This window comes from Stegostoma tigrinum, chromosome 5, assembly GCF_030684315.1.
Source record: "Stegostoma tigrinum isolate sSteTig4 chromosome 5, sSteTig4.hap1, whole genome shotgun sequence".
Lineage (NCBI taxonomy): Eukaryota > Metazoa > Chordata > Chondrichthyes > Orectolobiformes > Stegostomatidae > Stegostoma > Stegostoma tigrinum.
In genome coordinates this window covers 57,991,960-58,568,675 of record NC_081358.1, presented here as the reverse complement: position 1 = coordinate 58,568,675, position 576,716 = coordinate 57,991,960, and the positions used below count along the sequence as shown (strand labels likewise).

Sequence of the window (576,716 nt, the reverse complement as noted above, 5' to 3'; positions counted from 1 at the left end):
CTGATGGGCAAGATTAGAGAGAATCCCAAGGTAATCTGCAACTATATCGAGGAGAAGAGAGTAACCAGGGCAAGAGCAGGGCTTATTTGGGACCAAGGGGCAAACTGTGTGAGAAGCTGGAGAACATTAGTAGAGCACTAAATGAAAACTTCACATCTGTCTTTACTCAGGTGAAAGAGATCACAGGCAAAGAATTCAAAAAGATCAATGTGACATTCTTGAGCAGTTTGATTTACGAAATGAGGAGGCACGAGAGAATTAAAAGTGGACAAACCCTCAGGTTGAGATGAGTTGTATCCCAGGCTGCTGTGGGTGATAAGGGAGAATAGTGCCCTGCTTTTCTGTCATTCACCACAGGCTGAAGTATTAGCCTCTGTCAGATTCTCCTGCTTTTACTGATGCCCACGTCATCTTTAATTCCCAGCTATGTATCTGATCAAGTACTGGCAGTCTACAGCTGTCCTGCACCAATCCTGTCATTCGGCCTAGACATGTCATTCAGAGGAAAATTGACAGTCTACTTTGCTGGCATGGATCCAGCATTCCTGGAGGACAGATTGGATATTACACATGGAAACTTCCCATGGACTGTGCCCTGAGATGGTGACTTCTGAAGGTCCAGAGGAACTAAATGACTTTTGACATTCCTGCCTGGAATTATCGCCATCTAGTTTCAATCCAATGGGTGGGAGAATGTGAAATTGCATAACAAGGTGACATGGTATGAAGGATGTTAATGCATCTTAATAGGCCTCTCAGCATTCACTAGTGTGAATGCCATCTCGCCATTTAACACCTGGAAAAATGGGACTTCTTGCTCTCAAATTTGGAATGCGCTTTGCATGAGCACCACCTCATGTGATTTTTCTGACTTTATAGGTATTGCCCATGTCAATTAAGGGACTGAAAAGATTGCACACAGAATTTCAGCATCAAGAAAAATGATTGTTTTTTTCCCTAATGCCTGAAACAATGATTTCAGAATCTCATCATTATGTGGAGATGATTCGATTTCCATGTATTTGCATCTCATTAATATCTAACTGCTCTTGTTTATATGCTACTTCCTAATCTCTGCTGCCTCCTGAGAAAGCAGACGGCTTGAATTCTGTAAATTAGAGAAGTTACCAGACAGATTGCTGATTACTTGTCCCAACTGTCATCCAAACATATCTTCACAATGGCATCAATGTATGTTCCATTGACACTATCCTCCTCGAACCATCGTCTACGCAAGTCAACATCAACAAAACGCCAGCCTCACAATATCACCAAACCTGCCCTCAGATGATCTCAAACACCACTTTAGTGCTTCAACACATCACTTCCGAATCTCAAGAATAGCTACAACTTGAATGGTTCTGTTAGATTGCATGCGTATTTTCTAGAGTTCCTTTGTGACCTCCCCCTCACTCACACCTGGGTGTTTTGATGGGCATATGAAGCATGTGCTCATGTAAGACAAAGACTTGGCCACAAATGCAATTTTTTTTAGTAACAAAGCAAAATGGACATAACGGTGGGAGAAACAAGATATCAGACAACAGTGAGGTTGTCTTTCTTGCTTGTGAAAGGCCTGATTCTACTGTAGCCTAACTACTAAAAGGCTATAAAATCATGAAAGCGATGGATGGAGCGAATAGTCAAGGTCTTTTCCCTAGAGTAGGAGAGTCAATAACTAGAAGCATTAAGTTTAAGGCAAGAAGGGAAAGATTTAAAAGGAACCTAAAGGGCAACATTATCACACAGAGGGTGTTGCCTGTATGGATCGAAATGCCAGAGAAAATGGTGGAGGCTGGTACTGCAACATTTAAAAGGCATCTGGATAGGTAAATGAATAGGATGCTAGCAAATAGGGCCAGATTAATTTAGGATATCTGGTCGGCATTGACAAGTGGGACCAAATGATCTGTTTCCATGCTGTACATCTCCATGACTCTATGACTGTACTCACAAACCACAGGTGCGGTCTACCATGAACTGACATTTCCCAAAGCTTGCCAATTCATTTGTCTCTACTCTCTGCTTCCTGTTAGGTAATCGTTCCTTTAGCCATGTTACATACCATACTATGTACTCTTGTGAGATAGAGAGATCGGCAAAGAATTTTCAAAAACTAGTTTATTAACTCACAATTTATCTGAAAATTTAATGGAATGTTAGCTTGAATGTCTTGTAGCTTATTTCTTTGTGTGAACAACTGGCATTGGGTCCTTTCTAGCAAGCAATTCAAATCAAAGGTGGTTGTAGTGGCAGTCAAAGAGGCCAATCATCTCCCATCTTACCTCTTTAATGGCCAATTAGCAGTCAGCAGGGACAGGACCTCTGAACTGCAGCTAGTCAATGTGATTGTGGATTGTTGCCAGATGAGGAGAGGGTACGAGACCATATTGTATCAAATTATGACTACAACAATGTAATGTGTGGAACAAAATCAAACCTTCCATCAGCCCTGAGTAAGGGGAAGGAGATGGAAGTAAGGGAAAAAACATGAAGTGGAAAAAACATGAAGTGGAAGGGGAAAAGAAATTGTGAGGGAGGTACACAAACTGTGGTAGGAAGAGAACCTGGGAATGGGGAAGGTAGGGGAACCTTAAGGAATTGAGGATGTGAGAAAGAGAGAGAAATTTTGAACAGATAGAGGGAGGGGGAGAGAGGGAGAGTGAGAGAGAGATTGGAAATGGAGAGAAAAGAAGAGGGAGAGAATGGAGATGTGGAAATTGTCATTGAGGATGGGGAGAGAGACTCACAGGGATTGGCAAAAGCGAAAGAGACAGAGAGAGAGGGAGAGATTATGGATGGCAGAGAGATATAAAGACAAAGAAAAAGTCAGAGAAAAGGCTAAGAAAAAGGGGGTGAGGAGAGAGTGAGAGAGAGACTGAGACTGAGGAGTAGTAAGAGACTCAGGTGTGGAAAAGAGAAGAAAGAGAGAGACACATGCACACACACACAGACAATCACAGTCATAGAAATACACACACGCTCACACACACACACAGTTTGGTACCTTCATCACTGAGTTAATACGTAGGGAGTTTGGGGATCCCAGAATCGGTACCACTAATCATTTTCAAAGTACTCCCATGTTTCCAACTTGACGAAACCTGGGCCAAAATGAACCAATGGACACAAACAGTCCCACAAAGTTGACCTCATTCCTGGAATCTTTGATCTCCCTTCATCAGTTGAAAAAGGTAGAGCTTCAGATATATTCTATAGGCCTTAATTAATCCACTGACAGCCATGACAGCCTCGTTTCATCATAAATAAATGTTGGAAATCCTCACAGGAACTAAAACATTGCTGCTTTCTTTCAAAGTTGAGTGATTTTCAACTTCCAAAATTGAAAGAGTCATAAAGTCAAATGACTATTCGAAATACCCACCTCAAGTTGGCGTCCAGGGGTCTCAGCAATTTCCAGCCTCAAGTAAAAGTAGATGGTGAAGTTTGGATCCCAAACAGGCATTTTCCTTTGGCCTACTGTTGTTTGAAGGCAGGATGGCACCTTGGTCATAGTGTCATAGATTTATAAAGCACGGAAGTAGACCCTTCACTTGACCCTTACCTATGCAACCAGATATCCTAAATTAATCTAGTCCCATTTGCCAACATTTGGCCAATATCCTTCTGATCATCTGCTGACATGGTAGATTGCCACTGTAATTGAGGAGCTGTTTGATCCTGGAGGGGTGATGAGCAAGCGGCTGGCAGCAGCCCAACGTATTTTAGGCAAAGTTTGAAAGGACACCCACACTTACTGCCTGGGTACATGCTGCATTGATCTACTCTTCAAAAATGTACTTGGGGATGTACTGTGGTGTGGTATCCCTCTCTGCATAACTAAACAGGGTGATTCACTTTGGTCAGCTAAATCCCAATGGCCAATGGGGACTTAAGGTTCTCCCTTCAATTTTCATCGCCTGACTATCATATTCACTCGTGACCTGCGGGTTTCACTGGCTGGGACAGCATTCATTGCCTGTCCCTAGTTCCCCTTGAGAAGGTGGTAATGAGTTGTCTCCTTAAATTGCTGCAGTCCGTGTGCGGTAAACAGATCCACAACTTCATTAGCTGGGGAATCCCAGGGTTCTCCCCCAATGATACTAAAGGAACAGCAATATATTTTCAAGCCAGGATAATGAGTGTCTTGGAGTTGAACTTGCAGGTGCTGGTGCTCCCATATACCTGCTGCTCTTGTCCTTCTATGTAGTATAGTTGTGGGTTTGGAAGGTGCTGTCTCAGGAGCTTTGGTGAATTTCTGCAGAGATCTTCAAACAACATGTCCAGATGAGGATGGGACAGGAAACAGCTGAAAATCTAATTTAGCTTAGCAGTCAGCTTGTCGCTTTTTTCATCTCCTAAGCCCAGCTTTGCTGGTATTTGGAAAAGTAATACCCTTTAATCAGCAAAACAGTGTGATTTGGAGTATCGGAATATAATACAGCTTCATCCTAAAGAACAGTTGGCTTTTAAGCTCCATAATTGGATCGCAGCACAGATCATTTTTAACCTACGCTATATTTGAAAATCCTAATGCTGAGCAAAGTCCAGTAAAATGTCAAAGGTATGTAAGGAAGAAACAGCACATTCTGGGAAAACTTTCTACTGTCAACTGCATTATGGAGTGGTGCATACTACAGCATATTTGTAAACTACAATTGGAATGGCAGGTTTGTTAAATTTGACAAATAAGATGCAGGACACAGAAATAATAAGAAAGAACAGTTGAAATTATCCACACAAGTATGCAATTCTGAAAAATAATGTTTTCTGGACAAAAACGTTCTATTCTGTAATCACTAAATGTTTTCAGGTTAAAATATTGCTCAATCCATATTGAGGCAATGTGATATTAACTGTTTGATGGGTTATAAATATTTACTAAAGATGTGTGATCTAAACGTCTGTGAGAATTTCCTGTTTCTTCACAATAAATTTGATGAAAATCTAAATCTCATGGTGGTTAAATGTTTGATAATGTTCCCATGAAAAGTTCTGGACTGCAAAGATAGGTGGCCATTCAGAAGATTGGACAGAATATTTAAAAAAATCAAAGAACTCTGGGTCTCTATGACTCTAGGAATTAAGAAAAGATTAACGTGGAAGGAAAAAATATAATGTGAAACAAAATTAGTTGATAAATATTAAAACAAGTGGGAAAAGTTTCTTTACACATTTAAAAAAAAGAAGAGTTAACAAAGTAAGTGTTGGACCTATGCAGTCTGGGGAGTTAATAATGGAGGACAAAGAGGTGATTGTTAATCTGAACAGATATTTTACTTTTATCTTCACTAGAGAGGATACAAGTAGCATCCCTGAAATAGCTGTAAATCAGAAATTTAAAGGGATGGAGAAACTCAAGAAAATTACAATTACCAGGTTGGCACTGCGAATTGATAAGTCCCTGGGTCCTGAGAAATTTCATTCTAGGGCCTTAAAAAAAGCAGCTAGTGAAATGGTTGATACATTGGTTCTAATTTTCCAAACTTCATTAAAGTTATGAATTCTTCCTTTCAACTAGAAAATAGATTACATGACTCAGTAATGCAAAAAAGTCAATTAGCTTAATATTAGTCATAGGGGAAATGTTAGAATCTCATAGTAAAGATATTATAACAGGGCATTTGGATAAGTTCAAGTTCCCTTTGTCAAAAGAAAATCATGTTTAAATAATTTATTGCAGTCTTTTGAAGATGTAACATGTTGTAGATAATGGGGAACAAGAGAATGTATTATCTCTGATATTGAGGAGGCTTTTGATAAGGTGGCACATCAAAGGTCATTGCAGAAAATGAAAGCTTATGGTGTAGGAGGTAACATATTAGATTTGAAACAAGATTGGCCTGCTAACAGGAAGCAGAATAGGAATAACATTTTTTTCAGGCTGGCAAGATGTCACAAGTGATATGCCACAGGGTTCAGTGCTGAGTCCTCAACTTTTTATAATTTATACAAATGTTTTATACAAAGAAATCAAAGGTATAGCCACTAAATTGCTGATGATATAAAGACAGATAGGAAAATGAGTTGTGGACAATTCATAAGGTGCCTACGAAGGGATATAGATAGGTTAAGCGAGTGAACAATGATCTGTCAAATGTTGTGTCATGTGGGAAATTGTGAAATTGTCTTTTATGGCAATAAGAATAAAAGAAAGCATATTATCTCTTTGGTGTGAGATTGAGACGTCCAAGATGAGAAGTGTCTGAGTACATGAATTGCAGAAGGTAGGTACGTAGCAGCAGCTGTGTATGATCTACGAGATGCACTGCAAAAGATCCTCAAATGACAGTTTGCAAACCTGCAACCACTTCATCCAGAAGAACAAGGACAGTAGATACATGGGAATATCACCATCTGCAAGGTCCCCTCCAAGCTACTCACTCGGAAATATATTTTTGCACCCTCAATGTCACTGGGTCAATTTCCTAGAATTCCTTCCCTAATTGCATTGTGAGCCTACCTACAACACATGGACTGCAGTGTTTCAAGAAACCATCACCTTCTCAATGCTGGCACAGCAATGCCCATGTCCCACAAGAGAATAAAAAAAAGTACATCAAGTTCAGAAGCTAATTAATACAGTTTGTTGTGAGAGAAATTTAATACAAAAGTAGAAAAGATATGCCTCAGTTTTATAGGGCCCTGGTAAGGTAACAACTGGAGTACTGTGTAAAATATTAGTTTCCTAATTTAAAAAGGATGTAAATGTGTTGGAAGCAGTTCAGAGAAGGCTGGCTAGATTAATTTTCTCTGTGGGATTTTGAACGTTGCCATCAGGGTTAAATGTGTGTCAGAAGCTTCTACTTTGTGGGAAAGTCACTCATTGTAATTTGTCCCATGATGTGATGTCCAGAGTAACCAGCATGATACACTCTGAAAGCTGGGTCCTTCATATTAACAGCTGCTCCAATCCTCCTTCCCATAATATTCTAGAGTCTGCCACATGATCTGCGATGAAGGATGCACCACAAAGAAGTTTACCATGAGTAGTTCCAAAACCCAATTTATTACATAACAGTAACCAGGTATAAATGACATTTACTGAGATATTTTAACTAATATTAACTAGAAGTAGAGAAGATATTTGTGTCTTTAAGTAGAGATTGTGTCCAACTCTTGTTTGCCTTTTATATGTATTAGACTGGGAAGAACTCCAGTTTATATGCATTACCTCATACAATAGAAGAGTTGCCAACTAATGGCTCGTCATTCAATTAAGGATAGAGGACTGACTATCCAGACTGAAGGGAACAAGACTGAGGGTAAGTAAAAAGTGCTCTGTCTCTCAAACAATTTTAAATTTAAATGAAACAAAGAGGTTTCTGTATCCAGGCGACCAGAGTTGGGAAGGGGGATGGGGAGGCAGCCGATGCTGTTGCTCCACTCAGGCAGGAATGGAGGCCTTTGAGGCATGCCTGAAATCCTAATCACCTTCAACTCAATCTCTGAATTTCCCCAGTCAATCATCATAAGGCTACCTCCAAGAAGCTAAACAACTCCCACCATCTCTACAAACATGAAGACTGGCTGGAAAAACCCTCTGAATATCTCATTCCCACCTCTGCAAAGCTGATCTGGCGGTGTTGGAGGGAGGACAGCAGAGTAAATGGAGCCCAGGAATTCGTGTAAATATGGAAACAAAAATATAGAAAGTAGTAGCTAGAGTATGCTATTTGACCCTTCTAGCCTGTCCACCATCCAATATGATCATGGTTGGTGTAGTTTCCTGTCTCAGCTCCACTTTCTTCTCTGTCCACAATAATCCGAGACTCCCTTGTCCATCAAAAATCTATCTCAGATAACAAAGTGTGGAGCTGGACGAACACAGCAGGCCAAGCAGCATCTCGGGAGCACCCTGAGATGCTGCTTGGCCTGCTGTGTTCATCCAGCTCCACACTTTGTTATCTTGGATTCTATAGCATCTGCAGGTCCCATTATCTCTGAAAAATCTATCTCACTTAGTTTTGAATAAATTTAATGATCCACTAAAGGTCTGAGGTAGGGAATTCTACCCTCTAATTTTCAGAGAAAACATTTCATCTCATGTCTATGGCAAAAGGGTGACTTCTTATTCTTAAACCATGTGTCTTAGTTTTTAAGCCACTCCCACAAGAAGAAGGACCTTATAAAGCATCCACTCTGTCAAATCTCCTCAAGATCTCACACATCACCATAAGGCTGCCTCCCCCATTCTTCTAAACTCCAATGGATGTAGACCTAAATTCTTTAACCTTTTTCTTACAAAGTAAACCTACAAATGAGTTCATTGAACCTCTCTGAACTACTTAAACAACAATTGTGTTATTTTCAAGTAAGGGGACCAAAACTGTTTTCAGCACTATAATACATCAGCCCTTGTTATTTTTTCCATTTGTGCAACTCAAAGATATCATAAAAAAGATTGAACTCAGGCAATGAAGATGTAAAGGCTCGACTATATACTGTTGTTGTAAGAATTAAAACATTGAAAGATTGAGTCGCAAACAGAGTCACTGCTCCATTTTAATCCACAATTGTCAATACCATCAACACAGAGAAACTAATTCCATCCCGTGATTTGATTTTGTTTCGTTTTTGGCAGATGAACTCAATCTTAATGTTACAAAAAGTGAAAGCTCATTAAGTCAGCACAGTTCATAAATTTAGTTTTTAATTTGATGCAACATACATTTTTTTTAATTGAATGTAACAGAAATCTAGCCTATCGTCACATATTTAAAAATTGTTATAGTTTCCTGTAATCAGATAAGGAAGGGCAGAAATTCATTCACTCATAAAGGCAATAAAACAATAAGGCAATTCATTAACCACATGTGGTGGGATTGAAACATTTCAACTGTAATTTTAAGACAAATGGATTGGTCATATACCATCCACCCATTTGTATGGACATTGAGTGATTAATCAATGATCCAAAAATCAAGAGCTGAAGGTTGCTCATAAAACAAACAGAAAATTTTAGGTTTGATTGCTCCAGAGGAGTCAAGGATATCCTAACTGGCTCTTGACAATTACTGAAAACCACTGTTGGGTCTCCAAAGCCTCCACACTATTTATTCCATGAACTCCAGACAAAGCAACAAGCTGAAATTTATGGTTAGCTTAGTGAGGGATCCAACAGATTTCTCACCCTCCCGGAAATCATAAGTTAAGGAAAGGTTGCCAGTTGATGCCTACATCTATACTGTTAGGCAGCTGAATGAGGCACAGAGGTGATGGGAACTGCAGATGCTGGAGAATCCAAGATAACAAAGTGTGAAGCTGGATGAACACAGCAGGCCAAGCAGCATTTTAGGAGCACGAAAGTTGACTTTTCGGGCCTAGACCCTTCACCAGAGGTTCTGATGAAGGGTCTAGGCCCGAAACATCAGCTTTTGTGCTCCTAAGATGCTGAATGAGGCACAGGTGTTTTTTTTTAAACTTGTCTTGAGCCTCAACATGGCAAGAACCAGTGGTCACAGTGACAGTTCATATTATTTCAACCTTGTGAGGAAGAATAGAACCCATGACCTCTTTTTCCTCTCCTTGTTTGAAGACAACTTAGCATGAAAATGCTTGCCAATTCAATGAGTGCTTAGCTGTTTACATGCTACATCTATAAATGATATCAATGATAGATTTCCTTGTAAGCTTTAAAAAAAAGTCAGTAGAATTTATTGTGCTTAACACCTAACATAATGAAAAGGAAAAATGCTCTGACTTTCTCATAGACACATGCATTCACAACTATACAGACAAATGTAAATTATAAACTGCATTGGGTAAGATTAAGTATTTTGAAATCCAGTAAAAGTTAATGGTATGCTGACCTCATTGATTATGGTTGGTATGGTATCAGATTGGTTTTGATTATCTTTCTGGCTTTTGTATTGAGACATTTTAAGAGTGTTGACAGAGAATTCCTATTGGTAGAAGTTAAAGCAAGAGAGAGTTAAAGGGTAAATAAACTTTCCTGTTTCTCCATTGTCTCTTCATCTTCAATTTTGCAACTTAATTGAAAACAAGTTCTTCAAATCTGAAGGAGAGCTAGCTGGCTCATTAGATGATTCCCTCCAACCAACCAGTTACCCAAACATAGTCATAGCTAGTACATTCCAAGTCCAATGCTTAGACATCAGTATGGCAAATTTTTGATTAACCGGCAATATTGGCCCAGAAATGTGTTGGTTGATCAAATATTCTGATTGATCAAGGGGTCCACGTAATCAATGTAAAGCACACCATAAGTAATAGAAACATAATGTGAGTGTCATATACATCACTGTTATACCTTATTTACACCATAAATCACTTAAATAATCATGCAACTTTGTATATCACAGCTGGAAGGTTTCTCTTGTCAGCAAGGGTGTATTATCCAAAATAACTTCATCTAAGCTTTGTTCCACACCCAATTGGATGTTCAGGGAATGGGTCACAAGGTAGCAGAATCACATTACTCTGAGTTAATCATGTCCAATGAGTTCTTGTAGATTTCAATTTAGTGGCTTTGGAAATTCATAGGTACAGTTATACAAACATGTTGCTATTTTGGAAGCTGCTGCTTTCAGTCATTGATGCTGTTGTTCAGCCTTTTAAAATGTGGCCAGCAGCTACAATGCAATTGATAAATGAAGTCACTTTTAAAATGAAACATGGACTGATAACAATATAAATGGCAAGTATAAGTTAGATATTAAGAGATCTGTACAGATGATAACAAAAGAGAGCAAACTAGTGAAGTATATAATATGTAATATGTAGATTCAGTTTTCAAATTAGTTGATGCTTGGCAGAAGTAGCCTACTCTCTTTTGAATAAGTACTTGAGAAGCATAGCTTTGTGTCAGGAATTGAGGTAAAATCAATTTTGGGACAAACAATTCTTTTCCCTCTGCCTGCATTGTATTATTTTAAGCAGAACTCTGTTTCTAATGGGTGCACTACATAAAACTGTTCAGAATTTAGTGTCACAGTAATGGACATAAGACAGTATTTCAGGGCTTCTTTCTCTAGACATGGCATTCCTTTGCCTTGACTAAATGTAAATATTAGAATGAGAGATTGGCCCTTGATGAAATGGTCCTTCATTTGTCGGCACCAAAGTTGTCTATTTGATAATTTCCCTACACTCAAAAATAATCATCTTAATAAAACTTGTTAAGAACAACAAGAAATATACCAGGTAACTTATGGCTATGTAATTAATCTCCAAGGGAAGGCTGATTTGTGTAAAGTTTTGCTGTGTACAAGTTTAACTGAACACACACTCATTTAGATTAAGACATCAACTTTTTAACTGAGTCTGACACTAAACGTTTCCTGACCCATCAATTTATAAAGTCTATTCACAACATAACCATCCTGTAAGTAACTCCAGTTAAATACTGCCAAAAATTCTGGTTGGAAGCCCCTCTTTGGCCTGGATTTTGCTGTCCGTGTTGAACGAACAAAATTCACCCATGATAGCAAATATCACTCTCTCAACACTCACCGAGTCAAAATGTTTCTTTTGAATTCCCTGCTGGATTTCTTGGTGATGACCTTTTTTTGATAGGCTCTAGCTATGCCCTTTCCTTCAAGAGGAAACCCTCTCCATATCCAATCTATCAAGAATTTACATAATTTTTAACAACTCTTGTACTTATCCTTCAGCCTTACTTCCTCAAGAGATATAACACATGACCTGTCAATTCTTTCCAGATTGTTGCATTCCCAGCATTTCTGATGTCACTCTGGTAAATCATTTCTGCACCTTCTCTAACACTTCTGTACATATTTAACAGGATAGAGTCACAGAATCACACAGCATGGAAACAGAAAATTCGGTCCAACTAGCCCATGCTGACAATGTACCCAAACTAAAATAATCCCACCTGCCTGCATTTGTCCATTTCCCTCCAAACCTTTCCTATTCATGTACTTATCCAAATGTCTTTTAAATGTTGTAACTGCACTTGCATTAACTACTTTCTCCAAAATTTCATTCTGCAAAGGAACCACTCTCTGCATAAAAAGTTGGTCCTTAAGTCCTTTCTAAAACTTTCTCATCCGAGGAAAAAGACCATTGTCTATACCCCTTGTGATTAAAAAAACCTCTATAATGTCACCCCTCAACCTCCTATTCTCCAGTAAAAAGAAACATATCCAGCCTAGTTCATAACTCAAACTCCAGGAAACATCCTGGTAAATCTTTTCTGAACTGTCTCTAATTTAATTATATCCTTGCTATATTTTCCTGTAATTGTGATATTGTTATGATGAACTAAAATAAACAATAACCACCATAATGAGATGTTTTGTGCAAATATAGCTAAGGCAGGTTCAAGTGATTCATTCAAGGGGGCATTGAATGATTATTCGGATAAAAATAATGTTCAGGAATATGCAGATATGATGGACTGAACAGCCTCCTTCTGCACCTTTATAATTCTGTGATACAGATGTCAAATAATCTAACATAGAAGCAAGACCATTGGGGATTGTACATCAAGGGTCCTGCCCACAATAGTCCCATGCAATAGGTGATTAAGGTGTTTCACAGACTCCATGGTCACCTGTAATACAAACACAAATAGATTCAAGAACAACTTCTTCCCCATTGTTATCAGCTTTTGAAAGGACCTCTCTAAAATGTTAATTTAGAACCTTCTCTCTCTCTTTGCACCTTCTCTGCAGCTGTAACATTGTACTTCTGCCTGCTTCCCTGATGTAGTTTTTATGATATGATGAAACTCACCAAAGATCCTCAGACAGCACCTTCCAAACTCACGAACACTTCCATCTAGATGGACAAGGGTAGCAGATATATGGGAACACCATCACCTCCAAGTTCCTCTCCAAGTCGCTCACCATCCTGACTTGGAAATATATCACTGTTCCTAAACTGCTGCTAGGTCAAAAACCTGGAATTCCCTCCCTAATAGCATTATGGGTCAACCTACAGCAGATGGACTACAGCAGTTCAAAAAGGCAGCTCACCACCACCTTCTCAAAGAGCAACTAGGAATGGGCAAGAATTGCTGGCCAGCCAGCAACGCCCACATCCCACAAATGAATTTTTTAAAATGTGCCTGTATAACAGGCAAAACAACACTTTTCACTGTATCTAAATACATATGACAACAATTTTGTTGGTCTGAAGAATCCATGTTCAATGAGTTCTCCCAAATCACCACCCCTAATTCAATATTTGAATGGGCTGCTTCTGAATGTTTGGTCATACTTCAGCTCCAAGCTTTTGAACTTTGGTTGAACAGGATAGAGTGGGAGATGGTGGGTGTTTTGTAATCCAATTAAAATGGACATTAGCAGGTGTGGTGGAGTCATCAGACCCATCTGCCCACCTCTCTCTACCCCTACCACTGCTCATGATGTTGTAAAACCTGATAGATTTTCAGCCATCTTCTTTCAGAATTGGGATCGACAGGGCCTATTGTGTTTAATGCAGTAGAGGAAATACACTTGCGACTAGGCACAGGTTACATTGGCATGACCAAAGTTTTTAGAGACTAGAAGAGGACCTGAATGGCCCTTTGACATTCATATTTCAAATGAAATTTTAAAATCCTTTTGAGGTTTTGATTTTCGAAATTGGGTCCCTTTAAAGGACCATTGCTTTTTTATTTGGTTGCATTGAGTTCAACTTGAATTAACTTGAGTAAACTTAAATTTGTTTTCAAAGGAGCATAAAGTATGGATCTTCAGGTCAGTGAGGATGTTTAACGATTATTCTGAAGTCAGTACACTGTCAACAACACGGTAAAGCTCATTCAATGAGATGTATCTTTATGAGAATTTGTGCAGCAATAGGGTGGTCAGGGTGGAGAGGAATTGGCTGTTCCCCTAGTTGAAGGATCAATAACAAAAGGGCACATTTAAGGTGAAAAACAGGAGTTTTAGAGGGGACCTGAGGAAAAGTGTCTTCACTCATAGGGTAGTAGAAACCTGGAATGCACTGCCTGGGGGTTAGTTGAGGTAAGAGACCTCACAGGAACCAGAAGTTGCAGGAACCTGATATGGATGATGAGCAGATCAAGTGCACCTGAGGAAATGGGTGTTACTGACTAGGCATTTAATGTCATCTCTGATAACCCAGATGGCAGTCAAATGTCAAATCAATATTGCTGTCGATCTGGAGGTCAGACCAATTAAGGATGGTAGATTTTCTTTCTTAAATGATATGAGTGAGCCAAGTGTTTCAGAGGAGAGGGTAAGGTTTTGAGTCATCATACAGAGTCCAACTGACGACAAAATAGGAAACAGCTGGTACTGGGAGTATAGCTCTTAGAACTTGTATCTAGTAGATATGATGGATATTGACTTTTGAATTAATGGCAAAAATCCATGTGTTGATAAGTGCAAAGGAGAGGAGGAAGGAATCAGAAGGCCATTGTATGCATTCCCTAGACCACAAACTTACTGGAAAGACCAATCTACCTTTGGGTATCACAGAACCAGAGCTGTAGGAGACTGCCACTGTCTAGGCTGATGGAATCCATATCTTTGGCATCAAAGACCTCATATCTCAGCACCCCACCACAGGCAACACTAGTTCAGTTAGTGAGCTCAAAATCATTATGGATTTGAACCTCTTCACTTCTGACACTTCCAAGGATCACCTGCAGGCCTTGGTGGCATCTCAAAAAGTTGCACCTGAATGGGCATTATTAGTCAGTTTGTGAAACCTAAACCATGTAATGATACAGCAAGGATGCTGTGGGACCTTACAGGCCCAGAAAGGAATGGGTTTTGACCCAGTTACCAGAATTCCAAAGACGCCAGACAGCATCAGCTGTGCCCATGTGGTCATTAAAGCACTGAAATCAGTGAGATTCCCTAACTGCAAAGTTTTCCAATTCCTCAATGATTCACTTGTCTGTTAACAGTGTTCAACTTTCTGCTGTAATTTGTTCATTTAGAAATGACCAAAACACTGCAAATTTGACCTTGAGTTGAATCTTCTGTTTTTGTTGGCTATGACTGAGTTGCATTAAGTGCCTTGGAAGGATTTCTGCCAAGAGACTCATCATAATCTTATAAATCTCCCTTGATTAATGATCAACATTGCCCTTATGGCATATCTCATGTCCAATTCTAGCCCTGTTCCCAGATCAACTTGCCCCTTAGCACGTATCCTGAAATTCACCAGAATCGCATGTACTGTCAGTCTGGAGCTTTCCTGCAAGCCTCCCAACATATGCCTTGGACATGGTAGACAGAGAAATTGGCACAACGCTTCGAGGATAGGGACCCGGCGGTCCTGCAAGACAGATAGATGCAGATGCGGAACTTCTTCCCCCAAGACCAGCAGTGGTGGCCATGACAGCAAAACATGCCAACCTGGTCTGCCATTGCTACTTGGGCTAAAGCAATTTCAGCCTTCTGAAGGAATGCCCAGCACTGTAGGAAGCAGTACTTTTTTTTTTTCTCATTCACCAGGATAACTGGACCCAAAGTGTTAACTCTGATTTTTCAACATAAGTGCTGCCAGACCTGCTGAGCTTTTCCAGCAACTTCTGTTTTTGTTCCAAAAAGTAATATAAACCTGGTTTTGTTCATGGCAAATAAGTGAGTGAATGCTATGATAGCAAGTGAAGAACCCAAGATACAGTCTGGTCCAGGTCATGAGCTCTGTATGTGTGTCCCAAGTGCACAGCATCCTTGCTGTATCATTACAATCAATGTTGCTGGTGCAGTCCAACGTGCAGCATTGAAGTGCAGAAGCATCCTGTTAATGAGTGGGATGTGCCATGAGAGTTCTTCGAAGCCAGTACATGCCCATGCCAATGTATGTTGACATGGGGTACATATGGCTGGTGTTAATGGAACATGCCCTGAGATGTTGGAGCCTGTGAAGCTCATTTGGAGCAAGCAGTGAGCTGAGATCACCAGTTATCGTTCTGACCTCCATGGTGGGTTTGCTTGCTGAGGAGCTTGTTTGACAAGTGTGATAAGAGGGAAAATTGAATACTCAAGAGATGTGTTGGGCATGGAAAAGACATTCAACTTGTATTAATTGCCTTATTTGGCAACTCACCACTGCTTAACAAGAAAACCTCCACATATCAAAAGTATGAAAGATGCTCCTGATGTTGAGATTGACCTTGCCAGAATTCCCATCCGATCCTGTCATAAATCTTAGTATGGCCCACATTGCTGAGACCTGAGGAGATTATGCTCCTTGTCTCTTAGCTGACCATCTGTCAGCTAGACTAAAGAAAATCACTGAGGATGCTGGAAATCTGAAATAAAACGGGAGCATCCATGGAGAGAGATATAGTGTTGGTGTGCAGAATTTAATACTTTCTGGAGATGTAGTGGGGCAGGGTAGACTTGAATCAAGTCACGGTGAGAGGGGTTGCAGAACGGGTGTGGTGCAGCTAGCTCTGATATTTCAACAGGGTCATTGCCAAGACTGTTAAATTCTAGCTAATGTTTCAACTCATCACTTATGATCCGAACTTAACTGTGCTGAGAAATTCCTGGGTGTTTCTTCGAATATTTATTATTTAAAGAGAAACACCTTTACGCTTAGGGAGCTAGGGTAATTAACTACTTCTAAGCAAGCTAGTGAAATCGGTATACTTGTGAGTTCACTGTCACTTTTTCTCTCAATAAAAGTAATTACGCATGGAACACATGGTCGTAATGTCTTAAATTAATTGCAAAATGCTTTCATTACAATGAATTTGAGATGCTGTGTTTTGCTCCAGAGGAAAATGCACCGCACAAAGCAAGATCTCACAGGGAACAATGAGATACACAGCTAGGTCCTATTTATTTAATCATTCTTATTAAAGAAAATTATATTTCTTTGTACATCAAAAACATATTAAAAGGATCTCTAATTCCCAGCTGAATCTGAATTATGGTTTGAAGTTCTTTGGGACATGAACATCGCTGGGTGGCTAATGTTTTTATTACCTGTCCCTAGTTTCCTTGAGAAGGTGGTAGTGAGCTACCTTCTTGAATTGCTGCAGTCCACATGCTGTATGTTAACCCACAGTGTCTTTAAGGAGGGAATTCCAGGATTTTGACCTTGTGATAATAAAGCAACAGTGATATCTTTCCAAATCAGGATGGCAAGTGACTTGGAGAGGCAATGCAGATGGTGGTGTTCCTGTGTATCTGCTGCTTTTGTCCTAGCTGGGAGTGTTTGTGGGTTGGGAGATGCTTCTTAGGATTTTTTGCGAATTTCTACAATGCATCTTGCAGATAGTACACGCTACTATTTCTGAGTATTGGTGGTGGAAGGAATAGGTGCTTGGGGAAGTGATGCCAATCATGTGGGCTGCTTTGTCCTGGATATTGAGTATTCTTGAGTGTTGTTGGAGCTGCACCCATCCAAGCAAGTGGGGAGTTTTCCATCACACTCCTGACTTATGTGTTACAGATGGTGGACAGGCTTTAAAGACTCATTTCAAGGATTGTACCTCTGAAAACATGGCATGTTGTCAATCCTGCACTGGCTTATCAACTTAGATAACATATAGAGGGAGCTTTTGATCCCATAATCTTCTGGCACAGAGGCAAGAGTGTCCCCAACTGAACTGAGTTCATGTTGAAGATCTTTCTTTTAAGCCTCCCTTCTTTTACTGGCAAAGTATAATTTCCAATAATACACAAATTTAGCAAGGAATGAGGCATCATTCAGATTCGCAGCAATCTTGCAGATCTTTGCCAAGGTTTTAATTTAGTCATGCTATCTTAATTTCATCCAATTGTTTACATTAATTGGCATTTCATAAAGAAAGCTAATTCTTCAAATGTATTGCCTTCATGTAACTTTACTTCAAGATCAAAGTTGTAAGACTCAATATCTTTGACTTTCAATTAAGATTTAAACTGAGTATTGCTGTCAACTATAAACTGCAAAAAGTTTTACAGGATTCGCACATACATTTATAGTGTCTGTTTTATTGCCTATTGCCCTAATCAGGATGGTTTGGTTGGCAGACGTCCTTAAAATTGGAGCCAGCCCAATGGCACCATTCCTGGAGCCTTCATCACCTTCTCTCCATTGCACTTTTACCAGTCAAGGGATCATAGCCAAAAGCCTCAGTTCCTTGTAGGTCAATTGAGTTGGCAATTAATTGAGCACTGAATGGTCTCCTGCCATTGCCATTAAAATTTGAGTGAAGATGGACAACCATCCACCAAAAGAGACATGGCTGGCTGACAGCTGGATAAGGGTGTGAGTGGGGTTGTGGGTGACAGGGGCAGCACTTCCCTTTAGGATCTGCTCTGCCATTTGATTCCTTCCAACTGCTCTTTGTACCACTCCCAATTATTTGTGGCAGCCCAGACTTGATTCTTACCTCCCTCCTGTCTTGTCAATCTGAGCCCCTATCAATGACCCTGAATCCCCCTAACCTGAAAAGATCCTAGACATACCTTGGAATCTGGTTTGTCAAAGATTGCTCCCCTGGGCTCATTTAGTTGGCTGGACGCTGGTTCACCAGGTTTTTTTACATGGATAGTAGATTACCCCAATTCTTAGGATCAAACATAATCCCAATATCTCTTGTCTCCTACAGCTTCAGTTTTAGAGATAATATTCAATAAACCAGCTCATACTGTAACAATACCAATTCAGATTCTCAACACTTCCTCTTAGGTTTCTTTTTAACCATCTAATGTATGAAATCTTGCCTCATGTAACACCACATCAGTCGAATTGATTTGAAATATTTGGTGTGTTGTTTATCTTATCCCACAAAAATATCAAATAAAATTTTTATAAGGTAACAACAGTTTCCCTTTCAAAGCCTTCAAAAAGCTATAGCCAGCCCCAAGCAGTTTGCCTCCTTAATTGCCTGTGTATTAAAAAGGACTACACTTACAACCTTTTTGTCAGCAAAATGTTTTCATGCAGCAGAGCATCCACTTTTTATTCACTAGAGAAAGTGTGGTCCAAATCTTTAAAGGGATCGATTTGACCCTGTCACTGAAGGATGATCACAGGAAAGAAAGAGTGATGAGTCAGCCTCCAGAAATAGTCAGCACAGGCTTTCATAGTGTTTGCTGAAACATGGGCCTTCTGGGGATATAACTAATAACAGTCAAAAATGCTGCTAATTATTGTAGAGCACAGGGAGGAGAATGTGACTAAAACCTTGTGCAGAATATTTGTGCTGATTTTTGCTTCATGTGTAGACACTCTTGGCATTTTGCTACTTTAATTTTAATGACAGCTGAAATATTCATTTTTAAGTGAGGGATACCGAATGCATCATTTCCTGAACAGGCCATGGATTGTATCACAAATCTAGCCTGATAATTAAAGTTAGTGTTTATTTACCAGAAACTAAAGTAGATGCTTTATGTTTCTGCTGTCATTGATTCAGTGCTTTTACAATTTTCTTTCTTGTAGGAACTATGGGGCTTTTTGGCTGAAATAAACAATTTTCCAATTAAACAATGAAATAAATTTGGGCAGCAGGGTAATTCAGTGGTTAACACAGCTGCCTCACGGTGCCAGAGAATGGTTTGATTCCACAGTGTGGAGCTGGAGGAACACAGAGGCCAGGCAGCATCAGAGAAGCAAGAAAGTTGATGTTTCAGATTGGGACCCTTCTTCAGAAATGCCAACTCTCCCGTCTTCTGATGTTGCCTGGCCTGTTGTGCTCCTCCAGCTCCACACTGTGTTATCTCTGACTCCAGCAACTGCAGTTCTTACTATCTCTGGTTTTGATTCCAGGCTTCAGTAACTCTCTGCGTACAGTTCATATGTTCTGCCAGTGTCTGGGTGGATTTCTGGTTTCTTTCCACAGTCAGAAGGTGTACAGGTTAGGTGGATTAACCAAGGTAAATGTGGGGTTTACAGGGATAGGATAGGGGACTGGTCTGGGTGGAATGCTCTTTGGAGGGTTGGTGCAGCTCCATGGGCTGAATGGCCTCTTTCTGCATTGTGGGAATTCTATTCTATGGCTTTATAAGCATGAATGACAGACAATAATTTAACAACTGAAGTGTTTACAAGAATTCCACATGACAAAAGTCTACCATCAGGCGATTGTCACTGGCCAAATCTGTATGGTGAAGCAGCAGGTTGTAGATGGGGAGTATGGTTGGAGAGGTATTCAGAGGCTGTCAACGAGTGGCAATGTTAGTCATGTGAAAAGGAAGACACCTGAGCATGTGATTTCCATCTGGGGTATGGAAAGGATATATTTTCTGCTCTACCACCACATAAAACAAACTTGATGACTTACTTTAATGGAAATCTTAAGGTCTCACACCTGTTTGTCACAGGTTTCCAGCTGTGATTCCAATGTTGGGCACTATTGCTATGGACAGTAGATTAGCACTAGATTCTGCAGATTTTGATTCTATCACAAATAATCCCTCCATCTTTCTGTAATGGCAGCAGTGACATTGTTGGATAGTTAGTATACTTGCCTGATTTGAATCTCCTTCTGACAACATTCCCATGTAGGGGAAAATAATGTCACTGTGTCTTCATCAATCTTGGGCCTGCATCCAAATCAAGGAAGGGAACTGTTAAAATTAGATGAATAGGGGTAATTTAAATGGTGGTTGTGATCTCTGTGTGCTGTAGAAACATAAACAAGCGCTCAAATTATCTGTACTTCAATGGCATTACCATTGTTGTCAATGTGATGTTTTTATACCAGCACCTGCCTTTCTCATCTGGTTCACATTGAGTTTGTGAATTCAGAGGCTATTTTCAGTCTTACCATTCGCCTTTATAAAAAACAAGCCACCATTCCTGAATCTGTGAAGCCATTATCAAGGATGTTTAATTAGAAGGACATATCTGGCTTTATGATCCAACCATTTGCTTGCTTATTTGTGTCTCTTTAATGATCCCTGATATATTTGCTGATTCCACTGAAGAATTATCAACTCTCTCCCTAACGTACATCAATTAAACAAGATGTTCCTTCTGTTCTCCAAGGCTCTGCATTAATACATCATGGAGAAAGGAAGGCACTCACTTGATGCTCTTATATTACAAGCACTTAGTTTGATATTATTGTCAGCTTTAGACGAGATATGCCAACAGCACAGGGTGATCTCGTTCATTCAACATTGCTCTTTGGAAAGCAAGGAAACATTTTCATGAACTCAACTCATCAGCATCTGCATAGTGATGCATTCACAACTTGCATAAACAATTGATAGGACAATCCAAATTCTGTTGACATCAAACCTTTAAAAACTAAATTATTAAATATTTCTTCATGTGCACTTTTGCTGTAACCAATATCAGATGCTGAAAGATTGAGTCTAAGCCTGGAGATGATTTCAGGCTGACTCTTATGATTAAACGCATCACCAATTCAGTAATTTCATTCCCCCATTGATTTTGCCATTATGTGTTGATGAATACAACATGTAAGCTATTGCATTCATGGAAATACCACAATACAGCTGAACCACTGATAATCCTAATAACACAAAGGTATCTGCAGATGCTAGTTTTGCTATCTAGGGGATGATTATTCATGTAGCTGACAAAGTCAGAAGTCTCCACTGCCTAACACAGCTGATTGCTCTTTCCAAGCAAATGTGTCCCTTCTGGATTAGGAACAGGAGTCTTAATAAACATAGCACCCTCCAGCAAAGCATCTGCAATATTCTCTAGATCCAGTGGGAGGAATGCCAAACAAAATTAGTGTTCTTGAAAGCATCTCAACAAACATTGAAACAAAACAACTCCAAAACTAATACCAATGGGCTATACTTTGCCTGAATAGCTGAAAGAATGCTATTATCAGCTGTTTTCTCTCAATTCTCAGATGGCCAGTGCTCCAAAGGAGATCCATTAAATGCTTCCAAGACACTCTGAAACTGTCCTTGACATGCGTCAGCATTGACATTACTAACTATGGAGAAGCCTGTTACCAATTTTCAAATTAATTCTGAAATAGCAGAATTGATGTATGAAATTTCATTGGATCACATAGGACCGTGGCCTGGTGAGCCAATCCTGGTGCCTATGAGGTTCAGAAAAAATGATCTGGCAACATGTCACAAAATAAAAAGTAGCGCTTGGGTAGTGTTGGAGGACAGAGAAAGCTACAGTGTCAGATACATAATTCTTTGAAGTTTTCATCTCAAATAGATAGGGTGGTTAAGAAGGCATTTGATAGGCTTGCTTTCATTGCTCAGACCTTTGATTATCGGAGTTGGTTCCTCATGTTGAAGTTGTATAGGACATCGGTGAGGCTTCTTCTTCAGTACTCTGTCCAGTTCTGTTTTCCCCATTATAGGAAGGATATTATGAAGCTGGAGATGTTCAGAAAACATTTACCAGAATGGTGCCATGAATGGAAGGCTTGTGTTATAAGGACAGGCTGGATAGGCAGGGACTTTTCTCATTGGAGTGCCGGAGGTTGAGGGGTGACCTTATAGAGATTTATAAAATCATGAGGGAAACACATAAGGTGAATGCCAAGTGTCTTTTTCCTGGTGTGGGGGCTTTCAAGATGATGGGGCATATTTTTAAAATGAGAGGAGAAAGACGTTTTATTTTACACAGGGAGTGGTTCATGTGTGGAATGAATTTCCAGAGGAAGTGACGGATGCAGGTGCAATTATGTTGAAAAGACATTTAGATGAGATCATTATTAAGAAATGTTTGGAGGGATATAGGCCAAGCGCAGCAGGTGGAAATAGTTTAGTTTGGGATTATATTCACCATGGACTGGTTGGGCCAAACTGTTTCCGTATGACTTGATGACTCTATAACTGTATGGCATGGCTCGCAGATCTGATTTTGTACCAAAGCCCTTACACACTGGTATCATTGGAGCCTGTGAAAGCAAGATGGGAAGTAAGTTGCAGCTGCAATTATTCTCTTGTCTTTATGTTCTGGAGAACATGGGTGTTAAACCTTCTCCATGTTTCTTTGAGTACCTTTGCTGCTTGGGCTTATGCTTGTGGCAGAATCTCCACATCTATGATCAATCCTGCAGAGATTTGCACCCAACAAGTGTCAGATGATGTGCATTTCCTTCCTATCCCATGTACAAACAATGTCGTGTTTCAGAAGATATCAATCTGATGAAAGAGTGTGTTGGTGATAGTGAGCCATTGTTCAATATATTTGGTGGGAAGCAGGAGGAAACTGTTGATATTTGATGTCCTACTCCTCCCTTCCCAATGTTTTCTTTCCAGATGGTACAGTTGTAATCAATTCTTGAATAAGCAGTTTAAAGTGGAATCATTTTGTCTGGTTTGGAGATAGCTCCGAGTATGAAATCCAGAATTAGGTAACAGAACTCATTTGTTTCAACAGTTGAGTCAAGTGTGGGAGAACAAGTGCTGCTATTTGTAGCTGATTGACTGCTACATGAGCTGAAGGTGTGAAGTTTGAGTATTTCATTAACACCACCTGGACATTCTATAAGTATCCCTGTGATTCTATTTTTGATGGAAAGCTAAACTCCATGGATATAACAATTCAATTAGGATAAAGTATCAGCTTGAGAAAGGATACAAACAAATCCAGGTGCTCTTGGAAACTCAAATTGTGACGAGTGCCAGTAATCAGTTCTGTTTTTTTTTTGACGTGGTTGGGATGTGAAACAAATGCTATTCTGCTAAAGGAAACCCCTCAAAAAATAAAAGGGGAGGTATATCCAAGTAAATAATAAAGGTCTAACCATCATTTAGTCATCAAGGATTGATGGACTCCATCCATTGGTTGATTTAAAACAGTGAAAAATGTGCATCATATGCCGTATACACACTAGAGAGCAGGCATTACAGCCCAGCAACTGTGTGTGCAGCTCGCAGATCCATGGCCGACCAATAGAAAGGCAGAGTCACAACATTATATACACATAGCACTTGGCGTCCTTCAATGCAAGCCCTCTTCATGACATTTGACAATATGACTTATTCTGTATCAAAACAAAACTGTAGAAGTACATGTATGATGCACAATGAGACTGACCTTGTCCACAATGCTTCCAGAGGATCTATTCAATTCAAAGACAGCAGACAGAATCTTTTAAGGGCCTGAGTGACGCACTCTGTGATGAGATTTGTGGCAGAATTGCATGAGCTTTTCACATGTAATGAGGCAATTTTCCACTAGGAAGCAGTGAGTTGCCATAAGGGGAATATTGCTTTATAAATGTTCTATTAACAACACAACTCATCTCATTCACATCTGGCTTCTGATCTTAGCAAACATGCCAGACAAGCTAGACAAGGAGAAGACTAAACAACAAAACCATAGTAGGTAGGTCTTGATTTCAACTTGCTGCTTGGTCCAAAAGATGTGCATGTTGGACAGCAGGAACCAAAGTCTCAGAACCAGCGCCATTGGCACGATTGACATGGATCTCATGTCCATGACCATTTGTATCTAATATGTCCCAACTTCTAAAATCCTCAGTATATTCCTCCAGTCTGACAGGATGGTTCTGCACTTCAGTGCTGCATTTTGGGCTGCGCAGGCAACTACCATTAAAATGCTGCAGCAAGGACAACTTGCACTCAGGGATATGCATCCAGGTCATTGATGGGACCAAAATGCGCAACTGGGCTGTTTTCCTGCATCAAAATATTCAATCACTCTGTGGATAATCTGCCTTGATTTGTCTTAACTTACCTCAGTATGTTTTGCTCCCGAAGCTGGAGATAAACATTCATATTACTTATATCTTGCCTTGCCATTTAGCATGGACCCAAATCCAGGAAACTTGTCATGATTGTTAGCAGACAAGTCAAAGCAGATTGCTTTTACTCAAAGGGTTGAGGGACAGTAATGTCAAGGGCAGTCTCCACTGCCAGTACAGGATCTTGGAAATGGTTAGTGAGCAACTGGGGATGGTCATGGTCAGGATGCGCTGCATGTCACAAGAGGTTGAGAATCAAAATACCATGCAGTATGCCAGCTATCTTGACATTTTCTGGCCTTTTGGTGACAGTTTTCCTCCAAGAATAAAAGACTGGCAGGGATTAAGGGAGATGAAAATGAGTGGCACTGTGGTTACATTTTGGTGCAGGTGGGGAAGTGTCCTGAATGAGTGAGTAGGCAATGAAAGCACACTAAGGGTTAGTGGTGTCAACTGCTAGGGTGTTTGACAGCAAGTGAGGGACGATGTTGCAAAATGGTAGAAAATTAGCCATTGTGGGAATTGGACAGAGCAAGCGTGAGGTATTGGAGAGAAAGTGGTGGCACTTATGATGGTGGAATGGAGAAGTCATTGACCTTTCTCCTACATTGCTGAGCATTCTTTTCATATAGCTGAGGCTATTTTAATCCAGGTGGCAACCTCGGACTAGACTGGCATGGTCTAGTGTCATGTCTTCCTCTGCTGGCCTTGGGGACGAGGCTGTCCCCTCTCCGCACCATCCCATCTAGTAGGGCCTAGGGCTCCCTGTCCACAAAGTGGGGTGCTGATAACTCTGCCATATTCGGTAAAAATATCAAGAGCCATGCAAAGCAGCTCTGGATTGACTGTCCTTCTTTGGGTGAGCAATGGCACTGGTGCAAGGGATGTTGATTAATTCTGAGACATTTTGTCAATGGTCAGTTGTTTCAGGAATGTTGCATATTAAGATGGGTCTGGAATTGCAGGGGAGAGATGCCAAAGAGCTGCACAATAGTTAATGTTACAAGTTCAGTAAGATATGATGATAAAACTCATTGGACCTCTCTCCAAAAAAATCTCTCAAAACATATGACACAACTCACACTTACCCAAAATTAAATGTAAAATTTAGTCCACTGTTGGTCTTATCTCAGTGGTAAAATAAACACGAATAATGGATGTGAGTTTGCTCGCTGAGCTGGAAGGTTAGTTTTCAGACGTTTCGTCACCATTCTAGGTAACATCATCAGTGAGCCTCCAACAAAGCGCTGGTGTTATGTCCCGCTTTCTATTTATATGTTCAGGTTTCCTTGGGTTGATGATGTCATTTCCTGCATTGGTAATGTCATTTCCTGTTCTTTTTCTCAGGGGTTGGTAGATTGGCTCCAAATCAATGTGTTTGTTGATGGAGTTCCGGTTGGAATGCCATGCTTCTAGGAATTCTCGTGCGTGTCTCTGTTTGGCTTATCCTGGGACGGATGTGTCGTCCCAATCAAAGTGGTGTCCTTCCTCATCTGTATGTAAGGATACGAGTGATAGTGGGTAATGTCGTTTTATGGCTAGTTGTTCATGTATCTTGGTGGCTAGCTTTCTGCCTGTTTGTCCAATGTAGTGTAACACTACATTGGACAAACAGACAGAAAGCTAGCCACCAGGATACATGAACATCAACTAGCCACAAAACATGACCCACTATCACTCGTATCCTTACATACAGATGAGGAAGGACACCACTTTGATTGGGACAACACATCCGTCCTAGGACAAGCCAAACAGAGACACGCACGAGCATTCCTAGAAGCATGTCATTCCAACCGGAACTCCATCAACAAACACATTGATTTGGAGCCAATCTACCATCCCCTGAGAAAAAGAACAGGAAATGACATTACCAATGCAGGAAATGACATCACCAACCCAAGGAAACCCGAACATATAAATAGAAAGCGGGACATAACACCAGCGCTTCGTTGGATGCTCAATGATGTTACCTAGAATGGTGACGCAACATCTGGGAACAAACCTTACAGCTCAGTGAACCAGCTTACATCTGGAACAAAATAAAGACCCACTCTCTTGTGGACCGAGAGGAGGAGAGTGCTGTCTTGGAGGTGAAAGGAGGACATCAGGTTGGCTGTGCACCCTTGCGACCAGTGGCTCTTAATGCTGGCTTTGGCCTAACGCTGGTTCAGGAGAGCAGCCAACCTGCAACGATGGCTGCGGAAAGTGCTCGTGCCCCAGGTCAGGGGGTCCGGAACACCATCCGTGTTTCTGTAAAGAAGGTGGATGAAGGTGCACCTGTGGACCGCACTTTCTTCGTGAAGAGGGTCCTGTTGGGCTGTTGTGGGTTCACTGCTGCGGACATTTACTGCCTGCAGGATTTCCCCGGAGGAGGTTTTTACGACGTGACCTTCAGGAGTGCCAAGCTTTGCGAGTGCTTCCTGGAGGTTTTCAAGGAGAAAGGAGGTGAGGGCCCCCTCTCTGTATTGACCGCTGTCCCGCTGTTTGTGATGCAAGCACAAAGGAGCCGTATGGTGACTGTACATATGTACAACCCGCATGTGCCAGCAGTTGATGTCCTGACCTTCCTCGGAAGGTATGTGAAGGTGGAAGGGGACCTAACTGACATCATGGACACCTTTGGCATCTGGACAAGTAAGCGGCAGGTCAAGGTGACGCTGAGGATGGGCGCGGACGGGAATGCCGTACACCCACCGTCCAGCTTCGCGATCGGCGGGAGCAGGGGCTACCTGACCTATGCAGGGCAACCTAAAGTCTGCCATGCCTGTGGTAGGTCAGGTCACATGGCGGCCGACTGCAAAGCCACCATCTGCAGGAACTGCAGGGAGGAGGGACACCTTGCAAAGGATTGCCCCCAAGAGAAAAGCTGCAACCTTTGCGGGGAAGCGGGCCACCTCTATAGGGCACGCCCGCGGCGGGGGACCACCTACGCCCAGGTCGCCGGCAGTGGCAATGTGGGGCCAGCCCCCCTGGAGGAGAGGAAGGCACCAGGGCCCAGCAAGGACCCCACTAATGTGCAGGAGGGCCAGGCCGTGCAGGAGGGCCCCGCCCCGCAGGATGGGCCCGAGGGCAGCAAAGCACCCCTGCAGGCTCCGGTCCCCCCCCCACCGACAACCCGGAGTTGATGGAGGCGGCGACAGGCGACCCAGGGGAGTGGACAACAGTCCGGAAAGCAAGGAGGAAGGTGCGTCGACGGGCCCAGGAACCGCAACCATCAGGCGGGAAGAAGCAGCTACAGGGGGGCCATAAGAGCTCCTCTGACGAGGGGGATTCGGAGAGGGCCCACCCGAAGCAGAAGTTAAAGATCTCGAGGTGGAAGGAAAGCAGCATCCCGCTTCCAGGTGACGGGAGGCGTCCTGAGGCTCCCTCCGACACCCAGTCAAGTGCCGCTGGAGCACTGAAGGGCCCCCCGGGACTTCCAGGCGGGAAGGAGGAAACAGCGCGTCCCCAGCCTGACCCGGAGCTGGACCCTCCTGCCTCCGCACCCCTGACGGGGGGATGCCACCCAGAAGGCAGCACCGTCGGTTTCCTGAGCCCGGAGAGCGTCCAGCAGTTAGCCCGGGCAATGGGCATGCAGGGACAGATGGAGGGACTGGAACTTGGACTTGGGAGGGTACTGCGGTAACTGCCCACAATGGGGGTACGTGTTGCGAGCATTAATGTGTGCAGCGTCAAGTCAACCACAAGATGTGTGTCCACGTTGGCCGACCTGACCACCATCAAGGCGGATCTCCTGTTTCTGCAGGAGTGCGGGATACCGCACCTCGGCAGGTACGGGAAATGGTCCGGCCCCTGAACCTGTGGGCCATCGATCTGGTCGGGGGGTAACGACTGTCGCTCCTCAGGCCTGGCTATTCTGCTGCGGGGGCGCAACTTCACCATCTCTCAAGTTCAGGAGGTGGTGGGGGGCGCCTCCTAGTGGCTGACATCACCTGTGGGAACGCTCCCCTGAGGCTGATCAACGTGTACCCCCCCAGCGGTACGGAGTGAGCGGTTGGCCGTCCTGCAGCAGCTTCCACCCCTGCTGGCTACGTCCAGGCCGGTCATCCTAGGCGGAGACTTCAACTGCATCATTGATGCAGATGGAAGATCCGGCGTGGGGACAGCGGGTGGGGGGAGTCAACTGGATGTCACGTCCAGATTCCTGATGGGCACGGTGAAGGACGCCAAGCTGCTCGACGTCTTCAGCACCCTTGCAGACGGAGCGCAGCAGAGGTACACCTAGTCGCGGCCAGACGGGTCTATCCGCTCAAGGATAGACTTCCTGTTTGTGTCACGGACGTTCTCGGTCAGGTCCACTGGCGTCGAGCCGGTGTTCTTCTCTGACCACTGCCTCCTGCTGGCCGACTGTCACTTACAGGACGACCAGCCGGCCAGCAAGGGGACGTGGAAGCTCAACACGACTCTGTTGACCCCAGAGAACGTCGAGGAGCTTAAGAGGGAGTACGCCGGTTGGAGAACCGTGAAGCCCCTCTTTGAGTCTCCAGGCGACTGGTGGGAGACAGTGAAGGAGAACATCAAGAGGTTCTTTGTCCTCAAGGGTGTTCAGAAGACAAGAGAGAGGCGGGGAAAGCTGTCGCGACTCCAGAAAAGGGTGCAGAACGTGCTCCTTCTGCAGTTGATGGGGGTCGATGTCACATAGGACCTCCGCGAGGTGAGGGGCCAGCAAGCCTCGCTCTTGGCCGCGGAAGCCTCCCGGATAATCTTCCAGTCAAGGGTCCGCTCCGTGGAGCAGGATGAGACGTGCTCACGTTTCTTCTTTCAGAAGGTGAACAAAGAGAGCTCCATGCTTAGCCGGCTGAAGGAGGACGACGGCTCGGTGACGTCGTCTCGGCCCGAAATTTTGAAGATCAGCAGATCCTTCTATGCCGGACTGTACGACACGAAGCCCACGGACAGCACGGCCTCCGAGTCGTTCCTGTCGTCTATCACGGAGGTCTTAGACGACGGCACGAGGGAGTGGCTGGACCGGCCGATATCCCTGGACGAGCTGACCAGAGCCCTCAAGTCCTTGGAAAGGAATAGGACTCCCAGAAGCGACGGCTTACCGGTCGAGCTGTATTCCGCTCTGTGGGGCCTGGTTGGCCAGGACCTGCTGGAGGTGTACGATAGTGCGCTTCGGGCAGGGGAAATGTGCAAGTCCATGAGGAAGGGCATCATCACCCTCATTTACAAGAGGAAGGGGGAGAGGGAAGAAATTAAGAATTGGCGTCCCATTTCACTTTTGAACGTGGACTACAAAATCCTTGCCAAGATCATAGGCAACTAGGTCAGGTCTGTCCTGGAGTCAGTGATTCACCCTGACCAAACCTGTGCTGTGCCGGGCAGGAAGATCGCTGAGAGCCTCGCGCTCATCAGGGATGCGATCGCCTACGTACAGGACAGGCGGGTGGACACCTGCCTCGTCAGCCTGGACCAGGAGAAAGCCTTCGACAGGGTCTCTCATGCTTACATGAGGGACGTCCTCCCCAAATTGGGGTTCGGGGAGGGCATCCACAATTGGATCCGGCTGCTCTACGCCAACATCGTTCGCGCAGTCTCGATCAACGGGTGGGAATCAGACAGTTTTCCTGTTAGATCTGGAGTCAGGCAGGGCTGCCCACTCTCTCCTGCCTTGTTCGTGTGCTGTGTGGAGCCCTTCGCCGCCTCCATCAAGAAGGACGTGAGCCTGAAGGGCGTGACTATCCCAGGCAGCGGAGGCCTACAGGTCAAGACCTCCCTGTACATGGATGATGTCGCCGTCTTCTGCACCGATCGTCGGTCGGTGAGTAGGCTGTTGGACATCTGCAGCCAGTTTGAACTGGCCTCGGGTGCCAAAGTCAATAGGGGTAAGAGCGAGGTCATGTTCTTCGGGAACTGGGACGGCCGCTCCTTCATCCCCTTCACCGTCAGGACAGACTACCTGAAGGTGCTGGGTGTTTGGTTTGGTGGAGCTGGGGCATGCACTAAGACTTGGGAGGAGCGTATCGCCAAATTTAAGCAGAAGCTGGGCAGGTGGACGCTCCGGTCCCTCTCCATCACGGGTAAGAACCTGGTTGTCAGGTGCGAGGGGCTTTCGGTACTGTTGTATGTGGCACAGGCCTGGCCTATTACCTGGACCTGCGCCGCTGCGGTCACCCGGGCCATCTTCCACTTCATTTGGGGGTCGAGGATAGACCGGGTCCGCAGAGACACCATGTACAAAGACCTGGGAAATGGGGGAAAGGGCGTACCGAATGCCACCCTCGCCCTGACGGCTACCTTTGTGTGTGGCTGCATCAAGCTGTGCGTAGATCCTCAGTACGCAAACACCAAGTGTCACTACTTACTGAGGTTCAACCTGTCCCCGGTGTTGCGAAGGATGGGCCTGGCCTCGTTGCCGCGGAACGCTCCGAGTAGTTGAACCGTTCCGTACCACCTGTCCTTCGTGGAGAAATTTTTGAAAGGAAACACCTTTGACCACAAGGCCGTCAGGCAGTGGTCAGCACGTAGTATCCTCGGGACCCTTCAGGAAAAGGAGAGGGTGGATCCCGTCGTGTGGTTCCCCACGCAGACTGCCAAAATCGTTTGGCAGAATGCCTCATCGCCAGAACTTTCAAACAAGCACAAGGACATTGCTTGGCTGGAGGTGAGAGGGGCTCTGCCAGTGAGATCCTTTATGCATGCCCGGAATCTCTGCACCACCGCACGCTGCCCTCGAGGTGGCTGCGGGGGGGGACGAGACTGTTGATCACCTCCTTCTGGAGTGTGCCTATGCGCAGGAGGTCTGGAGGGGGATGCAGTGGTATTTGTCGAGGTTCGTCCCGAGCAGCTCCGTGACGCGGGACTCCGTGCTCTACGGGCTGTTTCCCGGGACGCACACCGAGACCAACATCAACTGCGCCTGGAGGACCATCAATGCGGTGAAAGACGCTCTTTGGTCTGCCCACAGCTTGCTGGTCTGCCAGCTGAAAGAACTGACCCCGACCGAGTGTTGCAGACTGGCGCACTCCAAGATCCAGGGCTACGTGCTGAGGGACGCGCTAAAGCTTGGGGCAGCCGCCGCCAAGGCGCGGTGGGGAAAGACCACCGTATGAGCCCCCTCGTCCAGAAAAGGGAAAAGAATCCTATCTGGTAACTGGGCCCAGCTGGCGCCTTCCCCAACTGGTCAGGGGGCCAACTGGGACTGTGCAGGGTGACGACTGCCGGGGCGGTTTCTTTGCTTTGTTTTTTTTTCTCTGTTTTGTTTTTTTTCCTTTAGTTGGTGTACGTACCCCCGGGTAACCCGGAGTGGCTTGCATGACTGGGTAGGTGTATAAATGTTTTATTTTTTGTACATTCTATGAATAAAGTATATTTTTTCAAATAAAAAAAAGTGACAAAACGTCTGAAAACTAACCTTCCAGCTCAGCGAGCAAACTCACATCCAGAACCTCAACCTGAGCTACAAATCTTCTCAAAACTCGCAAACATGAATAATATACTCAAAAGACTAATATAGTGACATCATCGCAGTGATTTAAGCAGGAGGAAAATAAATTGTAATTTACAGGAAAAAAATTGCAGGAAAAATAGCGATTGTCGGGCATCTATTGATTGAATTCTGATAGTGCATTCAAGATTGACACAAAGTCCAAAGCCTGAAGTCTGGAAGAGAAGGGTGTACATATTACTTTGTTTGAATTTGTTTTTTGGATGTTGGCATTGCGGTTTAGGTCAGCTTTTATTGCCTTTCCTACTGAAAGTGGAAAATGCAGAATGAGCTTCTTTGTTAGGCATGAAGAGGCAGATGATCTGAAATTACAACAGGAAATATTGAATGAGTGAGCAAACAGAGGTAATAAGAATCTGTCCTTGATCTGAAGGAGCATCTTTTTGCCAATCTATAAAAATAAAACATCCTGCTGCCAGTTTATTTGTTTCTTTTTTAATTAATTTGTTCTGGGTGTTATGATCTACATCTGGGGCAGCTGCGAATTTAATCCAGATTGCCAGGCCCATAGATACAGGCACTATCTCAATGTTTCTATTTCTGTTTGTGCTGATTGATTTAAGACATTTCAAGCACAGTCCTTGTCTCTCTGGTACATGAAGTGTTTGGAAGTGTCTGCTTGTACCAGTAAGCAATATTTCATTCCCATGCCTTGTTGTCCATATTGCCCTGTCCCAGTATAGGCTTCATCATCTTTATAGGTTTCACATTGTAAATCTTCAATTGAGAAGTTCTACATCTTTTGGCATCCCAGGGACAGTGGGTGAGCCCATACAACAAGATCCATTTGAGAAATAGTAATAATGGGAATAGATTTAGCGGCCTGATACCAAGATTGAGTGCGCTACAAATCTGAGCATATCCTTCACTTCTGATCAAACAACAGGCCTAGTCGAAAACAGGGCAGGTTAGGAATTACAGATATAATGGGAACTGCAGATGCTGGAGATTCCAAGATAATAAAATGTGAGGCTGGACGAACACAGCAGGCCAAGCAGCATCTCAGGAGCACAAAAGCTGACGTTTCGGGCCTAGACCCTTCATCAGAGAGGGGGATGGGGGGAGGGAACTGGAATAAATAGGGAGAGAGGGGGAGGCGGACCGAAGATGGAGAATAAAGAAGATAGGTGGAGAGAGTGTAGGTGGGGAGGTAGGGAGGGGATAGGTCAGTCCAGGGAAGACGGACAGGTCAAGGAGGTGGGATGAGGTTAGTAGGTAGCGGGGGGTGCAGCTTGGGGTGGGAGGAAGGGATGGGTGAGAGGAAGAACCGGTAGGGGAGGCAGAGACAGGTTGGACTGGTTTTGGGATGCAGTGGGTGGGGGGGAAGAGCTGGGCTGGTTGTGTGGTGCAGTGGGGGGAGGGGACGAACTGCGCTGGTTGAGGGATGCAGTAGGGGAAGGGGAGATTTTGAAACTGGTGAAGTCCACATTGATACCATATGGCTGCAGGGTTCCCAGGCGGAATATGAGTTGCTGTTCCTGCAACCTTCGGGTGGCATCATTGTGGCAGTGTAGGAGGCCCATGATGGGCATATCATCAAGAGAATGGGAGGGGGAGTGGAAATGGTTTGCGACTGGGAGGTGCAGTTGTTTTTTGCGAACTGAGCGGAGGTGTTCTGCAAAGCGGTCCCCAAGCCTCCGCTTGGTTTCCCCAATGTAGAGGAAGCCGCACCGGGTACAGTGGATGCAGTATACCACATTGGCAGATGTGCAGGTGAACCTCTGCTTGATGTGGAATGTCATCTTGGGGCCTGGGATGGGGGTGAGGGAGGAGGTGTGGGGACAAGTGTAGCATTTCCTGCGGTTGCAGGGAAGGTGGTATACTGCATCCACTGTACCCGGTGCGGCTTCCTCTACATTGGGGAAACCAAGCGGAGGCTTGGGGACCGCTTTGCAGAACACCTCCGCTCAGTTCGCAAAAAACAACTGCACCTCCCAGTCGCAAACCATTTCCACTCCCCCTCCCATTCTCTTGATGACATGTCCATCATGGGCCTCCTGCACTGCCACAATGATGCCACCCGAAGGTTGCAGGAACAGCAACTCATATTCCGCCTGGGAACCCTGCAGCCATATGGTATCAATGTGGACTTCACCAGTTTCAAAATCTCCCCTTCCCCTACTGCATCCCTCAACCAGCCCAGTTCGTCCCCTCCCCCCACTGCACCACACAACCAGCCCAGCTCTTCCCCCCCACCCACTGCATCCCAAAACCAGTCCAACCTGTCTCTGCCTCCCCTACCGGTTCTTTCTCCCACCCATCCCTTCCTCCCACCCCAAGCCGCACCCCCCGCTACCTACTAACCTCATCCCACCTCCTTGACCTGTCCGTCTTCCCTGGACTGACCTATCCCCTCCCTACCTCCCCACCTACACTCTCTCCACCTATCTTCTTTACTCTCCATCTTCGGTCCGCCTCCCCCTCTCTCCCTATTTATTCCAGTTCCCTCCCCCCATCCCCCTCTCTGATGAAGGGTCTAGGCCCGAAACGTCAGCTTTTGTGCTCCTGAGATGCTGCTTGGCCTGCTGTGTTCGTCCAGCCTCACATTTTATTATCCAGGTTAGGAATTACTCCAGCAGCACTGTAACCTTATATTCGAAAACACACAGCTGTTGGGTGTCAGCTCCTTTTGAGGAACCTATTTGTTACAGTTGTTCATGCTAAAATTCCAAAATACATTTCCATACACAGGTGGCCTGTTAGAATGACCTTTTACAAATTCATAAATATGAGCATAATTAGAACCCTAGCCATTCCAACAACCCCCACCAACTTAAAAGATATTGTTGGGCTGGGAATGGATGAAAATCTTTCAAAAATCTTAACGCAGATTTTAATCCACCTCCAACAATCTGAATTTCAGTTCAAAGGAGGCAAAATGTGGGCATTAAATCTGCCCCCTAAACTGTCTGGCTTTTAAAATATTTTAAGAAGGACTTCTGGGTTTCCGAAACTGTTCTGCAATTACTGCTTCCGCACCTCTGCCTGAACAAATCACCCCTGTCAGTATTGAGTTCAAAGTCTGTAACCTGATTATTTGATTTTCAATAATGATTTTATATCATTAAAACAATTTTAGTGTTTCAACACTCTTCACACCAATTACTGTTGCCAACATTCTTTGATTATATGACTCCCATCAGACCTAACTGGTCACCAGTTATTATTGATCTCATTATGCCTGTAGAATTAATGCAGTTCAGATATTGACAGCAGCAATGCATTCTGAATTGTTTTGTGTATTTGTAGATTTGGTTATGTGAATGATAATGATAAAGCTATTGTCACATACAAAAATAGGAATGATAATACTGACTAATGATATAAAGTACCAAAAGTATTAGTCTGTATGAGTCACAAAGGAAAAAGTGTTGACAATAATAATTGCTTCTTGAAGTCTATGGTTGCACCTATACTTCCCTTTCTGTCAGGAGCACAATGAATTTGTTCAGTATGATATATCAAAGCAAAATACTGTAAATAATAAAAATCTCCAACCAAAATTGAAAAAGCTGGAAACGTTCAGCAGATCGGGGAGCACCTGTAGAGAAAGGAACAGAATTAATGAACAGCATTTTACTTGCTAAGTGCTGATGAAGTCAGGTACTAGCAAAGGAATAGAGACCTGTAAAGTGAGTTTTGAGAAGATTTGTAGCTCCGGTTGAGGTTCTGGATGTGAAATTGCTCGCTGAGCTGGAAGCTATAAATAGAAAGTGGGACATAACACCAGCGCTTCATCGGAGGCTCACTGATGATGTTACCTAGAATGGTGACGAAACGTCTGAAAAATAACCTTCCAGCTCAGCGAGCAATCTCACATCCAGAACCAGAAAAGTGCTAATCAGTTAGCAATCTAACATATCCCAGATCATTGCTGGGTTTTGTAGCATGTGTAGCAAAACTCAACTGAGCACTTGACTATGTGATATGTTTGCTGCTACCATCCTCTTTAAATATAGGGATCTACAGGTCTGGCTTGGTCTTGAGTGGAAAAGCCGAACCGTTTACTGCTTTAACTAGAAGAAGTTTATGTATTGAACAGGAAGTAGTTTATCGCATGTCAGCAACTAATTACAGGTTATGTTGATATGACAGACATTGTTTTGAGAAATGTGAGGAGGCTGGGTGTTATGTCTTAATCTTTTGAGATCCTAACCTATTCTTCCCCCAAATCCACGTGGCTGCATCAGAATGGGTGCTGCTTAAGGCACTCCTCAGAATTGATCCTTTTCGACCTTTGCATCTTTACATGAGAGACTTAACCCAAACAAGCTTTCAGACAGTGAGGAATGACAGTCTACCTGTTAGATAAGTATTTAAAATACTCGAAGAAACAATTAATACATGATTTTTCATGCCATCCTGGCTCTAATAGCCTTTGAATTCAGGTATGAGGAGGTACATTCTGGCTGCTACCTTCCACCCCACCCTTGCTTGCTTTCAGAGAATGGCTTCAGTCCCTCAAGTGAGGGAGCAGGACTTTCAGGTATAAGTTTGAAAGTTTGGGAAGCAGCCTTGCCACATCTCCCTTGCTTTCTCATGGTTACTGAAGTGAATTCAGCACACTTTTTTAATGCATTTTTTTAAATTGACCTGGCAAGGCCAAAATGCATTGGCCATACTGTCATTGCCCTTGAACTGAGAGCATTTAAGAATCATGTTGCTGTGGGTCTAGAGTAATAAGTAAGCTATACCATGTAAGGATTGTAGATATGCTTCCACAGAGGACATTAGATAGGCTTTTGTAACAATTGTGATAATTGGCATGGTGACCAATACTGAGATTTATTAATTGAATTTAAAATCCACCAGTCAGCCAGCTCCAATGTGAACTTTGCAAATCCAGAGTGTCAACATGGCCTTCTGGATAAGTAGCCCAGCAGCCTTACCCGTATATCACTGCCTCCCCCCAGTTAACAATAAAAAATTCTTCCCATGGCAAATTTAATATGTTATCCTGACTGTCCTCTCTGATGGGTCAGGAGACTCAGAAATTAGATTCTAAAGGTGAGATTGAGTTAAAACAAAAACTCAAAGCCTTCAGACAGAACAAAGATGTCTCAAATCGTTGAAGTCACCCCCTTTGTGGCGCAGGTCAGTCCACATAAAATTTGCTCAATATTTCTGACCCATGAGCCTTCATCAAGCTGGAAAAAAATCATAGCTGTTATAGTTATTAAGCTAAGTACAAAGGTAAAGAAATGGTGGTGGCATTCATGGGGGAAGAAGAGGAATAAATAAAAGGAAAAGTTGGTGATGGGCAGAAATTAAATGACAAACAGAAGGCAGATACAAAGCAAATGTAGAAGTTGTTTGGCCGAAAAAGAAACAAAAGATGAGTCCAGAGAAACTGTAAGTTACAAAATCAGAATCCATAATGACAGGAGTTTTCTAAGACTAAGAAAGCAGTGGCCATGATCTAAAATGTAGAGGAGCCTCAAGTTAGAGAGGGAGAGGACCAGGGAATTAAAATGTAACCAAATTCAGAGTGCTGCCTGTGAGTAGCAATGAGCAATAAATGCTGGCCTCGGCACCAATACCCAGCTCCCATGATTAAATTCTAAAACTAAAATGGAGCTGATCTATAATGTGGAGTCATAGAGTCATACAGCATTGACATGGATACTTCGGTCCAAACTGTCCGTGCTGACCATAATCCCAAACAAACCTAGTCCTACCAGCCTGCTCTTGGTCCTAACATTTCTTATTCATGTAATTATCTACATGTCTTTTAAACATTGTAACTGTACCTGCATCCATCACTTCTTCTGGAAGTTGATTCAACGCACAAACCACATCCTGTATAAAAAAAAATGTCCCTCATATCTTTTTTAACTCTTTCACATATCATCTTAAAAATATGCCCCTTAATCTTGAAATCCTCCACTCTAAGGGGAAAAATAACCGTGCCTTTCACCTAACCTATACCCCCTCGTGATTTTATAAACCTTTATAAGGTCACCTCTCAATTTCCTATGCTCCAGTGAACAAAGTCCCTGCCTATCCGATTTATCTTTATATCTCAAATTCTCCATTTTCAGCAACATCCTGGTAAATCTCTTCCGAACCCCCTCCAGTTTAATAATATCCATAATAAGAAATCAATTGATCCATTGATTTATTGTTGTTCCAGGTACCAAGGTACAGTGAAAATGTGTTGTTTTGCATGCTAAACAGGCAGATTGCACCATACAAAGTGCATCAGGTTATTAGAACAGAATGCAGAATACAGTGTTACAGTCATGGAGAAGGTGCGGATAGAGAAATCGGAATTAACATTTGAGGGATCTGTCCAAAAGTCTGACAAATCTGAGAAGAAGCTGTTCTTGAATCTACTTGTATGTGTATTCAAACTTTTTTTCATTTTCTGCCTGGTGGAAAAGAATATGACTGGGGTGGGAGGGTCTTTGATTATGTTAGCTGCTTTCCTGAGGTAGCGGGAAGTATAAATGGAGTCAGTAGATGGATGATGAAATAACAAGGTGTAGAAGTGGATGAACACAGCAGGCCAAGCAGCATCACAGGAGCAAGGAGGTTGATGTTTCGCGCTTAGAACCTTCTTCAGAAAATGATTGGCTGGTTTGTATGATGAACTGAGCCATGTTCATGAGTCTCTGTGGTTTCTTATAGTCTTGGGAACGGCAGTCCCATACCATGTGGTGATGTATCCAGACAGGATGTTTTCTGTGGTGTATCTATAAAAAATGATAAGAATCCTTGTGGACATGACAAATTTCCTTAGCCACCTGAGGAAATTGAGATGTTGTTCTGCTTTCTCACCATGAGTGGGCCAGGACAGATTGTTGGTGATCATCACTCCCAGGAACTTGGTGCACTTGGCAATCTCCACCTCAGCACCATTGATGCAGGCAGGGGTGTGCCGTCCACTCCTCTTCCTGAAGTCAATTACCAGCTCTTTAATTTTACTGACATTGATGGTCAGATTGTTCTCTTTACACCATACTGCTAAGTACTCAATCTCTTTCCTCTATTAAGTCTCATTATTGTTTGAGATCCGACCTACAGTGGTGTTGTCATCAGCAAATTTGTAAAAGGAGTTGGCGTGGAATTTGGCCACACAGCCATAAGTGTACAAAGAGTAAAGTAGGAGGTTGAGTGCGCAGCCTTGTAGCACCAGTGTTGAAGATTATGGTTGAGGAGGATTTGTCATCTTTTCTTACTGATTGTGGTCTATGGGTCAGGAAGTCGAGTATCCAGTTAAGGAGGAGGGACACGAGTCTCAAAGTTCTCGGCCTCAGAGTTTAGAGATTAGTTTGTTTGGAATTATGGTGTTGAAGGCAGACTGTAGTAAATAAGTAGGAGTTTGATGAAGATATCCTTGTTGTCCAGATGTTCCAGAGATGAGTGTCAGACTAAAGAGATGGAGTCTGCTGTCGACCTGCTGTGCTAGTAGGCGAATTGCAAAGGATCAAGGCAATTATGTAGGCTGGAGTTAATGTGAGCCATGACTAGCTTCTCAAAGCACTCATAATTATTGAGGTACAGCCATCCGCTGTAGTTATTGAGGTATGCTGCTTGATTTTTCTTTGGTACCAGAGTTATGGTTGCCTCCTTGCAGGAGCTGGGGACTTCAGATCATAGTAAGGAGAGGTTAAAGATGTTTGCAAATAGTCCTGCTACCTGGTCTGCACAGGATCTTAGTGCATGACCAGGGATTCCAGCTGGCCCAGGTACATTCCATGGGCTCACTGTAAAGAAGGCTGATCTAAGATCTGTTGTGGTGACCACGGGTACAGGTATATCTGAGGCTGTTGAGATAGATGACATTGTTTCACTGACCTGTTCATAGCGAGCTTAGAGTGTGTTGATTCTGTTCAATTTGCTCTGTGGTCCGTTATGTCGTGCAAGTGTTGCCAGAAATAACAGGTGTCTGTGTGGTTGGTCTGGGTCTCAAGGGTGGTTTGGTTATCACTTCTTGGCATCTCTGACAGTCTAACAAATGGTTATACCTGGATTTCCGGTATAGGTCAGAATTACCCAACTTAAACACCTTAGACCTGAGGCTTCAACAGGAAATTGATCTCCCAGTTCATAATTGGATTCCATTGGGGGAACTTTGAGGAAAAACAGAAGCATATCAGAAGTTCTAATTTTGAAGATGGTATCATCAAGAAAACATGAAATGAAAATGGAGAAATTGGGAGAATGATATAGTGCCATCACAGGGAGTGGAATGGAAGCCATTATAATCAGAGTCAACATGTCAAATATAGAAGATGAAGTATAAAGCGGGTAGAATATATTGCCTTTGCAATGTATAAACATTAAATATAAAGCATAAAGAATACAAACCTATTCTCACAGGCAGCACACTTAGCTGAAAAAGTGCAGAGAAAATAGTAGATTAGATATACAGCATGTAGAACATATTAAAAACAGTACGTAAAGCTTATGATTGGACCATCATGTAAACTGAAAATAATTTTATAAATAAATGGTTCTAATGTCAATGCAGAATAAAGTAATCATACAGCTACAGTTTGCTGACTATTTTTAACCCCTTCTCCAACAGCAAAGGATTAAATTGGTTTTTCAGTTCACCTATAAAGGGTGATGTTCATGATGGAGCCTAATTCGGCAGTCAGGCATGATATGCCTTCAGACAGAAGTGCAGTCAAAGTTCTTCAAGGAGATTGCCTCCAGTTCCGTCTACCTACGATCAGGCAAATCCTCCAGTTCCTTATTAAGCCTATCCTGAGTTGATCTAAATGATTAGAGTGTTAACATTCATTTCCATCTCAGGTTGGAGCAGCTCGGTGTGCTTCTGTCCATATGCACCAGCCAGGTCCTGAGTACGGAATTGCTGATCAAGTCAGGCAGCTTAAATGCATGTGGACTTCTTGAATCCAATACTTTAGCGGCTAGTATCAGCTTTACAGCCACTGTATAACAGCATAATCAGAGAGCTGCTATCCGATCTTTTTTTGCAAAATTAAACAAGCAAATCACCTCTAGGATGAAGATTTCCTCTACTGCTACTTTCAGATGACATCACCAAGATCCTGCAAAGTCATCTTAGTTATGGCAAATGTGGACAGCAGTACATTTCGAAACACATGGAAATGAGTAATGATCACATGATCTTCAACTTTAATGGAATCTGTAAATGCTACTGCTCTGCACTGGACTTGGCAATTGCAATCATAAAATGCTTACAGGATTTCTATGAAGAAATTACTTTAACTACATCACTATTTGCCAGCAATCAGCACTATTTCATAGTGGAGAGACAGCTGAATTTAACCACTGATCAATACAAAATGCTGCCTCAGCTATTAGCTGGTATTGTGGACAATTGGCATTGTCAGCTCTCATCAAAAAATCTAAAGCAATAAAAGTACAAGAGCAAGATAAACCCTTCAGGGCCAATTATTTGCAGTATTCATCCTTCCTTTTATCTCAGATACAAAAGACATAATAATGGCCTTGCAGAACGACAAGAATGTGCTTGGGGTACCAGCTTGTGAATGAGAAATAGAAAATGTGCTGAACTCCCAAAACATCTTCCTGTGGATTTGTTTTTTCACCACCTGCGAGTTTCAGGATGTAATTAAAATATACTGCTACAAGTTTTGCAATGGTGGGAAATATGCCAACTGGAAATAAAACTGCGAGGCTGCAGGACGCTAAGTTCCACCCAAAATGTGATGTAAATAAAATTATGTTTTACTATGCTGGATAGATAGATTTTAACCTGGGGTGGTGTGAACGAGTCCACTAAGTGATGCAGCTAGAGTTTTGGCTGCACAGTCACATGGCCAGAAGGTTTGGTTTTATTTGCATGTTATTGACAAGCTACTCAAGTCATTGAGAGTGTGGGCAAGCTTCTTCTCCAGCAGGGATCTGGGGTCTCAATGTGAAACCTCCATTATTTAATTGGTAATTTTTAAATAATTCATTCCTGGGACATAAGTATTCCTGGCTGGCCAGCATTTATTGTCCATCCCTAGGTGCCCTTGAGAAAGTAGTGGTGAGATGCTATGTCAAACTGCTGTAATCCTTGTACGTGGGTTGATCCACAATACCCTTAAGGAAGGAATTCCAGGATTTTAACACAATGACAGTGAAGGAATATTTACAAGTCAAGATAGTGAATGGCTTAAAGGGGAATTTGCAGGTGGCGGTGTTACTCTTATAAATCTGCTGCCCTTGTCCTTTTGTATAGAAATTGCTGAGGGTTTGGCAGGTGCTGTCTGAGAAACCTTTTGCAATTTTCTGTAGTGCATCTTGTAGATAGCACATACTGCTGCTACTGAACATCAGGTGTGTAGGGAATGGATGCTTGTGGATGTTGTGGCAATTAAGTCGTCTGCTTTGTCCTGGATGGTGTCAACCTTCGAGTGTTGTTGGAGCTGCAATCATTCAGTCAATTAGAAAGTATTCCGTCACATTCCTGACATGTGCCCTGTAGTTGGTGGACAGTCAGATGATGTTGGTCAGGAGTGGAGTCACAGTGTTCCTAGCTCCTGACTTGGTCTTGCAACCACTGTGTATATAATGTGTGCAATTGAGTCCTTGGTCATTGGTAACCCCAAGGATGTTGACATGGAGGATTCAGTGGTTGTAACATCTTTGACTGTCAAGGTGTAGTGATTAGATATCTCTTATTGAAGATGGTCATTGTATGGCATTTGTATGGCAAAAATGTTACATGTCACTTATCAGGCCAAGCCTTGGATATTGATCCAATCTTGTTGCATTTGAACATGGTCTGCTTCAGTATTTGAGGCATTGTGAAAGGTACTGCAAGCTGTGCAGTCATCGGTGAACATCCGCACTTCTGACTTTATGATGGAAAGAGTATCATTGAGAAAGCAGCTGAAGATGATTGCGCCAAGTATACTATTCTGAGGAATTCCTGCAGAGATTTCCTGAAGCTGAGATGACAAAGCTCCAATAACTACCACCATTTTCCTATGGGCCAGGTATGACACCCACCAGAGGAGAGTTTGCACCCTGATTCCCATGATTCCAGTTTTGCTAGGGCTGTTTTATACCATTTTATCAGAAGCGACGTTGTCATTTTTATAAATGACGTGGACGCCGGCATAGGTGGATGGGTTAGTAAGATTGCAGATGACACTAAAGTCGATGGAGTGGTGGACAGTGTGGAAGAATGTTGCAGGTTGCAGGGAGTCTTGAATAAACTGCAAAATTGGGCTGAAAGGTGGCAAATGGCGTTTAATATGGATAAATGTGAGGTGATTCACTTTGGGAGGAATAATAGGAAGGCAGAGTACCGGGTCAATGGAAAGATTCTTGGTAGTGTGGATGTGCAGAGGGATCTTGGTGTCCACATACATAGATCCCTGAAAGGTGCCACACAGGTTGATAGTGCTGTTAAGAAGGCTTATGGTGTGTTAGGTTTTATTGGTAGAGGGATTGAGTTCCGTGACGTGATGTCATGCTGCAACGGTTGCCCCATTACAGGAAGGATGTGGAAGCATTGGAAAAAGTGCAGAGGAGATTTACCAGGATATTGCCTGGTCTGGAGCGCAGGCCCTATGAAGAAAGGCTGAGGGACTTGGGTCTGTTCTCACTGGAGGGAAGGAGGCTAAGAGGGGATTTAGTAGAGACATACAAAAAGCTTAGACGATTAGATAGGGTGGACAGTGAGAGTCTTTTTCCAAGGATGATGACTTCAGCTTGTACAAGGGGGCACAGCTTCAAATTGAGGGGTGATAGATTTAAGACAGATGTCAGAGGCAGGTTCTTTACTCAGAGAGTGGTAAGGGTGTGAAATGCCCTGCCTGCCAATGTAGTTAACTCAGCCACCTTAGGGGCATTAAACAGTCCTTGGATAAGCATATGGATAATGCTGGGATAGTGTAGGGGGATGGGCTTAGATTAGTTCACAGGTCGGCGCAACATCGAGGGCCGAAAGGGCTGTTTTGCGCTATATTGTTCTATGTTCTATATTAAGGGACCACTCTTGCCTCACCTGTGAAATTCAGTTCTTTTATCTATGTTTGAATCAAGTCTGTAATGAGGTCAGGTGCTGAGAGGCCCTGCCAGAACCCAGACTGGACATTAGTAAGCAGGTTATTGCTGAGCAGGTGCTGCTTGATAGCACTGTTGATGACATCTTCCATTACTTTACTGATTTTTGAGAGTAGACTGATGGGGCTGTAATTGGGCATGTTGAATTTGTACTGCTTTTTGTGTCAGGACATAGCTGGGCAGTGTTTCAAATTCAGGAGCAAAAACAGAACTTGTTGGAAAAGCTTAGCAGGTCTGGCAGCATCTGTGGAGAAAAATCAGAGTTAACATTTTGGGTCTGTTGACCCTTCTCCATTGTTTCAAATTGTTGGGTAGATGTCAGTGTTGCATCTGTACTGGAACAGCTTAACAGGGGAACGGTAACTTCTGGGGCACAAGCCTTTAGTACTATTGCTGGAATGTTGTTAGGCCAATAGCTTTTTCTAATGTTGGGTACTACTGGATGAGGCCAAGATGGCCTGAAGATTGCTGTGAATGCTTCAGCTTTATTTTTCACACTTATGGTTTAGACTCTTACATCATAGCTAATGCAAATATTTGTGGGGCTTCCTCTTCCATGGAGTTGTTTAATTGTCCACAAACATTCCTGGTTGGATGTGGCTGACCTGAAGGGCTTGGATCTGATCTGTTGGTTGTGGGATCACTTAACTCTGTGATCATTTGCTGTTTATGCTGTTTGTCATGCATGTAGCTATCCTCAGTAGCTTCAACGGGGTAGGACTTCATTTTTAGGCATGCCTGGTGCTGCTCCTGGCATGCCCTCCTGCACTCTCCATTGAGCCATAGTTGACCTCCTGGCTTGATGGTAATGGTTGAATCAGGAAATATGCAGGCCATGAGATTGCAAATTGTGCTAGAGTATAATTCTGCTGCTTTTGATGGCCCACAGTTCTTCAGCCTTGAGTTGTTTGATCCTTTTGAAATCTGTCCCATTTAGCATGCTAATCATGCCACACAACCATGGCGGAGATTGTCTTAATGTAATGGTGGAATTTGATCTCCACAGGACTGTTGATGGTTACGCCTACTGATATTGTTATGGACAGATGCATTTGCAGCCAACAGATTGGTATGCGGTCATGTGTGTTTTTCTCTCAGCACCTGCACCAGACCCAACCTAGCAGCCAATCTAGAACGAGCTCAATCAGCAGTACTGCTGCTGAGCCATTCTTGGTGGCAGACTTTGAAATTTCCCAACGAGAGTATATTTTGCACCTTGCCATCCTCAGTGTTTCCTCCAAGTGCTGTTCAACATGAAGAAGTACTGATTCATCAGCCAAAGAAAGATGATACATTGTAATTAGCAGGAGGTTTCCTTGTCCATGCTTAACCTGAACCTACTAGACTTCATGGGTTCCAGAGTCAATGTTGAGGACTCTAAGCGCAACACCCACCTAAGTGTATAACACTGTGCCACCACCTCTACTGGGTATGTCCTGCTGATGGGAAAGGATATATCCAGGGACGGTGATAGTGTTGTCTGGGTCATTGTCTGTCAGATATGATTTTGAAAGTATGACTATGTCCAACTATCGCTTGACTTTACTCTCCCTATTTATTCCAGAACCCTCACCCACACCAACCCCTCTCTGATGAAGGGTCTAGGCCCGAAATGTCAGCTTTTGTGCTCCTGAGATGCTGCTTGGCCTGCTGTGTTCATCCAGCCTCACATTTTATTATCTTGGATTCTCTAGCATCTGCAGCTCCCATTATCTCTGATCGCTTGACTTTGTCGGGTTGACAGGGCAGTTTCTACTGGTGTCTTTTCAGTACCTATGTCGACAGTGGGTGGTCTGTCCAGTTTCCTTTCTTTGGTGAGACGTTGTGATTGATACAACCGAGTGCTGGGCCATTTCAGTGGGCATTTGAGAGTCAACTGCTTTGCTGGACTCTGCAGTTAAATGTAGTATAGACCAAGTGAGGTTGACAGATTTCCTTCCCTGAAGGGAAGTGTACCAGATTTTTGTTTGGACAATGTTTTCACGGTCACTAGAAGATTCTTAATTTAAATTCCACCAGCTGCCATAATGGGGTTCAAACCTGGGTCCCAAAACTTTAGCAGACTTTCTGGATTATTAGAGAAGCGATAATATCACTCGGCCATTGCTTTCCCCTTAGAATGTATTTTTTTTGTCAAGTCATCATGACACATGTGCTAAGTGGAAGCAATTTCAATGTGAATGTTTTATTGGCCCTCAGAAGAATAACTTCCATTGGTTGTAGTAACACATGGTATTTTTAAATATTAGCTTCTTTTAGAAACCTGTAGCATCTACAGAATGCTGAGACCATTGTTCAATTGGATTGAGTTGAAGATATTCATTTTGTGGTTTCAAGAGAGAAAGGAAGCATATCACTTCCTAACGGGTATATTAGAATATAAAACAATGTACATTTGCAGCCCTGCAGGGAGGTTGCTCATAAATTGAGCAGGTGAAGGATTATGCTGAGGAAGTGATGATTCATGGTCATCATTAAACCATTAATGATGTACTAATTAATGGCTCTTAACACGTGATTTTTGATTAAATTGAATTCAAATCAAATTCAAATTTCACCATCTACCGTGATGGGATTTGAACCCGGCTGTTGGATTTACAGTCTTGTGATAATGCCAGTAGGTCTACCTCCCCATAATTGCAATATTTGAATCCACAACTACATAAATAAATTCTTTATACAGATTTGCGAATTCTAATCTGCACTCAAATTTACAGATGAAATAGAGTAATCAAATGAACTCCCTTTCCTTGATGTGTTAGTTGAGAAGCCTATCAATGGGTTCTCAACTACAATCTACTGAAAATCTATTTTTATTGGTCAATATATACAGTGTAATTCCTCCAGTTGTAGGCACTACAACATCAACTTTATGGTAATCTCATGAATAGAAGAGTTCGGAACGAAATTGTTGCTCAACCGATATTCCGGAGTCTATTGCAATGCTCTGGGGACCTGGATTCAAATTTCTCTGCGGCAGATGGTGGAATTTTTATTTTAAAATCTAGAATTGATCATAATCTAATGATTAAAATCATGGTTGATCGTCATAAGGACTCACTTAGTTTACGAATGCTCTTTTGGGAAGGACATCTGCTGTCTACACTGGATCCCATTTACTGCTACTCCAGATTGATAACAATGCAGTTGACTCTTAACTGACACCTGAAATGTTCGAGCAAACCACTCCGATGTATCAAACCATGAAAAAGCCTCAAAGGAATGAAACCAGACAGGCCAGATAGCATTTATTCAAATATCAGAAATGACATCTGCAAACTCAGTCCTGTCAAACTTGTAAAGCCCGCCTTGCTGACATCTAGGGGTTTGTGCAAAAACTTATGACAGTGGCCCCACAGTCAAGTATAGCCTGATATATTCATACTCTCAAAATCATAACTTAATGACAACATCCTAGGTAGCATCTTCATGATTCTAGGATATGTCTTCTCCTATTGACAGGACAGATCCTGCAGATGTAGTGACATAACTGTATACAGTCTGGAGGTAGTTGCCTTAGAAGTTCTCAGCATTAACTTGGCATTCTATGAGTTCTCATGGAAGCAGACTAAACACAGGTAAAGAAACCTCCTGCTAATTCGCAAGAGGCACCTGTAGCTAATGAATCAGTGCTCGTCCATGTAAATACCAGTTGGAGGAAGGACAGAAGGTGGCAAGGTTGCAGGATGTACTCTGGCAGTGGAACTTCAATTTTCATCATTAGGAGTGGCACAGCAGCAGCGCTACTGATCAAATTGATTGTGTCCCAAAGGACATTGCTGCTAGACCTCATCTTCTTCAATCCACCTGCTGCAGATGCATCTGTCCATGACTGTGTCGATAACAGTGATCACTTCACAGTCCTTGTAGAGACACATTTTCATCTTAGCATTGACAATGCATTCCATTGTGTTTGTGGCACCAAGACCATGATAAATGGAGCAGACTTTGAACAAATCTAGAAACTCAGAATTGGATATCCATAAAGTATTATAGGCCATCACAAGACTCCAACAATTCTGTAACTTCAGGGCCCAGTGTATCCCCCATTAGACCATTACCATTAATCTAGGAAATTAACCCTTAATTCACTGAAGAGTACAGGCAGGCATGTGAGAAGCAGCATCAAGCATCATTAAAAATGAAGTGTCAACCTGTTGAAGCAACAAAATAAGTCTACTTGTCTGTCAAACTGCACATGCAGCAAGTCATACACGGAGCTAAGTGATTGCACAACAAATGGATCATATCTAAGCTCTACTGCCCTCCTATATATAATTGTGAATGCTGGAAGGCAACTTGACAACTCATTGAAGAAAAAGGGTCCACAAATACCCCAACCTTCAATGAAAGGACAGTATAGCAAATCAGTGCAAATGGTAAGGCTGATGCTTTGCCATAATCTTCCATCTGAAGGACAAGGACAGCAGATACATTGGAACACCAGCACCTGAAAATTCCGCTGCAAGTAACTCACTATCCTGACTTTGAAATATATATATATTCTTTCAGCTAATTCAAAATCCTGGAACCCCTCTCAAACAGTATTAAGCCAAACAGACTGCAGCGTTTCAAACAGACATCATGCCACCGCATTCTGAAGGGCAACTGGGTAATAAATGCAAATCCAGCCAGCAACACCCACATCTCATAAGTGAATTTCAAAAAGAAAACAATCTTCATCCAACATGTTGATCCGTCTCAGCCTCAACTATTAGATGCTGGTATAAAAGATGTCAGCCTGCAGTAAATTTGGCTCACATTATATGATATCAGGAAATGGTTTGAGGCACTGGACACTGTAAAGGCTATGGGTTCTGACAAAATTCTAGCAATGGTACTGAAGATTCTGCTCCAGAACTTGCTGCAAACCAAGCTGTTCTAATAGAATGAAGCATTGGCATTTATTTCATAATGTCTCATGTCTTGAATATTGTCAATATATGTCCTGTACAGAACAAACAGGTCGTTTAGTGTTAGAATTGCTTCAGAAATAATTCAGCATCATTTCACACACTATCACTTAGCCATGCTCAGGAAGACAAGCATCACAAATAGATTGAACTAACTGGCAGATTTGGGACAAGAATTCAAGCATGAATTTTCAGATTTCAAGGGAAAACAGTGAAAAACAGAAGCTACTTGCAAATCTGTTTGGAACTGCCCCTGAAGCCCATGACATGTTCTAAATGGAGCTTATTGTGATGCAAAATGACTATGACCTGAAGAGAGCTCTCTGAAGATTATCTTTGGGCCATTGTACAGTTCACACATTCCCTTGGATTCTGAAGCAAATCTACCACATCATGACCTTTGATTCATTACACCATTTGGCAGCACACTTCACAGCATTTCTAAATAATGAAAAGCATCAATTCAAAATCGAGATCACTGTAATGGATATGCATTTACTGGAATACTCAATGTAGCAACTTCAAGTGGATGGGTAGACACTGGCTTCTTGTGCAAGCAAAAGCAAGACCAGATATCTCACTGAGTCAGTTTTCAGTTTGGTGTGGAGAAGGTAAGATGATAAGTTAGTCTTTTCATTTGAAGATCACACACAAACTTGGCTTTATCTGTTGATTTTGATTCCTTCCCAAAGCTTGCACCCCAGCTGCATTGAGTGAGGAAGAAGATGAAATGTGGTTCTCTAGTCAAAAGAGCTGTGTCAAGAGAGTTTGCAGGCATTAGCTTAACGCATAAGAACCAGGAATAGGCTATCTGGCCCTTCAAGTCTGCTCTGTCATTCAATATGATCACGGCTAAACTTTTCATAGCGTCAAAAAAACTTACCCATCTTCTCACCATAACCCGTAATTCTTTTACTGTTCAAAAATTATCTATTTTAGCTTTAAAGACATTAAATGTAGAAGCCTCAACTACTTCACTGGACAGGAAGTTCCACAGATTCACAACTCTTTGCGTGAAGAGGTTCCTCCTCAATTCAGTCCTAAATCTGCTGTCCCTAATTTTTACACTACGCCCTCTTGTCTAGTTTCATGTGCCAGTGGAAACAACCTCCCTGCTTCTTTCTTATTTATTCCCTTCATAAGTTTATGTGTTTCTATAAGCTCACCCCCCTTGCCATTCTTCTAAATTCAAATGAACATAATCCCAGTCAACTCAGTCTCTTCTCATAAGAGAAGTCGCTCAACTCTGGAATCAACCGAGTAAATCTCCTCTGCACCCCCTCCAGTGGCAGTACATCGTTTTTCAAATAAGGAGACCAAAACTATACACAGTACTCCAAATATGGCCTCACCAGTACCCGATACAAAGACAGTGTCTGATATCTCATTGATTCAGTATTCCATTTGTTGTGAAAAAGGGAGAGAGAAGAATTGGTCCTCTAACTTTTCTTCCTGCAGTTTGCTTACTGGCACCACGAGCAAGAGAGGAATTCAAATATGCCACCCAGCTGCAATGAGAAAGGCTTTGACATGCATGATATATCATGTATTTGGTGACCTCTGTAACACAGTATTCATCAGTCTCTGTCTGTTTAAATAATACACTGCCTTTCCATTCATTTTCTTCTTTTCTATTCTCAGGCTAATGAAACCCCCCATGGCTGAATAGCAATTTAAAGCACAGTATCATAAAATCAGAGAATTGTTGTAGTGCAGAAGAGTGCATTCAGCCTATTATTCCTGCACGAACTCTTCAAATGAGAATCATTACCTATGAACAAAGAAATCATGGACTTTCTTTAACATTTTCTGCAAGAGGCAATGACATGAAACAATGGGAAGAAAATCCTAACTGAATGGATCCATAGCGAGTTTTGAGAAGATTTGTAGCTCAGGTTGAGGTTCTGGATGTGAGTTTGCTCGCTGAGCTGGAAGGTTAGTTTTCAGACGTTTCGTCACCATTCTAGGTGACATCATCAGTGAGCTTCCGACGAAGCGCTGGTGTTATGTCCCGCTTTCTATTTATCTGGTTAGGTTTCCTTGGGTTGGTGATGTCATTTCCTGTTCTTTTTCTCAGGGGATAGTAGATTGGCTCCAAGTCAATGTGTTTGTTGATGGAATTCCAGTTGGAATGCCATGCTTCTAGGAATTCTCGTGCATGTCTCTGTTTGGCTTGTCCTAGGATGGATGTGTTGTCCCAATCAAAGTGGTGTCCTTCCTTATCTGTATGTAAGGATACGAGTGATAGTGGGTCATGTCGTTTTGTGGCTAGTTGTGGATGGATCCATCCCTGACTCCAACCTCAGCTCAGTAGAAATCAAGATAATCAACATGGAAGCAGCTAATCATGTTGCCAATAATACCGTAAGGATATCTGCTTTAGTCATCACTATCACTCTCTCTTGTATTGAATTGAACTGAATTGGATTGAATTAGCTTAATTGTCATATGTACCCAAATGAGTATTGTGAAAAGTTTATAAATCACCACTTACATAGCCATCTCAGGTAAAAGTTACCCGAGCATAATTCTTAGTTACACAATAGAGAAATAAAGTAAAATAATGTCCCATTACAGCTGTAATGAAGTGTGGAGCTGGATGAACACAGCAGGCCAAGTAGCATCTTAGGAGCACAAAAGCTGACATTTCGGGCCCAGACCCTTCATCAGAAAAGGGGGATGGGGAGAGGATTCCGAAATAAATAGGGAGAGAGGGGGAGGTGGAGCGAAGATGGATAGAGGAGAAGATAGGTGGAGAGGAGAGCATAGGTGGCGAGGTAGGGAGGCGATTGGTCAGTCCAGGGAGGACGGACAGCTCAAGGGGGCAGGATGAGGTTAGTAGGTAGGAAATGGAGGTGTGGCTTGAGGTGGGAGGAGGGGATATGTGAGAGGAAGAACAGGTTAGGGAGGCGGGGCTGAGCTGGGCTGGTTTTGAGATGCAGTGGGGGGAGGGGAGATTTTGAAGCTTATGAAATCCACATTGATACCATCGGGCTGCAGCGTTCCCAAACAGAATATGAGTTGCTGTTCGTGCAGCCTTCGGGTGGCATCATTATGACACTGCAGGAGGCCCAGGATGGACATGTCGTCTGAGGAACGGGAGGGGGAGTTAAAATGGTTCACGACTGGGAGATGCAGCTGTTCATTGCGAACCAAGCATAGGTGTTCTGCAAAGCGGACCCCAAACCTCTTCTTCGTTTCCCCAATATAGAGGAAGCCACACCGGGTCCAGCAGATGCAATATACCACATTGGTGGATGTACAGGTAGACATCTGCTTGATGTGGAGAGTCATCTTGGGGCCTGTGATGGGGGTGAGGGAGGAGGTGTGGGGGCACGTATAGCACTTCCTGCGGTTGCAGGGGAAAGTGCATCCGCTCTACCCACACTCCCCACCAGCCCCACCACTCCCGGCACTTTTCTCTGCAACCGCAGGAAGTGCTACACCTGCCCCGACCTCTCCTCCCTCACCCCCATCCCAGGCCCCAAGAAGACTTTCCACATCAAGCAGATGTTCACGTGTACATCTGCTAATGTAGTATACTGTATCCGCTGTTCCCATTGTGGCCTCCTCTACATTGGGGAAACCAAGCAGATGCTTGGGGACCGCTTTGTGGAACACCTACGCTCGGTTCGCACGAAACAACTGCACCTCCTAGTTGCGAACCATTTCAACTCCCCCTCCCATTTCTTAGATGACATGTCCATCCTGGGACTCCTGCAGTGCCACAACGATCCCATCCAAAGGTTGCAGGAACAGCACCTCATACTTTGCTTGGGAACTGTGCAGCCCAATGCTATCAATGTGGACTTCACAAGCTTCAAAATCTCCCCTCCCCCGACCTCATCCCAAAACCAGCTCAGCTCGTCCCCGCCTCCCTAACCTGTCCTTCCTCCCACCTATCACCTCATCCCACCTCAAACCCCACCCGCATGTCCTACCTACTAGACTCATCCTGCCCCCTTGACCTATCCGTCCTTCCTGGACTGATCTATCCCCTCCCTAACTCCCCACCTACACTCACCTTTTCTGGCTCCACCCCTGCCTCTTTGACCTGTTTGTCTCCTCTCCACCTATCTTATCTTTTGTCCATCTTCTATCTGCTTGCTCCCCTCCCTGTTTACTTCAGAACCCTCTTCCCCTCCCCTATTTCAGAAGAAGGGGTCTAGGCACAAAATATTAGCCTTCCTGCTCCTCTGATGCTGCTTGGCCTGCTGAGTTCATCCAGCCCTACACCTTGTTATCTCTGCTATTGAATACTGACAGTTTTGAACTGTTTTATTCATTATCATCTCCCGAGTAACTTTGACCATTCTTCCATTCTCTATGTCTTCTTTATTGTTGTGACTGGGGAGATATTGTATTAGAAATTTTCAGGCACTACTTTTAACAATTGGACTCAAACAAGCTATGAAATGGCTAAAAAGAACTGCGGATGCTGTAAATCAGAACGGAAAATAGAGATTGCTGCAATATCTGTCAGTGTCTGTGGAGAGAAGTCAGAGTTAATGTTTTGGGTCAAATGACCCTTCGTCAGAACTGGTTCCCCAGAGGCTTCAGTCAAAACTTCAACATCGATCAAAAGTCATTCACACATACTCTTAACTATCGGGAAGCCAATTGACTTCAAAGTGAACACAATAGCAAGCATAGATTTGACGTAAAGATAAGGGGCCCACAAACATCTTAATTGCAGGCTCTGCCCCCAGAGTTGTTTCCCAGATGGGCTTCAGGCAGCTATCCTTGAGACAGCTTATGCAGAGGGTGCTCCAAAGGCAGTGATCCCCAGAAGAATGCCAAAGAGTTATCCCCAGAAATGATCTGAGGAGAAAACAGCTAATTCCAGCTATTTCCAAAAGCAATCTCCAGAAGGAGAAGCCCGACAGCAATTCTGAAATCTACCGATGCCAGCTTGTTGCGAAGCAGGGGAACAAAGAGCCAACCAGCAGACCTACAATCCAACCAACTCGAAAAACCACTGACCTGACCACACCACAACACCACACATCTTGAGCCAATACCGGGACCGGAATGTAAGGAAAACCAAGTACTCACCCAACAGATCCACCACACATCCTCCCGCATCAACAAACTCAACATACACTGAGGACCTTCACAGCCTGAAGCCTTCATCCAGGCACCTGGTACAATACTCCAAAATTGTATTTTCCTCAGTGGTGAGCTTAAACTCCTGAGATGCCAAAGTTTCCAACTTTGCTAGTAGGGAAGGCGGATGGTGACAGTGCAGGGGATCCCAAGGGTAAGAGGCCTGATTAAAATTTCTGTGATTAAAGCCTGTGTTTTAAATTCTAATACTGTTTAATCTGGGCTTAATTTAAAAGTGTATTTAGTTACTGTTCTCTGTAAAACTAAGAGAGTTAATTTCAATGCTTTGTGCATTCACCTTTATTTCTTGTATAATACTGTTTTTTGTATTTAATAAATACAGAGATTCTTTTGCCCCGAAACACCTGTCTATTGCCTTCTTCATTTCACATTCCCTAAATATGTCCAGTGTCTAGAACCAGGGATCTTGGAGTGATTCGAACCATCTAAAATCTGCAAGTTACTGATCGTAAACTGGAACCCTGCAGAATAGCGAATGTGGCAGGACACTGGCAGAAGGAATGTGATATGGCAGAGGGTGTTTCAGAATGAAGAATCTCCTCCTATGTGTTTAAAAAAAATACATATGTCAAAGAAATTGAAGCTTTATATCTTGCATGCTGAGCATCCAGGGGATGCAGCAGCCCAGTGGACTGGCAGCAAGGAACATAAATGCTCGAAAGAGAAGGCAATCGGGCTCCTCTGTCTTCGGCGACCGGCCCATGTACTAAGAAAGTTAAGCAACTGAAGGCAGAGTTAAGAGAGTCAGGGACAGGCTCTACCTTGAGGACCAGGGCAGTAGAAATATTGTACACAAGCCTGCAGTGAGAGAGACAAGAAAGGTGGCAAACAGGGGAAAGATACAGAAACCAAACAGATTATCTGCAACATCTAGTCACAGAAGTCAAACGTAGTGAACAGGTCCTAAAGGACGAGAATAGCCACATGAGGAAGCAAGTTAAAGTGCAGGATGAGAAGCTAAAGCACATCTCGGCAGCCTACAAGGTGGCATGCAGTAAAGGGTATCAGAGGAGAGAGCACAGTCCCTGCCAGGAGCAGATCCATAAGCCAGCAGCAAAGCCCTGTCCCAGGCCAGAGGCATGATTTGTCTGATAAGCCCGGGTGCAGCCCAGGCAGGCAGGGAAGGCCAAGGCGATTAGATGGGAGTGGACTGTAGGGCAGTCATGGATGTTCAGCTACCTGTGGCGCCAGGAGTAGACCCAGTATGGCAGCAGGTGGTCACGGTGACAGTATTAGAAGTGTTGGTACCAGGCCAATGCGCCTGGTACGGCAGCAGAAGTATGGCATGCTTCAGGAGTTTCAGGAGCAGGGACATCGAGAGAATCACTTTGTCTCCTCACATGGAACCCAGCAGCTTAAGGTTACGGTAGCACACGTGCACAAACTGACACATAAGGGGGACCCATCAATACACTTCATGGAAGTGGAACAGCCAGGAGAAGGAATTGACTGCAATAATGCTGAGGTAGCAAAGTTGCTGCTGTTCTCCCTGTCCAGCAGACTATATAAAGGCCTTCTCAACTGACATCAAGAAGGGGCGAAGTAAATTTGCCACCATCCTAGCAGAGTTCCTGGAGCTATGGATTTCAATATGGAAGCCCCTTCTCCCAAGTAGAGAACACCATCCAGGTCACAGGTAAAATATCATAGGCATTCGTGGACAGGTTGTACTGGAACAGTTGCTATCGAGTAGTTAAATTGTCCATTATTCCATCAGGTTTTACAATAGAGTAAATATTGTATCAATTCATCTTTCTTTAGTTGGTTTTTTAACTGTATGGTAAGAATAAAGTGTGATTTTCTTAAAGCCAATAAGTGTAACCAATCAAATTACATACAGAACATAGCACCTCACAGTTGACATTAAATAAGATAAAAGTCAGGGTCTAAGCTATCTCGATGATATATTGAGGGTGCTTTTCTCTGGTCCATAACATCACACATCAGTCTTTGAGTCAGATTTTTATCTCTCCAATTTTATGTACCTTATGTTAATTTGCATACAGGCCCAGTAATAATCCAGAGATTATGACCGATGAGTTTCTGCTTTCTAATTTAGTACCTAACATCTCATACCCTTGCTATAGAATCCCTTTCCTAGCTCTACCTCTGCCATTAATAAATATGTGAACTAGATTCTCCCACCTCCTACTGCAATTTCCTTTCTAGCCCTGAGCAGGAATCCTGACCCCTGGCACATGGCTCTTTGCTGCAAGAGAATAATTTAAATCCTCTCCATTACAGTACACTCTCCTATTACATTTCTTATTTCTCCCTCCATGTGAGTGGCTTCCTGTACCAAGGCACCATGATCAGTATGCTCATCTAACCTGCAGCTCGTGCTCTCACACACACAGAGAAAATGTCAAACCAATTAGATAGTTGCACCACTACTCCTGCACTCTTCCCCTCTGAGCCCCTGTAACCTGCCTCACTTGCAGTCACACTATCCCATCCCTTGCCACTGACCAAATCAGAAGACCTTATCCTAAGTATTGTAACTACTGTGACCATCTCCTGCTACAAATCATCCAGAAAACGTTCCCCTTCCTTGATGTGTTTTAATATCTGGTTCAGCCTCCAGTTCATAAACTTGGAGGCAAAGCTGCTCAAACTTCAAACACTTAGGTCAGAAATGTTTACCCTGGATCAAAATGGTATCCAAGGCGTCCCACATACTATAGCCTTGACACATCATCTGCCCTGTCTGAGATTTAACTAATTACTTAATTAATTATATCATTCAATTTATGTTGCTTTTCCACATCTTAATAACTTTACCAATGATTTGTATGCTATGTTAAAACTTAAGAACAGAACACTGATAAAAAATATAAACATTAAATCCACTTACCGCAGACTCACCACACTGTCAGCTCTCATTTTCTGTAGTCGCCAAAAGCCAACTCATATGTATATATTGATCTCTCATGTTCTGCTGTCCATCAGATCACAGGGAAAGCAGTCATTTTGGCCTATATGAGCAACAGTCAGTTAGCTAATTATTGGAACTGCCACATCTTTTCCCTCTTTCAGGATGAGTTTGATTATGTGTCATCCACTAAACCAATATCTACCACAGTACATGAGAACCAAGGGAAACAGACTGCAACAAAAACAAAGTTGCTGGAAAAGCTCAGCAGCTCTGACAACATCTGTGGAGGAGAAAACAGTGTTAACGTTCAGGTCCGGTGACCCTTCTTCAGTTCAGCTTTCTTGCCTCTCATACTGCAGGCCTGTGTACATTTCTCCTGTCCTAGTCCTCAAGCTAGAGCCTGCCCCTAACTCTCTTAACACTGTCTTCAGTTGCTTGACTTTCTTATCTAGTACCTGGCCCTGTCGCTGAAAGCAGAGGAGCCTGATTGCCTTCTCTATAGAGCATTAATGTTCCTTGCTGTCCAGAGGGCATAAATAGAAATTAGACTCCCACACCATAGGTTGGTTTAGCTGGCATGCTGCAGGCAAGTTCCTTTGGAAACTGTGAAACTAATCAGATTTCCCTAACTATTTCACAAACTATTTTCCTAACTATTTCATCAATAATCCAAATGCAAAGTGTCAAGTGAAATGACAGCGTTCCTGCTCGTCTGACGCTGCTTGACCTGTTGTGTTCATCCAGCTCTACATCTCGTTATCTCAGATTCTCCAGCATCGGTAGTTCCTACTATCTCTGCTCTCTGTAGTGTTGTTTTGTTTGTTTTTTTTGAGGTTGTTAATTATCTCTGACTGCTTTCATGACTGACACTTCTGCAAGTTTAATTGTGCTTGTTTTGATCATTCTTCAATATCTACAATACTTTTTTCATTGCATTCTCATCATTAGTTAATATTTATCATTTTCCTAATGCACTTTTTAAACTATTTTGTAATCCACCAAGCAATGTTTTTAATCTCTCTCGATTGTTGTTCATCTTTCTTTGATGCGCCCACTTTAGACCACAGTCCATCTACCTGTGTAGGACGCAACTGCCATGCCATCAGCTGGTTTGTTCCACTCCTTTCACTTCTCAATTATCTAAAGTAAATTGAATCATTGAAAGTTTAAATTCAAAATCATATTTTTGCCTAAGATATCATTGTAAACATGAAACACAAGTACATAAAAATACAGAAAACTAGCTGTGACCACCCGATGAACTGACTGACCATGTCCAGGCTCCTAGACGGATATCAGAGGCTGTCCTTAACTTACTGAGGTGAGACTTCCTGAGATGAGCATAAACTATCTTTCTTGTCTTGACTGAGGCCTACTTATAAGAACCACAACTTTTGTGTCTGCACTAAACAGCATATAAGACAACAATGTTGTAAGCGCGATATCTCTAGATAATGGATCATTGTACAAAAAGGTAAGTCAACACAATGTAAGGATGTGATGCTGGGATCATCCAGATAGGTTCAAATTGATTAAGCTATGAAAGCAAGTGAACAAGGTGAGTTGTAGCTTGTCCCTATCCATCACCTGGGTGTGTATCCTTGAATGCACAGCGTCCATGCTGCAGAACTGCAATATTTGCTGGCTCAGACAGAGATACGACATCATTGGAGATCTAGTTTCTTCTTTTTTATTTTCTTTTTCTCATCTTCCCAGAGGTGATATTACGCACAACTGAGTGACCTTCCCGTCGTAAAATCACTGTGATGTTTTGTTGCATTATTTTTTAATACGAACCACCACCAACAAAGTTAACAAAAACAAAGTTGCTGGAAGAGCTCAGCAGGTCTGGCAGCATCTGTGAAGGAATAAAACAGAGTTAACATTTGGGTCTGATGACCCCTCCTCAGAACTATAAAGTTAAGTTGCCATAGTCTATGGGGCTGCTTTCTAAATAGAGAGAGATGACAACTGGTGATTGAACGTGAGGCCACTCATACCTCAGCCAGCTGAATGCACACTGTCGGAATTGCATTGTTTCACATACCAACTGAGCTAAACCGGCCCCCACCACCAGAAAAGCACCCATGTAGGCAACTGAATATTTACAACAAAGCACACTATGGGCAAGGCAAAACATGAAAAGTAAGTGGGGTGGTGGGAGGGGAGTATATGAGAGTGAGCAGGGAATAGGTCAAAATGGAGTTGTAGGGAGAAATAAAGCAGTATATCCCCAAATATATCTCTATATCCCATTTCTGAAGAAGGGCCCAGAACCAAAACGTCAGCTTTTCTGTTCCTCTGATGCTGCTTGACCTGTTGCATTCATCCAGCTCTACACAATGCTATAGCTGAGTGCCCACTTGTCTTGAAAAGCATCAATAGCTCCCTCTCCAAGCACACCAAGGCACAACATCATACCAGTGAGGTATGAATGCCCTCACGTTCAATCACGAGTTGTCATCTCTCTCTAATTAGAAAGCATCCCCATAGACTATGGCAACTTAACTTTATGGTTCTGAGGAAGGGTCATCAGACCCGAATGTTAACTCTGTTTTATTCCTTCACAGATGCTGCCGGACCTGCTGAGCTCTTCCAACAACTTTGTTTTTGTTAACTTTGTTGGTGGTGGTTCATATTAAAAAATAATGCAACAAAACGTCACAGTGATTTTATGACAGATAGGTCACTCAGTTGCGCAGTAGAGGGGCAGAAAATTGCCAGAGATGACAGCCTGCTGCCTGGACCTCTTTATAGCCAGTCTGGCCAGGCCCAAGAGCAGACCAGAGGAGCTCCTCTGATTTATTCATACCCAAGATCAGGATTGTAGGTTTGAAGTACAAGAGAAAACATGACAAAATATTTTTTCAAATAACTAAAAATGGAGGGCAAATCCCCATAATCCATAGACCCCACAGCACCGCAAATTAAACAGATAGGCTGGGAGTTTGTGATCCACTATAATCTGTAGTTTCACAGGATTGCTATTTACAACACCCTCCACCCCAGGTCCCTGATGGAAAATGATCCCTCCACTAGGGATCCCTGCTGTACGGCAGCAAATAAGAATGCCAAGGCATGTCCAGGAGCTGGACACAGGAGTTAAGGTGGATGGTGTGTCTATGCAGCCTGTCTAAAAAAATACTTCTTCACAGGGCAGAAAGACACACCACACATAATCAAAAGATAGCCCAGGTCGTTGGTCACGGGCTCCTGACGGAGGTTCAGGACCCTGGGCCTGATGTGAAATTCTGTCTGAGTAGGGACTGCGCAGACTGGATTGCACCACACAACTGAGCATTCGCCAAGAGGTTCACAATGTCAGGTGTGATCACCACCATTTTCAGGCAATAGATGGCATTGGCCATGAGCTGGACATCCACCAATGCACTGCTTGCCAATTCCTGCAGTAACATCCAGCCTAGACTTCTACCACCGAGCACATCCCTGGCTCTGGTCACCCTGCAGCCATAGCACTCCCCTCTGCCAGTATTGGTGGAGGTGCAGATTCCTGAAATTTAGCTTGTTAGTTTTGCTGTTAATAGGGTGTTCAACAAGTAAAAATCTTTCGTAATGGCCAACTCATTGCTGCCTAGTAAGAAAGTTACCACACCAATTATGAAATACTGAAATGTATATTAAGTTGTTCCCATCATTGAGATAGGCCTCAAACTTCTCACGTAGTTTTTCCATAAGCCTCACCATACCCAACACTGCTCAAGCCCCTATAAGATTCACCTAACAGGTGATGGTAAAGTGGTTTGAGTTTGCTTCCAGCACGGTATTTTATATTATATGGCATTACTAATGTTATCTAAGAAATAAAACTTGTTGAGTGCTTTATGAGATAGCAACACTGGAGTTACAAGGTGAACTACCTAATGCTCTTTGGAAATGGAAGACAGCATGTACACACTCAGGTGGTACTGTTCCATTGGTTCAACTGCAGCTGGTGTGAAGTTGGAACTGTACAAGACCCTTCTGTGGTCTTGCACCTCATTCTCAAGAGTAAACTCAGAATTTCATATCTAAATCATCCTACACAACTTGTATTGAAGTAGATGCAGATAACTGATTTGAATTCTGACACAGGTTTGAAAGGAAGCTATCTTTCTATCCCTATATTGCAGCTTCAGATAAATGGTCATCACAGTGCAATCGAGAGAAGTGATTTAAAATTGTTCCTTTACATAATGGAAATTATATGATTATATCACTCAATACAATCAAAGAAGATAGTATGATTCCTTAGGACTATCCATGGTTTCACTAATAGTTACAGTCAAGGTATTTACAAACAAAATAAAAAATAGCAGTAACATGAAGAAAATCAGCCTTCATAAGCCAGGATCTTATCTAATTACAGAATCAATGATCTCTAACCTTGAATAAACAAGATTAATATAAAGAATTCTTTTAAATCTGTTTTCAAATTAACCTTTAGCAAAACATGTAATTGAGTTGGTTAAGCACAGAGAAGCTAATGAGCAGTTATGGTTATTCTTAGGTACAAATAAATACACAAAGCATTATTGTTTTACATTAAATAGGCAATTGAAGCCAGTGTTTAGGCTTCCTTTTTCACTTTGTTAAATTTCAACAGCTTTCTCTCATTTACATCTTTAATTGTTAGCTGAAATAGTAATTTGCATGTAGATCATTTTTGGTTACAGAACAATCAGAAACAATTCCTTTTAGGAACATTTCATTTTGTCTCAGCTCTTCAGACAACCCTAACTGTGACTCTTCTTTTAATATCCAGTGACTAAAACTAACATTTCAGCCCAACATGGAGAAACCAGAATAGATTACAGTATCCTTTATTGTTGCGTGTACTCCAGTACAGGAGTACAGTGAAAGGTTTTTTATAATGGCTGCCTTTTAATGGAGCCAGCTAAGGTACAAGTACCTACATACAAATCTTGGGTACAAAAAGGATTAAAAGCAAAAGTAGTAGCTTACTTACAGTGTCTGAAAAAGAAGTTAGAAATAAGATAGCTTTAACAGAGTTGAAAGATTTACAATACAGTATGGTAAAGTGTTTCAAATAGTAGCAGTTCGGCACACGGTCTGGCCACCCGTGCCAGGCCCCAGTCCAACAACTGCCCAGTTCCCATCCAGCCTCCACTCGACTCCTCACTTGCATTCACCTGCAACAAGGTAAGTTGTGCTGCATCAGGACTTGCTTCCCCTCACACAGCTCTGGTACTCAGGTTTCCCCTTCGCATTGCTCAAGGACTGTTGAAATAAAGAAAATAGTAGAAAAGAAGCAACAAATAACAGGCAGAGCAGAGGAGCTCAAGTTGGAGTATCCAATTCTACCTCCGTCATGCCTTACATTGGGATAATCAGGAATTACATATTTCCTCCTCACCTCGGGATGAACTCTCACCCTCACTTCCGGAGTTAATGAATTAACCTCTCCTATGACTGCTGTAGCACTGCCTCCCTTTATATCAGATCTTATGTTAAACTGTGTTGTGAAAGCTACAGTGCTGAAATCATGCATGCTTAAAAAGCTACTCCAATCTGTCTCTTCTTGTAGAATTCAGAGGGTCATTTTTTGCCATAGCTACAAGTGAATAAAGACGATTTATTTTATTCAGCTGGAAACACTAATGGTGATTTACTGATGGTAGTTAATAGATGAAAAAAGGTCATGGGTTATTTGGTGGTGGGAAAAATGTTCAGTTGTGTGTAAGAGCACTTCTTAATATAAAAAAAATGAAATGAAAACAATTTCTTGCTGAAACAGTCAAAGAGATAATTTAATTGTGGCATGGCTTTCTTTTGAATGTAATGGTTAATATTTCTTTTACAGACCATTAAGTTTGCCTGCTCATGGCCCAGAAATATTTAATAGAAATTAATGTTTTAGATTAGTCCATGCTATTAATGCAATTATTAATTAAAAATTGGACATATATAATAGCAGTGATTTTTCTTTCTAGTACTTCAAGTAAGCATCTGATTACAAATAACTGTTCATCCACAGTCAGCTGTAGAAAAAATAAAATAGTTGTAGTGCTTTGACTATCTGGGAGGTATAGGTGACATAGTGGTTATATTAGTTGAATTCTGAAGGCTCAAGCTAATTTTTGTGGACATGGGTTCTCATTTCGCCACAGCAGCTTGTGGAATTTCAATTCTGTTAAATGCAAAGAAAATAGAGTATAGGACATAGAACAGTGCAGCTCAGGGACAGGACCCGAAACGTCAGTTTTCCTGCTCCTCTGATGCTGCTTTGCCTGCTGTGTTCATCCAGCTCTACACCTTGTATTCTCAGATTCTCCAGCATCGGCAGTTCCTACTATCTCAGCACAAGGACAGACGCTTATGCCTGTTATGTTGTGCCGACATGATGCTGAATGAAACTTATCCCTTCTGCCTATCCTCAGATTCATATCGCTCAATTCCTTGTGTAAAAGTCACTTAAATGCCCTTATCACATCTGCCTCCATCACAACCACGTCAGTGTGTTCCAGGCTTGTATCACTCTCGGTGTAAAATGCTCTCCCTTCATGTCTCCTTTGAACTTTTCCCCTCTCACCTTAAATGCATGCCCCCTAGTATTAGACAATTCAACTCTGGGAAAAAGATTCTAACCATCAACCGTATCCATGCATCTCATAATGGTACAGACTTCCATCAAGTCTCCCCTCAGCCTCCACCGCTCCAGAGAAAATAACTCAGGTTTTCTAACCTCTCCTTATAGCCCATATCCTCTAATCCAGGCAGCATCCTGGAAAACCTCTTCTGCACCCTCTCCAAAGCCTCTGCATCCTTCCTGCAATGCTTCAACCAGAATTGGATGCAATACACTAAGTGTGGCATAACCAAATTCTTATAACGCTGCAACATAACATTCTGATTCTTGTACTTGATGTGCTGACCAGTAAAGAGAAGCATGCCATACACCTTCTTTACCGCTCTGTTTACTTGTGTGGCCCCTTTCAGAGAGCTACGGACTTGAACTCCAAGATACTTCTGTACATTAATACTTCTCTAAGTCCTGTCATTAACTGTACACTTTCCCTTAATATTTGATCTCCCAAAGTGCAGCACCTCACAGTTACTGGGATTAAACTCCATCTGCGATTTCTCTGCCCATATCTGCAACTGGTCTATATCCTTCTGTATCCTTTGACAACCTTTTACACTATTCACAACTCCACTAATCTGTGTATCATCTGCAAATTTATTAACCCACCCATCTACATTTTCATCTGAGTAATTTATATATGTCATAAACAGGAAAAGTCCTGGGTCAAATCCGGGCAGAACATAACTAGTCATAGACCTCCAGCCTGAAAAATACCTTTTCACCATTACCTTCTGTCTTCTATGGGTAAACCAATTCTGAAACCACACAGCCAAGTCACTGTAGATCCCATACATTGCACTCTTTTGGATGATCCTGCCATGAGGAATCTTGTTGAATGCCTTACTAAAATCCATGTAAACAACATTTACTTCTCTCCCCTCATCAAACACCTTTGTTACCTCCTGGAAAAATTCAATCAAGTTAGTAAGATTTGACTTGCCCTGCACAAAGCTGTCCTAATGCTGACTGTCCTTAACTAGGCCATACAATTTACACACATTTGGAAAAGTATCTCTAAGATTTCTCTCCAAATGTTTCCCAACCACAGGCTGATAGGTCTATAGTTTCCTGTATAATCCCTATTTCCCTTCTCAACCAGAGGAGCAACATTAAATACAAAAACAGAAGATGTTGGAAAAGATAAACAGGTTTGGCAGCATCTGTGAAGAAAAAGTCAGCTAACATTTCAGGTCCGGTGACCCTTCCTCAGAACTGATGGTAGCTGGGAAAACGTCAGTTTATATGCAGAAAATGGGGTTGGGGGGGGGGGGGGGGGTGGAAGGGAGTAAATGATAGGATAGAGCCCAAAAAGAGAGAACAGATGGGAAGACAAAGCATGTGCTAACAATCAGGCTGGGAGTGTGATTAGAGATAGCAGGAACTGCGGATGCTGGAGAATCTGAGATAACAAGGTGTAGAGCTGGCTGAACACAGCAGGCCAAGCACCCTTTTCTAAAGAAGGGTCGAGGCCTGAAACGTCAGCCTCCTCTGATGTTGCTGTGTTTATCCAGATCTACACCTTGTTATCTGGGACGGTGATTAGTTGTAACTGGGGACTAACAACAGTAGTTGAGTAATGGCAGGCTATGTGATAACAAGGTCTGGTGTGTGGGGTAGTAGGCTAGGTCATAGGAGAATTTAGGCCCGAAAACTATTTAACTCAATATTGAGTCTGGAGGGCTGCATGTTCCCCAAGTGAAAAATGAGGTGCTATTCTTTCAGCTTGCATTGAGCTTCAGTGGAATACTGCAGCAAGCCAGAGACAGAGATGTTGGCCAAAGATCAGGGCGGTGTGTTAAAGTGGCAGGCTACAGGTAGCTTGGGATCTTTTCTGCAAGCAGAGCATAGATGTTCTGCAAACAGTCACACAGGCTACTCTTTATTTCCCCAGTGTAGAGGAGACTACATTGTGATCAGCAAAGGCAGTAGACTAGAATCTGGGAAATGCAGGTGAAGTGTTGCTTCAAAGAACAAAAAGAACAAAGAACAAAGAAAATTACAGCACAGGAACAGGCCCTGCATTTGGAAGGTATGTTTGGATCCTTGGATGCTGGGGAGGAAGGAGGTAAATGGGCAGGTGTTGCACTTTTGCTGGTTACAGGGGAAGGTGCCGTAGGACTGTGGGGAGGTGTTGGGGATGAAGGCAGTGTGGGCCAGGGGTGTCCTGGAGAGAACAGTCCCTGCAGAAGGCAGACAAGGGAGGGGAGGGGAATCTGTGTCTGCTGGTGGCATCTTGTTGGAAGTGCAGGAATGGCGTCTGATGATCTTCTGGATGTGGATGCTGGTGGGATGGTAGGTAAGGACAAGGGGAACTCTATTGCCGTTGTGGGAGGGAAGAGAAGAGGTGAGGGTGGAAGTGTGGGAGATGGGTCACACCTGGTTGAGGAAAAAGGTGGACATTTCGGAGGCTCCCTTATCAAAGTTGGCCTCATTTGAACATATATGACAGAGATGGAGGAACTGAGAGAATGGGATGGAGTCTTTACAGGAATCAAGGTGCAAGGATGAGTTGTCCAGGTAGATGTGGGAGTCAGTGGGTCTATAGTGGATATTAGTGCCCAGTCTATTCCCAGAAATGGAAAGAGAAATGTTGAGGAAGGGAAGGAAGAAGTCAGGGACAGACCAGATGAAAGTGACAAAACTGGAAGTTGGAAATTGCAAGAAATTGAAAATTGGAAGCTAAGCCGATGAACTTTTCCAATTCCGGATGAGAGAGGGAAGCAGCACTGATGGTATCATTGATATATTGGAGAAAGAGTTGTGAGTAGGGGCCGGAATAAGACTGGAACAAGGAATGTTCCACATACCCCATGAAGAGTCAGGCATAACTAGGGCTCATGCAGGTACCCATGGCCACCCCTCTTACCTGAAGAAAATGAGAGGAGTTGGAAGAGTAGTTGTTGAGAGTGAGGATGAGCTCGGCCAAGTGTAGGAGAGTGTGATGGATGGGGATGGCTCAGGACTTTGCTCCAGGTAGAAGCGGAGAACCCTTAGACCCTCCTGGTGGGGAATAGATGTGTAAAGGGATTGCATGCCTATGATAAAGAAGAGGCAGCTGGAACCTGCAAACTGAAAGTGTTGAAACCAGTGTAAATCATCAGAGGAATCATGAATATACGTGTGCATGGATTGGACCAGAGGAGAGAAGACTGATTCAAGGTTGGAACAACATTTGATACTCACCAGTCCTCAGGGTCCTCTCCAGTGACTAGTGAGGAAAAAGTGATGTTGGTCAAAGCATCAGCAATCTCCTCTCTTGCCTCTCTCAATAACTTGCAGTAGATACCATTGGCCTCTGGTATCCAGCCTAATGCTCTTCAAACAATTTAATACCACTTCTTTCTTGATCTCAAAATGCCCTAGCATATTAGCATGCTCCACAGAAATCTCACTGTCCTCCATATTCTGCTCCTGAGTGAATACTGATGCAAAGTACTCATTTAGGAACTTATCTACTTCCTCTGCCGCCAGCCCAAGCTCCATTCTTTAACCTTGAGTGGTCCTACCTTCTCCCTGGTTATCCGCTTGTTTTTGATGTATCTGTAAATGCCTTGGGATTTTCTTTAACTCTACTTGCCAAGGTCATTTCATGGGCCCTTCTTGATCTCCTAATTCCCTGCTTGAGTACTTTCCCACTTTCCTTATATTCCTCATTGGCCCTGTCCAATTTTAGCTTCTTAAACCTTGCACATGCTTCTTTTTGCCTTTTGACTTAATTTACAACCTCCTTCATTATCCAGAGTCCCTTGCCATCCTTGTCCTTCCCCTTTGTAGGAACATGTTGGTCTTGAACTCTCATCAGCAGATCTTTAACCAGCACTCACATGTTAAATGTAGACTTGCCTGATAATAGCTCCTCCCAATTAACATTCCCTCACTCTTGCCTAATACTGACATAATTCGCCCTCCCACAATTTAATATCTTCCCATAAAATCCTGACTCATCCTTGTTCATAACTGTCTTAAAACTTAAGGATTTGTGATCACTCTTTCCAAAATGCTCTCCCACTGAATGGTCAGTCACCTAGCCAGGCTCATTAGCCATTACAAGGTCCAGTATGGCCCATCTTCTAGTTGAACTATACTGTTGCAAGAAAGCCTCTTGGATACACTTAACAAATTCTGGCCCATCTAAGCCTCTTGCTCCAAGGATTCCGAGTCAATATTGAGAAAGTTGAAGTTACTTGCTATGACAACTCTGTTTTATTGTACCTTTCCATAAACAGCCTATGTATCTGTTTCTCAGTCTCTCGGTGGCTTTTGGGGGGCCGAGAGTATAATCATATGAAAGTGATAAGAGCAGATCTTATTTTTTGAGCTGTACCCATATTGCCTCAGTGGATGAGTCCTCTAGCATGTCCTCCCCAAGTGCAGATAGAACATTCTCCCTGATTAGTAATGCCATCCTTCCACCACTTTCACCTTCCTCTCTATCTCGTCTAAAACAACAAAACCCTGGAACTTTGAGCAGCCAGTCCTGTCCCGTCCCTCTCTCAGCCAAGTCTCTGTAATGGCCAGAACATCATAGCCACAGGTACTGATCCAGGCTTCATGCTCATCTGCCTTACCTGTAATACTCCTTGCATTGAAATAAACACACTTCAGCCCATTTAGTACCATTGTGTTAATTGACCTGTCTCTGCCTGTCCTTTCTTTCTGAATTACTTGTCCTAACATCTACTTTCCCCTCAATCCTTCTGCTTGCTGACCTGCTGCTCTGGTTTGCAGCCTCCTGCCACTCTACTTGAAATGTTGAACTGAAAGCTAGTTTCAGTAGTGATGAACATAAAACTCCATGATGTTCATCAATTCATGATTCATTAATGATCTTTAAGGAAGGAAAACAATCAGCGTTATTTGGTCTGGCCTGTGATTCTAGGCACATAACAATGTTGTTGATGTGTAACTGCCCTCTGAAATGATCTTACCATGCCAATCAATTGTACCAAACACTGCCGAAGAATTGAAAAGGAATATAAACCAGACATGAGCACCAGAAATACTTTAGCCTATCTCAACCCCATGGGCCTGAAAAGCCAAAGTCTTGGAACGCCCATCCTAACAGCATTGTAGGTGGAACTAAATCCCATTGTGGTTCAAGAAGATGGGTCAACACCATCTTCACAAGGGTAACATTCTGACTTTGCAAGTGACACCCACCTGCCAGGAACAATTAGAGATGTTACTTGATGACACAAAAACATTTCTGAATTTTAAGTTGTGTGGACGCTGATAAAAGGCATAATAGGAGTGAAAGGTAAAGAAAATAAAAGTAATGCCAATGACAATCATAGAAGAAAGTGATTAATTTCCCATAATCAAAAATCTTACCATCTGTAGTGTGCATTAAGTTTCACAAGAATCATTTTTTAAATAGATCTACGATTTTTTTAATAATTGCTATTCATTTTGAAGGGAACATTATCAAGGACACAGAACTCACTGTCATCTGGTGTCTATACTGACATCTCCTATATTCACATCCATTGACAAGTTAACAGAATATGATTTCCACGTAAAATTGAAATACTGCATCAAAAATAATAGAAAAGAGAAAAGAATAATTTCAAAGGCACAATTTAATCTCAGGAGCTCAGAGCTCAGGTGGTGATTGTGAAGCACCTCAGCTTGACTCTCTCAGTTCAATGATGTCTGTAACTCTCACTTCATTTAAAGCCTTGAAATCACGACTACATGTTCATCATTTGTCTTTATTACTGTCATTCACTACTCTCTATATGTGTATATGTGCTTTATAAAACTTACAGGGGTACACATTCGCTAGGACAAAATAAATCAGGGACAGCACATGCTGCATTATATATGTTACTTATACTTTCTCAAGATGAGATAAGTTCAATTTTGATATGTATGAATTTTCATAATAAACAACATGAGGAAACTTACTTCAAAGATATAGCACGATGAAACATTTGTGATTTTTCTGTATGTATCTATATAATGTATGTACATGATTTATTCAGAGTCTGGATTTTAAATAAGTAGCAGATGGATTTAATGGTTTCACGTGAAGGGATATTGAGTTCAACAACATAAGGACTTGAGCTTCTCCAATGTCCTTACCCTAATCCACTCACACTATGCCTTGTTATCACATTGACTGCCATTACACAGAACCAATTGTTAGCCACTAACAGTCCCCATCAATAGCTTTTCATCCTCCAGGCCTGATTGTTATCTAAACCTTTGTCTATCCAACTGTCTTTCTTTCTCTTTGGGCTGTATCTCCACCTATTGTTTACTCCTTATCCTGTTCCCTCACCTTATGTTCTGCATAAAAAACATTTTCACAGCCACCAACCGTTCTGAGGAAGGGTCAATGGGCTTGAAACGTTAACTGTGATTTCTCTCCACAGATGTTGCCAGACCTGTTGAACTTTTCCAGCAATTTCTGTTTTTCATTGTGAGCAATAGAGAGTTGGGATTGAATGAACCCCTAGAGGAGTATACTTAAGAGGGAAACCAGGAAGGCAAAAAGGGTCATGAGATACTTTGGCAAATAAAGTTAAGGAGAATCCAAAGAGATTCTATAAGTGTTTTAAGGGCAGAAGAGGAACTACAGAGAGAACGTGGCCCCTTAAAGATCAACGTGGCCATCTATGCCTAGAACAACAGGAGATGGATGAGATACTAAACAAATATTTTGCATCAGTATTTACTGTGGAGAAGGAAATAGAAACTAGGGAATTTGGGGGAATTAACAGTGATGTCTCAAAAAGAGTTCATGTTACAGTGTAGGAGGTGCTGGATGCCATAAAATGCATGAAAGTAGATAAATTTCCAGGACTTCATCAGGGGTTCCTAGAACTTTGTTGAAAGCTAAAAAAAGAGAACTCTACATCCCTTGCTGAGCTATTTATATCATTAACAGCCATGGGTGAGGTGCTTGGAGACTTGAGATTGGCTAATGTGGTGCCAATAGTTAAGAAAGTCTGTAAGGAAAAGACAGAGAACTAAAAACTGGTTAGCCTTGTATCGGTGGTGCGTCAGTTGTTGGAAGGGATTCTAAAGGACAGAATTTATATGTATTTTGAAAGGCCAGGCCTGATAATGGATAAGTCAACATGATTTTGTGCATTGCAAATCATGTATCATGAACCTGACTAAGTTTTTTGAAGTGGTAACAAAGATAGATGCAAGCAAAGGGGTAGACATTGTCTACATGGAAAAAAAACAAAGTTGCCGGAGAAAAGGAAGGATCACCAGACCCAAAACATTAACTCTGTTTTTTTCCTACACAGAAGCTGCCAGACCTGCTGAGCTTCTCCAGCAAATTTGTTTTTGTTCCTGATTTACAACATCCGCAGTTCTTTCGGTTTTTATATTGCCTATATGGATTTCAGCAAAGCTATTGATGAAGTTTTGCATGGTAGACCACTGATTAAAGTTAGATCACATAGGATCCAGGGAGAACTCGCCATTTGGATACAAAATTGGCTTAAAGGTAAGAGACAGAAGGTGTTAGTTGAGGGTTGCTTTTTGGACTGGAGGCCTGTGAACATCAGTTCAGTTCAAAGATCAGTGCTGGGCCAACTGCTTTTCATCATTAATAGAAATGATTTGGGCAGCATGGTGGCTCAGTAGTTAGTACTACTACCTCACAGCACCAGAGACATGGGTTTGATTCTCGCCTCAGACAACTGTGTGAGTGGAGTTTGCACATTCTCCCTGTGTCTGTGAGGGCTTCCTTTGGGTCTTCCAGTTCCCTCCCACAGTCCGAACATGCGCAGATTAGGTAGATTGGTCATGCTAAATTACCCATAGTGTTCAGGGATGTGCAGGCTAGGTGAGTTCGTCTTAGGAAATGCAGAGTTATCAGTCTCGGGTAGCGGACTGGGTCTGGGTGGGATGGCCTTTGTAGGTCAGTGTGGTCTCTATGGACTGAATGACCTGGCTCCACTCTGTAGGGATTCTATCATATAGAAGGTATGATAAGTAAGTTTGTAGATTAAATCAAAATCAGTTATGTAGTGGACAGTAAAGAAGATTTTCTTAGAGTACAATGGGACATTGATCAGATGGGCCAATGGGCAAGGAGTGGCAGGTGGACTTTAAATTAGATAAATGTGGGGTGTTACATTTTGATAAGGCAAACTATGGCAGGACTTGTACAGTTAATGGTAGGATCCTGGGGGCTGTTGCTGAACAAAGAAACCTAGGACTGTAGGTGCATAGTTCTTTGAAAGTGGAGCCAGAGCCAGACAAGGTTATGATGAAGGTGTTTGGCATGCTTGCTTTCATTGGTCAGAATATTGAATATAAGAGTTGGGATGTCATGTTGCGACTGTACAGGGCATTAGTAAGGCCATTTCTAGACTACTGCATACAATTCTGGTTGCCCTTGTCTAGGAAGGATGTTGTTAAATTTGTGAGAGTGCAGAAAAGATTTACAAAGATGCTGCCAGGACTGGAGGCTTTGAGTTATAGGGAGAGGCTGAATAGGCTAGGGCTTTTTTTCTGGAGGTTTGGAGACGGAGGAATGACCTTATAGAGGTTTATAAAATCATTGGGAGCATGGATAGGATGAATAGCCAAGGTCTTTTGCCTAGGTGGGGTTGTCCAATACTAGAGGGCATATGTTTAAGGTGAGAGGGAACAGATTTAACAAAGACTTGAGGGATAACATTTTCACACACAGGGTGGTGTGTGCGTGTGGAATGAGCTGCTGGAGGAAGTAATGGAGGCCGGTACAATTACAACACTTAAAAGGCATCTGGATATGAATAGGCATAACAAGGTGTAGAGCTGGATGAACACAGCAGACCAGGCAGCATCAGAGGAGCAGGAAAGCTGACGTTTTGGGTCTGGACCCTTCTTCAGAAATTTCATCTACACCTTGTTAGCTCTGACTCCAGCATCAGCAGTTCCTACTATCTCTGGATATGAATAGGAACGGTTTAGAGGGCTATCGGCCAAAATCTGGCAAAAGTGACAAGGTCAAATTGAAATGCCTGTTTGGCGTAGATGGTCAGACCAAAGCAACTGTTTCCTATGCTATATGACGCTGTGACTCAAAATATATTTACAGATGTGATGAGAAAGGACAATTTCCCTGATTCCAATAACTGTAAATTGATGTGTTGGGAAACAGATGAGATTTTGTTTTGTTGGGTGATTTAACTGCTTTATGTAGACAGCTTGATTTGTTTCATTTAATTAACTCTTTTGCACAGTATATTTATGTTTTATTGTTAAAAATAATCCTGCAGCCTCTGTGCTTATGTTTCAGTGTAAGACTGCAATTTGAATTAAGACATAGAATACATCAGTGAGGGCTTTAAGGGTTATGAGGTAAAGGCAGGAAACTGGGAGTTGAAGAATATCAGATCATTCAATGAGCTTGTATGTCTTATGCCTTTCAGTGTCACTGCCTCAAAATACTGGAACTCCCTCCAAGTTGTGGCATTGTGGGCCGACGTGCACCAAATGAACAGCATTGGTTCAATTAGGCAGTTCACCACCATAAGAGTAACTAGAGATGGGCGATAAATGATAGCACAGCCAATGATGCCTACGTTCTGTAAACAAATCAAAACATATTGAATGTTTGTTGTAAGATAGTTGAAGTATTACATTATGTCCTCAGTGACAAATTCTGAATCATTCACACAGAAAGCTTCACATTGCATCGCTAACTTCTAAAAGCAAGAAATTCCAGACACTGGCCAGTTAAATATCATATGCCTAGTATGTGCTTCTCACAAAGAATTTAATTGCACAATCCCCTATTTTGGAAATGATGCTCTGGTATAATCTGCTAGGTCTTTTTATTTGACGAGACTAGTGATAATCTTTTTTTTCCTATCTGGTCAACAAATCATCAATGAACTGTTTGATTTTATCAGACAGTTTGATGGAAAGTATGAACATATAGAAGACAAACACACAACATTCCAGTGCTGTGTTGTGTCACTGTTAGTATCATCCCCCTTGTCTGGATTGCCTGCAGTCAGATTCAGTACAGATATAATTCACCGCCAGTGTTATGTTTATGCCTTCTTCTGGTTACCATAAATTTCATGGTATCACACCTTAGACCCAAAATGTTGGAGTTCCTTTGAGTGCATTTCTTTAAGCAATCTGTAGTTAGCAGACTGAAGCTTTGTTACATAGCGCATGATTGCAGAGCAACAGTGAATGTGCCACCTTGGGATATAATATTCACATGGCAAGTAGTTTTCAGCTTGTTATGGACCAGAGCAAACCCCTCTAGAGTATTGTGTACAATTTTAGTCATCTTATTATAGGAAAGACATAATTAATCCAGCAAGTGTGCAAAGAAGATTCATGTGGATGTTGCCAGGCCTGCATTATAGGAAGAGGTTGGCCAGAATAGGACTTCATTCCTTGGAATGTAGGAGAATGAGGGGTGACCTTATTGAGGTGTATAAAGTCATGAGGGGCATGGATAAGATGAATGCATATAGTCTTTTTCCCAGGGATGGAGAATTGAAAACTAGAGAGCATAAGGTTAAGATGAGAGGGGATAGATTTAAGAAGGAACCTGGGGGGACAACATCTTCATACAGAGAGGTTCATATATGACATGGGCTGCTGGAAAAAGTGGTTCAAGCAGGTACAATAACAACACTTAAAAAACATTTGGATACATACGTAGATGAGAAGAATTTAGAGGGATATGGGCCAAATGTGGCTAGTTGGAACTAGCTGAGTAGGCATCATGGTCAGCCTGAATCACTTTGGGCCAAAGGGCCTGTTTCCACGCTATATTACTCTATGACTTCTCAAGGAGATAGCTTAAGCCCTCATTTTAATCTTATTTTTAGGCAAGTGTAACTTGGTGTGTTCCAGATATAATTCAATTGGTTATACTATTTGACGTTAAGCAAAAGACACTTTATTCTCACCCTGCAGTTAAAACATAAAGAAAAGAAAGAAAAATTGGGATAACTTTAAGTACATTGGAAAACTTAACAGAATAATAGGTTATTTAACTGCTAAACAGCAACTGTTACAATGTAGTAACGTTTCATAAACACCTTCTTGGCAATGGCAAAGTCAGTAAAACAGTTCTAGAGAACCCAAGCTTTTAGCTGTAGCAGACAGAGAGAGGTGTAGCAGTTTCCACAACCAGTTTCAAAGTGCTAATAACTACTGGAAATCCCTGTCTATGTGAGCCTGATTCCACCAATTGGTGTTGCTTCTATTGTTCCAATTTTAAGAAAAAACCAATGCCTCGCAAGTTGTTTACTTTAGACATAGAACATTATAGCACAGTACAGGCCCTTTGGCCCTCGATGTTGTGCCGATTGGATTGGAAGAGACAGCTCCTCACTTATGGCTTAAATCCACTCTTCAAAAAGAGCAAGAGGACAAAGTATATCTCTTAAAGCCATAATATTGCCAGAAGCTTTATATGAATCATACAATGACATATCATCCTCCTTTCTATAAAGAAATGGCTAATGTCGCAATATCAGTATGTGATATTCATCGTGTCATTAAAACAGTAGAATATTATTCATCCAATTTGTCAGTGATCACTCTCAATGGTGAGTTGGCATGCTGCAAAGGTGATGCTAGGTACATTTCTCCTGCTAGTATAGAGACTATGCTTGATGTTGCATTGCTGCATCACATCCTGACAATGTTGTTGAAGATGTCCTACTTGTTGTTGATTAAACAAACTGACACACAAAGCTTCCTGAGTTATGGACATTCCCTTCAGCAAAAAGGAAATAAATCTTGATTCTTCCAAACAAAAAGCACACCATTGCTTTTCCATGTGCGTCACAACTTCCTGTTGATATCTTCAGTATCACAGATACCAATCTTGAGTTACCTTGATTCATTCCATGTGATATCAAGAAATGGTTGGAGGCTCTGCTAAGGCTATGACACTTGACAACAGTTCAGCAATAGTACTCAAAACTTACGCTTCAGAACTTGCCTTATCCCGAACCATGTTGTTTCGATTTGATTCCCTACAGTGTGGAAACAGGCCCTTTGGCCCAACAAGTCCACACTGTCCCTTACAACATCCCACCCAGACCCATCCCCCTATCACCCATACACCCCGGTCCCTGGTGCTGTGAGGCTACAGTGCTAACCCTGAGCCACCGTGCTGTCCCAGTACAGCAACAATACCAGCGTGCACCCAACAATGTGTAAAATTGCTCAGCTATGTCCTGTATACTAAAACAGGACAACACAGTCAACTATCAACCATCAGTCTACTCTCGATCATCAGTAAAGTAATGAAGGTATCATTAACAGTGCTATCAAAAAGCACCTGCTCAGCAATAACCTACAAAGTGACACCTAGTTTGGGTTTTGTCAGGGCCTTCAGCCCCTGACCTCATTACAGGCCTTGGTTCAAACATGGTTAAAAGAGCTGAATTCCAGAGTTGAAGTGAGAGTGACCTCCTTCACGCCAACGCTGTATTTGATTAGTGTGGCACCAAGGAGCACTTGCAATACTGGGGTCAATGGGAATTGGGGAAATCTCTCTGCTGAATGGAATCGTGTATTGCACAAGGGAAAATGATTGAGTTTGTTACAGGTCACTTGAACCCAGGTCCCTGGCACTGTGAGGCAGCAGAGCTGACCACTGCGCCACTGCGCCACCCTTCAGCGCATGTGCCATTCAGCACATTCATGCCTCCTCAGGCACTGAAGCAATTCATGTCTAATTGTCGCAAGACCTTGACACTATTCAGCTTAGGCTGAAAAGTGGCAAGTAACATTTATGCCACACAATACTAGGCAATAAACATCTCCAGCAAAAGAGAATCTAACTATTGCCCTTTGACTTTCAATATGGTTCACTGTTAACTGCCCTCTGGAAATTTAGGGATGGGCAACAAATAAATGCGCAAATATCATGAATGAATTTAAAAAAATACAAACTAAAACTTGTTTCTCTCAGTCCTACGGTGAACATTTTATTCCCTCTCTAATGTTTCATTATTTTGTACATATCTTCCACAATTAGTTTTAAAAATAACTCACAGTACTGGTTAACCAACCTACTAGACCAATGGCCTCAACCTTGTTGACATGTAACTGTTTGATTTATTCAGTTAACTAAAACAGTTACAAGTTCCTGTTCCATGTCCATGCCAAACACAGTCCAGTCAATGAGCACCATCTTCACATGCAGCACATATTGTTATTTCTTCCCTAATGTTGGCTTTCTTGCATTTCAGTTCTGATAAGTTCAAGATGAAAAGCTTTAAATTCACGTCTCCTTATTTATGTTCTGCACCACTAACCATTTGGACACAAACAGTTAATTGTGGGTAGGAGATAGCAAGAATTGTAGAGTCGGAAATGATACAATATGGAGCTGGAAGAACACAGCAGGCCAGGCAACATCAGAGGAGCAGGAGCGTTGATGTTTTGGGTTGGGTTCCTTCTTCAGAAATGGGAAGGGGAATAGAGATCAGAAGAATAGACAGAGGAAGGCTGGGGCTGGGGAAGGTAGGTGGGATGGTGGTAGGTGAGTGCAGGTGGGGATTGGTCTGTGGGATGGGTGGGGCAGATCGGTGGGAGAGAAGATGGACAGGCTGTGCCAGGTCAGGGAGGCGGAGATGAGGGGGAGGGTTCGATGTGGGATGAGGTCGGGGTGGGGAGATTTTAAAACTGGTGAATTCTTTGTTTAAGCCACTGAGTTGTAGGATCCCTAGGTGGAATATGAAATGCTGCTCCTTCAAGTGCTGTACCTTTGCAGATGGTGTCATTGTGACATTGGAGGAGGCCCAAGATGGACATGTCGTACAGGGAGTGGGAGGGGGAGTTAAAATGTTTGACGACTGAAGGTGATGTTATTTGTCATATCCAGAGCACAGATGCTCTTCAAAACAGTTTACATTTAGCCTCACCGATGTAGAGGAGGCCACATCAGGAACAGCAGAAATGCTAGACCAAGTTGACGGATGTGCAGGTGAACCCCTGCCTGATGTGGAAGATTTGTTTTATGCCCTGTATGGAGGCGAGGAGGGAGGTGTAGGCACAGGTGTATCACTTCCTGTGGTTGCAAGGAAAGGTGCTGGGGTGGTGGGGTTAATGGGGAGTGTGGAGAAGATGAGGGAGCCACAGACAGCACGGACTCTATGAAGGGCAGATAGGGTTGAAGAGAGAAATAACGTTTTGGTTGTGGGTTCAGATTGTAGGTGGCAGAAGTGGCAGAGAATGATACGTTGGATGCAGAGGTCAGTGGAGAAATATGTGCGGACAGGGGGGATTCTGTCTTTATTTTTGTTGGGAGGAGGGCTTGTGAAAGCAGGGGTTCAGGAAACACAGGAGATGTGATTGAGGGCATTTTCAATCACTGGAGGGGAGAAATTACGACCCTTGAAATAGGCGGACATCTGGGATGTGCAGGTGTGGAATGATCCATCTCGGGAGCTGATGCAGCAGAGGGGGAAGAAGTGGGAGTAGGGGATCACATTCTTGCAGGATGGTGGGGAGAAGAGGTATAGTCTAGGTAGCAGTGGGGATCAGTGGGCTTGAAACAGATGTCAGTTTCAAGGCGATCACCAGAGATGGAAAAAGAGAGTTCCATGAAGGAGAGGGAGGAATTGAAGATGGTCCAAGTGAATTGGAGGTTGGGGTGAAAGGTGTTAGTAAAGTTGAAGAACTGTTCAAGCTCCTTGCAGGACCACAAGTTAGTCATCAGTGTAGTAGAGGAGGAAGTGAGATATAGCGCTCCTGTCCTAGGATTGGTGCTAGTGGCTCGCTCATGAATCCTTCCTCCTGTACTATTTCTCCAGCCATGCATTGACATGTCATGGCATGCAGTTTCAATACTCATCAATGTATGGCTAATTTTTAACAGGCCAATATATTTTTAATCCCCAATACACACTTAGTACCGAATTCAACAACATAGATAATTCAGCCTAGAAATTGATTACGAGTATCCAAGCTACCAATGGTTTCTGTTCCCAAGAATGTTCATAAGTTGAATATGTACGTAAATTGGAACACATGACATATTTCTACTTTTGTAGATAAGTATGTGTACAGTACTGTACAGTAGTTTACAAAATTTAAAGTCAGAACACAATATTTAATGTCATATACTATATGGCAACATAAAGAAATACAGCTCAGTCATAGGTAAAACAAAAACAGTTTATCTATGTTGACAGTACAGTTCTTTGAATATTAATACCATTGGAAGGGATATTTATAGGAGCGTTATCATAAACAAGTCCATCCCCTCAGTCGATGCAAATGGTATATGTTATTTTGTGCTATTGGGAGTGAATCAACAGAAATTGTGGCTTACTGACCACAATGTTGTAACCAATGATTTTAAAGTACAGAAGTTTGTGAATAGAAAACAAGCTAAGTTTTTTTTTAATTGAATGAATGTATTGAAAGAATAAGACTTTCTGCCATAGGGACTTACTTGGAGAGATGGTAATGAAGAAGGAGGTGATGCTGATGGTGATATTGCTGAAGTTGATAGGGCTGGTTCTGGTTGCCTTTCTAACTTAATGAAAAAAAAACACATTTCAAGGGAAAATTGAACTGAGGACTTTTTTCTTCTCTTCATCTTTTTTTTCATAGTACACTGACAGGTCTATGAACCTTGGTGTATCTTGATAAGCTTGAATCTTGTCCCTCAAATTTACTCATTCCTTCTTCAACAAGCCTGGAAGTGTCTGTGAATCATTTGGGATTCAGAATCTCTGCCTCTGCTCCCTCTTCTTAATCTACAACTAGTTTGTGCTCTTGTTCCAACAGGTCCTCATCATTTAGCTCTTGCGAATAGGATTCACACAACTCCTAAACATTAGCAACATCAATAGTCAGCTGTAGTTGATTGCCAAGATCCACACATTCTTGCTTACTGTCTCAATTGTTTCTTTAAAACTTTGAAAGACTTCATAACTGAGGGCAAAGCTTTTCTAGCACCATTCACATTGGTTTGATTTATCTCATTCCATGCTTCTGAAGTGTTTGTTACTGTTTGAGATACAGAGGTCCTCAAAAATTACTTTAAGGTGCAATGTCCTCTGAATGTTGCCTTAGTTGCCTGGGAACATGTCCTATGGAGGTATTAGGCTTTAAAGGATGCAATCACACTCTCATCCTCCAGTTGAAGTACAGATTTTGTGTTAGGTAGCACCCTAATGCATTAGGGAACTGGAGCTGGAGCTGGATGAACTTCGGATCATTCGGGAGGCAGAGGGGGTTATTGAGAGGAGTTACAGGGAGGTAGTCACTCCTCAAGTACAGGAAAAAGGCAGATGCCTTACGGAAAGGGAAGCGACGGGCAGTGCAGGGATCCCCTGTGGCCATTCCCCTCAACAATAAGTATACCGTTTTGGATACTGTTGGGGAGAGGACTTACCAGGGGAAAGGAGTGGGGCACAGGTCTCTGGCACAGAGTCTGTCCCTGCTGCTCAGAAGGGAAGGGGGAAGAGGAGCAGAGCAGTAGTCACTGGGGACTCCATAGTTAGGGGGACAGAAAGGAGGTTCTGTGGGGATGAGAGAGACTCACGGTTGGTGTGTTGCCTCCCAGGTGCCAGGGTGCGTGATATCTCTGATCTTGTTTTTGGGATCCTTAAGGGGGAGGGGGAGGAGCCCCAAGTCGTGGTCCACATTGGCACCAACGACATAGTAGGAAGAGAGATGGGGATTTAAGGCAGAAATTCAGGGAGCTAGGATGGAAGCTGAGAGCTAGGACGAACAGAGTTGTTGTCTCTGGTTTGTTGCCCGTGCCACGTGTTAGTGAGGCGTGGAATAGGGAGAGAGAGGAGTTGAACACATAGCTACAGGGATGGTGCAGGAGGGAGGGTTTTGGATTCTTGGATAATTGGGGCTCTTTCTGGGGTAGGTGGGACCTCTACAAGCAAGATGGTCTTTACCTGAACCAGAGGGGTACCGATATCCTGGGGGGGAAATTTGCTAAGGCTATTCGGGTGGGTTTAAACTAATTCAGCAGGGGGATGGGCACCAAAATTGTAGTTCGACTATAGAAACGGTTGAGAGTAGGGTGGTCGGAAATAAAGTTTCAGGGAAGCAAGATGGCACTGGCAAGCAAGAAGTTGGATTGAAGTGTGTCTACTTCAATGCCAGGAGCATCCGGAATAAGGTGGGTGAACTTGCAGCATGGGTTAGTACCTGGGACTTCGATGTTGTGGCCATTTCGGAGACATGGATAGAGCAGGGACAAGGAATGGTTTTTGCAGGTTCCAGGATTTAGATGTTTCAGTAAGAACAGAGAAGATGGCAAAAGGGGGGGAGGTGTGGCATTGTTGGTCAAGGACAGTATTACAGTTGCAGAAAGGATGTTTGGGGACTCGTCAACTGAGGTAGTATGGGCTGAGGTTAGAAACAGGAAAGGAGATGTCACCCTGCTGGGAGTTTTATATAGGCCTTCGAATAGTTCCAGAGATGTAGAGGAAAGGATAGCAAAAATGATTCACAATAGGAGTGAGAGAGACAGGGTAGTTGTCATGAGGGACTTCAACTTTCCAGATATTGACTGGGAACACTGTAGTTCGAATACTCTAGATGGATCAGTTTTTGTCCAGAGTTTGCAGGAGGGCTTCCTGACACAGTATGTAGATAGGCCAACAAGGGGCGAAGCCACATTAGATTTGGTACTGGGTAATGAGCCTGGCCAGGTGTTAGATTTGGAAGTAGGTGAGCACTTTGGTGATAGCGATCACAATTCTGTTATGTTTACTTTAGTGATGGAAAGGGATAGGTGTATACCACTGGGCAAGAGTTATAGCTGGGGGAAAGGCGATTACGATGAGATTAGGCAAGATTTAGGGAGCATGGAATGGGGAAGGAAACTGCAGGGGATGGGCACATTAGAAATGTGGAGCTTATTCAAGGAAAAGCTCCTGTGTGTCCTAGATAAATATGTACCTGTCAGGCAGGGAGGAGGCTGTAGAGTGCGGGAGCCGTGGTTTACAAAGGAGGTGGAATCTCTGGTCAAGAGGAAGAAGAAGGCTTATGTTAGGATGAGATGTGAAGGCTCAGTTAGGGCACTTGAGGGCTACGAGGTAGCCAGGAAAGATCTAAAGAGAGAGCTCAGAAGAGCCAGGAGGAGACATGAGAAGTTGTTGGCGGAAAGGATCAGGGTAAACCCTAAGGCTTTCTATAGGTATTTAAGGAATAAAAGAATGACGGAAGTAAGATTAGGCCCAATCAAGGATAGTAGTGGTAAGTTGTGTGTGGAGTCAGATGAGATAGGGGAAGCGCTAAATGAATATTTTTTAACAGTATTCACTCAGAAAATGACAATGTTGTCGAGGAGAATACTGAGATACAGGCTACTAGAATAGGTGGGATTGAGGTTCCGAAGGAAGAGGTATTAGAAATTCTTCAGAAGGTGAAGATAGATAAGTCCCCTGGCCGGATGGGATTTATCCTCGGATCCTCTGGGAAGCCAGGGAGGAGATTGCCGAGCCTTTGGCATTGATCCTTAACTCATCATTATCTACAGGAATAGTGCCAGATGACTGGAGGATAGCAAATGTGGTTCCCCTGTTCAAGAAGGGGAGTAGAGACAACCTGGGTAATTATAGACCAGTGAGCCTTACCTCAGTTGTTGGTAAAGTGTTGGAAAAGGTTATAAGGGATAGGATTTATAATCATCTAGAAAAGAATAAATTGATTAGTGATAGTCAGCATGGTTTTGTGAAGGGAAGGTCGTGCCTCACAAACCTTATTGAGTTCTTTGAGAAGGTGACCAAATATGTAGATGAGAGTAAACCGGTTGATGTGGTGTATATGGATTTCAGCAAGGCGTTCGATAAGGTTCCCCACAATAGGCTATTGTACAAAATGCGGAGGAATGGAACTGTGGGAGATATAGCAGTTTGGGTCGGAAATTGGCTTGCTGAAAGAAGGCAGAGGGTGGTAGTTGATGGGAAATGTTCATCCTGGAGACCAGTTACTAGTGGTGTACCGCAAGGCTCGGTGTTGGGTCCACTGCTGTTTGTCATTTTTATAAATGACCTGGATGAGGGCGTAGAAGGATGGGTTAGTGAATTTGCAGACGACATTAAGGTCGGTGGAGTTGTGGATAGTGACGAAGGATGCTGTAGGTTGCAGAGAGGCATAGATAAGCTGCAGAGCTGGGCTGCGAGGTAGCAAATGGAGTTTAATGCAGACAAGTGTGAGGTGATGCACTTTGGTAGGAGTAACTGGAAGGCAAATTACAGGGCTAATGGTAAGATTCTTAGCAGTGTAGATGAGCAGATAGATCTCGGTGTCCATGTACACAGGTCCTTGAAAGTTGCCACCCAGGTTGACAGGGCTGTTAAGAAGTCATACAGTGTTTTAGCTTTTATTAATAGAGGGATCGAGTTCCGGAACCAAGAGGTTATGGTGAAGCTGTACAAAACTCTGGTGCGGCCACACTTGGAGTATTGTGTACAGTTCTGGTCACCGCATTATAAGAAGGATGTGAAAGCTTTGGAAAGAGTTGCAGAGGAGATTTACTAGGATGTTGCCTGGTATGGAGGGAAGGTCTTACGAGGAGAGGCTGAGGGACTTGAGGCTGTTTTCATTAGTGAGAAGAAGGTTGAGAGGTGACTTAATTGAAACATATAAAATAATCAGAGGGTTAGATAGGGTGGATAGGGAGAGCCTTTTTCCTAGGACGGTGACGGCGAGCACGAGGGGGCATAGCTTTAAATTGAGGGGTGAAAGATATAGGACTGATATCAGAGGTAGTTTCTTTACTCAGAGAGTAGTAAGGGAATGGAATGCTTTGCCTGCAACGGTAGTAGATTCGCCAACTTTAGGTACATTTAAGTCGTCATTGGACTAGCATATGGACGTATATGGAATAGTGTAGGTTAGATGGGCTTGAGATCGGTATGACAGGTCGGCACAACATCGAGGGCCGAAGGGCCTGCACTTTGCTGTAATGTTCTATGTTCTATGTTCTAATGTTTGGGTGAAAATCACCCACGTGTGCAGTATGTCCAGGAGAATTATCTAAGATTAATGAAGTCTTAAAGCTTATATCTTTGAAGGCACAACATCTCTCCATGTCAGGCTCAAAATGATGCCAAAACCAATCCTCAAAAAGGATAACACCAACCAAGCATTTTTATTGGAATTCCATATGAGTAATTCTAGAATTCTAGTGCTTTTACAGACTCCTTTGAAAGTCTTTGGGTTTTATGATTCACAATGTTGTCCTGAGCTTGCAATACCAGCAGCATTACAACCAAGCAAGAGGGTTGACTTTTCTATAGCAGATGTATGGCCTGGCATTAACGTCTTCTCTTTCACAATGTATGCTTATTGAGGTATCCTCTTCCAAAGCAGTGCTGTCTCATCAGTGTTGAATACTTGTTCAGCATTGTACCCCCCTTCCTAACTATTTCAGCCAATGCATTAGGGAATTCCTTGCAATGTAAAAATCATCACTGGAGGCTTTCCTTTGTATGTTACTATGATGTAAATTTGCCGTCCCTTTAAATTGATTGAACCAACTTCAACTAGCAACAAAATCTTCACCATCATTTTGACCACCACACTGTAACTTTAGGTGAGCATTCAAACTTTTTGCATTTTCATGAATAAGCTTTAGACTATCCAGCATGTGACACTCATGCTGATCCCTAATTCAAACATTAACAACTTTCCCATTTCTATAATTAATCCACTCCTTTCCTTAGTAATTGCTGCAACCTTCATCGGCACTAAGCCCTTCCCATGCTCTCGAGTGCACATTTTGTCTTTTAAAATAGTTTCAGTTGTGAAATAGCTAAGTCCTAATTTTTTTCCAATATTCATCAATGTTTCGGTTTTTTTTTCAAATCGATATTATTTATATCAATTTTCACCTCCAATGTGATGGTTTTGCAATTCCTCAATGATGACTGGGTGACAGTTGTATTTATTAGTTTCCAAATGTATACAAAAAGGTGCCATATGGTTCACTACAGTTGCATCGCTTCCCTAATCCTCTGTCCGTAGGTATGATTGAACATGTGGGATCTGTCTACAGGATCTCATTTGTAAATATGAGCTCTCGTAAGTCAGATGCTCATAAATCGGGGACCATCTACACACCCTGGAATTCTAACATGATCTATTATACCAGAAATAATTAGCTTAGTTACGCCCTTTCACATTTTTTGGGAGAAACATGGGTCCAATTGTAAAATACTTCATGTCTTATCCTGAGTGTGGATATGAAGAATTGAGCACCTATTTGATCATTTGTTCTTTACGTGTCTTTTATCAATGAGCAATGCGAAATACACCTTGCAACGTAGAAGTTGATTGCAATTTTTTGGTGTTTCTCAGTTTGGGATGAGTCATCTAATTCAAATGTATAAAATCATAAAATGAATTTATGGAGTGGATACCAATAAGCAACTTTATCAAGGAACAGGGGTTCATTGCGAAAAATTAGAGCTTGACCATTCAAGAACAGCATCAGCGAGCACTTTATCACAGATTCTGAGATAACACAGTTGACCCGAAATATCAATTTTCCTGCTCCTCTGATCTGCCTGGCCTGCTATGTTCCTCCAACTCCACACTGTGTTATCTCTGACCCCAGCAGTTTACTATCTCTACAGGGATTCTGAGTTCTATATATCAAAATGCTTGGAATGCTAAATCAACAGATGTCTTCAAGACTGAGACTAACTTGTTTTTTGTTAGTCAAGGATATTAAATGATATGAATATAAGAGAGAAAAGTTGAATTTGGGTGCAGATTGGTCATGATTTGATTGAATAGTGAAAGAGGGTAGTGGGTATTGAATAGTGAACTCCTATTCCTCAGTCATTATTTAATTCAACAAGGGGGACAGGGTCAGTGATAAATTAGGAGGGAAATTATACAATGCCTCACGTAATAATATTCTGTAGAAATTCTGGGTGGATATTTAGATGGGGAATGTGAGTCAAACACTGCAGAGTTCAGCTTTCAGAAATGTGAAGCTATTCTGTGGCAAATTCCAGTACAAACAAATAGAGTTGGAAGACTATTTGTCCTGTCCTCAAAAGACAATAAAGTGGAATGTGAAAAATCATAGTACGTTCAGAATATTTAGAGATTGTTGTAATAGGTAGTTGCCTTTGTTAATTTTCTATACAAAAAAGAAGTGAAAACTATGTAAGATCAGCTAAATTAAAGAGAACAAGCTTAGTCCAGAGAAAGTGCTGATACTTATCAAATTAGTGTGCCAAAACATTTCCTCTGGGAAGATACCCAAAGGGGATTGATTAACAACTGAAACTTGATGAGTTTAGCCTGATATAATTACTTGAGCTAATTAAAGTTCAGGAGTAGGCTAAACTGTAAGGATTGCTTGTGTGAGCTTTTAATTACATTGTGACAACAGAACTGTTTCAATCAAATCATGAATACGTCACCTTTTTCTCTTTAAGCCTTGGCCAAAGTTGCTTCGTGAAAGCTTAAGGAAAGTGTAAAGAGATTATCAAGAGAGCTAAAGTTAGCTTTACCACAGAGCTTTCATACTTTCTGACTGCTTTTATCCTAGAAGGTTTGAGCAGGAGACAAAAGAAAGTCAGCTCATATATTCGGGTATGAAGCATTGTGATCAAATATAATTGTTTAATTGATTCAATGGACCCATATTTTGAATCTTTAACTAAAGGACATTTTGTTCAGGAAAAAAGTATTGAATATAATTACAACAATGAGTTGTGGATTCAACTTGAGTCATATAGTCTGATGGACTTTCAAAGGGGTTATTTGGTCCATGTGACAATAAATAAATCAGTTACAGGTATGTTGAACAATCCTGTTCCAGTCCTACACTGGCCCTTTCCCACAACTCTTTCTTCAGTACATCAAAATGACTGTTTCACTGTTGTCTCATACTCCCACCTGGGCTTTGAAAATTTTGTTAATTTTGCCTGTAAATTTTCCCCCTGTATAACTTTCATATGGTCTATCTCTGACATTTCCCTCCCTTTCCTTGATCTCTCCATCTCCATTTCGGGAAATAAACTATCCACTGTCATACACTTCAACGCCACTGACTCCCATAGCTACTTTCACTACAGATTTTCACACCCCACATCCTGCAAGGATTCCAAACCATTCTCACAGTTCCTTTGCCTACATTGTATCTGTTCAGATCATGCTACCTTATAAAACAGCACTGTTCACAAAGCTTTATTCTTCCATAACTGTGGTTTCCTGCTGTCTGTGGTTGACAGGGCCCTCAATCGCATCTGACCTATCACCTGTGCTTGCGTCCTTGTCTCTTCCTATCACCCAACATCATGACTAAGTCCCCCCGTTCTCACTTTTCATCCCACCAGCTTTCCCATTCAAAGGATCATTCTCCACCATTTCAGACAACTCTAACAGAATGCTACCACTAAACACATCTTCCCTTCATTTCCCCTGTCTGCATTTTGCAGGGATCATTCCCTCCAGGACACTCTAGTATATTCCTCAACAATTAACATCATCCCCATTCCCATGGCACATTCCCATGTAACCGCAGAAGATGGAACACCCACCCCTTCACCTCCTCCCTGCTCATCATCCAAGGGCCTACGCAGTCTTCCCAGGTGAAGCACCATTTCACCTGTACCTCCTCCAATCTTGTGTATTGTATTCACTGCACCTAATGTGGCCTTCTCTACATTGGAGAAACCTAACATAGACTGGGTGACCACTTTGCAGAACACCTCCGGTCTGTGCGCAGTCATGACCCTGACCTTCCCTCAGCCAGTCATTTTAACACAGCATCCTGCTGGCAAGCAGCAAAGCTCCAGTGAATTTCATCGCAACTTGTATTAAGTTTAACACCTTCAGACTGTGAACCTACTTCCATTCCTTCCTTTTAATTTAGCTTACTTGTTGCAATCTCTGTCACCATGTCCTCTGTACCCTCCTGCCTCTCCAGTGGGACTGTCTGTTCTCTCCAATTTGGTTGATAGGCACACCATTGTTCTGCCATTTTCACATTCTTATCACTTAATCTGCTCTATCAACACTCTGTCTCACCCAGCACTGCACCCCCTTAACCTCCCCAATTATTGCATAAATGCTGACCCTTCACACTTCACATCAGCTCCGATGAAGAGACATGTAGACTTGAAATATTAGCTTGCTCTATTTCCATGGATGCTGCCTGACCTATGGTGATTGGGGCAGCACGGTGGCTCAGTGGTTAGCACTGCAGCCTCACAGCACCGGGGACCTGGGTATGATTCCGGCCTCTGGCGACTGTCTGTGTGGAGTTTGCACATTCTCCCCGTGTCTGCGTGGGTTTTCTCCGGGTGCTCCAGTTTCCTCCCACAGTCCAAAGATGTGCAGGTTAGGTGGATTGGCCATGCTAAATTGCCCGTAGTGTTCAGGGGTGTGTGGGTTATAGGGGGATGGGTCTGGGTGGGATGGTTCAAGGGGCAGTGTGGACTTGTTGGGTCAAGGGGCCTGTTTCCACACTGTAGGGAATCTAATCTAATCACCAGCATTTTTGCTTCAGTACGGATTCTCACATCAAGTTCTCTCATCCAGGGGGAAAAACATCAAAAAAAATTCAGAGAGTGTGGCAATCAGGAGTCATTCACTGAATCTTCCAAAGCTGTTGAGACCCCAACAGCTCCTGCATAAAACTAAACTTAAAAACCCAGAAGAGAGAGCTGGCCACACCCATTCAGGGTGTTAAAATAAAAACAACACCTCCCAAGCTGTTTACGCTAGTGGTTCTGGAAGACTGCTCAGTGCCTTTGCCTTACAACCTCTCTTCAAAATAAAAAGGACAAATAACTTAATACAATCACAGAATCATAGCAATTATTATGTCTTAATTTGCACAAATATTTTGCAATCTGGAATGGCATTCTAAAAAAAGGACTTAGCCATTCTTAAAGTCAGCAGTGCTGCCTACATGATCAATTGCCTACATGATCATACTGAACATTCAGACACTTCATATTTTCTGGGCTAGCTATTCTCAGATAGAAGGCTTCAAGACTGTCGGATTATTCCTGGCTGCTAAAGATAACCTTTAAAATCCTCAGCTACAAAATGTCAAAGACTGCTAAATAAACCAATAGTAAGAATTCTTCATGACTTAACCTCAGGAGTTGGATGGTCGGAAGGTCAAGGCTGCACCATTTATTTTAAATTGCAGACCTGTTCATGAGATGGCCAGGCTGCATCCCACATGTACTGTTACTAAGCTCATTAATTAGTTCCTTATTGGAGACCCCAGATTTTTGGACAGCTGAGCTTTATTCAAGTGGGCTACAAACACAGATAAGTCCCTTTCCAGAATTAGGGTTGGATCAGGAGTTAAGAAGGCAGTGTGATCATGTTGAATAGAGGTACAGCAACAATGGGAAATGGAAGGAAGGTAGAGAGTAGTAATCTGGAGGAAGGTTCTGGTGGAGGGCTTAGAGAGTATAGATAGGGCATAAATGATTGCTGTTGCCAGGGTGTAACTTATATCTTGAGTTGCAAAGCTCAGAGACATTGTGATAAGCCTCAAGGGAGGAAAGTGAACATGTAACAACTCAATTCATGATAAATGGGTGCCAAAAGAATTGTGGATGCTGTAACTCAGAAACAAAAACAACAATTACTGCAAAAGCTCAGTAGGTCTGGCAGTATCTGTGGAGGGAAATCAGAGTTAACTTTTCAGGTCAAGTGACCCTTCATCTAAACCCAAACCTTTATATGATTTCAGTCCACAGATGCTGTCAAAGCTTTTTCAGCAATTTCTGTTTTTGTTGGCCATAATATGTGGGATTTGATGACTGTCTGTATCAGCCTTTTCTGTAAAACAATTATTAACTTATGTAATTTTACCTCCAACTGCATTTTTCTGATTGGTCAGTATGTTGATTTAGTGAGTGTGGCTAAACTTGTATAATTTTAGTTGTATTATAACAGATTGTTGTAAGTTTTAAATAAGTAAATTATAAAAATAATAAATTCATTAAATAACTAGGATTGATATAATTCAATTACATTACAATTATATTATTGTACAGTATTAATTCAGGGCCATAGAGAGCAGCTAAATTCAGCCATTACCCAGGAGCTGATTTGTTATATTTGTGCCTGTTTTAATTATGTTTTTGTCTCTTTTTGTTTGAACTGGCTGAGCATCGTAGCTGACATACCTGACAACCTCAAAATCCCTATAGACAGGAGAGACTGGAACTGGCTTAATGTGACTCTTCTCTGATATGACTCTACCCTCTCCCTGTCACCATTCACACCCTCTCAAACTTTCCCTACAACCTATTCCATAGGTTTGGTAACATTTGCTCTGATGAGCATTGGTCAAGAGATTAACAAACGAGAGGAGCAGGATTTTTAGCTCAGCCTGCCCGCTAATTCTTTGATACCTGTCCCTCCCACCTTACATGGGGGCTATCAATGTTGGGTGACAATGGTAGCAGTTGCTTCGGCGTGGTGGTGGTGAGAATTTAGCTATTGTTTAATGGAAGGGGGAACAGGAGGTTTGGCAGGGGATTTGGAGCTCTGAAGAATAAACAGGCAAAAGGAAGGTAACAACATGCAGGATATCAGATGTGGTTGGATTTGGGGATCAAATGGCATGAGGAGGTTGAGGAGGTTGTTAACAATATATGAACTGTACTGTAGGTTTGTATGCAAACTGTTAATTTAAAAAGATAAAAGTTTTTCTCTTTCAACTCCATAACCCATCATAAACTTAATGCAACTCCTGAAACCCATGGCTCTCCAATCATGCTAATTATATCTTCTAGCCCCAGTGCCAATTTATTACCAATCCATGACCCCAAACCCACTTACGATTGTCCACATCAACTGCCCAGTGTCCCAACTGCTCTGTGACCTACGCACCTTAGGAACCATGCTGAGATTAACGAAAATAAAACTTTGAATGTCTAATACAGACTCCACAATACTATAGAAAGCTCTCAATGATAAAGGTCAGTTCAAAACATTTAACCTTCATGTACTTACTGCTTTACAAAACAAATCATTTTTTCAAGTATTCAATCTGTCATAACAAACAATGATCTTTATTCATAGCTACATATCACAAACAGATGGCTCCTTTACAACCACATAGAGCTGTCAATCAAACCATGGAATAACAGTGCCCACTTCTATAACAGTAGGTAAAAACAGGATGGCAGAAATAATCCTATAATGATAATCATCGGTCTTACCAAAAAAAACTATTGAAATTGAAAGTTTTTTTTACAGCTGTGTTGCAGTAGGCTGATGATTTCAAAATTTAAAGTGTGTTTGATTAAATGATTTGTAAGTTTCACATTACCAAGACAATATTCACCCTTTATGCACATTAATTTCTACTGTTAACAATTCCAAAGTAGTAACCAACCTTTCAAAAAAAAAATTCTGGTACTTTTAGATATACGCATTAAATGTCTAAAGTCATGAGGCATGTTCCAGAAACCTGGGTGATGAAAATTGCTTCTCTTTAAGGCAGCTGCATTTTAAATGTGTTCCTGCCTCCATGAACTGAAAACATATGAAATAAATCCTGCCGCTATTCCATTGGGCTCCTCTTCAATAAAAATGGGATGCTATATTGGGAATGGAAATTCCAGAATTGGAATCTAGTGTCATTTTGATCAAGGTATAGAGCTCATCCAAGCCAGTGAAAATGCTTTACAATTCTGTTTTTACTGCCATTGGTTGAGTAAAAAATCATTGGTCAGGGCAGCAGGAAGACCTTCTCTAATTTTCAGATAATGACATGGGATTGTTTACTGTTGTCTGTGATGTACTTCACAGAAACGTGGTCTAACATCCTGTCTGGAAGACAAAATCTTTGACAGTGCACTCTTCCCTTCATGCAACACAGAAGTGCTCACTTAAATTTTGGCCTCAAAATCTGCCAGCTTGTTGTGCCTGCTTTGAGAGAAAGTTGGTTCCTTATTTCTGGTTGGGGCCTAAGTTCGCTGATATGGCATTTTTACAGCATTTACCCTGTACAACATGAATGGAATAGCACACAGCCAAGCATGTTTTACACATTATAGATAGTTATAGTGACTCCAAGAATAGTTCATATGTTTCACTCTACAGGCAGAAATGTGCAGCTCATCAGATACTTTGCAGTTGGAGCTGTATTCTCACAGTGTATTGAAGGAAGCAAGAGGGCGATCACTAATGCAACACACATAATGTCTAAAATTCAAAGGAAGAGCGGAAGGCACAAACTTGCATCTACATCATCAATATTGGCACCTGCTGTAGAGAACTTGCTCTCTAAGCACTGGATACATTGTTTGTTGCATTAGGATTTGGCTGTTAAACATCAAGGTTAAATCACTTGCAGGTTGACAAACTGAGCAGCTGACTTGCTTTCCTATGACCCTACCACAAATACTATCAATGAGAGAAAAACAACTTGGAGCATTGAGGGCTAATGGTGCAATCTTACACAGGGCCTGACCATTGTGGGCTTTGACAAGAGATGTGAGACAACCACATTAAATATCCAGTGAAGCCCGACTCAACATTAGGAACAACGTTTTGCATCTTTCAACTCAATTCTGGGCATTAACATGAGATTCTCAATTGGCAGCGGTGAGTTGCTTGTTAGGGAAGATAACTGATTATAACATTATTAACTGCAGATCTCAGCTTATTAATTTGCAGTTTTCTATCTGACCACCCATCATGAGCTAACTGGATGTCAAGAATTCTCAACATGAAAGTCAGAGTGCATACTTGACAACTTAAGCTGATCACTAGTTGCAAAGAACCTCTATATTGAACACCAAGCACCAATGTCTCAGGGCAAACTTTATGGGCACCAGCCACACACCTCACATACACAGGCATGTGCCAATCTCTAATTACCCTCATGGTACTTTTCCAATCAACTTACAGGATGCTTCTGCATTACAATGGTGCACCTCAGACTGCACCAGCAACTATCATTATAATGTTGCAACTAGGACACACGCCCAGATAATGGGCTGGATCAGGATGACTCTGCTAGCTCTTCACTTACCATTATTGCATTCACTCACTCTGACCCTACCTGGATTCTCACAACATCATGCTTTATGTTGTCTTGTTTCAATGCATATTGACATACCAGGCTCCCAGGATGGCTCTATTGCTATGCTGTTTAGTACAGATTCAAAGGAAAGAAGCCTGTTCTGGTTATCAGCAGTGCTTGGGGATATAACTCTCATTGATGGGTTCTGGCGCAGTAAGTCAAGGGCAGCCTCTCATATTAATGTGGGTGCTTGGATATAGTCAATCAATTAGGGAAGTCAGAATCAGGGACGTCTCCACCTAATGGTGATGAACTGAAGGGCAGCCAGCACATCACCCTCATGACTCTTTCTGTCCTATTGTGGACTGCTTTCCTCCTGGAAGAGTGAGAAACAGGTAATAAAGAAAATGAAAGTATTGGCATGGTTATTATTTTTAATGTAGGTGTAAAGGTATCCTGAGTGAGTGAGTAGAGCCAAGCAGAGAGCTTGCAGGATTTGTGGTACCTGAGCTCAGCAGGTCTGGCAGCATCTGTGAAGAAAAAAATGAGCATTAACATTTCAGGTCCGGTGACACTTCCTCAGTTCTGATTTAGTTCTTGATTTACAGCATCCACAGTTCTTTCCGTTTTATTTTGTGACACTAGAGCTCGAGGTGGGAGATGTTTCATGCAACAGTGAGAATGGTAGACCATGAACTTTTGTGGCAGGTGGTTACTGTGACAGAGATAAACTGGGTGTGAGGTATCAGAGAGAAAATGTTGACCCTTATGTTGAAGAAGTGTAGAAGATCACTGACTTTCTTCCTACACGGCTGTGCTTTACTGCGGATGCCTGAGACTGCTTTAAGCAGGATGGCAACCACAGACTAGACTGAGGTAGTCCGTGTTTTGGATTCCACACTGATCCTGATGATATCCTACCTCTGCATCACCCTATCCAGCAGGACCTTCTCATCCTTTCCTCATGACTTTTCACTCATTTGTGAGGTAACTAGAATGTCTTTTTAGCTTGATGGCTGCATCCTGTTGCTAGAGAATACCACTTGTAAATTTACTGCAAATTAGCAGCATGAGATCCCTAGCTTCATCTGCTGCACATATGTTTGAATATTCTTCACCTTTCAGAGTATTCTGAGGTACAATGATGAGGGGAAAAAGTGGTAGCTTTAGCCCCTTCTGTAAGTGCATACGGTGTGCATCAATCTTGACGCTGGATCGTCGTGTATCAAAATTATCCTGTACAATAATAACTACTTTGACCAAAAGTATTGACTTGTAATTTGTTGCTATGGTTTTAGTTGGCCACAGCGTTGCTAGTGAAGCGGTGGGATATGGGATAACAGATAAGTTACTGAATGTCCAGTTACTAATGAAATTTTCTAATCACTGCTCTATTGCTGCCTCAAAACTGCTTCACACAATCATCACTTCATCACAGGAATACCCGGATGTCCTTCAAGGTCAAGATGTTTTGTATGTTACTCTGGCACTTTATTGAAAATACCTCAAGGTCCATGTAGAATACAGTCATCACTGAAAGACGTTCACTTCCTACTCTTGTAATGTGGTATCAATTCTTTCTCTATTTCATAAGGCAAACCCTTTCCGTTGTTTTGGTACAGGCTTACTTTCTGCAGTACACTGTCCGTTGCCAAACCAGCCTCCAACTGTTTTGGCATAATGAGATTGTGTACAATCACTATGAGGTCTGTTCTATGGTAAACAACACCAATCTCTCCTCGTAGCTACAATTCTCCAGCCCTCGCGACATTTTAGCAAATCTTCTCAGTACATTCTCCAGACCAGTTACATCTTTCCTGTAATGTGGTGACCAGAACCTCACACAATACTCCAGTTTTGGCCTCACCAATGTCTTCTGCAATTTCATCATTGTATCCCTGTTTTTGTATCCTATCTAGCTGCCAATGAAGGAGAGCATTCTACATGTCTTCTTTACAACCTTTTCTACCTGTGCTGCTCCATTATGGACCTGTGCACTTGCACATCAAGATCTCTCACCAATATCTTTATCAGCTGGATCAACAGGCCAAGAAGGAGTACATAGAGTTTAATTTTCACAAATGTGATGCTTTGCATTTTGATAAGGCAAACAAGTGCAGGACTTAAATGGTTAATGGTTGGGCCCTGGTGAGTGTTGTCAATAGAGAGACCTAGGAGTTCAGGTGCGTAATTCCTTTAAAGTGGCGTCACAGGTAGACAGAGTGGTAAAGAAGGAGTTCGGCATGCTTGCATTCATTGGTCAGAGCATTGAACATAGGAGTTGGGACATCGTGTAGTGACAGTACAGGACATTGGTGAAGTCACTTTTGGATTAATGTGTACAGCTCTGCTTGCTGTGGTATAGGAAGGATATTATTAAATTGGAAAGGGTGCAGAAAAGACTCTTCAAGGACGCTAACGGAAATAGAGGGTTTGAGTTATGTGAAGAGGCTACATAAGATGGGTCTTTTTTACTTTGGAGCACAGGAGGTTGAGGAGTGACCTCATAGAGCTTTATAAAATCATGAAGAAAATACATTAAGATGAAAAGAAAGGTCTTTTCCTTAGGTAGGGGAGTTCATAACTAGAGGACATAATTTTAACGTGAAAGGGAAAGGTTTAAAAGGGATCTGAGGTCAGCTTTCCTGTTCCTAAGATGCTGCTTGGCCTGCTGGGATAATCCAGCTCTATACCTTCTTATGCCTGGAACAGAGGTTAGCTTGCAGAAACTAAAGGAAGATCCCCAATCACACGCCAGCTTAAACAGTGGAAGTAAGACTTGAGGAAACAAACAACTTGAACAATTTTAGACCTTCTGGAGCCTACAGAGGTACAAAACCATACAATTTTCCAACCAGTGTTCAGGCACAGAAATACTGAACATTCCACACCATTGTGCTGCATGCAAACCTGTTCCATGAATGGATGTAAAGACATTCACAATGCTATTCAAACCTGATTGAATACCTATCCGAGGGAAATACTGGGCATTCCAAAATCATCAAACCATTAATCTCAATTGAAAAACCATTCATACCTACTCCAGTGCTCAAGAAGGTCATTCAGACCAAGGGGTGGAACAATTGTTCAACAGAGTTGACGGGAGATAAGGGGGGCCTACGGTTGGGTATGTGGAGAACCTGAGCCCAGCACTACAATGAAGGAAGAAAGGAAGAGAAGGAAGACGAGGAGAAAGAGAGTGATACCCACCCCGTTATACCAGCAACGCATCCCAATTCCAACATGATGTGTGCTCTGAGATGTGCTCTGTAAGGAGAGTTTGAGAATCTGAGCAAGAAGCAGGCCACTCTCATGAAGGAAAGCAACCCTCACAACCACTGAACACCAGCAACTAATGATGAACCTCTACTTGACGACCAGAGGCAACTGAAGACATCCAGAGACACAAGATACCCACCGGAGCAAACCGGCAACATCCACACCATCCAAGACAACATCAGCTCTCAAGAACCACCAGAAAAGAAGAAAACCCAAAGTACTCACCAGTCTGGTCCCATGGTTCTAATTGCATCAGCAGACACCACTAGACTGATTATTACCAGCAATTGCAGCCCTTTGCAGAGTCCCAGCTAGGGTAAGAGACTACGGACCAGAGCCAGTCAAAATATCGTTTTCAAATCAAGGGAGAGTCTAAGGTCATTGAGACCCTCTAACCCAGTGGAGTCAGACTCAGGGTCAGCAGGTACTTTCTCTCTCCCTCTCTTCCCTGTTAGCATAATTAATAGCCATCCACTGTATCTAATTGTGTCAAGTCTTGGCTGTAAGGCTTAACTGGGGTCAAGCTAACTGGGAGACAGATCTCAGTCAGAGATAGGCTGGTTTTTAAGATTCACTTCCTTGTTTTCTGTAAATATATTAAATTTTGTCTGTTTGTTCAGTAAAATCAGAGTTTTATTTGGCCCTGAAGCATCTGCCTCCAATGTTTTCCACCACACTATATTCTACTCCCTCAGTCCAGTGTCAGAACCAGGGAGCTGGTGAGCAATAAACCAGGCAGCACTCCGTAAACAGTACAGGAATGCTCCCTTTGACAGTCAGCCAGTTAAAGTCTCCTACTATTTTTGCCCTCTCAGTCGCACAGGCAGAAATTTGTCGACGTATATGTTCTTCTTTCTCTCTCTCACTATTTAGGTGCCCACAGTATATTGCTCATAGTGTGACTGTCTTTTTTTAAATTTCTAAACTCAAGCCATCATGTGTCATTTGTAATTCTGTTTAGTGCATCATCCCTTCTCACAACAGTAAGTGATTCTTTACTCTGCTATTCTCCACCCCACATTATTTGTCACTCATACTATTCTGCCTGAAATCTTCATATCCAGGGATACTGAGTTGCCAATTTCCCCCTCCTTTAGCCAGATTTCTGTTACAACAAGGACATTGTGCTACCATATCTCTGCCTGTGCCCTTTGTTCATCTTCCTTGTTTGTAATACTTACATCAAAGCATAACCAGTTTAATTTACTTTCAATCTTTGTTTCTTTTGTCTTTCTGAGACACTGACTATTTCACTAACTCATGTTCTACCTTTCATTTCCTGGCCTAAATCTGATTGATCTAAGCCTACACCTTGGTCCCCAACCTCCTGCCATACTAGTTTAAAACATCATCAGTGGAACTGCCGCTGTGATATTTGTCCCACTTCTGCCCAGGTGCAACCTGTCAGGATTGTACAGATCCCATCTTCCCCAGAACAGCCCCAATGCCTCAAGAATCCATACAATTCCTTGGTGCACCATTTCTTTAGCCACACATTCATCTGCAAAGTGTGATGCAAGATGGTGGCAGAGTATGGTTTCTCATCCGAGCTCATCTGATCCAACTGTTTTTCTTCCTTTTCTTTCCTCCTTCTTTTCTTGCATTTCTCTTTCTTTCTTTTAGTTCTTTGGTTTTTGGAGCGCAGTCATAGAGATGACAATGGTGGTGGCTGGGGTCTTTGACAGTTACCATAAAGTGGCTGGTTGTGCTTAGCAACATCATGGCTTCATTGATGTCTGCCAACATTTATACTTTTCATTATAATCTGGTATACCATACTTGAGTATTTATGACAATAAACCTAAATCTAAATCTAAATCTAAATCTAAATCATCTTCTTATTCCTGCTCTCACGAGCATATGGCACTGGGAGTGATCATGAGATTACCAGATTTGAGACCCTGTGTTTCAATTCGTTTCCCAACTTCCTGCATGCAGCTTTCAGGTCCTTATCCCTTTGTTTACCTATGTTGGCACCTTATGTGTACCACGAAAACTGGCTGGTCACCCTTCTGCTCAAGAATGTCCTGCAGCCACACTGTGACATTCTTGGCCTTGCAGCAAGGAGGCAACATACCATTCTGGATTCACATCTGCGGCCACAAAGGAGCCTGCCTGTTCCCCTTACTATTGAATCCTTAATCACTATAATTATGCCCTCATTTTCCTTCCCTTCTGTGCAGCAGAGCTACTCATGCTGCCATGAACCCGGCTGATGCTATTTTCCACTCAGGGGCATTGCCCCCTCAACAGTATCAAGAGCAGCATATCTATTTGAGAAGTGGATGAACATAGACAGCTCCTTCCTTACCCTTTTCTTTTAGCTAATGGTCATCTGTTCCCTTCCAATGTGTGTAATCCTCTCCTGCGGTGTGACCACCTCACTAAATGCCATCCATGACATTTGGGGTAGATAGTCACAAAACCATGTCAGTCAGTTGGATCCAATTTAAAGAATCTTTACTCGCTGGAATTGCTTTGCTATTGACTGTGATGCTTTAAAACTGACTGCAATGATCAATTTCCTAACCACTGAGACATTGCAAGCACCAGAGCTGTTTTGCTGGCGTTCATCAGTCCACTATGCCCATATGTATTCTGCAGTTGAATGATGCACTGTTTAAGAAGTCTGGCAGATTAATCATTTTTACTGAGGAATGCTAAGAGACAGCTTGCTAGCTGGCAAAAGTTATTTTCCTATTTCCATTATTAGTTTCTCCACAGTTTTAAACGTGGAAAAGTGTATCTAGGTTGATATACCAGTGCTGTTCATCAACTCAATGGTATCCATCAAACATCAGTTATTCTTTTCTATAAATGAGCAAGTGGCTTGCAATGCTAAGCAAAACATTTTTTGTAATCAATGCCAAACTCTCAAGGTCAACGCACATAACACGTGGTCTAAATCTATGGTGACCCCTGATTTTCTGAGCATAAATATTGCAATGCCACCTCTTGGCATTATCCAGTGAACTGTAACTAATAACAGGATTAACTAATGCCAGAAACCCAATTAGACAGAAGTAACGGTAGGGAGAACTGAAGTGAAGATCACAGAGAAAGAATAAGATTAGTGTTCACTATATCTGGGGTTTCATACACAATAGCGTTTGGTTCAGTGGATATCCTACGTAAATCAACTGACTTAATAAACTCTCAGTGCCACCAGCTTGTCTACGTATACTACTGTTAACTCCTATAATACCTGGGAAACTTCAAGGAAATGACACAAAAGTCAATGTACAGTCTGTGACTTTATAAAACGAGATCTACAACGCTATGATTATGACTACTGGCAGACAAAATTAAATGCGTTTAACAGACAGAATTACACGGTGTTCTCAGTATTAACAGAGTTTCACTCAACACTGATGTAATATTCAGCTTTCAAGGTTACAGCTCACAATTCAAAATACTTGTAAGTGCAACACAACATGAGTATGCTTTCAGGTTAAGTCCTTGGTCCAAATTCAGAGTTCTTGTTTCTTTGATGGAAGAGTGATGGGTTGCAGCTCCCAGTTTTCCGTAACTGTAGACTCTGCTCCTTGACCAAAATTAAGGGAAAAGGATCGTTGTGATGTTTTAAGGCACCTGAATATCACCTTGGCATAAGACCAGGATATTAGGGTGGATTCATTCATCAGGATTGTTCTGATGAAGCAGAGAAGACCCTACTAGGTCCTCATAGTGAAACAGCTGCACAATTCTATGACTCATAAAGAACCTATTACACCAACTGTGTGAGATCTTGGCCTCCTTTGATGTCAACAAGATATTCTGTCATGAACATAGAGCTAATTGTTGAAGGTCTAAGTTTCACTTAACTTTCCAAAAATTCTGGGCGTTAAATTGATAATGCGATTGAGAAAGACTGGAGGTACTCCTAATTCTCAATTTGTGTAGTGGCAGACAGAGTGCTGAATAGTTAGTCATTTTCTGCTAATCTACATTCAATTTAAATTTTCAGTTATCATCTTGTGGTTTGACAGTCACTGGTTTGTTTATTGTTCCTGATATATGCTTTAACCCATGTCATGTACACTTAATACAGCATCTGGCAGTAACCTGGTTGTTGTCAACAAGAAATTGGATAGTTAATGCCATCCTAATGTCTACTGAAAAGTGGACAACTTTCCAAAGCTCAAGAAAAAGAAATTTAAATTGTGCCCTGTAAAGCATCCTCCGGTTTGAAGTCAACCATCCTACTATCTAACTAAAACTCTCACTGTAATGACAGGATGCAAAATATTTTGAAATCTAGCACACTAACACTTCAATTTTTTTTTTCTATCCATTCTGAAATCTGAACTGCTTTTAAAAATCAGTTTTGGGATGTGGGCAGGGAAAAGCATGAGCTGTGATTTATGACACCTAGTTATCAGAATGTGCTCTTCCAAGAGATGAATGAGATCCCTGCAGCAAGAGAGTGCTTGGATTCTATGACTTTTGTATTACCATTAATTTCAAAGCAAACACTGTCTATCAGATGCTGATTTGTTGGCATGGCAAGGTTTTGCTGCTGCTATGTGTTGCCAGAAATCTGAAAAGTGCCAACCTCCTGAATGACTTTCCTAATACTGATAAGCCCACCTCCCTGCTTCAATATCTGTTGGCCACCTTTCAGTCAACTCCATCAGTAGATTTATTGTCAAATAAGTCTGCAATCAAAAGAGGTCTGAAACTTTGCCTCAATGATGCTGGAGCCTGTTCCAATGCCTGTTGGTTAACTGTGCCTCATTAGTACAGTACAGCAGAGGTTCTGCTAGCAGGCTAGCAATCTGGGTGTTGTGAGTTCAAATTCTTCATTTTGTGAACTTGATTTTAGTTTAAAAAATCTGAAAATAAAAAGCTGCCAATTTGTCATTTTCAACCCAATTCACCTTCTTGGCTGTGGTTCCCCTGGTGTAATGGTGAGCACGCAGGTTTCTGAACTCTGTGATCTATGGGTGGCATGGTGGCTCAGTGGTTAGCACTGCTCCCTCACAGCGCCAGGGACCGCATTAAATTCCAGCCTCAGGTGACTGCTGTGTAGAGTTTGCACATTCTCCCTGTGTCTGTGTGGGTTTCCTTCCACAGTCTATAGATGTGCAAGTTAGGTGGATTGGCTATGCTAAATTACCCGTAGAAATGTGTAGAGGGGATGGGTAATAGGGGAATAGATCTGGGTGGAATGCTCTGAGGTTTGATGTGGACTTGTTGGGCTGAAGGGCCTGTTTTCACACCGTAGGGATTCCATGATTCTACCCAACAGTTTCTATTGGAACAGGAATCATATAGACGTCACACAGCCTGCTTCAACTTGATCAAAGTCCAACACAAATGGTATCACTGTTAACCGACTTTTGCAGTAGCCTGGAAAACTAATCAGTTGCATCAGGGATGGGAATAAATGAAGACATTGCCAGCAATGTCCTCATTCCTAGAGCAAATGTTTTAAAATATTTGATTTTTAATACAATTTGAAATTCAAGTTGGATTTGAGAGAATTCTCAATCTCCTGAATGAAATATGGTGAAGCACTATATTTCCAGAATTTATCTCTCTTTCAGATAATTATGATAATAAGATACTGCAAACTATAAAATACATCCAGATCTAACAGGAAAAAATGCCGCTATAATGATAAACCAATCTGCATTATAGCTGAGACAACAAAATGTGAGGCTGGATGAACACAGCAGGCCAAGCAGCATCTCAAGAGCACAAAAGCTGACATTTCGGGCCTAGACCCTTCATCAGAGAGGGTGGTGTGAGCTGATTGACATAAGCATGAAGCCAAATAAAAGCTGAATCAATTAACTATTCCATTGAGCCCCTCTTTCCTGCCCATCTTCTTCTTGCCATGGCTGCACTGTGGGAGCTCTGTGACTTATTCTGATCAAAGGATTTACCTCTTGTTGTTATGTTGCCGTGGGGATTTCGTAATGTGCTGTCATTTTAATCTAATGCAAAAGTCCCAAAATTTCTGTGGCCAGAAGTCATTGAACATTATTTGAGGGGTTAATACTGATTGGAATTTTTGACCTTAATGGAAGTTAAACTAAATCTGGTATTCTATTATGTGTGAATCATGTTCTGCTATGAACTTGTTTTTTGATGAAGTGAGAAACAATATATTAGTTGCCATTCATGATTTGAATGATCATGAAGTGATTTTCTAATGAACGTCAGAGAAACTGTCTGGATTACATACTGTAATTCTCCACCAGACTCCAGCTCTGACCTCTCTGTCTTCATTATATTACACTGTTTCAATGTGACTTAGCGGGCAGCATTTCATTTGATTTGGCACTTTATAGCTTTTCAGACTCAACTTTTTGATTCCGCCAAGATCTTTGCTCAACAGTTGTTTCCACTGTGGGGCCCACTGCACCACACAACCAGCCCAGCTCTTCCCCTCCACCCACTGCATCCCAAAACCAGTCCAGCCTGTCTCTGCCTCCCTAACCTGTTCTTCCTCTCACCCATCCCTTCCTCCTACCCCAAGCTGCACCTCCATCTCCTACCTACTAACCTCATCCCACCTGCTTGACCTGTCCGTCTTCCCTGGACTGACCTATCCCCACCCTACCTCCCCACTTATACTCTCCTCTCCACCTATCTTCTTTTCTCTCCATCTTCAGTCCGCCTCCCCCTCTCTCCCTATTTATTCCAGAACCCCCACCCCGTCCCCCTCTTTGATGAAGGGTCTAGGCCTGAAACGTCAGCTTTTGTGCTCCTGAGATGCTGCTGGGCCTGCTGTGTTCATCCAGCCTCACATTTCATTTTCATGGTTCTGGTGTTTTGAGAGAGGAAAATGTCTAGGTTCACCATCAATAGCAGACATACAAGCTGAACAGCCAGATGGCACATGCTCTTGGACATTGGAGAACTGTGTGCCCAAGATGATCACTGATCTGTCAGCAAATCTCAGAGCTCTAACACTGTTAAAATACTGGCAGCATTAATAAGCTCAGATTTATATTTCAATAAGGCACTGGAATAAGTGACAGGGACAAGCATTATCTTATAACTCTGTGATTTAAAGGGAATGCCATTCCAGGGCAAGGGCATACGCATGAAGAAAAAAGCACAGCCCTTCATCCTAATTACTATGTAGGAGGTAATAGGAGCTGCAGATGCTAGGCAATCTGAGATAACAAGGTGTAGAGCTGGATGAACACAGCCGGCCAAACAGCATCACGGGAGCAGGAAGGCTGACATTTCGGGCCAAGACCCTTCTTCAGAAATGGGGTAAGGGAAGGAGGTTCTGAAATAAATAGGGAGAGAGGGGGAGGTGGATAGAAGATGGATAAAGGAGAAGATCGGTGGAGAGGAGACAGACAGGTCAAAGAGGCGGGGATGGAGCCAGTAAACGTGAATGTAGGTGGAGAGTTAGGGAGAAGATAGGTCAGTCCAGAGAGGACGGACAGGTCAAGGGGGCAGGATGAGGTTGATAGCTGGGGGATGAGGTTGGGGCTTTAAGTGGAAGGAGGAGATAAATGGGAGGAATGACAGGTTATGGAAGAGGGGCCAAGCTGGGCTGGTTTTGGGATGTGGTAGGGGGAGGGGAGATTTTGAAGCTTGGTAAGTTCACATTGATGCCTTTGGGCTGCAAGGTTCCCAAGCGGAATATGAGTTGCTGTTCCTGCAACCTACGGGTGGCATTGTTGTGGCACCGCAGGAGGCCCAGGATGGAAATATCATCTGAGGAACTGGAGGGGGAGTTGAAATGGTTCATGGCTGGGAGGTGCAGTTGTTTAGTGCGAACTGACTGTTGGTGTTCTGCAAAGCGGTCCCCAAACCTCTGCTTGGTTTCCCTGATGTAGAGGAGGCCACAACGGGAACAGTGGATACAGTGTCCCACATTAGCAGATGTGCAGGTAAACATCTATTTGATGTGGAAAGTCTTCTTGGGGCTTGGGATGGGGGTGAGGGGGTAGGTGTAGAGGCAAGTGTAGTGCTTTTTGCGATTGCAGGGAAAAGTGCCAGGTGTGATGGGGCTGGAGGGGAGTGTACAGAGGGCAAGGGATTCACACAGAGAGTGTTCCCTCTGGAAAGCAGATACAGGTAGGGAGGGAAAAATGTCTTTGGTGGTGGGGTCAGATTGCAGATGGCAGAGGATGATGAGTTGGATCCGGAGGGGCATGTTGTGGTCCTTGAAAAACGAGGACCTTCTACCCCAATCTTAAGTTCACCTGGACCATCTCTAATACCCCTCTCTCCTTCCTGAACCTCTCTGTTTCCACCTCTGGCAACCACCTTGCTGTCCTCATTTTTCAAGAACTGCAATACCCCCTCTCAGTGGTTGAGAATGCCCTCGGCCGTGTCTCCCGCATTTCCCACAACCCATCCCTCACACCCCGTCCCCGCAATAACAACCAAAACAGAATCCCCCTCATCCTCACATAACACTCCACCAACCTCCGGATCCAACACATCATTCTCCCACACTTCCACCATCTGCAATCTGACCCCAGTACCAAAGACATTTTTCCTTCCCTGCTCTTCTCTGCCTTCCGGAGAGACCACTCTCGCCGTGAATCACTTGTCCGCTCCACACTCTCCTCCAACCCCACCACACCCAGTACTTTTCCCTACAACTGCAGGCAGTGCTACATCTGCCCCTATACCTCCCCACTCAACCCCATCCCGGGTCCCAAGAAGACTTTCCACATCAAGCAGATGTTCACCTGCACATCTGCTAATGTAGTATTCTGCATCCGCTGTTCCCGTTGTGGCCTCCTCTACATCGGGGAAACCAAGTGGAGGCTTGGGGCTGCTTTTCAGAACACCTACGCTCGGTTCGCACTAAATAACTGCACTTACCAGTTGTGAACCATTTCATCCCCCCCTCCCATTCCTCAGATCATGTGTCCTTCCTGGGCCTCCTGCAGTGCCACAACGATGGCAGGCGAAGCTTACGGAACAGCACCTCAGATTCTGCTTGGGAACCCTGCAGCCCAATGGTATCAATGAGAACTTCACAAGTTTCAAAATCTCCCCAACCCCTACCACATGCCAAAACCAGCCCAGCTCATCTCTGCCTCCCTAACCTGTCCTTCCTCCCACTTATCCCCTCCTCCCAACTCAAGCTCCACCCCCATCTCCTACCAACCAACCTCATCCCTCCCCCTTGACCTGTCCATCCTCCCTGGACTGACCTATGTCCTCCCTAACTCTCCACTTACGTTCACCTTTATTGGCTCCATCCCTGCCTCTTTGACCTATCTGTCTCCTCTGCACCTACCTTCTCCTCTATCTATCTTCTATCCACCTCCCACTCTCTCCCTATTTATTTCAGAACCTCCTTCCCCTCCTCCATTTCTGAAGAAAGGTCTAGGCTCGAAATGTCAGCCCTCCTGCTCCTGTGATGCTGCTTGGCCTGCTGTGTTCATCCAGCTCTACACCTTATTATCTACTATGGAGGAGGACCTGGATAAGCTTTAGGTGAATTTTCCTGATGAAATTTTGGATGGAGAGATTGGGAATTTTTTAAATTATTATTCTTTCATGCGATATGTTTGTTATTGACTAGGCCAGGATTTGTTGCCCATGCCCAATACTCTTGAGCAAGTATTTATGAGTTACCTTCTTGAAACACTGCCATCCACCAAATGCACTTACTCTTGCAGTGCCATTAGGAAGGTCTTTCTGGGACTTTGATCAATTGACATTGAACAAATAGCAATAAATTTCCATATCAGGAAGCTGAGTATCTTGGATGGGAACTCACAATAGGGTTTGACAGGTTGTGGTGTTACCATGCATCCCCTACCCTTGTCCTTCAGAAGAAATAGGAATTAAGAGCAGGAGTAGGCCATTCAGCCCTTCAGGTCTGCTTAGGCTTTTGATATGATCATGGCCTTAATTCCACTTCGTCTTCTACATTATGACTTTTGAGGTTTTTATCAGTCAAGAATCTGTCTAATTCAATCTGTAAATAGTCAATGATCCTGTTTCCACTGCTTTCTGACAAAGGGAATGCCATAGCTCACAAACGTCTGACAGCGATAGAGTTATACAACACAGAAACAAACTTTTTCGTCCAACTTGTCCATGCTGACCAAATTTCCCAAAACCAGTTCCACTTGCCACCATAATAATAAAATGTGAGGCTGGATGAACACAGCAGGCCAAGCAGCATCTCAGGAGCACAAAAGTTGACGAGTCGGGCCTAGACCCTTCATCACAGCGGGGGATGGGGTGAGGGTTCTGGAATACATAGGGAGAGAGGGGGAGGCGGACCGAAGATGGAGAGAAAAGAAGATAGGTGGAGAGAGTATAGGTGGGGAGGTAGGGAGGGGATAGGTCAGTCCAGGGAAGACGGACAGGTCAAGGAGGTGGGATGAGGTTAGTAGGTAGGAGATGGGGGTGCGGCTTGGGGTGGGAGGAAGGGATGGGTGAGAGGAAGAACAGGTTAGGGAGGCAGAGACAGGTTGGACTGGTTTTGGGATGCAGTGGGTGGAGGGGAAGAGCTGGGCTGGTTGTGTGGTGCAGTGGAGGGAGGGGACGAACTGGGCTGGTTTATGGATGCGGTGGGGGAGGGGAGATTTTGAAACTGGTGAAGTCCACATTGATACCATTAGGCTGCAGGGTTCCCAAGCGAAATATGAGTTGCTGTCCCTGCAACCTTCGGGTGGCATCATTGTGGCACTGCAGGAGGCCCATGATGGACATGTCATCTAAAGAATGGGAGGGGGAGTGGAAATGGTTTGCGACTGGGAGGTGCAGTTGTTTGTTGCGAACCGAGCGGAGCTGTTCTGCAAAGCGGTCCCCAAGCCTCCGCTTGGTTTCCCCAATGTAGAGGAAGGCACATCGGGTACAGTGGATGCAGTATACCACATTGGCAGATGTGCAGGTGAACCTCTGCTTAATGTGGAATGTCATCTTGGGGCCTGGGATAGGGGTGAGGGAGGAAGTGTGGGGGCCCACACCTCCTCCCTCACCCCTATCCCAGGCCGCAAGATGACATTCCACATTAAGCAGAAGTTCACCTGCACACCTGCCAATGTGGTATACTGCATCCACTGTACCCGGTGTGGCTTCCTCTACATTGGGGAAACCAAGCGGAGGCTTGGGGACCGCTTTGCAGAACAGCTCCGCTCGGTTCGCAACAAACAACTGCACCTCCCAGTCGCAAACCATTTCCACTCCCCCTCCCATTCTTTAGATGACATGTCCATCATGGGCCTCCTGCAGTGCCACAATGATGCCACCCGAAGGTTGCAGGAACAGCAACTCTTATTCCGCTTGGGAACCCTGCAGCCTAATGGTATCAATGTGGACTTCACCAGCTTCAATATCTCCCCTCCCCCCACCGCATCCCTAAACCAGCCCAGTTCGTCCCCTCCCCCCACTGCACCACACAACCAGCCCAGCTCTTCCCCTCCACCCACTGCATCCCAAAACCAGTCCAACCTGTCTCTGCCTCCCTAACCTGTTCTTCCTCTCACCCATCCCTTCCTCCCACCCCAAGCCGCACCTCCATCTCCTACCTACTAACCTCATCCCACCTCCTTGACCTGTCCGTCTTCCCTGCACTGACCTATCCCCTCCCTACCTCCCCACCTATACTCTCTCCACCTATCTTCTTTTCTCTCCATCTTTGGTCCGCCTCCCCCTCTCTCCCTATTTATTCCAGAACCCTCACCCCATCCCCCGCTGTGATGAAGGGTCTAGGCCTGAAACGTCAGCTTTTGTGCTCCTGAGATGCTGCTTGGCCTGCTGTGTTCATCCAGCCTCACATTTTATTATCTTGGATTCTCCAGCATCTGCAGTTCCCATTATCTCTCTCCACTAGCCACCATTTGGCTCTCATCCTTCAAAACTTTCACTCTTCATGTACCTATCTAAACATCTTTTAAATGTTGTAACTATACCTGTATCTATCACTTCCTCTGTCAGTTCATTCCAAATATGAACCATACTCTGTCCAAAAAGTACCCTCAGGTCCCTTTTAAATCTTTCTCTTCTCACTTTAGAAATATGACCCCTGGTTTTGAACTCTTCCACCCTTGAGAAAAGACTTTTGGTATTTACCTTATCTATGCCCCTCATGATTTCATAAACTTCTATAAAGTCACCCCTGAGCCTCCAACACTCCAGTGAAAGAATTCCCAGCCTGTTCATCCCATCCTTATAACTTTAATCCTCCAGTTCCAGTGACATCTTGGTCGATCTTTTCTGAACCCTCTCTAATTTAATACTACCCTTCTTATAGCAGGGTAACAAGAACTGTACACGATACTCCAAAAATGGCCTCACCAATGTCCTGCGCAACCTCAACATGACATCCCAACTCCTCTACTCACTGGTCTGAGCAATGAAGGCAAGCATGCTAAACTCCTTCTTAACTGCCCAGTCTACCTGTGATGCCACTTTTAAAAAACTATGTAGCTGAACCCCCTAGGTCTCTCTGTTTGACAACAGTACTCAGGACCCTATCCATAACTGTGCAAGTCCTGCCCTTGTTTGTTTTGCCAAAATGCAATACCTCGCATTTATCCAAATCAAACTCCATCTGCCACTCCTTAGCCCATTGGCCCAATTGATCACGGTCACTTTGTAATCTTAGATAATCTTCTTCACTGTTGGCTATACCACAAATTTTGGTGTCATCTGCAAACATATTAACCATGCCTCCTAAATCTCATCCAAATCGTTTATACAAATGACAAACAAAAATGAATCCAGTACCAATCCCTTCAAACATGCTGGTCATAGGCAATTAAAACAACCCTTCACCACCAGCCCTCTGTCTCCTAACATCAATTTTGTATTCAATTGACAAGGTCTCCCTGAATTGCATCTGACAAACTTTAATAATCAGTCTACCATGTGGAACCTTGTCAAAGGTTTTACTAAAGTCCATATAGAAGACATCAACTGCTCGGTCTTCATCTATCTTTTTGATTATGTCCTGAAAAGACTGAATCAAGTTAGTGAGACACAATTCCTCTTGCACAAAGCTATGCTACCCCAATTAGTCGTTGCTTCTCCAAATGCATGTAAATCCTATGTCTCAGAATGTCTTCCAAAAACTTTCCCACCACTGATGTCAGACTCACTGGCCTATAGTTCCCAGGCTTCTCCTTGCAGCCTTTCCGAAATAAAGAAGGGAAAAAGACTCATTTGAGTCTTAAATGGGAGAACCCTTACTTTTAAAGTGAGCCACCTTGATCCAGCCTCTCCTGTATGGCGGCAATATCCTTTCAGGACAGAATCTGTTAAAACAACTGAGGATCTTCCTTATTTCAATAATTTTGCTTTCTTCAAAATTCTAAAGTATACAGGACCAACCTATAGAACCTGTTTATTACATGCTCTTCAATCAGTTGAAAAAATGCTCTTTTTATACCTCTAAGACAATGAAATCCTTTCTAAATACAGGAGGCCAAAACTGTACATAGTATTCCAGATGTGATCTGAACAACACTCTGTAAAACTGCAGCACATCATCCCCACTTTAATATTCCTTTTCCCTTTTGATAGGCCTGAACATCTGATTAGCCTTTCGAATTACTTGTAACTTCCATCTACCTTTTTTGAAATTCATATACCAAGACAATCAGATTTCTCTGTACGTCAGTGTCCTGTGATCTGTCTCAAATTAGATAATTTACTGCTTTTCCATCCCTCTTGCCAAAATGGACAAGCTCACATTTTCATGCGTCATACTCCATCTCTCAAATTTTTACAAAACCAATTAACTTATTTCTATCCCTTTGGACACCTGTTGTCCCGATCTTCTGAAAGGAAGATAGATGTTGCTAAAGTGTCGTCTGGAGTAATTTGTCACCTCCTCCCTCATTTACTTCACACACTTGCTTTACACATTTACCTTACACACTTACCTTCTCCCAATAGCTGTTGAAGTGGCTTTAAACCATGGAATGTAGCAGCAACTGTTCTAATAGTTGTTGTGTTTTCAGGGCCTTTTTTTATTCACTCGTAGGACAGGGGTGTTGCTGGCTGGCTCAGCATTAATTGCCCATCCCCAATTACTCCTAAGAAGGTGGTGCTGAGGTGTCGTCCTGACTTGCTGCAGTCCATGTGATTTGGGTACACCCACAGTTCCAGCACCAGTGAAGGAACAGCGCTATATATCCAAGTCTGGATGGTGAAGGGCTTGGAAGACAGTTTGAAGGTGGTGGCGTTTTCATGTCCCTCCTGCCTTTGTCCTTCCAGATGAAAATTATCATGGGTCTGAAAGATGCTGTCTAAGGAGCATTTTTGAAATTCTGCAGTGTATCTTGTACTCTTGCTACTAAGCATTAATGATGGAGTGACTGAATGTTTGAGGATGTGGTTCCAGCCAGTGGGATGCTTTGTTGTATATATATCTTTCACTGGCTTAGTCAGCCATGAATGATGAATCCTTCTCCTTTTAAAGAAAGAAGAATTTATCTTTACTGAGCGCTCTCAAGTACATCCTTAAATGTGTTTTACTACAAATATACTGACTTGCCCTTAACTTAGTTTCCCATTTCATTTTATCCAGCTCTGTCTTCATTCACTTATAATTGCCTTTATTTAATGTTAAAACATTAGTCATAAACCTATTTTTCTCTCAACTAAGATGGTTGAGCTTATGTTTTTAAGGGTGATTTTGAAGAAGATTTTGCAAGGTTTTGCCTTGTAATTGCAGACCATTTGTACATATCATTAAGAAGTGGAGGGACTGAACGTTGAAGCTGATGGACAATGTACTGAACATTCAAGCTACTTTTCTTTGAATGGTGTCAAGCTTCTGTTGTGTAATTGGAGATTCAATCATCTGGTTAACCAGGCAATATTCTGTTACATTTGTGCTCTGTAGATGGTGGGTCAAAAGGTGAGCAACTCTCCTCAGAAAACCTCTGATCTGCTCTTGCCACCTTGGCACTTATTCTGTATGGTCCATTTAAGATTCTGGTCACTTGTAACCTCCAGGATGTTAATAGAGGGGGACACATTCATTTGTACTGTCTTTGAATATCAAGGAGGAATACTTAGATTCTCTCAGAGCAGATGATCATTGCTGGGCACTTGTATGGTGCAAGTGGCATTTGCATCTTGTCAGCTAAAGACTGGTTAGTGGCTGGATCCTGTGGGATGCATGTACAGTCTAACTTCGTGTCTTACGAATAGAAAATGGTAGCAAACATCCATATTTCTGACCTTATGTTGGAGGAATGGTCATGAATGAAACAGCTAAAGATGGCTGGGCTGAGAACATTATATCAAGAAATGCACGGCTTTGATGGTGCAGTGGTAGTGCCACTACCTCTGAGCAAGAAGTAGGGTAGTGTGCCTAACACTCTCTACCAACGACCAAACATGCAGCATTCAAGCTGGGTGGCCCAGACCAATGCAAAAAATCCAGGTATGACCTTTGCAAAGCCATCAGGGAGGCCAAGAAGCAGCACCGGACCAAGTTAGAGGTCCAGACCTACCAAACAGGCTCCTGCTGTCTATGCCAAAGCCTAAATGACATCACAGGAAGCAAAATGAAACAGTGTAAGACAGTGGACAATGATGTATCCATCCCTGACACGCTTAATACTTCCTTTGCTCGGTTTGAACAGAATACCACTGCATGGCAATGCCTGTCCCGACAGCCCCAATCACACCTACTCCCTCTGTCACTGCCTCAGAAGTCAGAGCAGTCTTTCTGGGAGTCAACTCATGGAAAACAAAAGGCCCAGATGGTGTCCCAAGCTCAGATCCTGTGTAGATCAACTGACAAAGGCATTCACTGATATCTTCAACATCTCCCTGCTACAAGTTGAATTCCCTAACAGCTTCAAGAAGACCACCATCATCCCTGCACCTAAGAAAACACCTGCAGTGTGCCTTAATGATGATTGTCCAATAGCTCTGACTTCAATAATCATGAAATGCTTCAAGAGGCTGATCGCGACCCATATCAACTCCAGTTTCCCAACCTGACTCAATCCCCTGCAGTTCGCCTACCGACATAACAGGCAGCACGGTGTCTTGCAACACCAGGGACCCAGGTTCAATTACACCTTTGGGCGACTGTCTGTGTGGAGTTTGCACATTCTCCCTGTGTCTGCATGGGTTTCCTCCAGGTGCTTCGGTTTCCTCCCACAGTCCAAAGATGTGCGGCTTAGGTGGATTAGCCATGGTACATTGCCCATAGTGTTCAGGGATGAGTAGATTTGGTGGGTTACATTGTGCAGGTCTGGGTGGGATGATTTGAAGGTTGGTGTGGACTCATTTCCTGTTTTAAGGGCCTGTTTTCACACTGTAGGGATTCTATGATCTATGATAACAGATCTGCAGAGGATGCCATATCCCTAGCCCTATGCTAATTCCTGGAACATCTGAAACACAAAGACACCTATATTGTCATCATTATCATAGAACAGACTGCTGCTCATTGACTACAGATCTGCCTTCAACACCATTATACCCTCTAGACAGATCACAAAACTACGTGACCTTGGTCTCAGCTCCACCCTCTGCAATGGATCCTCAGCTTTCTGACCCATAGGCCACAATCAGTGAGGATACGTAATTGCACCTCGTTACAATAACACTCAACACTGGACCCCTCCCCCAAAGATGCATCCTCAGCCCCCTACTGTACTCCCTGTACACCTAAGACTGTGTTGACAATTTCAAAATGAATGCCATCTACAAGTTTGCAGATGATGCAAACATAGTGGGACAGATATCTAACAATGATGAGTCAAAGTGAGACAGAGGGCTTGGTGATGTGGCGCAAGGGAAAAATTTGTCTCTCAATGTCGACAAAACTAAAGAACTGATCATCGACTTCAGAAAGAAGGGAAGAGAACATGCCCCCATCTACATCAAAAGAATTGAGGTTGAGGAGTGAAGAACATCAAGTTCCTTGGAGTGATGATAACCAACAACTTGTCCTGGACTTTCCACGTAAATGCGACAGTCAAGAAGGCACAACAATGCCTCTTCTTCCTCAGGCAGCTCACAAAATTTGGCACACCCATAAGGTCCCTCACCAGCTTCTGCAGTTGTACCATTGAAAGCAGGTGCATAGTAGCCTGGTATGGCAACCTCTCTGCCCAGAACCGTAAGAAACTATACGAGGTTGTGTGCAGAACCCACACCATCATTGAAGTCAACCCTCCATCCATGGACTATATTTACACGGCCCGCTGCCTTGGAAAGAGAGCCAACATCATCAAAGATGTATCACACTCAACCTCCTACAACTTCTTCCCTTAGACAGAAAATTTAGATGCCCGAACACGCACAAGGAGGTTCAGGAACAGCTTCTTTCCGGCCGTTGCTAAATTGATGAATGAACTCTAGCCTCAAATAATGTAATCTGCAATGTAACTTGTATGACTCTCAGTCTTTTTGATCTGTACACCCTTTGCTTGCTGTGAAGTGCCTGTTCCACTGGCAAACAAAGCTTTCCACAATATTTTGGTAAATACGACAATAAAATCAATTGATCAATAAATGAATCGGACGGGGGTGGTGGGGGTGCTGGGGTCAAGTCCTACCTGCTTCAAATGTAAATATTTTCATCTCTGAAAATGTTGTTTGGAAATATTAATACTAAAGAACATCTGTAACCATGTACTTGGACTGACCTGACTAGTCTCCAACAACCACACTATTGTCTTTTATAATATGTGTAGCTCCAAGAGTTTTCCCCTCAGCTCCATGAGCTTCAACTTTGCTAGGGCTCCTTTATGTTTAATGTTGCTTTTGTGTCCAAGGCAGTCAATTTCACCTCAACATTTTTCTACATGTTTGTAGAAAGGCGAGGTAAGTTATATTAAACCAGTACAAAATATTAGTTCAGACTTGCTATTGTGTTCAATTCTGGGCATTGCACTCTTCGCACTTTTTTTAAAATTAATTTTTGCATGGAATGTGGGTGCTGCCAGGTAACTCATAATTTGTTGCCTATCCCTGTTTGCCTGTGCACTAAGTTATTTTTCAGGGAATTGCTAAGGTCACTACAAAGGGCAACTCAATGCTTGGGTCTGGAGTCACATATAGACCAGACCATGTCAGGATAGCAGATTTCTTTCCTTAAAGGACAGTAATGAGTCATATGTTTTTTTTTCATTTAGTTTAACAGATCCACCTGCTGCCATGGTAGGATTTGAATCCATGACCCCACAATATATCCCATTGCCTTTGAATTACTTTTCCACTGATATTATCGCTCTGCAACCTTCTCTCTAAACACAGTGAACACAGTGTGAAAAAGTTCATGAGAATGGTTCCAGGAATGAAGAACTTTAGTTAGCTTGGTGAATTTGAACACTTCTCCTTGGAGTTGAAAATTTTGAAAGGAGAGTTGATGAGGATTTGATCAAAATCCTAAGGACTCTGAGTAGAATAGATGGGAAGACATTGTTTCCTATTGTGAAAGGATCAAAAATTGGAGTTCGCAGATTCAAGGCAATTAAAAAACAGAAAACATGGGCAATCTGAGGAAAAAAAAAGCATTTTCATGTCGTGAGTAGTTAGAATGCTTGGGAGTGTGGAGGAAGCATGGTCAATCAATGTTTTCTAGATGGAATTGGATCACAATCTGAAAAGAGAGAAGGCAGATGCAGGGTGAGATGGAGCTTGATAAATCATAAGTTTATTTTTGCTATCATGGTGGTCAGACAATGAACATATTCACAAGAGGCTGCCAATATACTTGTAACAAAAGAACGTAAAGTATTGCGCAAAAGGATGAAGAATGTTACACTATAAAGGAGTATTTTAAATGGTCATATTACAAATATTTGAAAGAATTATTCATTTTTTTAAACTTCAACATCAACTTAGAGACACTTGGCTCTCAATGAAAACTCACCCTGGCTCCACGTAAAAATACCTTGTAAGTTGGCACCACTAAAATTTTTTTCTTTCTCACAAAGTTTAGCATTTGGTTGATTTTTAAAAGTATTTTGTTTCATTTCGGTAGACTCTTAAGTAAACTGTTAACACGGCTCACTTAGCATGGGTTCCTTAAACTCTATTTTCACAGCTTTCTATTCCTGCAACTTCCTTTTACTGATATTTAAGACACTCTTGATTTTGTTTCGGTTTAGAGACTACTCAACTAACAGCACCTTATCTATGGTCCCTTTTTTCTTTCAATAAACTATATACATTGCCTGGTTTGTTCTGCATTTTTCAGACTTTCTGTCTTCCTGGGCTCCTGCCACTAGTAATAGCAGATAACAAATTGTAGAGCTGGATGAAAACAGCAGGCCAAGCAGCATCAGAAGAGCAGGAAAGCTAACGTTTCAGGCCTAGATCAGCTTTCCTGCTCCTCTGATGCTGCTTGCCCTGCTGTGTTCACCCAGATCTACATTTTGTTATCTCAGATTCTCTGGCATCTGCAGTTCCAACTATTTCTGAAACATTAGCAATAGCAATTTTCTTTTTTTAATTTCGTTAAACTTGTTTTCCTAATGTCCTAAACTGTTCACCTCAATGTTTAAAATGTTATAAACAACTCTAGACACTCTGGTACCACCCACAGAACAAATCTAAATTGAAGCTAAAACCACATATTCCTCCTTCTTAGAAATACAAATCAAACTTAAAGCTGTACATTGTTCTTCCAGTTTAGAATCCAAGTTTCTAAGTGATATTAATAATCAAATACCATACATTTTTATTACATTGCTCATTGAAGTGGCTCTGGCAAAACATTACAATTTCTGACTTAATCAGCAGTCCTTCTGTCAAGTAATGAGATGGTATTTTATATGATGAAGCAACAGTGACATCAGATGTCATGTTCTAGACTTAAAGAAGAGACAAGAAACAGTCTGTTCCAGAGAGAGATAGAATACCTCAATATAGCGTATTTATATTATCTTAAAAAAATAAGCTTTGCAAAACCTATCAGAATCAGATTATATTTCATCTTAGACAGAAAAATATTATGAATTTACCACACCACTAGTTATAAAAAGCAATATCCAAAGAGGATCAAAAAGTGGACCCAAACACGAGCTAGTTCCAACATTAATACTTGTCAACTAAATTTTCTTCCAGTGGCAGCTCTAAGATTTCTTACTGGGAAACTCTGCATTACTTAATGTCTCAGAGACAGTAGGAACTACAGATGCTGCACAATCTGAGATAACAAGGTGTCGAGTTGGAGGAACACAGCAGGCCAAGCAGCATCAGAGGAACAAGAAGGCTGACTAGACATTAAGTTATGAGATAACAGTTTCCCACTGTGCTGTTACCTCATCTGAGCCAACACTCTGTAGGATCCATGTGCCTTCTATGAGATTCACAGTCCTACAAAAGAATGCTGTCAATAACCAACTTAACAGCTTTATTTTGATGTCCACCATTTTTCAGCAGGTTCTGCTCCCATGTTTTCAGGAATGGTCCTGTGAAGGCTGCCCAAAAACTGGAAGCTATATGGAAGCATATCAAAATAGTGTTCACATATGTTACCAGTCCTCCCCTACCTCCAATCCCATTGCCATGGTCTGGAAAAATTCAGCCCAGTTGCAGTTCAGGTTCCTGAGTTAAAATGTCCATGTCACTCTGTCACAGTGCCATCACAAGGTGGAAAAAGGTTGATCTTATCAAATGCTCAGTTTAGGCCAGTGTCCTTTCTCAGCTCTCAAGACCATTTACTCAGGATTGTGACAGATGTGTGCTATCTCCAAAGGTAACTGAGTAGTCCTGACACTAGTCTAAAAAACATCCTGTCTGTGTATCATACATTCACAAGTAAGGTCTATTGGTACAATTTTCTGCTCAAGCCCTCAAGAAAAATAATATCTGAAGGATTCCTATGTAAGAACAAATGAAATTTATTATAAAGGAAACAAGATTCTACCTTCATGTGTTCAATGCAACACTTGTTCATAAACTAACATTCAAAAGGAAAAGAAAAACAAAACCCGTGAGTTGAAATGGAGCTTGATATGGAACAAAGCTATTGGTTCTATTGAAATTGCTTGAGAATGATGCTCAAGACTTTTGGAATTCAAGATCTTTGGGAGAAAACCTTTAGCAATATCATTATGAATAGAAGAGGTTAATTAGCTTTAAATCCTTTGCATTCTGGAACAGTTTGCTATGAGTTATTCTAGCGACAGTAGTCAAATTCTCAAATGCAGAGCAAAGAAAGCAAAGGGAATTATTGAACACAAATACATTTTGGGAGTTCAGGAGCTTCGGTAATCTCCATGGTATTCAAACTATTTTCTATAATCAGTACGGTTTTGAAAAAAAATGTATAATGAAGTTGAGAACATTATAGTAGGTAAAAGGCAGTTAAAGTAATGATTTGAAGTAATGAAGAACCTGAATTGATTAAACATTAAGGGTAGACAATATGCATAAAATTCAAAAGAGATTCAAGAAGAGTTTAATAAATTTAAAGATATATATTAATAATAAATTGGGCCAAACTGTGAGGGAATTACTGATTTGTGCTTAGTAAGAAAAAATAATTAGATTAGATTATAAAATTCGCCCAGGGCTCCTGCTAAGATTGCATGATAACATTATGGAGCATTTAACTTAATTGGATAGGATGAGCATACTGACAGCAGGCAAATTGAACTGTCAAATTAGGTCTGGAAAGGGTGCACTATTATACTCAAAATTAGTTTAAGTCATTCAGTACAATCGTCAAGACATGTTAATCATGAATAAGTATAAATTTAATGAAGTTAAGAAATTTGCTTTTTTGAAGAGTTAAGTGACAGCAGTATCTCAGACATGATTATCTTCTTTCCTATGCTTAACAGTAAAGAGGATACATTTTGCAACCCGGTCACTACATGAAAAGATGACCCCATCATTTCATTTATATAGCCTGAAAGATTAGAAAAGACTCAAGACATTTGCCTCCTAATCAATGACCTAAGAATAACCCTGTGTATACAGAAGCACCAGAAGTAAATAATTTGTACAATACACAAGGAAAATTCACTGTTGAATGATTCCTTGACATGTCTAAAGGTTATTAGGTAGTAGCAACATGTGCAACAAAAGAAATGGGGACAGGTACATTACAGTGATTAAGAAATGTTTCATTATTGGCCTTAGTGCTTTAAAGTCAACAAGGGAGGCGAGATTTTTCTTGACCGCTGAACCTTAGAATTCAGAGTAATTGTTCATCCACTGGAAGGTTTCTAGAACTAATCACTTAGATAATGAGGAAGCTTAATTAAAGACATCGGTTTAAGGGAACTATAATCAATATCATGGATGCAAGGACTTGGATACAAAAAAATTCAAGGAAACTATTATCTTTTCGATTAAGTTTTTTTATGATGAGGTAACTGGTTGGTCTTGAATACAACTGAATTAAACACGTACTGAAAATTAATTTAGGAGAGTAAGGCTATTCTATAGGAGCAACATTTTGGTAAAATAATGATTTATATAAATCTCGTTAGCCCAACAAAAAATAGATTGTACATAGAGAAACCTGGATATATGCCTAAATCCAATTCAAAACTCCTTATTTTAATTTGTATTTTAAATTTGGTATAATTGTGTAACACCAAAATATTACAAATGACTGCACAGGGTAAAAGCTCTGTGCTAGGAAAAGGGTGTTTGTGGGCAAACAGATAAGAAAGTGGAACTGAGACCACAACCAGATTAGGTGTGATATATTAAATGGTGGTCCAGACTCAAAGGGCCATTACTGCTGGCCCAAAATTTTCTACATGTGACTCCAGACCATTCTGCACTGTGGTTGACACATATTTATTATTTGGCGATCATTGCATTGCTAATTATGGGAGTTTGTTCTGTGTACATTTGGAATGTGAAGTGCGTTGCGAAGTTTTTGGTAATGAAAATAAGTCTTTCTTTTCCTCTGTCCTGCACAGCAAGTGAACCAAAAAGGTATTATGGCATTGTTATCATTCAAACTCTTTGAATTGCATCAACTTCTAGTTAAAGTTATAGGTTTATTACAAGATGCCATACTGATAACGTGCATGAATGTTATTGCACATATATATGAAGTGTGTTTTGCCTTTAGTTAATATGGTAATCCTTATGGTATCCTTAATGACATAAGAAATGAGATGTGGATAACGTGCTATTGAGGAATCTAATAGATATTTAGTACAACTCACTAATATAGATAAATATTACATCCACAGCTACTTCGGTGTCCAGGCTCACGTCAAGCAGTTTGGTTATGAGGAGCAGCACACTTTCAATAGTGTTTCATTCTTCACGTGATCCCAATTAAGATGTGAGATGAGGCCCTCAAATTAAATATTATGATACAGTGACTATATTATGAGCATAAGTCTTAATGTTATGCTGACATACAGCATCTCTTAAAGGTATGCTAATATAGTGGTCATAACATTTTCTCAGAAATAAAAATAAAACACAAAAGATATTCGTGGTTGTAAACAGGCAAGTTTTGTTAATTTGATAATTATAAAAAATAACATTCCAAACTTCAATGTATTGCTTTGGGGATGTCACCTGCTATCAATAACAAAATCATCATCGGAGTTTTCCTCCTTACTATCTTTGAGCATGATTGATGTGTCATTCATTGGCCTGAGCCAGCTCCTCTTCCATCACAAAACATCACTATGATCAGTGATGAATAGTTTGATCTGGGCTGGTTGTGTACTTTACAGACTTTTGCAGGTACTCAAGTATCTGGATTTGGATTTCTAACTTACGCCATCCTGTTTATATTTTTGGCAATTCACTACATCCTTGCTCGTTGTGTATTTCTTTCATTTTCCTTTGTCTTTTGAAGAACAACTTCATGTGCTTCAGAATGTTTAGACAATTAGTTGCTGGGCAAGATGATTTGTTCTTGCCTTCCAAGTACGATTGTTGTGCTGGGGATGGTAATCTTTCTTCACAGAGGTTGCACAAAAATGCAATGCGAAAATCTTATTATTTTTCTTGACATTAAATGAGGATTGATTTGAAACTATATGCCATTCATTCTGCTGGATCATTCGAGAATGGATAGTAGAATGATGATGTGATAAGGGTCATTCCGCACTCATACACATAGTCTGTAAAGGCTTTCCAATGACCTGCAGCCTATTAGCACTCTGAAACACTTTCTCATAAGCTGTACCATGGAGTGTCATTTGCTGTGGAAATCCTTCAGGATGCATTGTAGCAATATTTTAGCACTAGTTCTGATAGTGATATTAACTTTAAATGTGTGTTTAAATGAATATACAGGATTATTAGTCTTAAAAGGTTCTTCTCACCTTCTACAATTTACATAGTGTGAGAAATTAAAGTTATGGAAAACTTGGTCATCCTCTGGTATTGGCCTTTCACTTAGTTGGTTCTGATTCTCGTTGATGTGTTTGCACTTGCATTCTTTCTTAAGGCTTTCCTTGCCGCCAATGTTATGGTATTGTATGTTATTCCGTTCTGGGGTTTGGATTTCCTATATGTGCATTCCCTATGTCCTTTGGTGTCCCATGACCCATAGATATCAAGAAAATGAGAGAAAAACCACGTCTGTCAGTGATATTTGATGATTGTGGCAATAATTTTGGCTATACCGAAAAAAGTAAATGTTGTTGGCCTGCCACTTTGACTTCTTGTTTGGATTCATCCTCAAGTAATGTAACAATGATATGCCTCTTTAGCTTGGCTAACAGATCCCTCCTAAAGGCTTGAGTTGGTGTAGAGACAGACTAATTCAATGAGTCTCTCCTCCGAGTTCCCCTTCAGAAGAGTTCCACTCATTATCTTTGCTACAACATTTTCTCATAAACTGCATATATAAATACAGAGACAAACTACAGTGTGGAAGTAGGCCCTTTGGCTCATTGAATTCACACTAACCCTCTGAAGAACATTCCACCTAGACCCACCCCATCTCCATTACCAGCATGTCTCATGGCTAATCCACCTAGCCTGCATATTCCCAGACATTGTGGGCAATTTAGCATGGCCAATCCACCTAACCTGCACATTTCGTGTGGGAGGAAACCAGAGGATCAAAGGAAACCTACACAGACACAGGGAGATTATGCAGACTCCACACAGTTGCTCGAGAATGGAATTGAAACTGGATCTCTGGGTCTGGGTACTAACCATTGAGCTACCGTGCCACCTCATAGACAGATTGCACAGTTGGTGTTCAGGAAATGTATCAATGGTTCTCCAATCTATAAGTAAATGTTTGCCTTCCAATTGTCTTTTTTGACAAAGAACGCAGTGCAGTTTTTCTTATCTTATTCTGTTGGTTTTGTGTCTGTCTCCTGTTTTTCCAGTTTCTGTTCTGATTTCCTTTTTTTTCCTGCTGCTATTCATTTGTTGATTTAGGGGTCTTTAATGCTGTCAGTTTTACAACACAGGCTTAGAACATAGACAAGTACAGCACAGTACAGGCCCTTCGGCCCACGATGTTGTGCCGTGGAATAATTCTAATCCAAAAATAAAATAACCTAACCTACAGTCCCCCCAATTCACTGCTGTCCATGTGCATGTCCAGCAGTCACTTAAATGTCACTAATGACTCCGCTTCCACGACTACCATTGGTAAACTATTCCATGCGCTCACAACTCTTGTAGTTTGAAATCTGCAGTATTACAGTTTCAAGCTTCAGCCTGTAGGTGCTGTTGGCCAAATAAGGAGCAGCGGTTTCATAAGTTTTTTTTTCTAATTTTGACACTGATTTGCAGAAAGAAAATGGCAGAACCAAACAAGGTAAGCCTTTATAGTGTGGAAAATTGCCTTCTATGTATTTTCTTTAAGGAGAGCAGTGCTTTTAGGACCATTTCAAACCATTTTGGTTATAATTAATGGTTACCTGTTAACAAATGAAAAAAAAATTAAACAATGTGTTTGTAAAAATTCCAGAGAAGGATATTAAAACATCTCACAATTGTGCTTAAGCCTTTACATGAGAGATCATGCAACTTTTATAAACAAATTAAGCTTGGAATATTTTGGGAATAATCTGACAGTAGCACTGGGCTTGATACGTTTAATTTAAGTAATTACGCATTGGATTAGTTGCAACCTGCTTATATCTAAAATTTAAGAAGGAAGAAATAAAGAAGGAAGCACTTGATGAAATCCAAACTAAAAAAAAAATCTGTTACACTACAGTTTGACTGCAAAGCTGGAATGTACAATTTTGGAGTTTTAAGCCAATAAAGAAATAGTTCTAAATGTCTCACAAACTTTTGAAGTATCATATGCAGAGTGCGACGGATTCAGAATAAAAATCACTGTGAATATTGCTGCACCTGCCTGGGGTGATTTGGGAGAACGTGATGGGGACAGTCTGGGGAAAGTGGTCAGGAGAGTGTGGGAAAGTAATGAAGGCAGTATGGGGGAAGTGGCATGATGGAGAAAATGGTGAGGGTGTTTTTGGGAAAGTGGTCAGGGCAATGTGGGAGAAGTTCTGAAGGAGTTGGGGAAAGCAATGAGGGGGTGTGTAAGGACAGTTGTGATTGGGGTATTGGGAAATTGTTGAGGGCTTTGGGGAAAGATGTAGTGGGGGTCTGGGGAAAGTGGTGAGGGACCAAGGGGAGGATGGTGATGAGTGACGAAGAGGGACAAGTAGATGTAGCAGGGAGAATTGTTGAGGATATGTTGGTGGTGGAGGAGTGGTGAGCAGGTATGGACAAAGGGGAGGGAAGTGGTGATGGAATGTGGGTGTAGGGGAGAAGTGATGTTGGTGTATTGGTGGGTTAAGTGGTGAGGAAGTGTGACATTGTTCTATGCAAGGAGTCATGTCTGTTTTCCTAAGTAAAATTCATCCGAATCACAAGTTGTCCAGAACGTCGAAACACAGTCAACCTTATATCTGGATTAAGCATCATTCATTTCTCAGTTGTACTCCACAACGACTTATAAATAGAAAATGTATCATCTTATCTCAAACAAAGAAAGCACAGAAGGCACTGTGCATAGGTTGGAGTGGCAGGATGGGGTACTTCAGAGCTCAGTAACTTCTGTTCTTGAACAGACCAGTCCAATAACTCTATGTTTGGTTGCAAATTATTTTCTAAGAGAAAGTATTTTTGCACCAATTACATGTTAAATGCAAAGTGTTGAACAAACAAAGTGATATGAGCGAAAAGAAAAAAAAATGGAATGGTGATTTCTTTGAGGTCTCACAATGCTGTTAAATTAATATAAATAATGTAAAATAAATACAGATATGCTTCTTCATTTTCCAAAGACATAGCAATATGAAATCAACTGAAAATTTTAAATACACCAACAAGGATACCAACCATTAAAGTATCCTCACTGAATTCTCGGAGGAATGAATTAAAGTGAAAAAAAAAACTTGGTGAGGTATATGAAAGTATATCTGCCGGCTCTGACTGCTTAAATTATTGTCAAAATTATATTAACTCTCAGACAGCAGTACAACAACAATTAATTACGTCTCTTCTACAAAAAAAACCTTGTTTCCTTTTGCAAGAGTTTCACTCAACAGTCCAAACACATCAATGTCATTCAATGCAAATCAATCTTTCTGAATTGGTTTGTGGATTTTGCTGTAAGTGATTTATGAAAGTGAGATCACAAGTGCAAATAAGATCAATAACTGGATGGGCCCATAATTGGCTTGGATAAAGTCTGGTTGGCTGGACACAGATAAACCAAACATGGCATTTCAGTTAATTACATCATTACCTACAGAAGATGACCTGAACTTTCATATACTTATTATTTTGTCATAATTTCTTGTACAATGGGTTTGACAATAAAAGAAAAGAGTGTTTTACAGGAACAAGAGAGCACTTTGGGCTTAAAACAAAGAATATGTGACAGTGGGACCAAGTCCATGTGAGAAACTGCTTTGCTGGTTTAGTGATTGACATCTACTGAGCTGGATTTTTGGGTTGTACTGAATTTAAGTGACTACTTGTAAAAGGCAGGTCTCTCTACAATATGTGTTCAATGATGTTTTTGGGATACTGGTGTCATTTTTACTTTATGTTGGTACCATCAGTTTTACAAACATTCATAAATCATGATTATTTGGTAGCCTTTTCAAACAGTATTTAGACACATTTAGTACTTACCTTCTTCCACATTAGCAAATATTAAAGGCTTGTGAGGTTTTTTCTCAGCAGTTGATAGCCTGCTTTTCATGACACTACTTGGATGATACGCAATTGCCTTCAGTTTGTACGACCAAGAAAAATAGAAACGGGGTTAGGTTGTTCAACCTCTTGAGCCTGCTTTGCCATTCAATAGGATCATGGCTGATCCAATATTCCCCTTGTCCACTTTCCCACTTTTTCCCCATAACCCTTGATTCTCCTGCTGATCAAGAGTCTGTCTATTTCAGCCTTAAATATACACAAGGACTCTGCCATCATCTCTGTGACAAGGAGTCCCAGAGATTCACCATACTCCGGGATAAGAAATTCCTCCTCATCTCAGTCTTAAATTGATGCCCATTTATTCTGAGGCTATGGCCTCCGGCCCTAGATTCTTCCACGCAGAGAAATATCTTTCTTTTCCTAAGAGGACCAAAACTGCTCACAGTACTCCAGAAATGGTTTCACCAGCATCTTATACAGTTGTGGTAAGACATCCCTACTGGAATATTCCCAGCCGCTTGAAATAAGGATGAATATTCCATTAGACTTTCTGATTATCTGCTGTATCTATGTTTCATGCACAAGAATGTCAAAATGCCATTTAACTAACATTCTGTTCTTTTCTTCTCCGTTTCAAAACAAACAACTTTATATTTTACTATATCATACTCCATTTGCCAACTGTTTGCCCAGTTAATTAAACTATCAATTTCCCAATGCAAGATGTTTGTCTCCTTCTCACACCTTTTCACCTATTTTAGTGTTGGCTGAAAATTTGACTGCATTATATCTGCCTCCTTCTTCCAAGTCATTAATACAGCCATTGAAGGGCATAATCAACATTGAAGGGGATTCAGGAAATACACCTTTTTCGTCATTCAAGCCATTTGTCTGGTGAGCTTAGAAATCACAAAACAGGCACAATGTGAGAAGCAAGTGAGCAAGGTGCAGCTACAGAGAGACTGTGTGAAAGGAGACATGATTGGATAAATGATCACCCACCAAACTTGAGTGTACTGACCCTGGATGACATGCTCACAGCTTTGTGAGAAGCTTTATGTCAGGATATTGTATTGCCCAAGGAACTCTATCACAGTGTTGCTTCGCAACCAGCAACAAGACTTATAAACAGCTGCCACAGCCTACATAAGATTGTCTCTTGTAAGTAAAGACACTGCAACCCTCACCCATTTTGTCTCTGGCAACATCCAGTCTGCAGCAGAGAATATCACCAGCAAGCAGTTAGTTTGAAGTTGATGTTATGTCAAAAGCACATGGACTTTGTGAAAGCAAACAAATGATTTGCTGTGCACAATAATATTAAGAAACAGAAAAATCACAGGCTCCCACCAAGTGGAAAGTGACATGGCTGCATTTGTAACCCTCTCCACTGCTTCACAAATTGCATATATTTCCATTCAATTACTGCAGAATTGATAGTGCTACATTGCCAAGGTATGTGCTGAATTTCCTGGCTGCTGCTATAAACAAACCTAAACTGCGTCTCTGCTCCATTCTGCCCCTCCACTTTTAGCCCATGCACAACAATTAACAGACTGACTTAGCATGATGGCTATACTCTATCCACCTAGCTCGATGACCCTTCTCAATGACCAAACTGCACCACAGTCAGAACCATTAACTTGAAGCCTCAGACATCAGTCCTCTGGAGCTAACAACGGGTATGCAATACAGCTAGCATTTTGCTGTAGAGATAGTAGGAAGTGCAGATGCTAGAGAGTCTGAGATGACGAGGTGTAGAGCTGGATGAACACAGCAGGCCAAGCAGCATCAGAGGAGCAGGACCAAGGACCATGATGACATCACTTGACCAGCAGCCATGAGGACTTCAAGCAGCAGCAAAGTAGACTGAAGGTACATACACAAGTTGCAAAGTATGTCTGGCAGGTAAATCTCTTACATTTTCAAGTAAAGCGAACCTATGCTACTTAACAATCCAGCATAAGAATGGCAATTCTGTGTTAAGGAAGATAAACAAAAATGTGACAATGTACCATGCAGCTACTGATATTAACTTGGAATAAAACAGAGCTTCATCTCCTTGCAGCAAATAGGATGTATTCCAATAGTTCACCATTGATATCTTTAAGGTCAAAGAAAACAAATGCATTTTATCCGGAGTTGTCACAAAAATTTGGGCATAATGTTATTTTTAACATCCATTTCTTTAAACATAAATAATGTGCCCACTGTAAATCACCTCTCAAAATTTAAAGAAAATGAGAAATAATACGGCTCACTGCCTCTGCAATATATCAACTCACCCCAGCTCAGGTCTTTCTCACTAAACTTCTCAGCTTTTTTTTAACCTTGCTAATCTGCTGTTGCAAAGAAAATTATATAAGCCTAATCAAAGGTAAAACTGCACAGTTGAATTTTTAGTCACTTTGCATCATTGGACATTATACATTCTTCAAGTAGACATGATTAAAAACATTGTCTTGTAGTTACACAATGAGACAGGAGTAAAGAGTGTAAAAATTCATTGACACAAATTGATCATATTCAATGAAGCCAATATCGTAAGACAGATTTTTTCATTCACTTTTAAATGGTGAGCTCTGAATTCAAGATTCTCCCACCTGAAAGAATGGTTTCTCTATCAAAACTATTGTTTAAGTATTCCAATTAGATCATGCCTCTATCATCTAAACTCCAAGGAACAGAGGCCAAGGTAACACAATCTGTTCTCATTATATACATCTCTTTTAGCCCTACTTCACAACATCACAATATTTATGAAGAGGATTTTCTTGTATCGAAAGTTTGGATCTTGAATCTGAGCTATTAATAAAATGGATGGTGTTTTTGGCACTGGTTTTTGGTATATGACATCTGTCATGTCCCAGCTCTTTAATCTTTTATGCTTTGTAAATGATGAATACTATCCTCACATCTCATTATCCTTCCAAGATTTGTGTCATTTACAAATATTGAAATTAGGCCTGTGTATCCAAGTCATAGTTAATCAGATATATTGATAAAGCAATGGTTCAGGTAATGAACAGGTTATTTTGGGGTTGGTCAACTAAAATGAGTGCTTCATCACTTGGGCCTCAACTATTTTTGCTGTTTATCCATGAGTTTCTTGAAGACAGCAAGTATATTTTATCTGAAGAAGATTCAGTTTCCCCGAAAAGTTAACACTGATTTCTCCGCAGCTGCTGTCAGATGTGCTGAACTTTTCCAGCAAGTTCTGTTTTTGTTTATAATTTATCAATATTTGTTTATGGTGCAATGTTAGATGAGAAGGTAAGCTGTGAGGAGGATGCAAAGATGCTGCAAAAGAATTTAGACAAGTTCAGTGATTGGTAGAAAAAATGGCAGAAGGAATATGAGGTAAAGTCTTATTGTAGCATCAAGGCAATTGCCTATTGACTAGATAGCCCTGTGAGTTTTCTGATGAAGGGTCTAGGCCCGAAACTTGTGTGCTCCTAAGATGTTGCTTGGTCTGCTGTGTTCATCCAGCTCCACATTTTGTTATCCTGTGAGAGTCCTGTTCAATTTCTTCATGAAAAGGCTTGTCAAAGGACAATGGAATCAGCCATCAATGGGTCTCATCTGGAATCAAGGCTCAAGGTGTGGAAATCCCACCTCCTGAGAGCTGCTGGCCAATCTGTGGCTGGCAGAATCTGTGGAGGGTCATGGATAATAAAGGTTTAGAGGGATATGGGCCAAATGCAGGCAAGTGGGACTAGTTTAGTTTGGGAAACTTGGTCAACATGGATGAGTTGGACTGAAGGGTTTCTGTGTTATATGGATCTATGACTGTATAAAGTGGGAAACCTCTGGGTGTATGAATTACAGGGAAAGTAATATTCAGGATCAAACAATTAAGGAAGCAAATGGTATATTAGGCTTAGTTACAAAGGAACTAGAGTAAAAGTGTGTAAGTCTTACCCGTAGCACTTGGCCTTGGTGAGACATACCTAGAGTACTATTTGGAATTCCATTCTCCTTCCTTCCTTCTGCTACTCTTGGAGGGTATGTGATGAAAATAGATAAACAGTAAGTGTATGATTAAAAGAACAAGTAGGGCTGATCAGTGACAAAAAAGGAAATTCACGGGCAGAGCAAAGATATACATAAGGTATTAAATTAATACTTTGTATTCCTCTTTACAAGTAAGGAGATTGCTTCCCAAGCCATGGTGACAGAGGAAGAAACTTTGTCACCAGAGGAGTTCAAAATTAACAAACAAGAAGACTTAACTGGACTGTTGGCACTTATGACCCGATGTGATGCATCCAAGAATTTCGAAAGAAGTGAGGGTAAGAAATGAGGAGAGACTGGCTATAATATTTCAGTCTTCCTTGAATTCCAGGAAGTGTCATAAACTGGCAAATTATCAACATTACAGCCTTGTTCAAATACAACAAGATCTGGACAATATCCAAGCTTGGGCTGACAAGTGGCAAGTAAAATTTGTGCCACACAAATACCAGGAAATGGCCATCTCCACTCAGAGACAATCTAACTGCGATCCATTGACATTCAATGATATTACCATCACTGAATTCCCCCACTTTCCCCCCGCCACCTTCAGAAGTGTAATGGAATACTTCTTATTTGCCTATATGGGTGCAACTCGAACAACACTCAAGACTTGGAGACAAAGGATAAATCCAAGGCAAAACAACTCGTTTGATTGGTACAACATTCACAATCATCCAACCCCTACACCACCAATGCTCAGTAGCAGGTGTGCGTGCCCTCTACGAGATGCACTGCAGAAATTCATCGAAGATCCTCAGACAGCACCTTTCAAACCCAAGACTACTTCCGTCGAGAAAGATAAGGACAGAAGATGCATTGGAGCACTGCTACCTACAATTTCCTCTTGACTTGGAAATATATCACGGTTCCTTCACTGTTGCCGGGTCAGTATGCTGGAATTCTATCCCAAAGGGCAGTTTGGATTAACCTGGGCCACATGATCTTTATGGCTCAATAATGCCACTTACCACCACCTTCTCAAGGGCAACTAGTTGTGGGCAATACATGCTGGTCAACTAGCATCCCCAAGTCCCAAAAGTGAATTTAAAGTGTAATAATCCCAGCAATTACAGACCATTTGGTTTATCTTCATTAATGGAAAAATATTTGGAAGCAATTATTTGGGTTAGAATCACCAGTGACATAGAAAAGGTGGGCTAATTAGAAAGAGTCAGCAAGGATTTCTAAAGGGGAAATAGTGTTTAACTAACTTGCTGAAGATTTTTGAAGAGGCAACAGAAAAGATTGACGGTATTACTTTTGACATGGTCTACATGGATGTCTAGAAGGCATTTGATACAATGCCTCACATTAAATTAATGAGGAAAGTTATTGGCAATGGTATAAAAGGGACAATGGCAATGTTGATACAAAATTGGCTGAGTGATAGGAAACAAAATGTAATGGTCAATGGGTATTTTTCATGTTGGACGAATATTGTGGAGTTCGACAGGGTCAGTTCTGGGACCCTTGCATTTCCTGATATATAGTGTAATGACATGGATCTTGGTGGGCAGGAGATAATTTTCAACTTTTCAAATGATACTAAACTTGGAAGGACTATAAACTGTGAGGAGGATTGCATGGAACTCCAAAAGATTATTGACAATCTAGTGAGTGAGGGGATAGGTCGTAGATGAGGTTTAGCACCGAGAAGTGCAAGGTGATGAGATGAACACTGAAAGACAAAGTATAAAATATGGGTTACAATTTTAATGAAGGTACAGGAGCAGATGCTCGTCAGGGGATTGGTGGAGACGCAAGGGTCTATCTTCACTGCAGGTGTTCTATGATTCTATGGCACCACCCAAACCATTCCCTCATTCAATTTATACTTAGTTTGATCCGGACAGAAAGGAGTAACACAGAACTAGTCCCATGTAATCATAGATCATTGAATACCTACAGTGTGGAAACAGGCCCTTCGGACCAACAAGTCCACACTGCTGCTCAGAGCATCCAACCCAGACCCATCCCCTGTAACTCACCTAATCTACACATTCCTGAACGCTACAGGCAATTTAGCATGGCCAATCCACCTAGCCTGCACAATTGGAGCACCCAGAGAAAACCCATGCAGACATGGGGAGAATGTGCAAACTCCTCACAGACAGTCATCCGAGGATGGAATCGAACCCAGGTCCCTGGCGCTGTGAGGCAGCAGTGCCAACTACTGAGCCACTGTGCCACCCAAAGGCATGGAAGGTAATTCTCTCACAAATGACATGCTTGCCTTTATTGGTCAGTGCATTGAGAATAGGAGTTGGGCAATCATGTTGCAGCTATACAGGACATTGGTAAGGTTACATTTGGAATACTGCATTCAGCTCCCGTCTCTCTGCTGCAGGGAAGATGTTGTGTATGTTGAAAGGGTTTAGAAAAGATTAACAAGGATTTTGCCAGATTTGGAGGGTTTGAACTATAAAGAGAGGTTGAATAGACTGGGGCTATTTTCCCTGACAGGTCGGAAGTCAAGGGTTGACATTATGGAGGTTTGTAAAATCATGAGTGGCTTGGATAGAGTGCATAGACAATGTCTTGTCCCTAGGATGGGGGATCCAACACTAGAGAGTATAGGTTTAAGGTGAGAGGGAAAAAATTTAAAAATAAATTAAGGGGAAGCCTTTTCATGCAGAGGGTGATGAATGTATGGAATGAACTGCCAGAGGAAGTATTTGAGTCTGGTACAATTACAACATGTAAAGAGCATTTGGATGGGCATATGAATAGGAAGTGTTTAGAAGAATATGGGCCAAATGCTGGCAAATGGGAATAGATTAATTTGGGATATCTGATTGACATGGATGAGTTGGACTGAAAGTCTGTTTCTGTGCTGTACATCTCTATGACTCCATGGCATATTAACTCATTTGTACAATTGGGTCATGTCTATACAACGTGTTTTAGAAGATATAAATTGCTAATGGTTCTGCCTTATGGCATGTACCATGCAGTCTCTGTATCTGAATGACAAGCCTACCTGCATGTTCATACTTATCATACACACAGTTCTTCTTATTACAGATATGTCAGAATAAATGGAGCAGAATCAGTCCCTCTTAGCAATGTCTAACTGTGGCATTCAGTATCATTTATCCCTTGAGGTAAGTAGAGAATATTCCATTGATTTAGAGAAGGAAGTGTTGGGTGATTTATTATTTATGAATGCAAAAAAGCAGTGGTAGATCTGAGTAACAGCGATCCAGAACTGCGAAGAAACTTATTATCGTCAAAGGCCTTACTCAATCATTTTTCTCAAATTTCAAGGTCAGGCAGCCAGAAAGTTAATTCAGAAGCATCAGAGGACATAGCAGTTCCCTGTTTCTTTACCGAACCTGAAAAATAAACAATTTGCAATACAGTTGAGAATGGTATGCCACTTAGCACTGTATATTGTCATTAATTTGCATGCAGCATTGGCAGGAGGGATATTAAGAAGCTGGGCAGTTAGCTAGCACAGTTAGAGATAGCATGGACTGCAGATGCTGGAGTCAGGGACAACACAGTGTGGAGCTGAAGGAACACAGCAGGCCAGGCAGCATCAGAGGAGCAAGAAAGTTGGCATTTCGAGTAACGACCCTTCTTCAGAACTGGGGAGGGGGAAGGGAGCTCATAAATAAATAGAGAGAAGAGGGGTGGGGTTTGGGAAAGGTAAGTGAGATCGTGATAGGTGGAGAGATAATGGGAACTGCAGATGCTGGAGATTCCAAGATAATAAAATGTGAGGCTGGATGAACACAGCAGGCCAAGCAGCATCTCAGGAGCACAAAAGCTGACGTGTCGGGCCTAGACCCTTCATCACACATTTTATTATCGTGATAGGTGGAGTTAGGTACAGGGTATTGGGGATAGGGCAGTGGGAAGGATAGGGTGGATAAGTGGAGAAGAAGATGGAATGTCTTCTATGAGTAATTCCCAAGGAAGATATGTACACATTGCTTTGGCATGTCCAATGCTTTCTCAGGCCTTTACTGATGGGATGGAAGGTGGAAGACATGTTGAAATGTCAGCGAAAGTATTGGAGGGAAGCCTAATGTGTTCCTGCTGTCAGGAGAGATTCCAGAAGTTAGGAATGGTAGCAACTTGATTCTGCTAAGAGGTGGGTGATCAATTAATTGGCCCACTGATGGTCAATTTGCCAAGCTGCCAGCAATTTAGTTGTGCCAAAGAGACACCTTGGCATATGAGGACTCTTCCATGTTGTGTTGGGCAACAGTTTCTAATGAGGGTCTGTGTTTCCAGAAGCTCCATGCTCTTTAAAGAGTGGATATCTAACTGTAATGGCTCTCTTTTGGCCTTGTGACCATCACTAGGTGTTTGGAGGTGTTGTGGTGGGGTGAGGTGAGGGGGGTGTGGTGAGGAGGGCGGGGCCGTGTAGCATGTATTGATCTGAGCTTGCACCTGCACATGGACAAAATTCTGCCCCTGTCTCTGAGTTGGTTTCAATTTGCAGGTGGCCTCTTTTATCCCCTTGCACCAACTCTCTTGGTGTTGCTGCTGATGCTGCAGAGCTACCAATTCCCTGGTGTGATTGGCAACTTAGAGAAGTAGGCTACCATTCCTATGCCCCAGTGACAGCCTCGCAATTAGCACCACCAGTCAAATTGGTGCTGTGATCAAACTGTGGGGGTTTCCACTGAGGCAGTGTCTCTCAAAAACATCCAGAATAATTTCATATGCCATATGCAAACTACTTTGAAATGGCAGTATTTGTGAACTAAACAGTTAAAATATTGTCTCATAATATGCTCCAAACTGAAAGGTTTTATCAAGCTTAATTTTTAATAAACATTAATGTCGAAGTCAATTGGAAGCTTCATGTTCACATAAATGTCTGCATCTTGGTGAAGCAGCAGCTGCTAGAAAGTCAACCTCTAGATGTCTGAATGGATGTATGGGAAAAGGTGAGCAGTTGCAGGTTCCCCAAGGACTAATGACATAAGAAGCTTGACCGGCCTTCTGAATCCTGCAGTTGAAATAGGATAGGTTATTTTTGAGTGCATATTCAACACTGTCGGTACATCAGAAACAGAGGTAAGTTGCTTGCTGAATTACAAGTAGGCCCTCAGCAGATTTTGCAGGAGGCTGCCACATCTACTCCTCCTTGTAATACATCGTGTAACAGCACTTTGCATAGCACAAAGGAGCAGCATTAAACATTCAGGCCACTTTCAGTGTTATTTTTCTGTAACAGTAGCTGAATCAATATGGCCATTATCCTAGGTGTAGGCAACAACAAAGTAATAGAAAGCTCTTTGTAAAGAGAAAGGTCACCTGAAACATATAGGGTTCAAGGAGAAGATGAGACCCCAGCAGTGGGGTGTTAAAGGGCTTTGAGGCTGCTCTCCCTAGAACAGTAGAATGCACTTAGCAATTTTACCATGTGCACTCTCTCGAATTGAGTGTTGAGTATGTCAACTATAGAGTTAAGGTTAGTTGATGGGATCGTAATTGTGCCAGCTAGCTTCAGGGCCAGCAGTTCTGAAGCCCCAGAAATGCCTCAGGGGAGTTGGAGTCTTAGTGACAATTTGAAGGTCAGGTGTGGATGCAGTTGCTCATTAGCTCACCAAGGCAGTTATTTTGTGCTGTGCAGATATTTTGTTGCCAATATAGGCAACATCATCAGTGCGAATTCTAATCAAAGCGTTGGTGTTCTGCTTCCTTCCGGATTTATATAATTCTCTGGTGTGATAAGTTGTTGCTTCTGGTTCTGTTGTTTTAGCAGTGGTCTGTATACAGCGTCTATTTCTATGTGTTTGTTAATGGAGTCCTGTGTTAAGAACCAGGCTTCCAGAAATCCCTTTGCATGCCTGGTGTTCGCTTGTCCCACTATGGTCACTTTGTCCCTGTCGAACTGATGGCCCTCATTGTCTGTGTGTATTGAGACAAGTCTTTTTGTCTTTTTGCTTTTTTTGCTTTGGTTGTGTCTTTTTGCTGCCAGCTGTGTTCATGTATCCTGGTCATCAATTTCCTCCCTGTTTGTCCAATATAATGCTATCATACTCGCTGCATTGTATTTTGTATATCATGTTGGTCTCGGTATGGGGTCTTTAGTCTTTGATAACATTTGGTTCAGTGTTGATGTAGGTTTGTGTGCAATCATGATTTTATACAGTATTAGGAGTCTGGTAGTCATTTCTGATATATTTTTGATATAGGATAGCATTGTCAGTTGCTTCTGTTGTACCATATACTTTGACAGGCGTTTGTTTTATAGGCATCTGCAAAAGAAACTTCTTACATATCCATTGTTGGTGAAAACTTTGTGTAGCTGTCCCTCTTATATACTCCGGAGTTCTGGAGTGTTGGAGTGTGACGTGGCTCATTTAAATAGTGTCTTGATGTAGCTTTGTTAGTGCATGGTGGGGTGGTTGCTTTTGAAGTTAAGGATTCAATCTGTGTGTGTGGCTTTCCTGTATACTCGGGTCTGAAATTCACCGTTAGTCAGTCTCTCTACCATTACATCTAAGAACGGGAGCTGTTTGTTGTTTTCTTCCTCTCCGGTGAAGTTTATGTTTGTGAAGATGTTGTTGACAAGTTAGTGGGTTTCTTCTACTTCTGTGCATTTGATTTTTACAAATGTGTCATCCACATACCTTACCCACAGTTTCAGTTGGATTATAGGAAGGACTGTATGTTCTATTCTCTGTAGCACTGCTTCCACGATAAAACCTGAAATGGGTAATCCCATCGGTGTGCCATTGATCTGTTTGTATTTCTGACTGTTGAACGTGAAGTACAGTGTGAGACATAAATCTAGCAGTTCCAGTCAGCTGGTCTTACTGATGTTGTTGCTGGTGTTTAGGGTCGGTGGTGTTGGTGCCTCTAGTAGTGTGGCTAATTTCTCTCTGGCCAATAGTATGTCGATGGATAAAAATAGTGCTGCAACATCAAAGGAGATATTGATTTAATCCTTATTGATTTTTGTGCCCTTGAGCTGTGACAGAAATTCTTGGGTCAAATGGATTGAGTGTGGGGATCTGCTAATCAGATGTTTGAGTCTTCATTGTAATTGTCTCGATAACTTGTAGGTGGGTGTGCCCGGTAAGGAGACTATTGGTCTGAGTGGTATTTCAAGGTTTGTGCATCTTGGGGAGTCCGTAGAAGCGGTAGGTGTAGGAGCCATCTGGTTTCATTCTGATGTAGTAAGTGTTGGTGATCTCCCCTGCAAGAACTATTTGCCTAGAATTTCCCACATAGCTCAAGGGCACAAAAATTGACTTGAATGAAATCATGATCTCCTTCAATATTTCAGCACTATTTATATCCATTGACATACTATTGGCCAGAGAGATATTAGCCACACTACTAGATGGCAGTAAAAAAACATGACCAATATTCACTTGTCTCAATGCACACAGACAATAAAGGGCCATCAGTTCAAAAAGGACAAAGTGACCATTTTGGGACAAGCAAGAACAAGAACAAAGAAAATTACAGCACAGGAGCAGGCCCTTCAGCCCTCCAAGCCTACACCAACATGCTGCCTATCAAAACTTAAACCCCTACCCTTCCAGGGACCCTATCCTTCTATTCCCATTCTATTCAAATATTTATCAAGACACCCTTCAAAAGTCACTATAGTATCTGCTTTCACTACCTTCCCCAACAGTGCATTTCAGGCACCCACCACCCTCTGTATAAAAGACTTGCCTCGTACATCACCTTTAAACCTTGCCCCTCGCACATTAAACCCATGGATTCTGGTAACTGCATCTTCCATCCTGAGAAAAAGCTTTGACTGTCTAGACTGTTCATGCCCTTCATAATCTTGTAGACCTCTATTAGGTTGCCCATCAACATCCATAGTTCCAGTGAGAACAACCCAAGTTTCTCCAACATCTCCCCATAGCTAATGCCCACCCTACCAGCCAACATCCTGGTAAACTGTTTCTGTAGCCTCTCCAAAGCCACCACATCCTTCTGGTAGTGTGACAATCAGAATTGAACACCATATTCCAAATGGAGCCTAACTTAATGTTGCTGCTTTATAGAACCTATGTTTTTTTTTTAAAACTCAATGCCCCAGCTGATGAATGCAAACATGCCATATGCCTTGTTGACTACCTTTTCCACCTGCATTGTCACTTGCAGTGACCTGTGTACCTGTACACCGAGATCCTCCTGCCTGTCAGTACTCTTAAGGGCTCTGTCATTTACTATATATTTTCCATCTGTGTTAGACCTTCCAAAATGAATTATCTCACATTTTTCCAGATTACACTCCAGCTGCCATCTTTCTGCCCAAGACACCAACCATAAGACCATAAGATCATAAGACACAGGAGTGGAAGTAAGGCTATTCGGCCCATCGAGTCCACTCTGCCATCTAATCGTGGCTGATGGGCATTTCAACTCCACTTCCCTGCATTCTCCTCAGAGCCCTTGATTCCTTGTGAGATCAAGAATTTATTGATCTCTGCCTTGAAGACATTTAACGTCCTGGCCTCCACTGTACTCCGTGGCAATGAATTCCACAGGCCCACCACTCTCTGGCTGAAGAAATGTCTCCTCATTTCTGTTTTAAACTTAGCCCCTCTAATTCTAAGGCTGTTCCCACGGGACCTAGTCTCCCCACCTAACGGAAACAACTTCCCAGCGTCCATCCTTTCTAAGCCATACATTATCTTGTAAGTTTCTATTAGATCTCCCCTCAACCTTCTAAACTCTAATGAATACAATTCAAGGGAACTCAGTCGTTCATCGTACGTTAAACCTACCATTCCAGGGATCATCCGTGTGAATCTCCGCTGGACATGTTCCAGTGCCAGTATGTCCTTCCTGAGGTGTGGGACCCAAAATTGGACACAGCATTCAACCGATCGATATCCTGCTGTACCCTTTCACAGTCCTCAACATTATATGCAATTCCACCAACCTCTATGTCATCAGCAAACTTCCTAATCAGACCAGTTACAGTCTCCCCCAAAGGTCCCAACACTGATCCCTGTTTTTTTACCATCTTGCAAGCTCACCTCTGACCCAAATGCCAGACATGTAAAGGAATTTCTGGAAGCTTGGCTCTCAACACAGGATGCCATTAACAAATACATTGAAATAGACATGGTAAACAGGCCGCTGCTGAAACAACAGAACCAGAAGCAACAAGACCATCACACCAGAGGTTGATATAAATCTTGAAGGAAGAACACCAATGCTTCAATAAGAGATTGCACTGTTGATGTTGCCTAGAAGGGTAACAAAATGTCTGCACTCCACAGAACAATCATTTGGCGAGGTAACAAATAGAGATGGTTACTGATGAGGTATGTCAGTGTTCTCAGCCCTAGGCCAGAAAGTAGGAAGAAAAGCAATTTATTTTAGTGGGCTGAGCGATGGAGGAGGAGAGAGTTGATTTGGCTGGATGTGTCCATTTTTACCAATGTCTCACTCTTTGGTCGATAGAATCTTCACCTTATCTGGGTTACTGCTCCCAGCAGATCAACCTATCAGCATGAAGATAGGATAAGAGCTGATGAGGAGAAGGCTGTGAAGAGTTGGGATGTGCAATTAAAATGGCAGGAGAGACGAGGTAATTTTTCAAAGTCCACTTTATGCACACCACTGTAGGGTATCTAGTGTTGATCCAGGTTCTGGAAGTGAGTGATTATTTTTTTCTTTCTTCTTTCATGGGATATGAATATCAGTGGCAAGGCCAGCATTTGTAGCACATCTTTATACCTCCCTTGAACTGAGGCCATTTCGGAGCACAGTTAATAGGCTGTGGGTCTGGAATCATATGTAGGCCAGAGCAAGTCAGGACAGCAGACAGCCCTGACTAAAAGATACTGGTGAAGCTGATAAGTAGATATAACAGTTGATAGATTTTTTTTCACCCAGTGAGTGGTGAACCTGTGGAATTCTCAGCCATAGAAAGATTGTCATGGTTGTGGGAGGTCAAGCATCTCAGCTCCAGGATGTCACTGCAGAAGTTCCTCAGGACAGTGTCCTAGGCCCAACCATTTTCAGCTGCTTCATCAATGACCTTCCCTCCAGCACAAGATCAGAAGTGGGGATGTTCACCAATGATTGTACAATGTTTAGCACTTTTCATAACTCCTCAGATACTGAAACAGTCCATGCTCACATGCAAGAAGATCTGGACAATATCCAGGCTTGGGCTGACAAGTGGTAAGTGATTTCACACCACACAAATGCCAGGCTATGACCATCACCAATAAGAGACAATCCAATCACCGTCCCTTGATATTCAATGGTGTTTTCACCACTGAATCGTCCACTATCAACATCCTGGGGGTTACCATTGAACAGAAACTCAACTGGACTCACCACATTAATAGAGTGACTACAAGAGCAGGCCAGAAGCTAGGAATACTGCAGTGAGTAACCCACCTCCTGACTCCTCAAAGCCTGTCTACAATCTGCAAGGCACAAGTCAGGAGAGTGAAGGAATACACCTCACTTGCCTGGATGAGCGCAGTCCCAACAACATTCAAGCAGCTAGACACCATCCAGGACAAAGCAGCCCGCTTGATCGGCACTATATCCACTAGCATTCACCACTGACGCTCAGTCGCAGCAGTGTGTACTATCTACAAGATGCATTGCAGAAATTCATCAAAGACCCTCAGGCAGGACCTTCCAAACCCACAATCACTTCCATCTAGAAGGTCAAGGGCATCAGACATATGAGAATGCCATAACCTCCAAGTTTCCCTGCAAGTCACTCACCATCCTGACTTGGAAATATATCACCGTTCCTTCACTGTCGCTGGGTCAAAATCCTGGAATTCTCTCCCTAATAGCATTGTGGGTCAACCCCAGCAGGAGGACCGCAGCAGTACAAGAAGGCAGCTCACCACCACCTTCTCAAGGACAACTAGGGATGGGCAAGAAATGCTGGCCAGCCAGCGACACCCGCATCCCACAAAAGAATAGAATAGCAAGTAGCTGAGGTGAAGTCATTGAATATTTTCAAGAAGATGTTACATATTGTCCTTAGGTCTAAAGGGATCAAAGGGTATGTGGAGAAAGTGTGAACCGGGATTATCAACCATGATCATACTGAATGACTGAGCAGGCTCAAAGGGCAAAATGGCCTACTACTACTCCTTTTCTCTGTGTTTCTATGTTCCATGGTCACCGCTTCTATTACAGATTTAATAACTAACTTTAAATTCCATGATCTGCTTTGGAGGTATTTGAACCCATGTCCTCAGAGAATTAAACCAGGCTCTGGGGTAAGGGTCAAGTGACATTATTACCATACTACAGTCTCCCATAAAGGCACCTTCACAGGAGAGGCTGACAAAAATCAGTGACAGAGACTAGGGACCATTGCGATATTGCATTCCAGTAAAGGCTTCTCAATCAGAAAAGTGATGAACATTGCCATAGTTTCATTATAGAGACCAATCTCACCAAGAACAAATCGCTGAAAGAAAAACGGAGAAAATGCACGGACCAGGTTTAAGCTTCATTGTAAGGAACTTGCTACTCTTGATGATAGAACACTCCGTTAAATGGTTCAGAATTTGTTCTCTCCATTTGCCTCCCAACTCAAACTGGGCTAGTTAACTTCATGTGTATGTATCTTATATTCTAACACTACGCTCTACTACAGATATAAATGACGAGTTCCATGAGGCCATAACTCTGCTACCAACAGAACCTTAATTCAGAACTAACTTGAACACTTCAACCCAAGGACTGGTGGTCCTGACTCAACATCATGGCCTGGAAAAGATGAATGACAATTTAGAGAGGTGACTTGACCTTTGTTGCTACTGTCAACTGCATGTAACTAACACTTTCATTCTCAAAAATAATCTATTTCTCTCTCCACAGATCCTGCCAGACCTGCTGACTTTCATTAGTATTCTTGCAACCTTTTTTTCTTCATATTTCCAACATCTGCAGTACTTCACTTTTATTTAGCCCAGGCAAACCAAAGTTTTCCAAATGAGCCAATTTTCACATTTTTTTTTCACTATGAGTCCTGAAAAATGAATCCAAAAAATGTTTCATAACAAATCATAGTTGAGAGAAGAAGTTGTGAATCTCAATGGCAAGTGCAAAGAAGAAAAGACTTGTCTGTTATTTCTCTAAATTACTGTAAACCAGTAAGTGATGTCTGTCAGTGGTGGCACATGAATAGCTGGATTCAAAAGGGTGTGATAAACCTTCAACAATCTTCTTTAGCACTTATTTCTGAGGAGAGATACAGGCTATTCTCTTCCTCATTATCCATTGGAAAGCTGTTTCATCCTCACACATTCACTGTTACTCATTTGTTGCCACAAAGTCTAAAACTGTACCTAATTAATGAACATGACAGAACTGGCAAAAACAGAAATGAAGAAGCATAGATTGGGAAATACTCTGCTAATGGGGCCCAGAGCATGTCAGTGGTAATGCTGCTGCACTGGCAATTATGAGGTCCAGGCTAATTTTGTGTGACGTGTTTAAATCGCGCCATCCCAGGGGGAGAAAAAACAGTATTACTCAAATACAGCACTATTCTGAGGTGTTCAAAACAAGTCAGACCAGTAATATTCGTTCACAAATTTTACAGATTTTAATGTAATGCACATCCACATATAGATCGCAAATAAAAGGTGAATGCAAAAACATACAGGTTTAAAAAATGACTAATGGATCAGTCTCTGAATTGTTCATGAAGAGCAGAACTTTGCAGCTGTTAAAATGGAGGCTCCAATAATTTTGGTACTGTTAACTGATCAGTCGGTTTAATGATCATTAGTTCTGCAGTTCCGATATTTTTTAGAATGTGAATGAAGTCCAACAGTTAGAGTGAGAAAGAGGCTCCTTTTTTGTCTTGTTTTCTTTTGTCTGACTGCTAGCTAGCTGGTTGGTAGCACTCAACTGGAGAAAGTCTTTGCATGCAACACAGGGGTAACTAGGGGCTAGTTCTTTCACTGTAACCTAAGTAGCAGACTTAACACTTGAACCCATCTGATACACATGAGAATGCTAACGTCCATGTTATTTTTTAACTACTGTCCTTATGTATTGTTCAAAGGGAGAAGCAGAAAATTTATCTGCAGTTTAGGACATAAACTATAAGGGGTGGATTGCTGTTGAGCATGGGATTGTCAGTCCATAGTTACCTTCCTAGTCACAAGAAATCCCTTGCAGTTCAGTCTGTTTTGATTCTCGGTTCTTCTCTTTAAAACACTGCTGACTGAAGTTCCTTTTCATTGACAGGTGCAAAATTCTGTCTCTCTCTCTCTCTCTCACACTCACTCATTTAAAAAATATATGTTGGAATTACAAGTTAGAAATGTTCTTGGTACTTTGGAGTTCTGATCTGTGATCATGTCAGTGCTGCACCTTCAATACCAAGTCCGCCTTTTCTCAGCTTTACTCAGGTCTTCCGTGTATTTAAAGCTCTCCAGGAAAGGGAATATCCTTTTCCCATGACTTCTCTTCAGTGGAGTCACTTCCTACATAGTCCTTTGATCACAGAAATACTTATCAGTCAATTTTCCAAGAACTGTGCTTATTTTCCCTCTGAGCTTTTCCCAGTCATCTTTCTGACTGGGATGTTCCTTTGATGTTTTTCTTGGTGGTTTTATTAGCGCTGGGTCGGTGACTTACCACCATCATCTATTATCTTAATTGTGAATTTTGAGAGAGGTTATGCCCTTGTAAAGATCAATATAAAATGTTAGGATCTAGGTTATTGTTAAGATAACTTTTAGAAGCATTCTAACTATTTCTAGGTTAAGGCATAACACAGTGTTTATCACAACAATTTCTCTTCAGAGCCTGTTGACATGTAATATCATATAATATGTATGTATTTATCATTATACCTTTACATTACATCTTCCACATGACACAAGGCATTTCTGGCAGCTTCCTCACATGCAAGTCATTCTCCTTAGCTGTTTCCACAAGTAGACTTTCAGCAATGCTGACTATGGTTATAAGCTCTTTCCAGGTTACTCTTTGAAGTTCATTCATCTATTTTCCTTGGCTTTATGGCACAAATCCCTACGTGAGATATGCATTCCAGCTATCTGACTGAATTTTGTCTGAATTTCTATTCCAATTGTTACTACAATTGCTACAATCTTCCATCAGATCAAGTCTTTTCAGGCTTTCCTCTAAATCACAAAAAACCTTGAGCAAGATATTTTCATTACATAAAGGAAGTGCATCAGAGAACTAGCAATGGATATTTAAGTGAGCTGAACTAGCAAATTTGTTGGATGCAACTCAACGGAGCAAACCCAAGCTCATCGGTGCAAATGTACATTATGGAATGTTAAGGTTGAGGTCTCCAAATTTGCAGAGGATATTAAATCAATATCAGGCTAATAATGCAGTATACTATAAGCAAATTCTGAATGATTTGAACATTTTATTGAACAGAGCTAATAAAGATTTGATGCAGTTCACTTTAAACAATGCAGAGGAACATGGTAGGTATTAGGAATTGTGACGCAAATCTAAAAATTGAAGCTCTCTATCTTTCAATGCAGAAGTGATGTCATCCATGCACAAAGAGGCTTTGACCTGAGAACCTTCACTGCCTGGAATGGCTACCCCCCTTATGCCCATGTTTTCCTGATGTTTAATAAATTGGTACAGTACAGAGAGAAGAGGGTTGCTTTTGTTGACTCAAACTTTGATTAGAAGCTTTCTGTTTCCCACCTATTGATTAAGCTGCATAGCTCATGATTGTGCAGAGCAGTCGGATCTAATTAAATTCCTCTCCCATGTAGGTGTTTTAGTATTTAATCAAAAAGCTTCTCCTGGTTTAAGATGATGAGTCAAATGTCCATCCTCCTTTCCTGTAATCTGGGATAATGTCCCTGATTAGCACAAGGCTAACAGAGATCTTCCTTCCAGGTCTGATCTTGGTGGATTACAAGCTCCAAAGTGGACTTGAACTGATTTGGCAATGGGCCTGAACAAACTTTTGCTATGAACGTTAAGGACTTTGTCATGTAATTGACAAAATTGCAGTTGAATGTTCCTCCTGCACAAGTGTCCCTGCTGACTACATCTGCGGGAAGTGCACCCAACTCCAGCTCCTTGAAAACCACGTTAGGGAACTGGAGCTGGAGCTCGATGAACTTCGGATGATTCGGGAGGCAGAGGCGGTTATTGAGAGGAGTTACAGGGAGGTAGTCACTCCTCAAGTACAGGAAAAAGGCAGATGGGTTATGGTCAGAGAAGGGAAAGGGAACTGGCAGGCATTGCAGGGATCCCCTGTGGCCATTCCCCTCAACAATAAGTATACCCTTTTGGTTACTGTTGGGGGGGGTGTACTTAGCAGGGGAAAGCAGTGGGGCACAGGTCTCTGGCACACACTCTGTCCCTGCTGCTCAGAAGGGAAGGGGGAAGAGGAGCAGAGCATTAGTCATTGGGGACTCCATAGTTAGGGGGACAGATAGGAGGTTCTGTGGGGATGAGAGAGACTCACAGTTGGTGTGTTGCCTCCCAGGTGCCAGGGTGCGTGATGTCTCTGATCGTGTTTTTGGGATCCTTAAGGGGGAGGGGGTGCAGCCCCAAGTTGTGGTCAACATTGGCACCAATGACATAGGTAGGAAGAGAGATGGGGATTTAAGGCAGAAAGCCCGGGAGCTAGGATGGAAGCTGAGAGCTAACACGAACAGAGTTGTTGTCTCTGGTTTGTTGCCCGTGCCACGTGCTAGTGAGGTGAGGAATAGGGAGAGAGAGGAGTTGAACACGTGGCCACAGGGATGGTGCAGGAGGGAGGGTTTTGGATTCTTGGATAATTGGGGCTCTTTCTAGGGTAAGTGGGACCTCTACAAGCAAGATAGTCTTTACCTGAACCAGAGGGGTACCAATATCCTGGGGGGGGGCGGAATTTGCTAAGGCTATTCGGGCGGGTTTAAACTAATTCAGCAGGGGGGTGGGCGCCAAAATTGTAGTTCGACTGTAGAAAAGGTTGAGAGTAGGCTGGTCAGAAATAAAGTTTCAGGGAAGCAAGATGGCACCGGCAAGCAAGAAGTTGGTTTGAAGTGTTTCTACTTCAATGCCAGGAGCGTCCGGGATAAGATGGGTAAACTTGCAGCATGGGTTAGTACCTGGGACTTCGATGTTGTGGCCATTTTGAAGACATGGATAGAGCAGGGACAGGAATGGTTGTTGCAGGTTCCAGGATTTAGATGTTTCAGTAAGAACAGAGAAGTGGTAAAATGGGCAGAGGTGTGGCATTGTTGGTCAAGGACAGTATTACAGTTGCAGAAAGGATGTTTGGGGACTCGTCAACTGAGGTAGTATGGGCTGAGGTTAGAGACAGGAAAGGAGAGGTCACTCTAATAAAATGTGAGGCTGGATGAACACAGCAGGCCAAGCAGCATCTCAGGAGCACAAAAGCTGACGTTTCGGGCCTAGACCCTTCATCAGAAAGGGGGATGGGGAGAGGGAACTGGAATAAATAGGGAGAGAGGGGGAGGCGGACCGTAGATGGAGAGTAAAGAAGATAGGTGGAGAGAGTATAGGTGGGGAGGTAAGGAGGGGATAGGTCAGTCCAGGGAAGACGGGCAGGTCAAGGAGGTGGGATGAGGTTAGTAGGTAGATGGGGGTGCGGCTTGGGGTGGGAGGAAGGGATGGGTGAGAGGAAGAACCGGTTAGGGAGGCTGGACTGGTTTTGGGATGCAGTGGGTGGGGGGGAAGAGCTGGGCTGGTTGTGTGGTGCAGTGGGGGGAGGGGACGAACTGGGCTGGTTTAGGGATGCAGTTGGGGAAGGGGAGATTTTGAAACTGGTGAAGTCCACATTGATACCATTAGGCTGCAGGGTTCCCAGGCGGAATATGAGTTGCTGTTCCTGCAACCTTCGGGTGGCATCATTGTGGCACTGCAGGAGGCCCATGATGGACATGTCATCTAAAGAATGGGAGGGGGAGTGGAAATGGTTTGCGACTGGGAGGTGCAGTTGTTTGTTGCGAACTGAGCGGAGGTGTTCTGCAAAGCAGTCTCCAAATCTCCGAGGTCACCCTGCTGGGAGTTTTCTACAGGCCTCCGAATAGTTCCAGATATGTAGAGGAAAGGATAGCAAAGATGATTCTCGATAGGAGTGAGAGAAACAGGGTAGTTGCCATGGGGGACTTCAACTTTCCAAATATTGACTGGGAACACGATAGTTCGAGTACTATAGATGGGTCAGTTTTTGTCCAGAGTGTGCAGGAGGGCTTCCTGACACAGTATGTGGATAGGCCAACAAGGGGCGAAGCCACATTAGATTTGCTACTGGGTCATGAGCCCGGCCAGGTGTTATATTTGGAAGTAGGTGAGCACTTTGGTGATAGCGATCACAATTCTGTTATGTTTACTTTAGTGATGGAAAGGGATAGGTGTATACCACTGGGCAAGATTTATAGTTGGGGGAAAGGCAATTATGATGAGATTAGTCAAGATTTAGGGAGCATGGAATGGGGAAGGAAACTGCAGGGGATGGGCACATTAGAAATGTGGAGCTTATTCAAGGAAAAGCTCCTGTGTGTCCTAGATAAATATGTACCTGTCAGGCAGGGAGGAAGCTGTAGAGTGCGGGAGCCGTGGTTTACGAAGGAGGTGGAATCTCTGGTCAAGAGGAAGAGGGAGGCTTATGTTAGGATGATTTGTGAAGACTCAGTTAGGGCACTTGAGGGCTACGAGGTAGCCTGGAAAGACCGAAAGAGAGAGCTCAGAAGAGCCAGGAGAAGATATGAGAAGTTGTTGGCGGATAGGATCAGAGTAAACCCTAAGGCTTTCTATAAGTACTTAAGGAATAAAAGAATGACAAAAGTAAGATTAGGCCCAATCAGGGATGGTAGTGGTAAGTTGTGTGTGGAGTCAGATGAGATAGGGGAAGCGCTAAATGAATTCACTCTAGAAAACGACAATGTTGTCGAGGAGAATACTGAGATACAGGCTACTAGAAAAGGTGGGTTTGAGGTTCACAAGGAAGAGGTATTAGAAATCCTTCAGAGGGTGAAGATAGATAAGTCCCCTGGCCGGATGGGATTTATCCTCGGATCCTCTGGGAAGCCAGGGAGGAGATTGCCGAGCCTTTGGCATTGATCCTTAACTCATCATTATCTACAGGAATAGTGCCAGATGACTGGAGGATAGCAAATGTGGTTCCCCTGTTCAAGAAGGGGAGTAGAGACAACCCTGGTAATTATAGACCAGTGAGCCTTACCTCAGTTGTTGGTAAAGTTTTGGAAAAGGTTATTAGGGGTAGGATTTATAATCATCTTACAAAGAATAAATTGATTCGGGATAGTCAGCACGGTTTTGTGAAGGGAAGGTCGTGCCTCACAAACCTTATTGAGTTCTTTGAGAAGGTGACCAAACATGTAGATGAGAGTAAACCGGTCGATGTGGTGTATATGGTTTTCAGCAAGGCATTCGATAAGGTTCCCCACAATAGGCTATTGCACAAAATGCGGAGGAATGGAATTGTGGGAGATATAGCAGTTTGGATTGGAAATTGGCTTGCTGAAAGAAGGCAGAGTGTGGTATGTGATGGAAAATGTTCATCCTGGACACCAGTTACTAGTGTTTTACCGCAAGGGTCTACTGCTGTTTGTCATTTTTATAAATGACCTAGATGAGGGCGTAGAAGGATGGGTTAGTAAATTTTCAGACGACACTTAGGTCGGTGGAGTTGTGGATAGTGATGAAGGATGCTGTAGGTTGCAGAGAGACATAGATAAGCTGCAGAGCTGGGCTGAGAGGTGGCAAATGGAGGTTAATGCAGGCAAGTGTGAGGTGATGCACTTTGGTAGGAGTAACCAGAAGGCAAAGTACTGGGCTAATGGTAAGATTCTTAGTAGTGTCGATGAGCAGAGAGATCTCGGTGTCCATGTACACAGATCCTTGAAAGTTGCCACCCAGGTTGACAGGGCTATTAAGAAGGCATACAGTGTTTTAGGTTTTATTAATAGAGGGATCGAGTTCCGGAACCAAGAGGTTATGGTGAAGCTGTACAAAACTCTGGTGCGGCTGCACTTGGAGTATTGCGTACAGTTCTGGTCACCACATTATAAGAAGGATGTGGAAGATTTGGAAAGGGTGCGGAGGAGATTTACTAGGATGTCGCCTGGTATGGAGGGAAGGTCTTACAAGGAAAGGCTGAAGGACTTGAGGCTGTTTTCATTGGAGAGAAGAAGGTTGAGAGGTGACTTAATTGAAACATATAAAATAATCAGAGGGTTAGATAGGGTGGATAGGGAGAGCCTTTTTCCTAGGATGGTGACGGCGAGCACGAGGGGGCATAGCTTTAATTTGGAGGGTGAAAGATACAGGACAGATGTCAGAGGTAGTTTCTTTACTCAGACAGTAGTAAGGGAATGGAATGCTTTGCCTGCAACGGTAGTAGATTCGCCAACTTCAGGTGCATGTAAGTTGTCATTGGGTAAGCATATGGATGTACATGGAATAGTGTAGGTTAGATGAGCTTGAGATTGGTATGACAGGTCGGCATACCATCGAGGGCCGAAGGGCCTGGATTGAGCTGTAATGTTCTATATTCTATGTAATCTTATGCACATATCGGTGAGCTTGTGTTCAAGACAAGGAAAGATCATAAATAAAGTTGCTGGAAAAGTTCAGCAGGTCTGGCAGCATTTGTGAAGGAGGATAATAAAATGTGCGGCTGGATGAACACAGCAGGCCAAGCAGCATCTCAGGAGCACAAAAGCTGACGTTTCGGGCCTAGACCCTTCATCAGAGAGGTGGATGGGGGGAGGGAACTGGAATAAATAGGGAGAGAGGGGGAGGCGGACCGAAGATGGAAAGTAAAGAAGATAGGTGGAGAGAGTATAGGTGGGGAGGTAGGGAGGGGATAGGTCAGTCCAGGGAAGACGGACAGGTCAAGGAGGTGGGATGAGGTTAGTAGGTAGCTGGGGGTGCGGCTTGGGGTGGGAGGAAGGGATGGGTGAGAGGAAGAACCGGTAGGGGAGGCAGAGACAGGTTGGACTGGTTTTGGGATGCAGTGGGTGGGGGGGAAGAGCTGGGCTGGTTGTGTGGTGCAGTGGGGGGAGGGGACGAACTGGGCTGGTTTAGGGATGCAGTAGGAGAAGGGGAGATTTTGAAACTGGTGAAGTCCACATTGATACCATATGGCTGCAGGGTTCCCAGGCGGAATATGAGTTGCTGTTCCTGCAACCTTCGGGTGGCATCATTGTGGCACTGCAGGAGGCCCATGATGGACATGTCATCTAGAGAATGGGAGGGGGAGTGGAAATGGTTTGCGACTGGGAGGTGCAGTTGTTTGTTGCGAACTGAGCGGAGGTGTTCTGCAAAGCGGTCCCCAAGCCTCCGCTTGGTTTCCCCAATGTAGAGGAAGCCGCACCGGGTACAGTGGATGCAGTATACCACATTGGCAGATGTGCAGGTGAACCTCTGCTTAATGTGGAATGTCATCTTGGGGCCTGGGATGGGGGTGAGGGAGGAGGTGTGGGGACAAGTGTAGCATTTCCTGCGGTTGCAGGGGAAGGTGCCGGGTGTGGTGGGGTTGGAGGGCAGTGTGGAGCGAACAAGGGAGATAACTAAAGGATTTATCAGTTCCTCAGTATACCAGGGGTTACATCTTAGGTCAGACAATACATTTTAGATGTGAGGTCTCATTTAGAATCTGGCTGTGTATCAACTTGGAGTCAGACTGGTTTTATTTCCAAAGTAGGAATTTATAAAATACCATACTGACTGACTACAAATTGTGTGCTTTTTGAACAAAATATAATGTATCTGGAATTACAAATGTGCAAATACAACTTCACCCCTTAGATTTATATGTGTGCATGTGTGTGTAGGTGTATGAGAGAGAGAGAGAGAGAGAGAGACAATGTATGTGTGAGTGTTAGTTTGTGTGTTTGTGAGGGAGAGAGTGTGTGTGTGTGTGTGTGTGTGTGTGTGTGTGTTTGAACAAGAGTGTGTGTGATTTGTGTGTAGAAGTGAGTGAGTGTGTGTATGAAAAATTTTGTGTGTGTGTGTGTGTGTGTGTGTGTGTGTGAGTGTGTGTGTGTGTGTGTGTGTGTTTGAAAGAGAGAGCTTGTGATTGTATGTATACGAGTGAGTGCATGTATGAGAAAGGGTTTTGTGTGTGTGTATGTAAGTGAGGGTGTGTTTGTTTGAGAGAGAGAGACAATGTATGTGTGAGTGTTAGTTTGTGTGTTTGTGAGGGAGAGAGTGTGTGTGTGTGTGTGTGTGTGTGTGTGTGTTTGAGACAGTGTGAATGTGACTGTCTGTGTGAGAGTGTATAGTGTTGTGGGGTCAACTGTAGTGCGACATGAAACTAAGATCCTGGTTAAGGCCGTCCTCATGGGTATTGAACTTGGCCATTAGCTTCAGCTCAGTGACACTACATTGCTGTGTATACCGAAGTCCACCTTGGAGGATGTTTACCTGAAGATCCGAGGTCAAATGTCCTTGACCACTAAAGCGTTCCCCACTGGGAGGGAACATTCCTGTCTGGCGATTGTTGCGTGGTGCCCATTCATCTGTTGTCATAGTGTCTGCATGGTTTCACCAATATACCACACCTTGGGGATTCCTTGCCTGCAGCAAATGAGACAGACAACATTGGCTGAGCCACATGAGTGTCTGCCATACACGTGGTAGGTGGTGTTCCGACATGTGATGGTAGTATTTATGTTGATAATCATGGCCTGCGGTGATGTCTCCTCTACCACTTATGACCTTATACACCCCAGCCTTGCTCTGCCCAGTTCTACCTACTCCCCAAGATCCACAGGCCCAACTACCCAGCCAAACCATCATCTCCTCATGCTCCTGCCCCACTCAACTCATCGCTTCCTAGCTCATCTCCATTCTGCCCTCCGGATCCAGGCACTCCCCAACTATATCAGGGACACAAACCACACCGTTCACCTCTTTGGAAATTTCCAGTTCCCTGCCCCCCAACACTTCATCTTTACTATGGACGCACAATCCTCATACAGGTCCATACCCCTTAAAGACAGCCTGCAGGCCCTCAGTTTTCTCTCCAACCAAACCATTCAAAGGCCCCCCACCAGTACCCTCCTCCACTTTGCCGAACTAGCCCTCACCCTCAATAACTTTTCCTTCAATTCTTTGTCAAATCCAGGGGGTTGCCATGGGAATTCACATAGGTCCCAGTTACACCTGCCTGTTAGTCGGTTATGTCGAACCGTCCCTCTTCAGTGTGTACACCGGTACTGTTCCCCAACTCTTCCGCCATTACAGCAATGACTGCTTCGGTGCTGCATCCTGCTCCCAGCCTGAACTGGAGCAGTTCATCGACTTCACTAACAACTTCCACCAAGTGAACAAATTCACTTGGTCTCTCTCAGGCACCTCCTTCCCCTTTCTTGACCTCTCTATTTCCATTTCTGGTAACAGTTTACAGACTAACATTCACTATATACCCATGGACTCCCAGGACTACACCTCCTCCCAGTCTTTATCCTGCAAAAATTCCAACCCATTTTCTCAATTCCTCTGTCTCCATTGCATCTGCTCTGACAAGCTGTTCCACTCCCAAGCATCCTGGATGTCCTGTTATTTTAAATAATGTTCTTTTCCCCCTCTGTCAGCCAGACAATCCACCACCACACCTCCTCCAAGTTTGCCCAGGGCAAACATAAAGATAAGGTTCTCCTTGTCCTCACTTTCCACCCCGCCAGCCTCTGCATCCAAAGCATCATCCGCAAACATTTCTGCCAACCCCAATTAGACCCAACCACCCAGAAAATCTCCCACTCCCCACCTCTGTCTATTGTCCATCAGGACCATTCCCTTCACCACTCCTTAGTTGACGTGACACGCCCCACCAACCACTCCAACAACACCCAACCCAACCCCACTACTTTCCCCTGTAACCATAAATGATGCAAAACCAGACAGCACATTAGCTCGCTCACCACCATCCAGAGCCCTAAACAGTCCTCCCAGGTGAGACAGTGTTTTAACTGCATCTCCTCCAACCTAGACTACTGCATCCTGTGCTCCCAATGTGGTCTTCTCTACCTCGGAGAGACCAAGCATAGACTAGGTGGCCATTTTGCTGAGCATCTTTGCCTGGCCCAAGACGTGCTACCCAACCTCCCAGTTACTGCCCATTTCAACAACCACCCAACACCCCCCCCCCAAACCCCACTCCCCCTCCCACATGTCCATGCTTGGCCTCCTCCATTGTTGCAATGAATCAGAAATTTGAGGAAGAAGAGCTTATCTTTTACCAAGGCACTCTACAACCAGGAGGACTTAACATTGAGTTCTCTAATTTCAAATCACCTTTCCAGCCCCACCTCCTCCCTTCCATTCCAGCTACCACCCGGATTCATTCTTCTCACTGACCAATAGGGTTATACCTACTACCAGTGTCTACCTATCACCACCATTCCGCCACCCACCCACCCCACATACGTTATCTTCACCTATGCCCACATCCAATCCTGAAGAAGAAAAATACCCAAAATGTTGACTTCTCCCCTGGATGCTGCCTATCTTGCTGTGTTTTTCCAGCATCCTATTTGTCTACCTTGAATTCTGGCATCTGCAGTTTATTTTGTTTCTAAAGGTGTAGGGGCATGAGTTCAAATCCTATCACAGTAGCTGGCAGAATTTTAATGCAGGTAATTAAAAAATTCTAGAATATTACAAAAAGCTAATCTTATCTAAAGCAGAAAGAAGACTCCTTTACTTCTTCAAGCTAATTACCTTAAATTTTTGCCTCCTAGTTATTGTTATTGCTGCTAATAGATATATGTCTTTCTTCACCACTTTATTTAGGCCCCTTGGACTTTATACATCTCAATTAACTACCCCCTCATCATTTTTTTTCCCCAAAGAAAAACATTCCATCCGCTGAACTTTTCTCAAAACTAAATATTTTCAATTTCTGATAACATACTTCCAAATCTCAAATTGGTCCTGATGCTACAGAGATCTAAGCTTCCCTTTGTCCACCATTTCATCAGCATCTATTTGCCCCACCATTAAACATCTGTACTCACTGTTTTTGGAAACTGGGGTAATAGGACATTACTAACTTTAACTTCCTGCATTTTAGTCTATATCTCAGATTCTAAAAACCTCCCACAGGATGTCATTCCTCATTCTGCCTATATCATGGGTAACAATCCGGTTAATGATTTCCACTCTTCACTCTGCTTCCCCATGCTCAGAACCTTCTGCATTCCCTCAGTGAACAGCTTGGCCTTGATCTTCCTTATCTGGGGGGTGGGCAGAAATTTCTTCTTGTGCAATTTTATGGGAAGTCGGTTTCTGGCAACATAGCATCCACATAACCCTCCATTACATGGATCCCTAGCAGTAAACCCAGCTGCTTTGCTCAAGCAGTAAATGGAAGGGTTGGTCCCCTCAAGATGAGAATACCCCCTGCCCATATTGTTGTCCAGGACACAAAGAAAGTCATAGAGTTCCCATAGTGCACAATTGGACTTGGGTGTCTGACCGTGCCTCTGTTTATGAGAATACTAACTAATTTTTTGATATTTATCCATTGCAACTCAGACTCCCCAAGTCAGCTGTAACACAGAATCAGTTTCCTGGTTTTATGATTTCATCGAGACATTGAAGGGTTTAGATTGATCCTTCTTTAGCTTGCCCAAAAATACAAGTTTTTAAAATCAGGCAACAAATAATTGAAGAGAACTTTAACCTCATTGCAGCAAATGTTTGGATCATCCTTTTAGGCTAGTGTCAGCCATTTTGCAGCATTTCTGAATCTTTTGACACTGCAAAACTGTTGGAGAGCTGACAATTGGCTGTAGTTTCACCATTTTGTTTCAGTAGGCTGCAGCATTATTGGGAAAATGATTTTTCACAGGAGAGAGGAAAATAGATAAAGACACAGGAGGCCTAGTCGGGTATATATCTTCTGAAGCAGATTGCTCTCTAATAGAATACAAACTCATGTCTGAAGGTAATATTAGAGCAGTGTGTGATGAAGCTGCAATTCAACAGGCAGTCTATGTCACCTGTTCCAGCCTGAATTGGAGCCAAATGCCAGGGTACACTCAGCACAGCTTGTGATTGTAAAAGGTTACAGTACCTCATAACATCGACGTCGCAAGCTTATTCCGGGATGCCACAGGTCACTTCAGCAACGTGAGTCCATTTGTTATCCATATGCCATTAGACAGTTGACAGATGCCCCTTTTGCAACAAGACTGTGAAACAGCATGTACCCCATCAAGACTATCAATTAGGACTCTTTATATTTGCTGGCAGTGCTCTGTGTCTCCATGAGCAGGATATACTTGATTACACACATATATCTCTGCATTTCCTCTTGCAGGATCAGTCATGTTTTCTAGCACCTTGAATGCTCAGCTGGTGTGTGCCAAAGCAGTAAAGAATGCAGGTCTGACTCTGATATTAAGACAGTGGCCAGAATGCATCCACACTGCAGTTTTCATCCCTCAGCCTCTCCACCACTCATCACTCTCAACTACCACCTGGACTAACAGCTATCAGATATGTGTCATGAAGAAAATGTGTATCCCTTCTACAAATGAGTCATGAACCTTAACAGGAAAATAGGTGCAGAGGTAAAGAAGAGAATCACAAAGAACAAGATGTCTCATTGAGTGATCTATAGGTCTCCTCAAACAAATGTTCTGATGTCTGAACTACATGGAGGAGTCCTACAGTATGAACCTGCTCAGGAAGTGACTTTGAATTTGTGATAGCTTTCTGGACAGTTGTCTCATCTGTTGTGGTTGCAAACCATGGAGGAGCAAGTGAAGGAGGAAAATTTAAAAAAAGACAAGAAAGCTAAGAATAACGACTCAAGAATAGACAGTACTGCTGGAGAGAAAGTAACAAGCTATCAGAGAAATTCTCTTGAGAATCTCTTTCCTCTTCAGGATACCGGCAGTGCTACTGATATCTTGACTACTTTATTCACACACCTTTTGTATTTTTCCAATGCTATTTGTAAAATATTGTTATTTGTATTACACCATCAAAATCAATACAAAGCAAAGTTCTTTTCTTCACATTTTTCATGGAAATAATGCCTTGTTGTAAACACTTGGCAACTGGCTTCTGTACTCCTTTACATGTTTTAACACTGCAATGAAATGATTTTTCTGTCTCCAGAATCTCAGTGGTGAAAACATGCCAAAGATGCCAGAGATCACTGTGATGAGAGACCTCAAACAACTACAGGTCTTCTAAGTTCAGCTAAAGACTAACATCTCTCAGCAAAAATCAGGAAATCTAGACCAGCAAGCCTCATGGAACCCGCAAGATTGGTGGATCAGAGGTTAGCAGGGAAACAGCCATGGCACTGTGCTGGGAGGGGGAACAGAATGAAAAAGTGTAGTTCTTTTTTTAATTTGTTTTTCAGTTGTGAGCATCATTGGCAAGACCACTATTTATTGTCTATTCCAGTTACTGTTGAGAAGGTATTGACAAATAGCTTTGTCCAACCTCTGCTTTGTACATGGTGTAGGTACACCCAAAGTTGTTCGGGCAGGGAGAATCAAAGAGTAGTGATAAACGGGTCCCTTTCGGAATGGCAGGCAGTGACCAGTGGGGTACCACAAGGTTCGGTGCTGGGACCGCAGCTGTTTACGATATATATTAATGATATAGACAAAGGCATTAAAAGTAATATTAGCAAATTTGCTGATGACACAAAGTTGGGAGGCAGTGTGAAATGTGAGGAGGATGTTATGAGAATACAGGGTGACTTGGACAGGCTAGGTGAGTGGACGGATGCATGGCAGATGCAGTTTAATATGGATAATTGTGCGTTTATATACTTTGGTGGCAAGAACAGGAAGGCAGATTACTATCTCAATGGAGTCAAGTTAGGTGAAGGGGAAGCACAACGAGATCTAGGTGTTCTTGTACATCAGTCAATGAAAGCAAGCATGCAGGTACAGCAGGCAGTGAAGAAAGCTAATAGCATGCTGGCCTTCATAACAAGAGGAATTGCGAATAGGAGCAAAGAGGTCCTTCTGAAACTGTACAGGGCCCTGGTGAGACCGTACCTGGAGTATTGAGTTCAGTTTTGGTCTCCAAACTTGAGGAAGGACATTCTGGCTATTGAGGGAGTGCAGCGTAGGTTCACAAGGTCAATTCCCGGAATGGCGGGACTATCAGATGTTGTTAGATTGGAGCGACTGGGCTTGTATACACTTGAGTTTAGAAGAATGAGAGGGGATCTGATTGAGATGTATAAGATTATTAAGGGATTGGACACTCTGGAGGCAGGAAGCATGTTTCCGCTGATGAGTGAGTCCAGAACCAGAGGACACAGTTTAAAAATAAGGGGTATGCCATTTAGAACAGAGTTGAGAGAAAACTTCTTCACCCAGAGAGTGGTGGATATATGGAATGCTCTGCCCCAGAAGGCAGTGGAGGCCAACTCTGGATACTTTCAAGAAAGAGATAGATAGAGCTCTTAAAGATAATGGAATCAAGGGTTATTGCAATAAGGCAGGAACAGGATACTGATTGTGGATGATCAGCCATGATCATAATGAATGGTGGTGCTGGCTCAAAGGGCCAAATGGCCTACTCCAGCACCTATTGTCTATTGTCTATTATCCATAATTTTGACATAGCCGTGGTGGAGGAATGGTGATATGGTTACAAGCCACAGTAGGTGGAGAATTTTGATGGGAATCTGAAGTGAGTGAGGTTCCCATGCATCTTCAAACCTTGTTCTTCATAATGGCAGAGGTCGCAGGTTTGGAAGGTGCTGTCAGAGAAGCCTTAGTGAGTTATTAATGAGTACCTTATGAATGGTACATACTGGCATTGATGGTGGAGGAGTAAATTTTGAAAGTAGTATTTATGCTATTTTGTCCTGAACCGTGTCAAGTGTTGTTGGGATTGCAGTCATCAGACAAATGGTGTATTTTTTTGCATAGAAGCATACAGACATGCAAATTAGGAGCAGGATGTGGCCACTCAGCCACTTTTGCCTGCTCTACCATTCCATAAGATTGGGACTTCTGTTGATTCCATATTCTCAGCTCCCTGATAACCTTTCAAATATTTGCTTATCAAGAAGCCATCTACCCCTGCCTTAAAAATATTCAAATATTCTGTCACTTCCTTTCAAGGAAGGAAGTCCCAAGTCCTCTCAGTCCTCTGAAGGCATAAGGTTATGATATTTGTCTGAAATATGAGACATCTAATCTTTTAAACAATGAACCTAATTCTTGATTCTACCACCAAAACGTGTCTATTTTTCACTGATCTATAGATGGTGAAGCATTGAAAATAGAAGTAGGAATAGGCCATTCAGCCCATCGATGCTGTTCCTCCATTCAACGTAATCATATTGATCATCCATCTCATTAACTATTCCTGTTTTCTCCCAATACCCTTTTATCCCTTCAACTCTAAGAATTATACCTTACTCTTTCTTGAAAATATTCAATCTTTTGGCCTCAACCACTTTCTGTGGCAGAGAATTGCATCGGCTCACCACGCTCTTGGTGAAGAATCTTTTTCATTCATTGATGGAATGTGGCTGTTGCTGGCTCAGCTAGCATTTATTGTTCATCCCTAATTTCCCAGAGGGCATTTAAGACCACATTGCAATGAGTCTGGAGTCACATGTAGACCTGATCCGGTAAAGACAGCAGGTTCCTCCCTAAGTGGTATTAGTGAACCCAAATGGGTTTTTCCAACAATCAATAATGATTTCATGGTTTAGGCACTTAATGACATTATTTTTAATTCATAATCATTAACTGCTCCATTCTTTAGATTAAGAAATTTCTCCTCATCTCAGTCCTAAATAACCTACCCATATTCTTAAATTGTGACCCCTGGTTCTGGACTCCGTAGTCATCAGGTACATCCTTCATTGTTTACGCTGCCTAGTTCTGTTAGAATTTTATAGGTGTTTATGAGATCTCCTCTCAGTCTTTTAAACTCCAACAAATATAATTCAAACAGATCCATTCTCTCTTCATATATTCATCCTGACATCACAGGCATCAGTCTGGTAAATAGTTGTTTCACTTCCTTCCTAGCCAAAACATACTTCCTCAGATGAGGAGACCAAAATTGTACGCAATACTCAGGTCTAATCTCACTATGGCCCTCAACAAAGATAATGCTTATTTTAAATTTTAAATCAGAAAGCCAAATAAGCTCAGAGATAGTAAGAACTGCTGATGCTAGAGTCAGAGATAACACAGTATGGAGCTGGAGGATCACAGCAGGCCAGGAAGCATCGGAGGAACAGGAAAGTTGCCATTTCTAAAGAAAGGTCCCGACCTGAACCGTCAACTTTCCTGTTCCTCTGATGCTGCATGACCTGTTGTGTTCCTCTAGCTCCATACTGTGTTATGACTAGACCAAATAAGCTGTTCAGTTTAGTACAACAATACAACCTAGGTCAAGCATCCAATATTGCCCTTCCTTTCCCACTGGTTAAGTTTAAGGGTAAATATTTTTGAAAATTGTTACTTGGAACAATTTCATATAAATAGTCTTGTTTTTCTTCCTCAAAAAGGCCACTTTGCCATGCCACTTTGATTCTACTAGGAGTCTCTCAGCCTACTCAAGACTTGGCTGTATATCATTATAAGCTGATGATCAGTGCTTTATAGATGTAGTGCTACACTTTTTGAAGCAATATCATGAGAAAACCTCCATCAAAAAAAGTCTTTGCCATCTTATGTCTTCCACATGCATAGTGTAAATGTTTTATTAAAGATAATGCACTCTGAAATATTTCAGATATAACTTGCTAGCTAAACTTTATTTCTCCATTTGACATTTTATGGATTTATGAGTTAGATAATTAATTGAAAAATTGCATTTGAACTGCTGACAACAATTTGAACACTTTATTTTTACTTTACCATTCTGAAATAACTCAACAGAACCTGATATCCTGTTACCGAGTCATGCTTTATTTATAAGTGCATAATATATGGAATCTGACAAGCTAGCCCAGAGCCAGTACTTACAGCGAGGAGAATCCCTGTGATACCTGTTTATATCGTTCAGCCCAGGTTGCAGCTGGAGAAATACCCAATCCCTCAGACAAAGGACTTAGCTGCAAAACTGACAGAGGGCTATCCTTCATGAAGCTGGACATGAGACATACAGCTTACAAGTGTGATTAGATGAGGATTCCCAGATGTATGCTACAATTAACATCCCTAAGGGTTTGTACCAATATACGAGACTGCCATTTGGGGTATCAGCCTGTGCCATTTTCCAGCAGATAAAGGAGAAGAAGATTTTATAAGATCTATCTCAGGCTGCCGCTTACCTAGATAACATGCTAATAACTAGGAAGACCAATAAAGAGCATTTAGAGAACTTGGATATAGTACTTAAATGCTCTCCCAAGGTGGACGTATACCTTGAGAGGGAGAAATTTTGTGATCGAAGCACCCCAAGTGACCTACTTTGGCTACAAAGTTGACAAGACTAGGTTACAGCCAATAAAGTGAGGGTGACCAAAGGTGCCCTGGCTCCCAGATCTGTATCTGAACTTAGGTCTTTCCTTGGTTTGTTGAATGATTATGTAAAGTTTTTAAGTAAACTGGCCTCTATCCCGGTACGCTTACACCTACTTTTGAAAAAGAGTCAACCTTGGAAACGTTTCATTGTCACAATGTAGCCTTTAGTAAAGTGAAGAAGCAGCTGTCATTGTGTAAGGTCTTGGCACACTATGATCCCAAGTGAGATGTAATGCTGACATGCAGTGCTTCCCCAAATGGCATTATGTGGTGTTGGCCCGATGGAAAGTTCCTGGACTTTGGCGAATGCCAAACAAAGATTAGCCCAGATAGAGAAGGAAGATTTGTCAGTCATCTTTGGATTAAGTTCCACTGATGCTTTAATGGACACAAATTTGTAATAGTAATGGACCACAAACCCTTGAAAGGGCTACTTAAAGAGAAAAGGACCGTATCACTCGTAGCTTCTGGTCAAATTTAATGGTGGGCTGTTATTCTGAGTGCGTACAATTACAAGTTGGAACACCATCCCGGAGGCCAAATGGCAAATGTGGACACCATGAGCCTCTGCCCACTGGTGGTCACACCACCAGTAGTGCCACCACTAGAAGAGTCCATTCTGGTTTTAAACTTTCTGGATACGCTTCCTGTCACTGCTGAAAATATCAGATTGTGGATGTAAAAAGTTCCCATCCTGGTGAAACTAAAACAGCGTGTTGTGATGGGGCAAGCAAAAGGGCCATCGCAACTAGAACTGAAACCTTTCTGGGCCTGGTAAAACCAGATCACCAGAGAGGGCAGCATATTATTTGTTGAGCAAGAGTGATTGTCCCAGGAAAATGTCACCTCTAGATGCATGCTGAACTCTATAAGGGTCATCCAGGGGTTTCCAAATTTAAGATGTTTGTAAGAAGTTATGTCTGGTGAACAGAATCAATGTTGACACAGCCAAATTGACTGGACAGTGCCCAGGGTGCCAGCAAGATCAAAAAATACCACCAACAGCTCCCCCATATTCATGGGAATAGCTGGATAAACCCTGGGCTCAGCTATACTGATTACGTCAGTCCTTTCATTGGCTTGTTGTTTTTAGTCTTCGTGGATGCCTATTCAAAGTGGTTGGATGTGCATAGAGTTCATTCATTAAACATGGGAATGTTCCATCGGTCATTCAATGGTTTGGCGAAAGAACAGCCCAAACTTTGAAGGCAGACTTAAAGGAAAAGCTTTCAGCTTCAGTCAATACGGTCTTGGTTCCTGTTTGATTATTGGATTACTCAACACCGGCAGCTCCGGCAGAGTTGTTAATGGGGAAAAGTCTCCACATCAGGTTAAAGCTGATTGTCCTGCATCTGGGAGCGGTGAAACTACATCAGGAACATCAATGCCAAAGACAAGACTCCTCAAAGTAAGAGAGGCAGTTTACTTCCGGGGTGAAGTTTGGTGTTGAAACCATGGGAATGACCCTGCATGGGTAAGAGGCATGGTTGACCCAAGCGGAGGCTTGGGGACCGCTTTGCAGAACACCTACATTCGGTTCGCAATAAACAAATGCACCTCCCAGTTGAGAACCATTTCAACTCCCCCTCCCATTCCTTAAATGACATGTCCATCCTGGGCCTCCTGCAGTGTCATAATGATGCCACCTGAAGGTTGCAGGAACAGCAACTCATATTCCACTTGGGAATCCTGCAGCCCAATGGTATCAATATGGATTTCACCAGCTTCAAAATCTCCCCTCCCCCTACTGCATCCCAAAACCAGCTTGTCCCTGCCTGCCTAACCTGTTCTTCCTCTCACCTATACCCTCCTCCCACCTCAAGATGCCCCTCTATTTCCTACCTACTAACCTATCCCACCCCCTTGACCTGTCTGTCCTCCCTGGACTGACCTATCCCCTCCCTACCTCCCCACCCATACTCTCCTCTCCACCTCCCTTCTCCTCTATCCATCCTCAGTCTACCTCCCCCTCTCTCCCTATTTATTGCAGAATCGTCTCCCCATCCCCCTTTTCTGATGAAGGGCCTAGGCCCGAAACGTCAGCTTTTGTGCTCCTAAGATGCTGCTTGGCTTGCTGTGTTCATCCAGCTCCACACTTTATTATCATGGTTGACCCAAAATCATATTCTGTGACGTACAAAGTTCGAAAAGGAGAGCCCCGAGAGAGCTTATGGACCACATGAAAGCTGCAACGTCACAAACAGGGCAGTAGCAAAACAAATCCGACCCTACAGAGCATCCAGCAAGGCCCTCAGAGCTGTTGGTTCTCCACATCTGCCATTACAGCCTGAAGATGATGAATTTTGGCCTGGATGCTCCGGGTGCGATAGGTGGGCTGCAATCCAATATACGCCGTCGGTATCCGAGGCAAAGTCGGAGGAAGCGGACCGAGGGTAAAAATGCCCCAGGACAGACTACAATAAAAGGAACAGGTCTACATCCCAGGACATAGACAGGGAGGAATGTAACAATTGGAACGTTGTCTGCCAGATGGATTTCATAGAGTATGAGTTACCTGATAGGTACTGTTACCTGGCCCAATCATAGAGCAATGGCTGACAGACATAAACAAGGAGTGTCAGGGGCTCCGTTCACTATAGGAACTGACTCTAAGCTAGCACGACTAACGTCATGTATTATGCTCTAATAAATAAAGGTTGACTTGATGATGGAACATCGGTCTTTGTAGAGTTATTTCTGAAGCAGCTCCCTCAGCAGTCCCCCTCCCAGGACAGTTTCTGTTCCACAATGTTTAAGCAATTTAGTCCCATTCTGATTGACAGCTTCACAGTGGTAGGTGCTTTCTTATTGTACAAGGTGCCTTCTTTTAAAATGGTTTATTGCTATCAAACTGTAGATGTTTACAGGTGTTAAAAAAGTTATATGTATTACTTTTGAGCAACATACAAAAGTAAAACAATGGAGATGATTCAAGTTGTCATTATTTTTTAAAAATGTTAAAATTGATTTCATTGGTGACATGCTTTTGATGAATGAGTTGAGTTGTCAAGATTATATCAGGATGATTTATGGAGTGTAGCACTTTTCATTATTACAGGATGTTTTGGAGCTCTTTAGCAGCCAATGAAGTACTTATGATGTTGGAATGTGTAAAACTTGCAAATTCAGACCAAATGATTGTTAAGAAGTTCAAATACTAAGCAAGCAACTTTAGAAGCGGGAAGCTATGAATAAAAGGGATTGACCTCTTAAATTGATGTGCAATAAGATGTCAATGTCTTTGTGACAGGAAAGAATAAAACTCACGGTAAAATTACAAGACGATTGTGTTGTGTGAAAAAGGAGGAGGGTTTGTGAGTAGTCCCACATTTTTATCTGGATCATCTATAATATCTTTCTCAATTGTGATTTAATAGTTAAGTGCATATCTTAAGTTCATGCAGTTTTGGCTATTACTGTAATGATTGATCTTAGTGAATGGTGAAGAAGACTCGCTAGATTGAATGACATACTTCTGCTCCTAAGCCTAATGGTCTTACGGTCTGTGGGAGGAACATATTGATATTCAAGCTTCACAATGTCACAAATAGCAGGATTTGTGTAAAACTGTTGATTCAGTCACCAAAATGGCCACTGTTTTTTTGTGCTACTATCTGGACTACTTTGATGAACTCAGAATAATCTATTTATTAGGAATAAAATTTTCTTAGAGGAATTCTTCAGGAATGTATGCAAGCTATTATCCACATTAAGATATATCAACTTATTCCTATACAGACTCAACACAAAAATACTAGTCTCTGGCAGCTAAGATTATTATATCAGGCTTTGCATCAGAAGACATGAATAGCAACCAAAAAAAACTAAAGGGACAAGAGGAGAAGAGGAAACAAATATAATAATTATCACGAGAGAACGGGTGCTAAAGAAATTAATGGGGATAAAGGCTGAAAACTTTCCTGAGCTTAATGGAATGCATCCCAGGATATTAACGACAGTAGTTACAGAGATAATTAATGTACTGGTAGTAATCATCCAAAAATCCTTGGCTTTTGCAAAATTCCCAGAGGTTTAGAAAACTGCAAATGTAACTTGTTTTATTTAGAAAGGTAAGGAGAAAATAACAGAGGTAATTACAGGCCAGTTCACTTAACATCTGCTTTTAAAGAAATGTTAATATCCTTTGTAAAGGATGGAATAACAGAGTGTTTAGAAATAATGTAACGTGGTCAAGCAGAGTCAGCATGGCTTTGAGAATAGGAAATTATAGCTGACAAATTTATTAAAATGTTTTGAGGAAGTAACAAGCAGTTTAAATAAATGGGAAACAGTAAATGTAATATATTTGGATTGTCATAAAGCATTTGAAGAGGTAACATATACTAAGATACTCAATATGACAAGATCCCATGATTTTGGAAAAAGTATATTAACATGGATCGAGGATTGGCTAACTAATAGAAAAGAGAGTTGGGATAAAGTTGACATTTTCAGGATGTCAACATGTATATAATTTAGTGCCAAGGTCACAATTGTATACAGTATATATTAGTAACTTGGAGAAAAGTGAATATACTTTAACCCAGTTGTGGATGATGTAAGAATAGGTGGGATGAGCGCTGAGATAACGAAGTCTGCAAAGGGATATCATCAAGTGAAACGAGTATGCAAAAACTTGGCAAATGGAACATCATGTAGGAAGATATGAGGCAATGCATTGAGTCAGGAAGAATAGAGGAGTTGAATATTATCTAAATGAATAACTATTGCAGAAAAAATGGAATAGATGGATTTGGGAGTCCTCATGCATGAATCTCAGAAATCCAACTTCCAAGTTCAGTGTGTAATAATAGTGAAGGAAAATCGAATATTGGTCTTTATTTCAAAGGGAAGAAGCATAAAGGTAGTATACAAGACATTAATCAGACTACCGCTGAAGTATTGTTAGTGTTGCCTAGGGAAAGATATACAGGCATTGGAGGCAATCCAGAAAAGGATCCCTGGACTGATATCAGGTATGGAGGGATTGTGGTTGGCCTGTACTTGATGGAATTCAGAAAAATGAGGAGTGACCTTATTGAACCACATCCAATATTTAGGAGATTTGACAATTTAGATGTGGAAATGTTGTTTCACCTTGAAGAAAAATCCAGGAACCAGTGGGCACAATTTCAGAATCAGATAGATGAGAAGAAATATCTTCCCTTAGATGATACTGAAACTGTGGAACCGTTTGTCAGAGAGGGCTGTTGAGGTTGGGTCATGAGTATATTCATAACCAAGACAGACACATTTTTAATCAGTTCGGGAATCGAGGGTTTTGGTAAAAAGGCAGGAAAATGGAGTTGAGGATTATAAGATGAGCTATTATCTCAATAAACGCTGGAACAGGCCGAACTAGCTGCATGGCTACATGTCCTGTCCATATCTATCCAGTCAAATTTCCTCAGAATCTTAAATGAAAGAAAAATACTAAGGATGCTGGAGATCTGAAATAAAAACAGGGGTGCTGGAGAAAACTCTGCAGTCCACTTTGAAGAAGAGTCACACTGCATCTAAGTGGGAAAGTCACCAAATATATGCTCATCCAGCCTATACTGAAAGAGATGCATGGTATCAATCTGTTACTTGCTCAAGTATCAAGTAATGATGTTTTGTTGGTTCAGCCATTTCTTGCTCCTTATCTTTCAGGAGATCAACCCTTCTTCAGACTATTAGACTATTCTCCAGCATCTGCGGTTCCTACTGTATCTTATTATTGTGCCTGGTGTTTTGACACTGAACATCCAGTGTTCTCTTCATTAGTCATGAGCTTGACTTGTGAGAATGAGAGGAGATTATTAATGGGGGCATGATAAGATGCTTTGTGAATATGTACACCAAGTTCTACTTGCAGTGCTCAAGAGAGAGAAGGTGAAAGAAGGAGAGGAGGAGGTGAAAAATGGCACAGCAGAATCATATTTACAAAGAATGAAGGGCCCTTTTGTGATTGAAGGGGGGTAGTTTATAATCAATGAAGGACAAGGGCTTGGAGTTCTGGTGCTACAGGTTATGCAAGGTTGAGCAGACAGTAATGCAGAGAGTGTGCACTGTGTAAATTTACAGTTGTGTCTACAGAGTTCTTTGCCTCCACCTTCTCCCCAGAAGAAAAATACTGTTTTAAATTGTCTCAGACACTGAGCCTTCATCCATAATAATGTGGTTGTTTCATAGCTTCAAACTGACAGCGGTGACGGAATATACTGAGCATTATCTTGTAATTGAAGTGACTATTAAACATTCCTATAAGAGCAGCACAAACCATAACTTCTACCCTCATATTACATTGCCTGACAGTTCAATGTCAGGAGTGGAAGCCTGATAAATTGTTGTTTTAGCTCAGTGCTCTCCAGTGTATTCGCAGAGCAAGACAGGTCAACAGAAAGGATTATGACATTTAACAACAAATGGAATATACACTTTCTGTTAAATGTAAAAGGGTAATAATGGGCCATAGACTTCAATTTAGATAGCTAGTCTCATTGAGTGACGTGATCCATACTTTGCCACAGCCAGCTTTGAGTATAGTGAGACATTATAGGACACCCTAAACAGTGAATCCTGTCAGTATGAATTCATTCAGCATTGTTATTTTATGCTGCAATTTCAGGACTTTAACATTGTTCCTTCAAGTTATTAATATTTCCCCTCTGTGTTCACTTTTTAGTTCAAGTGTGAGAAGCACATGAATTACGACAGCAGAATGCTGGAAATCAAAAATAAAAATAGAAAGTGGCAGGAGAAAGTAAATCAGCCATTCAAGCAGCATCTCAGGACAGGGAAATAGCTGTCACTTTTATCAAAAGATCATCGATCTGAAAAGTTAGTAACTAACTAACTAACTCTGTTCTTTTCTTCAAAGTTGCTGAGTTTTTCAAGCACTTTCTGCATAACACGCATCTGTTCCTTCTCAATTTCTCCCCACACAATTTTATCTTAATGATTTTAAATCCTAATAGGTTATTGATCCTTGGTCACTGTTTTTGGCAAAGTTCTGAAAAGATTAATTTGGCAAAGTTGATGTAATAAGGAAATTGGGTGGGCAAATACAGAACATTGTGTGATCTCAAAAGGGACAGACCTGTTATCCTAGATTACCAAATAGATTTTATGCTTGACATCTTTGGGACATCCCAAACATATAAGCATATGAACATGCAATTTGCTCTACATGACCACTAGGGGGAGAAACAGCAGTCAGTGCGACAGTTCACATCAGGCTAAGGTTAGTTCGCTTAAGATTTCAGCCAGCACACCATACCCAAGGGTCATGTAATGAAATTCCTCATGTTAAGGTTCAGGGATCCTCGACAGCTGAGGCTATCTGCAGTCAAGCAATTGGTTCCTTAAGGAATGCGCAGTGCTTGGCCATTACAACGTCTTTCATTCTGGCGATTTCTGAAAAGGCTGCTCATCTCTCACATGGGAAGTGAGCATAATGCTACAGCAGGCATTTAAACAGTGCAAGTGAACATATTTACAAAGGTGAAAGGTTATCTACAATTATCTGAGTCACCTTTACGTGCTCAGTAAGTTTCTCCTCTAATTCCAACTAAGCCAAAGTGCAGTTTTAGAATCATTAGTTGTGTATCTGTGACAAAGGGAATCCTGCTCCTACCCAGATGACTCAGAAGACTTGATGCTTTCACCATATGATGCCTTTGGGCCAAGAGTGTACAATTGCTGCAAGAGATACCTGTTTCTATACTTGAATCCTCTTATTTTGGAGGCCAATATACTGGCTGCCTTCTTCATCGACTGCTGCACCTGTATTCATATTTTCACAGATTAGTACACAATATCTGGGTCTCACTCCCTCTCCCCTTGCCCCATTCTGTCACCATTCAGATAATAATCTGTCTTCCAGATTTTGCAACCAAAGTAGAAAACCACACATTTTTCTACCTTATAATTTATCAACTCATTTCTTCTCTCAATCAACTTGTTCAAATTCCTCCTCCTCCTCCTTCTCCTTCTTCTTCTTCTTCTTCTCCTCCTCCTCCTCCTCCTCCTCCTCCTCCTCCTCCTCCTCCCCCCCCAGCTCACTGTCACACCCAGGTTAGTGCCATCTGCAAACTTGGACATATGACATTTAGTTCCCTCATATAAATCATTAATTTATATTGGAGATAACTGGGGACAATCATTGGCACCACATTGGTCCCTTGCTACCTCTCAGAAATTGACTCATTTACTCCAACTGTTTGTTTCCTATTTGCCAACCAGTTCTCTGTTCATGTTAGTATGCTACCCCCAATCAGGTCTACTGCTTTTTTGTCAATTAGTATTACAGGCAAAAACAATCTCTAGTTTCCCTCATTAGCCGTGGTTTGCGCACTGTACTATTTTCACTCGTGCCAGACAGGAATAAACAGTTTTTGATGTTCCTCAGTTTAATTTCTAGTGTTTTGACATTGCATATCCACTACCATCTCTTTAAATAACATTCCCCAATTTATCATAGCATTGCAATTTTCTTTAATTAGATTCAGGTCTCTAGTCTCAGAATCAATTTTGTCAATTACTATCTTAATGAAGAATTTGATCAATTTGATCACCCTTCCCCAAGAGTGGAGACAGCTCAGTTTGCTGGACGGATGGTTTGTGATGCCAACAGTGTAGGTTCATTTCCTGGGACTGGCTGAAGTTACCATGAAGGTTCCACGTTCTCAACCCTGACCATCACTTGTGGCGTGGTGACCCTCAGGTTAAACTTATCACCAGTTGTCTCTTTCCAGTGAGACTGTAGCTCTATGATACTCTGGGGCCGTGGTGACGTAACCTTGACTCTTCCTCAAGGTGCCACACATATCTAGATTTTCAATTAGTCATACATCCTGACCTTTTTCCTTTACAGAATGCAAATCCTGTTTTGGTAACATGTACAAGCATGTAATTAGATACATTATCTCTATCTACACAGGCAGACATATGACATGGCCAAATTTAGTTCTATGCAATTATCATAAGTTGGCTAAGTCGCTTCACACTGGTGTGTGCTAACTCTCCTCAAGGTTGGATATATTGTGTTATCTCAGATTCTCCAGCATCGGAAGTTCCTACTATCTCTGGATATTGAACGACCCCATTTCCTGCACAAGTTTGGAAGGATACATGAATCTACCGCATGAATAACCAAAAGAACTGTAGATACTGAAAATCAGAAACAAATCAGAAATTATTGAAAAATCTCAGCAGGTCTGGCAGCATCTCTGAAGAGAAATTAGACTTAACGTTTTGGATCCTGTAACCCTTCTTTAGGACTACTGCATTCCATTGCCAGACACAATTTGTTGAGAAAAACCAAACATACTGAATGTAGTAGTCAATGGACCAACAATCACTGTAGTAGTGATATCTTTCATTTGTCACACAAAAGGAAAATACTCATGTGCCTCTAGAAATGGTAAAGTAGTTAGTCAATGTAGTGATGTCTTTGGACAAGGAAATATCAGTCACAAATCTTGCACCATCTCTCAGAAGGAATCCATCCTTGAAAGGCGCAGCCAACTCACACTATTCCTAATGAAAGTTTTCGAAGAACCATTGAGACTGAAAAAAATAAGCTTTCAGCTTTCACAGAATGATTCAGCATTTTCAGAAAAAGATTTGTGATCTTTTCCAAAGACATTTATTGAGGAACAATTGGTTGAAATATTTTCAGGACATAATTGGCCTGCTCTTTCATATCCCGTTGACTTGATGGGTTGAGGAGAAAGCATCTCTGATGTCCAACCATCTTTCCCACTGTCTGCCTAGGAAGGAAAATTGAGCCTGGGCAGATGAGCAGCTAGGTAATGGGAATGGTGGGGTGTATTGGGGGGAGGGGTGTAGCAGTGGTGGTAGCAGATGATGGTGAGATGCAATTTTGCAATCAGGAAACAATGACAGTGGTTTTACATCAGACTAACCAGTGGTAAAGTTAACTAAAATCAAAGGTAGAGCCTTCACTTGAAATCATTTATCAATAATCTAACTGATGCCATGGGGATTATTTCTGCAACTTTCCCAACTATACAATGATGGGGCAACAGACATGAAAAATTGATTAACATAAATGCAATGTTGGAAGTATGTCCACCCCTGGCATGCAAAAGTAAATGTTCTTGTTTACTCTTAAACATTTACCAAAGATTGTTCTCAGCTTAATCATTCATTCTTTTGTTTCTTCCACAGATTTCGAATGTTATTTTTTCTTTACACTATGGCTTTTATTATCACTTCAATGAGGCGACTCACCAAGCTTAAATGATTGCACCCCATTGCTTCTGATTTCTTCAGTAGCAAAACAAATAACAAATGTCTCAGGTCACTTGAAATATATTCTTTGATATATATTTGATCATAAATTCCTGTCATCACTTCTAATTTTATTTCTATAAGGATGTGTAGATTCCCTGTTGTTACTTCATTTAAGCCTGGAGTTTTTCCTGTCTTCATTAATTGAAAGTGTTCTTTATCTCTGATAGTATAATATTTCAGATATCATTTGCCTCTATATCTTGAGGGATATAAAGGGATCCCCAGTTGCTATCATTATCTAATTTACACATATTTAATCCATCTTTTTGCTATTACACCTATTTAAAACAACATTTTACCACCTTTTGGTATTTTACCAAATAGTGATCATCAAGCTAGAAGAGGGACAATCAGCAATATTTCACATGAAGAGAGGAGTACAGCAAGGCTGTGTTCTGTTGCCAATGTTATTCATTGTGTACATAGATCACGTATTGAGAAAATTAGTTGCCCTTTTTAGTATAAAAATTGGAGACAAAAGAAACATACGGTTCACTGATAATGTGGCACGGAACCAGAAGGGGCTGTACAAAATATAGTAGATCAAGTAAAACCTAGAAGTTTAGAATGTGGATTGAGAAGTAACTTCAAAAAGACAAAAAGAATGGTAATTAAATGAACAAATTACAACATACATTAGGAAAAACTACAGTAAAGATTGAAGTGGATGGTGTCACATGAGAACAAGTTGATAAGTTTGTCCATTTAGGATAAATGATTACAGAAGAAGGGACACAAAAGCCAGAAGTAGTTTTGTGAAGATGAATGATGTGTTCAAAAGAAAACTGAAGCTTGCAACAAGCAAAAAAACACACAAGATACGACACAAAAAAAAACAAACAAATTGGGGACACTGGAAATCTGAAACGAAAACAGGAATTACTGGAAAATCTCAACAGATCTGGCAGCAACTGCAGAGAGAAATCAGAGTTTGGGTGGCACGGTGGCTCAGTGGTTAGCACTGTAGCCTCACAGCACCAGGCACCCAGGTTCAATTCCAGCCTTGGGTGACCATCTGTGTGGAGTCTGCACATTCTCCCTGTGTCTGTGTGGGTTTCCCCCGGGTGCTCCGGTTTCCTCCCACAGTCCAAAGATGTGCACGCTAGGTGGATTGGCCATGCCAAATTGCCCGTAGTGTTCAGGGGTGTGTGGGTTATAGGGGGATAGGTCGGGGTGGGATGCTTCAAGAGGCGGTGTGGACTTGTTGGGCTGAAGGGCCTGTTTCCACACTGTAGGTAGTCTAATCTAAATCTAATCTTAACATTTCAGGTCCAGTAACCCGTCTTCGAATAAGCTATATGATCAGGGTTGGAAAGCTCCAGAGATTTCTGCTGCATGTTGAACTATAGAATGGTTGAACCAAGCATTATTGCTTGATGGATGTCGCAGAGTCGTTGCAGATCAGTGACAGTGGATATGAGAGACTGGTATAAGTTGAGCATATGTCTCATGACAGCAGATCTCATGGCAGAAGTATGTCCAAGCAGCAGCAAATATCACAAATGTATGCATGGTTGACATCAAGCACATTGACACAAGTAAAATTTATTGTAAAGTGGAAAGATATGTCACAGCTCATCAATATTTGTAAATTCATCACAAGTACTACAAAGGCATTGGAAGAAAAAAAATTAAAATGTTAGGATGGACAATTCAAGACAAAACTTTGTACCAGGCCTTAACTGAACATTATTTACAGTATTCTGTTCAGCTTCTGTCCCCTGAAATGACCGGCCTTGAAGAAGCCTGGGAGGACATTAAGGGATTATGAACTTCAAATGACTATGTTGATCCATCTGTTAAAAGTTACTGGTTCCAACAGCTGTGCCTTCTTACCCTCAAGAAATAGATCCTGAGATTTCATTGAAATCTTTAAAATAATGAAAGGATTAGATGCAATTAGTTAGCAGGGATTAGAAACATGAGTATTAGTTATGTAAGCACACAATTAAATTAAATGCCAAGAGATACTTCTCACAAGGAACTGAGCTACGGAACAAGTTGTAGCTTTTGCAGTGACTGTGGATCCTCTGAAATCAATTCACAAGGGAGCAGGATGAAGTTATGAGTGTGATCAAGACAGGGTGTGATCAAGTGAGGCACAGCAGTTGCCCCACCAATGGGTCTTCAAGTAGGAGGGGTGGAATGAGTCATGGACTTACAAAATGTCCCATTTCTCCTTCCCATTCCCCACCTGCTAAAACCTGACCTGGAAATGATCTTACAGGAGGTAGAAAGGCTATGGGCGAGGCCCAGTCGTGAACTTTAAGTGGCTTACCACATGACTCTATTCTTTAGGCCACTGTGAGGAGGTTTGAGATGGGGTTGGATACTTAGCAGGTTAACCTCTCTCAAGGGCCCCCTTTCCCGGTCAGATGCCATGATTTACTACCCCCTTACTAGGTGCAATGTCCCACCTCACCTCACCCTGGTTTTAGCAATCCAGACATCCATGCCTTCCCTACCAGGGCATCCTCTCCTGCCCTAGGCAGGGACTTGTGGGCTTATCTGCACTGTGGTCTGTTTGCTCGGTGGGGCTCAGTGTGACCGCTGGCAATTACAGAATTGTCGAACAGTCGGAATGATAGCCTTCAAGAAACAGAGAAGACTTATTCCACAAAACCAGGCTGAATTGTTTGAACGCTGCCACCCTCCAAACTGCTCAGTTAGGAGAATGAGGGCTGGTATCACAGCAATCAGCTAGGATCCATTTAACAAGTGGCTTTTACTTTCATAATGTTCATTTATATAGTTAAGAAAATGGGTTTTGCCTCTGCTCCACTTGTCAGTCATTGGTTGATCACAGACACCCTTTGATCTGAAGTGCAATATTATAGTGAAATTGGAAAATTTGAAATTCATGTTGCTCAAGAGGAAGTCACTGCTTCCACTGAGAAGAACTGTTCAATTGCTTTACATTCTATTTCATTGCTCTTGTCCATTTTGCAATCTCCTGTCAACTTGGCACAAGCCATGCACAATGTTCAATTTAATTGTGCATGAATCATAGAAAGCTAGTATACAAATGCAATAGATAACAAGGAGGAGAAATGGAATTTTGGCGTTTATTGCTGAAGGAAGTGTACAAGTAGGGAAGTGTTGCACAGCTGTACAAGGTGAGACTGCATCTGAAATACTGCATACAGTTTTGGTTCCTGTGTTTGAGGAAATATGTATCTGCATTGGAAACAGTTTAAAGAAGGTTCTCTAGATTAATTCCAGGGATGAAGAGCTTGTTTTATTAGGAGAAATTGAGCTGTTTAGGCTATGCTAGCTAAAGTTTAGTAGAATATCAGTTTCTTCAATTTCTGGGAAGTTCCATGTGACCTGTGCTCAGCGCCTTAAAAGGTGAAGAGTGCACAATCAGGAAGGTGTCTGGCTCAGCCAAGGCATCTATCATCAAGGACTCAGTCAAGGTCCTGCAGATTCGTAGAGGTCGGTAAGGTTTCAACTTGGGATTAAATGGGCCTCTCAAAGTGGGCAGTATTGGGAAGCTCTGGTGCATTAAGTCTACGGTATAACACTGAAACTTAGAAAGTAGGAAGAGGAGTAGATCATTTGTCCCTTCAAGCCAGCCTTGTCATTCATTATGGTCATGGCTGATCATCCATTGATAATAACCTCTCTCTTAAAGTCTGCAAAACAAAAGAACTGATCATTAACTTCAGGAAGGAAGGAAGAGGACATGCCCCTATCTATAATCAGTGGAGCTGAGGGGAGAGCATCAAGAATGTCAAGTTCCTAGGCATGAAAATAGCTGACAATCTGTCCTTGATCTCCTACATAGATGCAACAGTCAAGATGGCACAACAATTCCTATTCTTCCTCAGGCAGCTTAGGAAATTTGCATGTCCTTAAGAACCCTCATGAACTTTTACAGATGCACCATAGAAAGTATTCTGTTCGGGTGCATAATGGCCTGATATGGCAACTGCTCTGCCCAGGACTGTAAGAAACTGCAGAAAGTTGTGTGTACAGCTCAAACAGTCACGGAAGCCAAACTCCTATTGATGGATTCTATTTACACTTCCCATTGCCACGGAAAGGCTGCCGACATCATCAAAGACTCCTTCCACCCCAGTAATGCCTTCTTCCGAGCTCTTCCCTCATGCAGAAGGTACAGATGCTTTAACACACACAGCAACAGATTCAAGAACAGCTGCTTCCTTGACATTTTAGACTGCTGAATGGACCTCTCTAACTCCAAATAATATTGACTTTGCTAACGTTGATCTTACTTTGTGCACCTCCTGTGCAACTGTCATCTTGTCTGCCTCACTCTGTCTAAGCACCCTATGATCTCTATGACCAGGTTTGCTGTGGTGTGTCTGTATTGCTTGCCAAACAAAACTTTTCACTGTGCTTAGATACACGTAACTATAATAAATCAAATCAAATCAAACTCAGTACACTGTTCCCATATTGTCCACATATCCTTTGATCCCTTTAGTTCTAAACACCACACCTAATGCTTCTTGAAAACTTGGAATGTTTTGGCCTGAACCACTTTCTTTGGCAGAGAATTTCACAGGCTCACCATTCTCTTGGTGAAGAAATTTCTCCTCATTTCAGTATTAAACAATCTATCCTGTTTCATTTAGCTGTGACCCTGGTTCTGGAATCCCCAATCAGTGGGAAAATCCTCTGTCATTCACCTTTTCTAGTCCTGTGAGGATTTTATAGGTTTCTATGAATTCACCCCCTCAATATTCTAAACCCCAGTGAATACAGTCCCAGCAAGCAGTCTGTTACATTTTTGTTACTTTCCGCCCACAACCAGAATTTCTTTCCTCAAATAAGGAGACTAAAGCTACACACAAGACTCTAGGTTTGGTCCATCTATTGCCCTATATATTGCAGCAAGACACCTCTGTTTCTATGCCTGACATACCATTCTTCTTCATTGCCTGATGAATTTGTATGCTTTCTTTCAGTGACCTCTTTCAGGACAAACCTCAGGGGATCTCTCTCCTACTGCAACTATCTTCGATCCGCCTCCCCCTCTCTCCCTATTTACTTCAGAACCCTCTCCCCCTCCCCCTTTTCTGATGAAGGGTCTAGGCCCGAAACGTCAGCTTTTGTGCTCCTAAGATGCTGATGGGCTTGCTGTGTTCATCCAGCTCTACACTTTGTTATCTCAGATTCTCCACATTTGCAGTTCCCATTATCTCTGGAATAATTTGCCATCCTGTTTTGCTACCAAAATGAATCACCTCACATGTGTCCACTTCGTACTTGGTCGGCCTCACTCCTAATCATGTGGATGCACCTCTTCAGCCTCCTCACTGTTCACCGCCCTACCCAACTTTTTGTCATCTGCAAACTTGAATATATTACATATGGTACCCTCATCTGAGTCATTAATATATATTGTGAATTCCTGTGGTACACAAGTCACTGACTGCCACTCAGAAATGAGCCATTGATTCCTACTATTTGTTTCCTGTTTGCCAACCAGTTCTCGATTCATGTCAGTCTGCTACCACAACCCCGTGTGTTTATTTTTAAATGCTAAACTCTTACGTGGAACCTTACACAAAGTCTTCTGCAAGTCCATGTGAGCCACATCCTCTGACTCCCTCATGAATAGTTTTGTCAAGCATGATTTCACTTGTGTAAATCCTTGCTGACTCTGTCTAATTCTATTACTGTTTTGGTGTGTCTACTAGGATTGTATCTGATGTTGCAAGGTTAATGTCTGCCACTTCTCTTTTGTTGTTGTTTCAGAATTTACAATGAGCAGTTCATTTTCCACCAAAGGAATCCAAGCGATTGCAAGTACCATTATTTATAAATGTCATTAGACTGCTAGATTAGTTTTCTTTATTTCTCTCCATGGGTGGCCATTCTTTATTGAAAGCCTTTCTAATCAGTGGGATTATGAGCTAGTTTTTCCTTTACAGATCAAAACAATTTGTCTCATTACTTGAGCACAGCGTATGTTGCAATTCGCTGCTGTTTGTTTCCAAACGTTATTCTTTTATATGTGCAGGACTTTCTGTATACTTAGCACTTGACTATCATTTAATTATAATCTGAAATTGAATTTACAGTAAACTTTGTTTTAGCGAGTTTTGAGAAGATTTGTAGCTCAGGTTGAATTTCTGGATGTGAGTTTGCTCGCTGAGCTGGAAGGTTAGTTTTCAGACGTTTCGTCACCATTCTAGGTAACATCATCAGTGAGCCTCCGGTGAAGCGCTATAAATAGAAAGCGGGACATAACACCAGCGCTTCACCGGAGGCTCACTGATGATGTTACCTAGAATGGTGACAAAACGTCTGAAAACTAACCTTCCAGCTCAGAGAGCACTCACATCCAGAAACTTTGTTTTCTTTTCGTTTTCCTACAACACGCTTGCTGTGAACAAATTAAACAAATATATTTGTGCGTTTATAAGATCATCAGGTAAAAGTAATCTTTGATTGCTTTAATGTGCATTGGGATACAGATTTCTCCAATTGTTGACAAATTTAGGAACAGTCCTGAATATCCACTAATTGATAGTAAAAAGTGAAAATGTATGTCATTCTTTTCGTGGTTAAATATTTCTTGGGAACTCTTGCAGTTTTGTTGATCTAGTTTTGATGGGAGAATGATAGAATGATTGGAGAGATGGCATGAAAGACCAAAAACAGACCCTTCTACAGGGTTTCCACTCTTATCTTGCTGAAGTTATGGCAGGAGCTTGTGAGAGTCACCCAGAGGAATTCACAGTCAGGTTTTCTAATAACCAGGCAGAGGTCACTTTATAAAATGAAGAAAGTGTTAAGAGAAACTGTGTTTGATCTCCACCATAATATTTGCTGAACAAAAGACAGTAACCTGAAAATTGGTGTTAATCTCAGGGTAAAACTGATCAGTAATTCAGTGTTATTTAGCTCTTGCTTGTCGCTTGTTTCAAAAAGTCATAAAATTGTTTAGAACCAAAGGTTGGTTTTGCACATCACATCTTGAAAAATCTGCATCAGGGCCATTAATCTGGTGCATATTATTATTGTTCAAAAACAAAGTGCAGCAAAGAACAAGTGCATCAACATTCCAAAGAAAAAGCTTTATACACAGAGGTCACAGGTGAGGAATTTGAGTACGTAAGCCTGTCAGCAGGGAGCGCAGGTCCAGAAGATGTGCTCCTTCATTTCAATTCTAACATGTTACACATGCAATGTACTGCTAACCATCATACTGAATTGATATTATTGCTGAGATTGAAATCTACAACCTGATATTACTCATGGATGAACTGTTGCATAATTTAGCTGAAGCATATGGTATTATGGGGTGAATGTCCCAAGAGTGCAACATTCTGAAATATTATCTGTAGTACATTCATAAAACCTTAGAGGTTTTACAGCACAGCAAAAGATCTTTAGCCCATTATGTCTGCAGTAAGTCATTTCTCATTTAATCAAAGTTTCAACATGTCACCCTCTCTCATCTCTCTGACCTTGTATCGTCTATTGTTACAAATGTTCACACAATGTCCTGTTAAAATGCACAATGGTAATCAGTTAGTGCCTGCTACAAAATCCTTTTGAATGAGAGAATAACAAAGAGCAGAGCTGGATGAACACAGCAGGCCAAGCAGCATCAGAGGAGCAAGAAAGCTCATGTTTCAGGTCTAGACCCCTCTTCAGAATTGGGGGAGGGGAATGGGATTCTGGGATAAATAGGGAGAGAGGGGGAGGCGGATAGAAGATGGATAAAGGAGAAGATGGGTGGAGAGGAGACAGACAGGTCAAAGAGGTGGGGATGGAGCCAGTAAAGACGAGTGTACGTGGGGAGTTAGGGAGTGGATAGGTCAGTCCAGGGAGGATGGACAGATCAAGGAGGCAGAATGAGGCTGGTAGGTAGGAGATCGGGGTGGGGCTTGAGATGGGAGGAGTGGATAGGTGGGAAGAAGGACAAGTTAGGGAGGCGGGGACAAGCTGGGCTGGTTTTGGGATGTGGTTAGGGGAGGGGAGATTTTGAAGCTTGTGAAGTCCACATTGATAACATTGGGCTGCAGCGTTCCCAAGTGAAATATGACATACTGTTCCTGAAACCTTCAGGTGGCATCGTTGTGGCAGGAGGCCCAGGATTAACATGTCGTCCAAGGAGTGGGAGGGGGAGTTGAAATGGTTCGCGACTGGGAGATGCAGTTGTTTAGTGCGAACCGAGCGTAGGTGTTTCACAAAGCAGTCCCCAAGCCTGTGCTTGACTTCCCTGATGTAGAGGAGGCCACATCGGGGCCAGCAGATACAGGATACCATAGTAGCACATGTTCAGGTAAACATCTGTTTGACGTGGAAGGTCTTCTTGGGGCCTGGGATGGGGGTGAGGGGGAGGTGTAGTGGCAGGTGAAGCACTTCATAGAACATAGAACATTACAGCACAGTATAGGCCCTTCAGTCCTTGATGTTGTGCTGACCTGTCATACCAATCTGAAGCCCATCAAACCTACACTATTCCATGTACGTCCATGCTTGTCCAATGACGACTTAAATGTACCTAAAGTTGGCGAATCTACTACCATTGCAGGCAAAGCGTTCCATTCCCTTACTACTCTCTGAGTAAAGAAACTACCTCTGACGTCTGTCCTATATCTTTCATCCCTCAATTTAAAGCTATGCTCCCTCGTGCTCGCCATCAACATCCTAGGAAAAAGGCTCTCCCTATCCACCCTATCTAATCCCTCTGATTATCTTATATGTTTCAATTAAGTCACCTCTCAAACTTCTCTCTAATGAAAACAGCCTCAAGTCCCTCAGCATTTCCTCGTAAGACCTTCCCTCCATACCAGGCAACATCCTAATAAATCTCCTCTGCACCCTTTCCAAAGCTTCCACATCCTTCTTATAATGTGGTGACCAGAACTGTACGCAATACTCCAAGTGCAGCTGCATGAGAGTTTTGTACAGCTGCAGCATAACATCATGGTTCTGGAACTCGATCCCTCTATTAATAAAAGCGAAAACATTGTATGCCTTCTTAACAACCCTGTCAACCTGGGTGGCAACTTTCAAGGATCTGTGTACATGGACACCGAGATCTCTCTGCTCATCTACACTACCAAGACTCTTACCATTAGCCCAGTACGTTGCATTCTGGTTACTCCTACCAAAGTGCATCACCTTACACTCGTCTGCATTAAACTCCATTTGCCACCTCTCAGCCCAGCTCTGTAGCTTATCTATGTCTCTCTGCAACCTACAACATCCTTTGTCACTATCCACAACTCCACCGACCTTAGTGTCGTCTGCAAATTTACTAACCCATCCTTCTACGCCCTCATCCAGGTCGTTTAAAAATGTGACGAACAGCAGTGGACCCAACATCGACCCTTGCGGTACACCACTAGTAACTGGACTCCAGGATGAACATTTCCCATCAACTACCACCCTCTGTCTTCTTTCAGCAAGCCAATTTCCGATCCAAACTGCTATATCTCCCACAATCCCATTCCTCCGCATTTTGTGCAATAGCCAACTGGGGAGAACCTTATCGAACGCCTTGCTGAAATCCATATACACCACATCAATCGGTTTACACTCATCTACATGTTTGGTCACTTTCTCAAAGAACTCAATAAGATTTGTGAGGCATGACCTTCCCTTCACAAAACCGTGCTGACTATCCCTAATCAAATTATTCTTTTCTAGGTGATTATAAATCCTATCTCTTATAACCTTTTCCAACACGTTACCAACAACTGAAGTCAGGCTCAATGGTCTATAATTACCAGGGTTGTCTCTACTCCCCTTCATGAACAGGGGAACTACATTTGCTATTCTCCAGTCTTCTGGCACTATTCCTGTGTACAATGATGAGTTAAAGATCAATGCCAAAGGCTCAGCAATCTCCTCTCTGGCTTCCCAGAGGATCTGAGGATAAATCCCATTCGGCCCAGGGGACTTATCTATTTTCACACTCTAGGATTTCTAATACCTCTTCCTTGTGAACCTTAATCCCACCTATTCTAGTAGCCTGTATCTCAGTATTCTCCTTGACAACATTGTCATTTTCTAGAGTGAATACTGTTGAAAAATATTCATTTAGTGCTTCCCTTATCTCCTCTGACTCCACACACAACTTACCACTATTATCCTTGATTGGCCCTAATCTTACACTCATCATTCTTTTGTTCCTTAAATACCTATAGAAAGCCTTAGGGTTTGCCCTGATCCTATCCACCAACAACTACTCATATCTCCTCCTGGTTCTTCTGAGCTCTCTATTTAGGTCTTTCCTGGCGACCTTGTAACCCTCCAGTGCCTTAACTGACCCTTCACAAATCATCCTAACATAAGCCTTCTTCTTCCTCTTGACCAGTGATTCCATTTCCTTCATAAACTACGGATCCCACGCTCTGCAGCTTCCACCCTGCCTGACAGGTACATACTTATCTAGGACACACAGGAGCTTTTCCTTGAATAAGCTCCACATTTCTAATGCGCCCATCCCCTGCAGTTTCCTTCCCCATCCTATGCTCCCTAAATCTTGCCAATCTCATTGTAATTGCCTTTCCCCCAGCTATAACTCTTGCCCAGTGGTATACACTGATCCCTTTCCATCACTAAAGTAAACATAACAGAATTGTGATCGCTATCACCAAAGTGCTCACCTACTTCCAAATATAACACCTGGCCGGGCTCATTACCCAGTACCAAATCTTATGTGGCTTCACCCCTTGTTGGCCTATCTACATACTGTGTCAGGAAGCCCTCCTGCACACACTGGACAAAAACTGACCCATCTATAGTAGTCGAACTATAGTGTTTCCAGTCAATATTTGGAAAGTTGAAGTCCCCCATGACAACTACCCTGTCTCTCTCATTCCTATCGAGAACCATCTTTGCTGTCCTTTCCACTACATATCTGGAACCATTCGGAGGCCTATATAAAACTCCCAGCAGGGTGACCTCTCCTTTCCTGTTTCTAACCTCAGCCCATACTACCTCAGTTGACGAGTCCCCAAACATCCTTTCTGCAACTGTAATACTGTCCTTGACCAACAATGCCACACCTTTCCCCCTTTTATCATCTTCTCTGTTCTTACTGAAACATCTAAATCGCGGAACTTGCAACAACCATTCCTGCCCCTGCTCTACCCATGTCTCCGAAATGGCCATAACATCAAAGTCCCAGGTACTAACCCATGCTGCAAGTTCACCCACCTTATTCCGGATGCTGCTGGCGTTGAAGTAGACACACTTCAAACCAACTTCTTGCTTGCCGGTGCCATCTTATGTCCCTGAAACTTTACTTCGGACCTCCCTACTCTCAACCTTTTCTATACTCGAACTACAATTTTGGTTCCTATCCCCCTGCTGAATTAGTTTAAACCCACCCGCCTTAGCAAATTTCCCCCCCAGGATATTGGTACCCCTCTGGTTCAGGTGAAGACCATCCTGCTTGTAGAGGTCCCACTTACCCAGAAAGAGCCCCAATTATCCAAGAATCCAAATCCCTCCCTCCTGCACCATCCCTGTAGCCACGTGTTCAACTCCTCTCTCTCCCTATTCCTCACCACGCTGGCACGTGGCACGGGCAACAAACCAGAGACAACAACTCTGTTCATCCTAGCTCTAAGCTTCCATCCTAGCTCCCTGAATTTCTGCCTTAAATCCCCATCTCTCTTCCTGCCTGTGTCGTTGGTGCCTATGTGGACCACGACTTGGGGCTGCTCCCCCTCCCCCTTAAGGATCCCAAAAACACGATCAGAGACATCACGCACCCTGGCACCTGGGAGGCAACACACCAACCATGAGTCTCTCTCGTCCCCACAGAACCTCCTATCTGTCCCCCTAACTATGGAGTCCCCAGTGACTACTGCTCTGCTCCTCTGCCCCCTTCCTTTCTGAGTAGTGAGGACAGACTCTGTGCCAGAGGCCTGTGCCCCACTCCTTTCCCCGGTAAGTCATCCCCCCCAACAGTATCCAAAACGGTATACTTAATGTTGAGGGGAATGGCCACCAGCAGGGGACCCCTGCACTGCCTGCCGGTTCACTTTCCGGCCCCATCTTGTACCTGATGAGTGACTACCTCCCCGTAACTCCTCTCAATAACCTCCTCTGCCTCCCGAATGATTCGAAGTTCATCCAGCTCCCTAATGCGGTTTTCGAGGAGCTGGAGTTCCAGCAGATGTAGTCAGCAGGGATACTAGTGGTGGCCCTTACCTCCCGCATTCTGCAGGAGGAACATTCAACTGCCCTGACCTCCGTTCCCATTATTCTAAATTCCCAAAGAGACTGTTGAAAAATAAATAATTAAAAATAAACTAGTTACCTTACCAATCTAGCACACAGAACCTTTTTTTGTTGTTTAGAGGAGGAGGATGGGTGGAGACACTACCCGAGTAGTGTTTCGGGTACCGCAACCACACAAATATATTACCTCACTTGCTCGGCAGTCCCATGTCTGCTCCTGCTCAGCGTTCGCTCCGCCTAATCACAAGGTAAATTTTTAAAACAGTGACTCACCTTCCCGGCAGCTACCTAGTCGACGCTCCCACTCCTCCTGCTGCTGAATCAAAAATGGAGGACCCCGAAGCTCGCGGTAAGCTTTTAAAATAGTGACTCACAGTCCCAGCAGCTACCTGGCCGACGGTCCCGCTCCTCCTGCTGCTGAAACAAAAATTCTGTTTGCGGTTGCAGGGAAAAGTGTCGAGCGTCATGGGACTGGTGGGGAGTGTGGAGCGGACAAGGGAGTCACGTAGAGAGTGGTCCCTCCAGAAAGCAGATAAGGGTGGGGAGGGAAAAATGTCTTTGGTGGTAAAGTTGGATTGCAGATGGCAGAAGTGTCGGAGGATGATGTTTTGGATCTGGAAGTTGGTGGGGTGGTACGTGAGGACGAGGGGGATTCTGTTTTGGTTAGTATTGTAGGGAGGGGGTGTGAGGGATGAGTTGTGGAAAATGCGAGAGACATGGTCGACGGCGTTCTCGGCCACTGTGGGGGGGAAGTTGCAGTCTTTGAATAACAAGGACATCTGGGCTGTCCGGAATTGGAATGCCTCATCTCGGGAGCAGATGCGGTGGAGGCAAAGGAATTGGGAATATGGGATGGCATTTTTGCACCAAGGTGGGTGAGAGGAGCTGTGGGAATCAGTAGGCTTGAAATGGGTATCCGTTTCCAGGTGGTTTGAATGGTTGTTTTTATAATTCATTCTTCATTGTCTTTTTCTCACTTTTATTCCATTGTGGCTTTGTCACCCTGTTTGCTGATTTATATGGCAAAGCTTCTTGGGTGAAGTTCAGGAGCGGGTAGTGGAGAGCAATTACTCTGGAGGTTCTTGGGAATTAGGGTTCTGCTTTGAGGATCCCAGTCCTCCCAACTCCCCAACAATAGATATAACAGAAGCATCAAAAAAGCATCAATATTGATGGAAAGTTGACACTTTCAGAATGTGTTTGGGACTGATGAAAGACTGTTTACCTTCGGATAAGTGAATATCAACAATCTTTATGGATCATAATACTACACATAAAAGTGTAGAGGAGGGTATTTCAGAGAATATACATGCATATTACAGTTCCAGTTGATTTCATATCATCACAATATCACTGATGGCATAGTTTACTAATAACAATAATATGTATGTACCCTCATACCACATTGCCCTCGAGGACTTGCGTTCTATCTCTTTAACCATTAATATTTTACAACTAACATTTAATCACAAATATTTTCCTCTTTATGTCTGTTCCCCACCCATTATGCTCACTTCCCTCACAGAGCCTTTTCAGGTCAAGTCTTTGATCTCCAATCATATTCTAAGTGCGTTGTGAGGATGTATGAAACATTTGATCTTCATTCATTTTGGAGTGAAATTTTTATTCAGTTTGAGTTCCAGCTACTGATGATAATCTGAATCTAATGCAGTCGAATTACTCTCCAACTCTCATAAACTTGAGGTTGGTCTGGAGTAACTGACAATATCTCTGGATCCGTGTAATTATTGTTTCTACCTTAAACAGTAGGACAGCTACACAATATTCAACTGGAAGCTGCTCCACTATATTGGGCAAAGTCCTTGTGATACCAGGAAAAAAATCTTTTCACATCATGACGGAAATAAAAGACTGTGCAAGAGTTGAAGAAATTGGGTCCTTGCAGAGTCCCTCATTATGACCTGATGAGAGTGAGTTTTCAAGGAGTCCTTCAGAGGAAGTAGGATCCTTAGGAATTATTTTCATCAATATCCTGATCTGCAGACTTGATGAAGGTTTCAGATGTTCAGAGTCTGTGTCCTGCCTAATACTCTAAATATCATTAGAAAGTTTGTATTGGCTTGACACTAAAGGCTTAATGTCTGCATTTTCCTTCATTTTTTTTGAAGGTTGAGAAACTGAGAAAAAGAGACCCATAGGGAGTCTTGCCCCTTCAGTATTTTTTCTGCTTGTGACTTGGAGAAGTAGTTTCTTAAACACAGCAAGGAATTAGTTGGATTGTTGGATGATCTGTCTACCAGTGAAAGCACCCCCAATCTGATCATGGCTAATATATTCCAGTGGTACCTTGTTCATCCCTCTTGAAAGCTCAAAGCTGGCCTTTGATTGACTATCCATGTGCTGCAGAAGCAAAGATTTTATAAAATGGGATTGGGTTTAGATTGCATTTTGTGAGTCATGATGAGAGTGAAAACACTTAGAAAGCCTGGCCTGGTTCTTCAATGCAGCATCTCTGCTCCCTCCATTGTTTAAAATTCCCCTGAAACGCATCAATCATGTTTCTTGACCCACATTCCATATCACCGCCCCACTCAGGTCTCCTACATCACCTTAAATCACCCACAACATTTCAATTCCCTCTGAACTCCATCCACTTCCATACCATATCATATGCCTTTATCTTCTCATTAAAAGACAAAGTTTTCAGGGACAGTGAAGTAGGGTTCAAGTGAGCATTTTTGAATTTGCAAAAGTGCACAGGTTAGGTTTTCTTGAGCCTGCATGAAAATGCAAACCAAGGTCTACATGACTCAACCCAGAAGTTTCATTTCTGGAGAAGGGCCCCGATCCAAAACATCAACTTTTCCATTGTTCTGATGCTGCCAGGCCTGCTGTGTTCCTCCAGTTGCACACTTTGTTATCTCTGATCCCAGCATCTGCAGTTCTTGCAATCTCAACCCGGAAGTACTTAGATTTTAAAAAAAGAAGTAAGTTAAAAGCTTAACTGATCGCAGAATCATGAAGTTACCAGAGTGTTCATCCAGGCTTGACATTAAAATCACGAACAAATGCCAGCCACTCTCCCATCTCTGATTGGTATCATGGCCCCTTCATGTCACCCAACCTGCATCTTCTGAAGTTCAAATGCAATTAGACCACAAATTACCTGCAAACATCCAGCAAGTGTCTGCAGCTCACCAGTCTGATATAACTAAGGTTTTTGATCAGGTAGGCTCAGAGCCTACCCATCGCACCACACCGGCTTATCCCTGCACCTAATCTAATTCTCACTAGAAGAAACAAAAAAAGTCAACCCTTTCCCAAGTAATTAAACAGAGATTGAGAGGCCATTGTGTAGTGTAGAGGGTTAATGTTAAAGATCTAATAAAGGGGAATCAATGGCTAGTGACATTATCTCTAGGCTGTTAATCTAAAGAGCCAAATTATGTTTTGGAAACTGGATCCAAATTCTGCCATGGCAGATGGTAAATTTTGAATCTAGTCTAACTCTGGAATTAGAGTCTAATGATGACCACTGTTGATTGTTGGACAAACCTATCTGGCTCACAAACATCCTTCTTGAAAGGAAATCTGCCATCCTTACTTCGGTTGGCCTTTTCTTCTTTCTTTTCCCCTTTTTTTCCCCTCTTCTTCTGCTTTTATATTCTCTTTGACTCCTGGCCGCCAGCAACGATTCCCAGACTCTGGTGAGCAACAACTCTCAGCTTCCGGCTTGCAGCAATTCTTGGCCTCTGGCAGCGAATCCTGCTCACCCATGAGTGATGATTCCCAGCCTCTGGCAATGAAACCCAGCCTCCGATGGTGCAGGAAGCCTCCCATTGCATTGTGGCATCCTCCAGGCCTGGCACAGTGGTCCCCTGGCATGATGTACCAACCTCCCGGGCTACCGCAGTGGCCTCCTGGCATTGGTGTGGTGACCTTCCAGCCTCCTGCAGTTGCCACCCATATAGTGTATCACTGGTGTGGTTTGGAGCCAGGGCCTGGTGCTGACTGGAAGCTAGGTGCCAGCATGATCTGCCTGAATCAACTCTTATTTCTGTAATGCTGGACATTTTATTTCTGTGTTTCTAAATCTTATAACTAAAGAAGCTGCGCCTAGGTACTTCTGTATCTAAATAGGCCCTGTAATTGGCGAGATATGAACTTTTCAACATACTCATTGAGTGTATGTGACAAAGCTATTATTTTCTATTCTTGTCGATGTGGCTTCAGATGCACAGTAATGTCAGTGATGTTTAACTGCCCTCGGGGAAATTAGATGCAGGCAATAAGTGCTGGCCTGACCAGTAACAGCCGCAGCCAGAATGAACTGAAAAAATAGTCCGTATCAGCAAATTTTTCAATTCATTTTGTCAGATGTAGGATTTTGCTGGCTGTTACAGGATTTATTATCCATTACTAGTTGCCTTTGAGATAGTGGTGGTGAGCTGTCTTCCTGAACTGCTGCAGCCCTGGGGTTGTAAGTGCATTTACAGAGCTGTAAGGGAAAGAGATCCAGTGATCTAAGATCCCTTACAGCAGACTGGTCAAAAAAAGATAACAGCAAATAGGGTACAGGTAATGTGTTGAATTGGATCCAAAGTTGGTTTAGTAACAAGAAACAGAGGTAATGGTCAATGGCTGCACTCATGAACAGAAACCTGATTCAAGTGGTTTTCAGCAGGGCTCAGTGTTAGGACTTGAACGTGGGGAGCACAATTGGGAAATTTGCAGACAGCACAAAATGTGGCTGTACAGAAGATAGCTCCAAAATGATGTGGATGAGTTGGGGGAATGGGCAGGAAAGTGGCAGATGGAGTTCAACTCTGGTGAGTATAAGGCAACGCATTTAGGGAGATCAAATAGTAAAAAGAAAAACACAATAACTGGGAATATTCTGAGAAGTTTAGATGAAGTGAGAAGTTTTTTCATGCAAGTTCACAGGTTTGTAAAGGTAGCCATGCTGGTAGATAAGGTTGCAAAGAAGGCATATGGAATGCCCTCCTTCACTGGCAGAGGTATAGAATAAAAAATGGACATAATGTTGAAAGTTATCAGACACCGGTGAAGCCACAACTGGAGTACTGTGTGCAGTTCCGGTCACTACATTGCAGGAAGGACGTAATTACTCTGGAGCGTGTGTGTAGACAAGATTTGTAGGAATTGTAGTAATGAGCAGAAATTGGTCAGTTTGGAGATAACAAAGTGTAGAGCCGAATGAACACAGCAGGCCAAGCGGCATCTCAGGGGCACAAAAGCTGACGTTTCAGGCCTAGACACTTCATCAGAAATGGGGGAGGGGGAGAGGGTTCTGAAATAAATAGGGAGAGAGGGGGAGGCTGACCAAAGATGGATGGAGCAGAAAATAAGTGGAGAGGAGACAGACAAGTTAAAGAGGCGGGGATGGAGCCAGTAGAGGTGAGTATAGGTGGGGAGATAGGGAGAGGATAGGTCAGTCTGCGGAGGACGGACAGGTCAAGGGGGCGAGATGAGGTTAGAAGGTAGGAAATGGGGCTGCGGCTAGAGGTGGGAGGAGAGGATGGGTAAGAGGAAGAACAGGTTAGTGAGGCTGGGACGAGCTGGGCTGGTTTTGGGATGCAGTACTGGGAGGGGAGATTTTGATGCTTGTGAAGTCCAATATTGATACCAGGGCTGCAGAGTTCCCAAGCAGAATATGTATTGCTGTGTCAGAGGATGATGCTTTGGATCCGGAGGTTGGTGGGGTGGTACATGAGGACGAGAGGGATACTCTTTTGGTGGTTATTGCGGGGACGGGGTGTGAGGGAGGAGTTGCAGGAAATGCAGGAGACACAGTCGAGGACATTCTCAACCACTGCCGGGGGAAGTTGCGGGCCTTGAAAAATGAGGAAGTCTGAGATGTACGGGAGTGGAATGCCTCATCTTGGGAGCAGATGCGGCAAAGGCAAAGGAATTGGCAATAGGGGATGGCATTTTTGCAGGAAGGTGGGAGGGAGGAGGTGTATTCTAGTTAGCTGTGGGAGTCGGTAGGGTTGAAATAGATATTGGTTTCGAGGTGGTTGGCTGAGATGGAGACAGAGAGGTCCAGGAAGGTGAGGGAGGTATTCGAGATAGTCCATGTGAACCTGACGTTGGGGTGGATGGTATTGGTGAAGTGGATGAACAGTTCGAGCTTGTCATGGCAGCACGAGGCAGCACCGATATAGTCATCAGTGTAACGGAGGAAATGCACAATAAGGGGTTTAGGGCCAGTCTAGGTATGGAAGAGAGATTGTTCCACATAACCTACAAAGAGGCAGGCATAGCTTGGGCCCATGTGGGTACCCATGGATACCACCTTTGTCTGTAGGAAGTGGGAATCATCCTCGTCCTCATATACAAGCCCACCAATCTCCGGATCCAACGCATCATCCTCCCACACTTCCGCCATCTGCAATCCGACCCCACCACCAAAGACAATTTTCCCTCCCCACCCTTGGTGCTTTCTGCAGGGACCACTCTTTCCATGATTCCCTTGTCCGCTTCATATTCCCCTCCAACTCCACCAAACCCAGCACTTTCCCCTGCAACTGCAGGAAGTGCTACACCTGCCCCCACACCTCCTCCCTCACCCCCAGCACAGGCCCCAAGAAGACTTTCCAAAACAAGCAGATGTTCACCTGCACATCTGCCAACATGTTATACTGTATCCGCTGTACCTGTTGTGGCCTCTGCTACATCGGGGAAACTAAGCAGAGGCTTGAGGACCGCTTTGCAGAGCACCTACGCTCAGTTCACAATAAACAATTTCACCCCCCACTCGCAAACTATTTCAACTCCAACTCCCATTCCTCGGATGATATGTCCATCCTGGGCCTCCTGCAGTGCCACAATGATGCCACCCGAAGGTTGCAGGAACAGCACCTCATATTCCACCTGGGAACTCTGCAGCCCAATGGTATCAATGTGGATTTCACAGGCTTCAAAATCTCCCCTCCCACTAATGTATCCCAAACCAGCCCAGCTCATCCCAGCCTTCCTAACTTGTTCTTCCTCTCACCTATCCCCTCCCTACCTCCCCTCCTACACTCACCTCTACTGGCTCCATCCCCACCTCTTTAACTTGTCTGTCTCCTCTCCACCCATCTTCTCCTCTATCCATCTTCAATCCACACTCCCTTCTCTCCTTATTTATTTCAGAACCCTCTCCCCCTCCCTGATTTCTGATGAAGGGTCTCAGACTGAAATGTCAGCTTTTCTGCTCCTAAGATGCTACTTGGCCTGCTGTGTTCATCCAGCTCTACATTTTGTTATCTCGGATTATTCAGCATCTGTAGTTCCTATTTTCTCTTGAACGGTTTGGAGTTGTTTTTCCTCGGGGATAGATTAAGCTGAGGGGTGACATGTTTGACATAGACAAAATTGTGAGGGGTGGAGATAGAGTAGACTGGAGAAGTCTGTTTCCCTTGGGGTCATAGCTTCAGGCTAAGTGGCAAAAAGACTAGAGGGAAAATGAGAAAAACAATGACACACAGAGGGTGGTAAGTGTCTAGAATTTGCTGTCAGATTTGGTGGTGTAGGCAGAAACCCTAAACTCTTAAAATGTTTATTTGCACCTTAAATGCTGTAAGTTGCAGGGCTATAGGTCATGTGCAGGAAACTGTGATGAGAAAGGGCATCTGGGTGTCTTTAGGTCAGCATGGACAAGACGGACCAAATGGTCCCCGTCTGTGCTATATCATTTCTATGGGTCTATCGTTTCTATGATGTAAGATCCCTAATACAAGATGTCATAGTAACAGAATCTACTGTAAAAACTCATGCAAATCCTAGTCCTGCAGTTAGATGACAATATTCAATAAAAGCTAATGATTACCAACAGCATTCCTCTTAGTCTTTATTGATCCTAAGCCAGGACACAGCCCAATCTAAGGCACACACGATGATAACATGCATAGTGAAGCACATTATCACTGGTGAGAATGGATTTGATGTATTTAGGAAAAGACAAAGTGGCTGAATAAATGTTGCAGTCTCAGTGCCAATGGCAGTCAAAAAATACCCATGATCTCCAAGATTAGAATCCTACTTGCTTCTTACAGGAAACATGAACCAGTTTTCTTCAAACTTAAGATGTTTTTTGTACTGAAGAGAACAGAGACAGCTTCTGAGCCTGTGGAGATCCGATGTCTTCTCCCAGTCTTGTTCATAGTCCTAAACTGTGCAGCTACCTGGCAATCAATCCCATTATTGTTAGCAGGCAGAAGGCAATTATCATTAATAACTGGTCATTTGTCCACAGGTGAATCAGCTAGATTTTACCAGTTGAATCTCCATTTGTACACACCCTTGGCTCGACCTCATCTGCACCTTTTTCTACTACTGCATGAACCAGCAAATGTGTAACAGTGCTTACAATGAGTATCTGCTTACTTGCTTTTCAAAAGGTCCAGCAATCCCTTAATAATCCTTAACTTTTTAATACAGTTCTTTCCCCATTTCAATCCTCAATTAAAAATGCAGAAAAATAAAAAGTAACTCTCATTATACTCTGCCAGATGGGAAGGCAATACAGAATTAACATGAATTCCGTATTCCAAGCTGAGGGGTCAAATCATAAAAAGATAATGCAAAGGAAATGCAAGGCACAGATGCTGTATGCACTCAGGTAGGCTCAGAATAAGTGAACCCTAACAGAGCAAGCAAAGAGTCTGGAGATACAAGCTGGTTGAGTCCATGATCTGGGTGAATATCCCTGAGCACACAGCATCCTAGCTGTAGCATTACAATGATATTTTTCAGTACAGCACTGAAGTGCAGAAGCATCCTGCCCATGGATCAGAAATGTACAATAAGGATTTTTGAGGCTGGCACACGATAATGTTTGTTGACTTGGTGTTCATGTGACCAGTGCCAATGAGAATGCCCTTGGCATTCGGTTCTTGGTATCCAATGTGGAGGTCCTTCAGAGCAAGTGGCCAGCTGAAGTTGTCAAGTATCTATGCTATATTGTACGTAAATATTTCTCAATATCTAGCTTGTTTTTTTCAACAGGTTTTGGAAGATTGAAATCTAAATATTAATGAGCTGAGTCGCAGTATTAATAAGGCATTTAACAAATAATAATCCTCCTTAATTGGCAACTTGCTGACAAACAATAAACTCCTCTCACCACTTATTAAAATGATAAAGTTTGCACTGAGATGCATCTGATATTAAAATAAGCCACCAGACTTCTCATCCATTTCTGCCACAAATCTCACCACAATTCATATCACTCAGACCCCTGTAAGATTTTGTCTATTGCATCAAATGGTTTCTGTTCCTGCAACAAGTTAAACAAAAAAATCACAAACCTTGTACTGCCTGGGGGCTCTTCAGATCTTTAAAGTTATTTATGCCATTTCTCCAGAGTTAAAGATTTTGTCATAGGTTAGTTGGACCTTGTGGAAAATCAAGGCTACCATGTATAAAGCCAAAGAGTGCATGCTGATAAAAAGAAAGTACAACAGAATTAAGATAGATTTAAAACAGTAAAGTAGAATTATGTTCATCATATATTTCACACTGTTACACCATTCATAACTCTGCAGATACTGAGGCTCATATTCATTGAAGTAAGACCTGGATAACGTCCAAGCTTGGGCTGATAAGTGGCAAGTAACATTCATGCCGCACAAATGCCAGACAATGAACATCTCTGACCACATCTTAGAATTAGCAAAAGAACCTAACTCACAGTCTCACATCTCCACATTTAAATTTGGCTCCCAATCTCTGCTATAACTTTTGTGAAGTTGTGTAAATGGGATCCCATGTCCCTCCTCGCCCTCTTCCAACCTTCAGTAATACGCCATACCCTGTCACCTCTTGTAATCTTTTAGACTGCTTCCTGCTCCCACACTGATTGTTATATTCTCATTATTTGCCATGTCCCTCCTACCCCTTCCATGGGCATAATGTGCACATGCATCCATCATATACCAGCTTCACATTTCAAATGCAGAAATAAATAATCCATATGAAGAAAGGGAAGGAAATGAAGAAACTGGATTGTGAACCTTGAGGTTTTTTTTGTTTACTACTATGAGTTATGTTTACTACTCCCTGTTAGCATGTCTGAAGAATTGTTGAGGAGGATCTGACTCATAAAATCCAGTGGTAGGCCTTCACCCCATGTCAATTTGTATGTGAGAAGGAACAGGGGCCTATGTTGGATAAACCACACGTCCTAGGACCCAAGAGGTCCCTAAGTCATCAAATAATATTTTATCCATGGCAAAGGGAGCCCATGCATCTATGAAGCCCAGCAATTTTAGTTGTGTGGGTAGGTAGGCAATTGCAGCACGGAAACCTTCTTTAGTGAGTTCTTTGAGCGCATTGGAGCTACCTAGTTCCGAATTCCTCCAACTGTGCCCTTCAAAGTTCTGCCTCCCCATTTAATCTATCCTCTGGGTCTAAAACTAGTACATGCTGACCTCACTGGGGGCTGCTAGAATGACCTCATCCTCACTTCAAGATTACTTGAGTCATACTTCTCAATTAGGCTCAAAGCCCCCTTGAATAAGGGGCCACCCCACAACACTGAATGGATTAATACCAGCAGTGGTGTAATGAAGTCCTCAACTGAGCACTGACTGACCAACTAGGGGCCTCAACAAGTAGCAGGGTGTGAGAGCTGAAACTGAAGCCTTTTGCCACAAACCTGATGGTGGGTGGAGACGGGAAGTGACAGGGCCCCTTCCTGATGAAACGCTTTCTCCTCTGTTCCCAATCTCACTGTGGTCGAGGGCACAAAATTATACTCTTAGATTTGTCATTCTCACAGAAATGGGGTTAAGGCATGTCAGTTTCATAATAAAATTTATTGTGAATATACTTGGCAAACTCCAGCAAGGCGTATTTCTGATGTAGAGCAAGCATGGCAATTTATAGTCTTAATCGATGTAACTCATTATGCTGTTTTCATGAGTTCATATGTCAATGGCTATCTTAACACTTTAATCACATATTCTTATCAATAAACAGGTCTGCACATAGTCTGCAAATGTCCCTTTTTTCAACACTTCATTAACTCTGTGAAACATTGCAAGCGCTTGGGTCTGGCATTCCCAGCCTGCCTGCTGTCATAACTTCAAGGGAGATTTAGCCTTGTGAATGTTGTTAAATTTTCTAAATTACATTCTTGGCTAGGTTTCCACAAAATTTACCACATATCCCACCATGTCTATAGAATTGACTACATAGCTTATCATACTTTGAGAAACCGCACACAGAGTCATTTGTTTGTTCTAAGGTTGTCAAAATCATTTGAATATCAATCTTAATCAATTCCTCTCCACAAATAGATATAGCACAGTATAGTTACTATTTTCTAACTGCATCTGAGACCAGAAAGTTGATGGTGTAGAATATGCCATCCAACTTCATACTCAAAATATATGTGATTTGTGAAGCTCGAGGTGAGGTGATGCTGACTGTCCTTGACACGAAGGCCGCATATGATATAATTTGACATCAAGGACCCCAAACAAAACTTGAGTCAGTGGAAACCAGGGAATGTCTTAGACTGGTTGAAGTCATTCTTGGCACATTGGAAGATAGTTATGATTATTGGAGGCTGATCATCTCAACTCTAGGACACCTCTATTAAAGTTCCTCAGGATAGTGGCCCAAGCTCCATGCATTCATCAGCAAACATCCCCACTTCTGACCTAATAATGAAGCAGCTAAATGCACAATGTTTGGCACCAGTCATAATTCCTCAGAAACTGAAGTAGTTCATGTCCAAATCCAGTAAGACCTGGGCAATTTCCAAACTTGGACTAAGAAATGGCAAGTAACATTCATGCCACAATAATACCTGGCAATGACCATTTCCAATAAGAGACAATCTAACCATCACCCTTTCACATTCAATGAGTCACCATCAATAAATCCAGAAGCTGAATTGCATTCACCATTTTCAAGAACAATACTGCAGTGAGTATCCCAGCATCTCTGACTCCCCATTGCCTGTCTACAGTCTACAAAGTACAAGTCAGGAGTGTGCTGGAAAATATCCCATTTGCCTGGACACGTGTAACTCCAATAACACTGAAGAAGCTAGACACTGCCTACAATAAGCATGCCAATTGGTTGGCATCACATCCACAAACAACTACTTCTTCTACCACTGATGCTCAGTAGCACTAGAATGTCTCATCTACAAGATGCAGTGTAGAAATTCACAAAGATCATTAGACAACATCTCCAAACCCCATGACCACTACCATCTAGATCAGATATGTGGGAATATCACCATTTGCAGGTTCCCCTCGAAGCCACTCAGCATCCTGACTTGGAAACATTTTACCATTACTTTCAGGGTCTCTAGTTCAAAGTCCTAGAATTCCTTCCCTAAAAGCACTTTTGGTCTATGTACATAGCACCTGGACTGCAGCGATTTAAGAGTCAATTCACCATCACCTTTTCAAGAGCGACTCAGGATGGATGATAAATGCTAGCCCAACCAGTGACACCCACATCCAACAAGAGAATAAAATAAAGTGGTTTGGAATCCATTAAATACATATTGAATTGGATTCTTTAGTTTAAAGAAAATACGTGTCCCAATTAATTCACAAGATGTCTTTAACTATGACTCAATTACTGAGATTTATCTTTTATCTTTCCATTGTTATCTATTTAAATTCAAGATGTTTGGCATAAAATAACTAGCATTGGCAGCACCACAGTAAGGATGCACAATGTAAAAAGCAGATAGTGTTTTCTATCATCAAATCTAATATTGCTGAAGTTTTAACCAAAAGAAGAGGGAGCATTCTCTCTAACTTTTCAATAGTATCTGAACTTCTGTTAATCATTTATGAACACTCTCGTGAGTAAGTTGTAGCAAAAACGGGAAGCTTTGGAAACCCGTAGTCCAGCAATTTTGCAACTTTGTCCTTTGGTACTAAAACTTCCAATGTAAAACCAGAATTTTTATTTTTCTCTCTCTGATGTCTACGATCTGAATGATTTATGGTCATTGGCTCCATTCAAATTATTTTGGATTTTACATCACAGAACACGATTACACTTCAGTTTAGCATAGATTTGTCTGTCTTACTGCAAGAACCTTTAAGCATAATGTGTTAGGCAAACTAGGTCAACATCATTACAAGACTGAACATTCCATGGGGTTTCCATCGTAACTTCAAAGGCAGAGCAGCAAAACAGCTAAGAAAAGAAGCACACAATATTGTGCCAGGTCAGCATCGCTTCTGGGAGGTTCCTGGCTGCTGTGTAGACAGTCGAACTCCTACACAGTTTTCGTCCTTTCAATGCCAGTAAACCTTCACTGGTTTTATTAATATCCACTGCTAGGCCTATACCTCCATTACTATTCATTATACACTCCACTACTCCATCTGGGCGCTCAAATTTCTCCTAATATTTGCTTTAGTAGTCAACAGAAGCAAGTCTCGGATCAGGGAGACCTTGAACAAAGGTTACATGAGAGTGAATCTCAATGGACCCCGACTTTAATGTCCAAATATCCATCTTCCTAAATTCAGTACGTGTGCTGTTCACTTGTGGGCATGTTTTGATCAATCTATCCGGCAGCTTTGCAATATCTGAGACAATGCCTTTACACTAATGGTTATTCACAATTCATTCATAAAAGTAGTGGGAAAGTCTCTACGGCTTCAGCAAATAAATAAACTTCCTATTTTGGGGTTAAGGCGTGGGAGGATCTTATGTAAAAAGGAACTCAGAATCATTTCAACCACTACCAGAGGCACATGTGGCTAGGTGAGGAGGATATTTTATATGCAGCAAGTTGTCAGAATCTAAATAGATCAATGGTGGAAACAGACCAGATAGCAATACTCTAAAGAAATTGGGAAAGCAATTGAAAAGTAGAAGGCTATAGATACAAATGAGCTGAGTGGAAGTGACTGGATGACTCTTTCAAAGAAGTGACACAGTCAGAATGGACTGAATGGCCACAGTGTGGCATGATAATAGGATGGTATGGTCTCACATTTATTTTTCATAGGATGTGGGCATTACTGGCTAGACCAACATTTATTGCCCATCCCTAAATACTCAGCGGACAGTTAAGAATCCACAATGTTTCTTTGTCGCCATAATCAAAGTGACAAAAATCTAACATCTGTGATAATGGGAACTGCAGATGCTGGAGAATCCAAGATAATAAAATGTGAGGCTGGATGAACACAGCAGGCCCAGCAGCATCTCAGGAGCACAAAATCTGATGTTTCGGGCCCAGACCCTTCATCAGAGAGCACTCTGATGAAGGGTCTAGGCCCGAAACGTCAGCTTTTGTGCTCCTGAGATGCTGCTGGGGCTGCTGTGTTCATCCAGCCTCACATTTTATTATCTAAAAATCTAACATCTGTTGTTGTATAAGGTAATTTACCATATATTTACCATAGCCATGGAAAGAGAAAGTAGCAGTTACCAGGGGAAGATATTTAACCGGGGTAAAGGAAACTATGATGCTATCAGAAAGGATTTGGGAAGTACAGATTGGGAGCAAGTGTTCGACAGAAAAGGCACAGCAGACATATGGAGGCTGTTTAAGGAGCAAAAGTTGCGAGTGATGTATAAATTTGTTCCTCTGAGACAGGTAAGAAAGGGTAAGATTAAGGAGCCTTGGATGACGGGTACAGAGGTGCTTCTTGTCAAAAAGAAACAGGCAGCGTACGTAAGGTGGAGGAAGCAAGGGTCTAGCACGGCTTTAGAGGATTACGGGCTTGCTCGGAAGGAGCTCAAAAGTGGACTGAGGAGGGCCAGGAGGGGGCACAAAAAAAGGCTTGGCAGGAAGGATTAGGGAGAACCCGAAGGCATTTTACTCATACGTGAGGAATAAGAGAATGATCAGGGAGAAGGTAGGGCCGATCAGGGATAGCATAGGGAATTTGTGCATGGAGTCTGACCAGACAGGGGAAGCCCTAAATGAGTTTTTTGCTGCGGTTTTCACGAAGGAAAGGGACCTTGTTGTGAATGAGAACTTTGAGGAGCAGGAAAACAGGCTTGAACAGATCAAGATTGAGGAAGTTGATATGTTGGAAATTTTGGCAAACATTAAGATTGATAAGTCCCCAGGGCCAGACCAGATTTATCCTAGGTTGCTCTGGGAAGCGAGAAAGGAGGTTGCTAAGCCGCTAGTGAAGATCTTTGCTTCCTCACTCTCCATGGGAGTCGCACCGGAAGATTGGAGGGAGGCAAATGGTGATCCTCTTTTCAAGAAAGGGAATCAGGAAATCCCTGGAAATTACAGACCAGTCAGTCTTACATCTGCGGTCAGCAAGGTTTTGGAAAGAATTCTGAGGGATAGGATTTATGACTATTTGGAAAAGCATAGCGTGATTAAACGGAGTCAGCATGGCTTTGTGAGGGGAAGGTCATGCCTTACAAATCTTTTGAGTTCTTTGAGGAAGTAACGAGACGGGTTGACGAGGGTCGAGCAGTGGATGTGGTGTACAAGGACTTCAGCAAGGCATTTGATAAGGTTCCCCATGCCAGGCTCAATCATAAAGTTAGGAGGTATGGGATACAGGGTGATTTGGCTGTCTGGATCCAGAATTGGTTGGCTGACAGGAGGCAGAGAGTGGTTGTAGATGGTAAGTATTCTGCCTGGAGGTCAGTGCTGAGTGGTGTCCCACAGGGCTCTGTTCTTGGGCCTCTGCTCTTTGTAGGTTTTATAAATGACTTGGATGAGGAGGTGGAGGGGTGGGTTAGTATGTTTGCTGATGACACAAAGGTTGGAGGTGCCATTGATTGTACCGAGGGCTATTGCAGCCTTCAGCCAGACATTGACAGAATGCAGAGCTGGGCTGAGAAATGGCAGATGGAGTTCAACCTGGATAAATGCAAAGTGATGAATTTTGGAAGGTCGAACTTAACTGCTGAATATAGGATTAAAGGCAGGATTCTTGGCAGTGTGGAGGAACAGCGGGATTTTGGTGTTCAAATGCATAGCTCCCTCAAAGTTGCCACCCAGATGGATAAGGTTGTTAAGAAAGCATATGGTGTTTTGGCTTTCATTAACAGGGGGATCGAGTTTAAGAGCCACGAGGTTATGCTGCAGCTCTACAAAACCCTGGTGAGACCATGCTTGGAATATTGTGTGCCGTTCTGGTCGCCTATTATAGGAAAGATGTGGAGGCTTTGGAGACGGTACAAAGGAGGTTTACCAGGATGCTGCCTGGATTGGAGGGCTTGTCTTACAAGGAGAGGTTGACTGAGCTCCGACTTTTCTGTCTGGAGAGAAGGAGGAAGACAGGTGACCTGATTGAGGTGTACAAGGTAATGAGAGGCATGGATAGAGTCGATAGCCAGAGACTTTTCCCCAGGGCAGGATTGACTGCCACGAGAGGTCATAGTTTTAAGGTGTTAGGAGGAACGTATAGAGGAGACGTCAGAGGGAGGTTCTTCACCCAGAGAGTTGTGAGTGCATGGAATAGTTTACCAGTGGTAGTCGTGGAAGCGGAGTCATTAGTGACATTTAAGTGACTGCTGGACATGCACATGGACAGCAGTGAATTGAGGGGAATGTAGGTTAGGTTATTTTATTTTTGGATTAGGATTATTCCACGGCACAACATCGTGGGCCGAAGGTCCTGTACTGTGCTGTATTTTTCTATGTTCTATGTTCTATGTAATGGTTCTGAAAAAATTAAATGTTGGAGACTTTCTTAAGTTCGGTCCAATCTGATGTTCTATAGCCTCATGTGATCAGATGGCAAGCAGCAGAAATGACCTTGAGATTGGTTAAGAGCTATAATCAAGCATGTTGCAAATTTTGGTCAAGCAAGTTTACACGCTGACCTCAGTTAAACAGCGGCCAGCACATGATGTGGCCTGTAGTCTCCTGTGTTAACCAAATAAGGCAAATGTCATTGAGGTCTCGAGACATATTGGTATGGAGTATGGAATGTTGCTGTTTACAGCTTGCTGCAAACATTTTGGAGCTGTTTAGCAGTAAACACCATTGCTTGGGATCTAACAATGTAATCAGGCTTTGATCGATTCATTGGCTAAGTGCCAGAAATCTTTCTGGAAATGGAGTACATTTAATAGAACAAAGGAATTTGTTCTCAGAGGAGAAGCTGTTTTCAGACCACATTGGCCAAGCTTGTGTCCTGAAGTTACTTTGAGAGAAGGCAAAGAACCATGAAAACATGGGGAACACAAACAAAAGCCGCCCACCTACAATGGGTGTGCCTTATGCTAGAATGTCAAACCAAACAGTTTTTAGCGGTGATTGAAGGTATGGTGGACCATGAAAATAAAGCTTGGGAAGTAATGGTTTGCTCAGTGATCTTCAGTTCACATTCAGGGCCATTCTGCTCTTCAGCTCATTATTGCCTTGGTTCTAAAGGTTCATGGATGAACAAGCTGAACTCTGGAGATGAGTTAAGAATCAATGCCTTTGATACTGAGACAGCATTTCACTGAGTAGTTTCAAGGAGTCCTGTCACCCCCACTCCCATACATCCCAGATGTCCTCATTCTCTAAGCACCGCAACTCGTCCCCCCACCCCCGCAGCAGTCGAGAATGCCCTTGACTGTGTCTCCTGCATTTCCTGCACCTCATCCCTCACACCCTGCCCCCGCAGGGTGGGGGTCGGGGTGGGGGTAGCTCTGCATTATTTGGAGTGGTGATTCACTGGTAATTGCACAACTTTTAGTATTTTCAGTATATTAAATATTGTTAATTTTCTCATTGAATGACACTAAGCCAGCAATTATGGCAACCATAATTAAGAGTCAAGTCCCTTAAAAGTGGAGTTGTGGTTAGACAGGGTGGTGAAGAAGGCATTTGGCACACTTGTCTTCATTGGTCAAAACATTGAGTATAGTATAAGAGTTTGGATGTTATGTTGTGACTACAGAGGGCATTTTTAGAATACTGCATACAATTTGAGTTTCCCCTTCTATAGTACAGGGCTTGTTAAGCTTGAGACATGCAGAAAAGATTTACAAGGATGTTGCCAGGACAGGAGGGTTTTTCTTATAGGGAGAGGCTGATTAGCCTGGGCATTTTTTGCTCTGGAGTAGAGGCTGAGGTTTATAAAATCATGAGTGGCATGCGGATCGGGTAATTAGACAAAGTCTTTTTCCTGGGGTGGGAGAGTTCAAAACTAGAGGGCATAGTTTAAGGTGAGAGGGGAAAGATTTTAAGAAGGACCTGACGTGTAACATTTTCATGCAGAGTGTGCTGCATACATGGAACAAGCTGCCAGAGGAAGTGATTGATGAATATATGAATAGGAAGGGTTTAAAGTGATCCAACCCCGAACCCAGGATGGGCATATCGTCTGAGGAGTGGGAGGGGGAGTTGAAATGGTTCACGACTGGGAGGTGCAGTTGTTTATTGCGAACCGAGCGGAGGTGTTCTGCAAAGCGGTCGCCAAGCCTCCACTTGGTTTCCCCAATGTAGAGGAAGCCACAACAGGTACAGCGGATGTAGTATACCACATTGGCGGATGTGCAGGTGAACATCTGCTTGATATGGAAAGTCATCCTCCAGCCTGGGATGGGGGTGAGGGAGGAGGTGTGGGGGCAAGTGTAGTACTTCCTGCTGTTGCAGGGTAAAGTGCTGGATGTGGTGAGGTTGGAGGGGAGTGTGGAGCGGACAAGGGACTGGCAGAGAGAGTGGTCTCTCTGGAAGGCAGACAAGGGTGGGGTGGGAAAAATGTCTTTAGTGGTGGGGATTGTAGATGGCGGAAGTGTCGGATGATGAAGATGATGCGTTGTATCCGGAGGTTGGTAGGGTGGTATGTGAGGACGAGCGGGATTATTTTTTGGTGGTTATTGCGGGGGCAGGGTGTGAGGGATGAGGTGCAGGAAATGCAGGAGACACAGTCAAGGGCATTCTCGACTGCTGCGGGGGTGGGGGGACGAGTTGCGGTGCTTAGAGAATGAGGACATCTGGGATGTATGGGAGTGGAATGCTCATCCTGGGAGAAGATGCGGTGGAGGTGAAGGAATTGGGAATAGGGGATGGAAATTTTGCTGGAGGGTGGGTGGGAGAAGATGTATTTCAGGTAGCTGTGGGAGTTGGTGGGCTTGAAATGGGCATCAGTTTCTAGCTGGTTGCCTGAGATGGAGACATAAAGATCCAGGAGGTTGAGGGATGTGTTGGAGATGGTCCAGGTGAAATTAAGGTTGGGGTGGAAGGTGCTGTTGAAGTGGATGAACTGTTCGAGCTCCTCTTGGGAGAACATGGCAGCGCCGATACAGACATCGATGTAACAGAGAAAGACGTGGAGTTGAGGGCCAGTGTAGGTGTGAAAGAGGGACTGTTCCACATAATCTACAAAGGGGCAGGCATAGCTTGGGCCCATGCAGGTACCCATGGCCACAGCCTTTGTCTGTAGGAAGTGGGAGGAATCGAAAGAGAAGTTGTTGAGGGTGAGGGAGAGTTTGGCTAGGCGGATGAGGGTGTCGGTGGAGGGGGACTGGTAGGTCCGCGGGACAGGAAGAAATGGAGGGCCTTTAGGCCATCTGTATGGGAAATGCAGGTGTACAGGGACTGGACGTCCATGGTGAAAATGAGGTGTTGGGGACCGTGGAATTGGAAGTTCTGGAGGAGGTGGAGGGCGTGGGTGGTGTCCACCGACTCCCACAGCTACCTGGAATGCACCTGCTCCCACCCACCTTCCTGCAAAAATTCCATCCCCTGTTCCTAATTCCTTCGTCTCCGCCGCATCCGGTCCCAAGATAAGGCATTCGAATCCTGCACATCCCAGATGTCCTCGTTCTTCAAGGACTGTAACTTACCCCCGCAGTGGTCGAGAACGCCCTTGACCATGTCTTCCGCATTTCCCGCACCTGATCCCTCACAGCCCATCCCCGCAATAACAGCCAAAAGAGAATCCCCCTAGTCCTCACATAACATCCCACCAACCTCTGGATACAACGCATCATCCTCCAACACTTCCGACATCTACAATCCGACCCCACCACTAAAGACATTTTTCCAACCCCACCCTTGTCTGCCTTCCGGAGAGACCACTCTCTCTGTGACTCCCTTGTCCACTCAACACTCCCCTCCAACCCCACCACACCCAGCACTTTTCCCTGCAACCGCAGGAAGTGCTGCACTTACCCCCACACCTCCTCCCTCACCCCCATCCCAAGCCCCAAGATGACTTTCCACATCAAGCAGACGTTCACCTGCATATCCACCAATGTGGTATACTGTATCCGCTGTACCCAGTGTGGCTTCCTCTACATTGGGGAAACCAACGGAGTCTTGGGGACTACTTTGCAGAACACCTATGCTCGGTTTGCAATAAACAACTGCACCTCCCAGTTGCGAACCATTTCAACTCCCCCTCCCATTCCTCAGACGACATGTCCATCATGGGCCTCCTGCAGTGCCAAATATGCCACCCGTAAGTTGCAGGAACAGCAACTCATATTCTGCTTGGGAACCCTGTCGCCCAATGGTGTCAATGAGGATTTCACAAGCTTCAAAATCTCCCCTCCCCCTACTGCATCCCAAAACCAGCCCAGTTTGTCCCCCGCCTGCCTATCCTGTTCTTCCTCTCACCTGTCCCCTCCTCCCACCTCAAGCCACACCTCCATTTCATACCTACTAACCTCATACCACCCCCTTGACCTGTCCATCCTCCCCGGACTGACCTATCCCTTCCCTACCTCCCCGCGCGTACTCTCCTCTCCACCTATTTTCTCCTCTATCCATCTTCGGCCCGCCTCCCCCTCTCTCCCTATTTATTTCAGAATCCTCTCCCCATCCCCCTTTTCTGATGAAGGGTCTAGGCCTGAAATGTCAGCTTTTGTGCTCCTAAGATGCTGCTTGGCCTGCTGTGTTCATCCAGCTCCACACTTTGTTATCTTGGATTCTCCAGCATCTGCAGCTCCCATTATCTCTGATCACATTGCTGTGTGCCTGGATTCACATGCAGGCCAAGCCAGGCATAGACATTAGATTTCCTTCCCTGAACCACACGGGTTTTGAGAACATGAGATGAAGTACAGCCAATGATTTAGTGACTCAGGATTGTGGTTAACCACCACCAGCATACGGACAATTGTGGATAAACAGCAAATGATGACCTTGGCATAAATAACATTTCCAACTTACACCCCAGTCTCACCATCATCTGGTCCATCTCTGATTCCTCCCTCCCCTTCCTCGACATCTCTGCTTCCATTTCTGGGGATAGGCTGGCCACCAGTTTCCATTACAAACCTAATGACTTCTATAGTTCCCTAGACTTTTCATCCTCAAACTCCATTTCCTGTAAATACTCTATTCCATTCTCCTAGTTTCTCCATCTCCATTGCATCTGTTCTAATGATGCCATCTTCTACAAGAAGATTGCCTCTGAATTGTTTAACTTTTTCCTCAACTGAGGATTTCCCATCACTTTGATTGACAGGGCCTCAGCAGTGTCCAACCCATCTCTCACACTTCACCCCTGACCCCCTCTCTTCCCTCTCACACCACCAATAGTGTCTCCTTAGTCCTCACTAGTGCCTGGACAGCTTCTACATCCAAGGGGTCATTAATTATCATTTCTTCACACGTTTTCTCTCCTCCCCTCCCTCACCAGACTTCCAGAGGGACGGTTTCTTCTGGGTCACCTTGGTCTACTCCTCTTCCACTGCCAGCACCTCCACACAGCCCTATGGTACCTACCCATGCAACTGTAGAAGGTGAACATCTACCTAGTTATTTATTTCCTCCTCACTCTTCAGCCTGCAGACACATGTGCAGGTGAAGCAGCAATTTACTTGCACTTCACTCAACCTAGTCTACTGTATTCACTGCTCCGAATGTGATCTTCTTTATATTGCAGAGTCAAAATGCAGACTGGACGACTGCTTTGCAGAATACCTACGTTCTGTCTGCAAAAAAGACTCTGAACTTCCTATTGCCTGCCACGATAACAAACTATCGCATTTCTAAACCAACATATGTCTTCAGGTTGCATAGTGCTCCTGCAAAGCTCAGCACAAGCTTGGGAACCTGCAGCCTTCTGGACTCAATATCAAGTTCAATAATTTTAGGGCTTGAATACTTTCTCCCATGTCCTTATCCCTATCCCCACACAACGGGGCCTTATCATCACATGAACTGTTACCACAACCAACTTATTGTCAAACAATAAAGGGCCCCATTAGCAGCTATTGATTTCCCCAGGTTGACCATTACCCATTCCTTTGTCTGTCCAATTGCTGTTTCCTATCTCCCCAATTGGAGCTCCATCTTACTGTTTAATTCCACCACCCCCCTTACCCCACCCCATTTTCAGTATATATACTAACCTTTTCCTAGCTACAATCATTTCTAAAGAAAGATCACTGGACCCAAAATAATAACTCTGCTTTCTTTCCATCGATGCTGCCAGACTTGTTGAGTTTTTCTAGCAATTTGTATTTATGTTAGTTTTTCCCATTGCTCAGTTAACAATTGCTGTTCTGTAGTTATTGCATTGGGGTTAGTAGACATTGCAGGAAGACATGTTGTTGGAAAACTTTATATTTTATAGAATATTTTCATATAAATATATGCAGGATAAGTCTCTACACAAGGCTGGTAGTCAGACCTATCTCCCAATGATAATGATGCTAACATATATGAATAATAACAGTTTTCAGATCCATATGAAGTAAAATGATGAGTCAAAATTGGATAACTCAAACAAAGACAGAAGTTGTCGGAAAAGCTTAGTAGGTCTGGCAGGTCTGGTGACTCAGTTCTGACCTGCTGAGCTTTTCCAGCAACTTCTGTTTTTGATCCTGATCTTTAGCTCTGTAGTTCTTTTGGTTTTTGTTGGATAATTCAAAATTCTAATTGTGTTCATATTTTCAACCATTGCCACCACCTAAAATAGGAAATCCAGTAGAAGGATGACCATGATAAATCAAAGTTCTGTTTTGATGATTTTGGATTGGCCAAACTCTTTCAGCTTATGACTAAGTCTGGCCATTCTACAGTGTGAAATCGTGTTTAAGCCATCATTTGAATTCAAGATCTTTCAGTGAAGTCCCACAAACATTTCCAAACCTGAAAGAAAGATAGAAGTGGTTTGATTGGAGACAAAGTGAAGTTGGCATAGCAAGTGAAAACCTTGGTGCAGGCTAAAAGGTGGGCATCATTTTGAGTGGTACGATGCATCAGCAAGTCTTTCAACCATTCTGAAAGACAAGGTGAAGTGCTTGAAACTGTTTGACAAGCAACTGAGAGATGAGGAAGAATCTCTTCACTCAGGGAGTCATGACCTTTGGAATTCTCTACCACAGAAAAGTTGAGGCCAATTCGCTGGATATATTCAAGAGGGAGTTGAATGTTGCCCTTGCAGGTAAAGAGTTCAAGGGGTATGGAGAGAAAGCGGGAGTGGGATACTGAAATTGAAAGATCAGCCATGATCATATTGAGTGGTTGTACAGGTTCTCTCAACCATTCTATCCGACCAAAAGGAAGACAAGTGTCAGCTGTCTACGCCAATGTCAAGAATGCTCTGGCAATGTTTCTAAGGGAGATTCAAGGAGCGAATGTTTCCATCTCCAGTGCAATCCTGCAGGAAAAGAAACTGGGCTTCAAGAATTTCATTTGTCATGATGGATGACTGGACTGATTCACAACAAGGCACAGTGTCATCTGTTGCATGGCAAGCAGTGAGGGTACAGCCATTGTGGCAACAATCACAAATTTTTGGCCACAAAATGGCAACATCCCAAATACATATGCCCCAAAAGGGGCATTTTTAATGTGGATTAAATCAGTCTGGTTGGCTGACATTTATAAAATTGTTCTTCAATGCTTAAAGACGAATAGTACAGTAACAGAAAATGAAGCAGGGATAGTATCACTACTAACATCTGTGTTGCCAGAGATGGCATTTTTTTTTTGAATTCCCTACAATGTGGAAACAGGCCCTTTGGCCCAACAAGTCCACACTGACCTCAGAGAATCTACCACAAGACCCATCCCCCTAATCTACATTTCCCAGAACACTGCAGGCAATTTAGCATGGCCAATCCACCTAGCCTGCGGGAGGAAACCAGAGCACCCGGAGGACACTTTTGCAGACACAGGGAGAACATGCAAACTCCACAGAGACAGTCGCCCGAGGGTGGAATCAAACCTGGGTCCCTGGTGCTGTGAGGCAGCAGTGCTAACCACTGAGCCACTAAGCCATACTGCCATGAAAAGCCATCTTTGCCTCTTGTGATGGAAAAGTCCAAGATTTCACAATAATGTTCAAATGAGAATATTCTGACCACACAGTGTCAAACCAGTAAAACAGACATGAATTTGAAAAATGATCAAAAAGGTATCAATATCAGAAAGGGAAGATTATGATTCTGGACAACTGGACCATGCAACCAGCTGGCCTCAAGAACATCAAACTGACATTCTTGTCTTTCAACACCAAAGCTGAGCTCCAGTCAATGGATTGCAGTTTGATATAACAGAAAAGAAAACAGCTACAGAGGGAAGGTGGTCCCTCAGCTTATTGAGGCCTTCATTTAAAAACTTCAACATAACTATTTCAGAGACCATCTTTTTGATGGCAGTGGTGTGGAAAAATAGTAATGGAAGCCACAATTGCAAACTGCTTCCACCACACTGCATTCAAACAGCTTATGATGCCACAAAATACTAAGAACAAGGAGGAGCAGGGTGGGGTAAACTAGGCCAAGGATTGAAGGCTTGCATTGAAATTCGAGTAAACAGCAGAAACTTGGGGAACCTGACACAGAGGTGGATGATGACTGAAGACAGCATGCTGAGCAATAAAAGATTAATGAGATTTTCTAGAGCTAACTCCCAACGTTTTTCCAATACTTTTTGCTATCAGGCCCTTGTAAATAAGAATAAACAATATATATTAAGATATTCTTCCACATATTTCCTCTGTCATTAAGTTTTCATTTTTGACCAGATTTTTGGGCAAACTCAGGTTGCATGGGAATTGCCTCAACTATCTGAAACATCCGCTCAACATCAACTTGTGAGCAGGTCTCATGCAATTTAATATCATGGTCTTGCTGTAATAACAGTAACCCTTGGCAGTGTTTCAGGACAAGCAAAATCCCAAATGCCTCCAAGAGGAGTATTTCTATTCATTTGCCTAATTTTAAATGAATGTGCATCAATATCAAACTGATATCCTTCTTGAAGTCATGTCCAAGTGATTTGTTTACTCATTGTTGCGCTCACACATCTTTTCCTAACACCTACTCAAGTTCTTCAAATTTCACCCGTGAAAATTATTTTTGAGAAAAAACATCCCATTTGGTGTTATTTTTCCTACTTGTATATCTCATATTTACATACAACAATTTCATTTTATTACCTTTCTATCTCATTCATGAGCTCTGGAGAACTTTGCAACTAAAACAAAAATCACTACATCTTTAAAACATACATCAAATGTTCCTATTTGATTCAAGTTAATATTTTCATTTATCTCAAGACACTTTATCTTTCCCGAAATAAACTCACCAATTGTACTTATATCCATTTTGTATAAATTCATCCCAAACACAAAATTAATGAACTGTAAGTCTTATCAATTTTATATCTCCAAATCTTTATGTCTTGAAATGCACCATTCTTTAAAATGAATGTTTTGAAATCTACTTTAACTTCAGGAAGGTTGAAACATTTCAAATCAGTGTATCTTAATCAATTCTAATTTTACAAAGAAATAACAGCCACGTTTGATGGCAATGAATGATGTTTTATCTTACGGACAAAAAAGTGCTTCTAATTATTTGAGGTAACTCTCAAAATCTCCCTCTTTGTAGATGTTGTGATGGAAGATAATAAGTGGTTTACAGTCTAGCCTTTGAAATGAAAAGTCCTCAGTCCAAATCATCACCAAGCTATACCAACTGACATAAGGTTTTAAAATTCTTAAAACTGCTGAATATTTTGATGCAACACCAACATCCATGTAGTCCAGAAAACCATGGCTTTCTTTTTAAAAACAGAAGAACAGCAATTCCAGTGTCATACTATTCAGCAGTCCAAAGGTTAATTTGTTGTTCCACTTTTTTTTATTCCTTCGATCACCACGGACAAATATGTAATCAATTGAAGCAATTCAATAGCTAACAATGCCTAAAATATTTACATTTAACGTGGAAGCTATTGTTTAGCGAATGCAGTTTTTTCATTGGACCATCATCATCATTGGTGGTCCCTCATTGATAAGCATGACTCTGTTCCACTCTCAGGGTGAATCCGCAGGTGACTCTGCAGAATGATGCAGCTACTACAGGCTCTGTTACACCTGGGGCAGAAAGTGGTTGCTGGAAGTAGTGGGTGGGACATTGGTGTGACAGCACATTCCTCTAACTGTTTCACTTGACTTCTGCATTTTCCTGACAGCGAGTCTCAAGATACTTGCCACCTTCCTGCATGCTCCTCCTCCACTTTGAATGGTCTTGGGTCAGTGATTCCCAGGTGTCTGTGAGAATGCCGCACTTTGCCGGTGAGGCCTTGAGGGTATCACTGAAGCACTTTGTCTGTCTGCATGGGGCTCACTTGCCATTTCAAAGCTGAGAATAGAGCGGTTGCTTATTGAGTCTCGTGTCGGCCATGTGGACAATATGCCCAACCATTGTAGTCGATCAAGGATTGTCAGTGCCTCAATGCTTGGGATGTTGGCCTGGTCACGGATACTGGTGTTAGTGTATCTTTCTTCCAGTGAATTGACAAGATCTTTAGCAGGTAGCATTGGTAGCACTACTTTAGCACCTTGAGAAGTCTGTTATGGACAGTCCATGTTTCAGAGCCACATAGGAGGGCAGGATACACCACTGCTCTGGAAACCATGATGTCATCCTCAAACACCCTTTTCCTCAGGCACACTGCAAATGGTACTGGATCTCTTCATCAGTACGGGCTTTGGCAAACAGGACACCCCCAAGTAAACAGTTATCTCGTACATGTTTAATAAATAAAAAATCACATCATATTGCTACATCTTTCTTCAGGTAATTTCCAGGTGACTAAAAGATAATATAACTGAAGATAACTTGCATGATAATTATCCGTAGTTTACAAAATATCATAGATATTGCTCCTCACTGAGATGCAATTAGTCAGGAATAACTTGAAGTACAGCAGTCTGCCAAGTTGGTACAAGGCAAAAAGGTTGACAGCTATGAACTAAGACAAATTCAACATGGGTTGTGAGCTCACAAGACAACAGACCGGCCTACTATGACATAATTATTGTAACAGGATGCAAGATGGCAATCTGCAGTCTGTACAACATGGTACAGGTCACATAACTGCAGCAAACTAGGATACAAGTTGAAGCAGGTTGCAATTCTATCCAAAACGTCCCCCTTCCGATTGAAAAAAAAGGAAAAGCATTACACATATGATCATCTACATTTTGAATTACTTAACACACAACAGAGCCTTGAATGTTTTCATGCATTCACAGTTCCTTATATCTCTGCCTATTGCAAACATAGGATAGAACTTTCCCATATTTTGGTAATTATTTGTTGCTTGTACAGTTAAGTATGCATTCAGCCTCCATGGCACCACTCTTATGCAAACTTGTGCTCAGGAGCTGCTGAAGCACTTACCAGTGCCAGGGCCTTGTACCATTCACTCTGCAGGTGCCATATTTACAGCTGCACACTATTACAAAGGTTGCAACTCAGCAACTGCCCTTACTGTGTGACTGTGCAATTAAAAATGACATGGCTGAAAGGGGAAAGGTGGAACTCCGCTTTGTCACAGAGTTATAGAGATGTACAGCATGGAAACAGACCTTCAGTCCAACATGTCCGTCTGGTCAGCATGCAAATTACGCTCTCAAACTAGGCAGGATTCTGAACCAGCTAATAAAAGAATGAGAAGAAAATCACAGATAAGAAAGTGTGGAGCTGGATGAACACAGCAGGCCAAGCAGCATTTTAGGAGCACAAAAGCTGACGTTTTGGGCCTAGACCCTTCATCCGGTTGAAGGGTCTAGGCCCGAAACATCAGCTTTTGTGCTCCTAAGATGCTGCTTGGCCTGCTGTGTTCATCCAGCTCCACACTTTCTTATCTCGGATTCTCCAGTATCTGCAGTTCCCATTATCTCAGAAGAATATCACACATTTTTCTGTTCCTGACCTCAAGAATTTTAATATTTTCATTCTCGCCATCTTTGCCCAGCATTCTCACCATTGCAAGTGTTGTTCAGACACTGGGTAAAGTACCCATCATCTTTAAATCATTCCAGGCTCTTCATTTGAAACATGCACATTAGTGTTGCCTATTCATTTGAGTTATATTCTTTCTCTGGGAAGCGGCATTTCAATCCCATTTGTTGCTGCCATGTTATCTCTATTGTTCCAGTTCCATTATTGTGGTTCTGGATGTAAGTTTGCTCGCTGAGCTGGAAGGTTCGTTTTCAGACATTTCGTCACCATTCTAGGTAACATCATCAGTGAGCCTCGGACGAAGCTTATTGTGGTCTCTAGACCTCTGATTGTTTGTGGAAATCGTAAAGGTTGTATGTTCACATCTTCCTCACTGCCTGTAGTTGAGAAACCACATTCTCCAGATGTGCATATGTGCCTGTGGTTGTGATGACATGTCTAACATACATTTTTGCCTTCAGAGACAACTGCTCCATGCTGGGCTGACTGTTTTTGGGTGCAGGTTGTTACCCTGACAAGCTCTTCAGGGTTGAAATCTAGCAATGGTGTAGCAGGCTTGTCAAAATGAAATTTGGCTTTTTATTGTTTCACCTTCATTTTATCTCTGACATTAATTACTTCTTCTGGCTTCAGTAACGTTTTTGCTGTTGGAAGAGGGGTGCGAGTGTACAGTGAAATTAATCTTTATGCTGCACGACTTTCCATATTTTCAGAAGATGTATTTCTCCACTTGATAAGTGCCTTGTATACATCTGTGCTGGATTACTTGATGGTTGCTTCCGTGATTTTCACTGCTCCCTCAGCCTTTCCACATGACTGGGGATAGTGTGGAGGTGACATGTGGTGTTGAATTACCCAATCTTTTATGAAATGGTCTATCACCCAGTAGTCAGAGCACAAGTCTACAGGGTGAGATAATCTGTTCCTGAGAGAGTGAAGAAATCTATTTCCATCTTCAACTATATTATGTCTGGGATGTTGTGGGTCATCGGCAGAACGCTAGCTAACAGTGAGATACTCATTATAAGCACTGCACTGGCTGACGTGGTCCTTAATTTCATTGCTCAAGTTTGGCCAGTGGGTCATCACTCTTGCAGTCCTCATAAATGATTGAATTCCTTGGTTGTTTGCACGGATTTGCTCTTGTTTATTGTCTCTCAGCTCATTTGAGCCTGGGTAACTCGAGTGGTAGAGCATCAAATGTTTAACCTTGAGGGTCCAGCGTTCAATTTTCTATCTAGGCAATGCTTTTGGTTCAATTTTATTTTTCTTCACAAAGGAGAAGGGTGTTGTATAAATTCTAGTTAAAGAGTACGAGTGTGAAATATTTGACAAACGAAGCAAAATGCTGTATTGGAGGGGCTGACAGCCTTGAAGATGGATAAGGTAACAGAGCCACATAAATTGAATCTGAGGTTGATAAAGGAATTGATGGAGGAAACTGCAGATGCTCAAATGAATATCCTCTTTTGATACAGGCAAGGTATCAGGGGATCGGAGGTCAAAGACAATGGGAACTGCAGATGCTGGAGAATCCAAGATAACAAAGTGTGAAGCTGGATGAATACAGCAGGCCAAGCAGCATCTCGGGAGCACAAAAGCTGACGTTTCGGGTCGAGACCCTTCATCAGAGAGGGGGATGGGGAGAGGGAACTGGAATAAATAGGGAGAGAGGGGGAGGTGGACTGAAGATGGAGAGAAAAGAAGATAGGTGGAGAGGAGAGTGTAGGTGGGGAGGTGGGGAGGGGATAGGTCAGTCCAGGGAAGACGGACAGGTCAAGGAGGCAGGATGAGGTTAGTAGGTAGGGAATGGAGGTGCGGCTTGAGATGGGAGGAGGGGATAGGTGAGAGGAAGAACAGCTTAGGCAGGCGGGGACATGCTGGGCTGGTTTTGGGATGCAGTGGGGGAAGGGGAGATTTTGAAGCTTGTGAAGTCCACATTGATACCATTGGGCTGCAGGGTTCCCAAGCGGAATATGAATTGCTGTTCCTGCAACCTTCGGGTGGCATCATTGTGGCACTGCAGGAGGCCCATGATGGACATGTCGTCTGAGGAATGGGAGGGGGAGTTAAAATTGTTCGCGACTGGGAGGTGCAGTTCTTTATTGTGAACCAAGCGGAGGTGTTATGCAAAGCAGTCCCCAAGCCTCTGCTTGATTTCCCCAATGTAGAGGAAGTCACACCGGGTACAGTGGACACAGTATACCACATTGGCAGATGTGCAGGTGAGCATCTGCTTAATATGGAAAGTCATCTTCGGGCCTGGGATGGGGGTGAGGGAAGAGGTGTGGGGTCAAGTGTAGCACTTCCTGCGGTTGCAGGGGAAGGTGCCGGGTGTGGTGGGGTTGGAGGGGATTGTGGAGCGGACAAGGGAGATCACAGGGAGTGGTCTCTCCAGAAGGCAGACAAGGGTGGGGATGGAAAAATGTCTTGGGTGGTGGGGTCGGATTGTAGATGGCGGAAGTGTTGAAGGATGATGCGTTGTATCCAGAGGTTGGTGGGATGGTATGTGAGAATGAGGGGGATCCTCTTGGGGCGGTTGTGGCGGGGGCGGGGTCTGAGGGATGTGTTGCAGGAAATGCGGGCGACGCGGTCAAGGGCGTTCTCGACCACTGCGGGGGGAAAGTTGTGGTCCTTGAAGAACGTGGACATCTGGGATGTGCGGGAGTGGAATGCCTCATCCTGGGAGCAGATGCGGTGGAGGCGGAGGAATTGGGAATAGGAGATGGAATTTTTGCAGGAGGGTATTTTTGGAGGAGGTGTATTCTAGGGAGCTGTGGGAGTCGGTGGGCTTGAAATGGACATCAGTTTCTAGCTGGTTACCTGAGATGGAGACTGAACGGTCCAGGAAGGTGAGGGATGTGTTGGAGATGGCCCAGGTGAACTTGAGGTTGGGGTGGAAGGTGTTAGTGAAGTGGATGAACTCTTCGAGCTCCTCTGGGGAGCAAGAGGCGGCGCCAATACAGTCATCAATGTAACGGAGGAAGAGGTGAGGTTTGGGACCTGTGTAGGTGCGGAAAAGGGACTGTTCACATAACCTACAAAGAGGCAGGCAGAGCTTGGGCCCATGCGGGTACCCATGGCTACCCACTTTGTCTGTAGGAAGTGGGAGGAATCGAAAGAGAAGTTGTTGAGGGTGAGGACAAGTTCGGCTAGGCGGATGAGCATGTCAGTGGAGGGGGATTGGTTGGGTCTGAAGCGGAGGGACTTGAAGCCATCAGCATGAGGAATGCAGGTGTATAGGGACTGGACATCCATGGTGAAAATGAGGTGTTGGGGGCCAGGGAATTGGAAGTTCTGGAGGAGGTAGAGGGTGTGGGTGGTGTCACGGACGTAGGTAGGGAGTTCCTGGACCAAAGGGGAGAAAATGGAGTCCAGGTAGGTGGAGATGGGTTCGGTGGGGCAGGAGCAGGCAGAGACAATGGGTCAACCAGGGCAGGCAGGTTTGTGGATTTTGGGAAGGAGATAGAAACGGGCTGTGCGGGGTTGGGAATAATAAGGTTGGAGGCTGTGGGTGGGAGGTCCCCTGAGGTGATGAGGTCATGAATGGTATTGGAGATGATGGTTTGGTACTCGGGGGTGGGGTCATGATCAAAGGGACAGTAGGAGGAGATATCAGAGAGTTGGCGTTTGGCCTCGGCGATGTAGAGGTCAGTGCACCATACTACCACTGTGCCTCCCTTGTCTGCAGGTTTGATGGTGAGGTTGTGTTGGAGCGGAGGGAGCGGAGGGCTGCCTGTTCTGTGGGGGAGAGGTTCGACTGGGTGAGAGGGGTGGAGAGGTTGAGGCTCGGTTCACTCGGTTCGCAATAAATAACTGCACCTCCCAGTCGCGAACCATTTTAACTCCCCCTCCCATTCCTCAGACGACATGTCCATCATGGGCCTTCTGCAGTGCCACAATGATGCTACCCGAAGGTTGCAGGAACAGCAATTCATATTCCGCTTGGGAACCCTACAGCCCAATGGTATCAAAGTGGACTTCACAAGCTTCAAAATCTCCCCTTCCCCCACTGCATCCCAAAACCAGCCCAGTTTGTCTCCCACTGCATCACTAAACCAGCCCAGGTCGCCCCCGCCTGCCTAACCTGTTCGTCCTCTCACCTATCCCTTCCTCCCACATCAAGCCGCACCTCCATTCCCTACTTACTAATCTCATTCCGCCTCCTTGACCTGTCCGTCTTCCTGGACTGGTCTATCGCCTCCCTACGTCCCCATCTATACTCTCCTCTCCACCTATCTTCTTTTCTCTCCATCTTCGGTCCGCCTCCCCCTCTCCCCCATCCCCCTCTCTGATGAAGGGTCTAGGCCCAAAACGTCAGCTTTTGTGCTCCTGAGATGCTGCTTGGCCTGCTGTGTTCATCCAGCTCCACACTTTGTTATAGGGGATCGGAGGCCTGCAGGTTATGCACCATTATTCAAAATTGATACGAGGGGCAGGCCAAATAATTACACAGCAGTCAGTTTGACCCTAGTACTGAGCTAATTACTAAAATCAATACTGAGAGACAGGATTAACTATTACTTGGAAAGGTATGAATTAATCAGGAACAGCATGGTTTTTGTAAGGGAAGAATGCATCTTACAAATTTAATTGATTACTTGAAGGAAATAACAAAGAGAATCGAAATAGGTACTACAGAGGTTGTTGGCTGCATGGATTTCAGTAAAGTAGAAAAATTAAAGCCTATGGGATACAGAGGAACATTGCATATTGAATTCAAAATTAGTTTAATGATATCAAACAATGGGTAATTGTCAATGAATGTTCTGTGAATGGAAAATAGTGTTCTACAGAACTCAGTTTTTGTGTAGTTTGCTGTTCATGGTATACAGTAGTAATTTAGACTTAAATGTGAGAAGTTGATTTGGAGAACTGTAATAACACAAAGTTGGCCGGATAATTGGTTGCAGAGGGGATGTTGTTCATTTCAAAGTGAGTGGTCAGAAATGTGGCAAATAGAGTTCAATCTGGAGAATCGAATGGTTATGCATTTGGGGAGAACAAACAAAGCGCGGGAATGCACAATAAACAGGAGGGCATGGAACAGGGTAGAGGTAGTGACAGACCTGGAAGGACATGTTCACAGGTGTCTTAAGGTGGCAGGGCAGGTAGATAACGTGGTAATTAAGGCAAATGGGATGTTTTGCTTCACAGGGCAGACTACTGAATACAAAAGCAATGATGTAATGCTAAAACTATATAATATACTGGCTAAACCACAGTTTTATTGCATTGCTCTGGTCCCCACATCACCTTACACAAGAGAGAGAACAAGGGAGATTTGCATAAATGTTGTCAGCTATTTAAAACTACAGGTCGGAGGATGGATTTGTTAGGCTAGGGTAGTTTTCCTTAGAATCGGGGTAGTTGAGGGATGACTTAATCAATGTGCATAAAATAACAAGTAGCTTGGACAGAGCAGGCAGGGAAGACCTGTTCCTCTAAAGGAGTGATCAATTATCAGGAGATACAAATATAAGTTGATTTGTATAATGTTTAGAAGGGGACAGGAAGAAAAAAAATTCCATGCAGAAGAAACCTGGATTTGCACCTGAAGTACTGGACCTGCAATTCTACACACTAGGTACTGGTAAGTGGGATTAGAATGGGCAGTGAGTTTATTCAGCTGGTGTAAATACAAGTGGGCTGAAGGTCTCTTTCTGTATAACTTTCCTACTGTGCATAGCTCATTGGGGATAATGACTAATTCCTTTCCACAGCATATATCTTGGACTGTCAAATCATCTTTAAATTTCCCACACGCTCTTATGGCAACAGATGTGTTCTTGTTGTATTCAGTCTATCCTTTCATCTCACCCTCCTGCAACAGGAAGGAACAGGAACAAATCTTTTCTTTGCAGTAGAGAAGGGGAACATGATTTGAGCAGTGTAAGATTAGGAGGGGTGTGGATAGGGTGAATAGGGGTGCAGCTGTTCCCCTTGGTTGAGAGGTCAATCATGAGGAGACATAGTTTTAGGGTAAAGAGCAGGAGAGGGGATTTGAGAAAAATGTTTTCAGTCTGAGGATGGTGGAAATCTGGAATGCACTGCCTGGGAAGGAGGTGGAGGCTGAAAACCTTACAGCCTTCAAGAAATATTTTGATAAGCACACGAAATGCCATAAAATTTAAGGATATGGGACAAGTGCAGGAAATTGAGATTAGCGTGCTTTTAGCAGTAGTTATTTTGGTGCAGACTCGATGACTCTATAACACTTGGAAAGTTGAATCTTGTTAGGAAGTTCACTTCTTTTGAGCTTGTCTGTCCAATTCAATGTCCCTGCTGGGTTGATGAACTCCACAGCGTTTCAAGCTACTGCCTGACGTTGGATCTGGAAGATTTCACCCATCTCTTCCAAGTAGATTTTGGTGAAAATGTTCACTAGCAGTGACACCCTTTCCTGAGCGGAGCATAATACCACTTCATTTGTGACAATACACTGAATGAAATGTAACCAGTTTTCTTTTATTCAATTTTCCAGATGTCTCCAAATCCTGTTTCACTGACATCACAATGCAAGACAAATTCATTATTGGGCATCAGAGTATTTCAGAATTGATCTCTTTGTCACTAGTTTCCTGATCTTAGTGCTTCTTGTTCCATGTCCAGTATCAATGCATATCCTTAAATGCAAGATGGCATAATGATTTACTCTCTGATGACATATTGGGCAAGAATCTGATGAAATAGTTGTTGCAGAGGCTGTTTCAGTGTTTAACTATGAGCATTTGCTCTGTTTGTTAAGCCAGTCTGTCATAATTTTGTAATTTTGCCACTGTATGTGGGAAAACTGCCATATATAACCTTTCATTTCAACTGGAGCTGCAAGAGGAAATATTGAAGCCATTGTGCCTTACCAGTGTTTCATCTGTGACCTTTTTCTTTGTCCTTTTTAGTTTCTTTCAATTGCTGGTCACAGCTTGCAAAATTCTTTAACATTCATCTGTTTCTCTGTCAGCAGTTGCAATCTTTTTTAAAACAGATCTTCAACACTTAATTCCAGCTCCACTTCTGACACCATGTTGCAAGCTCTAAAGCCAACAACCTGGTATGTGATGTTATTTTTTGAAACTGGCTTCAAGATTACAGTTCCTAGACAATGCTTCACAGTACAGGTCACATGACTACAGCAAGGCATGCTGAGCAACAGATTGCATTTCTAACCCAAATAACCAGTAAGGGATTGAACCTATATACCATTGATGTTATTTGGTATTATGCCCTAGCCAGTTGAGCTAACAGCTAAAGACAAGATTTGACATTCTAAAAGATAATAAAATTAGTGATGTGGTTTCCCACTATTTGTGGCCTCTGAAATATTTGTACTGGATATTTTGTAGAGTGTTAGTTTGAAAACTGAGTATGTGACAAAGGTAAAGGAAGAGAAATGTTCTTCTTATTCTTTTCTGCATCTAAAGTTATGTTAGTGCCTTATCTCTTAACATAATTTAAAACTCCCATTTGTATTTGTCAAGAATTTAATGTTTTTTGGGGTAGAGAGAGGGCATGGTAAATTAAAAATCAGGTAATAGATTTCATATTTACAATAGTCAAAATATGAAACTGTGTTCTTCGCTTGTTCAAATTGATCTGAAGTAAGACCATGTTTTAAAGATAAAAAGGCATAAAGTAACAGTTATTCTTTTTACCATAATCCAATTTTTTTAAAAATTCCTTTGAAAAGCTCACATTGATAGAATAACCTCAATTTCACAGCCTTTCACTTTCACAAGTCATTCTTAGTTAAAATAAATCCACATTTCTAAGCCTCATTTTAATTCAATGGTTTCCTAATTCTGAGTGGGTGATCTTAAATTGGAATTAAGACAATGAATAGCTACTGCATCCTCTCATCTCAGCTTTCAACCTCATCATAATTTTCTATTGTCCTTGGATTAATGGGCATCCAGCAGACCTTGAAACTAACAACCTTGCTGAAAGGAGCGAAGTCGCAGAACATTGCCCTGTTTACAAATTTAATTAACAGAATAAATGTGACCGAGGCCTATAAATGTCTCTCTCTTAAAAAAAATTATTCATGCGATATGGGTGTCACTGGTTAGCCATAATGTATTGTCCATCCCTCTGTTTCCTTGAGAAGCAGGTAGTGAGCTACTTTCCTAAACTGCTGTGGTCATTGGGATGTACGTAAACTCACATTTCTGTTAGGGAATGAGTTTCAGGATCCAGGGGCATTGATGGAACGGCAATATATTTCCAAGTCTAATGGTGATTGAATTGGAAGGGGATTTGCCAGTGTTGGTTTTCCCATGTATCTGTTGCCCTTGATGGTAGCATTCATAGGTTTGGAAAGTACTGTCTAAAGAGCCTCAGTATACTTGTTAAACTGGAGAAATTTTTCATGTTTGAAACTTAAGGTGGTTTGACTGTTGCATTCAAAGCTGCAAATTCTGATTTATTTCTGGCCAATTGACCAGATATCCATTGAATAAATATTTATGTGCACAAGAACTTGTTTTATTCCTCATTTGAAAATCTCCAATAGTGCAACACTTCCATAAGTCTGCACTGAATGTTAGCCCAGATTTTGTATTAAATCACAACTCAAAGTCTGCTTACATTGAATATCATGAGGTACTGCAGGATTTTGGCTGGCACTGACATTACTATATGATGTGTGTCTTAATACATCTCGGTGATCTAGAAGAAGAGATGGATATATTAGTCTGAATTTTATTGTCAGCTGTGAAGGAACATAATCTATTACCTTCTCAGTGGCCCATAGACATTTTTTTCAGGTATTGATACAAGTTCAGGCCAGGCTTCTTACCAACCATTGTATCATGTTTATTGCTACATTTTATAAGATGATATGGCTCTGGAGCATGAGATTCCAACCTGTACAACTTCTAGTAGAGCGCTATATATAATCATTCAGGCTACAGTGATATTGCTGATTACCCCAAAGGCCGAGTGACACATTCATCAAATTCTAACATTACAACTTTAATCTCATTAGAAATTTATTTGCCATAGTTTTTCCCATTCATTTAACCCATCAATATCTATGTTTCTCTTTATAGGTTGCATGTGCTATAACCCATTCTTGTATCATCAGGACATTTGGATAAATGGCCTTTTATCACATCAGTGTGGGCTGGCACAGTTGCTCAGTGATTTGCACTGCTGCCTCACCCGGGTTCAATTCCACATTCATTCTCCCTATGTTTGCCTGGGTTTGCACCAGATGGTCAAGTTTCTTCCCACAGTCCAAAGATGTATACATTAGGTGGATTAGCTATAGAAAATACAGGATTACAGGGGCAAGGTAGGGGATGGTTCTGGGTGGGATGCTCTTTGGAGGGCTGGTGTGAACTTGATGGGTTGAATGGTCTGCTTCCATATGACAGGGATTCTATGATCTGAATCTTTAATAAATTTGTTGAATAATTAGTAACAACAACATAATTTTAATGTCATGAAAGAACCCCAATGCACTTCATAGGAGTGTTATTAAACACAGTATGGAACCATGTCACGTTAAAAAGGGTCTTAGGTCAGATGATCAAAGGCTGCATTAAAGAAATAGGTTTTAAGGTGTAACTCAGATTAAGAAATTGAGGTGGAGAAATAGACAGGTGAAGTGAAGGTATTTCTGAATGTGTGGCCTGGTCAATATAAGGCAAAGCTACTAATGATGGAGCAATTACAATCAGAGATTCAGAAAAGGCCAGAATTAGAGGAGCAAAGACATCTCGAAGGGTTACCGGCTTGATGAGGTGACAGAGGACAGTAAGTGGGGAGGCTTTGGATGCATTTGAAATGAATGGCAAGAATTTTAAAATCAATACATTATTAACGTGAAGTTAACATAAGCCATTGAGCACAAGAGTGATCAGAATTGGGGTTTAAAGCCTATGCAGAATTGTTTTGCATGTACTCCAGTTTACAAAGGGTAGAATGTGGGTGACCATTCAGAATTTGATTGAAATATTTGAGTCTAGAAGTAACAATGACATGAATGAGATCTAGAAAGGATCTAGAAAGAAGGAGTCTTACTGATGACATAAAAATGAGGTCACAGGGTCATCTCAAGGTCAAAGATTACACAGAGATTACACTCACACTGGCTTAGTTTTAGTGTGTGACTAAGGAGAAGGATGAAGTTGATAACCAGAGTAAGGTTCTTGAAGCAAGGATTGAAGCAGTCTACCCAATATTTAAATTGAAAGAAATTTACCTGAGGCTCAAATGCAGAATTTGGAAAACACCATTAGTCAAACTTTGTCAATTAGAATTCATATTCCTATTTGCTACCTTCTGTTCCTCCCTCTGTACTGTTGTAGCAAGATCAATAAGTTGATTTCAATTCCTTGAGCTCCAACTTTTAAGATGTTGTCAAATGCCTTCTGTAAATCTATATAAATAATACTCACAGACATTCCCTTGTCCACTACTTCCATCACACCTTCCAAAAATTCAATCAGATTTATTCAACATGATCTGACCTTTACAGTGCTAACATTTTCTAATCAGCTAGATATTTTCAAGGTATTCAGTCATTCTATTCACCATTGCAAACATTAATCTGTCTTTCAGATCTTGGAAATGAAAGGTTTGGTCATACTGGCCCTCCATTTTGAAACATGGACTAGTCCTAATTTTAAGATTTCGCCCCTAATTTCTGAACTGATGCATTTTCAAAGTCAACTGCAAGAAGAATATTGTGCTAGCTACAGCATTTATTAGCTATTTGATGATTTTTCATTTCAGAAAAAAACTGAAGGTTCTGCATGTGGAATATCAAATATAAATGGACCACAGCTTTTGCATGCACTAAGGTTTAGAAGAAATATTTGAAAGTGATTCTTGATTCATTGGCTAATGTCAAGCGAATATCAGTGGGAAGATTACCATTACATAGATGACCAGTCTGCACAAAGAAACATTTTGTTTCTTTGCTCTTTGGCAATCTCACGTTTCTTTCAGTGGCACAAGTCTGACTAGCTCCCTATTGAATTTTCAGCAACAGAGGGTCAAAAAGTAATCATGCTTGTGATCGACACATATCAGTTAGACATGGCTTGTGTATCTCAAACTGAAGGTCCATTATGACCAATACTTTCTTTTCCAAGTATGACAGTTCCTTTTACAGATTTTTCCTTTTACAACTGCGAACAAATCATAAATACAGCTCTGCTTTCATTCTATCATTGCCCATTAACACAACTGTGTTTGTTTATGCAGAAGAGGACAGAGCAGGAGGAATTAAGGCAATAGTGTGGAAATTAAAATAACTGAGCTTTTTGCATCTTAAACCATACTATTTTCAGTTGACTATCAAATTGATGACAGCATCTGAAAAAAGTAGAAACATTACCCCGGAGTGAATTTGTAGAATAATAAAAATTGCAGGACCTTATTTTAGATTTCCTTTCAAACCCATCCTTTGTTTAATTTCCTGCAAATATTAAAACTGTGTAAATATTGATAATGGATACTATTTCAGAACAGTTGGATGAATGTGACCTATGCATCACCTATGGCTCTTGATCCAAAGTTTAGCATTCTTGCATGGTACTCTCACTAACATTTAATGTCAACTAATGTGACAGTCTGAGGAAAATTATTATTTGCCATAAAGCCTCATGCTGAGTGCCTCCCTTGCCACAGAGTTTGGGAATCAATATACTGGATCAGCACGATTTTGCATTAAATTGTTTTGAAACAAAGTCACGTCAACTGTCAGATGATAAATTAGCTTCTCCTTTCTTGAAACAAAACCCTTCCTTAATAAAGCCTGGGTTACTACCATAAATTCAAGACATTTGAAACTGTATTCTAGCTCTGTTGTCTATTGATCTCAGATGGATGAGTACTAGGATTCCAGTTTAATTATTGGGGAGAAAATGCAAAACATAGTACATTCCTGACATGCAAAACCCAGGAATAAATTGTGATGTTTGAGAAGTTGATAGCGTTAGCTTTCAAAAAAATAGATAATATGCAGACATTGTTTTTAGGTTAACAAATATGGCATGCTGAATGCAAAGGTTGCATTTCAACTTCCTACTCTGCTCCCTGATGGAGCTAAAAGTTCCTTGTGTGTGACTTTTGGGCACAAATTACTCTCTCAGTCTTGCCCAACTGAGCATGCTGTTTTTATACAGCAACAAGTTTATGGACTTAGATGCTGTAGGAGCGTTTTTCCTGACCCAGGACAAAGACTCAGGAGGCAGGCAGCATTCAAGCAGAGATCGATTTGTGCAGAGAGGGCCAAAGGATCTTCCCCAAATTTGGCTTCAGAAGATCGATCAATGATACACGCTCTGCTTTTACAAAGAAAGACAACATTTAAATATATTTTGTATTATAGTAATCAAACACAACATATTCACTGTCCTTCCTCTTAATCCAAATATCCAATTCCGTGGGACGCCAGTCAATGATGGGCACGTCTACGGACAGAGATAGTAGGAACTGCAGATGCTGGGGAATCTAAGATAACAAGGTGCAGAGCTGGATGAACACAGCAGGCTAAGCAGCATTAGAGGAGCCGGAAAGCCGACATTTTGGGCCTAGACCCTTTATCAGAAAACAGCCAGGTTCCCATGATCTTATGGTGGTAGCTAGACGTTTTAATTTTTTAAGGATTGAGATCTTTCTATGCATCCTATTCATTTGCATTCCAAAAATCTAATGGTTACACTTCTCCAGGTCTTTCTCAGGCTTGTTTATTTGTAAGCACAGCTTGAATTCTCTTACCCATTGTATTTTGGTGCTGTTTTTTATCACATTCAGTTACTCCTTTTATTTTCCAACTTTCCCAATTACATAATGTAAAACTAAAATGTCAGTTAGTTTTAACTAATTGCTGTAAGGTTAACTTCTGTTATAAAGTTAATAATAAGTATAAAGTTATACAACTACTACAATTATCATTTTGTAATTCATGGGGGGTGAACGATCCAACTTGTTCAGGGCAGAAGAGAAAGTATCTCCTAAGGCTAGTTAACCTTCACATCCAAATTTAACAGTGTTTGTTTAAGGCTTGTATTATATTTTGGTTATGTATTAATACCAACTTCTATGATTACAGCATCTTTAGCTAGAAATTATTTAATATTGCAGGTAGCTTCAAAGAGGCAACAATTTACGACAAAATACCTTTAGCTGTTATCTTTGCAGCTGCTTAAGGACTAAATCTAGCATCTAATGTTACTGATCTACTGGAACAATCATCCTTTCATTAATAAGGCTAGAACTGGTCATTTATCCATCCTATGGCATCCTTTTATCTGAACTGTCTCAGATAGGAACATACAGCATTCTTTTACTGACCTTCCAGCACTTAGGTTCGAAGGTACCATTGTATTTCACTGTGTGAGCAGGCTGCTTAGTTTTACTTAGCTTAGCTTCTGTCTGCCATCTTGTAAGCAGGCTTGGGCTACTTGGTGTGATCCGGTACAAGTCACATTACATGGCTAGGTACAGATCAACCTTATAGATCCCCCTTTGGCCCTAGACCAAATTACAGCCAAGGGCCACTAATTATTTAAGCAGTCCAAGTCAGAGTTCAAAAGTCCAAGTCATATTCCAAGAGTATCCTTCACCATGTAATGTTGCATCCATGGTCCTCTTTTCATCGTTCAATGAGGTAGCCATTTCTTTTCACTGTTGCACTAATAGTCTGTTGGCTTGGTGGTGCATGTTCATTCCTTTGATACATAGCTCTTCTGCAGTCATTTTCTTCATTATTGCAGTCACAATGCATTTTATAAAACTAAAAAACAATGCAATGCATCAACAATACATCAATGCTACAAAAAACATTAAGTTCCCTGTACGATGGACATTCCAAGGGATCCCAACTACCCTGTTGCCCAACTCCATAGGTTCAAAGATGGAGCTTGTTTGAGTTTATTCATTTCTTTTTGGATACAGTCGGCCAGATCAGTAATTGCTTCTGAGTTATTGGGGATGTACCTACAGCATTCTTTTCCAATGAGTGCACATGTTCCTCCCTTTTTGGCTGACATCATGTCGAGGCTAATTCGGTTCTGCAATGCCATGGCTCATATGGCAAACGTTTCTGCATTCATTATGCCCAGAGCTCATGATGTATCATTGGTCACTTGTTCTAAAACTGTGGCCATATTGATAGATTCTCTGGATAACTTCTCTGTGCCGTATCAGTGTGAGAGTATGGAGAGAAGCCTATCTACTCCTGAAATTGTATGTTTGTGTCATCATGGCATCACTTGCAGGTGGGATGTTCTGTGGTGTATGAATCATACCACATAGGCCAAGCAACATGGTCCTATCCAGGTGCCAGGCATAGATTCTGTGTTCACACACAAAGTAGGTGCTGTTGTACAGGGCGAATTCGGTAATAATCTTGGCGTACCAGCATTATTGGAACATTCGTTTACTCGTGAGGTTCCTGAAGGTCAGGCAGCTCGGGCCACCCTGCATGAGAAGAGGCACGTTTAGGGATTCCATGGTCAGGAAGAGTGGACTGATGGGTCCTGGGACAGGGTACAAGGAGATGTTGTAACTCTGGGTGTGGTTAATAAATCCCATGGGTGTTCTTTTTCCTTGGTTTTCAACTCTTTGTAGGGAAATCAAGCCATCAGATCTCCCTATCATTGATGTATTAGTCAATGTGATTGACGGGGTTGTGCCTGAGATCATGTAGTTGGGTTGGTACCATCCTGTAAAGGTCGTCAGGTTATACCCTGCTGATTTCCATTGTGCCCTATCTCGGTCAGTATTTGCAATGTACTTCCCACTGTTGGGTAGGGTGCCCATGTCTATCTCCCTGTTTTGAGCTATTTGTCTTAATATCAATTTAGCTCATCCTGAAGCATTAAAGGGGATGTTTCGCATTGTATACCTTCCTTAGAGTGTATGGGGACATGGGTGCTGACCCAGCAATTGGAAACATTATGCTCTCTAGCACACACACATGTGATAAACATAAAAATATATTAACATTCAAATTCCCTTCTCCACTCGCCTACTAGCCTCCAATGGGATCTAAAGTAAGAAGAACCCACAGAGGATTAGCATTTTCATTCTTAATTACAGCCTCCACTAGACAACCGCATCACACATCTTGAAGTGCAACCTTAATCTGCTCTGGTTGCTGTTCTGGGGTTGAGGGTTCTGCTCCTGCTGTTTGTTGGTGCACATAGATGACAGTCCTCTGAAACCTGCAAGAGGGAGGGAGAAAGAGAGAGAGAGACTGAGACACCGAGACACTGCCAGACTAGCAGGCTGGACAGTCACCCCATTAACCACTTGTATACTCTCAGCTGTGCAGGGTGTCTCTACTTACTAATTCCATTTTCATTAATAAAAGCACTTCTGTTACCTGTTAATATTACATCATGAGATCTGTCCTATCACAGGGCAAGGCTCCTTTGTTTGTGATTATTTTTACCAGGACCCTTGATCCTGGGGCAGGCATTTCAGTTTGTCTGTGTGTCCCTCAGACTCCCAATCCTTGACAAGCTGCTGGCCTTTTGCCTGTCCATGAAGTATGTGTAAATGCTTACTGAGGGATTTCATGTAATCCCAGACTTGTCCCTTGCTGTTAGTCAGTTCTGCTCCATCTGTGATTAGTCCTGAGTGTCATTACTCATCCTGTCATGAGTTCAAAGGGTGTTAGTTCAGTGTTCCTAGAGGACATTGCCCTCTGGGCTATCAGAGTGGCAGGTAGGGAAAGGGTCCATTTAATCTCTTTCCCTATCATTGCCTTGGTCAGAGCAGAGTGTCCTATTCATCCTCCCTACCATCCCTGAGCTCTGTGGACAGTAGGAGAATATGATGCCTTTCTGTTACTCCCAGTAGTTTATGTGCTTCCTTCAGGCACTTCCAGTGAAGTGCGTCCCTTGGTCTGAATCTATTTGTAGGGATCCCACCTCCACTTCCTCCCTCTCACCCGCACCTCCACCAGCCACCCACACCACACCGTCCCCCAAAACACCAAATCGCATCTCGGCCATTAGTTCGGCTGCCAGTACTTTTGTCACCAAGGTTGCACTACAGTCTTTTGTGCAGAAATCTTCTAACCATCTGGTAAACTGGGTGACCATGACCAGACAGAATTTCTTATGGAGTCTATTTCCTATGGAGTCTATGTAAATGTTTTCCCATGGCCCCCTTCGATGGGGCTAATAACTCCTTTTAATGTTAATTCCCTGTCCTGGCCTGTCTGTCCATGTACAGTGCATCTGACAAAATTTAGCTACGTTGCTTCCCATTCCTTTCCACCACTGGCAACTAGACATCAACTGTATCATTCTATTTCTCCCTATGTGTGCTAATCAATAGTAAACATTGCATAACATCTGTTGGCTGAATGTGTGGGCTACTACTTTGTCTTCGTTTCTCCAAATATCATCTGCTCCTAACGCTGTCCTGTCTTTAATCTATTTTGCTTCTTCTTCTGAACTAGCTGCTGCCTGTTCCATTAAAATGTTCCATTCATCTTCTTTGGCTTCTTGCTCTCTCTCAGCTGCTATCATTGTCACATCCTGTTCTAACACTGCATTTGCTGCACTATCCATATAACTACTTCTTCTCTGCTCTGGTGTTCAAATTTTTCTGTGTGCTTTAGTTACTACCGCTTCTTTCGATTCAGTAGCTGTGGCCATTAAATCCTTGTCTAGGTTCTCAAGCTGGATTACACTACCATTTGAAGCAATATAACCTCGGCCTGCCCATGCCGTTATGTAGTCATGGGCTACACTGAGGGTATACCTACTGTCTGTATAGATGTCAACCCTTTGTCCTCTCCCTGACCTCAGGACTGCAGCAAGTGCTTTTAGTTCAGCTACCTGGGCAGAGTGACAACCTTCTATTCTATCTTCCGCTAAAAGCTCCCCTTTCAAATTATCCATAGCCCACCCTGTTTGGGCATCACTATTATAATACTTCCATGCCCCATCTACAAACATGCAATTCACATTTGGCCCCTCTAATGGCTCTTCCTTAACTCAAACTTGTCTGTCTTCTTCCTGTTTCAAACGGGGGATACAATCATGGCTCTCTCCTTGTTTCTCCAAACATTTCACAATCTCTCTAACTGCCTCAACAGCTTCAGGTCTGATGGGGTACTGCCTTTTAGGTGCATTTACATTTCCAGGTATTTAAAATATCTCATCTCCTGAACTCAGTTTTGGTGGTTGGCCATAATCTGGGACACATCATTGTTAATTTACGGTAGCGATTCTTGGGGGCCCAAACCCACACAAATACAGCGGCACAGGTACTCTTAAGGAAGCATGGAATCCTTGACCTTGTAAATTTAGCCAGCAATCCCATTCAATCTTTGCTTCTCACATGTTAATCACAGCTCCAAATTGTTCCAACAAGGGTCTAGGCCCAAAATATCAGCTTTTGTGCTCCTAAAATGCTGCTTGGCCTGCTGTGTTCATCCAGCTCCACACTTTGTTATCTCGGATTCTCCAGCATCAGTAGTTCCCATTATCTCTGATCCATTCTTAGTATTCTACCTTCAGTATTTTTACTCACGTATATACAAACATTGAGCACACAATCTGCAATTTTTATTCCAATCCATTAACTGAGGGTGGTTGGTTGAGTCCTGCTGCCCACATCCTGTAACAACTGCTGCTGGTTTCTTAATATTCCCTTGGTTATTTTCTGCTTTCATAGCCCAGTTGAGTACTTTATTAATTTGTGTTTATTTTTCTTATCCTCTAGTTTTCTATCCCCAAATTACTTCATCCAATAGCAGTAAGATATCATCACACATGGATTTAAAATTTCTAAGAAAGTATCCATCTATCCCATGTCAAGCAGAATAGGTTAGTTAGCATTGAAATACCTCTTCTGTTATGTTTGACTTTTCTGATTCATCTATCAGCTTTCTCAGATTTTAGAGCAAATCAGAATTCTTTTTCAAAAGGAATTGCATTCCCAACATTCCAAATTTGCTATCATTGGCATAGTTTCACATCACTGTACCTTTACAGTAAGTAAATATTATCATCTAGAGGTAAATGGGTCAGCACAGTGGTTCAATGGTTAGCACTGCTGCTGCCTAGCACCAGTGACCTGAATTCAATTCCACCTTCAGGCAACTGTCTGTGTGGAATTTGCACGTTCTCCCCCATGTCTGCACGGGTTTCCTCTGGATGCTCCAGTTTCCTCCTACAGTCCAAAGGTGTGCAGGCTAGGTAGGCTGGCCATGCTGAATTGCCCATAGTGTTCAGGCATGTGTAAATTAGGTGGGTTATATGGGGATGGAGCTGGGTGGGATGCTCTGAGGTTGGTATGGACTTGTTGGGCCAAAGGTCCTGTTTCCACACCATAGGGATTCTGTAATCTAAACATTTACTCTTGCGTTAAAACAGTTTTTGGAAGTTCATTTTTGGCCAGTAAATGAAATTCCAAACATGACGATTTCTGAAATTAAAGTTTACCCAAAGTCTACACACAATAAAGAGCCAATTCTAAAAGGTAAATTTTTACCGAGCTTTACAAATAAACCTTTTAAATCAACGTTTCATTCTCAACTTCTGCTTTGCACAACCACTTAGTGTTTCGGACATCATATTAACCATATATGCCCCATACTTACACAGGCACATCAACATACGAACTAACTTCAAAGCATCCCCGGATCTGAAGCTCTAGGAAAAAAAAACACAAAAATTTCACAAGACAACACTTAGCAATCAACAAATGAAGGTGCGTTCAAACCAGATCACAAAGACTCAGTGAACTTGCACAGAGAGCCATCTCACGCTCTCTCTTTCATACTTTTGAACACAGTAGCCATTTCAGCATGTTTCTGCACTCTAAACACAGTCTGTAGAAAGGACCAGTTGGGACCCCAGCCCGTTTTTCCAGTCCTTCCCTGCCATTTCCCCAGACCCTCTCCCAACTGTGTCTGCTTCTATTTTACTGTTTTATCACTTCTAAACTTTTTTCTCTTTTCCTATCTCACACTTTTCTTGTGCCAGAGATTTCTGGGTTTTTTTTTGCTTTTTTCTCCTATTTCGCTTCCTTCTTTTTTCCTTATTTTGCTTCTTTATTCCTCTTACTTTGCTTATGTTTTGTATCTTATTTTACATGTGATAGCGCCATGACTCGCAACTCTACACCTTTTCTCCAATTTTGCACGCCAGGACTCACAACTCCCTCTTCCTTATTTCACTTTCTTGCATTATTTCATGCACGCAGGATACCCTCTCAGTATTTCGTGCATTCTCACGTCAGGTGTCCAGTTCTGTGCTGCGTGATCCTGATATCTCATAATTGCTCCCATCTAAAAGTTTGTTTTATGCCCTTGCATACAGAAGCGTCCCCACCAAATGCCACGCTAGCCAGAAAGGATGGTAAATAGACATACCCATCCAGATCGTGGCCCAACATGTGCCGGCTTCAAGCAGAGCACACGTGGGTTGTGGGCAATCTATCTTGTTCAGGACATAAGAGAAGGTGTCTCCTAAGGCTAGTTAACCTTCATATCTAAGCTTAAATGTTTTTTTAAAGGCTATTTAGTACTGAAACCAACTTGTATGAGCATTTTTAGCCTGAGCTATTTAATATTGAAGGCAGCTTCAAAGAGGCAGCTATTTACTATGAAACAACCTTAGCTGTTATTTTTGCAGCTGCTTAGGGACTTAATGTAGCACCTGAAATTATTCTTTTACTGGGACAATCATCCTTCCATTAATAAGGCTAGAGTTGGTCATTTATCTGTCCTAAGGCATCTTTTTATCAGAACTGTCTCAGATAGGAACATACAGCATTCTTTTACTGACGTAGCAAAGGTACCATTGTATTTCACTGTCTGAGCAGGCTGCTTAGTTTTGCTCAGCTTATGTCTGCCATATTTTAAGCAGGCATGGGCTGCTTAGTGTGGTCAGGTACAAGTTACATTACATAGCCAGGGTCAGCTCACTCCTACAGATACCATCACACCCAAGCTCAAATCAGACATTATCTGATATCCATACTGCCCTCATCCCTAGCCTCTCTGGATAAAAGACCACAGCAGACCTGTTTCAGAGATAGTAGGAACTGCAGATGCTGGAGAATCTGAGATAACAAGGTGTAGAGCTAGATGAACACAGCAGGCCAAGCAGCATCATAGGAGCAGGAAAGCTGGCATTTCAGCCTAGACCCTTCTTGGCTTATTTTTCATAATGCTGTTATAACTATTAGTAGAAACCTAAGCACTTGCTCAGGCTATTATGTCTGAGCAATACAGCTTCAGTCAAAATAAAATGCAATTTTTCTCATGAGGTAAATTAGCCAGATGAAAGTGGACTTCGTCAATAGGGTTCAAGAGATCATGATAGAAATGAAGTAATTAACATCCACAATTGACAGTTTTGAGAAATTTGCAAAGGAACTTGGTGTCTTCATCAATAAATCACTGAAAGCTAACATACAGATACAACAAGCTGTTAGGAAGGCTAATGGAATTTTAGCTTTTATTGCAACAGGATTTGTGCACAGGAGTAGTGAAAGCTTGTTTCAATTGTACAGGAGTTTGTTTAAACTGTACCTGGAGACTGTGGATAGATTTAGTCTCCTTATCTCAGGAAAGATTTTACTGTCATAAAAAAAATTGCAACAAAGGTTCGCCAGATTTGTTCCCAGGAAGGCTAAACTGTGCTCTGAAGAGATATATATATATATAAAAAGAAGACTGGGCCCATATTCTGTAGAGATTCAATGAAGTTGCATGAGAAGTCTAGAACCAGGGGGTCACAATTTAAAAAATGAAGGCTGATGCCATATAGGTCTGAGATCTTGTGAACCTTTGGAGGTGTCTACCACAGAGGGCTGTGGAAGCTTAATTTTTTGAATATGTTTAATGATGTTGAGGTGCCACTATTGGACTGGTTTATAATTTCCTACTTTAGACATAAAACCAGTCTGACTCCAAACTAAAACACAAACCGATTCTAAACAAGGCCTGACACCTAACAAGCATTGCCTGACCTAAAACATCACCTCTTCTTCACACTGATAAAACCTTTGGTTCTCTCAGGACAGTGACTTGAAATGAACTGGGAGGTTTATGGAATGCCTACAGTATGGAAACAGACCCTTTTGCCTAACAAGTCTACACTGAACCTCACAGTTTTTGAACTGATTAAAGATTTAACAGTACCTTAGGTTTGTTTAGTACATCTTCATCAATGGTGCAAACATTTTACTTATACATTCTGTGTCAGATCCTACCTCTCTCACTAACACCTGAAGGAGGGCTGGGGCTCCGAAACTTGTGTTTTCAAATTAAACCTGTTGGACTCTAACTGGGTATCGTATGATTTCTGAGTATGTTTAAGGCAGGGTATGACAAGAGGTACTGTAAAGGTTGGCAATGTTCAAAGTACAAAAGTTGTCCAGGGCGGGTGGAATGCTTTCTAGGCTTTCAGGAGATGAATAAAAAGAAATAGGCTTGTTTCTTCATTAAAGTCACTCAATCCTCCTTAGATATGGAGAATGGTGCCACAGGATGGGAAGGTTGCAAATGTTACTCTGTGTTTGAAAATAAACCAAGAGAACAATATAAAGTAGCAATTACAGGCCACACAGAGGCGGTGTTAGAAACTTCTGGATACCATAATCAGCCATCATTAATTTTCACTTGGAATTATATGGATTTATTAAAGTTAGCTTCTGCCTGACAATCTCAGTAATGTTTTCCAATGAAGCATTAGAGAAGCTTGAGCAAGGTATAGCTATTGCACATAACGCTGTGTACCTGGACCTTCAAAAGACATTTGAGAATCCATCTCATAACAGATGATAGTAACATTGAAAACCCATGGAATTAAAGTAGAGCAGTTTGGACCTAAACTCAGTTGCAAGAGACAAAGCAGAGAGTGAACAGATGTTTTCTCAGACTGGACAGAAATATGCAGTGATGTTACACAGAAACAGGCCCACCACTCCTTTAAATAGAATAATGACATGGACTAAATAGGAGGCATAGTTTCAAAGTTTGCAGATGGCAGAAATACTGGAGGAGAAAAAGATGCCAGGATGACTTGGACAGACTGAGGAAATGAAACAATAGGTGAACAATTAAATTTCATGCAAACAATTGTAATGTGATATATTTTGGAAAGGAAAATGAGGGACAGTGCAAACTAAATGAGATAGTAGGAACTGCCGATACTGGGCAATCTGAGATAGCAAGGTGTTGAGCTGGATGAACACAGCAAGCCAAGCAGCATCAGAGGGGCAGGAAAGCTGATGTTTTGGGTCTGGACCCTGCTTTAGAAAATTCTTCAGATGGGTCCAGACCCAAAACGTCAGCTTTCCTGCTCCTCTGATGTTGCAGAGCCTGCTGTGTTCATCCAGCTCTACACCTTGTTATCACAAACTATATGATACAATTTTAAAGAAAATGCAGCAACAATGGGGAATGTGGGAATGAGGCAGTGGGGAATAATGGCCCAACAGTATAATTGCCAGACTATTAATGCAGAGGTCCAGGTAATGTTCTGGGGACTGAAGTTCCAATTCTGCCACATCAGGGAGAGGTTGAATGTAATAAAAGTCTGGAATTAAGTGTATGAAACCATTGTCAATTGTCAGGAAAAAAAAAATTGATTCACTAAGGTCCTTTAGGGAAAGAAAGTGAGCTCCTTACCTGGTCTGGGCTACATTTAACTCCAGGCAAACAGCAGTGTTGCTGAGGCTTAACCACAATTAGGGATGGGTAATAAATGTCTAGCCAGCGATGTCCATATTCCATGAATAAATTCATAAAAACCCGGAGGTTCACATCTTTGAAGGTGGCAGGACACCTTAAAAAGGTATTCAGCATCTTGGGCTTTATAAATAGAGATAAGGGGATGAATTTTTGCATGAAGGTTGTCAGATAATTTCCTGACCCAGGAGATCCAGCTCCATTACAAACCTTGCTGCTTGCCATATTTTCAAAATAACAAGGTGGAGGAGAAAGGGTATCAGGTTCATTGTCTCTGGAGGCAAGCACAAGATTGTCATGGTAGTGGGCATTTGGTAAAACCTATCATCATACCTGACTTCACATCCATCCACCCTGCCCCTTCTTAAACCCAAAATCCCTTTCAACATCTATCAACACATATATTCTCTCTCTCCATGCTCCCTCAAACTCTATCCAAATACAATCCCTTATACACCACCTCATTACCTCCAAATAGCTTTCAAAGTATTCAAATATATGCTCCGTGGCCACTCACTCAGTGTTCGCTGTGGGTAAACCTAAAGAGTCATGTCTTTGAAATAGAACTGGAAAAATCTTCTAATGGTCAAATGGAAAACTTTCCTAAGATACTCCACACATCTTTTTCTTACTGTTTCAGAAGACATGCGTTTCACCAGTAGGGGCAATATTTGTCAACACACCCAAATTCCCTTGAGCTTAATGGCTTGCTTACCCATTTCACAGGCTGGATAAAAATCATTCACATTGCTGTGAAAAGGAGTCACGTATAGGCCAGGCCCAGCAATGATGGCAGGTTCCCTCCATAAAAGGATGTTAGAAAACCAAAATTTTCAGCCATTGCCAGTTTCACGGTCACCAATGTTTCCCAAATTTATTAATTGATTTTAAACTCCATCAGTTCCATGATGATGTTTGAACTTCTACCTCAGCATATTAGTCTTCATTTATGGATTACATGTCTTTTGACATTACCATCACACCGCTATCTATAGAATAAATCTCATTCATTAAAGTCCATTCAAAACAATTAAATCCCTTCAGGTGGACAAAATACTATAAAAATAAACATTTACTTAATTTTGCATAAACACAAATAATTATGTAATAACTTCTTAAAACTATTAAAATATCAACACAGCCTTCTGCTGAAATAAATAGTTTACTTGCTTTGAAACTCAGTTAAACATTCACAATGCATAAAACCTTTATAGTCTTTTGCTGCCTAATTCAAAATATGGATATTACTCTGTTATAAAATGAAGACTACTTCTTTTCATTTGGATAATGCTGCCCATCTTTGCCCTGTCTCAGCTCTTCTGCTGGTGTTACCATCATTCTCATCCTTCATTGTCTCAAGAATTGACAACTCCAATATAATTCTGGCTGCTTTCCAAAATTTGGTGTCCAAAAACTTGCAGTCATCCAAAACACTACAGACTATGTTCAACTTACATCAAATTCTGACTTCTACCACCTCTTCATTTACCGATCTACAGCAAGGAGATAGTCAAGCAGTTTGCTGTTACAATTCTCATCCTTGTTTTAAAATGCCTCCATGGCTTCATCCCTCCTCAGCTCCAGAATTTTCTTGAGCTCAACAAACACTTGTCAAGATATCTGAGCATCACTAATTGTAGCTTCTGGCACATCCCTCGTTCTAACTGCTTCACCAATGGTGACTGCGCCTTCAGTTGTCTAGCTTCTCTACACCAGAAAGGCCTTTGTAATTCTCTGCTCCAAACCTCACTTTTCTCCATTAAGAATTAAAAACCTGATCTTTGACCAAGTTTTTGATCATATGGCCCAAAATGTCCTCATATAGCTCAGTGCTATAATTCTTACAATGCCCCCATGAAGAACCTTGGGCTATTTTCTTATGCTACAGGTACTAAAAATGTATATAGTTACGGTATTGCTTATTTAAAAGGCACTTTGTGATGGGTTTTGTTTTGGCACAGTGGCCATAAGCAAGTTTTGGGTTATCAGCGAAATTGGTTAATGACATCCTATTTGGCCAAGTTCCTTCCAGGGTGGTTAGGAATTGTCCAATTTACTGTTTCTCTTCCTTTAACCTTCCCTGTCTGTCTCTTTCCTCATCAGATGATTACTGTAACGGTGTGGGCTTGGGGTACTGTCTTATGATGGCAAGGTTATATAGCACCATGTTGCTGATGCCCTCTCCATGTAGGATTGTCTCAGATCTTACCAGCCACTGAAAGGTTGTTTTAGCATTACATTGATCTGCCCCTATCAGATTTCACATGACGACATAGGTTCCACTGTATGTATGGATTGTGCATCAGAGTCATCAACCATCAACAGTACACACTGCATGCCTCCTAGAGGTGACCTGTTGATTTGCTGCAGTGGCTGAAATGCAGCTGTCACACTGAAGCTATGCAGACTGAAGGGATGATGACTTCTTGCTGCCAGGACACATGGTTTGGATGTGAATGATTCACTGTCCACATACCTGATGAATGTTAAAGGTGTGGAAACTCTTTCAGTTCTGATGCAGGGGATCACGAGTGGCAGCCACAAAGCATTGTGCTTGTCCTCAGTGATGGGAGAAGCCTGCAATCCTACTGAAGATGAAAATTCACGCTCCCTCGCTCTGTATGGCAATAGAAAATGAATTGTAGCAACCTTTTTTGAATTAGGTACCTCAGTGACCTTCCTTATGGAGAAGAAGTCAGCAACTGGGGGGAATTTAAGTTTAATTAATTCATAAATCTGCAATTTATTTTCAAGAAAGTTAGCATTAGTGATAGTCAGAAACTGCAGGTTGTTGTAAAAACCCATTTGCTTAACCAATATCCTTGAGGGAAGGAAATCTGTCATTTTTATCTGATCTGGCCTGCATGAGAGTCCAGGCGTACAGCAATGTGGTGGACCCTAAGATACTCTCTAAAATGGTCCTTGCAGACTACTCAGGCTACTCAAACAATAGGGATAAAACACAAATAAAGTCAGTCAACTGTAGCTAAGAACAGAAGTTCAGGAATGCATATGATTAAAAGAAAATACATACAAAATTTCCAGAAATAGCAGCAATTGTGAAGATTCAGAAGTTTATAGAATACAAAGAAACTGATAAGAAACTATAGAATATGATAACCATTTAGCAAAAAACATAAAAGCTGAATGGAAAAACTTTCTCAGGTATGTAAAAAATAAATGCTTGGCTAAAACAAATGTACATCCATTAAGGGCAGAAACAAGAGAATTTATAATGCAGAATAAAGAAATGGTAGAGAAAACAATATCAAAAATTTTCCAGAAGTAGAGATCCAAATGGCTAGGGATAATGAGAATGTGGAGGTGCCCGTGTTGGATACAGATGGACAAAATCAGAACTCACCAGGGTTTAATCCAATGGATGAATGGACATTGCACAACAATCACCAGACAGAGATGTTTCCTCCTGGTTGGAAACACTTCAGCGGTCAAGGGCATTCAGCCTCTGATGTTCGGGTAACTATCACGTCAGGTGGATTTCATGACACACAACAACACAGAATCACCGAGCAGAAACTGATAGCCAAACTTTGAACCCATGAAGACAGCCTCAACCATGATCTTGGGTTCATGTTCCCCTACAGGTGTCCACACCATGCTGTTCTGCGTCTGTAACATCGTCCTTACTGTCCTGTTTTTACAGCACCACCCCCCCCCCCGACACACACACACACACACACACACACACACACACACACACACACACACACGCAGGTACATTCAGTTTGTTAAAAAAAAACACACAATTAGTAATCACTGTCAATCAGTGTACCATCATATAAATTCCAGCTTTCAGAATAAAATCAGCCTGATTCCAGGTTAAAACTCTATGACAGATTCTGAACAAAGTCTCATACCTACAATTCAGTGTCTGACCTGAGATGTCACCTTTTGTAAATTCCAATAGCTCTGCCTGATTGTCATGACAGCACAGCATTGACATTGGCTTTATAAACCGTCTAACACTCTTAGTCATCTGCAGAGACTTGTCATCTGATGCTCCATTCACACCAGTTGCATGACCTTTTGATCTTGTTGCCCTTGATCTCTCTGCCTATAAACTCTGTGTTTGTGTACCTTGTTCTATCACTGCATGTGACGAAGGGGCTGTGTTCCAAAAGCTTATGTGATTCCAAATAAACCTGTTGGACTATGACCTGGTGTCAAGGGTTAGTGAGAAGTTGAAGGAAATTAGTGTTAGTAAGAAGGTCACACTGAAGCAAATAAGGTAATTGCAAGTTGACAAATCCCCAAGACCTGATAGACTACTTTCCAGAATGTTGAAGGTGGTGATTTTACAGATAGCTGATGCATCGATGATTATCTTCCAAAATTCTCCATATTTTGGAATGGTTTATTATAGTTTAGAAGGCAGCACGTGTCAACCTACTATTTAAAAGAATGAGCTAAATAGACATTCAATTAAGAATAATTTGATTAGGCACAGTCAGTATGGATTTGCAAATGGGAATTTTTTTTGATGAATTTGTTGGAGTTTTTTTAAGATATCATGAACAAGATTAATAAAGAAGAGCTCATTGATGTAGTATTCTTAGATTTTAAGAAAGCTTTTGATAAAGTCCCTGCAGGGGTTTGGTTAGATGTTAAAGCGTATGAAACCAGAGGTAACAAACTGGCATGAATTAATGATGGGCAAACATGCAGAAAATAACAGTAGCAATAAATGGGTCATTCTTGCATTGACAGGCTTTGATTAGTGAGAGAATAGAAGGATTATTACTTGAATCCTAGCTATTCAAATATATATGAATGATTTGGACATAGAGACCAAATTTGCAGATGATCTAAAGCTAAACAGGAATGTTTGTTATGAAGAATATATAAAACAGCCTCAAGGAGATTTAGCTAAGATTAGTGAATGGCAAGAATGTTATCCACTTTGATAGGACAGCAGATGTACAGAGAATTTCTTAAAAGGTAAGATGTTGGAAAGTCCAGACGTACACAAGGACCTAGTTGTCAATAAGTCACTGAAGGCTAACATGAAGGTACAGCAAGTTTTCAAGAAGGCGGATGGAATGTTAGCCTTTTCCTGCATTCAAAACCCCTTGTTGTAGAGTGAAGTCTTGTTTCAGTTGTATAAGGGCCTGGTTAGATTATTGTACAATGTGGAGTACTATGTGCAGTTTTAGTTTAGGTTTCATTGCTATTGAGGCAGTGCAATGAAGGTTCAATAGATTTGTTCATGGGGTGGCTGGACTGTCCTAAAAAAGAGAGAGATTAGGCAAACTGGACCTGTATTTTCTTCAGTTTCAAAGTATGAAAAGTGATCTCATTGAAACTTACAAAATACTTAAAGGGTAGCTACAAGGTAGATACAAGCAAGGCATTTCCCTTGCTGGGGAGTCTGGAACCAGAGACACCATTTAAAAATAAGGGGGATGTAACTTAGGTCTGAGATGAGGGTGTTTTTTCATAAATCAGTAAACATTTGGAATTCTCTACGACAGCGTGCTGTGGAAGATCAGTCTTTGGGAACGCTTAAAGGTAGCTACATTTCTGATAACCAGGTGTGCGAAAGATTATCGGCACGGGGTAGGTAAATGCTTTGACGTGTTCAGTCAACGAAAATTGCATTGAATGGTGAATTGAGCTCATTAGACTGAATGGCTTTCTCCTGTTCCTCTGATAAATCAAATATTATCAAGTTGGCAGGTTATGAATGGTGGAGTGTTGCCAACATTCATGTTGGGGCCTCAGCTGTTTGCAATCTGTATTAACGGTGCAGATGAAGAGACTGTGATGACACAAAGCTCGGTTGGAAAGCAAGCTGTGAGGACAACACAATGAGGATTACACTGGAGATACAGCGGGATTAAGTGGGCGGCACTGTGGCTCAGTGGTTAGCACTGCTTCCTCACAGTGCCAGGGACCTGTGTTCAATTCCACCCTGCGATAGGGTTAGGGTTCGGGTTATCATGGGCAATGACTATGTGGAATTTCCACATTCTCTCCGGGTCTGGATGGGTTTCCTCCAGGTGCTCCAGTTTCTTCCCACAGTCCGAAGATGTGCAGGCTAGGTGGATTTGCCATGCTAAATTGCCCGTGGGGTTCAGGGATGTGTAGATTAGGTGGGCTGTAGGGGGATGGCTTTGAGTAGGATGTCTGAGGGTCAGTGTGGGCTTGTTGGGCCAAAGGGGCTGCTTCCAGACTGTAGGCATTCCATATGATCATCTTCTATTCTATATAAATGAGCAGATAACAAAGTGGGGATTGTAATGTGGGTAACTTATTTATTTTATTCAAGAATAGCAAGGTAGATTATTTTAAAACAAAGGCATGAAGCTTGTTAACCTTGATATTTGGGGGGACTAAGCTGTATTTGTAAAAGAAAATGCATAAATACTGCAAACAATTCAGAAGGCAAGTGGCATTGTGAGCTGATTGATGTTAGGAAAACTGCATTGGTAAAAATGTGAACATAGTGAAGACTCAAAGGGAAATCATCATGTGAAAATTGTGGATGTGGATGAGGTACTAAATAATTACTTAGCATCTGTCTTCCGAAAGACAGCGGATGAGTGAAAAGTAAAGAACAGGCAAAAAAAAAGACAAGTTGCAAGGACTAGCATTGAAGAAAGTTGATAAACCATTTGGTTTAAGTAAAATGTATTCTTGGATGTTGAAGGAAGTTATGGGGGTGACTGTGGCCTAATGATAATGTCATTGGTTTAGTGATAGAAGCATATAAAATAGAAGCAAGAGTTGGTCATTTGGTCCATTGAACACATTCTGTAATTCAACACAATCGTGGCTGATCCTCTACCTTAAAGGCAATACTCCCTCTCTCACCCCACACCCCTCCTTCCATTTAGGTTATCAAAATCTATTTATTTCTTAAAGATATTTAGTCACTTGGCCTCTGTGGCCTTCAAGGTGGAGAATTATTTTACACCCTCTTTTCACCACCATCTGAATGAAGAAATTTCTCCTCAGGTCTGTCCAAAATTGTCCAACTTACATCCTAAGGCCATGGCCATCTTTCCAGGACACTGTATCACTGTATTCATCCTTTATATGTTTAAATGGGTTTCCCTCAGATTTTCTAAACTTCAGTGAATATAGGCCGAGTCAACCTAGTCCCACCTAAAATGACAAACCTTACATCTCAGGCATCTGTCTGGCTAATGCATGCTTTCAGTACCAGTACACAAGGACACCCAGGTCATGGAATCATAGAAATGCTACAGTGCAGGCAGAGACCATTCAGACCATTGAGTTTGCAGTGAACCTCTGAGGAGCTTTCCACCCTATCCCATAACTCCACATTGACTATAGTTAACACATTTAGTCTGCATTCCCCTGAACACTATGGGGCAATTTAGCATGGTCAATCTTCCTAAACTGCACATTTCTGGTCTGTGGGAAGAATCTGGAGCACCTGGAGAAAATGCATGCAGGCATGGGGAGAACGTGCAAACTCTACACAGAGTTGTTCAACACTGGTATTGAACACAGGTCCATGCCACCTTTGCATGTCAACATTTTCCAATCTATCACCAACTAAACAATACTCTATTCTGTTTATTCTATCGCTAACTTGTCTAGGTCACCCTGGAGCCTCTTTACATCCTCCTCCCCCCACCTATACTTGTGTTGCCAGCTAACTTGGAAAATTACATTTAATTCCCATACAAATCATTGTTATATGACCATCTGGGGTTCAACTATTGATCCCTCCACTACCACTCTCATAAAAACTCAGTTATTCCGGCTGCATTTCCTATCTTCCACCCAATTCAAAGGTTCACCTTATGCTTTAGAGCCTTTGGTTCATATCTCACCACTGCAGCCGGTGCAGTGATTGTTGTAAAAACCAACCCTGGTTCACTAACATCCTGTAGGAAGGGAAATCTGCCATCCTAACCAATGTGAACTACATGTGACTCCACACCCACAGCAGGGGCTGCCTTAGCTGCCCTTTGAAATGGTTTCAATTCAAGAGCAACCAGGGACAGGTGGCAAATGCTGACTTTGGCACAGATACCTACTTCCCATGAAGGAGAAATGGCACAGGTGTGGGTCACAATCTTTTAATTATCATTAATTGTCAGAGTCATGTCAGAAGATGAGTCAATTACTAATATTATGATAATTCAAGGAAGACAGCAGCTAACCCAAAAATAATACACATTACATTAGGATTAAGGAAGATATTAGAAACCATTATTATTAAGACAAAATAAACTCTTCTTCGGAAGGATATGAATTATTTAAGGAGAGTTAGAATGGATTAGATAAAATAAATCTTGATTGCATTCTTTGAGGGAATAGGTAGCTTCCTCAAGTTCATACTGTAGATGTATAAATGGATTTTTTAGAAGGCATTTGGTATTTGACAAAAAGTGGCACAAAGGCAGCATGTTGAAAGATGAAAGACCAGAAACTTAAGGGGAAAATGATGATATAAGTATGTATAATTGAGTCAGCAACAGGATAGAGGATGTTGATGGATACTGGTCTTTTCTGAAACTCAAGGAGCTGGCAATTGTGTTCCACAATAGTCAGTGTTTGCTCTGTTACTCTATGTAGTTGTTTTTGTGTACAGTGCAGTTTTACTAAGTGTATAGATGATAACAAAATAGCAATATTGCAAATAGAGGTATAGACAGAAGTAGATTTCAACATGATATACGCAAGATGGCAAAAAGGGCAGAAGCATTTCAGATGGATGTCAATGCAGGAAAGCATGAATAATTGCACTTTGGAATGACAGATCTAAGAAGATAACATATTGTAATCCAGCCAATTCTGAAGCGGCTGAGCAGAAGGTATTTGGCATCTGTTGTATTGTTTACTGCTACGACTGAACTGGGAAGAATGTGCTAGTAATCATGTCCCAATGTTTCACAAGATATCATAGTGTGTAAAATCCCAACAAGACTATCAAAATGACCAATTTAATAAAACAAAAAAAATTACGGATGCTGAAGATCTGAAACAAAAACCAAAATTGCTAGGGAAGCCCAGCAGATCTGGCAGCTTCCACGGGGAGAAAACTGAGTTAATGTTTCAAACCCAGTGATTCATTTATCAGAACGTATGAAGTTCTGAGAATGAAGAGTCATTGGACTCTCAGTCTTAAAAATGACCAATTTTCCTGACTGGCTGATACTTGGGACAAATGTAATTCACACCAGTTTTATTAGTGACAGAAATAACATTATTTATTGTAACACACAAAACTTTAATAAATGGCAGTGCTAAGAAAGGATTTCTAATCAATGTCTGTGTAACTGAATCTAAAGCCCTTTAACTTCAAATACAGACACACAACATTCATGATTAAGACAGACAAAAGACAAAAATTTCAAGACTAATATAATGGGTAAAAAAAATTTTAAAAATCCTCAAGATCAAAAGTCCATCTGCACCTGAAAAGCATGCACTGCGTAAGTAAACCCAGTGTAGTGTGGTCTGTGCAATGTACTTCTGGAGCAAGCACCTGCGGAATTAAACAAGATAGAATCCTTCTTCCTGATAGCATGATTATTCAAACAGAACAAACTCGTATCTGTGTCCTTACATGCAATTCCTTGAAGTTGGCATGAGTACTTGATTAGGTTTAGAATTTTTGTTTATATCAAGATATAAAAGCAGAGAGATGATTATACAATTTTGAGTATTACTGCTTAGGCTTTGAGTGGATTATTGTAGATAGTTCTAGACGCTAAACTTCAGTAAAGATATAAAGTCATCGGAAAGTATATTAGGTTTATCAGGATATTTGCCAGCAATGACGAGATTAGAAAACTATGATGTAAAAATAAATCAAATTGGAGTAAGAGTCAGCCATTCAGCCCCTCAAATGTCCTGCCACATCCAGTTGTGAATGGCAATGGACAATTAAACAACTTAATGGAGGAGGAGGCTCCATAAATATCCCTACCCTTGATGGTAGAAGAACCTAGTACATCAGTGCAAAAGATAAGCTGAAACTTTCACAGAAATCTTCAGTCAGAAGTGCTGAGTGGATAATCCACCTTGGCCTCCTCCAGTGATCCCCAGCATTACAGATACCAGTCTTCAGTTTATTCAATTCACTCCGGGTGATGTCAAGAAATCGTTAGAGGCATTGGATAATGCAAAGATTAGGGTCTCTGACAACATTTGGCAATAGTGCTGAAGACTCATACTCCAGAACTAGCTGCTCCTCTAGCCAAGTTGTTCCAGTAGAATTACAACACTGGCATCTATTCGACAATGTGGTAAATTGCCTAAGTATGTCCTATACATAAAAAGCAGGACAAATCCAACCCAGCCAATAACCGCCTTATCAGTCTACTGTTGATCATCAGTAAAGTGATGGAAGGCGTCATCAATAGTGCTATCAAGCAGAATATGCTCAGCCATAACGTGCTCAGTGACACCCAGTTTGCGTTGCATCAGAGCCACTCAACTCCTGCCCTCATTCTAGCTTTCATTCGAGCTTGGGCAAAAGAGATGAATTCTAGACATTAGATGAAAGTGACAGCCCTTGACATCAAGGCTGCATTCGACGGAGTGTAGCATCAAGGAGCCCTGGCAAACTGGAATCAATGCGTATTGGGGGAAAACTCTACAGTGGTTCGAGTCACACCTGACACAGAGGAAGATTTTTGAGATTGCTGGACGTCAGCCATCTCTGCAGGAGTGTCCTCGGCCCAACCATCTTCAGCTGCTGCATCAATGACCTTCCCTCCATCACAAGGTCAGAATTGGGGATGTTCACTGATGATTGCACAATTTTCAGCACCATTCATGATTCCTCAGATTCTGAAGCAGCGTGTGTCCAAATGCAACAAGATCTGGACAATAGTCAAGCTTGTGTTGACAAGCCGTCAATAAAATTCACACCACACAAATGGCAGGCTATGACCACCACCAATAAGAAACATCCTAACCACCATCCCTTCACATTCAACAGCATTACCATCACTGAATCCCCCATTATCAACATCCTGGGAGTTATCATTGACCAGAAACATAATTGGATTCACCACATAAATCCAGTAGCCACAAGAGCAGGTCAGAGGCAAGTAACTTAACTCCCGATTCCCCAAAGCCTATCTACCATCTACATTACACAAGTCAGGAGTGTCATGGAATATTTCCCACTTGTCCAGATCAGTGCAGCCCCAACAACACTCATGAAGCTTGACACCATCCAGGATAAAGCAGTCTATTTGATTGGCACTGCATCCACTCCCTCCCCCACCGACACTCAGTAGGAGCGGTGTGTACTATCTACAAGATGCACTGTAGAAAATCACCAATGATCCTTAGACAGCACTGTCCATCTAGAATGGCAAGGGCACCATATATATGGAAATACCACCACCTACAAATTCCCCTCCAAGCCACTCACCATCCTGACTTGGAAAAATATGACCGATCCTTCATTGCCGCTGGGTCAAAATCCTGGAATTTTCTCCCTATGGAGGTCAACCCACAGCAAATGGACGACAGTGGTTCGAGAAGGCAGCTCAATCTTACCTTCTCAAGGACAACTAAGGACAGACAATAAATACTGGCCCAGCCAAGTGATGGCCATAACCCCACAAAATGAATAAACTAATTAAATCCACACTGCTATTCAACGCAATCATAATTGCAATCCACACTCCCACCATTTACTTCATTACCCTTCACACCCTTGCTTAAGAGGAATCTGTTTACCTCTGCCTTAACATATTCAAAGTTCCACGTCCACTACGTTTTGGGAAGAGAATTCCAACCATTCAGGACTCATGAGAGAAATGTTTTCCCCTAGCTCCACTTTGAATAGGTGATCTTTATTTTTAAACAGTGACTCCTATTTCTAGATTCTCCCATAAGAAACATTCTATCCACATTGACCCTTTCAAGACCCTTCAGGATCTTATATGTTTTAATCAAGTTGCCTCTTAGTTTCCAAAACTCTAGTGACTACAAGCCCAATATATCCAAACCTTTCCTGACAAGGCAACCCACTCATTCCAGTAAACCTACTCTGAACTGTTTCCAATGAATTATATCCTCCCCAAATAGGGAGACCGATACTGTACTCCAGATACGGCCCCATCAGTAAAACTGAAGCATAACCACGGTACTATTGTATGCCACTGCCTTTGCAAATGCTTAGCATTATTTCTCCTGGAACAGAGATGGTTAACAGGTAATGTCGCCTGACAGACAGTGAACCTACTTAAAATTTTATTGCACACTACACATAACACTGTCCATCCCTGGTCCTAATGGAAAGAGGGAAGACCACCTTATAGGAAGCCCCTTACTGGGTATCACCACTTCTGGAAGTTAGGACATTACACCAAGATGTATCTGGTTGGACAAAGGCAAGGAAGTGGAAATTCTGCAGCAGCAGGCCACATAGGAAACCCTTCTGCATTGTTTTGAAGGACAAAAGGAATTTTCACGAGCTGACTCAGATTGTGAAGTGCAGGATCTCAAGAGAGAGTTCAGTCTCTGGAGCTAGTGTCAAAATTCTGGACAAATAGGAATCAGTTGATCCCTTGCTGCTCGGCCACCACAATCCCCTGTGCATTCTGGAGTACCATGGTCTTCAGGCTTTCGATGCTTAAATGTAAACTGGCCATGACAGACGCCCTATTCAGAAATTGTACAGGGATAATCCAGCCTGCTCCTCTGCCACCCAATATATCTCTGAGACCAGTTACTCCACATGTACAACTTCTAATGTTGCTGCAACTCATATCCTTTGAAGTAGATAATGGTTGTCAGCAATTTAAAATGAGACCTTTTAAGATATATATCATAATATCACGACCATGGTCAGTATTTCTCGAAACCTTCCTCCCTCCTTCTTTATACATCTGCATTTTACTGGCATCAAGGCCCATTTCTTACATATCATACAACAGCAGATTGTTAACAGGATCATAGCAAAGTTCCTCGCAGACATAATAACAGATTGAATGGATACTGAGCTAAAATTAAGGAAGGCAATGGCCTCGTGCCTTTGTCACTAGCCTATTAAGTCAGGAACCAGGTAATATTCTGCGGACCTGAGTTTGAATTACACCATGGCAGATGGTAGATTTTCATGTAATAAAAATCTAGAGTTAAGAGTCTAATGGTGACCATGAAACTGTTATCAATTATTAGGAAAAACCCATCTGAGCTATTTATGTCCTTTGGGAAAGAAAACTGCTGCCCTTACCTGGTCTGGCCTACATGTGATTCCATCCCATGAATGAATAAATAAGATAAATATTAGGAAGAAGGAGGAAGCACTTGGTTAAAGAGATTAGATTTGAGGAAGTTCATAAAGGAGGAGAAAGAGGTAGGGAATCAGAGGGATTAAAGAGAGAATTCCAAATATAGGCTAAAGGTATTGTCACTCATGGAGTGGCAGAAGAACTGAAAGATGCACAGCATAGGAGAAACATAAAGTTGTGAGAAGGTGTAGTGCAGGAGAAGGTTTTGGTAAACAAAATCAGTGGTGAGAGCATGCAGTGATTTAATTATGACAATCCAAATTTTGAAATGGAAGCACTAGGGAACAAGGAGTCAATGTCATTCAAAAAAGCCAGCAGTACCTAATGGAAATTGTGTCTTAAAGTCATAGCCTCAACAAACAGAGAGGCAGTTGAGGGGTTGCGAGAGGATACTGAGCCCATCAGTTGAGATAATGTTGTCGAGCGGCAGGATGGAGAAAGGGGCAAGGATAGTTCTTTGTCACCTCCAAAAAGGTGTGGGAAATAAAATTATTGCTGAATAAGTGTAAAGAAATCAAGGTCAGCCCTTGTAATGGAAGAAGTTGGTCTAGCTCTGTCTGGCTGTGAAGAAGTCAAGTAAGACAAGTATAAAAATTGCGCCAATATTATCATGGAAATTGTCATTTGTGAGCCTTGTTTAGACCAATTCATGCGTGAAAGCCTTGCTGGAGTATCAGATTTAAGAACAGAGGCATTGAAAAGAGAAACACAAATGTCGATATGGTCAGGTTATTTCCCTTTGCAGTGTTACCACTTTCATATCAGATTGGCAAGTAGCATAGATTCAATTTCCTTGAAAATCTCAAACAGGCGTACTTACCACTGAAACAGATAACTTGCAGTTACAGAGCAATTTATGCACATGCCTTTAGCTGACCTTGAAGTCCTCATGACTACTGGTCATGTGATCTCATCCTGGTCTTTGGCTCATTAGCATACTCAGCTATTAAAGCAGTGACATGACAGTATTTACCCTCAAGGACTTTGGAGAAAAATGTTCAGTCCTGGCATCCTTGCTACAAGAAAGACGTCATTGAAAAAATTTACAAAGATATGCCCAGATTGGGGTGTTTGAGTGAGAAGCGAGGGAGACTGGGGGGTGACCTGATACAGGTATATAAAATCATGAACAACATGGATCGGGTAAACAGACAAGGTCTTTTCCCCAGGGTGTGGGAGTCAAAAACTAGAGGGCATAGGTTTAAGGTGAGATGGAAAGTATTTAAAGGGACCCAAGGGGCAACTTTTTCATGCAGAGTTTGGTGTATCTATCGAATGAGCTACCAGAGAAAAAGGTGGGTACAATTACAACATTTAAAACACATCTGAATGGGTATATGAATAGGAGGTATTTAGAGGGATAAGGGTCAAATCCTGGAAAATGAAACAATGTCACTCTAGGCTATCTGATTGGTGCAGACAAGTTGGAGTGTAGGGTCTGTTTCCATGACATATAACTTTATGACTGTATGAGAGATCGGAGATGGCCATTAGTTTGCCCGAATAGAGTAGTCAAATTTCTTAATATGTAGTAATTTTCCATTGAGAGTTGGAGATCATAAACAGGATAGCCCTTTTTAAATTTCTGACTGTATTGTCATGAATATTTATAATCCTTTCCCAATATCTTAAAATAAGATATAAACCTCAAATACTACCATGATCTGTACATAAAACATTGATTTTCCTAGCTTCATATGAAAACCTTTATAAAGAAATGGGGAAAATAATCATCTGAGAAACTCCTGGAACATGGTGCCAGTCAACTCCTCAATGGTCATTCGCCAATGGCCTGGTCATTACCAGCGAAAGCAATTTATGGTTGTACCGAAAATAATCATGAGCCACTGTCATTCCTCAAAAAACTGGAATCAATGGGAATTGGTGGATAAATTCTATGTTAGTTGGAGTCATGCTTGGCACGTAAGAAGATGGTTGTGGTTGGCAGAGGTCATTCATCTCAGCTCCAGGAAATCACTGCAGGAGGTCCTTAGAGTAATGTCTTAGGAACAACCATCTTCAACTGCTTCAACAATGACCTTCCCTCCATCATAAGGTCAGGCGTGGGGATCTTTGTCGATGATTGCATAATGTTCAGAACCATTTGTAACTCCTCAGATACTGAAGCAGTCCAGGTTAAAATTCAACAAGACCTGGGCAATATCCAGGCTCAGGCTGAAAATTAGCAAGTAACATTCACAGCACACAAGCAGGCAATATAACCACTGCCATTTAACATTCAATGGTGTTACAATTACTTAAGCCCACACCCCATCAACATCCTGGGGGGGTTACCATTAACCAAAATTCAGTTGGGCTCATCGTATGAATACAATGGCTACAAGAGTAGGTCAGAAGTTAAGGATACTGTGACAAGTAATTCACCTCCTAACTGTCCAAAGCCTGTCCAGCATCCACAAGGCACGAGTCAGAGTTTGATAGAATACTCTCCACTTGCCCATGTGGGTGCAGCTGCAACAACACTCAAGAAGCTTGATGCCATTCAGGTCAAAGCAGCCTGCTTGAATGGCACAACATCCATAGACATTCATTCCCTTCACCACTGATGCTCAGTAGCAGTAGTGTATACCATCTACAAGTTACACTGCAGAAATTTACCCAAGATCCTTACACAGCATTTTCCAAACTACAAATGCTTCCATCTAGAAGGACAAGGACAGCAGATACATGGTAATACCACAACCTGAAAGATACCCTCCAAAGCACTTACAATGCTAACTTGGAAATATAATACTGTTCCTTCACTGATACTGAGTCAAAATCCTGGAATTCCCTCCCTAAGGACATTGTGAATAAACCTACCATACATGGGCCTTGCAATTCAAGAAGGCTGCTGACCACCAACTTGTCAAGTGCAACTAGGGATGGGCAATGAGTACTGGCCCAATCAGTGACACTCACATTCCATTAGTGAGTGAATGAATGGAACAATGTGATCTCCTCTGCAGTGGGGAGATAAAATGATGACCGGGTGACCACTTCATTCTGAGAGTGAAAATAACACCAAGCTTCCTGTTGCCTGTAACTTTAATAACACAACTGTGTTCCCATACCATTGTTTCTGTCTGAAGGCTGCTGCAATCCTACAAGCTGGGTGAACAAATAACATGTGCTGCTTAGGGCAGCCTACAGCTTCCAGGGCTCAACTTCAAGTTTGACAATTTCAGAGCTGGAAAACCCAATTTACCTGCCTTTGTAAGAACAGGGCCTTTCATAATATGATGTCTACCAATCCATTTTTACCTTCTCATGGGCCCTGTTATTATCTACCTAGCTAGCTTCTCTTCTTCATTGGTTTGCTATCAATAATTCCTTTGTCTACCTGTACTTTTTTTTCTCTCTCTGGGCTCTCTCTCTCTGCTTGTCCACTTACTCTTCCCCACTCCACCCTACCCTCACTACTCCTTTTTCGTTGGCATAAATATTATCTTTTCCTAGCTGCTATCGGTTCGAAAAAATGGCCAAAGGACTCAAAACATTAACTCTGGTTTCTCTCCACACATGCAGCCAAACCTACTGAGTTTCTCCAGCGTCTTCTGCTTTTCTTTGTTTCAGATCTCTGTCATCCATAATTCTTTATTTATTATATAACTGAAATCATTAATGTCTTTACCTAGCTGGTAATGTCTATGCATCACTGAAGTTACCCCAGGTCAAAAATTCATCAATATTACCACAAATGCACATTCCTTTAAATTCTTCCAATTTCTGCATAAGGCTCAAACTAATTTCATCCAGAAATTTCTATCATCAATTATAGGGCCTTTTTTAGGAGTCAAGCTTGTCTGATAGAATGAAAATCTTTTCTCTCTACCAACTAGACGCGAACTGAAACTGGATACTTCCAACTAGTTTGTCAATAATTATGAGTTAACAGCAGAAGGTTACGAGTAATTTGACATAACCACAGTTTGTTGCACAACAGAAATTCACCTAGGCTCCTTAGATAGAGTCTTACAAGCTCTGTTGAGATGCACAAGATTAAGAAGGGCATGGGCAGCGTAGATAGGAAGCAGCTCTTGGCCTGATTTCAATGATGAATAATGAGGAGGCATCATTTTAAGGTGAAGGACAGGGGGAGTAGGGGATTTGAGAAATTTGTTTGCACCCAGAGAGTCTATAATGAATCCATAATGCACCATAGCAGTGGGTAATAGAGGTGGAAAATGTTTAAAAAGTACATGGATGAGCACTTGAAATGTTATAACATTTAGACTATGTGTCATGTGCTGCAAATGTATGATTGATGTAGATAGGTTGGCACAGATACAATGGGTTGAAGGGCCTTTTCTGTGTTGTGTATGACTTTATGATTTTATCTGAATTTGAAAACCCCAGTATTCCAGTTAGACCAGCTACATCCATCTATTGGTATACTCCAAAGTTTATTAACATGCAGCTGTATCCATTATGTGTTATTCCAGCATAACATGACCAACAGTGTAGAAACTTCACTGAATTCAGGGTCTAGGCCCGAAACGTCAGCTTTTGTGCTCCTAAGATGCTGCTTGGCCTGCTGTGTTCATCTAGCTTCACACTTTGTTATCTTGGATTCTCCAACATCTGCAGTTCCTATTATCTCTGCTCTCAACATTATCTTCAATTTCTTGCTGATATGCAATCATAAAGGGCATAGCCGTAACATAATTTAAGATGTATTTTGCTGTGAATACTTCAAAGGTCAAATTCTTGTTTTGCTGAAATCAGTGAAACTGCAGTTGCCTTTGTCTAATATAGAAAAATTCTTGACAAATCTCCCAGTCAGGGGATACATGTCACTGCTTCCCACATTGGCAAGCACTGCTCATGTTTATGTGAATTTACTTCAGGTTTTTCCAGAGAACACAACAGAATTTAGCAAAGGACTTGTCAATGTAAAATGTTTAGGGACAGGGTTGGGCCATTCAGGCTCTTGAGCCTGTTCTGCCTTCAGGTCAGCTCATATACCGAACTACAACCCAATTTGATTTAAATGTGATAAAAAGGTGTACAGCTGGATGAGTACAGCAGGGCAAGCAGCATCAGAGGAGCAGGATGGCTGACATTTTGGGCCGAGACCCTTCTTCAGAAAAAAAATGTTCTTCTGAAGAAGGGTCTAGGCCTAAAAGGTCAGCCTTCCTGCTCCTCTGATGCTGTTTGGCCTGCTGTACATATCCAGCTGTAAACATCGTTATCTCAGAGTCTCCAGTATCTGCAGTTCCTACTATCCTTGATTTAACTATGTTTCTTAATCCCCTGATAGTCTAACCTAACACAAATGCTATTTATTTCAGTTTTGAAAGCAAATCAATCCACTGAAGAAAGTATTAAAATTTAGTCTTTTCCCAACATTTTTAATCATGGTAACCATGAACAAGATAGTATTCATGGGAAATCTATCATTTGAAGTAAACTGAAGCTTGTAAATTTGTCCAGATTGTCTCGCTGAAAGATAATCGTTGTTAAAATATAGAGCATTTAGAAGTCCCAACACACCAGGCTTTGCAGGCATTGCCTCAGAAGTTGAACATTCTTATTGCAATTACCTGATGTCTGGAACTCTGAAAATGTCCCTACGTCTGATTTGGTGTCAGAGACATTGAAGGATTTTGACTTAATTGAAACATCAGCAACAAAAGTTATAGGACTACACCTACTCAAACTCTTGGGTAATTATAAAACTGAACCCTTTTTACAAATCATGACTGAATACCTTGAACTTCCACAGACTCTCAACAACAACCCTTAAATAAAAGCAAAATGTTGCAGATTCTGGAAATCTGAAATAGCTAGAGAAACTCAGTTGGTCTAGCAGCATCAGAGAAGAGAGAAACAAAGTTAATGTTCTGGGCCCAGTATGACTTTCTTCGGAACCTTCCTGACCCAAAGCCTGCCTCGATTCAGCACCCTGGGGACCTAACATCCCCAAGCCCATGTCCCTGATTCTGGACCCAGTATGACTTTCTTCAGAACCTTCCTGGCCCAAAGCCTGCCTCCATCCAGCACCCTGGGGACCTAACATCCCCAATCCCATATCCCCGAGTCATCTCACCTGCGTCACTAACTTTCCTCATCCACCAAGAACCCTAAACACTTCTCCTCTTTCTCCGGACCCTAACCTGTCAGATAAATTACTCTTGTATTCACTCAGTAGTTGCCAAATGACTTCAAAACTCTTAAACCATGGCAATTGGCACCTACTACTGGTGCCAACATCAATGTTCTCTGATGCTGACTGGTCATATCTATGCTGCTTCAGTAGTTAGGCTCCTGACCCAGGTGTTCATCTGAATAACTTTACCCAAAGTAAATGAGCAATATTTGGATAGACCCAGGTCAGATTTTGATGACACATTATTCATGCAAGGTTAATGACTTACATTCTTAAGATGCGTTATCTGAGATATCGAGTACAATTAGGTAGACATACATTTGAGTTTTGCACTTTTTGAAAGGAACACTGGACAACAAAGAGAAGACTGGCTGCAACATGAAAAAAGTTTGCATTTGCAAAGAACACAAAGCAATTTGATCTGAGTCACTGTGTCTATAATATTTATGGATTAAAGTCACCAGATCCAGTTTGAGAGTGTAAAAAACCTTCTGGATTTCAACTCAAACAGTTTGAGATCATTTGTTTCAGAGTCAATAGTTTTTGCCCACTTTTTCCTCTGAAATCCCTTTCAACAAAGTTTGCGGGTGCCAAGTTCCTAATTTGAAATCTATACCACTGTATCTAAAAAAGTAAATTCAATCACTGTAAGTGATCCAGGAGGCACCTTCGTGATAACAAAAAACCCTAAGTGCTAGAGGACTTAGAAGTCTGTCAGCATGTGTGGAGAGAAAAACAGAGTAAACATTTCAAGGTCAGTGATTCTTCAGCTCAGTGCCAACTGACTTTGAGCAGACTATCTTGGGCTGCAGACCAATATATGGGACAATCTGTGATTTATTTTCTGGCTTTGTGTGAAGAAAATCATGCCTTATTAAATTGATTGAATTTTTCAAGGATATGTCGAAGGTGATTGATGAGGATAAAGCAGTGGATGTTGTTTACATGGATTTTAGAAAGGCTTTTGACAAGGTCCCTCATGGTAGGTTCATTCAGAAGATTAATATGCATAAGATTCACGGTGATGGCCACTCTGATTCAGAATTGGCTTGCCTGTAAAAGATAGTGGGTACTTGTGGAAGGGTGATTTTCTGGCTGAAAGTCCGTGACAAGTGGTGTTCCACAGGGATCCATACTGGGAACCCTGCTGTTTGTGATATATATGAATGGCTTGGATAAAAAACATAAATGAGATGGCAAGCAAGTTTGCAGCCAACATAAAGATTGGTAGAGTTGTCATGTAAAAGGTTGTCAAAGATATAGCAGGTTATAGATCAGGTTTTTGACTTACTCACCGTGTTGGCTAGTTTTTGTTCAGATGTTTCATCACCATGCTAGGTGACATCATCAGTGAGGCCTACGATGAAGCAATGTTATTCTACTCTGTTTGGAATTTATACTGTCTGGTCCGTTACGGTGAGTACTGTCATTTCCAGTTTTCATCTGTATGGGTTTGTATATCAGGCCCAATTCAATGTTTGTTGTTTGAAGTATGGATGGAGAGCCATGCCTTCATAAATTCCTGTATGTGTCTATGTTTGGCTTAGGTTACTATGATTATTTTGTCCCAGTTAAATTGATGGCCTTCATTGTCTGAATGCACAGATATTAAGGAGATTTTGTCATGCTGTTTTGCTGCTAGCTGATGTTCACATATTGTGATGGCTAGTTTCATTCCTGTCTGTCCAATGTAATGTTTGTGATGTTTGTGGTTTGCCAGGATGCTGCCTGGATTAGAGGGTATTAGCTATAAGGAGAGACTAGAAAAACTGGGGTTGTCTTCTCTTGTACCGTGGAGGCTGAGAGGAGACTTGAAGGAAGTCTATAAAATTATGAGATGCATAGATAGAGTTGACAGTCAGAATCTTCTTTCCCAGAGTTGAAACATCTAATACTAAACAGCGTGCATTTAATGTGAGAGTGGAAAAGTTCAAAGGACTTATGAGGGGAAGGTTTTTTACACAGAGAGTGGTACGAGTTCAGAATGCGCTGCCAGGAGTGATAGCGGAGGCAGACATGATAGAGACGTTTAAGGAGCTTTTAGATAAGCCCATGAATATGCAAGGAATGGAAGGATATGGACTCAGGACAGGCAGAAGGGATTAGTTTAATTTGGCATCATGTTCAACACAACATCGTGGGCCGAAAGATGCGTTCCTGTGCTGAACTGCTTTATTTCTTTCTAATGTAACTGTTACTTCATCAAAGTATTTTTTAGTTCAAACATGTTGCAGAGTTTTTTGTTTTCTTTGCCAGGCTTGAATGTATTATTTTTCAAGTGGAATAGTAGGTGTTTATTTGCACAACCTCCATTATTAATATTTGCTTGAATTAGTTTTGTTTGCAATAAACAAGTACTTTCTTTGTTACTGAATAAACCTACCTGGTGTATTTCTGATAAATGACGCACTTATCGTTTAATATTGAAAAAATTGGCAATATTCAAACTTTGTTGTGACTAGTGCAGAAGTGAGACAAGGAAAGGGATTAGTTTATCCCTCCCAACTCAGGCATAAGATTTTGCATACAACAGGATTAATAATCACGCAAAGGGATAACATGACCAATATTTCCTCTTGACGAAGGCAGAAAAACAGCATACGCATAAGAATATTTCAGCTGAACAGCAAAATTTATTATAGGAAGTAAATTTATACAGAGTAAAATAATTCAATAGATTAAGTCTGTCAGGGTGTTATTTTGGTCAAAGGTTGGAAATGGACACGAAAGATGCTGCAATAACAATAAAAAAGAACGACCTGCACTTGTGCTGCATTTTCTGTGCTCACTGGATCCTAGCACAGCTAAACTGTGGTCATTGTCTTCTTGATCTTCCATGTGTTGCTGTTTTACAACTGTCTGTGCTAATTGCAATTTTTAAACACCAAAAAAACCTGTGTTAAAGGAAGCTAGTTTGAAAGTTAGAAGAGATAATTGGTATATGATAAAACAGGAATGGGGCAAATATCAGTTGGGTTACTGGTATAGTTTTGACAAAACGAATGTTTCAAATGGTTGGCTCACAAATATAAGATAATCATAATAATGATAAATGTGGAATTTGAAAAAGAGATCTTGGATTCTCCACTTCTGCACAGTTTACCTTGTCATGATATGCCCAATTATTTTTATGGGTGGAAAAATCACAGATCAGAACTCAAAGATTCTGGGTAACATCATGAGGAAGGCTACATGGTTAGATTCTGTGCCATAAATAATTAAGGCATAACTCAGAACTCCCTTCAAATAAAAGAACATAGACTATAGAAGTGTACAGCAGAGGAACCAGCCTTTTGGTCAATAATGTTGTGCTAAACATGATGCCACATGAAACTAATCACTTCTTCCTGCTCTTGGTCCATATCCTTCCATTCCTTGCATGTTCATGTGCTTATTTAAAAGTCCCTTAAATGTCCTTATTATATCTGCCTCCACCAATATCCCTGGCTGTGCATTCCGGACTCCTACCATTCTCTGTGTAACAAAAACTTGCCCCTCACATCTCCTTTGAACTTAACACCTCTCACTTTGAATGTATGCACCCTCATATTAGACATTTCAACTCTGGGAAAAAGATTCTGACCATCAACCCTATCTGTGCACCTCATCATTTTACAGACTTTTATCAAGTCTCCCCTCCGCCTCCACCACTGTAGAGAAAACAACCTGCATTTTTCTAGCCCCTTGTTATAATTCATACCCTCTAATCCAGGTAGCATCCTGCTAAACCTCTTCTGCACCAGATCCAAAGCCTCTACACCCTTCCTGTAACGTGGCAACCAGAATTGAGCACAATACACTAAGTGTGGCCTAACCAAAGTCTTATTAAGCTGCAACATGACTGTTGTATTCACTTCCCAATCAATAAGTGCAAGCATGCCATAGACTTTCTTTACCACCTCATCTACTTGTGTGGCAACTTTCAGGGAGGCATGGACTTGGATTTCTGTACATTAATACTGTCCAGAGTCCTTCCATTAACTGTATACTTTTCTTAAACATTTGATTTCCCAAAGAGCAGCACATCACACTTATCCGGGTTAAATTCCACCAGTCATTTCTCCGCCCATTTCTGCAACTGATTCATATCCCATCAAAGCCTTTGACAACCTTCTACACTATCCACAATTCCAACAACCATTGTACTTTCGGCAAATTTACTAACCCACTCATCCACTTTTTCATCCAAGTCATTTATATATATCACAAACAGCAGAGTCCCGTTACAGATCCCTGTGGAACACCACTAATCAGGGGCCTCCAGCGAGAAAACACTCCTCCACATCTACCCTCTCCTATGGGAAAGCCAATTCTGAATCCACGTGATCAAGTCACCATGGATCTCATGCATCTTAATCTTATGAATGAGCTTACCATGAGGGAGCATTTTGAAAGCCTTACTAAAATCCACGTAAACAACATCCACTGCTCTGCCCTCATCAATCCCCTTCATCACGTCCTCTAAAAATTCAATCAAGTTACCAAGACGTGACCTGCCCTGCAGAAAACCATGCTGACTGTCTCTAAATAGGCTCTACCTTTCCAAATGTACATAAATCCTATCCCTATGAATTCTCTCTAATAGCTTCCCTCATAGAATAGAATTAGATAATTTAAAACAGGAACATTCAATTATGAGAAGCAAGCAGTAGAATAGAGTTAAACAATGTGGCTCATGTGGAGAAAATCAGTGGCACTACTTTGAAGGGATGAATATTTGATTTTTTAAAACTCCATGATAGTATACAACTCTAACAACTAAAGGAAGCCACAAGTGAAAACAAAGGCTTCAGATGGCTGGTTGTTAAACATGCTATTATTCACAACTATAAGTCTCATTTCTTATAATAATTCATTGCTGCACCTTTTCCATTGGTTTTGATTGCTTTATCATAATAAAGTAATCAAAAACTGCAAGAAGTATTCTGAGGTAGCATTTTTAGAGGCTTGGTAGAGTCTGCAACAGAGCTAGTGGGGTGATAACTGTAAGTGCCATACAAACTTACTACATTATATTGATAGAGGGTCATGCTGGTTTTTTTGGCTGAGCCACTTGTCTAATTAAATTTTCAGAATTGCTTCCAGATATGCTGTGCAATGGAAGTGGCATTCACAGCCTTTCCTATTTCTCTGGACTCAGAAACTGAGCTGTTAATTGACAGGGAAAGCCAGTTCCTTCCCACTGCACACCAATCTGTTCTACCTCAGTTGCAGTCATGAAACACATCAAAGAAATAAATGCATGCTCTGCAGATATTTATTTTAAATTACAAGATTGCTGTCATCTGAATTCAACAAAAGACGACAACTGCAAGCTATATCAATTTAGCCCCAGCAGCAATAGACACACACCAAAAGTTGCCTGAAGCTGAGGTGTAGTAATAAAATGATGTTAGAGCTGTGCATCCATACAAAATACATGTGGAGTGGATAGACTTCTGCTCGCCTGCCTTCCAGTTCAACGTACATCAGGGGTTGTAATGTTAGACTAATCTGCCTGTAGGGAGGAGAAGAAGAGAGATTGATATAGCCCAGTGGAACAGAAATGAAAAGTGGGGAATTTTTCCAGGCAGGCACTGAACATTCTTAAAGAGTGGAGTGACCAACTGTCCCTTTTTTAAGACAGGGTCTTCCCAAAATGTTACAATTTGTCTCACATCCCTATTGTTGCTTCTCAGGTCTCAGAGATAAGATAGGTTTTCCTTAGAGCAGAGAAGGCTCAGGGGATCCTGGTTGAGGCTTTCACAGTTCCGAGGGGATAGAGGAGAAAGGGGAAAATATTTTTCCATGACTGAGAAGTCAGTAACGATCGGACATAGATTTAAGGGAAGGAGCAGAAGGTTTAGAGGGGATTTGAGGAAATTTATTTTAACTGAGCGGGTCCCTGTTGTTTTCACTATGTTCCTGCTGTCAACTACAAGGTGGAGAAAGTTACCTGAAGAACTGGATTATAAGGCTTGAGGTGAGCATAGAACTTAATTCTTTAATTTACCTAATTATTATTAAGTACACCTTTCCCCACTATTCTCTGCAGCCAAGATGATTCCTGAAGGCTCTCCTTAGGGCTACAGTGGAACTTGGAGATGGAGGGGAGGGATCCCTTTATTGTCATTCATATTAGTTCAGCAACATTGATAGGACTGGAGAGAGGGTGATGTAAAGATTTTGAACAGTTAAGAGTTAAATCAAAAAAGTAGAACATCCAAGGTGATAATTTCAGAATTACTACCTGAGCCCTGGATAAATTGTCATAGGGTAAATAAAGTCGACAAGTTTAATATGTAGATCAAAGATTGGTGTGTGGCATTCACATTGTGAGGCACTAGCAGCAGTATTGGGGTCAGAGGTAGCTGAACAGCCCCGGTTGAACTGTGCTGGGGCCAGTATCTTTGTAAATCAAATAATTAGGGCTGTAGAGGGGGATGTAAAATGAATAGAGGGGGTTGGTTTTGGAGAAGGGAATTATTGCAGGTGCAAATTAATTGGATAAGGCAGCGTTGGAGAGCAACTATTTTGACAGTGAAATGCAGAAGGAAACAGGTAGGGACAAGCACAAAAAATGACAAATTGGACAAAGGTGGAACAAAGGGTAATAATGCAAAATGAATGGCTCTTCACTTGAATGCACTTAATATTCAGAACAAAATAAACAAAATAACTGTAGAAATAGGGATTAGAGGTGTGATCTTCTTGCCATTACAGAGACAGAGTCAAGGTTGTCAAAGCTGGGAGCTGTGAATTCAAAAGTATGTGACTTCTAAAAGGACAAGCAGAAAGGGAAGGGTGGCTGGGTGGTTTTGTGAGTGCTAGATAGAACTAATACATTAGTAAGAAATGATCTTGGGTCAGATGGTGTAGAATCCATATGGGTGGAGGAAAGAAATAATCAATAACTGGGCAGGAGTAGCATATAGGCCTCCTGAACAGTTACTGATAGGAATGATAGAGAAGAAAACAAGAAAATAATGACAGTGCATACAATAAGTCATCTATCATGGGTGGCTTTCATCTTCATATAGATTGGGAGAATCAAATTTGGAGAGCTAGCCACGAAAAATATATACAACATATTTGGTAGCAGTGACTAAAGCAATATGTTGTGAGTGTGACCAGGAATCATGTTATTTAAGATCTGGTGATGGGGTTGGATAAATAAATGATCTCAGATTAAGATATCATCTAGGGAACATTGACCATGTCATGGTGGAATTTAGCTTTCAGTTTGAGAGCCAGAAACTTCGGTCAAAAGCAACAATACTAAGTTAAATGATGGTAATTACATGAGAATGAGGAAACAATTGGTGAAGTGGACTTCGTAAAAATATGACTGATGAACAATGTCCAACATTGTTTTTCAAAGTCCATGAGTTAGAGTAAAGATATATTTCAGTGATGGAAAAATGAGCTAATAAGGGCAGTTAAGGAAAGTACTAAATTAAAACAAATAAAATGCACAATGTTACAAAGATTAGTCATAAATCAAAGGGTTGGGAATATTTTAATAGCCAAGAAAGAATGACAAAAATGAAGATGGTCAATATGAACCGAGGGGAACGTAGGAAGTAATTTGAAAACAGATAGCAAAAGCTTCTCCAAATATATGAAAAGTAGTACAAATGTCAGCATTGGGCCCTTAGAGAATATGTCTGGCAGAATAGTCATGGGGACCCAGTGAGTATCAGAAGAGTTAAACAATTTCTTTGTGCCAGTCTTCATGGTACAGGATTTTACCAATACTGCAACCATACTGAAAAAACAAAGGGGCTAAGGATAGGCAGGAAATGTACATTAACTATCACCAGAGAGTTTAATGGGGCTAATGGCTCATATGTTTCTGGACCTGACAGGTTGTAACCTAGGATTTTAAAAGAAGTAAATGCTAGTAATAATCTTCCAAGAATCCTTAGAATCTGCAAAAGTCCCAGAAGTTTGGAAAACTGTCAATATAACACTATTACTCAAAAAAGGAGACATTAAAAGTTAGCATATTATCTGTTGTTAGAGAATGTTAAAGTCAAAATAGCAGAGCACAGAGAAACTCATAACATAGTCAAGCAGAATCAATATGGCTTCATTAAGGAGAATTCCTGCCTGAAAACCATATTACCATTCTTTGTGGAAGTAACAAACACTGTTGATAAACAGGAACCAGTAGATGTATAAAATTGAACTTCCAAAAGTCATTGATTAAATTACCACTCATGATGCAACTTAATCAGAGCCCATGGTTTTGGAGGTAGTATAAGAGCATTGGCTAACTAATAGAAGATACAGTTGGGATAAAGGAAATGCTTTCAGAATGGTGACCAGTAACTATGGAGTGCCGCAGGGATTAATGCTAGGACCATAATTATATACAATATGTATTAATGAACTAGTTAAGGATAGTGAATATACTATAGCCAAGTTTGTGGATGATACAAAACTAAGTGGGAAGGCAGATGATGAGGGTGGCATAAGAGTCTAGACAGGGCATAAACAGGTTAATTGACTTGGTAAAGACTTGACAGATGGCAAATATTGCGATGACATATGAGGTAATACACTTTAGCAGGAAGAATAGACAAATATTGTTTAAATGGAGAAAGACTGCAGAAAGCTACAGAACAGAGAGATTGGAGAGGTATTGTGCATGAATCATAAAAACTAGCATGCAAATCAACAGGAAGGTAAATAGAATTTTAAAAAAATTCAAAGGGAATGGAATATATAAATGAGGGAGTCATGATAAGTCTAAAAAGGGCACAGTCAGACCACAGCTAGAACACTGTCAATACCTTAGAGCCTGTTATCTAAGGAGAGAGAGACTGACATTGGAAGCAATTCAGATAAAGTTCACTTAGTTGATCAAGGCATGGAGGAGTTTTCTTATGAGGAGAGGTTAAGTAAGGCATAGCCTCAGTGTTAGGTGTCACCCATTTGATAGAAAAGTGAGGACATTTCTCCTCTGAGAAGATTGTGAATCTGTGGAATTCATTACCGCTGAGGTCTGTCGAGGCTGGGTCATTGAGTATATTCAAGGCTGAGATTTTTAATCAGCGAGGGAATCAGGAGTTAAGGACAAATGGCAGGAAAGTGGAGATGAAGATTATCAGATCAGTCATGACCTTACTGAATGGCAGAGGTGATTTTATGTCCAAAGAGACTAAATAGCCCGCTCTGCTGTTATGGTTTTATGTTCTTTGAACTATAACTAGGGCCAGTTTTTGAGCAGTATGGTTTCCATTACATTAATGCAGTTGATAGTAATTCACACATATTTCCAGATAGCTGTTCCACCATCTGTCAATACACAGAGGAATGTTAATTGGGTGTAGAGGGACCTTCCACATCATCTGGGGAAGAAATCCTGCCAGCTGATTGACTAGTAGGTCACCTGGCCCAGTAATGTAACTGTGATTGCATGCAATTGCAGGAAACAAAAAGAGATGGCAGGGGTAAAATAAGCAGCATTGAGTCAAAGGCTGTGAAGTTCAAGAGATGTGATGGACCCTCCAATTGGTACAGTATGCCTAGAGGGGACACAGGTTCTTCTCTCTCCCTTTTTGATTGCTCCTTCTGTCACTGACCTCCTCATATTTGCCAAATATCCAAGGTCAATGCAAATTGCCATTAACTGGTCAGTAAGGGATTCTATTGGGTTGAGTGCAGTGTGGGGTGGCCTTGCTTGCTGCCTGTACATTTTTGGCAAGGCCAAAGCAGGCATGTAGATGGTGCGAAATTCACACACAGAATTAGACAGGTAGTTTGCCCCAGCTGAAAACCCGGCTATGGGGCACCATTAAATTTAAATCATGGGTGTAGTATGTCATAAAAATCAGGAAAATGGAATTGCTCAAAGCACTGTCATTGTCATTAAACATGTGTCTATTTCAGACGAATTCTGTTTTAGGCATATTGTACCTGTTGGAATAAATTTTCCATCAATACAAACCTGTTAGCTTCACATTAATTTATTGAAAAAAAAATTTGTTCTTGTCAAAATAAAATATTTATTTATGTGACTGAAGTATTGAATCTATTATAATGATACAACAATTATTCTTCCTCTTCACCCCATCAACTAAAGCAAAAACTGATTCTACAACCCAATAGCTTTCCTATTGCATTGTCATTGTGTTGATGTTGGGGGCTCTGAACAGTTACAGACTATTTCTATAGAATCCATATAGTATGGAACCAGGCCATTCAGCCCATTGAATCCACACCAACCCTTTGAAGAGAATCCCATCCAGACCCACCTACTGCATCTCCATAACGCTGTACTTCCTGTGGCTAATCCACCCCTGGACATATGGGCAATTGCCAACCCACTAATTGGCAAAAAATCCAACCAGTCTACTCCGCACATCTTTGGACTGTGGGAAGAAATGTATCCAAGCTCAGGAAGAATGTGCAAACTCTCCACAATCACCTGACGCAGGAATCAAATCCAGGTCCCTAGCACTGTGAGGCAGCAGTGCTAACCAGTGAGCCACCATGCTGCCCCCCAGTTTCAGATAATTTATTAACTTTGTTAAAAAGCACCAGTTTAGGTGTAATGCTTTCCTTAAATGGATGAAGAAGGGAAATATATAATCTGTCACAAATGAGAATGCTTTGCTGATACTGGAGTGCTTCCATCGAATGGAGAAATAAAGGCAATCACTCCTCTTGTTTTGGATTGGTGGGGTTTATGTTCTTGATATTTTGCAATTTTTGGTGATAGCCTTTAGTGGTAACAGTCTTTATTTCCTTTCTCAGGATAATATAGGGGAGCCCTGGTCTTCTTCTGAGAAGATGATGGCTGGCTCCTCTGTTTCCTCTCTTTACCTGACTTCCCTCCTACTCCTGCTCAATACCTTCTATGTGGGGCTGGCAGTCTATGCTGTGTCAATCACCTGTCCAAACCCTTTTGGCTGATGGCCATGGGCAGGAACACATAATGTCAGGATGATTGTTGTCCAAATTTCTTTTCCATCATTTGTGGGACTTGGACTTTGCTGGCTTGCTGGCATTTATTGCAGGTTCTAGTTGCCCTTGTGAAGATGGTGGTGAGCTGCCTCCTTGAACTTCTGCAGGCCATCTCCTGTAGGTTCATCCACAATGCCATGGGGCAGGGTGTGGATGGTGGGATGAGAATTCCAAGATTTTGACTCAGTGATAGTGAAAGAACAGTGATATATTTCCAAGTCAGGATGGTGAGCGACTTGGAAGGAAACTGCAGGTGGTAGTGTGCCCATGTATCTGCTACACCTGTTCTTCTAGTTGGAAGTGATCATGGGTTTAGAAGGTGCTGTCTAACGAGTTTTGGTGTTTCTCTGCCTGCCTTTGTTTTAATAGTTCCCCTTCCTTTTAAGAGTAAATCATCCTGCTTTCCTAAGCACTGCATTGATACTAAGACTGTGTAGCACCCAATAAATCTTTGACATTATCTAAATAGAACATGATGACCTCGGTGATTTTTATAATCCTGCCCTGGTTTTAATATTCTAAAGATTTGTTAATATTTCCAGAAGGTGAGTTACTGCTGTAACCTTCATGCCATACAAAAAAAACTAAATAGGAAATATTGAAAGAGTTCATTTTTAAAGAAGGCCCCAATTTCTAATATAGTTTGCCTGTTAACTGCTTCATGCTGTACAATATTTACTTTTTTCTAAAAGATGTCTCGTTCCTTCACAAACAAATAGTTTGTAGGCTGCATACGAGATACGTTAATACAGGTTCAGTAGTGAGTAACAGGAAATTGTGAACAATTTCACAGATGATGGAAAGAAAATTTTAAATTCATATTTGATGAGGAGTACAGCATATCATAAAATTAATATTTCAATTATTTTGGCAGTGGAAAGTGCAGATCAACACCTGTCTACCATCAATTGATATTTACTCCTGAAATACGCTGCAGTGCTGCAATGATGGCTTGGCTAACTATTACAGCAGCAGCATCAATAGGAACTACAATAACATGCAATACATATTTATGTTAGTGATTTTAACAAAATTGAATGTCTGAAGGCACTTCATAGGAACATTTTAAAACAAAGTAGGACAATGAAGAAACATCACCTCAGATGAACAAAGAAAGGTGTAGTTTTTAAAGAGTGCCTTAAAAGAGGAAATTGAAGTAGAGAAGCAGAAAATAGCAGGAAGGGAATTCCAGAGTTTGCATCAAGGATCAAGGCACGGCAACCTATGGTGGAGCAATTCTAATAGGGGACATGCAAGAGACCAGAATTGGAGGAGTGCAGATATCTGAGACAGCTGTGGGACTCAAGTAGATAATATAGATAAGGAGGGACCAGACCACAAAGAGATTTGAAAATGGGGGTGAGACTTTTGTTGTTGGGACTTTACCTGGCTGAGATCCAATGCGAATTAATGGGCATAAAGTTGTTAGTGGAATTGTTCTTGCTGTGAGTTACAACATCAGCAGCAGAGTTTTGGATCCCCTCAGGTTTGCAGAAGATAGAATGGAGATTAGCCAGTGGAGTAGTGTAATTGTTCAAACTAGAGGTAATAAGGCATGAAAGAGCGTTTCAGCAGCAAAAAAAAAGCTAAGACAGGGCAAATAAAGAAATGTCACAAACTTGGCAATGGCCAGTGTTAACAATGATGCAAGTATGAATTCGGCAGTGCATCTTAGGATCAAATGTGTCATCAAGGTTGTGAGCAGGCCCAGCTCATTTGCAGACTGCTGCTGCAGAGAGGGGTGAGTAGTAATGAGTGAATGCAGTTTGGAGTGGGTGCTGAAAGAATGGCTTCAGTCTGCTCAATATTGAAGTGGTGAAAATTTCTGTTCATTCAGTACCGAATGTCAGATTGTGTTCAGACAATGTAGAAACTGAACACCAAGAGAATTAGTGGTGAAGTAGAACTGGTTATCAATCACAGGTATATAAAAGCTAACACTGTTCCTTCAATTGATAATTTTGCAGAATGGCCGTAAATGAGGAATAGAAGGGCACCAAGGCTAGGTCCTCGGAGAATAAGAGAAGTGATGTTTTTGGACAAAATAGAGAGAGATTGCAAGTGGCTATTTGCCCTTAACTAGATAGCTAAGGTACATGAAAGGTCACAAATATTACCCCAATCTGAGGACGGAGAGTGAATTGGAGAACTACCACGGAAAACATTTCGATCCTGTTATAAAGGATGTGATAACTGGACACTTTGAAAATAATGATCTGATTGGACAGGTAAATGTGGATCTATGAAAGAAAAATGATGTTTGACCAATCTGCTAGAGTCATTTGTGAATATTACTAGCAGAATAAATAAAATTGAACTCATGGAATATGGTATTTTTAGATTTTCTAGGGCTTTCAATAATTGCCCACCAAAAAATCTAGTTAACAAAACAAGACAAGGATAATAGACTAACATGTGCTGAGGATTGGTTACTTAAAATTAAAGAGAGTCAGAATAAATGGGTCATTTATGCTTGGCAGGTTATAAACAGAGGGGTATCACAAGGATCAGTGCTTGGGCCCCAGCTGCTCACAATCTATATCAATGATTTGGATGAGGGGATCAAATGTAATATTTCAAAGTTTGCAGATGATACAAAAGTAGGGCAGCAATGTGTGTTGTCAGGTAGATACAAAGTGGCTCCAATGAGATTTGGAGAGACAGACTGAGTTGACAAGAGCACAGCAGGTGGAATAAAACACGGATAACTGTGAAGTTATCTGGGTCTCTGAATCAATAGTCTCACAATAATTCCATGCAGCCATAACCGGGGCGGCACCGTGGCTCAGTGTTTAGCACTGCAGCCTCACAGAGGCTGGGACCCGGGATTGATTCCAACCTCGGGTAACTGTCTGTGTGGAGTTTACACGTTCTCCCCGTGTCTGCATGGGTTTCCTCCGGCTGCTCCGGTTTGCTCCCACAGTCCAAAGATGTGCAGGCTAGGTGGATCGGCCATGCTAAATTGCCCGTAGTGTTCAGTGGTGTGTGGGTTATAGGGGGATGGGTCTGGGTGGGATGCTCCAAGGGACAGTGTGGACTTGTTGGGCCGAAGGGCCTGTTTCCACACTGTAGGGAATCTAATCTAATAACCCTTCAGGTCATTTACCACAAATCCAACTTCAAATATATGCGTGGGGATTAGCATACCTTGATGTGCCATAAGATTGGTTTTATCAGCAACTTTGGAAACAAAATGTGAACCATTTGTCTATTTCATGAGAAATGTAAAATATCAAAGTTATTCCATTGGATAATATCTACTCCAATCAGATCACTGCTCACTGCTCACATCTCTAATGAAGGGCCTAGGCCCGAAACGTCAGCTTTTGTGCTCCTGAGATGCTGCTTGGCCTGCTGTGTTCATCCAGCTTCACACTTTGTTATCTTGGATTCTCCAGAATCTGCAGTTCCCATTATCTCTGAGCTCCAGGTTTCCTTCCAAGTAATACACTGTCCTGCATTAGATGCAAACATTATTTCCTTACTGTTGCAGGATAGACTGGCTATAATAATTTCTAAGTTTACTTTCTGGAATTCTCAGATGTTTCCATTTAGCTTTAACCAGATTCTTCAATTTCTGAAAAATATTTTTAAATATGTATTTAACAAGGATGTAGTAAAATGTGTTTTCATTTGAAATGTATGTGCTCCTATCACATCGAAAGGATGAGAAGGTCAGATACAATCGCAGCTTCCGCTTCCTCGTCACAATGACTAGAACCAGACATAATGATGAGTAAATTGTCTCTTAAAGGATTATTTAAAGCCATGAACAGATTAAGATGTAAATTGTGTCTTCATGCAGCAAAAAGGCTAAAGGTTGGGAACAATTAAGGTGTATCTTGTCTCACAAGCTACATTATTCAAACTTGATGAATCACCTTCCTTGTCAAGACAGGTGCAAGATTTCATCAAATTAATCGCATCCATTTACTTTTATCTGTTCTTTTCATTACAGATCTCAGTTCCATTCCTAAATTGCAAACTGCAATTTTTGTTTAAAGGTGTGAATTGATATAACTACACCTGCTTTACATAATTCTATACATGGATGCTTTACTTTATTCAAAGCTTAATGCATGAGAGTTAAGGGGATTAGGTACTATCATAAAACACAGGCAATGCGGTAGATTATCTCAAATAATGTACTCTAATGAATGCAGATGGAAAACAAACCCACTTTAGTTTTCCCCAAGTGCAGGTATACATGAACAAAATACAACTCAGGCCCTGGAACCAAACATTAAGAAAACTGATGTTTTCATCAGTTAAAACTGTACCAACTGTACCATGTGTAAAATTATTTTGATCATCAGTAGACAGATGCCGGGTAATTATATAAAAACACAAGCAAATGATTATGATGGGGGATTCGATTGAAGGGAAATCAAATTGGAAGAAAAGAAGGGAAGTCAAGGGAAGATGTCAATTCAGGAATCAAGCAAGAAACTTAAGAGAAAAATTCATCTTGATTGTTCATTGATTAATTAAGTTGTATCTCCATTGAATTTTCCAGTGTGTATATTTTCTAAAATTTACCAAGCATCATATGTTTTAAATTCCAATGGTGTTAAATTTGCTGAATGAGTAATCATTCATTTTTTTTTGATTTTATACTGCAGGTACACATGGAATGCTTTGGCACTTTTTAACAGAAGTACATTTTAGATTTTCATTACTACAAATTTCACTGAAGCAACATTTTTACCTCTCTTTTAAAAAGAAATAGAAAAACACACAAAACCCCACACATCAGTCCAAAATAGTCGACCACACGTTCTGAGGCTGTGTCTCCTAGTTCTAGACTCCCAGGGAAAACATTTGTATGTCCTCTGTTCTGCCCTGCTGAAATCTCATTTTTGAAATGGATCTTGTTTCATCTTTCTAAATTGTAATGAATACAGGTTCAGTTGAACAGGTTTCTCCTCTTAGGACACTCCTGCTATCCCTAGTATCAGCAGAGTGAACTTCCACGGCACCCTCTTTATGTATGTATATCCTTTCTTTGGTAGGGAAACCAAATGTTAAGTGTTAATTCTATATTTTTCCTTCACAGATGCTGTTTTGTTTTTGTTCCTGATTTACAGCATCTGCAGTTCTTTCGGTTTTTATCCATGTGCTTTCACTTTGCTCTTCAGAGGTACCTCGTCAAACATCCTCTGAAATTTTAAATGCACCACAACCCCTGGTTCTTCTTTATTTTGTTCTTCTTGTTACATCATCAAAAATTCTAGTAGATTGATTAAGCTTGATTTGTTTTTCATTAACCTATGGTAGCTTTGTGCAATCATATTTTCTCTAAATGTTCTGTTGTCATGTCTTTCATAAAAGACTATGGCATTTTCCCCACAACTGATGTTAGGGTAACTGGTCTGTAATACTCTGTTTTTCTCTCTCTCACTTCCTTTTGAAATAATGGGGTCACATCTGGCACTCTTGTTTATAGGAACTACTTTTGAGTCGATAGAATTCTGGAAGATAACCACCAATACATTTAATATTTTGAGGGCAGCTTCCTTTAGTACTCTAGGCTCCAGATCATTAGGCTTTGATAATTTGTAGCCTGATTAATTTTCCTGGCACCATTTTCTTAATCATACTGATTTCCATTAATTCTGCCCTTTCAAGAGACCCTTGCTTCCTCACCCTCGGAAAGTTAATTGTGTTCTCTTTTGTGAAGACAGGTCAAAGGGTGTGTTCAATTCTTCTACCATTTCTTGTATCTCATGACAATATCCCTGACTTGTGACATTAGGCTTAGCTAATCTATTTTCTCTTCCCACTTTTGCAGAAGGTTTTACAGTCAGTTTCTATGCCCCTGAAATTTTACTCTCATACTCTACTTTCCCTCTCTCTAACCAACTTTTTTTTTAATCAAAAGCAAAATATTGTAGAGAGTGGGAATCTGACAACAGATATTTTTGGTATCATCTATGGAGACTAAACCACAGTTGATGTTTTGAGTCTGGTATTAACACTTGATCACAACTTCTTATCCTCTTTTGCAAAATTCTGAAATGCTACTATCCTTCAGGCTTGCTGTTGTTTCTGGCAATTTTATGTGTCACCTCTATGGATGTAATATAATTCTTAATTAATTTTGCAAACCATGGTTAAACCACCATTCCTGTTTTATTTTTGTGCCAAAATATGTGTTCAACACTTCTGCAATTTCTTTGTTTCCCCCTTATAATTTTCCCAGCTTTTTCTCTTGCTTATTTATAGAAGTTTTTATGGTCAGTTTCTGTGCTCCCTGTAATTTTATTCTCATACTCTATTTTCATCCTCCTGATCAAACTTTTTATCCTCTTTTTCTGAAATCTAAAATGCTTCCTATCCTCAGGTGCGCTACCAGACATATGGTCCCAAAGGCAGTGTCACAAGAAGATTATTATTCATACTCAATGTATCATGTTCAGCCATCAATAGTCCACACAGTCAGGCCTTATCCAGATATTTCACAAATCAACAGCACATGAGACTGATATATCTGATCGCAATCACAAAATATATCATGAAAGGACATGCATATGATGTCGTCACCATATTACGGCATGTGATTTGATGGTACAGAGGTCACAGCCTCAATTTTATTGAGTTTCTTTGGAGGGTGGCATGTTTAAGAAAGCATGTTACAGTTTGCATCCAAATGTTTAGCTTAAGCAATCCTTCAGTATTACATTATGGGGGGCTAACATAAGGATCGTCTCATCAGGTATGTGAAATAACTCGAGGGAGGCTGCTATTCTGTCACCAAGTCACACTTTATTTACATATGGAGAGGCCCTAACACTGATCCAGCTTTCTCAAAGATAGCTCTCAGAATGAACAGAACCTTTGACAGTCCTATTTAAATATGTTAGCCAGGGCTCCCTGATTTGACAAGGTTAACAGCCCCAATCAGGGAACTCATATTATATGAGATCCACCTGGCTGACCTCACTACAGTATGAATACACCACTGAAGATAAAAAGTTTATCACTGTATCTGCAGGAAATTCTGTGGGCAGAATGGAACAGGATTCACAGAAAGGACAATTTATAAAGAAAGAAAGATCCCTGATATCATAACATGTCATGGCGGCAGCAGATCAGCACATCCAATACAGCCAACCTCAAACCCAACTCTGTCTGCAGATACAAGCTTCCATGCGTTGCAAGCTGCTAATAGTGCAACCACAGACCGCTCCCTCTCTTTCCCACCCACATCAATTTCCTTCCATCCTGATCCACCCCATTTCCTTTTAGACTTTCAGATAGCTAAAGATTGTCACCTGGCCAATTACCACACGGAAAGATAGCCAAGAGCTCCAGCAGACATTAGATGAAGAAATACCATCATTTGATTTCACAGAAGTGACCACCAGCTCAGATAATTCTGACACTCTAATGAATAGTATGAGTAGTAAAAAGTCGGAACCTGTCTGTGGTGTGTTACTGAGCATGAGTGGGCAACAGTCTGGGCAGGGAAATAGGCAAATGTTTATCTATTCATCTGTGAGTATTAATCATTGATTAATAATTTGCTTGCTGTTCTTGGTGTTTGAGGAAAATCCCTTCAATTATATTTTATCTCGGTCTCTTTCATTTTAATTTGTGTAACCATATTTTGCTTGAAAATACAGCTATCAAATTCAGCTTTTACTTTCTAAATATTTTTGTGGAAGTTTTTATTTAAGATAATGGAAGTTCCTTTAATGCAGTTTAATGAAGTGAATTGTGGTGTATTTTCTTATTATCCTCATCAATGTCATGGGCTTAGCCAGCATTTGTTCCCTATTTTGAATTATCCAGAAGGTCATGAGTAAACCAGATTTTGTTTTCCTTCTAATGGTTACATGGTCATGCTTAGACATTTAATTCCAGATTTTATTGAAGTCAAATTTCATCACCTGCTATGGTAGGATTCAAATTGGATCCCCAGACTATAACCTGGCTCTCTGCATTAATACTCTGGCAGTAATACCAGTCGGACATCACCTCCCAAGCCATATAGCAACATTTGAATTCAGTGAGTATCTAAAATTTAAACCTGGTTTCACAGTGACCATGCAACCACAGTCATAAAAATGCAGTTCTGAGGAAGGGTCGCTTGGACCCGAAATGTTAACCCTGATTTCTCTTCACAGATGCTGCTATACTTGCTAGGCTTTTCTAGAAATTTCTGTTTGTGTGTCAAAAATCCATCTGAGCATTAATGTCCTTTAGGGAAGGATATCTGCCATCTTTACCTACATGGCCTAAATGTGATTCCAGACCCACAGTTACATGGTTGACTCTGAAATGGCCTAGCAAACCACTCAGTTTTATGGCAGTTAGGAATGGGCAATAAATGCTGACACCCTGCAACAAATTCTAAATAATAAGACTGACAAACCCAAGGACAAGCTGATTTCTGTTCAGGATGTAAAGGAAGGGAGAGCATTGTTAATGCCTAACTTCTAACCTTCAGACATTCTCATGACTTGTGGACCATTACTTTAGATTGGAAAACTTTCACATTTCACGTTCTGCTATTTCAGAAAAGTAAAAAGGGGAGATCAGGACAGTTATAGCCAGCCATAAGCAGAAACTAAACTGAGATAGTTGAAGAGGTAACAAGAGTGATGAGCTTCGGAACATGTACTGACAGAACCAAAGATGATTGTATAGGGTAGTTGAGTTGAAGCCCAAGGTCAGCCATGATTATGTTGAATGGCACAGCAAATTAGATGGGTCATATGATCCATACCTGCTTCTATTTCTGTAATATTACTGCCCTCGATAAGCAGATGGTAATTCGCTTTCTTGAATCTTTGCAGTCCAAGTGTGGTAGATATACCAATAAAGCTATTAGGAAGGCAATTCCAGGATTGACTCAATGACAGTGAAGAAATGGTGATTTAATTCTGCATTAGGGTGGTGTGTGGCTTGAGCCTACAGCTGATGAATTTCCTGTGGTGCTTGAGTTCCTCTGGGTGATACAGGTCATGAATTTAGAAGGTAATGCTGAAGGTGCCTTGGTGAGTTGCTGCAGTGCATCTTGTAGATTGGTGGTGGCAGAGTTAATTTTTATGATGCAGGATGTTGTGCCAATCAATCTGACTACTTTGACCTAAACAACATTGTGCTTCTTAAGTGTTGTTAGTGCTGCACTCATCTGGACAAATGGAAAGTATTCCATTGCAGTGATGATTTGTGCCAGGTGGACAGGCACCAGGGAGGTGAGTCATTCTCCTTGTAATTTGCATTTTCTGATTTGCTGCTGTAGTCTGTTTTATATGGTTGGTCTAATTCAGTTTCTGGTCAATGTTTACCCCATTATAACTGTCCTGGGGGTTATCAGTAATGGTAATGCCATTAGATGGAAATAGTCAGCTTCTCCTCCCTATATTGTATATATGTAGCTTGCACTTATTGACATAAGTCTGAAAGTTGTCCAATGCCTTCTACATATTGCCACAAACTGCTTCAGCACTCAGGGAGTCATGACTGGTGCCACACATTGTGCAGTCATCAGTAAACATGACCATTTCTGACCTTACGATGAAGAAACGATCATTATTGAAGAACCTGAAGACTGTTGAGTCTAGGACACTAAACTGAGGAACCAGTGCAGACATGTGATCCTGAGATGATTGGCCTCCAGGGACCATGAACATTTCCTTTGTAATAGGTATAACTTGAACCAGCAGACAGCTTTCTCTGATTCCCACTATCTTTTATTTTTACCTAATTCCTTGATACCTGAATCAGTCAAATCTTACCTTGATATTAAGGGCAGTCATATTCATCAACACACATAAGGTTACCATGAGATAATAAAATGTGAGGCTGGACGAACACAGCAGGCCAAGCAGCATCTCAGGAGCACATTTTATTAGCTTGGAATCTCCAGCATCTGCAGTTCCCATTATCTCTAGGTTACCATGAGGTCAAGAGCTGAATGGCTTTGATTGAGACTAGACTAAGCATTATTGACCAGTTACTATCGAGTAAGTGCCTCTTGACAGCACTATCAATAACTTCTTTGAACAATTTGCTGATGATAGAGAGTAGACTCTAAGGCTCAGTAACTGGTCAGATTGAATTTGTATTGCTATTGCGGACAAGTCATTCCTGGGTAACTTTTCACATTGCCATATGCACGTATGTTTTAATCATACTGGAATAGCTTGACTAGATTTGGAATGTAAGTCTTTGCTATAATCAATATATGTTAATTGGTTAATAACAAGTTTAACAGTGACAAAAAACCTTTGCAGTTGCATAACAAGCACACCCAATCGTCAATTCCCAGAATGCAAACTCAGGTTGCAAATGTTTCAGGACGACAACCATGCGGCAGACCGGGAAAGCTGCGGGCAAGTTTAAGTATTGGTTGAATATTCAAAATGGTGGTGAAGGAGCAAGGTTCGTGTACTAGCAAGTGTTGATTATGGCTCCGGAAATAACTGCTGCATTAGAAAATGATCATGTACAGGAGCATAAACCTTCAGTTGTGTGAGACAAAAATTTCCGACTAATGGTCCTCACAGACACAAAGGAAGATGTAGAGATTGCGGCATGAATTGATTAAAGTGGCCTAAAAAAATCACAAAATAGTCTCAGAACAGAATATAGAAGCAAATTACTACAGATGCTGGCATCTGTATTGAAAACAAAAAAATTGCTGGTGTTCACAGAGCATCAAACAACATCTATGGATGAAGTCATTTAGACTTTAAACTTTCCCTCCATGGATGCTGCCTGACCCACTGTGATCTCCAACACTTTTTGTTTTCAGCCTCAGAACAGAACTAGAGGCAGAGTCCTCTTGAACATGGACTTTTGGCAGTTGTTGTTAAGAATACATATCTGTATTAATGGACAATGTGAATATAAAACTGGAATTTATGGAACTATTTGGACACATTCTGGATGAAAAAGGACTTTTTTTAACCAAAGAGCGGAGTCAACAACTTATGGGATATGGCACACCTATTAAATGTAGAAAAGTGTCTTTGGTAAAACCACAAAGTAAATCTCTTTGGAGAACAGAAGTTGGAATTACTTGTCATTAATTACTGGAAAAACCTGGCTACAGAAGACATGAAGCAGCCCTGTTGATGGTTGCCTTGTAATTCTTTCTGGTCTTGGTTTCCGTTTCAAAATATTTCAGGGAGTTAGGAGGAACAAGAACTTCAAACGTTGCACTTTAACACCGCATGTCTTTCTCAATCTTTCTTGATTGATGTTATTGGGAACTTGTTAAAATTTCCACATTTCAATATTTTGAATATCTTATAAACCTGAAAAGTTGAACTATGATCACTTTTCAAAGAATTCAAGTGAGTTTGATTTTCATCTGTACTGAAGCTTATTCTGTATTGTGGCACTTCTGCTCTTGTTCAGAGCCCCTTGAGAGTTTTCAGTGTGAGTGATGAGGATGGTCAGTTTTTGTCTGGTTAGCCAGGAAGTAGTCCAGGACTTCTCTGCTAATAATTTCAGGCTACTAGTTCAAGTAACGCTGCAGAACTGTCAATATCTCCAGCTCTATTTCAGAAGTTCAAATTTCTAAGCCAATCTCTTGGAGTTAATGCATCAAGAGTTACATTGGATCCCAGTATGCCCCTTGGGTCATATGACAGCTCTGTTATAACTAGGTGAGGTGGGATGATTGGCTCCCTCTTAGATTCAGTCACAAATATTTATTTTAAGATTTTAGATATCATACTTCAACTCAATGTTAACAAGATCAAAAGGAAGATACCAAATCCACGGTTTTCCTGTATGAAAGAGAACGAGGTTTTATGACGTATTAAACCAGTGAAAAAGAAGAAAACACCACATCAACATCATGCATCTCAGTTAAAACATTTCAAGATAAAGGTAGCAGGGGAGCAGGAAGACAAGACAGACAGTGAGACACAGGCATGTGTCATTTCAAATTCCTTTTACTGTCCTTGAGTTGTAAAAATTAAATGTTAGTCTGAACAGTTTAAGTGAAATAAAATTGAATCTTTTTAGACTCTTTCATTCAACAGGACTGCTCTTTGAATTGATTTTAGAATAATTTAAAAATGATAGAAGTAACCAAGGCCCAATGTCACAGATTGTTGCAAGTAATAACTGAACTGCTGCTTGGACCTCAAAATTCAAATAAATACAATGTGTAAAAAGTTAGGCTTATATTTGTTATGACTTTTAAAGGTCTGACATCATATTTTCTGTCATGTTCATCAGAGCTCATGAATGAGTCAAAATTATATAAGTGATTAAGGATAAGATAAAAGCAAGATGTTGTGCAAATAAATAGGATTCTAAACCCCCCCCGCCCCGAACACCCCAATCTCAACAAAATCATTGGCGATGAAAATCAAAGAAATCTGAGTGTAGTTCATAAATGGTAGCAACGTGGTGTTGATTTATATTTAAACGGAAGGCAGCACAGTCGAGTACAGAATAGTAAATCAATAGTGTTCATTTTGTGATGTCTGCATATATGTGATGATCATGATTTGCACTCATTCAATAAAGGAGTTCAAATTAAAAAGGGTCAGAATGGCTGTATGAGACCTAAACACTGCAATGTTTGCACAAATAGATGTTGGAAGGCAACGCCCCAATTCCAGTCATTCTCTGATTCTGTCCTGGATGTCTAGCTGGGTATGACAAAGACACCTGGAGAATATTTTTGTTATGTTCTCAGTAGATCATTCATCACAATTGAATGGAAGTAGCAGAGGTTGTGCTTTGTAGCATGTAGTACACGTGCAGCATCCAAATAGGTCCATCAACCTCAACATGTGTATGAGGTCGAGGTGGCATCCATCTTCCTGCCCTCCATTGTGCTCTCCTGTCCAATATTTCCCTGACTAACACACCTTGACATTTCACATGATAATGGGAACTGCAGATGCTGGAGAATCCAAGATAACAAAGTGTGGAGCTGGATGAACACAGCAGGCCAAGCAGCCTCTCAGGAGCACAAAAGCTGACGTTTCGGACCCCCACCACCCAAGCTATTTTTCCATCCCCACCCTTGTCTGCCTTCCAGACAGACCACTCTCTCCGCGACTCCCTTGTCCGCTCCACACTCCCCTCTAACCCCACCACACCTGGCACGCTCCCCTGCAATCGCAGGAAGTGCTACACTTGCCCCCACACCTCCTTCCTCACCCCTATCCCAGGCCAAAAGATGACCTTCCATATCAAGCACATGTTCACCTGCACATCTGCCAATGTGGTATATTGTACCCATTGTACCCGGTGTGGCTTCGTCTACATTGGGGAAACCAAACAGAGGCTTGGGGACCACTTTGCAGAACACCTCTGCTTGGTTCGCAACAAACAACTGCACCTCCCAGTCGCAAACCATTTTAACTCCCCCTCCCATTCCTCAGACGACATGTCCATCATGGGCCTCCTGCAGTGCCACAATATGCCACCCGAAGGTTGCAAGAACAGCAACTCATATTCTGCTTGGGAACCCTGGAGCCCAATGGTATCAATGTGGACTTCACAAGCTTCAAAATCTCCCCTCCTCCCACTGCATCACAAAACCAGCCCAGCTCGTCCCCTCCCCCCACTGCATCCCAAAACCAGCCCAGCCTGTCTCCGCTTCTCTAACCTGTTCTTTCTCTCACCCATCCCTTCCTCCCACCTCAAGCCGCACCTCCATTTCCTACCTACCACCTCATCCCGCCTCCTTGACCTGTCTGTCTTCCCTAGGCTGACCTATCCCCTCCCTACCTCCTCACCTATACTCTCCTCTCTACCTATCTTCTTTTCTCTCCATCTTCGGTCCGCCTCCCCCCTCCCTATTTATTCCAGTTCCCTCTTCCCATCTCCCTCTCTGATGAAGGGTCTAGGCCCAAAATGTTAGCTTTTGTGCTCCTGAGATGCTGCTTGGCCTGCTGTGTTCATCCAGCTCCACACCTTGTTATCTTGACATTTCACATATTCCTTCCTCTATAGATACCTCCACTAATCTCCACCTGAACACTCAATGCTCTTACTCAATGTGATCCCATTGCTGTCTTGCAGCCATTACTTCGTCACCCAGTGCAACTGATGCCATTCCACACATTCAACTTCTCATGCTCATAACTCTCTGCCTTCTCTTAATTTTCTCACAGTTCAAGGGAGAGGAAGAGAAGCAGGGGTGTTTCTGCTGCTCTAGAAACTGACAAAAAAACACAGATTTTGAGCATTGACAATGGAGAGATGGGGTTGCCTTGATACAGCATCAGTAAAATGGCACTGTTGCTCGGCACTTAAGAGTCATGTGGAATTGATGCTACAGCACTCATTGAGGTATGCACATTTGGACTGGTGAACAGGTGAAGTAGGAAAGTTATCTCCTGGTTTGTGGTGCACATGTGACCAAGTGATGGCCAGTATGTAGCAGTCGAAACTCCCCAAAAGCCTGTCCAAGCTCCGCTTAACTGTGTGCAGCTGCAGAGCTTCAAGGGTCATCCACAAACAGTGACTGTAAAGCAGCCACAGAAAGTGTGCATGTTTCTGGCAACATTTCCAGAGTTCAGTGTGCACTGTTGGAGAGAGATTGGACGAGTTCATCTCTAACATGAGTGCCGCAAAGCCTCAAGCACTGATATCTAACTCCAGAGAAAGCATGTCCATCTGCATGACAAATCAAACATGGAAGGTCATACAATGTATGTTGGCTGAGGTTAATGACATGCACAGGAATGCCTCACCTTTTTTGTTCAATATTTCATGGACATGCTCTGAGCTGAGCGCTTTGCAATTTGTGGCTAGGGAGTGCAGATTGACTTTGAGAGGGAGGAGAAATAAAGGACACCTGAAAGTTAAGATTCCTCTTAAAAGGTGTTTCCATGTGTCATCCATTCGCTCAGACAGCATTCCACACAATGCCTCCTGCCAAGGTTACTGAGTTTACCCCTGTACAGATATAAGCAAAGCAGATTTTAGCCTCATGGCGTCCAAAATTGAGATAACATATGACATTTTATTTGGTAGAGCAGGGAATGACTTGTCTGGCTCCAGATTTGCAGATTCCAGTTCTTGCTCCAGACAATTAATAAGCAAGATTTATCAATTACACACAAGGATTCACTTAGGTGTCTTTCACAATGGAAGAATATCAATGTGAAAGTTGGAATGAATTTTGTTTTGGGGGGAGGCATCATGGATTCAGACTGTTTGATGCCATCATGTGTCCAGAGGCATGTCTGTATGAGTCACCCAGTCATGTACTTGTCTGGCAGCCAAGCATGTGGACACAGTTACAAACACTATAGCTGACTTTGCTGCGAAGAGGGATGATTCTAATCACTCTGCAGCTCTACGTCTCTCCACGTTGCCATCTGGCACAAGGCACTTTAGAGTAACGGGTTCATACTCAAATGTATAACTGATCAGACTACATCACTGGTGATTTAAGATATCACATGGTAGACCCTTGACAGAGATGCAGCCCTGTGCTTAGCTTAAATAGTGTTAATTGTTGCTGTGATATTAAATATAAAGATTGTCTTACTAACAGCCTAGATTCAGTAATTTCTCTCAACCTTACAAAGGGCACAATCTGTTCCAAACCTACTATCTTTTGGAGTTGAGGGTTTTGTTCTGGAGTCTAAAGTTGCCTTCAACAATAGTGTTTTTTTCTTCAATAGAGTTTTTAGTCTGTTTGTTGCAGTGAACATCTTAACATGTGAAAGCTTATTGTATCATTGATTCAGCTATTAATGGAAAGGTTGAATTTTTAAACTTCAATCTTTATGGAGAATTATAATAGCTGATACAGATTGAATGAATCATAGTAGCTGTCAGGTACCTTGTACAAATGTAACGATGTTTTGATTGTCAAATATGAGTCAAACATTGAGAAATTGAAGTTCCTTGTAATCAGTGAATGTTTCAGCTGATCTGAGGCCACATTTATTGTCTTCAGATAGCAATGACCTCCTGTACCTGGGGGAAATCCAGCTATTGTAGCCAATCTGATCATTCTCTGCACAAGACTGGTCTCAGTTTACCAAAGTAGTCCTAAATGTGGGCTCAGCATTCAAACCTTCAGTAATCTGGGATTTGCACTTAGATTGAAACATCCTGCAGATGGCCCCGTTAGACTCTTGGCAAGTCTCAGCCTGGTCCCTCGGTGGCTCAAAGCATGTCTCAGTATGGTCTCTTGGCAGCTTGGCAGCTCTCAGCCTGGTGTCTTGGTGCCTTGTGACAGGTCTCAGCCTGGTCTCTCAGCTCATGCTGGCCCTTAGTCTGGTCTCTCAGTGGCTCGTGGTGAGTCCCAGCCTGGTCTCTCAGCGACACATATTGGTGACTTGGCTTGGCATGCCAGTGGATCCTGCCTGGGGCATGGTCCCAGGACACCACAGAAGGTTGTACAGGTAGCATTTTCAGTGGCAGTATCTGCGGTGGAATAGTCGAGAACATAGCAGAGCAAGATAAGCAGACGGCCCATCAAAGACTGCTGAACTTTTGACTTATTCCTTTATTTTCCTAGTTTAAACTGCAAAAGACATTAATGTAAACAAATACCTGTATATTTATTTGTCTACTTTTTTCTGAAGTAATGCTTAATTTTTTAAAATTCCTCATTTCTCTTGCTATCTTGTACCTAAGCTTTCTTTGTACCTGTTGGTACCTAAGATGACATGATATGTGGTGACATTACACACTTTTTACTGTACTCCTGTACTTGAACACATGTGACAATAAAATCTAAAATCACCGAAAGAAGCCAGGTAAAGGTAGAAAAAAATATTCTGGGCAGTGCAAATCTTAACAGGCTCTGCCAATGCAAGCCCATATGGAAGGCAATCTATTTCAAGGATGTTGCAGATGTTTTAGCAACAATATACTGTGAAAGCCTCAACTTCCAGTGGCATTATTGTTCTGACCTGTCAGAAAAATGGATCCTCTGTCTTTGTACCCTGTGTTAGGATATTCCAGACTACAGCATAATGTCTATTGTCTCTGAATGGTGGAGCAGTCCGAGCTATCGAGATCCTGTTGCTGTTGACGTTGGTATGGCTGCTCCTGTTATTCAGGGGTCCATGGCACCGCAGCATAAACTATCCTCAAGCTACAGTGAAGGCTGACAGCAAGGAAGATAAGGTCAAGATAAGAAAAGTCCACAGCAGATGAAAGGCATTGCAAAACATTCAAGGAAGATGCAATGAAATCACATTCTCGGAGCAAGGCTTTTTGAGTAAAATCTGAAAGAACTGCGGATGTTGTAAATCAGGGACAAAAACGAAAGTTGCTGGAAAAGCTCAGCAGGCTTGACAGCATCTGTGAAGAAAAATCAGAGTTAACGTTTTGGATCTGATGACCCTTCCTCAAAGTATATGTTTTTTTTCAAATTAACAGTGTAGCAGCTCAACAGTTTTACTAATGATTGAAAAGCTTTTAAATTGTCCAGCTTAACTGTGATTCACCAATGTAGTCTCTCCTTGCAATTTCTCCATAGCCCAGGAAAACAGTGCACTCACTGTTAAAGACAAGATCTTGCTATGACAGTAAAATTAATTGTTTATCTTCATATTTGAAATTACTGGTCTGACAGCTTCATGGAGCTTCCCCATTACTTGTCACAGCGAAATCCAGAAGGTGTGATCATTTAATGTTTCACACCCAATTTCAGGGCTTTACCCACAGTGCCACCTGCACCTGACCTTCCACACTAGCAGTTAAAATTCTGCCCCAAATTTCTAAATTATTAATTTGGTAACATAGCTACGAAGGTACCAGACTCAATTTATGTCATTGTGAAGTGAGAAGCAACATGCACGCTGAAATCCTTGGTGAATTTGCACTGAAGACAAAGACTCAACAGGACGATATGAAAATTATTGGCGACTCAAAGGAGTGAACAACTTCAAATCATCAAGACACTATCACTTACTGTATGGAGAAACCATATTTGAAACAATTAGAGTGGAATTAAACACACCCACTTAATTTCAAAGTAAAGACAATTCTGTTCAAATTAGCATTTCTTTCCACTTAGAATGGTCATTAGTTTCAAGACTGTTGAATAAAGAAGAACAATATTCTTCAGGCTATTATAACACTGAGAGGAGTATGCACCAATAACCAAGCTTCACTAGTTCAAAAGCTGTATTAACAGTGAAAATATTTTATTTAAATCCTACCATTCAGAATAAAAGAAGTGACCACCAATCTTTTGTAATTAGTGCAAAAATAATTAATTGGAAGCAAATATATGATTACAAGAAGTGATAAAACTTGTTATCAAAGGAGCTATTACACTGATTAAAACTATATTCACTTAATTCCAAATACATGATAGACAAGACGATGCAACTCTGCAGTGATGTTATGGACTTCAAATATAAAGGAAACAAAAGTCACTGCAGTGGACCAAGGGACCAAACTCAAAGGATAAAATGGGGAGACATTTCACAGTCCAATCAGTTTCCAATTCAATAAAAATGCTGACAGCTTCAAATTCAGCTGACAAATTCAGTGAGGTCTTCAAATCAGGCTTGAGCACACACAGACAGTTCGAAGGGGACATGGTGAGGTAGCCAGAGAGCCTTTTGCAGCTAGTATATGAATGATTTTGCTCTTTTTGAAAAGATACAATCTTACTAGCTTGGAAGCTTTCCTTCAAGTAACAGACTCATAGATGTACAGTAAAGCAGCAGGCTGTTGCTAGGCAACTATCTGCACAGGACATAATTTTTAATTCATTCATGGGAAGCAGCCATCACTGACTCGTAAAGCATTTATTGCCCATCCCTAGTTGCCCTTGACAAGGAGCTGGTGAGCTGTCTTCCTGAATCGCTGCAGTCCACATACTATAGATTGACCCATAAAGTCCATATGGGAGGAAATTCCTCATTTTTGACCGAGTGACAATGAAGGGACATTGATACATTTTCAAGTGAAGGTGACTGATTTGGAGGGGAACTTGCACATGGTGGTATTCTTAAGTATCTTCTCTCTTTGTCCTGGACTGAAGTAGTTGTCGGTTTGGAAGGCGCTGTCTCAGGGTCTTGGGTGAATATCTGCAGAGCATCTTGTAGATGGTACACACTGCTGCTACCGAGCATCAGTGGTGGAGGGAGGAGTATACGTTTCTGGATTTAGTGCCTATTAAGTGGGCAGGTGTGAAATTTGTTGTGTGTTGTTGGAAATGCACCCATCCAGGCAAGTGGGGAGAATTGAATTTCTGACTTGTGCCTTTACAGCGTGGACAGGCTTTGGAAAATAAGGAGGTGAGTTACTCACCGCAGTGTTCCTAGCCTACCTAGGCTCTTTTAGCCACTGTGTTTATGTGGTGACTCCAGTTCAGTTTCTGATCAATGGTAACCCTAAGGATGCTGATAGTCGGTAATACCATTGAATGTCAAGGGGCAATGGTCAGAAGTCTCACACTGGAGTTATCATTGCCTGACATTTGTGTGGCGTGAATATTAATTGCTATTTGTCAGCCCAAGCCTCAATATTGTCCAGATCTTTTTGCATTTGAACATAAATTGCTTCAGTATCTGAGAAGTTGCAAATGGTGCTGAACATAGAAAAATCATCAGTGAAGATCTCAGTTTCTGACATTATGATAGAGATAAAGTCATTGATGAAGCAGCTGAAGATGGTTGGGCACAGGATAATACCCTGAGGAGTTCCTGCAGAGATGTCCGGGAGCTGAGTTGACTGACCTCCAAAAACCACAATAATCTTCCTTTGTGCCATGTATGACTCCAACCAGTGGAGAGTTTGCCCATGGTACCCGTTACCTCCAGTTTTACCAGGGCTCCTTTATGCCACATTTGGTCAAATGCAGCCTTGACGTCAAGAACTGTCACTCTTACCTCACCACTGGAATCATGCTCTTCTGTCCATGTTCGAATCAAAGTTGAATTGAGGTTGGAAGTCGAATGACCCTGGAGGAATCCAAACTGGGCATCACTAAGCACGTTATTGTCAAGCAGGTGCTGCTTCATAGCACTGTTAATGACATCGTCCATCATTTTACTGATGATTGACAGTTGACTGAAGGGCAGTAATTGGCCAGTTGGATTTGTCCTTTTATTTATGAGCAGGACATAGCTGGGCAATTTTCCACATTGTTGGGTAGGTCAGTGTTGTAACTGTACTAGAATAGCTTGTGTACAGGAGGGGTAAATTCTGGTGCACAAGTCTTCAGGGTCCATAGCCTTTGCAATATCCAGTGCCTCCAACCATTTCTTGACATCATGTGTTGTGAATCAAATTGGTTAAAAACAAGTACCTGTGATCCTGGAGATGATTGAAGGAGGCCAAGATGGATCATCCACTCAGCACTTCTAGCTGAAGATTTCTGCAAATGCTTTAACCTTTTCTTATACACCAATGTGTTGGGCCCTTCCATTATTGTGGATGGGGATAATTGTGAAGCCTCCTCGTCTCATGAGCTGTTTAATTTTTCAACACCATTTACAACTGGCTGTGACAGGACTGCAGAGACTAGATATAAATGTGAAATTCTGGGATTACTTAGCTCTATCTATCATGCACTGCTTATGCTGTTTGACATGCTAGAAGTCCTGTTTGGTAGTTTCAACAGATTGACACCTTATGTTAAAGTAACACCCAGTGCTGTTCCTACATGCCCTCCTGCACTCTCCACTGGTCAAGGGTTTATCCCCCTGGCTTGATGGTAATGGTTTAATGGGGGATGTGTTGGGCCATGAGTTTACAGATTGTGCTCAAGTACAATTCTGCTGCTGTAGATGGTCCATAAACCATCACTGAGATACAGTTTCACAGCTGTGTCCTCTATGACCAGCTTGATCAATACTGTTGCTGCCGAGCCACTCTTGATGGTGGACATTGAAATCCGCCCCCCCCACCGAGAACATTTTGTACCCTTGCTACCCTCAGTGCAAAATGAAGGTGAATAAGCTCTATCAACACCAACACTCCAACCATTTTCCATGATTCATTAACCTTTGACTAGAACACCCAAGACACACTAGCAGCGGTAATGGTTCTGCATAGAAGGGAGAGAGAAAGGGGAAGTCAGAAGAGGACAGTAAAGGGAGGAACATGAGAGGAGAGGATGAAGAGAAGACAGAAGGAGTGAGGACACGGCCAGGTAGGGAGGGAGAGAGTAAGAGGAGCGCGGAGCTCTATGCAACATAATCACCGAATTGTTAAATAAAACAAGGTTTTTGGAAGAGGGATGGAATATTTTAGCCTATTAAAAAAAAGAAAGAACACTATCACAACCACAACAGTTGTTTTTGTGGCTGCTTAATGATCAAGGTGCCCTACAGCACAACACTTACTCTAAATATTTCCAACTTAAGAGGAAACAAGTTGGTTATAAAAATCCGGATCGAGGACACCATCACGTGTTGCATCTCATGATGAAACTACCGTTGGACAATGCGGCAGTTCCAGAAATCCCAGTCATTTGATATTATATATCTCTTTCAATTTGAAAACCATCATCAGTGGATCAAGAGCCTAACAGAAAAAGTAACACTTTGTGCACGTGCTCCAATATATAATGAGAAGCAAGCCGTCAAGGAGCTGGAACATCACGAAAATTGGGAGGTGGGCACAGGCATGGCATTACATTTAAGAGTTGTACAATATCATGTGATTGATGCTACCACCAGTGATTTTTAATGTTGTGTATGATGTTATCAATAAAAATTGTTGAAACAAAACACAAAATGGTGAAGAGACAGTAAGGGCTCTGCGAGGAAGACAGACATGTTAATGTAAAATAAAAGTGTTCAGAGGTAACCCAATAATACTTCTATTATTTAAAGAAGTAGGGCAACTAGATGTTTAAAATAGAGAAGAGGCACAGAATTAAAGGTTGATCAAGCAACAGGGTGGAAATAACGTTGTCAACCATTGTGTCTGATGTTGAGTGGGCTCAATTCCTTTACTGGCTGAGGTCACCATGGCCTCCTTCTCAACCGCAGGCCTTGCCTAAGGTGTGGTGACATTTTGGTTAAACACACCATCAATCACCTCTTTCCAATAAGAGAGAAGCCCTATGGTACTGTGATGATTTTACTTGATTCTTACTAAGGTTGAGGAAAACTATACTACTGAAAAGTTGCTGGAATGTGACAAACAGAACATATCAGTGCAGATAAACATGTAAAGAATTTTACTCTTAATTAAACTAGGGAATAGCATGTAAGGCAATAACACGGCCTTTCAGGGCAAAAAGGGGGAAAAAGTTGATTTTCTGAGCAAAATTCTGCTCAAGGAAAATTAGGAATTTTTTTTTTCTAAAGAAACTTTGAAGAGAAAGCATTAAAAAAGGCCGTGTTCTACAAACTTGTATGTTTCTTTATGGATTGGAGTAAAGAATGAGACAATTTTAATCATTCACTAATTTTGTCAACACTTAATTTATATTTATAAAAGACTGAACCCAGACTTACAACTTGCCTGGTTAGATCAAGGATTTGACTTATCTGCAGAGTTCAACTAATATGATAGTTTCAAGAGAAATTCACAGAATCAACAATATAAGATCTGTGAAACATGAGATTTACTCTCCCAAGGAGCTCTATAGTCACAGTTGTACTGTCAGAAATTCTTTCTCAGCAGCCTAATTGCATCATTTGAAATGATCATCCAGAATACATTCTAATCTTGTCTACTGTTCTCACATTTGTGTTCTCCTGAGTGCTTCAAATTTGTAGCCCCACATATCCATATAACAAATACAAAAAATTCAATCTTTATTTTCTGAAGGGTTCAAGTTAAATTGGAGGTTACATCCTGTTCATCACGATTCAAAATGGGAGACAGCAGATTGTCAGTCGGCGGGGGTGGATATAATATGTTCTATTGAGATCAATTAAGATGAAGTTGTTTTGATGATTAAAATGGCTTGTTCCAAGTGTTCATATTAATGCTTGATAGATTTTGTTTTCAGCTCAGGAGTCTATTTTTTTTTCTTTTCTGTGGCACTGTTGGAAGGGAGAAAATGTGTGAAAGCCTTTTCCATTGCAATATACTACACATAAAAGATGTTTGCATGTGTCTTCTTGTTTACCTTCAAACTGACTTGACTTGAATAGGAGCCCTGTGGTCTGAAAGCACAGTTCTGACTGTTTATTTTCACTCTGATGTTAGAGCAAAAAACTTCATGACTGACCTGAAATATGCATCATCCATCTATAACATGTCATCTTGAAAACCAATGATCAGTGCAACTTCAACTGTCTATCGAAAATGAGCTATTGATTGCCAACAGACTTTGCATGGTGAGAGAAAATCTTACCTCCGAAATGACTGATTCTAGATTTACTGTTCATATTTTGTATAATTTCTTTCTGCTTATGTGCATCTGTTAATTATAAATTATTCTGACCAAAAGTTTAGCCTGTATGAATTTATCAAGGGGGATATTATTTTCCATATTGAGGCAACAGGAGGGCATCATAATTTTCCAATTAATACTTTATGGAAACTTAAAGGTAGTAGTTTATGCAGTACTAAACTAACCCGATTGTGAGCAGTTAACAAGGAATTCAAATAATATTCATGCCACAGAATGAAGATCATGGAAGCTGTTTCACAAGAGATTGTTTACGTAAAATATCAGTGAGCCATGAAAACTAATAGAAATATTATATAGAAGACAGAACATTACAGCAGAGTACAGGCCTTTCGGACCTCGATGTTGTGTCGACCTGTCATACCGATCTCAAGCCCATCTAACCTACACTATTCCATGTACGTCCATATGCTTATCCAATGACGACTTAAATGTACTAAAGTTGGCGAATCTACTACCATTGCAGGCAAAGTGTTCCATTCCCTTACTACTCTGAGTAAAGAAACCACATCTGACATCTGTCCTATATCTTTCACCCCTCAATTTAAAGCTATGCCCCCTCGTGCTCGCCGTCACTATCCTAGGAAAAAGGCTCTCCCTATCCACCCTATCTAACCCTCTAATTATTTTATATGTTTCAATTAAGTCACCTCTCAACCTTCTCCTCTCTAATGAAAACAGCCTCAAGTCCCTCAGCCTTTCCTTGTAAGACCCTTCCCTCCATACCAGGCAACATCCTAGTAAATCTCCTCTGCACCCTTTCCAAAGCTTCCACATCCTCCTTATAATGCGGTGACCAGAACTTTACGCAATACTCCAAGTGCGGCCGCACCAGAGTTTTGTACAGCTGCAGCATAGCCTCTTGGTTCCGGAGCTCGATCCCTCTATTAATAAAAGCTAAAACGCTGTATGCCTTCTTAACAGCCCTGTCAACCTGGGTGGCAACTTTCAAGGATCTGTGTACATGGACACCGAGATCTCTCTGCTCATCTACACTACCAAGAATCTTACCATTAGCCAAGTACTTTGCCTTCCGGTTACCCCTACCAAAGTGCATCACCTCACACTTGTCCTCCTTAAACTCCATGTTCCACCTCTCAGCCCAGCTCTGCAGCTTCTCCATGTCTCTCTGTAACCTACAGCATCCTTCGTCACTATCCACAACTCCACCGACCTTAGTGTCGTCTGCAAATTTACTAACCCATCCCTCTACACCCTCATCCAGGTCGTTTATAAAAATGACAAACAGCTGTGGACCCAACACCGACCCTTGCGGTACACCATGAGTAACTGGTGTCCAGGATGAACATTTCCCATCAACTACCACCCTCTGTCTTCTTTCAGCAAGCCAATTTCCGATCCAAACTGCTATATCTCCCACAATTCCATTCCTCCGCATTTTGTGCAATAGCCTACTGCGGGGAACCTTGTCGAAAGCCTTGCTGAAATCCATATACACCACATCAACCAGTTTACTCTCATCTACCTGTTTGGTCACCTTCTCAAAGAACTCAGTAAGGTTTGTGAGGCACGACCTTCCCTTCACAAAACCGTGCTGACTGTCCCGAATCAATTTTTCTTTTCTAGATGATTATAAATCCTATGCCTTATAACTTTTTCCAACACTTTAAGAACAACTGAGGTAAGGCTCATTGGTGTATAATTATCAAGGTTGTCTCTACTCCCCTTCTTGAACAGGGGAACCACATTTGCTATCCTCCAGTCTTCTGGCACTATTCCTGTATACAATGACGAGTTAAAGATCAATGCCAAAGGCTCGGCAATCTTCTCTCCAGCTTCCCAGAGGATCCTAGGATAAATCCCATCCGGTCCAGGGGACTTATCTATCTTCACCCTCTGTAGGATTTCTAATACCTCTTCCTTGTGAACCTCAATCCCACCTAGTCCAGTAGCCTGTATCTCAGTATACTTCTTGACTACATTGTCATTTTCTAGAGTGCATACTGCTGAAAAATATTCATTTAGCGCTTCCCCTGTCTGCTCTGACTCCACACACAACTTACCACTGCTATCCTTGATTGGCCCTAATCTTACTTTTGTCATTCTTGTATTCCTTAAATACCTATAGAAAGCCTTATGGTTTACCCTGATCCTGTCCGCCAACAACTTCTCATGTCTCTTCCTGGCTCTTCTGAGCTCTCTCTTTCGGTCTTTCCTGGCTACCTCGTACCCCTCAAGCACCCGATCTGAGCCTTCACATGTCATCCCAACATAAGCCTTCTTCTTCCTCTTGACCAGAGATTCCACCTACTTCATAAACTATGGCTCCCGCGCTCTGCAGCTTCCTCCTTGCCTGACAGGTACATATTTATCTAGGACACACAGGAGCTTTTCCTTGAATAAGCTCCACATTTCTAATGTGCCCATCCCCTACAGTTTCCTTCCCCATCCTATGCTCCCTAAATCTTGCCTAATCTCATCGTAATTGCCTTTCCCCCAGCTATAACTCTTGCCCAGTGGGATACGCCTATCCCTTTCCATCACTAAAGTAATCATAACAGAATTGTGATCGCTATCACCAAAGTGCTCACCTACTTCCAAATCTAACACCTGGCCAGGCTCATTACCCAGTACCAAATCTAATGTGGCTTCGCCCCTTGTTGGCCTATCTACATACTGTGTCAGGAAGCCCTCCTGCACACTCTGGACAAAAACTGACCCATCTATAGTACTTGAACTATAGTTTTCCCAGTCAATATTTGGAAAGTTGAAGTCCCCCATGATAACTACTCTGTCTCTCTCACTCCTATCGAGAATCATCTTTGCTATCCTTTCCACTACATCTCTGGAACTATTCGGAGGCCTACAGAAAACACCCAACAGGGTGACCTCTCCTTTCCTGTTTCTAACCTCAGCCCATACTACCTCAGTTGACGAGTCCCCAAACATCCTTTCTGCAACTGTAATACTGTCCTTGGCCAACAATGCCACACCTTTCCCCCTTTTATCATCTTCTCTGTTCTTACTGAAACATCTAAATCGCGGAACCTGCAACAACCATTCCTGTCCCTGCTCTACCCATGTCTCCGAAATGGTCATAACATCAAAGTCCCAGGTACTAACCCATGCTGCAAGTTCACCCACCTTATTCCGGACGCTGCTGGCGTTGAAGTAGACACACTTCAAACCAACTTCTTGCTTGCCGGTGCCATCTTATGTCCCTGAAACTTTACTTCGGACCTCCCTACTCTCAACCTTTTCTATACTCGAACTACAATTTTGGTTCCTATCCCCCTGCTGAATTAGTTTAAACCCACCCGAATAGCCTTAGCAAATTTCCCCCCAGGATATTGGTACCCCTCTGGTTCAGGTGAAGACCATCTTGCTTGTAGAGGTCCCACCTACACCAGAAAGAGCCCCAATTATCCAAGAATCCAAAACCCTCCCTCCTGCACCATCCCTGTAGCCACATGTTCAACTCCTCTCTCTCCCTACTCCTCACCACGCTGGCACGTGGCACGGGCAACAAACCAGAGACAACAACTCTGTTCGTCCTAGCTCTCAGCTTCCATCCTAGCTCCCTGAATTTCTGCCTTAAATCCCCATCTCTCTTCCTACCTATGTCGTTGGTTCCAATGTGGACCACGACTTGGGGCTGCTCCCCCTCCCCCTTAAGGATCCCAAAAACACAATCAGAGACATCACGCACCCTGGCGCCTGGGAGGCAACATACCAACCATGAGTCTCTCTCGTCCCCACAGAACCTCCTATCTGTCCCCCTAACTATGGAGTTCCCAATGACTACTGCTCTGCTCCTTTTCCCCCTTCCCTTCTGAGCAGCAGGGACATACTCTGTGCCAGAGATCCGTGCCCCACTGCTTTCCCCTGGTAAGTTCCCGCCCCCCAACAGTATCCAAAACGGTATACTTATTGTTGAGGGGAATGGCCACAGGGGATCCCTGCACTGCCTGCCGGTTCCCTTTCCGTCCCCTGACCATAACCCATCTGCCGTTTTCTTGTACCTGAGGAGTGACTACCTCCTTGTAACTCCTCTTCATAACCTCCTCTGCCTCCCAAATGATCCAAAGTTCATCCAGCTCCAGCTCCAGTTCCCTAATGCGGTTTTCAAGGAGCTGGAGTTGGGTGCACTTCACGCAGATATAGTCAGCAGGGACACTAGTGGTGACCCTTACCTCCCACATTCTGCAGGAGGAACATTCAACTGCCCTGACCTCCCTCCCAATATTCTAAATTCCCAAGACTGTTAAAAAAAAACTAAAAAATAAACTTGTTACCTTACCAATCAGCACGCAGAACCTTCTTTTAAATTGGGATAAAATTGAGATAAAACCCAAATGAAATGTAACTCTAGGAATTTATAAAAATAAGGACATGGATCCTATATTTGAGATGGCACTGGAGAGAAAAATAATGATGGCTTTAAACCCCTATCTAAAATAATGGGGACTAAATTGGCTAACTTGGAAGATAGGCATGAAGACTGCAAGATGCATGAACCCATGCTCATTCATTACATTTCAGGAAATGTGTCAAGTTGGTGCTGGCTGTTTTTGTTTAGATAATTGCTGTGTGAAAACTATGCATGCCTAAAGCTTACATTCCTCAAACTGGAGGTGGTGAGTAGGAAGTAGTGGGAGATTCTTGTAAATTAATCTGACCTGTTCTATGTTGACCAATGGATCAACATGCAAGACAGTGCAGATCACTAACAGTTTCAGCCAGTGCAATTGGTGGCAGACATGAAGCGAGAGAGAGAGAGAGAGAGAGAGAGGAGAGAGAGAGAAATTCTTTCTATTCAGTGAAGGGCTGTGGCAGGTGTCCCATCAGACAAACACACATCAGATGAGTAGCAGTAGAGGACAATGTTGGAAGTATTGCTGCAAGGGCATGAATCTAGATCAGATATTCTTTAATGACCAAGATGTTGTCACAGTCAGTGAGTTCATCCTCAAGAGCTATATCCGTCCATCTGTACCGTAAGATTTGCCTACTGTTCCAATCACTGTGCCCTCATCACTCAATTCCTAATTTCTCTATAAACCTGTATTCTGTAATAAAATTTATGAACTTTACCTCCCCCTCACACATACATAGCAATTTTGCAAGACCCAAATGTTCAATTGCACAGCTTGCCCACATAAAAAGTGTCATAGCTTTGATGGGAAGAATGCATTGGTATTCAAGCTCCACTACTCAAGGAGCCATCATAAATGCATAATTAATCAACTGAATCTCTAAGATGGTTAATGTCTGACTTTGATTACTATGTAAGATAAAAGAAGCTCATCCCAAGTTTCATCAATAAAAAAAAGTGAAAAAGAATTAAAGACATCTTTTTAACAAGATTTTTACAAAAAAGATAACTAATTACTAATATGCTGTCTTAAACTATGTCTCCTTCAAAAACAAACACCGACACATTCATTCACAAATAGAACAGACAAGACAGAGAGCTCTGTAATATCATTCGTGAAAAGCAAACAAAAATGCCAAATTCTGTGGGTCAGGATTCCAATAAGGGGACTTTCTCAATCCTTGTGGTATTTGGTGAAGACATCACATTGATATCTACCCCAGAGCTATGCAGCAGCCAATCATTACCTCTCTGCTGAAGTGTCTAGGCCCAAAACGTCAGCTTTTGTGCTCCTGAGATGCTGCTTGGCCTGTTGTGGTCATCCAGCCTCACACTCTGTTATTGTAGACTTGGACCCTGGCTTGGTTTAGCGGTTTTTTTTTCAGAGTCTTCGTGTGTTATTTTCTTTCTGTAAAGAAGCAAGAAAGAGATAGACTTGTTTTGGCTTGCAAGCATTTAGGAGGTTTGAGTGCAACTTAAGTCTGTGACAAATTCTACAACTTCAAAATTGCAAAAGCTATTGCCAGGCAGTCTTTCAGCCAATGTCACTTGGTGCCAGTTTACCTCACAGTACATAAAAATTATCTTCTCCAAAATTTATGGTGACCTCATACAACCATTATGTGAACACCACAACTTCAATTTTTGAGTTTGGAGTTTTGAGAAATAAACTCCTGATCTATTCTCTGGGACACAACAGTGTCCAAACTATCATTTTGCCCAGTTTATAATTGCAAAGAAATATACAGTCTTTACAGAACTAATTCGACCATGACAACGAAAATTTTCTAAGTATATTGGAAGGCAATCTGACATACTTGGTTGCTGGAGAAGGTGGCACATAATTGCAAAAAGCAAAGTAGCCATAGTCTTACCGAAACATGGGGGTGGTTTCTGAGAGAGATGAAGTGGTTGTTTAATCTGGTGACCACCATACCTCAAACGAGGAGCGAAGTTGAGACGCAGAATTTTACATGTCAACCTCAGCCAGTGCAGGAATTGAACCCACATTGTTGGCATCACTCTGCATTGCAAAACCAACCATTCAACCAGTTGAGCTAATCAACAAAATTGAGGGACAACAAGCACACCTACATGTTTTAATTTCATTGGTGAATATAATACCTAATCTAAAAATACCTACCATGATGAAAAGAAGATCACAGAGGCAATAAAAGGGCTGAAGCGAATAGTAAGGATTGTGAATGTATCTGCATATATTCTCTTCTGCTATAATCTTTTGATTTCGGAGCTGCAGATGATATAAGAACTCCCTTCCTACTTTCTCCTCTTCTCCTTCAGCATAATCCAACCCTTGTTCTCATTTTATTACTGACACTCAAGAGCTGAAACCTTCCCAGTCAGTGAAGAACAGAAGTAGATAGTGTAGATATTAACTTAAAATTTGTTGGGTTGGCTGAAAATAAGTTAAATTATATCACCTGAAGTGAGGAGAAAAAATATGAAGCCTGGTAATGACCTAATGATTAGAAAGGTCACTGGTTTTAATTTGTTTCTGTGTTTTGCCGAAGGAATGCATGTGGGTTTAGATTGACTTGTAAATCAGCAGTAATGGGGTGAACAGTCACAATAACTCCGGAAAAGATGTAGTTTTACTTAAAACAGACAGTGAATCAGAGGTGATAATATGGACTGTTTATCAGCTGAATGTGTAATTTCCATAGAATTGTGCTGTGTAAATGTTGATTAGACACTATAAAGCTGAGATCAAAGTTCATTACAGCCAATAGACAAGTCTCTTTCCAGAAGCTCTCAAGCAAGTCCGAATGACTTAATTAATCAAATTGGTCATGGAAAATGCGACACATTTGTGATGTTTGCCAGTGGTCAAATCGATCATTTGATGGTGATTGCACAGTGTCAAAGTTTGAATACATAGTCATTCTGTATGGGAAGAAACTTACCTCTCAGCGCAGTTAGCCAGATTAAGAGGTTGTGAGATCAGTGGCAGGAGTTGGGACAGTTCAATCGCCTAATTTTGTCTGATCTTTGGACACATCTATGCAAAAAGTTCATTGAAATATTGGTTATATCCCATTGTTAGAGCTGTCTTGCATTATTGACACCCAGAGTAAATTCTTTAGACCAGGAAAAATGGGAACATGCCTACAACAGTCATGATGAATAGAAACCATGGCACAATTTTATGCTTACAGACACCAACTCAGACTTTAACTTAGGCATATTTTAAAGGAAAGAAGAAGTATCTGCATGGAATGTGAAACCACATAGGTATGGGCTATGGGAAGCTTAATAAAAGTTTTAAGGTCACACATGCATTTGGCTGGAGAAAAAAAAATAAATGAGTTGCTGGTAGGAGATCAAAGCAGTTCAGCCAACTGTTCTCCAACAAATTACTGTGATTGATGAAGTGCCACTCCGGGGAATTGCAGTAATTATAGAGAACATACCTGTTATCTGTAGTGAATAGGGTTAATGTATGATATGCAAATATGAAAATACATCACAGGAAGTGATGTCATGTTACATGATGTGATCATGTTTTCTTAGGGCTTTAGGGATTTAGAGGAAAGTAATAATTACAAAGTCAAGTTGAAATTAATTCCATTTTGTTCTTAAACTGAAGTTGAAAACTTCACTGCAATTTGCAGGATTAGTGAAGATAAAGAGCTTATCACACCACTCGATTGTTTGAACTGAAGCCAATTTGTCTTGTCGCATCTAAAAATGTTACCCATTCTCTAAAGTCAAAGGAAAGGCAGGAAATTGGCTCAATGCTAACAGATTTGTCATACCTGTCACAAAAGCAACCAGCTAGTGCTGGGGTCGACCCTGTTTCTGAAACCTATTAGATCTGTTAGAATCTGTGCAGATCTTCCACAGCCACACAAATCTTCGTTTTGACTCTTGAATGCTAAAGATTATCAAGAACACAGCCAAAGGTGCAATCATTCAGACAAAGGTTAATGAGATTTGATGCAGAGACTATGTGTGAGGAATGCAACAGACCACAGCAGCCATTTAGTGTATATCCTACAGCAAGGCCCATACAAGATGATACAAATTGTGGGAAACCTAGGAATCTTTTAAACTGTGAACAACCCACAAACCTACCAGCAACAACTGAGTGAAATCAGAAATGCATAAAAATTAGACAAAGAGCAATGGGCTCAAGTCTAAATACATCACATCAATGGATGGCCAACAAAGGCATTTTCAAGCAATATTTTATCTAAGACAGGACATCTCAGTGTGGTGGGTGTTTCACTAATTTACAATGAATGACTTAACTTAGAAGTCGCTTGCTCTGGCCTGGCTACAGATAGTACCATCTTGGCATGGGCAGCTACCATCTGCACTGGCAGGTTGATAGGCAGCCAAAAGGGCACTGGAAGACTGGCAGGTGGATCATTGTTGGCTTCCCGTGATAGGGCAGCACAATATTGTTGGTTGTTATCTTAAATAAGTCTTGGTCACAATTTGTTAGTCAAAGGCTATTTATCCTTGTCTGAGGTAGGGTTAAAAAAACAACGCTTATTTAATAACATTGTAACTACAACTCTTATTTAATAACATTGTAACTACAATTCAGCTCATCACGAGGCTGAAGGACCTCAGGATCCAACAATTTCACGTGACAATCACTCACTGTGATGGTGTACACTCTGAATCATTTGCACATCAGATCGTATCCCCTTATACCACAATTCCACCCGTCTTGATGTTGGACTGGGTTGGACAAGGTCAAAAATCACACAACACCAGGTTACAGACCAGCAGGTTCAAATAGACCTGTTAGACTTAAACCTGGTCTGGTGTGATTTTTGACCCCTCAAGTCTCTCTTTATCTGTTATTGATCCTAGACTAGTCAGGTGACAATGGTTACAACAAAATAATTTGGGCATTAAAAAGGTCAAGGCACAGCAGGATATTATGGATGGTGGCCACAGAGAGTGTATATAAGTGTACCCATGTCTGGTCTCTATAGTAGCCCTGGAGTCAGCTGAAAGTCCTTTGACAGCTACCATTTTCTCTGAAACTTAGCAACTTAAACAAACTTACAGGAAACACTAAACACATCTGAAGTTGTTACAACAGGCAGAAGAAATCAACCTGCAAGTTATCAATGAACCTTTTATGTGGTATGAATGTACACTGAGCTGAACCGGGTTAAGCAAAAAATTTAACTGAACCATTCAGTTCCAAAATGGTACCAAAACAGGATTGCACTTGAGTCTAAACATCTTGCTGACAAGCACATTCTATTATCCAGTATTCTCACCTACGTTAACTACAACAGTATGAGGCAGGTATGCACGTATAGAATAGTAATCTGCTTAATAATTGCACAATGCTTAACTTATGTTCTGAATTCAATAGAGGTCTCAAAAACAAATCAAGAAGTTATATTGAGCTTGCGCATGACAAGGCACACTAATATTAATTGACTGTGTGATAATGGGAACTGCAGATGCTGGAGAATCCAATATAACAAAGTGTGAAGCTGGATGAACACAGCAGGCCAAGCAGCATCTCAGGAGCACAAAAGCCGACGCTTCGGGCCCAGACCCCTCATCAGACTGATGAGGGGTCCGGGCCCGAAGCGTCGGCTTTTGTGCTCCCATGATGCTGCTTGGCCTGCTGTATTCATCCAGCTTCACACTTTGTTATCTTTAATTGACTATGTCTCTGGTTTATTTCAATCACTGCTAGGGTAGGTATCTTCTAATTAACCAGTTGAGTAATGGTATTACACATCTCTAAAGCAAGTGTGACTGAAACCCAGGCCTCTTGGGTCTGAGGTCGGAATACTGTTCCACAAGAGCCCTTCACTGCTGGGATATTTGACTGGCATTGATTGGGACCAGAACAACTACTACAATTGGAATTTCAGTTCCACATGGTCTTATTGAAAATGATTTTCATAATAATGTTGCCACAACTACAGTAACCTGACATTTAAAAATAATCATAAACTGCTTTGGGAGGAACAAACTGACGTAGAACAACTGAAAAATTTTGTGATTTCAGAACATTGCATTGTTTAGGAAATATTTTAATGAATATGCAACTGTGTACAAATAAATATTTGCCTGTAAGTACATTGTACGGTTGTGTCAATTTTATGATTAACCACTCATTTATTTGCAAATTACCACAAATTAATATTGATTGGTGGGTCAATTTTCAGGTTGTTGATGAGAATACCAATATTTCAAACCTTGCAAAGCTGGCTCTTAATGCCAATACGTCACTCAGGAGTGACAATAATGATTCGTAAGATGAGAAATTAGGCTGCATGCCACCAGATTTTAGCTGCCATACAGACTCCTGATGTTCCAAAACCAGGTCCACTGTGTGCAAGTGCATTTCTGGCAAGACTGTGTGCAGCAGGTAGATTATGGCTTTAGTCAATGTATGAACCTGATTTAATGCCAGCATTGCTATTTTGAATCTCATGCTCCAGCTTATTCTATCTTAACATCATGTACCTCAGTATGACGTGAAATGAAATGAAGGATTCACTTCTCCCTCTCACCATGTCCCCCCCATCCTCCCCCACCACAGTCCCCACCCCAAACAGCACTTCTTAAAGGCAACATGTACTCCTGGCAAGTTAGTATTAAAGAAAAACAAAAACTGAAATTGCTGGAGAAACTCAGCAGGTTTGGGAGCAATTGTGGGAAGAAAGCAGATTTAATGATTCAAGTCTCGTAACTTCATCAGCTTTTATAAGTTGTAAGTTTTGGTCAATTTCCATACTTGCTTAAAGTTTGAGTAGTTATGGAGAGTAGTCTGGTTGTATTAAAGTAAACTCTTCCAAAAATAATATAACCTCATAGATCTTTGGTTGAGAACTAAGGATGAGAGGCCAGACAGATTAGGATAAGGTGCTACAATAGGAAGGAGGAGTACAGCAAAGCTCCAGCAGGATTTGCCGAGCTTCTTTAGGAGTAATTTATCTATTCTATCATCGATAAAGAGCAATGCTTTAGATGTTTTTGGTCATGGCCTCGTTTTGGAAATACCCCTTCCAGCTTTAAAAATACCCCTAAATTATAACTTAAATCCTAGCATAATAGATATATAAATAAAACCTTCTCCATTCCTTTATTGTCCATCTTCCACATGCACTTGCCAGTTTTAGACCCTATAAAGTTTCTACTCCAATGGCTGCAGTATGGTTGGTGAAGGCTACCAATACATAAAAAGCAAAAACAAGGTCAAGAACTGTTTAAATATTGAATCATTTATTATATTGAACCTTTACTGTCACACATATTCAATGTAAAAATACAGTGAAAGTGCGTACCTTTGCCATATATACATAGCGCCATTCACATTAACTTAAAATAAGAAAAAAAAATTAAAGAGTCCGAATTTTCTTTCCACTACTGCAGTCCTTCTCTGGGCTTTCCAGCCCATGCCATACCTCCATCAGAGTCTGGCTCCCGGCTGCCACATTGGTCCGGTCTTGACTGCCTCATTGGTCCGATCTTGCTGCCAGTGCCTCACTGGCCTGTCCTTGGCTGCTTCACTAGTCCAACCTCGTCGGCCCACTCTTGATCCACCACCGTCGCTCTGGCCCACTCTCAATTTGCCGTTGCTGCAGGATACAACCCACTTGTTCAGCTCCCACCACATGCTTCCTGGTCGTGACCCAACTAGAATATTGTGCACAGTTTTAGTCTTCCTTTCTGAGGAACGATGCTCTTGCTCTTGAGGGAGTGCAGCGAAGGTTTACCAAGCTGTTTCCGGGGTTGGCAGGTCTGACGTATGAGAAGGGTTTGACTAGGTTGGGATTGTTTTCACTCGAGTACAGAGAAATGGGTAGGAGTCTCATAGGCACTTATAAAATTCTAAAAGGGCTGGGCAGTGCAGATGCAGGGAGGAAGTTCCCAATGGTGGGTATGTCCAGAATCAGGGGTCACAGTGTAAAAATGATGGGTAGATGATTTAGGACGGAGATGAGGAGACATTTCTATTCCCCAAGTGTGGTGAGCCTGTGGAATTCATTGCAACTGCAAGTAGTTGGTGCCAAAAATTGAATGCACTCCAGAGGTGATTAGATAACACTTGGGGTGAATGGGATCAAAATTTATGGGAAGAAAGCAGGATTAGGCTGCTGAGTTGCCTAATCGTGATGAACGGTGCAGCAGGCTCGAAGGGCTGAATGGCATCCTCCTGCTCCAATCTTCTATGTTCCAATGTTTGTATGACTCCTTAGGCAGGTAGTTAAAAGGGTAGTGGTGGATAGAATTACTATAGAGAGAGAGGAGGGAGGAAAAAAGGATGGACAAAGAAAGAAAGAGAAAGAACTGGCGTGCAGAGTGGATCTCCAAATGGAGCGACTTAATAACCACATGCTCATATTAACAGTTTACTTGAATAATCGGCATAAGTTAAAAAAAATCAGGAAGCCCAAATTCTCAGTGTCATAGAGGTCTACAGCACAGAAAAGACCATTTGGCCCATTGTGTTTGTGCCAGGCCAAAACAACTACCAAACTATTCACATCTTCCGGCACTTGGCCTATGGCCTTGAATGCCTTGGCATCATTCCTTATATGTTATGAGGATTTCTGCCTCTGTTACCCTTACAAACAATGAATTCCTGATTCCCACCATCTTTGTGTGGAAAAATGTTCCCCATATTCCCTCTAAACCTACTGCCCGATACCTTAAATCTGGGCCTCCTGATCACTGATCCCCTCACTGAGCAGAAAAGTTTCTTCCTGTCTATGCTGTCTAGGTCACTTATAATTTTATGCATCTCAATCATGGACCCATCACCTCCCTCAATCTCTTCTGCTCCAAGAAAACCTATCAAACCTCTCTTCATAACTAAATCTCTCCTGTCCAGGCAACATCCTGTAAACCTCCTTGGGATTCTCTCCAGTGCAATTACATGTCCCCTTTAATATGGATTCTAGAATCATCCACAAAACTCTAGTTGCAGCCTTACCAACATTTCATACAGTCTCCTGAATTAGCTCCTTGTTCTTAAATTCAGCCTAATAAAGGAGAAAACAGCAGCTAATTACAGGAGATAATGGCGTATCAGGCTATTGATTTTTGGATTTGGCTTAATGATAATGACATAGGAACATGTTCCTGAGCTGTTGAATAAGGCCTCAGGAATAAATGAACTTGACCAGACAGCATGGAAAAAAGGGACAATAACTGGAAAAGGTTCTACCACGGAAAACATCAAGTTGAATGCTTAAATAACTATTCTGAATTGTTCACAAATTTAAAACATTATTGGTTACACGTGTAATATTTGTTACTTTTCATCTTATGTAATGGTATTATGATTGATCAATTGTTAATAACATACTTGATGTAATATTAGTTCATCCCTCATGATATTGTACATAATTGCTTTTAGATATAGTCACACAAACCCACCTGATCTGTTTGCATTGTTGATGCATGTTTTAGATATCTGATTCACCTCAGAGCAATGCAGAGATAACATTAGCTTTCAACTGTATAGAAACTTTAAAGAAAACTCTAAAAGCTTTAGTTAAATTCAGCTTTTAGTAGCTCCAACCTCCTTCTGCGTTGTCTGATTACTTTAGTTTGATTACACACCACAGCTTAAATAACCAAGCAGTGAGCATAGATCAGTTGCCAGACTGTTAATCAAAACATAGAGCAATTGACTACTACAGTTGTCTATAATGTTGCTTTCTCTCTTTTGTTGATTCTTCACCCACAGATCTTTCTTTGTACTTTTAAATGGGGGGATGTTAGATGCTATGTTTATGATATGACCTTAAAGGAATGTAGTAGTAGTATAATATAGTAAAATGAGGGACATAGACACTGATCTGTGCATCTAGAAATACAAGTTTAGAAGGCTATGTTGTCTACTCAGTTGCCAGGATCCATTTGTTGTGATCCATGTAGGTGTCAATAACTATAGGACATTCTGCTGAGTCAGAATGACAAGCTGGGCATGAAATTAAAGAGAAGAATCCCATTGGTATTAATCTCTAGGTTGTTACTTGAGCCAGGTGCAAATTGGCAGAATGCATATAAGATTACCGAAATTAACTGGTCAAGGACCGGTTTGCGTGAAATGGGTTCTGATTTTTGGTGTACTAGCATAGCACCAGAAAATGTGCACAGACCACTGGGACAGTCTGGCAATGTGCTGGGACTAGTGTTCTGGCTATCTACATAACCAGGAATGTAGAGAATGCTTTAAGCTTTAAGGGATTGAGGGATCATGCTTGGATAGCTGTAGTAAATTGCACGGTACACTCAAGGAAGGAGAGCAAAATAGTAGCAAAGAAAATGAAGGTCAAAGAATGGTAGGAAGGAACAAAAAAAAAGACCAGGAATATACCAGTTAAGTCTATATGTTACAAAATTTTTAAAAAAGTAAAAAAGACAACAGAAACTACTGTTTCTGTATGTGAAAGCATGTAATATTCATAACAAAGTAAGCAAATCGATAGCATACATTGAAGCTAATAAATATGATAGGATGACCATTAGGAGTCATGGTTGCAGGATGACAAAGATTGAGTTCCTAATATTTAGAAGCATAAGAAATTCAAGAAGAATAAGCAACTAGGCAAAGGTCGAGTTTGTAGCACCATTAGTCAAGATGGCGTTGGTGCAATAAATAGAGCCAAACGTGGCTTAGACATCATGTCTAACCAGTTTGGCTGAAAACAAAAAATACTAGAGAAACAAAAGTCAATAGTAAGAGTCGTTCACTGACCCTTAACAGCAATCATAGTTTAGGCCAAAGTATACAAGAAGAAACAAAACACAGCGTATGTTGTAGAAAGTCAACAAATCTAGCTGCGTGTGCAGAGAGAGAAAAAGAATTAACATTTCAAGTTTTCTTTGGAACCAAAATCATATCTGCACTTGTCTTCTGTTTTACTAAGCCATTCAAGGGTCACTCAGTTGCCTCTGAGTTCAAAGGGCATTGAGCCAAGTTCCACTCTAGCATTTTGAGCACAACCATCTCAGCTGACACCACAGAGCAGTACTAAGGTTGTTTCAGAAATAGCAGGAACTGCAGATGCTGGAGAAGGTGAGATATCAAGGTGTAGAGCTGGATGAACACAGCAGGTCAAGCAGCATCAGAGGAGCAGGAAAGCTGACTTTTCCGCTCTGGACCCTTCTTCAGAAATGGGGGAGGGGAAGGGGATTCTGAAATAAATAGAGTTGCGGGGGGGAGATGAAAGGTGGATAAAGGAGCAGATAGGTGGAGAGGAGATAGACAGGTCAAAGAGGGGGATGGATCCAGTAAAGGTGAGTGTAGGTGGGGAGTTAGGGTAGGGGTTGGTCAGTCCAGGGAAGACAGATAGGTCAAGGAGGTGGAGATGAGGCTGGTAGGTAGGAGGTGGGTGCGGGGGTTGAGGTGGGAGGAGTGTATAGGTGGGAGAAAGGATGGACAGGTTAGGGAGGGGAATGAGCTGGGCTGGTTTTGGGATGCTGTCTGGGGAGGGGAGATCTTGAAGTTTGTGAAGCCCACGTTGATACCATTGGGCTGCAGGGTTCCCGAGCAAAATATAAGGTGCTGTTCCTGCAACCTTCAATAATGAACTTAACCCATTTTATGCCCTTTCTGATTTTTTTTCCACTTTGGGAGAAATCAGAATAAATGGAGGAAGTAATGAGAAGGGACATGCGAATGTGGTAAATTTTGGTCTCTTTTGATACCATATATAAACTTACATGGGAATATATGATGTAATTTTGCCTTTAGCAGCAATACTTAATTATCCCTTGTAATACGAGAAACTCAGTGTCTGTATTTTAATATTGACAAATCCAACAGATGTTAATTGTCACGAACAAAAATTATGCTGATAAGTGTTTAGGCTAACATTGAGCTCTTAGATTACAACTGAGGACAAAGTTAGATGACCTCAGGCAAGATTGGATTTGAGACACTTATATCCTCAGGCCACATGCCTTGATGTAGTTATGATACATTAGCATTTCTCTGAAAGGTAGACTGATTCACTGATGGAGATACCAACAACAGCATACCAATTCAGAGCAGAAGTAGCCCCTTGAGTCTAACTTTCCATAAGATTTTGACTGGTCTGTTCGTGTTTGGAGTTCTTCATGCCAACTTCTGCCAATTAAGCTTAGATTATTGTTAGTTAAAGTAATCTATCTACTTCTGTCTTAAAAACATTTAATGACCCTGCTTCCAATGCCTTGAGTCAGAGTTCTAAAGTCGCATCTTTTAAATTTCCACTCAGCTGCTTACAACATACTTATACCCCAGCTTCAATAAGGAAACCACAAGTGTACAAAATATTTGAGGAGTGCTCTCACTAATACCCTATATAATTGATGCGTAGCATACTTACATGCATGCTTAATTCCTTCTAATAAAGGAGACTATTCCGTTAACCTTCTTAATTACTTACTGTGCCTGCATGTTAACTTTTTGTATGTCATGCAGTAGAACATACTGCTTTCTCTCACTTCAGAATTCTGCAGTTCTCTATTTAAGCAGAATCTGTCTTTGTTTCTCTTATTCCTTCTGCTAAAGTGAGAAACTTTACTATTTTCCCACATATGCCATCTGCCATTTTGTCCAATCAATCAATACGTCTATATCCATTTTAATCACTCTTATGACCCCTTTCAACTTACTTTCCTAGTTATCTTTATGTCATGTGGAAATTTAGTCACATATCTTTGCTTCCCTCTTCTAAGTCTTTGATATGAATTCCAAAAAATCTCAAGCACCAGATCAGACCCCTGAGGACAGTACTCATAGTATCGTACGAATCAAAAAAACCCATTAATGCATATTGCTTTTTCGTGCTAATATATCCTTACAATTAAGGTTGACCCTATACTATGAGTGTATGTTTTTTAATTCCACAAAAGCCTTTTATGTGGCCCATTGTCAAATGCCCCTATATTTAGATTTCTTGGACATCTACAGGCTCCTCTTTATGCACAACAGAGATTACCCCTTCAGAGAACTGCAATAAATTTATTTAACATGACTTTTCTTTCTCAATACATTGCTAACTCTTCCTGATTATCTTGAACTTTTCTACATGCACATCGGTAACACCCTTAATTATTGATTCTAGAGTTCACCATGACAAACGTCAAGTTAAATGGCCTTCTGTTCCCTGTTTGCTACTTCCTCCTTCTTTGAATATACTTGCTACTTGCCAGAGCAATGAAATCCTTCTAGAATCAAGTGAATTTTGGAAAATGATCACCAAAGCATCTAGCTCACTAAGCACCTTGTTGAAGACCCTAGGATGAAGTCCATCAGTACTGGGTGACATTTCAGCGTACAACTACATCAGTCTGCTCAGGACGATTTCTCTTTCACAAACTCCTTCTCTCCTTTCCACATTATGATTTACAGCTATTTCTGGGAACATATGTCAAGGTAAAGTCTGCCTAATCTTACCAGATCATTAGGCTGCTCTCTCATTAGAGAGACATTACTCATGATGGTTTAATCAGAGGATTGCCATGCCTCAAGTGAGAGGAGTTGAGAAGGAGAGTCCTTCATGGTAACCTCAGCTGGTGCAGGAATTGAACACATGCTGTTAGTGTCACTCTGCATCAGCAAAACAGCCATCTAAACAACTGCCCTAACAGACCCCTCAGTGATTTATGTATCTTTGAAATATTATTAAATAAGTTACTTAATATGATAGTACAATTCACTGATTCCCATTCTCACTATATAAAGAGCTAATGCTCACTTTCCCATACTTTTTTAGACACCTGTATAAACTCTTGCAATCTCTTTTTGCACCACTAGCTAGCTTCCTCTGATAATTCAACTTCTTTCTCCTAATTAAGTTTTTAATTCAGTATGTTTCTTTATATTCTATCATCTGTCCCACCATTCATCTTTGAGAAATTAAACAGTTATTTTTCCTTTAAATTTGATGGTTTCCTTAGCTTCTTTAATTAACCATGGATAGTGTGTTCTCCCTTCAGAATTTTTCTTTACAGAAGGAATATTCTTATCCTGAGCATTCTTAAATTTCCATTAAATGATACTGCTTTTGTATTGATCTAATGCCTCCACCTATTATCCCAGTTCATGTCAGCCAGCTCAACTTTCATTCCCACATAAGTACGCTGTTTTAGTTTAAAATACAATAATTATAACACATTCAATGACGTTACCATCACTGAATCCCCCACTATCAACATCCTTGGGATTACCATTGACTATAAACTCAACTAGACTCATCACATAAGCACAATGGACACAAGTCCAGGTCAGAAGCTTGCAGTAAGCAACTCAGTTCCTGACTCACCAAAGCCTAGCCATCATCCACGTGGCACAAGTCAGGAATGTGGTGAAGTGCTCCCCGCTTTCCTGGATGGCTGCAGCTCCAATAACAGTCAAGAAGCTTCACACCATTAGGACAAAACAGCTGGGCTAATTGGCACCATACTCACAAGCATCCACTCCATCAATTATTCAATGGCAGCAGTGTGTACTATCTATAAGATGCGCTGCATCAATTTACCAAAAACCATTAGACAGCATCTTCCAAACCACTTCCATCTAGAAGGACATGAGCAGCAAATACATGGGTACAAATTTTCCTCAAGCCACTCACCATCTTGACTTGGAAATATATCGCCATTCTTCACTGTTGCTGGGTCAAAATCCTGGCATCCCTTCCAAAGGAGTGTAGTTAAAGAAGGCAGCTCACCACCACCTTCTCAATGCCATGAGGAATGGACGATAAAGCTGGCCAGCCAGTGATGCCCACATCATGTGACTGAATATTAAAAATCTATAAGTCTTAGACCCAATCTTCTATCTTTTCAAGCTGGGCATAAAATTCATTTATATTGTAACTGTTGCTACCTCGGTGTGCCTTTACTCTGGGGCATTAATTATCCCTGTAAAAAAAGCAATACATTTTTTAAAATAATTGTTATTTTGTTGGTCCTAGAATGAGCAGCTTTAAGAAACTTTCTTAAAAGCATTCTGTGAACTCCTGATCCAGACTACTACTGCAATCAGAATTTTCCAATTTGTACGTCAATTAAAATTCTGTCTTTTTTAATCACCCAATATCTCTCTTGTATAAAAGCAAAAAAATGTTAATGCTGGAAATCTGAAACAAACGCAGAGCATAGTGCAGAAACTCAGCAGGTCTATCTGCATCTGTGGAGAAAGAAGCAGAGTTAATATTTTGAACTACACTGCCTCTAGCAACAGGGAGACAATCAAATGTATTACAGTTCAACTGATGTGTACAGCTTTGTGAGATAGATCAGATATACTTTTCTATCCTACTCAATTCACCTTTCTTTAATGAGGTAAAGTTTCTGACATGCAGGGTATCAGAATAAATTTAGCAGCTGAGGATACAATGTTAACTTGTAAGTTAATTTAGCACCATCTACGATGGGGCCAGTTATTTGTTTTAACATGGAAATGACTGAACTCACTTGAACAAAGCATGCTTTTTAAGTCCTATTTGTGATCGTATCTTTTGAATAAATTCTACCTACACTAGCCTGCACAATAAATATTATCTTCTATAATGAAAGTACTTTACTTCAATTTATAATGAACTTATGATTTCAAAATTAAATCAGAATCAGGAAACATTTAATTTTCATTCATTAGTGCTCCTCAAACCCTTTCAAATGAAGAGTAACACGAACTTGACGTCAGTAGCCTGAAATATGTAATTTCATTCAGTATTAGATTAAGGTTGTAGAAAGTCATTTAGTCACAATGAATCATGCAGTCATTTTAAGCTGACTGTAACTGGCAGATGGTTCAATTTAGTTGCTACATATTTCAATTAAAAAGTAGGAAAATGCTTTAATATTTGTATATTGTATAGGCAGACACTTCTTCATTTACATATACAGGTAGTGGTAATAAAAAAGATGCCATGACTTAGGCAGTTAAAAAGCACCGTCATAATTTCCATGAAATCAGGAAGCGGAATTGTTAATATATTCCTTGTCTGATCTCAACATTTGACTCGTTGGTAAGTCTTTGAATCTGTCATGGCAGCAACCAAGATATCAGACATTAAGAGCTGCAAATATATTGCAAAATGCCCCAGGAATTTCAGAGCATGATGTATCGTATAAATTGTATTTCGGGCTGCAGGAAGATAGCAATATCTTATGCTGATTGCAATGTACAAATGTCCTTACTTTTCTTCATGCCTAGCAATATCTACGATATTAGTTGCACGTATTATCAATGTTTATCATTAATAGCTCTTTGACAATGTATAAATGACACAGAAAGTGAAAACATGCAACTGTCAGATTTTCTCTGGTTAATCTGATTAATCACTGGTTAATCACTGTAAGGATTTTGATTTTAATTGAAAGTACAAATGATTAGTTACCCTTGATCAACATTCCAAAATGATTTGGCCTCTTAAAACAAAACAATTCTTGCAAGAAGCTACTTTGCTGTTTGTCACATCCTGCAAATTAATCCCTAAGTAGCACTGTCATCAAAGGAATTGATACAGCAGTGGTAGCCCCAGATTGACTTTGTTGAAAACTTTAAAATACCCATCCAAAATAAAAACATATCTGATGTATTCCCTACAGTATCATTGTATGCAGTCAATTCAGAGGAACAAATGTTTGCTTGCACTTCATTTCTTTTTATTTTTCTTCCTACTTTCACAGTAATCCCTCACAAAATGAAGAATATTGGCAGTTGGCAACCGCTCCTTAGATTATGAACCAGCCAGTGCAAGCATGCACTTTAAATATCTGCCATAATGTTAGTTTCCACAGAGCACAAACTGGATGAAAGAAGATTTTCAATGTATATGATATAGAACATTCTAAGAAGTAATGCAAGCTATACAATCAAAAAGTTCCAACATGTTCCAATTTTGGTGCAAAAACCTTAAAAAATCAACATTTGACAAAGATCAAAGAATAGGACAGAGAATTGATTTGAATATTCTAATTTTCCTTTGTAAGGAGTTTGCATTATCAGAACATCTAACCATCCATCAACAAGTAATATAAAGTTCCAAAGTAATAATCCAGAAAACATTAGTTCAGATTTGGATATTTTAACTCAATTTTGAAAGAATACACACATGAATAGCAGGAATTGGCAAAAAACAGCATTAACAAATCTAACTTCTATGAAAATTCAACTGATTCATTGATATCCTTCATGAGGTATACCTGTTATTGTTACCTGGTCTGATTTTACGTGACTCCACTTCTACAACAATCATTGACATGTAGCCGTTCTCCAAAGTAGCCCATCAACTGGTAAAACATTGCTGCTTTGCTAGTGACAGCTAAAGTAGTGATATGTTGCAGTTCACTTACAATCCAACTTGCTTTGGCAATATGCACATTCAAATGTATATCATAGTTCACAGAAATGGACAGTGATTGTCAAGGTTCCACTTTCTTTCCATCTTGTAGCTCTCCTACTCTTATCACCTGCCATTGGCATATGTTGGAAGAATTTGCAGCTTATTACTGAAGTTATTTGGTTATGTTATTAAGCTTAGAGTCCTACTCAGAGACTACAATGCTACGGACTACACCTTCTGAGTGGCAACAATATCTTAATATTAAAAAGTGACTGCAATGTTTTCAATTTCCATTTCCCTACCCAGAAGATCAATCCAGGTATCCAACATTCTGGTATGCAAGTATTTTCTGATGACAAACTAGCCAAGAAAAGTTACAGCTTTCACACTCAAATGACAGTGAATGTATGATTTGAAATAATAGTCTAAATTGTAGTTTCACTTGTCTACTTAGCAACAATTATTAATATTAAAATAGTGAATATCCCTGCAAATTGGTAGGGCGAAGGTCATCTCCTCAGGACTTGAGACGAATCCGAAGAGGGACAGGAGTGAACGAGTTTTGCCATCACATTCGTACTAAAGCCATTGATAGGACAGGAAGGAAAGATCTGCTGGAACAATTTGCAGTTGGGAGTTAAATTAAAAAGAAAAACCTCCAAAGTAATAATCTCAGGATTTCCACCTGAGCCACAGGCAGACTGGAATAGGGTGAACAAATTCAAAAATTTAAATGCATGGCACAAAGATTGGTGTGGGACGTGTGGGTTTCAGTTGGCAGGGCACTGGCATCAGTACTGAAGTAAAGGAGTTCTGGTGAAACAGGCCTCACTGAACCCTGCTGTGAACAGTGTTGGTGTCTCGGTGAACACACATAGTATTTTGAACAAAATAACTTAATTAATAGTTCAAATAAAGATTAATAGATACGATCTTATAAACTTTGAAGGAGAACAGAACTCTGAACTAAATATACAGGGATTTGAGAATTTTTGTCAGGACAAGCAAGAAGCAAAGTATGGTGGGATAACTTTTTGAGTAAAAAAACAAGAAATGATTTTGGATCGAATGATGTGGAATTCATGTGGGTTGATGTGAAATATAGTAAGGGAAGGCAATGCTTGTAAGAGTCCCCAAACATTAGTTATACTATGGGCCAGGGAATGAATCAGGAGAAAATGAGGGTCCATTAAAGAGACACAGTACAATGATCAGGGGTGAATTTAATCTTCATACAAATTGCGAAATTTAAGTTGGCAGAAATAAGCATGGGGTAAAAATATATAGTACATTCAGGACTGTTTTCTACAAGAATATGTTCTGGATCCAACCATGGATCAGGACATTTTGGATCTGGTAATGTGCAATGAGGCAGGATTAATAAATAATCTCAGAGTAAGATTCCCCCAGAAAACAATGACCAGTTTGAGAGTGAGAAATATGGGTCAGAAATGACTTTTCTAAGCTTAAGTCAAAGTAATTACAAAGGTATGAGGCTGAATTGGACTAGGAAAGAATTTTGGCAGAAAAGGCAGTTGCAGAACCATGGCAGATATCTAAGGAAGAAGTTCAGACTCACAAAGTTATACCTAATCGAGATAGACAGATTCTTTGGAGCGAATAAAACAACCATGGTCAAAAAGCTAATTAAAGTTAATTTCAAATGTAGACTAAAACAAAAAAAAATTGGCAAAGATTAGTTGGGAAAATTTTAAAAACAAACAATTTAGAACCAAAAATATAAGAAAGATGGACTAAATATACTGTAAGGATAAATTTGCAAATAATATCAAAACAGACAATAACAGTTTATACAAATATATAAAAAGGAGAACAGCTAAAGTGAACATTGGCTTCTTTGAACAAAGACTGAGAAAATAATAATAAAGAATTAAGAAATGGAAGTGAAGTTGAATCAGTCTTCACAGCATTCCAAAATACTAAATAATCAAGAAGATAAATATGGTAGGAGACAGGGGGCAGAAATTAACTGTAATAACTATCCCTGGAGAAAAAGTCCAGAAAAATTAATGCAGCTAAAAGCTATTGGTGTCTGGAATTCATGGCTTCCATTCTAGGACACTAAACTAAGTGGCCACAGAGATAATGGATGCACTGTTCGCAATCTTCTAGAAATCCTTAGATTTTGTAAAATTTCCAGAGGACTTGCAAACTGTCAACGTAACTCCCTTATCCAAAAAAAATCAGATAACTATAAACCATTCAGCTTAATACCTGTAATTCAGAAATTGATGTGATCTATTAAAGGATGTATGTAATAGCACAGCATTTAGAAATAGAAAATATAATCAAGCAGACTCAGCATGCCTTCATAAAGAGGAAAAATCCATGCCTGACAAACTTGTTAGAATTTATTCGAGGAGGTAACAAATAGGTCAGATAAAAAAGAAGCAGTGGATACAATGTATTTGATTTTAAACGGCATGTTATAAGGTACCATATATAAAGCTGCTTAATACAAAAAGAGCCCTTGATGTTAGGGTACTCTATTGGCATGGGTAGGGGATTGGCTAATTGAAGGGGTATATTTTTCAGATAACCTTGGGTTTCAATGCTGGAATGTCAGTTAATTTCAATGTATACTTATATCTTGAATGAGTAAAGTGAATGTACAAATGCCAAGTTACAGAATGGCAAAACAGATAGGAAGGCAAGTGGTGTGGATGTCAGAATCTGCAGAGGAATATAGTCAGATGAAATGACTGGGAAAATAAAACTTGGTATATGAATATAATGTGGCAAAATATGAGGTTTGTGAGGAGGATCTGTTTGCCTCATAGTCAATAATTATCCAATGGGCTAAATAGTCCATTTGTTCTTCTATTCGTGTAGGAAAGCAATGTATCAGAGAATGGATGTGTTGACCAATAAAGGGTGTTGCATTTTCAGGAGCCTGAGCTGTTGGCATGTTATGACAGTGCAACTTGGGAAACCTTGGACAGATTCACTGCCACCAATCCTTCTTGTTAGAATTAGTCTAACCCCTGATGCAACATAAGCAGGCCACATGAGGAGTGTACCTATACAAAGTATTCTGCAAAAATGGGGTCAGTCTGGATAATAATCACAGCAGTGTTATTGCACAGTAGGAGAGTATTCAGCCCATCATGTCCATACTGGCTCATCAAGTGAGTAGTATTACCTAGGGCCAGTATCCTGCTTTCTCCTTATACCTTTGCACATTCTTTTAATTAAAATAATCATCCAATGTTCACTTGAATGCCTTAATTAAACTTGCCTCCACTGCATTTTCAGACAGTAAATGTTTATTTCCAGTACATCCCAGCTCATTACATTCTATCTAAAATACATGTTGATCCTTGTGAGACATTGTACTCATTTTAAATGCACACATTTCTATTAGCTACAGGGACTTGCCACTTTAACAACTATTCAGAGATCATGCAAGCACCAGGACACACAATAGAAACTATTTAGCTCCTCACTGGAAGAGTCCTTTATCCTGATAGTCAGAGCTTCTCACAATTTCAACAACCCTTTCAGGTACTCATTACCTTATGCAACAACGGAGCAATTCACGTAGGGAAATCTCCAGGAACAGATATAATTAAAATTGGCAACACCAACCAGTATATCAACACGTGTTAAATTGGATAAAGTGTTCCAAAAATATTATTGTATCGATTCAAAATTAAAAGTTGCATCTAACCCTATTGGACGGCTCAGCCACAATGTTAGGTTCTTTGGGAAATTTCATCAAAATTTGCCATACCACACTGCATCAGCTTTGACATATGTAAAGCAGCAAAAATAGGCAAAATTTACTCATATTCAAGCTGCAAGTTGGCATCAGGATTTCTTGCTCATAGTCCTGGTGACACTATTCTCACTGTTCATTGTTGCCACGAGTTACATACAGGGTTAAAAATAAATTGAGTGTCTGATTATCTGCCACTTCAACACACCACCGTTTTCTTTGGCTGACATCTGTGTTGTGGTCTTGCTGCAGTGCTCCAGTGAATTTCAGTACAAATTGGAAGAATAGCATCTTATTTTCCATTTTGGGATCTTGCAGCCTTCAGGACTCAATATTGAGTTCAATAATTTTAGGCCATGAGTACTTTCTCCCATGTCCTTACCCCAAACCCTAGACACCACGGCTTGCCATCACAGCACACTAATGGTCCCCATTCATAGCTATTGAATATCCCAGGCTGACCATTACACATTCATTTGTCTGCACAACTGCTCTCTCTCAGCTCCATCTCCACCTATCATTTACTCTTTTTCCCACCCCTACGTCCTTAATACCAACCTTTATATACCAACCTTTTTCTCGCTTTCGGAGATAGTAGGAACTACAGATGCTGGAGAATTTGAGATAACATGGTGTGAAGCTGGATGAACACAACAAGCCAAACACCATCAGAGGAGCAGGAAAGCTGATGTTTTGGGCTTAGATCCTTTGTCTGAAGAAGGGTCTAGGCCCAAAACATCAGCTTTCCTGCTCCTCTGATGCTGCTTGACCTGCTGTGTTCATCCAGCTTTACACCTTGTTATCTTTTTCTTGCTTCAATCAGTTCTGAAAAAGGGTCACTGGATCTGAAATGTTAATTCTGCTTTCTCCCCACAGATGCTGCCAGACCTGTTAAGGTTTTATTCCAATAACGTTTTGCTTCTGATTTCCAGCATCCACAGTTCTTTGGTTTTAATGAGAAAAAAAATTGACAAATTGCTCGCTACCCAACATTGTAAACATGCAGGCATTGATCTTTGAAGCCATTGATTATTTGAATAGATATCTTCAAAAAACAGGATGGATTATTATATGACTCAGTTCCACCTTTTTTTTTATTATTTTCTAATCAACTTGTTTAAGGATGGTATTATACACCTCTGGAGCAGATGGGATTTGAGCCCAGACCTTCTAATTCAGAGGTGTGGACAGTATACACTGCACTCCAAGGAGCCCAATTCTACCTGGTAGAGTTCTTGGTCTAACCATCTTCAGCTGCTTCATCAATGACCTTCCCTTGATCATGAGTTTAGAAGTAGGAATGTTTTCCAATGATTACCATATGTTCAGCACCATTCATGATTCCTCAGTTACTGAAACAGTCCATGATCAAATGCAGCAAGAACAGTATGTTAGCTTGGACTGACTCTTGGCAAGTAACAATTTCACAAAACAAATACCTGGCAATGATGATCTCCAAAAAGAGCCAATGTAACCACCATCCCTTGACATTCAACACAGGATTCATCATTTCCCTTTCAACGTATTAGAGGTTACCAATAATCAGAAACTGGACTAGCCATATAAATACTGTGGCCATAAGAGCAGGTCAGGGGCTAGGAATCCTGTAGTGAGTAATCCATCTCCTGAATGCTATAAGTCTGTACACCACCTAGGACATACAAGGTAAGAGTGTGATGAAGGAGTACAGCTCCAACAATACTTATTAAGCTTGATACCAGTCGGGACAAAGCAGCCCAACTGATTGGCACCACAACCAAAAACATCAGCTCCCTCTCACACTGCAGTTCAGCAGCAACACTGTGTACCATTTACTAGCTGTATTATGGAAATATACCATTTTCCTTAGACAGTGCCTTCCAAAACAGGAACATCTCTCATCTATACGGGCAAGAGCAGCAGACACATGCTAATAACAACACATGCAAATTCCCCTCTAAACCATTCTCCATCCTGACTTGAAAGTATATCACATTTCCTTCGTTGTTACTGGGAAAAAATCCTGGAATTTCCATCCTGACGACATTATGGGTCTACCTACAGCACATGGATACAGTAGTTCAAGAAGGCAGCTAACTACTACCTTGTCAAGGACAACTAGGGTCAGATAATAAATGCTGGCCCAGCCAGGGATGCCCTCTTCCCATAGCTGAATTTAAAGAAAATTCAGATGTTGTGACAATCTTGGATAAAGGCACTGATGGAATCTCAAACAGATCTAGTAGTTTTTTGTGTTGCTGCAGTAAAGGATTCTGACATGTTTAAAACATCCTCAGAGTCATCTCAATACCAGTGTTGATGCCTGGACTAAACGTGTCTTATGTCAGGAATCTTACTCGTTCTGTGCTCATATGTCCGGTATCTAGCTGTGACAATATGTCCAGCCAAAGAGATTCAGATACAAGTACCTGACTCCCATTAAAAATTATACCTTTTGACATACTTCTTAGTTCATTTCTGTACGGCCAACAGTACCTTGAGAGTGTTTGATACCTCTTCTAGTGTCACACCATCCTTCTATGATAATATCCCATCCAGTGGTGGAACATTAGCCATTAGTTGCTTCTTTCTGCAGTTAGTTCTAATTGTACTGAACAAAATTCAAGACTAATGGAATTTTGGGGTTCTGATTCAGTTTTGGTAATCTGCTGAGTATGTGTAGCAGGCATCGAATTCACATCTTTATGTAGAAACATAGGAAATAGGCAACAGGAACATAGAAACATAGAAAATAGGAGCAGGAGGGCATTTGGCCCTTCGAGCCTGCTCCACCATTCTTCACAATCATGGCTTTATATCCAACTCATTAGCCTAATCCTGCTTTGTCCCCATAACCTTTGATCCCATTCACACCAAGTGCTATATCTAGCTGCTTCTTGAATACATTCAATGTTTTGGCCTCAACTACTTTCTGTGCTAATGAATTCCGCAGGCTCACCACTCATTGAATGAAGAAATGTCTCCTCATCTCCATCCTAAATGGTCGACACTGAATCCTCAGGCTGTGACCCCTCGTTCTGGGCACACCCACCATCCGCCCTGCATCTACCCTGTCTAGTCCTGTTAAAAATTTATAAGTCTCTATGAGATCCCCCTCTTTTATCTGAACTCTAGCAAAAACAACCCTAACCTAGTCAATCTCTCCTCATAAATCAGACGTTCCTGGATTCAGTGTGGTAAACTAATGCAAGATGGCAAATCAATTGAATTTAGATGCAGAAGTCTATCATCCGTATAATCCAAGTATTCCAAAATACAATGTAAAATACTTGCTTTGCTTATTTTCACTGAGTTTTGCTACATAATGAAACCTAATTGGTAAGCAGTTAACTGTAGAACTTAATCACAAACCATTGGAAGTAATATGGGGAAAACCACTAACAAATCCACCACTTAGACTGTAACAATCATTAGTCTCTTGCTGAGACCATACTTGGATTACTGTGTGCAGTTTTAGACTCCTTCTGAGGAAGTATATTTTGACTACTGATGGAGTGCAACAACAGTTTATCAGATTGGTTCCTGGGATGGCAGAACTAATTTATGGAGAGAGACTGAATCAGTTAGAAGTATATTCACTGAAGTTTAGAAGAACTGGGGAACGGAGATTTCACTTTAAAAAAACTCCAAAAATCTAACAGCATTAGACAGAGTTAACAAAGGAAGGATTCTCTGTGAGGCTAGAGAGTCCAGAACAAGAGGGCACAGTCCAAGGATGAAGGGTAGGCCTTTTAAGACTGAGGTATGGTGAAATGTCTTCACCCAGAGAGTGGTGAGCCTATGGAATTCCTTTTCACAGAAAGCAACTGTAGCCAAAACAAAATGTTGACGAAAAGAAGTTAGGTATCATTCTTAGGAGTAAAGTAATAAACGATTATGGGGGAAAAGCAGGAACAGAGATAATCAGCCATGATCACATTGAGTGGTGCAGTAGGCTTGAAGGGTAGAATTGATTAAGAAGGGGAAAATACAGTACAAACGTAAGCTTACAGGGAACGTAGAGATTGACACTAAGAGTTTTTATTGATACGTGAAGCCTGTGGAATTCATTACCACAAGAAGTGGTTGATGCCAAAACATTGAATGTATTCAAGAGTCAGCTAGATATAGCACTTGGGATGAATGGAATCAACGGTTATGAGGAGAAAGCAGGATTAGGCTATTGAGTTGGACAATCAGACATGATCATGGAGAATGGTGGAATTGACTCGAAGGGCGAAATGGCCTCCTCCTGCGCCTATCTACTATGTTTCTATGATATGTGAACGGTTAGTGTACTGAAATCCATGCATGCTAGTAATCCTGCTACTGCTGATTTGTTTATGCACACCAGGTAAAATACTTGCTACATTTCAATTTTCTCTAGTTGCTTTTCATCATTCAACATACCAATGGAAGAGTTGTGTCACCCATTGTATGCAGTCAAAATTTCTGTTGTGGTTTGTATCATTGACTTCTAATGATGCAGGCACATTTATGGGCTTCCAATTTATGCTAAGTGATTTTATCGTCCCTTATCTGATGTTCCCTGCCTTTTACAAATAGCGTCAAACTCGAGGGGATTTACTGTAGCTTTGCTTCTATTAGATCATTCTATATGCAAGTTCAGTGATACAACTGCCGTGTTTCTTAAATTGTGCCCTGTGCTGTTTTCAGCTACAGCCAATAGGTTCACAAATCAATAGCATACTGTTTTTACAATGATCATTTTTTAGGAGCCCTGCTGTATACTTATCTTCTGTACAGCTTTGTTCTTTCTGGGCCTTTTGAAGTGTTTTCTCAGCAACAACCTGTTCACCAATGTTTGGTTTCGCTTCTATCGGGGCCACTCAGCTCCGAACCTTTTTATAGTCTTTGTTCGAATGTAGATCAATGAACCAAATTTCAGCTTTGAGGTGGGAACAATTGCTCTTGAAAACAAGGCTGCATTTTACCAAGTATGGTGTCAAATAGCCGTTGCAAAACTGGGGTTGGTGGCAATGGGGGAAAAGCTCTCTGCAGGTTAGAATTATACCTCCGTGAAGAATTTGGAGATCCGTCAGATCAGCTAGAAGGAATCTCTGCAGGAGTCCCACAGGGCAGATATTTTCTAATCAATCTGTTCCAAGATGTTATTACACAATGCTGAAGTAGGAGAGATTTGATTCCAAGTGTCTTGGCTCAGAGCTGTGGACAATATAATTGTGCCACAAGATCCCCAGTTCCACAACGTGAATGTACTAAGTCCAACAATCTTCAGCTGCTTCATCAATGACCTTCTCTCCATCATAAGATCAGAAGTGGAACATTCCCTGATGTTTGCACAATGATCACCATTGTTCTCAACTCATAAGATACTGAAACATTCATGTCCAAATGCAGCAAGACCTGGACAACAATCAGCCTTATGTTGATAAGTAGCAAATAATACCTTCATCACACAAGTGCCAGGCAGTCATCATCTCCAACAGAATCTAAATATCGTTGGTTGATGTTCAAATGGCTTTACCATCACTGATGCCTTCACCATCAAGCTTCTAAAGATTGACATCTATCAGAAACAGAATTGGACTAGCCATATAAATACTGTGGCTAAGAAAGCAAGTTGTAATTTGGAATTTTTCATCGAATAACTGTCAATTCTTGATTCCCCAAAACCTGCTGAAAATTTTTATTGTGCCATTCAGTTGTGTGATGAAATGCACTTCACTTGCCAGAATGAGGATAGGTTCAACAACAATCAAAGCATTTGGCACCATTTAAGATGGTGCAGCTTTTTTTGTTTGACAACTCACGTACCTCCTGAAACATTCACCTACTTCACCAGCAGCATAGACTGGCAGAAGTAAGTGTTATATTCAAGATGAATTGCAGTAACTCACCAGTACTCCTCCAACAACACCTTCGTAAACAGCAATCTATAACACCTAGAAGAATACGCAGTTATACATCATGACCTGCTTGTTTCCTTAAGGGCACAAATCAGGCTGATTTGGAAGCACATCGCAAATGCTTCACTGTCACTGGGTCAAAATCCTGGAACTCCATCCCAGACAGCACTCTAGATGTACCTATATCTCTCATGGACTGCAATGTTTCAAGAAGGCAGCTCACTGCCACGGTCTCAAGTATAATTGTGGATGGGCAATCGTTGTTGGCCTAGCCTGTGATATCCACATCTCATGAATGAATAGAAAAATAATTGCCAAGGATCTTGAAGAGTTATTTGTAATATGGCTGCTAGTGTGAACTCTCCCACAGCTGGAGCAGGAATGCTGAAAATTGTTCTCGCTGTTCTGACCATATGTTTATGAGTGTATAGATCTAGCAATGGAAAAGCATTACTTTGCTGAGTTAAGTTTTCATACAAAGCATTTGAATAAAACTTTTAAGATAAGGTATCTTTCAGATATGATATCTGAAATATAACATATGAAATATTGCCTTCATGATGCATGCTGCTTATTTCTTAGTGCGTGAAACTGTGACATTTAGAAATATTGTGGATAAGATTGAGAATTAAATTTAACATTGAATGCATTGCTTAAACATTAAATAAGGTTGTTCTGGAGTAAATTTAAATCACCTTTCATATTTAGAGAGTGTTATTCTTATCCTGGGAAACATGTGAGGCCCTCACAAAAAGATGTCATGTCTCACAGAGAGATTGAGTCATTGCAAATCTTAAGCTTAATCAGTCAGTTTGATCCATCCAATTATTTGCAGGAGATTAGGTGCTTTGTAAGTAATAATTTATTGTGGAATAATACATATGCTGTGGAAACAGAGTGAGAAAAAAAAACAGAACGGTCTTGTTGTTCAGAAAATAAACTGTAAAGTAAAATAATCCCTAAATTGAAGCTGATGGATGGATGTCATCAATTGTTTGATTATTAGAGGTCTTGTAGGAGGATATCTTGCAATATCTTACTTTGTAAAATATCCAAACCTACAATGGACCATACAAATTAGGTGCAGGAGGAGGCCACTTGAATCCTCAAGTTATTCAATCAGATTAACCCACCTTTATGCCTCCCCCTAATAACCTGTTAAAACAAATTTCCGTCTAAAATTGGTGACAGCTTATTTTGAAATGGTGACCTCTAGTTCTATCTTCTCCCACAAGAAACATACTATAAAGACACAAGGACATGCCAGCCCACAGCTTCTAAAAGTTATCTGCATATCACTTTCCTGGCAATTGTAATTTTCTTGAATTCTTCCCTGTCTTCTATTTTCTGATTTACAGTTATTCTTGTGATGTAACTCACATCCTTTAAAATAAACATCAATCAATAATTTGTCTATCATCTTCATATTTTCCATTATTAATTCCCAAGATTCACTTTCTGTAGGGCAACACTTATGTTGTTGGTTCATTCTTTTTTTAATTATCTATAGAAACTCCTAGTGCCTGTGTTTTATATATGTAGCTAGTTTGCTTATGTACTCTAGTTTTTCTGTTTCTTTTAGTCATTCCTTACTATTTATTATATTTCATCCAATGTTCTGACCTGACTTCCATCTTTGCGTAATTATGTGCTTTTCCTTTAAATTTGATATTTTCTATAATTTATTATTAGTTAACCACTGATGATGGGACTTTTCAGATATTTTTCTTTCTGATTTAAATATATATAGATTTTGAATAGACCCTTACATGTTGGTCACTGCATTTTGATTGAGCTATGCCTTTGCCTAATGTGCCAATTCATTTTAGGTAGTCCTGTTTTCATGCCCTCATAATCGCCCTTAGTTAAGTTTAAACTTTTATTGTTGGATCCACTCTTCTGTCCCTTAAAATTAAAGTTCAGTCGTATTACGATCACTGTTACCCAAGGGTGCTTTTGCTCTGAGATCAATCAGTTACCCTATCTTGTTGCACAAAACTAAGTCTGCTATACCCTGCTCTCTGGTTATTTCTAGGTGTTATTCTAAGAATCTATCACAGAAACATGAATTGCTCATTTATTCTACTTTAGTCCATCTGATTTTTCCAGGCTATATATAGATTAACATACCCCATTATTACTGTTGCACCCTTCTAATACTATCCCAATATTTCTTCCTTTATACTCCATCCTACTGCGTGGTTTGAGGAATATGATGGCATAATGATAATGTCACTGGACTGGTAATCGGGAACCCCAAGGTCCCCAAGCTAATGATTTGGCAAAATGGGTTGAATAGCACCATGGTAGATAGTGAAATTTGAATTTGGTTCACAGGGTTATGGACTGGAGTGTTCAATCAATTATGATTGTATTGAATAGTGGGGCAGCCGCGATATGCTGAATGGCCTACCCCCGTTCTTATTTTCCTACTGTTAGGGAGCTTGCTTTCACAAGTGAACTCTTATCCTTATCATTTATCATCTCAATCTGGTCCTGAACTTTGGTCGTCGTTGTTATGTTTAAAAAATCATTAATTAACAAAACTTCACCATTCATCTTTCTCTAGCTTCCTGTAGTTCTTAAATATCATGTGCCCTCCAACATTCAGATTCCAGTCCATGTCATCCAGCAGTCATGTCTCTGTCATGGCTATCAGATTGTACTAATTATTCTATTTGCATCATCAGTACATCTGTTTTGTTTATAATGCTCTGTGGATTTGGATATATCGAACCTTTAGTTGGTCCTTTTATTGCTTTGTAACCCCATGGCCTTATTTGTTGACTTACGTTTTGATGGATACTCTCCACCATTCATGACAGTGTTTATCAATGAACATAATATGAATTTGATTTAATTTATTTTGAAACGATTTTACGTATAAGTTCTATTTTATTATTTGAAAAGAAAATTTTAAATCATTAATTGCCTATTAAATGTGTTGATTTAAGATTTACTTGAGTTCTTTAAATAGGAAAATACAGAAATTGTTGGGTGAGAGGATTGTGCTTTTACAGACTTTTTTTGTGTGAACAGGCTTTGAGAAGTACTTGTAAAACTTGTCTCCAAAGATACCCTTCACCACTTGTTGTTTTGACTCCCTGCTATAGGAAGAGTGTTGTGAAACTTGGAAGGGTTCAGAAAAGATTTCTAAGGATGTTGCCAGGACTGGAGCAACAGTGAGAGTCTGAACAGACTGGGGCTATTTTCCTTCGAGTATTGGACACTGAGCAGTAACCTTTTAGAGTCTTTACTCTGAAGTGAGGGAGGGCAAAACTAGATGGCATAGATTTAAGGTGAGAGGGGAAAGATTTAAAAGAGATCTAAGGGGCAACTTTTTCATGCAGAGTTTGGTGCATGTGTGGAATGAGCTGCCAGAGGATGTGGTGGAGGCTGGTACAATTACAACATTTAAGAGGCATCTGAATAGGTATATGTACAGTTTAAAGAGATCAGGTCCAAATACTGGCAAATGAGATTAGATTTATTTAGGATATCTGGTTGGCATGGAAGAGTGGGAATGAAGGGTTTCTTTCTGTGCTGTATTTCTCTATGATTCCATGACTCTATGGTTAAAAATAGCAATGTATTAGAGAACTGTGACTCTCCAATATGCATTATCACTATTCTTGGATGTCCCTCTGAATGCTTGAAGGTCATATTTACAGAACGTTCCTTTCTCATAGAATGTGATAAGTGGGCTTCATTAAGAGATGCAATTCAATAGAGTTCAGATTAGGATACAAATGGAGTTTCTCCAGATCAATCCCTGGAATGGCAGGATTATCTTGTGAGGAGAGATCCAGGTGACTGGGCCTACATTCATTACATTTTAGAAAAATGAGAGATGATCTCATTGAAGCACTTCAATTTCTTGCAAGCTGTGATGTGGTGGGTGGACATAGGATATTTCCCATGGCTGGTGAAATTAGAGCCATAATAATTAATGCCACAATAATAGGTAAATTAGGACTAAGATTAAACAAAACTTCTTCATTCGGAGTGTGGTGAATCTTTGAAATTCTCTACTCCACAGAGCTCAATCATTGAGCATGTCCAAGTAAGAAACTGATAGATTCCCAGATACTAAAGATATATGGGATAACATCGATGATAAATCGTGACCTAAGTGAATAATGAGGGATGCTTAATGGGCTGAAAGCCTTCATGGTGCCCCCATCCAGTACTTGCGGTCTTGGTGATTACAAGATTCTTGTTTGATTGGAAGTTCCAGGATCTTTAATGCAATTATGCCAGAACGTTGTGGACCAATGATGTCAGGATAATGTGTGACATGGGGGTGAGTTTTCATATGTCATCACTGATTTTCAGCCTTTTCTCAATGGGAGACATTCAATGCAGGATGATAAAATTACCAAATTGCCTCTGAATTTATTGTAGATTGTACATTTGGCAGCCATATAGAGAGGCTGAGTCTAATCCTGTCCTAAACGGTACCAGCATTCTACACTATTGTTGCAGCTTTATCAATCCAGGCAGACCATAACAGCATAAGAATTTGGAATAGGAGTAGGCTGGTCAGTCCCTTGAGCCTGATCTGATATTCCTCACATCCACTTTCCTGCCCTTTCCCCATAACCCTTGATTACCCTAATGATCAAAATTCTATCTCAGCCTTAAACATACACACTGACTCTGAACTCAGAGTTCTCTGAGGCATAGAAATCCAAAGACTCACAAAACTCTGAGAGAAGAAATTCCTCCTCATCTCAGTCACAAACTGGTGCCACTTTATTCTGAATCAATGCCCTCTGGACCTAGACTCTCTCATGAGAGGAAACATCCTTTCAGCATTTGCTCTGGCAAGCCCCCTCAGAAACCTTTATGTTGTGGATGTTGACATGAGGAATGTTGATTCAATCCTATTGAATGGTGGACTTGTGTCAAGAATCAAATAGTCCACTTCTGTCCCTGTTTCTTATGGTCACAACAAGATTACCTATCATTTTTCTAAATTTCACCAAGTGGAATCCCAACCTGTTTAACTTCTGCTCATAAGATAATTAATTCATACTGGGGATCATCCTGATGAACCTTCAGGTCATATCTTATTCCTTACCATTTGGCCCACCCATTAGATTGCTTGTTGTAGTGATCATTGGGCAGCCACATAAGTGGTATTATAAGGTGGATTGTCTTTTTACTGAGTTATTCCTTTACAAAGATCTGGCAAATATCAAGTTTTCAGTGATAACTCAGCCTCAAATGTCTCCACCTTTGGGTATTTGAACTCGAAACTTCAGGGTTGCTAGACCAGCACGATGTTTGTCCGTACTTAACATGGTCCTCATAACGGGCTACGCTAGAACCTGGACATTTTGAGGGCTCGTGTGGCGGACTGTTGGATATGGACAATCCAAAAATAGTTTGAAATGGCACACTAATGTTGACCTGGAGCAGGAAGAAATGGCAATCTAGGGTTGTATGGCATCGCAAGCTAACTCACAGCACCGTCTGAACAATACCGATAAATGGAGATCGTGATCGACTTATGTTGACCTCCCTTCAAAACTCTGTCGCAGAATTGTTTCCAGGCAAAAAAGAGGTTAAGAAGACTGCCGCTTTGACCAGTTGCACAATGAGTAATAAGTCCATTCGCAAATACTACATCAAAGAAAAATCAAGAGTGAGGACCACATCTACTCGGGAAATTTTCAGAGTGAATGACCTCTTGATGCTCCGGGTCAATTTGAGTTCATTCCGCTATCCCCTCAGTATGGGGGTGAGGATAAATTGCAAACTCACGTTTTCTGCCTCAGCCTCCGGCTGGAAGCACGAACCCCGCCACCGACCTGCAGTGAAAGCGGAGGCTGGGAGTTGGAGCAGAGGGGAATTAGAGAAGGTCATTTCGCCGGCCCTCGGTCCTGACGCCACGCAACCCCGCTTCGTACAGGATGAAGTTGATTTCGCCGCAGTGGAAGTGTGAATGAGGCTGACCACTAGCGGAGGCAGAGATGAACTGTTTGGGAGGCAGATCTGAAAAGCAGTTCGAGACTAAACAAGTGCTTCAAACTCTGCGCCGCAAGATAGAGCACACGTATTACATGCAATAACTAATTATTGTGTAAATGTCTACATAATATAAATAGCAAGTATATTTAATGTATCCATTTACATCGTACCACAAACATAATGTGCTGTACTTTGCGATGTAAACATTTATATGAAGCAATTACTTGTGTGTGCATATGTTAAATAAACATGCATATAGACAAATACAACACAAGCCAAGTGGAATTGTTTTCTTTTCCACTGTACTGTTCACACATTCCCATTCCACTGGGCAGAGAGACATGTCTAGGTGCGAACTGTGTTGTCTCTGGCTGCGTTCCCAACACACAAACAGCGCTCTTCGCCCACTGGCTTCCGCAGATATCAAATCTGGGAAGTTTTTTGTACTGGTAGGGGAGGTGGTGTTGGCTGGTGAATGGGTTGTGCACTCCGGATGATGATTCACTGGTTAGGGTGGCGGCCTTTCCATCTCCTTCCCCCTCCCTTCCCAGCGGATACACTTTTTTTAGTACCACCGCTTGTGGATCATCTTCTCGCACCGGCTGCGGGAGTCTGCAGGAGTGACTGGAAGGTGTCATTTGCAGTTGGAAGATGCCCAGATTGCCACTTGATGCTGTGTTAATAGGAGGGTTAATAGGATTTGGGGGTGGGGTAGCTGAGTTGGAGTGTTGGGGGGGTGTGGGAACGAGAGGAGAATGAATGAAAACAACCCTATTATTTTAGGATAGCTATTGCCTAGTGTGCTGCTGTCTGGAGGACAAGGCTGCTCGAGTGTCCGTTTGAAATCATACATTTATTGATAAAAGAGATGAGAGAGAGTAAAACACTCCTTTGCAGTTGCTGAGGTTCCCGCCATGTTCCTTGGCTGCAGATATATTGACTGCAGCAACTTAACTGGTGTCTTGGTAGCTTGGTCATCTCCCCCCTTTTTTTGAGATGCTCTGAATTTCCAACTGGAGTCTTGGATTATGATGCGAACCACTCGTCCAGGTCTCGGCGCCAGCGCATTGAGATTGGGGTGAACTTTTATTTAAGGGACCGCGACACATTTGGCGGACAGCGAGAGAGACCCCTGGATAGGCCACAGAAAGAGAGAGACAGAAGTCGAAATCTAATGCAAAACACGTTCGATAAAAGCAGAGTGAGCTGCCAGTGCCGGAGCAAGAACGATGTCAAGAAGGTACCGTGGGCAGACACAATCCGTTTCAACTTGATGCAAAATCCTGTAATTGACGCCTGGCTGTTTCCAAATGCATCTGGTCATCCCTGTGTATGTGTGCGTGAGCGTGAAAGGATTTTGTGTTAAATACGCTTTGACAAAAAAAGGGGAGTAATTCTGCTTTTGTACGGCTTCTCCCAGAATATTCAGAAGGTGGAGCGATTAAAGGACTGATGACGGACCTATTAATCCCTTCGATGCATCAAAACACGCCGGGAATTGTGGCAACATTTATGTGGGAATCATGGGGACATTCTGATCAACCTGGAGCCCTGTGCGAAACTGCTGGGGATTAGGTTGGGTTGAGTTTTGAAAACCCACAAACACATACACACCTCTACACATGAATGTCTCTCCAGACACAGCGTTCCAGACGGGAGCTGGGGACGTGGATAAGCTTGTGTGAGCATCTTTCTTCCTGAATTCATTCAACCATCCCATCCCATCCATCTCCCGTCAGCCTGTCAGCTTCGCATTGCTTCAATGGAATTGGTTTGGATTGGAGCCCCTTGCATTAGAATCAGACATGGTCCATGGGTATCAGCACGGATTGCTTCACGGTAAGTTCCGCCTACGCGAATTGAGGGGGACCCCTGCTGACTGCCAACATTTTGCCTCCGGTTGAGCGCGGCTGTGTAGAAACCTAACTGGGCACTGAATAAGGTGCAGCTAGCACTATTTGGTGGGGGGGGCGGGGAAGCGAGAGGGATGAAAAGCAGATTACTTAAAACAGCACCTTGATTTACGAATTGCCTTTGAGGAATCCAACTGCCTTCACAGAGAACATTTAACGTGAACATTTTTTTTATTTTGGCTCTCTGTGACTTCCAGACTACTCGGCACCCTTGTATTCGCCGAACCAATGTAACCGTACAAGCCCAGGTGTGTTTGATTCCATTTGCCCGGAAACTCCCGGCGTAAGACCTTTGCTTTGTTATTCTTGGCTAACTCCCGAGGAAGCTATGAGCACGAACTTTGTTTTAAAATGGATAGTCATTGTTAACTTGCGCTTAGACTGCAACTAGACTGTTAGCAAAAGCAGATGTGAGGGAAAATGGATGGGTTTGTATGCACTTTTTAAACAAAATGTGCTGGAGAGACGATTCCGAGAAGCTGGATACCATGATGTGCAATTCTCCACTTTTGCATAAATAATGCATAATGACTGTTAACACTATATCTTTTTTAAAAATTACTAAAAGTATATGAACTTCTGTTTGCTGTATTGTACAACAATCTCGGAAATTGCTTGTACCTAATGCCTGTTTCTAGCTACTTAAACGATGTTAATATAAACGCAGACAAAAAAAACCCTGTGATAAGTATGTTTTTTTCCCTCTGGCAGTTGTATCAAGTCTTATCCTGCTAGGACTCTGTGTGTCAACAAAAAAGACATCAGGTAATATTTATAACGGCGCCCTTTCTTTCATAATCACGTTTTATTCCAGTCATTCCAATTATCTGACTGTAATCAGCAGATAATGTCACTTATTGTTCAGTGTTTACTGCAGTGATCTGCCGAACGTTGATGTGACTCAGTTTGCAATGGCTAAAGCATTTTGGAAGCGCTTTGTCCAACATAGTCACTGCATAAAGCGGACACTGCAGTTTTTTTGTCTGCTGGAGGAGACATTGAAATGATTAGGGATAAAGAGAGAGGAAACCCGTCCACCTATTGTCTTTTTGTCATAACATTTTTTCAGCCTGTCACTTTGTAACTCAATTTTCATACTTGTTCACTGATCTGAATTCTGATGTTTTTTTCATTGTTATTCCCCAAAATTTATTCCCAAATTTAACAATCTACCATTTGTATTCCATAAACATTTTCTACTAGTAACATTGCAGCAAGATCTGTGCTCAATCTCATCAGAACAAAAATGCATGTTGGGAAATATTGCCACCCAGGCTACTAGTTCATATGTATCAGAGATAATGGGAACTGCAGATGCTGGAGAATCCAAGACAACAAAATGTGAGGCTGGATGAACACAGCAGGCCAAGCAGCATCTCAGGAGCACAAAAGCTGATGTTTTGGGCCTAGACCCTTCTAGGCCCGAAACGTCAGCTTTTGTGCTCCTGAGATGCTGCTTGGCCTGCTGTGTTCATCCAGCCTCACATTTTGTTGTACTAGTTCATATGTGATTGGTTTTGGTATCAGACGGGTATTGCCTATTGCAGTGATATTTTTGTTCAAGTGTCAAATGCAGTTGCTAAGTCAGTCTTTTGCTCCGAAGACACACTGATTTGAAAGTCCGAATGTAGCACATAGTTTTAGTCCCAATTGCTGATGATTGTATTTTCAATTGGCTAGGAGTGCTGAACCAGAAACCTGCATGTTTTGCACTCTAGTGCTAATTTAAGCAGTTTTCATGTAACAGTATATGTCAGCTCCTCTGCCCTCTTCCAGTGAAGGGGTGGAGTTCCCCGGCTGGTGCACAGTGATATTTGTCCCTCAGGGTCCCAGATAGTTTCTCAGATGGTCTTGGTAGAGAAGTTCAGAGGAGATGCCCTGCAGAGGGGAATGGTGCCCGTCCTTGCTATCCTGTCCATTTCCCTTGGAGCAACTGGGCAGCATAGTGGTTAGCACTGCTGCATCACAGCACCAGGGTCCTGGGATTGATTCCAGCCTTGGATGATTGTCTGTGTATAGCTTGAAAGTTCTCTCTATATCTGTGTGGGTTTCTGCTGGATGCTCTGGTTTCATCCCACAGTCCAAAGATGTGCGGGTCAAGTAGATTGGCCATGTTAAATGTTGGGTTATGGGGATAGAGTAGGGGCTGATTCTGGGGTGGAATGCTGTTCAGAGGGTTGGTACCAACTTAATGAGCCAAATGGCCCCTCCCTGTACTGTTGGGATTGTATGATTCTAAATGTTGCTGTACCCAATGAAACCCTTTGAAAGATTCCATTAGTGAGTGTTGCCTTTTTCTTGACTGACTTCTTTGGAGTGTCTCTTCTGATTTAGCAACACTGTACTTACTGTTTTAGGTTTTGTTCTTAGTGCATTTCTGATCTATGCGTAGCTAGAAAGTTGGCATTTTGACAAAGTGCCCAAGAAGGTTTTTTATTCAATATGTTTCAATGGTCTTTCAAACAGCTCCAGCAGTGAGTAAAAATGAAATGGCAAATATCCATTTCAATTGCACTTTAAATGCACATCTGCTCTACGCTTAATTCAAAATATCAGATCACTAATAAGTGATGGCATCAGAATACATGATAGCCTTCAAACTTCAATGTACTCTCTTTATTGGGTGCTAATGTTCTGCCTATTAACAAATTTTTCGGCGTTTGGTCCTCCCTCAGTTTTCGGCCTATTTGCCGGGCTACTATCACGTGCCAAACCTGCATAGTTCATCATTAGACCCCATCTTGGCCACCTTTAGCATCTACATGAGCTGCTAAAGATTCTTCCTTAGGAATTTTGAAGTGAGTTACCTACTATGAATGAAGTAATGCACAGATTACATAAAAATAAAATCTGCTACCTCAATTGCAGTATGTTGAATCCCATGTTTGGAACAGCATGAGTTCATATCTGAACATTTACTACTCCAATAGTTTTCACAGTGTCTGTTCAATATTGCTCCCTCTTTCAGACACACCATAATCTGTTTCCCTGATTTATTTATTTATGTTATATATATTTATTTATTCATATAGTGTGGGTGTTGCTAGCAAGGCCGGCATTTATTGCCTTTCCACAATTGCTTTTAGGAACGTGCTGGTGAGCCTCTCCACCAACTGATTGGCTTGCTAGGACATTTCAAAGGGCTTTTTAAAGATCAATTACTGTTACTGGAGCCATATTTAAACAGGAACAAAAACAAAGTTGCTGGAAAAGCTCAGCAGATCTGGCAGCATCTGTGGAGGAGAAAATAGAGTTATCGTTTCGGGTCCGGTGACCCTTCCTCAGAACTTCCTCCACGTTCTGAGGAAAGATCACCGGACCCGAAACATTAACTCTGTTTTCTCCTCCACAGATGCTGCCAGACCTGCTGAGTTTTTCCAGCAACTTTAGTTTTTGTTCCTGATTTACAGTATCCACAGTTCTTTTGGTTCATTATTTAAACAGGGCTAGGTAAGGATTACAGATTTCCTTCCTTTTTAGGACATTAATGACCAAGGTCAATTATTATGACAATCTAGTAGTTTCATGGTCAGCATTACTGCTTTTTTTTATTACAGATTTTATTTAATTAATTGAATATAAATTCATCAGCTTCCATAATGGTGTTTAAACACATATCATTGAATCATTTGTCATGATCTCTGGATTGTCAGGCTAGTGGTATGATCAATTTTTTACAGTAGATTTAACTAATCTTGGATTCATTTATTGTTTATTAGATCTAAATTTACAAAAAAGTTACAATTGTTTTGATAGAAAATGATTGCACTTCAAAAATAATATGTGATTTGGAATCTCCAAAGGAGACATTAATTTATTTCTTGCTTTATGTTGCTTTGTCTCAAATCCTACTTCATTGCAGGTCAGCCTACAATCTCCTCCATCCTAGACTCACTATGCTGTTTTAAAACAAATTACCCTAACCCTGTTCTAGTCTTTGCTGCCCACCCACACCATCCTACACATGACCTTGATAGATTTATGACCAACCTTCTCCTCTGTTAATGATCAAAATATACAAAGTTCTTGGTCTTTCAGACAAATAGGTTTTACCACATACTGATTTGACACTGAATCTGATCTGTTTACAGACAAATCAACCTCTTCAAAGTCAGTGCAATGTGGCTCTTGGATCAAAAATCCAGATGGTGGCTTCTTCACATCCCCCAATTATCCAAACAAGTACCCTCCTGACAGAGAGTGCACATACATCATTGAAGGTATGAACAAGAGATATTTTACCCACATTGCAGTGAAGGTAAAATTGTTATATACAGATTGTTATCCATGATTTTCTTTGCAAGAACTGTAATCAAAATAGACAATGATTTAGCATTATAAATCTAGTTACTTCACTAGTCAGCGCAACTTTAGTCCTTCAAAAAATGATTTTCTGACATTCGTCAGTAATTATTTTTGCGTTTATTACATATTATTTTCTTTAACATAAATACTTTTTCAATATTTTAAATCACAGATCAAAAAACAAGTCTTTATGCCTCCAAAAATCATTCCCTTTTGTTTTAGGGGAATATGGACATTTGGGGAAGACCAGTATTTGGAGCTCATTCCTAATTGATCTTGAATTGAGATGGTTTGCTCTGCAACTTGAAAGCCAATCACACTGCTGCAGGCCTGGAGTCACATGTAGGCTAGGGCAGGGCAGACTTCCCTCCCTAAATGGCATTGTATGATCAAAGTGACTTTTCAAATAATTGATCATACTTTCAGTCATCTTTTTTGAAACTAGCTTTAGATTCCAGATATATCAATTGAATTTAAATCCAACAGATTTTATGGTGGGATATGAGCTCATGTACCAGAGCATTAGTCTGGTTCTGAATTACCAGTCCACCCTTGAGCTGCCAGTTCCCAGTATCCTTATCAGGATTTTTGAAAGTTGATTGGATTTTAGTAAGGCTTCCAACAAGGTCCTTCATGGTAGGCTCATTCAGAAGATTAAGATGCATGAGATCAACAGTGACATGGCTGCATGGATTCAAAATTGGCTTGCCTGTAGAAGGCAGACTGTCGTAGTAGAAGGGTATTACTTTGGCTGGAGGTCCGTGACTCATGATGTTCCACAGTACCTCTGCTGTTTGTGATATATGTAAATGACTTGGATGAAAATGTAGATGTGTAGGCTCGTAAGTTTGCAGATGATAACAGATTGGTGGAGTTATGGATAGTGTTGGAAGTTGTCAAAGTAAACAGTGGATTATAGATCAGTTGTAGATATCAGTGGAGAAATGGAAGATGGGGTTTAATCCAGGTAAGTTTTAGGCGGTGCACTTTGGGAGATCAAATTTTAAGGAAAATGATACAGTTAAGGACAGAGCCCTGAACAGCATTGATGTACAGAGGGACCTTAGGGTTCACGTGCATAGCTCCCTGAAAGTGGCTGCTGAAATAAATTTAGGTGATAAAGAAGGCATGTGGCATGGTTGCTTTTATTTTTCAGGGAGTGGAGTACAAGAGTCAGGATGTCATGTTGCAGCTTTATAAAACTTTGGTTAGACCACACTTAGAGTATTGCATCAGTTCTGGTTGCCACATTAAAGGAAGGATGTGGAGGCTCTGGAGAGAGTGCAAAAGAGGTTTACCAGGCTGCAGCCTGGATTAGAGGGTGTGAGCTATAAGGAGAGACTAGAAAAACTCGGGTTGTTTTTCTCTGGAGTGGCAGAGGCTGAGGGGAGACTTGATAACCATCTATAAAATTATGAGATGCATGGATAGAATTGATGGTCAGAATCTTTTTCCCAGAGTTGAAATGCCTAAAATTAGGGAGCATTTAAAGTGAGAGGGGTGAAGTTCAAAGGAGATGTGAGGGACAAGTTTTTTTTCCACATAGAGTGTGGTAGAAATGTGGAACATGCTGCCAAGGAGGCAGATACGATAGGCCATTTAAGTGATTTTTAGATAAGCACATGAATATGTACGGAATGGAAGGCTATGTACAAAGGGCAAACCATAAGACCATATGACATAGAAGTGGAAGTAAGGCCATTCGGCCCATTGAGTCCACTCCGCCATTTAAATCATGGCTGATGGGCATTTCAACTCCACTTCCCTGCACTCTTCCCGTAGCCCTCGATTCTTTGTGAGATCAGGAATTTATTGATCTCTGCCTTGAAGGCATCAAACGTCCCAGCCTCCTCTGCACTCCGTGGCAATGAATTAAATGTCTCCTCATTTCCGTTTTAAATTTACCCCCTCTAATTCTAAGGCTGTGCCCACAGGTCCTAGACTCCCCGCCTAACGGAAACAACTTCCCAGTGTCCACCCTTTTTAAGCCATACATTATCTTGTAAGTTTCTATTAGATCTCCCCTCAACCTTCTAAACTCTAATGAATACAATCCCAGGATCCTTAGCCATTCATCATACGTTAAACCTACCATTCCAGGGATCATCCGTGTGAATCTCCGCTGGACACACACCAGGGCCAGTATGTCCTTCCTGAGGTGTGGAGCCCAAAATTGGATACAGTATTCTAAATAGGGCCTAACTAAAGCTTTATAAAGTCTCAGAAGCACATCACTGTTTTTCTATTCCAACCCACTTGAGATAAACGACAACATTACATTCGCTTTCTTAATCACGGACTCTACCTGCAAGTTAACTTTTAGAGAATCCTGGACCAACCCTCCCAGATCCCTTTGTACTTCTGCTTTATGAATTTTCTTGCCATTTAGAAAATAGTCCTTGCCTGTATTCTTTTTTCCAAAGTGCAAAACCTCGCATTTGCTCACATTGACTTTCATCAGCCATTTCCTGGACCACTCTCCTAAACTGTCTAAATCTTTCTGCAGCCTCCCCACCTCCGCAGTACTACCTGCCTGTCCACGTATCTTCATATCATCTGCAAACTTCACCAGAATACCCCCAGTCCCTTCATCCAGATCATTAATATATAAAGTGAACAGCTGCTGCCCCAACACTGAAACCTGTGGGACACCACTCATCACCGGTTGCCATTCCGAAAAAGAGCCTTTTATCCCAACTCTCTGCCTTCTGTCAGACAGTCAATCCTCAATCCAAGCCAGTAGCTCACCTCGAACACCATGGGCCCTCACCTTGCTCAACAGCCTCCCGTGAGGCACCTTATCAAAAGCCTTATCAAACAGAAGGGATTAGTTTAATTTGGCATCATATTTAGCACAACTTTGTGGGCTGAGGGGCCCATTCCTATGCTGTACTGGCCTCTGTTCTATGTTCTATGATTGTCAGCAGCTCTTTTTATTCAGGACTTTTTTGGCCTGAAAAGGTATTAAGTATGTTTTTCTTTTATTCAATCATACCATATCCTTCATATATGTTGCCTTAAAATTATAACATCTCCCAAATTTCACCATATTATGGATTTAATATTGACACTAGACAATCTGTTTGATGTAACATGAGATAAACATGCAAATTAATTAAACATGTAAAAATATCAAATAATAGATTGTTCTTGCACAATGCATTAATTTATATGGTGCTGGTGAGCATTATTTTAAATAAATAATTGTTATGTATTGAAAGTTTACAATTCCCTTGAAATGATATGCTCTGCTTTAGTTCTGAATGTCATGCCTTGTATCATCTGAACTCACTCATTTTCTTTGATATACTATACGTTTGTAATATACTTATGTCAACTTTTATTTTATGTATTATCTTGGAACTGATTGTTTAACTTCATTATTTAGCTGCACCAAGACAAAGCATTGAACTTTACTTTGATGAAAAGTACTCCATTGAACCTTCTTGGGAATGCAAATTTGACCATATTGAGGTGCGAGATGGACCTTTTGGATTTTCTACTGAGGTTGGACGTTACTGTGGTCAAAATATTCCACCTTTTATAACATCATCGGGTAGATATTTATGGATTAAATTTGTTGCTGATGGTGAGCTTGAATCTATTGGATTTCTGGCAAGATACAACTTTATACCAGGTAGTCATTTTTTATTATCTCATTGGAATAATAGTAACATGAGACAAGTAGATATTACTGTTTCTTGCTTGAGTGCACATCAAATACTTTTTAAGCGTTATGGTGATGGAAAATTGACAAATGCATCATTTATGAATAAGTACTGGTATACAAAGAAAAGGACACATTCCTGTCCATAATTTAAAGGTTTTTATTTTGTTTTGTTCCTGACTGATGCAGAATAGACATGTTGAATGTAATGTTGCCCCAAAAATAATAGATAGAGGATTTTGTAATTGAAGTAGAAGAAATGTATCTGTACTTGTTAAAGATATAATTTAAAAGATATTTTGATATGATTGCATGCAGGCCTGAATTCTGGATAAGGAAGCAGTGGATTAATAATCTGAAAGGGTTTTTCCTTAGTCTTTATTTCTTTGCATTTTCATAACATGATGAACAATATAAATAGATTAGACCTCCAGTGTGTCAGAACATTTCAAAGCTGCATTATTTAATATCTATGTAGCAACTTTCACTTAAATCCTTCATTCAATGTGAAGAAAACTTAGTTATTAAGCAGTAATTTTCTTATGGTTGGTGTAACAGTGTGGGATAGATTAGTGTCAGCAATTTTCATTGGTGTCTCACTGTACTCAGTAACATAGAAGAGTTCCGTAGAAGAAACAAAAAGTTTTCATTCTGTTACTTCCAAGCATCAATGGGAGGAGATTGAATTATTAAAGTTAACTTAGCTGATCTGATTTCTAGAAGATTGTGTTTTGAGCTACATTAGGCTGGTGTCTAATTGAAGGTCATACATTCATATGGATGGAGGATTGCCTAACTAGTAGAAGTCAGAGTTGAGGCAAAGGGGGCAATTTTAGGAAGGTTTTCTGTAGTTAATGGAGTGCCACAGGGATTAGTGCTGAGGCCACAATTATATGCAGTATATATTAATGACTTTTGTGAAGAAATCCAATGTTTGGATCCAGGTTTGCAGATGACAAGCAAAACAGGTGGGTAGGCAAGTGGTGACAATGATATAAGGAGTTTGCAGAGGGAAATAGACAAATCAAGTGAGTGTGCAAAATCTTGAAGGCATCTCTGTGAACTTTACACATACTGGTAATAAGAACAGGAGAGCTGAATATTATTTAACTAGAGAAAAACCTTGTCCATGAAACATAAAATGATAGCATCCACATTTAGTGGGTAATAGGGAAGACAAGTGGATTGCTTTCCTTTGTCGAAAAGGGAAAGGAGTATAAAAGTGGAGAGATTTTGTTAAAATTACACAAGATCGTAGTTGGAAGACAGTTTTGGGCCCCTTAAGGTTCACAAAGCGGACACCAGGTATCTTTTATAAATAGTTTTACAAATAAATCATTAGAATATAGAAGAATGTGAGGCAATGTCAATGATACATAGATGATTTGGAGGGGACATGACAGGGTAGATGCTTGAGAGAGTCTAAGAACAAAGGGCATAATCCCAGAATAAGAAGTCACACGTTAAAACAGATGAGGAAGAATTTCTTTTCTCAGGGGATAGTGAATCAATGAAATTCTATACTGCCGACGTTTGTTGAGGCTGGTTTGTTAAGAATGTTCAAGACCGAGAAAAGCAGAATTTAAAGCAGTAAAGGAATCAAGAAATACAGAAAAAGACAAGAATGTGGAAGTAAGGATTATCAGATCAACCATGATTTCAATGAATGGTGTAGCGGACTCAATGGATTGAATGGCCTACTTCTGCTCCTACATCTTATGGTCTGATGGTCAATGTCGGTCAGCTGCAGCACCGCTCAAAGTAATGAGTAATTGTGTAAAGTGACATTAAGTTTGGGAGATTTCAGAAAGTCATTCCACAGAGCCATCTAGTGGTGGGAGCCTGATAATCTGTTATGACAGTTGACATAATGTAATTGTATGGATTGTTAAAATTTCTGGATGTGAGTTTGCTCGCTGAGCTGAAAGGTTAGTTTTCAGACGTTTCGTCACCATTCTAGGTAACATCATCAGTGAGCCTCCGACGAAGCTTCGTCGGAGGCTCACTGATGATGTTACCTAGAATGGTGACGAAACGTCTGAAAACTAACCTTCCAGCTCAGCGAGCAAACTCACATCCAGAACCTCAACCTGAGCTACAAATCTTCTCAAAACTCGCTAGCACCTATGGGCGCAATATGTTAAAATTTAATATAGTTAATGTGACCATAAAAACATAACCAAAAATGTGTAGAACAAAAAGCGAGGTCTGCAGACAGGAAATGTGTTCCAGTGGAGTTTTAATGATCTCTACATAATGTCTTTTTTGTGGCATTGAATAACAAAAAAAGTAGATTGATAGCAAATTGTATCTGATACATTATAATGCTTTCATAGGTTAGCATATTGGCTGTAGTTCTGCCATTTATAAGATCCTGAATTTAATTAATTTCTTGACAATAGTGTAATGTTCTGTTGACAATATAGCAGAAGTGTTAACACTTAAAATGTTCATTTAGGAATGTTTTGTGATTTATTTTAACCAAGTTATTATCTTATTTTAAATGCCTTGTGTTAGATTTTGCCTCTGTACTTTAATATAAAAGTTGTGAAAGCAAATTTACAGCCCATTTTATAACCATCATTATTTTGTTTAATTTTTGTATTTAAAAATAATTTAGTGTTAACAGGCTTAAATTTAGACCTGTATTCAGGTTGATAATTTCATGGTATATTTAATCAAAATAAAAATTGGAAGTGGTATGTTTTATGCTCATTCAGGTTTTCCCTTCTAAGAAAGAGCTTTGATTACATAATATTCCAGTTTTCAATTTTCCCTGATTGTTTTTAATTATGCATTCTTAAAATTCCTAATGCTTCCTTTCATTAAATCTGTTGTATCTCAATCTATCAGTTAGGCAGGTTTTTGGTTACAATCATAAAGTTATAGAGTACAGCATGGAAACAGATCCTTCGGCCCAACCTGTCCAATCCACCCAAACAGTGGATGTTAATCTAGCCCCATTTGCTAGCATTTGGCCCATACCCCTCGAAACACATCCTGTTCGTGTACCCATCCATACAGCGTTTAAATGTTGTAATCGTACATGTTTACATCCCGTCCTCTGGCAGTTCATTCCATACAGGCACCACCCTCTGTGTGAAAATGGTGCCCCTTAGTTCCCTTCTAAGTATTTCTGTTGTTCCTTTAAAACTATGCCCTTTAGTTTTGACATCCTTGCTCTGGGAAAAAAATACCTTGTCTATTCACGTTCTCCATGCCTGTCATGATTTTATAAACGTCTACGAGGGCCCCTCTCAGCTCCTGACACTCCAGGTAAAAAAGGCACAGCCTATTCAACCTTTCTCCATAGCTCAACTCCACCATCCCCAGGAACATGCTTTAATTCTTTTCCGAACCTATTCAAGTTTAAGAATATCTTTCCCGTAGCAGGGAAACTAGAATTGAGCGCAGTATTCCAAAAGTGGTCTTCTTTCATTTGTGCACGTGTTATTTTGTTGCAAGTGTTAGGAGTGCACAAAAGCAATTCACATAGACTGGGTCATTATTTTGTAATTCTTCTTTTCTGTTTGGAACATTGCTGCTTGACCTGAATAGGAATAGCACCACAATATGTGAGAAATCCAAGGGAGCATGATGGACTGCACCTGTGGGACAATGATAAAAATTGGCTTCAGAAATGCTGAAATTTTTTTTTTACTTTTAGTGAGGTGCTTCTGACACCTCACCAAATCACCATCATGAAAGTAAACTACTTATGTTTGTTATCAGATTTTGTTCAAGGCATGATGACTTGCTATCAGGCATATTAGAAACATGTAGTTCAAAATCTACATCATTATTCAGACACATCAATTTGTTTCTTCAAGGTACAGCCGTCGATTGATGTCATTTCCCACTTCCTTCATCCTTTCATGTTATTATAAAACATTTTGCACCTGGAAATGTTTGTACAGGAGCAGGATAGTTTTTAAAAATTCATTTCTTGCACGTAGGTCTTGCTGGCTGGCCTGCTTTTATTGCCCATTGTAGTGGTGAAAGCCTTCTTGAACAACTGCACTCCATGTCCTGTACTCGATTCACAAAGCCCTGAGATAAGGAATTGTAGGATTTTTACCCAGCAACAGTGAAGAAGCAGTGATACATTTCCAGACCAGGATGGTGAGTGACATAGAGAGCAACTTGCAGGTTGTGGTGTACCTATGTAGCTTTTGCCCTCGCCCTTCTAGATGGAAGTGATCATTTGTTTGGAAAGTGCTGTCAAAGGATCTTTGGTGAATTTCTGCAGTACATCTTGTAGATGGTGCACACTGCTGGCACTGAGCATTAATGGTGGAAGAAGTGGATGCTTGTGGATGTGGTGCCAGTCAAGCAGGCTGTTTGAACTGGAACATTTCGAGAGTGATGTTGGAGCTGCATCGATTGAGGCAAATAGGGAGTATTCCATCACACTCTTGACTTGGTGGACAGGCTTTGGGGAGTCAGGCTGTGAGTTACACACTGCAATATTTCTAGTCTCTGACCTGCTTTCATAGAAACTGCATTTATATTGGCAAGTCCAGTTGAGTTTCTGGTCAGTGTTGACCTCCAGAATGCTCATAAAGTGAGATTATCATTTCTTCCTGGAAATGGTGATTGCCTAACATTTATGTGGTGCACAGGTTACTTGTCACTTAGATGGCTCAATGGCTAGCACTGTTGCCTCACAGCGCCAGGGACCTGGGTTAGATTCTAACCTTGGGCGACCGTCTGTGTGGCATTCGTATATTCTCCCTGCGTCTGTGTGGGTTTCATCTGGGTGTTCCATTTTCCCCCCACAGATTAAAGAATGGCAGGGTAGGTGGATTGGCTCTGCTAAATACTGAGATACAGGCTACTAGACTAGTTGGGATTGAGGTTCACAAGGAAGAGGTATGAGAAATCCTACAGAGGGTGAAGATAGATAAGTCCCCTGGGCCGGATGGGATTTATCCCAGGATCCTGTAGCAAGCCAGGGAGGAGATTTCCAAGCCTTTGGCATTGATCTTTAACTCGTCATTGCCTACAGGAATAGTGCCAGAAGACTGGAGGATAGCAAATGTGGTTCCCCTGTTCAAGAAGGGGAGTAGAGACAACCCTGGTAATTATAGACCAGTGAGCCTTACTTCAGTTGTTGGTAAAGTGTTGGAAAATGTTATCAGAGATAGGATTTATAATAATCTAGAAAAGAATAATTTGATTAGGGATAGTCAGCATGGTTTTGTGAAGGGTAGGTTGTGCTTCACAAACCTTATTGAGTTCTTTGAGAAGGTGACCAAACAGGTAGATGAGAGTAAACCGGTTGATGTGGTGTATATGGATTTCAGCAAGGCTTTTGATAAGGTTCCCCACAGTAGGCTATTGTACAAAATGCGGAGGAATGGAATTGTGGGAGATATAGCAGTTTGGATCAGACATTGGCTTGCTAACAGAAGACAGAGGGTGGTGGTTGATGGGAAATGTTCATCCTGGAGTCCAGTTACTAGTGTTTTACCGCAAGGGTCAGTGTTGCGTCCAGTGCTGTTTGTCATTTTTATAAACGACCTGGATGAGGGCGTAGAAGGATGGCTTAGTAAATTTGCAGACGACACTAAGGTCGGTGGAGTTGTGGATAGTGAGGAAGGATGTTGTAGGTTACAGAGAGACATAGATAAACTGCAGAGCTGGGCTGAGAGGTAGCAAATGGAGTTTAATGCGGACAAGTGTGAAGTGATGCACTTTGGTAGGAGTAACCGGAAGACAAAGTACTTGGCTAATGGTAAGATTCTTGGTAGTGTAGATGAGCAGAGAGATCTCGGTGTCCATGAACACAGATCCTTGAAAGTTGCCAACCAGGTTGACAGGGCTGTTAAGAAGGCATACAGTATTTTAGCTTTTATTAATAGAGGGATTGAGTTCCGGAACCAAGAGGTTATGGTGAAGCTGTACAAAAGTCTGGTGTGGCCGCACTTGGAGTATTTTGTACAGTTCTGGTCACCGCATTATAAGAAGGATATGGAAGCTTTGGAAAGGGTGCAGAGGAGATTTACTAGGATGTTGCCTGGTATGGAGGGAAGGTCTTACGAGGAAAGGCTGAGGGACTTGAGGCTGTTTTCATTGGAGAAAAGAAGGTTGAGAGGTGACTTAATTGAGGCATATAAGATAATCAGAGGGTTAGATAGGGTGGCTAGGGAGACCCTTTTTCCTAGGATGGTGACGGCGAGCACGAGGGGGCATAGCTTTAAATTGAGGGGTGAAAGATATAGGACAGATGTCAGAGGTAGTTTCTTTACTCAGAGAGTAGTAAGGGCATGTATTTCTTTGCCTGCTTCAGATTGGTATGGCAGGTCGGCACAACATTGAGGGCCGAAGAGCCTGTACTGTGCTGTAATGTTTTATGTTCTATGTTCTATGTTCTATGTTCTAAATTGCCCACAGTACCCAGGGATATTTAGTTTAGATGGATTAGGCATGAGGAATGGGTCTGGGTGGGATACTCTTTGGAGGGGTGTTGTTTGCACACTCTAGAGAGCCTACAAACTCCTAGAACAGCTGCCATCTCATGCCTGGATGATGACCAGGACTTGTTGCATTTGAGCATGGACTGAGGAGCTGTGAATGATGCTGAACATTGTGCAATCGGTGATGAACATCCTACTTCTGACTTATTATGGAGGGATAGTCATTGAAAATCATAGAATCCGTACAGTGTGGAAACAGGCCCTTTGGTCCACTAAGTCCACACTGATGCTCACAGCAGCCCAACCAGACCCACCCCCTTACAACTCACCTAAACTATGCATCTTTGAACACTATGGGCAAGTTAGCATAGCCAATTCACCTAGCTTGCACATTTTTGGACTGTGTGAGGAAACCAGAGCACCTGGAGGAAACCCACGCAGATGCAGGGAGAATGTGCGAACTCCACACAGACAGTTGCCCGAGGGTGGAATTGAACCTGGGTCCCTGGTGTTCGTAAGATGGCAGAGCTAACCACTGAGCCACCATGCAGCTGAAGATAGTTGGGCCAAGGATAGTACCCTGAAGAACTTCTACAGAGATGTGCCAGAGCTTTATGCAACACAATTGTCTTCCTAAATGCCAAATGTGACTCCAACTGTGTCTACTGCACCTGTCCTGCTGGTAGGAGAGGACATATCTAGAGTTGGTGATGGTAGCATCTGGGACATTGTCCCTTGTCTGTTCGATATTATTGCATAAGTGTGGCTATGTCATGCTGTCGCTTGACTTGACTGTGAAACAGTTCTTCAAATTTAGCATTTGCCCCCAGATGGTAGTGAGGATGTATTGTAAATGGAACTTGGTATTGAGAAAATTGTGAGTAAACTGAATTGGGTCTATTCAACTCATATCTCAAATCAATTGTTTTAATAATAATGAAGATTTGGAAGTTCTACTAACATTATGAGAGAAGAGAGAAGCATAAAAGGATTTTCCAATACAAAGCCTGAATTATTAATCACTGACAGTCATTGTCACAACAGGATGAAAAGCAGAGTGTCACAGGAGACAAAGAGAATAATTGGCACCCAGCAATAGATTTGGATTCATTTCTATCCCATAATATCACATTCATATTTTAGCCAAGTACAAGCTTTAATCATCATTTTTGTTATTTGTGTATCATGTTCTGTGATGCTTGTGAACATACCCTGCCACAAACTGGACTATTTTGTGAGGGAATACCACTTTTACACAGCTAGCCAACTGTGATATACAGATTAACTTTCTGTTCCTACAACTTGTTATGAAAACTATTGGTGTTGGAATCACTTTTTAGGAAGTTGCTTACTGTTTATTCCTTTCATAGACAGTATTGTATCTTATGAAAGGGTACATATTGACATAGAACTGATTCAACTGACAGGATTGCCAAATATTTTTTCCTACTCTGTCCTAAAAAATACCCTTATCAAGCTCAACGACCATTATAAAGCTAAAGTATTTGGAACTTGTGAAGTTCTACAATCCTCCCTCTTACAGTCGTTGCTTTCTGCGAGAGTCATCTGGGATGTTCTGAGCTCAGAATCAGAATTGGAATGTCATTTATCATCACGCATACTCCTTTGTAGAACTACAGCGAATAACTTACACAAAATCTGCCTCTTATGGTGCCATTTTAGGTGCCAGTACCTAGGTATAAATCTAGGATACAAAAGTGGAAAGAAAAAGTGGTTGCATTACTTTATAGAGTTTGAAAAATAAGTTACAAATAAGGCATCGTTAAATTAAAGTCAGGTAAAAAATTTCAAATAAACATTACTTTGTAGCAGTTTAGGGCAGGGCCTCTCATAGAATCTCTACAGTGTGGAAGTAGGCCCTTTGGTCCATCAAGCCCACACTGACCCACAAAGCATCTCACCCAGACCCATCCCCCATAAACCACCTAATCTCCACTTTGCTGAACACTCAGTAATTTTCTGTGGCCAATCCACCTAGCTTGCACATTTTTGGACTGTAGGAAGAAACTGGAGCACCCAGAGGAAACCATGTTAGACACAGGCAGAATGTGCAAACTCCACACAGATGATTGCCTGAGGGTGGAATTGAACCTGGGTCCCTGGTGCTGTGAGGCAGCAGCACTAACCACTCAGCCACCGTGTCACCTCTGCATGTAGTCTGACTGTCTGCACCAGACCCCCGTCCAACTGCCTTCTCCACTCCGCTTCAAGGCTCCTGTCCACTCCATACCAGCACTCAGCTGTTCCAAGGTAACTTCCAGGACTTCCTCCCCTCCTGTAGGTCTCTGTCAGGTATGTGCTGCTCTGAGACTCGGTACCCGCGAACTGCTGTGGTGCTCACTACCTTCACTGCTCCAGGGTTCGCTGCCCACATGCTGCTCAGGGACTTACTCCCACACCTGCCATTGCTCCAGGATTTGCCTCCAAGGCTAAGAGAAGAGAAGAAGAGAGAAAAATTGAAAGCAAACAAAGGGAGCAGAGGAGCTCCGGCAGGCGTGCCTTACTCTGCTACCGTCCTGCTGGAATAGTTGTGTAACAAAGATACTTCATATTTAATATTGCTTAAATTTTGAAGAATTTGAGAAATCACATTTATTTCAAATTTTCTTGTAAACAGTTGCTTCTTTGAAGAGATCATTGTAAGTTCATTGTTAACATTGGAGATTTTTGCTTACAATTCTATCTACAAAATACATGACAGATGACAACTGCTAGCTTTGCTATGGAGCCTGTTAGTGCTCTTTTAAACAGTGACTGGCTTAGGGAGGTGGTTATTTGATTTTAGTTTTAACTGAATTAGAGGAAAACCTGCCAAGAACAAATTGCATGGTTGATTTTTCTAATTTCTTTGAGTTCCTATTGAGCTTAGCATGAAATCCATTTGCAGTTTTTAAAGAGAAATTGAGGAGACTTATATTTCTGATCAAGCTGTGCCTACAAGACTTAGAGACCACCATATTTGATTAGTGGTATGACCACACATGCCATAAAAATGAAAGCAACAGACTCCTGATACCTGATCTAAGGAATTTATTTAATTGATTGTCTTGAAAACTGGGGAACAAGTATTTTTATTTTATCTTGCAACCTGTGGAACAGTAGGACTAGAGTTGTGCACACCTCAGTCATGACATATGATACGCTGCTCTTATGAGCATTAGTCAACAATACTGATTGCCAGCATGGAAGGCTGCTCAGATGATGTGTTAGGTAGAAGATAATCTTTGCATTACTTGAACAGAATAGGATTATCACACATTACTTATCAGCTTATACATTAAATCTAAGATGCACAAGATTCATTTGTCAGACCTAAGGCTCAACTTAAAATCAAGTATATATTGCTATAGTTAAATTTCAGCATACACCAGCAAGACACACTGATGACTCATTCATCCCTCAGAGGAAAGGTCCTTTAGCTTCTAATGGGCAGAGCCTGTCTCATCGATGCTAGTTAGCCCCTTCAGGTCCAAACTGATTTATGCAACACTTACATCATCATTTCTTGTTACCATTTGCCAAGCAAGCTAAAGAACAGACAAGAAGGAAAGGGTGATGGGGTAGCTTTATTAGTACATGTTTGAATATGTATGATAGCAAGAAATGATCTTGTATCAGAAGATGTAGAATCCAAATATTACGGAGGTAAGAAAGAACAAGGAAAAGAAAACACTTGTCCATAGGCAGTTGTCCATAGGCCCTCTAACAGTAGCTGTGCTGTAGGACAGAGAATAAACCATAATACTGAGATCCTGAGGGGTATGCCAAAATAAAACATAGTACATTAATCACAAATGACCTCAAGCTTCATTACATTGGGAAAATTAAATTGACAAAGGTAGCCATGAGACAACTCATAGAGAGTATTCAGGATGAGTTTCCTGGAACAAATTATGTTATGGGTCTAACCAGGCATAAGGTTACTCTGGATCCAGTATTGTGTAATAAGGCAGATTTAATTAATGGTCTTGGAATAAAATATCCATTATGAATGAGTGACTATAATTGTGCTAAAATATCTAATGCAAGTTACAAAGGACTGAGGGCAGAGTTGACTGGAGTGGAGTAGAAAACGCAAAAAAGATGATTTAAGAACAATTTTTAAGAATGTTTAAGAAAATAATTCACGATTTGCAACAAATATGTATTCCAGTGAAAAAGAGAGATTCTTGGAAAAGGTTAAATCAGTTATAGTTAACGAATAAAGTTAAGGATACGAAATTGAAAGAAGAAAAAGTAGAATATATCAGAGATTCATGGTAACCACAGAATTAGGCAAGTTTTAAACTTCATCTGAAAATGACAATAAACAAGAGAGACCAAGTAAACTTTGAAGCTAAACTAACAAGTAATATTATGATAAATAGCAAGAGATTCTTTGAATATATAAAAATGAAAAAAGAGGTCAAAATGAACATCGGTCCCTTGCACAATCATGCTGGGGAAATAATGGGGTACCAAAAATTGGCAGTTGAATTAAACGAATACTCTGCATCCGTGTTCATGTTACGAGACAATAATAATCTTACATACTTACTAAATATTCAAGGGGAAAAGAGCAGAGGAAATACATATAGTAACTATCGCTAGAGCAAAAGTGCTGGGGAAACTAATGAGGCTAAAGTTTAATAGGTCCCTTGGACATGATTGGTTACATTCAAAGATATTAAGGGAAGTAGCTGCAGAGATAATGGTTTTGCTGGTTGTAATCTCTCAAGAATCCTTAAATTTTGGCAAAGTCTGTCAATATAACATCCTTATTCAGAAAGAAAAGAAACAAATAAAATGCAACAATAGGCTAGTTGTCTTAACATTTATCATTTGGAAACTGTTAGAGTCTATTGTAAAGGAGGTTTGGCAGATCATTTAGATATACATAATATAAGCAAACAGAATAACATAGCTTCATGAAGGGTAAATCATGCCAGAAGTTTTATTGGAGTTCTTTGAAGAGGTAAAAACCAGGATAGATAAAGAGTAACCAGTAGAGGTAATATATTTGGACTTCAAGATGGCATTTAATAAAACAGTGTATTTATAGCAACTTAATAAGATAAAAGCCCCTTGTTTTGGAGGTAGTGTATTAGCATGGATAAAGGATTTTCAGAATGGCAACCTATAACTAGTAGAGTTCCACAGTACTAGGGATCAGTGCTAGGATCCTATATATTCACGTTATATCTTAATGACTTGCATGAGGAAAGTGAATGTGCCTTCACTGAGTTTGTGAATGACACATGAATAGGTAGGAAACAAGTGGTGAGATTGACAAAAAGAGTTTGTAGTGGGATACAGGCAAGTTGAGTGAATCAGCTAAACTTTGTCAGGTGTTATATAGAACATAGAACAGTACAACATAGTACAGGCCCTTCGGCCCATGATGTTGTGCGATCTAATGTGGGAAAATGCAAGATTTTGTGCTTTTGTATGTTGAATAGAGGAGATGAATATTATTTAAATGGGAAAGACTGCAGAAGGTTGCTGAACATGGATTTAGGAATCCTTGCGCATAAACTACAAAAAAAATCTGGTATCCAAATTCAGAGGTTAATAAGCAAGGCAAATGAAATGTTAGCCTTGAATTCAAAAGCAATGGAGTGTAAAAATAGAAAAACCATGCTCAAGTTATATAAAACACGAGTTAGGCCATACCAGAATATTATTATTGTTCTCTTATCTAATGAAAGATACACGAACTTTGGAAGCAGACTAGATAAGGCTTAATCTGTTAGAAGATTTTTCTTATGAGGTGAAGTTTGTACTCACTGGAGTTTAGAAGATTCTTAGGGGACTTGACACGGTATATGCTAAGAGTTTGTTTCCCTTTATGGGGGAGCCTACAACTGTGTGTATAATTGCATAATCTCAGTGTAAGGATTGCCCAGTTAGAACAGATATTTAGGATAGAGAGAAGGAGGAATTTGCTCTCTCTGACAGTAGTCAACCTGTCAAATTCTTTACTGCAGAACCTTTAGTAGTTGGATTGTTAAGTATGTTCATGGCTTTAGGTAGGTAAATATCAGTAAGGGAAGCAAGGGTTATGGAGAAAAGAAAGTGGAGTTGATGCTTATCAGATCAGTCATGATCTCATTGACTGCTGGAACAGGCTCAGTGGCCAGAATGGATTAGTTTTGCTTCTTTGTCATATGGTTTTATCATCTCTTGGAAAATTAACCACAAAGTTTGTTGCAGCATTGATAAGAAATGAATGTGCAGTCTTCTTAACAGACATGGCCATTGTAAATTTCACTGCTATTATCACACACTTATTGACTGAATGGAAATAACCTTAATCCACCATAAACATGCCAGTCCACTGACAGATAACAAAGTGTGAAGCTGGATGAACACAGCAGGCCAAGCACCATCTCAGGAGCACAAAAGCTGATGTTTCGGGCCTGGACCCTTCATCAGAGAGCGGGATGGGGAGAGGGTTCTGAAATAAATAGGGATAGAGGGGGAAGTGGACCAAAAATGGATAGAGGAGAAGATAGGTGGTGAGGGGAGTATAGGTGGGGAGGGGATAGGTCAGTCCGGGAACGACGGACAGGTCAAGGAGGCGGGATGGGATTAGTAGGTGGGAAATGGAGGTGTGGCTTGAGGTGGGAGGAGGGGGTAGGTGAGAGGAAAAACAGGTTAGGGAGGCAGGGACGAGCTGGTCTGGTTTTGGGATGCAGTGGGGGGAGGGGAGATTTTGAAGCTTGTGAAGTCCACATTGATACCATTGGGCTGCAGGGTTCCCAAGCAGAATATGAGTTGCCGTTCCTGCAACCTTTGGGTGGCATCATTGTAGCACTGCAGGGGCCCATGATGGACATGCCGTCTAAGGAATGGGAGGGGGAGTTAAAATCGTTCGCGACTGGGAGGTGTACCTCAAGCCATACCTCCATTTCCCACCTACTAATCTCATCCCGCCTCCTTGACCTGTCCGTCCTCCACGACTGACCTCTCCCCTCCCCACCTCCCCACCTATACTTTCCTCTATTCCTACCTTCCTACCTTCTCCTCTATTCATCTTCGGTCCGCCTCCCCCTCTCTCCTATTTATTTCAGAACCCTCTCCCCATCCCGCTCTCTGATGAAAGGTCCAGGCCTGAAACGTCAGCTTTTGTGCTCCTGAGATGCTGCTTGGCCTGCGGTGTTCATCCAGCTTCACACTTTATTATCTTGGATTCTCCAGCATCTGCAGTTCCCATTATCTCAGTCCACTGACAGCCTTGGATTAGTTCTGTGAGGTCCATGGACTGCATCACGACGCAAGTCAGAACCAGTGAAACTCCATAGCATTCAAAGCTTTGGGCCAAGTACAGGATAGTGGGGTTAGATTAGACTAGATACATGCTTCGTGAGAGGCACAGATGTGATAGGCTTTTTTTCTGTGCTGTTAAATCTCCGTGACTCCCTATGACATAATATGCCAAACTTCTTCCCTGTAATAATTCATCTCGCATCAACTCTATCACTGTGTGGCCTTTTTTCTAGCTGATATTTTGTCTTTCAACTTATTTTCCTTCTCGACACTGTTATGGTCTTATTCTCTGCTGCTTTGCGTTCATATAGATGTGCTGGAGATTTGTGGCACATTTCAGCTTTATCAACTGGACCATTGTATTCTACTTTCACTTTGAAGATTGCGGTTTGGAGATATGACTCAACTTATTTTGGGACAGCATTGCCTCTGGAGGCATTTTTATAAGCTTGTGTACTTGTGTGAGCTTTCTAGTGTAACATATTACATAACCCATAAAAACTAAGATGAATACCCTGGACTTTGCAGTCAACTGTGAAGGGACCATGACCTGATCTTGACACCAAGCTGCCCAAAAAGATTGAACAGGTTTTAGAGGTTTACTTTCCTCTATTTTGGCATGACTTTTGTTTGAATTGTAATTAAGTTTCCTGACTTTTTACAGAAAGTGAACAGAGAATTTACGCATACCTAAGGTAGAAGCTGAGTTTTCGTCAAAACCTGGAACAAATATTACTTTTGATATTCTAAAAACCATGAAAGTTTGAAATGTTATCCAGTCGTAATAACACCCCTCATTTATAAAATTAATTGTTCAAGGCCAGAAGCTTTGTTCATCAATAATTGTGACTTAGAACTCTGTTAAATTTCAACTAATAGCTCATTGAAAAATATTCAGCATTTCCAGTAGTCTTTGTTGTGATTATTACGTATAAAATGTCAAAGCTTGCATCAAATCACCAATAATGTATTATACTGAAGCTTTGATGGTGCAACACCATGTCTAGTAGATGAGCAGGGTAATCTTAACAGCACATGTTGGATTTTGCCTTAAATTGTGCTCATGTGAGCATTGTATGTTCTTGATAGTATCACGCAGTAATGTCAGCTGGCACTGACAATCTTGCTATTATTAAACTGCAAAGTATGAAAAATTACGTTATACTATTAGGTAACCCTTCAGCTTTTTGAGTTCTGTTGCCTTCTACAGTCTGCCACCGAAACTATTGTTTAATGTTATACAAGGAATTATTTCTTACTGTATGATCATCCACCTGTAAAGTCTCATATATGCCACTTCTGCCTTTCATCATAAAAGTAATGGGAATTCACTGATTAGGTGTTCATAGATTCTGTTTTGTTATTCATTACTTTTCTTTGAGTACATATAACTTTTATTTTCTGTTATCCTTTTTCAATTATTGATATTTTTTTTTTGTTTCACATACCTTTGCCAAATTTATACCAATAACGATCTGTCATCTTAGAATAAATTCTTGTTACCTTTTAAGCCATGTCAGTTTTTTTCCTGGATCCCCTGGGAACAACTGACCCAGCATTTGTTTAATTTTAGTTTTCTTTTTGTGACATACTTACGTGATCTCTTTAATAGATTAAGTTATAATCCACAAAAAAAATCCACTATTATATTGGTTACTGCTGAGTTTGATCAGTGAATTGTGCTTTTCCAACTATAGTTGGAGTGATAATGTATTCACATTTATATTAGTCAAAGGAACCATAACTTCCCTGGAACCACTGATTGAATGTTTCTGCAGCTGCATCATGATCTGCAGCTCCTTCTCATTTACGCCAATCTAAATCACATGCTCAGGAAGCACACATTTCCAATCAGTGGAGTAGGTTCCCAAGTTATCACTTAGTATATAACTGGTGTTGTAGGTTGACCATTTTGGATAGCAACTGTACAAATTATGGTTTCTTGCAATAGAAAATAAGGCAATGTCTATAACTATTGAATGAAGTACAATATTGATTTTATTTTGTCCATATTAATGTTTTGTTAAATGTTATTGAAAATTGTTGTAATTTGCCATTGTTTGAGAAAAAAGGAAAAAAAAAATCTAACCCTTGAACAGCACAAACAGAAGTAAAACAGACAAGGGAATTTTAAGGATGTTACTCATTCTTGAGTTTAGATGATTTTCCTAAATAAGCCATACTTCATCATTCATAGTGCTATCTGAATATTTTAGACATGTTGTAGTTATTTATTATTTATATTTGCTTATGGTTTGAAATCAATTTACCATTGCATGATGTTGTTAATATAGTATTGTCAGATTATGTTGGAATACATATGTTCTGCCATCATTTATATCTCTCTTGTTCCTTTGTTACTATCTTCTGGAAGTTGACATTAATATTCATCAGCCTCTGCCTCAGCATGCATGTGCATAATTCTCAAAATTTAGGACAATAGTGTTTCTGTTGGTAAGCTTCACAATTGCACAATTGAGAAGCACAATTGCAAAAGTAAATGTGGAGGGTTTGTGCTCAAATCAAAGATTTTCTGATTTCAAAATGATTAACATTTAATACTGAGAGTTCAAGGGCACCTTGAATCAGAAAGGCTAAGCTCTGTGCACAGTTCATTCTATTGCACAGTGCCAGGCTCATGAGCTCTTTGAATTTGAATGTAGAACATTTTGATTTTGTTTGACGAGTAAAGGAATGTTATCACTGGATAATGTAGACTGCATTGTATGTTGTAAGGTGTAAAAATTAGCTGGCAGATACAGGTCTATAATTGAATCTTTTTACTTGCGATAGGATTATAACCACTTAGGTTATTTGTGCAAATTAGGATATCATTAGAACACCTAATTCAATTATTAACTTCTATCTTGTTGCCATCCACCTGTTGTCAAAAATGGAATCTCACTATGTGCTCAGTTTTCCTGCATTAAAACCAGACCATCAGTTGTCTCCTGTATCATAAACTACATTAATGTGAACACTGCGATCTGCAAGTTTCCTTCCAAGCCACGCACCATCATGACTTGGAAATAAATTACTGTTCCTTCATGTTATTAGTTCAAATCCTGGAACTCACTCAATTAATGACATTGTGGGTCTGCCAACAGCACGTGGACTGCGGCAGTTCAAGAAGGCAGCTCACTTCCACCTTTTTGAGGGCAGCTAAGGGCGGACAAGAGGTGCAGGCCAGCCAACAACACCCATATTCCATGAATGGATAATAAATAAAAACACTGTACATGAAACAACTGGGTGTCAGACTTCATTATATTTTGTGTTGCACAAACAACACCCAGACAATATAATTTCAGGATAGCGCTAGTGCTAAAATAATTAGTTTGTGCTGTAAGAGGAGTTTTCTTCAAAATACAAGAAGTTGCCCATGCCTGAATCTTTGAACATCTCAGCATCGCATGACACCAAATTCTTGATGTGCACCTTTAAAATTCAAATCAAGTCTTTAATTTCATACAGGATGGAATAACCCAAATTTTTGCAGTTACAGCTACCCCTACAAGTATGCAAACATGAAATGACGAACAATATATAGCCTTGTCGTTCTTCTTAAGCTTCTGCATAAAATCATATTTGTCTGAATGTATTTTCATTAACATAATTAAGCATGAAGATACAGTGTTCGGGCTCTCTTGTGACATTTCCATGTATTATTGGCTTCCCACGTGGAAGATGAAATACAGGCCAGGCATCCCTGAGAAGTGCCAAATGCATAGCCTTTCAAAAAACGGTGATGCTTAAAGAAAATATGGGAGTTAAATATTGTCTGAGTTTGGAAAGCCCTCACAGTTGATTTGTGACAAAATCCTAGTTCTGATCATAATCAGAGCATGGAAAATTCACATCAAAAGGAAAAAGGAAATTAAAATGTAGAAAATAGAAAGAGAAGTGAATGTGCTGAGAACTGAAGACACAAAAAATGGGAGAAAAAAAATGAAGCGTTTGTATTTGTACAGTGACTGGTAGTGTTTTCTAGAAATGTCACAAAATGGTCTAAATGCACTGAATCACTTTAGAGTGATTTCTACTACTCAAATATAAAAGTTTATTTGCATACAGCTGGACCTTTTGAAAGAGCATCTGAGCAACTAATTTGTTTTGTGGCATTGGGGAGAGGGAATTTCTTAGCAGGTCACTGCAGACACTCTCCAAATTTTTAAGTACTGTATTTGGGATCTGTAACATGCATTTGTTCTACAAGAACAGACGGAAAAGAATTTAGTTTCACAGCCCATGTGAAGAATGGCACTTCTGACTCTTTGAGCACAATAGCAGGCTGCATCATTCCTTAAATACTTCAGAGAGTGTTGTGTTGAGCCCTCAATCATCTTTTTTTAAAGAAAGAAAACAAGAGCTGCTGTGTATGTTTTAATATAAAGCACAATGTTGTAATGGATAAGATTACTTTCCAGCTCCAGACTCCAAATAAAGCTATGATTTGCATTGACGCCAATGAAGAATTTTTGCCCACGTTGGTTTATTTATTGAATTTTTGCTGCTAATCTGTAAAGTTAGAATTATTGCTACCTATTTTGTCTCTGAAAACTGCAGAAAATTGTCATTCCATACTGAGAAATATGCATACTTGAGGTAAGGATGAAAAGCAACAGTCAGGAAAATTGGGTATCTCTAGTTACTTTCCTCATAACCATGTTGTGGCAGCTAATGGGATTTCAAATCATTAGTATTAACAGTATGCCATCACTGTTGTCTGCAACACAGATTGACATCAGAAGACTCCGTAGCAGCTAGGTATTTGAGGAGTTTGCAACTACTTTTTTAAGGTTCAGGGTAATGCAAAATGTTGAGAGAAAATATAATTTGTTACTTTGCACCATTCAGAGTAATTTGATATATTTAATGACTATGACAATCTTTATTTTTGAACTGAGAACTGTTTATTTTTCTATATAATGTTTAATAAACTTACCTTTTCATTTATATCCTGAGTTATTCTGCCTAACAAAATTAAATACAGGACACCAAAAATAATTGTCAGTCGCTTAAATCTCAAGTCTTTCAATTAGATGATGGCAGATTTGTACCTCAATTCAATTTTCTTGCCTTTATTCCCTAGACACTCTTATTAAATACAAATTTACTTGCCTCAAGCATGAACCATGAACATACCTTATGATAAACTGAATTTCTGATTTGCAGATCCCTTGAAGGTGCATGTGTTTCTTAAATTCACTCTTAAATAGTTTCCCTTTAAGGTAGGATCACGACCTCTTCCCAGCTTGCACGTCAGAGGAAATAATTTCTCTGTCTTTTAGATCCAGAACGTTTATAATTTTGGATACTTCTATTTGATCTCCTTTAAACCCAATTAAATACGAGTCAAATTTATGCAACCCTGTATCCCTAATTTAACATTTTATAAGAATCCCAAATCACTCCATCATTGCAAAGGGTTTGTGCCCAAAACTGAATGCAATATTCCAGATATTCAAAGTCAAAGTATTTCCTCACTTTTAAATTGAAACTCCTTGAGATAAAAGTCAACATTCAATAAACCCTTTTGATTGCTTCTTAAGCACCATGTTAATGATTAATTATTTTAATTTGTATATGGACATTACAAATCCTCAATAGCTCCTGGTAGTCGTAGCTGAGACAATATTCTAATTTGTCTTTCTAAAATGTACAGTGGGTGACTTCATGCATTTTTTCACATTAAGTTGTCACAGTTCTGCTCAGTCTTAGTTTCTCTGTGCCTTTTCTCACATGATGCAAATCTCCATATATTTCACTGCTTGTCCTAATTGAGAATAATCTCCACACTTAGATATACAACTCTCAATTTCTTTTTTGAAAGAATTAATGTCATTTATATGATGAAGTGTTGCAATATCAGTACAGATGTCTGACAAAATGTTTGTTACAACCTAGAAATCATAAAACTATGAGAAATCAGAACCAGAGAAGGCTGTTCTGCCCTTCAAGCCTGTTTTGCTTTTCAATGGGATCATGCCTGATTTGACTCTCCTCACATCCACTTTCCTCCCCTTTCTCCATAACTTTTGATTCCCTTGGAATCAAAGTTAACCCTTTCAATTATTGACCCATGTTACAAAATTGCTTCCAATTTCATGTATTCTTCATTTTGTTAACAATCTTGTATGGTGAACCTTATCAAATACTACTTGGAAGCTTTATTTTGTAATCAATGTCCAGAATCGTAGATTGCATGCATCAGAAATTAGGTTGCTGCAGATTGCAAGATGCACAATAGCAGGTAAACATGACTTTCAGTTGAGTAGTAACTTTCCATGATGTACAGATCGAGACTTTACATGAGTTTTTCTGAATTGAACCAATAGTTCTGGAGTGATATGAGCTTTCACTACTTTCTTATGAACTATCATATTAACATTAACCCCTTGAACTATATAACCACCTAACTCTTTACATGTACACCAACATATCACCACAAGTCTCTGACTCTATTAATCTATTTACATTATCCTATATCTCTCCCCTCTTCATCCCACCAACCCACCTCCAGTCTCTCACTTGGCCTCTGGTTTACGGAGACAGTAACTGTACAGGTTTCACCAGAAACCCTGACCTCATTCAGCCTTCCTCTTTGGAGGAAGTTGAAATTTTAACAATTTGATCTTTTTTCTCAAACTCTGTTGAGTAGAATGAAAGTTGTCTGTTGTTAAATGTTCACCATTCAGGTCATCCTATAAGCCATCTGAATGACTATCCTTTATGTAGAAGGCCTCCTTCTTTTAGAAACTCTTGCATGCCTGTTTTTTCTTTCTGTTCAATTTTCACTCTCCATAAGACACAGGAAACCATACATTCTCAACAGCTAGGCCTTCATGCTGTTGACAATAAATCTACATTAACTCTAGAATTCTGGTAAGTTGTGTAATTTATGATGATGATGAAGAGCTCTTCTTTCATTCACAGGACTCTAAACTTAGTTCTTGTTTACTCTTTCTGGTAAAGAAGATACTATCTCATACCACTTTGCTTCAGTTGATTGGTTGCACAAGTGATACAATGAAAAATCAGTTCTTCCAAAATTTTTGAGAATCCCAACAATCAAACAGAATTTCATATCTGATATGATACTTTATTGTCCTCCCAATCTGTCATAATAGATTGAGATGCCTTCATTACTCAAAACATTACCTCAGAACAGGATTATCTGCTACATATTGAAGGCATTAATTGATGCAGTACTCATGAAGAGAGTGACTTCTTTATCTGACATTTGTGGTTTACAAATTGCATTACCATTGGTAGATACTTAGTGGTCAGGGTAGTTTGGTTCTCAACGCTGTCAGTGGAATGTCTGTTCAGGCTTTCCTTCAGGGATGTGGGGCAATTCATTCATTGTAGCCTGTTTTTCCTTTTGGACATATTCAGTTATAGCATCAAAGTTCATCAATCTTGAATGGACTCAGTGTCATTTTGGCAACGACTTTACTAATTGTGTAGAATTAAATAAAGTTAACTACTAAAGTAAGGTTTGTGGTCCATCTCAAAAAATAAACTGAATACCCAAGACATATGAGCCTAAATGTTGTGATTAAGGTTAGAAACTGTTTCCAAGCTTGACTAGATTAAAAATTACCCACTTTCCTTCAGATGTCCTATGTACTGGAGAGTCTTGAACAGGGGTCACCTATTACAAACCTGTCCAAGAATCCAAAAGCAACAAAAATTCTAGCAGAAACCATGCTCCCTCTTTGTCACAGTCAGTATACTGAGTTTTGTGAACTAAATATCCAACAGTACTACCAGCCACATGGACGGCTTCTGTGAAATGGTCAGTATATAAGGTAATTGTGGGAGTAGGGTGCCAGTTTAGCAGGTTCAGTAGGGTGCCAGCTGGGAAGAGTGACAGATGAGTGAGGAGCCAGATGAGTAGCCATAAGTTGGGTAAAGTTGGCAGCACAACAAGAGGGATGAGTCCCTGTTGTGTGAGGTGGGTGGGGTGGTATCTGGGTGGCAGGCTGTAGGTTAGGTGAATGAGTGGCTAGGGTGGGCTAGGACTCAGGGAGTGTTGGGTCAGGTAGCGTTTGTGATTTGGGTCCAGAGGTGGGCATGGGAGACAGAGGGGTATTGATGTCATGTCTGGTACGATCTGGGACAGTTGTGTTTTGTTGAGTGGTGATGAGGCCAGTAGAACAGAGCATCAATTGTTTTGGTGGTTTGCCATGTTTGGAGTGGGAGGGATATGTTTGGCTGAATCCGGTTTGGAATGAAGTCTGGTATGCCTGACAGGTAGTCAGGTTTCTTTTCTCCTCGGGTCAGGCTACTAGCTGGGGTAGGTGTCAGATCCTGCAAGGGTTAAATCCTCAGGCTGGATTGGTTCAGGGTAGGAGTTGGAGATCTGCTTGAGGGGGTTTGGTGCAGTCTTCTGCATTAATAATTGGGGAGGTACATTTCGTGGTGCCAGTGTTGAGTTAGAGGGAGTCCGTTTAATTGTTACCCAAGATTTGGAGCAGGTTTTTTACCCTTTAACGTTTGCTGGATCGAGCTGTTTGAGTTGGAACCCTCTGACATATTTTAAAGTCACCACTTACTGCACCATCTTAGGTACAAAGGCACTTAGGCACAAAATCTTAGTTACAAAGCAGAAGTACAAGGAAACAAAGTTAAAATGAAACATTACAATCCTTCTGATTCAAAAGTAGAAAAACAAAGAAACACAGTTGACAGTTCAATACCACAGTCCATTAGCACCTAACCATGCTGGACATGCACTCCTCACGAAGATTCAACTTCACCCGCTTCAGGTTCAACTTTGTCCCTGCCACTGTCCCGGTCTGTTTGCTGCCTTGCAGCCTGTTCCTGCTATCGCCGCTGCTATGGGCTGCCTACTTGCGCTCTTGCTGGCGATTGCCATGGACTCCCTGCTTCCGCTCTTGCTGATGGGCTACCTTCTCTTTCATGAATAAAATTACTGATATTTTCTCAATGATGACCAAAGTTAACACTAAACTTGGAATTATGGCAACTATGACAAGCAAGTGACCAATCCTGGTCTATCTCTAGCTTCTATGGTATCCTCCCAGGTATTGCCTTGAATGCCCCCTTAACATCTATCTAATTCGGCCTTTTTTGGCTGCCCCATCTTTTCCCATTTGATTGTGTCCCTCTGACAGGCATGTGTCCTGGAGATGAAGGATGAGATGAAGGATATGTCTTGCCAACTTGATCATCTCTCTGCCCTGTGGGTAATCTGTCCTGTGCAGAGCTTTCTTATGAAACGTTGCCGATTCAGTACTGGTGGTCTTTCTGAGGTTGTAGCATGCATGTAGTGTTTTTATTATTTCAGTAAATGTAGCAGTTTCTTTTTTGATCACTTTGTAACCAAGGTGTCAATTGCACTACCTCAATGATTTTCCTCATTGCTTCAATGCTAATGCTTAGGAGTGCATTAAACATTGCCTAATATGATGGTGTGACACATGAACATAGAGAAGTGAACAGCTTAAATCTTGAAGGAGACAGATCTAACGTGGACATCTCCATCATAGGTTTTTCATAGCAACGTAACTTGCACCTAGTCACCATCATGCAATAAGCTGCATCTTGTTTAAAACACAAGCTTTTTCTCATTGGGTGTGTTGTCTATGCTTTGGACATTCTGACCAGTTTATATATTAAAAACACAAACTTTAGGCAGACCAAGGGACACAGAATTTGGCACTCAATTTTATTAACAAAATATTCCTTATTAAAAACACTATGTGAGCATTTCCCAAATTTCCAAAATATTTACTGTCTATCTAGTTTTATCCATCTGAGAAAAGATCATTCCCACAATGATCCACATGTTTGAGATGGGCCTTGGAATCTCCTTCCTCTCTAACTCAGGGCTGGTTCCTTTCCACAAAGATGAGTCTCGCAGGTCAGAGCGGATCTTCTTTGGAGTCCTGTTGTGTTGCCACATGGTCTTCTGTCATGAGTCTTGCTATGAGCCTGCCCTGTGAGTTTTGTTTGAGAGGTGGCATCAATTGTGTGTTTTTATTCCCCTCTCCCCTTGGATCTTTCGGAATGTTTTGAGGCCTTTAGCCAATGGGGTCATGAGCTGGGTTCGAATTATCCAATGAGGCCATGCCTGTGCTTTTTACTTCTGCAACTGGGGAGGTCTAAAGTTTCCCATGCTCAGATAGTCAAGGTGTCAGTAAGTCTGATCCTTAATTTTTCAAGATACAACCCTTGGGCTGGATGTTCCCCAAAGACATTTATTGCCTCTTTGACCTCAGTTTCCCCTGTTTTCTGTAGCCAATAACTGCTGACTGCCGCTTAATATAGTTTGGCTAGTTTTCTGCTAAGTCAGATTTCTCTGGCTGTGGGTCAATTTAGAATGTCCAATGTGGGGCCTGTTGTCATTTAATCGCAACAATTTGAGTAGTTTTCCTCCACCACACCAGACAATACAAGCTCTTTCATTCCTCTCCAGAGAGAGAATGATAGCAGCAAATCTACCAGATGGACTGTTTACAATGATTGACTATGGTGAGCATTCATCTTACAACATCTCTTACTAGGCCCTTTTGCTATTCTCAATACGGTACTGTGACTCCTAAATCTGTGACACTAATTCAGCCACTTTTCAACCTGGTTCAAGCTTGTTACATGTTTGAATCACTTCATTAAAGGCAGTTTTGTTCCCTTTGCTTCTCAGTGTTGTAGCTGTATTCCACATCTTTTATTGATTGGTGTCTATTTCCTCTATTTTGTTACCCTTTTCTATACTGTGCTTTCATTCACTGTCATCGTCTATTATTAATGGTTGTGTCCAGTACTGGGGTTTACTTGCATTGCAAGTAGCCTGGTTTGTCAGTGAACGTTATCTTACTTTGAGCTTGGTGAATTTTAACTAAGTTCTGAACAGGAGTTTTCATGAGCCTTCTAAATAGAACCATCTCCTCGTAGTTCTGATAATTGTGCAATCTTGCATCATTGATGAGGCAAAATATCTTATTTACATCTTAACATTAATCTTTTTTGCTACTTTTATAGGCACATTTCTTCACAAGCACTTTCTTACTTGCCGTAAGGAATGTCTTCAGCAAGTTCTGAAAGACTAAGCATGACCCACCTATTACAAATCCATACTGTTTTTGATTAGTGTATACTAGCTCAAATGTTCAGTTAGATTAACTCTGATGAAAGATTCTAGTATTATTCCCATAATCAATGTTAAATTCTTATATGTTAAATTATTTGGTTTCTCTTTCTTCTCTCCTTAAATAATTTGCAATGTTGATAACAAAGGCACATATTCTGATCCAAAAGTGTGTTTGAAAACTTATGCCGATAATTCTCTCACATTTGCTTTGTACCATAGGGATCACCAGACTGGCCAATCATGATATACTTCATTGCCATTTTTAAAATATTTTATGTTTTTTCTTATTTGCTTGCACTGCTGGTATTTTCTCCTCTGCCTCAATTAAAATGAGTAGGAATATTAATAAATCTGTCAGTGTCTTATTCATTATTTCCAATTGTGTCCATCTTTAATGGGTCAGCTTACCTCTTATCATTCATTGTTCAAGAAAATAAAATTATTAGTATGTGTTTGTTTTGGTAACTGCAAGTGCTGTTAGAGCACCAAAATGGTATTTGTGATGTGTGTACATTTACATGACATCTGCAGTGATGCTTAAAACAGTTGGATATGTTAGTGTATGTGAAAATAAGGAGGACCTACATCCCTATAGCACTTTTATATGAAAATGGTTTATAGCCAATTGTGTACTTGACTGAAGGATTACAGAGAGGTCTTGACAGGGTAAGAGGATATTTATATTCATAGGCGAATCTTAGAACTAAGGGTCACTGTTTAAATGTCAAGGGTTGACTATTTCAAGCAGAGATGAGGCAAACACTTTCTCATAGTTGGTTATGAACCTATGGAACTCTCTTCCTGAAAAGGTAGTGCAAATAGTGTCTTTGAAAAATTTTCACGCAGGGATGCGTAGGTTCTTGTTAAGCAAGGGGGTGAAAGATTATCAAGTTAGGCAGAAATGTGGATTTAAGGTTACAGTCAGATTAGCCATGTATTTATTGAGTGGTGGAACAGACTCGAGTGGTTGATTGGCTTACTCCTGCTCCTTGTTCATACAATTGTATGCATTTATGAAGTCTGGATACTGTTGTAATGTGGACGACACAGCAGACACAGCAGAAACTTTCAAGCACAACAAGTTCATTTTCTGAAGTGTTTTATGGTTTTCTGTGTTGTTCCACAAAACTATATTAAAATTGTAGGTACTTTTTCAGTCAGGTTTCTTGATGTTTATTTATAACACTAAATAGTTACACAGCTGCATTATCACAGACTTGCACAAATAATCTTGGTTTGGTGCTTACTGATATTACTGTACATTAAATTCTTATTACTGCCTGACTGAAGACACTTCATTGATTCTATTTCATGTATGGGTGGGTACCTTTGTACCAGCATTTCAAATATTGTGATGTCATGTAACTATCTTAAAGGTGCAGACCTGTTTGGGTTGGCGTCTATGCAATAATACATCATTGATCCTTTTTTCTTCAAAGCATAGGAACCCTTATTCCTGTAAATATGTACAAGGATGTGTGCAGATAAATGATCTCTACACATTCGGGTAACATCTTGGTGGACGGACAACAATGTCAGATTTAGTCTGTCTTAATTAGACTTGGCATCATAGTTTTATTCCACAGTATGCTGTCATTGCAGATAGATATGTAATATTTTGGTAGATGTATGGTTGTTATTTAGTGTGATATCTTCGGTATCCCAAGTTGTCAGTCTGTATATGACAGTTGATCGATGATAGCCAGTTTGGATATATTGTCTGTTTCTTCTCAGGACATAGCCATTTCTCATTACAATGAGATATCTAGGCTCAAAGGCATATTATCTTTCAACAAACCTACATGTTCATGTGAAAATCTTGAACATTGATGCTTTTATCTGGTATAAACTGGGATAATTATCTGAATGCTTATTGATTATGCTGTTGTACCTTTTCTTTGCTTCTCTTCCCAATGATGTGTTGTGCACATATAGTTTTGTGATGTGGAAGAGAAGAACTGTGTGGATCTGTCTTCCAAATATAAGATCTCCTGGACATAATAACCTGTCATCCAGAGGAACAGCATTGTGATTTATGTGTCTGAAAATCTTGGCACGTAGATATATATTTAATAATCATTTATTTTATAGTACAAACCATTAGTCTTAACAGAATATAGTGAGGAAACAAGGTAGTATGTTTGACGCTCCCATTTCTGCACAGGTCATGGAGTGGAGCAATATTCTGCAGACTACTGTTAGACTCAATTTTGTTGAGAAATACGGAACATATTGAATATGGTAGTCCATATTTCATTAATAGTTGGATGAGTGGTGCCTTTAATTTATCACACAAAGGGAATTTGGTAAAATAAATAACCCATCACCAGAATGTAATCATGCCACCAGGCATGAAAAATATCAGTTGCAATCTTGCAGTATGACTCACGATGGTACTGTACATTACCTGAACAAAGCTGACTGACTGAAAACACAATGACACAGAAAGTGCAACCAGAGGTGAGATAGGAACTTTCCTCCTGCAACATCACGTGTTGTGATGCCATGTAACTGCCTTAAAGATACTGTTTGGTCTGGAATCCATGCCATAACATCATATTCATCCAGACAGAATCATGAGAATGCCAAATCTCAACGAGAGTAACAATTTATATTATACATTTGTGGTTAACATTCCATTCATACTGTCCAAACTTTATAATTGAGCTCAGAGCCAGTGACTTTGTTGCAGGATGCTAGGATGTGGAGGAATTTTCAGTCAGACATTCAAATTCCCTGTATAGTTTCAGGGAGAAAGTCAGTACTTCAGAACTTCTGCGAGGATCCCATGTGCATCTGGCCTCTGAGAATCCGGAGACAGAACGATCATGTCCTTTGGGTTGGATTTTATGTGCCTTTGCTGGGTGTATTAAATGCTTTTGCTGGGGATCATATGGTTTGAGTGGTTACTCCTCCCCTGCAACCTTTCTATTCATTGCTGATCTCCCACCCATAATGTAGAGTGTTGAATAGTGGGGTATAATCAGCAGCCTGTCCACCCTTTGTAAATACATAATTAAGGGTCAAGCAAGTTTTCTAGAAACTCAGTTGACTAAACTATAATGCTGACTGCAAATAAAAAAAGTTAGCTTTGTAGGTGGGCTGGAGTGGCTACTGTTTTTCTTTAACATGCTTAAAGAAGAACAAAGGAATGGGAAGTATTATCATGAACCTCTGGGTGATGGTGCAGAAAATCAACCAACTTAATTCCAGGAGTCAGGACAAATGTGAAAAATTGTTGAAATTCCCAAATAATTCTCAATTTGCAGCTGAGCGACTACTAAACAGGAAAGGAGCAACCCACAGTATGTTCTTTCAGTAAGTCACTATTTATTATAATAATTTTAACTTTAACAAGAAGAATAAAAGGACAAGATTTCTTACAATGAGGTCAACAAGGTGAACCTCATAGAATTGAGGTTCCCAGATTGAGGCCATTAATCTGGTTCAATCAGGGAGCTCTGGCTAACCCAATTAAAAAAAAGATGAGAATAGAAACAAAAACAAAGTTGATGGAAAAGCTCAGCAGATTTGGCAGCATCTGTGAAGCAGAAAACAGAGTTACCGTTTCAGGTCTGGTGACCCTTCCTCAGAACTAGAGGACAGGATGAGAACAGGAGTGTTAGACATCCTGTTCATTCTGAGAGCTAGCTCTGAGGGAACTGGATTAGTTTTAAAGGACTCTCCATGTGTAAATAAAGGGCAACTTGGTGATGAGATACTGGTCTCTGTAGAATTATTTCAGTGTGATGAGAGTGGGATTAATGATGTAACCATGCAATAGCACCTGCCAGCTGAAGTCCAAATGGCCTTAAAACAGGCACTGCAGGTGGCATTATCATTGGAAAATGCAACAAGGGAAGAAAATGAGTTGCAGAGGATGCCAATGGAAGTGGATACCCTAATGTTGGTGAAGGGCACTTGAGTGAAGGCAATTGCATAGTTTCACTCAGGACATATCCTGAACAGAGGAACTTTAGGTCTAAATTCCAAAATAAAGGCAAGCCTTGGCCAAAAGCTTAAAATTTTCTTCAGGATCCAGGACAGCAAGCCATTTTAGTTGCTGCCAGTATGCGGACTTGAGTCAGCAAAAGAGTCTCACTCAACCTCAATTGAACAAGAGAACTCATAGGCCAGTATCCAAGAGAGTTCACACTCTGGATAGTCCACCGATACCTGGTTTGGAACAGTTAAGTTGTTTAGCAATATCCAAACCAGAACCAATCAAAAACAGCATCTGGTTAAATTATCACACGGTTCTAATGGATGTTGATTCTGTCACAGCCGTATCAGTGATTACAGAACCAGTCTTTAACAAAATTCACACTCAAACTATCAAAGAAGCCAAGACTACGTTGCATGGTTACGAGGAAGAAATTCTGTGATTCTATAAGGCCCGCCCAATGCTATTTGCCTTACAAGCAAAAGCAAAGGCAGAAATCAGAAGGCTGGAAAATAAAGAAGTCATCAAACCAGTCCAATTTGTGGAGTGGGCAGCATTGGTCATACCAATTATGAAGCCTAGATAATGAAATGTGAGGCTGGATGAACACAGCAGGCCCAGCAGCATCTCAGGAGCACAAAAGCTGATGTTTCGGGCCTAGACCCTTCATCAGCTCTGATGAAGGGTCTAGGCCCGAAACGTCAGCTTTAGTGCTCCTGAGATGCTGCTGGTCCTGCTGTGTTCATCCAGCCTCACATTTCATTATCTTGGATTCTCCAGCATCTGCAGTTCCCATTATCACCAATTATGAAGCCTGAAGGGTTGGTTTGTCATTGTGCGGATTTTAAATAAATGGTAAACTGCTTTTTACAGCAGGAAAAGTACCCAATCCTTCATTTAGAGGATTTATACACAAAACAGGCAAGGAGGTTGTCCTTCATGAAGCTGGATATGAGCCATGTGTACTTGCAATTGAAGTTAGATGAGGATTCCGAGAGGAATGCTATAATTAATAGCATAAGGGTTTATACCAATTTTCGAGACTGCCTTTTAAGGTATCATCAGCCTGTGCAATTTTTGAATGGACAATCGAGATTGTTTTGCAAGGTCCACCCCCCGCATGCCAATTATCTAGATGTCATGATGATAACAGCAAAGACCAAGAAAAAGCACAAACTTGGACAAAAATATGTTCAGAGTTCTCCAAATGACCAACTTAGGCTACAGAGTCAACAAGACCAGTTACACCCAATGTAAGATAAAGTGAGGGTGATCAAAGGTGCCTTGGATCCCACGCTTGTACCAGAGTTTAGGTCTTTCGTTGGGCTGGCGAATTATTGCAGAAAGGGCGTACATAACCTGGTCTTCATCCTGGCACCTTTCCGACAGCTTTTAATAAAGGGTCAACCTTGAAAATGGTCACGTGGCCAAGCCATAGCTTTCAGGGCAGTGAAGCACCAGCTAAATTCCTGTATGGTGTTGACATGCTGTGATACCAAATGAGATCTAGTATTGACATGTGATGTTTCCCCATAACATCGGTGTAGTATTAGATCATAAGTGGTCTATTGGAGAGAAACACCCAAAAGCATACACATCCAGGACTTTAGCTAATGCAGAGTGTAAATATGCCCAGTTAGAGAAGGAAGGTTTGGCAGTCATATACAGAGTCAGGAAGTTCCACTAATACCTTTATGGATGTAAATTTATCATAATAATGTACCACAAACTCCTGCTTGGTCTACTTAAAGAGGGCAAGGTTGTGCCACCCAAAGCTTCAGACCAAATTTGGCAATAGGGTCTAATATTAAGTACGTATAATTACAAGTTGGACCACTGTATGGGAGGCCAAGGAGCAAAAATGAACGCATTGACCTGCCTTCCACTGGCAGATAAGTCATCAGAGGTACAGCTACTGGAAGAGTCTGTAATGGTTTTAAACTTTTGGACACAGCTGACAATATCAGACTTTGGATGCAGGAAGATCCAGCCCTGACAAAACTGAAACATTTGATGGGGTTGGCCTGGAGGTAGACATATTGCCATTATGCCACAAGATCTCCATTATTATCGAGGAATTGTTTTTAAGCAACCCATTCAGAAATGTTATGGTTAAGTCTAGAGTAGATGAGATTTGAACTCAGGCCTCCTGACTTGGAGATAGTGACACTACTACTTTGCCATAGGAGTTACATCATTCCTGAAAGGCTAGGCTGGAATGTAATTCCTCCACCCAAAGACTGTATGACATCATCAGATTGGCTGGAACACAATCAATAACTCTTTCAGAACCATTATCTAAGAGAACAGAACTGAAGCCAGAAATAAAGGAACTGAGATAATGGGAACTGCAGAATCTGGAGAATCCAAGATAACAAAGTGTGAAGCTGGATGAATACAGCAGGTCAAGCAGCATCTCAGGAGCACTAAAGCTAATGTTTCGGGCCTAGCCCCTTCATTAGAGAGCTCTCTGATGAAGGGTTTAGGCTCGAAACGTCAGCTTTTGTGCTCCTGAGATGCTGCTCAGCCTACTGTGTTCATCCAGTTTCACACTTTGTTAATAAGGGAACTGAGTATCGAGAAGAGAGTCGGGGAGTCGGCAAGAGGGGAAGAGGAGAAATAGCATTAAGAAGAAAATAAACTCAGGAAGCGAAAGTCGTGAAGTGGGGAGAAGGTAAGGAAGAAAACAGTCCAAAGAAGTTGGGACACTGAGAATGTTGAAAAAGAACAATGAAGGAACACTTTTGTCTTGCTCCCCATTTCAGGTTCTTCCCCCATTTAAGCCTCCTTAGAGATACCAAAAGTATCTGAAATGATCAGAGGCAGAGCCTATAGGAATCATAATGATAAATATATGACACTTCTGTTAACGGATTGGTGATGCACTGTTTGCAATAACAAGCAGGTCTATCACATTCCCCTCCCTGCCCAGCCACACGGCTAAAAAGACTTAAAGCAGGTTAAAATTTATAAGTTTGCACTTCAGTGTGAGACAAAGAAAGGAAGAGTATTGGAGTTGTTGGTTGGTTGGTTCACCGAGCTGATTGATTTTCATGCAAACATTTTGTTTCCCTTCTAGATGACATCATCAGTGCAATGTAGCCGCCATTGAAGAGCTGTTGTTTTGTCCCACTCTGAATTTAAATGATCCTGTCTGTGATGGTGGGCAGTCTTGTTTCTGGTTTTGTGCCGTAGTGGTATGTAGATTGGGTCTATTTCAACATGTTTGTTAATTGCATCAGTAGTTGAAAACCAGGTCTCCAGGAATTCTTGTGCTTGTCTTTCTCTCACTTGATGTAGTACAGTAACTTTGCTGCAGTCAAGTTGATGTCCTTCTGTGTTGGAGTGCATTGAAATGAGGGAGAATTGGTCGTTCAGTTATGCTATAAGTTGGTGTTCATTTATCCTGGTGGCGAGTTTCCTGCCTGCCTGTCCTATGTAGAGTTTCTCGCAGTTTCTGCATGCTATTATACATATCATGTTTGTCCTGCTCATTGCGCGTGGTGGTCTTTTGCCTTTGAGAGTAACTGGTGAAGTATGGCTGTTGGTTTGTGAGCTATCCTTATTCCAAGAGGTCGTAAGAGTCTTGTAGTCACTTCTGAGATAGTAGGAACTGCAGATGCTGGAGAATCTGAGATAACAAGATGTAGAGCTGGATGAACACAGCAGGCCAAGCAGCATCAGAGAAGCAGGAAGGCTGACGTTTCAGCCCTAGACTCTACGTCAGAAATGGGGGAGGGGAAGGGGGTTCTGAAATAAATAAGGAGAGAGGGGGAGGTAGATGGAAGATGGATAGAGGAGAAGATAGGTGGAAAGGAGACAGACCAGTCAAAGAGGTGAGGATGGAGCCCGTAAAGGTGAGTGTAGGTGGGGAGGTAGAGAGGAGATAGGTCAGTCCAGGGAGGATGGACAGGTCAAGGGGGCAGGATGAGATTAGTAGGTAGGAGATAGGGGTGGGCCTTGAGGTAGGAGGAGCGGATAGGTGGGAGGAAGGACAGGTTAGGGAGGCGGGAATGAGCAGGGCTGGTTTTGGTATGTGGTAGGGGGAGGGGAGATTTTGAAGCTTGTGAAGTCCGCATTGATACCATTAGGCTGCGGGGTTCCCAAGTGGAATATGAGTTGCTGTTCCTGCAATCTTCGGGTAGCATCATTGAGACACCAGGTACTACAGCCACATCACCTTTCTTAGTACCTACTTAGTACCTACTTAGTACCCTCTAAGTACATTAGTGCCTACAGAACCAGATCATCCCCAATGGACTACAGTTCACATTCAGGCCTTCCAAATTTGGCTCCAACCGTGGCAATGTCTATATTCAGAACATTGAGACCCTTCAGAAGCGTTTCTCCCTGCGACTCCTGAAACACACACTCACAGCAATGCGCCGGCGTCTCCTAGCACTACAATCAAGCCTACCCAAGCTCAGATCCTCCCTCTCCCAGACTTGCAAAGGACCTGTCCTGTTTTTTTATTCTTTGTAACCACAACGGTGCTACCCTAAAGTTGCAGGAACAGCAACTCATATTCTGCTTGGGAACCCTGCACCCCAATGGTATCAATGTGGACTTCACAAGCTTCAAAATCTCTCCTCGCCCTACCCACATTCCAAAACCAGCCCAACTCATCCCCGCCTCCCTAACCTGTTCTTCCTCCCACTTATCCCCTCCTCCCACCTCAAGCCCCACCCACATCTCCGACCTACTAACCTCATCCCGCCCCCTTGACCTGTCCATCCTCCCTGGACTTACCTATCTCCTCCCTACCTCCCCACCTACACTCACCTTCACTGACTCTATTCCTGCCTCTTTGACCGGTCTGTCTGCTGTCCACCTATCTTCTCCCCTATCCGTCTTCTATCTGCCTCCCCCTCTCTCCCTATTTATTTCAGAACCCCCTTCCCCTACCCATTTCTAGGCCCAAAACGTCAGCATTCCTGCTCATCTGATCCTGCTTGGCCTGCTGTGTTCATCCAGCTCTACATCTTGTTATCCCTTGTAGTCACTTCTGATGTGTTTATAACGTAGGGTAGGGTGGCCAGTGTGTTACAGCCTCAGTGTCTTCTTGGTTTGTTTGTCAGGCATTGGCAGACAAAGTTGTTAGAATAACCATTGTTTGAAGAGACTCTGTTATAGGTGTTCCTCTTCGTTTTGGGGCAGCTCCGGGGTGTGCAGAGAGTTATTGCTTGTTTAAGGAGAGTCTTAACACAGCTCTGTTTGTTGACTCTGGGTGGTTACTGTTGTAATCCAGAATTTGGTCTGCGCATGGAGTCTTTCTGTATACACCTGTAAGGAATTCCCCTCTGTCCAGTTGTTCCAACATTATGTCTACAAACAGGAGTTGATTGCTATTCTCTTCTTCCCTGGTGAACTTGATCCCAGTGAATATGCTGTTAATAAGGTAGCTTGTTTCTTCTAACTTTGCTCATTTAATGATCGTGTGAGAAGTGAGGTTTATTGCTTGTTGCAACTGCCTGCCTACTTTGATTGACAGTTGTCTCAGAGCACTCAGATCCACACATGACAATCCAGTTTTGTTTCATGCCTCTCATCACAGCTCGTCACATAAGTAGTGTTGAGGATACAGGGAGACAGCAGAAGGATTCGGGCAGGTTAGGAGAATGTTTTCCATTTGCCTCTTCTTTGCCCAATGTGGGAGAGTGTGAGGTTATGCACTTTGATCAGAGAATAGAGACTATTTTCGAAACTGGGGAAGGCTTTTGAAATCTGAAGCACAAAGCTTACAAAAGGAGTTCTCATTCAGCATTCTCTAATTGTTAATATGCAGGTTCAGTTGGCAGGCAAAAGCAATGTTAGCATTCACTTCATAAGGGCAAGAATACAAGAGCAAAGTTGTACTGTTGAGGCTTTATAATGTTCTGGCCAGTCTGCATTTGGAATTTTGTGAGCAGTTTTGGGCCCTGTATCTAAGGAAGGATGTGCTGACATTAGAGGAGGAACAGAAGAGTTTCACAAGATTGATCCAGGGACTGAACAGCTTGAGATTTGAAGACAAGTTAAGGATCTGGGTTTGTGCTTGATGGTGTTTAGAAGGTTGCCAGGGATTGCATTGAAGCTTACAGACTACTGAGAGGCCTGGACAGAGTGGACGTGGAGTACATGTTTCCACTGGTGGAAGAAACACAGACCCAAGGGCACAACCTCAGAGTGATGGGATGACTCTTTAGAATTGAGATGAAGAGGAATTTCTTCAGTTAAAGGTGAGGGAGTGAATCTGTTGAACTCATTGCCACAGAAGCCTGTAGAGGCCAAGTTATTGAGTGTCTTTAAGACCGATACAGTTAGCTTTTTGTTTAGTAAGGGGATCAAGCATTACAGGGAGAAGGCGGAAGGGATTGGGAAACATATTAGCCATGTTTGAATGGCAGAGCAGACTTGATGGGCCGAATGGCCTAATTATGCTGTTATGTCCAGTGGTCTGTGGTCTTAAGATCCTTTATTAAGCAGGAATAGCTTCTCCCTATCTATTCTTTATCTCTTCACATGCTGGAAATTTTGGAAGCTTCACCGTTTTGGATACTGTTGGGGGCGGACGGCTTACCAGGGGCATGCACTGTGGTGCAGGTCTCTGGCACACAGTCTGTCCCTCTTGCACAGAAGGGAAGGGGGGATAGGAAGAGAGCGTTAGTCATTGGGGACTCAATAGTTAGAGGGACTGTTAGAAGGTTTGTTGGCAACGAAAGGGACTCACGGTTGGTGTGTTGCCTCCCAGGTGCCAGGGTCCGTGATGTCTCGGATTGTGTCTTTAGAGTCCTGAAGGGAGAGAGTGACCAGCCCCAAGTCATGGTCCACGTAGGCACCAATGACATAGGTAGAAAGAGGGATAGGGATGTCAGGCAGGATTTCAGGGAGCTAAGGTGGAAGCTGAGAGCTAGAACAAATAGCGTGGTTATCTCTGGTTTGTTACTCGTGCCATGTGATAGTGAGGCAAAGAACAGGGAGAGGTTTCAGCTGAACACGTGGCTGCAGGGATGGTGCTGGAGGGAGGGCTTCGGGTACATGGACAATTGGGGCTCATTCTGGGGAAGGTGGCACCTCTACAAACAGGACAGTCTCCACTTGAACCAGAGGGGCACTAGTATCCTGGGTGGGAAATTTGCTAGTGCTGTTTGGGTGGATCTAAACTAGCTCGGAAGGGGGATGGGAAACTGAGGTGTAGTTCTAGTACAGAGGAGGATGAGAGTAGGGAGGACATGGACAGGATCTCACTGTCACAAGAGTGTGCTGGCAGACAGCAAGCTGGATTGAAGTGTGTCTACTTCAACACCAGAGAATCGGAATAAGGTAGGTGAGTTTGCAGCATGGATAGGTACCTGGGACTTTGATGTTGTGGCCATTTCGGAGACATGGACAGACCAAGGTCAGGAATGGATGTTCCAGGGTTTAGATTTTTCATTAAGATCAGGGAAGGTGGTAAAAAAAAGGGGAGGTGTGGCTTTGTTAGTCAAAGACAGTATAATGGTGGCTGAATGAACTTTTGATGAAGACTCGTCTACTGAGGTGGTTTGGGCTGAGGTCAGAAACAGGAGAGGAGAGGTAACACTGCTGGGAGTTTTTTATAGGCCTCTGCAAAGTTCCAGGGATGTGGAGGAGAGAATTGGCAAAACTATTCTGGGCACAAGTGAAAGGAACAGCGTGGTCATTATGGGAGACTATACCTTCCCTAACGTTGACTGGCTCTGCTATAACTCTAGTATGTTGGATGGATCAGTTTTTGTCCAGTGTGTGCGGGAAGGTGTCCTGACACAGTATGTCAAAGGGCCGACCATAAGGGAGGCCAAACTGGATCTGGCGCTTGGAAATAAACCAAGCCAGGTGTTTGATTTAGTGGTAGGTGAGCAAATTGGAGAAAGTGACCATAATTTGGTTATGTTTAGTTTAGCGATGGACAGGGATAGGAACATACCACAGGGCAAGAGTTATAGATGGGGGAAGGGCAATTATAATGTGATTAAGCAAGCCTTAGGAGGCATAGAATGGGTTAGCAAAATGCAGGGGACAGGAACAATAGAAATGTGGAATTGGTTTAAGGAACAGATATTGCGTGTCCTTGATAGGAATGTCCTTGTCTGGCAGGGAGGAAGCGATAAGGTAGGGGAACCGTGGTTTACTAAAGAAATTGTATCTCTTGTTAAGCAGGAGAGGGAGGCTTATGTGACGGTGAGAAGAGATGGTTCAGATGAGGCGACGGAGAGTTACAGATTAGCTAGGAAGGATTTAAAGAGCAAGTTAAGAAGAGCAAGGAGGAGACATGAGCAGACATTAGCAGGTAGAATAAAGGAGAACCCTAAAGCTTTCTATAGGTATGTGAGGAATAAGAGGATGACTGAGGTAGGAATAGTGCCAGTCAAAGACAGAAGTGGGAAGTTGTGTGTGGACCGTGTGGAAATCAGAGAGGTGCTAAATGATTATTTCTCATCTGTTTTTACTGAGGAACCGGAGAATATTGTAGAGGAGATGACTGAGTTACGGATGACTAGAATTGAAAGGATTAAGGTTAGTAAGGAGGAGGTGTTATCAATTTTAGAAGGTGTGAAGGTAGATAAATCCCCTGGGCCAGATGGGATTTTTCCGCGGATTCTCTGGGAAGATAGGGAGGAGGTGGCGGAGCCTTTGGCCTTGATCTTTGAGTCCTCATTGTCTACAGATTTAGTACCAGAGGACTGGAGGATTGCAAATGTTGTGCCCTTGTTCAAGAAGGGCAGTAGGGATGACCCAGGTAATTATAGACCAGTGAGCCTTACGTCTGTTATAGGAAAAGTTTTGGAAAGGATTATAAGAGATAGGATTCATAATCATCTAGCAAGCAACAATTTGATTGGAGATAGTCAACATGGATTCGTCAAGGACAGGTCGTGTCTCACAAACCTCATTGAGTTTTTTGAGAAGGTAACCAAGCATGTGGATGAGGGTAGGGCAGTTGACGTGGTGTACATGGACTTCAGTAAAGCCTTTGATAAGGCTCCACTTGGTAGGCTATTGGAGAAAATACAGAGGCATGGGATTGAGGGAGATTTAGCAGTTTGGATTAGAAACTGGCTTTCTGTAAGAAGGCAACGAGTGGTGGTTGATGGAAAATATTCAGCCTGGAGTCAGGTAATTAGTGGTGTGCCTCAAGGATCTGTTTTGGGACCACTGCTGTTTGTCATTTTCATAAATGACTTGGACGCAGGCATAGGTGGATAGGTTCGTAAGTTTGCAGATGACACTAAAGTTGGAGTGGTGGACAGTGTGGAAGAATGTTGCAGGTTTCAGGGAGACTTGGATAAACTGCAGAATTGGGCTGAAAGGTAGCAAATGGAGTTCAATGCAGATAAAGGTGAGGTGATTTCACGTTGGGAAGAATAATAGCAAGACGGAATACTGGGCCAATGGAAAGATTCTTGGTAGTGTGGATGTACAGAGGGATCTTGGTGTCCATGTATGTAGATCCCTGAAAGTTGTCACCCAAGTTGGTAGTGTTGTTGAGAAGGCTTACAGTGTGTTAGGTTTCATTGGTAGAGGGATTGAATTCCGGAGCCGTGATGTCATGCTGCAACTGTACAAAACGCTAGTGCAGCCTCATTTGGAATATTGCGTGCAGTTCTGGTCACCCCACTACAGGAATGATGTGGAAGCATTGGAAAAGGTGCAGAAGAGATTTACCAGAGTGTTGCCTGGTCTGGAGCACAGGGCCTATGAAGAAAGGCTGAGGGACTTGGGTCTGTTTTCATTGGAGAGAAGGAGGCTAAGAGGGGATTAAATAGAGACATACAAGATGATCAGAGGATTAAATAGGGTGGACAGTGAGAGTCTTTTTCCGAGGATGATGACTTCAGCTTGTACAAGGGGGCATAGCTACAAATTGAGGAGTGATAGATTTAAGACAGATGTCAGAGGCAGGTTCTTTACTCAGAGAGTGATCAGGGCTTGGAACGCCCTGCCTGCCAATGTAGTTAACTCAGCCACATTATGGGCATTTAAACAGTCCTCGGATAAGCGTATGGATAATGATGGGATAGTGTAGGGGGAGGGGCTTGGATTAGTTCACAGGTCAGCGCAACATTGACGGCCGAAGGGCCTGTTCTGCGCTGAATTGTTCTATGTTCTATGTTCCAAGCTGGCACATGTTCGGTCTCTTGTACGGAGAAGATAGGGTGAGAGGAGACAGACAGGTCAACGAGGCAGGATTAGAGCCAGTGAAAGTGAATGTAGGTGGGGTTTTGGGGGGGGAATAGGTCAGTCCAGGGTGGACAGGGGGCGGGATGAGGTTAGCTGGGTAGGGGATGGAGGTGGGGCTTGAAGTGGGAGGAATGGTTAGGGAAGCAGGGACTAGCTGGCCTGGTTTTGGCATGTGGTCAGGGTAGGGGAGATTTTGAAACTTGTAAAGTCCACGTTGATACCCTTCGGCTGCAGGGTTCCCAAACAAAATATGAGATGATGTTCCTGCATCATTCGGGTGGCATCATTGTGGCAATGCAGGAGGCCCAGGATGGACGTGTCGTCCGAGGAGTGGCGGGGGGGGCGGAATTGAAATGGTTCATGACTGGGAGGTGTAGTTGTTTGTTGCGAACAGAGCGTAGGTGTTCTGCAAAGCGGTCCCCAAGCCTCCGTTTGGTTTCTGCGATATAGAGGAGGCTACAACAGGAACAGCGGATACGTATAGCACATTGACAGATGTGCACGTGAACATCTGTTTGATGTGAAAAGTCTTCCTAGGGCCTGGGATCGGGATATAGGGGCAGGTGTAGCACTTGCTTCAGTTGTAGGGAGAAGTGCCAGGGATGGTGGGGCTGAAGAGAAGTGTGGAGCGGACAAGGGAGTCACGGAGAGAGTGGTCCCTTCTGAAAGTACATAAAGGTGGGGAGGGAAAACCTGCAACCGAAGCAAGTGCTACACCTGCCCCTATACTTACCCCCTCCTCCTGTACATCGGGGAAACCAAACTGAGGCTTGGAGACCGCTTTGCGGAACACCTACGCTCTGTTCGCAACAAACAACTACACCTCCCAGTCGCGAACCATTTCAATTCCCCCGGGGCTCCTCTGACGCCATGTCCATCCTGGCCTCCTGCATTGCCACAGTGACGCCACCCGAAAGATGCACGAATAGCATCTCGTATTTTGCTTGGGAACCTTGCAGCCCAAGGGTATAAATGTGGCCTTCACAAGCTTCCAAATCTCCCCTCCCCCAACCACATACCAAAACCAGCCCAGCTAGCCCCCGCCTCCCTACCCATTCCTCCCAACTCAAGCCCCACCCCCATCTCCTACCCACTAACCTCATCCCGCGCCCCTGTCCTGTCCGTCTTCCCTGGACTGACCTATCCCCCCCCAACTCCCCACCTACATTCACCTTCACTGGCTCTAACCCCGCCTCTTTGACCTGTATGTCTCCTTTCACCCTATCTTCTCCTTTACCTATCTTTCATCCGCCTCCCGTCATCTCCCTATTTATTTCAGAATCCCTTTCCCCTCCCTCATTTCTGAAGACGGGTCCTGACCCGAAATGTCAAGCTTTCCTGCTCCTCTGTGTTCATCCAGCCTCACACCATGTTATCTCAGATTCTCCAGCATTGGCAGTTCCTACTATCTCTAGAAAATTGAAACTGATTGGTCTGTAGTAAATTAGTATAAACTGCAGATTTACTCAGGACTTAAGTTAGTGTAAAGTGTCAAATAATTTAATTGTCAGATTAAAAAGGGGTAAAGTATAGGCTGGTAAATGCCTTATCAACAGGAATGGACTACAACAAAATTAGTTGAATCAATGTGAGCAGTCTTCAAATGTATAATTATTATATTTTAATCCTCACCTCATCCAGTTAATCATCCATTCTGTTCAAAGGTGCAGATTCCTTACTGTGCTAAGAAAGTGACCGTCTCTTCATTGTATTAACCTAATGCATAAAATTATGTGGTGATGCTCTTAATCTTCTCCCCACCTCAGGCCTCTTTGACAAACTTTGTTCTAAAAATAAACAAATACGATTTAGTCATATTGGTGAAATATGCACATTAAATAAAATATTGTCTGATACAATACATTATGAAATGAAGTCTGCATGTTTCATGGTACATTTGATTAAATACGCACCATAAATTATTTTAAAACAGTGTTAACAGAATCTTGCCTGCAGTATATTTGCAGAGCCACAATAAAATCATTTTCATTGCAATGGATCTGGACAGACTGAAAAGATGTATAATAAATTCTTGTACCTCCCCCACCCGGTTTACTGTTTCTCAGATTCTCTTAATGTTGACTGATATGTTTGATGCACCAAAGGAGCTTTCAGTCTTAAAAATGGCAGGTCTAACATCGATGATTTTTTTTTAATGTGAAAACATAACCAGACTCCTCTGCATTGGGATAGCTATGCAAATATTTTAAGCGTTAAAGGATGAAGCATTTCATTATTACTATATTACAAGTAAATTCTTTATTAAGTGCATATTGTCCTTGATGTTCAAGCTGGAAATGGCTGCACAATTAGAATGGCATCTTGGGAATATCAAAGTTTACAGCAGAATTGATGAAAAATGTTACTGCGACACTATCCTGGCACAGCTTCATAGAGTTGCCCTCGCTATGCATTTCTATTGATCCTCCGAGGTTATTATCATAATTAAATACATCATTCTCTCACTAGTGTATAACTGTGTACCTTTAGTGTATCAGATTTTCTTGGCACTGTGTGATCTAATTTCATGAAGCATGAACAATATCAAGTTGACAGCCCTTCACTGCACCTATCTGTGACTTCTGCATTCAATCAATCAAGTTAAATGCTGTCAGAAAAAAACAAGCTGGAAAACTAGACCAGCAGTGAACAAAATTAGTTTATTTAATATGAGTTCGGATGCACTTTCATTTATTGGTACTCCAGACATTGGCTGTTTATTTGAAGCCAGTTGAGTTTTGATTGACCTGAAGTGACTCCAAATCACTATAAATCATTATCTTCAACTATGCAACACATATTTAAATGACTTCAAGAAATACTATTTGTTTCTGTTAATACAAGGCCATTAAGGGAGCTGCTCAGAAAAAAAATTACATTGTTTTATCTGTTTCAGCTCAAACCCATAATTTGTGAAGTGTTTGATCTAGCCTCTTTTTTACAACAAATAGCTGGTGACTGTAAAAGTGCAACCAGATCATTTGTGACATTTAAAATGTGGAAATATGGAAAATGTACTTTTGGATCTGGCTTTCAGCTGGTCAGCTATTTAATAGTTTTGGTGGGTTGTGCTGACTTGCCAGTGCTACAGCTGAATTATCAGTGCTACAGCTGAGTTATCCGATTTCTGAAGAAGAGTTTAGGCCTTCCTGCTCCTCTGATGCTGCTTGGCCTGCTGCGTTCATCCAGCTCTACATCTTGTTATCCCCACATCAGGATTGTTAGGTTGAGGACCTCATTTAAATTGAATTGAGAAGCTAAGGTGCCTTCTGCACAATGCCTAGGCAGCTCGTTAGCAAAATGAATTCAGTTTTGAGGCAGCTATTTCCCTGACTGTGACCATCGGGTATTTCTAGAGATGGGCGGGAGACAATTAGTCAGGGATCTGATGCCACAGCCAGAGCTCATGTTAATCTTCAGCCATTGATTTTGAGTTGGGAGGAACATTTTCCTTTAAGGTCCACTGGTTGGGCTGGATGTAGTCTCAGTTATCCTGAACGCATTTGTCACTGAGAAACACATCCTAGTTCAGGGAATGATTACTAAAGGAGGTGGTAGGACCTGGTAGGGCACACTTCAGCAAACACTAATATTATGGAAGACAATGATACACATGATAACATGCAGGCTGTGTATCCAACATTTTGTCTTATTGGTCACTCAGCTTCCATTTTGCAGCTATAATGGCAATAAATTTCTTGGCTGCTGTTTCCAACACCACTTTGATGAGCAAGCAATTGAAGGTGGAGGACAAGCTAAAGTATATTCCGCAAAAAAGGAAAAGTGATTACGATATTCAGTTAATAAAAGGTAAAGTTGCAGTAGTCCTTCTGCCTCATTAGACATAAATGCCTGGTGTCAGTTTAATCTGAGGGTCACCGTGCATCAGGTGAGGGGTGAGGTTAGGAAGGAAAATCCTTCATGGTAACTTCAGCCAGTGCAGGAATTAAGCCCACGCTGTTGCCTCTCTCTGCATTGCAAGTCAGCTGTCCAGCTAGTTGAGTTAACTGACCCTCAATCTGTAGTTGGTAAGGAGAATGGCTATTTCCACTCTTTTTGACCTTCATACCTAAGATTGCCTAGCTTTCATGATGCAGTGACAATGGGCTTGGCATTTTGGCTTTGCAGTCTAAATAAATGAAAAAAACTTTGCTCTGATTATGTGTTGAGCTGCATATTTCTATGCTTTCAAGTTTTCACAGTAGCATTTTAGTATTTAATGTATAATTTAAAGAGCTACAAAATGGTGACACTAAGAATAATTTATTTCAGGAATGCAATTAAACCAAAATGCAGAATTAATAGACTGATTGCAATACAGTACTTTGGGAGAAAGTATTTTGATAATGTTATTGTTAAGAAAGACATTGCGTGCGATTTTGTAAATATAGACACTGCCAGAATGACTGGGCTATTTTCTGATTGGGAAGCTGATTAATGAATTTTGTCTTATTTAATCAGCAATTGCATTAGCATTACTAGTTCTGGGTTTTTTGACCAACGCGAGAAGTCAAGCAGGATGCTGATCCTTTCTGTCAAAGAAAATAAACTGATTTATGAAACAATTAGCTCTTGGATCTGAGGCTGTAGCAACTATTAGGGTGGAGTGCAGACCTAGAAAGACTGCTCTTTTTCTGTTTCACTCTTACCTGGTTGTTCTGTTGAGTCTGATTGCAATGAGATATGCTGTCCCAAGAGGAAAATGGCAAAAGTGTCTGCAGGAAACAACAGTGGCATTTTAAAGGTTTTGAGAAGATTTGTAGCTCAGGTTGTGGATGAGGTTATGGACTCGTTCGCCTTGCAGATGTTTCATCACCCTGTTAGGTAACATCGTCAGTGTGCTTCTGGTGAAGCATTGGTATTCTGTCCTGCTTGTTATTTATATGCCTTGGTTCTCTGGGGTGGGTGGCATTACTTCTGGTTCTGTTCCTCAGTGGTTTGTATTTCGAGTCCAGTTCAATGTGTTTGTTGACGATGTTCAGTGGGCATGCTGGGCCTCCAGAAATTCCCTAGCATGTCTCTCTTTGGCTTGAGCTATTATGTGAGTAATGTCCCAGTTAAATTTGTATCTTTCTTAGTCCATGTGTATTGAGACCAGTGAGAATTGATCATGTCTTTTGTTGGCTAGTTGGTGTTCACATATCCTTATTGTGGTAGTTTGGTTCATTGAACCACAGAAACAGTGCACCAGTAAGATCTAGAATAAGATCTAGAATGTCAAGAGGGCAGGAGAAGTAGGAGCTTAATTGACAGGTGCCAACCCCACATTAATACTGGCCCAGCATTCTCCCAAAGTGTCTTCCAGGACAAACAATCCTTAGAGATTCACTTATTCCTATCACTGCAACCTCCAGACAACTCTCCCCTAAACAACCAACACTTCCATTTACCCTTAACATATTGTTCTCTCACACCCACGACCTTTTCTTCTCTCCATTGAAGCCATTATAAGGAATCACAGAAGCATAGAACCAACTAGTGGATAGGGGAGGTGCAGGAACATTAGTAGCCATGAACAATTCTCATCAGATCCACTGGAATGGAGGTCTTATTCTAGAAGATTGCAGATGATAGCAATGGCCCTGACACAAGGCCCCGAACCTCCTGTGGCTGTGGTGCCCAGACACGTGGAGAGAGTCGATTCTCTGCCTCTTGACCACATATTGGAGTTTCACCTCAAGTTGGATAAGGGTGTAGAATGACAGGTAAAATGCTTTCTAAAAAATTGGTAAACCCCTGATATCATTCTCTGGGAGAAAAATTACTTTGAATAGGAATGCCTGTACAGCTTTACCTCTTCAATTCAATTGATCAAATTCTCACATACTCTGTTTCACCAAAGTTTTTTTTTTCATCTTGGAGACCCTTACAATTTTTGACATTGAACTACCTTAACTACTTTTTAACATTACCTGACAGAGTATTAGTTTCTCACTTGCTGATGCTCCCATTTTGCAGAAACTGGAAGGGGGAATAATCAACGTCAATTGCACGGAATTAAACTCACTGCCTTGACACCCCTTGCTTAGGAATCCCCATGTACCCCATTCATTGCAGTTTTTACTGGAGGAGACTATGAACCATAAATGTATGTTTTCTATAGATGCATGGATGTTGAACACGGTGTTTGTTAGAAATGGAGACTGCCATATTATCATTCTAATGTTTACAATAACACAAAAGTACGTGAGCTAGAGATGAGATTTGGAACAAAATTTTATTACAGTTTTGTTTGTGAAGCGGAGTGATTTTGGATGTATCTTCCAGCAGAAATTCAGGAAATTATTGAACACTTTAAATCTGTAAGAGTTGAACACTCTCTTGGAGATTATTTCATGCTGATTAGAACCACATCAGCTATCACTCTGTCCTAATCAAAGGTTTCTGGACCAAACAACTGGATAAAATGAAAATAGTAAACAGATTTTAGCTTAGGTTATGTACAGCTATTGAGAAGAGCTTGTGGCAGTTTGTCAGCTGCTTTATAAACTTGTTGGGCTGCCTTTTTAACTGATATGGATGAGGGACCAGAAAGCAAAGCAGCAAAGAATTTAAACAGTAGTGAGGAAGAGGAGGACACTATTCAGGAGGCTATACCCACAGCAGGCATTCAACGAACACTTCTTTTTGCATTTTACTGTAGACCAAAGTGTTAAGATCTCCGCTCCCCATACTGCATCCCAAAACCAGCCCAGCTTGTCCCTGCCTCCCTAACCTGTTTTTCCTCTCACCTATCCCCTCCTCCCACCTCAAGCCGCAACCCCATTTCCTACCTGCTAACCTCATCCCCCTTGACCTGTCCGTCCTCCTCGGACTGACCTGTCGTCTCCCTACCTCCCCACCTACACTCACCTCTACTGGCACCATCCCCACCTCTTTAACTTGCCTGTCTCCTCTCCACCTATCCTCTCCTCTATCCATCTTTGATCCGCCTCCCCCTCTCTCCCTATTTATTTCAAAACCCTCTCCCCCTCCCCCATTTCTGATGAAGGGTCTAGGCCCTACACATCAGCTTTTCTGCTCCTAAGATGATGCTTGGCCTGCTGTGTTCATCCAGCTTTACACTTTGTTACCCCTGTTAAAGAAGTTTGTTTACAAGTTGATCACTTAGCAATGTTGTATTTGGGGGCCCTCCATAGACCTTGAATAATAAGGTTGAGTTTTAAAACTGTGACATTGCCAGACCAGGATCTAAGATGAATCAACATGCACAGAGGTGATAAAGAACAATAGGCATGAATTAAGATGTGGACAACAAAATTGTGAATCAATATAAATAAAGACAAGTATAAGTAATATCAGTGGATATTTTATCAATATGATGCAATGTTCACCTTAGACTGTTTACTGGTAAAACGTTTTACAACATGTATATACACACACATGCAGACACATTGTGCTTACAGTTTGCATGGATGCGTATATCTCGGCTTCCCTACTAGCTTATTAATGCCTCCACTGAGATTAGACTTAGAGTATAGAATTTGAAAAATATAGAACAGTAAAACTGCTGTCATCTCTTCTTCCTTCACAATTTTATTGAAATTGCAAATATCTTTGATGTGTAACATGTGAGAAGCCAGCATTTTGATGGCAATATTAGATATTGATTAATTTGCTTAAACAGCCAATTATTCAGTTGATATAGGGATAGAATTAGTTAGTTTTCTGGAGCCATTAGGTTAAATCAAACCTAACACAGGCATTCAACTATACTTCATGACCTTGTTTATGGAGGTCATCATTACTTATTTGTTTACTGCTCAGAGTAGCCTTTTATAGTAATAGAATCCCTACAGTGTGGACGTAGAATATTCAGCTCATACCACTCCTCCAAAGAGCATCCCACCCAGACACAGCCCTCTACCCTTACTCTGTAATGGTGCATTCCCTAAGGCCAATCCACCTCGACTGCACAACCCTGGGCACTATGGGTAATTTATTATGATTAGTCCACTTAACCTGCACATGTTTCAATGTGGGAGGAAACTGAAGCACCTGGAGGAAACCCATGCAGACACGGGGAGAATATGCAAAGTCCACACAGACAATTGCCCAAGGGTGGAATTGAACCCAGGACTTCGGCGCTGTGAGATAGCAGTGCTAAATCCTCAGCCACTATGCTATGAGATTTGGAATTCTCAGTTTAATAGGTCTAATTGTGAAGAATCTATTAAAACTAGGCTTTAGTAGTGGAGAACAGTAATGTTACAATTAATTATAGATATATATATTTTATGCTGGAATTTGAAAATAGAATTCAAGATAAGATAGATTCAAAGGCTTTTGTTTGGCATATTTTTCATGGTTCCAAATGATACCAGCACAGTTTTTATGTTACATTTATTTTTATCGCTTCTACCTTTTGAAGGTAATATTGTTTCCCTCCACATTTTCACATAATTGTTGCCTGTGAGCTTTCATATGACAGTGTGGCTCCTTGAGAGTTTACAGGAAAGACCAATGCCCTGTCTAGATTGTAGGCCTTGGCTTTTAGTGCATATTTTTTGACTATTCAATATGAACTCTGGAGCAAGTTTCTGTTGAGTTAGTCCTCCCAGAGTTGGTAAACATGAAAAATTCTTGAAGTACTCAGTAGAACAGGCAAAATCAGTGGAGACAGAAACAAATTTATCATTTCAGGTCAATGAATTTTTATAAGACGTTTCAGTAGTTGTGGGTATTGGACAGAGGAAAGGCAGATACTTCACTTTCTCAATATATAAAAAAAATCAGTCATTGGTGCTTTATAGAAGAATTGGGAACAATGATAGTCCCACAAATTTCATTATAATTCATTGAGATTCTGACTGATCTACAACCTGACTCTGTTAATCTGCATAGCCATAAATTCTTCGTACTTGTGAACAGCAGGTGAGTCTCCAAACTATGATGAGCAATTGACTTCATGTCAATTGCCATTTGTAAAAGAGAGTTCCATTTTCCTCCAAATTTTCTGCACAGAAACATTTCCTAACTTTTTTTCTGAAAGGCCTGTCTCTCATTTCTGTCTCCATGCACTGAAATCCCCAAGCAGCAGAAATACTGGCAGCCTTTTCTCAGATGCATGCTCTAGTCTACTGCAGGAGTGTAGTCCTGTATTTGCCCTTCTCCTAGTTCACAAGTCCATCAATATGAATTGGGATAGGTTTTCGCCCAGGCAGTAATCCTTTGGAGCTGAATGCCAAGTGCTCACATAAATCTTCTTGGCCTCCATCATGCACCTTCCGATTCTGTATGCATCAAGCTACCTTGTAAATGCATCGATGCTGTCTGCTTCAACTACTCCATGTGGCAGAGTTCAACATTCTCAGGACACTCTGTGTAAAGAAGTTTCTCTTGTTGCAACTAAGGTAGAGGAATGAACTGTCACTCTAGTCCTATTACACATTCCACAGATTACAATGTAAAATAACAATACTTTTTTATGTTACTAATGACCAAATACATTCCTTATTTACATCAGGGTTTAAACAACAAATTTTATCAATCATGTTTCTTAATGTACATAATTATTGGTTAATTAGCAAAACAAAATGTATTCAATAAGGATGCAGTTATTGGTTCATGAACAGAGAGTAATTTTTTCCACTATCAATCCACTTTGTAATTTTAAAGATTGTGTTGCATTTTCCCTTAATGGTTAATATCGCCAGGAGAAGTTTTTCAGTCTGCTCAGTCTTTCCTCTGGTTAAAGTTGTGCAGGTGTTTTTCTTTAAACAGTGTTGCTCAGTGCTTCAACATCTTTGCCTGTGATGTAAGAAGAAAGAAAGAATTATATATATATACCACATTTTAGTACCTCTGGCCATCACAAAGCACATTTAAACCTATTAAAGACTTCTGAAGTATTTTCCCTATTGCAATGTTGAAAATCATTTCTGCTCCATGAAGGTTTCAAATGCACGCAACACTTAACAATGATCTAACCACATTTCTGTATAGATTTAACATTAGCTCTATCCTATTGCACTCTATTCATCCAAAATGAGTCCCAGTATGTTGCATTCTCTTTCTTAGCATTTAACAACCTGTATTGCTACCTCTGTAGGATTATTTATCTCTATTCCCAGGTCTCTGTCCTATTTAGTTTACTTTCGGAATAATTCAGTTCATTCCACGTGATAGCAAGAAACAGCTGAAGGCACTGCATATAGCAAAGACGGTGGGTTCTGATGACATTCTGACCATTGTACAGTAGACTTGTGCTCCAGAACTTGCTGTGCCCCTAGCTCTGCTGTTCCAGTCCAACTACAAAACTGAAACCTATCCAGCAATGCAGAAAATTGCTTAGATAGCCTTTCATCAGAAAGTAAGGCAAATACTTCCCTACTACTTTCTGCACTGTCTGTCTGCTCCCAATCATCAGTAAAGAAATGAAAAAGGCTATCTAAAATGCTCAGCAACAACCTGCTCATTGATGCTCAATTTGGCTTTTGGCCAGGCCACTCAGTACTTGAACACTTATCAGACTTGATCCAAACATGGAAAATGAGTTGAATTTCAGAATAAGCTGAAACTGAGGGTCATGGCATCAATGTGGCATTTGATTGAATTTAGCATCAAAGAGCCCAAGAAAAAGTGGGAATCAAGGGACTCTCCACTGGTTGGAGCCATACCTGGCAGAAAGAAAGTTAGTTGTGGTTGTTGAAGGTCAATCATCTCAGCTCCAGTACATCTCTGCATATGTTCTTCAGGATTGTAATTTTAATCAACCAGTTCAAAGGTGTCATTAAACACCTCTCAGGTGGGTAGGCCCAGGACCCTGGCTAAGTGGTAGACACTACAACAGTGCCACAAAATCCCATTAGTTCCTCAGGGTAGTAACCTAGACCCAATCATTTTCAGCTGCTTCACCAATCACCATCCCTTTGTCGCAGGTCTAAATTGGGGAATATACGTTGATGATAATACAAAGGGCAATAGATTTTAGTCTAACCAGCAACATCCACATCTTACAAATAACTAAAAAAATTTTATTTTTCTTTATTCCATGTTACAATATGTTGAGAGATAGAATTTGAAATAACACAGTGTGAATCTGGATGAACACAATGGGCCAAGCAGCATTAGAGGAGCAGGAAAGCTTGACGTTTTGCATTGGACCCTTCCTAAGAAGACCCTTTTTCTGAAGATGGGTCCCAACCTGAAATGTCAAGCTTTTCTGCACCTCTGATGCTGCTTGGCCCACTGTGTTCATCCAGTTTCACACTGTGTTATCTCACAATATGTTGAGCTTAATTTGCAGTTTATCTGCTGAATTTTTACGTTTATGTTTTTTAAACTATATGTTATACCGTAATGTAGTTTTAAAGAGATGTCAGGTTTGCCTTTGTTGCATAGCTATGTGTTCAAGTCCCACACTGGAGTGTAACAAGTAAAGCATTATTAAACCAACAACCTTAAACATAAAAAGATGATTATCTCAGCAGTATCTCATGGCTGTCCTTGGAACCTTGCTGTGCAACTGTGACTAGACTTACCAACTTTATTTGCTCCAGAGAGCTTTTGGATGCTCTGATGCTATGAATAAAGCAGTATAAACATACTTTTTCTATCAATTTTTTCTCCTTAATTTCAGTTTACTTCTACCCTATATTTTCAGTCTCATGAATATTTTGCATCTTCATCTCAGAGTTGTCCTTTATGGTAAATATTTGAAGTCTTTCTGAAAGTCCATGTGTGCCAGATTCTCTGCATTTCCCTTTTTGTTAGTGGCAGAGTAATAATGTCACTGGACTAGGAACTGAGTAACATATAACTTTCTCCACAATTGAAGCAGGTTTTAGGAGAACTGAGGAATCTGGGTAGCACATAGGAAATTGGAGTTGAACTCAAAGATTAGTCATGATGCCAACACATGGGAATGTGGGATACATGAGTCAAATGTTCAGTTCCTTATAATCCCCAGAAATAATATCCTTTCTTTTGCCACCACAAAAAAAATCACAAAAAAATGCATTACGAAAGAGACTGTCTGAAAGCTTTAAGGCATATGCTTTTTATGGAATAAATCAACTAAATTAGAAACTGCCTTTAGACATGTCATGCTAACATTTATTTGCTAAATGAACTGGCTAAAATGCTATGAGCTTCAAAACCTATTTTAAATTATCAGCATTCTAATTCAAAAACTAAAAATGACTGCTCAATGTTGAACACTCTGCTCCTGCAAATGCTGATTGCATTATTATATTAAGTGTCAATCTGCATTATTTTGTTTTCTTAAATAAATATCTTATCAAGAGTATATTGTTCCAGCATCGTTTCATTTTGGCATGATGTAATTTAGCCAGGTAATCATAGTGGAAGGTAGTGTACTTAATTATATAAAATAAACTGATGCATTAATCACAATAAAGTGCACTGTAATTCCACAGGCATTCTTGCCATCCAGTCCATTTCACCTGGTGCAACTGGGCAGCATGGTGGCTCAGGATTAGCACTACTGCTTCATAGTGCCAGAGAGCCAATTTGCTTCAAGCCTGGGTGAATGTGTGGAGTTTGCATGTTCTCCTTACGTCTGTCTGCATGAGTTTGCACCTGGTACTCTGGTTTCCACTTGCAGTCCAAAGATGTGCAGGTTAGGTGGATTGGCCATTCTAAATTGTCCCATAGTGTTGAGGGATGTGCAGGCTAGATGGATTAACCATGATAAATACAGGGTTAAGGGCATATGGTAGGGGGCTGAGCCTAGGTGGGAAGTTCTTCTGAGACCAGAGTGGACTGAATGGGATGAATGACTTCTCTCTGCATTGTAGGGCTTCGACAATTCTATGACTTCACTGTAACATCAGTCTATGATAACAAATGTACAAAGCTCTCTCATGGCTTGAAAGCAATTGTACCACCTGGTATGGTGCTGAAGTTTACAAAACAGCATGGTCACAGTCTCAAACTCTGGGTTGAAATAACTGATCTTAGTGAACAGAGCTAAATTGGCTTCAATGTCTGCAAGCAAAAAGAACACAAAGCAGTGAACTTAATATTCTGATTTGCTATCCCTTACTTGCCTGTTGTAAAATGAAGGCACAGGGATATAAGGTAATTCGGGATCTATTCTGTCAGCCATGGCAGGACACATGTGAAAAATATCTGGAAATCCCCTGATGGAGACTGGGCCAGCACATCCATAATCACTGGAGGACAGTAATCTGGAATGGGAAGTTTGGGGGATTCTGAATTTAAGGCACTGAGGCCCATTCTCCTACTGCCAATCGACTGTAACTGAGACATTCGAGGGACAGAGATACTGAATGACTGAAGAGCCATTTCAATACTTCCAGTGTTTAGTGTGATGATCATCACAACTAGATACTGAAAGCCGTCAAAATGGATAAAAAATAATTTTGCCATGCATGAATATATAGTGCAGGGCTGTCATGTTTGAATTTGTTTGAGCAGAATCACTGATTACACAGCGCAGAGCATCACTCACTCATATTGTTAGAGAAGACCTCAATCTATTACAGCAGTGCAATGCTGGATGAACTAGTGTGGATGAAATAGCATTGGCTTGTCAGTGTATGTTCTCAAGTTAAATCCACTAAAATAAATGGTAAATGTGGAACAGGAAAATGTGCCATGCAGAATGTACTTGCCTAAAATGTGAAGCAAAGATATTTTTGCAAAACAATTATCTTTGACTTTAGTTCTTAGAATGTTTGTTTTAACCCAATTATGTGTACGTACTATGTATTCCATTCAGTTGGGTTCAGTTATAATGTATTAACTGCAGATGTCACAATATTATTTTCATTTTAAAATGATATTCAATTGAGTCTTGTCAGTGACACCATTGTTATCCATTATGTTGCTTAGCACTTAAAATATTATGGAATGATGTTAGCAATGTCTGCATTTTTCTTTTGTATTACTGCAGTTTTTTTTGTATTTTTCCAATCCTTTCCTCCTAATCTGACCAAGTACAAAGAAATGTCATAGATTGAGACAAAATGATGAATGTTTGAATTGTGTGACCGTGGCACATCTCAGCACAGTCCACCTCCTTCGTCATCTGACATCCAATTTCGCTGACTCCCAAGTGGCCTGTCAAATGGAGTGAAACTGAGGGCAGTAGTAGATTCCTAGCTATGTCCTTAGCCGAGGACTAATCAAAGCCATACTGGCACTCCACTTAGAATTTACTTTGAGACCTTGGTTGACTATTATATTAGCGCTGTATATTTCTTTTAAGTTATCATGAATGTATTTTTTAATGTGAGGAATATATTCACCAGAATTTAAGAAGGTTAAAGGGTTCTTTAATTTGAAGTTTCAAGCTGTTAAGGTAAGGTCAACAGAGAAAAAATATTTCTATTGCTTGTAAAAATCTAGGGCAAAAAACAATGCAAATTTAGTACCTCTCAGGAGTGAAATTAAGAAAAGTTTTCATATAATGAAATGTGAGGCTGGATGAACACAGCAGGTCCAGCAGCATCTCAGGAGCACAAAAGCTGACGTTTCGGGCCTAGACCCTTCATCAGACAGGGGGATGGGGTGAGGATTCTGGAATAAATAGCGAGAGAGGGGGAGGCGGACCGAAGATGGAGAGAAAAGAAGATAGGTGGAGAGGAGAGTATAGGTGGGGAGGTAGGGAGGGGATAGGTCAGTCCAGGGAAGACGGACAGGTCAAGGAGGTGGGATGAGGTTAGTAGGTAGGAGATGGAGGTGCGGCTTGGGGTGGGAGGAAGGGATGGGTGAGAGGAAGAACCGGTTAGGGAGGCAGAGACAGGTTGGACTGGTTTTGGGATGCAGTGGGTGGAGGGGAAGAGCTGGGCTGGTTGTGTGGTGCAGTGGGGGGGAGGGGACGAGCTGGGCTGGTTTTGGGATGCGGTGGGGGAAGGGGAGATTTTGAAGCTGGTGAAGTCCACATTGATACCATTGGGCTGCAGAATTCCCAAGCGGAATATGAGTTGCTGTTCCTGCAACCTTCGGGTGGCATCATTGTGGCACTGCAGGAGACCCATGATGGACATGTCATCTAAAGAATGGGAGGGGAAGTGGAAATGATTTGCGACTGGGAGGTGCAGTTGTTTATTGCGAACCGAGCGGAGGTGTTCTGCAAAGCGGTCCCCAAGCCTCCGCTTGGTTTCCCCAATGTAGAGGAAGCCACACCGGGTACAGTATCCGGTACAATCCCGAGTCTGTCCCTGCCCCTCCCCCACCATGCACCCGCCGCCATTGACCATGAGGACACGGCCGGAGACCCCACCGATGACGTCACATCCGCCTCCGCCGGCCACACCACTTCCGGGACCGCTGCTGCAGTCACTGCTTCCACTTCCAGTTACAACACCTCACACACCACCCTCACCGCAGCTGCTGCCGCACCCCGATCCTCCAACTGGCGACGGAACCCCGCCCACGGCTGACGGAACCCCGCCCACGGCCGACGACCTCATCGCTCCGCCCACAACCTCCACAGCCAGCAACCCCAGAGAAGACAGCCACACTGAACCCTGCTGCATCTTCACCGTCCCCCCAGACCTCCCACTAACTGAGGACGAACGGTCAGTCCTTAGTAAGGGGCTCACCTTTGTCCCCATACAACCACACATCAACGAATACCAGTCACGATTGGACATAGAACAGTTTTTCTGCCGCCTTCGCCTCCACGCTTACTTCTTCAACCGGGAACCTAACCCTCCCTCCACTGACCCCTTCACCCGCTTCCAACACAAGTCCTAATCCTGGACACCACCCCCAGGCCTCCTACCCTCCCTCGACCTCTTCATCTCTAACTGCCGTCAAGACATTAACCGCCTCAACCTCTCCACCCCTCTCACCCACTCCAACCTCTCCCCCGCAGAACGGGCAGCCCTCCGCTCCCTCCGCTCCAACCCCAACCTCACCATAAAACCCGCAGACAAGGGTGGCGCAGTGGTAGTATGGCGCACTGACCTCTACATCGCCGAGGCCAGACGCCAACTCTCCGACACCACCTCCTACCGCCCCCTCGATCATGACCCCACACCCGAGCACCAAACCATCATTTCCAACACCATTCATGACCTCATCACCTCAGGGGACCTCCCACCCACAGCCTCCAACCTCATTGTTCCCCAACCCCACACGGCCCGTTTCTATCTCCTTCCCAAAATCCACAAACCTGCCTGCCCTGGTCAACCCATCGTCTCAGCCTACTCCTGCCCCACTGAACTCCTCTCCACCTATCTGGACTCCATTTTCTCCCCTTTGGTCCAGGAACTCCCTACCTACGTCCGTGACACCACCCACGCCCTCCACCTCCTCCAGGACTTCCAATTCCCTGGCCCCCAACACCTCATGTTCACCATGGATGTCCAGTCCCTATACACCTGCATTCCGCATGCAGATGGCCTCAAGGCCCTCCGCTTCTTCCTGTCCCGCAGGCCCGACCAGTCCCCCTCCACCGACACCCTCATCTGCCTAGCCGAACTCGTCCTCACCCTCAACAACTTCTCTTTTGATTCCTCCCACTTCCTACAGACTAAGGGGGTGGCCATGGGCGCCCGCATGGGTCCCAGCTATGCCTGCCTCTTTGTAGGTTACGTGGAACAGTCCCTCTTCCGCACCTACACAGGCCCCAAACCCCACCTCTTCCTCCGTTACATTGATGACTGTATCGGCGCCGCCTCTTGCTCCCCAGAGGAGCTCGAACAGTTCATCCACTTCACCAACACCTTCCACCCCAACCTTCAGTTCACCTGGGCCATCTCCAGCACATCCCTCACCTTCCTGGACGCCTCTGTCTCCATCTCAGGCAACCAGCTTGTAACTGATGTCCATTTCAAGCGCACCGACTCCCACAGCTACCTAGAATACACCTCCTCCCACCCACCCTCCTGCAAAAATTCCAACCCCTATTCCCAATTCCTCCGTCTCCACCACATCTGCTCCCACGATGAGGCATTACACTCCCGCACATCCCAGATGTCCAAGTTCTTTAAGGACCGCAACCTGCCCCCCACAGTGGTCGAGAACGCCCTTGACCGCGTCTCCCGCATTTCCCGCAACACATCCCTCACACCCCGTCCCCGCCACAACTGCACAAAGAGGATCCCCCTCGTTCTCACACACCACCCCACCAACGTCCGGATACAACGCATCATCCTCCGACACTTCCACCATCTACAATCCGACCCCACCATCCAAGACATTTTTCCATCCCCACCCCTGTCTGCTTTCCGGAGAGACCACTCTCTCCGTGACTCCCTTGTTCACTCCACACTGCCCTCCAACCCCACCACACCCGGCACCTTCCCCTGCAACCACAGGAAATGCTACACTTACCCCCACACCTCCACCCTCACCCCTACCCCAGGCCCCAACATGACTTTCCACATTAAGCAGAGGTTCACCTGCACATCTGCCAATGTGGTATACTGCATCCACTGTACCCGGTGTGGCTTCCTCTACATTGGGGAAACCAAGCGGAGGCTTGGGGACCGCTTTGCAGAACACCTCCGCTTGGTTCGCAATAAACAACTGCACCTCCCAGTCGCAAACCATTTCCACTCCCCCTCCCATTCTTTAGATGACATGTCCATCATGGGTCTCCTGCAGTGCCACAATGATGCCACCCGAAGGTTGCAGGAACAGCAAATCATATTCCACTTGGGAATTCTGCAGCCCAATGGTATCAATGTGGACTTCACCAGCTTCAAAATCTCCCCTTCCCCCACCGCATCCCAAAACCAGCCCAATTCGTCTCCTCCACCCACTGCACCACACAACCAGCCCAGCTCTTCCCCTCCACCCACTGCATCCCAAAACCAGTCCAACCTGTCTCTGCCTCCCTAACCGGTTCTTCCTCTCACCCATCCCTTCCTCCCACCCCAAGCCGCACCTCCATCTCCTACCTACTAACCTCATCCCACCTCCTTGACCTGTCCGTCTTCCCTGGACTGACCTATCCCCTCCCTACCTCCCCACCTATACTCTCCTCTCCACCTATCTTCTTTTCTCTCCATCTTCGGTCCGCCTCCCCCTCTCTCCCTATTTATTCCAGAACCCTCACCCCATCCCCCTCTCTGATGAAGGGTTTAGGCCTGAAACGTCAGCTTTTGTGCTCCTGAGATGCTGCTGGGCCTGCTGTGTTCATCCAGCTTCACATTTCATTATCTTGGATTCTCCAGCATCTGCAGTTCCCATTATCTCTGATACAAAGTTTTCATATACTTTGGTTTGGTACTCTCTTTCTTTCAACTTCGCTGCAGGATACAGGTGTCATTGCCTGGCCAGTGTTTATTTTCCACTCCAAATTATCTTTGAGAAAGTGCTGCTGAACTGCCTTCTTGAACTGCTGCAATCTTTGGAATGTCAATACTCCCACAAAGCTATTAGGAAGGGAATTCTAGCATTTTGACCCAATGACACTGAGAGAACTACAATGCATTTCCAGTTAGGATGGTGAGCGGTTTGGAGTGGAACTTGCAGATGGTAGAGTTCCCACGTATCTTCTGCCTTTGTCCTACTGCATGATAGAAGTTTCAATTTTCTGCCGCAACTCACTAAATGACTGAATGAGCCATTTCAACACTTTTTGTATTTTGCATGGTGATCATGGCAAGTGAAATACCAAGAGTAACCTAAATTTCATTGGGGTATTTGTCTCTTTGTGTGTGAATATTTTCGGCTGTATTGTTTGGATTTCTCTGATCAATCAAATCTCAGGACCTCAGGTTGTTCCACTCAGAACATCACTTGCTCACATTGTTAGGGAGAAATCCAATCCAACGGTATCACAAGCAATGTCATAGGTCAATTATTGTGCATGAAATAGCATTATCCTGTCATTGGAATTTTGTCATGTTAAATCCACTGAAATAAATGAGAAGTAAGAATATATTTTACATAATTATATTTGCAGTATGAAATAGTTTTGCAATTCAGCAGTCATAGACTTTGACTCCCAAGAACAGATGAGTCACAAACAACAATTGATCCTAGCTGATGAGCTGCTAATTTTAAATCTGAAATTGAATGTGTTTTTGTTTATTAACCAAACTTTTTTAAACATGGGTTTAGCTCGCAAATAAGCTGTCATCTCACTGAATGTTGGAACGGACTTGATGGGTTCAGTGGACCACTTCTTTTCCTAAATTCCTGTTTACCAAAGTGGCTGCCACTTCTAAATGTCCTCACTGTACTCCCTTTATGGTCATTGTGTAGCATACCGTATCATAATCAACTGTTCACTGAATGGGATGTTTTGCCCTCTGTAAGTGTACTTTTGGGGTCCTGGCACAATTTTCTCACTGTCCAGTGAACAGCATCAATAAACAAACTATTTTAATAATGTAAATATTAAAGAAATAAGTAGAATCCCTATGGTGCAGAAAGAAGCCATTCAGCACGTCAAGCCTCACCAACCCTCCAAAAAGCTTTCCATGCTGACCCAATACCCCTTCCCATTCTGTGTTTACCAATGTTAATCCATCTAGTCTGAATATTACTGTGCAATTTAGCATGAACAACCCACCTAACCCTACATATAGGCATAGGTAGAACATACAGACTCAATACAGACAGTCACCCAAGGCTGGAATTAAACTCAAGTTCCTGGCGATGTGAGGCAAAAGTTCTAACCATTGTGCTATCTGTAAGTGTGTGGAAGTTTGGCATGTCAGTCTTATGATATACCTTTTGAATTAGGCAATCAGTGCTGACTGGTGGCACTCCACTCTGATTCAGGAGGTCATAGGTTCAAGCGCCTACTTTATATCCATTTTCTCCTATTTTTCATCTATATGCAACCTTGAAATGATCTTGTCTGAAAGCACAATACCAGTCTTGAAGTAAATAATAACAACATCACAACCATTGTTGTTAACTCCTCCCTGTCTTCCATTTTGCATGCAACATGTCTTTAATCTAATCTTGCATAACCAAAAAAATCCTGCAACTAAATTTTTGGGAAAACTAAAGTAATATCACAAACATCACATCTAGCTGTCAACTCCATAATTCTCCCTGGCAACTTGCCTGAGGCTAAGTCAGACCATTTGTAAACTTGGCATCATATTTCATCTGCAGATATGCTTCCCATTGCATATGTGCTCCACCATGAAGACTGCCTATATATACCTCCATAAAACTAACCATCTCGGTCCCTACCTTAGCTCAACTTTTGACAAAGCCTTTATCTATACTTGTTATTTTATACTTGAATATTCTCAGATTCTTCTAACTTGTCTCACAATTTCCATCCTACATAAATAAAATTTTATTCGGAGCTCTGCTGCCCAAATCCAATCTTAGAACAAGTTCAGTTCATTCACCACTCCTGTCCTGTTTAACTCCCCGGTCCAGCAATGTTCATTTCGTTTACCAATCCTTCCATAACTTTGCCCTCATCATCTTTGGAATCCCCTCCAGCCCTTTAATATTTTTGCATGCCTCAAATTCCGGTCTCTTGCATGTATTTCTGATTTTAATCTCTTGCCGTCGGTGGCAATTCCTTTAGCTGTTAGGGCCTTAAATTATGGAATTCACATCCTACACCTCCACATCATTCTTACTTCTTCCAACATACTCTTTCAAATCTACTTCTTTAATTCTACAATCACAAACTTGGTCATAGAATAAAGAATACAGAACAGAAGGAAGTCATTTAGCCTTCAAATCCATCTCAGCTCTCGGCAAAAACAGACCAGTTAGTCCCATAGCCCTGTACCTTTCTTTTGCTTTTCAGGTATCGTTCGATTCCTTTTGAAAGCCATGATTAAACTTGCTTCCGTCATACTCATGTATTGTTTTCTAGATCCTAGTCATTTACAGCACATAAAAGGTTTTCCCTCATGGCGCTGTTCATTCTTTTAATAAACACTGTGTAAACTTCTGCTAATGGGATTAATTTCTCTCTACGCTTTGCTCCAGATCCAGTATGGTTTTAGGTACCTCTTTAGAAACTCCTCCTAACCTTCTTTTCTCTAAGTTTTACAGGCAAATAATGTCCCTCATCCCTGGGAGCCATTCAAGTAAAACTTGTCTGCATTCTCTATGAAGCATTGATATCCTTTCTAAATGTGGCACCTAGAACTGATTCAATACTCCAGTCAAGTCTCAACCGGTGTTTTGTCAATGTTCGCCATGATGGTATTGATTTTGTACAAAGGTTTTTATTTATAAAACCCAGGATGCTATTAACCTTTTCCACTATTTTGTCAACCTGGAAAACCATCTTCAACAATTTATGTACACACATCCTCGGATCTTCCTGCACTCTGTTTCATATAGCATCCTTTACTTTTGTACAGTGCTTCTTTTTTTCTTGGAATGTACCATTGATGATGTTTTATGTTTAATTTCAATGTGTTTACAAATTTGACCAATCTGTCTATTGAGATTTATCAGAAGCCTTCAAAAAGAGCATAACACCTGTCAAGATTTGTGTGATCTCCAAAATTTAAATTTGTACTGTGCACATACAAGTTTTAGTCAGAAATATATATTGTGATCAAAGGAGGTCTTGTGATGTACTGTATACTGTCCATAATTCTGAACCAGAGGTCTTGGATTTGAAACTCACCTCAGTGTTTGATAGTCATGTAGAGTACATATGTGTCAAAACACATTGATTATTATTTCTGTCAGAGGGGCATGTCTTTGGGGCTCTATTCCTCAAAATACGATGTACGCAGAGTCTTTTGAGTATGTTTTAAAGCAGGGGTAGATAGATTCTTGGTGAAAAAGACAGTAAAAGGTTATCAGGGATAGAGAGGAATGTGGATTTGAGGTTAAAATCAGAACATCCATGATCTTATCAAATGATGGAGCAGGCTTGAGGGGTCGACTTGCCAAATCCTGCTCCTAACTCATGCTTGTATGGGTTATCAACCTGGAAATCTCTTTTAAAAGCTCATCACAGGCATTAAATGTTGGAGAGTTCCTTGGTCAAACAGCTACTAGCTGCAGCTGAACACCCTCTATCCATTAAAACATTCCACACAGAAGATCTTACCATGGATTGTATTCTGTGGTAAATAACCTCCTGCCGTACGGGACCCTTGAGAGAAATATCAAGAAAGGTCCCCTCCTGGGGAATACTACTGTGTACCTTCTTCTTGTCCAAAAATACTATTTACTGTTTCCTGCCAGTGAGCCAACATCATATCCAGGCTGCCATTCTCCTTTCTATTTCTTCAACTGTGCTAGTCAGACTATAATAAGGCAGTTAATCAAATGCCTTGTGGAAATGCCACACTAAGCACATTGCCTTCATTAACCTGCTCAATGAACTCAACCAAATCACTTCTCCAAATATTTCCTTTGTGTTTGTTTAAAATTATATTTGATAACTTTTCTGTGAAGTATCCTGAGATGTTTTACTACATTGGCAGCACTACAGAAGTGCAAGTTATTACTTAGACCGACATCTCATTGCAGAACTGAGATTAAGATGAGACATTAAAGTGAGGAAGATTTCCCTTCTTAAGCAGATGTAAAGGATTCTGTGGCCTATTCGGAGAAATACAATGGGCTTTTCCCCGAGCAATTATCTTTCTCAATAATCATCACTAAGAATGGATAATCAGTTGAATACCAAATTAAACATGAACGTAGTTGAAGACACCTCTCACCTATATGTGGAATTCATAATCTTTCTTTTTAAGAAAGGGCAAATGCCTACAGACTGCTGAGCTTCCATTTTTCATAATGGACAGAAGGGACGGGAGATTTAAACTCAAAATGTGGCAGATCAAAATCAGTGGCCGTTACCTACTTCCTATTTTATCAGACTGATATCTCTCATCAGAACCATCAATCATTGGAATCTTTGACAATCAAACTTTGAAATTAGCTGCAAATCATCAAGCAGAAAAAGCACTGGACCTACTCCATTTATAAAATCAACATGGGAAATAGTATCCTAGATAGTTGACAAAGTCAGAAATCACACGACATCAGGTTACAGTCCAACAGGTTTATTTGAAATCATAAGCTTTTGGAGTGTTGCTCCTTCATCAGGCAAAATGACACTTCAACTGACGATGGAACAGTGCTCTGAAAACTTGTCATTTCAAATGGACCTGTTGTAATATAACCCGGTGTTGTGTTCCTTCTGACTTTGCCCACCCTAGTCCACATCCTAGATAGTTGAGTGCAAGATACCTCATAACATGTGTGAACACTTCACTATACTAAACTCTAGCTTTAAATTTGGGAATCATTGAGTCCATCCAGGAAACATGAGAGAGGTAAATAGTGGAATGAGCTGAAAATCTGTAAGAATGAATTTTTTTAAAATCTGTATCTGAGCACTCTATGTGTGTGTGTGAGACAAATTTGTAGAGTTGTGTTAATTTGAATTAAGTGTTTGAGAATAGGTAACCTTCTTTATTTTAGAACTAACAAAAGTTTACCACTGAATTATTTAATTGGAATACTTACTCCATGGAATAGAAAAGATACACATCTTTCAATGCAAAGCACACTGACCATGGGCAGTGAGAGAGCACATACATTCTGTCAATGACACACTGAAAAGTTTAGCTCTGCGTTCTACTTTTTATGTCTTTACCCAAATCATTAACCAAGACAATTGGGGCTGTTTTGTACAGCAAGAAGCTCTGAACAATGAAAATGTTGAACCTCCCACTGAACACCTCCTTTTCACCCTTCCTCTCCTGCCACCTTCTGACATCTTTCACTGACTCTGCACTTGCGTCCATTAAGAGAAAAGTAAATTCAGCATAAATATCCTGTGAAGTTATTATGAGAATCAGTTGTCACATCCAAAATTTCTATTGTAGTAAAAATGTTTGGATAAACTTTGAAATATTATTCAGGAAACTTCAATAACAAAAGCTATCACTCAACAAACAGTCAACAGATACTTAAATAAATGTAACCAGTTTCATGAATAGCCAGTAAACCTTGCAGTCTAATATGTTGTCGTACACGTGCATTCAAATTGATTAAAGTAGCTGTATCTCTTTTATCTTCTGTTTCTTAAAAAAACCCCTCAAGTTACCAATCAAAAATATTCAAATATCTGAAAACCAAATAACAGAAGGTTAAAGTTGTATTGTGTTTGGGAGTCCTTACTGTCTGGGAGTACTGAAGTACATGGGCATGCTTGCCTTTATTCGTTGGGGAATTGAGTACAAGAGTCAGGATGTCATGTTGCAGCTTTACAAGACTTTGGTTAGACGACATTTAGAGTATTGCATTCAGTTGTAGTTGCCACATTACAGGAAGGATGTGGATGCTTTGGGGATTGTGCAGAAGCGGTTTATCAGCACGCTTCCCAGATTAGATGGTTTTGCCTATAAGGTGAGGTAAGAAAAACTCAGAGATAATGGGAACTGCAAATGCTGGAGAATCCAAGATAACAAAGTGTGAAGCTGGATGAACACAGCAGGCCAAGCAGCATCTCAGGAGGACAAAAGCTGACGTTTCGGGCCTAGACCCTTCATCAAAGAGCGGGATGGGGAGAGGGTTCTGAAATAAATAGGGAGAGGGGGGGAGGAGGACCAAAGATGGATAGAGGAGAAGATAGGTGGAGGGGAGAGTATGGGTGGGGAGGTGGAGAGGGGATAGGTCAGTCCGGGGAGGACAGACAGGCCAAGGAGGCGGGATGAGGTTGGTAGGTAGGAAATGGTGGTGCGGCTTGAGGTGGGAGGAGGGGATGGGTGAGAGGAAGAACAGGTTAGGGAAGCAGGGACGAGCTGGGCTGGTTTTGTGATGCAGTGGGGGAGGGGGAGATTTTGAAGCTTGTGAAGCCCACATTGATGCCATTGGGCTGCAGGGTTCCAGAGCGGAATATGAGTTGCTGTTCCTGCAAACTCGGGTGGCATCATTGTGGCATTACAGGAGGCCCATGATGGACTTGTCGTCTAAGGAACGGGAGGGGGAGTTAAAATGATTCGCGACTGGGAGGTGCAGTTGTTTATTGTGAACTGAGCGGAGGTGTTCTGGAAAGCGGTCCCCAAGCTCCGCTTGCTTTCCCCAATGTAGAGGAAGCCACACTGGGTACAGTGGATACAGTATACTACATTGGCGGATGTGCAGGTGAACATCTACTTTATATGGAAAGTCATCTTGGGGCCTGGGATGGGGGTGAGGGAGGAGGTGTGGGGGCAATTGTAGCACTTCCTGCGGTTGCAGGGGAAGGTGCCGAGTGTGGTGGGATTGGAGGGGAGTGTGGAGCGGACAAGAGAGTCACAGAGAGAGTGTTCTCTCCGGAAGGCAGACAAGGGTGGGGATGGAAAACCGTCTTGAGTGGTGGGGTCGGATTGTAGATGGCGGAAGTGACAGAGGATGATGCGTTGTATCCAGAGGTTGGTGGGGAGGTACGTGAGGACGAGGGGGATTCTCTTAGGGTGGTTATTGCGGGGGTGGGGTGTGAGGGATGTGTTGCGGGAAATATGAGAGACGCGGTCAAGGGCATTCTTGACTACTGCAGGGGGGATGTTGCGGTCCTTGAAGAGCGTGGACATCTGGGATGAGCGGGAGTGGAATGCCTCATCCTGGGAGCAGATGCGGCGGAGGCGAAGGAATTGGGAATAGGGGATGGAATTTTTGCAGGGGGTTGGGTGGGAGAAGGTGTATTCTAGGTAGCTGTGGAAGTCGGTGAGCTTGAAGTGGACATCAGTTTCTAGTTGGTTGCCTGAGATGGAGACAGAGAGGTCCAGGAAGGTGAGGAATGTGTTGGAGATGGCCCAGGTGAACTTGAGGTTGGGGTGGAAGGTGTTGGTGAAGTGGATGAACTGTTTAAGCTCCTCTTGGGAGCAAGAGGCGGCGCCGATACGGCCATCAATGTAACGGAGGAAGAGGTGGGGTTTGGGGCCAGTGTAAGTGCGTAGGAAGGACTGTTCCAGGTAACCTACAAAGAGGCAGGCATAGCTTGAGCCCATGCGGGTACCCATGGTCTTTGGGAAGTGGGAGGAATCGAAAGAGAAGTTGTTGAGGGTGAGGACAAGTTCGACTAGGCGGATGAGGGTGTCGGTGGAGGGGGACTGGTTGAGCCTGTGGGAGAGGAAGAAGCAGAGGGCCTTAAGGCCATCTGAATGAGGAATGCAGGTGTATAGGGACTGGACGTCCATGGTGAAAATGAGGTGTTGGGGGCCATGGAATTGGAAGTTCTGGAGGAGGTCGAGGACATGGGTGGTGTCACGGATGAAGGTGGGAAGTTCCTGGACCAAGGGGGAGAAAATGGAGTCCAGATAGGTGGAGATGAGTTTGGTGTGGCAGGAGCAGGCAGAGACAATAGATCAGCCTGGGCAGGTGGGTTTGTGGATTTTGGGAAGGAGATAGAAATGAGCAGTGCGGGGTTTGGGAACGATGAGGTTGGAGGCTGGGGGTGGGAGGTCACCTGAGGTGATGAGGTCATGGATGGTATTGGAGATGACGGTTTGGTGCTCAGGGGTGGGGTCGTGAACAAGGGGACGGTTTGAAGAGGTGTCGGAGAGTTGGCGTTTGGCCTCAGTGATGTAGAGGTCAGTGCGCCATACTACCACTGCGCCTCCCTTGTCTGCGGGTTTGATGGTGAGGTTGGGGTTGGAGCGGAGGGCTGTCCATTCTGCAGGGGAGAGGTTGGAGTGGGTGAGAGGGGTGGAGAGTTTGAGGCGGTTAATGTCTCGACAGCAGTTGGAGATGAAGAGGTCGAGGGAGGGTAGGAGGCCTGGGGGTGGTGTCCAGGAGGAGGACTTGTGTTGGAGGCAGGTGAAGGGGTCAGTGGAGAGAGGGTTAGGTCAGGTTGTTTTCTCTTGAGCAGTGCAAGCTGAGGGGCACTTGATAGAAGTCTGCAAAATTAAGAGATGCATAGGTAAGGTTGAGAGTCAGAATCTTTCTTCCAGAGTTGAAATTTCTAATACTAGGGAGAATACATTTAAGGTGAGAGAAGGAAAGTTCAAAGGAGACGTGAGGTTCAAGGTTTTTACACAGACAGAGGTAGGAGTCTGGAACGCACTGCCAGGATTGGTGGTGGAGGCAGGTACAAAAGGAGCATTTAGGGAACTTTTAGATAAGCATATAAATATGCAAGGCATGGAGGGATTTTGGCCAATGGGAGGGAGGAGGGATTAGTTTAATTTGGCATCGTGTTCAGTACAACATTGTGTGCTGAAAAGCCCGTTCCTGTGCTATATAGCTCTAAGTTCTATGCTATATGCACTTGGGGGTGATCTCTAACAGAACAGGTGATAGGCAGCTGAAGAGATAATGGAACTGCAGATGCTGGAGAATCCAAGATAATAAAGTGTGAAGGATTGGCCTATCCCCTCCCTACCTCCCCACCTATACTCTCCTCTCCACCTATCTTCTTTTCTCTCCATCTTCGGTCCGCCTCCCCCTCTCTCCCTATTTATTCCAGAACCCTCTCCCCATCCCCCTCTCTGATGAAGGGTCTAGGCCCGAAACGTCAGCTTTTGTGCTCCTGAGATGCTACTTGGCCTGCTGTGTTCATCCAGCTTCACACTTTATTATCTTGGCAGCTGAAGAAATGCTTAAGTGGTAGGGCTAGTGGGGCTGAAGCTTCACTTTTATACCTGTGGTGGGACCCTGGTGTTTAGTAGTGGCAAATGTTTAGTCTCCTGTAGATTACATGGATTTCAGGAGGTTATTCCAAGATCATGGAATTTAAAATGCAAGTTAAATCAAGCGCAACTTGAGCTTTCATGTTTGTTAATACTGGTTTAAGAAATAGAATATTAGAAACTATCCCTGCCACAACATCAAGTAATGAAGATCTGTTTATAGCCACTGAAGGATGCTTCACTGTTAGCCGTTATTTGAGTGCAAACACATATGTAGGCTCACTTTAAGTATTTAAAAATACATAGCTGGAAAATGTCAAGCCTTCAACAAAGAGATAACAAGAGTCCAGGGACAATATGTCCCTGTCAGGTGAATAGCAAGGTGGGTAAGTGTAGGGAATGCTGGATGACTAGGGAAGTTGAGGTTTTGGTCAAGAATAAGAAGGAAGCATATGTCAGGTATAGACAGCAGAAATTGAGTGCTTTGCTAGAATAGCATAAAAGCAGTAGGAATGTACTTAAGAGAGAACTCAGGAGGGCAAAAAGGGGATATTAGACAGCGTTGGCAAATAAGGTTGAGGAGAATCTAAAGGAACTCTACAAGTACATTAAGAACAAAAGAGTAACAAGAGAATAAGGCCCCTTAAAGATCAGCACAGCCACCTATATGTAGAACTGCTAGAGATTGGAGAAATACTAAATACTACAGTGTTTACTATGTAGAAGGACGTGGAAGATAGAGAATGTGAGGAAATAAATAGTGACATATTGAAAAATGCCCATATTGCAGAGGAGGAGGTGCTGAACACCTTACAACCCACAAAGGTGGATGAATCCCTGGGACATGATCAAGTGTATCATAAAACTCTGTGGGAACTAGGGAGGAGGTTGCTGGGCTCCTTGCTGAGATATTTGTATCATCAATAGCCACAGGTAAGGTGCCAGAAGACTGTAAGTGGGTTAACATGGTGCCACTATTTAAGAAAGATGGTAAGGAAAATCCAGGGAACTATAGACCGGTGAGCCTGACATCAGTGGTAGGCATGTTGTTGGAGGGCATCTTGAAGAACAGGATATATATGTATTTCATAGAATCCCTACAGTGTGGACACAGGCCCTTCGACCCAACAAATCCATACTGACCCACCTAATCTACACAACCCTGAACACTACAGGCAATTTAACATGACCAAACAACCTACCCGGACATCTTTGGACTGTGGTAGAAAACCGGAGCACCCGGAGGAAACACAGGTAGACGTGGGGAGTATGTGCAAACTCTACACCGACAGTCGCCCGAGTGTGGAATTGAACCTGGGTCCCTGGCACTGCAATGCAGCAGTACTAATCACCGTACCACCACGCTTGGAAAGGCAAGGACTGATTAGGGATAGTCAACATGGTTTTGTGCATGGGAAATCGTATCACATGAACCTGGTTGAGTTTTTTGAAGAAGTAACAAGGATGAATGATGAGGGCACAGAGCTGGACATGGTATATATGGATTTCAGTTAGGCATTTGACAAGCTTCCTCATGGCAAACTGGTTGGCAAAGGTAGATCACATGGAATAGAGGGAGAACTAGCTATTTGGATAAGAACTAGTTCAAATGTAGAAGACAGAGGTTGGTGGTGGAGAGTTGCTTTTCATACTGGAGACCTCTGACCAGTGATTTGCCACAAGGATCGGTGTTGGGTTCACTGCTTTTCGTCATTTACACAAAAAAAAATTTGGATGTGAACATAGGAGGTACGCTTAGTATGTTTGCTGAAGATTCCAAAGTTGGAGGGGTGGTGGACGGCAAAGAAGGTTACCTCAGATTACAATGGGATTTTGATCAGATGACCCAATGGGCTAAGGAGCGGCAGATGGAGTTTAATTTAGATAAATGTGAGGTGCTGCAAATCAGCGCAGGACTTACACACTAAGGTCCTGGGGAGTGTTGCTGATTATAGAGACCTTGGAGTGCAGGTTCATAGTTCCTTGAAAGTAGATTCACAGGTGGACAGTTTATTGAAAATGGTGTTTGCTATGCTTGTCTTAATTGATTATTGCATTGAGAATAGGAGTTCGGTGGTCATGTTATGGCTGTACAGGACATTGGTTAGGCCACTGTTGGAATACTGTGTGAAATTCTGGTCTTCCTGCTATAGGAAGGATGTTGTGAAACTTGAAAGGGTTCAGAAAAGATTTACAAGGATGTTGCTAGAGTTGGAGGGTGTGAGCTATAGGGAGAGGCTGAGTAGACTGGGGCTATTTTCCCTGGAGCATTGTAGGCTGAGAGGTGAACTTATAGCGATTTATAAAATAGGGTACATAAAGTAGGTCTTTTCCCTGAGGTAGGAGAGTCAAAAATAGAGGGTATTAGTTTAAGGTGAGAAGGGGAAGATTTAGAAGTGACCTGAAGGGGAATGTTTTCATGCAGAGGTTGGTGTGTGTATGGAATGAGCTGCCAGAAGAAGTGGTGGAGGCTTATATATTTATAACATTTAAAAGGCATTTGGGTGGACTGGAAGGCATGTTTCTGTGCTGTATATCTTTATGACTCTAATTTACAAAGAAATTGATTAGTGTACACCAATGAAATGGTTCTCTAAAATTGTTTCAGTTCATTTCCAGCTATTTAAAATCAAGATGCATATGTGTGAAGAGGTAGACATTAGTGAAAATGCAGGTAATTATCTTGTGTGATTAAACCCTTTTACAACTCTTGTTGAGTTATGCCAGCTTACCTCTCCTAATTTCTAGTTCAAAATAAAAGAAGAGATACAATTTTAGCACACTGTCTGATTCCACTGGCTCATGGAATATTTTATGATTGTGATTATCCATTTGACCAAAATCTTGAGGCATAACCTCACTTTTAAAAAAAAATCCTCAATTTCCACCATATTTACCAATTGTAGCCTAAGTGGTAACCCTGCGTTTCTTTCGGAAAGGTGATGTTGCTTGTAGTATAAGAAAGGAGCCAGGAAGAACGGGACCACTGAGGAGATCAGGGACTCATTTGTTTGGCAAAATCATCTTGGAGAGGAGAGGATATTGTTTAGAGCCCTAGCTTTAAGTAAAATTTATTGAGATCTAAGAGAAGGCTTCACTAGAGAAGCTAGAATAATGAACAATTAACAAAGGAAGGGAAAAAGAGAAATCTCAAAGTATTAACTTGGAGAATATATACACTTTGAAGTTAGGAGAAGGGGATTCCAGGGCATGGAGGTGGTGGTATAATTCTAAGACATAGTAAGAACTGCCGATGCTGGAGTCTGAGATAGCACAGTGTGGAGTTGGATGAACACAGCAGGCCAGGCAGCGTCAGAGGAGCAGGAAAGCTGATGTTTTGGGTCGGGACCCTTCTTCCGAAATGGGGGAGGGGAAAGGATCTCTGAAATAAATAGAGAGAGGGGAGGTCTGTCTGGGGAAGGTACGTGGATTGTGATAGGTGGTTCTAAGTTGTATCAGAGGGCGCTCTGGGTTGTGAGCTGGTGGCAAGTGAAGATTCCACAATTTTGTTTGACTGTAGAAGTATTTGTGAGGATTTAGCAGTCTTTAGGGAATATATAAGTACTAGAGATTCTCAGGACCTGACACCATTGGTCTGATTGGAATCTCTTAATGTTGAGAAACAACAAAGATGCAGCAGGTTCAAAAAGGGAGTGATGGAAATGTTATGATCCACTAGTGAAAGTGCAATGACTGTTAAGCCCACTATTGCTGGGGTTACTGGAAAAGTTAATAAATTATTCATTAAAAAGTCCTGATTTAGCTGTATGATAGAATCAGGTTTACCAGCTAAGCTTCTGTACTTAAGAAGAACTAACATTCATTCCAAATAAGTAAACTCTAGCCACAGATAAACAACATTAAAATGTCAATATTTAATCTATGATAAAGGCTCTTATGGCACAGTGTCTCTATGTTTAGATCAAATTTCCAGGTTAAAACCCCACCTGCCCAGGAGTTGTACCGCAACACGTCCAAACAGGTTGATTAATAAATGACTATTACTGTACTCCTTGAAACTCTAACACTACCTGCCTCCTTCCGCCATGCCACCACCTCTTAATATTTCCACACAGTCAGGCACAAAGAAAATAGTGCAATGGGTGGAAGAAGAGGAATATGGGAAAACAGAGTTCATTGGCATCAGTCCACAAACTTTGATTTTTTTTTTCTGTCCTAGACCTTCAATTCTCTTGAGTTCTTCCTTCTAGATTCTTAATTGGGAATACAGTGCTAATAGGGTCCCAGTGGTCTTCACTTCCTGCCCACCAGCTTCAGATCCAAAAGACTGTAATTCGACAGTTCTACCATCTTCTATAGCATGTCGCAACCAGACGCATATTCTCCTTCCCTCCTTTGACAGTATTCTGCAGAAGCTATTCCCTCTAGGTCACCTTGCCTCATTGCTCCATGCTCATAGTACTTTCTTATGAAATGGCAGAAGGTACAGGAGCTGACTTTTTACTTCAACCCTCCTCACCATCCAATGCCCCAGACACACCTGCCAGGTGAAGCAGTGATTCATCTGTACTTTATTCAATTTAGCCTACTGTATTCACTGTTCTCAATGTGGTCCTCTCATGTTGGGGAGTTGAATCATAGACTAGGTGATCGCTTTGCAGAACACTTACATTCTGTTCCTTCAAAAAATGACCCTGAGTTTCCAGTTTCATGCTATTTTAAGGTACCACAGTGTTCCCACACCAGTGTTTCTGACACAAGCATACTTCAGTGTTCTAGCAAGCCTCAGCACAAGCTTGAAGAACAACATATTTTCCACTTGGAAGCCGTTAAACTTCCAAGATTTAACGTCGAGTTCAATAACTTCAGAGCATGATTCTATCCTTCTATATCTTTTTACCCATCGTACATCCCGTCCTGTTATGACAGGCATTGCTTTTACCGCAGCCAACCCATTTTCACTCACCCTCATGGATATTACCATATAATAGCACCTACAGATCTTTTAATTTCCATTATCATATCATATTGTTTGCTTTCAGCATAGACTGCCTATACTGTGCTACCCTCAGCTTGCATAATCACTTATTCATTTTTTCTTCTGCCCTGGCCTACCATTCATAATCCCTTCATTTATCTACACCTTCCATATCTCTCTCCCGGCTCCATCTCCACTATCAACTCATCTCTCCCTTTCCACCATTCCTCAGCCTTGGCTTCGGCATATGTACCACTTTTTCCTAACTGGCAATAGTTCTGATGAAGAGCCACCAGGCCTAAAACATGAATTCTTTTTTCTTTGTTGCCAGCCCTACTGGGTTTCACTAGCAATTTATGTTTTTGTTTTAGCTTGCAGCACATGGTAGGAGAGAATAATTGACTGTCTCCAGGCTTGAGTTTCTTTGCTACAAAGGGACATAAACACACTCCATAATTCTTCCACAGAGAAACATCTGTGATGGTATTGTCCACACAAGTATGGTGCTCAGCTGTCCTAGAAGCCAATCAGAAAATTGCTGTCAGGCTGATGACCTTCAGCATCCACAACTAGTCATAGTTGCACAAACCAATCAAATACCTGTGGTCAGCCAAATTTTAAATTGTACTCACACCCCGGTGCCATGCCACCTTATCTCATCTTCGCCGCTGCTTGCAAAACAATCGTGTATACACAGTTCATAAGGATATCCAATGTCTTGTTTTTTCAAAAAAATGGAATGATTCCTTCTCTAATCCTTGTTTTATTTTACAGCAGGAATCACTAGGCATAGATGCAATTGTCAATAACTAAAATAGCACTGTAGTTCATATGAAAATCAGAGATCCAGCTGACAGAAAACAAAACCTGGAATACTTTTTAATCTAAACAGGACTAAGATGAGGTGGGGGAGAGAACATGAAGCAGGAGAAGTCAAGGCAATGCAACTTGAAAAGGTAGACACTGGGCGAGGGAAGAAGGAATAGATCAAAAAGTTTTATCACTTCAGCTTAGGTGTGCAGTGAAGCATGTTCTGGGATAGTCTGTCAGAATTTTTGCTCATGGCAATGAAAGGTACAACAGGGCTTCAGGTTTTAACACACCATTGCTTTCAGCTGAAGAGACTGGAGTGTGAGAACTTTAAGCTATTTTGTGCTGACACCTGGTGAATAGGGCTGAAACTACATAATGAACCAAAATGAATGGATTTTAGGTAGCGTCTTAGGAAGCTGTGGTACAAGCTGTGAAATAATAACTGTGACATAAAAAAACGGAATTATTCCCATTCAGTTCACAGTAAATATATTTGCCCAGGTGAATATACCAGTTGCATTGCACATCTATCACATAGGAATTATCTTTTGTTATAAAACTCATTTTCGAAATAATGGTGAAAGTGAGTTAGTCATGTTGCACCCGAATTTCTTAGGACTTTACATCAATTCATTGCTGCCTTTGCCATAAACAGAAATCTAGCATCATTCTATTCTCACCCCAGCAAACCAGATCAAAAGACAATGTGCTCCTGAGATGTTGCTTGGCCTGCTGTGTTCATCCAGCCTCACATTTTATTATCTTGGATTCTCCAGCATCTGCAGTTCCCATTATCCCCAAAAGACAATGGCGTTGTGGGGACCCTTGACAACCGAGTATCTATGTAATTTATGACTCTCACCCAGAGAAATCAGAGACTCACTAGTGGGCCAGATCAACTAAAGAAGCAAGTCCTGGACCAGTGATAATTCCCAAACTCATAACTACCTACACAATAGCCTATCAAGTCAAGCAGCATGTGGAAGTCTCCAAAGCATGATGTTGTGGGCTGATCTGTGAAGACAAGTAATGACAGACACGTTGAAGTAATAAAAAAGTGATAAATTGAATAACAAAGTGCAATTAAATTTATTCAGCATAAATCATTACTGGAACAAGTGTTGAAAGACAAACTATACCTGATCTTTCCCCTGAGTAACAATATCTGAGAAACTAGGAAGCAATTTCAAACAGAAGATATAGATGGCAAGGTCTAAAGCCTTCAACGTGAAACAGTGTTACTGCAATGGGGAACTGGTAAAGCTAGACACAAAGTGAAATTTCTTTAAACTATTGTCAAATGAACTGTCACAAGCAAGTTACTGTCACCTGAAATACTAGCAACTGTGACATAGTGAGGACATTATAAAATATCAAACAGCACAAAGCATTGTGAGCTTGCAAAGTTCCTGAAAAGGAAGACAGAAATTTCCTCCGATGAATAAGACAGCATTTTTCAGAAAAGCTTAGGACACCAAAAATTCTTGACAATGGTGGAAAGTTGATGAACTAATAATTGAAGGGACCCATGAATGTGAGATAGAACAACGGAGTGAGGTAAATGACTCCCATGAGACATTGCCCAGATCCCTTCTTTCATAGTATACCATATATAGTACTACTATAGAGCATCTGCAGAAGGGTCACTGTTCCAGAAAGATAAAACATTTGCTGTACTGTAGCAGTAAGCACAGCAGCATTGGGTCAAATATAATGACTAGAACCTTAGGGAGCCGATACACCTCTATCTACCATCTCTGAAAGCTCTGGTAGAACACTTCTTCTTCACCAACAGACTATGTGTGAAATCAATAGAGTGGGGGGAGCTTGAAATAAATCCACAGAGGCCGGAATCTCATCACCAACTTGCCCTTTATTCACACATGGAGAGCCTTTGAAACTGATGTAGCTCCCTCAGAGCCAGCTGTCGGTGTATCAGGATGTCTAGCACATTTTTTTAAATATCTGCCAACCAGGGCTCCAATTTGTACCAGATTGACAGCCCCAATCAGGTAACTCATATTCTGTGAGGTCCTCCTGGCTCTTCTCAATACAATCACTACAAAGCCAATGTAAGAAGAGCTTCAATCCTTTCAGAATTATTTCCCTATACAAAATAATTTTGTCAAGCATTTGTTTAATGTGATTTCAAACAAAATGGGTGAAGCATGTTGGCCATTATAGCTGAATGCCAAACCTCAATCTGAATAAAAGTTTTTTTTTCCTAGGGCTTTTCAACATCACGCTTGAGTAATGTTTGGAGTAAAATATTGGCTGCACTTATTCGTTCTTACAGATTTTTCAAAATAACCTCTATGTTTATTTGAAAATGTTCATTTATAAAATGGCATTTGAATTATGGATAGGCACAAGGAACAAAGTAGATGTGTTCCTACTCTAAGCCTCTTCCTGGGCTGCCTTTTCTGCCACCTGTTAGACCCAGACCTCCACCATTGTCCAAATACTGGAAATCCCTTGATCCTCATTTTGTGTTCTAATATTTCAATCCTATTGTATCTCAGGTTCCTCCCAAAACACTTGTTTTCTCCTAGGTCCTGGGTGTTGAGTCCGTGTTTTCAACCTTGTGGATAAAATTCAACAGCAATCTTTGATCCCACAAAGAACCACCCCATATTCCCAGATGAAATGATCCTGACTGCATTGGTTCAGGAATGTAGTTCACCACTGTCTTCTCAAGAGTGACTAGGGACAGACAATCAATGCTGGCCAGCCAGCCACGCCCACATCCCACAAATGAATAGAAATAAAATAAACAAAAATCCTCTCGCAATAATATCAAATCTTCAAACTGGATCATGTTGCTTAGGCAAAAATGTCCGGACCAAATATTCTCAAAAATGTGGTGTGCTTCCTGTCAATCTTCTCAAATTTGTGCCTGAATTGTTGCTCCTGAGTCAGGAGAACACTCCTATGTCTGAAAACCTGGCGTAGCAAAAACTGCCCTAGACTGTGTAAGTTTGATTCCCAGGATCGTGGAGTGAAGGTATGATGTGAAGGAGGTCCATTAGCTCTGAAAAGAATTCAGAGGCTGTGGCAGGGGCTGATGTGCACACATCCGGGCTATAAGAAAGGCCCACCTCAGTGATGGAGGAATTTGTTGCAGCATTTGCGGAAGAAAACATCAAAGCCTTCACCCCTCATGCCTGCATCCCTGCCCCACCCAATCCCCATGCCCAATCCATGATGCCTCTTGTTACTTCATACTCAGCTCTTACCTTCCTATGGCCACTTATGTGCCCTTGCCAACCCACTCCCTTATCCCCACATTCATAGCTCTTTGTATCCAGTATGGCCACTTTATAGCCAGTACAAACCAGTGCCATAAAAAGCCCCCTGCACACCAGTCTCTCCCTTTACATCCTCAACATCAACACAAACAGTATCCACCATAGGCAAACCACAGAACTCATTATGAGATAAAATTAGATTATTTAGGAGTCAAAAGAGTTGGAATTGTAGCAGTGTGAAAATATTGGATAAGCTGATGTTTTCTGTGCAATAGAGGAGATTGAGAGCAAATTTAATTGAGGTGCATAAAACTAGATAGAAAGGACACATTTCTACCAGCAGTGTGGTTAATACATCTATGCCTCTGTTTAAAGTAATCAGTGGAAAATTGAAGGGTTATTTTCATCTAGAGCCCTCAGTATGGAAGGCTGCTGGAAGCAGAAATCTTCGTATTAAAGCTAAAAACTAACTGTACACTTTAAATGGTGTAACCTGCAAAGCCATGGAGAAAGTGCTGAAAAGTGAGATAAGCTTATGTAAGTTTTTCTCAGCTGACACAAACACATTTGGATGGAGAAGCCTCCTTCTGTGCAGCAAACCTTTCTATATATTTTATTGGTGAATATTTATTCAGTTGCACAAAGTGATACTTAGCTGTGAATTAAAATAAACAATTCAATTGCTCAGTTCAACTGAACTGTCACTCTGAGGAATTATAGTGCTTTTCAATCCATGGGAGTCTGATACTCCTTTGGAAGAATCATCCAGGTCAGGGAAAGGTTTGGTAAGACCTTGTGAACCTATGAATGTGACTTTTGCTACATCTCCTGAGGCACTTGCAGGAATAGTAGTTGAAAAATGTAAGCGTCAATGCAACCGTGACAAGGATAATATATCTGTTTGCAAAGGCTGCAATGTTTGAGGGAATGTATTTTTGATGACAATATTAAAATATCCCCTTATCAACTCATGGCAATTAAATGTGGAAATATGTGCAGCATTGGAGTTCAAGCACAGATTACACGTGATCTGTATTTTTTTGCCCCTTAATTATAGGATTAGCATATCATTCATACTCGCCTGTCAGCAATTTCCAGGGTTTTGCTTCCATTTCTCAGCTGCTGTTTGACCTTGTCAACTCCTCCAAGCTTTGTAGGTTGTTTGATTTAACTGTGACACTGTCATTGTGCTCAACGATAGTTTTTTTGTCATCCCCTGAGAGCTAACCATTTCATTTATGCTTCAGATCACCTGTTTATGCGCTGCGCTGCGGCTTTTGTGCTTGTTAAGAAATAAACAAAACTCATTTCATGTGTCATCCACCAAACCAGTAACAGGAAGACTTTCAAACAGATATGCTGACATGGATTTGAACAAGGTCCTGAAGGTGAAAGAACTGAAATTTGGACTGCTGTTCTATCCTTGTGCTCCACAGCAATGAATTACTTTTAGGACTATTAAGAGAAAGATGTTAGCCACAGCTCCTCGCTTTCTCTGCATGGAGCAACTTGGGTTCAAATATTTCTCTGGGCTCAGGAACCTTGACCCATGCAATTTTACAGCTTGCAAACTGCACTGCTGACCTGTGTGTGGTTTCACTTAGCGATTTTGTCTTTTTACGTCAAGGTCAGCCACGCGGGGATGGAGGTTGTGCAGTTTGAAGGTCCTAATCTGTTCTCCAGCACAGTATCTCAGTCCCTTGCAGCATTCAAATAACGACCTAAACCTCAGCCATTATCTCCCTCACACTCCCTCCCTATGTCAGCCCATGCTGTTCAGAATGCCTATGAAGCACTATACCGCCCTTATGTTCCTAAGTATCCTGTGTACTTAATTAGGTTCCTCCGAATCAACACTTTGTCTCCTTATTTTATTCCTCAAATCATCTATTTCCCACTGCTATTTCTGTCATTATGAGACATAGCCACTCACCAAGTATACACTATGTACAGTCTTCAGATTGCATATGATATCAGTGAATAATAATTCACATTCCTTGAGAAGAAAATAAGTCTCTCACCATTGCACAGAAGGCAGCAGAAAAAAAAAGGAAAATGCTACTTGAAAAATGCTGGTAAAATTTGTAGTCCTATTAATTTATGTCAGTGAAAATTACAGGACAATCTGTTATTACAACTTTTTGAAAGTGTCACTAATTCTGACAAAAATGGAACACCTATTGTACTGAAATCCATTAACACTTGAACCATAATAAAACATTGATAATGACCACTATTAATTAAGCAGCTGATTAATTTCTGGGGAGGGAAGAACAGATGCTGATTTCAGTTTGAAAATAGAGCGCTTATTAATTAATATAGGGATGCAAAAGTTGTATTTTATTTCAAGTGTCAAAAACCAGGCAGTTTTTAATCAGCAAGACCCTTCTAAACCACAGTAGAACAGATTATTGTACAGTAAGATAGGATTTGTTACAAGTTTTATTGCAATTTATGTGAAAATTGCATAATGCATATGAGTATTACCATGACAAGAAAACAGAAACCACATCATAGAGACAATTGTTGTTACAATTTACTGCCACTTATTCTCAGAAGAATGGCACCTACTGTTCTAAAACCCATTAACATTTGAAACTCTGTAAGGCACTGATAATAACCACAAGGCTAAAGTAAACGTTAATTTACCTTTAAAAGCACATTTTCTAATGAATCATTGAATTAAAAATATGTGTAGATTACACAACAGCACCTTAGTGGTGACTTTGAAAGGTGTGAAAATAGCAAGGAGACCTGTAAATCGGTTCGCAACAAACAGCTGCACCTCCCAGTTGTGAACCATTTCAGCTCCCCCTCGCATTCATCAGACGACATGTCCATCATGGGCCTCCTGCAGTGCCACAATGATGCCACCCAAAGGTTGCAAGAACAGCAACTCATATTCCGCTTGGGAACCCTGCAGCCCAATGGTATCAATGTGGACTTCACAAGCTTCAAAATATCCCCTTCCCCCACCGCATCCCAAAACCAGCCCAGTTCTTCCCCTCCCCCCACTGCATCGCTTAACCAGCCCAGTTCGTCCCCTCGCCCCACTGCATCCCAAAACCAGCCAGCCTGTCTCTGCTTCCCTAACCTGTTCTTCCTCTCACCCATCCCTTCCTCCCACCTCAAGCCACACCTCCATTTCCTACCTACCACCTCATCCCGCCTCCTTGACCTGTCCATCTTCCCTGGATTGACCTATCCCCTCCCTACCTCCTCACCTATACTCTCCTCTCTACCTATCTTCTTCTCTCAATCTTCGGTCCGCCTCCCCCTGTCTCCCTATTTATTCCAGTTCCCTCTCCTTTTCCCTCTCTCAGATGAAGGGTCTAGGCCCGAAATGTCAGCTTTTGTGCTCCTGAGATGCTGCTTGGCCTGCTGTGTTCATTCAGCTCCACACTTTTGCTATCCTGTAAATTTACCTGCTGTTTAAAATGCACATCAATAATGCCCACTTTGCCATCATATTGTAAAATAGCTACAGAAAACGTATGCTTGAATTAAGATTGATGACTAGATTAGCATTAGAATTTTGATATCCTTCTCCACTGAAAGCTCTTTATTATCTTTTCAATGGTTGATTAGCAAGCTGGATTGAACAACAAAGAACGAAGAAAATTACAGCACAGGAACGGGCCCTTTGACCCTCCAAGCCTGCACCGATTGAGTTTCTCTGTCTAAATTGTCATCTATTTTCTAAGGGTCTGTATCCCTTTGCTCCCTGCCCACCCATGTACCTGTCCAGATACATCTTAAAAGACACTATCGTGTCTGTGTCTACCACCCCCGCTGGCAACGCATTCCAGGCACCCACCACCCTCAGCATAAAGAACTTCCCACGCACATCTCCCCTAAACTTTCCTCCTCTCATTTTGAACTCATGACCCCGAGTAATTGAGTCCCCCGTTCTGGGGAAAAAGCTTCTTGCTATCCATCTTGTCTATACCCCTCATGATTTTATAGACCTCAATCAGGTCCCCCCTCAATCTCCGTCTTTCTAATGAAAATAATCCTAATCTACTCAACCTTTCATCATAGCTAGTGCCCTCCATACCAGGCAACATCCAGGTGAATCTCCTCTGCACCTTCACCAATGCATCCACATCCTTTTGGTAATGTGGCGACCAGAACTGTACGCAATACTCTAAATGTGGCCGAACCACAGTTCTATACAACTGTAACATGACCCGCCAACTCTTGTACTCAATACCCCGTCCGATAAAGGAAAGCATGCTGTATGCCTTCTTTACCACTCTATTGACCTGCGTTGCCACCTTCTGGGAGCAATGGATCTGAACACCCCAATCTCTCTGTACATCAATTTTCCCCAGGGCTTTTCCATTTACTATATAGTTTGCTTGTGAATTAAATCTTCCAAAATGCTTCACCTTGCATTTTCCCGGATTGAACTCCATGAGCTGTATGTTCCATTAATTTCTTAACATCAATGAATGTAAATTGTTCATAATCATTTTTAAAAATTGGAAAAATAAATTTTATTATTCCTGCCCTTTCTTTCTTGCAGGATTGTTGCCTATCCCTAGTTGCCTTTGAAAAAATATGTTGCCTTCTTGATCCATTATCATCTGTGTGCATATATAGTGATGGTACTGTTATGAAGGGCATTGGCATTTTGAACCAATGATTATGAAGGCATTTAAGTGGCAAAGACAAAAATCATGAATCCTTTATATCAGGTGGGGGAGAAGATAACCATTAAGCAGCGTAAAACAGTAACTTCATAATTGTGTAGTAAGTGGATGAGACTTTGAATCTTGTTAGGGAATGAAGACTCAAAAGTTAGCTGGATTGAACTTAGTTGGAGAATCTGAGTGCTCTATTGCAAAATAAAACCCCAAACAGGTAAAAATAGATTTTTAGAAGTAACCAGAATGAAGGGCTGAGGCATCCACAATCAAGGAATGTTAAATAGAACTATGATCTCTGAGGACAGGTGGAATAAAGGGATATTCTTCAGAGGACTGTGGAGTACTTAGCAGGGTCAATACCGAAATACATAATTTTAAAATTGGTGTTTCTTATAAGATAATCCCTTATCAGAAGTGAACATAATTTCATAGTACAAGTAATTGTAATTTATGTTATTGAATTAATAACGCTTCCTGTATTTACTTCTTCATTTAAAATGTATTTTGTTGAACAAAAGTGAAATCTTGTTGTGTATCTCCAACATTTAAAAAGAAACTCATGATATCATTGCTAGTCCATAATTGCACAGTACCAGAGGCACATTAAAATAAGCATGTCAATTGTTTGAATCAAACTGATTAATTCATGGGTTATCTTATAAGAAGCCTTTTTTTTCCCTTCAGCAGAAGATTTAATAGGGTTACTCAGAAGGGCACAGAGTTGACATATTGTCTGTTATACTGAAATTCAGTTACCTTCAGCAATTCACAAGGAGTACCTCCCTGTTACGTGCAGATTTTTGTCCAGTGATTTTTTTGCTTTTGCATGTCAGTTTTTTTCATTGTGCAACTTGGGTTGTGTCAAAGCTGAGCGGCAACCACTTGATAATTGGCTGCAGCAGGTTGCCTTGCTATTAAATCCATCAGCATGAGAGTGTCTAGTTATTTGGAGGGCTAGACGGCTACTCCTTTAGCAACATATAGAGATTGCTGAATAAATCATTGTGCCCGCACACTCTTTTGAAAAGAAAGAAAATGAATGTTGACTTCAGATTATTTAGGGGAAGTTTATTCAGAGTAAGTCCTGGTCCAGATTCTGTGGTCTGCTATTGAATATGTACCAGCCTCACCACACTCTCATGGCACGTCTCCAAACTACTTGTAAGGCAAATCTACACCTCAGTGCTGCACTTTGGAGTTCACTGACATGTCTCATTGAAATGCTGTTACCAGGGCACTTTGCGCTCAGGGCCTGGCATGCAGCGCATGGATTGGACCAAGCTGTATCTCAGGGCTCCTTGCTTGTTCTCTTAGCACTTGTTAACTTTGCACCTGCTTGGATTCTCACAGCATCTCTGCTTTGATTTGCCTCTTTGGGCTTTTTCACCCACAGCCAAAGCATAAACGTTCACAGTGCGTCTGTCTTGCCTTGCTATTGTAAGGCAGACACAAAGCTAGTTGACTTGTCACGATTATCAGCAGTAACCAGTCAAGGGGAGAGGCATTTTGTTGTGCCTCACTGTGCAATGTCAGTCTTCCACCTGCACCATGTGCCAGCCATGTGCATGGCAAACATATGCATCAACGAAATGTCCATGCTTTAAAATTTAAGTTGTTAAGTTATAAAGAAAGGTTAGGTCTGTACCCATTGAATTATAAGATCTTGTGGAGACTGGATAGAATGGATACTCAAACGATGTTTCCTCTTTTGAAGAAGTTTAAAACTAGGGGACATCATTCAAAAACAAGTGGTCTGTCCTGTAAAACAGAGCAGAGGAGATTTTTTTTCTGTAAGAGGATAGCTAAAGCATGGAATTCTCTTCCTTAGGAGGCGTTGGAGGTTGGGTCTTTAAATTATTAAACATTAAAAATATGTAAATTAATTTTAAATATTAAAAGTTGAACTACATATATTTTTGAAGGTAGTCAAGTTACATGAAACATATTTCAGAATTGGTGAGTTTGCTAAACTTGATGCTCTATTTGAGACATTGTTGCCACAATATTCCAGATCTCACCATGCCCTATCACAATCCACAGTGCAGTACCTCTGTATTTATTTGCAAAGATCATCACATGGGATCATCATCATATTTTATTGAGACTCAACTGAATGTAGCAATCTGGATGATAGTCAGTACTCTTCACTCAGAATCAATTTGCTGTCTCCCCGTCCTTGTAAACAGCCTTTCCCTAGATATCTTCCTAGCAGGTTGAAACTACCATGGCAAGCAACCTGGCTTGTACCTGCTGTAAACAGCAATGCAACACAAAAGTATTGTGAGTCTTTAAGTTCAGGCTAAGGGGAAAAAGCACAACAAAGGCAAGGCAAAACAGAGATGCTGTGAAATTCTGCATGTTGTTGTAACCATTTGAGAAGAACCTCACCTACCACTCCATGTCAACCTGTTCAGCTTTTGAAATAGGATAACAAATAGCTAAATTCTTTGACATTACAGCCTTTGAGGCAGTGCAGTCTGGTGTTTCACACCCCGAGAGGCTTAATCTTTTAAATTCCAGAGGTTATTTTGGTAAACTTGAGCAACGAAATCTCATTATGAATGCTTGGAAGAGCTCCAAACAGCACCAATAGACCCAACCATGGAGTCGTCTGAGATCTTAATTTAGATTGGCACAATGTGTATTACTGAAAGAATGGTTTTCTTTTGAAGCTTTTTTTGACTGGCTGTTCACTTATTTTGATAGTTTCTGATCAACGCAGTTAATTTATTTCTTTGAAGTTGGAATGGCTGTTCATTTATATCAAATATTCCATGAACGTCTAAAACATCTCAATGTTATCATCAGGCTCATGATTTCTACCCATAGTGGATACTGAATGACTGGGCATGAAAAACAGTAGTAGCGTAGAGAAAGAATAAGGGTGTGGGATTTACAGGGAATACAGAGGCAGCTGGATTATGGGAAGTATGATACGTGGGAAGGTCACATGGACATGGTGTGTCTTATGGAAAGGCAGGGGTGGCTGAGGGTGTGGAAGAGGTAAGGGAATTGTGGGGTGAGTGATTGTGGGTGAGGATGAGGGCACCCAAACTCAGAAACAGAACTGGGACAGTCTCCCAGCAAACAGGGGCCGGCCTTCTAATCTGTTGGTCCTGGCACCACCCATCTCTGTTTTCTCCTTGGTCCTGGTTCAAGAGACAATCTCTCCCACTATAGCCCATTCTCGACGAAAAGAGCCAGGGCACTCTGACAAACAGGAGTTTGAATAAGGACGCCGGGAAATCTTCCTGACATTTGATTCTCATCTTAAGGGGGAAAATGCAGCAGATGTGATCTTACCTCAACCTCTCCCTAACAAACTGCGACGAAGATCCCTGTGTCTCTGTCTATTCCAGGCTGTCTCAGTAGAAACAACCTTCTGAGCTCTCCTTCGTTTTTGTGTGTTTGGAACAGTCTATTAAACTGCTAATGATTAAGAGTAGGCAAATTGCCCATGCAACCTCCAGTTAATTCTTATTAAAATCCAAAAGAACTGTGGATGCTGTAAATCAGGAACAAAAACAAAGTTGCTGGAAAAGCTCAGCAGGTCTGGCAGCGTCAGCGAAGGAAAAAACAGAGTTGAAGTTTCAGGTCTGGTGACCCTTCCTCAGAACTGGTGGTGGCTAGGAAAATGTCAGTTAATATGCAGAAAATAGGGATGTGGGTAGGGTAGGGAGTAAACGATACAATAGAGCTCAAAGAAAGAAAAAGACAGTTGAATAGACAAAGGAGTTTCTAACGATCAGGCTGGGAGGGTGAATAATTGTTAATGGGCACTGTTAGTGATTAACAGCAGGGGTGTGTAATGGCAGGCTATGTGGTAACAAGGTCTGGTGTGTGGCGTAGGTGGCTGGGACATGGGAGAGTTTAGGCCCTAAAATTATTGAACTCAGTATTGAGTCCGGAAGGCTGTAGGATCCCCAAGCGGAAAATGAGGGTTGTTCCTTCAACTTACGTTGGGCTTCCCTCGAACACTGCAGCAAGCAAGAGATGTTGTCTATGGAGCACAGTGGTGTGTTGAAGTGGCAGGCAACAGGTAGTTCGGGGTCTTTTTTGTGAGCAGAATGTAGATGTGACACATATTCCCCTCACCTCCCTTGTCCGCCTTTCACAGGGACTATTCCCTCTGGGACACCCTGGTCCACATTTTCTTCACCCCAACACTCCCCCCACAGCCGTCTGGCACCTTTACCTGTACTTCACAGAATCTAGAATGCTGTATTCGCTGCACACAATGTGGTCTCCTCTACACTGGGGAAACGAAGCATAGACTTGGCAACTGCTTCACAGAATATCTTCGTTCTGCTTGCAAAAAAGACCCAGAACTACCTAACCTGCCACTTCGACACACCACCCTGCTCCCTGGCCAACATCTCTGTCTCTGGCTTACTGCAGTGATCTAGCAAAGCCCAATGCAAGAGGGAGGAACTGCACCTTATTTTCCACGTGGGGACCCTACAGCCCTTTGGACTCAATATTGAGTCCAATAATTTTAGGGCCTAAACTCTCCCACATCTCAGCACCCTACCCAACACACCAGGCCTTGTTACCACATAGCCTGCCATTACACAACCTGTGTGGTTAATCACTAACAGTCCCCATTAACAACTATTCACCCTCCCAGCCTGGTCGTTAGCAACTCCTTTGTCTGCCCAACTGTCTTTCTCTCTCTTTGGGCTCTACCCTATTGTTTATTCCCTAACCCACCCACCTCCCTATTTCTTGCATATAAACTGACATTTTCCCAGTCACCACCAGTTCTGAGGAAGGGTCACTGGACCTGAAACTTTAACTCATTCTTTTTTTCTCCACAGAGGCTGCCAGACCTGCTGAGCTTTTCCAGCAATTTTGTTTTTGTTCCAGTTAACTCTTACCTTGCTTAACAGAATATCATGTCCACAGGTCAATTATATGGCTTCAACATCCAAGGAAGAAGCACTTGATTTCCACAATGGGATACAATAATGTCCAAATCTTATGAGCTGTAAATTTATTGCTTTACCCAGGGCAATTTTTTTTAATTTCCATGTTTAATCTAATCTCTTTTATTTTTTGAAGACTTGCTTAGTAATAATGATATAGGCCCACATCAAAATGGCACGTCCTGCCATTTCAACCCTGAATCTAAAGTCGGTGGTGCTTATGTATTGTTTAACTTTACAGTTATCTCCCTTGTGAAGAGTTTTCAAATAACAGTTTAACTCATTGATCCAACACATTTTTGAGCTGCAACCACTATCCAATACAACACAATTGAATGAATTGGCAACCAAGTAAAATTTTGTACATTAGTGCTGATAGTTGGATTCAATCCCAACTCCTTCAGATCGGCAGAACAAGCTGAAAACAATGCAACTTCCTCATGGTGCAGGAAAGTTGGTCAGAGTAAAATTCTGTCCCCTTTTGTAGCAGTCAGTTTGCCATGTTCTGTGTTGTAAATGTGAAGCAACACAGCCAGCCACTTTGACAGTCCTTATGAAAGGGTAAGTATGCAAGGCAAGTGTGAAATTAGATAGTGAATGGGTTAGGGTGATGTAATGCTTTCCTGGTGAAGACAAAGTTAAGGCCATACCTGGCTTCCTCTTGTCAAGGATGTGACCCAAATCTACATTTCCACCTTGTTCTTCCATTGTTTATATTGTTCAAATTCCAGCAAAACTGTTGGGCAATCACAGTTGGACACATTACAAAATGACAGCCATTTCACGATCAGGAGCTTCCAAAAACAATACTTTCCTCAGAAGGAAAGTTTTCATTTATCTTTCTACCGAAAGAGATAAAAGTCAGTCATCTGCTACCATAATAAAATGCCACTCAGTCACCTTGTGAAGCAAGAGCCAGCCTGTCTTCCAAAGTTCCTTATTTACATTGCTTAGTTGAATGAGGTTGCTGATTTGCTTAAATATTTTTAATTAACCTGCTTAGATGTGTTCTGATATACGGCTGGGACAAGTGGGCTTTAAAGTAAAACTTAAACTCTGGGTCAGAGGTAGAAACACTACCAATGTGCCACAAGAGCCTGGCAATTGGCTGTATCCCCTTCCAAAACCTCATATATACATGAATCATTAAGAAGTAGCTGCTGATAGTTAGTTTTAATATCTCCTGAGCATGCCCTTAAAGGGACTGTTTTTCACAATATTGTCAGCTGCATTATGCCATAAAAACATGAGTGTTAGGAGCAGGAGTAAGCAGTTCAGCCTCCCGAGCCTGCTGCACCATTTATTACCATCATGGATGATCTCATCTTAACTTCAACTCCACTTGCCTGCCTGCTTTCCATGTTTGACCCTTTATTAATAAAAAAAAGTCTATCACCTTAAATTTACTCAGGCCTCATGTCTATATAGGTGTATACAGCAGTTTAGATATTTACTATTTCTGTGTGTTTTTTTTATGTTTTGACAGTCTTTGTGGCTGTTTAGCATTAGATTACCTTTTATATTAGAGTCAAGTTTTATAGTTTTTGTTAATGACTTGTTCTATCAGTTTCAGTTTGGCTCAACTGGTACATTGCCTATCTCTGATTCAGGAGCTTATAAATTTAAATTATTTTCTAGAACCAGACCTCCACGTTGAGATATAAATAAAAGCAAAGAACTGCGGGTGTTTGACATCCAGTGTGGCATGCTAGCTCAGTAGTCAGCGCTGCTACCTCACAGCACTAGGGACCCAGGTTCAATTCCAACCTTGGGTGACTGCCTGTGTGGAGTTTGCATATTCTCCCTGTGTCGACATGGGTTTCCTCCAGATGCCCTGGTTTTCTCCCACAGACAAAAGGAGGTGCTGGTTAGGTGGATTGGCTAAGCTAAATTGCCCAAGGTGTCCATGCTGGAAAAATGTAGGAGGTAGATCTGGGTGGTATTGCACTTCAGAGGGTCAGTGTGGACTTCATGGGCTGAATGGCCTGTTTCCGCACTGTAGTGATTCTATGATCTGAAATAGAAACAGAAACTCAACAGGTCAGGCAGCAGCTTAGAGAGGGATTCAAAATGTTAACTCTGCTTCTGTCTCCTCAGATGCTGCCAAGCCTCTTGAGTTTCTGTAACACTTTCTGTTCACAACATTGAGACCACCATTTTACTGAAGCCTTGATGGAGACAGGCCAGAAAATGGAATTGAGTTCACTATCAGATTTCAATGAATGGCAAGGCAGGTTTGCTGGATCAAATGGCCTGTTCCTGTTCATATTTCTTCATATCTTCTGAACTTACAAGTGACACTGGGGGAAACAATCTTGCAAATGAAATATTAAACCAAAACTTTGCTGCGAGATGAGACGAATGCAGAAAAATCCTGTTGAATGATTTGAAAACATGGCACAAAGTTGCTTCATAAATATTCTCAATCAATATGTGCAATAGTGCACCTCTGGGGCAGGAGGGTTTTAAACTGAGAAATTCTGGCTCAAGAAAAGAATACTACCACTCCACCACAACAGTCCTCAACATCTCCTTGTAAGCTAATCAACAATACTGGAAATGAACCAACAGGCCACTTATTTCATCATTTAACTGATGCAGCTCATTTGTGCTGTTTGACATTGCTGGCTTCTAATTAGATGCTGCATTTGTCCTCAACACATCTATCTTTCAAAATGTATGTTGCTGAAACATGAAGCGTGTTATTGAAACTCTTCATCTTGCAGTCTTCAGGACAAACACAAGAAGTTTCAATAGTTGGCGGCAGTGGCTCAGTGGTTAGCACTGCAGCCTCACAGTGCTAGGGAGCCAGGTTCAATTCCAGCCTCAGGCAACTGTCTGTGTGGAGTTTGCACATTCTCCCCGTGTCTGCATGGGTTTCCTCCGGGTGCTCCAGTTTCCTCCCAAAGTCCAAAGATGCGCAGGTTAGGTGGATTAGCCATGCTAAATTGCCCATAATGCCCAGGGATGTGTAGATTATGTGGGTTACAGGGGGATGGGTCTGGGTGGAATACTCCAAGGGGCAGTGTGGACTTGTTGGGCCGAAGGGCCTGTTTCCACACTGTAGGGAATCTAATCACAGCAATTATATGACAAGAAAGAAGGGAGCTGACTGGTTGTCAAATTGAAATTTCAAATGTAATTAGTTAAATACAAAACATTCTATCATTTCAGGATGCAATGAGTAGTTCCTGTAATTGATACAAATGCAGGTTTCTCTTTACTGACTATAAATTGGTATGAGATGAGATCACCCAACTCCAAATACTGTAACATTCTTAGCAGGCACCAAAGCACAGAGACTTTCCTAACATCCCTCAAAATCAGACTGAAATGTTGCCTTAGTGACAGTATTTTGACAGTCTGTGTCATTCTGCTTGTGAAATACCTATTTTTAAATTGTAGCTGTTAGCATGTTAAAATTTCTGGGTGTATGGGCGGACATTTCTCTGAGATAACATTCCACATTTCACAATGTTGAGTCATTTTTTTGACTCAGCTATACTTTTGAGATGCAATAAAAATTCTGTCAAATGCTCCATGTTGAAATGAAACCATCTTAACTACCCTTTACAGAAATGCATTTGCATCTACACATTGGGCACAAAAAAATTACCTGCATGTTCAACGAAAAGCTGATTATTTCTTTCATTTCACATTTATGGATCACTAAGCAAATAAGCATCATTTTCAATGGTATAGTGTACTGTCTCTAGATTACTAGTTTAGAACATCGCACTAATGGGGTGGAACATGGGTTTAAGTTGCACCAAGACAGAAGGTGAAATTTGGTTTCAGTAAAAAGCTCGCCTGTTGGCATCTACCTGCGTAACTATGGTTGGTTGTCATTTGAAAGAAAAGAAACCCTCTGGTCCTTTAGGAAGAGGAGTCTTGCCTGGTCTGTTTCTACATATAACTTCAGATTCTAGCAATGTGGTTGACTCTTGCCTATCCTCTTGGCGGTTAGGGAAAGGCAATAAACCCAATGGCATTCATGAATGAATAAAAACAAAATGCTTAACAAAGGGTGGGATGAGCTATCTGTTGAAAGTTCCAGCAATTTCATCCAGTGACACTGAAGCAACTGTATTATATGAGGAAGCCATTATATTTGCCATGGATAGGTGTTTGGAAGAGCTGGTGTTCTCATGAAAATGCAGCACCGCTCTTCCAGCTAATCGAAGTTGTAGATTTTAGAGGTGAGATTGTAGAAGATATGATGAGTTTGCGCAGAACATCTTGTTAAAGGTCCTGCAGCCACACCCTGCTGGTGGTGGAGGGAGAGCCATCAAGAGGACTGTAATTAATAGTATACCAAACAACTTAAGTGCTTCTTTGAACATTTTCATGCAATGTTTCATTTGTTAATCCAGGAATACTTAAGATGTATCTCAGTTAATCACTTGAATAACTAGTTATATGCCATAAACCACATGGGTTGTTTGGCAAGGGCCTGTTCTAGTCACCACTACGATACAGATCTAGTATGCTCAATCCAATCCTGATAATTGAACAAAACAAATTTGTGAGTTGGGAAAGAAAGGTTTAACCCCCTTAGATTTCTCTGACCTTTAGAGATCCACAAGTTATTTCCCAGATGTGTTATATTGCTGGGAACAGAGCCTAAACAAGTTAAAGGGACTATGTTCAAATCTTCTGGAAGATTGATACCACTTGGTGCAGGCTGCTCTGGTTGTTTGCAAACATGTGGAAAGAAACGGGAAGGTTAAAGACACAGAGATCCAGTTGATCATTTCTGAGAGCAAAATCCACAGGATCATGTGTTAGTACAAATCCAAGAGGATCATTCTAAGGCAACTTACCAGTAAGAAGTTTCCATAACTTCAGTATGTGGTAATTTTTCACTGGGTTTACAACATAGATAATAAAATCCCTGAATCTTACTCAATTTTGTACAGAGGCATAGAATTTTTAAAAAATGTGTAATTGACTTTGATCCTGCAATCTAATCATGGCCTACAATGACAGTAAAAACCTTGAGATTCATCTTAATCAAAAAGTAGAGTACTGATGCGGGGGGAGAGATGTTGAAAATTTCAAGTATAAAATTCACCCTGTCATGTCACTGTTTTGTTTTCATTTTGCTGGTACTGTTACGCCAAATTTCTTATTTACTTTTGTCTCATGACTGTTTTAAGAGTGGGGAGTTCTCTGTAATCTTAATATATTTCTTTTATCTTCCTCCTTGTGGATTTTATAATAACAAGGACTGTTTGATGGATTCAATTTTGCACTGAACTTTTTATTATTTACTCTTCATGTCTGTTGCATCAAATCAGTTACAAGGATGTGTTTGTGAAGAGATCACCGATTCATTCAGGGTAATCATTTTGGTTTGCTCTTGCTAGGAAAGAAAGTTATGTCAATTGGAGTTAGATGCAGTGTTTGTTAAGGGAATTGAACAGATGATTATCACTGCAGGAATGTTGCTGCACTGTCTCCTTAGATAGTTCCCTTCACATGTGAGGGAATAAGCTAAGAAGGATTGGAAAATAAATCTCTCAGACGATTCTGCAGCCCCGTATTGTATACCAGCCGTATAGCGGAACTGTTAACCAAGTAGGATTTCCAAATAAACTTTGACAAAAATTTACATATACGGCTTTATAACAATGTCTGTGGTTTTTGGTATAAATGTTCAATTTGTTACGTGATTGCAGTTGAGCATATTTCTTTTGCTCTAGCACTAAATTAATACGTGTTTACAGAAAACTGAAATCTGCAAGTGTTAAATCTTTGGAAATAAGATGACCAGCTTGAAGAATTGGCAATGCAGTATTACATTCTATAATCACAGAAAAACTGGATATTTGACAAATATTAGCTAGAGCAAGCTGAAAACAAAAGCGGAAGTTGCTGGAGAAACTCAGCAGGTCTTCCAGCAACTATGGAGAGGAAGTAGAGTTTATGTTTCAAATCCAGTGACCTTTCTTCAGAACTGATAGTTGCAAGGAAATGATGCTATTTACGGAGAAGATGGGGGAAGAGGATGTGGTGTGGGAAGAGTAAGCGGATAGTTAGAAATGGAACCATGAGGCCTAGAAAGACAGCCACACAAAGAGATAGATGATAGTAAGCCAGGGAAGGAGAAAAGCTGATAATGCGGACCAAGAATAGCTGAGAATGAGTTGGCTGTGTTGAAAACAGCCTGTGCTGTGCTGCAAGATTTATTTGCTTTGTCTTATTTGATGACAGTGGTGATGAATATACTAGTTGCATGTTTTTTGCTGAACAACCAAGCCAACTTCATATAGAAATGATCAGTAACAATCTGATTTTATTCCTTTGGAGCACTTAGCCTGAGGATACTTCCCCATTATTTATTGCTTCGGTATTATAATCTGAAATGCACAATGGCAGCATGCAAAAAGACTCTCTGTGGATGGTTTCGAGTAATGATTTTTTTCATGCTTCAGTATAATTAGTTTATTTCAGTTAAAATCAATCCAAAATTTGCTAGAATTTTTTCTATAAATCTTTTTTTTTATTATCTTTAAAGATCCTGAATTTGCACACCTTGGTGCCCTGAAACCATTGCCAGGTTAGTAAACGTATTTAGCATTTACATGAACAACATTTTGAACAACCTGATAATGCCATGTGATTCCCCATTGGATTTTCTTTTGTTTAACCCAGCATGTGAGTTTGAAATGGGAGGACCTGAGGGGATCATTGAATCAAAACAAGTCGTACAAGAAGGCAAAGCCAGTCCCACAGAGGCAGTCGATTGTAAATGGTACATTCGAGCACCACCAAAGTCCAAGGTCAGTGTTATCCCCAACACACTATTTGACACATTAGAATAAATTATTTGCAAATATTAATTTAAAAGACACATTGTGGCAAAGTTTCAGTAATCCACGGGGCCTTGTTCTTTGAAGATAGAAAGAACACGCACATGTACTGTGCCTTGTTCAACTCAACAAACAGCTTACACTCATTCTCTGGATCATTTCTCAGGTTGAATGCTTATTCATCAGGGTCAACCTGTCTAGCTTAAATTTAAACAATGCTTGATAGTTGCTATCTAACTGAGGCATTCTCCATGGCAGCACCTCCGGTTCCCCAATCAATGAACACTCTCCTTGTGCAGAGTAAAAAATGTCTATTCCCCTGTGATTTGGTATATCTTGCAAATTGTCCTGATGAGTGCTGAATGAACAACTTCAACAAAAGAGACAATATAGTGTGTTGCTGGAGGAACAGCATTAGAGGAATAGAAAAGTTGATGTTTCAGGTCACGACCCTTAAACATCAACTTTCCAGCTCCTCTGATGTTGCCTTGCCTGCTGTGTTCCATCAGTTCCACACTGTGTTGTCTCTGACGCCAGCAACAGCTGTCCTTGCTATCTCTGAGCTTTGACAAAATGTGTTTTTTTTTCCAACCATATCCAAGCTCTTTGCAACCAGATGAAACTTCTTTTGGAAATACTTATACATTTTGCATTTTTTTAACTGTGTGATACCTATTACGTGATCCTATTTATGAAACTTGTATTTGACTTCTCACCTCAACCTTAACCAGTCAGTGATATTTGACTGTGGATATTCAATAGAAGCACAAAACAAATTTGAATTGATTGCTGTTTATGTATATTTTGAACACTGTCAGAACTCTTCACTGTTGACCAAACTGTGTCCTCTGCTAAATATTTATGATATCTTCACCCTTGATTCTTTTCACATATTCTGACTTGTACAATGATGGTTAAAATGTGCACATTAATAATCGATTATTAAAACTTCTGAGTTCATATTAGTTTGGTGATTCAGAAAATGTATGCCTGTAACATTGAAGTATTTGTAGAAATCACAGGCTAAGTAGGAATTGCAGCTATAAGAAGGAATCAAAATTGCTAACAAGTAATCGGCAACTATAAAATAGATAATCAATCTGAAGAAGGGTCCAGATCCGAAAAGTCAGCTTTCCTGCTCTTGTGATGCTGCCTGGCCTGCTGTGTTCATCCAGCTTCTCACCTTGTTATCTCAGATTCCAGCATTGACAGTTTCTAATATATCTATAAAATGCATAGTTTTCTAAACTATTTAAAGACATTTTCTTATATTTTGAAATACATCATGCGAGGTTACAATATCTAACTCAGTCTTACATGCATATAATTGGTAAATTATGAGCATTTTATGTTCATTGTTACTTGGAATCATGAAGACATCTATTGCTTGTGATTTTCATACAATATGAAAAATAATCTTCAAGAAATAACTTGCTCTCACTCTGTGCTGTAACTAAACTGGAAACTTGTTCAGTTACGTGAGCAGCACACCCACCAGACTAACAAAGTTATAGTGTTGGAATTGGACAGCTCCAAGCTAACTGTGAGTAAGTCATTTTTATAATTGTTAGAAACATCCAATTAGGCAATCAGCTGTATAAAGGTGAACTTCAGTGATGACCTTGCAATACGTTTTCATTGCCTTTTCAACCAGATGGTCAGATATTGGGCTGTATTTAGTCATTACAGCCCAAGGACACATATCCTGATGGCAAACCAGAAAATCTGTGGTGATCTTGTTTCAAATTGTGACAGAACCCAGGTCAAATTCTGTCAAAAAAAAATTTTAAAAAATGCTGTAAATCAGAAACAAAATCAAAAGTTGCTGGAAAATCTCAGCAGGTCTGGCAGCATCTGTGAAGAGAAATCAGAGTTAACGTTTTGGGTCCAATGACCCTTCCTCAGAAGTGATGGTAGTTAGGAAAATGTTGTTTTGTGTACAGATGATAGGGTGGTGTGAGGGCGTGAGGAGTAAACAAAAGGTGGGGATAGAATCCAAACAGAGAGAAGAACAGTTGGACAGACAAAGGAATCGATAATGACCTGGCTAGGAAGGTGAATAGCTGTTAATGGAGACTGCTAATGGCTAACAGTAGGTAACGTGCCGTGGCAGACTATATGATAACAAGGCCTGGTGTATCGGGTAGGGGACTAGGACATAGGAGAGTTCAGGCTCTAAAATTATTGAACTCAATATTGAGTCTGGACAGTTGCAGGGTCCCCAAGCAGAAAATGAGGTGCTGTTCTTCCAGCTTGCGCTGAGCTTTGTTGGAACATTGCAGCACGCTTGAGACAGAAATATTGACTGGGTAACAGGGTGGTGTGTTAAAGTCACAGACAACTGGAAGCTCAGGGTCATTTTTGTGAGCAGAACATAGATATTCTGCAAAGTGTTCACACAGTCAACATTTCGTGTCCCCAGTGTAGAGGAGACTGCATTTTGAGTAGTGAATGCGGTAGACTAGATTGTGTGAAGTGAAGGTGAAAAGCTACTTCATCTGGAAGGTATATTTGGGCCTTAGGGTACCAAGGAGGGTGGAAGTAAATGAGCAGGTGTTACACCTATGGCAGTTGAAGTGCTGTGGGGTGGGGAGGTGCGGTGTTGGGACTGAAAGAAGAGTGAGCCAGTGTGTCCTGGAGGGAATTGTCCCTCCAGAAGGCAGGAAGGGAAGGCAGGAAAATATGTATCTGGTGGTAGTATCTCTCTTGAGGTGGCGGAAATGGTATCTGATGATCTGGATGTGATGCTGGTGGGATGGTAAATAAGGACAGGAGAACCCTATCACTGTTGTGAGGGAAGAGCGGAGGTGAGGGTGGAAGTGTGGGAGATTTTTCAGACCCAGTTGAGGGCCCTGTTGACAACGGTGCTAAGGAATCCTCAGTTGAGGAACAAGTTAGATGTGTTGGATGCTCAAAGATGCACAGAGATGGAAGGACTAGGAGAATGGAACTTAACATTTCTTTGGACAAGAGTCCTCTCCCCACCCCACAAACTCCTTTGCTCAGCTCGAATATTCTCCCTCCATCTGGACCCCTCTCTTTGGCCTTTTACTTGCACTTCATCTGTTCATTGAGAACTGTCGGCATAATATTGGTCGCCTAAATTTCTCTGCCTCCCCCCCAAATAATCCAACCTATCTCCTTCTGAACAGACTGCATTCCATGGCACTCAGATCCAAACCTGACTTTGTTAATTAAGCTTGCCATCAAGGATGGTGCTGTTGTAGCCTGGCATACTGAACTCTACGCTGCAGAAGCTGATCGCCAGCTCTCCGATACCTTCTCTCTGGACTATGGCCTTACCATGGAACATCAGGCCATTGTATCTATGACAGTCACTGACCTCATTTTATGTGGTGAACTTCCCACACCACTACCTCCAAACTGATAGTCCCCCAGCCCTGCACAGCTCACTTCTATCTCCTTCTGAAAATCCACAAACAGGACTGCCCGGGTAGACCCATTGTTTCAGCCTGCTTCTGCCCCACAGAACTCATCTCCTCCTACCTTGACCGGGTCTTTTCTCCCCTTGTTCAGTCCCTGCCCACATACACCTATGATTCCTCTGATGCTTTACTCGAGTTTTGGACCTTCATTTGCAGGCTCCAGCTGCCTCCTCTTTAACCATAGACATGCAATCCCTATATACATCCATTCCTGACCAAGATGGTCTCAGGGCTCTGTGCTTCCTCCTGGAGCCAAGGTCTGAACAGTCCCGACCCACCACCACCCTCCTCTGCTTGCCTGAGCTCGTCTGCACCTTAAACAACTTCTCTTTTAACTTTTTCATTGGAATACTACAGCAGACCTGAGACAGAGATGTTAGCCAGGGAGCAGGATGATGTGTTAAAGTGGCAGGCGACTGGAAGTTGGCCTTTGGGCATAATGCCTGTCTAGCAGGCCCCTGTGATTGTTAAGGCAACTTCTAAGGTTGGGGATGTGGTTACTGAGGCGGGGGGGGGGGCGGGGAGCAGGGAGAGGAGAGAGAGAGAGAGAGAGAGAGAGGGAGAGAGAGAGGGAGAGAGAGGGAGAGAGAGAGAGAGAGAGGGAGAGGGAGAGGGGGAGAGAGAGAGAGAGAGAGGGGGGGGGAGAGGGGGAGAGGGAGAGAGGGCAAATTACCAAGAATGGAGCCCTCTCCAGGCCACAGAGCACCTCAGAAAGGACCCTTCTCCTTTGGCACATAGGTACTCCACCAGTATTTTCCAGGCAGAAGGTCTACCGCCCTTGGCACGATGCTACCCACTGCAACTTCAGGCCCTTAATTAGTGACTTAAGTGACTCAGTCTTCCTCTGGGCAGGAGAGCTGCCTGTTATTTTCTCCGCCATTGGTAAAATAACCTGGTAGCTGAATGATAATTAACCCTCCTGCTTTGGGCCACTGATCACTGCCATCCCCCCCTCCAGCAGCTGGTCACTGGCATCCCCACTCTGGCAGCTGGTCACTAGCATCCCTGCTTTTGGCCACTGGTCACCAGTATCCTTGCTGCAACCATTGATCACTGGCATCAATGCTTCAGCCACTGGTCCCTGGCATCCCCGGTCAGGCACTGGTTGCTGGCATCTCCACCCTGTCCAGTGGCCACTGGTGTCTCTGCCAACCCTGCTTTGGAGGCCGGGGCCTGATGACTGAGTCCAGGGGAAAGGAGAGAAGAGAGGAATGAGGAAGGAAGAAAAGGGAAAAGAAGAAGCAGAATGGGCAGAGCAGAGGAGCTCTGATTGGAGTGAGTTACTCTGCCACCATCTTACCAGAGGGGATTCTGAGGGATGGGATTTACATGTATTTGGAAAGGCAAGGACTGATTAGGGATACTGAACATGGCTTTGCGCATGGGAAATCATGTCTCACGAACTTGATTGAGTTTTTTGAAGAAGTGGCAAAGAGGAGTGATGAAGCTGAGCGGTGGATGTTTTATATATGGATTTCAGCAAGGTGTTCAACAAGGTTCCCCATGGTAGACGAGTTAGCAAGGTCAGATCACACAGAATTCAGGGAGAACTAGCCATTTGAAAAGAAAATTAGTTTGAATGGAGGAGACAGAGGATGATGGATGTGAGTTTGCTCGCTGAGCTGGAAGGTTAGTTTTTAGACGTTTCCTCACCATTCTAGGTAACATCATCAGTGAGCCTCCGATGTCCCGCTTTCTATTTATCTGTTTAGGTTTCCTTGGGTTGGTGACGTCATTTCCTGCGTTGGTGATGTCATTTCCTGTTCTTTTTCTCAGAGGATGGTAGATTGGCTCCAAATCAATGTGTTTGTTGATGGAGTTCCGGTTGGAATGCCATGCTTCTAGGAATTCTCGTGCGTGTCTCTGTTTGGCTTGTCCTAGGATGGATGTGTTATCCCAATCAAAGTGGTGTCCTTCCTCATCTGTATGTAAAGGTACAAGTGATAGTGGGTCATGTCGTTTTGTGGCTAGTTGATGTTCATGTATCCTGGTGGCTAGCTTTCTGCCTGTTTGTCCAATGTAGTGTTTGTCACAGTTCTTGTAAGGTATTTTCTAGATGACGTTCATTTTGCTTGTTGTCTGTACAGGGTCTTTTAAGCTCATTAGCTGCTGTTTTCGTGTGTTGGTGGGTTTGTGGGCTACCCTGATGCCAAGAGGTCCGAGTTGTCTGGCAGTCATTTCGGAAATGTCTTTGATGTAGGGGAGAGTGGTTATGGTTTCTGAGCCTGTTTTGTCCGTTTGTTTGTGTTTGTTGCTGAGAAGTCGGCGCACTGTGTCATAGGGTACCCATTCTTTTTGAATACGCTGTATAGGTGATTTTCTTCTGCTCTTCATAGTTCCTCTGCGCTGCAGTGTGTGGTGGCTCATTGGAATAATGTTCTAATGCAGCTTCATTTGTGGGTGTTGGGATGGTTGCTCCTGCAGTTTAGAATTTGGTCCGTATGTGTTATTTTCCTGTAGATGCTGGTTAGAAGTTCCCCATTGGCTGTTCGCTCTACTGTGACATCTCGGAATGGCAGTTTGTTGTTGTTTTCCTCCTCTTTTGTGAATGTTATGCCAGTAAGGGTATTATTGATGGTCTTGAAGGTTTCCTCTAATTTGTTTTGTTTAGTGATGACAAAGGTGTCATCCATGTAGCGGACCCAAAGTTTGGGTTGGATGATTGGCAGAGCTGTTTGTTCGTTTGACGTAACAGCCCTGTTCACATCCATCAACATCAACCTGGCCAAAGAAACATTGACTACTCTATTAGAAGAACCAAAGACACATACACCAGACACCACCAACCTCATCAGCAAGGACCATATCATCAAGCTAGTGGACCTATGCCTTACCACCCACTTCACTTTCAATAACAAAACCTACAGACAAACCAACGGTACACCCATGGGATCTCCGATATCAGGGTTCTTAGGAGAGGCAGTAATGCAGAGACTCGAACAAACAGCTCTGCCAATCATCCAACCCAAACTTTGAGTCCACTATGTGGATGACACCTTTGTCATGACTAAACAAAACAAATTAGAGGAAACCTTCAAGACCATCAATAATACCCTTACTGGCATAACATTCACAAAAGAGAAGGAAAACAACAACAAACTGCCATTCCTAGATGTCACAGTAGAGCGAACAGTCAATGTGGAACTTAAAACCAGCATCTACAGGAAAATAACACATACGGACCAAATTCTGAACTACAGGAGCAACCATCCCAACTCCCACAAATGAAGCTGCATTAGAACATTATTCCAATGAGCCACCACACACTGCAGCGCTGAGGAACTATGAAGAGCAGAAGAAAATCACCTGTACAGCGTATTCAAAAAGAATGGGTACCCTATGAACACAGTCTGCTGATTTCTCAGCAATAAACCCAAACAAACAGACAAAACAGGCTCAGAAACCATAACCACTCTCCCCTACATCAAAGACATTTCCGAAATGACTGCCAGACAACTCGGACCTCTTGGCATCAGGGTAGCCCACAAAGCCACCAACACACGAAAACAGCAGCTAATAAACTTAAAAGACCCTATCCAGACAACAAACAAAACAAACGTCATCTAGAAAATACCTTGCAAGAACTGTGACAAACACTACATTGGACAAACAGGCAGAAAGCTAGCCACCAGATACATGAACATCAACTAGCCACAAAAAGACATGACCCACTATCACTCGTATCCTTGCATACAGATGAGGAAGGACACCCCTTTGATTGGGACAACCCATCCATCCTAGGACAGGCCCATCAGAGACACACACGAGAATTCCTAGAAGCATGGCATTCCAACCGGAACTCCATCAACAAACACATTGATTTGGAGCCAATCTACCATCCTCTGAGAAAAAGAACAGGAAATGACATCACCAACGCAGGAAATGACATCACCAACCCAAGGAAACCTAAACACATGAAAAGATAGCGGGACATAACACCAGCGCTTCACCGGAGGCTCACTGTTGATATTACCTAGAATGGTGATGAAACGTCTAAAAACTAACCTTCCAGCTCAGCAAGCAAACTCACATCCAGAACCTCAACCTGAGCTACAAATTTTCTCAAAACTCGCGAACAGAGGATGATAGTGGAAGGTTGCTTTTAGACTGGACGTCTGTGACCAGTGGTGTGCCATGAGGATCGGTGCTGGGTCCACTGCTTTTGGTCATTTATATAAATCATTTGAATGTGATTGTAGGAAGAATGGTTAGCAAGTTTTCAGATGACACCAAGATTTGTCGGTAGTGGACAGTGAAGAAGGTTATCTCAGAGTACAATGGGACTTTGATCAGATGGGCCGGTAAGCAGAAGAAGTTTAAATTAAATAAATGTGAGGTGTTGCATTTTGAAAAGGCATATCAGGGCAGGAACTTATACACTTAACGATAAGGTCCTGGGGAGTGTTGCTGAACAAAGAGAATTAGGTTACAGAATCATAGGCCCTCGAAGGTGGAGTCAGAGGTAGATAGGGTATTTAAGAAGGCGTTTGACACGCTTACCTTTGATGCATCAAAAGATGTAAAAAGATGTTTATTTGAACCAGGAGATATTAAAAGTACTATTTTGATCCATTGAGAATGGGAGCTGGGATATCATGTTGTGGCTGCGTAGGACTTTGGTTAGGCCACTTTTGGAACACTGCATTCAGTTTTGGTCTCCCTGCTATAGGAAAGATGTTGTTAAACTTAAAAGGGTTCAGAAAAGATTTACAATGATGTTGCCAGGGTTTCAGAGCTTGATTTATAGGGAGAGGCTGAATGGCTGGGGCTCCTTTCACTGGAGAGTCAGTGATTGAAGGATGACCTTATAGATGTTTATAAAATCATGAGGGCCATAGGTTGGGTGAATAGCCAAAGCCTTTTTCCCAGTGTAAGTTTAAAACGAAAGGCAAAAATATAAGAGACCTAAGGGACAACTTTTTCGAGCAGATCTGGTGCATATATGGAATGACTGCCAGTGAAGAAAGCTGGTACAATTACAACATTTAAAAGGCATCTGGATGGATGTATGAAAAGGAAGAATTTAGGAGGATATAGGCTAAATGCTGACAAATCAGACTGGATTTATTTAAGATATCTGGTTTGCAATAGACAAGCTGGACTGTAGATTTTGTGTTATACAACCCTATGACTATAACAGTTGGATACCTTTGTATTGTACAAGCTCATGCCACATTCCAGGACAAAACCAAAAGTCACATGACACCAGGTTATAGTCCAATAGGTTTATTTGAAATCACAAGCTTTCAAAGTGCTAAGATAATAAAATGTGAGGCTGGATGAACACAGCAGGCCAAGCAGCATCTCAGGAGCACAAAAGCTGACGTTTCGGGCCTAGACCCTTCATCAGATGAAGGGTCTAGGCCCGAAACATCAGCTTTTGTGCTCCTGAGATGCTGCTTGGCCTGCTGTGTTCATCCAGCCTCACATTTTATTATCTTGGAATTCTCCAGCATCTGCAGTTCCCATTATCTCTGATACTCTTTCAAAGTGCTGTTCCTTTGCCAGGTGAAGCTTTTGGTTTGATTTTAGAACAAAGAGCAAAGAACAAAGAAAATTACATCACAGGAACAGGCCCTTCGGCCCTCCAAGCCTGCACCAATCCAGATCCTCCATCAACAGGATCTGTATCCATCTGCTCTCTGCCCATTCATGTATCCGTCCTAGATACAACTTAAATGATGCTATCGTGCCCGCCTCTACCACCTCTACTGGCAACACATTCCAGGCACCCACCACCCTACTGGCCTCTGAAGGCTAATTATTAATTTTTTTTACAGCTGTCTGTGGGTCCACAAAGGAGTTGCTATCGTTTAATGTTAAATCTTGTAAAATGTGGAATTGTTAATGGATCAACATAGTTTGTTTAATATGCCCTGGTTCAAAGTAAGCCGACGCAACTCCACCCATCGCTGACTCCGATGCAACCCGCCCACAGCCAACGCCGATGCAACTCCGCCCACCAGTGCCAGCACATCCTGCCCACCACCGACGCCGACATCGCTCTGCCCACAACCTCCACAACCAGCAGGTGCAGAGGAGACAGCAACACTGAGCCCTGCCGAGTCTTCACCATCCCCCCAGACCTCCGCCTTACTTAGGACGAATGGTCAGTCCTCAGTAAAGGGCTCACCTTTGTCCCCCTGCACCCACACATCAACAAATACCGGTCACGTTTGAACATTGAGCAGTTTTTCCGCTGCCTTCGGCTCCACACTTACTTCTTTTACTGTGAGCTTAACCCTCCCTCTATTGACCCCTTCTCCCACCTCCAACACAAGCCCTCCTCCTGGACACCGCCCCAAGACCTCCTACCCTCTTTCGACCTCTTCATCTCCAACTGCTGTCAAGACATCAATCACCTCAACCTCTCCACCCCTCTCACCCACTCCGCCCTCTCCCCTGCAGAAGGTGCAGCCCTCCGCTTCCTCCGCTCCAATCCCAGCCTCACCATAAAACCCGCGGACAAGGGAGGTGCAGTTGTAGCATGGCGCACTGACATTCACATCACTGAGGCCAGACACCAACTCTCCGACACCCCCTCCTACCGGATCATGACCCCATCCATGAGCGCCAAACCATCATCTCCCAAACCGTCCACAACCTCATCACTTCAGGTGACCTCCCACCCACAGCCTCCAACCTCATTGTTCCCCAAACCCGCACAGCCCACTTCTATCTCCTTCCCAAAACCCACAAATCTCCCTGGCCTGGTCAATCCATTGTCTCTGCCTGCTCCTGCCCCACTGAACTCATCTCCACCTATCTGGGCTCCATTTTCTCCCCCTTGGCCCAGGAACTCCCTAAGTACGTCCGTGATACCACCCGCGCGCTCCACCTCCTCCAGAACTTCCAATTCCCCGCTCCCCAATGCCTCATTTTTATTATGGACGTCCAGTCCCTATACAACTGCATTCCCCATTCTGATAACTTAAAGGCCCTCTGCTTCTTCCCATCCCGCAGGCCTGACCAGACCCCTCCACTGACACCCTCATCCGCTTAGCCGATCTCGTCTTCACCCTCAATTTCTCTTTTGATTCCTCCCACTTCCTACAGACAAAGGGGGTGGCCATGGGTACCCGCATGGGCACAAGCTATGCCTGCCTCTTTGTAGGTTACATGGAACAATCCCTCTTCCGCACCCACACTGGCCCTAAACTCCACCTCTTCTTCCGTTATGTTGATGACTGTATCAGCGCAGCCTCGTGCTCCCATGAGGAGCTCGAACAGTTCATCTACTTCACCAACACCTTCCACTCCAACCTTAATTTCACCTGGACTATCTCTAACACCTCCCTCACCTTCCTGGACCCCTCTGTCTCCATCTTGGGCAACCACCTATAAACCGATATCTATTTCAAGCCCACCGACTCCCATAGCTACCTAGAATGCACCTCCTCCCACCCATCTTCCTGCAAAAATGCCATCCCCGATTCCCAATTCCTTCACCTCTGCCACATCTGCTCCCAGGAAGAGGCATTTCACTCCTGTACATCTCAGATGTCCTCGTTTTTCAAGGACCACATCTCCCCCGCCACACTGGTCAATAACGCCCTCAACCGTATCTCCCACATTTCCCGCAACTCATCCCTCACACCCCGTCCCCGCAATAACAACCAAAAAAGAATCCCCCTCGTCCTCACATACCACCCCACCAACCTCTGGATCCAACGCATCATCGTCCGACACTTCTGCCATCTGCAATCCTACCCCACCACCAAAGACATTTCTCCCTCTCCACCCTTGTCTGCTTTCCAAAGGGACCACTCTCTCCATGAATCCCTTGTCCGCTCCACACTCCCCTCCAGCCCCACCACACCCGGCACTTTTTCCTGCAACCGCAGGAAGTGCTACACCTGCCCCCATACCTACCCCCTCACCCCCATCCGAGGCCCCAAGAAGACATTCCACATCAAGCAGAGGTTCACCTGCACATCTGCTAATGTGATATACTGCATCTGCTGTACCCGGTGTGGCCTCCTCTACATTGGGGAAACCAAATGGAGATTTGGGGACCGTTTTACAGAACACCTGCGCTCGGTTTGCAATAAACAGCTGCTCCTCCCAGTTGCGAACCATTTCAGCTCTCCCTCCCATTCCTCAGACGACATGTCCATTCTGGGCCTCCTGCAGTGCCATAATGATGCAGGAACAGGAACTCATATTCCGCTTGGGAACCCTGCAGCCCAATGGTATCAAAGTTGATTTCACAAGCTTCAAAATCTTCCCTCCCCCTACCACATCCCAAAACCAGCTCAGCTCGTCTCCGCCTCCCTAACCTGTTCTCCCTCTCACCTATCCCCTCCTCCCACCTCAAGCCGCACCCCAATTCCCTACCTACTGACCTCATCCCGTCCCCTTGACCTGTCTGTCCTCCCTGGACTGACCTATCACCTCCCTACCTCTCCACCTACACTCACCTTTACTGGCTCCATCCCTGCCTCTTTAATTTGTATGTTTCCTCTTCACCTATCTTCTCCTCTATCCGTCTTTAATCTGCGCTCCCCCCCCCCCTCCCATTTATTCCAGAACTCTCTTCCCACCCCCATTTCTGATGAAGGGTCTAGGCCTGAAATACCAGCTTTTCTGCACCTAAGATGCTGCTTGGCCTGCTGTGTTCATCCACCTCTATACCTTGTTATCTTAGTTAATAGGTGCCAGGTTTTTATACATCGCTTTATGCTGTCTGTAGGGCTGCTCATGAATTTGCATTTTGTAAAATCTCTAACTTATACACACTGATTAAACTCATTACTTGAGTTTCTGAATTCATCATAGAATCCCTAAAGTATGGAAACAGGGCCTTCGGGCCAACAAATCCACACCGACCCACAGAGCATCCCAACTATAATGCATCTAATCTACACATCCCTGAACACTACAGGCAATTTAGCATGGCCAATCCACTTTGCCTGCATGTCTTTGGACTGTGGGAGGAACCTGGAGCACCTGGAGGAAACCCACACAGATGTGGGGAGAATGTGCAAACTCCACACAGTCACCTGAGAGTAGATTAGAACCCGGGTTCGTGGCACTGTGAGGCAGCACTATTCACCCCTGAGCTAATGTGTCACCCTAATTTGGTGATTTTTTTTTTACACTTGAGGCATTCAGCTAATCTTGCAACTTTAGCCAAAAGTGAAATAAAGATAAAATGCCTGAGAAACTCACCAGGTCTGACAGCAGTTGTGAAACAGAGCAAAGTTGATGTTTCAAGTCCAATGTGACTTCTTAGGACTGCTTCAGTACGACTTGAAAAATTAACTCTTCACAGATCCTCCGACACTTTCGCCATTTACAATCCGACCCCACCACCCAAGACATTTTTCCATCCCCTCCCCTGTCAGCTTTCCGGAGAGACCACTCTCTCCGTGACTCCCTTGTTCGCTCCACACTGCCCTCCAACCCCACCACACCCGGCACCTTCCCCTGCAACCGCAGGAAATGCTACACTTGTCCCCACAACTCCTCCCTCACCCCCATCCCAGGCCCCAAGATGACATTCCACATTAAGCAGAGGTTCACCTGCACATCTGCCAATGTGGTATACTGCATCCACTGTACCCGGTGCGGCTTCCTCTACATTGGGGAAACCAAGCGGAGGCTTGGGGACCGCTTTGCAGAACACCTCCGCTCAGTCCGCAACAAACAACTGCACCTCCCAGTCGCAAACCATTTCCACTCCCTCTCCCATTCTCTAGATGACATGTCCATCATGGGCCTCCTGCAGTGCCACAATGATGCCACCCAAAGGTTGCAGGAACAGCAACTCATATTCCGCCTGGGAACCCTGCAGCCATATGGTATCAATGTGGACTTCACCAGTTTCAAAATCTCCCCTTCTCCTACTGCATCCCTAAACCAGCCCAGTTCGTCCCCTCCCCCCACTGCACCACACAACCAGCCCAGCTCTTCCCCCCCACCCACTGCATCCCAAAACCAGTCCAACCTGTCTCTGCCTCCCTAACCGGTTCTTCCTCTCACCCATCCCTTCCTCCCACCCCAAGCCACACCCCCAGCTACCTACTAACCTCATCCCACCTCCTTGACCTGTCCGTTTTCCCTGGACTGACCTATCCCCTCCCTACCTCCCCACCTACACTCTCTCCACCTATCTTCTTTACTCTCCATCTTCGGTCCGCCTCCCCCTCTCTCCCTATTTATTCCAGTTCCCTCTCCCCATCCCCCTCTCTGATGAAGGGTCTAGGCCCGAAACGTCAGCTTTTGTGCCCCTGAGATGCTGCTTGGCCTGCTGTGTTCATCCAGCCTCACATTTTATTAACTTCACAGATGTTGCTGGATCTGCAGAATTTCTTCTGTACTTGCTACTTTTAGATCCCCAGAACCTGCAGTCTCTTGTTTTATTTGGTAGAGAGTGAAACAGGTTGGTGAATCTTTTTCAGATCTGAGAGTACTGAAAGATGTAGCAGGGAAAGGGTGTGGTGAAAGAGCAAAATTGGAGTGGAAAGAAATAATAGAGTGAAAGGCATGACTGATCAAATAACAAAAGGGAGGGAACCAAGTGTTTGCATCCATGATGGTGAGTAGTTTTAAGTGAAAGGGTAAGTGTAGGAGGTCAACAAATTCAGGCTGCAGCTGTTTCTCATCACCCTGTACTTTCTTAGTTAATGAAATTCAAGGCACTGAGTATGCAAAATGGATTGGTCCAACATTAAAATGTTACAGGTTATTCATTATGGATCTGAAAATCTGGTATTACACAGTTAGAGAACTTATACAAAGATCTGAGTGGGTTACTTTCTCAGAACATACTCAGTCTGAAACACAGAATATAATTTTAATTAAGATATATTTTGAAGTGATTCCAATGTCATGAGAATAATCAGTTAGTGAGATCATCTGAGTACACGTCCTCATTCATACATTAGAGCCTATTAAAAGTTTCTATGGAGAACGGCACAAATAAGTTCAGGTGTTGATTGTTTGGCGTTTCAAAGGTCATAGCCTTTGAACCTGTATGGCAGAAACACTGATATAAGGGGTGATTTACTTAGTTTATGACACTCTTTCCATTTATTAAAAATCTTTGCAAGCAGATTTCATTAAGGAAAATCAAATATCCTTCCTGCTTGGATTAGTGATCTCAGTATTTCAAGAGTTCACGTTGTGCAGACAAACATACCAAAGAGGGACTTCCAAATAGGATAGTGATGTTAATAATGGACAAGTCATATCCCACTGTGGAACCTGGTTTGTTAGATCCTAACTTTGTCTTTTTTTAAACTATGGAGCTTAATTACTGAACTCATTCATAAGAGGCTAACAATGTACTTTTAACACAACAAATAAAACATCTAATTAGCAACAAAAACATGAATGATATTACACTATACAAAAGGTAAGTTTGAAAAGCTGGCATCACAGTCATCAGAAAAGGATTCAAACAATACTACCCCTTTCATCCCAGAAGAGTAAACACTGTTTCCCCTCTCAAGCTCCTTACCAGACTCACACTGATATGGTTGCAACTTGTTTCCTTTCAGTAAATATATGTGCAGCCCCTAGACATTTGTTTCCCATCATCTGATATCTGTCCCTGAGACACCAAAAACAAACTGCAAACTAAACAATTTATGACTTCAATTCTGGAGCAATTATGTTAGTTCCCTAAACATATTTGCCCAACAATCCTTCATTCTTTGGCATACACCACACTGATGGACTGACTTTCGAGATTCATATAAAAGGAAAATACTGTAGATGCTGATAATTGTTCTGCCGTTCTCTGTATACTTAAAAGTGAGAACATGGTTAGGGCTAATTTCACAAGAACTACCTTCTTCAAGGGGCCGGGGCATTTAACCAGGGCCATGTTTTTTTCCCTAATGACAAGGGAAAAAGAAGGTGCTTGGAGTTAGCAAAAACTGCAGATACTGGAGTCTGAGACATTACAGTGTGGAGCTGGAGGTCAGGCAACATCAGAGGAGCATGAGCCTAGATCCTTCATCAGAACCCTTCCTGACCTGGCTGCCTGACAAGTGTGTTCCTCCAGTTCCCCGCTGTATTAACCAAGGAAGAATGTGCATCCACTGGAGGGTAGGTGACTACAACACAGTCTGTGGGAGGAGGCTACATAATGGTGGGGGAAGTGAGAATGTGGGGCTGTAGGTAGAGGGGTCTGGAAAGGGATTGGAGTAGATGGACGTTGTATTTGAAATTGGAAGGGTGAGGAGAAGGTGAAACAGCAGTTTTAAACCAGCCAACGAACTTGGAGACAGGAACCTTTGAAATCACTAAGCTGATAAACTCCTTAGAAATGAATTTGAAACCTCTACTTTGAACAGCGTGAGTTCCATGAGCTACTATATAAGCAAAATATTGTGGGTAGCATTTATGGCAAAATGTGGCTCAAATCTTTGCCTTGATAGAGAAGCAAAAATGGCAGATGAGCCCTAGAATTACTATTCCTGCTCCCAAACATGGCAATTTCATTTTAACTGGAGTGGGAGTGGAATCACATAGAGCTTTGCCCATGACTGTCATACTGGGCCAGCTGGCCATTTTTGGGAATGTGCCACAGACAACTTCAAAGTGGATTTGGTACAGTTGATGGAGTTTCAGTATCTGTTGTGGGGTTATGATGAAATATCCTTCATGATTATTAGCCAGTAGATATAATTGTGTCTAAAAGGTTCAAAAATCCTTGGAACTGTCAAAGTATCAAGAAGTGCCAAAACCATCCAGAACTAACAGGGTCCAGACCCAAAACAGCAGCTTTCATGCTCCTGTGATGCTGCTTGGCCTGCAGTGTTCATCCACCTCTACACCTTGTTATCTCAGAACTGACAAAATGTATTTTAATGTGCCAGTGCTTTTCTCAATAGAGTACAGTCTGCAATACAGGACTTTAGGTAACAGAACTTTACCCTTCTCTTGCACACATGAGTTTAGAGAAGACTAGGTGAGTTAGCATGCTAAGTGAAGGGAAAATATTGTGGTGGGTGGAACTATATGTGGGCATGAGTTGGCACTAAGTTGGAATTGTGTATAGAAGATCCATGAGGGGATGGATAGAGGGACATGGCAGATCTGTTGGCAATGGAGAATGATGAACAGCATTAAATAGCATGGATGGGGAATGGGGGATATGTGGGTGTAAGGGAGAATGATTGATGAATGAGGGATAAGGACTTAAGAAATCCTTCGTGCTTTATTTTAATTCAATTTTTAGACAGTGGTCCAGACCAACAATGGCGAACATTTAAAATGATGTTCAGCAGAGTTTAGGCAAACATATCCCATTAAGAAAAAACACAAACTAAACATGAACAAATTTCTAAATGAATAAAGACATCGGGGAAATATTGAGGATTTGAAAAGCGACATGCATTAAGTACACTAAAGTTAAAGAGAAATGCAATGTAATTATGAATTCCAATAGCAGAGAACTTAAAACAACTTTTGTCCCCTTTATCCTTTCTTGGGGTGTGGGTGTTGTGAACAACATTTGTTGCCCATCCCTAATCTCCCTGGAACCAAGTGGCTTCCTTGGCCTTTTCAGAGGGCAATTAAGCACCACTCACATTGCTGTAGGTCTTGATAGTCACACGTAGGCCAAAACATTTAAGGATGCAGATGTCCTATCCCTTCAGGATTGCATTTCTCAACAATTGATGATAATTTTGTCATCAATATTCCTGAGAATAGCTTTCAATTCCATATTTATTAATGCATTTAAATTCCACCAGCTGCCATGATAGGATTAAATTATGTCTCTGCAGAGCCTTAACGTGGGCCTCTGGGATTACTAGTCCACCTTTCTTATCTTCCCATTTTTTACAGGCACATCGCTAAAAAAGAAAGGCTATAATGACATTTACCAGGAAGATAGAATAAGTGGAAATGACATTTAATGATGAGAAGACCATTTATAATAAAGATATATTCAATAATCTAATAAAATTCAAAGATGGTAAACTCTTAGTCAACATAAATAATTTAGGGTAGATTTGTTCTAGGCATCACCACATTTAACTTAACACCAAAGGTCAGAAAAAAGTGATTTTCATTACAGGAAAAAATAAAAGAATATCGTATTGACAAGTCAGCATGGATTTTGATGGGAGAATTTTGGCTGACTGATGTTTTGAAGAGTTAATAGAGTCTCATGTTCCCAGTTGATTTGTTAATTTTATTATGGGATAAGTTGAATCCAAGACTACATTCCTGGATTGAAAGATAAGTTTTGTTAAAAACATTAACAAGGTTAACCTTCACTGAAGCACAAGTACGCAATGCTGCAGTTTTAGCAATAAAACAGAATTTTATTGTGCAAAAGAAAAGATGACAAAATAGAACAAACCAAACTATTTATCTATGACATAGATTGAATCATCTTGAAACACACGGTAGAAATACAATACAATTGATCTCAGCATCATCACTTTACACTACTCAGACACCAGAGAAAATCCCCTTCTTTATCATATCCACAAGTTTCACTTAACTGTTTCTTTCAATTCCCAGTCTTAGGGTTTGATAGCCTTTACCTTGATTATTCTCACAATTGAGCTTAGACATTCTTCATTTCACATAACCTATGCAGGATCCTAAGGCAGCACTTCTGATCTGCAGCTACCAAACTAAAATCTTTACACCAAAGAAACTTATTTTCTAACTATTCTGAATTCACTCAATTCCTAAGGAGGAATGGTGTTTTTATATCTACCTGTATCCAGGATTTCTGAAAACTAAAAACAAATACTTTTCAAGACTAGGTTTTTCACCTGAGCAAAAAAAAATCAATTCTCAATTCTTCTAATCAAAAGTAAGCTAATGCTCTTCAATGTATACACTGTGTGCTCAGAAAACTTTCCCAAATGCAAACAAATCCCCATTACAAATCTAGGTACTGTCTCTCTCTCTCTCAAATATACTAGTTTAAAATAACAACGATGACTGCAGAAATGCTGATAAGTTGATCATTAAATCTCACTGTACAAATAGATGAAAACCCATATACCACAATTTCTAAACCTAAGTTTTAAAATTAATGACATTAATATATAGGACACACGACTTAAATCACACAAAAGAAATAGAAAATGCACTGCATGTGATTTGTCCGGATTTTCAAAATGTCTTTGAAAAGGTGCCCCATAAGATTACATCAATGTGGACTAAGGGAAGTGGCTGAATGGAATGTGCACTGGCTTCAATTCAAAAGGTAGAGAGTGGAAGTAAAGTGAGATTATTGAAAATAATAGGAGGTGGGAAGGTGTGTAGTGCAAGGATCTGCTGAAATTACTGCTGTCTGCAGTTTATATAAGAACGTAAGTAATAGCAGCAGTAATAGGCCATCCGGTCCATTGAGCCTGCTCTGCTATTCAATAGGATCTGGCTGATCTTTTTGTGGACTCAGCTCCATTACCTGCACACTCATCATAACCTTCATCTCCGTTACTGTTCAAAAATCTATCTCTACCTTAAAAAGGTATTCAACGAGGTAGCCTCAACTGTATCACTGGTCAGGGAATTCCACAGATTCATGACTCTTTTGGTGAAAAAGTACCTCCTCAACTCAGTCCTAAATCTGCTGCTGAAAATTTTGAGACTATGCCTCTCCTAGTTCTGGTTTCAGCCAGCACTTGAAACAAACTCCCTGCTTCTATCTTGTCTTTTCCCTTTATAATGTTTCTGTAAGATTCCCCCTCATTTTTCTAAATTCCAATGAATATGGTCCCCGTCTACTCAATATTTCCTCATAAGCCAATCCTCTCAACTGTGGGATCAACCTGGTGAACCTTCTCTGCACCCATCCAGTGCCAGTACATCCTTTCTTAAGTAAGAGACCAAAACTGTGCACAGTACTCCAGGTGTGGCCTCACCACCACCCTATACTGCAAATCCTCCCTCTTTTTAAACTCCATCCCTCTGTCAAGGAAGGACATTATTCCATTTGCTTTTTTATTTATCAGCTGTGCCTACAAACCAACGTTTTGTCATTCAGGTACAATGATATCCAGGTCCTTCTGCATAGCAGCGTACCACAATTTTTCACTATTTAAATGATACTCCATTTTGCTACTATTCCTACAAAAATGAATGACCTCACATTTACCAAAATTGTACTCCAACTATCAGACCCATGGCTACTGACTGAACCTATTAATATCCCTCCACAGGCTTTTGGTGTCTTCTGCACACTTTGCTTCACCATTCGTCTTAGTGTCATCTGCAAACTTTGACACACTACACTTGGTCCCCAACTCTAAATCATTTAGCCACTGATCGCCAATTAGAAAAGCATCCATTTATTCCCATTCTTCACTTTCTGTTAGGTAACCAATCCTCTATCCATGCTAATACTGTACACCATTATCTTATGCAGCAGCCTTTTGTGTTTCTCCTTATCAAATAACTTCGAGAAAGCCAGATACACCACATTCACCAGTTCCCTGTTGTCTACCATACACATAATGTCCTCAAAGAATTTCAATAGATGAGATAAACATGACCTGCCTTTCATGAAACCATACCTCATCTGTCCAATGGATCAATTTCTACCCAGGTGTCTCACTATTTCTTTCTTGATGATAAAGTCAAGAATTTTCCCCACTACAGAAGTCAAACTAATGGGCCAATAGTTACTCACCTTTTGCCTACCTCCTCTTCTAAACAGTGGTGTCACATTTGTTGTTTTCCAATCTGCTGGAAATGTCCCAGACTCCAGTGAATTTTGGTAAGTGGCCACAAGCACATATGCTATTTCCCTCTCTATCTCTTTTAGTACCCTGGAATGCATTCCATCAGGGCCAGGAGACTTGTCTATCTTTAGCCCCCCCCATTAGCTTACCCAACACTACCTCTTTAGTGATAATGATCATTTCGGGGATCTCACCTGCCATAGATTACTTGTCCCCAATTATTGGCATGTTGTGTCTTCCACTGTAAAGACCGAAATAAAATGCCTATTCAATGCCTTGGCCATTTCCTCCTTTCCTATTATTAAATTCACCTTCTCATGCTCTAAAAGACCAATGTTTAGCTTAGCCACTCTTTTTGTTTTATATCATTGTAGAAACCTTGAAGATCTTTTTATATGCTAAGCTAGTTTACTCTCATAACCCATCTTACTTTGCTTTATAACTTTTCTCATGGCTTTCTGTTGACCTTTAAAGATTCTCCAAACCCCTAGTTTCCCATGAATCTTTACAATTTTGAACGCATTAGCTTTCAGTTTGATACCCTCCTTTATTTCCTCAGTTATCCATCACTGATTATCCCTTTTCCTGCAGTCCTTTCTTTTCAGTAGTAAATACTTCTGCTCAGCACTGTAAAAAGTCGCTTTGAAAATGCTCCACTGTGCTTCTATTGTCCCACCATATATTCTTTGATTCCAGTCTACTTTAGCCAACTTGTCTCTCATCCCATGTTAGTCTCCTTTGTTGAAGCACAAGATACTGGTGTTGGATTTTACCTTCTCACCCTCCATCTGCACTTTAAATTCAAACACACTGTGAGTGCTCCTTCAGAGAAGATCCCTAACTTGAGATCATTAATTATTCCTGCCTCATTACACCGGACCAGATCTAGAATAGCTTGCTCCCTTGTGGGTTCTATTACATACTGTTCGAGGAAAGTGTCGCAGATGCATTCTTTGAACTCCTCCTTAAAGCTGCATGGACCAACTTAGTTTGATCAATCAATATGTAGATTAAAATCCCCTTGATAATTGTTGTTCCATTTTTGCATCCATAGTTATTTCTTTGTTTATTGCCTGTCCCACTGTGATGTTGTTATTTGGTAGCCTATAGATTATGCCTATCAGTGATTGTTTCTTCTTGCCATTACTAATTTCCACACAAATTGATTCAGCCTTATTCTTCATAGAGAAAATGTGCAGCAAATGATGGAGAATTTCAGCCAGCCTGTCAGCACCTGTGAAGAGAGAAACAGAGTTAATTTTTAAATCCAATATGACCATTCTTCAGAATTCAATGTCTCATTATTGATTATATGTAATTAAATGTGCAGAAGTGATTATATTTATACAATACAAAGTGTGAATGATGACTATATCAGGCTGAAGATTCCCATTCTGTGAAGGTAATTCTGGAAGCATGACAATAGAACATAGAGGGCAACCATGTTAGGGAACGTCTCAGGGATGTTACAAATCTGATCTTCTAGCTGTCCTTTGGAGGTGGTCAGCCATTTATGAAAAGGCCTAAATTAAGGGTCATGCTGCAAGAAGAGTATCCCCACTGTGTTTGAAAGTTGCCAACTGAATGGAGATAGCCTCCCTGCTGCATATTAGAATATGGCTCTATGCCCCGTTGAGAGGGCTGTGAATGTGAAAATGTACATTGTGACTGAGAATGATAAATGTAAGATACATAGAACAGGTTGATTGAGAAAGTAATGATAACTCTGATATAACTACAATTCTAACCAAACTTGGAGTTGATTACGCCTAAAAGATCATTTATGTTTACCTTTAATCAGAGTTAGAGATGGCAAGAACTGCAAATGCTAGAGTCAGAGATAATGCAGTGTGGAGCTGGAGGAACACAGCAGGCCAGGCAGCATCAATGGAGCAGGAAAGTTGACATTTCAGGTCAGGACCCTTCTTCAGAAATGGGGATGGGGAAGGGAGCTTAGAAATAAATAGAGAGGAGGGGTACGGCTGAGGAAGTTAGGTGGTATCGTGATAGGTGAGTGCAGATAAGGAGTGGTAGGGATTGGTCAGTGAGGTGGGAGGGGCAGATAGGTGGAAGAGAAGATGGACAGGTTGTGTCTGGTCAAGAAGGCGGGAATGAGAGGGGAGGTTGGACACGGGATGAGGCTAGGCGTGGGGACAAACAACAACACCTTCCGGTCACAAACCATTTTAACTCCCCCTCCCACTCTTTGGGTGACATGTCCATCCTGGGCCTCGCCCAGTGTCGCAATGACACCACACTCAAACTGGAGGAGTAGCACATCATATTCCACCTCAGGAGCCTACAGCCTAATCGCCTAAACATGGATTTTACCAGTTTTAAAGTTTCACCCCCACCTCCGGCTTCATACGATGACAAACCCTCCCTTCCAACTCTGCCTCCTTGACTTGACACAACCTATCCATCTTCTCGCCCACCTATCCGGCCCTCCCATCTCATTGACCAACCCTAGCACTCCCTACCTGCACTCATCTATCACCATCCTTCCCCAACCCCACCCCTCCTCTGTCTATTTCTGAGCTCCCTTGACCCTCCACCATTTCTGAAGAAGGGTCCTGACCCAAAACATCAACTTTCCTGCTTTTCTGATGCTGCCTGGCCTGCTGTGTTCCTCCAACTCCAAGCTGTGTTATCTTTAATCAGAGATAAGTGTGTTTACGCTGATTCTTTTTGATAGACTGTGAAATTTGATTTAGTTTAAAATACTCATGGTGCCATTCTGTCGATTAATTGCTGGGGTTTTGGAGTACTTCTCAAATGCTAACAATCTCTAACAGGATTGCAACAGTTTGAATGTTGATCATGTATGGTGGAATCAGTGAATATTGATAATATACAGTTCTGTTTCTAAATATTTTTGACGAACAGTTCAGTCCGAATATGTTATGTGCAGTTCACCTTATGAACTACGTGTACACGAATCCACATGTCCAGCAGAGATTCATACAGATGATCCCCGGAATGTTAGGTTTAACGAATGATGAATGGCTAAGGATCCTGGGATTGTATTCATTAGAGTTTAGAAGGTTGAGGGGAGATCTAATAGAAACTTACAAGATAATGTATGGTTTAGAAGGGGTGGATGCTTGGAAGTTGTTTCCGTTGGGCGGGGAGACTAGGACCCGTGAGCACAGCCTTAGAATTAGACAGGCTAAATTTAAAATGGAAATGAGGAGACATTTCTTCAGCCAGAGAGTGGTGGGCTTGTGGAATTCATTGCCATGGAGTGCAGTGGAGGCCCGGACGTTAGATGCCTTCAAGGCAGAGATCAACAAATTCTTGATCTCAGAAGGAATCAAGGGCTACGGGGAGAGTGCAGGGAAGTGGAGTTGAAATGCCCATCAACCATGATTTAAATGGTGGAGTGGACTTGATGGGCTGGCTGGCCTTACTTCCACTCCCATGTCTTATGGTCTTATGGTCTTATGAACCGAAGTGTTCCTTATGTGCAATTCAGTATGTGACTGTAGACTTTTTACCGTTCAAATGATGAAAGTTAATGAGATAAAGTTCACCATATGAATGGGTGTGCTGCTCTAACTGTGAATGATGTTTATGATTTCACATCTGAATATTCAAGACATAAAATTTAAAGCGGGAAGGTACTTTCCATGCAGTTCACTCAATGGATGTTGAGCATAGTAGTTCAGTATGTAGCTATAAATGATTTAGTGTGTGAATCACTTACAATTCAATGATTGAATGTTGAGAATGTAATTTTAATCTAAAAATGTTGGCCATGATAAATTCAACCTGAGAATTTGACTTATCAATGGTATAATGTATGAATCATGACTTTAGCCTTCAGTTTGTGTGTGTATTCATCACGTACAATGCGACAGAAAATTCTTTTCATGTACATATCTAAATTTTGAGAGTCATTGATCTACAACTCGGTGTATCTTTTTCATACAAGATACAGCATATGAATGTTGTTTATATGTAATTCAGTGTGAAACATTGTTCATATACATTTCAGTACTGTATGTTGGCTATTGTAATTGAATATGCACAACACACACTGAATTGTACATGAACAAGGCATGTGCACTGAGGTATATATGAACAATACTTGCACAATGAATTATTTCTGAACAATTACACACTGAAGTATTTTTGTACAGCATTCATACACTGTGTGCATTAGTACAACATACACTGAAATGAATATGAACAATATTAACAAATGAAGCATATGTTAACAACAGTTGTACGCTGCATTGTATATTGAATGCGCAATAAATGAATTACACGTGAATAACAATCACACTGAACTATATGCGACCAACAGGTTTCACACTTTGAATTGCATATTTACAACACTCACACTGATTTGAATAGTGACAACATGAATGTACTGAGTTGTATGTGAACAATATTCACACATTGAAATGTATATGAAGAAAACACATGATGAATCCATCTGAATAAAACTCACACTCAATTGCGTATAAACTCCATTTATATAATTAACTGCATAGGAACTACACATGCACAGTGTTTGGATACAAATAATGCATATGCTGAAATATTTAGGAACAACACTCATACACTAAATGTACATGAGCACATCTATGCAACTTCACACACTGATTTGTATATAATCAACGTACATACATAGACACACTTTGAATTGTATGTAAACAACACATATGCTGAATTTTAAGTTAACAATACTCACACTGAAATGTAAATGTACAGGACACAGAAATAATTCACTGTGCAAGTATTGCTCATACATAATTCAGTTTGTATGTCTTGTTCATGTACAATTCAGTGTGTGAGTATTGTGCATATTGAACTCACTGCTCTGTGTTTAGTATGCAAGGGTTGATCATATACGATTCAGTGTGCCTTTGTATATAAATCAGTGAATGTATTGTTCATGTAGAATTCAGAGTGTTATGTTGTTCATAAACAATTCAATGTGTAGTGATCGTATGAAATTCATTGTGTGCAGTTTGTATGCACTTCAGTGTATGCATACTTTTCATGCACAGTTCAGTGTGGGAGTTTTGATCATATGCAATTCAGTGTGTTAATATTGTTTTAATACAATATTAAGAATGGCTCATTCATTTACAATTCAGTGTGCACCTTCATATGCAATTGTATGTGTGTATACAAAGGTCAGTGTGAGAGTGTTGTTCATATACAATCCTGTGTAAATGTGTGTTGTCAAATGCAATTCAAATTACGAGAGTTTTCTCCATATACATGTAAAAGTGTGAGAGTTGTTGATCTACAACTCACTGTGTCTTTTGCATGCGCTCATGTACATTTCAGTGCATAAATACTGTTCTTAACCATTTCAGTATCTGCTTTGTTCATATCCAGTTCATTGTGTGCATGTACTTCATATACAATTATTGTGTAAATGAAGTTCACATACAATTCAATGTATTTTATTCATATACTTTCCAATGTATGCATGTTGCACACATCCAGTTCAGTGCATTCGAGTTGTTCACATACAATTAAATTAGTGTTGTACATATACAAACAGTGTATGAACGTTACACATATGCAGTTCACTATGTTCGTTGTTCACATGCAATTCAGTGTGTGGTATTTTTCATATACAATTCAGTTTGTGAATGCTGTTCGTATACATTTCAGGTGTGCATGTTTTTCATATGCATTCATATAAATGTTATTTACATACAACTCTGTGTGTTCATTTTATTCATATGTAATTAACTGTTTGAATATTCTTTATAGGCACTTCTGTGCATGTTTTTCATATTTATTTCATGGTTAGAGTGTTCACATAAAGTTCTCTATGTGAGAGTTGAGCCTATATAATTCCATGTGTGAATGTTGTTCATAAACAAGTCAGTGTATGTGTGTGACAAGCTGTTCACTATTCAGTAAGTGATGCTCATTTACACTTAGTGTATGCATATTGCTCATATACATTTCTGTCTGTGTGTACCTCACATACAAGTGCTGATCACATACAATTTAATGTTAGTCTTTTTCGTATATAATTCAGTGTGAATACTAATCACATAGAGTTTGCTGTGAATGTTGTTCATATACAGTTGAATGTGAGAATTTTGGTCATACAGAATTCAGTGTGTGTGTGTTGTTCATATGCAAATCAGTGTGTGAGTTTTATCCATAAATAGTTCAATCTGTAAATGTTTGTTAATATGCAGTTCACTGTGTGAATATTGGTCATATACAATTCAGTGTGTTTAATCATGCACAATTCAGTGCATGTGTTTTGTTCATGTGCATTTCATTGTGAGAGTGTTGTTTCCATACAATTCATTATGTGAGAGTTGTTCATGTACAATTTGGTGTGGGATATTATTCAATAATACACAATTCAATGTGGTGAACATAAACAATTTATTGTGAGAGTGTTGTACATTTCCAGCATGTGTTGTTCATGTACTGTTTAGCCTGAGAGTTGTATATAAGCAAACAGTATGTAGTGTTATTCCTAAGCAAAGCTGCATATATGTATTTCCTGTACAATTCAGTGTGTATATGTAATACATATATAGTTCAGTGTGGGTGCATTTTCCATATTTAATTCATTGTCAGTGTGTGTGTGTTCATTTCTAATTCAATATGTGTGGTAATCATATACAATACAGTATGTAAATGTTGTTCGGATACATTTTAGAGTGTCTATAATGTTCGTACATATTTCAGTGTGACAGTGTTGTTCACATCCAATTCAGTTTGTGAAACTTGTTCATATACAATTTGGTGTATGAATGTTGTTTACACACAAGTCAATGTGTGAATGTTGTTCATAAACAATTCAGCCTGAGAGTATTGGTCATATACACTCCACTATTTGTTGCACATGTACAATTCTATGTGTATGTGTTGGTCAATTAAAATTCAGAACGTGAATGTTGTTCATGTATAGTTCAGCATGTATATGTATTTGTATACCATCCAGAGCCTGTGTGTGTGTGTGTGTGTGTGTGTGTGTGTGTGTGTGTGTGTGTGTGTGTGTGTGTGTGTGTGTGTGTGTGTAACAACTCAAAGTGTGAGTTGCTAATATACAATTCAGTTTGTATTTTGCTTATTCAATTTAGTGTATGAATGTTATTCATACATAATTAAATAAAGATGTTGTTCATAGACACTTCAGAGTGAGTGTTCTTTACATAGAGTTCAGTGGGTGAGTTGTTCATACACAATTCAGTGGGTGTGTTATTCATTACAATTCAGTTGTGGACGCTAGGAAGTTGTTTCCGTTAGGCGGAGAGACTAGGACCAGTGGGCACAGCCTTAAAATTAGAGGGGGTAAATTTAAAACTGAAATGAGATGACATTTCTTCAGCCAGAGAGTGGTGGGCTTGTGGAATTCATTGCCGCAGAGTGCAGTGGACACCGGGACGTTGGATGCCTTCAAGGCAGAGATCAACAAATTCTTGATCTCAAAAGGAATCAAGGGCTATGGGGAGAGTGCAGGGAAGTGGTGCTGAAATGCCCATCAGCCATGATTTAAATGGTGGAGTGGACTTGATGGGCCGAATGGCCTTACTTCCACTCCTGTGTCTTATGGTCTTATGTGTGATGGGTGTATGTTCATAGACATTTCAATACCTTTTCAGAAATAATTTGGTGTGTGGATCTTGTTCATATGCAATTCAGTGTGTAAATGTTCACGTATAAATTATTGTGTGTGTGTTGTTCACATCCAATTCTGTGTGTAAACTGTGTTCATATACCATTCAGTATATGTGTGATGCTTATATACAATTCAGTGTTTGATTGTCGTTTACGTACATTTCAGTGTGAGAGCTTTGTTCAGATAAAATTAAGTATGTTGTACAATTCAGTGTTTCATTTTACTCATAAATAATTCAGTGTGTACAATTTGTTCATGTACCATTTATTGTGTCTGTGTTATTCAGGGTCAATTAAGTTTTGTTTTAAATTCTTTTTTAAATTAATTCCATCCCTAACTGCACTTAGAAGGCAGTTGAGAGTCAACCACATTGATGTAGACCAGCAAGGTAAAGATGGCGGTTTCCTTCCCTAAGGGACGTTAGTTAAACAGATAGGATTTTCCAACAATAGACAATGGATTCATGACCATCATTAGACTCTTAAGTCCAGATTTTGTGTTTTTTAATTGAATTCATTGAATAAATATTGTTCATATTCAGGCTCGTGTGACGATTGTTCATGTACAGTTTACTGTGAGTGTGGTTTATATATGGTTCAACGTGTGAAATGTTGTTCATTTGCAATTCAGTTCAAGTGTTGTTCATATGTAATTCAGTTTGAATGTTACTCATGAACATTTGTGTATGTTGTTTGTGAACAATTTACTGTGTGAACATTATTTATATACTATTAAGTAAGTGAATGTTGTTCATTTCAGTTTGGTATGTCCATGTTCTTCCTACACTATAAGGTGTGAGAATGTTTATATACCGTTCAGTGTTTATGTTGTTCATGTACAATTCAGTGTATGTTCATATACAATTCAGCTGCAAATGTTCAGGTATGATTCATTGTGAATGTTGCTCATATACAATCCACTATATATATGTTGTTGATGTACAGTTCAGTGTGTAAGTGCATTACAGTGTGAGTGTTATTCATATGCCATTCAGTGTGTCATTCTTGTTCCTGTACCATTCAATGTGAGTGCTATTCGTATCCAAAATTATGTGTGTATATTATCACACAGAAGTCAAAGTTTGGATGTTTTCGATATACAATTCAGCATATGTGTTGTTCATATAGAATTCAGTGTGTGTTGTTCATATGCAACCCAGTGGGTGAATATCATTGATGTACATTTCAGTATGTTGTTCATATGTATTTTAGCTGTTTTTCACGTACAGTTAAGTATATAAACATTGTTCATGTATAATTCAGTGTGTCTAAGGTTCTTGAGTAGGTTTGTAGCTCAGGTTGTGGATGCTGTGGTTGGTGCATGCACTGGGCTGGTTTGTTAGTTTGCAGACATTTCATTACCTTGCAGGGAAACATCATTAGTGCAGCCTCCGATGAAACATTGTTGGGTTTTCCCACTTGTTATTTAAGCTCTGGGGTCCATTGGAGTTGATTGCCTCATTTCCAGTTTTTCTTTGCAGTGGTGTGTATATAGGGTCTAATTCTACCTGTTTATTGATGGCCTTATTGGTAGAGAACCAGTCCTCTAGAAATCCCTGTACTTGTCCCTGTTTGGCTTGTCCCAGGATCCTGATATTGTCCCAACCAAATTGTTGGTTATCATTGTCTGTGTTTATGGCGACAAGTGATAATTGGACATGTCTTTTTGTTGCTAGTTGGTGTTTGTGCATTTTCGTAGCCAGTTTCCCTCCTGTCTGTCCAATGTGATGTTTGTCACTGTCCTTGCATGGAATCTTGTATGTTACATTGGTTCTGTCCATATTTGATAAGGTGCCTTTGATTCTTGTTAGCAGTTGGCATAGGGTTGATGTAGATTTGTGTGCTATTCTGATGCCCAGTGGCCGTAGTCTTGTGTTCAGTTCAGATATGCTCTTCATGTATGGTAACATGACAAGTGCGTTGGGTGTGCTGTATCCTCCTGTTGTTGTTTGTGTGACAGGCATCATCGGACCCAACTGTTTGGGTATCGTTGTCTGTAAGTACTTGGTAGAGGTATTCTTCTTTGCAAAGTTCTGAGTTGTCGCAATGTGTTGCGGCTCAGTGGAACAGTGTTTTTACACAACTCTGTGGATTTGAGGTGGTTACTGTTGAAATTTAGGACTTCAACCATGTTTGGCCTTTCTGTATACTTTGGTCAGAAATTCCCCGTTGGCCCTGCGGTCTACCATCACGTCCAGCAATGAGATTGGTTTGTTCTTCTTTGGTAAATTTGATGCCGGTGAAAATGTTGTTCATAAGTTGGTGTGTTTTTCTATGTTAGTCCATTTTAGGATAACAAATGTGTTGTCCAAGTAATGGATCCATAGTTTGGGTTGGATCTGTGGAAGGGCTATGCTGTTGAGTCTCTGCATCGCTGATTCTGCTATTAGTCTGGAGGTAGGTGACCCCATAGATATCCCATTGATTTGTTCATAGATCTGGCCATTGAAGGTAAAAGGGGGTCATGAGGTGTAGGTCCAGTAATTTCAGCACATTGTCTGTGGAGATGGTGTTACTCGGGTCCAGTTCCTTCAGAAGTGTTGCTAGTGTTCCTCTTGTCAGTGAAATGTCAATCGATGTGAACAGGGCGGTAACGTCAAAAGGCACCATGGTCCCATCCTCATCTGTTCTTATGTCTTTGAGGGTTTTGAGGAACTCCTGGTCTAAGTGGATTGAGTGGGATGGGTTGTTGACGAGGTGCTTTAGTCTTTGTTGTAATTCCTAGGCTAAGCCATGTGTTGATGGCCTGGGAGAGAGACTATGGGTCCTGGGGGGTACTTCCAGTTTGTGTATCTTTGGAAGATTGTAGAATTGGTGTGTGTTTGCCCCTTTGAGTTTCATTTTTAGATAGTCTGCTTTGTCGATTTTTCCAGTCTGCTTGAGTCTCTTTAGCATGTAGATGATTTTATTTCCCAGTTAGGGTGTTGGGTTTCCATTTTTATGTATGTATTTGTGTCCACTGGCAACATCTGTGCTTCAATGATGCAGTCTCATTTGTTAAGAATTACTGTCATGTGCTCTTTGTATACTGGGAGGATTATGATGTTTTTGGGGGATTTTTAAGGTCCTTCCAGGGCCTTCCTTTCAGATGTGTTGAGGGTGTTAAGTTCATTCCGTCTGGTCAATGTCAGGTCCATTGCCTGTCTTATGGCTTGTTGTGTTTCCTCATTGATGCCATTGGTCTTCAGTGTGGATTATCATGTGGATAGGAACTCTGACCTGTTAGCATCTCTGTGGTTGTAATTGAGTCTAGTGTTAGTACAGCTTTCTGTGTCTGTGGTTTCCTGTCAGATAGGCTTCTTATCCAAGTGTCAATCTTTGGCTGTCTTTTTGGTTGGTTCATTTGGCTAGTTTTTCTTGTCGAATTTGTCTTGGTTTTGGCTTTTTGTTGACCGATGTTAATGTCTCATTCGAAGTCTGTTGTCCACTGTAGGTTGGTTGCTTCTAGGTATGGGGATTTTTGGTGCGTAACTTCCCTGTCATATGTGTGGAGACATTGTGGGCGTCATTAATCATTACCTTTACCCCTCTGTGGCCATTGTGCTCTGCTGTCCTCTGTGTCTGTGGGTTGTTGATGGGAGGTTTGTATCTCACACTGTGCGGTAGAACTTGGTTTCTGAGGCAAACAAGACAAAAACACCATAATCCTACCTGCAGACAAAGGGAACATGACAGTAATTCTTAACAAATGAGACTACATCGTTAAAACACAGATGTTACTAGTGGACACAAATACATATTGACAAGTGAAAAGAGACCCAATACCACAACTGTGAAATAAACTCAGCCACACGCTGAAGAGACTCGAACAGATCGGACAAATCAACAAAGCAGATTACCTAAAAATGAAACCTGTAGAGACAAACACCCCCCAATTCTACAATCTCCCAAAGGTACACTAACTGGAAGTACCCCTCAGACCCATAGTCTCTCTCCTAGACACACCGACACACAGGTTAGCCAAGGAATTACAACAAAGACTAAAGCACCTCCGCTCAGTTCGCAACAAACAACTGCACCTCCCAGTCGCAACACTTCCGCCATTTACAATCCGACCCCACCACCCAAGACATTTTTCCATCCCCTCCCCTGTCTGCTTTCCGGAGAGACCACTCACTCCGTGACTCCCTTGTTCGCTCCACACTGCCCTCCAACCCCACCACACCCGGCACCTTCCCCTGCAACCGCAGGAAATGCTACACTTGTCCCCACACCTCCTCCCTCACCCCCATCCCAGGCCCCAAGATGACATTCCACATCAAGCAGAGGTTCACCTGCACATCTGCCAATGTGGTATACTGCATCCACTGTACCCGGTGCGGCTTCCTCTACATTGGGGAAACCAAGCGGAGGCTTGGGGACCGCTTTGCAGAACACCTCCGCTCAGTTCGCAACAAACAACTGCACCTCCCAGTCGCAAACCATTTCCACTCCCCCTCCCATTCTCTTGATGACATGTCCATCACGGGCCTCCTGCACTGCCACAATGATGCCACCCGAAGGTTGCAGGAACAGCAACTCATATTCCGCCTGGGAACCCTGCAGCCATATGGTATCAATGTGGACTTCACCAGTTTCAAAATCTCCCCTTCCCCTACTGCATCCCTAAACCAGCCCAGTTCATCCCCTCCCCCCACTGCACCACACAACCAGCCCAGCTCTTCCCCCCCACCCACTACATCCCAAAACCAGTCCAACCTGTCTCTGCCTCCCTAACCGGTTCTTCCTCTCACCCATCCCTTCCTCCCACCCCAAGCCGCACCCCCCGCTACCTACTAACCTCATCCCACCTCCTTGACCTGTCCGTCTTCCCTGGACTGACCTATCCCCTCCCTACCTCCCCACCTACACTCTCTCCACCTATCTTCTTTACTCTCCATCTTCGGTCCGCCTCCCCCTCTCTCCCTATTTATTCCAGTTCCCTCCCCCCATCCCCCTCTCTGATGAAGGGTCTAGGCCCGAAACGTCAGCTTTTGTGCTCCTGAGATGCTGCTCGGCCTGCTGTGTTCATCCAGCCTCGCATTTTATTATCTTGGAATCTCCAGCATCTGCAGTTCCCATTATCTCTCTCTCAAAGACTAAAGCACCTCATCAACAACTCACCCCACTCAATCCATTCAGCCCAGGAGTTCCTGAAAACCCTCAAAGACGTAAGATTAGATGAGGATGGAACCATGGTGTCCTTTGACGTTAACTCCCTATTCACATCGATCAACATACCACTGCCAAGAAAAACACTAGCAACACTACTGAAGGAACTGGACCTGAGTAACACCATCTCCACAGACAATGTGCTGAAATTACTAGACCTACATCTCATGACCCACTTTACCTTTAATGGCCAGATCTACGAACAAATCAACAGGACACCTATGGGGTCACCCATCTCTGGACTAATAGTATAAACAGTGATGTAGAGACTCAAAAGCATGGCCCTTCCACAGATCCAACCCAAACTATGGATCCCAGGATGACACTTTCATCACCATCAAATGGACTAAACTAGAAGAAACACACCAATGTATTAACAACATTTTCACAGGCATCAAATTAATCAGAGAAGAAGAAAAGAATGAACAACTCTCATTCCTGGACATGATGGTAGAATACAGGACCAACAGGGGATTTTTGACCAAAGTATACAGAAAGGCCAAACATGGTTGAAGTCCTAAATTTCAACAGTAACCACCTCAAATCCACAGAGTTGCGTAAAAACACTGTTCAAATGAGCCACAGCACACTACGGCAACTCAGAACTTCACCAAAATAAAGAAGAATACCTCTACCAAGTGTCTAGAGACAAAGGATACCTGAACAGCTAGGTCCGACAATGCCTGTCAAACAAACAACAACAGGAAGATACAGTACACCGCGACACACTTGTCATGTTACCATGCATGAAGAACGTATCTGAACTGACCACAACACTCCTACATCCATTGGGCATCAGAGTAGCATACAAACCTACACCAACCCTACGCCAACTGCTAACAAGAACAAAAGGCCCCCTACCCAATATGGGCAGAACCAACGTAATATACAAGATTCCATACAAGGACAGTGACAAACATCACATTGGACAGACAGGAAGGAAACTGGCTATGATAATACACGAACAAAAACTAGCAACAAAAAACACAAACAATACTTATTCATCTCAATGTACACAGACAAGGAGAACCATCATTTGATGGGGACATTGTCAGGATCCTGGACAAGCATGGGGATATCTAAAGGCCTTGTTCACAACTAAGAAGGCCATCAATAAACACGTAGAATTACACCCTATATACACACAACTGGAAAGAAAAACTGGAGATCGGGTAATCAACTCCAACAGACCCCAAAGTTTAAATAACAAACAGGAAAACACAACAACATTTGATCAGAGGTTGCACTGATGATGTTACCCAGCTGGATAATGAAACATCTGCAAACCAATGAACTAGATCAGTGAGCAAACCAACCACAACTATTCAGTGAATGATCTTGTAAATTTCCCTGAATGAAATTTGACCATGCATGGCTTAGTTAGGGCTAATTTCCCTTCTCTTTCAGAAAGTGGCTTGATAGAGAACAAGATGTCAATTCACAGCTTGAAATTTTCTGAATGGTTAATTTTAATGAATGAAAATCATGGGGCTGTATGCCTGTGAATGCCTCAGATGTGTTCCTCCTGATGCTGCAAGAAGCATAAATTTGGCATAAGGTTGTGACCATTAACTATGCACAGCTAATGCCAGTTCATCAAGCAAGTAGCATGCACTCTTAAACCTCTAGATCAATGTGCTGTATAGCCAACTGATTGTTCTCTGAACAAAAACTAATTGAATTTAACAAAAAGCAGGTCAACCTGCTCTAAACCAGCACATAAAACATGATCAATTACTTTAATTGTTTGTCAAACAACCTTTTATTTGTCTTTGCTCAACTGATATTACTTTTCAAAAACAAATCAAAACAACATTCGCAAGGTTCTAATAAATTTGTATGTGATAATTTAGAGCTTGCTTATAATTGAAATACTTGGGGATTAGAAGAAACAAATAGTAGGGTATTAATCATTTGTGGAATAAAGTATAGAAGGTTATGAGAGTCATCAGCATGTGAAAGGTGCCATTGGAGACTTTGATCATGTGGAGGCTACAGAAAGGATTAATCAGGGATGACTAAGTAGACAGGAGGACTCTGATGTGTTACCCCATTTATCATGATTTTCTTAGTTACTAATTAATGTTTTCATTATGGCAGTAATTGTACCACTGATCAGCAGTAACAGGCTGTGACGAGAGGGTGGAATGAGATTGAGGATCAGCATTTTTGGGTGGATGGAAGCTGGTGGAGGTGATCAGTGTAATTTAAAGGGTTAATACTCAAATATGTAAATGATAAACTGGATTATTCATGATGTAAGAAACTGCATAACGCAGAACCTCTGAAGAGCGATGCTATTATGTCGATCTGATGCAAAGTCTGACTGTAGATAATTCATAGGATGTTGAAGCTAAGTAATGTTGAACATTCTTGAATGGAGCTGAGACTCAAGTCATCTCCCTTAAGCAGCACAGAGCATTAAACCTTTAGAAGCAGGAACCTCCTTACACCTGTAAATCAATCCAGGCTCTGACTATGATACAGTAGGAGACACTGCAACACAGCAGGACTATGTAGCACTGCTACAACCTCATCCTTCAAAAACGAGCATGTTCAGTTCAGTTTATGATCCAAAGGTATCAAGACTGTCAATCTTCATTCAATATGAACTTGTCATAGTAGGATAAAAAATTAATTATCAAGCCTGATTTTACATAACATGATCTGCTGTGCGTGCTTTTAAGTGTCAAGTCAGATCGATAGGCATCCTTGGAGTTCCAATTCTTCATTGACAATAAGCAAATAATTGATATAATTTAACTTTATTTCATGGCATTTCGCTTTTTTTTAATTTAAGCACCTGGAAACAGCCCAGTATTTTTAAACAGTTGTTTATGAAATGTGGGCTTTGGAAGTGGTGGTACCCCCATGTATATGCTGCCATTAACCTTGCAGTTTGATTATCTTTACTTAATTATATTTACGAGGATTTATTTTTCTGCCAAATCATTTCCCTTCTTTACTTTCTCATGAGGCATGAGTTGTTTTTGGATATGATTATAAGTCATCATAAGTACCTAATTTAGTTGTTAATCTAGATAGCAGAAGATGGTTGGAAAGGAGGGGAATGACAGGTGGGCTGCTAGAGATGGGGAGTAGGGTCTGAGGGTCCCTTATGCTGTTAAGTGATGTGAGGTGGTTGAGTGTGAGGAGGGCACTATTTGAGAAAAGTTAGGGATAACAGTTTAATGGATGGTGCTCCCACTGATAATCGGAAAAGGGAATGATTGGTGAGCCAGCTGAGAGTCTGAGTGAGGGATAGAGGAGTCGAAATGGATATTTGAATAAGTGAGTGAACTAGATGAGTGAGTTGGCGAACCAAACAGGTGACTAAGCAACCAGAGGGCTGTGTCAGTTGCTGACTGAGTGACTGCAAGAGTTTAGTGGGCAGGTGGGTAGCTAAATGAATAGGGAGGGCCCAACAGGTAGAATAAGAATTGGATTGAACTTAATCAGTTGTTGAATGAGTGACTTGGGAGGAAGGCTGAAGCTTGGTGGCTAGATGAGTAGCTGAGTCATAGAGGGATCTCAACGGGCAAATGAGTGAGTGAGTGACAACACGGTGAGTGTTGGGAGTGTGAATGAGTGAATGGGACTGGACCTCATACATATACACCTTACCCTACCCCCTCCTACATCATCCTTCTCCTGTCTTCCCCATCCTCTTGCCAAATTGCAATATCCTATCCACAAAGAACATGACAGACAAGACAAACCCATGATGAAAGCCAACCCACTTCTAGTCTCTTTTCAGGTGATTTCCACTGAGTCCATCTCAGAGTGTACACTATCAGAGGCAACTAAGGTCATTGCTGGTTAAACACAACTCATTAGTTTCTTCCGGGTCCTTGTTTCCTTCCCTGGTGATCATAGTTTAGGGCCTCATCTTTTTCTGAGCCTTGCTCTGTTTCTTAGCTGAAAAATGTGAAAAAAATATTTTATTAGTTAGCTCTGCTGTATGACATTTGTTAATGGTCATGTTAATGAATTATTTGTTTAAATGATTAATTTATCTCTTTAGATTTTTATCTGAAATTCGTGTTTACTGGTGTGTTAAACATCATCATCTTGAAATTTGCCCACCAATTCCCCAAATAAGTTACAAATTCAAATGTTTTCCTATCTCCAGCAAGTGAAATTGCTGGACAACCCTAAACAAAAACTTAATTGGTCAATGTGCTTGTTAAGAAGAAAGGTCCATTTTACTTTTATGGATAAGGTCAATTGGATGATCTATTCAATACTGTGTCCCCATTCTGTAGCACACAAAACAAAGTATTTGTGGATATTTTCTTTGTTGGAGATGCAGCTCTGGATTAGGTAGGATGGCACTGTGGCTTAGTGGTTAGTACTGCTACCTCATAGCATCAGGAACTGGGGTTCAATTCCAGCCTCAATCCATTGTCTGTGTAGAGATTGCATGTTCTCCCTGCATCTGTGAGGGTTTCCTCTGGGTGCTTTGGTTTCCTCCCACAGTCTGAAGACACACAGGTTAGGTGGATTGCCCACAGTAAGTTAACCCATAGTGTCTAAGGATGTGCAGGCTAGGTGGATTAGTGTTTTGAAATTCAGGGATAGGTTGGGGTCTATGAATGGTTCTGGGGCGGATACTCTTTATAGGGTTGTTGTGAACTTGATGGGCCAAATGGGCTGCTTCCACAATGCATGAATTCTATGATACCTGAAGCCAGGCTTATAGAAAGTGCCATTACCACTTCAACACAAGGGTTTTCAACAAAAGATATGTTTTCTTGTTATTCTCATTAACCAAAGATTCTTAAGCCAATTAACATTGTTAATTGTTACAAAGGCCTTGCCAGCCAGTAAAGGAAGCTATTAAACTTGTAACAAGTGCATTGTATTTCCTACAATTTGTACTAATGAGGGTTTAAAAGAAGGAGTGCAGTGGAAAGATCTGGTCTATTGAATTATTGAACATGCTAGTTACTCCAGACATTGCACTTCATTTGCCAGGCTGTGAGATGCCAATAGTCAGATGGGTCCAGTGTTGAGTAGAATGGGAAAGAATCTGAACTGGAACTATTTGCCCAGTTGCTTTCCCACAACATAGTTCATAGCTTGCTGGGAATCTAAGAAAAAGAATTAAATTACCCACAGGAATCAGTCTCCTTTAGATATAGACATATATATTATACTAAGGTAATCCATGTTCTCATGTTGAACACTCTGCTTATCATCATAGAATCATTACAGTGTGGAAAGAGGCCCTTCAGCCCAACAAATCCACACTGACCCTTGGAGTTTCCAACCCAGACCCATCCCTCTATAACCCACCTAATGTACACATCCCTGAACACTATGGGCAATTTAGCATGGCCACTCCACCAAGCCTGCACATCATTGGATTGTGGGAGGAAACTGGAGCACCAAGTGGAAACCCATGCAGATACAGGGAGAACGTGCAAACTCCATTCAGGCAACCGTCCGAGTATGGAATCAAATCCAGGTCCCTGGCACTATGAGACTGCAGTGCTAATCACTGAGCCACTGTGCCGCCCAAAGTACAGGAGCACTGTGTACAATCTTTGCTTGCTTCCATTTCCTTAACTGCATTTCAGGCGCTTCAGAGAATAAAAGCCTGAGTGATTGAATGTGGTAGATTACACTCAACAAGCTGAACTAGCAACACTTGACTGTAAGGGGAGATTTTAAAAACAGAAATGGGAAATAATCAATTAACAGCAGTTGCAGTGATGAGGAATATGATGCTGCTTTATGAGAAGCAGTTATTAAGGCTTCATTTTAACACTGTGTTTTTGATAATGTGATGAATCCTTCTTTAGTAGGTACAGGACACTAACAGATTCCAAAGACATGAGATAATCAAAGGATTAAGAGAGCAGTGGAAATAAGCACAATAACTATCACAAGAAAAAAATGTGCAAGGGGAATTTATGGGACTGAAGGCCAACAAATCCCCTGGACCTTATAGGTTTCATGCTGGAGTGTTAAAGGAAGTAATTACGGAGATGGTGAATTCATTGGCAGTAATCTTCCAAGAATCCTTTGATTCTGGAAAAGTCCCAAAGGATTGGAAAATGTTCGATGTAACACCCTTATTCATAAGCATGGGAGACAGGTAACTATAAGCCACTTAGCATAAAATGTGTCATTCAGAAAATGTTCATGTAGAATACACAATATAATTAAGCCGAGTTAGCATAGCTTTGTGGAGAGGAAATCATGCCTGACACATTTACTAGAATCCCTTGAGGAAGTAACGAGCAGAATGAATAAACGATATTCAATAAGGTATCACCATGTAAGGCTGCTTAATAAGATGAGTCCATAGTTTTGGGGAAAGTGTATTGGCAGAGAATTGGCTAATTAATAGAAGGCAGCGTTGGAATAAAGGGGGCATTGTCAGGATGGTAATCTGTAACTCGTGAAGTGTAGCAGGAGTCAGTGCTGGGGCCACAGTTATTTACAGTATTTGTTAATAACTGAGATGAGACAAGTGGATATATTACAGTCAAGTTTAACAATAGGTGGGGAGGCAAAAAGTAAGAATGGCAAAAAGAGTCTGCAGAAGGGTATAGAAATGTTAAGTGAATGGGCAAAAATTTGGCAGATGGAATATAATGTGGGGGAATATGAAATTATGCACTTTGGCAGGGAGAAAAGAAGAGCTGAAAATTGTTTAAATGGGGAATAAACTGCAGAAATCTGCAGCACAGAGGGGTTCTCATGCATCAATCACAAAACTGGTAAGGAAGGGCTGTCAGTAAAAAGGAAGGAAAACTCACTGCTGGCTTTCATTTCAAAAAGAACGGAGTACAAAAATAGTATAAAATTATACAAGGCACTAGTTAGATCAAATCTGGTATAATGCAAACAGTTTTGATCTCCTTATGTAAGGAAAGATATACTGGTATTGGAAGCAATCCAGAGAAGGTTCACTGGACAGTTCGGGGAAAAGACGGATTTTCTTATGAGGAGAGGTTGAGTAGGCTATGCTTGTACTCACGTGTTTAAAAGAATGAGAGGGAATCTTTTTTGAACGTAGAAGATTCTTAGGGGGCCTGACGTGGTAGATGCCGAGAGGCTGTTTTCCCTTGTGGAAGAGTCTAGCACCAGAGGGTAAAATCATAAAGTGTGAAATCGCCCATTTAAGGTAGAGATGAGAAGGATTTTTTTTCTCTCTCTGAGGGTAGTGAATCTGGAATTCTTTACCACAGAGGTCTGTGGAGGATAGATTGTTGTGTATATTCAAGGTGTTGGTAGATACAATTTTATCTGGTAGATAATCCAGGGTTATGAGAATGATTCAGGAAAGTGGAGTTTAAGAACATCAGGTCAGCCATAATCTCATTGTCTGGTGAGCTATTCTCTTAGTAAGTCCACTGAATCTTGCACTTTGTCTAAATAAAAAGAAAGGTTTCTGATCCTGTGCCAGATTGTATCAAGAATATATTAGTTGGGTCTAGGATTGTAATGATAGATTTTGAATGAGTAAAAGTTTTGTCCATTGAATCTTTGTCTGAAGCCATTAGTGGTCTCAGATTCAACAATGGTAATCAGATGTCGTTAGAAAACAACTAATTGAGTTTGTGGTATTAGTTGGTTAGTGTGGTCAGAGTGGGAATTGCTTTGGATGATTGCAATAAGCAGATTCCACAGCATTTTGACAATTGTATTGATTCAATTAACTTAGGCAAGGTGGAGTGAATCAATGGTATGTAGATAAGTGGCACTTCCCTCTTATACTGTCATTCTCCCAGTTAGGATGTGGGTTTGATTCCTTTTCTTGACCCACTCCTTCAATTTTAATTTTATAAGGAAGGTGGCATTGCCAATTATGCGTACGTTAGACTGTATATTGTTCAGTATCAGAAACAAATCAACCAAATTCCTTAAAGTTGCAAATAATTTGTTTTTTGCAAAATATGTATTACTCAAATAAAGGATATGTATTCTGCCAAGCCTGGAGAAAAAAGAAAGGAATATCTCTACAGAATGTTATCTTTGACCAGGTAACAGTTAAATTCAGAAAAGAAAGTCATTGAAGTCTCTGCTTGGATCAGTCATGCTGGTTGAATTCTCTTTATTGAAGACAAAAATTTAGAGTGCTATTAGTTCTTTTAAAACCCTCCACCCATGATAATGAGATCTTCCAATGAGTTTTCAATGTGCAAATGTAGATTAAAAAGCATTCCAGAGAAAGAGACAGACAGACAGACAGAGAGCAAAGATATTTCCCCATGTGTAAAGTTCTCTCTGACTGTGTTCAAAACAGCATTTTTATCACTCACAAACTGGGTCTTGTGACCTCTTTCAGAAATGTTACAGAATTGGTGTCTCCATTCAATCATTTTGTTCTTTACAAATACAACATTTTTGCTGCTGTAGCCAGTGCCCTTTGATCTATATATCACATATCTGTATATTCAGTCAGCAATATTATTAATTGATGCTTTAGATAATGAATCTTCATAACAACTCAAATTTCTGATCTGAAATCTTCCAGGTGAGGCAAAATGGACAAGTGTTATAGCTCTGTATGACTTAGTACTCTGTTTGCCGTTCACTATTCCACCAATAGCATATAAATATTAATATTCTAGTCCTTAGTCAGTACTCAGTCACTGTCCCCTTTCACTGTTCTCAATTTTGTACAGTGCTCATTGATGGTTACTCAAGGAAGTATGCCCTAATCAACATATAACAAATCTGAAGTTATCCTTGCAAGTTGTCCCATTTTCCTCAACACATTCTTCCTAAAGTACAAGTAAATCAAAGTAAAGTGTACAACAGCCCCTTCTTTTGATTGTAACACCTGTGTCGTCTGTCAATTCCACATTCTGTTTGGTCAATAGCCTATTAGTGTATAAAAGTATTATCGGCATCAGTAGATTGTTGAAAGAGGTTTAAGAATTGTATTTCCCAAAGGATTTGGGTGCTGACTCAGATTTAATGGAACTGTAGCAATTGGGTTTTAGGTGATAGTTACAGCTTGCCATAGGAGTTCAGGGGTCAAGGCAGCCACTACATCTGAGTTAACACAAAGATATTTTTGATCAGCCAGTTCAAATGCATTAGGACACACATTTGGAGGAGGTGGGCCTTGAACCAAAACATTCTACCTCAGAGATAGGGACACTGCCACTGCAACTGTTAGGAGTTTGCACATTCTCCTCGTGTCTGTGTGGGTTTCCTCCGGGCGCTCCAGTTTCCTCCCACAGACCAAAGATGTGCGGGCTAGGTGGATTGGCCATGTTAACTTGCCCGAAGTGTTCAGGGGTATGTGGGTTATAGGGGATGGGTCTGAGTGGGATGCTCCAATGGGCGGTGTGGACTTGTTGGGCCGAAGAGCCTGTTTCCACACTGTAGGGAATCTAATCTAATCTAAAAACTGTGCCACACGAGGTCTCTGAGTAAACATACGCCATGGTGTAATCTAACTGCATCATCTATCTTTTGGTCAACGTATTCACAAAGTCAATTCATCATATCTGTGTCTCTATTTGAACAACTTGATATCAGCTTCCAGTTTTTTTTTAAATTTTTAACATTCATTTCAAAGTCATGTTGGTTTCTGGAATATGAAACTTGGTCCATTTCTAATGACTTGTCAATTTACAAACTGTCTTTGCAGTGCAGTCATTTGACCTGTAAAGTCAGCTGTCTTATAATTAAACATTCTTCTTGCTGAAGACTGGCCACACCACTGAATTCATCATAATGAAACACTGAAAAATGCAGAACTAGTGTCTTTAGAATGGAATTGACAAGGTGTAATGTGCTCTGCAAGTAGGCTGAAGGGCTGAAAGAGAGCTTTTGATCCACCCTTTATTATTGTGAACCTTTTTCTTTTTTCATTAGATTTATTTGAGATTTCTTGACTACGAGATGGAGAATTCAAATGAATGTAAGCGCAATTTTGTGGCAATATATGATGGAAGCAATGCAGTGGAGGATCTTAAAGCCAAATTCTGCAGCACTGTAGCCAATGATTTGATGCTTCGCACAGGGTTAGGCGTCATTCGTATGTGGGCTGATGAGGGAAGTCGGAGCAGTCACTTCCAGATGCTTTTCACATCCTTTCAAGAACGTATGTACTATTTGGATTCTTTTTAATTTCTTAAAATTGCTTGACCAGGCCATATTGTACATGGTTAACAAAGGTTTCCTACATCAGCATGAGACTTCAGAAGAATCCTCTAAAGAGTATTGTCATCTATGTTTGGCATTCTGATCATGCAGAAAAAATCTGAAGTAACAAAATAATTGTAGCATTAAGCACAAAACACAATTTTGATAGTAACTTTGCCAATATTTTAAGTGAATCATTTTTTTCTCAAAGGTTTCACCCTAAGAGGCTGTGTTCAACCAGATATAGTGGCAATAATCCACCTTCATGGAAGTTAACAAGAAATCAAAACCAGTTGTTTTAATTCTACATAAATCATTGGTCCAGATGAGTGATTTTGGGCTGTTTGCTATCAAAATACATGATTGTATTGGAGTATTGAGTGAAGGGTGTCATTGGCCAGAACTTGCTGGGAAAATGCCACCTGGTTTTAAAGAAAAAGTTTGAAAACCACAATTTCTGTTGAGGAAGTGATTACTTTAGAGTTGCAAATTTCTGCAACATTTTTGGCCAATTTCTGCCTTTCCATAACAATCTGTTTTTCTTTTTCGAGGGATGTGGGCATTACTGATAAGGTCAATATTCATTTTCCATCCCTAATCACCTTTGAATTGAGTAGCTTCCTCAGCCATTTCAGAAGACTGGTAGAGGCCAACCGCATTACAATGGAAGTAGTGTAATATATTGGTCTGACCGGGTAAGGGTAGTCAGTTTCCTTTCTGAAAAGACAATATTGAACAAAACGGATTTTCACTATTATTGAGACTGACTTCCGATTCCAATTTTACGTACTAAATTTAACTTCCATCCACTGCGGTGGTAGGATTTGAACTCAGTATCCTTGCAGATTAATTGACCTGATTCATTGGATTACTAGTCCAATGACATTACCACTATTATTAGTGATACTATTATTACCACCACTATTAACACATCATCCCATCACAAAAGTGACAGCTCACCCTCAATCCCCCACAAGTGCCAAGAAATTGCAGTATTTGATCAATAAATATATATTAAGTTCACTGTAAACTCTGACGGCTGTTACTTGTCAACATAACAGTCTTGAAGAAATGAGTTCATGCAATGCTGCTCAATTTTTCAGTGTTGGAATTGGCCAACAGAAACAATTGAACTTCATTCCTGTAAGAAGTAAGTCACTTATCAAGGTCTGTTGCAATTCTACACTGAAAGAAAAATCCTTCCTTTCTATTTACGTCTCTTTTCTCTGTTTTCTCATCGCTCTTTCTTTCCAACTTTATTTCTCATCCTTTATTTTATTTAACTCAAATTTGTGTTACTTTCTGTTTGTTGTCATTTTGCGCCTAACATTTAGATTAGAAAATAAATTGTTGGTTACGTTGTTCACCCTTTCTGATATTCTGTCATCATCTCAGTGTGAATATTTAGAAACATAGAAAATAGGAGCAGGACTGGGCCATGCTGCCTTTGGGCCTGCTCCGCTATTCAGTATGTTCATGGCTGATTATCTAACTCAGGACTCTGTTCCCTCTTCTGACCAATACCCTTTGATGCTTTAACTCTAAGAACAATATCTATCTCCTTCTGGAAAACATTTAATATTTTGCTCTCAAGTGCTTTTGTTCTCAACTTACTCACTGCTTGAAGGATTTTTTTACTTATCTCAAATCTAAATGTCGTACCCAGTGTCCTTAGTCCGGTGACCCCTGATTATGGACCCACCAGTCACTTGGAATGTCATTTGTGTATTTAACCTGTATAGTACTTGTAGGAGTGTTTTTCCCAACCCAGGATGAAAACTCACAAGACTGGCAGAATTCAGGCAAGTGGAAGATGTTTATTCAAGTAGAAACTGGTTTATGCAAGGAGAGGGCCAAAAGATCTTGCCCTGAATCTGGCTTTGGAAGATAGATCAATGACACACCCTCTGCTTTTACAAAGAAATACAGCATTTTTATACTCTGTGCTAAAGTAATCAAATACAACTTAGTCTTTGTCCGTCCCCTTAATTCAAACACCTAATCCTGTGGGACCCCAAATCAGTAACAAGCATTTCCATGGACATCCCCAGGTTCCCATGATCTTAATCTCTAGGCTTTGGGATCTTCTAATTCATTCGCATTCTAAATGTTTAATGCTTGTACTCCTTCAAGTCTTTATCAGGCTTGCTTATGTGTAAGTACAGCTCAAATTCTGTTACTCATTGTGTTTTGGTGCTGTCTTTTGTTACATTCAGATACTCCTTTTATTTTCCCACTGTCCCAATTACATAATGTAAAATTAAAAAGTCAGTTAGTTTTAACTAATTGCCATAAGGTTAACTTCTTTGTAAAGTTTAATATAAGTGTAGCATTATACAACTACTTCTACTGTCAACATTTTGTAATTTATGCATTGTGACCAATCTACCTTCCTCAGGGCATAAGAGAAGGTGTCTTTTAAGGCTAGTTAATCTTTAGATCTATGCTACTTTTTTTAAGGCTTGTATTAAATTCTGGTTATCTATTGAAACCAACTTCTATGATTAGAACATTTTATATTGCTGGTAGCTTCAAAGAGGCAATTACTTACTACAAAATGACTTTAGTTGTTATCCTTGCAGCTGCTTGAGGACCTAGTCTGGCACCTGACATTATTCATTTACTGGGACAATCACCATTTCATTAATAAAGCTGGGATTGGTCATTTAACTGTCCTAAGCCATCTTTTTATCAGAACTATCTTGGATAGGAACATACAGTGTTCTTTTACCGACCTTCTAGCAAAGGTAACATTGTATTTCACTGTGTGAGCAGGTTGCTTAGTTTTGCTTGTCTTCTGTCTGCCATCTTGTAAGCAGGCATGGGCCACTTAGTGTGGTCAGGTACAAAAAGTCACCTTACGTAGCCAGGTACAGGTCACCTCTACAGTCCTGTTAGAGCTGCATAGGTTTCTATGAGATCTCCCCCCTCATTCCTGTAAACTCCAATGACTATACTCATAACCGATCCAGTTTCTCTTCGTATGCTAGATCCAGTGTCTTTTCATATGTTTGTCCTGCCATTCCAGAAATCAGTCTAGGACTGTCAAGGGCAGAGACTATTGCAGTTTTCTTTTAGGTTCTTTGCATGTGATCATGTTTCTTTCCAGTCAGTTTTTCATTGGGCTTTGCATCGAGGCAGGAAGAAAGAAAGGAAGAGAGTGAGAGAGCGAGAAAGTGGGAGAGCGGGTGGGAGGTAGAGTAGTGCAATCATAATCCATTTTCCCTGCTTCAACGAATAAGAACTTTGTGAACTAGAAATTGATTTATACAATTTTTCTGCATATGAAATTTCATCTTCAACATGCCAAGATTCTCAAAATGGTGCAAATCAAATAAGAGATGAGGATCTTTTCATTTCTCCCAGGGAGTAGTTGACTGGTTTCATTGTCTATTGCATAGAATTTTAATTTCAGTTCAGGCTGTGCCATCTGAAGACTTGTGCTGAAAAATGGCAAGCAACATTGGTGCCTCATAAATTCTGCCTCTAACAGATTATCACTCTTTGACAGTCAATGGCATTACCATGACTGAATCACCCACAATCAACATCCTGGCAGGTTACCATTGAACAGAAACTGAACCTGACCAGCCATATAAACAAGAACAGGTCAGAGACTTGTAGGTAGCTTACTTCCTGACTCCCAAAGCCTGTCTGCAAGAAACAAGTCAGGGGTGTGGTGGTTTGATGGATACAGCTCTAACATAAGATAGGAAGCTTACCACCATCGAGAACAAAACAGTTTGTTCAATTGGCAACTACACCAGAACTTTCAACATTCTATCCCGTTACCATTGATCTATTGTATTAACTCACCGAGACGCCCTTGACAGCACCATCCAAACTCCATCGTCTAGAAGAACAAATGAAGCAGATGTATGGGAGCAAGGTCCCATCCAAATCGTCCTCCATCCTGACTCAGAAATATATCGCTGTTCCTTCAGTGACCCACGGGTCAAAATCCCTTCTGCAGCAGTTCCAGGAGGCAACTTATCTCTATCTTCTCAAGTGCAACTAGTGCTGGATGATAAATGCCAGCGTTATCTATATCCGTTCAGAAGAGATAGAACAGAGAACATTACAGCACAGTACAGGCCCTTCGGCCCTCAATGTTGTGCCGACCTGTCATACCGATCTGAAGCCCATCTAACCTACACTATTCCATGTACGTCCATGTGCTTATCCAATGACGACTTAAAAGTACCTAAAGTTGGCGAATCTACTACCGTTACAGGCAAAGCGTTCCGTTCCCTTACTACTCTCTGAGTAAAGAACCACCTCTGACATCTGTCCTATTTCTTTCACCCCTCAATTTAAAGCTATGCCCCCTCGTGCTCACTGTCACCATCCTAGGAAAAAGGCTCTCCCTATCCACACTATCTAACCCTCTGATTATTTTATATCTTTCAATTAAGTCACCTCTCAACCTTCTTCTCTCTAACGAAAACAGCCTCAAGTCCCTCAGCCTTTCCTTGTAAGACCTTCCCTCCATAACAGGCAACATCTTAGTAAATCTCCTCTGCCCCCTTCCAAAGCTTCCACATCCTTCTTATAATGCGGTGACCAGAACTGTACGCAATACTCCAAGTGCGGCCACACCAGAGTTTTGTACAGTTGCAGCATAACCTCTTGGTTCCGGAACTCGATCCCTCTATTAATAAAAGCTAAAACACTGTATGCCTTCTTAACAGCCCTGTCAACCTGGTTGGCAACTTTCAAGGATCGGTGTACCTGGACAAGGAGATCTCTCTGCTCATCTACACTACCAAGAATCTTACCATTAGCCCAGTACTTTGCCTTCCTGTTACTCCTACCAAAGTGCATCACCTCACACTTGTCTGCATTAAACTGCATTTGCCACCTCTCAGTGCAGCTCTGCAGCTTATCTATGTCTCCCTGCAACCTACAGCATCCTTCGTCACTATCCACAACTCCATCGACCTTAGTGTCGTCTGCAAATTTATTAACCCATCCTTCTACGCCCTCATCAAGGTAATTTATAAAAATGACAAACAGCAGTGGACCCAACACCGACCCTTGCGGTACACCACTAGTAACATAAGTTCCCTTATAACCTTTTCCAACAGTTTACCAACAACTGAGGTCAGGCTCACTGGTCTATAATTACCAGGGTTGTCTCTCCTCCCCTTCTTGAACAGGGGAACCACATTTGCTATCCTCCAGTCGTCTGGCACTATTCCTGTAGACAATGAGAGTTAAAGATCAATGCCAAAGGCTCGGCAATCTCCTCCCTGGCTTCCCAGAGGATCCGAGGATAAATCCCATCTGGCCCAGGGGACTTATCTATCTTCACCCTCTGTAGGATTTCTCATACCTCTTCCTTGTGAACCTCAATCCCACCTAGTCTAGTAGCCTGTATCTCAGTATTCTCTTTGACAACATTGTCGTTTTCCAGAGTGAATACTGTTGAAAAATATTCATTTAGTGCTTCCTCTATCTCCTCTGACTCCACACATAACTTCCCACTACTATCCTTGATTGGCCCTAATCTTACTTACGTCATTCTTTTATTCCTTAAATACCTATAGAAAGCCTTAGGGTTTACCCTGATCCTATCCGCCAACAACTTCTCATGTCTCCTCCTGGCTCTTCTGAGCACCTGCTTTAGGTCTTTCCTGGCTATCTTGTAACCCCCAAGCGCCCTAACTGAGCCTAACATAAGCCTTCTTCTTCCTCTTGACCAGAGATTCCACCTCCTTTGTAAACCACGGCTCCCGCGCTCTACAACTTCCTCCCTGCCTGACAGGTACATACTTATCTCGGATACACAGGAGCTTTTCCTTAAATAAGCTCCGCATTTCTAATGTGCCCACCCCCTGCAGTTTCCTCCCCCATCCTATGCTCCCTAAATCTTGCCTAATCTCATCGTAATTGCCTTTCCCCCAGCTATAACTCTTGCCCAGTGGTATACACCTATCCCTTTCCATCACTAAAGTAAACATAACAGAATTGTGATTGCTATCACCAAAGTGCTCACCTACTTCCAAATCTAACACCTGGCCGGGCTCATTATCCAGTAGCAAATCTAATGTGGCTTCGCTCCTTGTTGGCCTATCTACATACTGTGTCAGGAAGCCCTCCTGCACACTCTGGACAAAAACTGACCCATCTATAGTACTTGAACTATAGCGTTCCCAGTCAATATTTGGAAAGTTGAAGTCCCCCATGATAACTACTCTGTCTCTCTCACTCCTATCGAGAATCATCTTTGCTATCCTTTCCTCTGCATCTCTGGAACTATTCGGAGGCCTATAAAAAACTCCCAGCAGGGTGACCTCTCCTTTCCTGTTTCTAACCTCAGCCCATACTACTTCAGTTGACAAGTCCCCAAACATCCTTTCTGCAACTGTAATACTGTCCTTGACCAACAATGCCACACCTCCCCGCCTTTTACCATCTTCTCTGTTCTTACTGAAACATCTAAATCCCGTATCCTGCAACAACCATTCCTGTCCCTGCTCCATCCATGTCTCCGAAATGGCCACAACATCGAAGTCCCAGGTACTAACCCATGCTGCAAGTTCACCCACCTTATTCCGGACACTCCTGGTGTTGAAGTAGACACACTTCAAACCAACTTCTTGCTTGCTGGTGCCATCATGCGTCCCTGAAACTTTATTTCGGACCTCTCTACTCTCAACTTTTTGTATACTCGAACTACAATTTTGGTTCCCATCCCCCTGCTGAATTAGTTTAAACCCACCCGAATAGCATGAGCAAATATCCCCCCCAGGATATTGGTACCCCTCTGAACAATTAAAAAAAAGTTGCTCTTTTACTGTATGATACTGGCAGGATCACAATGGTCATACATTTTTTTTTCCAATCAAATTTCCCAGTAACTTTTGTTTTTATTTTTCCTGAGACAAATTTGCTTTTGGAAGTAGGTTTTGCATAGGGCATTAGCCAGACTTTGCCATGACAATCTATCTTCCTGCTTCGACCAAATTAATGATGCAATGTTGGCAGTCAATAGAGCTTGCTCCTTAAAGACATAACCCACATTTGGAATTGGGAATAATCTAGTTTTGCTGATGATATATTGGGGCCATGAAGGCACTTTACACTCCCAAGACCCCCTCTTTGGGACATGGAAAACCAGCTTCCCATGGATCCCTGGTCAGCCAGAGGAAGCATACTTCCATTACACTGGTAGCCTTCCCATTAGACCCACAATCCTGGAAAATCACTCCCAATAACGGTTCGAGTATACTACCCTTTTGCATTCTGTGTGCTTCCTGGCCACCACTGGGAAATTTCATGACAGAAAAGGAAACTTCGGAATACACCAGCAATTAACATTGGATGTTACGAAGATAACATACAGACAAGACTAAAGGCTCTGCATCTGAAAGTATACAGCAGTCATGACAAATTTAACAACTTGATAGCAAGCGTTAAATAAGACCTGAAAGCCATTATAAAGACATGGCTTCAGATGAAAAAAGATTTTTTCCTGAAAATGTAGGGGTGTATGATATTCAAGAGAATTAGGAAAGTACATTAAGGTGGAAAGATAACATTGTTAGTCGAAGATGGCATTTTTACAATAGTTAGAGATGACATTGGTTCAGTAAATCAGGCAGTAGGATCAATTTGTGTTGAGAGGAGGAATAGTAGGGGAAAGAAATCACCCATAGTAGTTGACTAAAGTCACCTAACAGTAAATACAAATTTGTGACAAAAGAATCCAAAAAGAAATATTGGGTACTCCAGATGAAGGTACAGCAGTAACCATGGTGAGTTTAATTTGCACATAAACTGGAAAAATCAGATCAGCAGCCACACTCTGGATCAGGAATTCATTGAATGCTTTTGAGTTAATTTTTATGACAGCACATTTTGGAACTGATCAGAAAATAGGTTGTATTCGACTCAATATCATTGAATGTGACAGGATTAATTAATAATCTCAGAATTAAAACACATTGAGACATAAGTGACCATAATATGATTAAATTTCACATTAGCTTGGAAGGGAGAAAATTATGTGGAAGACTAGTATTTTGAACCTAATAAGGGTGACAGTGTGGGCATGAAAGCTGAGCTCTCTGAAGTGACTTGGAATACTAGGTGACGGGACACATCAGTAGAAACACAGTGGTGACATTTAAGGAGGTATTAATCAGAATAAGTATATTTTTATTTTAAAAGAAGGACCAACCTTCTATGATTAATTAAAGAAGTTAGGGAATTAATCAAACTTAAATGAAAAGCATAAAGTTGAATGGCAGTTCAGACAATTGATCAGAACATAAAGGATGGCAAAGAATGACTAAAAGGCTAATCAAGGGAGAGGAAATAGAATATGACAGCAAGCTAGCTCAGAATGTGAGAAAATCAAGAATTTAAATAGATGAAAAGTAAGTAAAGTGAGTGGCAGTCCTCTGGAGGGTGAGAATGGGGAATTAATCATAGATAATAAGGAAATGGCAAATTGACTGAACAAATAATTTTCTTCGGTTGTTACTCTGGAGGATACAAGAAAAATCTCAGTAATAATCCTAAACCAGGATGTGGAAGGGAGAAGAGGAAATTTGTGAAATTACAATCACAATCACAAAGAGATGTGATATTGAGCAAAATAAAAGAGCTGCAGGCTGGCAGGTCTCTGGGTCCAGATGGATTGCATCCCCAGGATCTTAACAAAAGTTAGTAGTTGATGCATCAGTGTTAGTTTTCCAAATTTCCCCGCGAAAGGCAAAAAAATGAAAAGCTATAGGACAATTAGCTTGACATCTGTTGGGTGAGATAGAATCCCTACAGTGCAGACAGAGGCTATTCTGCCCATCGAGTCTGCACTGACCCTCTGAAGAGCATCCCACCCAAACCCACCTCTCCCCCATTCCCATGACCCTATATTTACATGTTTAATCCACCTAATCTATAAATCTTTGCACTGTCAGAGGAAACCAGAGCATGTCGCGGAAACCAATGCGGAAGCAAGGAGAACATGTAGACTCCACAGACATTCACCTGAAGTTAGAATCACGAACCACTGTGCCACCATACCTCCCAACATATTCAAGTTGATTATTAAAGTGGTTATACCTATGCACGTGGAAAATATGAAGGTAACAGGGAAGAATTCACATCATTATCTAAGGAAAATCATGTTTAATCATTTTACTGGAGTTCTTCGAAGGAATAACGTGTGATGTTGATAAAGGGAAACCCGTAGATGGATTTGGATTTTCAGAAGGCATTTCAAAAAGGTGCCACATCAAAATTTCAGGAAAAATGAAATATCATGGGATAGAGGTTACATATTATAGGGATAGACGATTTGCGAGTTGGCAGAAAACAGACTTTGCAAAAATGGGTCTTTGTCCGATAGGCAGGACGTGAAAGGAGGAAATCTGCATTTGTCGATGCTGATACCTCAACATTTTATAATTTACATCAATGATTTAGATGAGGAGAACAAAGTCATGGTAACTAAATTCATAGATGAACCATGACGGATCCAAAAGTGAAGAAGATGTAAGGAAGTTGTAGATGGATATAGATGAGTTTAGTGAATAGGCAAAAATCTGCAATATGGAGTATAAATTGGACAAATGTGAAATTGTTCACTTTAGCAAGAACAATAAATTTTTAAAAAATGAAGTATTCTTTAAAAGGAGAGTGACCACAGAATCCCAAAGTGCAGTGGAATTTAAGTATTTTGGCACTTGAGAAACAAAACATTGATCTCCAGGAACAGCATTTAATTAAGAAGGCTAACACGGTGCTATCCTTTTTGAGAGAATTGAACATAAAATTAACAATGTTATGCTGCAGTTATACAGGATTTTCTGTGATCATATCTTGGTACTGTATGCAGCTTTGGATTTCCTGAAGAAGGATGTAAATACATTGCAGAATGTTCAGAGTAGGTTAAATAGATTCATACCTGGAATAAGCAGGTTTGCTTATCGAGTTTTAAGAAGATTTGTAGCTCAGGTTGAGTTTCTGGATGTGAGTTTGCTCACTGAGCTGGAAGGTTAGTTTTCAGACGTTTCGTCCCTTTTTTTTAAATTGAAAAAATATACTTTATTCATAGAATATACAAAAAATAAAACATTTATACACCTACCCAGTCATGCAAGCTGCTCCGGGTTACCCGGGGGTATGTACACCAACTAAAGGCAAAAACAAAACAAAGAAGAAAAAAAAGCAAAGAAAATGCCCCGGCAATCGTCTCCCCGCACAGTCCCCGTTGGACCCCTGACCAGTTGGGGAAGGTGCCAGCTGGGCCCAGTTACCAGATAGGGCCCTTTTTTTCTATTCTGGACGAGGGGTTTCATACGGTGGTCTTTCCCCTCCGCACCTTGGCGGCAGCTGCCCCAAGCTTTAGCACGTCCCTCAGCACGTAGTCCTGGACCTTGGAGTGCGCCAGTCTGCAACACTTGGTCGGGGTCAGTTCTTTCAGCTGGCAGACCAGCAAGTTGCAGGCAGACCAAAGAGCTTCTTTCACCGCATTGACCGTCCTCGAGGCGCAGTTGATGTTGGTCTCAGTGTGCGTCCCGGGAAACAGCCCAGACAGCATGGAGTCCCGTATCACGGAGCTGCTCGGGACGAACCTCGACAAATACCACTGCATCCCCCTCCAGACCTCCTGCACAGAGGCACACTCCAGAAGGAGGTGATCAACAGTCTCGTCCCCCCGGCAGCCGTCTCAAGGGCAGCGTGCAGTGGCGCAGAGATTCTGGGCGTGCATAAAGGATCTCACTGGCAGAGCCCCTCTCACCACCAGCCAAGCAATGTCCTTGTGCTTGTTTGAAAGGTCTGGCGATGAGGCATTCTGCCAAACGACTTTGGCAGTCTGCGTGAGGAACCACACGACGGGATCCACCCTCTCCTTCTCCCGAAGGGTCTCGAGGATACTACGTGCTGACCACTGCCTGACGGCCTTGTGGTCAAAGGTGTTTCCTTTCAAAAATTTCTCCACGAAGGCCAGGTGGTACGGGACAGTCCAACTACTCGGAGCGTTCCGCGGCAATGAGGCCAGGCCCATTCTTCGCCACACTGGGAACAGGTAGAACCTCAGTAAGTAGTGACACTTGGTGTTTACGTACGAGGATCTACGCACAGCTTGATGCAGCCGCACACAAAGGTAGCCATCAGGGCGAGGGTGGCATTTGGTACGTCCTTTCACCCGTTTTCCAGGTCTTTGTACATGGTGTCCCTGCGGACCCGGTCCATCCTCGACCCCCAAATGAAGTGGAAGATGGCCTGGGTGACCGCAGCGGCGCAGGTCCAGGGAATAGGCCAGGCCTGCGCCACATACAACAGTACCAAAAGCCCCTCACACCTGACAACCAGGTTCTTACCCGCGATGGAGGGGGACCGGAACGTCCACCTGCCCAGTTTGATGATACGCTCCTCCCAAGTCTTAGTGCACGCCCCAGCTCCACCGAACCAAACGCCTAGCACCGTCAGGTAGTCTGTCCTGACGGTGAAGGGGATGCAGGAGCGGTCTTCCTAGTTCCCGAACATGACCTCGCTCTTACCGCTATTGACTTTGGCACCTGAAGCCAGTTCAAACTGGCAGCAGATGTCCAACAGCCTACTCATCGACCGACGATCGGTGCAGAAGACGGTGACGTCGTCCATGTACAGGGAGGTCTTGACCTGAAGGCCTTCGCTGCCTGGGATAGTCACGCCCTTCAGGCTCATGTCCTTCCTGATGGATGTGGCGAAGGGCTCCACACGAACAAGGCAGGAGGGAGCGGGCAGCCCTGCCTGCCTCCAGATCTGACGGGAAAACTATCCGATTCCCACCCATTGATCGAGACTGCGCTCACGGCGTTGGTGTAGAGCAGCCAGATCCAATTACGCATGCCCTCCTCGAACCCCAATTTAGAGAGGATGTCCCTCATGTAAGCATGAGAGACCCTGTCGAAGGCCTTCTCCTGGTCCAGGCTGACGAGGCAGGTGTCCACCCTCCTGTCCTGCACGTAGGCAATCGTATCCCTGATGAGCGCAAAGCTCTCAGCGATCTTCCTGCCCGGCACAGCACAGAAGTGTTCAGGGTGAATCACCGACTCCAGGACAAACCTGACCCCGTTGGCTATGACCTTGGCCAGGATTTTGTAGTCCACATTCAATAATGAAATGGGACGCCAATTCTTAATGTCTTCCCTCTCGTAAATGAGGGTGATGATGCCCTTCCTCGTGGACTTGCACATTTCCCCTGCCTGAGGCACACTATCGTACACCTCCAGGAGGTCCTGGCTGACCAGGTCCCACAGAGTGGAATACAGCTCGATCGGTAAGCCGTTGCTCCCAGGAGTCTTATTCCTCTCCAAGGACTTGAGGGCTCTGGTCAGCTTGTCGAGGGATGTCGGCCGGTCCAGCCACTCCCATGTGCCGTCGTCTAAGACCTCCGTGATAGATGACAGGAACGACTCGGAGGCCGTGCTGTCCGTGGGCTTTGCGTCGTACGGTCCGGCATAGAAGGATCTGCTGATCCTCAAAATGTCGGGCCAAGATGACGTCACCGAGCCATCGTCCTCCTTCAGCCATCTAAGCACAGAGCTCTCTTTGTGCACCTCCTGAAAGAAGAAACGCAAGCACGTCTCGTACTGCTCCACGGAGCGGACCCTGGACCAGAAGATTATCCTGGAGGCCTCCGCAGCGAAGAGCGAGGCTTGCTGGCCCTTCACCTCGCGGAGGTCCTCTGTGACATCAACCCCCATCAACTGCAGAAGGAGCAGGTTCTGCATCCTTTCCTGGAGTCGCGACAGCTTTCCCTGCCTCTCTCTCGCATTCCGAACACCCTTGAGGACAAAGAGCCTCTTGATGTTCTCCTTCACTGTCTCCCACCAGTTGCCCAGAGACTCAAAGAGGGGTTTCACGGTTCTCCAACCAGCGTATTCCCTCTTAAGCTCCTTGACGTTCTGTAGGATCAACAGAGTCGTGTTGAGCTTCCACGCCCCCTTGCCGGCCGGATGGTCGTCCTGTAAGTGACAGTCAGCCAGCAGGAGGCAGTGGTCAGAGAAGAACACCGGCTCGATGCCAGTGGACCTGACCGAGAACGCTCGTGACACAAACAGGAAGTCTATCCTTGAGCGGATAGACCCGTCTGGCCGCGACCAGGTGACTCTCCGCTGCGCTCCATCTGCAGGGGTGCTGAAGACGTCGATCAGCTTGGCGTCCTTCACTGTGCCCATCAGGAATCTGGACATGATGTTCAGTTGATTTCCCCCACCCGCTGTCCCCACGCTGGATCTTCCATCTGCATCGATGATGAAGTTGAAGTCTCCACCTAGGATAACCGGCCTGGACGTAGCCAGCAGGGGTGGAAGCCACTACAGGACGGCCAACTGCTCACTCTGTACCACTGGGGCGTACACGATGATCAGCCTCAGGGGAGCGTTCCTGTAGGTGACATCAGCCACTAGGAGGCGCCTCCCCACCACCTCCTGAACTTGAGAGATGGTGAAGTTGCGCCCCGCAGCAAAATAGCCAGGCCCGAGGACCGACAGTCGTTACCCCCCGACCAGATCGAAGGTCCACACGTCCAGGCGCCCGACCATTTCCCATACCTGCTGAGGTGCTGTATCCCGCACTCCTGCAGAAACACAAGGTTTGCCCTGACGGTGGTCAGGTAGGCCACTGTGGACACACATCTTGCAGTGGACTTGACGCTGCGCACATTAATGCTCGCAACTCGTACCCCGATTTTGGGCAGTGACCGCAGTACCCTCCCTGAGTCCAAGGTCTCGCCCCCTCCATCTGTCCCTTCATGCCCATTGCCCGGGCGAACTGCTGGACTCTCTCCGAGCTCAGGAAACCGTCCGTGCAGCCTTCCGGGTGGCATCCCCCCGTCGGGGGTATGGAGGCAGGAGAGTCCGGCTCTGGGTCAGGCTGGGGACATGCTGTTTCCTGCTTCCACCTGAATGTTCCGGGGGTCGTCTCCAGGGCCCCAGCGGCGCGTGGCTGTGAGTCGGATGGGGCCACAGGATGCTTCCCATCACCTGGAATCGGGGTGCTGCTTTCCTTCTCCCTTGAGATCTTTAGCTTCTGCTTTGGGCAGGCCTCCTCCGAATCCCCCTCGTCAGAGGAGCTCTTATAGCCCCCGTGTAGTTGCCTCTGCCCGCCTGATGGTTGCAGTGCCGGGGCCCGCCAGCACGCCTTCCTCCTCGCCTTCCGGACCGTTGTCCACTCCCCGGGTCACCTGTCGCCTCCTCCATCGACTCCGGGCTGGGCCCTCCTGCACGGCCTGGCCCTCCTGCACATTAGTGGGGTCCTTGCTGGGCCCTGGTGCCTTCCTCTCCTCCAGAGGGGCTTGCCCCGCATTGCCCCTGCCGGCGACCTGGGCGTAGGTGGTACCCTGCCGCGGGCATGCCCTATAGAGGTGGCCTGCCTCCCCGCAAAGGTTGCAGCTTTTTTCTTTTGAGCAAGCCTTTGCAAGGTGTCCCTCCTCCCTGTAGTTCCTGCAGGTGGTGGCTTTGCAGTCGGCCGCCACGTAACCTGCCCTACCACAGGCATGGCAGACTTTAGGTTGCCCTGCGTAGGTCAGGTAGCCCTTGCTCCCACCGATCGCGAAGCTGGACGGTGGGTGGATGATGTTCCCGTCTGCGCCCATCCTCAGTGTTACCCTGACTTGCCTCTGACTGGTCCAGATCCCGAAGGGGTCCATGATGTCGGTTAGGTCCCCTTCCAGCTTCACATACCTTCCGAGGAAGGTCAGGACATCCACTGCTGGCACATGCGGGTTGTACATGTGTACAGTCACCATTCGGCTCCTCTGTGCTGGCGTCACGAACAGCGGGACAACGGTCAGTACAGAGAGGGGGCCCTCACCTCCTTTCTCCTTGAAAACCTCCAGGAAGCGCTCACAAAGCTTGGCACTCCTGAAGGTTACATCGTAGAAACCTCCTTCAGGAAAATCCTGCAGGCAGTAAATGTCTGCAGCAGCGAACCCACAACAGTCCAACAGGACCCTCTTCACGAAGACACAAAGAAATAAAGAAACCTACAGCACAGGAACAGGCCCTTCGGCCCTCGACGCCTGCTCCGATCAAGATCCTCTGTCTCACCTGTCATCTATTTTCTAACGGTCTGTGTGCATTTGCTCCCTGCCCATCCATGTACCTGTCCAAATATATTTTAAAAGACGCTAACATGTCTGCGTCTACCACCTCCACTGGCAACACGTTCCAGGAGCCCACCACCCTTTGTGTAAAGAACTATCCACGCATATCTCCCCTAAACTTTCCTCCTCTCACTTTGAACTCATGACCCCTAGTAATTGAGTCCCCCACTCTGGGAAAACGCTTTTTGCTATCCACCCTGTCTATACTCCTCATGATTTTGTAGACCTCAATCAGGTCCCCCCTCAATCTCCAACTTTCTAATGAAAATAATCCTAATCTATTCAACCTCTCTTCATAGCTAGCACCCTCCATACCAGGCAACATCCTGGTGAGCCTCCTCTGCACCCTCTCCAAAGCATCCACATCCTTTTGGTAATGTGGCGACCAGAACTGTGCACAGTACTCCAAATGTGGCCGAACGAAAGTCCTATACAACTGCAACATGACCTGCCAACTCTTGTACTCAATACCCCGCCCAATGAAGGAAAGCATGCCATATGCCTTCTTGACTACCCTATTGACCTGCGTTGTCACCTTCAGGGAACAATGGACCTGAACACCCAGATCTCTCTGGTCATCAATTTTCCCCTTGGACTTTTCCATTTACTGTATAGTTCGCCCTTGAATTTGGTCTTCCAAAATGCAACACCTCGCATTTGCCCGGATTGAACTCCATCTGCCATTTATCTGCCCAACTCTCCAGTCTATCTATATTCTGCAGTAATTTCTGACAGTCCCCTTCACTATCAGCTACTCCACCAATCTTAGTGTCATCAGCAGACTTGCTGATCAGACCACCTACACCTTCCTCCAGATCATTTACATATATCACAAACAACAGTGGTCCCAGCACAGATCCCTGTGGAACACCACTGGTCACAGGTCTCTAATTTGAGAAACTCCCTTCTACTACTACCCTCTGTCTCCTGTTGCCCAGCCATTTTTTTATCCATCTAGCTAGCACACCCTGGACCCCATGTGACTTCACTTTCTCCATCAGCCTACCATGGGGAATCTTATCAAACACCTTGCTGAAGTCCATGTATATGACATCTACAGCCTTTCCCTCATCAATCAACTTTGTCACGTCCTCAAACAATTCCATTAACTTGGTAAGACATGACCCTCCCTGTACAAAACCATGTTGCCTATCACTGATAAGCCCATTTTCTTCCAAATGGAAACAGATCCTATCCCTCAGTATCTTCTCCAGTAGCTTCCCTACCATTGATGTCAGGCTCACCGGTCGATAATTACCTGGATTATCCTTGCTGCCCTTTTTAAACAAGGGGACAACATTAGCAAGTCTCCAGTCCTCTGGGACCTTACCCGTGTCTAGGTACACTGCAAAGGTATCTGTTAGGGCCCTGGCTATTTCCTCTCTCACTTCCCTCAGTAACCTGGGATAGATCCCATCCGGACCTGGGGACTTGTCCACCTTAATGTCTTTTAGGATACCTAACACTTCCTCCTTCCTTATATCAACTTGACCTAGACTAAGCAAACATCTATCCCTAACCTCAACATCCATCATGTCCCTCTCCTTGGTGAATACCAATGCAAAGGCACCTCACCTCGCGGAGGTCCTCTGTGACATCGACCCCCATCGACTGCAGAAGGAGCAGGATCTGCACCCTTTTCTGGAGTCGCGACAGCTTTCCCCGCCTCTGTCTCGCATTCTGAACACCCTTGAGGACAAAGAACCTCTTGATGTTCTCCTTCACCGTCTCCCACCAGTCGCCCGGAGACTCAAAGAGGGGTTTCACGGTTCTCCAACCAGCGTACTCTCTCTTAAGCTCCTTGACGTTCTCTGGGGTCAACAGAGTAGTGTTGAGCTTCCACGTCCCCTTGCCGGCCTGCTGGTCGTCCTGTAAGTGACAGTCGGCCAGTAGAAGGCAGTGGTCAGACAAGAACACTGGCTCGACGCCAGTAGACCTGACCGAGAACGCCCATGACACAAACAGGAAGTCTATCCTTGAGCGGATAGACCCGTCTGGCCGCGACCAGGTGTATCTCCGCTGCGCTCCGTCTACAGGTGTGCTGAAGACATCGAGCAGCTTGGCGTCCTTCACCGTGCCCATCTGGAATCTGGACATGATGTCCAGTTGACTCCCCCACCCACTGTCCCCATGCCAGAACTTCCATCTGCATCAATGATGCAGTTGACGTCTCTGCCGAGGATGAACGGCCTGGACGTAGCCAGCAGGGTTGGAAGCCGCTGCAGGACGGCCAACCGCTCACTCCGTACCGCTGGGGCATACACGTTGATAAGCCTCAGGAGAGTGTTCCTGTAGGTGACATCAGCCACTAGGAGGCGCACCCCCCACCACCTCCTGAATTTGAGAGATGGTGAAGTTTCGCCCCCGCAGCAGAATAGCCAGGCCCAAGGAGCGACAGTCGTTACCCCTCGACCAGATCGAAGGCCCACAGGTCCAGGTGCCTGACCATTTCCCGTACCTGCTGAGGTGCAGTATCCCACACTCCTGCAGAAACAGGAGGTCTGCCTTGGCGGTGGTCAGGTAGGCCAATGTGGACACATGTCTTGGAGGTGGACTCGACGCTGCGCACATTAATGCTCGCAACTCGTACCCCCATTTTGGGCAGTGACCGCAGTACCCTCCCCGAGTCCAGGGTCTAGCCCCTCCATCTGTCCCTTCATGTCCATTGCCCAGGCAAACTGCTGGACGCTCTCCGAGCTCAGGAAGCCGTTCATGCTGCCTTCCGGGTGGCATCCCCACGTCGGGGGTACAGAGGCAGGAGAGTCCGGGTCTGGGTCAGACTGGGGACATGCTGTTTCCTGCTTCCCGCCTGAAGGTTCCGGGGGTGGCCTCCAGGGCCCCAGCGGCGCGTGGCTGGGTGTCGGATGGAGCCTCAGGATGCCTCCCGTTACGTGGAATTGGGGTGCTGCTTTCCTTCTCCCTTGAGATCTTTAGCTTCTGCTTTGGGCGGGCCTCCTCCAAATCCCCCTCGTCAGAGGAGCTCTTATAGCCCCCCTGTAGTTGCCTCTTCCCGCCTGATGGTTGCGGTGCCAGGGCCAGCTGGCGCGCCTTCCCCCTCGCTTTCTGGACGGTCGTCCACTCCCCTGGGTCAGCTGTCGCCTCCTCCATCGACTCCAGGTTGTCGGTGGGGGAGCGAGCCTGCAGGGGTGCTTTGCTGGCCTCGGGCCCATCCTGCGGGGCTGGGCCCTCCTGCATGACTTGGCCTCCTGCACATTAGTGGGGTGCTTGCAGGGTCCTGGTGCCTTCCTCTCCTCCGGAGGGGGCTGACCCCACATTGCCACTGCCGGCGACCTGGGGGTAGGTGGTCCCCCGCCACCGGCATGTCCTATAGAAGTGGCCCACTTCCCCGCAAAGGTTGCAGTTTTCTTCTTTGGGGCAATCCTTTGCAAGGTGTCCCTCCTCCCTGCAGATGGTGGCTTTGCAGTCGGCTGCCACGTGTCCTGACCTACCGCAGGCATGGCAGATTTTAGGTTGCCCTGCGTAGGTCAGGTGGCCCTTGCTCCCACCACGCACGAAGCTGGACGGTGGGTGTATGATGTTCCCATCCACGCAAGTCCTCAGCATCACCCTGACTTGCCTCTTACTGGTCCAGATGCCAAAGGGGTCCATGATGTCGGTTAGGTCCCCTTCCACCTTCATGTACTTTCCGAGGAAGGTCAGAACATCAACTGCTGGCACATGCGGGTTGTACATGTGTACAGTCACCATACGGCTCCTCTATACCGGCATCACGAACAGCGGGACAGCGGTCAGTACAGAGAGGGGGCCCTCACCTCCTTTCTCCTTGAAAACCTCCAAGAAGCGCTCACAAAGCTTGGCACTCCTGAAGGTTACGTCATGAAAACCTCCTCCAGGGAAATCCTGCAGGCAGTAAATGTCCACAGCAGCGAACCCACAACGGTCCAACAGGACCCTCTTCACGAAGAAGGTGCGGTCTACAGGTGCACCTTCATCCATCTTCTTCACGGAAACGTGGATGGTGTTCCGAACCCCCTGACCCAGCGCACAAGCACTCGCCGCAGCCATCGTTGCAGGTTGGCTGCTCCCCTGAACCAGCGTTAGGCCAAAGCCAGCATTAAGATCCACCAGTTGCAAGGTTGCACAGCCAACCCGACATCTTCCTTCCACCTCCAACACAGTCACGCTCTCCTCCTCTCGGTCTACAAAAGAGTGGGTCTTTATTTTGTTCCAGATGTAAGCTGGCTCACTGAGCTGGAAGGTTTGTTCCCAGATGTTTCGTCACTTTTTTTTTATTTGAAAAAATATACTTTATTCATAGAATGTACAAAAAAATACATTTATACACCTACCCAGTCATGCAAGCCACTCCGTGTTACCCAGGGGGTACGTACACCAACTAAAGGAAAAAACAAAACAGAGAAAAAAAAACAAAGCAAAGAAACCACCCCGGCAGTCGTCACCCCGCACAGTCCCAGTTGGCTCCCTGACCAGTTGGGGAAGGCGCCAGCTGGGCCCAGTTACCAGAGAGGGTTCTTTTTCCTATTCTGGACGAGGGCGTTCATAGGGTGGTCTTTCCCCACCGCGCTTTGGCGGCGGCTGCCCCAAGCTTTAGCGCGTCCCTCAGCACATAGTCCTGGACCTTGGAGTGCGCCAGTCTGCAACACTCGGTCAGGGTCAGTTCTTTCAGCTGGCAGACCAGCAAGTTGCGGGCAGACCAAAGAGCGTCTTTCACCGCATTGATGGTCCTCCAGGCGCAGTTGATGTTGGTCTCGGTGTGCGTCCCCGGAAACAGCCCGTAGAGCACGGAGTCCCGCGTCATGGAGGTGCTCGGGACAAACCTCGACAAATACCACTGCATCCCCCTCCAGACCTCCTGCGCATAGGCACACTCCAGAAGGAGGTGATCAACAGTCTTGTCCCCCCCGCAGCCACCTCGAGGGCAGCGTGCGGTGGCGCAGAGATTCCGGGCATGCATAAAAGGATCTCACTGGCAGATCCCCTCTCACTGCCAGCCAAGCAATGTCCTTGTGCTTGTTTGAAAGTTCTGCCGATGAGGCATTCTGCCAAACGACTTTGGCAGTCTGCGTGGGGAACCACACGAGGGGATCCACCCTCTCCTTTTCCCGAAGGGTCTCGGGATACTACGGCCTGACCACTGCCTGAGGGCCTTGTGGTCAAAGGTGTTTCCTTTCAAAAATTTCTCCACGAACGACAGGTGGTACGGAACGGTCCAACTACTCGGAGCATTCCGCGGCAATGAGGCCAGGCCCATCCTTCGCAACACCGGGGACAGGTAGAACCTCAGTAAGTAGCGACACTTGGTGTTTGCGTACTGAGGATCTACGCACAGCTTGATGCAGCCGCACACAAAGGTAGCCGTCAGGGCGAGGGTGGCATTTGGTAAGTCCTTTCCCCCATTTTCCAGGTCTTTGTACATGGTGTCCCTGCGGACCCGGTCCATCCTCGACCCCCAAATGAAGTGGAAGATGGCCCGGGTGACTGCAGCGGCGCAGGTCCAGGGAATAGGCCAGGCCTGCGCCACATACAACAGTACCGAAAGCCCCTCGCACCTGACAACCAGGTTCTTACCCGCGATGGAGAGGGACCGGAGCGTCCACCTGCCCAGCTTCTGCTTCAATTTGGTGATACGCTCCTCCCAAGTCTTAGTGCACGCCCCAGCTCCACCAAACCAAACACCCAGCACCTTCAGGTAGTCCGTCCTGACGGTGAAGGGGATGAAGGAGCGATCATGGCAGTTCCCGAAGAACATGACCTCGCTCTTACCCCTATTGACTTTGGCACCCGAGGCCAGTTCAAACTGGCCGCAGATGTCCAATAGTCTACTCACCGACCGATGACCGGTGCAGAAGACGGCGACATCGTCCATGTACAGGGAGGTCTTGACCTGAAGGCCTCCGCTGCCTGAAATAGTCTCGCCCTTCAGGGTCACGTCGTTCCTGATGGAGGTGGCAAAGGGCTCCACACAGCACACGAACAAGGCAGGAGAGAGCGGGAAGCCCTGCCTGACTCCAGATCTAACAGGAAAACTGTCTGATTCCCACCCGTTGATTGAGACTGCGCTAATGATGTTGGCGTAGAGCAGCCGGATCCAATTGCGGATGCCCTCCCCGAATCCCAATTTGGAGAGGACGTCCCTCATGTAAGCATGAGAGACTCTGTCGAAGGCCTTCTCCTGGTCCATGCTGACAAGGCAGGTGTCCACCCGCCTGTCCTGTACGTAGGCGATCGTACCCTGATGAGCGCGAGGCTCTCAGCGATCTTCCTGCCCGGCACAGCACAGGTTTGGTCAGGGTGAATCACTGACTCCAGGACAGACCTGACCCGGTTGGCTATGGCCTTGGCCAGGATTTTGTAGTCCACGTTCAAAAGTGAAATGGGACGCCAATTCTTAACTTCTTCCCTCTCCCCCTTCCTCTTGTAAATGAGGGTGATGATGCCCTTCCTCATGGACTTGCACGTTTCCCCTGCCCGAAGCGCACTATCGTACACCTCCAGCAGGTCTTGGCCGAGCAGGACCCACAGAGCGGAATACAGCTCGACCGGTAAGCCGTCGCTTCCGGGAGTCCTATTCCTCTCCAAGGACTGGAGGGCTCTGGTCAGCTCGTCCAGGGATATCGGCTGGTCCAGCCACTCCCTCGTGCCGTCGTCTAAGACCTCCATGATAGACGACAGGACCGACTCGGAGGCCGTGCTGTCCGTGGGCTTCATGTCGTACAGTCCGGCACAGAAGGATCTGCTGATGCTCAAAATGTCAGGCCGAGATGACGTCACCGAGCCGTCGTCCTCCTTCAGCAGGCTAAGCATAGAGATCTCTTTGTGCACCTTCTGAAAGAAGAAACGCGAGCATGTCTCGTCCTGCTCCACGGAGCGGACCCTGGACCGGAAGATTATCCGGGAGGCCTCTGCGGCGAAGAGCGAGACTTGTTGGCCCCTCACCTCACGGATGTCCTCCGTGACATCGACCCCCATCAACTGCAGAAGGAGCAGGTTCTGCACCCTTTTCTGGAGTCACGACAGCTTTCCCCGCCTCCCTCTTGCCTTCTGAACACCCTTGAGGACAAAGAACCTCTTGATGTTCCCCTTCACTGTCTCCCACCAGTCGCCTGTAGACTCAAAGAGGGGTTTCAGGGTTCTCCATCCGGCGTACTCCCTCTTAAGCTCCTCGACGTTCTCTGGGGTCAACAGAGTCGTGCTGAACTTCCACGTCCCCTTGCCGGCCGGCTGGTCATCCTGTAAGTGACAGTCGGCCAGCAGGAGGCAGTGGTCAGAGAAGAACACCGGCTCGACGCCGGTGGACCTGACCGAGAACGTCCGTGACACGAACAGGAAGTCTATCCTTGAGCGGATAGACCCGTCTGGCCGCGACCAGGTGTACCTCTGCTGCGCTCCGTCTGCAGGGGTGCTGAAGACGTCGAGCAGCTTGGCGTCCTTCACCGTGCCCATCAGGAATCTGGACGTGACGTCCAGTTGACTCCCCCCACCCGCTGTCCCCACGCCGGATCTTCCATCTGCATCAATGATGCAGTTGAAGTGTCCGCCTAGGATGACCGGCTTGGACGTAGCCAGCAGGGGTGGAAGACGTTGCAGGACGGCCAACCGCTCACTCCGTACCGCTGGGGCGTACACGTTGATCAGCCTCAGGGGAGCGTTCCCATAGGTGATGTCAGCCACTAGGAGGCGCCCCCCCACCACCTCCTGAACTTGAGAGATGGTGAAGTTGCGCCCCCGCAGCAGAATAGCCAGGCCCGAGGAGCGACAGTCGTTACCCCCCGACCAGATCGAAGGCCCACAGGTCCAGGCGCCGGACCATTTCCCGTACCTGCCGGGGTGCGGTATCCCACACTCCTGCAGAAACAGGAGGTCCGCCTTCATGGTGGTCAGGTAGGCCAATGTGGACACACATCTTGCGGTTGACTTGACGCTGCGCACATTAATGCTCGCAACTTGTACCCCCATTATGGGCAGTGACCACAGTACCCTCCCCGAGTCCAAGGTCCAGCCCCTCCATCTGTCCCTGCATGCCCATTGCCCGGGCTAACTGCTGGACGCTCTCCGGGCTCAGGAAACCGACGGTGCTGCCTTCCGGGTGGCATCCCCCCGTCTGGGGTGCGGTGGCAGGAGGGTCCGGCTCCAGGTCAGGCTGGGGAGGCGCTGTTTCCTCCGTCCCGCCTGGAAGTCCCGGGGGGCCCTCCAGTGCTCCAGCGGCACTTGACTGGGTGTCGGAGGGAGCCTCAGGATGCCTCCCATCACCTGGAAGCGGGGTGCTGCTTTCCTTCCCCCTCGAGATCTTTAACTTCTGCTTCGGATGGGCCCTCTCCGAATCCCCCTTGTCAGAGGAGCTCCTATAGCCCCCCTGTAGCTGCCTCTTCCCGCCTGATATATGCGGTTCCTGGGCCCGTCGACGCACCGTCTTCCTTGCTTTCCAGACTGTTGTCCACTCCCCTGTCGCCGCCTCCATCGACTCCGGGTTGTCGGGGGGGGATTGGAGCCTGCAGGGGTGCTTTGCTGGCCTCGGGCCCATCATGCGGGGCTGGGCCCTCCTGCACGGCCTGGCCCTCCTGCACATTAGTGGGGTCCTTGCTGGGCCCTGGTGCCTTGCTCTCCTCCGGGGGGGGGCGGGGGCTGGCCCCGCATTGCCCCTGCCGGCGCCCTTGGCATAGGTGGTCCCCCGCCGCGGGCATGCCCTATAGAGGTGGCCCGCTTCCCCGCAAAGGTTGCAGCTTTTCTCTTGGGGGCAATCCTTTGCGAGGTGTCCCTCCTCCCTGCAGATGGTGGCTTTGCAGTCGGCTGCCACGTGACCTGACCTACCACAGGCATGGCAGACTTTAGGTTGCCCTGCCTAGGTCAGGTAGCCCCTGCTCCCGCCGATCGCGAAGCTGGACGGTGGGTGTACGACATTCCCGTCCGCGCCCATCCTCAGCGGCACCTTGACCTGCCTCTTACTCGTCCAGATGCCAAAGGGGTCCATGATGTCAGTTAGGTCCCCTTCCACCTTCACATACCTTCCGAGGAAGGTCAGGACATCAACTGCTGGCACATGCGGGTTGTACATATGTACAGTCACCATACGGCTCCTCTGTGCTGGCATCACAAACAGCGGGAAAGCGGTCAATACAGAGAGGGGGCCCTCACCTCCTTTCTCCTTGAAAACCTCCAGGAAGCGCTCGCAAAGCTTGGCACTCCTGAAGGTCACGTCGTAAAAACCTCCTCTGGGGAAATCCTGCAGGCAGTAAATGTCCGCAGCAGCGAACCCACAACGGTCCAACAGGACCCTCTTTATGAAGAAGGTGCGTTCCACAGGTGCACCTTCATCCACCTTCTTTACAGAAACACGGATGGTGTTCTGGACTCTCTGACCTGGGGCACGAGCACTTGCCGCAGCCGTCGTTGCGGGTTGGCTGCTCCCCTGAACCAGCGTTAGGCCAAAGCCAGCATTAAGATCCACTGGTCGCAAGGGTGCACAGCCAACCCGACATCCTCCTTTCACCTCCAAGACAGCACTCTCCTCCTCTCGGTCCACAAGAGAGTGGGTCTTTGTTTTGTTCTGGATGTAAGCTGGTTCACTGAGCTGTAAGGTTTGTTCCCAGATGTTTCGTCACCATTCTAGGTAACATCAACAGTGAACCTCCGACAAAGTGCTGGTGTTATGTCCTGCTTTCTATTTATCTGTTTAGGTTTCCTTGGGTTGGTGATGTCATTTCCTGCATTGGTGACGTGATGTCATTTCCTGTTCTTTTTCTCAGAGGATGGTAGATTGGCTCCAAATCAATGTGTTTGTTGATGGAGTTCCGGTTGGAATGCCATGCTTCTAGGAATTCTCGTGCATGTCTCTGTTTGGCTTGTCCTCGGATGGATGTGTTGTCCCAATCAAAGTGGTGTCCTTCTTCATCTGTATGTAAGGATACGAGTGATAGTGGGTCATGTTGTTTTGTGGCTAGTTGATGTTCATGTGTCCTGGTGGCTACCTTTCTGCCTGTTTGTCCAATGTAGTGTTTGTCACAGTTCTTGCAAGGTATTTTGTAGATGACGTTCATTTTGCTTGTTGTCTGTATAGGGTCTTTTAAGCTCATTAGCTGCTGTTTTCGTGTGTTGGTGGCTTTGTGGGCTACCCTGATGCCAAGAGGTCCGAGTAGTCTGGCAGTCATTTCGGAAATGTCTTTGATGTAGGGGAGAGTAGTTATGGTTTCTGGGCCTGTTTTGTCTGTTTGTTTGGGTTTGTTGCTGAGAAATCGGTGGACTGTGTTCAATGGGTACCCATTCTTTTTGAATACGCTGTATAGGTCATTTTCTTCTGCTCTGCGTAGTTCCTCTGCGCTGCAGTGTGTGGTGGCTCATTGGAATAATGTTCTAATGCAGCTTTGTTTGTGGGTGTTGGGATGGTTGCTCCTGTCGTTCAGTATTTGGTCCGTATGTGTTGTTTTCCTGTAGATGCTGGTTTGAAGTTCCCCATTGACTGTACGCTCTACTGTGACATCTCGGAATGGCAGTTTGTTGTTGTTTTCCTCCTCTTTTGTGAATGTTATGCCAGTAAGGGTATTATTGATGGTCTTGAATGTTTCCTCTAATTTGTTTTGTTTAGTGATGACAAAGGTGTCATCCATGTAGCAGACCCAAAGTTTGGGTTGGATGATTGGCAGAGCTGTTTGTTCGTTTGACGTAACAGCCCTGTTCACATCCATGAACATCATCCTGGCCAAAGAAACACTGACTGCACTATTAGAAGAACCAAAGACACATACACCAGACACCACCAATCTCATCAGCAAGGACAATATCATCAAGCTAGTGGACCTATGCCTTTCCACCCACTTCACTTTCAATAACAAAACCTACAGACAAACCAACGGTACACCCATGGGATCTCCGATATCAGGGTTCTTAGCAGAGGCAGTAATGCAGAGACTCGAACGGTTGACTTCTGTTCCTAATTCAGATGTTCATAACTCTGTAGGTTAGTTTATGTGAAATAGTTAAACATATTTTAATTTATGAAGCAGACCTTTCAGCAAACCAACTGATTTCTTATGCATGCAGCTTGTAAACCCACTGCAGGCAGAATTGCACCACTATATACACACAACACTGAAGCCCTTAAAGGTAAACTCTTAAAGGCAAGGTATACATAACAAATGTTACTTTATGAGAATATCAGTCAGAAAGAATCTGACATCAAGAATTATTCTGGTTATGCCATTTTCACAGTTGAAAGTATTAAATTGGGGACATCTAACTATGACAATGTTCGGCAGGAACTGGGGAATGTAGACTGGGATGGCTGTTCGAAGGTAAATCCACATCTGGCATGTGGGAATCTTGTAAAGACCAGTTAATTAGATTTTAGGTCCAGCATGTTCCTGTTAAAAAAATGAAGGATAAGGATGGTAATATTCAGGAACCTTGTGTAACATGACAAATTGAGAGCTTATGCAAGAAGAAAAAGGAGGCATACATCAGGTTTAGGAAGCTAAAGACAGACCCTTTGAAGAATATGAAGGTAGGATGAAGAACTCAAACAAGGACCTAAAGAGGCCATCAAATGTCTTTGACAAACATGATCGAAGAGAATCATAAGACATTTCATATGTTTATAGGGAACAAGAGAGTAGGTCGGGAAATGATAGGTCCACCCAAGAATAACGGAAGGAATTTATGCATGGTGCTGGAGGCAGTGAGTGAGGTCCTTAATGAATACTTTGCACCAGTATTCACAAAGAAGGACATGGTGGATGGTGAGGCTTGGGAGGGGTATATTGATCTTCCGGTGCATATAGACAGAAAAAAAGGAAGCTTTGGATATTTTGAAAAGCATTAAGTCTGACAGGTCTCCAGGACCTGATCGGATCTATCCTAGCATGCTGAGAGACGCAGGTGAGGCAGTTGTTAGGGTCTTGTATGAAATCTTTGTATCCTCTCTAGTCTCAGGAGATGTCACAGAGAATTGCTAACATTGTTCCTTTGTGCAAGAAGGGCAGGAAGGATTATCCAAGAACTTACAGGCCATTGAGCCTTATGTCAATGGTAAAGAAATCATTGAACGTTCTTAGGGAAAGCATTTATTCGCATTTTGAAAATATGGCAGTGTGGCTTTGTGCGGGAAAGGTCCTGGTCTTACAAACTTGATTTGAATGTTTTGAGGAAGTGACAAAGATGATTGATCAGAGCAGGGCAGTGGGTGTTGTATATATGGATTTTAATAAGATCTTTGTCAACATCCCTCATGGCAGACAGATACAAAAAGTGAAGTCATACGGGGTACACGGTGAACTTATAAGATGGATACAGAATGGGTTTAGTCATAGAAGACAGAGAATAGCAAGAGAAAGATTTTTTTTTAACTAGAGATCTGTGACCAGTGGTGTTCTATAGGAATCAGTGCTTGGATCCCTGTTGTTTGTATGTATGTATATGCAATATATATATACATGATTTGGAAGAGGGTATATGTGGTCTGATTGGTTCACAGATGACACAAAGATTGGGGGAACTGCTGTTTGTAATGAGGATTGCTAGAAAATAAGCAGAATACAGATTGGCTAGAGACTTGGGTAGATAAAGAGCAGATAAAGTTTAACCCAGATAAATGTGAGGTGATGCATTTGGAAGGTCTAATGCAGGTGGGAAGTGTACAATAAATGGCACAGCCCTTAACATCATCAACAGACAGAGGGATCTTGGCGCAGATCTTCCCAGAAAGTGGCAACAGAAATGGATGAGGTGGTCAAGAAGACAGTTGGCCTCCATCATTCGGGGCATAGAGTATAAAAATTGGCAAGTCATGTTGCAGCTGTATAGGACTTTAGTTCCTCCCCATTTAGAAAATTGCATACAGTTCTGGTCACCACACTACCAGAAGGACATAGAGACATTGCAGAGGATACAGAAACAGTTTACCAAGATGTTGCCTGGGTTGGAGGGTTTTAGCTATGAGGAGAGATTTGACGAACTCAGTTTGTTTCACTTAAACATCAGACTGCGAGGGGTAACCTGATAGAAGTTTACAAAATTATTGAGAGGCATGGATAGAATGGATAGCTGGAGTCTTTTCCCAGGGTAGAAATGTAAATTACTAGGGAATATAGGTTAAAGGTAAAACAGGATAAATGTAAAGGACATGTGAGAAGCAAGTCTTTTTACGTAGATGGTGGTATGTGCCTGGGGGCACGTTGCCAGAGTGGGGTAGTGGAGGTGCATACAATAACATCATTTAAGGGGCATCTTGACAGATATATGAATACACAAGGAATAGATGGATACGGACCATGGAAAGGCAAATGTTTTCTAGTTTCAAAAGACAGTGTCATTGGGTGGAAGGGTCTTTTCCTGTTCTGTACCCACTTCCTTGTTACAGTCATAGAGTTATACGGCATGGAAACAGATTTTTTGGTCCAAATTGTCCATGCCACCCAGCCATCCCAATCTGACCTGGTCCCATTTGCCCGCATTTGGCTAATATCCTTTAAACCCTCCTGTTCAGATATACATCCAGATGCCTTTTAAATGTTGTAATTGTACCCGCCTCTATCACTTCCTCTGGCAGCTTTTTCCATGCAAGTACTATCTTCTGCATGAAAAATATTACCCCTCAGGTCTTTTTAAACATTTCTCCTCTCACCTTAAACCTATGCCCTTTAGTTTTGGACTCCCTCACCCCAGGAAAATGACTGTGGCTATTCACTCTGTCCATGCCCCTCAAAGTAAGCCTCTGACACTCCAGGGACAAACGCCCTAGCCTATTCACCTCTCACTATAGTTCAAACCATCCAGCCCTGACAACATTCTTGCAATTTTTTTCTGCACCCTCTCAATTTTAACCACATCTTTCCTATAGAGGGGTGACAAGAATTGTATGCAGTATTCTAAAAGGGTCCTTTCAGTGTCCTGTGCAGCCACAACATAATGTCCAAACATGTGTATTCAGTGTTCTGACCAATGAAGGCAAGCATGCCATTCTTTACCATGCTGTCTGCGTGTGACTGTAGGTGGTTAGTGGACAGTGAAGATTATCTGAGAGTACGACAGGACCCTGATCAGATGGCCAGTGGGCCGAGGAGTCAGTAGACATCAGTCAAGTCAACATGAGTAGCTTGCACTCAGGATAAGTAAGTCAAGAGCAGCCTTTGATATCAGTCCAGGAGCCAGGACACTGTCAGTCGGAGGCTGGATGCACTCCATATTAGGGTTGAGGAGCTGAATGTCAGGCAATCCATGACCCATCTTGAGCTCACTGCCCTATTGTGGGCTGTTTTCTGCCTGGAATGAGAGGAAGGCAGGTATTAAGATGTCACAACTGAAAGAGTAAGCAATGCAGAGGGCATATAAGGTTGGTGGTGTCAGGGATTGAAGTAGGTGCGAACAAGTGCGGGAAGGTATTACAATTTATTTGTTGTACCCTTGGCTTCAATATTCGAGTTATCTGTACCTTTCTCTGACAGTTAAACAAGTAGTTCCAGACAGTCTGGCCACTACCAGTTCCTTCCTCTTCCTATTCCTCTGAGCTGATCTTCAGTCTGTACACCCTACATGGGGGAAAATGGTTCCTTTAAACCAGTTCCCTTTGGTCATCCCTTCTGAGTGCTGTTGGGGGTATGTAGCTAAGCAGAATGGAATTGCTGTCATGTTGAAAGATGTGGGAGCGGAGCCCTTGCATATTTTTAAGGCTGTGATAGATTCTTGATCAGTAGGAGAATCAAGTTGCAGGAAAGCAGACATGAGAAGCGTCTGATTAGTCATGATCCTATTGAATGATAAAGGAGTCTTGAGGGACCAAATGATCTATTCCTTATGGATCACTCTTGCTTGTATCTTTGGTGGTCATCTTTGGTCTCATCATTCTGCCTGATGGTGTTGCTACTGCTCTTAGAATCATAGAATGTGTTCAGTGTGGAAGCAGGCCATTCAGCCCATTGAGTCCACACTAATCCTCTGAAGAGCATCCCACCCAGACCCCCCTACTTGTTCCCTGTAACCGTGCATCTCCCATGGCTAATCTACCTAGCCTGCATATCCTTAGACATGATGGAGCAATTTAGCATGGTCAATCCACCTAACCTGGGCACCTGTAGACTGTGGGAGGAAACTGGAACACCAGGAGGAAACCCACGCAGACACAAGAGAGAATGTGCAAATTTCCCTCAGGCAGTCATCTGAGGCTTGAATCAAACCGGGTCCCTGATACTATGGAGGCCACAGTGCTAACCACTGAGCTACCATGCCGCCCTACATCTTGTTGATGCTATAATAAGCGTATAGTTCCTTGACTGATTAGGGTCAGAATCAAGTGCTCCCAGGCTGATCAGAAAGATTTCCTCCAAAGGGTCAGCAGTGGGTTTATGTGGGCTGGGGTAGTAATCCTGAGTTCTAGGCCAGTATTCTGGCAACATGGGGTTGAATTCCACTCATGGCAGGTGGTAAAATTAGAATTCAATTCATAAAAAGAATCTGGAATAGAGAGCTGGCCTAATGGTGACCATGTAACCACCATCGATTGTTGTAAAAGCTCATTCCTTTAGGAAAGAAACTCTTACCTGGTCTGGCTTCCATGTGAGACCGGACCCACAACAATGTGGTTCACTCTTAACTGACCTGTGAGAAATTAGGGATGGGCAATAAATGCTGGCCGAGCCAGCAATGTCCACGTCCTTTTAATGAATTTATAGAACAGCTTTTCTAAAAGGTCTTTGACAATACTTGATTTCTTCATTTTTATGACAGACTCCAAATGAGGAGGGACAACCTGACTCCCTTTCTTCATTAAGCCATTCCCTCGGCTGGGTGCAACAAGGTTAATTTGTGGATATTTTTCACCCAAAAAGGCAAAAGAAAAATAAAATCTATATTAATCAGTCTCTGGATTATGATGATTTTGTAGACTGATTGATGCCCCTTTGTCCTATGACTCTTCAAAATGGCTTAGAGCTGTCTGAGTGTGTGTGAGTGAGAGAGAGAGAGAGAGTCTTTTCCTACAACACAGGGATAACTAGGGAATAGTCCTTTGACTGTAAACTTAAAAGCATGCCAAGGTTAAAACCCAGGATTTTGTGTTTGCTTCCACAAGTTTTTTCCAGTCAAAATGTAACTGTCTTTTATTTTAACTCCTGTCCTTGTGTATTCTTCAAAGGGAGAAACACAAAATGTTTCTGCAGTTTGGGAGATAGTCCATAAGATAAGGTTTGGCGTGGAATAGGAAGTCATCAGCTACTCACAGGGGTGACCATTTGGGGCTCTGACCCATCATTAAATACTTCACATAACCTTAGGATTTAACCATAACTAGCTATTAAAGAATATTCCATAGCGGTCATTTTAACCTTGAATATTGATTGGCAAAAGCCATTATTTGTCTTGCAGTGATTGGTATGATTTATGCTGGCTGCTTAAATAATTTTGAGACTGGAGTGATGATATATTTCTATGTTTCCCAGCTTGTCAAATGTAGGGTGAGATTACTGAGATCTGAAATAAGCTTGGTAGCAGCACGTTCATCATTGAATGCGGGAAAAATTGCTGTGCTGGTGGTCTGCATTAGGCAGCAGGAATGCATGAAAGCATATATTTTAACACAATGTTCGGACCATGTCAATTTTCCTTCATTTCTTAATGTAGGCAATGACTGTGCAAGTTGACAAAGGCAAACAAGGGCCTTTATTTGTAGTTGGAAATTGAGCTTCATCAGAAACTGCTTGACAGTTGTGTGACTAGACCACCATCTAGTGGTCATATATTTTATGACAAGCCTATGTGTGAGGATAATATTTTGGACTGAAAAATTAAGACTAAGTAGCGCCTGCTCATCACAAGCATTGTGACTCCCCAAGAATACGGAATCCAAGATATGTGCTCATCTGACTGGCAGAAAATGGATCACTGCACTGATTCAGCCTGAGACAGTCATCACAATGGGAGTGGGAAATGGTCACAGGACAACATAAAACGTACATGTATTTAACCTTAAGAGGTCTTCAGGACATGGTAAAATAACTCAGACAAAACTGATTTTGAACAGCAGTGGCTATGATGTGATAAAACATGTCACTTGATTTGTACAAAGCCAGATCTTAGAGCAAGAAGTGAGGTGAAAGATCTTTCCAACTTTGAAAATGAGAGAATTATGTTACCATAGTAACCCTCTGAGCATCTTTGAACAATTTCAATATTTTATACATCCACCTGGAGTGTTTGACAAACTGCATATAGGTGCATCAGTTATAGAGTCATAGAGGCATATAGCACAGAAACAGGCTCTGCAGCTCAATTCATCCATGCCAGCCAGATTTCCTAAACTGAACTAGTCCCATTTGCCTGTTTTTGGCCTGTATTCCTCTAAACTTTTTCCATCCATGTATCTGCCCAAACGTCTTTTTAATGTTTGTAATTTTACCTGCTTCGACAACTTCTTCTGCCAGTTTGTTCCACATGCACACCACTTTCTAGGTAGAAAATGTTAGCCCTCAGGTCCCTTTTAAATCTTTCCCTATCACCTTAAAACAATGTTGTCTAATTTTGGACTCCCCTATCCTGGGGAAAAGTCCTTAGGCTATTTACCATAAGCATGCCCCTCATGACTTTACAAACTTCTATAACGTCAACCCTCAGCCTCCTATGCTCACGGTTTTATATTTGTAACACACAAGGAAAATGATTATGTTCCCTAAAAATAAGTGTTGTGATATATTGGATTTTTAACAATACCCTTAATTTTGACTAAAAAAATGAAAAAAAAACTGCAGATGCTACAAAACAGAAGTTGCTGGAAAAGCTCATCAGGTCTGGCAGCATCTGTAAAGAAAAAGATCAGAGTTAATGTTCTAGGTTCAGACTGTACCTGAAATGTTAACTCTGATTTTTTCTTCACAGATGCTGCTAGACCTGCTGAGTTTTTCCAGCAACTTCAGTTTTGTTCGTTCATTTTGACTTTCCAGTGTGAAATAGATTTGGGATGTATTCGAAAAATAAATGTCCTCAAAGAAAATATGAACAATATTCTATAACTAGTTTTCTGAATGTTGAAAAATATTTCATTTTGCAGATTTTAAGACAGTGTTGTGGAATTATATTAAGGATCGTGGAAAAGTATTTCTGAAGCAGTTTAGGTCCTTAGTTTTCAATTTGCTTTTTGAGCTGGCCACAATGTGTCACACTTAAATGTTGCGGAAAGTTATATATTCCATAAAGCACCCATGGAAAGATAAACTCAAAATAGACAGTCCATTTAGCCACAGTGGTCAGAATGGACTAAGCATATAAACACTCACTGGCATGCTTTTGTGGTGCAGTGGCAATGTCACTACCTGAAAGGCAAGGTTCAAGCCTCACCTGTTCCAGAGGCATGTAATGATATCCCTGAATGAACTAATTAGAAAATATCTATAAACATTAGCCAAGGGTATGGGGAAAAGTCAATTTCAGCTTCTATTCAGAGAGGTGACATTGGTGAATGATGTTGTTGACTGTAAATGTCTGCTGTTCAGCATATGTCTCACAATGCACTATAAGTAGATGAATTGGAGCTGACCTTGTGTTTATTCTTTTTTTTGTCTTTTGCAGCCCCCTGTGATGGTAGCGCATTCTTTTGTCACAGCAACATGTGCATCAACAACACATTGGTCTGCAATGGCGTCCAAAACTGCGTATATCCTTGGGACGAGAATCACTGTAAAGGTAAAGGTAATCACCTTTTTTCCCTTCCCTTTATGAAGCAAGTGTCGAGCTAAAATATTTGGATCATTTTCTATTACTGTTTCAAATTTTCTATACCTGCAAGTGGGATATATACTTCCATGGAATGTCAAAAAATAATTAGTGCTTATGTTAAACTTACTGATTCAAGTCATGCACCTTGGGCTAAGTAAGATCTGTTTTGGCTTTCTTTAAGGAGAGGACTGTTTGTCTTATCACTGAACTCTGAAAATACTGGAGAGGGAGCAATCTCCCTGTTTTGATCAGATTATTCTCCTGATCAGTTGACAAGGCATGATAGCTAAACATCTAGTTGCAGGCTCACATCAAAAGGTCTGAGTTTTGTTGCATTATTTAAGTAAAGTATAAACTAGGTGTTGCTTTCAGTTTGATTGATTAGCAGAGATGAATAATTGTAATTACATCTCTATAGTCAGACTGGTGTAACCCTTTGCATTGTATGAATTCTAGACCTAAATTTGTATTCATTTCTTGTACATAAACATGGCATTGTCAAGGTTAAGCTGGGTTTAAAGGTAAATAGTAAACACAGTTTAACCTAAAAAAGAATAGATGTTGGATTTTGTAACACTCTGAGTGTCTTCTGAAAAGTCATGTTTGGGTTGCACAAAGGCATACAGAAAAATGTCCTGCTCAGATTATGTGAAGATTGGTACAGAAAAGGGGAAAATTCTCCTAAATTCCAAATTTTAGAAAAGTTAACTATGTTTTTGAGCATGAGAATCATATTATTTAATCCCATCTAAAATAAACATGGGCCAGAATCCAATTGAGAATGAGGAAAGGTTTTAGGTGCTGAGATCTGATCCCAACCAAAGAAATTCTTTTATCCCAATCTGTCTCAAACGTGCTACTTGCTGCACTTCTGTCTTTGCAACACAATTCTGCTGGTCTGGGTGGGAGAGTTGAGGAGTGTGTGGTGATGATTTAGGGTGATAGAGAGATGGGCAGGGTCATGTAACTTTATCCCCTGTCCATCTTATGCAGTGTCACAACCTAGGCCTGTCATATATTAAAACGAAGAATCAAGGAAGTGACTGTAATAGCTTTGATACAACAGCAAAATGATTTCAGTACCAAATAAGTAAAGGCAGAAAGCCCAGGAGGTTCCAGGGCTACAGCAATAGTAAAAGATCTTTGATTGAAATGTTAACTCAGTTTTGGCCTGCCAGTCCGCTGGGTTTTTCCAGTAATATCTTTCTCATATAAAGATGTTGATGTCTACCTGAGGAATTTGAGCTATCAGATCCAATTTTTTAGAAGTAACAAATTAGATTGCTTTGTATATAGTGTAGTACTGTAGTGCCCTTCACAGGGGTCTGATCAGAGAAAGCCAGATAACCTAAAGCTCGGTCAAAGAGTTAGTATTACAGGCAACAGACCAATGATGAAGAACTTAAAATCAAAGATGGCCAAGAGGCCGGAATTAGGAAACCATTAGTAAGTGTTAACAAGAAGGTTTTGTCTCAAATAAGATTTAATTTATTGCGTGATAGCAATCTGGTTCAAATTATATTCAAGTTAGACATTGCAACGAACACTATGAGAAGGCAATGGCCCAATGGTATTATCGCTGGACTGTTAATCCAGAAACTCAGATAATGTTCTGGGGACCCAGGTTTGAATCCCGCCATGGCAGATGAGTGGAATTTGAATTCAATAAATACTTGGAATCAAGAATCTAACAATGATGGTAAATCCATTGTCAATTCTCAGAAAAAAACAATTTGGTTCACTAATATCCTTTAGGGAAGGAAACTGCCATCCTTACCTGGTCTGGCTACATGTGACTCCAGATCCACAGCCATGTGGTTGACTCTCTACTGCCCTCTGTGCAATTAGGGATGGGCAATAGCCAACAATACCCTCATTTTGTGAATGAATAAAGAATAAAGAAGATATCTAGGTTACCTGGTCTGTTCGGTTCAAGATCCAAAGAATTCATTTGTCCTCCTAAGTCCTATGGCATCATCAGGTTTGGCAGTCTGTATCATTAAACCTTCCAGACCGATTACATATGCAGCAGAAGTCAGTGGTATTTGTGATAGGTGCTCAACTGTTTACCTCAGGGATAAATACTAGGTCAAGATTGAGAATAGACTTGTTCAGCATTTGATGGTGCCATACAGATAGATGGAGGTGAGTGTGTAGGGAACGGGAGAGAATGATTTACGAGGACCATGTGCTGTAGACTAAAGCAGCCAGAGGTTATTGTCACATCCCAGAATAATCCTGAGATAGTGAAAACCTTTCACAGATGAGAGTTGAATCAACAGTATATTGTGTGATCTAGCAGAATTTGACATGGAATGAGTAAATTAATTGTGCACAAGTGATCAAGTCTCCACCCCTTGTATAAGGGGAGTGACCAGAGTGAGAAACAATAATGGTTTTAATGAGAATTAGTGGGATCAAAGAGGTGACGATGCAAATGGTTAGAACCTACAGAAATATTGTGATGAATGGAAAGCCAAAGATAGAATAGTTGGGATTTTCAAAGTGCGGTTACAAATAAATGGGGCTAGAGTTTTTTTTTTCCCCAGCAATTTCCTGAATGAAGTAGGGTCATGAGGGCAAAGGAAGGTGTGGGTGCACAATATGAGAAAGTATCAGAGATGACCTCCTCAGTATTCGCATGGGAGCAGCAAGGCCATATGAGATGGCCAGCTTAAAGGAGTCACCATAAATATGCATGGGGGAGTGTGTATTAAGGGTGAAATTTCGGGAGAATTAGCAGCTAATGAACATAGAGATAAAACGGCATGATGACTTGAGACGTGTTTAAATCACTGAGAATATGAAGTTGCTCATGGAAGAGGCTGAGGGTAGAAAGCTGTGAAGATGTCTAAACGAACAGTTTTCATGGTGTTTGGGTTGGAAGTAAAGGACAAAAGTTTTTAATGAGACATGAGAGGCAGAACAAACAGATAAATGATTACTAGGAAGGTGTCAGAAGCAGTAAAGAGACAGTCTAAGATCTATCTTGGTAAAACCAGCCACTCTGACGGTTTGAGTGAACAAGTGAGGGAAGATAAAGCTAGAATACAGAACGTTCATTTAGGGGTGAAGTGTCCTCACTCCAAGCCAGATTTCTGTTAAAGCTATCATGCCAGTGCAATCTCTGTGATAAGCTTATGGGGTGTAAAATCCTTGATCACAAGTGAACAAACATTCCTGAAAGGAGATGCAGAAAGGGACAATAATAGATGACCCAGTGGAACAGTGCACAAGATCAGCTCTTGAACAAAATACTTGGATGTATAAAAATATGAGAGCTATACTCTTAGTGAACAGCAAAAGCTTGACTGAACATAGCTCTGTACAGAGGATGGTGGAAGAGGGCAGCATCTTAGAGATAAACAGACCAAGTTTCCAGTTCCACATGATCTGATGTCACCATCACCTAGCGCCTTTTATATATGAACAGTAGATTAGAGTAAAGCTATAACTTCCTTCAGTCTACTTCTTGCCCAACCGATGTAATGCTCTCTCTTTTACCCATTCATAATTAAGCATGAATATCTAGCGCTTTTACTCCAATCACCCCTACAAGCCTCCTGCACTCGAAGGACCAGCCTCTAACAACATTCTCAGTTCTCTAAGTTGTGCATGTCTAAGTGCAGTCTTTTCACTTCCTTGGAGGAAAACGCTATTTTCACAGTGTTTCATTAAGAGCTGTTTGGCATATTAACAAAGAGACACAAAACTCACAACCATTCGATCTAATTCACTTCCTAGTTAGTTAGACAATTTCTTTTTCTCTCAAATTCTTAACTTATTCAATTTCACAGTCTGGACAATATATTTGCTATCATATTATCTTTTTGACCAATGTGCACAACATTTTGTACTGAAAGGCTGAATCAGTAAGCATTGTCAGAATGATTTGTATATCATAAACATTCTCAGACTTATAGTGTATCCATTTAAATTTGGTCTATGGTCATTAAGTGTTAAAATTCATAGGGAGAAATTTTTTAAGGTGAAAACATGAATTCTCATGTTAGATTACAGGTCCATGTTTCTTGAAAAGCATACAAGAACATGTAAAGTAGTAAGACAGCATCTAAATCTTCACAAGTAAATGCTTAAGAATAGATTGACAAACTTAGAGCAACCAATCATTCCAAGCAGGAGATGAAGTATTGATGTTATTTGGCTTTATAATATGGACCTCTGAAAGTAAGATACTGCAGTCCATTACAAAGTAGCTGGGAGTGTTTGTAATTATTCTTAAAGAAAAAGCTTCTGAAAACCAGGTCGGCATATCTATAATTTTAAAGATATATTACTGTTTTTATTTTCTGTAGTGGACTTACACTATCTTCGAGCACTAGACTAAATAGTTCTTCACAAATTGTTATAATATCTCTGTTATAAGCAACAAGTCATGTTCTAATTTATACAGTGGAAATGGAATAGATATTTTCTAACAAACCTGTTCAGAGATGAGATTTCACACATCTGGGTCAGGTGGGACCTGAGCCCATGCCCTCTGGCTGAAAAGTAGGGACAATACCACTAAACCACATATATGTGAGATATAACTTCATGTTAGCTCAGCTCATATGCAGGGATTTTGTGACAGTAAACACTGCAGATTCTAGAAGCTGGAATCAATAAATGTGGAGCAGGAAAAGCACAAGTCAGACAGCACCTGAGGAGCAGGAAAATCGCCATTTCAGGCCGCAGCCAGAGTCCTGACAAAGTTCTGACCTGCTGTGCTTTTCTAGCTCCACGTGTATTGACTCATATGCAGGGATATTGCCCGCAGAGATTGCAAATCAGTTATAAAGCATCAGCTGAGTTTAAACTGGTTGGATGAGTACTTTGCAGAGCAAGGGAGGACAAAGTAACAAGCAACCCTTTAGGAACATAATAAAAGGCAAGGAAATGCAGATCAGTTCTGGTGTAATAAATGAATATTAATCAGGTTCACTTAGATGCAGGTATGTCTACGTAAAGTCACATTTATTGGTATACTAGGTGGCTTTTATTTTCATTTACTGGGTATTTTCATATCATTATTTTTGAGCAGAAACCTCCTTTTGCGAATACTATGAGTTATACAATCAGACTGTGTGAACTTGATTTCAATTTCAAGCCTCATGAAGAAAAACAATAAAATTGTGAAGAACACTTACCTCTCAAAATGGACGTCCAGTATGAAAAGTATGTTCATTTCTAAAAATGACTGATTTTAAACTTTTTTTTTCGCTGGGGTGGCAGATTGTTCCCACTTGGAAACTGAATTTCACAAGATTCCAGCACAAATTAACACCGGCTTGAATGTTTCTACTTGTACAACTGCAGGTTTCTCACTTCAGCAAAGTCCATTGGTTCTGTGAGATTTATAGCCAAATTTAGAGATTAACCCAAGGAGAGGCTTCTGTTTTGAAGTCACACTGAATGCCTACTGAGAGGCCAATTAAATGTTTTAAGTGGTTAATTAAGGGCTGCCTTATATAATGGCAACATTTGCTTCTGTTCTTCACATCCTATTTTCTTACATGTTTTCTGTCCTCAAACTATGTCATGAAAATCTTTTGCAGTCCTTTTACTGAACTATCACATTCTTCAAGAACTCACAATACAACCTGTCTTGTTTTTTTTTCAGAGTAACTAGAATGTATGATTAAGCTTTGATGCAGTATATGTGCTGTGCCTAAAGAAAGGTCCTTGGCTCATTGTCTGTGGATACTTCATCCTGAGCAGTTCTCCTGGCAGTAAATTTTTGTTAGCAGTGATCTGCTCATGCCTTGCGTTCTTAAGAGCCAAATGAGTATGCTAGATTCCAAGTTAATGTCAGGCTGAATGGGAATCCGATTCGCACTGTTGGCATTATTTCTGAGCCTTGCGCCAGCCATCCAGCCAATTCAGCTGGATTCAACTTCAACAAGAATGAGGACAGTGCTCTTAGTCCTGTGGCTATTTCAGTCACTTGATCCAGGAGGTCTTGACAGACATTACGGTGTTTGAAGGACTCGTCCTGTTATTAAAATATGAATCCCTATTTTTTTGCAGCAAAGGAGAGACAAATTGTAACAAGCAGCTTTATGAATTCTGCTGCTCCATCAATACCTTTGTCTAAAGAACCTCGCAGTCATTAACCTTAACATGAGTGTCATGCATTTGCAGCAGTTATACATATTAACTCTCCATAAATCAATCATAAAGTAATAGTAATTATGCACAAAACTGTATTAACAAAGTGGCATAGTAATTTTTAATGACTGTGTATTAACTAATACGGCCCTGAAAGTATACAAACAAAATATGGAATCCCATACCTTCAAGGAATTAATTATCACTTATTTTATCCAGTCTCAGTGCCCTTTTTCTTACATCTCAATCTCTATCTGTTTTGACATAGTTTTTATGATGGGTGAATTCAGAGTCCTTTGCAATCCCTTCTTGTATCATTGCTCAATCATTAAATCTTATCAGCACCACTGTCTACAGTGGTAAGCCACCAATGAAGTGGTGCCCTTCCTGTGTTTCTATAAGTTCACACTTTCAAAAAAAATTTGCAAGGCAAAGTATTATGATCATAGTGCAGGAAGTAGTCTAACTAACTATGTAGTGATCGTAACAAGGTCAGCTAGGAAGGTATATAATATAAGTTTCCTGATAGGAGCTGTTAACCTGATCCAATCAGACAGTCTTGGCTGGAGAAGAACAGGAGAGTCAGAGGTTCTGTTCACTCTGACACCTGGTTCTGAGGGAGCTGCATCAGTGGCAAGTACTCTCCATATGTAAACAAAGGGTGACTGTGATAGGATACTGGCCTCTGTGTAGAGTTATTTCAGCATCAATGAAAGAAAAGCACAGGGGAATCAATATCAGGATTTTCGACGAGGCTAAGAAGACTGACAGTGGCAAGTGATTTTGGGTTAACCCTTAATGAGATGCTGAGAGCCCATTTGGTATTTATGATTGATGACATAACCATGCACAAGCACCTACTAGCTGAAGCCCAAGTGGACTTCAACCAGGCACTACACCTAACTTTATGATTGGAAAGTGCAACAAGTGGAGCATTTGAGTTGCAGGGTATGCTGATGGAAGTGGACACCCTCACCAGTCCAGCAGAGCTTGGGGAACTCCTCATGACTGAAGGTAATTGCATAGCCTCACTTAGGGCATATCCTGAACAGAGGGATTTGAGGTGAGCCCGTAGCAAATCCCCAAAACAAAGCCAAGCCTAGGGCAAATGTTTAAAATTTTCTTCAGGATCCAGGCTGACAAGCCATTGCAGGTATGCAGTCTTGAGACAGTTAGAAAATCCCACTCAACGTGAATTGAGTAAGTGAACTCATAGGTCAGTATCTAAGAGAGTGCACACCCTTGGAGGTCCACCTACATCTAGTTAAGAACAGTTAATTTGCTTAGCAACATCCAAATCAGATCCAATTAAAATAAACCTCTGGTTAAATGGTCATCCAGTTCTAATGGAGGTCAATACTGGATGGCTGTTACAGTTACAGCGGAACCATCAATTAAAAAAAATTGCTATGGACTCTAACCCTTAAGTTTGCACGAGACCTCAGCCAGACTGAGAACCGATACTGGGGAACCTTTAGAGATTAAGGATACAAGTTAGGTTCTGCGCTCTTATGAGAAGCAGCGAGTTCAGTTATCACTGATTGTAACAAAAGCCTCAGGCCCAAGCTTGAGTGGGTGAAATTGGTCAAGAAAGATTTACCATTGGCTCAACAATTTTTCATTAGAAAATGGCTGCCTGAGTGAAGTCCTAATTAAATACACAGATGTTTTTCAGGAAGATCTAGGGGCTATTAAAGTACCCAAGGACACCATGCATGTTGACCAGGAAGCAATTCCTTGATTCTTCAGGGCCTGCCTACTGCCATTTACCTTACAGGCAAACGTAGAGGCAGAAATCAGAAGGCTGGAAAGCGCAGGAATCATGAAACCAGTCCAGTTTGCACCCGTTGTACTGATTGTAAAGTTCAAAGGGTCACTTTGCCTTTGAGGGGATTTTAAACAAAAGGTAAATCACTTTTTGCCGCTGGATAAATATCCACTCCCTTGCATAGAGGATTTATATGCAAAGCTGGCATGGGTGCTGTCTTTCATGAAGTTGGACATGAACTACGCCTACTTGCAATTGCAATTATGTGAGGATTCTCAGAAGTACGCTACAATTAATATTCGTAAGAAAGTTTGTGCCAATATTCACAATTGCAATTTGAGGTATTGTCAGCTGTGCAATTTTTCAGTGGACAATGGAGAACATTTTACAAAGTCTACTCCAGGTCACCATTTGTCCAAATGACAAGCTAATAAAAGCAAAGATTAATTAGGAGCACATAGGGAACCTGGACATAGTCCTTAGATGTTTCTCCAGGTAGGCATATGCCTTAGAAGGGAAACGTGTGTATTCCAGGCACCCCAGATGATTTATTTGGGCTACAGAGTTGACAAGATCAGGTTACACCTGTTAGAAGATAAAGTGAGGGCAATAAAAAATGTCCAGCATCCACATTTGTACCAGAACTTAGACCTTTCCTTGGGCTGGTGAATTATTATGGAAAGTTCATGCATAATCTGTTGTCCATTTTGGCACTTTTGTATCAACTCCTGAAAAAGGATCAACCTTGGAACTGGTTGCATAGCCAGGCCATAGCTTTTAGGGAATTGATGAAACATTTATAATCCTCTAAGGTGTTGGCATACTATGATCCCAATTGGGAGGAAAACCCAATTGGGTAAGAGACAAGTACCTTGGCTAATGCAGAGCGTAAATACATCTAAATAGAGAGGGAAGGTTTGGTGGTCATATTTGGAGTCAGGAAGTTCCATCAATACCTTTATGGACATATATTTGTCATACTAACAGACCACAAACCCCTGCTAGGTATACTTAAAGAGGCCAAGGCAGTGCTGCCCATAGCTTCAGGTCAAAATCAGCTGTGGGCTCCAAAACTAGGCGCATGTAATAAAAAGACCCTGGGAGGCCACGTAGCAAATATGGATGCATTGAACCGCCTCTCACTGGCAGGTACACCACCAGTGGCATCACCATTGAAAGAGTCCATAATGGTTTTAATTTCCTGGACACGTTTTCAGTCACATTGGATTAAATCAGACTTGAATGCATAAAGATCTGGCCCTGACAAAACTGAAACTGCTGGTGGTGATGGAGAAAACCAAACGACCGTTACAACTGAAACATTTTGGACCCAGAGAGAGAAGATCACAGTAGAGGATGGCATATTATTATGGGCAGCAAGAGTGGTTATCCTGAGCAAAGGTCACCATCAGACCTTGGCTGAACTTCACCAGGGTCATCCTGGGATTTCCAAAATGAAGTTGTTGGCACAATGTTATGTTTGGTGGCCAGGATTGGATGTAGACATAGCCACATTGGTGGGGCGGTGCCCAGAATGCCAACAAGGACAAAAATTACTGCCAGTAGCTCTCCCCACATTGGTAGGAGTAGCCACCTAGACCCGTGACTTAGTGGTCTTAGTTATTATTGACACCCACTCAAAGTAGCTGGATATCATTCAAACATGGGGACAACAGCAAAAACTACTTGTATCTTTTGCAATTCATGAACTCCCAAAAATGTTGGTCACAAATTATGGGTCATTGTTTACAAGCAGGGAATTTGATATTTCCTGAAGTTGAATAGTATTCAATATATAAGGACAGCTCCATACCACCCATCATCCAATGATCTAGCAGAAAGGTCAGCACAAGTTTTGAAGGCTGGTTTGAAGAAACAGCCAGACACCAAACGGTCTCAATTCCTACTTGATTATAGGACCACCCATCATGCAACTACAGGAATAGCTCCTGCAGTGTTGTTAATGGAGAGAAGACTCCATGCCAGTTTAAATCTGATCTTCCTGGACCTGTAGGCGGGGTGGGTGGCATTTGGAATGCCAGTGCTGGACATGAGTCTCTGCTAAGCGAGGGAGACAGTTTACTTTGGGGCAAAATTTGGTGTAGGAATGTGTAGGAGGCATGGTCGACAAGTGGTCAGATCACATAGTGATGTGTAAAGTTTAGGTAGGTGCGATCATTCTGAACAAGCATGTGAACCATTTGAAAACTGCAAACTTGCAAACAATGTGGGAGCAAAATATGGCTAGCTCCTTGGCGGCCTTTCTAACTGTTCCAGAAACTGTGGGCTCTTACTCTCCATCAAGTGTTAAAGATAGTTGATAATTTAATATGGGTGTGGCAGATGTAGCCACCCTTGCCACCTTAAATAGGTGGATCAGTACTTCAGGTGTGATTTCACCAGAGCCCTTTATAATTGAAGCATAACCACATCACCGCAGTTCTCTTTATGATAAATGAATACATTCTGCTAGATTTCCTAATTACTTACTGCACCTGCATAATAATCTTTTTACACTGGAACACCCAGATCCCCCTGCATTTCAGAACTCCACAATCTCTCTCCACTTAAACAATATACTACTTAATTTGACCTCCAAAATGGGCTATTTCAAGTGTTTGTACATTATACTCCATTGACCAGCTCTTTGCCCATTCACTTAAGCTATCAATATCCATTTCTACCTTCTTTGTAACCTATTTGCTATTTACTTTTTTACCAGTTTGGAATCCACAAATTGAGCAGCTATACATGTGTAAGACCCTTCATGCTGGACATTTATGTGAATTGTAAAAGTTGAGGCATCATCCCTGTGGCCCCTTGCATACACCTTGCCAAACAGAAATAAAACCCATTTATGCCTAATGCTTTGTTTCTGTTAGGTAGCAAATCTGTTAATGCAAATATGTTAAACCCCATACCATGAACTTTTATTTTTTCGCAATATCCTTTGATCTGTCAAAAAGTATTAAATGTCTTCTGGAAATTTCTGTCCAGTCCATCTTTCACATCCTATTATCCATAGCACTTAATACATCCTGGAAGAACTCTAATAAATTTGTTAAACATGATTTCTCTTTCAAAAAACCCTGCCTAATTACCTTGAACTTTTCTAAGTACCCTACCATGTTTCCCTTTAATAATTCTTCCGACAACTTCCTTATGACCAAATTTAGACTCAGTTGTCTATAGTTTCCTGCTTTCCGTCTCATTACCTTTTTGAACAAAGGAATAACACCCAACTATTTTCCAATTTAATGGAAACTTTCCTGAATACACACTATCTTCATACTCACCTGTATGCTACCCACCTTCCATTACATCATCTTATTTGTCCAACACTCTACCACCTTGCCTCCCTTGCCACACCTACTACCTTGCTGTTCTGCCAATCTACCACCCTAGGCAGCCATACCCATTTGACATCTTATTCCTTAAATACTTTCCCTCTCTCCTTGGCTTTTCAAGGTAGCTTCAGAATAATTAAATTCTTTAATTACTAGAGTACCATGGCTATTGCTAGAAAAGGATGTGGTTGTTGTGCTGAATTCTTCCACATGCTGTTCTCCTTCTAGTTCCTACTATCTCTGCTATTCTCCATGGTTGTTTCACTGAATCAGTTCTGAAAGATTTTCCATTAAAACGTCACTCAGATAATCCAGAGAAGGCAAGTGTTTATCTTTTAATATGATCAGAGCCTGAAGTAGGGTTTCTAATTCTAATGGGGAAATTTGGACCATTAATTGACAGTTGTCTTGTTAACCCTAGTACTATTCTTCATAATAAACTTATCAGTACATGTACAGGGAACACAGGAAAAGAATACTGCAATGCAGATTAATATCCAGCAGCACTTTTTTGCTTAAGTGCCATGACTTCAGCCTCAGATATTTTCAAAAGTGGCAAACTCATATTTGGTCAGCTTTACCAGGGTGCTGCAACTGCAATGATGGTGGCTGAGCATGTGAACTTCCCTCAAAACTTTGATGTCCCTGCCCCATACTGTTTGTATCTGGGATCCTGTAAATATTGACAGCTTGGCACTGGCCACCACTGTGCTGCTTAACTTGATTCTATTGCTCTGTTTCTGTTTCCTCCAAGCACTTCTCTTAACTGATTCCTTTTTGGAAATCCATTGCTGTTAGTATAAAAGGTGGTTTGAGATGAGAACATTGTGAGAAAAAAAGCAACACAGCAATTAGCATAATGGTACCCTTAAACCAATGTGGTACATGCTGTATATTCAGGAATGTCTATGAAAGTGAAGAATCAATTTGCTTCTTTGTCCCTGAAATGAACTCATCAGCATTGTCCTGGAGTAACAACAGACATCTATCTTTTAAGTGCTTAAACCTTCCTGAGTATTGTCCTGGAATGAGCATCAAACAGTTAGAAACATAGAATTCCAACAGTGTAGAAACAGGCCCTTCAGTCAAACAAGCCCTTACCGACCCTTATAGTATCTCACCCAGACCCCTCACCCTCTAATCCACCTAATCTACACATCCCTGAATGCTATGGACAATTAGCATGGCCAATCCATTTAACCTGCCATCTTTGGACTCTGAGAGGAAACCAGAGCACCCAGGAAACCCATGCAGACACAGGGAGAACATTCAAACTCCTCACAGACAGTCCCCAAGGGTGGAATCAAGCCCAGGTCCCGGGCGCTGTGAGGCAGAAGTGCTAACCACTGAGCCGCCATGCCGTCCATTGCATGAAGGACATTCACTGTTGCAGTTAATTATTGCAAGACAGCTCCAACAGCTGTTTGTTTTAAGTGGTTGTTTGCTGCATATGTTTGTTGCACCCCCCCCCCAGACCTATGCACAATGCATAAAATGGATATGAGATATCATTTCCTGGATCTCTGCTCAATTTTCAAGAATAAAAGTCGTGAATGTGATAGGAAAATCACAGTTAGGCTTTTCTGAAAATTGTGCATCTTGTATTTGTATTAAAACCACCACAAATACTTTGTGCAGTGATTGTTTTTTGGATGTGAGGATTGTGTGGATAGTTTTAAGCAAACTCTCGTAAACAGTAGTGCGTGCCTGAATAAGAAATCCCTCTTGTATAATTTTGAATTTGCATAATTTTAATCAGTTATGTGACACTCCACTGCTGAATTAATGAACTTTGCAATATTTATGCTGGTTAAGTGCTTCGTCTGCTGCCTGAGAAGACTTGAAGGGTGATTTGTAATAGTTGGAGTCTACTTGGAGAATAGTTCCAACACTCTGTAAATGGACCAGATTTTCAAGGGGCACATGTTTCCCACAACTGAATGAAGAGAAGTAAAGCTTTAATCCTATTTTTAATCCTAACCAGAGAAAATACAGTTCCTACTTGTCAAAAATTATCACTATGAATATTTTTAACATGTTTAAATTCAAGCTTGCACACTGTACCAGTATATATTGTACATTCACTTAGTAATTGTGAAAAAGACATGTTAGAACCACTTGGTAATTAATATCTATGTGACCTTCAGATCGCTGCTTTTTATTTCAATTTCTGCCACTTCTTCCCCCATTTCTTATTTTCTAAATTATACCCTTAAAATAGCAGCCGTTTTCCTACAAACACCTACATGAATTTAGAAACCGGCTGAAAATTTCTTCATGCTAAGAATACATAAACCTGTTGGACTATAACCTGGCGTCATGTAACTTCTGACTTTGTCCACCCCTGTCCAACACCAGCACCTCCACATCAGGAATAAATTGATGTAGAAAATAACAACTTAGTGAATAGCAGAATCATACAGCATATGGAAAGCCATTCAGCCCATCACATCCGTTGTCACTATTTGTTTCCATATTCAGCAAGAAAGGAACAGCATCCAAAACTTGGGAAGTAAGACTTATGCATCAACCATCTCCACTAAGCAAGAATTGAACCATCAGCCCTTGACAATCAATGACATTACAATGCTGAACCCCCACTATCATTATGCTGGGGATTACCATTCTCCAGTGTTTGCAAGAAGAGGTCAGGGGCTAGAAATTCTACATGAGTAGCTCACTTCCTGACTACACAAAGCCTGTCCACCATCTACAAGCCATAGTCAAGACAGTGATAGAATATTCTCCATTTGCTTGGATGACTGCAGCTCCAACAACACTCAAGGCTTTTGACACTAGCCAGGACAAAGACCTCAATTGATTTTGGGACTTCATCCACTACTTTTAATGTTCTTTTCCTGAAGAACTGTGGCAACTAATACCTACAAGGTGCACTACCATAGTCACCAACGCTCTGTCAGCAGCACCCACCAAACTCACAATCTCAGCTGATACGTGGATGCAGCATAACTTGCAAGTTCTACTCCAAATTACATACCATCCTGACACGGAACTATATTGCCATTCTTTCGACATTGCTTGGTCAACATTCTAGAACTCTCTCCCTACTAGTATTGTAGGGTGACCCTACATGCTGCAGACTTGCAGCAATTCACGAAGGCAGTTCACAAGCACTTCCACCAGGGCAATTATGATGGGGAACAAAACTGATGTAGCTACTGATGTCATGTTGCATCAACAATACAATAAATAAATATGGCTGAGAAGAAAACTCACCCCATGATTACTGTAATCAAGTTACAACTGAAATTCAGCAGCCTTGACCATTAGAATCTTAACACTGAATATTGGATTTAACACATTAGCTTGCAGACATAATCCAAATCCTACAAGTTTGTGTTTTCCAGCAATAATCACAAGACCAGCCACCTCTCCTGTATATTTGTGGTCTTTGTGGAGACGAGGTCACATTCAAAACTTGGCTGCAACAGCCACGTATTTTGCATCCATATTTACTTAATTAATAGTGATTAGATTATTTTGCATTTTTGTTATATAGCACCAGCATCAGATCTGATGCAGCACTAATTCGTTGTCAAAAACTCTCTGTACAATATTATTTAAACCATGCCATTATTAGTGACAACCATCCTATGACTTTATCAATGCTACATTTATTTCTCTGCTTTTGACTTTTCTGAAGATCAGATAAATTTTTAAAGGCCAAGCATCATCAATAGAATCTTAAATCCAACTTGGGTAAAATCTCTGTCATAGTCTCACACATTTCCAACCATGCATTAAGTAGTTTGAAAATGGTAGACAGAGTTTGTGTGATTTGTACAAATATGGTACATAGTATAACGTTCTCTAAAGGTCACTGGACTCAAAAATATATTTTTTGTCTACAAATGCTGCCAAAACTGCAGAGTTTCTCCAGCACTTTCTGTTTTTGTTTCCAATTTCCAGCATCTATGGTTCTGTTTTATTTTATAACATTAACATAATGTATTCATTAATACCATACCACAAATCATTTGGTGTTATGAAGATAGTCTATAAATGATCCTTAAAAAAATGGAATGGATTACAGTTGTCCTTTATTTGTCAGTCCAGATTCAAGGTCACTTTGTTGATACGTTAAGATACTGTCTAACATAAAAACAGAATATGCAGGAGAAACATTGCAGGCCTGGCAGCATCTGTGGAGAGAGAAACAGAGTTCACATTTTGATTCTAATGTGACTCTTCTGCAGTATTGAAAGGGATGGAATGTGATGATCTTTATGCTGTTGATAGATGAGAGGGGAAACGCGTGGAACACATGGTGAGGTAAATGCGATGATAAAGGAGAAATAGAGACGTCAAAGAGACGTCACCCTCTTTGTATTCCTTACTTTTATTTTACTGTCTAATAATTGCTTAGATATCTGAGTTTTATTAAATTCATAATCAACAGTTTATAAAACTAATGTACAGTAAAGGAATATGCAGAAAAGCTCAAGCTTCCTGCAGAAGTCATTTCCTTGAGCTGAAGATTTACTGATCAACCATGTTGAACATTCAGAACATTGACTGAAGCTCAGAGGTTTTGACCACACCAGACTATTATAATAACTGTGATACATTGTACCACTGTCTTTTAAATGGTAATTCATCTATTTGAGTGAAGACAATTACTCTTAAGTGGGGAATAAATTGTTGATAATTTTACAAAAAAGTACTGGGAACAGGGTACAGAGTTAGATTATTAGCCACGATCATATTGAATGGTGAAGTATGCTTGAAGGACTGAAAGGACTATCCCTGTTGCTATTCTCTATGTTTATGCCACTTTGAGTTTAGGTTGCTGCCTGAGAAAGGTTTACTGCAGCTTTCAGTCAAGTTTCTTTCTTTCTTTAAAAAAAAAGGGACTCTAAATTAAATGTTGTATTAATTTTATTTTTCTTTCTCTCACGCAGAGAAAAGAAAGGTTAACCTACTGGACCAGCTTAACAACACCAGTGGGACTATAATTGGAGTCACATCTTTCATTGTGATTATTCTCATTGTTATCTCTGTAATAGTTCAGATCAAACAGCCACGCAAAAAATACGTCCAAAGAAAACCAGACTTTGACCAAACAGTTTTTCAGGAGGTTTTTGAGCCTACGCAGTACGAGCTCTGTTCACTAAAAGGAAAAGGGGCTGCAGCTGACCTAGGGGACATTGTCGACGACTTTGAGAATTACCATAAACTGAGGCGATCGTCTTCTAAATGCATTCACGACCATCACTGTGGTTCCCAGATATCAAGCATTAAAGGTAGCCGTAGTAACCTCAGCACCCGTGATGCCACCATCCTCTCAGATATACAGCCACAGCCAGTGAAGCCCAGTGTCCAGCCTTTAAGCAGGCGGAGTATCCTAGTCATGAAGCACAGCTACTCACAGGACGCAGCAGATGCATGTGATATTGATGAAATTGAAGAAGTCCCGACTACAAGTCACAGGCTGTCCAGAAATGATAAGTCTGTCCAGCGGTCAGTATCAATTGATTTTTGATAAAGACTATTCATAAACAGGAACTATGCAGTCCGTATTTACTCATACAGTTAAATCACCTCTTGCTTTTCTGTTTTCAATTGCCCTTTCATCTTTAAGTGAAATATCATGCGTATATTGTGGAACTTTGAGAGGCTTTGTCAGTAGCTACATTAACTAAATCATGAGGGAATAAAAGTTTTCTATTAAGTATCAAATAGAATTGACATTTACAAATGTTTTAGGGGATTATCAAACTCCCAGATACAGTATAAATCCATAAAGATCAGATTTCTTTGATCGGACCTTGAGTTAAATAAGGCCAAAGTTGTTAATCATTGCTCTCTATTCAGTCTTTCTGGAAAGTTTGCAATGGTAGGTGTCAGGTACAGATGGGATTAATCTGGAATAAATTTTGCCCACATCCACACCATCCCTATGTCTGAATTATGTGCTGGCACTCCTTGTACAGTTTCAATCAGGCATAATGACCATTTGGGAGAAGTAATGGGGTATGTTTTATAACTATACAACACGTAGACCAAAGAGAATGAGTACCTTTAGGAGAGGAAAAAGTAAAATAGTCACTTCAAATAAATATTTCAAATAACCAAACTGTCATATATTTCAGCACCAACAGTAGTGAGCTTTGTAGTGTTCCACAGTGAAACAAAGATATCCAACAAAGTTGAGGTAGAACTTCTACTGAAACCAAAGAAAGTTTTGTAGTGTATGTTTTAATTTTATCAAGACAAAAAGCATGCTAATGGAATGGGAAACTGCTATGTTGCTTTTTGACCTAGCCATTTATGTAATTAAATAATATTTCTATCTCTCAAGATGCATGAAAGAGCTAAGAGATAAATAGTTACCATGATATTTAGGAAAAAAAAAATCAAGGTGACTTCTAAGTTTTGTTTTATTTTCTATAATACCATTGATAATAAATCTTTTTTTAATGAAATTAAGAGTGATATTATAATCAGCCATACTTTTGGTTGTCTTTCCAATATATGAGCCACGGAAACAATTGTAAAATAAGCATTGCAATTTTCTTCATATATAGTGCAAACAGTATTCATATCCATATCCATACTCAATAAAGAAGAAATTGCATTTATATAGTACCTTTCATGATCTCAGAATGTCCCAAAAATTTATAGTCAATTAAGTGCTTCAAAGTGTAATTGCTGTTGTTATATTAGGAAAGCTTGGTAAAAGAAAAATTGCACACAGCAAGCTCCCACAAAAAGCAAAGTAAAAATGACCAGATTTCTGTTTTAGAAATGCTAATTGAAGAATACATGTTGGACACATAAGAGCACACAAACAGACATTTTGTTTAATTTCTCATCTAAAAGATAGCACCTCCAACACTGCAGTAATCCTTCAGTACTGCGCTGGAATGTCGGCCTAGATTTTGTACGCAAAATCTTTTGAGTGGTATGTAACTCTTTAAACAGAGGCAACAATGAAACGATCAGCCATGACTGTCATTATAGTAGACAATGTAGACCAATGTAATCAATTTACAGCATAAGGCAAACAATATTTGATGTGATCGAAATGTTTTTAATCCAGTCTGATAAAAAAGAAATGGTTACAATATACAGTACCTTAGACATTCCACAAGAAATTAAAAAAGAAGTCAGGCATGACTTTTGATACAAGTAAATTGTCTTTTGCTTTATATCAGCTAGCCTTGGTTATTAAGAACATTCTGTTGTATGTTTTCCATTAGTTCCATCATTCCTTCAGCAGCTAAGATATAAGCAATAATGAACTTTGCAGCAGCAGCACAAATGCTTCTCCTGTACCAAGTGGAACATATGATATTCGTATCTTTTGGACATTGACTATGCGTTGTAGTTTGGAGGCTGACTTTTCCAAGTTGATTCATGTTACAAAATAGATCTATACTTATGTGTGTGTATATGTGTACATGTAATACACATACAAATACACATGCACAGCAACATATGGATGATTAAAGATAAATACTTTGTGTGTGCGTCTATATATATATATATATATATATACACACACATTGATAAATACTATATATACACATATATGTGTGTTTTATATATAATATATGTGCGTGTGCTCATGTGTAAAGAAAAACTTCATCACGCATGTTGAATACGTAAACTATGTGTTGCACTGTCTACCTGAAACAGAAACATTCCTTAAATTCCAAACTGCTTCAAATTTTAAACGTGGCAATAAAAATGATTACATTTGGAATTTCACTGATTATATCTATGAGCAGCTTCACTGTCCCATGGACATAGAAGGATGCCAGTTGCATTAGATTCAGATTGCATGTTCAAGTCTGGGTCTCAAAATCTAATATAGCAGAAATAAAGGTGGCACAACTGTATCAATAACCTAATTCATTTATGGTCCCGTTGTATATAAATCTTTTGATTGGCCCTTAATGAACTTACCTTAAAAACTGTCCCTGTGCAATTTGATTTTCCTCTATAATATTACTGGCTTGAACTTAGCTTGTTCAGAATGAAACAGAAACACACAGTGCCATCTTTTTTCTGATGTTCAGTCATGTGGCCCTGGGAATTTGGTCCAAGATGCTAAGATATGAATGCTTAAATGTGTTTTCTGAAATTCCTCTGCTCGTTATTTTAGTAGTGCTGTTAACTTGGAGGAATGACTATAAAACTGGAATTAATTAAGGATCACAGAGAAAATATACTTTACCCACTGTTTGCAGGAAAGACAGTGTGTTCATAATAAATACTTTTAGATATATATACATAACATGCAGTGAGATCCTCTCACATCAATAATGCGGTAGTGCTAACTGCAAGGAGAATTCTAAATAATCTAACACAAGGGCATTTTCTGAAGATGTGATAGAAATACTTAGCTTGATGAAATGTAATTCTGCATTAAAAGCAAAGGAAACCCCTAACCTGATCTGTTTACGCAAAGTATATAATAAATGAACAGATGTGACCAATTAAGGAGCCAGTAACCTGCAACAGGTATAGTAATAAAAGCTTATTTTATCATCACCAATAGATTTCCAAATAAAGATGTAGCTTATTTTTAAAATTAGTAATAACCCATTGTTCCTGTTGTCCTCCTGAACAATGACAGAATTATGTCAGTGCATTGCTGCAAACCTCCCGGGCTGATCAGTTCACTGAAAGCATCAGTTGAAGGTAAATAAACACTGTAGTTAAGACTGTCAATGGCATGAGGGTGGAGGGCGACATGTGATGCTGAATTAATTTAACAATGTACTTTCCGGAGATTTCAATCAACAAACCATTACTGAGACATTTTAATAGCTCAAAATTATCATCAAAGTCTTCAGTCCTACAACTTTCTAAAATGTGTTGTTTAATTAAAATAAAGTATTCCTGTTCTAATTATACAAACAATTATTATTAGTTAGGTTTCTTTGGCAGTAACCTTTTTCAAAGATATTTTGCATTTTATTTGTTGGGGAGGCTCTATACATGAAGATTTTGTTTTCAATGATAATCTAGTGATTTTTATTCGATGGAATACAATAGATTTTTATTCGTTGGAATAAAATTCAGGCAGCTCCCCTCATGGGTAAGAGTTTTGTGTTTGACCTCAAAGTCAAAAAAAATTACCCGATTATACGATCAGTGCAATTTTAGCCAATGCCATTTCCGTAATAATGTTAGCAGCAATGTAGTTTTAACCTACCAATTCATTGTATCACATCTACATTGTTTTCATTATATAGACTGCTTGAGAATAATGTGCTGCTGGATGATTTTGAACATGCATCAAAGAATTTTGAAATTGTGGACCTTGGACATACACCAGCATGAGTATCTCGGACATCAATTTATCACCTGTTTCCTGAACCAAATGTAGATGTGCAATAATGATGTAAAGACGAGTCTTTGTGTAGCCTTTTGTTTGAGCTGCAATCGGATCCAGGATTACAAATATTTATATGTTTATTTAAGACAAATACAGGCTGAAGATCAAGTACAATGGTGGAAGACCAAGGATCCAGAAGAATGTAACTCAGCTCTGAGGAGTAATTCCTCAAATGCAAAATAAATAAAACTATAATATGTCCATATTGGAGCACTGTAGAATCCAGTCATTTTATTCATCCTATTTCATCACAACTATGATGAATTCAAATATGTGTTTTCTCTAAATATTGCTTGTAAAATATAAAATAATTTGGAAAGTTTTATTTCATGAAAGGTAGTTCCAAAAATTCCCAATTTTGTTATGACAACTAAATCATAAACGTAGCTCTTATTTTCTTTTTACTATGTTACTGAGATATTCTTTATGTGTTCAATACACATTATGCCATCTATTTTCTTTTTGTAGTTTCAGAGCCATCTTCACTCATTTAGATCAGTTCCTCGCCAGTACCAATGACAGTAACGTAGCGTGCGAGATTTAGTCTTAAGTTTTAAAATAGTTTTGTTTTAATGCAACTGGAAATTCTAAGAAAATTATTACAAGAGATCCCAATTAATTATAAAGGGATCTTAATATATTTTCAGGGATGATTGAAAATAATGGAGTCATAGACTACCTATAAATATTGTATTTTTCTAACTACATCCCTATCTGTGCTTTAGGCTTCGATTTTCACACTTTCTGAAATGATTGTGTCAGACTGATGAGGGAAATTGAAATCTGCTTCAAAACTTCGAATGAATATTCATAAATAACACTTCATTTATCAGTAATGTATCTGTAACCAACATTGACAAATTGTTGAGAACTGAAAACCAACATAATAGTTGATTTCTGACAGAGGTTATTGCACATTGTTTACTGTTTAGGATATATAACTGTCAGCCATGTATCATAACTGTTTTCATCTATGGGCACAAATTGCTATATACTAGGCATTTCACTGTAATACAGCCACTTCTTTTGACAGATGCATAAAGTTGTATTTTTTCTTAATTAGGGCAAATAATACAATGTTTCCACAGTATGAAATAATGGTATGATAGATACTGTAAATTACTGTTTTGCATGCATTTATATGATCATCTACTTTTGTCTAAAATCTTTGCACAAATGTCTTGTGTATTTGGGTGAATACAGGTATATAACTGATGAACTTTGCAGTTGTTAAGAACATTGTCTATTTTATTGTGCATTGTATTTCTTCAAGCTGGGGAGAAGTGACTGAAGTAGGGTGGACTACGTAAATGGCATTATATCTTGGTCAACTAATACATAAACTAACAGCATAGATAAGCTTTCTAGGGATTTGTGCAGAAAATCTGGTCCGATACGGTCTAGTTTTGTATGACACGTTCTGCCTTTTTTTTAAGTTATTGCACTACAGGGCACAGCTATTGAATCGGAGCATGTACTATTCTACTAGGATCTATAAATGTTATTGAGAAATGCATAGCAGTAACAGAAAAATATAAAACAATTTTACATTAATAAAGGGAAAACAAAGTGTAAGATTTGCTATTAGCTCAACAGTGGTATCCAGACTGACACTTTAATACAGTACATTGTTCGAAGTGCTATCTTTCAGCTGAGATGTTAACACCATCTGCCCTTTTAAGTGAATGTAAAAAGATCTTGTGACCATATTTGACTCAGTACTGTGTATATATTCCTCAAAGTTGTCTGATGTGTGCTGTCTAAATGCAAATTAGCTGTCATCTTTTCTCACAGTGACTACACTATTGAAAAAGTTAACATCCGTAAACAATGGTGGACATCTTGAGATAATAAAAGGTGCTGTACTTCCTTTCCTGTTGAAAATTGAACCTGTGAACTGCATGGGATGGCTGAATACTGGCTCTAATTTGTTGACGTCTGATTAAGAACTATGTTGCTTGAGGCTCTCTGACTGTGGTTCCTCCATGGCTCATACATACTGATGCACTGAGTTCAGTTCTGAGGAAGGGTCACCGGACCCAAAACGTTAACTTCTGTTTCCTCCTCCACAGATGCTGCCAGACCTGCTCAGCTTTTCTAGCAGCTTTGTTTTTGTTCATGAGTTCTGTAAGGCTTTGTACCATCCTTCCCTCTGGACCTGAATATCTAGGTTTAAGTCCCTCTCGCTGGAGAGGTGCGTCATAACATGTCCAAACAAGTTGATCAAAAAGCTTTTAAGTTCCTAACAGATGCTCAGACAAATAGTTGAAGTCACCATGTAGTTGCCACCTTGACCAAAGCTTCACCCCTTATTTGAAATTGATATCTATAGGTGCTGTGCCTGCTCTAAAGAAATTAGATTAGTATTTCCAATTGTAAGACAAAAGCAATTACTTTGGACTAATCTAAATTGGCCTAGACAATTTATGTAAGTACTTTATTCCCATCTATCTCACTTTCATTTCTCCCCAGTAGACCCCACAACTGCTATCTCACATTCTCCACAACAATTCCAGTATCATAATGTTCAATGGAGAGATTTCATGCCTTCGCTGTCTGAATTTTTTAGTCTTTATTTGGTTGTCATATTACCTAAACAGAATACAGATAAATTTTTTCCACCTCTCTAAGCAATTCCCAAATTCACCTCCCATCCTGGCCCAAGCTGACCTAGGCAGATGTAATTCACTAACTCCAAAGATAATGGTTGGATTGGTGAGTCGTTTGATTGAATAAATCCCCATTGATTTATAGTATTGTTAGGGTTAGTTGAGTTTCTTTTTAAGTGGCAGATTAAAAGACCAGAAACTGCTGAGATAGGTGTGAGCTTCAGGAACCTGCTAAATTCCATGTTTAATCTGAATTTGTTTGTTAGATAAAGGAAGCAATTACATATGTTTAAAAGCAGTTAATTGGCAATTTAGTCCTGAATTCTGACTTTCACACCAAGTGCAAGTTTCCTGGGCCTCATGGAGCTCACCAGGTGAACAAGTTGAGCGGTCAGTAGATAACGAATAGTGTTGAGCAGTTGATGAACAAGAAAGCTTTAATTGCTAAAAAAAAAGTTGGCTTTTATTTTTATTCTTAATGAACAGATTTTGCTCACAAAATCTGTTCTGGGAATATACTTTCCCTTCTTTGGAGATGGTTTCTTACAATTTCAAGGATATTTCTGCTTTGATTAATTTGAATAGTTGTGCACCTGATGTGTTTCCCTATCATCAGCCTTCACTGCGATATCAGAATTGTTGCTGGAGTTCTACCCTAGACTCATGAAGGGGAATAGGAGGAACAGGAGCCACAATAGTAGAAGCAAACTTCACCTCACCTACCTGCTGTTTCACAGGACAAAGGAAACCCAAGCCCAGGGTTCTAGGGTAGAAATGCAATCTCTAGACATGACCTTGCACCAGTCCTTCAGAAACTCATGGTTTTACATCCCAGCAGCCAGGTACAAGTATCTGCCAGAGTGGGTAGTGGAGTTGGCCTCATTAGGCGCATTTAAGCGGCTATTAGATAGGCATATGGATGATAGTATAAGGTAGGGGCGGAGGTTAAATCGACCTTAGAATTAGGGCAAAAGTTCAGCACAATATTATGGGTCGAAGGGCCTGTACTGTGCTGTACTGTTCAATGTTCTGTGGACAAATGCTGAGACTGAGTTTATAAAGTCATTGATGAACACTGTGCTGAAACTTTCTGATTCCAGACTAACTTCTGAGCTTGCTGCTAGAAATAGTTTGGAGCCTTAACACCACTCACTGTGTCTGACTGGTGGAATCTTGAAGTGTATGCTGCTAAAGAAAAAAGGGGTTTGCTTGTACCATATGTTTATACTTAAACAATACCTGAGGAAATTTTGCCTTTATTTAAGTAATACCAGTTCTATTTTGATTTGTGGCAATTTCTATTTGAGTGTTCTTTCTATTATCACTATTTGTATTATGAAACAGCTCCTTCAGTATGGCCTAGTGCTTGAGACTGGTATCCAATTGGGGAAAGCATGCCATCAGAAAATATCACAACTTTTCCAGCAGGCCACATGTCTCCTTGAATTGTGGCGTCCTGAGATCAGGCTTGGTTAAATACTATTAAAGCTCAGATCCAAGGCAAAGATGCTGTTTCTCAGCAAAGAACTTGATTATTGGGTTGCACTGTGGCTCAGTGGTTAGCACTGCTGCTTTGCAACATCAAGGATCCAAGTCTGATTCCAGCCTTGTTTTGACTGTTTGTGTGGAGTTACTAGCAGAAAACATAAGAACTGATGCGAAACATTTCTATAAATATATAAAAAAGAGAATAGTGAAAATAAATGTTTGTCATTTAGAAGATGAAGATGGCAAAATATTAATGGAAACTCAGAGGTGCAGAGGCACTACCCACTATTTTGTCTCTGTTTTCACAGTGAAGGTAATAATTTCATCTGAAAAATTGCAGTTACTACAAAGGAATTTGGTAAAATTACTATAACTAGGGAGAAGGTTTTAAATTTTCTGATGGTATGAAAAGCCTGATGGCCTGCATCCTAGAGTATTAAAGGAAGTGGCAGCAGATATAGAGAAAGCAGTAGTTATGATTTTGTAAAATTCCCTGGGTTATGGAAAGGTACCTGTGGATTGGAAACATGTTAATGTGACACCATTATTCAAAAAAAGAGCTTGGCAAAAAGTGGAATCTATAGACCTGATTTGTTTGGCCGCTAATGGTTATGTTGCTGGAGTCAATCATAAAGGAGGACATAACTCATCACTTGGAAAAGCAAAGCTCAGTTCACCAAAATCAACACTGTTTCATGAAGGGCACATCGTGCTTGACAAACTTGCTACACTTCTTTGTGGATGTAACCAGCCATGTAGATAATGGGGATCTGGTGGAGGTGATATATCTTGACTTCCAGAATGCATTTGACAAGGTGCCACGTAAAAGACTGATCCAGAAATCCATAGGTGGGAAAGCAGGTTGTGATGAGGAAGCAAAGAGTTTGACGGATATTGCCAGGTTAGAAGAATAGGCCAGATTCTGGCAAATGGAGTTTATTGTGGACAAGTGCAAAGTTGTCCATTTTGGCCAGAAAAATAAAAGGGCAAATTATTATTTAAAAGGTAAGCAAAGTGTGTCAATATAGAGGGATCTAAGCACGAATTGCAGAAAATGAGTTTGCAGGTGCAGCATTTGGTAAGAAAGACAAATGGAATCTGGGCATTTATTACAAAATGATTGGATTATGAAAGTAAAGAAGTGTTTTTACAACTATATAAGGTGATAGTAAGGTGATGGACTGGGTACCTGCTTAATTTTACATGCTGCTTCTGCTGAAAATAGCTCCAAGGGTGGGGATTGGAGAGGGGTGGTGTCATATAGTATCCTGTAGCCTAATACTGCATGTTTCAGAATGAAAGCAGTATGGCACAGAAAAGGTGAATGACAAAGGTCTTTTCCCTAGGGTAGGGGAGTTCAAAATTAGGGGGTATATTTGTAAAGTGAGATGAGAAAGATTCAAAAAGGACATGAGGTGCAACTGTTTTGTCTTACACAGAGAGTGGTTCATCTGTGAAATGAACTGCCAGAGAAAGTGGTGGATGCAGATTCAGTTACAATGTTTAAAAGACATTTGGATACATTTATGAACAGGAAAGATTTGAAGGGATATGACCCAAGCGCAGGCAGGTGGAACTAGTTTAGTTTGGAAACAATTGTAGGTGTGGTCTGGTTGGACCAAACAGTTTATTTCTATGTTCAATGACTATTTGATTCTATGAGGAGGTCATTTGGTCTTTCTCCACCATTCAATATGATTATGGCTGATCCTCGACTTCAATGACTTAAATATCTAAACTTTATTTATCCCTCTTGAATATTTTATCTCTTTTTTGAATATATCCAGTAAGTTGGCCTCTGCAGCCTTCTATGGTTAACAATTCCACAGGTTCACTACCCTCTGAGTAAAGAAATGTTTCCTTATCTCGTCCAAAATAGTCTACAGAATGATATCCTGAGATTATGTCCCCTGGTTCTAAACTCCTCAACCAAAAAAAAGCTTCCTCCTTGCATTGAGTCTGTCTAGCCTTGTTAGAATTTTCTACATTTCAGACACTCTCATCCTTCTAAACTCAATCAAATGAATCCGTTCTCATAGGACAGTCCTGCTGTTCTCAGCATTAGCCTAATGAACCTCTGCTGCACTCCCTTTATGGTACATATATCCTCTTAGTTATGGAGACCAAAATACACTCAATATTCAAGGTGTGGTCTACCAAGGACCTAGATAGTTGCAGAAAGATATCTCTATTTATGAACACAAATTCCCTATCAATGAAGACCATTGTAACATTTTCCTTACGAATTGCTTGCTGCAACTACCTGTCTTGTTTCATTGACTAGTGTACAACAAAACCCAGATCCATTTGTACATCGATTCAGAGATACTAGGAACTGCTGTTGCTGGAGAATCTGAGACAACGAGATGCAGAGCTGGATGAACACAGCAGGCCAAGAACATTTTTCTGAAGCAGGGTCCAGACCCAAAACGTCAGCTTTCCTGCTCCTCTGATGCTGCTTGGCCTGCTGCGTTCATCCAGCTCTACACCTTGCTATCTCCATTCGTACATCCACAGTTTCCAGTATATCACTAAGTTATTTTCAGGCCAAAGTATGTAACTTAAGTTATTCACATTGTTCTGCCATATATCTTGTTATGGGTCATATGGGAGAAGTTTTCCAGGCCTTTGTGGCATGTTTTCGAATGGATTACCCTAGGCATTATGACAATTTGGGTTCCCAATGTGATCTGCTCTCTGCTGATATTCATGAGGGCCGTACTGAAGGGATATGTGGAGGTCCGTTTGATCTGTCGGGTGAGTAATTAAGTGCTTGCAGAAGTTGTTAAGATACCAATGATGAGGTGCTTCAGCATGAATCCTATATTTTCCAGCCATGGAACCAGCATCTTAGTATGTCAGAAACTCACAAGGGTGAGTGAACAGTGGGATGAGATTCCTCAGTAAAATTGACAAGTTGGGAAGATTTTGATCAGTTAGACTGAAGAACTCTCACCCCCAAAGCTAGCTGAGTGGATAATGTACAAAGCAATTTGACAGATGATCAGAGAATCATAGAATCCCTACAGTCCAGAAAGAGGCTATGCAGCCCCTCAAGTCCACACCAACCCTGCAAAGAGCATTCCACCCAGACCCAGCGTCCCCTACCCAATCACTGTAACACAGTATCTACTCTGGCTAATCCACACAGCTTGCACATCATGGAACAATTTGACATGGCCAATCCAACAAATTTGCCCACCTTTGATTGCTGCCTTCTCCTGTAACAAGCACAGACAGAAGATTCTGCAGCAGTGAGCGTGAATCTAGGATAGTGTGTTCCTTTCCTGTACCAGGCTTAAGGATATCTCAAAACTTTTAAAGCATATTGTCAAAGGGGAGAATGAGATGCTAGATATTACATCAATGTACACTTTGAAAAGGACAGGAAGGTTGAGGAAAGGGTTAGGTAGAAGGTTACAAACCAGAACCTCAAAAAGACTAATCTCTGGTTTAGTCCAGGTGCCAAATTCGAATGAGGAAAGGAATAAAGGGATAGGACAAATAAATCAATAGCTGAAGAGGTGGTGCAATGTGCAGGAATTCAGATTCTTGGTTCCTTAAAATCTCTTCTGGGATAGAAAAAACCTGTTGAAAAGGGATGGGTTTGAACTGAACAGGCGAGAGACCAATATCCTTTTGGGAGATTTTCAAGTTCTATGTCAGGAGCCTGTAAACTATGAGAGTGGTTTGTGGGTTCCTGAGTAACAATGTAAGTAGAAAGACAGATGAGCATGCCTGGATCAAAAATGAGCAAGTTAATTATAAAGGACAGATAAGAGCAAGTTAGACAACGAGGTCATTGAAGTATTAAACTGTTTCAGTGTAAGGAGTCTTATAAGTAAGGTTGATGAATTCAGGGCATGTGTTGGAACATAGAACTGGGACATCATAGCTATGGAGGCAGCTTATTTCTGGTCCAGTTAGTGCTCAGCCTCAGGAAGTCATTTTTTAAAGGGCGGCACGGTGGCCCAATGGTTAGCACTGCAGCCTCACAACGCCAGAGACCCAGGTTCAATTCCACCCTCAGGCAACTGTCTGTGTGGAGTTTGCACATTCTCCCCGTGTCTGCGTGGGTTTCCTCCAGGTGCTCTGGTTTCCTCCGACAGTCCAAAGATGTGCAGGATAGGTGGATCAGCCATGCTAAATTGCCCATAGTGTTTGGGGCGTGTGGGTTATAGGGGGATGGGTCTGGATGGGATGCTTCAAGGGGCAGTGTGGACTTGTTGGGCCAAAGGGCCTGCTTCCACACTGTAGGTAATTTATTACAGAAACTGAGGGAAGGAGCAAACTGGCAGCAAAATGATGCATGTTTCAGATACTGTAGTTAGGATATCAAAGGAGGCAGGAGAGGCGGGGGAGTGGTATTTTTGATTGAGGAAAACATTACTACTATAATTAGAGAGGATATTTCTGAGAGATTGTCCAATGAAAATACATGGGTTGAAATTAGAAAGGAGAAAATAACCTTGAAGGGATTGTACTACAGCACCCCCCCACCAATAGTCAGAGGAAATCTGGGGAGCAAATATACAGAAAGATCTCAGATACATGTAAAAATAATAGGGTTGTAATAGTAGGGGATTTTGATTTTCCAAACATTGGGTGGGACTGCCAATTGTTTTTTGAGGAAGTAACCAAAAAGATTGATAAGAGCAGGGTTTCAGATGTTGGTTACTTGGACCTTAGTAAAGCCTTTGATAAGGTTCCACATGGTAGACTGATTAATATAATTAGATCACGTCAGATTCAGGGTGAGATTGTCAATTACATACAAAATTGGCTTTTCAGTAGGAGACAGAGTGGTTGTGAAGGATTGTTACTTGGACTGAAGGCCTGTGACCAGTGATGTTCTGCAAAGATTGGTACTGGGTCCCCTTTGTTTGTCATTCATATAAATGATTTAGATGAGAATGTAGGAGGCATGGTTACTAAGTTTGGGGATAACACCAAATTTGCTGGTATAATGGACAGTGAAGAAGGTTATCCAAGATTACAAAAAGATCTTGATCACTTGGGTCAATGGGCTGATGAGTGGCAGGTAGAGTTTAATTTTGATAAATGTGAGGTATTGCATTTTGGTAAAACAAACAAAGGGAGAACTTATACAATTAATGGTAGGGCCCTGGGTAGTGTTGTAGAATAGGCAGACCTAGCGGTTCAGGTTCGTAATTCTTTGAAATTTGCATTACAGATTTACTGGGTGGTTAAGAAGGTGTTTAACATGTTTGCCTTCTCTGCTCAGACCTTTTGAGTATGGGAGTTGGGATATCATGTTGAGGTTGTACAGGACATTGGTGAGGCCTCTTCTGGAGCACTGTGTGCAGTCCTGTTTGCCTTTTTATAGGAAGGATATTATGAAACTGGAGAGAATCCAGAAAAGTTTTACCAGGGTTTTGCCAGAAATGGAGGGCTTGAGTTACAGAAACAGGCTAGATAGGCTAGGACTTTTTATACTAGAGCATAGAAGGTTGAGGGGTGACCTTTTAGGCATTTGTAAAATCATGAGGGGCACAGATGAGTTGAATAGCAAAGGTCTTTTCCGTAAGGTAGGGCCATTCAAAACTGGAGGACATTTTTAAAGTGTGAGGAGAATGATTTTAAAAGGACATGAGGAGAAATTGTTTTTACACAGAGTAGTTAGTATGGGGAATGAACTGCCAGAGGAACTGGTGGATGCAGGTTACAGTTACAACATTTAAAAGACATTTAGATAAGTACATGATTAGGAGAGGCTTGGAGGGATACGGGCCAAATGCAGACAGGTGAGACTACTTTAGTTTGGGAATCTGGTTGGCGTGGACTCATTGGACCGAAGGGTTGTTTCCATGACTCTATAATAAGGTCATGACTGATCTGCTCTTACTCACATCCATTACCAATAACCTTTCACCCTCTTTCTTATCAAGGATCTATCCACCTCTGTCCTCAAGGGCACCCGTTCTACTGCCTTTTGATACAAAGAGTTCCAAAGACGTATAAACATCTCTGTGAAAAAGATTTCTCCTGAGAGGAATTTTCCCAGTACCTGAATGATGTGAGCAATGATGAGATTGAAAATAATGAAATTCCAATGTTAATGGCTGGTTGAGAACTGAGGTGCCTGTTTACCAGCATTAACATCTCATGATTATCTAACCTCACTTTATTTATATGCGGGTTGCTGTTTTCCCAGGGAGAGAAACAAGATAATGCTGACTCTTGACATGAAAGTATCTGGCGGCTTCAACTCACTCGAGTCTTCTCTGTCTTGTCCAATGATCCCCAACATTTCAGGGTATGCTGTATGGACAGTGACCACCTTCACCCTCTATCGTTGGAGGTCTGCACCAGCAAAGCACTAGCCTCACCATGTCATCATTGGCATAACTCGTACTCACTTGTAATAGAGTTCAGCACTTAAATACCGCACCTGGAGCCACCAACATTTTACATTGCAATATTGCTAGCAGGCCGTTTTGCACAGGCAACAAGCGCCCATCTCATGAATCAGAATTGGCTCTTAGCTTGCTTTCTTAGCAGTCACTAACTTTGTACTTCATGCTCACAGCATGTCTGCCTTCTCTTTTTACATATTATTGCCTCATTAGAAGCTCACAGTACTTGTGTCTTGGTTTGCCTTTTTTTAAATGTAATGTAAACATTGATAAATTAGGGATGCGGACATGTTGCTATACGGGACTGAATTACACCAATGTTGCATCTATAGAATATGCCAGGAGTTTACATGATTAAAAAAAAAGCTGCATGTGCTTCAACCAGATGGCTGAGTCAATGTTTATCATGATTCAAACCCAGGGACTATCCCAGGCAGTAATTCCAGATGCAGTCTCTCAAAGGCATCATTCAGTTGCTGTCTAGGGGCTTGGACATGGTCAGTTGGTTCCTTGCAGCATTCAGGGCAGAGGTTCTGTATCATTAAAGTTTGGGAATTGGGCCATGGTCAGCTCTGCAGGTCCAGTGCAACCATACCTGGAAATTGTGGTCAGTCAGGGAACTACGCAGTGACCAGTCACAGATCTAATCACTCATTGGGGCTGTCTTCTAGGTCAGCCAGAGGTGGAGGGGATGGAGGACCATGGTCAGTCCTGGGCATACATACACAAAGTCAAGTGTAGATATCAGGGCCACTGTTAGGATTTTGCGCAAACCAATGGTAGGATTGGAGGCAATGTGCTGGGATACAGAGTGAACAACAATTGTGAAGGTGTGCAACTCAATATGTAAGGGTGGTAGATGATATAGCATGGGAGGGTACAGGGTACTACAATAGATCATGCGTCGCCACCACCTTGGCTTTTATAGTGGGACAGTGCATAAGCTACACTGTAGGTCTGGAACTTAATGGGCAAAGTGGGGAGATGAAGAATAAATAAAATATTTGGATGGTAATGTGAGAACAATGAAAATGATGGAGTTAACAGAGACACAATCACGGATGGTGGAGCTGATCCTGTCAAATAAAAACTGAAACTGTATTGGACTAGGATGTAATGTACCTGAAATTTGTAATTGGAAATACCAAGTTATTTTGGGACAGGAAAATATGATTTAAGGTTTGTTTGCAAAATTCCTGACATTGTTTATAAGCGTGCATCCATGTGAAGTTAGAAAATCATGGCCATGTCTTTAATCTGATAAGGGAGGGAGGACATGATAATGGTTGAAATATTAGATACTATCTGGTAGTTGAATAAGAAACAGAAGAAAAGGGGCAGAGTGCAGATGGACAAGCAGTAAGAAGCAGCCTTCATTAAAGTTTGTTCTTCATTCTTCCAGGTAAACCTATAATTCTAAGTGTGTTCTCTCAGTCGGTCACGTGACAATAGCAGGTTCTGTTTCCTGTTCCACCAGTTCTCTAAGAGGACAGACAGCTCTTAAGTTAACACATAAACAAACTGTCAATAATTCTCAGTTTTCAATTTCAGTTTGAGATTGAGGTAATATGGCATTTTACAAAATTTTCAAAAGACAAAATAAAAGGACCTTTAAAGTTTGAGAGATGCAAATGGTTTGATCACTTGTGTTGACATCAGCCTGCGATTCAATTTATGTGGCCTTCCTTCTTCATCTTAATTGCAAATGCACAATGGAAATAAAAGATAGCCATGATCAGTGATATCAGTTCAATTTTCCCTCAAAATAGTAACCACCATAGTTTGAGTTTAAAACAGATTGTTACTTAATGCAATAATGATAGATTGACTTGAAATGGTTAAGTCGGTTCATCTGAGTTGGAAAAGATAATGGCACGATATAAAGAGAATGGAATCATAGGATCCCTACATTGTGGAAGCAGGCCATTTAGCCTATCAGGTTCACACTGATCCTCTGAAGAGCAGCCCTCCCAGATCAACCCTATCGCTTTAACCCTGCATTTCTCATGACTAATCTAACGAACCTCGGCATCCCTAGACTCCGTGCAATTTAGCATAGCCAATCCACCTAACCTGTACCACTCTGGACTGTAGGAAAAAAAGAGCACACAGACACAGGGAGAATATGCAAATTCCACACATACAATCACCTGAGGCTGGAACTGAACTTAAGTCTCTGGTACTGTGAGGCAGCAGTGCTAACCACTGAGCCACAACACTGCCAAGTTGAATAGAGCCACAGATGATCCATGTGATTGGTTGCCTTCAGAACTTTCTTCAAAAAGGTGGTGAAGCAGAGCCTTTGAATATTTATAAGACAAAAGTAGATAGATTCTTGATAAGCAAGGGGGTAGAAACTGACTGGAATGGGCAGAAATGTGGAGCAGTCAGATCAGCGATGATCTTACTGAATGGCAGAGCAGGCTTGAGGGGCTGAGTGGTCTACTCCTTTTAAAATCATGTGTTCAAATGTAGACCTGTGTTGAACAGTGTTTTCCCAGACTTATCTTTTCAATTACTCTTGGCTGAATGTTTCTCACTCACGTTCTCCCAATTGTCTACTATAATGTAACTTATGTCGAAATACTGGAAGGTTTATATTCCATTTAAGATGTTTCTTGTTTCCACGGAATACTTACAATGCAGAATGAGGCCATTCGGCCCATCAAGTCTGCACTGATCCTCCAAAGAGCATTCCAGCTCACCACCTTATCTGTACAACCCCACATCTCCCATGGCTAATTCACTTAACCTACACATCTCTGGACACTATGGGACAATTTTTCATGGCAAATCCACCTCATCTGCATGTTTTTGGACTGTGGGAGGAAACCAGAACACCCAGAGAATGCACGTACTCCACAATCACTTAAGGCTAAAATCAAATTCAGGTCCCTGGTGCCATCATATAGTAGTACTAACCACTGTGCCATCCAGCGATCATCCATTGCAGACTGCCAGCAGATTCAGATTGAAATTCAATTATTTAATCTCTGAGTAAATGGGCCAAATTTTGGTATCACTACTTCATTCACAAGCATGCTTTAAACAGCTGAAATACCCCACACATGTTGAAATTCCCTCATTCAATTTCCATGGAGATTGTTTTGAGAGGACATTCTGTTAACAGTTATTGTGCTCTTGATTTCATATTTGGTTGCATGATCCATGAGAAAGTATACCTTTTTTAAAGTGTTCAAATTGAATCCATTTTGCTCAGCACAAAATTTTAATATTGCCATGCTGTTTATGTTGCCAAATTCAAGTTACTGAATTTTTTTTGCAGAAAGTGACTAAGTTATCAGGAAGACAGTATAAGTACAATCATATGTTCTCAGTCTTCATTAACAAAACCTTACCATATACATAGGAAGATTTATGCTGGTTATGAATTGTAATATTGTGGGATACCAACTGCAATGACTATATATCCAATAGAATTGTTATAATGTGGTAGCACCTCCTGAGGTAAAGGAACTCTGAACATACATACGTCATTATTACACTGAAAAGGTGCAACCTTCTTTCATGTTCTTTGGCTCTTAGTGGAATGCAATAATCTTCATGATATATAAACTGTAGATAGAGCAGAAGAGGTAAGTTAAACAGAATCAGGGAGCAAACTATCAAGCAAGGCAGCAGACACAGCTGAAGTGCTAACTGACTATAAGACAGCAGCCTTTATTCGAAAAGATAATATTTTAAAAATTGCAATGAGAGTTTAGGTATTTGAGAGACCAGATGGTTTAAAAATTGATGGAGGGGAGGTGCTAGAAAAATTGCTTGCATATAAAGCAACCCTTGGGTGACGTTGTGGACTTTGCTCATTCCCCCCAGGTCTGCATGGGTTTCTGCCAGGTGCTCTAGTTTCCTTCCACTGTCCAAAGATGTGCAATTTACACAGTTTGGCTATAATAAATTACCAACAGTGTTCAGGGATGTGTAGGTTAGGTTTGTTAGCCATGGGAAATGCAGGGATAGGATAGGGGATAGGTTTGGGTGGGATGCTTGTTCAGACAGTCAGTGTGGACTCATTGGGCCAAATAGCCTGTTTCCACGCTGTAGTGATTCAAAGCAGATAAGTTGCCAGATTTGAATAAATTGCATCTCAAGATGCTCATCAGATTATGGGGGTAGGGAATATAGAATTGTGGAAGTATAGCTCATGTTCTTTCAAACCTCTAGAGGAGTAGAGAATTGAGAGTGTTACTCTCTTGCACACTCTTGAACATAAATTAAAAACTGTAAGGGCAAATGTAGAAATTCCAGGCCAGTCAACCTATCTATAATATTTTGAAGTCTTTCATCATCATCCCCCTTACTATCGTTTCAATTTTGTGTCAAATCTTGGATTTTGAAATTAAACCATTTCAACCACCATGTCTCAAGTCTAAGTCATTAACATATAACAAGAAAAACAATGGTCTTAGCACTACACCTTAGGAACCTGTATAAATCCTACTCCACTTTGACATACAACAATTCACCACTACTCTCAGTTTCCTGTCACTCAGAAAATCTGCAAAAATTGCTACAAAACTGGGCAAAAGAAAAAGTTGAACAGTTTCATTTCAAAACATATTTGTGGGAAATATGTGAGAAGTATTTTAATTTCTTTCATATATATTGTCAAACGATAGTCTTATATAACCTAGGAAAATTGAACAAGAATTGGAAACTTTAGAAAGATAACACGAATGGAAGAATTTGGAAATAGTGACCCTTTGGAGAACGAAGTCCCAATTGGAAGATCATAATGTTTCAAAAACAAAGGCAGCTTCCGTAATAGATTATGATTACAAAATATCTCACATAATTGTGACTAAGCATTTCCTTGCAAAACCAAACAGAAATTGCAGAGATAGGAATTGTGATAGTGTGACAAATGCCTGCCTGGTGAGTTAGATAGTAGAAATTAAAGGATAGATATTCTGTAGAGCAATAAAAATGTATATGGTAAGGTATTGTGGCAGATGAAGTATGATTCAAGCTGACTCATTATTTTTATCATAAGGGAAAGTATTTGAATGTATGGCTTGTTAAGACTATCTCGACAGAGGTCGACAGTGAAAGAAAACCTGCAGACATGAATGAATGTGGGGAGTATAGAGTTAAAACCCAAACAAAGGAAAAGGACCTGAAAAGGCTCTGTTTTAATGAAGAGCAAATAGAACAAATGCAGAAAGTGTGCTATAAGAAATAAATCCAGTGTAGGGGTTTTGATCGCATTAGAAAGTTAAATGTGTTTGTTATCTCTTTGGCAGTTTAGGGAATTTTACCAACTAAATAACGTTTGGTTGGCTTCATGTTTGTTAATATCGTAAAAGGCTTGAAATCTAAAAATTGTAATGTATTCCTTGAAGCGAAACATTGTAAATTTATTTTCTGTATTTATTGGCCTCCCTCCCCATTTGCAGCAATTCTGCCATCTTTTTCTTGGCTGCCAAGGCACTTGGTACAAGCTGCCAGGCGTGAAACTTCAGCAGTCATAGGAGGAGGCGCTTAATTGACTATTAATTGGTTATTTAAGGAGCTCAAATAGCCCAGGAGTAGGCACTGCCACTGTTGCCTCCACTGTGAATGAAATCCCAACGGGAGTGAGTAGGCAATGGACATGACGCTGTCATTCCTGACATCTGATTTTCTACAACATACGTTCCAATCAGTTCACCTACCAACTCTCCTGCTGGAACCATTGCATTCCAGCCTATACTTCTGCTACAGGGATATAAGTTAATTCACTCTATTTGAAGTAAGATGCACACCCACAGTAAGTCTGGTATTTCAGGTACTAAGATTTCTGCAATTGTTTGGTAATAAGCCTAAAATTTTGTTTTTAATATCTAATTTACTATATGATTGGCATTAAACTGAAACTTTCCATTGAAAGATCAACTTAATTAAGAACCGGTCAAAACTGGTTTCTCATTAAGTAAGTCAGCTAGGTGGATCGAGTCAGACAGGAGTGTACAAAACTAGCTAACTTAATGCCGTTCATCATCTGAGTGTGACTTACAATAGAGTGCCTGAGTCAAGAGATTCAGGGAATTAAGGAGAGGAAGGGAGCAAACTGTTCTATTGCTTATTCCTTTGGATTTTCAGGCTGCTCTGTTTTAGGAGAAGAATCTTCTTATTTTGTGAGCATCCAGCAAGAAATTAAAGGTAACTCTGTTCCTAAGCTTAAAAATAGTATATCAGCTGGTGGTGAGTTTAATAACCTGTATAAAAACATACTTAAATATGAAGTTGAATATATTAATTAAGAGCACGCAAAGAATGGCCTGTCAGGTTATATGTTTCAGTTACAATATATGGGAATTATTAGTCCAGAAAAAATATGTCTGCAGCCAGTGTTTGAAGTTCAAGCAGCTTCAGCTTCATGAGCTGGAATCTGAACTGTAGACACTGAAAAGCTTCAGGAAGATGGTAGGATACCTGGAAGCAGTTACACATTTTAGGATTGAATTGGCAGATTTAATCAATGTTCAGGGACAAGATAATGTTACTGCTAGTGAGATAGCTCAGGAAAACCAAAGGACAGGAGCAGGTAAGCTTCAGTCTCTGGTTGAGAGTGAGTGCTACAGTTGCGGGCATGGGGCGGTTGCGGTTGGTAGTGGTAGTGTGAGAATTAACTGACTGATTGTGGAACAGGGGTGCAGAAAGTCACTCAAGAAGGGACAATAATAAGGAATGCAGTAATAGTACGAGGCAGTATAATGACGGTGATTGACACAGTTCTCTGCAGCAAAGGGTGTGAGTCCAGACACTTGTGTCCATTGCCAGTACCAGGATTCAGGACATGTGCTTGGGTTAGAGAGCAACTTGTTATGAATGGGAGGACCCAGTCATCGGAGGTATCAATAATGTATGCAGGAATAAAGAGGAAACTTTGTATATTTAGTATAAGAAGCTAGACACCAAATAAAGAAACAGAACCTCAACAGGTCACAATCTCTACATTATACCTGAACCAAATTGGCATTCTGCAAATCAGATTAGACAGATGAATGTATGGATGTGAGTTTGCTCGCTGAGCTGGAACGTTAGTTTTCAGACGTTTCATCACCATTCTAGGTAACATCATCAGTGAGCCTCCGGTGAAGCACTGGTGTTATGTCCCGCTTTCTATTTATCTGTTTAGGTTTCCTTGGGTTGGTGATGTCATTTCCTGTTCTTTTTCTCAGTGGATGGTAGATGGGCTCCAAATCAATGTGTTTGTTGATGGAGTTCCGGTTGAAATGCCATGCTTCTAGGAATTCTCGTGTGTGTCTCTGTTTGGCTTGTCCTAGGATGGATGTGTTGTCCCTCCTCATCTGTATGTACGGACACTAATGATAGTGGATCATGTCGTTTTGTGGCTAGTTGAAGTTTGTGTATCCTGGTGGCTAGCTTTCTGCCAGCTTATCCAATGTAGTGTTTGTCACAGTTCTTGCAAGGTATTTTGTAAATGACATTTGTTTTGCTTGTTGTCTGTATAGGGTCTTTTAAGTTCATTAGCTGCTGTTTTAGTGTGTTGGTGGGTTGTGGGCTACCGTGATGCCAAGAGGTCTGAATAGTCCGGCAGTCATTTCCAAAATATCTTTGATGTAAGGGAGAGTGGTTATGGTTTCTGGGCACGTTTTGTCTGTTTGTTTGGATGCAACTAAAGAAATAAAGAGAATTCTAAATGAAATAGTGGAGGCAATGGATTAAACTTGTGAAGAAGTGGTAAATCAAAGATTAAAATCAAGGACAAAGTGAGAGAAATGATTAACAATTCATGACAGAAAAGAGCAAAGAGTAAGGATCTTAAGGTCAAACAATAGATAAAACTAGAATTTACAAAGAAAGTAAAGAAATAAAACTAAAGGCTCTGTATCTGAGTGCATGTTTAATTTAAGATAAACATAAGGTCTAAGTGGGCAGATTGAAATGACAAATATAATCTGCTGGCCATTACAAATACATGGCTTTAAGATGACATGGATTGTAATCTGGATCTTAAATATAAAATTTAGAAATGACAAGAAAGTAGAAACATATGGAAAGGGAGGAGGTGCTGATGATATTATTAGCACAACAGCGAGTGATGACCTACATGCAGGAAGCCAATATGCAGAAACGGTCAGGGTAGAAATGATGAAAGATAAATGCAAGTGGTCACTTGCAGCAATGGTTTACAGGCTCCATAATATAATCATGTCTCAGGTGCAGTGGGGAGGAGGAGGAGGAGGTTCCTTCATGATAACCTTAAACAGTGTAGGAATTAAAGCCATGCAGTTGGTTTTACTCTGTTCCAGAAAACAATCACCCATTCACCTAAGCTAACTGACTACACTGGATTCCTCGTTTAAGGAAGAATGTAAATACACTGGAAGACAAGGCCTGAAATGGGTGGATTGTCTTATGAGGAATAGTTGAACTTGTGAGACTTGTATCTGTTGGAACGTAGAACAGCAAAAGGCAAATTAAAGTGTTTGGATGTACAGAGTAGTCAATGGTCCTTGATTTCCTTCTGTAGCAGAGACCAGTGGTGTCCACTTGTTATTAACTTGGAAATGCCCTTTGCTCTACTTCTAGCATTCTCAGCATACTGTCTGCAGCATTAGTTTAAAAGCTTTTTCCCTTGCCCAATCAAGATTTTTAATTTTGCATATGGAGCTCAGGTACATTCACTTCCTGTCCAAACTCGAACCAGGAATGCCCTTCCAGACCTTTACTTCCTGATGGTACCTGCAACAGTCAGTTAGAAGCTCTTTATAGCCCATTCAGTTTCTTCAGAATTACTTAGCATTTCTGAAGTAAGGGTTTTAACTTGTGTGCTGTTTCTCCCTTATTGATCTTTCCACAAGTTTATTTTAACAGTTGCAGCTACTGACCATCTGTATGAATAGTCCTTGAAACGGTTTCAATCTGTAAACTCACTCAATATTTTGGAAAATTCTCCTGGATCCAATGGATATTTTAACCTTTATAAAATCTGGTATTGAGCAACAATGGCCTTTGCTGATCAACGATGTTGCATTTGTGGATAGAAGGGTGTTTCAAACAATATTTTTTTCCTGAACTGGTTGTAAGGGGTTACTCAGTCAACAATAGTAGAAGAATGACCACTACATAATCTCAACAAGAAGAGATTACCATCTTGTTCAAGAAGTCAATTATTGCATATAGCAATCAGTTAGTTCATGAGGAGGCCTCTGTGAAGTCTTAACTTGTTTTGTTCTGCATCTAAGACCATACATCTTCAGTTTGAATAGAGCTTAATGCAGTTTCCAGCATGAACTCGTTACCTTAGACTATGATAAAAACCCTCACCCCATCCCCCTCTCTGATGAAGGGTCTAGGCCCGAAACGTCAGCTTTTGTGCTCCTGAGATGCTGCTTGGCCTGCTGTGTTCATCCAGCCTCACATTTTATTATCTATGATAAAAGTTAAGCTCTTTTTTGCATATGTTATTCTTCCAGTGCAATACACCACCAAGTAAAAGAAAACAAAAATTGCACTATTTAGACTGTCTTAACCTATTATGCATCAATATCAAAAGGTCCTTAATCTTGATAGTACATTTACTTGAATAAAGGCACACATCTTTTGAAGTGAAAGAAAATATAAAGGAGCTGAACAGAAAAGGTGGTTGGGGTATCTGACAGTGTGTATGGTGGCTCTCTTTATTCAGTACATTTTATTTAGCATTCATTAAATCTAAGAACACAGTTAATTCACACATGAATTTATTTGATACAGCATTTAAATAAAGTTGCATTTTTGGTCCAAGTTCACAATTGTCATTGTCATAATTGACATCAATTTTGCTTAAACATTGTTAAAAGGAGATAAGAAATCAAAGTTTCATTTGTCTTGCATTCATCAGGATTAAGATGAAAGAAACAGGCTGGAGAAAAGGGTCTCCAATTTGTATAGCTTTTTCTGACTTTAGTCATCATTGGCATGGCGATGTAACAAAAACAGTTTACTGTCAATCTTGGATTTTATTTAATATAGAAGAACATTGGTAGAACATTTGGCCCTTTGAGCCTGCTCCGCCATTCAATATGATCATATTCCCCCGTTCGTACTTTCTCCCCATATCTTTTGATGTCTTAAGACAGAAGAACAACTACCTATATTTCTCTTGTAAGTCTTCAAAGTTTTGGTCTTCACAGTTTCCTGTGGCAGAGAATCTCACGGGCTGTCTACTCTCAGGGTGAATAAATTCCTCCCTTTATCCTTAAATAATGACCCATGGTTCTGGAATCCTTCCTTCATCTGCCCTGTCTAATCCCATTAAAATTTTAATCGGTTTGTACCATATTGCCTCCTTATTCTTCTAAACTTGAGTGAATATACTCTTAACTGATCTAATTTCCCCTTGCACATCAGTCCTGCCATCCCATGAATCAGTTTAGTAAACTTTCTTTGATTACCCTCAATCAGAGTATCCTCCTTTAGATAAGGAGACCAAGACTGCACCAAATAGCACCAGCGCTCGTCCATCCTTGTCTCTATTCATGGTGTTATTAATGAGCTGCCATATTCTAAAGCCCTGATTGCTAAGCTGATTTGTTTGCTGGTTCATAAAATCACATCACCACATCCTTCATTTCAGGAACCAGAACTGACACATTCTCCTTGACTTTATTGCTAACCAATAGAATATTCGGTTTTCAGTAAGGTTTGGTTCCCAGCTGTCACAATGTAGTGAAATTAAAATGCATGTTGTATAAAGGATTCTTCAAAACAAAACAGTAAACAAAGCACAATTGTGGAATTCTCGTTGATGAAATCTTGTCAACGCGGAATGACAGACCCACCTGAGCGGCTATAATTGAGCTTATGGCCTAAATTACTGTAGCTGTAGTGTCAGTTTCCAATTGTTCCTTCTAGTGAGCAGAGTGTGGATGCATTTTAATTCTACTCATAAATCTTTTACAGTGGTTGGATTGTCCACAATTATTGCTTTAGTTTCTCGAAAGGCAGATCATAATTCCCAAAGCTTTTTGTCTGTTCTCACATATTGGTTTAGATTAATATTTTTATCTTGAAAACTGGAATGCAACCAACTTATTGGCAATTAAAAAAGCCTTTTATAATTACTAATAAATCTGAACCTCTGAGAAAAAATACTATTCTGGGTCAGATTTTGCTGTCAAAATAATGGTAAGACTAATGGCACATGCTGTTATTCACGAGCAAATAGCACTGCAATATCAAACCAAAATGTGCACAATGAATCTAATTACAGGCAGAAAACATCATGTTTCCAGTGTTGCTGAATCCAGGCCACTAATGTAGCTTTCATTAGATGCAGGTGGAAGCCTATTGTACATGCAGTTGCACCCCAATGCTGCCACTGTTGCTTAAGGTAGCATTAACATCAAAGCTGGGGTAGTGCCATATTTACACTAAGATCAGCAAACAGTGAGAGGAACACATTGATTACAACAGACTAAAACATTATATAAAATTTCCTTATTTTTGAAACCCTTGCTGGCCAGCAATAAATTCCTCAAGATGCCCTTTGACCTTCCAAGCCCCAAACTTGACAGAATAGCCTACTGCCATGATAACCAAAACACAACCAGTCAGGAACCTTTACTCCACCGATTGTCAAAGATCCATCCCAGAGCTCTGTGACTGCGGTCTCCTGCTATCAAGCTCGTGCTCCCCCGACCATCCAGTCACAAAACGATCAGACTTATCTCCAGGAACTGTTAATTCAGTGAGCCTTGCAGTTGTGATTAACCTGTATATCCTTTCCTCTGAGGGCTCATCACCCAGTACCAAGCAAGAACACACCATTTCTGTGCCTTCCTGCTGCCAACCCTGAAAGGCTGGCTTCAGTTTGTTTGCTCAAAAGCTCCCGTAGCTTCAGTGAGATTAGTTACCCTAATGCCGCATTCTACAAATGTGCTTGAATTTGCCTTCCTCTATTCCAGAGAACAGCTAAGATGAAATTAGGTGGTTTGTTACCCGATGCATTGAATAGAGCAATGGCCTTAAACTGTTCTGTTATTTCTTCAGACTGTTATTAGGTATGGTTTTAACATTTAACATAACTACACGTGGTTGCGAAGGGCAGTGAAAACAATCATGCCACTACACCTTTTTTGCATGAAAAAAATCGGCATTCTTAATGACATTTTGACAAATTTTGGACAATGGTCATTTGTCGTGTAAACATTTAAAATACTTCACATTGTGCCCAATTCAGTAACTGCATTTGAGGTTTAGCACAGTTAGAACTTTTCTTCTATTCCTAAAATGTTCCAATCCCTATTTATTGTGGACGGAACCAAGTAACATTGTGTAGATCCAGTTGAAAAACTAAAGTGCCAAAACTTAAACCATGCGCAGAATGGCCCATTCAGTTATTCATAGGTATTGATAAAGTAAAGATGGAGCATGGGTTGATAGAAAATTCTTCTTTCAAACCTGCACTATCAGGTGGCAAATTTATGTTAATTTCACACCCAGGGCTAGATGTGCTGAGGTTGTTATTAAACAGACATCATCATCCTACTTGTAGCATTTACTTCTGCCGCAATATTTCTCAGAGATTCACAGATACTTAGGATGATTACAATGCAGCATTTATAATCACACCTCAATCAACAGTAAATAAAATTGTTTATCTACTGTTTATTTCATAGGTCAAGCACCTTTTCAAATCCTGTGTACTTAAAGTGCCTGATCACAGGCTGTTCCCACAATGTTAATTATATTCATTTTTTTTCCTCAGAGGGATACCGCGGAGGCTGGAAGCGAATGACAGTGATGACAGTGATGATTGTGAGATACATCAAGAAAGGCAAACAGGAACTTACTTCCTCCACCACTGTTAAAAATGTCATCCTACCCTGGCAAACGAACATGACTGCCTCTTCCTCAGGCTCCTCATGATAATCAATGCCCTTCATGTTAGCGTCATTACCCATCTCAGTCTGCAAAACCTTGGAGATGCAGAAGCGAAAAATAAAACAAAATCTAAGTGCCTGAGCCCATATATGCAGACCGACAGGCTTGTTATAACTGGCAGAGTGTTTGCTAATTAAACGTTTCGGGCTTGGAAACAATTATTTCCTTGCAGAGAAACTACAACAAAGTGGACTGTAGGCGTCTAAGGCTTGGTCCATCAAACCCCCTAAATCGCATGTGATCGAAGCCCGGAGTGATTGTATTTCGCTTCTTTTTGTGTTTATTTTAACAGGTACAGCAAGTTTCTAATGATAAAAGTGCAATTTCTGTCATTTTCAAAACCAAACTGTATTTTTAGAGAGAAAAGAAATTGCTTGTTATTCCACATCAACCTCTTCATAGTTATGTTACCACAGAGTACTACTGGTGAAAGCTTATTTGATATTGTCGCTTCCCTTACCACCAATAGAAAAAAAGTCTGTAATTATTTAAGTTGTCTGTTCTGATCTTTATCATGAAATTGTCAGACCATCTGCAAACTTAGCAGTCTCCATAAATGCTTGTCATTTGATTGTAAGAAAAAGGTTCCACATTGAAAGTTGAAAGCTACACTATAAAAACATGATGTTTCACTAAAGTTATTTTGCAGTTTTATTGCCATTACATGAGACATTTTGTTCTTTCAGGCTGTCAGCTACCATTGTCAAATATGTATGTTAAAATGTTGAAACTTTTGTTACTGCATTGCTTTGGGCTTTTTATTGAAAATGGAAATAAATAGTTAAATTATTGCTTAAAGCTTTGATTCTTACATTTTGAAATAACTAAACAAACTCTGAAATTGTATATAGGAAGGTAGTACAAGGAGAAGGCTATTCAGCCCTTCAAGATGTTTGCACTATCCAATTAGATCATCACAATTTTCCACCACAAATCAAAGTTCATTACTTTGTTCCTGATCCATTAGGCTAACCCAAAAAGAAATTGGTTTTCAATATTTAAATTGTCAGACAAATTTCAGGGATACAGCTTAATAGGACTCTTGATCTTGGAGATACAGTTCCTTCTGATTTCAACCCCAAATGACATAGTTTTTCTTTGCCCCCTGGTTCTGGATTCACACAAATACTTATTTTTCTGGATCAACTCTCTAGGTAACTCTTCATATCTATAGAACTAAAATTTAGTTTGCACCATTTCTTGATTGCGAGTATTGAAATTCGTGATCTGCCTTTGCTGTTTGTATTCGAGCCAGACAGTGCACAAAATAGGTGTTCCTACCTCATTTACCTGATGGTAGTTTAAGACAACACAACACTATTGCCATTAATTAGCTGTGGCAATTGGCAGCAAGCCAAGCAGTGTGAGTTAATCGCAGCTCTGTTCTGAGCGGCAGCCTGTCCCTCTTAAATGGAAATTGTGCTGAATAACAGAGGCTACATGTATTACTGTGATTCTGAACAAAGAAAATGTAACTAAGACAGAGAAAGTATTCCAGGGTCATGAATAAGGCACATAACTCATTAAGGATGGAGCTTGAAGGAGGAAGGACATGACAATTCCCAGAAGCCCTCAAAAGTTATTAGAACGAGATGGCAAGGAGATAGAAACAGAAATAGGGAGGGTGGTAAAAGGGGTGGGGGAGTGACATTGCTAGTCAGGGCTAGTATAGCAGTTACTAAAAAGCCAGTTCAAGAATAATATGTCTACAGAGCCGGTTTGGGTTGAGGTCAGGAACAAGAAAGGAACAGTCTCTGTTGGTTTTTTTTTACAGACCCATAATAGTTGCAGAGAAGTGGAGGAGATGATAAGGAGGCAGAAACTGGAAAGGTGCAGAAGTCACAGGGTTGTAGTCATGGGTGGTTTCAACTTTCCAAATATTGATTGGAAACTTTTTTAGTTGTACTAGTTTGGATTGAGCAGATTTTGCCCAGTGCATTCAGGAAGAATTCCTGACACAGTATGTAGATGGACCAACATGAGGAGAGGCCACTTTGGATTTGGTGTTTGGCAATGAACCGGGCCAAGTGTTAGGCCTATTCGTAGGAGAGCATTTTGGCGGTAGCGATCATAACTCTGTTGTTTTTACAATAGTCATGGAAAAGGATAGGTACATACAGCAGGGTAAGGTTTATAATTGGGGGAAGGGTAATTATAATTCTGTCAAGCAAGAACTAGATAACATAAAATGGGATCAGATGCCGTCAGGGAAGAGCACTATTGAAATGTGGAGATTGCTTAAAGGAATGCATGCTGTGTGTGCTCGATATGTTTGTTCCCAGCACGCAGGGAAGGTGCTGTTGAGTGAGGGAGCCTTGGTTCTCAAGAGAGGTCGAACAATTAGTTAAGAGGAAGAAGGATGCTTATATAAGGTTTAGGAAACAAGGATCAGAAAAGGCTCTCTAGGGACACAGGTTAGCCAGGAAGGAGCTGAGGAAAGGGCTTAGGAGATCTATAAATGATGTATAAGGGAGTGAGAAAACCTTGGCAGATAGGATCAAGGAAAACCTCCAGGCTTTTTATACGTATGTGAGAAATAAGAGTATGACCAGAGAAAGGGTAGGGCCAATCAAGGGTTGTAAAGGGAATTTGTGAACGGATACTAAAGAGATAGGAGAGGTCCTTAATGAATACACTTCTTCAGCATTCACAACTGAGAGGAACCTAATTGTAGGGGAGGACAGTGTGAAACAGGCTGGTAGGCTAAAAGAGGTCAATGTTAGTAAGGAAGATGAACTAGGAATTTTGAGGAACTTGAAGATAGGTAAATGCCTTGGACCTGATGGGATTTATGTAAGAATTCAATGGGAAAAGAGGGAAGAGGTCACAGGACCTTTGACAATGATCTTTTCATCTTCACTCTCCACGGGTATAATGCTGGAAGATTGGAGGGTGACAAATGTCAAGAAAGGGAATAGGGATAACCTGGAAATTACATGCCAGTTAGTCTTACTTTTAAGTGGTGGGCAAATTAGTTGAAAGGGCTATGAGAGATAGGATTTATGATCACATGGATCGGCACAGTTTTATTTGTGAGAGTCAGCATGAATTTGAGAGGGGTAGCGCATGCCTCACAAACCTTATTGAATTCTTTGAAGAGATGACCAAACACAAGGATGAAGATAAAGCAATGGATGTGGTATACGTAGATTTAATTAATGCATTTGATAAAGTTCCCCATGATATGGTCATGCAGAATGTAAGCAGGCATGGGATAGGAGGACATGTGGCAGATTGGATTCAGAATTGGCAGATCCTTAGAAGACAATGGGTAGTAGTGGATGGAAAATATTCAACATGGTGTTGAGTTATGAGTGGTTAACCATAAGGATATGTTCTGGTCCTCTTCTATTTGTGATTTTTGTAATTTATTTGGATGTGGGAGCAGAATGGTGGATTAGTAAGCTTGTGGACTATATGAAGTGGGGGTCGAGTTGTGGATAGTGTGAAAGGCTGTTTTGGGTTGCAAAGGGACATTGAGAGGATGCAGAGCTGGGCTGAGAGGTGGCAGATGGAGTTCAACCCTGAAAAGTACAAGGTGATTCATTTTGGAAAGACAAATTTGAAAACAGAATACAGGGTTAACGGAAAAGGTTCTTGGCCACGTGGAGGAGAAGAGGGATCTTAGGATTTATGTCCACATTTGCTGAAAGCTGCCACCCAGGTGGATACAGTTGATACGAAGGGATATGGTGTGTTAGCTTTCATTAATAGAGGGATTGAGTTCAAGAGCTGTGAAATTATGCTCCAGCACTACAAAACCCTGGTTCGGCCACATCTGGATATTGTGTGTAGCTCTGGTTGCCTCATTACAGGAAAGATGTGGAATTGTTGGGAAAGGTGCAGAAAAGATTTCCCAGGATGTTTCCCAGAATGGAGGGAAGGTCTTATGAAGAAAGGTTGAGAAAGCTAGGACTTTTCTCTTTGGAACAACGAAGAATGAGAGGTGACTTCATAGAGGTGTACAAAATGATCAGAGGTCTAGATAGAGTGGACAACCAGAGACTTTTTTTCTAGGGTAGAGGTAGCTTTATAAATGGGCATAGTTTTAAAGTGAGTGGAGTTAGATATAGGGGAGACATCAGAGGTAAGTTCTTTACTCAGAGACTGGTAGGGATGTGGAATGCATTTCCAGAGAGGGTAGTGGAGTTGGCCTCATTAGGGGTATTTAAGTGGCTATTAGATAGGCATGTGGATGATAGTATAAGGTTGGGGTAGAGATTAGATAGACCTCAGGTTTTGGGTAAAAGTTCGGTACAACATTGTGTGCCGAAGAGCCTGTGCTGTATGGTTCTAGGTTCTAGGTCAAATTGTCAGTTTCCAGGAACAAAAACAAAGTTTCTGGAAAATCTCAACAAGTCTGGCAGCATCTGTGCAGGAGAAAATAGAGTTAACATTTCGGGTCCAGTGACCGTTACTCAGAACTGATGGTGACTGTGAAATTGCCAGTTTATATGCAGAAAATAGGTAGATGGGTGGAGTAGGGAGTACACGACATCATTGGGCCCAAAGAGAGAGAAAGACAGTTGGACAGACAAAGGAGTTGCTAACGATCAGGCTGAGAGGGTGAATAGTTGTTAATGGGGACTGTTAGTGACTGACAACAGCAGAGGGTGTAATGACAGGCTATGTAGTAACAAGGCCTGGTGTGCAGGTTGGGGTGCTGGACATGGGAGAACTTAGGCCCTAAAATTATTGAACTCAATAATAGAGTCCGGACAGCTGTAGAGTCCCCAAGCGGAAAATGAGGTGTTGTTCCTCCAGCTTGCGTTGGACTTCACTGGAACACATTAGCAAGCCAGAGACAGAGATGTTGGCTGGGGAGCAGGGTGGTGCATTGAAGTGGCAGGCAACAGGTAGTTCAGGGATAATGGGAACTGCAGATGCTGGAGAATCTAAGATAACAAAGTGTGAAGCTGGATGAACACAGCAAGCCCAGCAGCATCTCAGGAGCACAAAAGCTGATGTTTTGGGCCTAGACCCTTCATCTTGGGTCTAGGCCCAAAACATCAACTTTTGTGCTCCTGAGATGCTGCTTGGCCTGCTGTGTTCATCCAGCTCCAAATTTTGTTATCTTGGATTCTCCAGCATCTGCAGTTCCCACTATCACAGACTATGCATGTAAACTTGCAAAGATTGTAAGGACTAACTTCTAAAAGCTTCTATAAACATATGAAAAGAAAAAGATGAGTGAAGATAAAATAGTTTCCTGGCAGTCAGAAATCAGGGTAGCTATAATGGAGTACAAATAAAGGGCTGAATTGGGCATGTACTTTGGTTCCATCTTCACAAGAGAGGGCATAAATAATTTGTCTGAATGATTAAGGAACCAAAGGTCAAATGAGAAAGACCTTCCAGAATTCAGAGAAAATCAGTATTAGTGCAAAAAAAAGATGCTCGATAAATTATTGGGGTTAAAGTTGGACAAATCCCCAGGACTATAATATATCCCAGAACACTAAACAAAATGGCCCTGGAAATATTGGATGCGCTGGTGGATGTCTTCCAAAATTCAATAGACTTTGAATAAGTTCCTCCAGGTTGAAGGGTGGCAAATGTGATTCCAATATTTAAAAAGGGAGGGAGGAAAAGAACTGCAAGAGAATTACAGACAAATTGCCTATATCAGGGAAAACTGTAGAGTTTTATAAAGGATATGATAACAGAAGACTGGGAAAATATTAATCAGATTAGACAAAATCAGTATGGGTTTCTGGAAAGGAAGTCATGTTTAATCAATCAACTGGAGATTTTTCAGAATGTATCTAGTAGAATAGATAAGATAGAGGCTGTGGCATGTTCACATTTCAAAGAACACTATTGATCAGATCCCATTGAAGAAGCTAGACAGAAAAGTTAAAGCACACTGGTTTACGAGTAATGTACTGATCTGGATTAAGAATGGATTGACAAACCAGAAACAGAGGAATGGAATAAACGGGTCATTTTCCAAATTGCAGTCAGTCAATGAATAGCGATGCCATACAGGGGTCAAGGTTTCAGCCTTACTTGTTCACAATTGATCAGATAAAACTAGGTTGGATTGTGAATTTTAAGGAGAATATAAAGAAGTGATTTTGATTTGATTTCATTTATTGTAGTGGCATATACCTGAATACAGTGAAAAGCTTTGCTTTGAGACCAGTAAAAGCTAGTCACAGCACACAAGGACATTCAGGTCACAGGGTGTTTAGACAGAGCAAAGCATGGAGATGCATGAAGAGTGGTCAGCATTAACAAGATCAACATTATTTGATGTTATAAAATTTATTCATCAGTATAATATGGCAGGAAAGAAGCTGTTTTTGAACTTGTTGGTGCATGTATTCAAGCTTCTGCGTCTTCTGCCTAACAGAGGCTTTAGGGTGATATAAACGAGTTCAGTATGTGGGCAAACACATGGCAGATGCACTATAACATGGTTAAACGTGAAGTTATACACTTCAGTATGAAAAGCAAACAGGCAGAGTTTTATTTAAATAGTGATGTGTTCGAAAATGTAGAAGCACAAAGGGATTTTGATGTCCTGGTGCACCAGTCAATGCATGTAACCAGAGAGGTTCATCAAGCGATTATGAAGGCAAAATGGTGATAATAACAATAACAGCTTAATTAAATTCAGGTATTTCAACTTCCCCTACATTACTTGGTACAGTCATATTCTGTAAAAGGTTTAGATGGGGACAGATTTCTTGAGAAGTATTCAGGAGTGTGTTTGAATGTCAACAGAAAGTCCAACAGGAGACAATGCAATGCTGGATCAAATTCTAGGTAACAAAGTCAAACAGGTGCTCAAAGTGACAGTGGAAAGCATTTTAGTGATGGTGACCTCACCACAGAACAAGGTAAATGCAAATTGGAAAAGGAGAGAAATGGTTTGCAAAGAGCAGTTTTGGATTAGGAGAAGGCAAATTTTATTAAAATAAGGCAGGAACTGGACAAAGTAGACTAGAAAAGACTACTTCTGGGATGATCACTGCAAAACTGTAAATGGAAATTGGGAGGGAAGAGGCCCGGCATGTTCTCTTTAGGGTGAAGTATAGAACCAACAAGCCCAGTGAATCCTGGATGTCTAGGAATATTCAGAAATGGATAAGAAGGAGAAGAGATGGTTTTGAATGGTGTAAAGGGAACAATTCAACTGAAGCCCGAAAGGGGTATAGAAAGAGTTATTTAAGAAAACAATTGAGAGGGTAAAGAGGTAGCAGGAGAAAACATTGATACTAATAAGGGAGAATACCCAAGATATTCTGTAAGTATATAAAGGGAAAGAAGATCACTAAGAAAAGAGTAGGACCTAAACAAAAACGGCAATTTCTGGAGAAACAGGTCTGGCAATCTTTGTGGAGAGAAAGTAAAGTTAAATTCCATTCAAGCAACTCTATCATAACATGAGATAACAAGGTGTAGAGCTGGATGAATACAGCAGGCCAAGCAGCATCACAGGAGCAGGAAAGCTGACGTTTTGGGCCTAGACGCTTCTTCAGAAATGGGGGAGGGGAAGGGGGTTCTGAAATAAACAGGGAGAGAGGGCAAGGTGGATAGAAGTTGGATAGAGGAGAGGTTAGGTGGAGAGGAGACAAACCGGTCAAAGAGGTGGGGGTAGAACCAGTAAAGGTGAGTGTAGGTGGGGAGGTAGGGAGGAGAAAGATAGTCCAGGGAGGATGGACAGGTCAAGGTTAGTAGGTAGGAGATGGGGGTGACACTTGAGATGAGAGGAGAGGATAGGTGGGAGGAAGGACAGGTTAGAGAGGCAGGGGTGAGCTGGACTGGCTTTGGGATGCAGTGGGGGGAGGGGACATTTTGAATCTTGTGAAGTCCACATTGATACTATTGGGCTGCAGGGTTCCCAAGTGAAATATGAGTTGCTGTTCCTGCAGCCTTGTGGTGGCATCGTTGTGGCACTGCAGGAGGCCCAGGATGGACATGTCATTTGTGGAATTGGAGGGGAAGTTGAAATGGTTCGCGACTGGGAAGTGCAGTTGTTTAGTGCGAACCATGCGTAGGTGTTCTGCAAAGTTGTCCCCAAGCCTCCGCTTGGTTTCCCTGGTGTAGAGGAGGCCACACCAGGAACAGCGGATGCAGTATACCACATTGGCATATGTGCAGGTGAACATCCGCTTGATGTGGAAAGACTTCTTGGGGCCTGGGATGGAGGTGAAGTGGGAGGTGTGGCGGCAGGTATAGCACTTCCTGCGGTTGCAGGGAAAAGTGCCGGGTGTGGTGGAGATGGAGGGGAGTGTGGAGCTGACAAGGGAGTCATGGAGAGAGTGGTCCCTCCAGAAGGCAGATAAGGGTGGGGAGGGAAAAATATCTTTGGTGGTGGGGTCGGATTGCAGATGGCAGAAGTGTTGGAGGATGATGCATTGGATTCGGAAGTTGGTCGGGTGGTACATGAGGACAAGGAGGATTCGGTTTTGGTTTTTGTTGTGGCAAGGGGGTGTGACGGATGAGGTGTGGGAAATGTGGGAGACATGGTCGAGGCATTCTTGGCCACTGAATATTGTGGCCCTTGATAAACGAGGGCATCTGAGATGTACGGGAGTGGAATGCCTCATCCTGGGAGCAGATGTGGTGGAGGTGAAGGAATTCGGAATAGGGGATGGCATTTTTGCAGGAAAGTGGGTGGGAGGAGGTGCATTGTAGGTAGCTGTGGGAATCAGTGGGCTTGAAATGGATGTTGGTATCTAGGTGGTTGCCGGACATGGCGACAGAGAGGTCCAAGAAGGAGACAGAGGTATTAGAGATGGTCCAGGTGAAAACTTAAGTTTGGGGTAGAAGGTGTTGCCAAGGCACCACTGATACACTACTGTATCGGAGGAAGAGATGGGGTTTAGGGCCAGTGTAGGTCTGGAAGAGGAATTGTTCCACGTAACTGACAAAGAGGCAGGCATAGCTTGGGCCCATGTGGGTACCCATGGCTCCCCACTTTTGTTTGTAGGAAGTGGGAGGAATCAAAAGAAAAGTTGTTGAGGGTGAGAACGAACTCGGCGAAGCGGATGAGGGTGTCAGTGGAGGGGGATTGGACGGGCCTACAGGTCAGGAAGAAGCGGAGGGCCTTTAGGCCATCTGAATGGGGAATGCAGGTGTATAGAGACTGGATGTCCATGGTAAACTTGAGGTGTTGGGGACCAGGGAATTGGAAGTTCTGGAGGAGTTGGAGGGCGTGGATGGTGTCATGGACTTAGGTAGGGAGTTCCTGGACCAAGGGGGAGAAAATGGGGTCCAGATAGGTGGAGATAGGTTCGGTGGGGGAAGAGCAGGCCAAGACAATGGGTTGACCAGGGCAGTCAGGTTTGTGGATTTTGGGAAGGAGATAGAAGTGGGCGATATGGGGTTGGGGAACGATGAGGTTGGAAGCTGTGGGTGGAAGGTCACTTGAAGTAATGAGGTTATAGATAGTTTGGGAGATGATGGTTTGGTGTTGGAGGTGGGATCATGATCAAGGGGACAGTAGTAGGTAGTGTCAAAGAGTTCATGCCTGAGGAGCTCCAGAGGAGACAGCAGCACCCAGCCCTGCTGAGTCTTCACCATCCCCCCCGGACCACCCCTTACTGAGGACGAACGGTCAGTTCTCAGTAAAGGACTCAGCTTTGTCCCCCTCCACTCACACATCAATGAATACTGGTCATGCTTGGACGTTGAGCAGTTTTTCTGCCGCCTCTGCCTCCAAGCTTACTTCTGTAATCGTGAACCTAATCCTCCCTCTACTGACCCCTTCTCCCACCTCCGATGCAGCCCCTCCTCCTGGACACCACCCCCACTCACCTCTTCACCTCCAACTGCGGCCGTGACATCAATTGCCTCAACCTCTCCACCCCTCTCTCCCACTCCAACGACTCCCCCACCCTCCCAACCTCACCATAAATCTGCGGACAAGGGAGGTGCAGTTCTAGTATGGCACACTGACCTCTACATCGCCGAGGCCAGATGCCAGCTCTCCTGAAGAAGGGTCCTGAGTCAAAACGTCAAGGTTTCCTGCTCCTCTGATGCTACTTGGCCTGCTGTGTTCATCCAGCTTCACACCGTGTTATCTCAGTATTGAGTCCCAATTTGTTTATGAACAATGTGGATGAGAAGGTGGGGGAAAAAGAGTGATGATAAACAAGTTGGCAAGTGACATGAAGATTTGCCGGGTGATTAATACTTGGGAAGGATGTCTGAACAGAAGACTTATTCATTTTGAACAGAAGGTCAGTGAAATGATGTCACCAAACCAATAGCTTTGGGATGCATATATACCCACACTGCTGCAGACGTTAGATCAGCCTTGAGAGAGTGAACCCATGGAAAGTGTCTGTAGCCCTGTTGTTGTCACCAGCCATGCACTCAAATCCTGTCCGGACCGGCTGTTGGGAGTATTCACAAATATCTTTAAACTGTTCTTACGAGTTGAATCTCCCACCTGCTTCAAGAAAACCATAATCATCCCAGTGCCAAAGAAAAGTCATGCAGTGTGCCTCAATGATCACCACCCGGTGGCTCTGTCCTCCATAATTATGAAGTATTTTGAGAGGTTAGCGATGGCTCACATCAACTCCAGCCTACCAACTGCCTCGATCCTTTGCAATTCGCTTTCTGGCACAACAAGATTACAATGGATGCTATTTCCTTGGTCCTACACTCATCCCTAGAACACTTGAATAACAAGGATACACACATAAGGCTCCTAATTAAATGACTACAGTTCTATTTTCAACACCAAATTTATCTCTAAACTCCGGGGCCGAGGTCTCAGCTCCCTGCTCTGTAACAGAATCCCTGACATCCTGACCCATAGACTGCAATCAGTAAGACTAGGCAACAACACCTCCTCTACCATAAACCTTAAAACTGGCGCCGTGCAAGGCTGCATATTCAGCTCACTATAAACTTCTTGCACACTCAACTGTGTGGCTCAATTCCACCCAACTTCATCTATAATCCATGACAGGCTTAGGTCGGATCTCAAACAACAATGATACAGAATACAGGATGAGATTGAGTACTTAGCGGCATGGTATAAAGACAGTAATCTCTCCAGCATTGACAGCAAAATAAGGGAGCTGGTCCTTGACTTCAGTAAGCCCCTGTGTGTCAATGATGCTGAGGTGGAAACAGTCGAGTGCATCAAATTACTGGGAGTGATGATCACCAACAATCCATCCTGGTCCACCCACATCAATGCAATGGTCAAGAAAGCACATTAACATCTCTACTTCCTCAGAAGATCAAGGAAATTTGGCATGTTCTCTTAGCAATTTTTATAAACGTATCATAGAAATTTTCCTATCAGGATGCACTATGATATGACAACTACCGCTCCTGAGACTGCAAGAAAATGTGGAAGGTTGTGAACACAACCTACTATATTGTGAAAACCAGCCTTTCATCTACTGACTCCATCTATGCTTCCCACTGCCTCGGGAAGGCACCAACATGATCAAAAGACCTCTCACTCCAGTTATACTCTCTTCCACCCTCCTCTGTCAGGTAGAAGATATAAAAAGTTTGAATACGCACACAAAAAGATTTAGGAATAGCTTCTCCACAGCTATCAGACTTGAGAACAGACCACTCAAATATTAATTCTGAGCTCTGTATCTTCTGGCTGTACCTTATTTGTAGCTCTGAACTTTGTATTTTGCACGCTGTTCTGTTACCCTGATGTAGTTTGTATGGTACAAACTGCACATATAGCACACAAAACCAGACTTTTCACTGTATCTCGGCACATGTGACAACAATAAATTAAACTCAAACTTAGATGATCGGAAGATGTGGTTGGGATGGTCAGATGGGCAGATCAGTCAGAGATGGAATCTACCCCTGAAATGTATGAAGTGATACACTTTGGAAGAAGTAACAAGACCAGGGAGTATTCAATGAATGGCAGAACATTAAGAAGCTCAGAGCAACAGAGAGATCTTGGATGCTTGTCCACAGATTCCTGAAGGCAGCAGATCAAGTTAATAGCATGGCTTAGACCACCCACAGGACACTTGCTTTTATCAGTTGCAACATAGATTATGTGAGCAGGGAGGTTATGCTGAACTCTTTGGAATTTTGGTTACGTTATTGCTGGAGTACTGTGTGCAGTTCTGCTCACCACAGTATGGAAAGAAATGATTACACTGGATGGGATGCAAATGAGATTCACCAGGGTCTACCTGGGATGGAGCAAATTAACTATGAAGAGAGGCTAGACAAGCTCAGGTTGTTTTCCTTTGAGCAGAGAAGGCTGAAAGTGGACCTGGTTTTGGTGTGTAAAATTATGAGGGGCATGGCAAGTGTGCTGAGGAAGCATAGAGTCATAGCATGGAAACAGACCCTTCGGTCTAACTTGTCCATGCTGACTAAGTTTCCCAAATTAAATTAACTCCATTTGTCTGCATTTGGCCCATATCCCTCAAAATGTATCCAATTCATGTATCTGTCAAAATGATTCTTTAAATGTTGTAATTGTACCTGCATCTATCACTTCCTCTGACAGTTCATTCCACATACAAACCATCCAATGTGAAGAAATTGTCCTTCAGGTCCCTTTTAAAATCGGTCTCCTCTCACCTTAAAATTATACCTTGTAGTTTTGAACTCCCCGACCCTAATAAAAAGGTCTAGTCACCTAATCTCTGCCCCTCATGATTTTATAAACCTCTGTAAGGTCACCCCTCAGCCTCCTATGCTCCAGGGAAAATAGTCCCAATCCGTCCAGCCTCTCCTTATACCTCAAACCTTCCAGTCCCAGTAACATTCTTGTTAACAAAAACTGTAAGAACGTTGGATGCTGTAAATCAGGAGCAAAAACAGAAGTTGCTGGAAAGGCTCAGCAGCTCCAACACATCTGTGAAGAAAACGCTAGAGTTAATGTTACAAGTCTGGGTGACCCTTCCTCAGAACATCCTTGTGAACATTTTCCGCACCCTTTCCAATTTAACAATACCCTTCCTGTAGCAGCTATTCACCTTCATTGAAGGGTCATTAGAAGAAGGGCAACATTTTGAAGATGAAGATTAGGAGACATGGAGGGGATCAGAGGAAAATAACTTTCACCCAGAAGTTGGTTGGCATCTGGAATGCACTGCCAAGGAGAGTAGTTGAGGTGGTAATCCTTACATCTTTAAAAGGTGCATGGATGAGCACTTGAATGTCATAGCAATCCAGGGTATGGACCAAGTGCTGAGAAATGGGCTTAATGTAGATAAGTTGGCATAGACTTGATAGTTGTTCTGCCTTGTCTAAGCTGTATAATGTTATGACTATGGTCTGTTGGACTCCACTCCAAGAGAATTTTACTTCTGAAATAGTGATGTCTTACCGGAGCTATACCAGGTCTTGGTCACACTGTATCTGGCATACTGTATGCACTTTTAATCCGAAGGCAAGAGGGGGTATCTTTACCATAGAGTGAATGAAGAGAGGTTCACCAGCTGGTAATGAGCTTGGCAGGAATACCCTAAGAAGAGAGATTGGCTCAACTGGACTCTAGAATTTATAAAAAAAAAGGTACAAGAGGGGATTTGATTGGAGTGTATAAAATTCTAACAGGGCTGGAATAGATGCAGGATGGATGATTTCCCTGGTTGGAGAACCAGAGGATATGGTCTTAGATTACAAATTAGGCCATTTAAGACTTAGATAAGGAGACATTTCTTCACTCAGTGTGGTCTGTCTGTGGAATTTGTTCCCACTGAAGTTGTAAAGCCTAGGTCACTGAGTATAATCAGAATAGCCTTTATTGTCAGGTGCACTCGAATGAGCGTAGTGAAAAGTTCGTAACGTCACTTCTCGGTGCCATCCCACGTTCAGGGTACTGCGGTGCAGATACTTCAAGTGCTGTTACAGAATTGAAATACTGGGAGAAAAAGAGACTGTCATGGGAATAGAGTTTAAAAAGTCCAGAATGAGAATAAAAAGTTTCTTTAAGTATTCAAGTTATAGTCCCTTTTCAATGGAGTCCGTGCCTGCTGGGCTGCAGAACAAAAGATTATGCTGCCTCCAAGCTTTGAACTCTGTCCCGTAACTCGAAACCCAGGACTCAACTGCTGGCCAGCCTGCGCTCAGTCTGATCCTGCGCCAGCCACAACTCGCTTCCGGGACTTGATCTGCACTCAGCCTGTTCCCCGCATCGGGCTCCGGTCGTGCCTCACCTCCCCTGCTGGCTGGTCTTGGATTTTGTTCTCCATTCCCTCCGGATAAGCTACTTTAAAGAAGTAAAAAGTTAGTGGTGGGTGGGGGAAAGAAAAACTTCAGCAAGAGGCAAAAAGAAAGAATGTAGAAAAGTTGCTGGTGAGCAGAAGGGGTTCAGCTGAAGCGTCTTCCTCTGCCGCCGTCTTAACCAGAAGGTATTTAAGAAAGCTGTTGGTAATTTTTTTGTAAATTTTAAAGCATGAAGGCGTATGGAGAGCAAGTGGGTCTATCTGTTGAGACAGACCAGCCATGATCATATAGAAGTAGGCTCCAAGTGTCAAGTGACCTATTCTGCACCTAGTTTCTACATTTCTATGACCCAAAAACATCACTGACATTTAAAGTTTAAGAGAAGATTTGTAGCTCAGGTTGTTGATGAGGCTGTAGGCTTGCTCGCCAAACCGATGGGTTTGGTTGCAAACATTGTGTCACCCTGCTAGGTAACATCGTTAGTGGCGTCTGGTGAAGCATCGGTGTTCTGCCCCACTTGTTAGTTATGTGCCTCGGTTTACTTCCGTGGTTGGCATTACTTCCGGTCCTGTTTTTCAGTGGTTTGTACACAGGGTCTAATTCAGTGTGTTTGTTGATGGAGTTCTGGTCAGTGTACCAGGCCTCCAGGAATTCCTTGGTGTGTCTCTGTTTGGCTTGTGTGACTATTAACGCATTGTCCCAGTCGAATCAGTGTCCCTCAGTGTCTGTGTGTAGTGACACCCTATGACAGTTATTGATGAACGTAAAGGATCCCATACCCAAAACTGTTAAAACTGGAGTAATCTACAAAATACCATGCATGTACTGTGAGAAACACTACATAGGCCAAACCAGAAGAAAATCGACTGCGCTGATACATGAACACCAAATAGCCACCAAAAGACATGACCAATTCTCACTTGTCTAACTATACACGGGCAATGAGGGACACGAATTTGACTGGGACAAGACACAAGCCATGCCAAACAGAGACATGTCAGGGAATTCCTGGAGGCCTGGTATTCCAAATGGAACTCCATCGACAAACACATTGTACGCAGTGTCGAATTTAATGTGTTACCTAGCAGGGTGACAAAATGTTTGCAAACAAACCCACAGGCTCAGCAAGCATGTCTACAATATTATCACTAACATTCCTCTCAAGACGAGGTGACACAAAGTAGAAGAAAGCACAGCAGATCATTGGGAAACAAGGATGACTGCGTATTCTCGAGCCCCATACAGAAACTAATTTGACATAGTGATTGGGCCTGTCAAATCCAGCATCCACACTGAGGATAATAGTGTTGTCCTGCCTTAAGTCCCTTCTCAAGCTGCAGTACATTCCTTATCCTGCTATCTGCCGTAACAAGAAGGCTACAGTGACAATGGACCTCCTGTATCCACCCTACTTTCCCTACTTGTTCCTTGTGATTTTTTACCTTCAGACAATGGAAGACTGTTAGCTGTCCAGCTGCACAGCATCAGGAGAAAAATCAAGAAGCCACCAACTCAGAAATAGACAAACATGGATTTTAAAAATTATTTTAGAGATGGAGTAAACATGTGATGAGTCACTGGGCATGCTATAACTAGACCAAGATATAGTGGAAGGTGAAGTCATGACTGTATTCTATAATCCGAGCCAGAGGAAAAGTTTGATGGGATGATATACAAGTGAACATCAATGGTTATCCATATTGAAATGTTGCTTGCATTGACTAATCTGTCAGATAGTCCTTTGTCTCTCTCAGTGCCATATTAGTCTCCAAGTTGGCATAAGGCATCACACAAACCTTGACTTCTCCACAGTATCTATTCCTAATCTCTGTTACGTTATAGGTCCAATGGTGCCACAACTGCAGCTCCTAAACTTTTTATAACTCTTGAATGAACAACAATGTAACAGTGTCAGCAACCCTCTAGAGTACTTACAGTCATTTTTACTGAACTGAAGTTCTTCAAAATCACGTTATTTTGAATTTGGGTTCCTGACCCTAAGAATACTGTTCGTGCTAGGTTCCTGTTTATGGGGTTTGAACAGGATGAATAGATCTTGTATAATATTAGTATGCAGGGAATGTTAGTTTTTAGTCCTATTATTTTCTCTAGTATTTTTCTCTACTCTTAAGTTCCTCAACTTCAACACAGCCTTGGTTCCCTAGATATCTGATGCAATTTTGTACCCTCTAAAATAAACATAGGCACCAAACAAATTGTTAAATATCCCATTACTCATTATAGTTTCTTCTCTTTCAGTCTGTTAGGGACCACAGCTTACTTTACTTAACGTGAATCCTAACTCTATTTCAAATATTTTTCCTTTGTACAAATTTGTGAACCTCTTAGGATCTGCTTTCATATTTACTTCACTCTCCTGATCAATGTTTAATCATCGTTCACTATTTTCTAAAGCTATTCCAATCCTCAGGTTAACTATTATTCTTGGCAATAAAACTCCTGTAAACTTAACTGATTTACATAGTTACAGACAAACAACTTTCCCCACAGGCATTTTGTTTCTTAAATGGTATATTTATTCATTAAGAATTATGAAATATTTCTTAAAATGTCCACAATTAGCATCTGTAGTCCAATTTCATTCATTGTTGAATTTGGGTAATTAACCCTTCATACCTATGCAACTGGCTTCATTTAAGATTCAGACTTTAGAACATCATTCTCAAAGGCAACATTTAATTTTACCACATTAGGCAGCATTTGTGGAGAGAGAACAAGGGTTCAGATCTGCGGTCGGTCATCACAAATAAGCCAAGTTTGAAATGTGGAATAGTATAATTGTGGTATGGCATGCTAACATGTCATTTTGCCAATAGATGCTTGGCCATATGCATTAAAATAGTGACAGATTAATTAAGTTAAATTAAATCAATTCATCAATTTCCATACTAATTAGTATCTTTTAAAATCTGAAATAATTTGTGTGTAAACATTCAAAGCACTTATAGAATCCTTCTGGACTTTATGTGCAGTTTAGCATGGCCATTCTACCTAACCCACATATCTCTGGAATGCAGAAGGAAACTAGAGAAAACCCGTGCAGAAACGGGAAGAACGTGCAAAGTCCACACAGACAGTTGCCCAAGGATGGAATTGAACCAGGGTCCCGGTTGTGTAATTTTAATTAGGACCTTTTATCTTTTAATTAAATCTCTATTAAACTAAGAGATGACATGCACTTGTCATGTCTTTGTCTGTCAATCTCAACCTGCAAGAATTTAGAAGATATGGCTTTAACTTTTATATTTGGATTTGAATTTGATTTGAGAGTCTATTTTGCATTCTCAACCCAAATTTTAAAACTAATAATGGGGATAATTTTTCCTGTGCCAAATGTTAATGTTCCTTACACAGGGGTTAATCAGTATATATTCCATTAACACTCACCAAATGATATAACTATTTCTGATGAGCAGAACTCTCACTTTCTAACAATGATAAAGGAAGATATGAGATGGAATTTATTGTGCTATGCCCCAGCAAGCCTACAGGCAGGACAGGGTGAGGTTGGTAAGAATCAGGATGGGGTGTTTGCCCAATTTTGTGATGTTGACAAAATCATCCAATACCTCTGTGCACCTCAGAACCACTTGTTTGTTCTTGCTGAGAGAGTAGCTCTTTATGATCTACTCCCCATTTCTGTGCATTTCCCACACCCCCCCCCCCCACCTCACTGGATTCATAGCCCTATTTACATGTTTGTCCTCCTTGTCTTCAGAAGTGAAGAGCTTCCTGGGAGCTCTGCTCTGCCCCTCTTGGATCGCTTCCCACCTCAGGTGCTTCAGTCCCCACAGAATTTCTTCCATGTCTCCTTCACACATTCAGTGGTTCCTCAAAACCTCAGCAGCTCCCTCAGTGATTTTGCTTGAATTCTATGACGCTAAAACGGCCTAGCTCCATGCCTGCACTGGACTAATATTTCTTTCTTATGGTATACATACATGAGAACAATCACTGACAGCCCTTTAAGTTATTGCCAATTGCCCAGAGAACTGAACAATTATTATAGTGGATTTTTAGCTTCCAGATCCCAATGCTTGTTGCAAAATCAACTGGAGGCAGAAACATTACACTGTAGATATTTATGATTTTGAGCTCTAGCTCGTCGTTAGTCTCCATCAGTGATCAGAAACCCAGCCTGTTTTCTCCGGGGTACTGGAACTAGTCCATGGACTTAAGCATACTGTAAGTATGGTGCTAGCTCTTAGCGGTAAGTGGGAATCTTTCTCTTTTTCTCAGGAACAGAGATCTACATTATCCTGAACAAATTCACCTAAATTAATGAAAGGTAACAATTGAACCTCACCCAGAGATATTAAAAACTGCTGATGCTGGAGTCAGGGATAACACAGCGTGGATCTGGAGGAACACAGCGGGCCAGGCAGCATCAGAGGAGTAGGAAAGGACCATTTTTGATGAAGAGTCCCGACCCGAAATGTTATCTTTCCTACTCCTCTGATGATGCCTGGCCCGCTGTGTTCCTCCAGATCCACACTGTGTTATAATTGAACGTCAATTTGCGTGATGCAGCGGATCTCTGAGAAAGTAAAGTTTTTGCCTTGCCATTCCAAATATTTCTTTTAAAATCACTATCAATTCAAAAGGAAGGAAAAATATGGAAGGGATCAGTAACGTAAACTGAATTGCTGGACCCAATGTTGATGAGACTAAAATTTAACAGATTGAAAAGAGAATAATGTAGCTATACTTCAGCAAATATGTAATAAACGAGTATGAACAAGCACTGGAAGTACACTTTAGATGCTATTTAAGCGTTGATCAGTTGTTTTTCACATGCATCTACAGACATTTCCACTATATTCATTAGACACATTTCAAACTGGAGTGCTGTTAAAATACTCCAGCAGAAGAAAACATGTTTATTCGTGTTTAATTTGCATGATAGTAGCATTCTGTAAAAAGATCACTAAAATGTTGCGCAAATACAAGTATGTATCTTAACCTTTGCAAAGTTTGACTAACCTTACTCTTGAGAAAGCAGGTCTGGCATATGGGGAGCGGTTGAATTAGTTGGGATTATATTTGCTGGATTTCGGAAGAACTTGGGGTTTGGGTGGGGTTGGGGGGTGGTGAGGTGGAAGTCCTCAGAGAAAACTAAGATTCTAAAAGGACCAGGCAGGGTAGATGCAAGGCGGCATGTTCCTGATGACACTGAAGTCCAGAATCAAGGTTTATAATCTAAGGATACAACATAAACTACTTGGGGCTAAACAGTTAATGGATATTAGGGGGAAAGGAGAAACACTTGGATGATTAGCCACAATAATAATGAATGGCAGAGAAGGATCAAAGAGCGAAATGGCCCAGTCATTCTCTTTTTTAATGTTTCTTTTAGTTCAAGTCCGAACGGCTCCAAAGGTGTGTCATACATGTCTGAAAAGATAAAAATATCTATAATGTAGAATTTAATAATATTATGAGAATCACTGTGGAATTCCTGAGCAATATATTCAGATAACCAATATACAGCAGCATAGTGTTCATTATAGTCTCAAGGATACTTGAAGAAGACTCAAAGAATTGCTTTTCATCACCTGTTAAAATGAATAATGAATTGTAGTTTTCCCTGGATACAGTGATTTTCATTTTGTAGCATTCTGCATTGGTTGCAATCAGGAAGGCCGTTAAGAAAAACAGAATAGAGCAACAGCACAGTTAACATTAACCACGACAGCTTCTATGGCAATTTCAATTATTGGTTACCATTAACTCACAAAGTTTGGCTTTAAGGAAACAAATATGTTGGAGAATTTCAACTCTTTAGTTGTTGAGCTGGTACTGTTAAACAGATAAAGCTTCTGAACTGGATCAAAAATGGAATCATATTTCATCTGTCATACCAGGCCACTTAAGTAATCAAAGAATCACTTCAGTTGTAAAATAAAATCACTAAAGTGTTGCTCAAATATAGGTATGTATCTTAACCTTTGCAAAGTTTGACTAACCTTACAGTTGAGAAAGCAGGTCTGATATATGGGGAGCTCTGATATGAGAAATACTTCTTTAAGACACAAACATGACAAGCATTTGCGCCAGCTCCTGTATTTCAATATTTTGGAATAAAACCATTTCAGAACAGATGCATTGAAGCATATATTATAATCCCAACTTAATAAGGTATAATTCAACAGTTATTGATTGCCCTGTTGGTGACTGGAGAAATAAGCAAAGAAAATAATAAAATGTGATATAAGGCAGAGAAATAATGCCACAGGCTAAAACATAGTAATGAAGAAAGAAGTTTAAACTTAATGTGCTAAAGCAAGAACAGGCAAATCAAAATAAAAATTGATTAACATTGGAACAGCATAGATGATGTGTTTACTTTTGTTATTTTTTTAAATCAAAATGTTATGAAAGACAAAAGTTAGTGAAGTATACAACCAGCAAAGACAGAATTGCCATAAGGACATACTAAATGTAAATTATCACCACCAACAGAATAGAAATCATTCATTAGACATAGGTGTGGTCATAGCAACTTTACACCATCCACGTGCACTGACTTCAATATGTGTCAGACATATTGCAGGCAGTTACAATAAGTATGCTTTAACTGAATATTTACTTGAACAATGTTCAGTGAAAACTTGACATTTTAAGGTATTTTGCAATTTTAGTACAAATGCACCAAATGTGGAACATTAGACTCATGTTTTCCAAAAGGCTGTCAGTTTTTGAACTCAGCAAAGAGATGATTTATCCCCTCGAGCCTCTTGTTTTGTTCCATGAAATCATGAATGATTTGTGACCCAATTCCATTTACCTGCTGCTTTTGCCTGAATATATTTGTTGAACAAAAATAATCTCTCAAATTTATAATGAACAATTGCTTCAGGAGCAATTGCCACTTGTGGATGAGAATTCCAAACTCCTTCCATACTTTTTATATGGATAGGGTTCCTTGGTAAATCCCCTACAGCGTGGAAGCAGAATATTCAGCTCAGAGATAATGGAACCTGCAGATGCTGGAGAATCTGAGATAACAAAGTGTGGAGCTGGATGAACACAACAGACCCAGCAGCATCTTAGGAGCACAAAAGCTGATGTTTCGGGCCTAGACCCTTCATCAGATGCAGGATGTAAGCCCGAAACGTCAGCTTTTCTGCTCCTAAGATGCTGCTTGGCCTGCTGTGTTCATTCAGCTCCAGACTATTCAGCTCATTGAGTCTACACAGACCCTCCAGAGCATCCCAACCAAACCTACCCTATCTCTATAGCCTCGGATTTCTCACAGCTAATCCACCTAGCCTGCAAATCCCTTGATGCTATAGACAATTTAGCATGGCCAATCTTCCTAACCTGCATATGAGAAAACCAAAGCACCCATAGGAAACCCAAGTAGACATGGGGAGAATGTGCAGATTCTACAAAGACATTTGCCCAAGGATGCAATCAAACTTGGGTTCCTGATGCTGTGAGGCAGCAGTGCTAACCACTGAACCGCCATGCTGCCCCTGTTTCAGTCTTGAAAGGTCTGGCTCTAACTTCTAGATTATGTCTCTTAATCTGATGTTCCCCAGATTTGTGAATAGTTTATCTCCTATTCTGATCAATTTTCATTAGTAAGATGAAAATGTTGATTGAGTAACTAATCAATAGTTCAAGTTCCAGGGCACACTGGTGGTTTGTTTAATCTATCCACATAACTTAATTCTTGTTCAGGTTTCATTTTAATAAATCTACACTCCGCTCTCTCTAATATTAATATATCTATCTTAATGTGTCTTCAGAATTGGTCACAGTATTCCTGGTGCTTCTCAGAGTCATCTAGTCATAGGGTCCTACAACACGGAGACAGACTTTTTGGCCCAAACTGGTCTATGCTGACCAATATGTCCATCACGCTAACCCCATTTTCCTCCACTTGACCCATATCCTTCTAAAACTTTCCTGTCTACGTATTTGTCTATTGGCCTTTTAAATGTTATTAACACGCCTGCCTCAAGCACTTCTGCGAGCAACTCATTCCATATGCATACCACTCAGTGTAAAAATGTTGCCCCCTCAGGTTCCCACATATTCTTTCCCCTCTTACCTTAAAATGATGCCCTCTAGTCCTTGATACTCTAACCCTGGGAGAAAGACTACGTGCATTCACCCTATCCATGCCTCTATGATCTTATACACTTCTGCAAGATCCCCCTCAGTATCCTGTGCTCTAAAGAAAGAAGTCCTAGCTTGCCCAACCTCTCCCTGTAACTCAGTTGCTTGACTCCTGGAAACATCCTTATAATTTTTTTTTGTACTCTTTCCAGTTCAATAACACTCTTCCTATGGCAAGGCGACCGAACTGAACGCAATGCTTCAAGTGCAGCCTCACCAACATCCTGTACAACTGCAACATAACTTCCCAACTTATATACTCAGTGCTGATGAAGGCCAGAGTGCCAAAGCCTTCTTCATTGACTGTCTACCTGTGACCCCACTTTCAGAGAACTGTGTAGCTGAACTCCAAGGTCCCTCTGTTCCAATACACTCCTTTTAACCCGACCATTCACCATGGAACTCCTACCTTAATGTGACTTTCCAAAATGCAACACCTCACACTTATCTATATTAAACTCCATTTGCCATTTTTTGGCCCACTTCCCTGCCAATCAAGATCCTGCTGCAATTTCTGTTAACCCTCATCACTATCCATGATACTGTCTATTTTAGTGTCATCTGCAGGCTTACAAATCAAACCTTGTACATTCTCATCCAAATCAACAGCAATGGGTCCAGCACCGATCCCGGAGGCACACCAATAGTCACAGGCCTTCAGTCTGACAAGCATCCTTTCACTATTACTTCTCTGCTTCCAACCATCAAGCCAATTGTGTATCCAATTTTCCACCTGTCTCTGGATTCCATGTGATCCAACCGCCCTGAGCAGCTTTCCACGTAGAACCTTATCAAAGGCTTTACTGGAATCCATTCAGACTACATCCATCAACCTGCCCTCATCAGCCTTCCTGGTCCCTTCATCAAACAACTTTGTGAGGCATGATGTCCCACGCACAAAGCCATGCTGACTACTTCTAATTAAACCTTGTCTTTCCAAATGCACGTATATTTCATCTCTCAGTATCTTCTCAAATAATTTACACACCACAGATGTTGTGTTTACAGGTTGTTCTTTGCAGGCCTTTCTTGAATAATGGCACAACATTCATTACCCTCCAGTCTTAAAGGACCTCACCCATGGTTTACAATGATGCAAGTATATCAGTCAGGACCCCTGTAATTTCTTCTCTAGCCCATTGCAGAGTTCTTGGATATATCCAGTTAGGACCAGGAGAAATATCCATCTTCACACGTTCTAATATGTACAACACCTCCTCTACAGTGATATGGACTGTCCTCAAGTTATCGCCACTAACTTTCCCAAGTTCCCAAGTCTTCATGCCTTCTCTACAGTAAACAGAGCAGAAATATTCATTGAGGACTTCACCCTTCTCCTGCAGTTCCACACATATTTGTCCACTTTAGTCCTTGAGGGGTCCACTTTAGTCCTTGAGGGGTCCTATTCTCTCTATAGAGAATCTTTTTCCTTTAATATACTTAAGATCTTATCTCTTTGGATTCACCCTAATCTTCTCAGCCAAACCTATCTCATGCCCCCTTTCACCATCCTGGTTTCCTTTTTTAGTAATTTCATGTGTCACCTATATACTGTATGGATTTCCTTGATCCCAGCTGCCTGTACCTAAACCGTGCCTTGACCTTATTTCTGGTCAAAGCCTTGATATCACTTGTCATTCAAGGTTCCCTGCTCCTGCCAACTTGCCCATCGGTCTCACTGGAACGGGTTCTTGAAATCAGGCAATGGCACTTTGAAAGGACTCCCACTTGCCAAAGGTCCCTTTGCCTGCAAACGAACTATTCCAAACAACCCCCGCAAAATCCTGCTAATTCCATCAAAATTCGCCTTGCTCCAATTTCGAGCTTGAACCTGTGGACCAGTTTTATCCTTCTCCATAACTATTTTAATAATAGAACTATGGTCTCTGGTCCCAAAGTGCTCCCCGACTGGCACCTCAGTCACCTGTACTGCCCTATTTCCCAAGAACTGGTTGCGTTTTGACACTTCCTGATTAGGGCCCTCTGTATACTGCTTGAGGAAATTTTCCTGAACACATTTAAATTCCATCCCATCTAAGGCCTTAACTCTCTGGCAGTCCCAGTCTATATTTGGAAAATTAAAATCCCCTACCATGACAACTCTATTGCTCCTGCAAATCTCCCCTTTCTCCCTGCATTTTTTTTTCTCTAATTCCCATTGACTATTTGGGGCATCTAATACAATCCCAATAACTTCACCATCCCCCTCGTATTTATTAGCTTCACCCACAAAGCCCCATGGGATGATCTCTCAGTTATTTTGTCTCTGACTAATGCTGTGATACTTCCCTTAATCAAAAATGCAGCAGCCCTCCTCTTCTTCCTCCACCTTTGTCCTGACCAAAGCACCTATACCCTGGCACATTAATGTGCCAGTCCTGTCCCTCTCTTAAGCATGTTTCTGTAATGGCTATAATATCCCAGTACCATATACCTATCCACACCCTGAGTTCATCAGCCTTGCTTGTCAGCCCTCTTGCATTGAAATAGATAGAATTTAATCCAACAGGCAATCCTCGCTCCCTGTCCTATTCTAGCCTGAACTGTCTCTTCAAAGTTGCTATTTCTGATTCCTCCTTCCAGCATCGCACATGTCTTCCTGTTTTTGAGGATCCCAACCCCTTGCCAATTTAATTTAAACCCGCCCTTATAGCGCTAGCAAATCTGCTCACCAGGATATTGGTCCCCCTCCAGTTCAGTTGCAACTTGTCTCTCTTGAACAGGCTCCTCTGTCCCAGAAATGATCCCAATGATCCAGGAATCTGCCCCCTGCACCAAATCTTTAGCCATGCATTCATCTGCCACATCCTCCTGTTCTTACCCTCACTAGCATGTGGCACTGGTAATCCAGAGATTACTACCGTTGAGGTCCAGGTTTAACAGTTTTCCTACAATCACCTCACAGGATCTCTTCCCTATTTCTACCTATGTCATTTGTGTCAAAGTGCACAATGACTTCTGGGTGCTCAGCTCCTCCCCCTTTGAGAATGTTCTGCAGCCACTCAGACATCCTGAATCCTGCAACCCAGAAGGAAACACACCATCCTGAATTCCTATTTGTGGCCACAGAATCTCCCATTTGTCCCCCTAATTATCAAGTCTCCTGTCACTAAGGTCCTGTATACCCTTTCCCTCTGTGCCCCAGAGCCAGTCGAAGCACCATCAATCTGGCTACAGGGATAATGGGTACTGCAGATGCTGGAGAATCAAAGATAATAAAGTGTGAAGCTGGATGAACACAGCAGGCAAAGCAGCATCTCAGGAGCACAAAAGCTGACGATTCAGACCAAGACCTCTCTGATGAAGGGAGAGAGTGGTCTACCGCGACTCCCTTGTCCGCTCCACACTCCCCTCCAACCCCACCACACCCAGCACCTTCCCCTGCAACCGCAGGAAGTGCTACACTTGCCCCCACACCTCCTCCCTCACCCCCATTCCAGGCCCCAGGATGACCTTCCGTATCAAACAGATGTTCACCTGCATATCTAACAATGTGGTATATTGTATCCATTGCACCCGGTGTGGCTTCCTCTACATTGGGGAAACCAAGAGGAGGCTTGGGGACCGCTTTGAAGAACACCTCCGCTCGGTTCGCAACAAACAACTACACCTCCCAGTTGCGAACCATTTCAACTCCCCTCCCATTCCTCAGACGACATGTCCATCATGGGCCTCCTGCAGTGCCACAATGATGCCACCCGAAGGTTGCAGGAACAGCAACTCATATTCCGTTTGGGAACCCTGCAGCCTAATGGTATCAACGTGGACTTCACAAGCTTCAAAATCTCCCTTTCCCCTACTGCATCCCAAAACCAGCCTAGTTCTTCCCCTCCCCCCACTGCATCCCAAAACCAGCCCAGCCTGTCTCTGCTTCCCTAACCTGTTCTTCCTCTCACCCATCCCTTCCTCCCACCTCAAGCCGCACCTCCATTTCCTATCTACTAACCTCATACCGCCTCCTTGACCTGTCCATCTTCCCTGGACTGACCTATCCCCTCCCTACCTCCCCACCTATACTCTCCTCTCCACCTATCTTCTTTTCTCTCCATCTTCGGTCCGCCTTCCCCTCTCTCCCTATTTATTCCAGTTCCCTCTCCCCATCCCCCTCTCTGATGAAGGGCCTAGGCCCGAAACGTCAGCTTTTGTGCTCCTGAGATGCTGCTTGGCCTGCTGTGTTCATCCAGCTCCACACTTTGTTATTTTAAGCAGTACTTTGATTTGTCAGTGTGGCTGCTTGTTATATTGAACTGTGGAAGGAAGTGCTCTAGACTTTGCTGGTCATCCTGAAACCTGTGGGTCTCTGTTCACCCTTTGCTGTGATGTGCCTTTTCCAGCTGCTTCTTATTAATTGGGGCTGTCTTCCTCTGCTGGCCTCAATGGGTTGTATAATTAGACACAGTGAAGTTGATGGTAGCTTCTCCTCTCCATATTGTGTGGCTGAGCAGTGGGTATAGTGGAAGTGTCCTTATCTTTGATTGACAAGGCCTGGCTCAAGGTTCCACCTGTCTTGGAGGTGTGTTATAACATGTACATTACTGCAGGTGTTTTTAATTTGCTGAGGGCCAGTGTTTTTCACCCATATCAAACACCATTTTAAGAGGCTTACCTACATTTTAATTGATAAACAGTAATCAAGGAAATGAAATAATCACGATCATCAGCATAGAATGCATTTTTTCCTTGACTTTACCATCGCAAAAATGTTAGAATATGCATGAATTATGTTAGCTTTTACAGCAATCAATAATAGCTATTGCAGTCATTATTATAGAAAATACATTTATGTTCTGGATTTATTTAATTGAGTTTAAATCCCCTAAGCTGCCCTGATTGGGTATGAAGTCATATTTCCAGATTATTTAGCTTGGCTACATGTATTAAGATGGCACTGCCATTACCACTATCCCAATATCTCCTCAGCATATCTGTAAATTGTAATTTTCATAGTAAATTTCGAACAGCACTCAAATCAGAAAAACCATGGACCATCGGTTACAGACTTCCCTCTCAGTTTGAAGGTCATGGGCCCTTGCCCCATGACAGAAACTTAAGGGCAAATTCTAAAGCAATGCACTGGTGCACTGCTACGGGAATATTTCGAGGGTTGGTTGGATCAGTTGGCTGGACAGCTGGTTTGCTGATGCAGAGTGACATCCACTTTATAGGTGCAGTTCCTTCGCTGGCTGAGGCTACCATGAAGTAACCACTTTCCCATCTTCAAACCTCACCCAAGGCCTGTTGACCCTCAGGTTAAACTCACCACCAACTGTTTCTATCTTATTAGAGAGCAGCCTTATGGTCCGTTAGGCCGATGGTAACTTTTTATGTGAATGCTACTTTATCAGAATTATGTAGGGTCAGAAGCTCCTGCAAATAGATTTTTGGAATATGGAAGACTTCAAAACCCATGGATTTAACTACTGTTAAATAAAAATCACCCTTCTGTACAAACACATACAACTGGGCTAGGCAGGAAAGGATCATACTCAGAATTACATAAAAACACTGTCTAAATATGGGAATTCAATTGCTGCAGTCCATTGGTGTAAGTAGGCAAACGATGCTGTCAGGGATGGATTTCCACCATTTTGACCCAGAATCAATGAAGGAAAGGGAATGTGTTTGAGTCAAGTTGGTAAGTGGCTTGAAGGGATCTTGAAGGTGGTGGTATCCCCATGTTTTTTGCTGGCCTTGTTCATCTAGATGCCAAGGAAAAGTATTGAAAGGAACAGATGGCACATTTCAAGCTAGCAGATTGATTTGAAGTGAAGGGAAATGCAATTTGATCAAAAGCTGTAGCCATGAGTTTCTGACATGGGTCTTCACAGAGCTGACCAGGCTGATTCTCTGACCACAGATCTTCACTGGGAATTAGACCTAGTAGTATCCAGATTGCGGTTCCATGACTAGACTGAGACGATTTGTAAAGGAGCAGTCTGTGGAGTTTCGATGGGTGTTTTGAAAACTTGAACTGCCTGAACAGAGAGTAGAATTATTCCCATTCGGAAAGGGGCAAGAACCAGAAGACATCAATTTAAAAAGAGATTTAATCAGGGAAGAAAGCATTTTGCAAGTCTATGAGGAAAAGGCAAGGAAGTGAGGCGAGCTGACTCGCTCTCAACAAAACCAGCACAGGCACAATGAGGCAAATGGTCTCAGCTTGTGCTTATACCCAATAATTCTGATAAAAGTAAATACTGCGAATGCTGGAAATCTGAGAAAAACAGAGGGAATGCTGGAAAAACTCAAGAGGTCCAGCAGTAACTTTGGAGAGAGAAGCAGTTAATGTTTTGAGACCAAGAAATGTTGAGAAGGGGATTTATATCCTGTTTGAAACATTAACTCAGTTTCTCTCTCCACGGGTGCTGTGAGACATGTTGAGTTTCTCCAGTATTCTGTGTGCTTATTTTTTATGATTCTGAGACGGTTTACAATTCATTCACGGCTAATCCAAAGTTTCATCCAAAATAATAATCAAAATGTAGCATACTAGCTGCGTTTTGAAATATATGATCCTAAAATCAGGCACATTGTTAAAGCCAAGATAATAAAATGTGAGGCTGGATGAACACAGCAGGCCCAGCAGCATCTCAGGAGCACGAAAGCTGACGTTTCGGGCCCAGACCCTTCATCAGAGAGGGGGATGGGGTGAGGGTTCTGGAGTAAATAGGGCGAGAGGGGGAGGCGGACCGAAGATGGAGAGAAAAGAAGCTAGGTGGAGAGGAGAGTATAGGTGGGGAGGTAGGGAGGGGATAGGTCAGTCCAGGGAAGACGGACAGGTCAAGGAGGTGGGATGAGGTTAGTAGGTAGGAGATGGAGGTGCGGCTGGGGATGGGAGGAAGGGATACTGTATCCATTGTACCCGGTGTGGTTTCCACTACATTGGGGAAACCAGGCGGAGGCTTGGGGACCGCTTTGCAGAACACCTCCGCTCGGTTCACAATAAACAACTGCACCTCCCAGTCGCGAACCATTTCCACTCCCCCTCCCATTCTTTAGATGACATGTCCATCATGGGCCTCCTGCAGTGCCACAATGATGCCACCCAAAGGTTGCAGGAACAGCAACTCATATTTCGCTTGGGAACCCTGCAGCCCAATGGTATCAATGTGGACTTCACCAGCTTCAAAATCTCCCCTTTCCCCACCACATCCCAAAACCAGCCCAGTTCGTCCCCTCCCCCCACTGCACCACACAACCAGCCCAGCTCTTCCCCTCCACCCACTGCATCCCAAAACCAGTCCAACCTGTCTCTGCCTCCCTAACCTGTTCTTCCTCTCACCCATCCCTTCCTCCCACCCCAAGCCGCACCTCCATCTCCTACCTACTAACCTCATCCCACCTCCTTGACCTGTCCGTCTTCCCTGGACTGACCTATGCCCTCCCTACCTCCCCAACTATACTCTCCTCTCCACCTATCTTCTTTTCTCCCCATCTTCGGTCCACCTTCCCCTCTCTCCCTATTTATTCCAGAACCCTCACCCCATCCCCCTCTCTGATGAAGGGTCTAGGCCCGAAACGTCAGCTTTTGTGCTCCTGAGATGCTGCTTGGCCTGCTGTGTTCATCCAGCCTCACATTTTATTATCTTGGATTTTCCAGCATCTGCAGTTCCCATTATCACATTGTTAAAGCCATTCTGTTTACAGAATATTTTGCTCTAGTCAATATGTTTTATCATTCATTTATCATTCACACATCACTATGTGATTTAGAACAGTTCCACCAGATAGCAACAGATGTCATCCCTGAGGAATTCTCTCCAACAACATTTATCAATGTCAATGACTGTGACAATGTTGTAGTCTAGGCAATTCAGGGGAACTGCATGCTGTGTAGATAACTCGTAGAAGTTTTAGAATCTTTTTCTATAACAATATAATGCACTTACAATGTTATTTTCAGTCTGGTGTTGAATCTGTGGCAGCAGACCTGAGATGGACTCATGACAAAACCTAACAGAAGCAATGCAAGGCCCAATCCAAAAATAGAATTTGGATGAGTTGTGTTGCTTTGCAGAGACAAATCTTGTAAAGATAGACTCATGACTCAATGTTTGACTTGCCTCAATTATTGTCTTGATGCAGATCGGTCCTTCATATATTAGCAGTGGTTATCATAGCATTAAAATAAACCCAACCACTGTACACACCGTGACACTACCTATATATCTCCACAAAACAAAGGCACAATTTCTAAAATTTAGGCTTGAATAATAACCTGTAGAAGTTGGGTGTCCAGTATCATGTGAAGATTTTGGCAGAGAGTTTAGCCCGTCTGGTGGCAACTTTTGAACTCAACAAGCTCATTGGCATTTTACTTGGCATCATGGCACCACATGCGTGGCACTAGGTATGTTGAGGAACAACTCAGCTTATTTGTTTCAACAAATAAGGGCGGCACATTGGTTCAGTGGTGAGCGTTGCAGCCTCACAGCGCCAGGGACCCAGGTTTAATTCCAGGCTCAGGCGACTGTCTGTGTGGAATTTGCACATTCTCCCCGTGTCTGCATGGGTTTCCTCCAGGTGCTCTGGTTTCCTCCCAGAGTGCAAAGCTTGCAGGCTAGGTGGATCGGCCATGCTAAATTGCCCATAGTGTACAGGGGTGTGCAGGTTATCGGGGGATGGGTCTGGGTGGGATGCTTCAAGGGGCGGTATGGACTTGTTGGGCCGAAGGGCCTGTTTCCACACTGTAGGGAATCTAATCTAAACAGAAAATCTGAAAGCAAAAGTTGGCAATGAAGATGTAAGAACATAGTAAAATGGAGGAGGAGCTGTTGCTCAACTTTTTAAGTCCGCTCTTGTCATTCAGTAAATTATGGCTAATCATTCACCTCACCACTAATTACCTGCTTGATTATCATATCCCTTGACTCCGCTAAGATAAAAAAAACTAACAACCACGGCCTTGAATGTTTTTAATAACTGAACATCCTCAAATCTCTGGGATGGAAAATTCCAAAGTTTCAAATCACTTGAGAAGATAAAATCCTCCTTTCTGAATCCCAAGTGGTTAACTTCTTATATACTGACATTGTGATCATTAGTTTTGGACACTTTTGTATGAATGACTAAAAATCCTGATCATACAGTTTACATATTTATGATCAAGCAAAAATCCCCATCATCTAAAATATCTCATCATCTAAGCCCCTGGACCTTTCCAACATGTAAAATACTGAGCAAAACTCTGGCATTAGGCTGTAGCAAATACACAACAGAACCAGCAGAATGGGGATTTCTGGCTGGGACTATTGTTCATCCTGCAATATCAGTTCACTATAAAAGAACAGTCAAATGACACTAACAAGATTCTAGCTGGAGATAGTTTTTTACACCTTGGGCTACCTGGCACTGATAGTATGAGGCCTACAGAATACCCAGCATTCAACTTCAATCAAAATCCTTTCACAGAGATACCAGGCATTCTGCTTCAACTGATAATTTATTCACACATACTCTTAAAGATTTGAAAACCAACTGATTTCAGAAGGAACTCCAGAAAACACAGATTTGACATGAAGATAAAGGGCCCAACAATCAATGTAATTGCAGGCCCCGAACTCATCTGAGGGAGCTATCCCCAGAAAACATCCTAACAACTAATTCCAGCAGCTTTTTCCAATAACATTTCAAAAATCTATTTTTCAAGATCAATTCCAAGAACATTCCATACTTTGAAAATTGTGTGA

At 41.8% G+C, this 576,716-nt stretch overlaps 1 protein-coding gene and 2 long non-coding RNA genes across 8 annotated transcripts in view; 2 read left to right on the top strand and 1 right to left on the bottom strand.

Moving 5' to 3' along the window:
* Positions 1 to 221,276: 221,276 nt before the first annotated feature.
* Positions 221,277 to 322,336, bottom strand: LOC132209613 (uncharacterized). The gene is made up of 4 exons (XR_009445801.1): positions 322,122 to 322,336; positions 290,688 to 290,848; positions 227,393 to 227,444; positions 221,277 to 223,994 (listed from the first exon to the last, which is right to left on the bottom strand). It is a non-coding gene; the product is annotated as an uncharacterized LOC132209613 (long non-coding RNA).
* Positions 322,337 to 322,906: 570 nt separating this feature from the next.
* Positions 322,907 to 545,489, top strand: neto1l (neuropilin (NRP) and tolloid (TLL)-like 1, like). Of its 6 annotated transcripts, none has more exons than XM_048528540.2 (10): positions 322,907 to 324,167; positions 324,953 to 325,006; positions 328,333 to 328,461; positions 331,935 to 332,183; positions 423,704 to 423,745; positions 423,841 to 423,968; positions 466,726 to 466,954; positions 500,627 to 500,740; positions 516,922 to 517,480; positions 544,565 to 545,489. In XM_048528540.2, exons 1-10 carry the CDS (start codon positions 324,134 to 324,136, stop codon positions 544,665 to 544,667), a joined length of 1,641 nt encoding a protein of 546 aa, XP_048384497.1. In that variant the 5' UTR covers positions 322,907 to 324,133; the 3' UTR covers positions 544,668 to 545,489. The 6 variants fall into 6 exon arrangements, with proteins under 6 accessions (XP_048384497.1, XP_048384498.1, XP_059501992.1 ...); XM_048528541.2 differs by lacking the exon at positions 544,565 to 545,489 and adding an exon at positions 521,227 to 523,068; XM_059646009.1 differs by lacking the exon at positions 516,922 to 517,480.
* Positions 545,490 to 558,824: 13,335 nt separating this feature from the next.
* Positions 558,825 to 576,716, top strand: part of LOC125452036 (uncharacterized) — a 20,867-nt gene continuing 2,975 nt past the window's right edge. Inside the window, exon 1 of the long non-coding RNA XR_007247443.2 lies at positions 558,825 to 559,064. This is a non-coding gene — a long non-coding RNA (uncharacterized LOC125452036). The remainder of the gene's footprint in view (positions 559,065 to 576,716) is intronic.

Bases quoted from the DNA above. Each gene is read 5' to 3' on its own strand.
- neto1l (XM_048528540.2), top strand. From the start codon at position 324,134: ATGGTCCATGGGTATCAGCACGGATTGCTTCACG. The intron at 328,462-331,934 runs GTATGAACAAGA...TTCATTATTTAG, and splicing joins GTGCACATACATCATTGAAG to CTGCACCAAGACAAAGCATT. The intron at 517,481-544,564 runs GTCAGTATCAAT...TTTTTTCCTCAG, and splicing joins AATGATAAGTCTGTCCAGCG to AGGGATACCGCGGAGGCTGG.